The sequence below is a fragment of the Ochotona princeps genome, chromosome 15, assembly GCF_030435755.1.
Source record: "Ochotona princeps isolate mOchPri1 chromosome 15, mOchPri1.hap1, whole genome shotgun sequence".
Taxonomy (NCBI): Eukaryota; Metazoa; Chordata; class Mammalia; order Lagomorpha; family Ochotonidae; genus Ochotona; species Ochotona princeps.
This window is the reverse complement of record NC_080846.1, coordinates 15,000,242-15,565,651: the sequence shown is the minus strand read 5'-3', so window position 1 is coordinate 15,565,651 and position 565,410 is coordinate 15,000,242. Positions and strand designations below refer to the sequence as shown.

The following is a 565,410-nucleotide window of genomic DNA, read 5'->3' as shown; positions in this document are numbered from 1 at the left end:
TTTTTTGTTAAAACGTATCTTTGCTCTTTCTGTTGGTGATGATATTAGGAATTATGATAAAATTATACAGAATGATGGCTTAGACATTCTTGATGAATTTTGGAATGATATTCAGGGAAACCATAATAATACAGTAGCAGTTGTACAGGCAGTTACTAGAAGGAAAACCTCTGAGGCTACTAGATCCATTATTAGCGTTGGAAGATTCCTCTTTATAAGGACAATGATATGGATACTCTTTAGAAATATTTTGAAGTGGAATGTTGGCATGTAAAAGGTTATTTGAAAATAAAGTTATTTTCCTGTTCATTGGTTTGGGAATTTTTATTTCTGTCTTTAAAAATAAAACCACAATATTGTAGAAAAATATAGAATTGTAGTTTTACTATTGCAAAGTGTTTTATTTTCTAGTTTCTTCCACTTATATATTTCTTCTCCCTGTTGTACCAGTGGAATTACAGCATATTTTATAAAATGAAAATCTTCAGAAAAAAGAAGTTCTTATTTAATGATTGGTATATAACTTGCATCATTAGACATCTTTAAAACTCTCTACTGAATGAATCCATACAATATCCTGGAATAGTTTCTGGCATGTAGAAAATGCTTAATAAATAATTCTTATAATCAATGCATTTTATCAAGGTTGGGGAATTTTCATTTGAAATAAAAGCATGCTATGTCATTTCATCCATTAACCACAGAATTTATTGTGAAAGTTGTGCTGCTTTCTAAGTAAACAAAAAATGGAAATGTATGGTGACTGGTATTTTATTTTTTGCTGTGTTAATAAAGTTAAATAACTATTTTTAAAAACACATGATATTCTTTCAGGTAATTTTAAAGACTGTTACACAAAGTTATATTTATTCTGCATTTAATGTTGGTGTGATTTTTAGGAATTTTGGCTGTAACTTGTCCTCATAGTATTTTTAAAAAATGGTGCCTAGGATCATGGTGCCGAGAGTGGCAAGACATCTTTGCTTCATGTGATGGATGTTTCAGGCTGCCTTGGACAGATAGGTACATCTGAATGCCAGGCAGATGCAGTTTGCAAATCATTGTCTTTTTCGCTGCACATGGCTATGTGTAGAGCAACCTTTGGAGGCAAAACAAGATTTCCAGCAGGAAGGGAAAGAGGCCTGAGGGTGCTGGATTCTTCAGAAAGGTCTGATGCCAAACAAAGAAAATTTTGGAGATTCATGAATATGCCCCTGCCCCCCAGCAGAAAATGGGAGGTTTATTTACAGGAAGAAGTAAGTCTGGATTCAAGAACATACATTGTAGTTGAATATCAAGGATCTCCAAAAGGGACATGTTTTAGTCTGTGATGATTACTAATGTATGTATCTCAAGTAGTTAGAACAGCACTGGCATTTTATAATCACCTGATCTTGTCTAATGAGTGAGCCATGTTAAGTACAGTTTAAAAATATGCAGACTGAACAGTGACCATCTTGGACTGACTGTCCAGAATTCTGCCAGCCAGGGGATTGGAGGACTCATGAGGTAAGAAGTGAGGATTCAGTGAGAAAAAGTGACAGCAGACGTGAACATCTCAGGATTTCCACATGAAAGAGAGAGAGAGAGAGAGAGAGAGAGAGAGAGAGAGAGAGAGAAAGAAAAAGAAAGAAAAGAAGGAACAAAGAAAGTTCTCTTGACTAATTACTCCCTGTGTAACTCACCTATCATACCCTGCCCATGGGAGTAATTAAATATTCTCATTCATTTATTCGAGTTATTTAGCATCTTTCATAAGCACCTCAACTTTTGAGGTGCTGTTCCAGGGATAGAAAAACAGTGAACAAAATAAATATTAGGAAGGTAGCATGTTAGAGGGAAAAGACACCAAAAAGGTAAAGCTGATGAGTAAATTCAGGAACTAGTATGTCAACAAGTGGTAAAACGCTGACAGCACTCGTATAGAACAGGGAGAATGGGAAGGTTGGTGTGCTACGTGAAGTGTTCAGGGAGAAGCGACCATTGGAGGCAGTGTGAAGCAGCAACGCAAGATCAGGGCAAAGAGTTCCAGGCAGAGGAAGGAGCTAGAACAAAACAAGGACATGCTTGTCATGCTGAAAGAACACAGCTCCTGGCAAGTGGGTGGATTCTGGGTGTGGCTTCAAGGAAGCAAGATCTGTTGAGAGGCAGAAATTGGCAGGTGAACAAGATTGTTGAACAGGAATCAGGAGTTTTGCATTTTGAGTGTTCTGCTTGCCAATGGATATCTAAGTGACGGTGTTGGGTGACAGTGTTTTTCATTCAGAACGGCAGTTGTCCACTTGTGAGTTAACAACACATCACATCTCTGGTGTTTCTAGCCTTGAGGCTGGAGAAGTTGGAGATTCCAGTGAAGAGAAGAAAACGGGTGAGCTCTGAGGACACTCTGGTCTGAGAGGTCAGAAAGAGGAGGAAGAATCAGCCAAAGAGATAGAAGGGGAGGTAGGGAGGCGGGAGGGGATTCTGGGAAGTGTAGACCCGTGGCCAAGTGAGCGGAGGAAGCATGGTGCAGAAGGGAACGTGACTGTGTGCACGCTTCTGTTGGTTCAACTATGTGGAGTCTGAGAATGGACACTGGATTCATGGAGATCGTGTCAATGGGCGATGCCCACACAGCCCAGAATGGAGAGTGTTCACTGTGGGAAGGGCCAGTCTTCCTCTCCCCTAGGGACAGGCATCCAGGGATTTCAACAGTTCAGCAACATTTCCGTCACAAAAAGCAGAGCCCAACACAAACAGGACAAACAGGAGGACGCCAAAATTTACTTTAAAAGGAATGTTGCAGACCGGAGACAAAGCAAAACAGAGTTCTACTTTTGAAGAGGGAAGAAGCATCCCCAGGAGAACAAGCTAGGTAGACTTTTGAATCTGGGAGATTAGTTAAGAGTCCATCATAGTGGTTTAGAAAGAGGGCCTAAACCAGCCCACAGGAGCAATGAAAAGGAAAAGAATGTGGTTACAGAAATGTTTAAAAATTCTTTTTTTATATAAAGTAATTTATTCTCCTTGTAGAAAAGTTTTAAAATACAGAAAAATTCAATGAAGGAAATCAAAACTCCATTATTTCAGCAGATGTAATTACTTTTAATATTCAAGCAAATATGCCTCTGATCTTTACATATATGTGTTTTTTAAAGGGAATTTGGGATAATTCTGACCATGCAGTTTTTATATCCTGCTTTTTGTACTTACCCATATACAATAATCTCCTGTTTAAAATATTTCTCAAAAATATCATTTAAAAAAATTCACTGAGGGCACTGGCACCATGGTGTAGCAGGCTAACCTTCCACCTTTGGCACTAGCATTCCAGCTGGTCACAGGTTTGAGTCTAGGCTGCACCAGTTCTGATCCAGTTCCCTGTTTAAGGGCTGGGAAGGCAGTGGAGGTTGGTCCATGTCCTTGGACTCCTGCACCCATTGGCTTAGCTCTAGCTGTTGCAGCTATTAAGGGAGTAAACCAGCGGATGGAAGATCTGTCTTTTTCTGTCTCTCCTTCTCTCTCTGTAAATCTGCCTTCCAAATAAAACAAGTCTTTAAAAATCTGAGATGATTTGTATCCAGTGAAGTGCACAAATCTTGGTTTTACAGTTTAATTGGTGTTACCTATGTAAATATACACACATGGTAACCACTATTTGGATTTGCATTATTCTGGATTAGTTTTGCCTGTTCTTAAGTTTCATATAAATCAAATAATACAGAATCGCCTCTTCTGAATCCTAATTCTATTTCTTGGTATATTTAAAAATTGAGTTGTGTTATTGTGTTTACCTGTGTTAGTGTTTTACTGGTGTGTATACACATTTTATAAATATAATGAGTTTTGTTGATTCATTTTCCTATTGAGGCCATTTGGGTTGTTTCCACTTTAGTTTAAGGGAATAATTATGAATAAAACTGCTACACATATTTTTTGTCTTTTTTGTAGAGGTTTTTTTTTAATTAAGGAATAGAATTTCTGGGTCATCCAGTAGGCATATGTTTAACTTGATAAGAAATTATCAGATGATTTTCCGTTGTGGTTGTACCATTTTACTTCCCTACCATTCACGAACGTGAGTTCAAATTGCTCAACATCCTCTTCAGTGAGGAAGAGATTTTTTTTCATGATTGAAGGGTATTATTTCCTATCATGTCTAGATGTTAGATGTTTTAGGCAGTTTCTAAATGTTCACTGTTACAATCACAGTGATGAAAACTTTGACAACAAATCTTAGCCTCATTCGTAAGAGCTGTTTTCAAGAGATTTTTCATTTGTATATTATGATTCTGTAAGTAACTGGTTAAATTCAATAGCAGCAGTGACAGGACAGATTGTAAAAGCACAGCTGTCTGATTGACAATTTCAAGGTGGCTTTGAAATGCATTGCTTTCAGAGTTGCATCTGAGTTCCTGAATGATGGAGATTCTGGGGCTAGTAGGCACTGCAACATAGGTGTGTCAAGGTTACGGTGCCTCCCCCCGCCTCTCCTCATTTTCTTCCTTTTCTCTCCTTTCTTGCTTTCCCCTTTGTCCTTCCCTTGTTTCCTCTTTTCTTCCTTCCACATACGCATATTACGCATACTCCCTGGGTTCCGAAATAAGAGTTAGCCTAGATAATTGGACCACACTAGAACAAGAGAGAATTTCAACCCCTTCAATCATTTGTGGGCAGCCAGTTGAATCCACGTCCCTTTGCTCCTCAGCTTTCCCCCAGTGGGAATGGATGGCCGCACCTTCCAGCTGGAGCTCCTGTGCAGCAGAGCTAATCTTCCTTATCAAGCCAGGAGGAAGAGGCAGAGCTTTCCTGGTGAACCTCCAGCTTTGCCTCGCATTTCACATGGAGAGAATGCCCTGAGCGAAAAGGAACCATTTGGTTTTGAAGCTGGCTGAGCATCTTGTCCCCGGTAGTGCTGGTGTGGTGTCGCCACCCCAGTGGCTTGAGGGGAGACATTCAAACATCTTCTTCATTTGAAGTCCATGGCTGGGGCATGAGGGAAGGGTGCAGCCTGGCATTGGCACTCCTCCAAGCACAGAGACAAAATGTAGTTGTCACCATATTCTGAAAGCTGTCCATGCTCTAAGAGAGACTAAGATTTTCTTAAAATTGACTACAGATAGGTTGCTAAGTGGCAAGAAATCCAACAATTATGTCGCTGCTTTGCAGCCTCTGCATAGGATGTCATCAGTGGAAATGCATGTCATCTGTGGAAGCTGATTCCTTGGTTTAACATCTGGCTCATCGTCCTCATCTTCTTTCCTCTTCACCCAGCTCCCTTTGTTGGTTCTTTTTCATATTTTTCTGTCATCTTCCTTCATTTGGATTTTCCTCCTTTTTCCTCCGTACCTCCCTTCTTTCTCTAATACAGTGGGAGAGTGTGGTAGGTATGAACATTTCCAACCTATTTCTTCACCTTCTAGTCCCACCATTCCAAGCAGAAACTACAAAATATCACAGTTAGGCATATAAACTCTATTTGAAAGCACTTGCGTAGTTTCTTATCAAGCCATATAGTATCTGACTGTACCGTGTAATAAATCAGGATGATGAAGATAGCATTAACATTCTTGATAAATTAGTGGAAAATACCATGGGATACTGTGAACACACACAGTCATAAAGACTGGTTAAATATTATTACACAAAGAGCAAGTTTTAAAATGTTATTTATTCAAGCAAAGTGAGCTCTGTTTCTTTGCAGATGAAATAATTACACACAGCAAGAGCAAGCATCCTGGCTTTTACTAATTACAGCTATTTATTTCAAGAAAAAGTTTTTTATGTTTGGCATCCTGGTTGTTTTAAAGTTCTTTCCAAGGTTGCACGTTCAATGATCATCTTCCAAGCTTCTGCATTTTTAAGAATGATGTAACACTTCCTTGATTATTTCAACATACCACAGATTCGAAACACTTCAGCTTAGGGTTCAGAGACACATTCTTGCTAATCTTCTTTCGGGACACATTTTATAATGAGTTCTGGCCTAAGATGTGATCCTGGTTTTCATCAGAATTTTTAAGGGATTCTATTCTTAGCTGAAATGGGGTTAAGAGTCAAAGGCCTTTTGGTTCTTTTTGGGTCTGGTGTTTATGATTTCACAGGGTTTTAATATTCTTGAGGATATGATTTAATTTTGAAGGGTTGAAGGTCCCTGTTGGTCCAACACAGATTTTTTAAACTTCTCTTTCTCTGTCTTTCTCATAAAGCCCATAGTATTTTTATCTTTATAAGAAAGAGTGAAGGCCTTGAATTTTATGGATGGCTCAATATAGTTGGGATAAAATTGGTCTTTAAAACACAAGAATGTTGGTGCCCTCCTTATTTAAACCTTCAATGGTTTCTGTATTGCATCTGTATCCCTGCACTAGCTACCACTAGTACACTTTCATGTTTTAGAACACAATACTCATTTGTTCACAATTCTATGGATTAGTAATTAAAATTGGGCTGAGATAGGTGGTCCTTCTGTTTGTGTGTGTGGTGTCATTGCTGTGACTATGGCCATCTGGGGGCTTAGCTGCCCCTGACAAGCTGCTGATGTTAGCTGTTGACATGTTGTTGATGCTGTCAACTATGGTCCTACTCCATATGACTTCTCATACTCCGGCCGGATAGACTGGACTTTTTCACTTGGTGGATTCAGAGAAGTGTGATCAGATGGAGAGACTGGAAATTCTAAGACCTCTAGAGGTTGAATCTCAAGATATCCCACCATGTTATTGTTTCTTTATGCTGTTGATCACAGGGCTGGGCCCAGGTCCAGGAGAGGTAGAGTATATTTCCCCTCTTGATGACAGGGGTGTGATGTTGCATTGCAAAGGAACATCCACACAGGGATGCAAGGGTTGTGGTGGTCATCTTTGCAAGCAATCTGCAGTCGGGGAAAGGTGCTGTGCTGCAGTGGGTTAGGATACTACTACATTGGTTGCACATATTCCGTATCAGAATCAGTCCCAGATTCAGTTCTGATTCCACTTTTGATCCAGTGTTCTACTGGGTGCACATTCCGGGGAATCAGTAGGTGATGGCTCACATACTTGGGACTCTTCAACAAGTTGGGGACCTGGGGTGAAATTTCTGGCTGCTTGCTGCAGTCTGGCTCAATCCCATCTGCTGAAAGCATTTGAGGACTGAACCAGCAGATGAGGCAAAATATGTTTCTCCCCCTACCTATTCCCTGCCTTTTAAATAAATACAATAAACATTTTAAAATGATCTACTGTAGCATCTTGTAATGAAAACACACACACACACACACACACACACACACACACACGTTCAAATTCCTCCTGCCTGCCTTCCTTGCCACGCTCCTGTTGCTCCACCTGGGCACCTTTCTGTTGCTCCAGGTTAGCCCTCTTGTTGGTTTCCCTGTCTGAAGTGCTCCATCCTCAACTCTTGGCTCCTTCTCCCTATTCATGACTTAGTTAAAAGTCACATCCTCCATCCACTGATTAAAGTTGTGTCCTCTAATTTCCTCTTTATTATTGTGTATATGTTTATCTACTTATCACTCTCTGAAATTACCTTATATTTAGGAATAGACTGACAGCTTATTTTCCTATTAGGATAAAATTTCTAAGAAAGTGAGAGCTTTGTCCTTTTTAAATATATACTTACAGGTATTGAAATAGGCCTCTAATAATTCTTCTTAACTTCATAATAATGACTCTACCTAGAGGGTGGAGTGATGCCTGGGCTATATTTGAAGTCACTTTTTAAGAAAATTTAGATTTGACTATGTTCACAAACAGTGTTCCTAAGAGTATTCAGAACATTTTTCAGCCACTGTCACTATGCATTCAGAACATTTTTATCACTCTAAAAGCAAATCCAATTCCCATAGTGACTCTCCAGTCATCCTTTGCCCATTTCTTGGCAACGCTAATCTTTCTTCTATCTATATGGATTTGCCTATGTGAAAAATTCATATAAATGGAATCACATATGAATCACCTATGAAATTCAATATTTTCAAGGTTCATGTATATTTTAGCATATATGCTATTTTAGTCATGCTTATGGCTACATAGTATCCTCTTTTGTGGCTATACCATAATTTTAAAAAAGATTTATTTGCATGACAGGGAGGGAGTGACAGTTTTACATCTGCTTGTTTATTCCTCAAGTGGCTACAACAGCTGAAACTGGGCTGAAGACAGGAGCCTGGCACTTTGTTTCAGTCTCCCACAAAAATGGCAGGGGTTCAACTAACTTGTATCATCTTTAACTGCTCTCCTAGTTGAATTAGCAGGAAATGGGATCCAGAACGGAGCAGCCAGAACTCAGATCAGAGCTCATAAGAGATGCCAGCATTGCTGGTGGTCGCTTAGCCCATTGCACCAGTGTCAGTCTGTGAACTGTTTGTCAGTTGACAGATCTTTGAGTGCTTTCCACTGTTTGGCTGTTGCAAATGATGCTGAGGCCTTGCATCTCTGAGATAGGTTTTATAACTAATTCCTAAGCCATTTTCAATATTTTTTGAATATAACAGAATATCTCCTTGATTCATCAAATCATCAGAATGACGCTGTAAGAATGGAACATTGTGCTCAGATGCTGCATTCTCAGACGTTCAGCCCTCACCATTGGAAAGGACACCGTCCCGTCCCACTGGGTTTTGCACATTGCTTCTTGCTTCCTGCTCTGCTTCCCTTCAGACTTCTTCTGCTCCTGCTTATCTTTATCTAGTTTATCTTGCTAATGTCTTCTCCACTTAAATGCAAACTCCATGAGGGCAGGAATTTTGGGGGGTAATACATTTTTTCATTCAAAAGTTTTGAACTGTACATATTTTGACGGATGTGATCATTGTATGCAGGTACACAATGTGTCATGATCGAATCAGTCATTAGTGAATTTATCTCCTTAATTATATAGTGTTTTCTTTGTGTTGGGAAGCTTCAAACTATCTGATTCTTTCTAAGATATACAATGGATAATTGTAAATTCTATTACCCTACTATGCCACTGAACATTAGAACTTAATTTCCCTACCTAACTGTATTTTGGCAAAGGTATAAGCTTTGTGTGTTTTGTTCACTGCTATACTCCCAGCACCTAGACTAGTGTCTGGTAAATAATATGTTTTATTAACTACATGTCAAATGAATGAATGAACATGCCTCAAGTCAGACTGTTCAAATGATATAGAATATTCTATTTCTTTGGATCTGTCTGTGAGTGTAGCCCACAACATGAACGTGTAACTCATGCAGATCAGAAGTTCTGAGGAGCACATGCCTCATTATTCTCATACATATATATATATATTCAATAACCTGTCCAGTTTTTAAAATACTGTAATAATCGCTTGATATATGCAATGTATTTGACAGGGAAAAAACCATTGGAAGCCTTGGATACACATGGGAGAAGAAAAAAAATAATGCTACCTGACAGTAAGGATCCGGAACAGCTTCTCCAAAGCGCTGATGAAGAGGGGCTGCTGACAGCAGCTGATCAATAACAGAGAAATGTCAGGGGTGCGAGGGAAACTGCGTATTGAATAAATGTTTATCAGCACATATCATTTGACCAGTCTGTTCAAAGTTCCTGTTGCAACTCCCTTTGGCAGCACTTGTGTAAAACTGAGGTAGCTGTAAGTGGCAAAGGTTTTATTTATCTCGTTATTATCTGTTGACTTTCAAAGGGCCCAATAACGACTAGCAGCAGATTGGCTAACTGGCTGGAAAGGCTGAAACAACGTCTTGGGAGGCCCCCTAGGAGCTTTCCAAGTCACCTGGGATCATGGGCTCCAACCCAAGAAAAAGAAGCGCATGTCTCAGGGCACAGCCTCCTTTACAACTGTGTGAATGGAGGCCCATAGCCACAGCATCCGATAAGAATCTGGTCAAAGTAAGAGGAATTTGAGAGAGTTTGTGTTAACTGCACTCTGATTCCATCAGCACTTTTAGATAGCCTGTCACCTCATCAGCACTGCAACTTTGTGAGATATGATTGTTTCCCCCATTTTATGGTCAAGAAATCTGTGAGTTACAGGTCTTTTTCTCTTTAAACTGTAATGAAGATTGTTTCTTTTTATTATCTTTTTAAAATGAGTATATCCTTTATACTCCACACACAAAAAAGGTGCTTGTTGAGACAGTCCCTGTCCATAGCCACCTCAGAACAACCTGAGCGCAGCAATTCGCTAGAACAGAATACTCAAATCTGATTTCCAATTTTAGAAAATATGGAACAGTTCATGAGTGTGCATGTCATCCTTGGCAAGGGCAGGTGAATCGAGTCTGTATTGTTCTGACGTTAGAATCTGAGCTGCCAAAGTGAGCATGAGACTAAGCAACGTGTCCAAGCTCCCAAAGGTGAGAGTTGGGATCCCAATCTGATTATCCTTGACTTTGAAAGTCTTTGATCTCTTTCTGTGACTTAGAATGTCTCCAGGTGAGACAATCACCTTCGCTAAATGTCCTTTGATATCTACAAACAATAACGATAACCATGGTCATGATAGCACACATTCACCGGGTGGCTTTCTAGTAGCAGGCAATAGTGTAGTTTCTGTGAACACGGAAGTGAAGAAAGGAAAGAAAAATTACTGCCCTTGTTGGGAAAGAGGATAATATATTAGAAATGTGCATGGCATTTTTTTTTACAAGGGTAAAAGTACAGTAAGGAATCTGAAAACAGCAAAGAATAGAGGATTGGAAGGACCCAAAAAAGTGGCAAGTTCAAATAGGTGATCATCAAGGAAGTCTTCACCAAGAAGTTAACATGGTAGCAAAGACTTGAGATGAAAATGCAGCCATCTGGAGTGATTCAAACAAAGAAGAACAATTGCAAAACCCTTAGCTGAAAACATGTGCTGTGGGTTTGGGGAGCATGGAGATGGAGAAGCTAAAATGATGGCGTAACAGAGAGGAGAAAAGATGAGGGCAGGTGAAATGGCTGGGTGGGGCTTCGCAGAGGCCACTGCAAGCATGGGAGCTCTCATTCTCAGGCCAGTGAGGGGCTGTTTGTGAGGTGCTTGGCAGTGGAGACTGCACCCAGCCCGCGTGCGGAAAGGATCCCTATGGCTGTTGAATTGAAGGAGGTGCAGACTGAAAAGGACAAGCTCACATAGGAAACTCACGTAGGAAAATGTTTTAGTATTTGCTAAGATTCATGTATTTGAAAGAGATACACACGCACGGAAAAAGAGAGGCAACCATCTCAGACGCAGTAGTTTTTACACACTACACACAACACCTAGCCCCAGAAACTACTTTTATAATCTAGGTCAGAGATGCTGATGGCTTAGACTATGGGCGAGGCCGTAGAAGTGACTGGTTCTAGATACAATTTGGGGGGAGGTTTTTTTCTTTTAAAGATTGATTTATTTTATTGGAAAGGCAGATTTACAAAGAGAAGAGATAGAAAGACCTTCTGTCTGCTGGGTCACTTTTCAGGTGGGTGCAATGGCTAGAGCTGAACTGATATGAAACCAGGAGCTAGGAGCTTTTTCTGGGTCTCCCACATGGGTGCAGGGTCCCAAGGTTTTGGGCTATCCTCTACTGCTTTCCTAGGCCACAAGCAGGGAGCTATATGGGAAGTGGAGCAGCCCGGACACGAATTGTCACCTCTATGGGATCCTGGTGGATACGAGGTGAGAATTTAGCCATTAGGCTATTGTGCTGAGCCCTTGGGGATATTTAAGAAGAAAAATGATGTTTCCAGATTTTCAATCAGAAGTCTTTCTCCTCCCATTGTTCCTCTAAGAAACAATTCTATAAGGAATGGTTAGTTCAAGAGTCTTCTCTCTCTCTCTCTCTCTCTCTCTCTCTCTCTGTCACATAAAAAGTTGTTTTAATTTGAGATGAAAGCCAAGTTCTGTTAAATATTTCACCCAGTTGTTCTACATAAATTACAGTGTTTTAAATCCTAGGAAGGAAGACTCAAGACTAATACCATCAGCTCTCTGCTGTATCTGTACTCAAGGTGACCACTTGGTTCTCTGGGCCTCACTTTATTTTCCTGTAAAATGGGGCTACTATTCCTCTTACAGCCACTTTGAAGGTACCTGCTGCATAGTAGGTGCACTATACATCATCACGGAAATAACAAACAAGAAAGAATATAGTCAAAGGCCTTTTGGAAACATGCGTAAGTCCACGTTAATTATTAGCAAACCTAGGCAACTACTGAGACAGGCAGTTTTGAGGGAACCTTGAATTTACAAGATGATAACTTTGATTTGACTTAGCCTGTCATTTCTAGTTGTTCACGTAATGGAATCATGAGGAAAACCCCTCAGTCTCTAACCTCTGAGGTAGTCATAAACCAACAGCACCTGGGCAGCTTATGCAAGAACAACTTTGATAGGCAGTCTTTTAGAAATGAAGAACACCTGCTGTTTTAAGCGATCTCATTAGAGAATTTCTTTGCAGTGTGAATCTGATCGCTGGGGAAGCTAACAGTGGAAATGCATAAAGCACACACAGCCAGCCAGGGGATCACAGTTTACCCAGAGCCAGTGATGTAATCCACAAAAGCATACGTGCCTGACTATAGCAAACACTTGCAGAGTGTAATTCCTTACCTCCTTGTTTTCCTTCCTTCTTCATCAAACTGTTCATTTTATAATTTTTTTCTAATGTCTCATATTTTTAGTTGTAAAAAGAAACATTATTGGGGAAAGAGAAGGGAGGGAGGATTGCTGGGTAGATGAGAGGGAGAAGGAGAGAGAAAGAGAGAGAGAGAGAGAGAGAGAGAGAGAGAGAGAGAGGAGAGAATGAGAGATCATGTTCATTGATTTATTCCTTAAATATCCACAATTACTGTAGCCAGGAAGGATCAGAAACTCAATCCAAGTCTCCCACGTGGGAGGAACCCAACCACTCCTGTGTCTCAGGGTGTGTTAGCAAGAAGCTGGAGGCAGGAATTTGAGCTAAGTAACAAACACAGATACACTGACGTGGGACGTTGGTCTTAACCAGTGTCTTAACGTTGAGACTACGTCTCCACCCCTGACATCTGCTTGGTACCGGTGCTATGGTGTATTTAGAAGATAGAAACATGAATGAGACACTTCTCATCAGTCACACGAGACTGATTTGATTAGTAAACAAGGTGGAAATGGCATCTGTCCAATTCATCTTTTCCTAACATTGTATTAACAGAACATGAGTGTTTGGGTAGTGTCCTGAAATTCTAAGGACTTCGCAAGTCCCCTTTCCTATTGGCATGAAGTGTCTCCAGCTCTGCCATATCTACTGCGAGGAGCCAGATCTGTGTCTTAGGTTTTCTAATTCATCCTGGCCATTTCTTCCTCCAGCTCCTTTCTTGTTCCTCAGGTGTCCTTTACATTTTTAGATTAAAATTTTATTATTTATTTATTTGAAATGGAGATAGAAATTGGTTTTGCATGTTACTGGTTTACTCTGTAGATGTCTGAATCAGCCAGCGTTAGGTCAGGACGCTGGAAATCCATCTGAGTCTTCCCCACGTGTCCCAGGGACACAACAACAAGAATCAGAGCCGGCTGCCTCCCAGACTCTGCATTAGCACAAAACTAGAATTGCAACTTGAGCCAGTACTCAAACCCAGGCACCCCCATGTGGGATGCAGACACCCCAAGAGATGCCTTAATGCTGTGCAGTGTTCACCTCCAGAATTTCTTTGGTGTTACAGGGGATAGTTAATGGCTTGGATATGGAAATTTGGGGAAAGAAAGAAGATTACGGATGTCTCTAAGATTTTTGGCCCTAGAAACAGGAAGACCAGAGTTAGTAAAAGTAGCTCATATTTAATGCAGAACATCTAGAAACTAAAATTTAAGTGAGAAAAACTGTTTCACAATTCTTATAAGTTAAGCAACATCAACAGTTTGGTGTTTCAATCTGATCATTATTCTATGCTAATTGTTTTATGATATTTATGTATGCGAAATATGTGTATTATATATTACATATATATGTACTTATTTTGCTTTCAAAATAAATTTCATATGATGAAAATAGCTCTGTGTTATTATTACCCAGTGTTTGTTTGTAGGCAGCAAAAATCAAACACTTTCCTGCTGTATTTTTTTCTAGTATTCTGACTTTTTCCTCATTCCATTAATAGATTTTGGAAAAGATAATTTTAATAGATTCATCAAATATCACATTACACTGATGCATTTATGGCTTTAACTATTCCTATATTATTGGACATTTAGATACTTATTTTTGTGCTACTAAAAGTAATGCTTCCGTCTTTATACATAAATATCTATGCGTGTTAATAAATTGTTCAGTCTGAAATCCACAGGTCAGTGTTTTTAAAGGAAAAAAGATGACTTGTTGATTAGCAATCATTTCCCAGCATCACAGCTACCACATGGTGTTGAGAGGCTACGGTTTTGATGTCTGCGACTACAATCATTTAAACACTCAGTTTCTCACCAGGCTTTTAAAATCCGTCTCTACTCTCCAAGTTTGATTAATCTGAAAAGGCTAGAAATTATTAATGTGTGTTAATGAGCCTGGCGAACATTTGAAAGTCATGTAGGAACTGCTGATTATGAAATCTGACACACAATTCAGTGCCTTTTATTTCATTAGAGAATTCCTTTTTCCACCAACTCCATGTCAATCTCATTTTCTCTCAGTCCTGTTTGGTAGGGCATGGTTCTAAGTGCAATGTTAGACATTTCCAAAGCTGAAAGCTAGATCTAAAAATCATGAACATTTTCCTAATTGTATGGCTTTCCCAGCTGACAAATAAGGATATCACTAGGGATGTTAATAAACAATTGACACCTATGAAACAGCCTGGGGAGGGGAATCCAGATGTGCAGTCATGGAAACACAGAGGAGCAGGGATCGCTCTCCAGCCAGTAGGCACCTCTAGGCTTGCACACTTCCTGCTGTGCCGTTGAGTTTCTGATTTCACCTTGCAGAGGGCACAAAGTGTGATACATTATTCACATGTAATAGATTTGTTTCTGTTTGTGCTCCTTTTTGGCTCCTGCTTCCTTCCTATCTCCAAACCCACACTCATCTCAGATGATGTTAATTGTTCAATTGCTGGATGTGAAACATTGTAGCAATATGAGCAGTAAAGGCTATTCAAAAAGTTTAAGAAGTGTCACAACCCACCTCATCCCTGGGAATCCCCTTTCCCAGTCATTCCTGTGGTAACAGTCCCATTTGTTCTGGATTAGCCTTCTGTCGCACACATGAGCAAGAACAGGTATTTCCCATACATAGTTTCTTCTTTAATATGAAGAGTAGAATACTATACACATTGGAAAACAAATCTACCTGAGAGTGGAAGGCTACAGACCAGCCAACTTCAGAGAACGGCTTTAGGTTACAGAGATGCTTGGTCATCTTTGGAGGTAATCCCAGATACTATGAACTTGGAACCTTTCACATTGCCAGTAAAATAACAAACGGCAGCAATGAAAGGACTATCGATCCGGTTTTGGAAACGTTGAATACTAAATCTATCCATCAGTGTGGTGTTTCAAGGAGACAGTGTAGGAAGCTGCATCCAAGCTCTCCCCTCTGCCTTGTCCTTACTTCTGTCTTCATACAGGAACTACAGTGAGTCTCTGACATGAGACTAACAGACACATTCTTAGAACACATGAACATGATGACATGGCACAATTCTGTGTGATATCTTCCACCAAGAAGGTGCAAAGCTGAAGACAATTTCCAATGTGACACTTTTCATTTATTTCAGTATTTTCCTCATTTTTAAAAAATAATCATCAGCAGCAAATATAAGTATATTCAGTTTTTCAATCTCTGTCTGAGCCCCAATGCACTCCAGGTTTCCCATCTGGGAAGCAAAAATAACAACCTGGGCTGTCACCCTCTGCCTCCCAGGGCCTGTAAGTGCTGGAGCGGGAGCTGGACTTCAAACCCAGGCATGTTCATATGAGACTTGGGTGTCTTAAACCCCAGGTTGAAATCCTCTCCTTCTACAAAGCTTGTAATATTTTGGCATTTGTTAGTAGGTGGAAAGTGCTCAGAGAATTCCAAGTGGCGTGAATACAACCAAATACATCTGTTAGAAATTCTGAACTCTAAGAATAAAAAAAGATTAAAAAGCTAGAGAATTTCTAAAGAGAGAGAAGAAAGAAAAGACAAAGGGGAAGCTTAAAAAGGAAAGGGAAAGGAAAAAAGAAAGGAAGGAAAGGAAAGGAAAAACGTAGAGTAGTAGCAGACTTCCCGGTGGCGGAATGCTAAAAAGACCAAATTTTCAAATGCTGCAAGGATTTGGTTTGGAAACTAAGGTCCCATTTCCCGGCAAATCAGAATATAGAGTGAGTAGCTTTAGCTTTGTAACTCAAAGAGGTTTCTTGACTGTGCTACCAAAGCCAGAAAAGGTAAAGTAACAGGGAGAAACTGCCAGTCACAGAGAAATGACAAAACAATGGAAAGGATTAATAACCAGATATACACTTGGTACATAAATGAGAGAATTGGAAGAGAACCAGAGGGTTTAGCGCTGTCGTGCAGGCTATTAATCTGTGGTTTGAAATGCCAGCATCCCATTACATTAGTTCAATCCATCTTCCTGCTAATGAGTACAAGGCAGCAGGTAGTGGTCAAATATCTGAATCCCTGCCACCTACATTGGAGACAAGGATGGAATTCTAGGCCCCTGGCCTTTACTTGGATCAGTTCAAGTTCTTGTGGCCATTTGGGGAGTAAACTAGAAGTTGGGAGCTCTCTCTGTCTCTCTGTGTCCCTCTTTCTTTCAAATAAATAAGCACATCTTAAGAAGGATTTAAAACCAAGAAGGAGGGCCCCGCTCTGTAGCCTAGCAGCTAAAGTCCTTGCCATCAATTCGCTGAGATCCCATATGGGCGCCAGTTCTAATCCCGGCAGTCATGCTTCCGATCCAGCTCCCTGCTTGTGGCCTGGGAAAGCAGTCAAGGATGGCCCAAAGCCTTGGGACCCTTCACCCACGTGGAAACCTGAGAAGAAGCTCCTGGCTCCTGGCTTCAGATCGGCTCAGTTCCGATCTTTGCAGTCACTTGGGGAGTGAATCATCGGATGGAAGATCTTCCTGTCTCTTTTCCTCTCTGTATATCTGACTTTGCAATAAAAATAAATAATAAATCTTAAAAAAAAAAAGCAAGAAGGAAACTGTTAGTACAATTACAGCAGCATCAGAAAGTAACTTCCACCATGGAGAGGCAGAAATAAAGGGGAATAAGACTTATTAAAATGGAGGAAGTTTCAAGAGGAGGCCCAGATAATGAAACGGCCTGAGGAAGGCTGCTGTCCACCTGTACTGGTGACTCAGCGTGAGAAAGGGCCTGGCAAAGCTTATTCCACAAGTAATGACCAACCACAAACTGCCTTCCAGTGTTGCTAAGGAAAAGGCTGCTGATGGCTGCTAAAGCGCCACTGGGCTAGCCCACACAGGAAAGGGAAGCAGAAAGATTGCTGCAAGATGTCAGGGAACAGCACACTCTATCTCTTCTAGCTTTGCAGTGTCCTCTGTTAGCCAGAGTCTACAAGCCACCTGGCAAAGCTGAAATGGAATGCACACAGTTCCAGCCCAAATATCACAAATCAAAACATCGGCTTAGAGTCCCTTAACTTAGCAACTGGCACAAAGAACACATATACACACAAAGGAAAATGTGTTTGTCCCACTGATACACGACTGAAAAAGCCTTATGCATGTTAGCATCAGAATAATATCTTTCCAAAGAAAGGAACTTAAGAAAAATGGACAGAATATTTTGCAGCATAGTTAACAGATATTTAGCTTCAATAATCTAACATTAAAAAATTATAAATGCATTGTTTTCGAATTGTCAGTTTTTATCATCCACATGCTGTGATCCTCATGCTACGCTAGCTCTTTGTAGACATGATTTAGTTCTCAGCACAACTCTATGGCAGTTGGTGCTGTTAGAAGATAGAAAAGATGTGGAGAAAATATGATAAATTTAGTTTTGCTCTTTCTGAATGGTGGGGTTAAAATTCAATACCAGCTCTTCTGGACTCTGGAGTTCTTTCCCATGCCCTTTCCTCTTCTTTCTACCCAATTAATTTACCTTGAACATTTCTACAATTCCACTGTTATCTCCCACAAAGAATCCCCTGACCCTGTCTTCTGGTATAGCCCTGGATAATATCGCATCCTTCATTTACCAAAGCACACCGAGGAATCAATGTGTCACATTGAGAATGGAATGTCAGTGAGTCTATAAATATTTATTCTAAGTGAGGGGAGAGGGGTAACTTATCACATCCATTCACAATTAAACACTTGGCAAAACCAGTAGCTAGTAGGGAAATTTGATGTTGGCTAGTTTGTTAATTTGCTGCATGGTATTGTCAAAAGTATTCATCAGCCTGGTTTCATGCTGACAAGCAATTATTTCTCTGGGACTGAATGATTTCCTGTCCCAGACCCACAGGAGAATGGAAACTCTCTGACAAAACATTTTGAGATTTTCACTTTATCTGTCAATGGATGATTTCGATCTGATTCCTCATAAGGATAATAGAGTCAAAAATATCAATGAAAGTCTCAGCAATTTAGAAGTCCTTAGAAAAAAGCCCCAGCTCCTGTTTTTCATTTTATTTTTGGCTAAATATTTGAACATATTTACAACTAAAGAGATAAGTTGATATTTTTGAGGTACATTTTATCAAAAAAGGGGGGTCAGGTTTAGGTTCATGGCACATTGGGAGAAAGGTATGGCTCTTTCATATATATATATATATATATATATATATATATATATATATATTCCCTTCCTCCTCATTTGTACAGCCCCCCATCAACCTCTTATACCTGAATTATCCATGTTTTACAGTTAGACATGCACAAACATGTTCCTACCACCCAAAGTTCACGGTTCATATGTAGTTCATACTTGATGTTGTACATTCTGAGCTTGGATATCTACAAAAATGAAATGTATCTCATTTACCTTTGTAGTTTCAGACAAAGTATTTTCAGAGCTATGTTTATTTTACTTCCTCCTAGTACTAAATTATGACTTCTGTCACTTTTGTGATTTGGGATTGTTAACATCTCTTGAACTAGTCTTTCTCATACCTTTTAGCGAAATTTCTCTTTCTTTTATGTTTTTTGTTTTAACAGATGTATTCATAATTTGAAAAGAAGAATATAAGAGAAAGGGAAGGAGGGTAAGAAGGAAGGGGAGAGAGAGAGAGAAAGAGAGAGCTCTTTCATTTGCTGGCTCACTTCCCAGGTGACCACAACAGCGGTGGCTGGGCCAGATCAAAGCTAGGGTCCATGAGCTGCATCTGGGCCTCTCATGTGGGTTGCCAGGACCTAAGTACTTGGGTCATCTTCTGCCTCTTTCTCAGCCCCATTAGCAGGGAGCTGGATCAGAAGTGGAACACCTGGGAAATGAACCAGTTCCCATATGGGTTGCTGGCATTGGAGGCATTGGCTAAATCCAGTACACTACAATGCTGGTTTATTATCTGTCATTTTAGTATTGATATTTTTCTGAATTGCAGAAACTTTCTCATTTACTTACATAGCTATGGTGACCAAGGAGATGCAGAAGACGCTTGTGTTGACAGGGAGACTTTGGCCATGAGTGTCAGCGTCTGTGGTACCTGAATAACAATGATAATATTTAAGTAGTGCAGAGAACCGTAAGTCTGGAGTTAGTATGTTCCTGGGTGGGTCATGGGCTTGCAGTTGTCATCTGGCAACCCCATTCTTTCTACCTTGCAGATCTATCATTCATTAAGAAGGTCATTTCTCAGCTTCAAAATGGTGGCTGCCCTCAGAGGAAAAAGGGTAGTGGACGGCTTGCCCAGATCCAGATAGAGAATATGGCAGCCCATTTGGGGCCTCTGGAAGACATCTGTTACCATAGCAGAGGAAGAGAACAGATTGGACAACTACCCCATCCCAAATATGACAGCAAATATTTGGCAAAATGGAGACTCTAAGTTAAACTATGTCAGCCAATGGAAATTGAAAGTGTTTCCTCATCTTTGGGTCGATGAAATCAACAACATTTCAGAACTGTCTCAACCACCTGGGCAGAACCCTTGGAACGTATGCCACATCAGGGTCAGTATTAGGTGGCCATTCCCCATCCTTGGGTACCAGGGCAGTTGGGAGGCTAGGTGTGGCTTTTCCCCCGGTCTTCGTCCTCCACCAGATACAGGAAAAAGGAACGGAAAACTGGGAAACAATGATCACATCCACCTTTCCCTGACCTTTGATCCTTTCCACCCTGACACCCTGATCAATTATGCAAGCATCATCTAAAATAAAAATTGAAAAAAAAAAAAGGAAAAAGAAAAAAATCTTTTTTAAAAGTTCCCAGAAGACTTCCCTTTTGCTTTGCTTTAGAAATGTATCACACACGAGTATTCAACTTAAATCAATCCCTGGCATAGAAGAATGAGTTTACCATAGTTAACTGACTTGTATTTATCACATGAATGTATACCACTGTCTGAATGAAACTGTGATTCTGTAAAAAAAAACATATGGGAAGACGACTGTTGGATAGTTGATTGGTAGTGTCCAAGATAAAACAAACAAACAAAAAATGACCAGCTCAGATCTACCATGTGAAGTTTAGATCTGGTTCTGCAAATGCCTATGAAATATATCAGACACTTGAGAATCCATGGCCTCATCTTCTCTGAGAATCTCATCTAAATCCCAGGTCTTTCAGCCACACAGCCATCTCCTTCTACACAAATGAGATGCATGGCATTACTATACATTCAGTTAGAGCAGAAACCTAACTATAATCCTAATTTGACTTATCCCTTAGGCTTCATATTGAGTTAATACAGATACATTCTATCAAACGTATCTTTTAAATATAACTCAGGTTTATTTGCCGTTCCTTCTGCAGAGGCAAACCAAACACCATATGACTGAACTGCCAGCAAACCAACTCATTTATATACTCTTTACAAAGTTTATTGACTGTGATTTTAATATCTTTCATAAAATTGCATAACACCTGATAACAATTTGAACTTTAGTTCCTGATGGATAGCATTTTTACGAATTCTAAGCAAATTCTCTAAGCCCGGGATCCCTAGAGAGTGTGAAGCAAAAAGCATATAAAAAAGGAAAATCACAGAACGAGAAAATTAAATGGCAGCAAATATAGTCAGTAACAAAAGAAAAATAATGCAAACTAAAATGGTAACAAGATACCATTGTATATCCACTAGATTAGCACAAGGTTAAGAATCTGATGATGTTATAGAAGTTCATGACAGTGACTGTTTTAAGAAAAAAGGACAATGGGACCAGGGAGAGGTAAACAGGGCTTCCAAGTATGTGTAGGGTTTTTATTTCTTTCAAATACAGAACTGAATTAAACCTGACAAAACTATAAGAGTTCTTGAGTTTGATAGGATTTTGAGAAAATGCTAGAGGGAGATATTTAACCTACAAGATAAGGCACCAGGTAAGATTTCAGCATCTCATGTTGGATTGTCCAGATTTAATGCCCAGCTCCTGATCTTGACTCCAGGATCCTGGAAGGCAGCAGTGATGGCTCAAAGAAATGAGTCTCTGCCACTCCTGGAAGGATCTGGAGAGATTTCCTGGGTCTTGTCTTTTGTCCTGGCACAGACCCAACCATCGTGAGCACTTGGGGACAGACCGTTGGAAGAGATCTCCTCCTCCTCCCTTAACCCTCTTTTCCTCTCCATTTCAAAAATTAGGGAAAAAAAGTGATTCTTGAAAAAATTTTATATTTTAAGTTATTTTCATTTCATTTCATTTTTAATATTGTTTACATAGTTAAGGGGTATGCACTCCCATGTGGGTCTTCGATTAGGTTGGGGAGGGTTGAAGTATAAAGGAAGTGGGACAAATGTTTCAGTTTGTTTTTGCTCCTGTGTCCCCAGCAGGGGAAAGGGAGGGACCACTCCTTGCTATTGAAATACATCAGCAGCCAATGGATGGGGGAGTCATTTGATGACAAATTAGAATGTTCCAAGGGTGTTACTCCAGTGCTTTAGATAGTTCTAAAACATTGTCAGCTTCATTGCAACAGAGTTGAGAAAATCTTTACAAGATCAATTGGGTGACCAAGCTCTCCTTAGTGCACTTGATGTCCTCTGTTGGGCCAGATGAGCCGGCTGCCCTCTCCCCTGTGTGCATCAGGCATGTTGTCCGCTGCTCAGGCATCAGCAACTGAAGAGGCCCAGTACTAATACATGTATTCTAAGGTCAGACCACACATGCTGTGATTTTCTCTGTGACCAATGTCTGAGTTCAGAGATCTAGTTGGGAAACTTGCTAAAAAGAAACCTCGCCCGGGTGACCTCAGACTTGACTCCTATGTACACCAGCCAGTTCAGAGTCAGGTTTGGTCTGTCACATGCACTGGCCAACACACATACCAGTGAATGCAGCTGCCTAGTCAGTTCTGTCCCGAACCCCATCTCTCATTTGAACTGATGAGTGTTGACCTAGCCCAGCCTAGACAACCACAGGCTAGATCTACACACACCCCAGCAGGTACAGCGGCCTAGGCTGCGTGACCTCAATAACCAGGCTTGTCCCCAGCCCCAATATTTGCATGCGTCAGCATGTACTACAGCCTAATCTGGTCCATCCTGCATCCCATCTGGTTCTTGTGCACACCCATGGGTGCTGCAGCTTAGCTTAGCCAGACCCACCTGAGAACTGGCCTGCACAAATGCTGACAGATACTGCCATTTTGACCAGTCTGGCTGGCCCCCCAGCCCTGGTTATCATGCTCACCAGTGAGAGGTGCACTCTAGCAGGGGAGTGCCCACAGTTCCTCTACCAGGCCCACTCCCAGTCCTGGATCTTGTGCCTGTGATGGAGTACAGGTGATCCAACCTGACATATCTTCACCCAGTCCCATCACTTGCCTGCAGGTGCTGTGGTCTAGCCTAGCTGCCCTGCACCCGGTCTGGCTCTCATGCATGCCAATAGGAGAAGTAAAAATTATAAGCTTAAAAAACTTAACGAAATTAAAATAAAAAGCTTAAACTGGACTTAGAGGCAAGCTACAGTTAAATTTAAAAGCATGCTGCATAAATTAGGATTGATTGAAAAACATCCTATCACCTTTAAATGCTAAACTGTAAATTAATTTTCCTTTAAAGACAATAGAGATTGGTTGCAGGATCTTTCTACACGAATGTTTCTACGTGGAAAAGGAAAAGAAATTACCAGAAAAGAGGAAATAAGCAGAGTTTACTCTAATGGATAATATGATTAGAATGCCTGTCACATACCTATTGATGCTGCTGACATTTGCCAGCATCTGTAGAGTGTACCAGATCGAATATTATTTTAGTTGCTGTTGCCATGAACCAAAATTAAAGTATCAACAATGGGAAAGCTCACTTTCATCTGATAGTCTACGTAGCCCGAAACAGCAGTTTGGCCATGCCAAGGATCCAGGATCCTTGCACCTTGTTGCTCTGTCACTCACACAGAACGTCCTGAGTGGCTCAGATTTCACCTGCAGACTTACACTACACCCACTAGGATAGGGGTAAAAAGAACGTGGGGAACAAACCCCATCGCTAGAAGGCAAGGCAGCACCACATTATCTCTTCTGTCCTCAGTACTGTAAGTAGCCCAGAGATGACTTAAAGTAAATGGGAGGAGGAGGACCTTTGTAGGTTGTGTGTAAATACTATCCCATTTTCTGTAAAGAACTGGAGCATCCTTGAGTGTTGGCATCCCTGGGGGTTCCTGGAACTAACCCACTATACATAAAGAGAACAACTAAGCTCAATATCACTCTTTGGCTTGACCCTGGCTTGAGGCATTTGAACCCAAGTTTGGACATTAGTTCCCAGATGTCTTACTGACTTTCCTAGAGAATACACTGCTTCATCAATCTTCCAGCTGTGTTTCTACAGTGTGATCCTGAAAAGTGAGCTCCATTCCCTCCTCACTGCCCTGTCATTAATTGAGCACATAACAGCAGGGCCAGTGTTCTAGTGTAGTAGGCTAAGCTACAGCCCGAGGCACTGAAATTCCATAGGAAAACTGGTTCAAGTGCTGGATGTTCTGCTTCTGATCCAGGACCCTACTATGGCACCTAGGAAAGCAGCAGATGATCTAAGGGTTGGGATTGCTGTGGGAGACTGTGATGAAGTTCCGCAGTCCTGGCTTTGGCCTAGACCAGTCCTGGCCAATGCAACCATTTGGATAGTGAATCAGATGGAAATTCTTTCTACTCTCTAATGTTGCCTTGCAAATAAATCTTAAAAAAAGAAAAGAAAATGTGACTCAAGACACACCATACCAAAATGCTGTGTGTAACATAATAATGTTTGAAAAATTTGGTAACTATAATCATGAAAACAACCACAAAGAAAAGCCAATTTCTTTAGCTCGGGCATAGCTTTGGCTGGTCTCTTATAATTGACACTGAGCTTTTAAAATGCTGTTGTCTTATAACTCAAGGTAAAAAATTGTATCCATTATTTAAAAAATACTTTGCAGCTCAAGCAGACTCAGCTATATACCTTTTTGTCCATTTATGCATTCTTTCATTCTTTCAAGTGCTATAATAGATAGTCAGTGCATTAGCTATAGTTGTTACTGTCATATAGCATTGTATTAGTTGGTTGATTCATTAACTGACCGAACTGACAAAAGACCCTGGGCTAAGAAACAAGATGTTGGGGAACAAAAAATACTCTAACTTCTCAAAGAGTTTACAGAAGGTAAGGCAAAGTTGCAATCAAACAGTTGTGAGGCAATTAGCAATTAGACATGCATAATGTGTTGTGCTTGTTAATAGCAAATATGTAGCTTTTTAAATTAGAGCTCTTTGTGGGATCTTTAAGATTAAAAAAAAAAAGAAGTATCGCAGAGCAGCAAGGCTCGCCCGTTTCAAGCAACTGTGAGTTCTCTGGTCATGTTTATAGAACAGGGCTTGAGAAAAATATTTCCTGTTAACAAGCCAGAATGTAGTTTATAATTAGATGAGAGGGCTCGACAAGAAGGGGTGATGGGAATATGGACGGACATCTGGGAGAAGATCAAAAGGAAACATTTAGAATTTTCCCTGTAGTCTTAAAAAAAAGTAACAAATCCTCATGAAACATTTCTCATAGAAGATAAACTAAATTGTGTCAGGTATGTCTCTGTTGTGCTAATTGATGAATTGATGTAGAATGTGAGACCAGGTTTGACAGAATACAAGGACTCCAGAGACCTGGCAAACTATGGTGGGGCCCAGCCCTGAAGACTTGGTGAGTGATGGGCTAGATGACCCATGGCCACACCCATTCCACTTCCACTTGTCTCTCTGTTCTTTTCTTCTTTTACCTCATTTACTGAGTACCTGGGCTGTGTGCAAAACCTAATGATAAACCAAAGACAGATATCAAGATCAATAAGGATGGCCCTTGCACTTAAAGGGCTTGTGTTCTTTACTGCTAGAAGAAATATTCCTGAATTCCTACAACCCAGCTACCACTTCCAAGAATACAGGCTTGCAGAAGGAAATGGGCCCCACTCAGATGGGCAGATAACTGACTTTGGTCAGATAAATAAATATGATCATTATAGATAACTGGGCTCAGTGCAGGGCACTCTCTTGTGTGTATTAGTGGTCAATTTTCAGCAGACAGCTCCAGATTCCTCTGCTTCTCAGTGGAGAGGAGCCCTCTCCGTAGACATTTCCCTGCATGGAGGAAAAAGGCAGTGTTGAAAGATGACAGGCTTTAGTTCGAATTCCACTCTCGAACTTCATATCCCTCAATTTTAGGTGAATACCTCAGCTAGCTTTAGTCTCCCCAGCTGTAAAGAAGGAGACAGCATCTTCCCTGGAAAGTTTGTAGAAGAATTATAGTAATTATATGCAAAATGCCAGACCAGTACATGGCAAATGATTCCTCTGTGGTCTGGACATTTAAAATTGAAACAATTAAGTTCATTGCCATCATACCATGTGTCAAAGTTTTGATTTGAAAGTGTGGTCCTGCTAATGTTGCATTGTACCTGAAGATATTTTGCTGGTTCTAATCCTGGTAGCCACCCTACTCATCCAGCTCCCTGCTTATGGCCTGGGAGGGCAGTCGAACACAGCACAAAGCCTTGGGACCTTGCACCTGCATGGAAGACCCAGAAGAAGCTCCTGGCTCTTGGCTTCAGATCAGCTCAGTTCCGGCCTTTGCAGTCGCTTGGGGAGTGGATCATTGACAGAAGATCTTCTCTGTCTTTCCTCCTCTCTGTATATCTGCCTTTCCAATAAAAATAAATCTTAAGAAAAAAGAGTCAATTATGAAAAAAGTTGCTAAGCCAAGTGTACTCCTAGATGGGTAGTGATTAGTAATAATAACAACATAATAGCATGAAATAATAAAATCAGAAAGGACTGGAAAAGCATTCAAGACTTTGCTTCAAAGGAAAATGATAGGAAGCATCACCAAATTAAACCCACTAATTAAAATTCAATAAGGAATGATCTAAATTTCTTTATAAAATAATGTAGGGCCTTGTTTTGATTCTGATCATCTGATTTTCTTTGATGACTGCAGTAGCGGGGAAATGAGATTAGATAAAATATCAAAGCATTCACTCTCCCAGCCTGTCTGGGGTCCTTCAGCACAATGGTTTCTGTACCCTACTTAGGGTACTCAATTTTTTGGCAAGTCTTGGAATCCTTGGTCCTAGAACCCAAACTTCCTATTAGCTTCTTTCAGCTGTTCCCAACGAAGTCTCCCTCACTAGCAAATCCATACATTCCCTCTGACCATTTTCTGCTTCTTCGGGATATCTTCCCTCTCAAGCACTAAGTGATGGAGAAATCCAAGGCGGATTAAAATCTCCATGAGGACACTGGAAATGCTGGGGCATGCACATGTACGTACAAATGATATTACCAAAATCACTTTAATAATTGGAAAAGCTCAAATGTCATTGGATTTCCATTTGTTGGTGTCATGTTCCAGTTTCAGTGATGTCCACAGAAGCATATTGGCATCATAGGACTCAGTCCCAGGACTCAATGTTCTTGATCTTTCCCATTTTTTTTTTTTTAAAAATATGGCATAGAGTAAAATAAAACAAAGCAAGAAAACCATGCAAATGATGATGTCAACACAGAAAATGTTTCTTGTGATCTTTTGTTTTGGCCACATATATGTGAATGAGTACATGATTTTCCTGTATTGTGCTATGAGATTTACTTGCAACTATGCATAGCAGTCCAAGAGTTTACAAAAGTGCCCGCTCTTCACAGCACTTGTCTGGAGTGAGGTTGCACGAAGTGTGATTTGGGGGAGATGGTTGACAACAGAATGCCTTAGAATCAGAGGAGATGGGTGGTCTAATTTTTATCATAGGAAAGCTGAGCTTTTGTTAAGAAACAGTGTGCATAAATATACCAATGAAGCATTTCTTTTTTTTTATGTACACAGTTTTTATTCTTTTATGTATTGCTTCTGAAAGGCAGGGTGACATAGACAGGGCAAGAGACAAAGAGATCTTCTTGCTGCTGGTTCACCCTTCAGATAGCGATGAAGCATTTCATGAGGGATTTGCTTGAATCAAAGAGACCTCTGGAGACCACCACAAGAAGTTATCAAAGTCACTGAAGGCTTCTTATCATAAATAGACATTGTGTCTTACTCTAGAGGAGAAATCATTCTATTCACTGCGGATTTCCTGCGTATTATTCTCTCTTCTAAATACTGTATACACAGACTCTCTTGAAATCCTAATGACACTTTATAAGGTTGGTATTATCCCCTCAGTTTAAGATGCTGGGATACACAGCAGGTGATTGAATTGCCAAGAACGAAAATTTAGACCCAGGTCAAGTTGCTCATCATTAAATCTCATCTGAAGGGAGGGATGGTATCTTCCTTTGGAATCTGTTCCCTTGATGTTCAAAATCTTTTTTTATTTTCTGGCAAAACTTTTCTCTGATCACAGTTTAAACTGCTTGTGCTGCAGTCAGGCCCCCTTTTCCTCTTTGTCTCTTTTTGTGGTGCCAAGGAACAGCTGGTCACCATCCTATTGACAATGCTGTGTTGTCAAGTAGAGGACAGTAATTGCTCTCCTTGAGAACCGACAATCTCAGCTCCTTGGACCATTCTCCCTTGGCTTTGTTTTCTGCAACCCTTCAATTATTCCTTTGTTCCTTGCCCAGGCCCTTGAGGATACACAGCTTCACTGCTTGTCAGCCTGGGCTGTGGGGGACAGGAGGAGATGGAGGCACTTGCAGTCCATATTATTCTGAGTTTTCCTGGGATGGGCACCATAGGACTGACTTATAATCTGTGCTCAGCCTTTCTCAATACTGACATGAACAGCCACACATCCACTCACAGGGCACACGTGTCTCCAGGGACCTTTATCATATTTGTGGCTTGCTGTTGTTAAAACCTGTCACAGCATTCTGTATTCTGTCTCTCCCGTTGTGAAGTCCTTTCCCTTGGCCCCAGCATTCTTACAGAGGTCTTGCTCAAATGTTCAGCAATCCCTGAGGACCTGATCAGTTGCATCCCTTTTCTGTTTTTTTTTTTTTTAATTCTTTTGCTTCCTGCCTCAAATTTTATGTGCATGTCCTTTCATGTTTAAACTGTTAATCTGTAGCTTGATCTTTTAAAATGGTAATACATGCACATGGTATACAATTTACACACAGTAAATATGAGTCCTAATTGTTGTCTCCCAGAGGCAGCCAGTGGTGTTACCAGTGCCTTATACTTCAAAAAGTTCATGTTGACTTCAAAAATCAATATTATGAAAAAAAACTGGATTTCAAAAACCATTGCATCAAGATAAGCTTATCTTTTAATTCCATTTTCTGTGAGCCTTGTGAACTATTCTTATGCACATATTTGCATTATCCACAAATTGAATAACACCATAGCTTATTCTGCATTTTCTGTTCAATTGGTGCTATAGCTCAGGTGGTATTCCATTCTGAGTTTAAGAAGAGTTTCCTCATCTTAGTGGCTGTATATGGTTTCATTCCAAGGCTAAGCTCTGACTCATTTCATTAATACTCATTGCAGGACATTTGGTTTTAAAAGTGGACTTTAGATTAGTACGGCTTCAATAGAATTCTAGCTCTATCACTTATTAGCTGTATGACTTGCATAATATACTTTTCTGTGCTTCAATTTTCTCATCTATAAAATGGGAGTTATAATAAGACTTCTTTCTTAGGGTTGGTGTGGGGGTTAAATGCTAATGTCAAAAACATAAGCTAGTGTAGTGAACATAGAAAATTCCATTTAAATGTAGGCTATTGATTTTCTAAATGCCTGGTCCAAAATTTTGCGATTGGATTGGTGTTGCAATAAATGACTTTGGACAGAAGAGTGATACCCAAATATATATCAGTTGTTACTGCGTGATGGATCAGAATGCTGCTGCCCTTCGTGCTGCAGTGTGGTCTCAGAAGCTTCCCGTAGTGCCAGATCTGGCATTTACCTCTTTGGGTGCTGAGTAACAGCAAACGTCGGGATTCTAGGAAGAAGGCAGCAACATGCAGTCTCTGGCGACAGACCCATGAGGAGAAGCCGGGATTTCAACGTTCTCTATTGAACTAGCACATACCGCCATTGCCAGAGATTGTGCCCCCTCACCCGTGCAGATTTCAGGTTGCCGAGAAAATCATCATCCGATTTTGCACCTGTGCAAGAGGTATATAATTGACTAGGCCATGGACAAGTGTTCCTGGGACTGTTTCACCAGACTGTCTTCCTCACATCAAGAATGTGAATCAGCGTGTTTTGCAGCAGTAACAATGTGAAGACCAAAATGGAAACATCTATAACATTCATACTGTTTACCTTGGATTACTCTGTTTTTTCTTCTTTCCACTCAATTTTTTTTCTAAAGAAGGGATAGGTTTTTTTCTCATTCCTGGTTTACTCCCCAAATGGCCACAATGGGTGTAGCTGAGCCAGATGGGATGCCAGTGCTGCGGAATCAGCCTGCTGAGCCACCGCACCAGCCCCTCCACTCAGTCTGTTCCTTCACCTTCTCTTTGTCTCCTCTTCCTTTGAGCTGTGCTGTTGCATCAGTTGCCAGTGCTGACTGTATCATCTTCTCAGAAACTGTAGCTTCAGCTTTTGGTAGAGTTGTGGATGGGAATTGTATGTGCTTAACACCATTTGGAATTTCTGTACTGATTAGTTCTTGTTTCATTTCTTCAGTTCCTTGCTTCTGTTTGGCATTTCCCACTCAAAATTCCTTCTCTCAAAGTTACCTGTCAAATTGCTTTCCCCTTGAGAAGAAAAAGCTTACCGTCTCCTATCAGCAAGATTGTGAAGTGCAGAAACTAGCCTATGGGACTCAGCGTCCCATGATCTGACCTAGCTTTGCACCGTCTGTTCTCTCATCAGAACAGCTTCAGCAGCCATGGCATTTTTGCTGGCACTACAGAAAATCAAGAAGCAATGCACAGGGGCTCTGGGATTGCCTTCTCTTTTGTCTTTTATTATGATGGAGTTTCAATATTGAAAAGAGAAAGGCCAGAGATAGGGAAATTTTATCCACTAGTTCACTCTCCAGATGGCTGCAATGACCACCAGTGAATCAGGTCAAAGGCAGGAGCCTGGAGCTTCTTCCAGGTCTCCCATGTGCATGGCAGGGGCCCAAACATTTGGGTCACTTGCTTGCTGTTTTGCCCAGGTCATTAGCAGTAGAGAAGTCAGATTGTAAATCACTGCCCACGTGTGATGCCTGAGTTATAGGCAGTGGCTTTACTGCCACAGTGTCAGCCTAGGCATTCATTCTTTCATGTAACTATAGAGGTTAGTCAAACACTAGAGCAGGGTTGGTGCTGTTCTTGAATTAAGGATACAGAAATTGAAAGCACAGTATGGATCTTTGGGGAGCTTATGGACTGGTGAAGGAGACAGATAAGAAAGTCAATGTCCACTAGAAGGCCCATTTTTCTCATGGGGGTAGCATAAATACTTTGAGAATATGCAAGAATGGTAACAATTACATGTTCCTGTCTCATCAGGAGATTCCCTAAATGATGTTCAAAATCCTTGATGCTTATTAAGTGCTTGTTCTCTGTGTGAAAGCAGATGGATTCCTCTGGTACCTGGTTGGCACCTTTGTTTCAGATTTGGTGCTAAGGTGACCAGCATCGTGATTCTCAGCCTGATTCACGATCATGACCCGTTCCCAGCTCCTGAACACAAAAGTGCTAGTATAAACTCGTCATTACCACAATGGGAAGCTCTAAACTTTGACCTTTCTGATTACAGTACCTTCGTCTCCTTTGTCAGCTGTATTTTCCAAAATAGATGGGAAATTTCCAAATGTACAACAGGCCATATTCTCTAATTTGGCCCTTTGTTCCACCTATTAGTGATCTTTTAACCAGATGTGGATTTTGAATGTAAATTAGGTGTAGCACAGCAGTTAGACACAAAATGACCTTTATCTTTCTGTTATATCTTTTATTGAGAACTTGTTGTGAATGTTTCATATCCATTTAACCCATGTATGAATGCATGGCATCAAGTGGGCCATCCTATTTTAAAACTACTTTTCACAAGAGTTGAATAGAATCTGAACAATCTAGTCCAACTGGGGCTGGAACAATTGAGCATATGCCTTGGGTAGAACAAAAGTTCTAAATACCCAGATTCTCTTATGTTGGTTCTGGCACACAGCTGATTCTTTGCAATGGTCAGTCTACGCTACAAACCTTCAAAGCAGCTCATACCTCATCCATCAAGGCTGAGGGTTCACATTGTAGTTACTAATGGTATTTGGCACCACCATGAGTAAATAAAAAACCCCACTGTCTCATCAGAAAGAATCTTTTAGGAGTTAATGGATGAGACTGGCTATATAATTTGTGGGAGTCAATTGAAATAAAAATATGGTGTACTTTATTAAAAATTAAAGAAGTTTAAAAACAGTGATCATAGAGTATTAAATACGGCTGGGAATGAGGAAGGTTAGACCTACAGCCATACACATAATTTGATAAAAAAAATAAATGGCAAAGGGAAGTATAATTTATTTGCCACATATTGGAAATTTATAACTTTTGCTTTTATAAAACTATTGTCACCATCCCACAGTGACACTAAAATAACGAGGCATACTCTGAGGGTCTGGGAAAAGCTGGAACTGCAACCAGACCCTTCACTGCCAAAAGCAGCTGCATTTAAATTCTTCTCTCTGCTGCCCCTGTTGCCGCCCATCTTTCCTTCTTTCCCCAGTCTTTCTCTTCATTGTCCATCCTTCTCCTCGTAGTCTCCCCGTCTTTCGTCCCGTCCTAGCTTTTACCGGCTACTTTTATATCGTTCTCCACCAATCACTTCTCCCTGTGGGTCCACTTGGCACTACATGATAGGCCAGTAGCAATGACATAATTGCAGCAAGGGCATTAGCCTATCCCTGTGACTTCCTGTTTACCTGCTGGTGAGACCAACTCCGCCTCCTGGCCCTGGGCCAGCTGCCATCTTGCAATGGCCCCTACCAATCCCAGAAGTGGCTTTAGCACCCTGCTCCCCACAAACTATGACTTGTTATTTTCAGTAGTTAATTCAGTATACATTTGAATAGTTCTATCATGTTTCTAGCAACACAATTATTCTGATAGGGGAGAAAAATTGGAAACATATCCTATTTCCCCTCTTTTCCCTCCAAGTTATGCACAAAATCCAAATCTTTTGAACTTTGACTTAGGGGAATTTTCAGCAGTTTTCAAACTTTCTAAATTGTGACTTTACAACTATGTTACATTGAAATCTGAGTATCAATACACAGACACACACACCAAAGAAACAAAAGTTCCGTTCATTAATATTTACCTTTGTTCTTGCAATGCAAATATTTGCCATGTTATTCATCAAAAACCAACAGACGCTAGACATGAGCCACTAGATAAATTTCATGAATCACTCATTGGTCACATCACATGATCAAAAATATTTCTTGAATGTCCATGTGGTATCTTTGTTGGATGGGTAGGTAAAGACTGGGATCACCTTAGAGTTCTTCAGCAAAAAAGAGCCAAGTCCCTGATGTTCTGGTTCCAGGGCAGGAGATAGCCACACTGAGACCATCATTAGAAGTTTTATACACAGGCACAACCTTACTGGAAGCGATTGGCTAATTTAACTGTATAGTCTGCAAAATGCTTGTCCATTCCAACTCAGTGATTCTACCTCTGAAAATCAGACTCAGGGAATCATCACTGATTTCCAGGTAAGGGATTAGCCACAAAGAGTGATAATGTAATGTCATTTATAACAAAGGAAAGCTGAAAACAAATGAAATGTTCAACACCAGGGCACTGGTCAAATGAAAGTATACATCATAAATTACATCAATAGGATATTTAAGAATCCTCTGTGTTTAAATTTGATGAGCTATAAATATTTAGCATCATATACTAAAATGTTTATGTAATATTAAGATACACTACAGCATATACTTTATGATGTCATTTTTATAAAAAGAAGATGTGAGTATATCAACTTGCATTAAAGTGTTTAGAAAAAAGGAAAGCAACCATTAAAAGTATCTTTTAGTATAAACTGAGAAGCTTAAATAGCAGAAATTTATTTCTCACACTGCTAGAAGATAAAAGTCCAAGACTGAGGTATTATTTTGGGGAATTCAGTGTGAAATACAAAAGCAATCTCAATTCTTGCTTGACACGAAATAATTTTTTTTTTTAAGATTTAAATGGGGACTCTAAGGTTGACTATGTCCGCCAATGGACTATGAAAGGGTTCCCTCATCCTTGGACTGGTGAAATTGACAGCATTTCAGAACCATCGAAACCAACTGGGCAGAACCCTCAGAGTGTGCACCACACCAGGACCCTGGGTTGATATGGAGTGGCTGTTCCCCATTCTTGGGTCTTGGGCAGTTGGGAGGGCTGGGTATAGTTCCTCCCCATGTCACCTCATCCTTCCAAAAAACAGGAAGAAGAAATAGAAAATTGGAAACAATGATCACACTCACTTTTCCCTAACCCTTGATCCTTTTCACCCTGATCAACTATATAAACATCATCTAAAATTAAAAAAAAAAAGACTTATTGGAAGGGCAGAGAGAAGGAGAGAGAAAAAGATCCTCCATCCACTGGTTCATTCCCCCAAACGGCCAGTGCTGAACTGATCTGAAGCCGAAAGTCAGGAGCTAGGAGCTTCCTCCAGGTTTCCCCATGTGTGTGGCATCCATGCAGGATCTCGGCCCTTGCTAGGCGGAGGATTAGCCAGTTGATCCATGCGCCAGGCCCATGAAAAAAATTTCATGCAGACAATTTCAGTAAGCAAAATAAGATTTGTTAAAGATAGAAACCTCCTGCTGCAGCAGAAGGGTTTTCAAGAGAGAAAAACCTGAATATGGTGGAATGGTTTCTTTTAAGCACAAGTTGGAAAGAGGAAAAAAAAACACTAGAATGACAGTTAGCAATCACAGGCCTGAATTTTAATCCTGTCTAACTTGCTCAAAAGCAAAAGGGATGGAAATTGACATTTTCATCTGGTCAGTGACACTTCTGGGGGAGCCCTTTGCATTCTCTCAGTGGGACTTGCTGACCCTTTTTTAGGTTTCCTGCTAAAACTGGAGCCCATGGAGGTGGAATTCATATTCCAGCAGGGTCTCCATGCAACAACCCAGCTGAAGTCACATGGAGAAACCAGGAACCAGGAGTTGCTTTCCGAAGGAAGCAAAAATAGGGGCGATGCAAATTTATATTTTCAAAAGACAGTTTCACAAGTGACTATAACCCTAACTCCTTACAGTGTTAGGTGGTCTGGTCTGGTTCCCCTGAGGCTTCTCTCCTTATTTCAAGGTGCCCTCTTTGGCCTGTGTTCTCACATGGCTTCTTCTCTGCTCACACACACTCTTGGTGTCTTTTTCTCTTTTATTTCTGTTCTTATGAGGATGCCAGTTCTACCCTAGGACCTCATGTAACCTTAATATCTCATGAAAGGTCCTGTCTCTAAATATAGTCACCTTGAAGCTTAAGGCTCTAACTTTTACGTTTTGAGGAGACACAGATTCACAGCCTGTGACTTTTAGGATTACAGGTAGATTTTGTTTTCATCTTTTTAGTTATTGAAATTTTTTAAAAGTTTTATTTGCTTGAAAGCCAGAGAGAGAGAAGGAGGGAAGGAGAGAGATGTTCCATCTTTTAGTTCTCTTCCAAGGAGGCTGTGGAGGCCACAGTTGTGCCAGGCTGAAGTTAGGTGCTCCCATATAGGTGGCAGGAGCTCAGACACGTGGTCCATATTCCACTGTTTTTCTCAGGCCATTAGCAGGGAGTTGGATCAGAAATGGAGCACCTGGGACACAAACTGGTGCCAGTATGGGATGTCAGCATTGCTGGCAGTGACTTTTTCCACCATGCTACACTGCAGCCCTTGATTATCTGAAACCTGTAGCTTTTCTGTGTTGGCCACTGAATGCTCTAACTTTAACTTGCGCAAGTAGATAAGCAAATAAAGGGTTCCTCCAAAACAAAGGGCGTGCAGAAAGATAGAGTAAGACACATTTTTGATTCAGGATGTGTTTCTCTCCCTGGGGTCTTCTTCACGACCAAAGAGTAGTGTTTTATCTCACGGATAAAGGCTCTATAAAGCAATTTGTGAATATTTTCTTCTTAAAAGGTTGTGATCACCATGTACACTAGTACATCAGGACAGAAAGTCACAGGAGCTGATTGTACAGAGGTGAGTGGACTTCCAAAAACTGCTAACTTCTGCAAAATTCTATTTCTATTCCCCAAAACACATGAAATGAAAGAGTCATCATCCAATAGTACAATGCAGTATGCATCTCTGCTTCCAAATCAAAGATGGACTCCTAACGAAACTGTTAGATATACCTTGACACTAGGTTGCTGGACTCTACCACGACTCATACATACAAGGTCAGGATACACTGAAAGAGCAGAATGATGGACTTAGGACTATTTATGAAGGACTATACTACTGTAATAATATGGGGGAATCTGTGGCTCTGGGAATTTTGTCTGCTTTAAGAACATAGCTTCTCCAGGGTTGTGGCATCTAATAAAGAAAGAGAAGCCACTCACCGCTGCATATCCCAGATATTCCACAGGAGGCAGATTTAGTGTTGGGACAAGTTCATGCTGACAGCCAGGCCTGAGCCACTGAGGAGAGGCCAGCTTAGTTCTCCACGATCTCGCCCCTGCTACTCATTGTCCATCCCAATGTCTGCCTTGCGGTCATCCACGTCCCTGCACCAAATCTGTCCTTTGATTCTGATTCCATTCTCAATACAATGTTCAAAGAAATCTGTTATGAACTAATTCACTGGGGTACAGGGGAATCTTCAATTAAAATGAGAGGATCATGGTACAAATAAAGAAGTTAAAGCACTAATTAGAAAAAAAAATCTGTGTGCAGAGATCCTTTTTGGCCAAGGTGGCTTTCTAATATTATACCAGAGTTAATCACCAACAATATGTTAATGGCTTCTTTCATCTCTGTTCTAGTCAGCCACTAATTAAAATATTTTAGTACTGATAAGCATGTCTTAGAATAAATATTTTGATCTCACATTGCTTGAGTTGGTAGTGAAGGATAGAAGAAAATATATCAGTTTTGAAGAAAGCAAATCTGAATTTTGAATCTTGTTTTTTCGCTTTGATGAGTCACCGAGTCTCTCAGGCTTCGTTCCCTCCCTAGACCCTGAAAGGACTGAGTGGAGGAATCCTTCCATTTCCTAGTGATGTGCTCTAGCCAGCTTTCCCTGGCTCACGAGAATTCATTGTCAAAATCTCAGGAACTTCTGAACTGGTTGTTAAACACAGCTCTCAGGACAAGAAATAGATTATATAAATTTATAATTAAAAGCATTTTTAAAAACAAAGGTCTAGAAATAATCTCATCATGTCCTCATTATTTTACTGTATTTTCCAGTGATCTTTGTGCTCAGTGTGAAAGAAAGGTAATTAAGCTAGAATAGCCCAGAAAATGAACTGTGCAAAGAGGGAGGCAGGAGAGATTAGTACATGTGGGCAAAGGGTAGGGATCTTTGAGGAGACAGGGATTGAGAAATTTTTAGAAAAAGATATTGGGGCTAAGTGTTAGAGGTAGAAGCAGGACCCTTAATATCAGACATTTTATATTTATTTTCAAGGCAACTGAACTCTTGGGGGTTAAGAAGAGGCTGTAGCAAGCTGTAGGATGTATAATAGGCAGACAAGTCTTTATATATATTTTTTCTTTTTTATCATACAGTTCCATAGGCTCATGGATTTCCCCTTTCACCCCATCCTGTAGTTTCCTTTATATTATTGCAATAGTATGTTGAGTCAACTAACAGAGACAAGAAAAATAACAGCTAAGTTTTATTGAATTCTTTCTGCATCCAGGAACTTTGCTAAACAAACTGCTCATGTCATGCTCACCACAGCTCATAAGACTCACTCTGTGGGAAAATGAAGACTCAGAATCCAAGTGTGTTGCTCAAGGTGCAGCTAATACGTGGGCCTCTGACCACAGCCTGTTTTATAGTGCCATGCAATTTGGAAAACAGAAAAGAAAGCACAGAGAAGCAAAAGGAGTCATTAGACCAGTGGAGGCCCAACAGAGTCAAACAATGGGATGGGTTGGAAATTAGCGACATTCCAAAAATAGAATCAACACTAAACTGTTCTTACTGCTATGGGAGGCTGGAGAGAGAGAAAGGTGGAGATGCCTGGGTTTCTAGCTTTAGTCTCTGGAAAGTGCTAGAACTATTCAAAGACATTGGAAAGTGAAGGAAGGAGGATGGCAGTTTTTCTTTTTTAAGATTTATTTTATTTTTATTGGAAAGTCAAATATGCGGAGAGGAGAGACAGAGAGGATCTTCCATCCGATGGCTCATTCCCCAAGCGGCAGTAATGGTTGGAGCTGTGCCGATCTGAAGCGAGGAGCCCAGAGCCTCATCTGGGTCTCCCATGCAGGTGCAGGGTCCCAAGGCTTTGGGCTGACCTTGATTGCTTTCCTAGGCCACAAACAGAGCTGGATGGTAAGTGGGCTGCTGGGATTAGAACTGGCACCCATATGGGATGCGCATGCAAGGCGAGGACTTTAGCCACTAGGCTACAGTGCCAGACCCAGGATGTCAGTTTTGAATGATGTGTATGGAGAGCTGGGTTCCCATGAGCCAGAGAACTGTTCAATGGCAAGTTGTGGGGCCCCTTGGTTTTCTCTCATTTTCTGTGATGCTATCCTGTGCATTTGTCCTGGGATTCTCGAGGCTTTCCCAAGTTTCCTTTCTCTGTTTACTTCATTTAGCAGGGAAGGCTTGTTAATGACTAATCTGTGTGCATGAGGCACAGAGCCAAGGAGGAGATGCAGCTGTGAGGCTGGAAGGCTGCCTGGGATCATCCACAGCTTCTGCTACAATTCTCTCCTCCTCTTCCTCACCCCACTGTCCCCCTGACTCACCCCAATGTGAAATCCAGTTCTGAGCATGTATATAGCAAAACTGCTTGGGTGTGGAGAGGAGGGTTGATTCCAGAATTCTCCCAGGCCTTGGAGGTTCATCTCTGGTCCAAAACAAGCCAAGTAAGTACCTAATGCCTCTGGTAGCGGGAGCATCGATCTCTACCACAGAGGACAGACAGTCGCTAAAAGTTTCTCTTTGGCATCAGTGATGTTCATCGGTGAATTTAAAAATTCTGAATAACAGAGCTTAATGGGTCTCATCATTATTTACCTGAAAAATTATTTGGGAATATCCTTTGTCATGGTGGTACCCCAAAAAGAATTATGGGACACACTGGGTTTCAGAAATATCTGTTAATAATTGGACCTGTTGGTGTGCTGCATTCTGGTGATTTGATCATCAATCAGTGTGAGTTTTGGAATATTGCTGACATCAGATGAATTCAGAAGGGGTAGAGCCTTTAATCAATGCTTTATTAAAATGAAAATTTTCCATAGGACAGGATTAGGTTTACAAACTTCTCCCCCTTTGCCCTCAATTGTAAGCACTTGTGTTGCTAATATTAATATCAGACAGAAGTATCACATGAAAATAATGAAAGTATGGAAACAATAAGGATGGGCTTTAATATTAAAGTTGTCCAAGGACTCCATGTAGAGATAAGGCACCTTCTTGTCTGTTTACTGACAGTGAATTAAGCATTTATGGAACTGGGATCACTTCTCTTAATTGGTTTTTTATTTAGAAGGGATGGGTGGGAGGGAAAAGACAAATGACTCACCTTGGATGTTTCCTCCAAAAAACTCGCACGCACACTTTGAGCTTGAAAGGAATCTGGTGTCATCTCTGGTGTTGTCTTAGGACCACTTAGGATAGCAGTTTTGACAGAAGGGAGAGGGACACTTTAACTAGAATTGGTGACTAAGCAGAAGGTAGGAGGAAGCTGTTGAAATCGATGGGCACATTTGTAGTATAGATTTTGGCTATGATTTTGAAGATGTATGGTTATCTCTAAACTCATCAAGGTCTTTAAATATAACAGGACTGCAAAAGTGTTTGTGGAAATGTATATTCTCAATACAAACAAATGAGTGGATTTCAATAACCTTATATGTTTCTGGAGCCTCCTGACGGAGCTGGGGTAAGGAAAGCTGCCTGGGAACTCTCACACAGTTTCTGGCTGTGATTTTGTCAAACCACAGATATGTTCAACTTTGTGCCATCTCTCAGTCTCCTAATACTCTAAATACGAATCTGTGCCATGTGCCCCTATGGACTTCGCTGTTTTGCTGAGATGTTGCAATTTGACTGATGCAATTTCTGGTTAACTAACCCGTGTATGAGTGGCAGGGCCTCCACACCTTGAGGCATCACAGTGCCATCCAAGGCATGCATTAGCAGTAAGCAGGAATGGGGAGCTGAGAACTGAATTTGGATACGCTGATACAAGATGGAGGAGTCCCAAATGGCGGCTACGCTGCTAGACTTTTTGCCGTTACTACATACAAAATATTTGATCCTACACTCCTGGACAGAGCTGGCTCCTGCTGGTAATCCAGTAGGTAGCTTTTCTCCAGCATAAGCAGGGATGCAACAAGTGTCCTTGAACACAGGAACTCTGGCTTCCTTAATGAAACCCGGGAATTAGCATTTCATCTCTTTTTTTTTTGACTTATTTTTAATTAATTATTATGCATTATGTGACAGTTTCATAGGCTCTGGGAATCCCCCCACCCCTCCCCACGCCCCTCCCCCCTGGTGGATTCCTCCACCTTGGTGCAGTATTACAGTTCAAATTCAATCAAGATTCTTTCCTTGCAAACATATACCAAACATAGAGTCCAGCTACTTATTGTCCAGATGGGTTGAACAGTTTCTTGGGGAGACCATTTCTGGTCCAAAGTAACACCCCACTAACAACAGACAGATCAACAAAACAAAAACTCAACAAAGAAACAACAGAGCTCGTACAAACATTAGAACAACTGGACTTGGTAGACATTTATAGAACTTTTTACCCCAAGGCCACAGATTATACATTTTTTTCAGCAGTGCATGGCACCTTCTCCAGGATTGACCACATGATAGGACACAAAGCAAACCTAAATAACTTCAAAAAGATAGGAATCATACCATGTACCCTCTCAGACCACCATAGAATGAAATTGGAAATCAGCAATTCAAAATGCCCCAGGAAATACAGAAACTCTTGGAGGCTAAACAATATGCTATTAAACGAACAATGGATCAGAGAAGAAATTAAAGATGAGATCAAAAAATTTTTGGAAACCAATGAAAACTCTGACACAACATTCCAAATCTTATGGGACACGGCCAAAGCAGTGCTGCAGGGTAAATTCATCTCATTTTAATAGATACAACCAAAGAACATTCCCAAAAGACGGAACACCATGTCCCAGTTTTATACAAGAACACAGATTCCCGTATACTTTCCCCAACTTGATCTCTTCTCCTCTAATAAGTGAATATTTTATTTAGTTACATTAATTTACATTTTTACAATTATTATATTCAGATGTTTCATGTTTATTGGCCGGTGAAGTTTCCACTTCAGCGGTTTTTCTTTATACATCCTTTGCCAGCTCCTCCTTTGTGTTGTTTATCTTTTTTATTTACAAGAATTATTTATATATTATTTTGACTAATATTTTGGCTCTTATGTTGTAAATGTTTTCTTTTAGCTTTGTTTATGATATCTTGATTTATCTTACATTTCGATGCTATCTTATTTACTCAATAATTTTTGGTTTAACAAGTCAATCCGCAAGTTCATAAATATCATAAATATGTTTTCCTGTATTTTTCATCAGATAACCTTATAATTTAAGGTTTTAATTCATCTGAGACTTGCTCTCAAGAAAGGTAAGGATCTCCATTTTTGCCTGCGAAGGAATGACCAGTTTTCCTCACATGACCTCTGGATAGGCCCGTTCTTCTTCACCAGTTGGAACTGATTTCACCAGCTGTGGCATAGGCTGTTCAATTGGTTCCATTTTTTATAGCCATCCCCATTGCATGCCATATTTGCAATCTAATGTCTACTCCTGCAAAACTTAGGTCAAGAATTTACCCTCTATTATCAGAAAGACTTTCCTAGTTTTCCTAGTCATACCCTGGCTTGAAACCCATCAATGGTGTCCATTTCGGGTAAAATCCAAAATTTTGACAGTGGTCAAACAAGCTATCGGAGAGCTGCCCATTCTGGAACCATAATCACCTGCCACACTTCCCCTTAGCTCACTCACCTCCAGCCTCAGGGGGCTTGTGTGGTCCTTACACAGCTCCAAGCTCAGGCCAGTGCTTGCTCCTCTCTGCTACACTTCTGACTTGCATGCTTTACTCCTGTGTTCTTCACGTGTCAGTTCAATGTCTGCTTTAAAAAGAGTAATTTCCTGAATTTCTCCAAAATAATGTCCAATGATACCACTCTATCCATTATCCCTTTCATTATCCACCACCATCAAAGTCCTTTATGTACTTGTATATTAGCCATATATTTTCCCAAAATGTGTTTGTCTAATCCACCACTGAATTTCCAAGGCTTAGACCAAGCTTGCAACACAGTAGAGAATCAACTTATGTTGGAGAAATGAATGCACCAGCTTGTGTTCTTGAGGGGACCTTGGCTTGCTTGTAAGGCAGCAGTCCTCACACTGTTTAAATTGGTATTTCCTTGCCCAATTTTTCTATTAGGTTTTTGGAAGAACAATTTTTTTCATCCTTCTATGTTTTCTATATGCCTAGGAAGTAAGTGTATATTGACTGAATCAGCAAATGAATGGATTGAAAATGATGTTGAGATATCATTTTTATTTATTTTTCTTTTTTCTTTTTTTGATACAATTCCATAGGCTCTCGGATTTCCCTTTCCTCCTCCCAGAATTTGCTACCCCTCCACTGTTTTTCCAAATATTTTTGCAATAGTATAGTCCTTCAATAAGCAGTCATAGATCCTCATTCTGCTACTTATGTGTATCCTGACATTGCATGTATGGACAATGGCAGAGGCCAGCATCCTATTGTCAAGATATATTTAACAGTTTCATTGAGAGTTCATCTTTGATTTGGAAGTAGAGATGCATATTGCATTGTATCTTCACATCTGGATACGACAGTCTCTATTATACAGTTACTATAAAAATGTTCACTTTAGACAACCATAAAACAGTAGCCTATGTGCCATATTGCTCAACTGGCAGACTCACGGTATGCGACAAGTCACCCCAAACACACTTGCTTAAGACAAAAATGATAGGTATTTGTCTCAGATTTTTGATGAGGTGTTTCTTCTGTTGTTTCCTCGTCTTAATCATATAACTTATTCCAACTGGAAGGCCAGCTAGATTTCACTGGTATTTGAGACCTTGATGCTGACTGCTAACTGGGACACTTGGACTGCCTCAGTTTCTTTCTCTATAGTATTTCATTCCTGATCTTCCTTTATCATGGCACTGTCACCCAAAATTGCAAAAACAAAGTCTCAAGACATATTGGAGCCTAGCTTTAGCAGGACAACTTTATCCATCAAAGGAAGTTGTAATAATAGCTCATTCAATAAGATGTCAAAGTCAGCTACTGGTTCAAGATGTATTGTTTCCATGAAAGTGACATCAACACTTCGTGAATTTATTAGGGCTTTTAAAAAGATTTATTCCATGCCTAAAAGAACACATCCAAAATTTTAGAAGCAAATTCCTTTCTTATTTGCATACATCACCTTGGCCTTCTTAGAAACCCCTTTACCTGGATTCAAATGTCTACCTGGCACCCCTTAATCATTTGAGCTCTTAGCAAAGGATCCTATGTCCACATCCATGATTTGATATTTATGCTGGGGTAATTTTTTGCTTTGAGAATTTCTGCTGGATGAAGAGACAAAAAATATAAAACAATCTTATTTTTTAACCTAGCACAATCCAGACCCTTCATATTTATTCTGAATTGTGCTTACAAAATTCTGCTTACAGTTTAGTCCTTAGCTCATTTCTGTCTCTTTGTGTACCTTATCATGCACAGCTAAAAAAGCCAGCTGACATTCACCATACTACCTCGACATTTTGGACCTGCAAGTTCTTCAGAAGCATTTCTATCTTCCAAGTTACCACAGGTGGCCATTTTGCCAACATGAGCAACCTCTTCTTTTTTTCCTAATAGTGGTTTTGTTTTCTGATCTTCCAATGATGGTCTCCTTGCTACCATTCTATTCTTTGTCCATCTCCCAATCCCAAAGCCAAGTCCATAGGTTTTAGTAAGATTTTTCAAACAATATCTCCCTTTCAGGTGCTGAGTTATGTATTAACTATAATTAATTTGCAATAAGCACTTCAAAGCTTGAAGCCTTAAAATAGTGATAATTCATTATCTCTCATGTATCTTTGTGTCAGCTGAGTATTCTGCTGCTGCACTGACTCAGGTGGAGCATTTTTGTGCAAGGCCAACCAGGGTGGGCAGGACCAAGATGGGTTCATTTCTGTCTGGAATCTCGGTGTGGCTGTTCACCAGGAAAACTGATATAACCCCACTTTATCTCCCTGAGATTGTTAAATTTTATCTACAAACAATGTATTATTCTTGGGTCAGATGTCTTAGTTAGGGCAGTGGAAGCTGCCAGACCTTTAAAAGTCTGACTTCGGAGTCCTATGGCCTCATGTCCATCACATTCAGTCAGTGATATCATCCAACCACCTCAGGTTCAAGGGCTGGGAAAGTATGCAGACATCAAGGGCTGACCCAGAGTGACAAACTAACATTGCAAAACAAGTGTGGGAAGGAGGGAGTTGTGGTTACCTTTGCAACAATGTGTGCCTATCACCGACACAGCATTTCAGCAGATCCAGTGAAGTATTTGAAAACAGATGACAAGTCAGCCAGTCACAGCGAAGGCATAGGTGAATGGCTTCTTGGCTGTTTTGACTAAAGTAGATAACAGAAAAAGGAAAAAATAGCCTTTTGCCTTCAATTAAGAAACTTAAGGAAACAAAGAATACTTTACATGTGGGTTCTAATGGAAGATAAATTAATTATGGGAGAGATTTGGGAGTATGATTGAGAGGTGGTCGGTTCATGTGTGAAATGGTTTCTATTGAGAGATATGGACCTTCACTGCTTAAGAGATATAACACGCATATGTATGTATATATGTGTGTATGTAATGTATACTATATAAAATATAGCACATGTAGCATATACATCTTATAAAATATATATACTATATAATATAACACATATAATATATGACATATACATTATTCACAATATAACACACATATATTACATGTGTATATATTATTACATATGTATATATATAATGAAACAACCCCACTACTTATACTGCTAGTCCCTCCTTTTTTGTTTCCTTCAGAACGTATTTCTAGTCGTCAGACTAAATCCAGAACTTCTGATGAGCCTGAAGCAGTGATGGGTAGAAAATCTCACTGCCCCATCCTATAACATTAGATTATATCAACATGCAACAAAATGTGTTCTCAGCCATCAACAATTGACTCTGGAGAAAATGTCAACAAGGATGTAGTCTTTGTATAGGAGAAGTTTATAATGAAAAAGCACTTGTCATTGAGTTTTCTCTTCATCTTCTAAGAGTCCCCTCAAGCAGAGCCAGGGCTACTAAATTAGAGCAGCATCATTCCAAAATCTGCAATGACAAACTGCCCTAAGTCTGAGGCGCTGCAAGGGACACGAACCTCCTGTGACACACAGTATCTGAACAAGTAAATATTGATAACCAGGAAGTGGGAATTCAAGCTACCAGTAATCATATGTCTTATTGCAATAAAAACAAACAGTTTCTGAAACTATTCATGTGCCCTCCAATTAAGGAATAGTTACAGCGTCATTCAATAAACACAAAGTAAAATAAACATTTTGTCCCTCTTTCCAGGAGTATCCAAGACCTCAGCTTTGGTGCCATCCACTCCTTCCTCCTCCCTGTGGGCGACCCTAAGTTTGCCTCCATTCTGTCTCTACAGATGACACGCTGGGATATACTCCGAGCATCTCAACTCAGCCGGTTTCTTGCATTTCCTTCTGTTCTGCTTCTTCCCATTCCCTTTCCCCCTTTTCATTAGAGTGATCTTAAATGAAGATGTCCTTGAACCATGTAGAATTTCTAATATGTTCCCCTTGATGGCAGTTGGATTTCCCAGACTAGATACGGGAAGGAATTATTTTATTCTCATGGCTTTAAGGACTTGGAAATGAGCCGGAAAGCGTATGAGAAAGAGAGCTTGCGCATCTTTACAAAGAGGTTCATTTGATATTTATCCATTATGAAATATTTCTCTTAAAAAATATTTATTTATTTTTGTTGTTAAGGCAGATTTATAGAGAGAAGGAGAGACAGAGAGAAAGATCTTCCATCCACTCCTTTACTCCCCAAGTGGCCTCAATGGCTGGAGCTGAACCAGAGGCAGGAGCTTCTTCCAGGTGTCCCAAGTGGGTGCAGGGTCCCAGGGCTTTGGGCTTACCTTTACTGCTTTTCCGGGCCACAAGCAGGGAGTTGAAAGGGAAGTAGAGCAGCTGTGATATGAATCAGCACTCTTATGGGATCCCGGTGCTTGCAAGGTGAGGATTTACCCACTAAGCCATTGTGTCAGGTTGCATTATGAAATATTTAAATTATGCAAAATTACAGTAAGATCAACCAACTCCCTTATAGTTATTATTCACTAAGAAGGGGAGTACTATAGATGTTACGAAAACTCCCTACTTATGTAACCTAGTCACATTCTTTTTTAGTTTTAAGATTTATTTATTTTACAAGAAAGAAATGGAAAGTCAGAGAGAAGGAGATCTTCCATCTTCCAGATCATTCCCCAAATGGTTGCAACAGCCAGAGCTAGGTCTGTCTAAAGTTGGGAGCCAGGAACTTCTGGGTCTCCCACATGGGTGCAGGGCCCAAGGACTTGAGCTATCCTCCATTGCTTTCCCAGGCCATAAGCAGGGAGCTGGATCAGGAGTGGGGCAACTGGGATTGAAACCAGTGCCCATATGGGATGCTCACACTGCAAATGGAGGATTCGCATATTACACCACTCTGCCAGTCTCAGCTTCTCACATTCTATGCCAACGTCAAAAAATGTAGCATTCATTGCTCTCATTAGTATCTTTGTAGTGAGAACAGGAATACGGGCTTTGCTTACTGAGGATCGTGGATATTTTCGGCTTGCAGATCATGGAGACTGTGCCGAGACTGCTCCATTTTGCCATCCTAACCCAGAAGCAGCCATTGATAAGTAAACAAAAGGGCAGATTTGATCCTTTGCAAGCTGAGTTTGACCTGTGAGTCACAGTTTGCTGACTCCTGCGGTAGATTCTCTGTGATAACAGTATTGTTTTACATATCTTTAAACAATATAAATTGTATCAAACTACATGTATTATTCTATTCCCTGATTTTTTTTAACTCGGTATGATGTTTTTCAGTTTGTCTACATGAATTCATAGTTCTAGTTCATTTTATTAAATATATTTTTATTTTAAATAGGTACATACTCATTGTAGGTATTAATGAGATACAGTATGTCATTCTAGTCCATGTAGATACAATGTGTAAAGGTCAGAGCAGGATAATTAATACATCCATCACCTCAAACATTTATCATTTCTTTGTGTTGGAGACATTCAAAAATCCTCTTTACTAGATATTTTGAAATGATTAATTGTTGCCAAGAATACTAATGTGTTACAGAACATCTGAAGTTACTTCTCTTAGGCAATTGCTCTTCTACACATGTTAACCCATCTCCTCTCCCTTCATCCCTTTGGCCATTGTAAGCCTCTAGGAACTGCTATTGTATTAATAGCTCATGTTGGTCATTTTAACTGACTGCCGTGTAGGATTCTGTACCCATTCTCTTTTGGATATCTGTGCTTTTCCCATTTTTTTAAATTTACGATTGGAGGTACAGTAAGCATTTTGTAAATATCACCATATATACCCATGAAAATCAGCAAGAGGTTCACCTTTTTATCTTTACAGCATCTCTGTAATTTGGACCATAAACCTGATTCAGCTGAGGCTCAGCATGGTCAGGAGGGAATGAGAGTTGAGTCAATATTTCCAGGTCATCTTGAAGTTAGGAAAGGTCAGAACTGGTTCCCTAACCCAAATCCTTGCCTTTCTCCTCCCTTGTGGTATTTCTACTGTACCACAGTGGTTGTTTTTGCACAGTAAAACCCTACTAGCTGTGATTGGAGAATACAGCAGAAATATAAGTTGATTCCATCTTCTAGATTACAATCTGAAGATTTAGTGAGGATGAAGTAGATAAAACTAAGTCACTAATTAACTCAGAGGAAGAATTGACAAACAAGCGTCTATCAGCCTGCTAGTACCCACATAGGAAAAATTCTGTGAAACTCACAGTTATTGGCATGCAATTAAGTAACTGGAGAGGGACCAGGTCTCTGAATAAGGCAACGCTGGACTTTAAAAAAGGATAAGTACTCAGCCATAAAAGAATAAAATCCTGTCTTTTGTAACAAAAGGCTACAACTGGAAACCATCATGTTTAGTGATATAACCCAGTGTCAAAAGACAGATATCACATATTTTCTGTTAGATGGCAACTAATGTAGAACAAACAAAATAAGGCAGGAATGAAATGATCACTTTAGGATAGGACTGTCATTTTTAGCCCATGTTCATACTCTAGTGGAAATGTGGTTCTGGGGTCTTTTTATTTTTTACTTGTTGAATGTTATGATTACTGTGAACATAGAGTGAATTAAAATATCAGAATATTTGTTTTCAGACTCCGCATAGGGAGTCAATGAGCAAAACTGTTTGAAGTGGATGTTTGACATACTGGTAAGTTGCCCACTTAGGACCTATTAGAGTACCTGGTTCAAGCCCTATCTTGGTTTCTGTTCTAGCTTTCTGTTACTACAGTCCCTAGAAGGCAGCAGTAATGGCTCAGGAAATTGGATTCCTGCTACCCATGTTGGAGCCCTGGACTGAGTGCCCAACTCTCAAGGCACAGCCTAGCCCAGCTCTGGCTATCAAGATCATTAGAGGAATGAACCAGTCAGAAGTCTCTCTGTCTTGATCTGTAACTGTATCTCTCACTTTCTCTTTAAAGAAATACTTTTTTAAAGGATTTTATTTATTTTTATTAGAAAAGCAGGTTTTACAGAGAGGAAAGACAGAGAGTAAGATCTGTCCATTGGTTCACTTCCCAAATGGCTGCAATGCCCAAGGCTGAGCTGAACCAAAGCCAGGAGCCGGGAGCTTCCTCCTGGTCTTCCACACAGGTGCAGGGTCCCAAGGCTTTGAATCATCCTCTGCTGCTTTCTTAGGCCATAACCAGAGAGCTGGTTTGGAAGTTGAGCTGCTGAAACACAAACTGGCGCCCATATGGAATCCCGGTGATTGGAAGAGGATTAGTCAGTTGAGTCAATGTGCTGGCCTCCAAATAAATACTTTTAAAGAGGAAAAAATAATCAAGTGAGCTTATATTTTCAAGGTAATTATTACATTAAATCACAGTTTACCTCTACTTTGTGTCTTTTGACACAAATCTTTTAATCTCATTTAAGCCAGATACTAATTTAGTTTTTATACAAAGGCTAAATTGTAAATATTTTGGCTCTGTGGGCCATGAAATCATGTGTTTTAACTGCTTAACTCTGCAGTTATATGGAGAAAGCAACTATGAACGTCCAAAGACAAATTAGTGTGTCTGTGGGCCAAGCAAAACTTCAGTTACGAACTCTGAAGTTTGAATTTCATGTAATTTTCATGTTCCATGAGACATTCTGTTTTTTCCACAGCCATGTGGAAATGCAAAACCATTCTAAGCTGCAAGTAGTGTTCTTATAAAAATTCACTTCCCATGAACTTTAAAAATTGTTTATTTATTTGTTTAAATTTCAATAAGAGATGGGGAGGAAAGAGCTCGATCTCCCATTTGCAGGTTCCCTCGCCAAATACCTGCAACAGCTGGGGACTGTTGTGGGCTGGAAACTCAACCCAGGTCTCCTGTGGGCAGCAGGCACACAGCTGCTTGTGCCATTACCAGCTGCTGTCTAGGGAGCAGGAGAGCAGCAGCTGAGACCAGGAGGGAAGCTGAAACTTGAATCCAGGCACTCCAGGGTGGGATGAAGCATCCCAAGGGACAGCTTACCTGCCAGACCAAATGCCTTGCCCCCCTGTGAACCACGTAAAGACCACTTCCCATTCTGAAAGGCCCTTGATGCTCAAGACTGGACATCACAGAATGAGAAGCTGGCTATTTTTATCATGATTTTTGAGGGTAAGAAAAATGAGTGACTAAGCTGAAAAAATTGATTTGTGTTTTTCAGTGTGCTGTTTGAATTACTTTCCAGATACTTCTAAAACCATTTTTAAAATCACAGTTTCGCTTTTTAAGTCCCTTTCACCCTTGAACATGACCAGAGGAGATCCCTCTAAGTATTTGGATTCTTGAGAGATCTGCTGTCACCTAATCAGCACATTCACATGGTGGTTCTCCAGTGTAGGATAAGAGCCCAAACGATGCAGAGTCAGGGAAACTGTTCTCCTATGCCATTTCTTCAGTTAGGGCATGCCAAATATGGAATTTGGCAGAGCTAAGCATGTGAAACAATAAACAGTTAAATTGAACCACTGTTTCTTGTGGAACTATTGTGTGTCAGGCGATTGCAGAAGACAAGTTTAAATGAATATACAGAGGAAGATATATCAGAGGAATCCAAAATGAAGACAAATGTACCTAGCAAACATTTGAGAGCTGAATTGTGCTGTGGATGTTTGCCGGAGTTTGATGAATGGCACTCCAGGTTAAAAAAGACAGAGCTGAGAAAAGGAAAGCACAGAGGAGTATCTGAGGTCTGAAGCTGTCAGCTCTTACTATTTTTTTAAAGATCAGAGGAAATGAGTCCTCAGCTACCGAGTACAAATAATTTGAGTTAAATATTGAGAAAAAATCTTGACTTTACACCATGGGCTCTGGATAGGCACTGCTATGGGAAACTGCAGGATTTGCTATTCCAGAGACAGAAGAAACTCTGACTTAAAACAAGTGCCCCAATATTAGGGAGCTTTTCAACTCATTATTATACAAATATGTATTTGGTGTACATGATTCTTATATACATACACATATACATTATGTATAGGGAGATATGAATATTACACACACAAATACTCAAATTTTAATTTATCTTCAATTTCCTTCTGTGTATGAATGTCAACAATCCAGCTCTGACTGGTTTATTCCCCGGTATCTCCAGCTTCCTGTCAGAGCCTTCCTCACTCCTCCAATGGTTGCAGCAGCCAGGGTTGGGCCAGGCTGAAGCCAGCAGCCAGGAGCTTCCTATGGGTCTCCCACATGGATGCAGGGACACAAGCACTTTTACAGGCACATTAACACGAAACTGGATCAGAACTGGAACAGTTGTAACTCATATCAGTGCTCATTTGGGGTGTCAGTGCTGCAGGCCATAGGTTAATTTCCAATGCTGCAACACTGGTCCCAAATAAGTAATTTTTTTCTTTTGTTTTTAGCATCAAAGAGTCTTTATTAACCAAGCTTGGTGATGGCAGTGGACACTAAAAATTAGCAAATGAAGTCAGCATGGCAATTCAGCCTGAATCAAAACCTTTAGACAAACAAATGGTCATTACTGTGAAACCCATCTGATAAACTGAAGATCTATGTTCCAGTTTCCCCAGCAATATAAGTTATCCTAACAGACATGCAGTGAGCAACCTGGACACATTTACAAAGCTGCAAACATTCACCTTTTCCTGGCTTCTCTGCCCATATACCATTACTGCTAGGCCTCACTTCTTCCAAACTCTAGAAAGTACACAATTTAGAAATACACAGCATCTTAGCATTTGCATCTTTACTGACTCACCCAAGCAGGGAACAGAGGGTGAGGAATGCAGACACACAGGGCCATGTTCAGGGGCTACGTGTCCTCAGAGTCTGTGTGAAACCACAGAACAAGCAGGTACCGCGGAGGCCAAGAGTCGGAGTGCAAGAGCAATGGAAGCATGCAACCAAGAGCTAAGTCTTTTTTTTTTTCAAATGCCCTTGGCACAAGAGTACAGTTAAATAGGAAAGATAAGTTTTAATGGCCTATATTATGGTGGGATAATTATAGTTGACGATTGACTGGCTGTTTCAAACAGCTAGAAGAGGATTTTGAGTATTCCCAAACAGAAAGAAATGATATTTGAGGTGATAGATATGCCAGTTACCCTGAAGTGATGGTACATGTTGCATTCTGTACTGAAATGTCACACTGTGTCCCACACACATACAATTACCATGTGAGATTTTAAAATGCAGATTTTAAAAATTTTGCTCTTGAAGCCACTGCTACTTAGCTTCACCTTCCTCCCTGTCTGTTGGCTATCTTGCTCTTCACATCCAAAGATCACTATTTTGGATTTTGCTTTCAAAAACAGCCACCATGTCAGCAGGTGGTCATCTTCATATTTGAGCGATTATTTCTTTAATGTTGTCATTCCTTGACAGCATGGAGTAAAGATGCCCTTTTCCCCCCTCTTTCACCATCTTATCTCTAAATGTCTAAAACAAGGATCGTGTCGATTAACTAAGTGCCCAAATTGGTTGAAAGTATGAATAATCAGTAAAACAAACAGTTTCTAGTTCACTACCTCATGAGCAATCAAATGTGTCTGAAGCTCACTTCTCCTTGAGCTGGGAGATTTGATGAGAGGGAGAGAGGGGACTCAGAGCAGTGGGGCAAATTCTCATGAAAGAAATATTCTTCTGACAAAATACCTCTATTGTCTGCCTGAGTAGCAAATATAAAATCATTTACTTGTAGACGAAATTATTTCTTTGTGGAGACATGCTAAAAATATTTGAAAACCACTTACAGAAAACAGCTTAGGAAAAGATATAGAGATTGTATGTCTTTCATTATTCAATGCTTTCAATTACTTATGTAGGAATGTAACAGACATCTTAGCAGGAAGGAAGACCTAGAGATACACTCAAAGTGACACAGCTTGGCTTGGATTCTTAGATTTTGTCTGGACTTCTCCAATAGATGAAACTCGAGACATTTTGGAAAGATTTATCATTATTTTTTATCATAATCTCCTTTTAATCTAGAACAATATACTCATGTGACCAAAGTAGACCATAAGAATAAAAATGTGAACCTCTGAGATTTCCTATAAAAAGGCTGAAATAAGGAAGTTCCTGGGGGAAATTATTTCCAATTTTTTTATCTGCTGCCCAAATGTATAAATAATCAAGAAAATTCTAGCAGGAAGTGAAAGCCTTAAACCATTACTGCGGTTTTACACATTTTTAATTTAAGACAATAAATCATGCATCTGTGTTATTTTAATTAAAGTTTTTACATTTTCGTTTTCTTTGCTGTGCATCAAAAAAGGAAGGTCTAACCAAAATGCTATTACAACTTCCTCAAATCTCCCAAGTGCTAAAATTTAAATGAGAGCATATGATCTTTTCCCAGGTCAATTAGAGAATATCTATTCTAAAAGCACACATCTTGGATATTTTTTAGTTCAAAGGAGGCGAAAGAATGATCAGTATTGAGGGAAGATACATACAGAAAGGCTTTGGTAAATCTCCACAGGAGCTTCTCTCTCTTTTCCTATCTGTCTCAATAACTTCACACTCACAAAGCAAACTCTCAATTTGCCTTTCAGGTTTTTTGCTTTTTTCTTTTTTGAAGACAACCACCACAAAAGTGCATTCTGATATTGAAAATTTTGGATGGTATCAAAAATGAATCTCATAGAACACTGCCACTTACCAGCTGTGGATGAATTCTCACTTTCCGAAAATTTATTTGGTAAGTTGTCAAGTTGACACAGGTGTCAATAAAGACAAGCTATAATCTGGAAATAAATGAGAAGAAAACTTAGAGGGTGAGTCCAACGGAGAATCAAGAAAATGTTTTTGCAACTTCTAAGTATTGAACACACATTAGAACTCTACAAGTTTAAATATAGCTTGGACCTTGGATTCATTGAGCCTCATGGTCTTCATTTTTTATAGATGAGGACTGCCAGACTCTCAGGAGCTTTGTGACTTGCCCAAGGCCAAGAAGCTAGATAATTAACAGAGTTGGGAGTGGAAACTGATTCCTGCTCTCAGGTTAATTCCAATATTATGATGGCAGGTACTAAAGTATGAAATCATGTTTCTTATGGTTTAATATTATACCTATTAAAAGCTTAGTTATGGCTCTGCAGGAGTTTTCCTTTTCATTATTCCTCCAGTGATGGGGGATCTATGTCAGGATTAGTCATTGAAGATGGATTGAGAACAAATTGTACCAAGTTGTTCTCAGTAGAATTATAACTAGATGACACCATAAAATGATATATTGCCCCACTTTATGCATTTATGAAAAAAACATTTCATTATGGAGGCTTTCATTTAAGAACATCAGCAAAGAGTCAGCAAGAACAATAGTTTGGGTGGGGCCTGGAGTCTTCGACTATACCTAAAGTAAATCCTTTGTACATAATAACCTTCCTGGCAGACTTGGATCCTTGTGATTTTCACTTGCTGTTAACTGTAGTAGACTATGACAGTGAAAATACGAATGCCTAAAATTCCACAAAGTACAATTTGTTAAGTTATGATCCTTTGTTAAGTTATGGTCCTTTGTTTGGCCGCAGATACATCTGAGAGATATTAATAGCTTATGCTTTTACCTACAAGTTATTATCACTTCAATGTGTAGTGGTTTATCAGCTCCTTTCCAAGGGAGTATACTTGTACGTCACCCTCACTTAAGGGCATTTAAGGACAATGATCCTATTTTATAGGCAGTGATCACATTTTACTAATATTTTTGATAAATGGGAATTGACTAACAAATAATAGCAAAGGAGGAAAGAAATTTAGAGTTGAAAATAGGATGTTGATCAGTAACTCTCAGAGACCAATGGTAGAAATAATTATGTGTTAAATGGCAAGTTCTCAGACATACTTGCTATGTGTTGTTCTGCTATTGGACTTATCTTCTTCGTCCTATGAGTGCAGTCAAGGATGATGCCTTGTCTCCAAGTCTGGCCAGTGATCCTTTGTTCTAGCTTGTCTTTCCATGGCTCCTAAAAGAAAAAAAAACTGAATGTATAGACATCTTTGTAAGTTTTTGTTCTATTTATCAATAGTAATGGATCAATTAATAATGTTGGTACTTGCCATTGAATAAGGAAAATTCCACTTAATGTGATAACTTTTCAAACAGAAACTTCCATTCCTTTCTGTAAGATTTAATGATTGTATGCTGAGATTCCTAAATCTGAACTATAGGGTCATGATTATTTTGCCAACCTGTTCAACTCTCTTTTGCACCCAGGTAGAAAATTGTACGGTTTCTCTTACATGCTAGCCTGGCTTTAAGCAGACACAACAGGTTGCAGGTTAATCTTAGCGGCCATGAGAACGAAAAGATGTCAACAAATAGATAATAGGTCATGAAGTTTCTGTCTGTTTACAAGCACCTGAAATTGATCACCATGGCACCTGATTTCTCTGTGGGGTTCCTACATCTCCCTTTTGCTGGGAACACATTCTTACTTGGCTCCTTAACACTGTATTTAAGGTCTCATCATATAGATATCTAGGACAAGGTGAATGACCTGTAATGCACATGATTTCTGGTTCCCTGGGACCTTCTTCTGGCAAGACAAGTTAACCCCCCTGTGACCTTTCTTCCTTTTCTCCACTAAACTCCAGAGCCAGACCTAATCCTTCTTTCTAAATTTGTTTTTCCAGCTCATTCATTTTAATATATACTTGAGTTAAGGTATGTTATAGGGGAAGATGAAGAAAACATCGGTTCCTTTATTCTTTCTCTCCATCACTTTGTGTGCCCTGATGACACTAGAAGAGTATGTGGTTGGTTCTTGAGCTCAGGGTGGAGTATAAGAGAAAAAAGCTTGAGACCAAGGACAAGTAGCTATAGAGATTGAGAAATGTCACCCCATTGGTTCAATTAGAGTGCCAGACTCTTTTCTAGTTGGCTGTGTCCTCAACACCTGCTGTCACGCTGTTACAGAAGGGCAAGGGTGGCTTACAGTATAATTATCATTTCTTCCACACAGATGTTGAGCACTGATGATATGCTGTGCATTAGAATAAGGCAGGGAATGAGACAGGCAAAACCCAGTAAACACGTGAATCAGAATCAATGAAATAATATCAGGAAGTGATAAGTACTGTGGCAAGGTGACATCATAGTGACCAGAGGTATGGGCAATCAAGCTGGTGTTTTTTTTTTTGAAAGTCAGAGAGGAAGATCTTCGATCCACTGAGTCACTCCCCAAGCGGCCACAATGGCTGGAGTTGAGCTGTTCTGAAGCTACGAGCCCAGAGCCTCTTCCAGGTCTCCCACAAGGGTGTAGGGTCCCAAGGCTTTGGGCCATCCTTAACTTCTTACCCAGGCCATAAGCAGGGAGCTGGATGGAAGCAGGGCTGCTGGGATTAGAACAGGTGCCCATATGGGATCCTGGCACGTGCAAGGTGAGGATTTTAGCTACTGGGCTACCGTGCTGGGCCCCAAGCTGGTGTTTTGAGAGGTCTCTGAAGAATGGATAACTGAATGGAGAGTGAAAGACAAGAAGACAGGGAGAACATACTGCGGGGTCGGGGAGGCAATAGCACGTGTAAAGCCCCAAAGTCTGCCTTGGGCTTGGAACAACCTTGATTTCTCATTTTTCTTTAGGGCAGTAGAAGGTATAGAGAGCTGGCTCTGGACTCTGCTGTCCCATTGACCAGCTGTGCAGGCTTGAACAACTCACCTAAGTTCAACAAGTAAAATGGAATTATTTGGCTGGGAATTCTAAAACTCTGTCAACTTTTAACATTTGAGTACACAAAATCTCCACGTCACAAGTGATGATGATGATGATGACTCAGTGGTATTTAAATGGTACAAGAAGTGATAAGTCCATTTAAGGTGGTCCTGGGCATGATCCCCTCGGGGAGGGTAATCATAAAAACAGAAATTAAGCCCCAACTTTAAGACATTGGAAAGGTATTGAAAACAAACACTGCTGAGTTCTCACTAATGGGTACTGGAAATATTCATGATCTCTTTAAAAATACTGTTAGGATTCTTGTAGAGAAGACCATAGTGGACTGCTCATTCTTCAAAGGTTTTGAAAGGAAAGTATTTCTTCTCCACAGTGAAGAGCCCAAAACTAGGATTATGTGTAGATATTTTCTATGTGAGGTGATGCAAGGGAGCAAAAGCGAGAAAATGAGGTGAAAAGACAGTGAAAGAAGCAAAAGCAAAATCACAGGTGAGGGTGAGGAGAATTAGGTGCCATTGATAAAGAACTGTCAGCTAAGTGATCCAAATTTATTAACAGGCTTCTGGCTCCATTTAGTCAAGGTTTGTCCCTGGGTCATTAACTCCCCTACTTTTCTGAGCTGTCTTTGGACTCTGGCTAAGCAATTTTCTCTGATATTGAAGGACTTTTGTATAGGATGAAAACTATATGCATCACACTGTTGAAATGCCAGGCTATCTGCCTAGGTTCAATCTGAACTCTGGTAGAAACCATTGCCAGAGCTGAGGGCAAAGTCAGTGGTGGGGGGAATGGATGTGACATTATCACTGGAAAAAGAACTAAAGTTTAGACAGAATGCAATTGGGAGATGGGGCTGGATTCAACTTCCTGAAGTCCTTTAATCTGTGCTGATGCCAAACACCCCTGACAAATCCAGATGGGAATCCAGCCATCAGTAACCAAATCCATGGGGAAGATTCAGAACAGAAGACCATGATGACCTCACAGAGATAAATTTTTCCTTTGGGAGATCTTAGAGCCAGGAAACTTAGTCAAATATTAATTTAGTGTACTGTAAAAGGCATTTTGGATGAATAAAGACGGCAAAGTTTTATGCAATTAGTACATAATAAAAAGTAATAATGACAAAGTCCACAGTTTCCCACGGTTTGCCATAATGAATAGGGTGGGAGGCGTAGATGACTTAGCATTTGTATTTTCTTTCAGCAAGTTCTTGTTTGAAAACTCAAAATCCATACAGTGTTAAAGACTATTTAAACAGTATAACCATTCTGAATGTAAGAATAAGCAAGAGAAAGTGTGGCCCTAGGTTCCAATATCCAAAGTTCCAGCTTACTGCTGATCAGTTCAACTAGCTTGGTGATATTGGGATGTGTTCACTGAATTAGAGTTCCAATAAAGAGTGAAAAAGAAAGGAAAACATCTTGGATAAAAGAACTCTGAACTTCAAGTTTCTCCCCTGTGAAAACGGTTGTAATAACTCTCTTTGTGCCTGTTGGAAAAAATGAATGAACTTTGTAGAAAAGTGCTCTGTAAATAGTCATACCTCTTAAAACACCATAATTGCATAATCTAGAGTTTAAAATGTAGTTGTCAAAAATTGTTGAAATGATACACACCAATCTGCTCATTAAAAGAAGGAAGTCCTGCTTATCTTAGCCTTGTTGAGTGCAAAAAAAAATTTTCAAAGAGCCAAAAAGAATTAACTACATGTAAATAACTTTCTGGGTGCCCTATGGAAAGGAACATAGGATCATCTTGACATTACAGCATCACTCACAATAGCTTTGGAATACACAAATCATGCTATTTTCCTAATTGTATGTAATAGTTTTCCCAAAGCTTGATTCTGAACAAAACCCAGCAAGTGGCAGGAGGCAGATCCCATCCACAATCCTGTACACTTGCATTCCATTTCTTTTCACTATTTTTTGTGGTTTTGTGCTTTACTCCGTTGTTTATTGACACCTTCTGTGGATAAAGCTTTATTTATAATACAAGATACACATGCTGGAATCTGGTTCTTGCCTCTACTTAAATTAAAAGCACCTTCCAGATGTTATAGACTCAGCCAGATGTATTTAAATACAATTAAAAGTCTTGAGTTGCACTTCGGTAGACTCTTTCTGACATTTGATTTCAGGTATTTCTATACCTCTCTGATTGAGTATAGGTCTGGCTTAGTGGGTTAATTAAAGCTTAAAATTATCAGAATATGGAAAAATACAATTGCCTGAGATAAAATAAAGCAATGTTAGCACACTAGTAATATTTTCACTGCTGTTTCCTATCCACATCTCTTTCATGGCTCTAAATGGCCTTCATGGTTTTCATAAACTAATTCACCATGGCTTTGTTTCTCGCTCTCTCAAGGAATTTCAGACCTACTACTCTTATTAGTGGAGTAAAGAAATGACAGAAGAAAAAATATTGACTGAGCTTTTATTTATCACCAAAGAGATGATTGTTTCTTTTAAGTAGGGCATGCATAGTCAAAGACAAATTAGCCAACTTGTTGGTGATTCCACTGAGGTCTAAGGCTTAGTTTTCAATCTTGCAAACCAGGACACACCATCTCAGGTGAATCAACCTGGAAACATTGACTATAAATCATATTGCAAGTTTACAAATAAACAACAATAAAATGAGTTCTGAGGCTAGCAGTTACTAATTAGTGACTGCCTTGCATATGTCATACATCATGCTAAGCACATTATGGACTTGTTAGCAGACATCCTGGATTCTACCTCATCTCTGCCGTCTACCACCCTGTATTTGTGGGAATATGTATTTTTTTTAACCTTTGAGCAAGCAACACAGAAGGATGTTTGGCACATCCTACAGTACTCTGCCAATATTAATTCTCATGATACCATGATACAGTAGAGAAAATGGACATCAGATTATTTGGTCAAGGTATCATAAATTGTAAGTAGGCAGTCAAATATATAATTATGATGAGGGACCGGATTTGAATGTTAAAGGCTCCAGGCCAAGAGAAAACTGTTCACATTCTTCATGAAGAAACTAGCAAAGTGTATCTGGTTTTGGCCATGCTTCTTCCCAAGAGGCATTCTCAGAAAAAGCATAGTCAATGTCTGCCCTAGGACTTCTCTTTGTGCCTTCCCAGCTAGTGACTGGCTCACTGTGAATGGCACAGCATTTACATTGCTCCTGAATGTCACATATAGCAATTCTAGCTTGTAGAACTTTCTATGATGAAAGATACATTCTAGATCTACTTCATCCATACAGGAGCCACTATCTGCAAGTGGCTATTGGATACTTGTGATGTGTGGCAATGGAAATCATTTAACTTAGTTGACATTCAATAAGCCATATACAACAAACAGCATAGATTGTTGTTTCAAACAGCATAGATTAACAGTAAAAACATGTATTTTGGTTTAAAAATAATATGAGGCAATTGATCATCTCTATGAAACAAGCAAAGGAATCCAAAGAGTCTTACGATGACAACATTCTATGTGAGTTTTATTCACTGAAGAAAGTTTCCTGGATTACCTAAGCTGTCCTAATTATTTCTTTTTTTCATTAATTTTTTTCCCTTGTTCTATATGTTGCTGGAGATCCTTACCTAGCTGCACACACAATTCTCTAAAATCCAGACACTTAATCTTAAAGATCTATGCATTTCATTGTACATTGATTACATCACAATTCATGTAAGTTAGGTTAGGCATTTGGCCTAGTATTAAAATGCTAGTAAAGATATTAAATCCCATTTCAGGGTACATAGAATGAGTCCTGTCTCTGTTTTTGATCCATCTTCCTGTTAATGCCCACCTCAGTTACTTGGGTTTCTGCTACTCATGTAGGAGACCTGGACTGAATTCCCAACTCCCAGCTTAGACTTAGAACAAACCATTACAGGCATTTGGGAAGTGAACTGAGAATACGAGGAATCTTTTCCCCTCTCCTTCCCATTTTCTTTCCCTCCCTGTTACTCTGCCTCTCAAAAACATATATTTAAAAAAGAGGGGGGGGGGTGCGAGGCTGACACTGTAGCACAGTAGGCTAAGCCTCCACCTGTGTGCTGTCTTCCCATGTGGGCACCGGTTTGTGTCCCGACTGCTTCACTTCCCTTCCAGCTCCCTGCTTGTGGCCTGGGAAAGAAGCAGATGATGACTCAAATCCTTGCCTATGTAGGAAACCCAGAGAAAACTTTTGGCTCCTGGCTTTGGATCAGCCCAGCTCTGGCCATTGCAGTTATTTGGCAAGTAAACCAGCATAGGAAAGATCTCTCTTTCATTCTGTTAATTATTAGTGTAGATTATTTGAGGTCAATGGACAGCTTCTTTTATTCTAATCAAAGCAAAACCTCTGCAGAATATCTTGAAACAGGAAATATGAAGATGGTCTGGTTCATATCCTTTATTTTGTCTTCCACCAAATATCTTCTAGAGGCAGGAATAGCCCTGGGATTGTGAGGAGACTGTGGTGCTCACAAGAGCCATGGTATGTGTAGGACAGGCTGGGCTAGGCCTCTGCACCTGCTGAACCATCCCAGAGCTGGGTCTGGGGATGGAAGGTGTGGTTGGGTTGTAGCACACAGCAGTAAGAATCAGAATGAGTGTGAGCAGGTTGGGCAAGGCTGCTGTTCCTGCCAGGACAGGAGGTGGGCCAACCCACCAGTGTGCATGAGATCTGCTACTAGGAAGAGAAATGATAGAGGAGGTTGGGTAACTCCTCTGTCAGGATATACTCCATGCAGGTGAGTGCAAGAACCAAGGCTGGTACTATTACCCACAATAACCCTAATAACCCCTACTTGAGCTCTAATATGAACTGGCTAGTATTGCCCAACCCAACCTATCCTGCATCCTGTTCTAGTTTTCACACCTGCCATTGAGTGCTGTGAACTGGTGCAGCCCGGCCCTCCCCCAGATATGACCCAATGGCATTAGAGCCAGGACTGGGGGCTGGCTGGGCTGGGCTAGGCAGTAGCACCCACCAATATGAGCTGGAACTCGGGGTAGGCCGGGCCAAGCCAGGCTGTGGAACCCGTTGGCCTGCAAGTGAACTGGGTTGAGAGAGAGCCAGGCTGGACTAACGGCCATATCCATTGATGCATGCATGAACCAGATTAAGTGCTAGCTGGTTGGGTTTTGCTGCAGTATCAGCTGGCAAGTGCTGAACTAGAGGTGTGTCCTGTCAGGTTAGACTGCAGTACCACCTGGAAAGTGCAAGATACGGGGCTGGGAGTGGGTCCAGTAGGGAAACTGTGGTTACCTCTCTGATGGGCTATAACTCCTACTGGTGAGCATGAGGACCAGTGCTGGGGGCAGGCCTGGCTAGACAGGTGGTAACACCTGTTGGCATGAGTGTGGGCTAGGTCGTGGGTTCGGTTGGGTTGAGTTAGGCTCCAATGCCCATTGATGTGTATGAGAGCTGAATGGGATGGGGGACAGACTGGACCATTCTGCTGCACACACCAGCATGCACAGGAATCATGGCTGCAGGAGGACCTGGTGGGGGTTATTGGGGGTTGCTCCAACTAGGCTGCAGTTCCCAGTGGTGTATGTGAGGGCAGAGTGTGTGATGAGTAGGGTTAGGCTGGGCATCAGCATCCATTGATTTGCTTATGAGATGGGGCTTGGGACAGAATTGGCCAAGTAAAGTGACTGCAACCATCAATGTGTATGTAAGCTGAGGCAGATAATGGACTGAGCTGGACCCACACTGGCTGACATATACAGGAGTCAGGTTGGGGTCCCCTCTGGCATGATTTCTTTGGGGACTGGACTCAGAACTTGAATCATCGTTAAAATCACAGGACATATGTTCTGACTATGGAGTGCATGTTTCAGAATTGGGTCTCCACGGTTGATGAGGCCTGTGCAGTGGATGGTATGCCTGGATGTTCATAGAAGACTTAACAACCAGTTCATTGAGGTCTGCAGAGAACATTTAGTTCCACGGAGGGCAGAACAAATTAGACAGCTCTCCCAGACAAATATCTGTGCAAATCGAGACTCTAAGGTGGACTCTGTCAGTCAATGGACCTTGGAAGGATTTCGTCACCCTTGGAGCAATGAAATCAACAGCATCTCAGAACTATCAGAACCACTAAGCAGTATCCTCAGAACATGCTCCACATTAAGATGACATTGGCTGGCCGACCCCCATTCCTGGGTACTGATGCGGTTGGGTTGCTGGGAACGGCCCCCTCCCCTTCTCTCTCCACTTTCCCCAGATACCAGAAGAAAAAAGGAGATTGGAGACAGTTGTCCCATCCACTTTCCCCCATTCCTCATCCCTTACCACCCTAATTGGTGGTCCACATGGGCATCCATCCCTTTCAACTATGTAAATATCATCAAAAGTAAAATGAATTTGTTATTTTTTAAAAAGTACACCGAGGATAAGGAACAGCTTTTCAAATGGGGATCCCCCATACTGAGAAATTCAAACCAAAATAATCCAGCACCGTTTGCCAAGCGGATCTTTGGATCCTCAGAAGACCCAGGGTTAAATATCATCTTCCTCTGTACTAATTAGTTGATTATGGAGACTCACTTAGCCTCACTGAGTTGCTGTGAAATAGAGTTGAAGATAATGGGCAATATGATTAATATCTCCCTCAAAGAATGCAAGTGAGGATCTTATGAGATAAGCGTTTGGAACTCTAAATTATAAATTTTGTAGACTATAACCATGTCTTGCAATGATTACAACACCTCTGTAGCTCACCTTTGCCTTTTAAAACTGCTTCCATAGTAATTATTTTATCTTCACAACAAGTCTTTGAGGGAACTAGGGCAGGAAGTATTATCTATATTTTACCATCTGGTAATATAACACATGAGGCCCACACAAGCCGAGTGACTTGTTTAAAGTTACATAGTGCATCTGGCTGCATCTTGCCAAGGCTCACCCTAATCCCACTGTGCTCCTTTCTAAAGCCTTCTCTTCTCTTAAACAACCACCAGGCTCAAGGTTGATAGCCAGAGGTAATGATTCAGCAAAAAAAAAAAAAAAAAAAAAAAATGAAAGTATTCTTCCTCAATAAGCAAACCATGCTATCACTTAAGTCCAAAGCTGAATAATCACAGTATAATGAGGATGGGTGCTAACCACCTTTAAGATATTCTTATATTAATTCACCAATATCTACAGACAGTTATAGGATCATCAGCCCTATTTTATAAATGAGGAGATCAAGGTTGAAAGTGGCTCTAGAATTCATGGTCCACAGAGTTAGTAAGTGCCAAAGAAGCCTAGATGGATTAGCTTGCCAGGGCTGCTGTAATAAATATCAAAGACCAGGTGACTTGAGCAACAGAAATTTATTATCTCAGTTTTGGTGTGCTGGAAGCCCCCAAATCAAAGTAGCAGCAGGCCTGATTTCTCCTGAGGAGGTTTTAGGGCAGGAGCTGCTCCAGGCCTATCTCCTGGACTGGTAAAATGAGATTTTATCTGTGTTTCTCTTCACACCACATCCCCCTCTAAGTATATCTGTGTCCCAATGTCCCATTTTAACAAGGACATGAATCACACCAATCCTCAGTTTGATTTTATTACCTCCACATGACCCAACCCCTAGATAAGGTCCTATTTCAATTAATGGAAATCAGCACGTTAACATATGGATTTTGAGGGCGCTGAATATAATCCGTAATGTTGGTTACAAACTCAGCTGGCCAGATCAGTGGGTCTTGACACCAACACTCTGAAGCATTGTGCTTTAATAACTTCCTGCTGTTAGAAAACATTTTGTCCTTTTGCCTTTGAAAGAAACACACGTAAAGACCTAGATCAGGGTACTTGACATCCTAGTCCAGAGCATCGAACAGAAATCCACCCTTTCAATGTTTTTTTCCACTGGAAAAGGAGGTCCCTGTAAAGTGTTTATCTAGGAGACTGATTTCCAGCTTACTAGGCAATTTGGCATTAAGAACTTTCTCATAAACATTTACAAATATTCTTCTCTGTAATGAAGTTAATCAGTAAACCGTACAACCTCTGGCCTCTGTCACTTCTTACCTAGTCTCATTTTCAGTTGCCGTGAATAAGCTAAGAATGGTAATGCAGTTTCAGGGGTTAGAAAATCCAGTTCGAATCAGTCCTCATCCCAGCTGTACACCACCAGAATTTGTCACTGACATGATGAGTATGAAGCCTGCTAAAGGTAGGATGCTGCTTGCAGGTGCTCTGGGTTGAGCTTCTGCAGCTGGACGGAGACATGTGGGCGCTTCTGAGATCAAGCAATAGATCTGAGTCAAAGATGGCTCAGCCTGATTAACAAGAGTGGGGTGGAGTGATTTCTATTGAGTTCTCAGCTGGGAAGTTTGGCATTGGGATTAAATCTAAGTGTGTGTTCCCTAAAATTCTTCATGAAGTATTGTGTCAAATTAACATTATTTCAAGTAAAACTTTGATTTTAACATTACTACCAATAGACACATAGAAAATCATTTACAAGTGCATTTTAAAATACGTTTTTAGAGACAAATCTGGGATTCCAGTGAATCATGAATTCCAGTAGCTTGTGATCAACACACACACATGAATAAATGAAACAGTGCCCTTCAAGCAGTAATAGGTATTAATTCATCAAAATTTTGCTCCCATTTAATACAAAATATGTATGTAATGTAGTCATGACATAAAACACATTTTAAGCTACATACTGTGGCTTAAAAATTAAGAAGAGAAATACTGAATTCAAAGAGCTAGCTTCATAATAGTTTTCTCCCAATAGCATATAACAAATCAAAGAAGTAAAGAGTTGGGTTTGGGGAATGTGGTGTTGGTTTTCTCTGAATTCATAAACCATAATTGTAACTAAATATAAATAATATTTTTCTCAAGATAGAAAAGTGATTTTTAAATTTCCAGAAAACTAAATTCCAATAAATTTACACTAATTGCAATTGTGAACATATTTTTTATGTCACAGAGTTGGCATCATCCCATTTGGTGGAAGTGTAATTTTTGAAAGTGACCAACAATGTTTTTAGAAATGGAAATTATTTGGAACGTTAGTGAAGCAAATTTTCCACTTTAACAAACATTTATTAAACATTTACTACATGTCAGGTGCCAAGAATGACAAAAGGGGAATATAGTCTGGTATTTTCTTCCTAGGAATTCACAGACTAATCATACTAATAAAAATGAGTTGAATTCCTGTGTTACACAAGGCACTATGCAGTCTACCCTCTTTGTCTTAGCTCACCCCCACGATGATTGCTCGCATAGGTACCACCTTACTCCAGCTTTGCAGAGGAAGGAACAGTTTTAAAGTTCAATGCCTTTCCCAAGGTCACACATATTGGTCGTTCAAGGTGAACTGAATCCAAAATTTGCCACTTACTGATATACCTTAGTCTGGAGTTTCATACTACCTCGCGTTTAGTATGGAAGATAAGCCTGTGTAGCAATCAAAACAATTTCACATGCTTCAGGTAAGTGCTGCAACAGAGGTGTGTACAAAGGGTGGAAGGAAAGAATTCCACCCAGCAGAACTGGTGCAGACTTCACAGCGGAGGACTCAGCTGACAAAGCAGGGAGAGGCATTGGACAGGCCTGTGTTGGGTAGGGCAAACAAATTGATACTAAGGATTTGGAAATAGAAGAAAAGTAGAAAAGGACATTTTCCCATTCATTCCTATTCAACAAATATTCGATCTGCTGCAGCTGGCGTTGTGCCAGAGATGGGTCCTACCTGGACAATTTCTAGGGAACATTAGAAACTGTGAGATGGTGGAAAAGTGCTTTTATTACTGTGTGGGTCTGAGTCTCACAGATACTTGGGCACACGGTGGTTCTGGTCACAGACTTACTACTGCATCGTTTTGGCAGTCACTAGCCACATGTATCTCTTTAATTTTAAATACTAATTACTTAGTTTAAATAAAATACAGCATTCCTTTCTTTTTGTGGCATTTCTCCGAACTTTTCCTCAACACGATATTTCAAACCTAGAATTACCTTATAAGATTGTGAGGTTGGGTGTTAATAATATCATTTTACAGAAGAAATTGAAGCAGAAAACTACTAGGCAACTGTGTAAGATGTCAAGGCTTACATATGGTGGAAATTGTCTCAGTCCACTTGTTTTGAAATCCGTTGCCTATACTGGCTCATCGGTTTTAAGATGGCCATATATTTACATTTACACTTTGTGAAGATTTGGTGGGTACACTTTAACATGCTAGAAGTAGATACACTTAGAAGATAGAAGCATTACTTAGCATTCTTGTTTCCTGTTCTCCGGTTTTATCATATCTCATTGTTTTAGCTTAATGCAAAGATTATCTGTGCGTATGGAAGCTTTCTAGTTTAAGCTAGATGATTCCTGAGACAGATGTGACATTGATATTATTTGACCTGAGTTGGAATTTCATCGCATTTATTGATTATCAAAATATTTGTTTTTCTGGAGACAGTGCTTAGAGACTTGGAATTGTCATGTTTGGAGAAAAAGTTAACACATTTCCTTGAATTTGACAGAATTCAATAGAATGTCATTTATTTATTGTCTGACCTTGGGCAAGTTGTTTAACCTTTACTATATCTTTGGTGGGGAGAAATCGGGGTGATGGATGAGGAGAGGAAGAGGGTAAGATAGGTTGGAAAATAAAATTTGGGTATAAGTAAAATTAGTACTTTTAATGGTTTTAGCTCTTCCCAATTCTTTCCACTTTAGAAATTCTAACCATTCTGCTTATGATTAGAAATGTATTTACTTTTTTCTTTTTTTCTATAACCATTTCATATTTTTATTCTTTCACTTTATGCTCATAAGACAAAGCACCGCTATCAAAATTTTTTGTCTATCTGATTTTCTGTAACTCAATTGAACCTAGAAGAAAGGCAATGGATTGATACAGCATACTATGTCAATTATTTCTTGCATCAATGAAGAAAGCATTTTCTCTTGATTAAAATTTTTAAACATTTTAAAATTATTATTTGAAAATCGATATACCAAGTGACAGAGAGCTGCAGAGAGATGGAGACAGAGAAAGACTTCTTCCATCCCCTGGTTCATTCCCCAGATGGCCCTAATAGGATGGTCTGGCTAGGTCAAAGTTAGGAGCTAGGATCTTCTTCCAGGTGTCCCTGCGGGTGGTACTAACCCAAACATTTCGGCCATCTTTCCTCTTTTCCCCAGGCCACTAACAGAGAGCTGGACCATAAGTGGAACAACTGGGATGTGAGCCAGTGCCCAGAAGGGATGCCAGTGTTATAGGTGGCAGCTTAACACACTATGCCAAAATGCTGTCCCCCAAAACATTCCTTTTAGTGCTTAATGTGTTTACTGTTGGACCCAACATGGTAGCCTAGCAATTAAAGTCCTTTCTAATCCCAGCAACCCCGCTTCCCATTCAGCTCCTTGCCTGTGGCCTGAGAGAGCAGTCAAGGACAGCCCAAAGCCTTGGGACCCTGAACCCACGTGAGAGACCTGGAAGAGGCTCCTGGCTTCTGGCTTTGGATTGGTGCAGCTCCGGCTGTTGTGGCCACTTGGGGAGTGAATCAATAGATGGCAGATCTTCCTATCTCTCTTCCTCTCTGTATATCTGACTTTCCAATAAAAATAGAATAATTCTTTAAAAAATTTATATATTTACTGTTATAAAAATTCCTAAATCTTAATGAACTCACAAACTCTGTCACATGGAGATTTTAGATAGAAAGAGTTAGTGAAGTCGTCCCTTGCTTAGATGTCCAAAGGCCGAGTCAGGATGGGGAGACAGAGACACAGGTGTCCTTTTGGTATCTTCAGGGGATCGATTGCAGGACCCCCTGTGGGTGTCAACATCTGTGGTTTCTCAAGTTCCTCATATAACATGCTGTAGTGGTTGCATGTACTTAGTGTTCTGGGGTGTGTGTGTAGTTATGTTTTTTCTTAGCACAGTGCTTTAGGCTCAGGGATTTCAACTCCCCCTGTTTTTCCTCCACCCCAACTGCTTTCCCCTATATTATAACAATAGTATAGATCAACAACAATTGCAAGTTCATCATTGTTCTATTTAAGTGTGTCATGACATTGTAGACATAGACAATGGTAGAAAGGCCAGCATTATGCTGAACGTTGTATTTAGCAGTTTCATTGGGAGTCCATCTTTATTCAGAAGCAGAGATGCATATTGCAGTGTATTTCCACTTTATGGTATACTTGCCTCCATTGTAGAATTCCTCTAGATAAAAATATATGTAGATATGTGTTTACCTATACATCTATTGATCTTGTATTTTACATGAAGATTATCTTATATTAGAGAGAACATATGATATTTGTCCTTTTGGGATAGGCTTATTTCACTGTGAATAATGGTTTCTAGATTAGTTGGGATCATTTTGTTGCAAAGGGTTGCATTTCATTCTTTTTAATGCCTGAATAGTATTCCATAGAGTATATGTGCCACCACAGTTTCTTTATCCATTCCTCTTTCAACAGGCATTTGGCTTGTTTCCATGTCTTTGCTATTGTAGAGTATGCTGCTATAAATATAGGATTGCAGCTCACTTTCTCATTTAGATTTCATTTCCTTTTGATATGTTCCCAGAAATGGAATAGCTGGGTCATATGATAGGTCAATTTTCTGTTGTCTCAGTACTCTCCATACTGAGTTCCAAAGTGGTTGTACTAGCTTGCACTTCCACCACTAGTGAAGTAAGGTACCTTTCTCCCCACTCCCTGCCAACAGATGTTGTTAGTAGAGTTTTGGATGTAGGTCAATATCACTGGAATTAGGTGGAACCTCAATGTGGTTTTTATTCCTATTTCCTTCCAATTCTGACTCTGGCTTTCTCCCACTGCACACTTTAGGAAACAGTGGGTGATGACTCAGTGATGGTCTTGTTCCCCATGTGAGAGGTCTGGTTTGAGCTGGGTGCTCCAGGCATCAGCCCCCCGACCATGCCTGCTGATTGTAGGCATTTGATATGTGTAACTGACCCCTGTCACCCTCTGTCTCTCTTTGCAACTGTAACTCTCTAATGAATAAACAAAAATCATTACTTCTACTTTAACATCAGCTACAATTTATCAAATACTTCCAGTGTGCTAAACATTCAGAAAATGCTTGCCATGTCCTATCTCAATGAAGCTTTACATCAGTCCAGGAAGGAAGTTATCATTTCCTGTTTTAAGAAATGAAACTTAAAGATGCTGAGTAAATTGCCAGTGTCACACAAAGAATATTACATGGCACAGATTTAAATCAAGGTAGATAGATTGCACATACTTAATCTCCCCAATTTTTGATGCTCCGCCTTTGTTATATCATGATTAAACTAACATGCCTTTATGACAAAAATTATAAACAATAAAATAATTGCAGTTTCCTACTCCAGAAAAATCACATATAATATACTCTCCCATAGTCATAGCTGTTGAGGTTGTTTTGTAACACAGAAATTCGCCTTGCACAAAGACATGGTATTTTAAAATATTCATGTGATTGTACATCTTATTTTTTAGGTTTATTATTTTCAAATAGCATTATATCATAGGAATCTTGCCATGTCGACCACATGGAGATTAAATCATTGTCTCATACTTACATAATCTTTCAAAGTGTTGATGCAACAAACTTTATAAACTCCTTGATATATATTTAACTTGCTTCCAGCTTACAAAGTTTCTGAGAATAACTAATCTTTAATGAAACTGTTATTCACATAAGTTCAAGCATCAAATATAAGTTTTCTATGGAAATTTATGCTGAGTATTTGAGCTTTAAATAGTGGGAGATATTGATAAATTGCCCTTCATATGTGTTTATTTTCCTGAGTGTGTGTTACTAAATTTTTTAAACTTTGAGAATGAAAGTATTTCAGTTTGGATTTAATTATTGGCAAGCATGAATGTATTTTTGTGTATTTATGGGACACTTGCGGTTATCTTTCTGAGAAATGTATCTGTCTAAATGAAATTAAAGATAACTCACTCATGTCTTTTTGTCCTTTTTCTTTTAGGTTGTTGAGTTTTTCTAATTGGTTTGAAAAAGCTCTTGCATATTTAGATGAATCTTTGGTTTGTCCTCTCTGGTGCAGATATTTTCCTGAGTTTATAATTTGTAATTTGATTATGTAGGAATATGACACACATTCTGTGAAAATGTAAATTTCTACAGTTAAGTATTTCAGTCTTCTCAAAGACTACATTTTTAAGTGATAACGCTAAATCCTCTATGTCATTTCCAGAATTATGGCATTAATTATAGTATTCTTGTCACTTTCATTCAGGTGTACTAACAGAACAAGTAACAAGTCCTCTGGGACAGAATCTAGAAGTGGAACCATATTCACAATACAACAATGTTCAGTTTCCCCAAATTCAACCACAGATTTCTTCATCATCATCCTATTATTCCAACCTGGGTTTCTACTCCCAGCAGCCAGAAGAGTGGTACTCTCCTGGAATATATGAACTCAGACGAATGCCAGCTGAGACCTTCTACCAGGGAGAAACAGAGGTGGCAGACATACCTGTGACCAAGAAGCCCCGAATGGGAGTGTCCGCAGGGAGGATAAAAGGGGATGAGCTGTGTGTTGTTTGTGGAGACAGAGCATCTGGATACCATTATAACGCACTAACCTGCGAGGGCTGCAAAGGTAAGCATCTCTTCATTGTCAACTACCTCCTTGTGAAGGTCACACTACAACTGATGGTTGAAATGCTTTGAGTTTGATGTTTCCCTTTCTCCTTGTAACTTCCTATTTTCTTCTTCGTACCTCCTCACCTTCGTTGGATTACCTTAGATCCTAGGAGAAATGCATAGAATATTTAACTTAAATGCAAATAATCATGCGATCAGATTTAATTTGTTGTGGGTTTTGTTTGTTCCTTAAGAAAAGAGAAGCTGTTGAGATAATCTTTTTAAAATTAAGATTCAGGAAAATAAGATTTCCTTCATACATTTTCATATAATTTAACTGTGAAAAAGAGAAAGGAAATTGTGAAAGAAAAAGGAAGTACTAATTAATTACCTACTTAATAATTAGAAACATCTAATTATTAAACATTGTATCTAAGAAGCATTTATTTTTACATTTCTAATAGATGTTTTAGGGAAATAATAATGAAACCACAATCCATTCAGAATGGGAAAATATAACGTGATATATGAAAATGATTTAAAAACTTCATGTTATTACCATTTCAATAAGGGCACAAATAGTAAGTGTGCAAAATTTCAGGGGAAAGGATAGCATGAACTAACCTGCTCATCCATTTAATTTTGTACTTATTCATTCAACAAATGTTTCTGAAATGCTCACATGAAATGCTCCTATACTTCTTAAGACATGAATCTAACCGGGGTTTTCCGATGCCAATGGCTGCCACAAAATGAACAGTTGACCCCGTCATGTAAGACTGGACCAAGGCAATTTCAAACCATTGAAAGTTTGAAGTGTCAGATTGTGTAAAACCATACTAGTCACTTCGTATAAATGCAATGGGATTTCATTGTGCCAAATTTTAAAAATTTGATTCTTCCCTATCTTCAAATAGTAAAAAGGAAAATATTATCTTCCAATCCCTATAACAAATCACAGGAATAAATGTCTATTGAGACACATAATGAAAATCCATGTTCATCGCTTATATTTCGTGTGTGTTTAGCTTCATATATATTTACATATGTGTGTATACAAACTGTATTTTACAATTTATGAGTCCTCCATTTATTTTTGCAGCAATCATTAGCATTGAAAGCTTCAGTTTAGCATACCACCCAATTGATTCTGCTGAAGGGACAGTTCTTACCTTGGCAGTTATCAGAGCACCTGATAAGTGTGTGTATTTACACGCACAAATATAATAATATACATAAGATATAGATATTTATATGAACTACAAACATATTTAAAATAATTTATAAATATATGAAGCTACACACACGTATATATACTAAATATAAGCAGTGTAAGGTCAGTGCTAATAGCTTATGCTAAATATTCCCTATACTTCATTAGTAAACATACTAATTTTCACACTTTAGTGTACATTTTATAACAGAGAAAACTGAGCTGCAAGAAATTAAGCAGCATACTCAGTGCTTCACGACTAATCATGAGAACATTAAAATTAGTGCTTATAAATCTAATTTCTGATCCTGTTATAACCAACCACAAGATTGCAGTGCTATTTACTGTTTGCCCATGAGGTAGACCAAGAGTAGAACACGCTACTCTTGAGCTATTTGCTCTAGGCTAATATTGACTAATTCAGTGGCCAAAGGAAGAAAACTCCAGTGCTCCACTGAGATAGTGAAGTATTAGTGTTCTAAATCAGTGGGATAAATCCCTGAAGTCTGTAACCTGAGATGGCTTGCTTCCTTCAAAATGGCCTAATAAAATACGATTCTCCTCAGAATAGTTCTGGTGAATACCAGGGTAAATAGAACAGGAGTAGGGAACCAAGGACAACCTCCGAAACTGCAACCATACAGGCAGGCAGAGGGGACTGACACTGTGGCTTCCATGGTAAAGCATCCTGTGACGCCAGCTGTGCCACCACCCATGACACCAGCATTCTCTATGGGCACCAGTTTGAGTTCTGGCTGCTCCACTTCTCATCCAGAGCTCTGCTAATGCAAAACTGGAAAAGCAGTGGAAGATTGCCCAAGTGCTTGCACCCCCTCAACTCATGTGGGAGACGCAGATCAAACTCCTGATTTCGGTCTGGCCCAACTTCGCTGGTCATCTGGGGAGTGGACCAGCATCTGAAAGAAATATTTCTGCCTCTCGCTCAGTCTTTGTAACGCTGTCTTTCAAATAGACTTTAAAATAAATATTTAAAAATCAGGTAGAGGAAAAAAAGACCTTAAAGTGCTTAGCACAGAGGTCAGAGATCTAAGACCACCAGGTTCACAGGAGAGAGTGAGACAGAGAGAGTGGACAGAAGAGAATTACTTTGGAGAAAGTCTAGAAAGATGAAGCAGAATTGGAATGCAGGTTCATTTTTATGAGCAGAGCAAGGCAGTTTTTTTTTTCCACTGATTTTAGTTTGATACTTTGTTCCCACGGTACCAGTAAAAGGGTAAACTTGCAAGCAGTAGAGACAGGATGCAGCCAGGCAGGTTCTATATTCTACACTTGAGTTTGGCACTGCCTTTCTATCAAGAGCCACACAGCAAATATTCAAGGCTCTGTACCACAGCAGCCTCTGTTATAACTGCTCAGCTCTGCCATTATGGCAGAAATGCAGTCACATAAAGATCACACATGTTATGTTACAATAAACTTTACTTACAGGAGCATGTGTTTATTTTAGTGATTGATGCCTGTGCCCCATTTTTGAGAGGTGGAATTCTATTCCAAGCTCCAACTATTTCTATTCCAACTAATTCTATTCCTAACTCCAACTTCCTGTCAGTGCAGACCTTAGAAGGCTGCACTGCAAAATGACAGCATTATCTATCTTATAGGATATCGGGCAAGATTAGATTCTTGTGTTTAAAGATTTAAGACATCATTGAAAGTCTTTTAGATCTATGATACACATGATGTAAAAATACACAAGGGAAAAAAAACAATAGATTTTCCTTTTTTTTTTTTTATCTTTTTGTTCAAGAAAGTTAAAAGACAAAGATCATTGTGAAACTTCCAGCTTTTACTGGTTTTTATTATCTGGCTTCCTCAGAAATTCTAATTTGTCTGCATGTTTTATTTGTCAAGACATGCATAGCATCAGTGAGAGAAACTGTGGTTTTCATTTTATTTAAATGATAACTTTGGAAAGCAGGCATAATGTAGAGTGACAACAGCTGCCATTTGTTCATTCCTAGATTAAATCAAGAGCTTTCTTTCCCTCTAAGTTATCAGTGCAACTTGCATAACCAAGAAAACCAATCTGCATATGACTGGAAAATTCAAACAGTCACATTTCTAAATAGGTCAGCGTCTGTCACATCCATCCAAATACTAGAAACGTCTATACACGTCAGAGAATGATGGGATTATTAAAGGCCATTTTTATCAGCAAACAGTGATCCTGTTCTCCTTTTGAATACATTTTTATATAAGATAAAGAGCTGCTGAGATTTAGCTGTGAGGTTTTAGAAAAGCTTCCAAAATTACTGAAACTCTCCGATGGAGAATAGATCTGTTTCCACTGTTGTCCGTCCATTGTTGATGAACATTTGTGAAGACTCTAAACTTACAGGAATCCCACTTGAAATTGAGTGACATCTGATTTTATATGATTTAAATAATCTCAAATGAACTCTGTAAGTAAAATTATCTCAGAGTGTGAGTCAAAAAAGGACTCCAAATTATTCCACTGCATTGGAAGCCTTTTGTAGAACGTCATACAAAAGCCTGGGAAGAATAGTTTGCTACGGCAGATCATTTAGATTCTAGTCCCAACTGCTGTTCTTCCCAGCTGTCCTAAATGACTTTATCTATCTAGGTTTCAGATCCTCACTCATGAAAGAGGAAACGACTTTCCAACAATTAGAAGACAAGAGCCTTGAGGAAAAAGCATTGTGTGGGCTGATTAATTTAGACTAGGAGGACTCTCAGAAAGTAGAACTCATGAAACATGAACAAAGACAGAATCCCACTGAAGTTCCAAGCAAGAATATATGATCATCTTGGTTGGAGTTTCAGATGTCGCAGAGTTAGTGGGAGATGGGCAGGAGCCTTGTAGCTTCAAGATTCAAGAAGTGTGTATCAGCTCACATGCACATCTCTGGTTGTCCACTATGCTCACACTCTTCCTAGTATCGGTCAGCAATAGGAGGCCAGGGTCCATCGAAAATGCTTTATTAGCAAAGTGATTTCCACCTTATTTGAGCTATGTGGCCGAGTTGTTGTTACTTTGATTAGGGCTTCTAGTTCCTATAAAATATCTCAAAGTAGAATCCATTGCTAGAAGATAAATAGATTTGAAAGACAGAGTTACAGAGAGAAGGAGAAAAAGAGGGCCATCTTGTACATGCTGGTTGAAACCCTAAATCTCATAATAGCCTAGCTGAAGCCAGGAGCCAGGAGCTTCTTCTGGGTTTCCCATATGGATGCAAAGGATTCAGGACTTGAACTATCTTCCACTGCTTTCCAAGGCACATCAGTAGGGAATTGAATTGGTAATACAGCAACTAGGTCTTGAACTGGTGTGTATGTGAGACGTGGCATTGCAGGTGCCACATCAGCAATGCCGCAATGCTGGCTCCCAATCCTGGGGTATCAGTCTGAGGTAATAATTGAATTCTGAGTGTTGATCCAGAGTCCTGCAGGGTCATTCTGACCATTGTGCCACTCCCTTAATTTTGTGAATTAATCTTTATTTAGGAGTTAACTTACAATTACCACAGGGGTGACACAATTGTAAGCTAAGGGAGAGAGATTGGGGGGCCAAGAAAGTCCACATCAAAGGCACTAGGGATGGGACTCTGTTTCCATTTCAGAGTCAGCACCTTACAGAACTGTCTTCTCCTTGGAGGTTCGGTATGGGTGCTGATCCAGCACTTAGAACTTGTGAGACTCATCCCATCCCCAGCCTATGAAGAAGTTCCCCAGACCTCTTCAACGACAGGCTGCCTCTGCTTCCCCAACTCTAAAATCATCGTCCTCCACTTCCAGTGTCTTTACATCTCTGAGTTGGTAGAAACCCTTTCAATGAAGTTTTGAAAACAAAAGGTATATGTAAGAGTTTAGTTTTAGATAAACAACCTTAGCTTTATCTCAGTTAAGTGAACATGAAAAGATGAATACCTTTCTTCAGATGGAAAAGAAAACGAGAAAGCGTAAGAAGTAAGAACAAAGCACCCATGAATAAACAATACAGTGTATGTTCACCTTGACATTCTTAAGAGTATTGCAAAAGAGTCACTTAAAAACTCAAACAAATTACAAAAAGTAATGATTCTCTGTTATGACCTGGGCACCTGCTATGCTGTGCAAGACTTAGGGAGATTCATATCTGAGACCATTTTCAGAAACTTGAACTCTTTCCTGGAAGACCATGTAATGTGGTGGTTAAGAGCAGAAGGTCTGAATCAGGTTCAAATCAGAGCTCTACCACTTATTATCTATAAAATCTTGAGCAAATTAACCCTTGCATAACCTACTCTCATTTTCCAGAAGAGATCATAACAGTATCTACTCCATTATATTATTATGAATATTAAATAAACTGCTCTTTTTAAAGTGTTTAGAATAGTGTTTGTCACAAATAAAAGGTATCCCTGGGTTATGGGAAGGTAAATTCTCTGGTTACTCAGCTCCGTGTGTTTGTTGCTGCTTAAAATGCTTGGAAATCATTAATCTTAAAAAAAATTGTCAACCATTCTTGTAGAGTTTAGGGCAAGGTACCAGTGTCGGTCATTGTAGGCTGGCATGAGCATGTTTGTATAATGGGAATAGGGTATAGCATATGAGTTCCACCTTTATACTGAAGTAGAAAAGCAGCAATGTAGAAAACAGTGTGTGATATTCTGCAGGATGGAGGGATCTCTTTATGTCATCCCACAGCTATTTGTCTGCTACCTAAGGATGTCTCCCCAGTCTGCACATTCCCTGCATGGCAATGGCAACCTGTCCACCCATCTTTATTGCCAGTAAGGCTCTATTCCTTAGTGAATTTCCTTTGCATTCATTTTCAAATGACTTTTCTGATATGAGCATTGTTAGATTTGTGCAAGAAGGAGCAAAATAGAAAGAGTAGTTAGTGTATGGACATATTTGCATAAATATAAATACAGTGTATGAACCACTACTTAAATGATGCAAGGATAATATTGTATTGCCATCTCAGAATGAAAGCTAATTAATTCAGCCATTGAAATGATAATGATTTCTTTTTCAGTTACTACCAGAGTTAAAAAAAAAAATGCATGCCAAATTGTTCCATGCATCATTCCTTTGATTCATCTTGGAATAAGCACTTTTATTCTATTGACTATTGAGCTGTCAATCAGTGGCTGTGGCAATTTGAAAGGGAGTCAGTTCTAGGAGGATCTGGAGATGAATAAGGAGACTTAATTTACAAAGGCTAATGTGTTCACTGAGTTCACGGAAATAGATCTCTTTCCACTTTTAGTCTCTTTTAAAATGCACACTCTGGTGTTTACATTCTCAATATCAACACAGTCTGAAGCATAAAGTCTTTTTTAGACCTTGCCTAGATTTGACATGTAGTAAACGCAAAGATCTTTTTCACTGAGATTTGTGCCAGCTGATAAATTTACAAGCAAGACCATGACTTCATTGCTTCTGACATCTTTAAACTTTTCCTTCAGCTTGTGTCTTTTGCGCTTGGCAAGTTATCAAGATCTGAGTGTCTTTCTCACTTTGCCCTCTCTGTTCTCTCCTGGTCTAAGTCAGGCAATGATTGTGTTAGCTATATTGAGGACTGAGGACATGATTTTCTGAGTCCAGTCTCCTAGTCTTGCTTTCTTCATTTGGCTCCAAGGTTTCTTCCCAAGGTGCAGGTTAAGTGCAACCTCTCTGGTAGAACCTTTGAGTGGCTTCTTCCCCCTGCCTCGGAAGGAAGGGTTCAGTTCCTTTGTTTGCCATTCAAGAACATTCAATCACAGACCGTTGCCACTATATCCCTTTACCAATCTCCAACTAATTCTCCTAACTCTACCCTCTTACCAAGATGGATTATCCCCATGTATAACCCTTTACTTTGGTTATTTTCATGGGGTCTTCCAAAAATCCTGCTGCTCATCCAAACCCCTGCTTAAATTCTGCTTCTTCCACAGATCTCTTCCTGAGTCTGAATTAATCAGTGATACTCAGTCCATATAATACTTCCAGCTGTTGGGAAATCCTCATGTTATACTCCTGTTATTTGATGATTTTTTGCCATCTGCTAGAAAAGTACCATCATTCTACTTGCCCTGTCTTCAAAGCCATTGTTGCCCCTGCCCTTTAAGTGTGGCATTACTTTTACCAGCATGTAGTGCAATTCTGAAATTTATGAGTTATTTAGCTATTCTATCACACTATCTTAAATTATATTGTGAATTTATTCTATGTTTTTCTGCTAAGTTGGAAGCTATGAAAATAAGAAATGTTTTATTCATCTTTGGATTTCCCAAGTCAGATAATGTAACTTTCAGATAGAAGGTGACTCGTGAATGCAACTGTAGGAAAATGAATAGAGCACAGACTTTAGTGCCTGACTGCTGGATTTGGATTCTCTTAGGCCACTTATTAACTATGTGATGAGAGCCCAGTGATTTAACCTCTCTGAACCTTTTATTCTTCATCTAGAAATAGAGATATGCAATATAATTTTCATTATAAAACTGATATGTATTGAACAACTCAATGGAGGTAAAGAATCTGTAACAGTAAGTACTTAACAAATATTAAACTATTTTATCACTATTAAGATAGGAGGACACTTATATTCGCAATTTTATCAAAGGTATGAAGACAATTGAAAGACCAGAAATAGGGTGGCCAACTGCTTATAGGGGGAATTCCTCTGTTCCATGGGTTGGGGTTTATTGAACCAAATAAAGCCAACTTGGAATTATCTTAAGGCCACACCTTTAGGATCATATGTAGAAACATCCATGTTCAGAGTGTGGTGTGAACAGCTCCATTTCTAGATGAAGAAGGAGTTACACAACACACCATGGGGTAGAACAAGAACATATTTACTCTAACACACGAAGTGCAGATAAAAGTCTCGCAGTGATGAGAACAGTTATAGCGTGAATCAGAGGCAAAGGAAAAGGAGTCAACTTTGAAAGCTACAAAGCACAACCCAGCTTACAATCATACCCTGAGCTCTCTTTACCAATGGTGACCATGTTCTCTAAGATCTCCACCCGTGCATGCCTACAGCCATACATAGTACTGGTACTTTTTCCACACAAACATATGTGCTTATGATAGAGTTTTTTCTAAATTTGGTACAGCAAGAAGTTAACAGCAACAGCAACGTAGAACAATCATAACAAAGTACTATAATAAAATTGTGCAACTGTGGTCTCTTTCTTTTTCTCAAACAGATAGGGTGGGTAGGATATACAGAATGGATACCCAGGACAAAAGGATAATTTAGTTCTTGATAGAACAGAGCAAGATGGTATGAGATTTCCTTATTGCATTCACAGTAATAAACTCCATGAATTATTTAAACCTCATGAATGATTTATTTCTGGAATTTGCGGTATATTTTCATATCATTCTATTTAAGAGAGAGAAAAGTGAGAGAAAAGCAGAGGGAGAAAAGAAGAGAGAGAAGCTCCTTTCCATTGGTTCACATCTTGACTGGGCCTAAAATCAGAAGTTCAATCCAGTTGTCTCAGGTGGTAAGAACCCAATCATTTGCCAGGTTCTGGAGCTGGATATTAAACCCTAGTACTTCAACGAGGACTTGGACAGCTGAATTGCTAGGCTAAATGTGACATCCCATCGGCATTTTTATAATGCAGTTGGCTTCAGTCCCCAAGACTAAGGAAAGTGAAACTGGATAGTAAGGGAACCATTATAAAGCAAAGAAGTGCTTCCCTGTTCCTTCTTCCATTTCTTTTCACAATCCTCTCCCCTCTTGCCTCTAGAAGTGTTGGAAACCACAGTGAGCCAGGCGGGGTGGAAAGAGTAGAAGTGGGTCTGGCACATGGCAAAAAGGAAAGGAGGAAGGAGGCATCGCTTCCCTCACAGACTGCATGACCTTACTGGACTTTGCTTTTAAATCAAAGTGGTATTTGTATTAAGACACTAGACTGGCATAGTAAGTGCTGAATGTGACTTTATCTCAGAATGTTTGGGAAATAGCTACAAATATTCCAAGACTTAGCTCAATGTTTGCCTCTTTTCCTGATGTTTTAACCCAAATAGATCTTCTCTGTGTCTGTTCTGCCCCAAGACAGCTGCCCATCAAAACTCATGTGAAGATGAGCAGTTGAGTGCAGTGTGTTAAGGCACCATTTGGGATGCCTGCATCCCATTTCTAAGTGCCTAGAATCAAGCCCTGCCTCGCTTTCCACCCAGCATCCTGCTAACACATTCAGGAAGCAACAGAAGATGGCCTGAGAACTTGAATTCCTGTCATCCATGTCAGGGACTCAAATGGAGTTCTCAGCTTCCTCCTTCAGCTCTGACTGTTGTGGCCATTTCCAGAGAGAAGCAGAATATAACAGATATTTCTCTCTTGTTGGTGTCACTGTATACTTTGGATAAATAATTCCTCAAAAAAGGAAAGAATCCATGCAATCTTAATTTCACTTGGTTAGTTATTGGGATGTCTTTGTCTTCAACCAGCTTTTAAATCTGGGAGGACAGGAGAAAATAACTGGACTTTCCAACACCAGCATCTAACAACTTACTACCACAAAATTGACCCATTGATACATGAAAGTTTCTTTTTCTCTCTAGGAGGGGCTATAATTCAGATTTGCAGTTCTTTTTGAGAGATAGAAGCAGTAGCCTTTTCTATTACACAATAAATTTCAAAGTTCCATTTGCTACCACTATAACCAGAGTGCACAGATACTCTGAAGTGGTTCAGCAGAGAAACAATCTGACATCTCTCCGTCTAAGTGTGTCTTCCTGAGAAGTTCCCAGGGCCATTTTACACTCTCAGTGTTTCCTCCCCAGGTTTCTTCAGGAGAAGCATTACCAAAAACGCAGTGTACAAGTGTAAGAACGGAGGCAACTGCGTGATGGACATGTACATGAGGAGGAAGTGCCAAGAATGTCGACTAAGGAAGTGCAAAGAAATGGGAATGTTGGCTGAATGTATGTATACAGGTATTCACTCCAAATAACTAAATTCCACTAAAAATCTCTTAAGGAGGCAGATGCCAGGTAATTCCCACCAGAGCAGGGCAATAAGTGCTTTAAGGAAGGGATCTTCCGGGCCCAGCAAGCAATGAGTCACTAATGTTGTCCAGACGGTCAATCAATTCAGGAGCACTGGATTTGCCTGGAAGAAGCAGCTGCTTTTTTTTGTTATTGTTGTTGTTCTTTGTTGCAGTGAAGTTGCACTAACAGTTAAGTAACATACTTTAGCTAAAGTTTTTTTTCAAAATTTAATTTTAGTCATTATCATAACAACTTACAGTTGCAGGAAAAAAAAAGACTGTTTTATAAGGTATAACTGCCTCTGAATGGTCTAGATAGAGTTTTAAACTGACTCATTTTATTAAGAATCCGTCTTGTCTTAGAGGAGCTTTGAGCCAATTTGTAGTGCTTTACACAGGAAATTAACTACTCTGAGTTTTAATATAATTTTGCTCTTTGATCTGATAAAGAGACACTATATTAACTTCTGACTTTGTGAGGAATCCTAATCTACATCAAAAAATGTAGAATGCATGCTAGTCTATAACATAATTAATTTTTCAAAATGCAAATTCTAAGGACTGCTCAGACTTTGAGATCTGCTCCTCCTCAAACCACAAATAGACAAACAAAAGTCACCCAGGGGATGATCACAGTCAGGGAAGGAATGCCACAGGAAATAAAAGCCTTTGGAAGGTGACTCCAGTCCTATTGTTCCCGAACTGTAAAGGCTACTGGGATGGACCCAGAGAAATAATACATGCAGAAGAGAGAAAAACAGACCTGGGTAAATAATCCAGTTCTGGGGAGATGAAAGTTTTAGAGTGGCTGATCACAATCTTGTCTTAGCAGACATGAAACGAGAACACAAGGACTGCTGCTGGCATCCAATCTCATGATGGAAACGGGGGGTGCTGTGGCTCAGGTTGCTCATCACTTAAATATGAACTTGTTCCAGCCAGTGCCCTGGGGGCATTGGGCATACGCCCATCTGTAAAGGCACAGAATATTATTAATACCCCCCCAAAGCCTTCCAGGAAAAAGATGCAGATCTTTCACAGACTATGAAAAAATTTCTCTGCACAAAGAAATTCCTGGAACTTTGTCATTAGCATCAAGAGAATAAGCAAATTAAATGTAGAAGGTTATTTTTTGCGTTATTTGTAACAGTTTAACCATGAATTAATGATACTATTGTACATTTTGTACTATTGTACAAAAAATCATCTTGAATTATGCTTGTCTTTAACTATATTCTCAATGGCTTCTGTAGCTCAGATAACACATTTTAAAATGCAACCCTAAAACATGCTAGTATTTGCTCTATTTAACCAATTTAGTTATGCGTTACTTTTGATGGCACAGAATGTAAACAGGGGTGAAAATCTTTGAAATACTATCTTTCAAAGTCCTCTAAACCAGGAATTAGAAGACTACTTTTTATCCTTTTGTTGACTTAATATCTTGCATCTGCAATAATGCTTTAGTATCAGAGATTCTTGATGTGAAGCTAATTTTTAGAAAAGTGATCTGATTCCATTTAGAAGTCAATGAGGTAGGCGTTATTTCCATTTTACAAATGAAGATACTGAGAGCATAGAGGTGAAGATTCTCTTAGTCAATCATTAAACCCTGGTTCTCTTTTTTAAAAAACATTAGAAATTGCACAAGGAGTTTTCTGAACTGGCTGCACGTGGGCTGTTCGTGACCACACACTCAGCAGTGTTTTTCTGCAATCAGTGACATCCCTGTGTTTGTTTTTCAGGTCTGTTAACTGAAATTCAGTGTAAATCCAAACGACTGAGAAAAAACGTGAAGCAGCATGCAGATCCGACCATTAATGACGACACTGAAGGACAGGACTTGCGACAAGTGACGTCGACAACAAAGTCATGCAGGGTAATAACATGCAATGGTGTTGGTTGCAGCTGGGAGGAGCTGGTGTCTGGGAACCTGGAGGTTTGGCTAGGAGGTTTTCCACAGTCACAGTGGAATTCCCATAGCAGCTGTGCCAGGCAGAGCCTTTTTTTCTTTTCCCTTTAATCCAAAGAGGAACGTATGCCTCGGTGTAGAAAACCAAACAGCTGCAGTATATAATATCAAAGTTCCTGTTTCCATTCCACTCCCAATACCTAGTGGTGGTGTTCGGGAATGCTTTGGTGTGTATGGTGGGGATTTTTCAATCAAGCATTTTTGAATTAAAAAAAAAATTAAGTGTATTTATTTGAGTTTCAGAGAGAGATTCTGTCTGTCAGTCCACTCCTCAAATGACTCCAGCAGCAGCTGGAGTTAGGTTCAACTGAAATTGATTCCAGAAACTCAATTCCTGCACAGGTGGCAGAGACCCAAACTTCCTGAGCCATCATCTGCTGTCTACCAGAGTACACACTAGCAGGCAGCTGGAATCAGAAGCACGATTGGAACTGCAACTCAGGCATTCTACTATGGAGTGCTCTGACCCTTGGGCCTCTCAACTAGTTCTTAACTGTTAAACCAAATGCGCATTCTCTTCCCACTCCCATCGTGTTTTGATGATTGATTTTTTTCCCCCCTGTCATTAAGGAAGGGGGTCATTTCGGGAAGAACCAAATAGAGACTGTGGAGTAGTACTGATCACTGGGTGAAACAAGATGATTAAAAATTTGTGAACCAATAAATAAAAAAGCCCTTTCAGGGTATTCAAAAATTCCCAGAAAGCTCTTTGAACAACCAAAGACTAAAGAATATCATCTGAAATGATAGGCAAACACATTGTGATAATCCACAGGATGACCGGAAGTTTAGCTGGCTATTGGCTAGAAGGCCAAAGCCACAACCTTATGCATACTTATACTATTGACTAAGAACACTTCATCCATATTTAGCTTTTCAAATATGTTACTTTTCTTCACCTAATAAAAACAATTTTCTATAAAAACATGATTTTGCCATATTTCATTAGTTATACGATCCTATTGAAGACAAAGAGGTGGCTGAGATCTGAATTGTCCAGACCAATGACTCCATTGTTAGGTCCACCCAAACATGTTCCTGTAAATGACCAGATATTTTTGGCTTTGGCCATATGGTCTCCATGCCAGCTATTCAACTTTACTCTTTTAGTGCCACAGTAGTATAGATACTATGTAAAGAAATGGTTGTGTTCCGTTAAAATTTTATTTGTAAAACCAGGATGATCTATAGGTAACAGTTTACCAAACTCTGCTGTATGTGAATATTTGTAGGTGGAGTATCTGTTTTGCATGTAAGAAGTTCCTTTTATCAGATCCTGCAGTTTCACTGACCTACATGAATGAGCTCAGCAGTCTTCAAATCCAACATTTTACTTCCAAACATACATGAAGATAGTATTTTTTAAAATCCCTATGATATAGTTACAAGTTTAGCAAAATGTGCTACAGATTGTTGAAGGACCCAGGGAAAACAATTACCTACCATATTAGAGCTCATGCTCCTTGCAAGTATTTAGGGTCTTTCAAAAACAAGTCTGCTATTGGTCCATTCCAGATAAATGCAACAGAAAGAATGTCTTCTGTCTTCCCTAACACCTTTTATTTTCTTGCCAGTGTAGGAGAAAACTGAACTCACCCCAGACCAACAGAATCTTCTACATTATATTACGGACTCATATAACAAACAAAGGATGCCTCAGGAAATAACAAATAAAATTGTATGTATAATATCTGAAATTAGATAGATTTAATAATGATAATATTTTGTTTATCTTGGAAATGGGATCTGTATTTGAATAAGTTTGAAATACATATATATATATATAAATTTTTTAGCAATATTAAACAATAAACGAGTAAGAAGTCCCATATCTAACTTGCTAATACTAATTGCTCTCCAAAGACCTGAGAACTATAAGGCAGACCATTACATTTTATTACCTAAATTGTTTTTTCTTTGCTGTAATTATTTTATATTTATCTTCTTTCTTACATATTCGTTATGTGCTTTTTTAGTTAAAAGAAGAATTCAGTGCAGAAGAAAATTTTCTCATTTTAACAGAAATGGCCACCAGTCATGTGCAGGTTCTTGTAGAGTTCACAAAAAAGCTTCCAGGTATTTTTCTTTTTAACATTCAAAGTGAATTCTTATTGAGTGTTTGTATATGGATTTTTTAACTACTCTGTAGTCATCTTGTGAGATTATATCTGCTATCAGTATTCCCACTGCCAGCTAGTTTTACATGTCATTATTTCCCTTTTCACGCTGTGAGATATTGTTCTGTTGAGGAAGGCAAATCTTTTCATTGTAAAATGGGAATCATCTTCAAACTGCCATGTCAGTCCTGGCCCCCAGCTCCTAACTCCAGACTCCTAACAATGTTTGCCCCCGAGGTACTGTGCTGATGGTTCAGTTCATTGGAGTCCTACCAACCACAGGGGGAGCATGGATTTGGTTCCCACCTCTCAGCTTTGGCCCAGTCCAGGCATGGTATATAGGGAGTAAACCATGAGATCAAAGACACCCTTGTCTCTTTCTCCACCTCCAAAATAAATAAATTAAAATCAACAAATATGTCTAACTACTATAGGCAAGAAATGCTAGAGTCAGAAAATGCACTTTGGAGTATTTGCAGTAATTTTTCCCTATTAGTGGATAAAAACTGAGGGTTCATTATGGAGAGCTGTCTTTATCAGATTTGGGTAAGATGGATTTGAGCAGGGAGGACCATTTAGTGTGCTGCCACATGGGTCCAGGTGGGAGAGCCTGGAATAAAGCTATAGTAGTGGGAGCAAGGAAATAATGTAAGAGAGATTTGAATATTGACAGGCTTGTTGAATGATTGCATGGATGAATTGAGAGAGAAGACTCACCCATAGCCATTCTGATAGTCCCAGTACAAAAACTAAAATGCAAGAGTTTTATTTTTCAATATTAAGTTCTATCATATTATCAATAACATCTAAGCCAATAGGTTTACATTATTTCTGTGTTTCTTTACAAATTGGATTTCCCTTGGTCTAGATAAGTATAGTAAATGCATTGTATAGGCATAACACTATATTATTAAATCGTAGAAGCTAGTTTCTAAATAGGATTTTAATTAGACATGTTAATTTGCCATTTTTGTTGATATTGTGCTCCTATTTTGTTAAATGTGCCACAAATAGATCAGCCTACATAGCACCAGACAAATTGTGGCAAGAATTTTCACTATTACTGAAAATTCATATTTTAATTGATAAATTAAAGAAAAACTTAAATTGCTATACACTAACCTGAAGAAAAATGAATTTATGAATTTATTCACGAATAAAGAAACTTAATTTGCTGTATACTAAGTAAAGCTAAGTAAGTTATGATAAGTTATGCTAACTAAGCTATATGCTCATTAAACAGAAGGCAATTGTTCTCAAAAGCAACATTATGTAACAGTTAAAACTGTAGGGATGGGAAGCATTTAAAAAGGAGAAATGCACACTTTCACTTACATATGGGTGAAGATTTTTCAGTTCAAATGGTCAGTTGATCTGGAACAAGACATAATTGAAGCCAACAAGTCTTATTTATAGGAATGTACCTTGTCTGAGAGCAATGCCGATATCTTAAGTATCTTCATTCCCAGTACCCTGCCAAGTTCCTGAAGAAAAAATATAATTAAGGCTTGTTCAATGATTAAAGCAGAAGAGAAAATTTTAAAAATACAAAAGGAAGTAAAAGGCAAAATACTGTTTAAAAGAAAATGATCATTTTGTTACAAATAGCAATAATAGTTACATAAAATCAATGGTGAAAGGGCATTAAAAAAACCTTCAGGATTATCCCCCTGAAGATCGCGGAGCATCACCTGTAGTAGGTACTGTCCAAGGTACTGGGGATCCAGAGAGGAAGAAAGCATGGCTTCTGCCTTCAATAGAGTTGTTGAAATAGTAGCAGTCTGTATCTTTTTCTCTCTTAAAAAGATTTATTATTTGGAGACAGAGAGAGGGAGGGGGAGAGAGAGAGAGAGAGAGAGAGAGAGAGAGAGAGAGAGAGAGAAAGAGAGAGATTCTTTCAATTCACTGGTCCATTCACCAAATGCCCTTAACAGGCCAAGCCAGGGTCCAGAAAATCCTTCTGGTTCTCCAAAGTGAGTGCCAGAAGCCCACGAACCTGGATCATCACCCTCTGTCTTCCAGGCACATTAGCAGAAGGTTGAATCCAAAGTGAACCTGGGGCTCAATCACATCTGTGATGTACCTGCTGTGCCATGATGCATATTCCATGTCACTGATTTTTAATCCTTTGCATAGTCCTCTTAAACCTCTCATGTTGTTTACCAGTTTTCTAAGCCAATGAGATCCAGGTGGCATTATTTATACATATTCGTATGCATGTGTGTAACAGCATACACACCAGCTTGTGTTTTGTTTCTCACATACTTATTCAGACAGTCCGTCACACAGTTGCCCAACAAATATATCTTGGGTGCCAAATATTTGCCAGTTGCTGGGGATTCAGAGGAGACAAAATGGAACAAGTCTCTATTCCCCACAAGTTTACATTCCAGTAGAGATGGCAGATAAGTTGGATAATCGTAAGTTCTATGATTAAATATAAAGCAGATAGGGGATGGACTCATGCTGGGGAGCACTATTTTAAGCGGAGCAACCCGGGGACAGAAATGCAACTGCAGGGAAAGAATGAGGACTGGGCCTGTCTGGGAAGATTCCTCATCTACCTAAGGCAAAAGCAAGCTTGTGTTAGGGAAGCACAAAGAATGAGGAGAAGAAGGAAATAAAGTCAAGAGATGTTATAGGGGGTGGTGCCATGTGATTTGGTCGTGTTTCTATAGGTTGGTTATTCTACTCATGTTTCTCACATAGACTTAAGCTCATACCTCCATGGCTTAATGTTTTAGGGGATGGCAGCAAGCAGAGATGTTAGTCACCCTCCAAAGAGCCTCATGACTCATGATTCAGTCAGCTAGCCCTGTTGATCTCTGGATGAACATAAAGATTTTTCTGGCTTAGGAATTCTTCCATTCTGCAAAGTTGACTCTGTCCCATTAGATGTGACTGAAATAATAGCTCAAAGACAGGCTGCTTACTTCCAACTTCATCTGAATCAGTCTGTCACTACTATGATATATGGTATAGACCTGATATCTGCTGTTATCCAACTTGCTCAATAAATTCTACACAGTGAAAGTAAAAGCTTCTATTGAAGGGAATGCAATAGATCTTTATTGGCTAAACTGGATTACTCCACAGTAAAATAAAAAATTACGAAGTTGCTGTTTGGAAGTGCTTAATTTAGGGTGATGATGAAATACTAATATACCAGTACAATATTCCCTGATACTGATTGGATTTTCACCTGTATGCAGGATTTCAGACATTGGACCATGAAGACCAGATTGCTTTGTTGAAAGGGTCTGCAGTTGAAGCTATGTTTCTCCGTTCCGCTGAGATTTTCAATAAGAAACTTCCAGTTGGACATACAGACCTATTGGAGGAAAGAATTCGAAAGAGTGGTATGTGTCTTGGTTAATGTTTCTCCAAATAAAAATCGTTGTATTTCACTATGGCGGTTATGACCTAACATGTGCAATGAGGTGTGCTGACTGTGCCAGGCGTGGAGAATGGGTCTGAAAAGGTAGGTGTTGACAATGAGACTTACGGAGGCATGCCGCAAAAATCTACATTGTAAGAACAAAGTCTCAAAAATATTCTCTTCACAGCACAGTGGTGAAGGGCCAGAGAATGGAAACATTGGAAAGCTATGCTCATTTCAAACATGGTGAAAACATAGCATTCAGTTATCAGGATTATTCCATCTAGGAGGAGAAGTTATTCAAACCTTCATGTAGAAAGATCAAGTATAATACTATTATCCATTGCTGTCAAAATACGATAAAAGTTATAGTACCAAAATTTAGATATGGCTTTATTAGATTCCAGACACTTTTCTAAGTACTTCCAAGGGTACTTCAAAACACGGAAATGAAATCCAAAGATAAGTTTGTTTTGGCACAAAACATTTTTGAAGGCATTATGATTTTTTCATAATAAAAATTTTAATGAACTTTTTGAAGATACCTTATATATTTAGATTTCAAAAATTTTCATACCAAAATACATTTATCTTTTGATTCAGTTTTCAAAAAAAGTACTGTTGCATATGATTTCATCAAATCCTGGCAAAAATTCTGTGAAATCAATACTATCCTCATTCTCATTTTACAAAGGAAGAAACTGAGAATAACTTTTGCTGAGATAAGCAGAAAGTCTGACTGCAGAAGCCATGTGTCTTAACCACTGTGCTACACTGCCTCTCAGGAGACAAAGCACAAGGTTAACTTACAATGAAGTAGTAGTGACACAGGCAGTTAAACAGACATTGTAGCGAATGGCAAATTCTGTGCAATTTACCTTGGACAGTGCTTAAAAAGAACATTTTTCCTCAAAGACTATAGCTGGGTGCGGGGGGGATGAATGAAATAAATTCTCAAGGCTTTTCCATTCAAAGCAGGTGTTTAGTCTGAGGGCTAAGAGGCCCATGTCCCATATTGTAGTATGTGGGTTTGATTCCTGGCTTTGGTTTCTGAGTCTGGTTTCCTGTTAGTGCAACAATGATGTTCTAGTCATTGAGTTCCTGGGACCCACATGGGAGACCTGGACTGCACTGCGTTCCCAGCTTGTGGCCCTGGCTCTTGCATCTGGGGAATGAACCCGATAAAATGTAAGAACATCTTTGACTTTTGAAGCCAGTGTTTTATAGTGATTGAAAGGAAAGTTTGCAGGCAGTTCTTATCAGTTATATTATGTAAAAAATGAAAATATTCCGACTTATTTTTAAAAGCGGTCTTTCTGAGTCATCATGTTTTATTGCCTTAAAAACTGAAAGTAATTTTTAAAATTCCTGGGCCATCTTACCAAAACCAAATCCACAGAACAAGAACAAAATATAAAAATTAGAATCTTCAATAGAGTTTAGAAGCATATGCTTTTCAAGAAGGTAATCTTCTTCCTATAAGGTTATTTAGTGGTTTCCCTTGTTTCATGACAATGTGCTCTTGTGGCAGTAAGGCACTGCCCTGCAGAACTGACAGTTCCCTGGGAAGAGATGAAGTGCACACAATTCCAACAGAATGAGGAAGAAAAAAAGCTCAGAAAGAGGTGACTTCTAGTTGTGGTCTTTGAGCTGGGCTTTGAGCTGGGCTTTGAAGGATATTTGATTTGAAAACTCAGTATGGTGGTCCTAAAGAGAAGGACCACTCAGAGAAAAAGTGAAAAGGACAAGAAAGCTCAGAGCACACACAAACACACAGCCTTTGAGTGGGGAGAAAAAGGTTGCGTTAAAGAAAACAAAAGGCAAAATGAAAACAAAGTAGCAGATGGTTGAAGGCTTGGAATGTTACGCTGCAGATTTCGTTGCCTTTTTAGTGATACAGAGGAATGAAAATGTTTCCACAGGAAAAGTGAAACCTGCAGAGGGAAGTTTACAAGTCAGTGATGTTAGGATAAGCCAGGATGAGAGACACCTGCTAGGAGGCATGAGGATTCAGAAAGACTTACAGGTGCATCCTTTTACCTTTACATGCTTTGAAAGACCTCATACTGACAAAAATAAGAATTTTAGTCCTGTATAAATTTCACCACCTAATTATTCAGTGTACACTCTGTATGTGTTCATGTGTATGTGAGTGTATATGCACGTGTGTGTTTGGCCGAGAGGACAAGGGCTGAAAATGATAACCTCCAAGCCATCCATCATTCATTGCTACAAGTCTTACTGCTCTTCTCTCAATTAATTCAAACTTTATGATTGACAGTGTAGCCAGTTACTCATGCAGTTACTTCTGATTTTGCATCTGTAATTGACAACTCAGGAAAAAAAGTAAAGAATGCAAGATTAATTCTTACCTGTATAAACTTAAATCCATGAGTCAAATTCACATTTTAATGAGTAAAAGAAAGGGGATGATGGTTCCTGTCTCAAGACATTGTTCATTTTACTGTTAAAGTCTCTTTCACTCTCCAAAGAGCCTCCTTCAGCTACTGTGTGTGAATGGTTTCATTTTTCAGAATGATCTTTAGGAATACTGACTTTGGAATATGACTTGAATCTAGGTTTTACTATTTATTAGTGGTATATCCCCTTTAGGGAATAAAAACTATCAAAATTGAGTCCATAACCATTTTGATCTCTGTGAAATCATGTCTAACTTTAATATTTGTTCTGCAGGCTTGCCTGCATGCCTGGATTTTTATATGAAAAATTTAGAAGGCAGAACTTGACTCTTTATATTTATTTGAGAAGAGGAGAGAAGGGATAAAAAGCTAGTTCATTCCCCAGATGCCTGCAACGTTCAGGGCTGAGCCAGACCAAAGCCAGAAGCCAGAAACTCAATCTAAGCTTCCTACATGGTGACAGAGACCCAGTTACTTGAGTCATCACTGTTGCTCCAACTGTATGCTTCGGCAGAACATTAGAGTCAGGAGCCAAGGCCAGGTATTGGACCCAGGCACTCCTATATGGAGCCCAGACAACTTAATTTGAGCCTTAATTTCTAGGTCAATAGCCTGTTCTGTTACTTGCTCTTTCTGTGTCCGTGTTTTATTCTAGACCTACTAACCTGGCTTGGAGTGGACGCTCAACAAAAGTGTGTGGGATGAATGACTATTGCTGTGAGCTTGGCCCATTTATTCAATGTTAAACAGGCTCTTCTCCTGAATGTCAGAGTTACCGTTATCCCTGAATGACAACTAACCAATAAAAGGTCTTTTTCAGACCTTGTCTGTGATAATCAATTTTGGGGACAAATATCACTTCTGCATTTGAAAAGGGAAGAGACAGTTTGGCTACAGACATTCTGTTGTAGTCTCTCTCCTCAGAGATGAGTCATTTCAAGTTGATTCAGATGCCAGATCATTACAAAGAGGGTGCAATTTCTGTCACATGAACTGAAACGTTTTGGTGAGAAGACATCCAGAAGGGAATCACAGTGGCTGTTTCCCTGCTCTCTCATCTGCCTCGCTCTCAGCTGCTCAGCTCCCATTTGTCCCTTTTGCCTGGCTCCATCACACGAGTCCAGTCAGATGTTACTGTTTCTGTAGTGACCACTGGGGCGGGACAGGATTCTTCCTTTCTTGCTAAGATGGAGAACATTCCTTTCACTGTGGTTCAGTGGAGAGAGACATATAAAACCCAAACTTGCCTGAAAACGTTCACTAGAATATTATTATGAAAGGCATATATGTATGGTAGATACATGAATTATAGCACCAAAATAATTATTCGGCACCCATTATGTGTCATGTATCAATATTTGTGTGAGCTTTGGGTTCTATGAGAAGCAGATATCAAGATGAGATTAAATGTGTGAAAGGCTAATTGGGGGAAATTCCCCTGAAGAACAGAGGAGGAGGAAGAAGTAGGTGTCACCCAGAGGCACCTTTTCACCATCAGGCTGATCTTGTACCTGTGAAAGGATAGTAGAAAGAAAGTTTTGGAAAAGCACAGTTCTGGGAAAAGACACAGTGGGCCGATGGAGCAGGACAATGGTTGGGTTGCTTACGGATAGTCAACATGGACACTCCTGCTCTGCTCGGTCAGCAGTTGGCAGCAGACAGGTGTATGTGTGTACTCAACTGTTCACAGGCTATCGGTCAGCTGTGCTCCCTATCACGGACCCTCTGAATGGGAGATCTGACTGGGGCACTGCAGCTCCATGGTCAGCATCATGCCTCATAAAAGTGTCTCATTTGTTATTCACAATACTTCGAGGTGTCTATCAGGAACTCCAGAACACGTTCATATTAACAGCTTCTCTCCCTCCAAATTTCAGTCTCAAACATCAACCCCTCAACTGACAGTACCTTCTTGTTCTCTGATCCTCTGCTTTCTAGCACCCTAATGTCAATGACTTTTTTGTTTCCAAACAACTTCCATTCATTGACCTTCCACCCGATAAGCTAACCCTTTATCCGCTGACTGCTACCGTCTATCTGATCTCAAGTTTCTCAATGCTTGACTTCTGGTTCATGACCCTTAAGTCATTCATTGCATATCCTTGCTTGTCTTTTACTTATGAAATTCCATCCCTGAATGAATACAACTCCTTGCCTCCCTGCTACTGATTCAGACTGAGGCACATGACTTTTGACAATCCACTGGGAAGAACTCAACTTGTGCATCAAACGCATCCACAAATGCTGTTTCTGTGATGTAGAATGGAAGTCTTAGGTGGGGATAAGCTCTCCTTGGGAACACTGGCAGTGAATGGAGAACTTTTTGGTTTTAATGACTAGAGCAGGGATGCTGCTAACATCCTGTGATGCTCAGTACAACCTCCAAAACATACAATGACCTGGTCCAAAATGCCACCATCGGTCTGAAAGAAGCAGAGAATGGGGATTCAGGGGCAGTTAGCAGTGATTTCCATGTGACAGTATCTACAGGGAATGTTTGTGATTTGCACAAAAGTGGAATTGTATAGAAGATATTTATTTCTTGAATTGCCATTGAATACAGTAACTTACTTTGTGCAAGGCACTGTGTATATACTTACTTTATTATTGAAATAATATTACTGAGATAATAGTAAGATAGAGTGGCTTTATAGTGGAGATACGAATGCATGGTTTTTGTCCTTCAGCAGCTCTCAGAAAAGTAAGAAGGGTAGATGAGCAAATACTTCTTGGTTACTCTTAGGACTACACAGAAGACACATGTAAAATGAAATCAGAGCCTAAAGGAGTCACAGCCGCTTGTGTGAATCTAGCTAAAGCAGAAAGGCTCCGAATGTTGACAACTGAATCCTGGAGATTTGTTTAAAAGAATTATCAGCTTTAAAAATCTGTGAAACGTATTCCAAGCGGAAGATGGCCAGTATAATATTATAATAAAAATAGAACGGTAAGAATGTAGAGAAATGAGAGTACATCCATGTACAGGATCTAACAGTGTCTTGCTATTTGTGAGAGTAAAATTTATAAGGCTGCACATGTACCAAGTGCTAGATTACTAAGGGCAGTGAACGCCAATATAGGACTATAATTTATTCCTACACAAAGGTGGTGATTTTGTAATATTCTGAGCAGACCCTACCCTGTACCACGAAAAGTTCTACCTGGCAGTAAAGTAAAGGAAGATTTGTAAGAACTGGTAAAAGAAGCAGTGGGACTTGTAAAATGGCTAATGCAATAACTAAGTGAGAAAGGATGAGCATTCTTGCAGATTAAAAATATGCAATCAGCAAGAAGAGAACTTGACTAATAATTTCACAAGTTTAAAAGCTTGTGATCCTTCATGCTTTCGAAAACTTAAGGAATGACATTTTTCAGGGTAGGATCTGTATAATACATATGCGTGTCTCTAAGAGGCTTTCCTAAAATATCAGGCACATATTGTGATCATAGAAACCATCACAATTCACATGCCGATTCATATTTTATTATCTATGTTAATACTTCCATGATTAATATTTAAGTTTGTTTCTCCATGTGGATTTCCAGAACCTTGCCTGTCCCTCCTATCACATAAAAACTGGATCTTGCAAGATATAATAACTTTGCAGAATTACCTTTTATTCTGATGGTAATATAACACATTCCTGTTTCTATTGTACATTTAATTCCAGAGTAACATAATATTTTAAAGATATCCCACTTACATCTTCAGGACTCTTGAAAGAACATGTGAAATTATTTTCTTATTCTTAAAATCCATACTCTTGTTGGCTGTTATTAAGGCCTTATCTCCTACACAAAGATACAATCTCTTGAGTTGCTTTCACTTAATGAGCTTTGTGTTTATTTATGTTAATTGAGGCCTTAGAATCTGTATCTGACACAATCTGTTGTTTCCACACAATTCAAATGCATCAATAGTTTTATTTGTAATGCAGTATTATAATGCAAACTAGGCTTTTAAGCTGGGATTTTTAATAAAAAATAGGAATAAGCATATGATCCACTAAAGATGATAGGATCAAAATAGGCTTATTAGCATTGCATGAATTTACATCTTAACATTAAGAAAATTGGCAATAAATTTTTCATAGAATAAAGCAGCTTACTCTGTTTCAAGTATAGATATTCTCTGAGATTTACAGAATATATTTAGGAGGCTTGTTCGAACCCCTTAGGAAATATAAAAGCAATATTTAGTTTAGTAAGCATATATTAGGCTAGCAACAGTCATTATATGGGGATGCTGCTGTATTTAGTTTTGGAACGTATCATTTTGTTAGCAATCCCAATAGCCCTGATCCACAGATGCCATGCTTTTAAGTTATAGCTGGAAAAGATGTTAGATAAATTGCCCAAGTTCATACAGCTAATCAGCAGAGTGCTGGGAAATGAATGCACATATTCTGACTCAAAGCCAAAGCATTCATTTTAGTTATCGCACTCATCATTCACCCACGTCTGATGTTTGCCCAACTATCACTTAGTAGATATTTTAATAGTCCAGTGAAACACAAATCCTGCCACTTGGTAAAAAAGAAAAAAAAAAAACAGCATGAGTTACACCCAGTTATTTCAAATTGTTTCTAAGAAAGTGAGAAAATGAATAGAGACAATGAGGCTAGAAAAGGGAGATACGCTTAACAGAGTGATGGGGCTGTAGTTGGGTAGTAGTACAACATGACGGCATACAGTAAGGACTAGGGACCACTATGCTTCTTTTGCTATTCTTCAAATATATGTGTTCTTTTTCCACTGCTTCAGCAACTGGCAGAAAATGAAACCAATTACAAGAACCAAATTTTCCAAAGAAGCACATGTAAGCTGATAGTGTCTGAAGGAAGGGTTAGAAATACAAGTAAATAACAGAATATTTATAAGAAAGGCAAATACATTCAAGTGTAGCATCCTTAACATCTCTAACTTTGCTTTTCACAAATAGACAATTTGGGCATGAAGTGAATTGGGACTCTCAAATCATAGGAAGAGACTGTTTTCAAATTAAGGACTCTTGAACTAGTGGACAAAAGATCTCTTTTCTGTCTTTCAAAAATAAATACAGATGGGGGAGCAAATGTTAAGGAACATAAAGGGGATATTTTCATTGTTTCTTAAGCCTTTTGCACTTGCTCAGTTTGGGCCTTCACATACCTACCTCTACTTTTACTCTGTCAACTGCCAGAACAGTTTATATTCCCTGTATTGTCCCAGTGACAGCACATACTAGATAAATAAATATTGGCAAATTTTGTTGAGATGAATCTAGTTCATCAGCTTAGATTCTGGAAACTTCCAAGACCTGGTAAGACCTAATAGCGCTAGATGATTGTAGCCACTGGTGCCAACGGGAGGTATATTCTTTATTAAATATTTTAAAATAAATGTTTTCTATTAATAATAGTCATGCTATGGTACAGAGTATGACACAGCTGACTCACTGGCCAGTCTGGCGATGGGAAGAGAATGTTCCTCTGGTCTGAATGGCATTCCCTGCCCCCACACCATCACACAGTGACAGCACCCTTACCACAAGAAATTCCCCAAACACAGGACTATCTTAGTTAGCAATCATTTATCCATCCCCTGCCATGTCTCCGGCAAAACGCAAGAGATACAGAAGTAAGACCCATCTTTGCAGGACCCTTCATGGGTCAGGAAGCACACCAAATGCCTGCTCTTGTATAATTTGTATCTATCTATCTATCTATCTATCTGTATCTATAGATATATAAAGATTTATTTTAATATATATCAACATACATATATTTATATTTTATAGAGAGAGGATATATTTATATATGAAGATTTATTTTTATTAGAAAGGCAGATTTACAGAGAGAAGGAGAAACATACACACACACTATATATATATATATATATATATTTGAGGGAAGGAAGTTCACTTCCATCTGCCTGTTCGTTCTCCTAACACCCACAGTGCTTAGAGTTGGAGCAGACAAAAGCCGGGAGCCTAAACTCAATCCAGTTCTCGCACATGGTTGTGTATTAGCGGAAAGCTGGAATTAGGAGTCAGGGCTGAGGAACGCGGCCCTCCAGTGCGGCATTCAGTCATCCTAACCATTGCCCTAACTGGTAGGGAAAACAAACAAACAAACAAGCAAAAATAAAAAACCCGCCTGCCCCTTCGTAAAACGTAGAAGCTAATTGATGCTGCAGAGAGAGACCGGAGAAATGAAGTGTGATGGGTCCAGTAGAGTTGAACATAGGAGGAGACAGCTAGTTCTATTTCATTGTGAAAGGAGAGTGTCATGAAGAAGCAAAATTTGAACCTGGCATTGGTACATGGGTGTGGTGTCTTAGCCTAATAAGGCTATTTTAGCAGAAATATATTTATTTATTTATTTAGAAATATTTATTGTATTATAGCCAAAAAAAAAATTCCGCAAAGACACAAAGTTATCTTATTTGTAAGGGGAGCTATCAATTGGGATTTTTTGGCAGATGGCAGAAAACCTAACTCAACAGAGCCAGGATAAGTAAGGACAGAGCTTAGCTGAAAGCAGGAGCTCAGGGGAGGAGTGGCAGCAGAACTGGTTAATTCAGGACTCAGCGCAGGAGTGGGAGCCAAGGGCCCTCATCTTACTGCTCTGCTGTCCCACCATGCGTTTGCCCTGAGACAGGTTCTCTCGCTCGTGTAATGGCCACAGCAGTTCCAGGTGTCTTTTCCAGGTACAACCAGTCTAGCAGTCCAAGGAAGGAGGGGTGGTGCTTTCCTGAGGATGGGAATCTAACAGCTCGGAGAGTAACTTTATTAGGGGGCAAAATAAAATGGAAATATGTATGTTTATGAGCAATCTTTTAAAATGTCATGGAAAGTGCATATTATGAGGAAACTGTGTAAGGACCTCAAAAATATTTCTATACCTAAACTTATCTTTTAATCCCATTTTTCCAGGATTTCTTGAAATACTCTGGTGTTTCTTAGGAGCTTCCCGATAGGCTCCGCTGTAGTCTCATTGGTCAGAATCTCACTGCTTTTGTCCCTGAATACACTGACCTCGTTCATGGGAAATGACACCAGCTGTGCCTGGGCCTCCAGGCTGAGGTGGGCATCTGCCTCCAGAGGCAGGAAAGGAGGACAGTGACCACACTGTGTGGGAAACAAGCTCGATCAACTTTTGGAACCAAGAACAGGTGTCACTGATTTATTAGAAAACCATTGTGGTGGTGAGAGCTTAGTTTGAAAGGGAAGCAGAGGGCACCCACAGCCTTACCCTCTATGAGATTTCACACTTCCCCGTTTAATCACATAATTTTTGAGATGCTCGATCTGTCTTGAGACAGGCAATTACACAAGGTGTAAGAAGTACATAGAAAACCAGGAAGAACGTTTGTCTAATGCTCATATTTCTATGTCTCTCTCACACACACAATCACAAAGACACCTGTTTTTGTTCCCAGTATACGGCGAAGTACGTTCTGAAAGACATTTTTTTTAAAAACAACTTAAATCAGTTAATTCTATCAAATTGCTATTTTGTCAAATAACATGTTTGATCATTGAATAATCACATACTTGTTATCATTGTTGTTGTTAAAGAAGGCAAATAAGAAGCCAGAGCGAAATGTTCATATAACCTAGAAACATGCCTTGGCAGTCTTTGTAATTTAGTTAGAAAACAGCTCCCCCTGGTGACCAAAACTCAGCTAATTTGTCACAACAGCAAAAGCGAAGAAAATTTGAAGCAAGTCACCAGCAAGGAAGACAAAGCAAGAAAACAGGGCAAAGACTGTCCTCTTCAGGACGGCGTCGTTGTTACATTTCTTACTTTAGAAACCGCTGGTTCACAAACGCTGGAAATCCCGTCTTCTTACATGTCTAAAGTTAGAAACTGCTGCTTCTGAGGCCCTGTGTGATGATAGCTCAATTGACTAACTCTCCCATTACAAATGCTGGGATTGTAGGCACCCACTTGTGTCCCTGATGCTCCACTTCCCATCCAGCTCCTGCTTGTGGCCTGAGAGAGCAGTCAGCCCGAAGTCTTGGCCCCCTGCACCTGCACGGGAGACCAGGAAGAAACTCCTGGCTCCTGGCTTTGGATCTGGCCATTGTGGCTACTTGGGGAGTGTACCAGCAGACGAAAGATCTTTCTATTTCTACCTCTCTCTGTAAATCTGCCTTTCAAATAAAAATAAATAAATCTTTAAGAAGAAAAGAAAAGAAAAACTGCTGGTTCATAAACACTGGAAACATTTCCTGCGTTTATACTGGCATGATCAGTTCTGATGGCTAACTCAATTCCCAAAAATACTATATTTTATCCATCCTGTAGAAAACTTGTTTCTTAAAGTCCTGTTAGCTTTTTTCTTCCTTTCTGTATATTTACTCTTGGTTTTTGTAACACACATATGATTAAGCCATCCAAATAAGCATTTTTACTTAATGGTCCCCAAAGAATGTCAACTATAATTAGATAGCTAATGGATCATTGGAGGGGAGAGGGAAGTTGGGACTTAGAAAAATGAAATAAGAAATTAGATAATCAAAGATGATTTCTAAAAATTGTAAATTTCCAAATCAGCTGCCTTGGATTATGTCTAAATCCTCCTGGTCATGGATTATGTCAGGTCATCACAACTCATGGTGGTGGCCCATGACTTTCAAACTAAGCCAAAAAAAGTGGCCATTTTTTTGAAGACAAAAATGATAACTTCGCAAGAGATGTTAGGTCTTAGAAAAACACTGAGGCAAATCAGTCAATTTCTAGTCATACCCAGTTGTTTTTTTTGATAGCAACATAGCTTCTTAAAGATTAAAGTACACCAAGGCAAAAACTAAGATGAGCTGAGATTAAGATGAACACATTGACTCAATTCTTCTGTATAGCTAAAAAAATAGCATCTTATATATTATTTTTTGCTAACACTTATTAAGGACTTACTATGGACCAGGCATTGTGCTGAGAACTTTACATACAACATCTCACATAATACAAGCGTTACATAATTCAAGTTTCACAAATAAGAAAACAATGGCTTCAAGAATGTAAGTGATACGCCCATGCTAAAGTTTGGGAATCAGGTGGATCAAACTCACTGGCTCACAACCTTCTAACCACTGCGTTGGAAGCTGGGGCTGGAGTTCCCCAGCTCGTATCCTCTGATCCCCCACTTCTTGATTGTGCTGTGTCATGGATAGTCAGTGCAGTCTGCAACAGCTGGGTAAAGGACAATCTTCCACGTGATGTCATCCTCAAGTTGCTCAACAAAGTCTTTGTTGTTTCTACGGTCCATGAGGGTCAATTAAATGATTAAAGAGGAGAGGAATGGGGGTTGTTGACCAGGGAAAGAAAGGACTGAGCCAAGGACTCAGTTTGGGACGTTTCTTTGTACTCTGGTAGGAGTGAGGGTTTGGGCTTTTCTGGTGCTTTAGGCGGTAAATGTACTCTTTAGCATGGGGACTCAAGCTGTTTTCTGGTTTGCTTCAGTCATGACTCTGGATCTATATCTGGTTTGGGAAGGAATAGAACATCGCATTTGCAGGTGAATCGGTCCTGGAAAACTAACTATCCTTTAATTTGCTGGTTCTCTCCCTGCTCTCCATCTCGGTTCTCCTCGATGTGCCAGCCGAGGTCTCTGCTAGATTGGGGTCACAAACAGAACATGCACCAAGCTGGTATGTGTGTTCATTGAGTGGAGGAAATGACATCAGGAAACCTCAAATTATAAGGAGGAATAAACTAGGTAAGGGAGAAGGAGGAAAACATGTTTAAAGGAGAGAACACCATGTAAACTCAGCAGGAAGAGGGACTTTAACCCAATGGTAATACACTGTGGTTAAGACACAAAGAGCCAGCATTGAAGTACCCAGGTGTGATGCCCAGCTCTGACTCCTGGTAATGCAAACCCTGTGAGACAGCTTAATTACCTAAGCAGTGATGGCATAAGTGATCCACATGGGAGCCCTGGATTGATTTTCTGGTTCCCAGTTCCTTCCCTGTCCCAATTCCACTCATTCCAGGTATTTGCAGAGTGCAGTGCTGGATGGGAGTGCTTGCGCTCTCTTTCTCCTTCACTCCCTCCTCTTTCCTTCTTAATTAAAAAAAAGGCAACATGAATTATTGTGGAACCACAAGTACGTGAACAAGGCTCAAGGCAGGGCCATGGACTACAAGAACAATAGTGCCTCTTAGTCTTAGCTAACAGAGGACTGGAACCTACCATCTTTGCTTCCATCTCTCACCAACTGTGTCTGTTGATAAGTTGTACAATTTATCTACATCATGAGGTTTTGGGAAGATGAAATGAATTACGGCATGAGAAATGCTTAGAACAATGCCTGCCATGGAGTGATTAGTACTTAATACAGGTGAACTCTACTGACAGTATCATGAGTAGGAAGAGTGACAGCGGGTTTCTGTATGAACAGGAGAAAGATTAAAACTTTATATCAAAGATTATTAAAGCGTGAGTTTTGGAAAATCTGTTGAGAAGTGGGGAAAAATCAGTCTGGCACAGGGACAGAGGATAGATTGAATATAACAAAGCTAAAGATGAAAGACTAATGAAGAAGCAACTGCAAAAAAAATCATAAAGGGATGATAAAGGGATGATAAACTAAGTCAGTGCCAGGTGCAATAGAGAGGGGACAGGTGCCAGGTGAAGAAGTAAACAGGGGGATCCACTGAGCTGAGCATCTCAGCTGTCAGGAAGAAGCTGGGTGAGCAGTGACCTCAGCAGCTGAGAAAGGGAACTCCAAAAAAGGAAGGTGGGGAGTTTAGTTCTGAATATGATGTCCAATTTATGACATACTGTCATGCGTTTAAAGAGGATAGACAGGGGCCAGTACAATGGCCCAACTCCAAGTACTGGCATCTGTCATAGGAACTAGCTCATGTCCCAGCTGCTCCACTTCCCATCCAGCTCCCTGCTCCTCGGGGGAAAGCAATAGAGGAAAGCCCACATCCTTGAGACCCTGCACTCGTGGGGGAAATCTGAAGAAGTTCGTGGCTCCTACCTTGGGGGTCAGCTCAGCTCTGGCCATTGCAGCCATCTGGGGAGTGAACTAGCAGATGGAAGATCTTTCTGTCTCTTTTTCTCTCTGTAAATCTGTCTTTCCAATGAAAATAAAAGTCTTCAGAGAAAGAGAGAATAAACAAGAACCCATGTCCAGTAGGCAATGGATAAATTGGAATATTTTGATAAGAACCCTGGCCAATATGTCAAGTAATGTTGTTTATATTTTATATTTCTGGAATGTAAAACCATTTATTATTATTTGTGTAAAATGTTATCTCTGCCTTAATTATAGATATCAACATTGGAAAGATTCATTAATGCTGTCTAGAATATTGTGAACTTCTGAGATTCTCTTGGTAATCCAGGAGCACTCTCCTGAGGTGTGAGCTAGCCATGACAGAAACAAGATAACCAGTGATATCAAAGAGATGCAAACCACGGATTAGACCATCTCTTGGGGATTGTGTTCAGGGGTCTCCTTGTAGTATCCTGCTTGTGTATGAGACGCATCCTATATAGTAATTACTTGAATGTGTGCATAGGGATTTAATATTAATGTGTACGTATGTATGCACACATATCAAGCATTTCTAGTTTTAAACTTTTCAGTTTAAACCGATTTTACTATAACTGTCATTTTTTTAACGTTCTTCATAGGTATTTCTGATGAGTTTATAACACCTATGTTCAGTTTTTACAAAAGTGTTGGGGAATTGAAAATGACCCAAGAAGAATACGCACTGCTCACAGCAATTGTTATCCTCTCGCCAGGTAATTTTAATTTCTATGCCACGTTTTTTTTTTCAATATCATGGGTAATGCTTCTGTCTAAAGTCTGAAAAACAGAACCCTAAGGGAAAAAATGGGTCTGTAATTCTACCATTCCAATTGAATCATTATTAACCTTTCACTATACTTTTCATTCTCTTTTTTGAAACATCACACACATATACTTAATAAGTACATTCCAAATAATTACTACGTACTGGACATGGTTCTAGATGTGAAGGACTGGCAGGAAACAGCTTGCATGCAGTGTCTACTGTAGTAGGATGAGGAAGATGAATAAACAAATAGAAATACTTTTGCAGAAATTGGCAAGTACTTCAAAATATAACATGTCAGGATGTAAGGCAATAAGAACAGGTAGTTAGCTAAGGGGGTCCAGGTTGGACACTAGCTCTGGTTCCTGATTCCAGTTTCCTGATAATGTACTCCCAGGCAGACGGCAGTGTGGGAGGCTTTGCAGTCCGTTCCTGGACCCTGGCGTTCCTGGTCCAGCAGGAGCAAGCATTTGGGGAGTGAACCAGATAGGACAGCTCTCAGTCTCTCTGCTTCTTTCACTGCCTCTGAAATAAATTAATATATTTATTTAATAAAAAGGCTACAAATAAGGTTACAGGAAAATGCTATTTTAATTCATGTTCATGGAAGATTTACCTAGGTGGTTGGATGTGAGCAGGAGCCTAGATGAAATTTTGTGTTTTTGTTTCCTTTTTAAAATATATATATATATATTTATTCTAAACACACACACGCACGCACAGAGGATGGCAGGTAGCAAAGGAAAGAAAAAAAAAAGAAAGGGAGAAAGAGATTAAGAGAGAAAGAAGGAAGAGATTCTATCTGATGGTTTACTCCCCAGATGGCTGCAGTAGCCAGGACTTAGTTTATTCTGGCCAGGCTGAAGCCTAAGGTCAGAAACACCATTTGGGTAGCAGATTCCTAAGCATTTTGGCTTTAGGGAGTCTTCTAAGGAGCATGGTGTGTTCTCTTTACCTGTTCTATAGCTTGATCTAGTTGTGGCTGTATGTGTATGTGAGTGTATGTGTGTATTTACCAAATCAAACTCTCAACTTGCTCATCTCAAGAACAGAACATTTGTAAACGTACATTTCGTAAAAGTGAACCTTGCCAAAATGAAGCCCCATTAATGCTTTCCCACTTTCTTGTTTTATTTTAAACTCCAAAATAGATAGGCAATACATAAAGGATAGAGAGGCAGTAGAGAAGCTTCAGGAACCACTGCTGGACGTGCTGCAGAAGCTGTGTAAGATTCATCAGCCTGAAAACCCTCAGCACTTTGCTTGTCTCCTGGGCCGGCTGACAGAGCTGCGGACGTTCAATCACCATCACGCGGAGATGCTGATGTCGTGGCGAGTCAACGACCACAAGTTCACGCCGCTGCTCTGCGAGATCTGGGACGTGCAGTGATGCGCGTCGCAGAGGAAGGCGCTATGCGTTTCCTCTTGCAACAGAAATCTGATGTCTAACTTTCTTTCATTTGTACCTGGTTCCAGCCAAGGATCTTGAGGAATATTTATATAGTAATTCTATAACTTCCACAGTTGTAAATACAGCGCTACATAGAACTCCTTTCTCTACAGGAGTAGTTTACGAGGCTTCAGGGACTCCTACATTCTCATTGGCCTGCCCTGTTTGCCTGATTAAATTGATTGTTATTTCAACTGTATCTGTTCAGCTATGAAGAAATCTCATTTGGCTCTGTGTCTTATCATACTGCATGTATTTTATTATAGAATTGTATTCAATTTTGGTAATAAACAGTAAATAATGGCAACAGGATTTTCTCTGGGATTGAAATTTTACAAATACATAAACTCTTAATTCTTTAAATGATGAAAGGCATTCTCCTGAACCACAGGGGATAATTGAGAGATTGATAAACTTTCACAATATAAATGACACTTTTCTTATCCCTGGAGGAGCTCTAGTTAGTATTCATTCATTTGTAATAGCCCTCTGAGTATTTCATTTTCTTTGAAGTTCAAATAGAACTTCACACAAAAAGCTAACAGTTTTCCCATAAAATATTCCCCGAGGTGATCTGTTTCCTGACAGTGAGGCTCTGGAGCAATGGCCACAGCTCAGCCTATGCAGAAAACTTGGGAGAGGACAGTCCCTTCTCTCTTAAAAGCTCACTGTTGGTTTCTGCACATACATACAATTATTCATCTTTTTTCATTTGTTTGGTTTTGCTTTTGAAAACACTCCTGCAGCTGGGCACACAGCTGCTATATCCTTCCGCAAGCAGGACTCAGTTCATTTCCTTCTCTCATTGTTACACTGCTGCATTCTCTCCCCTCTCTGCCTTTATCCCTTTGAATATAATAAGACACCTTTGATAAATCATGGGTTTTTATCTCCCTTTTTCCTGAAGTCAGCCAAAATGGAGTTTACAAATAGTTTTTGTATGAAAATACTCCAGCAACCCCGAAATTCTAAGAATAACTTGCTAGTGTGAAAGGGAACGAGTAGGGACTTGCATCAGTTGGATTCTATCTGATATAATAAAAGTGTCTTGAAGCCCCACCATGCACAGAACTCTGTTACTAAACTCCATAGGGGATACGGAGATGACCGAGACGCAAAGCACCTGAGGCAGCTGCAAATAAGCAGAGGAAAGTGTGGGAGGACTACCTAGGTCATTGGTGAAGTCTCACGGAGAAGGTAGCATTTCCAGTGGACTTTACAGGCTAGCCCAGAATTCCATGGGTTGTGAAAAGAGAGGTGGTAGTTGAGGGTAAAACAGGTTAGGAGCCCAAGAACAAAGAGGGGAAATCATGCAGGTCTTAAAGGACTGTAAGTAATTTGGGGTGGGGGCTGTTGGAGGGCAGTCTGTGTACACTGTCCCTTTCTAAGCTTAAATTCCACCATCATAAAGTGAAGCTAGCAGAATCTTCTGCTCAAAGAAATGTAGCTTATTCATGAAGAGTGAGTGAGAAGTTGTAGGCCCACCAGAGAAGGATGGTGAAGGAAGGACAAGTAAGACAGAAGTGAATTTCTGAATGCTTAAAAAAAGAAGTGAATCAATCTCAGAATCACAGACTAGAAGCCATCCATGAAGAAAATGGTGGGGAATTAAGACGGGGTAGAGACAGGACTCTCAGAACGAAGCCCCTCCCAATCTCCCAGCATGCATCCATCTCTAGGTCCAAACCAGTCAGGAACAAACAGCATCCACACCCTGACAGCAAAAGATCCCCACTGTTGTGCCAGAAACTTCCCCAGCATGTGTGCATGCCGGGAGCAGCTCAGTAAGCCTAACATATGACCCTCCTGAGGAGCCATGGTGAGCAGCACTGCCATGATGACCATGTTGTGTGTAAAAGAGCAACTGTCCAGTGCAAACGGATGATGCGCGGGAGATAAGAGAGCATGGCAGCACCTCCCGAGTGGGCAGAAAGTGTTCCTGCTGGGTTGTCTCCCTTGTGCTCAAGCTAAGACCCCAATAAAGCGTTTCTTGGTTGAACAGTGGCCTCTTGCAAATTTCTACTTTCAAGAGAGTCAAGGAACCCAAGGCTGGCATCAAAATGGGAACTGATCGAACAATAGACAGAGGTGGTAGCTCAATTTCACGGATTTAGTCAATTAGCTAAGACCTTGTAACAACACACAATACTGTTTGCCATATGGAAAACCAATTGCAGAACTAGAAGAAATACATCGTTGGCGTTTGTCCCTTGTTCCTGACATGCAGCTTCTAAAACTCTAGGGATTCCCTCAGAGGTAGGGGTAATAGGTACGTATTTGGTATGTGTAATAAGCTTTCTTCAACTGTATCTAAGTTTGTGCATGAAATGTGATTCCCGGTGGGTCCTCAGCTTCAGGATGAGGACCCTATGATTACAGGGTGAGAACTTGCCACCCTAACCCCTTCCTTCTGGGAGGGGAAAAGGGCTGGAGATGGAGCTGTTACCAATCGTCAGTCAATCAATAATGATTGAGCAGCAGAACCTTCATCAAACCTCCTAAACCAAGTATTTGGGAAACTTATGGCTCAGTGAACACATTAAAGAGCTAGGAAGATGATGTGTATGGGTGCTCTGTGGTCCCCTCTTCTGCCCCACCCCATCCCTGGGCCTGTCTATTTTTCCATTTGGCTGTTCCTTAGTCCCTGTATCTCTTGTAATAAACTGGAAACAGTAATTAAGCTGTTGTACTGAGTTCTATGAACTCTTCTAGCAAACTATCATGCCTGAGGAGGGGGAACCCTCGTTTATAACTGATTGGCCAGAAGTAGCTGAAATGAGAACAGTCTTGTGAGATGGAGCCCTTACCTTGGAGGACTGAACTGAGGACAGTTACAGTGTCAGAATGAATAGAATTTGAGGTCACTAAGCTGGTGCCAGAACTAGTCATTGGTGTGGAAACCCCCACCTTTGGTATTAGAAGTACTGTGAGAAGAAGCAGTTCACTGATGGATTCTCTTTTTCAGGAAGAATTTTTATGAGACTTTAAGGAAAAAAAGAATATAAAAAATAAAATAATAGTAAAAGTTTGAAATTAGAACATATGCATGAATATGGGAGAATTGGACTTTATTGCCAGAAAATGCCTATAATTGAAAACAAGGATTATAGAAATAGGTCTAGCACTAATTAGCTAATGAACTTATAAAAATAAACATTTTTGAGGCCTCTTTAAGCCTCAGTTTTCTTGCAGGATTGGCATGAAGATTAAACATGGTAATATTTCTACAGGAATTTATTTGAAAGTATATGCCCATACTCAAAACCCAAATAGTAGCTATGATTAAAATGGACTTAATTGATTGAATAATTACAAATTATTAAAATTGCCCAGCTGGTACTGTTGATATGTTCAGAAAGCATCTTGACTTCTGACGTAATAGATTTTATAACAGCATTTATGGAACATGTAATCTAAAAAAGGAGACAGATAAGAAATTAGTGCAGAAAAAGAAGTACAAATTTTAAGTACTTTGGACAAAGGCTGTCTCCCCTTCTCTGATGCATCCATTTCTGGGCAACTTCCCACACTTTTGTCAGAGATTTTTCTAAAAGGCAAATGTATTATGTATCCTCCTCACCCCCTAGTAGATTCCATTGGCTTCATCATACACTCCCTGACAGAGCACCTGGGACCTTTCACCATCTGGTCTTACTCAAGCCTTGTCTTCCACTCCTAACTAAATTCTGGACTTCCAGATAAGGTGTGCTTCCCAGATTTTTGTAATCTCTTAAAACAAGTGCGAATGGAAGAAATCAAAGAAGGGACAACAGAGAGAAAGTAGTTTTTTTTTTTCCTTTTCCCAGTGCATCCTAGTGTGCTACAACTGGTTGTGATTTTGTCTCCTAGGGGATACTGGTCAATGTCGTGGAGCAGCTTGGGTTGTCAGAACTGGGCAGTAAAGATGCTACTGGTATTCAGTGAGTAAAGACGTGAGACTCTGCTACACATTCTACAAGAGGCTCCCATAGTAACTGTCTTTCCCTGCTCTTTCCCATCCTGTCTTCATCCATTCAGGGTGCCATAATAAAAAACCATATACTGAATTAAGTTATCATCAACAACAGGACTGAATTTCTTTCAGTTTTGGAGACTGAGCAGTCCAAGGACAAGGGTGAGGATTTTCTGGTTCAAAGACAATGCCTTCCCTCTGTGTTGTTCCACCATGAGAGACTAACTAGCTTTCTGGGCCCTCTTGTTTAAGGGCACTAATTCCAATCATGATGGCTGCATCGTCATGACATAATCATCTTCCAAAAGCCCCACAGTCTAACACTGTCACCGTTAGGGGTAAAAATTCAACATAAATTTCAGGGAGACATAAAAATTCAGATCATAGCACATTCCAGGATGGTATGGCCTACACACTGTTTTCCCTCCTGGACTTCATCTAATTTCAACATCATTCTGGAGTAGTGGTGGTTTTCCGGCTGATGTCAACATTATCAACATTTTATGAACCCACGTATAACTGGTCTGCAAAATGTTCGTGGGAGAGTGCTTTGTCTTTCCATTGCATTTTTCCACACAATTTTTGTACTAGACATGAGCAAATATTCCTGAAGCTTTCTTTGTTGCTGAGAATTAGAAACTAATTTCACTTACTGATTGTTTAAGAGTGGAAATTTTCTTTTATCTTCAGTTTTCTTTCTTTCTCTTTCTTTCCTTCTTTGTTTTTTTCTTCCTTTCTTTCTTTCTTTTTAATAAAATTACAGTTTATTCTTTTCTCCCTGTTCCTAAAAATGGTAAATTCAATCAACTGCCACACATCACATTTAGAGGTTGGAAATGTGACTTAGGGAAAGCTAATCAACATCATCTATTGAAGGTCATAGTGATGGGTTTAGTATTGGGTAAATACCCATGTGTTGGAGCTTTCAATTGACTGGGATGATACTCTGCTGGCTCTGTCATCAGACCAGAGAGGGTATACCTAAGAAACCGTTGAACTTGACGGGACAATAAGATGCTGGACTCTATGTTTGGTATACGCTTGCAATGGGGAAATCTCAACTGAACTTGAGCTGTGGTTATGCAATAAGGTGGAGGAATCCACCATGGTGGGAGGGTTTGGGGAGGGGTGGGGAGAACCCAAGTATCTATGTAACTGTGTCACATAATACAATGTAATTACTGAAGTTAAATAATAAATAATTAAAAAAAAAAATACCCATGTAAACGAAATGAGCTATTTTTCTTGGATACTTTTGAGCAGCAGGCAGTGATAGTTGTGTGTGTGTGTGTGTGAGGAATTCTCATTGGATTTGGTAACTCATTCCACCCCTCCCTTAATTTGACTGCAAAGGGCTTATTTTTCAATAATGCCACATTTTGAGGATGGATATGGATTGGGGAGGTGTACAATCAACATGTTGTATATAGATCATGATACAACATTCCTGTGTTAAACACAACAGCTGATGACATAAGATTCCATTTGTCAAATTACTTAACATATTTATTAATACAATCCAGTAGCATTTAATTTCTATCTCTATTAGCTCTCAATAGATTATCCAATGAGCCAGGAGTTTAATTAATTATGACCAAATCAAGGTCTCTATTCCTCAAAAACTTCATACAGAAGCTACACAAAGCACAATCCATAAGACTGACACCTGACAACAAAATGCAGAACAAAACAATGAAAAAAACCAAAACCAGTCAAACAAAACAATCAAAACTGCAACAACTGGGCCCAGCGGCGTGGCCTAGCGGATAAAGTCCTCGCCTTGAACGCCCCAGGATCCCATATGGGCGCTGGTTCTAATCCCGGCAGCTCCACTTCCCATCCAGTTCCCTGCTTGTGGCCTGGGAAAGCAGTCGAGGATGGCCCAAAGCCTTGGGACCCTGCATCCGCGTGAGAGACCCTGAAGAGGTTCCTGGTTCCCGGCTTCAGATCGGCATGCACCGGCTGTTGCGGCTCACTTGGGGAGTGAATCATCGGATGGAAGATCTTCCTCTCTGTCTTTCCTCCTCTCTGTATATCTGACTTTGTAATAAAATAAAATAAATCTTTAAAAAAAAACTGCAACAACTATGGTGCATGTTTAAAAAAATACCGTCTTTCTTGTAGGACTGTAAAAGGTTACCCCTCTTCAATAGCCAAGTTTTCTATGAGTTTTAGAGACTCTTCTGTATTATGTAGAGCTTTTTAGTTGGATAATTATTCCTAATGTACTAACTTTGAAAACTTAGATTTCTAAACATGATTCTTTGTTAGAGTGTATATTTACAATTGGAGAGTTAAGACTAACAGACTTGATCATAAATAGGAATAAACTGGTGAGTCTTGCTTTGCATGTTACAACTATGCAAATTTCAGATATACAAAGCCTTTAAAACAAGCCTATGAACCTAACCACCAATTAGAAAGCTTACACATGAAAGTAGACTGCAGTTCATTAAAGGGAACCCTCAATCATTAATTGCAGTATTAAAGATGGTCAGTGAGCTATCCATAACAGCCATGGCTAGGCCAGGCTAGAGTGAGCACGCAGGAACTGCATTTGGATCTTCCACAAAGGTGGCAGGGCCCAGGCATTTGGGGCATCTTCCAGTGCTTCTCAGGATTCATTAGAAGGTAGCTGGATCAGAAGTAGAGCAGCCAGGACTTGACCTGGCATTTCAGTATGGAAGGAGGTACTAACCAGGAATTAATATAAAAGCGAGAATGAGAAAGCAATAATAGGAAAGGTGTGTGTGTGTGTGTGTGTGTGTGTTGCAAATATATATTAAGAGAGAATGAAAGAGAAAATATTCCTGAGGCAGCATAGTTTCAATTTTTAATAAAGGTATTCTGATATTTAGGAGCACATTATATATGTGTGTGTGTGCATGTATGTGTGTGTGTATAAATGAAAACAGAACAATTATTGATAACTAATGACTTACCATGTAAGTCTTGTACAACACAACTTTCTTAGTCTGAATTTACTTAACCTTATACTTTAGGCTCTGGGGAAAAATGTACAAATATTGATGTTCAAATTCAAGAAACCCAATCTAAAACCCCAACTTCATTTGGTGAAATAAGATGGCATGCAAACTGTCCTTTGGTTTTCAATAGAAACACTAGAACAACAGGTTCCGGGAGATCGACTTATTGAGACACAAATCCCCATCTGGCCTCAGATCCAACTATTTGTCAACACTTACAAACTTTGTCAGCTATGAGATGGCCATTTTCCTCCCCCCAACTCAGAAAGCCAGCTCTGAGAGTCGATCCTGCACGCTGTGGCTGAGTACTCACTGACTTACACTTCGGAAATGTGTCTCTGCACAAACCCGTGGAGACAGCCTTACCTCCAGCCACCCCCACCATCGTCTGCCCATTCCGTCTGCATGTTCCTTTCACCCTTCAAGCCGAACACATCTCAGACCAAAATGCACTCATCTACCCAACAGTTTTTCCATTTCTTGGATCACCATCAAATTGCATGACAGTAAAACCCAGATAAGCAAATTCTTTCAGATCTCCAGGTATTCCCCATCTCCATCACCCTTTCTGAGAATGTTCAAGTCATTATCTTACTTTGATTTGTGGACTGACTGTCTTACGTCCTTCCAAAAATCCTTGAAAATGGCCAAAGCACATGTCTGTTCCTACCAGCTCCTCCTTACAACCATCTAAGGATCTGGATTATTCAACTCCTACACCAGGCCTTCCCTCTGAGCACCTCTAGGACCAATCAGATCACCAAATTTTAGACCACTATTCCCAGAATATTGCTTAGGCTGGATCACCAAATTTTAGGTATTCAAAATCATTATTTCCATAATGTTTCTTAGGCTGCCATACCTCTGAAACCTTGCAATTTTGGGTCCCCCTGCTTAGAAAATACTCCTTACTCCCAATGAGTTTTCCCTTCAGGAAAATTCTTACTCATCCTTTAAATTTTCAATACCACACCACAGCAGTATGGTGTAGTGTGTTAAACTGCTGCTTGCAATGCCCACATCCCATAATAGAGTGCTGGTTCTACCCAGTTCTCTGCTGCTGGGAAGCAGTGGGTGACAGCTGATATGGTGAAGTTCCTTCCACCCACATGGGAGACCCGAATGGATAGAGTTCCTGCTTCCTGGCCCTGGTTGTTGTTGTCATTTAATGAATGACCAGTAAATGGAAGATCTCTCTCTCTCTCTCTCTCTCTCTCTCTCTCTCTCTCTCTCCCCCAATCAGATTAATAATGATAAAATCCATCTTGCCAAACCTCTGATCAGTATCCTCCAAGCCTGCCGCGTGTTTCCTCCTTACGTTGAAGGCTGAGGTGGCTTTTTCACTTTAGTTTCTTGAGGACACAACGGTCTCTTGCTTTTGTTGAGTGAATGAGCACCCACATGCTGGAGAGAGACCATTATTCCGGTCCAGTGTCTACACTTCACAAGTGGGGAAATGGGGCAGAGATGTGACAGAATTTCACAAAAGTAACAGAGTTAGTGGGTGGACGTGGGTTTGAGGTAGAACACACGCCTCCTGGCTGTTGGCCCATAACTTTTTGTTTGTTTGGGTCTTTATTTGGCCGGCCTCTGCCTTATCTTAACCCACAGAGCTAGTAAGTTTGTCTTTCGGTAGAGGTTAATGTCTTTTTGGAGTTCTGTTATTTCCTGAAAGGTCTAGATCCTCTTTTTGCCACCAGTGGTGGCTTGGAGCTCCGGGGTTCCTCCTCCTTCTCCCCGCCCAGGAGAAGAAAGCCTCTGCCTCCAGGACCCCCCCATTCCGGCCGGGTCCCCGTAGTCTGTCAGGTCAGCCGGCTGCTTCCCAGCAGGTTGAGGGTTGCGGCGTTTAACAGACAGGTCTCAGAGACACGCCAGTCCATCCCATCCGCCCACATCTTAGGATGAGGGACAGCCATCCCTAGAGGCGAGGTGGCTCTCCCTTTCCTGTCCACCGGGACTGCCGCTGCTCTGGGACGTGGTCACCTCGCCTTTCACAGGGGCCTGGCTGGCCGTACCCCGGAGACGCCGGGAAGGAGCCGGGAAGGAGCCTTGCAGACCCGGAGTGCGGCTGACTGGAAGCAACGCGCGGGTCGCGGGCTCTGCCGGCCACGCCCCGCCTCCCTCGGATTGGCCATTTCGAAACAGGCGGCGGCCAAGCTCCCTGAGGCCCGGGCGGCGGCGGCGACGACCGCGGCGGCGGCGGTTGGTCAGGGGCGTGTGCGGCCGGCACAGATTGAGCCGCGATGTCGCCCCGTAGGGAGAAGTGACCACCCGGCGCCTGGACTGGTGAGTACTTCCTTGCCTGTCTTCTCTTTTCCTCACGAACTTTCCTCGCTTTCTCGGGGGTCCCGCTCCTCAGCCAAGGGGTTTGGAGGCGTCCCCTCACGCGCCACTCTGAGGAAGCCTAGTGGAGTTTTGATTGGGTTCTCCATTGGCTGGCTAAGGGAGTTGCGCGTTCTGATTGGTTCACGGGGCTGTCAATGTGAAGTTAGGCCAGCCTCCACCTGGCCGCCCTGGTGCAGCCCATCGGACCTCAGGTATGGGGGGGCCCGCAGGTGCGAGCTTGACAGGCTCGGGGCTGCGGGGGGCGGGGTGGGGGAGGGGAAGGACCTGGGGCTGCTGCCCGGCCTGCTTCAGAATCCAAAAACAGGATCGGGCCCAAAAGCTAGCAAAGGGGACTCATTCCCGTGCGCCGAGTACTGGGACGGTTGCTTGTTTCCTGCCTTCTTCTCATCCCAGGCAAGACAGGATGCCACTGGAGGCTCTTGAGAAGGAAGAGCACGGAGAGATCTTGCCCTCCCGCCGGTTTTGTAGGCTCTTCCCCGTTGTCACTCCCCAGGCTGTACAGGGCTCAGCTGTCCTGGACGAGGGGACAGAAATGGAGACCCCTCGGATTGTTTGCGCTGCCCTCTGGGAAAAGCTGGCGCGTTGCCCTGGAAGTCACAGGGAAATTTAGTAGGAGCACCTGCTTCTTAGTGCAGCCACCTGTTTGCTTCCTAAAGTTTTCGAACCAAAGCTTCGAATCTTTTAAATGTACTCTGTCTCATAGTAGCATAAGGCGAGGCAGCTGATGCAGCCGCTATTGAGGGCAGCGAAGGGGCTGTGTGTGAAGGCTCAGACCGGCTCAGAGCTTGGGCTTCACCTGCTTGTGTGGAGAACTGTCACAGCTGCCCTACCGGAAGATGAGCAGTTCTTGGACTGCTCTATCTGATCCCCTCTGATGGCACCTGAGCGATTAGGAATTGGAATTCTCAGCTCCTCGGATACCCCGAGGGATGAGATTGATATTTTTCAAATGACAAAGTGCAAACACCGGCCAGACTCCTCTGATACAGTTTGTGATGCGTGTTATTCTTCTGACTCACCTGTTTCAAGAACTCATTGAAACTAACAGCCAGGAACTAGTGGGCGTGCCTACTAGCTTGGCGTTATTGAATGAAAAGCTGGATTTCTTTTTTTCTCTTTTTCTCTCTCTCTCTCTCTCTTTTTTTTTTCCAGTGTGGTAGAGTTGCCAGGCTTCTGAGGTCTGAAATCAGACTTCAGCAGCTTTGTGGCCTTAGGGAAGTCATTTAATCTTTCTAAGCCTAAACGATCTCATCTGTAAACGATGGTTAATAACAGTTCCTACTTTATTGATGAGAGGGTTGTGGTGAGGATGAAATACTGATCCATGGAACCAGGTTAGAGGCGTAACTATTATTATTCCTATGCTGTTCAGCTGCTGTTCAGTCACCAGCCAGCAGCAAAGGTGGGGAGAAGCAGATGAAGACTGGTAGAGACAATGATAACGATCATTCCTTGATGAAGATAAACCCACACAGAAAGGTCTGAGAGCATTGCCCCACACTGCGGCAAGCCTGTGGGTCGCGTTTATCACACGCATTGTACCTGGAATGTGCCAGGTCTTGTGTTCCAAACACTGACATCATTCCCAAACCTTTGAGTGATCTCCATCTTGTAGAGGAGGGAAATGCCTTCTGAGGGTCCTGGTGGGGCTTAGTCCCGCCCGTCTCCCGCTGGCGTCCTGGCTGTCCTCTGGTCGCTCTTCTTCTGCATTGGAGTCCTAACATTAAGCAACCGCGCTGCTCTCCGTTTTTTGCACGGCTCAGATTCATTTCTGCTGTGGATGTGGGTTTATTTTGACTACTTGGTAAATGAACAAATCATGAGGTAACTCGTGATGGTGAAGCAAAGTGTGGGAGAAGAGAATAATGCCTTCTGTAGTGTTAGTAAGACGCCAAATGAGTCCAGTGACGCTTAGAGAATTGCTCAATTCAGAAGTGATGTTCCCCAATTTATGTATTTTCTGTATTAGTTTGAAGATCAAGGAAGAAGTTTCAGTTGTCTCAGTTTTTCAAAGCTGACTGTGGCTGAGGAAAGAAGTGGAGAGTGTAGAGTGTAAGTGTATCCTACATTCTTGCAGTGATATGTGGGTAACATTCTACTCTCTTCTGATTTCTTGTTGCTTTCCACACTTTGATATTAGTTGTCCCTTTGAAGGTGGTCCATGTGATGTCTACGGGATGTGGGGAAACAATTAACTTAACAATTAACGTTAAGTTTCCTTATGTTAATTGAAAGCTAGTTGTCATAGAAAATACTTAAGAAGTAGCACTTAGTAGAGGTAGTAGCTGTATTTTTGCTAGTATTTTTTCTTCCAAAAACTCAGAAACTTAAAAACATGCTGCATTATTATGGTGTCATATTTTGGTTAACAGAAAATTATCATAAATGCATTTCAATTTCCAAAAAATATATATATAATCACACTGAAAATGTAATTTCACTTTGCTGCTCACAGCATCATAAGAATTTACAGTGTTAGAACTGTCAGTTCTGTGCTGGGTGTCACTAAAGTGCTAACAAGAAACTTCTGCTTGCAATGTAAACTACTAAGGCAATGTCATTAGCTGAGGTGAAGGGCTTGCTTTATGTACAGTGATTTTTACTTTCCTTGATGGATGACTTTTATATTTTTTGTTCCAAAAATAAAATTAGCTATTGAAGAAAATGGAAGTTTTAACTTTGGAGAATTTTTTCTGTTTCACACATACACTTTGGAAAACTGTGCTGTCCATCACGAAAGAAGGATCTCCAGGAAGCTCATGGGAATGCTTAGTATGAAAAAACTATGCATGAATTTCAGATTGTTTATGTGCCCCAAAATATGCCTCTGTCTTTTTCACAGACTTTTTTTATAAAGATTTATATATTTTTATTAGAAAGGCAGATATACAAAGAAAAGGCGATACAGAGAGAAAGACCTGCTGGTTTACTCCCCTAAGTGGCTCAGCAGTTGTAACTAAACCAATCCAGAGCCAGGACTCTGAAGCTTCTTCCGGGTGCAGGGTCCCAAGGCTTTGGACCATTGTCTTCTGCTTTCCCAGGTCACAAGCAGGAGCTAGGAGGGAAGTGGAGCAGCTGGGATATGAACCAGCGCCCATATGGGATCCCAGCACGTGCAAGGCAAAGATTTGGCAATTAGCCTGTCATGCTGGGCCTGTCACAGACTTTTTGAGGCACCATCATCCGTTTCTACTGGTTGCTCTTGGTCACAGAGTGCATAACAAACCTCTTTATATGCTAGTAGATCTAGTCCTGTCATGTTCTTTCAAGTGACTGAAGGAGGGCACTGCATGAAATGCCCATTTATTTTATGGGCAATTTCCTGATAATGCAAATCTAAAGATTATTCTTACATTTTTTTACATTAGTGTTTTGTTTGTATGCTTATACACACAATTTTAAGAGCATAAGGGGGGCTGACACCGAATGGGCACTGGGTCATGTCCCAAAAGCTCCATTTCTGATCCAGCTCGCTGCTTACGGCCTGGGAAAGTAGTGGAGGATGACCGTAAGCCTCTCTCCATTCTGTAACTCTGCCTTTCGGATAAAAAAAATAAATGTATTTTTTAAGGGCTAGAGTAGAGTAAAATAGAAAGAAGCGTGTCATATGTTGTAGAATGTTGAGGAAGTGATTCAGGGGATAATTTTGAAAAATTGAACCTGAAGAATGGATAAAGAAGTCTGAAAGAGAGAAGCAAGAACAATTTCTCATGAACATAGTGCTTAGAACTCTTATGCCTTGAGATCAGAAGCCAGAGTTTTATGATATGAAGCTCAGTGCCAGGAGGGCTGTGCTGCTTCTGGTCTCTTCCACAGGGCACCTGCGTCCTTGGCCCCTCCCCCTGTCTTCAGTGCAACGTTTGAGAGCTCTGGCAGTGTTCCATCACCGCCTCTTCTTCCTCTGCTTCAGCGGTGCTCATGTTGCCTTCTCTGGCTGTCCTTTCTGCATCCCTTTTCCTTGTTCGTTGGTAAGACTTATTTATTTGAAAGGCAGAATTAGAGAGGAAAGGAGAGGCATGTTCCATCCTCTGATACACTGTCCAAATGGCTGCAACAACTAGAGCTGGACCAGGTTGAATTCAAGAGCTTTGTCTGCGTCACCCACGTGGATGACAGGGTCTCAGGGATTTAGATCATCATCTGCTGTTTTTCCAAGTAGGGAGCTGGGGCAGAAGTCAAGCAACTGGGATTGATCCAGGATCCACACAGGATGCCAGGACTACAGGTGGCGTTTTAACCCACTGAGCTAGGTACATCCCTATTCTATTTTGGCTCCTGAGATTACATTGGGCCTACTCAGCTGGTTTCCCTTATCAAGGTCCTAATATGACCAATCTACAAGGTCCTATTTGCCTGTGTATGACTCATCTTTTTCACTATTGTAATGAAATTCTCTATTTTTGTAAAGGAGTTTACTTTGCTTCACAGTGCTGGAGGTCCGAGATCCAAGGACTCCTCTGCCAGTGTCCTTTCTTGGCAGTGGCATTCTTGCTGCCAGAGTCCCCAGGCAGAACAGGGCACCAAGGGCAGAGCCTTCATTGTGTGTCTTGCCTAAGGCACCTAGTTCAATGAAGGGGACAGATGAATGCTTGTTGATCCAATGAATGAGTGCACCATGATAAACTTCTAGCCCAAATAATAATGTAGCCCCAGATAAACAAAGCTGATAGACACAAGGAGGCAGGCTGAGTGGAGCTCAGAGCCTGTGTTACACAGATTTCCAAAGGCTTAACTAGCAAGGTGGCTAGGTTACAAACTCTTGAGTCTCAATCAGGACGTATCTGAGCGTCCTCACAATCATGGTATGGGTATTGTAAAAGCTCTAGTCTCACTTTTTTAAAGAAAAGATTTATTTTCTTGCAAGGCAGGGTGACAGAGAGAGGAAGAGTGAGAGATATTTTCCATATGCTGATTCATTCTGCAAGTGGCCTGAGTGTGGGCAGATTGAAGCTTGGGGTCTGGAACTCTGTTGGATCTCCTCCATGGGTGTCGAGGGCCCAAGCACTGGGTGTCTTCTGCTGCTGTCTCAGCACATTATCAGGGGGCTGAATCAGAAGTGGATCTGGATCACACGTAGGACTTAAACTGGTGCCTGGATATGGGATCTGCACAACAGGCAGTGGCTTAACCTGTGGTGCCACATTAGCCATTTTATATTCATTTGTAACCATATTTATTTTTATGTTAGTAAAAGAAACTTTCCAAATTATACTTGATGATGTCTGATTATTAATAGCCTTTCTTATCTCTTCTTAATTTGACAAATGGTATTAAATGAGCTGTAATTAGGTCTCCTCATAGTATTAATAATAGCTCATTTGTTAGGTAGTGTGATGTGTCAGTAATTTTATATGTGCCTTTTCATTTTTACAACAGCCATCTGAAGGAGGTGGTGATCTCATTTTAGAGATGAGAACATTAAAAGTCAGAGAAGTTAACTACCTAGTGTGTACTGGAACCGGAATTCACACTAGATGTGTCTGATCCTTTCAGTGCTGTCTTTATAGTGAGTTACACTAACACCCGGTTGAAAATAAGTGAAATAGGTTTGGTATAAACATAGTATTCCTATTTTCTGTTAGATAATTAGATAATATTTAACGCCAAATGATAACGCTGAGAAACATTTTCATTTATGGATAAAGCAAAAGGGGTTTAGCTGCTTTTCTAAATATTACAATGAAGGATCTTTTACACTTGATCTTAGCCAAAAGGCCGAGAAGCGATTCAATGAAGGATCTTTTGATGTTCAGATGAGGTTGTAGAGCAGTGTAATGATGGGTGTGTGCTCGCCACCCGTGTTGAAGTGAAACAGCTCTTGTGGAGTTGAAACGCCCCTGTGCGTTCCTCCGTCTTGTCTTCTCCCTTGCCCTACGCTGCAAGCGCTTCCCCAGCACTGGGACGCTGGCATCCGGCCCACTCCGGCAGCTGTCATATGTTGGCAGTTATTTGGTGCCTGAGTACTGCAAGGAAGTGTGAGTCAGTAGCATTTAATATTATTTTTTTTTCTAAAGAAACATATCTAATGTCTGTATGCTTTAACTTCTCTACCTGATTGCCCACATATTTGTTTCAGGACTAAATTTTTGAATTATCTCCATCATGTCTCATTGTGAGGGAGAGCAATGAAAATGTACAGTTTTAGAGCCTGTGCAGAGGGGACCCAGGAATCAGCCCAGCTGGTTGACTATTTTCTCTGTTATGCTTGAATTCAAGTTGGAGTGAACAACCTGCATAGGTAATCTTGAGGACTGCTTGACTGAAGATGAGTGGGAGAGGTCTACACCCTGCTTATATTTCAGGCAAATGAACGCTTGTCGTGTTTCTAACATTTTCTCTCGATTTTTTAAATTAATTTTTTCGTGTATTTTCTTTTTACTTGAACAGGCAGAGAGAAGTGCACTGATGAATCATGCTCTGATTCATCCCCGGAAATCATAGCTGGGGCTGGGCAAAGCCAGGGCCAGGAGCGAGAGATTCCGTCCAGACCTCCACAGGAGTGGCAGGGACCAGAAACCCGAGTTGACACCTGCTGCCTCCCAGGCTGTGTATTAGTAAGAAGCTAGAATTGGGAGTGGGATGGAAATCCAGGCCCCCTGAAGTGGGATGCCTGGGACACAAGTGGTGTCACAACCACTGTGCCATTGTCCCCACCTGTGCCTCCCCCACTCTACCACTGATTTTAAAACTTCAGTTTAGTATTCTTTTTTTTTTAAATATTTATTTGTTTTTACTAGAAAGGCGGATATATAGAGAGGAGGAGAGACAGAGAGGAAGATCTTCCATCCGATGGTTCACTCCCTAAGTGAGCGCAACGGCTGGAGCTGAGCCAGTTCAAAGCCAGGAGCCAGGAGCTCTTCTGGGTCTCCCATGCGGGTGCGGGGTCCCAAGGCTTTGGGCCATCCTCGACTGCTGTCCCAGGCCACAAGTAGGGAGCTGGATGGGAAGTGGAGCTGCCCGGATTGGAACCGGCACCATATGGGATCCCGGCAAATGCAAGGCGAGGACTTTAACTACTACACTATTGTGCTGGGCCCTCAGTTTAGTATTCTTATGATCTACGCATCAGTTTGTCTTGTGATAGGTTCCCAGGAAGGTTGGATTATAATTTGAACTTGGTCACTTTGAGAGGTCAGCTTTTGCCCCGATGTAAGTGAAAAGACTAACTTAAGTTAGCAAGGAGTTGTAATAAACTTTTCCAGACAGACGGGAAAAAACAAAGGCCAGTGTGTTGCTATTTAAAATGAGACGCTGAAAATAAAATATTGTATGTTCGGGATAATAGTTTTGCAGGAAAAAGGAAACAGAGGTTGCAACTTTGAGGTAAAGAGAGAGAGAGGTAATAGTTGAGCAAGGGCTATAAGCATGATGAGATCAGATACTGATCTAACAAGGCAGCCAGTCTTGCCTGGAATCAATTGCCTAAAACCCAAAAACAGTTTCAAAGAGAGTAGTGAATGACCAGAAACTGCCAAAAGCTGATTCTTAGCGTCTGGAGCATGGTGAGTGCTCATCAATTAATTGACAATCGATTCATACAGTCTCATCAACTTGTACAAAAATGTTCCAATAAAAGCTGATGTTATGTCTGTGGTAGCTTTCCATTTGTGAAGATACATTTAACTTACCTGGCTGCCATTTTAGTAAATAATTTATTCTTAAAGGAAATTCTAATGATTATGCTTTTATCTTCTTCCAAAAATAGCTCTTATTACCCAAGAGAATTGTTTGGAAAAAATTATAAATGAACATTCTCTTGCTGAAGTTCCAGTGATCAAATGTTAAGCACAAATTCTGCATTTCTTTCATAAAAATAATTTTGCTAAATTGTCTATTAAAAAGTGCAAGTGCAGAACATTCCTGTGCTGGCCTCTTTGTGAATGTGTCACTGTTCCTGATTTGCACACGCCTTGTAATTTAGGCTTGCCTTTGTTATGGCTTGGCACGTCCAACTGTTCAAGCCCTTGTCAGATTCTGTGGAACTCCATTTTAATGGGAACAGCCTCTTTGCTGAATTTTTGAAAAATGGACTTGGAAGCTTCTTACTGTGAATCTTTGTTGGAGACAAAGGATTATTTATGCTAAAGGAAAATGTATTCCCCACTGAATCTGCCCGTGGCAAGGATAACAGGCCCAGTAATAATGCTCACTTGTACTTTGGCCTTTTGCTGTGGCAGAAAGAAGGAAAAATTACATTCAAAAGGACATTCCTTTTTTTTTTTTTTTACTCTCTTGCAAAGAAAATGTGACTCAGTGCTAGGCTGTGGTTCAGCTTAGCCCAGGTTCAACTTTGCTATCAGAAGGAACCTTCCTTAAAGGAAGTGGGCATGCGTGGTGGCTGCTGTGTGTGAGGTATGGCTGATAGAACTCGGAGGAGGAAATAGTTTTCTCTCAGGTTTAGAATCGTCTTACAAACAGGCTTTTTTTTCTTAGAAATTTTTTCTTAGAATTTTCAAATTCTACTATTTAATTAATTTCTAAGAAATTTTTCTCAGAATGTTTTGTTGGTAGTTTGCAATAAAATAACCCATTGGCTTACTGTATTGCTTGTAGCAATTAAAAATACTCAATTTTATATTTTGTCTATATCGTGACTGTCTTTAAGCTCTTCATTTTTCCCCTTGGAAATATATTGATTACTTTGATTAGCCGAATTAGATTATTTTTCCTTATAGATTTCAAGAATAAAACTTCAGATCTCAAACTGATTCTTTTGGGTTTTGTCTTTGAAAAATTATTGAAGAAAAGCATTGGGTGTATTTTCCACAGTTAAAACTGATCTTGTATGTTAACAACTTTGTTGTCTAGTGGAAGAAACTTGTGGTTGGTTAACCTGATAAATTCTGTAGTCTAGGTGGCTAGTACGAGTCCGGAAAAACTAGGCACTTGATTTCCGATATCATTTTATGCAGTATTTACACTATGTTTATGGGGGAAAATAACATTCTTGAAGACTTCGTACAAGCTATATATTTTTTTGTTTGTTTGTTTGGTTTTTTTTTGTTTTTTTTTTTTTATTATTTAACTTCATTAATTACATTGTATTATGTGACACAGTTACATAGATACTTTTAATTTTAATTTTACCTAATTAGCTAAATGCTGCAAGAATTACTTTGCTATCACTGCCAGAAAAACCACATATTAAAGCATGTTTCAGATTTTCCTCTTTGAAATGAGGAATGACTTTATGAAATTAGAAGTTATAGCCTAACTGTCCCAACAAGAAGAAAAGAAGAAAAAGTTTTTGGTTGCCGGTTAAAACAGGAGAACCAAGCACATTCCCACTGCTTGTGATTTGAGGGTTTCAGGAAGTAGGGAAGTTGCCATTGTCTGCATATTAACACGTTTTTCTCTTTTCAGGAAAACAACTTCATCTCAGTAAAGAAGACCATGCAGCCTGCAGTTCAAGTAAGTGTTTTTCTTGGAGAAAAATATGTATTTAAATTTAAATATAATCAGTGAGATAATAAGTCATTACAAAATATTTTTATGACACTAGTGTTTTAAGCATCACATTTTTAATAGCAAAAATACCTCATTTTGGCTTTTTCCTTCTGAAAAGATTTTAATAGCAAGCTTTTGTTTGTACTGAATATGTGTAAGAATCAAAACAACTTTAAGGTTGGGAAATAGGTCTTCATACCAACCTTGGAAAAGAATTGGAATGCTTCGCCGTTTCCTCCTCTTTGAAGTTTAGTGGATATTTGCAGCTAAAAGAGCTTTTGGGGAGAATACATGCAAATTTGTTTTATTTATTTTTTTTAAATAATTGTGGATGTACTCAGTACATGCATAAATATGACTAGGTATTAAAATTTGAGAGTGGTGTGTGTGTGTGTGTGTGTGTGTGTGTTTTGTAGGAGGAAAAATGCAGAGGAAAATCAGGCCAGGACAACTTCATTTGTAAATAATTTCCAGAGTTGGTGTTTGCTATATTATTCTATGTGTTCAGTGAAATAGCATGTGCTATTCAATAAATTCAATAAATCCACAGCTGGCTAATCCTTAAATTAAGAATGTTGTATGGCCCACAAATGAAGTTATAAATATCCGGATGGTCCGTGGCAGAAAAGTGGTTCCCACCTCACGAGAAGAAGAATTTTGGCCTTCTGTCTCATTTATGAATATTAATGAATCTAAAAATGTTAATGTGAAAGTACTAGATGGTACATTGAAGCAATACTTTCAATAGTTTTATCTTAAGGATGCACAGAAACTTCTCTGGTCTAGATGCCACTGATGGATCTTCACTGAGTGTTTGCCAAATGTAGCCTGGATACGTTTCAGGAAGATTTTTACTTCTCTCCCTGTTGACTGTGGCAGTTTCAGGACTTTCACCTTTTTCTCTGCTAACCATATCAGATATTTGTATTCATAAATGCCTTTCTGTTGTTAATTGACTTCTTATTTAATACAGTAACATCATTCATATTCTTCTGTGCTTCTCATTCTGATTAATCAGTGTACAATCTAAAAATTGATGAACCAGAATTCTTTTTTTTTTCTCCTTTTCTTTTTTTTTTTTTTTTTAATTTCGTTTTATGACACGGTTTCATAGGCTCTGGGATTCCCCCAGCCTCTCCCCAGGCCCTCCCCCATATTGGATTCCTCCACATGGTTGCAGTGGTACAGTTCATATCCAGTCATGATTCCTTCATTGTGAGCATGTACCGTGCCTAGAGTCCAGCCTCTTATTGTCCAGATAGTTTCAACAGTTTCCTTGGGAGACCATCCCTGGTCTGAAAGCAGAGCTGGCAGAATATCATCCCCTCCAATGAAAAGCCACAAAATAACATCAACAACAGTTTACAACATTATGGAGTTATTGCATGACCAATACGTTAGAAAATGCAAGTTCTTAACCACATCCTGTGACTACTTCATTGACATTTCAATTTTAGTTTATACACAACTGGCTGCTATACACCTTAAAGTGGTTATAGGGTACTATTCAGCTGTCTCGTGTCTATTTTCATGTTTATATTTAACAGCTTATAGTATTCAAGCGTAATTTTTACTGAACTTCGTGAATTTTAGGATAGTCCAAACAGGCTTATAACTCTAACAAGGCGTATGTTAACAACTGAGGCGCAGAACAGTTGTAGGAGGGGTGTGCAGAGAAATCTTCAATACCTTAGTGAGGAGGAACTAATCTTTGTGTCCTACCTAGTAAGGTATATGTGAGTCCAGGCTGACCTTTTCTTGTCTGTTCTAAGATTTCCTTGTTGGTCTCTGTCTATCTAATCTAATTTGGGGGGGAGGAGGGCTTCTGGAGCAACCCTGATGGTCATTGCAAGAGAGGGTGGGGATCCAAAGTTGGAATTAAGTAAGGACCAGAGAAAGCTCCTCTCCTGGGACCCGAAGGAGATTTACTGGATGAACCGGAATTCTTAACTTCTTTTGGATCCTGCCCTTTTGAGGATCTGATAAAGCTACAAACTCTCTTTGAGAAAAGAACCATTTGTGTTTAGTCATAATTTTTTCCCTAAATGGAAACAACCAGTTTATGTATCTAAGTTCATCTACAGACTAACTGTGGATTAAGAATCTCTGCAATGTGACAGCTTTTGCCATGTTTTAGAACAACTTTTACGTATCTGATATTTTGGAGGGGGGAAGAATTCTGCTTACAGGAATGGAAGAATCTAACATACACTTCTCTCCAATATAGCAAGAAGTGACATGACTTGTTAGTGTTAACTTCTGCATTTTCACGTGTAATTTTTACAGAACCATCCTTCTAACTCAATTACCTTTTCTTGACAAGCATTCATACTTGCTCTTCCATTTTCCAGCTATACCACTGATTGTAAAAGACACTAGGGTCTGACACCTTGGACAGGGTTGTCCCCGTGTATGGATGCTTTCTCACGTCACTCAAGCTCTGACATTTCATTCCAAACCACTCCCCATCCCCTGCAAGAACCTCCTTGTCACATCCCTTGGGCTCTAGCAAGACCTTCCAGAGTTGTTTAGGATGGGGCAGGGCAAAGGCTAGTTACATATTTTTCAAAAAGTTTCTTTATAATGAGATCACTGTTTCTTTGACACCTTGAAGAATTGACTATGATCTTTTCTATAAATATTCAGATAAAGACAGGTCTAGTTGTATTTCAAAATTCTCTATGCTTTGGTTTGATAGTATGCCAGTGCTGCTCTTCACCCTCCTCTTGGCATTGGCCAGGTCATAGGAAATATTTTAGGCCTTGCCAGCCAATATCAAAATTGAGATGATTAAACAGATAACTCGGTAACAATCATCATAAAATGTAAAACCTATTATTAGCTTGTGTGCTAAGCAAAAGCAGGTGACTCACCAGTCTTGCCCTCATGGACTTTGTAACAAACTGCATAGATTTAAACAAGAATAGTTAGACTTTTTTTGTTTTAAAGATAATACAGTTAGAATTTAAGTTTACAAAAATGTGTACTTTTTGTATGCATTCATTTAGCCACCCATTCAGTACATTCTGTTTAATCTCATTTATCTGCTAGACCCAATGCCAGATGCGATGGAAATGTATCTTGTAAGGCAGGGGTTAATAATCCATTGTATAATTAAGATACTAAACACTTGTACTCAGCTGACAAGGGACAGAAAAATATTTGTCAGATTGTATCTCCTTGACTCAGTAGTAAAACCCACTTATTGGTTAGGGGGTTCATATACGTTGACCACAAGATTCAACAGTGAAGACATCCCAGGGACTGATACTTTGCTCCTAACATCCATATTTTATGTGATCTGCAGTTTCTATATATGTGTAAATATATATATATTTTTTTATATATATTATATATATTATATATGTATATATACTTATACCTCATTATTTAAGTGTGGATGTAATTACTATGACTTTTAATATAAGACTGCATTCATTTATTCGATTGGCGTTTTCTTTAGGTATGGTTTGGAGAAGATCTTCCTTTAAGCCCACGGAATCCTCTGACTCCCAGACATGGGCCAGGGTTGGCCAATGTTTGTCAATATGATGAGTGGATAGCTGTGAGACATGAAGCCACTCTGTTGCCTATGCAAGAAGATCTGTCAATCTGGTTGTCTGGTTTGTTAGGTAAGGCTGGCAAGGATATCCAAAATTGTATTATTACCCAGCAAGTATTTAATGAGAGCCTTACTGTTTATTGAAGAGTGATTGTAGTGAATGAAATATTCAGTGTTCTCTCATTGTCCCAAACAAGCAGTCTGGTTGGGGAGGTTGTCTGAATCACCCTGAGCACTAGGAAATGTAAATGAAACTGGAGAGATCAGTATGTTTTGAGTATCAGTGTTTTATTGTGCATATTAAATAGATTTTTAAAGCTTATGTATGCCTAATTTTGTTTTGTTTCACTGGCCCCTCTCCCCTCCCTTCAATAAATCTTTTACAGGCGTGAGATTCCTGGTGGAATCTATATCTACTAGTTAAAACACTGATTAATTCTCACGCACTGAGGGCTGGAGATGTAGGAAACCCAGGAGGAAATGGCAGGGTGAAGATGGCCTGGTGTCATGGTTCTAATTCATTAGACATTTTGATAAATGCTCTTAAATTTTCTCCCAAGAAAATCACTTTAAATACATAATTTCATGTGATATTTCAGAATTTTCATGAAAAGATACATCCTCATGATTGTTGATTGTTCTCTAAAAAAATAACTAAACATACACCATTCTCTCACTCTTCCTGCTTGTTATCAGTGTTTGGATCATTTTTATAGCTTATTTTATGCTAATGATGCTTTAAAATGGTATTTTAGAGATGACAAAAAGTTGGTTATTGGTTATGGTACTACCTTTAATTTTTAAATTATGAACAAAGCCCATTTTATTTATAGAAAAATGTGTGTAAGCAATGTGAATATGCAGTGAATTTATTTCATCTTAATGTCAACTTGCTTTTTATGAAACTGTGTTATGGATATTTCTGTTTCTATTAGGTCATCTAGTTTGCCAGTTTGCTGTGTTCACTTACCCTGTGGAGTGAATATTTGGAATTGATATTTTTCTAATATTTGAACTACAGTCTATGTTTTTTCTAGCGTTTGAACTAGGATCTGTTTCCATTTAATTACATTTTAATAATTATTTGATTTCACTGTTTCTAGAAGAATTTTAACTTTGAAATATGTTTTTAGGTATTGAAGTCAAGGCGGAAAGCCTATTGGAAGAACTTGACAATGGAGTGCTGTTGTGCCAGCTGATTGCTGTTCTTCAAAACATGGTGAAAGCATGTAGCCCTGAGGAGCCACGAGTAAGTAAACGTGTGGCAATGGTGGTTTTATAACTTGGTGCATATTGATTTGTGCCTCTGCATTTCTTTCCTCTATAAGGCTGTAACCTTCCACCTGGCTGTGACACTTTGGATAATTTACCTAACCTTTTTGAGCTACAGGTAGGAAAATGTATTCCTTTGTAAGTTATTCACATTTACCTGCACGATTTCAGTAAAATTCAATGAGATATTTGATTTTATTTTTTGCAATGATTATTATGTCTTCAGTTTTAAAAACGGTATTTTAGTTCTGGGAAAAATAACAGGAATATACAAGGAACTAACAGTAGTGATTGTTTCTAGATAGAGAGAGGAGCTGCTGGGTAGAGATGGGAGAAGGACTTACTGAAACTTGCTGTGTCTTCTGCAGTATAAAAATCATGTTCCAGAATTGCTTATTTGAGCAAAATTTTAAACTAAAATAATTCTCAGCAAGATTAAGTACTTGGATCAGGTAGTAAAATTAGGATTCTATGAAATGTGGACCATCTGTTTTCAAAGAACTTAAGAGTGGACAACTACTTCCTTATTTGAAGAAATTGAAAACATCTTTATGAAGATGTGCATCAGGAAGAAAGCCAAAATGAGTATGCCTGGTAACTTAAGATAGCAATAATGTTGTGTTTGTATTGAGCTATGCTACGTGTGGAGAATATACCATAGAAATCTGCTTTAGAATTATCAGATTGATGTTTTTTTAAGAGAAGGAGATTAGAGCTGTTTGATGCTACTGTTAGTTTTGACCAGATTGTTAAATATTTCCTGGAATGTAGGTTAAAGCATAGTAAAATTAAATAATTTTTGGAAGATAGTCTTTATCCTAAAGCTGTATATTTTTTAGTTTGATTCAATGCATTGAATAATTACTTAGTAATAGTCAAATGAATAACTAATGGAAATGTCCCTGATGCATTTTTTTTAAAGTATTCCTTTTTCTTTTCCAGAATTTTCCAATGAGAAAAGTGCCCTGTAAGAAAAATGCTGCACCAGGTTCATTCTTTGCCAGAGACAATACTGCAAACTTCCTCCACTGGTGTCGACACATTGGGGTTGATGAAACTTACCTCTTTGAGTCTGAAGGATTAGGTAAGTGTTGTGGTCATCATCTTTGCTCTTTTTGATATTCATCAGGACTTTTTTAGCCCTCATCATTTTTTGTTTGCTTGTTTGTTTACAAATACGGCCTCAAATGGTACATCTCATTCTCCTAGAAAGAGCTGTACTCAAGTTTGTAAGGAGCAGGCCTTGAACCCTGTGGTAAGGACACTGGTTGGGATACCTGTCCTTGGAGTGCCTGGGTTTGAGTCTCAGCTCCAGTGCTAACGTCAGCATCCTACTAATGGCCACTCTGGAAGGCTGTAGGTGATGACTCAAGTATTTGGGTCCCTACCACCCACATGGGAAACATGATTGAGTTCCCAGCCCCTGGTTTGGGAGTGAATTAATGGATGAGTTGTTTTTTTTTTTTTTCCCTCTCTCTCTCTCTCTGTTTTTTAAAGATTTGTTCATTTTTATTGGAAAGGCAGATTTACAGAAAGAAGGAGAAACATAGTGAGAGAGATCTTGCATGTGTTGGTTCCCTCCTCAAATAGCCACCATGGCTGAAGCTGAGCCGATCCAAAGTCAGGAGCCAGGAGATTCTTCTGGGTCTTCCATGTAGGTGCAGGGTCCCAGACTTTGTGTCATCCTCTACTGCTTTCTGAGGTCACAGGGAGGGAGTTGGACCATCCAGGGCATGAACTATCACTCAGGTGGGATTCCAGCGCTTGCAAGTGAGGATTTAGCCATTGAGCCATTGCACCAGGTCCAAATTCTTTCTAAATAAATTTTCTCAGAAAGGTTCTGACTAATGCTTTTGTAATACATTTTTTTCAAGAATCACCCCTTCAAATCTAAATTACTAGTAGTTTTTTCTTGTAACTAGGTAATAACAGAACTGCAAATGATGTGCTCTGGCAGTGTTTAGATTTACCTTATAAACAACAGCTGCCATCTTGGTCATCTAAAGGGGCTAACTTTTGACAATTTTGAAAAGTTATACTCTATTACTGACAATTTTTACCTTTAAGTAAATAGAGGCATCTGTGCAGTGGTTAGATTAGTAGCTATCCAACTGAATTTTATACTAGATGTATTTCCACCGTTTATACGTAGGGGTGTGTGTGTGTGTGTGTGTGTGTGCATAGTTACTTGAAGAAGCTTATGAAAATGGATTTTAAAGATGAGTTTATTTTGCTGGCAGTCTTGAAGTCTGTGCATACTCAGGGTCATCACAGAGCTCATGAAAAATGTGTAATGTGAAAAAAACTATGCATGGAGTTCAAAACGTTTTATTGCACCAACATGAACTTATGATTTTATTTTTCCCCAAACTTTTTGAAGTATCTCATACAAATATGTGCATCCGTAAACACACACACACATGGAATTTTTGGTGGTGTGCCAAGAGCAGTGGCATACCCAGGCTGTAGGCTGTGAGAGTTGTTTTCCTGGGTAGAAAGAAGTTTTATCACTGACATTGCTTAGAATTTCTGGTTCTTAGTGATAACAAAAACCAAACTAACTTTCAGTTGGTTTTATTATAATCTTTAAATTCTATAGTGCCAGTGTATACCCTGCTAGCCTGCACTGAGGATAAGCTGCTACCCAATCCGGGTGCTTCTGGATTCCTCTGTCAGATGTGCAGTAAGGTGTAATGCTGGCTCTCAGCCCTCACTTTGCTGTCTGCCTGAAGTCCAGGCGTGCCGATCGCTATGACAGGTGGATTGAACGGCACATCCGTGTTCTGATGATCAAAACAAAGAGGATGTGTTTTCCTCTTTTGTATTTGCTTTCCTATTTTGTATTTCTCATGTTCGGTAGAAGACATCTTCTGACTGTCCTGAAGGTCAGTGTTGGACTCAGTGAAGCACTACCAATGCCATGAACTCATTTCTAGGGATTAACCAATCGATAATCTAATGCTGTCATTCTGGAAACTTTGCAGAGGTGAACCTTTAATTTTTTGCTTTGCAAAGGACTGGAAGTAATTCAAAGAAATAAATAGATAATTTTAAGGTGTTTCTAATGATGTAAAAAAGGCAAACTTAAAATTTTTCAAAATTCATTTATTGGCAGGAATTTTAATCTCGGCTATCGACTTTTCATTGATTTTAAAAGATTATGCCTTGTGCTGGGGAAGTATAGTAGATGCTAGTTATAACTTAGAGCGTCTGTCATTTCTCTGAGGGAGTCAGGGTACTTGCCATTCATCGCACACTGCACATTCCTGTTCTGGAGTTTCTGACTCCACGGACTGGATCAGAGAGGGAGATGACCCAGAGCAACCCTGTTGGTGCACTGAGCCCAAGCTCTACCATCAGGCTTTGTTCTTGGAAAGCTAAGCTATGCTTCCCCTAACATAATGTTTGCCTTTTAGAAATGTCCACGGCAGTGTTCTTTATTGTGTTCACTGTATTGTACCATCATCACCACTGGATAACTTCAGGACATTTCTATTACTTCCAACAGAAAACCCATGCCTATCGGCAGTTATTGCAATTACTCCCCATGCGCTGGCTGCCACTAGTCTAATTTCTACCTCTATGTGTTTGCATGTTCTAATCATTTCATATAAATAAAATCATACAATATGCAGCCTTTTGTGTCTCGTTTCTTCAGTTAATATAATGATTCATTTATGCTGTAGCATGTAACATTATTCCTTTTTTATGGCTGAAGATAGCTCGTTGTATAGATACTCATGTGTTTTAAACCCATTCATCAGGTGGTACACAATTGGGTTATTTTCACTTTCTGGCTATTATGAATAATACTTCTATGAACATTTTTTATGCAAGTGCTTGAGTGAGCTTATGGTGTTAACTCTCTCAGGTATACCTAGCCATGGGATTGCTGGGTCTTTCTTACATAGTGGCTTTATGCTGGTATTTTCAGGAACCACCAAGTTATTTCATAGTGGTTGCACCATTTAACATTCCCACCAGCAATACACAAGTATTTCAATTTCCCCACAACCTCACCAACACTTCTTGTAATCTGTATTTTGTTTTGATCATAATCATCGTAATGGGGAAGAAGTAGTATTGCATGGATTTTGATTTACTTTTCTTTAGTGACATTAAGAATGTTTTAAGAGCTCTGTGGTCATGCCTGTGTCTTCTTTGAAGAAATACATATTCAAATCATTCTGTTTGGCCCATGTTTCTTTTTTGTTGATTTGCTAGAGTTCTTTGTGTATCTAGACACTAGTCCTTTATCAGATATGATTGGCACATACTTTTCTGACCTTTGGGTGTGTTTTTACTTTAATAATGGTATAGTTTGATGCACAAATGTTTTAAATTTTGATAGTTTACTTTATCAGTTGTTTTTGTTTGTTTGTTTGTTTGTTTGCTAATCCTTCTGGTATCATCTCTAAATAAGCATAGCCTGGTCAAGGCCATGCAGATTTCTACCTGAGTCTCCTTAAAAGAGTTTTAGCTTTTGCATTTAGGTGTTTGCTCCATTTTTAGTTCACTTTGATATGTGGTGTGAAGAGGGGTTCAGATTCCTTCTTCTGCATGCAGACAGCCCATTAGTTGAAAAGATTGTTCTTTTCCTTTTGAGTTGTCTTGGTATCCTTCTTGAACATAAATGGTTGCTTTCATTTCTGGATCTTCAATCTTCTTCCATTGATCTCTATGCCTATACTTATGCCAATAAAACACTGTCTTGATTATTATATCCTAATACAGTAAGTTTTGAATCAAGTTTTGTTTTTTGGGGGGAGGATTGATTTAGCTATTTTGTGTACCATACAACTCCGTGTAATTTATCATCAGCATGTTAATTTCTGAAGAAAGGACTGTTAGAGACTGTTTTGAATCTGTCACTTTTGGATTCATTGCCACCTTAACAGCATTCTCTTCTAGTCCATGAGCATGGAATGTTCTTTAATTTGTGTCTTATTTAATTTCTCATAGCATTTTGAAGCCAGTATAAATAGAATTATTTTTGTAATTTCATTTTCAAGTTATTTCATTTCCAACTTATAAAAATAACTTTTGTCCGTTGATATTGTATTCTGCAGCTTTGCTGAATTTGCTTATTAGGGTTTTTTTTTTTTTTTGGTGGTATTCTTTGGGATTTTTCTAAACATAGAGTTACGTTGTCTATGATTAGAGAGCGTTTTCATTCCTGCTTTCTAATCTGGATCCTTTTTGCTTATTTTTCTTGCCTGTATGCCTTGGCTAGGACCTCGAGTATAATGCCGACTAGAAGTGGTAAGAGTGCTTCTCCCTGCCTTTTCCCTGATCTTACAAGAGAAGCTTTGAATCCTTTGCCCTTAAGAGTGGCGTGGGCTGTGAGCTTCTTATAGGTGTCCTTTAGCAGACTGAAAAACTTCCATTCCTAGTTCATTGTCATTTTTTTTAATCAAGAAAGGATGTTGATTTTTTTTCTGCTCTTTTCTGTGTCTTCTGAGATAATTGAGTCTTTTATTTTGCTAATTATATATTGCCTTGGTTGTTCTTATATTGAACTAATTTTGCATTTCTCTCATAAGTCTCATGGTTTATACTCCTTTTTAACATGTTGCTGACCTTTGTTTGCCAGTATTTTATTGATGATTTTTGTATCATACTTGTAAGGGATATTGGTCCTTAGTTTTCTTGTCTTTTTTTGGCTTTGAGATTGGGGTGATTTGAGCATCAGAGAATGATTTAGGAAGTGCTCCCTCTTCTGTTTTTGTAAGAGTTTTGAGAGAAGCATTAGCACATAGCACTGTGCTAATGATAACATGGAATTAAACTGAAGTATCTAAAAGAATCTCTCACTGAGATATCTTAAATGTAAATAATTTAATGCTACAAAGCCTTTACTGTTTTATATCTAAAGAACTACTATTCTCTTGTTAGTCAGTTTTTTTAAAGATTTATTTATTTTTATTGGGAAGTCAGATATACAGAGAGGAGGAGAGACAGAGAGGAAGATCTTCTGTCCGATGATTCACTCCCCAAGTGACCACAATGGCAGGTGCTGTGCCAGTCCAAAGCCGGGAACCAGGAACCTTCTCCAGGTGTCCCTTGCAGGTGCAGGGCCCAAGGCTTTGGGCCGTCCTCGACTGCTTTCCCAGGCCACAAGCAGAGAGCTGGATGGGAAGTAGAGCTGCCGGGATTAGAACCAGGGCCTTATGGGATCCCGGTGCGTTCAAGGCGAGGACTTTAGCTGCTAGGCTATTGTTCCGGGCCCGTTAGTCAATTTTTAAAAATAAAAATAATTGATAAAAGATAAGGATAAATAGAAAATATAGATATATTTATTTTAAATCTTTACAAACAAGTAAGCCCGCTGTATTCCTTCTTCTTTTATTTTGCCCTTTTCCATGCCAAAAAATGTGTCTTCCTGTTTAATTTTGCTTTTTAATACATATCTTATTTCCACAGTTTTGCACAAAGATCCAAGACAGGTATATCTTTGTCTACTTGAGATTGGACGAATTGTGTCCAGGTACGTATTCCAAAATATTTCAAAATGTCAGTTTTGTAAACATTTTAAGCTATTAGTTTTAGCTTATAACACCATTTTCCCTAAAAACCTAATATTTTGTTTCAACTTCCTTTTGGTGTCTTAACTTTGTTTACTATGTTTAAGCATATGTCAACATCTGTTTTTCTTATTATAGCTTGCCTTTATTTCATATTGAATTGAACATGATCATTTCTTTAGATAAGGCTAGGGTAAGATCAAGACCTGTGCCTCCTGTACCTACTTCAGCCTCAGTCTTTTTTCACTCCTGGTTTTAAAGGTTCCTTTCAGAATCCCAGGTAGATTTTCAGGATTTCTAGTAGCCCCAGTGTGTGCTGTGCTGTGAAGATGCTCATGTGGGGTTTTGGCAACCTATGAGACATTCAAAAGCATTTCCACATGATCTAATAAAACAACACAGCTGGTAGAAGATAATCATACAGATTTTTCTTTTAAAAAGTGTGTGTGTGAGAGAGAGAGAGAGAGAAGAGAAGAGAAGAGAAGAGAAGAGAAGAGAAGAGAAGAGAAGAGACGAGACGAGACGAGACGAGACGAGACTAGACGGGAAGGGGAGGGGAGAAAATGATATCTTGGTACCCAGGGAAGTGTTTGGGTCACCTTTGCTTGAATGATCATATCTTCTGCTTGGTTTTTAGATATGGAGTGGAGCCACCAGTGTTAGTAAAACTTGAGAAAGAAATTGAGTTGGAAGAGACCTTGCTCAATGCTTCTGGGCCTGAAGATTCGATTAGCATTCCAAAATCATGCTGCCAGCATGAAGAGCTGCATGAAGCTGTAAGTAATGGCCCATTTTTAAAAAAGTTTTTGTTTGTTTGTTTTGATGTCTTAGAGTCTGCTAGTTTTATGTACTTCTAGTTTGCTACACATGATGGTGGTGATTGAAGGAAATTGTTTCTTGTTTATTACCATACATTAGCTATAAATCTCCACTTTCTGATGAGTTCAAGGAGCTATATATGGTTTTTCTTTTAAATTTTTGTAGTCTTAATGGCCAGGGCTAGGACTAGACAGAAGCACAGTCGCTTAAGATGCTGGTATTGTAGGCAGTAACATTACCCCTTAGGCTCAATGTCAGCCTCCAAGGCACTACATTTTAAGGGTGATGTCATTTGTGTATGTTGAAGAGTGGGTTAAGCTGTGTAATGCTGGAGTCAACAGACAGGAACCCATCATGAAGGGTAGCATAGGCCATTGATTTTTGTTTTAGCATGGCAGGATTATAATCTCATTTCCAAATTATAAGGATTACTCTTGTGGTCACATAGAGGTTATATTGGTTTTCTGGTGCTAATCCATGCATAACATGATGAACGCTTGAACTGGAACAGCACTAGTGGTAACAGAGGTAAAGCAATAAATCTAAGACATATCGGGAGGTAGAATTGACAGGAATCAGTAACTACCTATGGGGAAGGCAGAAAAGCTAGAGCACTGTCCAGATTTTCTAAGTGGACAGTGTATGTACGTACACTTGGAGAATCCAGGAACAGGAAAACTTGTGAAGAGCACTGATGAATTTATTTTTTAATTCCTCCCTGACAGCAAATATGCATACTTGCTAAATATGTTAAACTGAAAAGTCTTCTAAAGTTTATACCCATTAAGTAGAAGTTCATAGGATTGCATTTCATTAGGCTGTGGGTTTTCTGTAGCAACTGCAGTATTAAGTGATAAAGGTAAATTTAGTATCAGACATTTTCTGCTTACTACCATTTTGTAGAAGTGCTTAATGTACAAAACTATTTTAAATAACAAATAAGTCATTACCAATAAGCACTGAAAAGTTATTACTTAGATTGTTTGCTTAGCATAATAAGTGCATAATAAGACATTCAGTTAGCCTTGCAGGAGATGAAGATGTCAGCTAGAACATCTCTATATCAGACTAAAATATATTTATTTGTTAATGTTCCTAATATCTGTGAAGATTATGGAAATCAGTCTGCGAAGAAGAAATAATGTAGTTGGTGAAAATAAAATTTAAATCTCTTAAACAATGATTAAATAAAAAGCAAACCAGGAAAATATCTTATTAAATGAGAATTACAGTGTCTTCATTTCCTTATTATATAAAGACTGTATAAAATCTAATAAGAAAAACATTTCTATTCAGTTAATGTACCTTTTGTGTTCACACAAGAAAGCAATAGAAATGAAACTTGTTGGAATCAATATTATTTGCTCCTTAGCAAAACACCTTTAAGTTATTAAAGCTGATAGTTTCTGCCGAAACTATTTGTTTCCGAGATCAGACGAGATCAGGCACGTTCAGGATGTTGTATATGTTGTTATTGATAATGAAAAATAATGTAAACTTTAGAAAAATAAAGTGACAAGTTGATTTTATGTTGTAAATACATATATATATAAACTGTATAGGATTTAGAAATGGGAAAAGAATCAATAGTGCCGTAGTACCATTGTAGATGATTTTAAGCTTTTTCCTTGGGTGTTACTATGTTAAGTATGTAACAAATAAAATCAGAAGCCTTTCTCACCTGCTGCTGTAGTTCCTTATGCTCAGTGCCTTGTTTAGACAAGGGACTGGTGCTGATGTCTACTGCTCAATATAAGTGGGCATTGCAGATTTTAAATAAGGAAAACATGGAACCTCTCAGAATACATTTCTGTAGAAATGTATATGGAAAGAAGTTATACTAAATGTATTAAAATTTATATTGATAGAAAATACTAAGAAGTTTTTTCTATTCCTTTGGGTAGCTAATGTATGAACATGATTCTAACAATCTTATCCCCTTTACCTGGGTTCAGTTTATTTTTACCCATTTTGTGCATATGGGGTGTGGACGGATATGTCTGAACGTGTGCATATGTACAATGACACAGGTATCAAGGGTGTACACATCTTAAGTTTGATTGAATGATTTGTGAAAATCAGTTTTTTGACATATAAATAATGTTTTTTTGTGATATGAACTATGTAGAGAAGTGAATTCCTGACCCTCACCACCCATCTTTGAGTAACTAATTAGTACAATCATATAAATCCTTACTGGTGCCCGGCTAAACTGGACGTAGCTAAGGAGACTTTTAATCCTACCTAAGTTTAATTAAATGAGCTTATTTAGATATATTTTGTGTGACAAGGTAGTTAAGAAAAATATTTATGATCTTGCTTTTTCAGAAGTGTAATTTTAGGTAAACTTAAATATTTTCCATTGTGGTTAAAATGTGAATTTTTTTCCAGTCAAATGTATTCCAACAATTTATCTTTAATTTATTTTAATGCCCATGCTTTAAATATCCTTTCATATTTACAGAAATTGTACAACTTTCATGTTGTATTGACTGGGGAAAAGCAGTCCGTTATCTCCTTGAAGCACAGCAGTAGGGTTTCCCCAGCTCCCGACACCTGAGCAGACCATGAGAACGCAGCAAGCACTTCTGAGAAAATGGCTCCTGAACGGAAACATTTAGGAGTTTTACGTAGTCCTGAGTAAAGGGAGGTTAGGAAATTGCTGCCTCTTTTAGCAATAGCCTTGAACAAATTAGATATTTCCTCATAATATTGGTATAGCACAGTGTTAAGTTCCTGCTTCACGTTTTTCTGACTAGCCAGTGCTTGATTTGACACAGATGTATTCATTCAGGTCTTAATGATGAAATCACACTGACTGCCACTCAGGAATGTGTCTCAGGTCACCATCACCATCCTACCCATGCAGTCCTCCTGCATGGTCGTGAGGACACTGCCTGTCTCATGACCCTGGGGCAGGGACGGGGACTTGATCACTGCCAGCATTCATGTTATGTTAGCAATGTCTAGCCTTAAGAGATGTCAGCGGGTAGAGATAAAAGAAAAACGGTTGAACTGAATTTGGATTTTTGAGTTTGATTTTCCTAGCTATCAAGTAACGTTGCACTCTTACCTTAGACAAACTTTTTGTAACAAGTACTAAATTTATTTTTAACCTTAGGTCAAGCATATTGCTGAAGACCCTCCTTGCAGTTGTTCACATAGATTTTCTATCGAGTACTTATCTGAAGGCCGTTACCGACTAGGGGATAAGATACTGTTCATAAGAGTAAGTGCACGGTGCACGTGTGTTCACATATAGATCTTGTTGTGAAATTGGGTTTCCTGCCAACCTCTCTTTGCTTTGCTTTTGCTTTTTAAAAAGTTGGGATAGATGATGCAATTAATGGAAGAATTTCACTGTATAGGGAAAACATGCCCTATCCACCATCTGCTTAATGCGAATCTGTTTTTTCCTTTTTGTTCTCAAAAAAAATACATATTAAGTGGCATCAGAACCCATTCAATTATTTTCTTTACGATTTGTAAACCTTAAAAAAAGAAAAATACAGACTTCTTGCCTTTCATGATCAGTTCAGACAGGCAATTTAAACACTGCAAACAACTAATTTTAGAATTCCTAAAACTAAACAGTGAAATCTAATTGAGGAACAAAGCTCCTTGTACCCTTCTGGTAGCTTATGCCATTTTTCAAATAATCGAATGGGGAGTAATTTTCCTCTATTAGAAAAGAAAACAAAAACAAAACATCTACTGCAATGAAATGCCTAACAAGAAAAGGAAATAGAAACATGCTATTTATGATAACATATACTTTGGGCTTCGTACATAAAATTTTTCTCATGGCCACAGCATTGCTGTGTGTATACATACATGTTCATTTTCTGCCTCTGTCCCATCTGCTGTGTATTAATTGTCCTCTCCTGATGAGATTGAAATTTCACCAATTCAGCATTCTTTCCAATTCTGATCTAAAATTAGGAACTGTTTTATTTCCTGGTTAGGAGTAATATAATAATAATTAAAATGTAATTTCACCATCTAGTTTTCTTCCCTTTCACATATTATCATTACCTCACCACCACCTACCAAAGTCACACAGAAACACTCTCCTGCACTTTCCACCTTTTAACTGGCTTTCTTGCTAAAGGCATTGTGATACAGATAGCCATGATGTACACAGCATGTGTCTCTGAATCAAAATCCATGCACAGTGGAAGGCATTTGGCCTGGCACTTTAAAACTGAGAGTTGGGGATCCCATATCCCTGTATCAGCGTGTCTAGGTTCCGGTTTTCACTCCGCTGCTGGTTCCAACTTGCTAATAATGTGTGCTAAGGGAAAGAGAAAGTTGAGTTCCTGGGTCCCTTTCACACGTTTAGAAGACCTGTATTGAGTTCCTGGCTCCTTTGCAGACATTTCAGAAGCGAATTGGGATGGGAATTTTAAATCTTTTCCTTTCTGCCAAATAAATAAATAAATTCCTAAAGTTTGTGGGGAACCTCATTTAGTTCTACGTATTGGTCTGCTGTAAGGACAAGAAACTGAACTCCAGCTGGGGGGTGTACTGACAAAGGCATGGTGTCTTATCCCCACGAAAGCACCGTCTGGGTTACAGGCACCCAGTCCACGCGAGACCAGGCCACACTGTGTTAGCTGGGACAGATTCTACCATCTCTAGGAGCCATAATTTTCTTGTCTGCAAAGAAGAACTAATAATGAATCTTATCAAAGTGTCTTTAAGATTAAATTGGTGTATATGAAAATAATTAAATTGCAAAGTATAATATTTGGTCTTTTTTGTTTCTTCCCTATTTTTTTCTTTATTATCAGGCACTGTTTTTTTCCTTTAAGTCCTCATTTCTCTTCTTCCTTCATCTCTTCTCCCTTTTTCTTTTCACTCTTCATTGAACAACATTGACCTTGCACTTCTGCATGTTAATAATTTAGGTTTTTAAAATGCAAGTTATTTGTAAATATGTTGCTTACAGGTTGGAGGAATTTGATTGTAGTTGTGTAACTCAACCTGAATTAAATTTATTAATAGTACCAGAGGCTATCAATTTGTATGAAAATGCTGGCAAATTCTCTGAATGTCATAGGTCTCAACATCACAAATTATGACTGCTAACACATTGTAACTTTATTATGAACCTCACAATTTTACAACTTTTTTATTTTTTTACTTTTCTTTGTGGGGGCAGATGCTTCATGGAAAACACGTTATGGTCCGTGTTGGTGGAGGCTGGGACACTCTTCAAGGATTTTTGCTTAAATATGATCCCTGTCGAATATTACAGTTTGCTACACTGGAACAAAAAATTCTAGCATTTCAAAAAGGAGTTTCTAATGAAAGTGTACCTGATTCACCTGCCAGAACACCTCAGCCTCCTGAGATGAATCCTTTGTCAGCAGTTAACATGTTTCAGAAACAAAATCCAAAACCTGGCACAGCAGTTCCCAGGAGCAAGGAAAAACAGGTGCATCCACCAGGCTCTCTGCTGCCGGCTTCCTCTCAGAAAGCAGGGCATCCGGGCTCCACATCAGGCCCTTCTAAAGGTCCAAGTTCCTCAGCGATGCCTTCCCATCTCAAGCTCAAGTCTTCAAAAGGCACAGCTAAGAAGCCACATGTCCCTTCAAACAGCATCTCGTCTTCACTAGGCCCAGTAGGTAACAGCACTTCTTCACCTGTATTATCAAGAACTGCACCTTGCGTACCTGAGTCATTAAGGAAATGTGTCCCATCCTCCAGTACCCCTAAGGCCAGGGTCATTCCAGCCCACAGTTCAAAAGAGCTGCCAAGTAAGTGTTCTGGAAAAGCTGACTTGAAGTATTTGAAAGACAATCATATTTCTTCAAAGGATGATAAAGCAGTTCACTCAGCTGCACATTTAGGTTCTTCATCAAAGTATCCAAAGGCACCTAAAGCAAACGTACACGTAAGACCTAAACCTTCCCCCTTTAAGTCCCCTGCCAAAATGACAAAACCCAATTCCAAAGCCACAGCCCAAGGAGCCCAGGCCCAGCCATCTGACAGAGCTGCACCTGCAGGGGTGGTCCCGGCCCAGAAACTTAAACCAGCCTTGAATCTAAATCAGCCAGTTTCTGTGGCTTCCGTTTCTCCTGCAAGAAATGCACAGGACTCAAAAGACAGTAATACAGCTTCAGTTGCCAAAAAGCAGCATCAGTCTAAAAGTCCATGCCAAAGGGCAGGACCCAGCTCCTCCAAATCCCCTGGCCGCACTCCACTGTCCACCATGAGCCTTCCCCAGTCTTCTGTGAAAACACAGACAGCAACCAAGCCAGCACACACTGCCACCAAGGGCCAGTATTCAGCCAAAGGACCTCCAAAAAGTGGCAAGACCCCAACTTCCAGCAGGAAGCCACCTTCATCTGGTAAGGAAGCAGATAGTGGAGAGAGAAAACCTGCTGCCAAGAAAAAGGAAGATGATGACCACTATTTTGTTATGACCGGAAGTAAGAAACCTAGAAAATAAATATGCATGTGGCATTTTAAGAAAACAGGACTGGAGCAGAGTGAATGTGTCCAAGTTTCTCCCATGCATATGTGTTCCGGAACAACATAGAAGGGTGACGGGTGTTGGGACGAGGAGGAAGTTCATCAGAATCCACATCTCTGAATTCACCAGCAACTATTCTTGTGAGGCAAAGAGTTGTGAAATCACTACAAGGTTCTTTTTCATACTAGATATACATGCAACTTTCAGTCCATGGTGTCATTATTCATGGCTATCGCTAAGGGAAATATAAGAATTATAACTATGGCAGGAGTGGGAAACTTTTTTCCAAGGACTGTCTGGATATTTATAACATCGGTCTTGAGCCAGACAAAATCGTCAACTTGAAAATCAGCCTGTTATACGTCTATTGAATTATGGTTGTCTTGGCAGGCCCAGACCAAATGACTTGCAAGCATTAAATGGCCCTTGGGCTGGATATTCCACACTCCTGAACTATGAGGACTATTTTTTTAAAAGTATATGCAAATATGTATAATATATAACTTCTAAAATATGTATATTTATATAAATCATCCATTCATAAGATGGATGTTACATACATGCTAATAGCAACAGTGAGACTCTTAGTATTAGGTATTGCGTTTTGTCAAAAATGAAACGGTTTGGCACTTGTCCTGCGTTAGGCACCTGGTTTGATTTCCTGATCAGGATTGCCTAGTCCTACAATGCCACGTGCCAATGGATGCTGCATGTTAGCTTGGCATTTCTCTGAGCTGGGCTAGATAAAATTCTTAGTACTTATGTCTTTTTAAGCTTTCCAAATCAGAAGGAAATGATTATTTTATCAGCCTTAAATTACCAGTACTTTCAGTATAAATAATAAGATTAACTTATTGAAACATAAGCAGAAACTTAGTTTTTAAAAAAACCCAAAGATTTTTAATGTATATTATCTATGAAAACTTGTATTTTAGTAGATGTTGCACAGCTGGGGAGAATGACTGAAGAGCTTCTAGCATATTAAAGATATTTTAATATTTCCTATGAATTTTTCCACAAGCATAATGTATTTTTAACATCAGAGTTATGTTTTAACAATCTTAAAATTAAGATATTTTTAAAAACTCTTGATATCCAACGTAATTTGTATCACCATGTCATTTTGCTCTAGATTATGGAACAAAGCCAGTAAGATTTTTCCAATTATGTTCATGTTATTACCATCATGTTGCCTCTGTGACTCTGACGGCAGGTGGCTGGCTGGTGGTGGTTTCTGTCATCTGGACAGATGTTCTTAAACATCTCCCTTTCACATAGTGGTGGCATAGACTCCATTGAATTAAAATGGCACTTGTAAATAACTTACCCTTAAGGAATTGTGACTTAAAAAATTAATAGTGTTATTTGAGAAGTGTTAAGGATGTTTTAAATAATTTTGCAGTGTTAGTTATCACAGGTTATTATGTTCAATATTGAGGTTTGCACTACTGTGTTTGCTTTCAACTAAAATATGTTTACTAGAGAACAAACTAGTTCACAGAAATGTACAGATGTCATAGAATAAGCTTTAGTTGGCTAATAACATTCTGTAGATCATAAGCAAGAAAACTTTGTTATAAATAATACAGGTGGGTGTTAAGGCACCGTGGGTTAAGCCATTGCCTGGGGACTCTTCACATCCCAGTCAGAGTGCTGGAGTGAGGACTGCCTCCACTTCTGATTCAGCCCCTGCTACCGTTCCTGGGAGGCAGGCAGCACGTGAGCCCCGAGTGCCTCGGTTACTGCCATCTACACGGCACATCCCGATGGAGTATCCCATAGGAGCACCGTTTAGCATCCTGGCTGCTCCATTTCTCATCCAGCTCTGTTGGTGCCCTGGAGAAGCGGCAGAGGATGGCCCGAAAGCTTGGGTCCTGCCACTCTTGTGGGAGACTAGGCTGAAGCTCCCAGCTCCTGGCTACCGGCTTTGGCCTAACACAGCTCTAGCTGTTGCTGTCAGTAGGGTATGAACTAGCAGATGGAAGACCTCTCTTCTCTGTCTTTTACCATCTCTTTCTGACTCTTTCAAATAAATTAATAAACCTTTAAAAAGAAAAGGCCAGGTAATACTTGTATTATCTATAACTTAGAATTTGGAAAAAGTAATTGGTATTATAGCCAATGTATGAATCTAAATAGACTTTACAATTAGGTGAACATTACCATTTTTATCAAGAATAATCAGATATAAAAGTATTCCATAGACATTTGGAATAAATTCTAGATTTAATCAAAAGAATTGTTTATTTGAATAATCGGAAATCAATTTATAAGCTTTAAGTTATAAGAAATTTCTCTGTGGTCACACTTACTGAATTTGTGTGTGTGTTTATATATATATATATATATATAAACATAAATAAACAGAACTTTATTTTGGAAGGATAAACCATATATATATATATATGGTTTATTTTTATCCTAAATATTCCAAAATATTATATATTATATATATGTAAAGGTTTTGTTTTCATAAAAATGGCTGAAAGAATTTTTTTTTCAAACATATTCTGGGATTTTCCTAAGACCTAGTTTTTCTAATCACTGAAACAATTTTTAAAATAGCTTTTTACCTTTTTATAGTTAGGGAGGTCCCATTCCTTCTTAATAATAAGCAAGATTTTGTGATTTCTTTTGTATATAATATTTAATACAATGAGTATTAAGCTGAAATTAAGTTTCTGGAAAAAATTAAATGTGTGCTTTCAAAAATTAAAATGCCTTTATTTTTCTTTGCTCTAATGTGTTAATATAGCTAATACCTAAAATTAAACTCCAGATGAAAATGAAATGTGGATTATTTTTACATTGTTTGCGGTTAGAGTATAAGACATATCTTCAAAATAGTTTGATAAATTAATTACATGACCTGTATGTTTCCTCTCCATGATAAGCTTACAATCCTTAGTGGAAAAATGAATTTTCTGAGGGAGAATTCTTACTCTTCATGCAATCTTTACATCTCTGCCTCATTTAGAATCTGTTACTTCTGGTAGATGGTTATGCTGTCCTGTTGCATCTAGGTTCAGCCAGTGACTACTTTGAATCCAAACTCTTGTACCAGCAGTGTTTGTATCCAATTTTAACTTATATTTGTACGTACATATAGTATGTATGTATATAGTATGTACATACTAATGTGTCCATTTGCTTTTTCTTAAGTCCTGAATATAGTGTGATCACCTGCTTCAGACAGGAAGTTGTTTATATAAAACATGGATAAATTTGAGATGAGTTTTAAATTCCATTGCTATTTGAAGAGCTCTTTCTATGCTGTGCAATTTATTTTATTGCTTTGGGAGATCATAAGGTTTTGTCATTGTCCTCCAAATTACTCTGTTCCAGAAAGCCGAAGACTTATATTTAGTGACCTTTGTGAAAATAGAAATAACTTATCAGTTAATAAAATAGAATTACTTGGATCATACAAGCATTGTGTTCACAGAAGGTAATGGTCATAGAAATTTCACATTCTTGTAGTCCTACTTAATATTATATTTTTAATGTAGTTATATTATTCTTGAAATATTCATCACTCATGGTTAAAGTAATTATTTCTAAAAAGCTGTTAGTGTGTATTTTCTATGATATTTCCAAAAATCAGTAAGAGATCTTAAATTTTTCTTATATTTTCCTATTTTGTGCATATAAAAATTTTAACATAAATATATTTTATGAAATTAGAGAAGGAAATATTAATGAAACATTTACTAGTAAATTTAGAATATGAAGACATTTGATTGTAAAGATATTTTGTTATAAATGCACAGCTCTGTTCTTGTAACAAAATCACAGTGCTACTTGATCTTGAGGAAATAAGATTTGCAAAAATTAGCAATGGGGATGTCCATCATGCCATTATTAAAGTATTGGTATTAGCATAAATAAAATATCATAGGTCATGGGAGGTATTGTAGACATTCAATTCTCTTAAAAGCAGTACACGTGCTGATAAAGTGGCTTATTTTGAGAAACTGTGGTGGCAAAACATTAATAGACAAGATTTCTTCATTTTCCACATTCAGTTAGAAAGAACACAGTCCTTGCTTATGGTATGTGAGCTCAATAAATTTTACTTGTTATCACTGACCTTTTGAAGTTAGTCTTTTGGGTATTATAGTATTAATATATATGCCAAAATATGTACAACCATATGTCAGCTTTTAAAGCTAATTTTAAAGTTTAAACTCTATATCTAAAATGAGAAACGAAACTCTTAAGTCACACCAGTGCTTGAGGATCATGTGAATAAGATAAGAAACTGGTAAAACTTTTTCAGTTGAGTGGTTCGGCATTTTGTCAACACAGTCTGAGGTTCCCAGAGTTTATTCTGTCAAACACAATGATTCCTCTCTCTGAACTTTCATCCCAATCTGACTTTCAATGACTCCTTCTAATGTACAAGGGTTTTTTCACCTGCCCTGAGCTTTTGATTTTTTTTCCCCTGAAGAAAGGCCTATTAAGATGACATGACACAAGTATAGAAGATACATTGAGATTGATTTGTGTTTAACAACACTGACTTTGAAGCTGGTGGCCATGTTAAATAGAAGTTGCTCACCCTGCCTGGTTGCTGCCTGGTAGATCCGACCTTCCTAACTGTTCAGGGTGATTGCAGACAGCAGCCATGCGCAGCTTTCACCACAGCACTGACAGCTTCTTTCCACACCTTTAGAACTCGCTTCAGGTCAGATGCTGTTCAGCGCTCAGTCATTTATTTTTACAAGGCTGTGAGGCAGATTCTGTCACTGGCCTCATTTTATATGTGAGGAAACGGAGGCACTGAGGGCTCACTTCTTGTGCTCCTCCGTTTTCTGATGGGGATGTTTATGCCAAATTCAGAATACAAGTTGGCCCCTGTGCAGCAGGGTTAATAGGTGGGGCCAAGAACAGGTGATTTCCCCCCCTAGCGCTCTGCCCTCTTCAATGCAATTAGTGCCCTTAATAAAGGGCCTGAGAGAGCGGGTTTCTCCCTTCTGTCTGTGAGGACACAGCGTTTCCTCCACTCGGAGGCAGACACAGCACCATGATGCTATCTTGGAGGCCGAGGCAGAACCATTACCAGACACCCAGTCTGTCAGCCCCTTCATCTTGACTACTCCAGCTCCAGAAATGTAAGAAGAATCTGGAATCTTCCTATCATTACCCAGTCTGGCTTTTTGGTTGCTGCAGAGCTGATGGAGATGACACTTGGGGGAGGGATGTTTGACACTCCAGCAGCACACGCAATACCTGAGTGCTAGCTCCTTTACCATCTCCAGAAGTAGTTCTCCTGGACAGTAAAATATGCCAGTGACACCTACCCTGGGTGTCTAGGAGGTGGGTGCACTGGCCGCATGTCCAGTGTGCTGTGTCTGTTGTGTCCACTGCACATGGAGCTCCAGCAGCCCTTGGACTCCCCCATTGCCAAATCCAAACAAGCTCACCCTTTCTTCAGTTCCTCCTTGTCATCCCGACCCCGTCTTCCTCCTCAATCCCACAAACATGTTCAAGTCTCTCATCACTGTTTCCTCTTTCACTTTCCATTCCTTTACCCCCAAGTCACCACCATGGACTGGTGGCGTTGAGCCAGGTTTTGCTACCAAAGCAAGAAAGCCATTTTCACGGCTTCTAGTAGCACAGGTAACTCCTCACTTATACTTGGTGCCCAGGAGGGTCACCTGGCACTCTGCTTATGGTGGCTGCTCAGGGACTCAGACTGATGGAAGTTCCCTGTCAACAGATGCATCTGCAATGACCATGGCAGGGAGGGAATGCCAGCCGTTCCCTTGGGAACTCCTCCCTTGTCCTGCCTGATCTTGTTTGTTCATGATGCCCTCACCCATCAGGGCTGTTCCCTGGTTGCTCTTCGTGTGGCCCTATCCATGCTGCTGTCCCCTAGAGATCACTCCTTGGCTTTCTTCTTTTCTAATAAATGTTCTCCCTCTCGGCAGTTCTTCCAAACTGTAGTTATTAAAGTTGTTTCCATGCAGATGATATCCAGATCGTCGTGGCCTGATTTCCCTGAGCCCTGGAGCCCCAGTTAGCTGTCATCAGTTTGCTTCCACTATTATCTCACATACGCTAGTCTGAAAAGGAACCTCCCGCCTCCACCAAACTGACGTTTCCCCCTGACACCCCTACTTCTGTTGACCTCACCTGCTCTGCCCCACACTGCGGGGCCAGTGATTTTAGCAAGTGTCTCAGACCCATCCCTTTGTCCTGCCCGTGTCCGTGGATTCTCACCTCTCCTGGAATACCTGCTGGATCACACTCCCAGCTTCTCTCCATTGTTCTGAGCTACAAACTGCACAAATCTAGGGAGTACCATTCACCATTTTCTCTAGGCCAATGGTGCCCCCAAGAGTTATGCAAACCTGCAGACACCTTTAAGCTGATTTTACACACCGTGTCCTTTATAATGTGCTGGCTTGAGTCCTGACACAGCACTGCTAGAAAAGTCTTCCTTGACTTTCTGCTGCAACCAGAATGAAGGTCTCACATCTTAGCTCTCTCTCCCGAAAGGTTAGGATGAAAGGGCCCCCCTTTCTGGATTTCTACATTTCATCTGCACTTAAGCAGCACTTTCATTACTGCCTTATAATCTCAGAACATTCTTACTATGCCAGGAGTAAGAAGTTGCTTCTTAATTGAGGGATTAAATTAGCGAAGATTCCTTTGAAGCCAATAGTGGGAAACGCAAGTTAAACGGGCTTACATTGGAAGAGAATATGGTGGCTCACCTACATGCTGCAGGCATGGCTGCATGTGGGGTTCAGCTGAGCGCCGTGGGACTCCCTCCCTCTGCTTCCTTTTGAGGAAGCTGAAACCACAGCAGGGCTGTCTGGCAGGAGCTGCAGCCCAGTGGGGGAAGACACAGTTGCTTCCAGAGAAGCTGCCCACAGTAACAAGAGGGGAGGAAGAACCCTTGGGCTTCTCCCTTTCCTGACCTCGGATGTCCCACTGGTGCTTTCCGCTGGCTGTCCATAGTTTGGGAAATGGAGCCTGTGTGGGTCTGAGCAAAGCCAGGAAAGGGAGAGCAGAGGATCTCAGAGCTGTGGGGCAAGGACCAGCAGGAGAAGCTATTCAGGATCACACAGCAGGGAGTGGTGAGTGGCCTTGTAGCCGGAGTTCTTGCCACACTACACTTCAAGCGGCCCAGAAGAGGCTTCCAGCTGGAAGCATCTGGATGAGCAGAGGCATGAACGGAAACTTCTGGAATATGCGTGCAAAGAGCAGAGGGTTTCTGTGCTACTGCGTAAGGTGCTTGCAGATTAACAGAACACGGAGTCCACACTGCGTAAAGCCTGCAGGGCTTGGCTCAAGAGTTTGGCCAGTGTTCAGAAAGTTGTGGAAGAAAAAGAAAGGTTAAAGGTCATTTATTCCATAGTAGAAATATACCAGAAAAGGAAGTAAACATTTGGACTCTTTCCAAGTGAGATACAAGGTGAAATAATTCTCAAGAATACAAGTTATAAATGTCAGAAAGAAAACAGCAGCTTTCCCCTGATTTTAGTGTGACTACCCTCTTGGATGCTACTTTTCAGAATGAACATTCCTGTGTTCCCTCACAAGACGATGTGACGCACTATTCTTGAGCTTGACGGGGTGCAGTGTGAATCATTTGTTGAGCTTTCTAATATTTGCATTGTGTTTTTATTAAAGATTTATTTTTATTACAAAGTCAGATATACAGAGGAGGAGAGAAAGAGAGGAAGATCTTCCATCCGATGATTCACTCCCCAAGTGAGCCGCAACGGGCCGGTGCGCGCCGATCCGATGCCGGGAACCAGGAACCTCTTCCAGGTCTCCCACGCGGGTGCAGGGTCCCAAGGCATTGGGCTGTCCTCGACTGCTTTCCCAGGCCACAAGCAGGGAGCTGGATGGGAAGTGGAGCTGCCGGGATTAGAACCGGCGCCCATATGGGATCCCGGGGCGTTCAAGGCGAGGACTTTAGCCGCTAGGCCACGCCGCCGGGCCCTGCGTTGTGTTTTGAAGTTGCAGAAGAGCACCCCTGTTAATGACCTTGGATCTGAAAAGAGATTCTCGGCATACAGAAAAGACATAAATGGTTGTTCACTTTGTACTCATTTTGTGGTTTTAAACCTCCAGATTTTATGCTCTGGCTGGCTTGATTTGCAGTTAAATGGTTTGACCTCGCTTTCAAATAACATTGACGGAAGTGCACAGCAAGAAAATGTCTCTGAAGGAATGCAGTGAGTTGGGAGATTTTTGCAGCTTTCATAGGGTAAGAGAGCTGAACTAATTGATCATTTATCCCCAAACTGAGAATATTTGCACTTAGCAGTGAGTCTATCGTTACTGTCCTCAACAACACAGATGTTCTAACTAGATGCCTGACTGTGAACTGTACATCAGGCGTGTCATAAACCAAGTTATCTAAATGGAGTGTCAGCAGATGGCTAACCATGATTTTAAATCAATAAGCATGTGAATCCCTCAGTGGTTGGGAAATTAAGCTCCATGACCCCCTCCCCACCATCCAAACACTTACTCCTCATTTATCAAACATTTATGAAGTGTTTCCTATCTCTCATGAATTCAACACAAATGCATTAATTGTATATGTCAAATAGCTTTGCCTAACAGTGAGCAAAGGAGGCAGTATGGGTCAAGCCCTCATGCAGCTTACAGTCTAATGGAAATAATCGTCTTTACTGAAAATTTAATGCATACAGGGCTGTTAAAAGGGTCCCTTGTTAGTAGAGAACATGGGGGCCGGGTAGCAAGCGCAGCTGCAAGCACAGTGGACTGAGAGTGTGAAGGCATACATGGGGAGTGAGCCGTCATCTCTCCTGAGCATCCAGGAAAAGCTATCCGAACAAGCTCTGCATATTTGAAGGAATTTCATTTGGAGTAAAACAAGTGGCAGGATGCCGAGGGATGGAAATGCAAACAATCATTGAGGTTAGACATGTGGAGTTCTCTGAGGATGCAGGAGCAAATGGGCGGAGCCAGGTTTACGTTTGGGCACTCCAATATGAGGTGCACATAAATTTATAAGTGTATTTCCTTTTGCTACATAGACTATTTACCTTTTTTTTTAGATTTATTTATTTTTATTGGAAAGGCTGATATACAAAAGAAGAGAGACAGAGAGGAAGATCTTCCGTCTGATGGTTCACTCCCCAAGTGGCTGCAACAGCTGATACTGAGCCAGTCCGAAGCCAGGAGCTCTTCCGGGTCTCCCACGCGGGTGCAGGGTCTCAAAGCATTGGGTCATCCTCGACTGCTTTCCCAGGCCACAAGCAGGGAGCTGGATGGGAAGTGGGGCTGCCAGGATTAGAACCGGCGCCCATATGGGATCCCGGGGCGTTCAAGGTGAGGACTTTAACCACTACACTACTGTGCCAGGCCCACTTTTTTATTTACCTTTTTTTAAATGTATTCATTTTTTGAAAGATAAATTTAAAAACTGAAAGGGAGAAAGAGAAAGCCTGGTTCAATCCCTAAGTAGCTGTAAAGGTCAGGAACCCCTCTGGGTCTGCTCACGAGCAGAGGGAGCCCAGACACTTGGACCATCCCCCACTGCCTTTCCCTTGCCAGCAGGGAGCTGGATTGGAAGAGCAGGAAGAGCAGCTGGGACTTGAACCAGTGCTCATATGAGATGCTGGTATCACAGCCACATCGGCAGCCTAACCTGCTACATCACAACCCCAATCCCCCACCAATGTCATTATGTGAGAACCTTCCTGCTTTGTGTTTGGTTTACTGCTTTTAATTTTAAATCTATTTTATCTAATAGTTCGACTACTTTTGCTTTCTTTTGTTTTCTATTTGCATCAAATCTCTTGTTCCATCCTTTCCATTTCAGTCTCTGTGTCCTTAGAAATCAAGTATTTCTTCTAAACAACGTAGAGCTGAGCCCTGTCCTTGAGGCTTACAGCATCTACTTTCCAAGTTTTCTTGAAATAATAGCAAGTCACATCAACTGGAAAAAGAAGACTGTGACAAGCAGAGCCAGCTACGACTCCTAGTGAAGTGCTCTGGGCTGCGCCCCCCTCCCTGCACTGTTTGATGCTTCAATCCACCTCTTCCCGCCTTGCCTGCGTCCTAACATCCTCGGCATAGAAACTGTAACTTACAAAGCCTTCGCAGTACAGATTCACATGCCACCTTTGCGATCTTAGCACATTCTGCATTTGTTGTTATGGTTATTATTTTTATTTCTAGTGAGGTTTCTACCTTCTGATATTTTCTTCTTATGAGACTCTCAGTATGAAGAATTTCTTTGAGCATTTTTTTGTATCTCAAGGGTGGTGATGATAAATTCTCTTTGCTTTTGTTTGGTTGGGATTATTCCTATCTCTTTTTTTGTAGCTGAAGAATAGCTTTGCTGAGTTCAGTATTCTTGGCTGGAATACTGTAGCCGTCTCACCCCTTTCCCTGGCTTGTCTGGTTTCTCTCGAGATGTCTGCCGCCGGGTGAATCGGGACCCCTCTGTGTGCTATTTGCCTCTTTTCTCTGGCAGTCTTGCAAATCCTCTCTTTATCTTTAACCTTGGAGAACTTGATTATAGTATTCCATGGAAGACATTTGGCCGCATTGAATCCTAGTATGACCCTTGACCTTCCTGTCCCTGGATGGCTTTATATTTCTCTAGATTTAGAAGTTTCATGTCATTATCTCTATGAATATGCTTTCTGCTCCTTCAGCATTCTCAAGGCCCTCTTTAATTTCAGTAAGTTGAATATTTGTTCTTTTCAAGCTGTCCCATATTTCAGACACATTTTCTATATTCCTCTTGATTAATTATTGATTTGAAAGGGACAGTGTCAAAGAGGGATACAGACACACACAGGGGAGAGAGAGAGAGAGAGAGAGAGAGAGAGGTTTAGGACCCTCATGAGGTTCTCTCACTTGGGTGGCAGAGGTAAAGGCACTTGGACCATCATCCACTGCCTTCCCAGGAGCATTATCAGAAAGCTAGGATGGAAGTGGACTAGGTGGGACTCAAGTCAGCACTTCACTATGAGTCACAAGCAGCAACTTAACCCACTGTACCACAATGCTAACCCTTCTTTTCTCTTTTCTGCCCCACATGTGCACTGTATGATAACAGCCTCCATTTGTTCATGACTATATCTGCACATTTGAAACTGTATTTGGAAGATGGTAGGTACTTGGTATAGCTTGATAGATTCAACGAAGGAATAATTTTTAAGAGGCAAAAGATGACCAAGGGCAGGATGCTTAGTGAACCTCTCAGTTAGAAGTATTCACAGAACGGTTGCATTCAAAGCCTAGACCTGGAGGCCATCCTGAGGAGCTCACAGGGAAAACAAAGGCATTGCCCTGAGAATCTAAACCTGCAGAATAGACATGTTCATATGCACAAAACCAGGGGGAAAGTAACACAAAAGACACATTTAAAAAATCTGATGATACTAATCTTGGCAGTGCAAGCACAAATGAGCCAGAAGAAGGAAACTTGGTAAACAGCTTTGGAGAGTTATATAGTCAAGGTGAGGGCGCACCTTCAGGCCAAGGCAGCAAGGCCAAGATTCCATAAGGAAGTTCTCAGACAGGTGCACATGAAGATGTGGAATAATGCTAATTATAGTCCTGCTTCAAAGGGTGGCTAAAATAACCAAGTTGTGCCATCAGTAGCAAAATACATTACAGTTATACCCAAAGAATAAAATCTTCTAAAGTGAAAATAAATGGATTTAATGTGACCCAATCTCAGAAATTAAAGTTATAGAATGATAATGCAGCATTATGGCATTTATATAAATTCTAAGTATAAAAAATAATAGTGTTCTTTAGGGATATGTGTGTGTTTAATGAGAGTATAAAATATGCTTGATAGGGTAATCAGACTTTGGAGTTTGCCTAGACCTGTCTCTGTTTCAGCCATGGAAGGCTCTTACCTTGTACAGAGCAAGACAGTGGGTCACACTACCTGAAAAAGACCAACAAGAGGCTTCTTGATGAAGACAAGGAGATACAATACGAGGAGAGGCACATCAGTGTCATTCAGCTGAGTGTTCTCTTTCTAAAACTGGATGATGGGTATGTGACCGAGATAACACCACTCGGCCAGGTTTGAAACATGGACACAAGAGAACAAAAGTAAATTAGAAAAATAAAGAGCAGCTATCCATAGGACTAGTCAATCATGAATCTGCCATAACCTAAAAACTGCCAAGAGCAGAAGCTGGTTCGTATGGGAGGTTTCTTCTTCCTCCACTCTCAACAACATCCACTCCCATCCTGGGCCCCTGGATAACTTTCAAACCCAAGGACTGCAGGACACCCTTCCCACAAAAATACAAATACACACAGATCTACACACACACACACACACACACACACACACAGAATCAGTGTTCTTATGGTGGTTTTCTAAACTACCTGGAAATGTCTCTTGTTTAGCGAACGTCTTCCCTGATGACTGGTGCTGTTACAGTGCTACTTTCTGGGTTTGGCTGACAGGCAGAGGAGTGGTTCAGAATTTGTGCCCTGGAAGTGATTTTAATCCACCACTTACTAGCAGTGTGACCCTGAGGAAATCACCATACCTCTTTTTCCTCCACCATAAACCAAACCTAGCAGTCCTTTTAAGATAGATATGAAGACCAAGCAAAAATATGCTTCCAAAGCATTCAATGCAATTCTTGCAAAATACAGCAAGAGTTTAAATATGGTTGATTGGTAAAACTATTGAAAATGAAAAAGAATGGTTCCAGGGAGTAGGAACCAAATAATATATCCCAAACATATTTCAATACTATGCAAATTATTTTAAACTGTAATGTAGGATTAAAATAAATCGGGTGAGGAAAGATGAGAAGAATCAGCTTCACGTTTTTTCCAAACCATCTGTAGAAATGTTAAAATTAGAACATTCTTATGGCAGAGAATTGTCATGTTGCTTGAACTAGATTGTGAAAACATAAAAAAAAAAGCCTCACCCAGGTTCTCTTTAGCGTAATGATTCCCATGAGAGCAATTAAAATCTAAATTTCTTGTTTCTTTTTTTGGAAATAATGCCAGTTTAAAATGGGCTGTAATTGTCCCTATTTACACACTGACTGCAGAGACCCAGACAACTCTGTAATTAGCTCCATTCAGAACAAAGCACTGGCCGTCTTTCAGCTGCTTCCTGGCTTTGGAGCAGAGGAAGCAAAGCAGAGATTTTTGGCTCTGTTGCAGAAAAAGGTATTTAAGCCTACCATTAGCCGTCAGTTGGCAAAATGATAATTGCACAGTTTATTTCAATTGATTTATAAGCCCCAGGAAAGAATGATCTCTTGGCTAAAACTGTCAAATGAGTAATCAGGGCTATGCCACGCTCTCCTCCCTTGGAATCTTAACAGCCGCAACCAGCATAAACTTCTAGTGTCGATCTGCTTCCCACATGTAAGCCAGCTAATATTGGAGGGGTACCTCTTACTCATTCTTGTAGCTCTCCCTCTGCTGAAAGATCACTCTCATCTGTTTTATATTCAGGATTCTGCACTTTTCCAATGAAGGTATCACTACAACTTATAAAAGAAGATGGGGAAAAAAACCAAAATTGTGCTCTGGGGTTCACAAGATTTTTAAGGACCACTAATTTTTTTTTTTTTTTTGACAAAAAGCATATAAACTGAATTGGTGGCTTCTCCTCATCCACAACACACACACGTGCGCACACACATACACACACACACACACTCAGCTCAGAGGAAATGGAATTATTCCATTTAGGTGTGTCTTGTTGAGATGTTTCAGTTTTCTTGTTTAATTCAACCAAGAAGTCTCTAGCATGCGAATTTAACCCAACTTTACTTATTGTGATTGATGATCTCTTGGTACTTCCTGCCATCATTCTGAGTTCCTACATTCATTTTGTTTGTTTGTTTTCTGCATTCTGTATCTTTCCCCCATTGATCCTTTTATGTACTCTCAAGCATGTTATTTTTATTGTTTTGATGGTCACATGTAAATTTTTAATGCACAAACAAAAATAAAACCTTCAAACAAACCATTTAGTCTATTTATCTTTTCCTTTAACACACGCACCATTATCTTTCATGTTATTATTTAGAATCTAAGCTCCCTCTTGCCTTTAAGAGAAAATAATTGTGATTTCTGTTTTTATAGCCAGTGATTATTTCTATTATACGGTCAATGAATACCTCCCTCCCCTTTCGTGTGAATCTCCTTCATTCCATCAGTGGAGGCCTTTGCATGGTAAACTAGCTTGATCTTTGCACAGTAACATCTATTTCATTCTCATCCTTTTCAAAAAATTATACCTAGCACTTCAAGAAATTCATAGAAATAGAATTCAAAGATTTTTATCTTGATATAAGATAGATTTTGAAATCCGTTTATTTTTCATAATAGACATTTTCAATGGACATTTTTTAAAAAAGATTTATTTTACCTTTTTATTGGAAAGTCAGATATACAGAGAGAGAAGTGAAGAGACAGAGAGAAAGATCTTCCATCTGAAGATTCACTCCCCAAGTGGCCATAATGGTCAGAGCTGAGCCAATCCAAAGCCAGGAGCTCAGAGCATCTTCCGGGTCTCCCACGGGTGGGTGCAGGGTCCCAAGGCTTTGGGCCGTCCTTGACTGCTTTCCCAGGCCACAAGCAGCAAGCTGGATGGAAAGTGAAGCTGCCAGGATTCGAACCGGTGCCCATATGGGATCCCAGCACATGCAAGGTGAAGCCATTAGCCGCTAGGCTATTGTGCCGGGCCCTTCCATGAACATTTTAAAAAGCCATCCTTGCTTTGTGAATAGCTAATACCTTCGCATGACACAAAATTCAAGTAAGTTAAATACTGGTTGGGTATAGAATTCTACACTGAGTGTTGCTTTCCCATATATTTTGGAACTATTACTCCTTTCACTCTCACCTATTTTTGCTGGTTAGAAATTTTTCATCAGCACAATGGATTGTCTTTATAGCTTAATGGATTGTTTATAGCTTCTCTCTGATAGCCTTAAAATTTTTCACTTTTGTTGGTATTTTTCATAACTCCTAACTCATTATTCTTGATTATGACCTCTATTGTTATATATCTCCTTTGTGTCTTTCAAAATCTTAAACATTATCCAAAGTCCTGTGGCAATGCTATATTTCTATTCCTAATTTTTTTTCTAATTTGTTGAATTGATTGCCTATCTTTAATGTATTTAGGTTGCCTTGTGAGTTTGTAAGCTGTGGCTCAGCTTTGTCAATCTTTGGAGAGACTTTTCCTTTCCTGTCCCACATACACTTGGTTTATTTACTCCATGACTACACACTTGAAAAAAAAAAATCTACTCTTCCGATGAATCCAGACCAGGAAGAAAAGAGTTCATTGGCTCTTGGTCCTCCGTTGTTACTGGTAGCTATCTTATTCGGTTTTTAATAGCCAAGGTTGGGCTAGGTGTTGTAAAGCAGTGAACAGGCCATCAATTGTGGTGTCCACATCCCATACTGGAGAGCAGTTTTGTGTCCTGGTCACTCTGATTCCTACCTGGCTCCCTGCTAATGCACCTGGGAAGGTATCAGGTCGTAGAACAAGTGCGTGGGCCCCTGCCACCCACATGGGAGACCTGGATGGGGTTTTGGGCTCCTGACTACTGTCAGGTCCAGCCTTGGAAGCCGAGTTCATTCAGGGAGTAAACTATTGAATGGGCTATATCTCTCACTTTCTCTCTGCCTTCCAGTAATGAAACTAAGCAAACATTTTTAAAGCAATGTTTTAAAGAAAAGATATGTCAGGGTAGTCTGTCAGATATGTTTGGATAGATAACACACACACACACACACACATGCACACACGCACACCCCTTACAGAAACATTACATTATAGTTATTATAGTTTCAGAACATTGCCTTGTGAATTTGAGGGTCTATCACTTGCGATTAGAAAATTTTCAGTGTAATGTTTTTTCAAGTAGAAATAGTTATGAATTATAGAAGTATTTATTTTAAAACTTATTGAATTCTTCTGCCTGTACTGTGCTAAGTGTGGTTATGCCAATCCAATGAGACTACTTTTTCACCTGTAAAATGGGAATTACAGTGTTTCTTTTTTTAGTGTTTTTTACATTTATATCAGCATATCACTCACTGCAATTTCTTTTTTTTCTTTTTCCTTTTTAATTTTATGAAACAATTCTTTAGGCTAGCAGTACTTCTAAATGCCGTATAAGACAATTGTAAAGAGTAGAGATGAAGAATACAGTGAAGTGCGTAACAGGATGTCTGACACGTTGTAGGCACTTATTAAGCAGAATAATGGTTACTAGCAATCTCAATTTTTATGTCACCACAGAGATGATGTCAGTTTGGAAGAAAAACAGATGAAATACAAAAACATAAAAGGAAAAGAAGGGGGCAACCATAGTTGAGTTGGCTGGGAAGTCTATGCAAGGTACTAAACTAAGTTATGGAGATTGAATAGGAGTTCTCCAACTGGAAATTTCACCGAACATGGAACAATGTATTCAAAGACATACAGCTTGGAAGTAGCACATGTATTCTGGGAGCTGAAGACACTCAGGATGAGTGGAGGATGTGCACGAACAAAGGACATGTCTAAAGGGCCACTCAGAAACCAACATGAAAGGGAAGGACATTGCATTTCAAAGTTGTGACCACCTGGAACAGAGATGAGGAGAGCCTCAACTAAAGATGACAGAGTAGTGCAGACAGGTAAATGGGTTTGAAATACATGAGATAAATACACGGGACTTGGCAGCTGGTAGAACATGGAAGTTCACTCACCAGTGGAGTCATAGCTGTGGCATCGGGAAGGGTTACTGAAACTCTTTGGACCCTAAGTCCCTCTTGTGTAAACTGGGAATACCAGTAGGACCATACACATGGAATCACACTGGGAATTAAGAGAGACAAGGCATGTAAAGCATTTAAAAGAGCACCTGACTCGAAGAATGTACCAGCGCATGACAGTTGTTCCCAGGTGGGGTTGCTGTAGGGCCCAGCCATGAGGTCCTGGTTTAGCACCCCAGAGGCTGAGGCTTTTGCACGTGTGGACAGATCTTGGAGGAAGAAAAGACTTAACTCTAACATTCTTTCCATCCATTCTGGAGAATCAAGCATCATGGACCTCCACAAGAGCTAGGCAATCATTCATACTCCTTCAACAACCAGGTTTGAGCTTCCTCTACATCCTGTGGGAAAGCAGAATGCAAAGTACAGGGAAACAATGTGCCCTGACAATAATGTGGCACCTGACACCAAGAAATGCACAGACGCAACCTGAAGGGAAGTAAATCATTTTAGGAAGTAAATCTAAAACCAGCCACACTCTGCTCAAGTGCTAAGAAGACATTATCCACCAAAGGGTCAATTTTTTGGTATTATGTTTTGTTTTGTTTTTTATAGTTGGATGTAAGTTTCTATTTGCTGATATCACAAAATGGTACTTAGAAAATTTTTTTAGGCTGAGTGCTACAACAACCACAAAGACATCATGGGACTTAGATAATATATTAGGTATAAACAGAAGTTACTCTGAAGAATGTACTTATGATATGAATAGCGATTAATAGGTGGGAATGCTGAAAATAAAACTCATTCTTTTAGGATAAAAAAAAAATCAATGGACTAGATAACAAATGAACCTCTATTCACTGCTTAAATTTCATGGAAAAAAACAAAATCAATATAGACCAAGTTTGCAGCATTTTAAGAAATAGCATCAGAAATGAACACCAAGGTGAAACCCACATTTTGGGGGGATAAAAACCATTTTGATAAAATTGCCTTGTTCCTGAACCTCCTTCCATGAGTGTCATGTTAGGATGCAGCCCGTCTAGATTAACCTTATCCCACCCTTGATTTTATTTTTGGTTCTTGTTGTATGGCAGATGCATATTTATGTATGAGGTTACAAATACAAGGGTAAAAACAGAATGTGGCGAATGTGGCTCCTCAGTGAAGCTCAGAAAACTTCTCTGTTGGGAATGAAGCTGAGTTCAGGAAGATAAAGACCTTCACCTGGGACCACACCTAGAGCGTCCATGTGGATCTGCAGACGCTGGCTGGTGTAGACTGCTGGTCCAAAGGTTGGAACAGCAAATGACTCTGCTCAGGTGCGGATACCACATAGAGAACCTCGGGTGGAAAGAGAAGCTCTGGTCCTTTCTGGATCTTTCTACTTCCTTGCTTCTCTCCCAGGAAAGCCTGTTTGTGTGTGGCCAAGGTCTCCTCTCATTCCCCTGAGCCTCTGACAAGGGCATTGAGTTAGGGAGGCCTGCTTGCGAAGAGTCTCTACTGCGTACCCATGGCTTTGTCATTGTCAAGTGATTACGTGAAACCAGCAATGAATATCATACTAGGAAGCTTGCATACAGTACAGCTTTCAGAACAGGAATGTCCTCAAAGTTTTGGCACATTTTTTGAAAATCAGATTTAGTCACTGAACAGGAAAATTATATAGGGAAGAGAGAGATACAGAGAAAAAGACATCTTCCATCTTCTGTTTCACTCCCCAAAGGGCCACAACAGCCAGGGTGGGGCCTCAACGCCAGGAGTCAGGGACTTCTTCCAGGCCTCGCTTGTGGGTGCAGGGGCCCAAATACTTAGGCCATCCTCACCTGCTTTCCCAGGTGCCATAGCAGGAATTGGATTGGAAGTGTAGCACCCCTATGGGATGCCGGCAGCATTTCAGGCAGCAACTGAACCCATTAGGCCACAATGCCAACCCCTGTTTGGGTAATTCTAGCAATGATTTTGGTTTGCTACTTTGAGTTTTTGCTTCGATGTTCCTGCACATGACAGGAAACCTTTCCTGAGCCCCAGCTTTGTGGGAAGAGGGTCATGTATCATGAGTCCCAGGACCTGGCACATGGATCATGTGCAATAGATACTTGTATGAAAGACTAGCACATTATTAGAGAAGAAAGGACTCTAAGACACTCTGAGATGTATCGATTCTGCTACCCCAGCACCAGGTAAGTCGTCTCAATCACCGGATTAAACATCTGCCTCTGTTTCTGATTTTTTTTTTTTGGTTATTTTCTATTCATCTTGGTTCCTTGCTTCACATAAATACTGAAACATTTTCCTTTCCTTTTACCACCCATAAAACAACTAATTCTGTTGGGATTTAGTCCAGATGTGATTCATCTACATAGAAATGTGTGCATAACTGACCTCCTCAGATATTTAGTTTTACATGATGGTATGCCTTTCCATTAATCCAAGAATTAATGGAAACCATTTAAGTTCGGCAAAACTTTGGATTTTTCTGATGCGGCTCAGACACATTTCTCATTAAAATTACTTCCAGGGGCTTCAGCTTGTTCTTTGCTACTGCAACTGGCAGATCTTTCTCGTTAGATTTCCTAATTACTTCTCAGTGGTATGTGGCAATGTTGCTAATTTCCACAAGGATTCACTTAGTTCTCATCCATCCTCTTATATAAAAAAAGCCTGTGCAGTGATTGGGAAGGTATGGCTGGGAGACATCAGGAGGAGAGCTACAAGACTGTGTATTGTTGAAATTCAAGGCCAGCATGTTGCACAATGTCCGTTTAGGAAAGATGAACATCTGATCAGCTTGCTTTGATGTGCAGGGACATAGGTCTGTATCGTTTGTCACCTTGTCTTTGAACTCCTCTTGCCATCCTGTAATTCCAGAAGTGTCCAGCAGCTATCCTTCAGGCCCACTCTTCCCTGTCCCTCCTCTGGCTGCTCCTAGATGGTCTGCTTGGTGATTCTGTTGCTGCTTTTTCGTTTTTTTTGGTTATTGAACCCATTCAGAGCACTCTCTGTGGTTTATAGAGTTTAACCTTTCACCCTGATTCTTATAAAGCTCTCCCCTTTATTTTTTATGTTTTTATAATTTGTTTATGTATTTGAATGAGTTACACACACACACACACACAGAGGTATTTTCCATCTGCTGGTTCATTCCTTAACTGGCCTCAATGCTCAGGGGTGGGTCAAGCCGAAGCCGGGGGCCTGGAGCTTCTTCAAGGTCTTCCACATGGGTGTAGGATCCCAAGGAATTGAGCATCAGCAGGGAGTTGGATCAGAAGTGGAGCAGCTGGGATTAGAACAGAAGCAACACTCCTTGGGGATGCTGGTAGCTTTCTGTGCTGTGCCACGATGCTGGAGCCCAAGCTACTCACCTGCATGATGTCACCAGATGCTACCATTGAGTCTTCCTGCCTTCATTTGACCTGCTGCCCGGGAGTCCTTGCAGGTAGAACACATCCTGACTCCCCTTCCCAGGTGAGGGTCCCGAGGCAACAGCCTATCATTCTCTCCCCCAATTCAAAGCTAAAACTGTGACTATGAATATTTTCCCCAGGTTCATCTCTCTTCTCTTGGTTTTTTGTTTTTTTTTTTTTTACTGTTAGTCTTACCTCTAATTGCATTGATTATTTTTTTAAATCTTTTTAAAAATGCTTTGGTACAATTCCATAGGGCCTGGGATTTACTGTCCCCCCCCAAATTCCCACTCCCCAACTGATTTTCCCCATATTGTTACAACAGCATAGTTCTTCATAAGCAGTCATAAGCTCATCAGTCTATTAGGTAAGTGCGCCCCGACATCGCTGGCACAATGCCCGACAGTCCAGCATCCCCTTGCTCAGCAATATCCAACAGCTCCTTTGAGATTTGGGAGCAATTTTGAACCTGGTGTCTTGAGTTACAGATGAAGCAGTGAGGAATGGGCACCTCAAAGAGTGACCCTTTGGCCAATTTTCTATCCTCCAAACAAGTGGACTCCCTCGTAGGTGTGCGTGTCATATATGCATGTATCATACATACTCGACTGTCTCCCTGTGTACTTGCGTGTCAACATTGGCGTTCAAAACCAGTATTGTAAAATAACATGCTAGATTAGCACATAAATAGATATAAATACATTTTTTAAAAATACATGTTCTATTATCTAATAAAACTGAATTAAATAATAAATTGGAGGGAAAAGTATGTTTCAAAGAATTCTACTAATTTCTAAGTTGTTGGCTGATTTTTGGAAATTGCTCATGTGACTTTTCCTCTGACTGGCTGCCACTGACTACGCTGCCCTCTCTATACCGTGATCAGGCACCAGGACATGTGTCAAAGTCTTCCAGCCCCTCCAGCATCGAACTGACTGCTTCTGTCACCAGGGACCTTCTCGGATGGAGGCAGCCTGCTACCCACCGTCATGGCCAAACCCTGCTATGGATGACTTCCTACGTGGATGCGATACGTTGTCTTCACCTCAGTTCTGGCCACGGCATGCCAATTCTAGGGACGCGGGAAAAGAGAGACACGTCTCCTCACTTCCAGAGTATCCCTGGCCGAACTCGCAGGTCAGTTCAAAGAAATGGCTTTCCACTCGGTGACATCTGGAACGCTAGGTGTCAGAACATTCTCTACGGGCAGATAACTACCGCCAGGTGGCGCCAAATGCAGCAGCCCGGATTTACATACCGCCTGGGTTTACAATACAGGCTGTTAAAATCCGACATTTATCATCTTCGTCATGATCGTGCGTCAGCACACTTTTTAAATTTTTGCATAATGGGCGGGGAAGTTAGATTATAACGAGGTTGTATCTTCCACCAATGCTTTATTAGGAAAACTCGAAACTTGGAGAAAAGTTACAAGAATAGTATGATCTGTAACGAACACTTGTATACCTTTTACGTACAAGTATAAGCTCTTAAAGCCATGCCACTTTTTAAGCTCTATGTTTTTCTCTATATACATGTCTGTGTGTTTTGGTTTTTGGCGTCTGTGTGGTTTGGTTTTTCCCCACCCCTTAGGGCTGAACCACGTGAGAATGGATTGTAGCATCCTAACTGTGTCTCCGAACCCGTCAGCTTGTGTCTCCTAAGAACAGGGACTTCTTCATACTTGGGAATGGTGCCACGAATGCGAGATTATTATCTGACATAGAGCTATGAGTATAAAAATGGCCTAAACTGTGCTAGGCCTGGTGTGCGTGCGTGTATCCAGGAGTCAACCAAAGTTCACAGACGGTTTTTAGTTGTGATTATCCTTGAGTCTCCTTAGTTTGGATTTTTTTTAAAGTCTTGTCCTTTATGAAATTAATGATTTTTGAGATTCCAGGCAAATCTTTCTTCATTTGCCTGTATCTTTATTCTTGAACTAATTTTGTTTAAATTTTTGGGGGGGCAAAAATGCCATAAAGGTGTTGTTGCGTTTTTTTAAAGGATGGGGTTGGTGTTGAGATACCGGAGGGATTAACACTTGCAATGCCAGCATCTCACACTGAAGTACTGACTTCAAGCTGGACTGCTCCGTTTCTGATCCAACTTCTTCCTAAAGTGCTTGGGAAGGCAGCAATGATAACTCAAATATTTGAGCTTCTGCTATCCAGGGAGGAGACCCGGGTGGAACTCCAGGCTCCTGGCTTCCACCTGGCTCAGTGCTGTTTGTTGTGGCCATTTAGGGAATGAAGCAACACATGGAAGCATACACTCATATTCTCTCTCTCTCTCAAATAAATAAATCTTTAAAAATAAAAAAAGTAAAAGGAATGTAACAGAGTCCAGAAATCCTCTTTCAATGACCTACTTCTTATTCTAGAGATAAAACTGCTTCTCACTGGCTCTGAAATGAACTTTTAAGCCTGCCCACAAATCTTATTGGTTTGTCCCGATTTGTCCTCCTCGTCCCATTTCCACAAGAACATCTGAGCTAATGGAGAAACCATGAAACAAGAAGATGGACACCCTGGAAGCTGGTACACCCGAGATCACCAGGGCCTTCATCTCAGTTAAGTCCTGGCTAGTTCTGGTATATTCTGTTTCTAATGGACACCACAGTTATTTCTCAAGCAATCTTCCTTTCAGAGACCTGCCATTTTCTCCTTCACGGGACCTGGGTGAGCTGTCAATCATAGGACTTAGTTTCCCCACTATGCCGGTGGGTTGGAGGGGAATCATGATGTGACGTGGATTCTGTGACCATGCAATGTGACAGTGTTTGCAGGAACCTTGTGGGAAAAGCTCTGTGGGAAGAGAGCAGTTCTCACAGAGCCTTGAAGCTGTGTGAGCTGACGGGAATCAGAGCGAGTCCTTGTGACATTTTCTAGCTCAGCCATGCCTGTCATTGGAATTTTTTTGTTAAGATTTCATTATTTTTTTTTTTTTTGTTATTGGAAAGTCAGATATACAGACAGGAGGAGAGACAGATCTTTCTGTCTCTGGTTCACTCCCCACCTGGTTATAACGACTAGAGCTATGCCGATCCAAAGCCAGGAACCAGGAGCTTCTTCCAGGTTTCCCACGCGGGTGGCAGGATCCTAAGGTTTTAGACTGTCCTTGACTGCTTTCCCAGGCCACAGGCAGGAAGCTGGATGGGACGCAGGGCTACTAGGATACAAATAACCACCCATAAGAGTTCCCACCACTTGCAGGGTGAAGACTTTTGTCACTAGGCTACCATGCCAGACCCACTGGAATTCTTTCTTTAAACTTTTTTTTAAAAAGATTTATTATTATTGGAAAGCCGGATATACAGAGAGGAGGAGAGACAGAGAGGAAGATCTTCCATCCGATGTTTCACTCCCCAAGTGAATTGCAACGGGCCAGTATGTGCCGATCTGAAGCCAGGACCCAGGAACCTCTTCCAGGTCTTCCATGCGGGTGTAGAGTCCCAAAGCTTTGGGCCATCCTCGACTGCTTTCCCAGGCCACAAGCAGGGAGCTGGATGGGAAGTAGAGCTGCCGGGATTAGAACCGGCGTCCATATGGGATCCCGGCGCGTTCAAGGTGAGGACTTTAGCCGCTAGGCCACGCCGCCGGGCCCTTTCTTTAAACTTTTAAGCTCTTTAGAGTTGACTTTTCATCTCATGCAACTGAGGTGTGACTGAGGTGGGTATGATGTCAGGACTTGGTCCGAATACTTCCTTGCTTCCTGTGGAAGTTAGGCCAGGGACTGGGCAGCCTCTGTTTTTTTGGCAGTGAATAAGGATAACAATGCCCACTGCAGGGATTCCTGCTGTACAGATTAAGCAGATAACGGAGTGACACTGTGCTGTGCCCGGAGTCTACTCAAGAATCGGTGTATGCTACATACACATGCCAGAATCTAGGGCATCTGCTGCCACCACTTACTCTCTGCCCTTGACTTTCCGTGCCCTCTAGCCGAAACTGAACTTGACTGAGAGCAATGCCTTGTCAGGTGGCATGCAGTGCTCACTGTCGTTGTCTTGGTTGTATTCTCTCCATTTGTCATATAAACAAGTAGAGCAGAGCATGAATATATCTCCAGGGTCTGTGGCATTTGTCTTGTCGTTACTTTTCCAGGTGAGAGGCAAGCCATGGACGAGGGGAAGTTGAATTTCACCATTCTGACATTTTTGGCTCCAAGGGGAGCTGGGGAGGGCCAAGTGGGGGACAGGGAGAAAGAAACCGTAATACAAGTGTGTTGTGCTTTGATCACCTGTTTGTGCTTGTTTTGGCCTCACTGGTTCCCCAATTTTGGTGGGCCAGAATCTACAATATTCTCAAGTTTTCTATTGTCCAAAGGGCCTGGGGTCAACAGCCTTTCAGGAAAGCAAAATCCCAAGAGAAGAAGCCATGGGGTTCTGGACTGCACCTTCACAGTGCAAACAAAGGGACTGCAGACCTGCCAAGAGGGTGTTTTCTGTTGCTCCTGTTTTGGGTACCTTAGCAGTCGTTCAGAAGATGCCACCCTAGATGGGAGCAAACACATGTCTTGTCTTTGCACAGGCCCAGAAGATCAGCAGAGCTGACGGTGGATTGCTGGCAGCCAAAGGCGGTCCCACAGCACAAGTTTTTGGCTGGCATGATCAGTGTCCGCTCCTTTGGTGCCTAGAATGGTGAAGGAGAGCAGCAGAGACCTCCATTGCTTGGAAAACCTCTCCTCCACCGGGGAGAACTGGCCGGCCCGGCTTGTAGGAGGTCAGCCAGGTCAGCCTCTCCACGATCCTCTTCGGGCTTTACAGTTGGGGTTCGGGAGTGGGTCACTGGGTTGTGTCCCAGTTCCCAGGGTCCCGGTTGCACAGTAATATCTTCCTCTGGTTTGACTCACATGCTCAGAGAAGGGGCTGGTAGGTGGGGGTAATAGGAACTTCTTCGCTAGAGGGTTATTGGATCCTTCTAGAAGACACCTTATCCTGGCCCTGGCACACAATTCAACCCCCCCCCCCAAATATGCTGGTGGTCTGAGGCAGGAATGATCTGAGTGCAGCGCAGCCCTCCCCAAGGCAACCTCTTCAGAATCTAATGGGATCTGGAAGTTAACTTTAAGCCACTGTAATACATCTCCCTTCTGTGTCTGCAGCTCAAGTCAGCAGTGTCCTGAGTCATGCTCGGAGAGCGCCCAAAATTCACAGAAAGAGCATTTCCTCCTTCTAGCAGATCAGCTGTAGGCATCCTAGTGAGAGTCGAAGAATCAGTGAAGGGGGATGATTAGTGAGAGAGATGCAGGAGTGGTGGTCCCCAAGGTGCAGCAGAGAGCTTGAAGCTTTGGGGTGGTCCCGGGGTTCCAGACGCAGGCAACAGCTGCCATGTGAGACACTGCCCTCTAGCGGACACCAGAGAGTACCGCGCTGTTCTCAGGGTGAGGCTGAGACACCTGAAGGCTCTCAGAGGGTGGCACAGAAACCTGTAGTGCGAGCCCTCAACCCACGTATTCCAGAAACTACTGGAAGAAATGTCAAGACAGGACTCATGGCCCTATAGCAGAGGTAATGGTGGGAGAAACCTAGAAAATTAGGGTTTTTTCTTTTTTAAGATTTATTTATTTATATTGGAAATTCAGATATACAGAGAAGAGGAGAGACAGAGAGGAAAGACCTTCCATCCGCTGATTCACTCCCCAAGTGGCTGCAACAGCTGAGCCAATCCGAAACCAGGAGCCTGGAGCTTCTTCCGGGTCTCCCATGCGGGTGCAGGCTCCCAAGTCTTTGGGCCTGCTCTTCCAGACCACAAACAGGAAGCTGGATGGTAGGCAGAGCCACTGGGATTAGAACCAGCACCTATATGGGATTCTTGTGCATGCAAGGTGAGCACTTTAGCCACTAGGCTACCATGCTGGGCCCCCCCCCTTTTTTTAGTGTTCCCAGCATCTGTGGCCTGGGATTAAGGCAAAGAGGGGACACGTGCTATCACCTGTAATTGCAAGTTCTTTTACTCAAATGATAAGCTATTTACCACACAAAAGGCGAAATAACAAATGGCACTGGGCCATTCTATTTAGTTGGCATGTAAGTAGGATTTGCAGGAAGCCTGGTTGGGTGCACTGGTACCCAGAGCCAACATCAAGGAATTACAAAGGAACTTCTAAAGGTCAATTTATAACTTTCATTTATTCCCCCAGAGTTTGCTTTCAGAAATGTCTTGAGATTTGTAAGTTGCCATTCCTGGGAGAAGGTTCCAACTAAAATTTTGACCAGAGAGTTAGTCACATGTAATTCCACGTAAGACTTCGGAGCCTTGAATCTGTCTCCTCAGTAGCATTAGTAGCCCGACAATTGCATAATCAACCACAAAATGAAATAAGTAGGAGGGTTAATGCCTAGAAAGCTCTGATGTGGGATTTTTGGAAATATCAGCTGCAGAAATTTTGACTACTGGACTGCCCAGGTAAAAGCTGTTCTCCTCAGTGGGGCTAATTTATGTACAAAGGGATAAATCCATGCTGTGATGGGTGAGCCACAAAGTCTGCTTTTCTGATCTGATTCTCAGCAGATTCAGTGTGGCACCTTACAAAGGACATTTACAGGGTCATTGCAGCCACTGTCATCAAATCAATTTGATTTGCTCTTTCAAAAAAAAATAAATCATGTGACCTTCAAGGGATCATACCTCTTGGCTTCTGCTCTGTTAACATCTTATGGAGATCCTTCTATCATGTGTAAGAAATAAACAGCTCTGTGTTTCAGCATGGGTTATTCATATATCATATTTGTTGTGATTTGATTTCAGCAAAGAGCTGCCAAAATCATGCCCTGTGGATGAAGCTGGCCAGTGAGACGATGATGACGCAGTGTCGACAGGTAGAACCTTGGGTGACGTCAGCACCGTGTGCTGTCGCTTTCTGATCATCTACAGCTTTCAGGAATCCTGGCTGTGAAGCTCACAGTGCATCTCAGAATTATGCCCATTACAGTTTTAAATGGCTCAACCCTTGGACTATGTAGCAAGCTGAGATGGCTTAAAACGCTAGAAAAATAAAATCAAAATATGTGGATTAGGCATAAAGCAATGAACATTGTGCTGCATTGCGCCTCCCGAAAAATTGAAACAAGAAGAGGATATGAAGGGTAAAGTCTAGTTGTCTTGTTTATTCGAGTTTCCGTCATTCTCAATGAGTATGGTTCAGGCTCCACAGAGCCTGGATCCACCTCTGAACAGTAGGCACAGAAGTCTGTGAAGACTTCCAAACTAAAATGAGATTTAGATGATGGAAAGGAGATTGATTCAACAAATAAACCGGAGCAATGCCGCATCCACGGGAGGAAGGATGCTAGCATGTGTTATCCCTGGCCATCATGCATACATGAACACCTTCAGTCTAAAATTAATGTTCTGAGTATGACTAATACTTATGCTCATGAAGGAAGAATAAGAATATTGGTCCCTTCTCCTAATGGAAATTTTGTAATTGCATTGAGTATGCATTGCATGGTTAACTGGACTTGGGTTTGAATTCTAGCTCTGCCGATTACATATTACCTGGATGGTCTGGAATGAGCTGATTCCCCTAGCTTTCTAGGCATCAGATATCACTGTTTAGAAAAAAGGAGTCCATTAATATCCACCTAACAGGGTTGTTTTAAGAATTTAGTGAGAGGCAGGTGTTTGGGAGGTTCATAGCCTGCATCTGAGGACCTGGGTTTGATTTCTGGCTCAGTTTCCCAACTCCAGCCAGTGCAGGTCCTACAGGGCAGCACTGATGGCTGAAGTAAGTGGGTTCCTGCCAAACACATGGAAGACCAGGACTGCGTTCTCAGCTCCAGTTCTGACCCCTGGCTGTATCCCTGGCCACTAGAACCATTTGTGGAGTGGTCCAGTGGGTGAGAGTGCTCTGTTTTCCTCTCAAAATTTGTAAAGCATTTAGCACAGTCCTGGATGAATAACAGTACATGAAGTAAATCCGGGAAAAATAATAGCTTGAACCATCACTCAGCATTATACTTTGGTGATATATATCCACGAATTAGCAACGACTTTCTGTAATAGCAGCTTGAACAAGATTGCGCAGACATCAAATTTAATCAGCATCTCCCAAGTGCAGGGAATTCTGAAAGAAATGTATAACACGTTATTTGGAGGCTTATTGGTCTAAACACATAACCCTCCCTATGAGACTAGAGAGTGCGTTGGTATGCCAGCTACTCAGCCAGCACAGGGAACCAGATGCTCTCCAGAGCAGAGAAGCAGGACAGCTCATCCGGCAGGAAGTTCCAGGGCTTAGTGTATTTTGGAAGAACTGATACAGAGGACTGTGAGTGTTCCCCAACAGAGAAAGTGGTATCTCGTCTGACAGAGGCCAGTTGGAAAATCGTATTTAGAACCCAGTGTCTGTGGAGCCTTGGGTGAGTTTTCTGGGATTTCTTTCATTCCTTATTTTTCAACTGGAGCTTCTCTACCTAACTCCCAAAGTTAGGACAAATGACTGAAGGTAATGACTGAAGGTAATGGGTGCAGAGTTACCGTGGTTAGCAATGCTGCCATTACCTAACGGCCTTCAATTCTTACACAACTTGTTTTTCTCAGCAAAATGCCACCTGCACATAATCAATATTTCAAGGGAGATAAATTATTTACTTATTATATACTTGGATTTATAAGGAAGGAAATTGATTCCATTACAGCAATCACATTGATTTACTTAAATGACAGAAACAGCACCCTTGTCTGCTATTTGTAGACTCTGGACTCAGTTCAACCATATGGCGCAAGATAGATTACCTCTGGACCCACAGCAGGAACAGGGTCAAAAGATCAGTTAAGTCATCTTAGCTCATGAGTGACAGGGCAAATATTTTAGCTAAAACATTGATCTTGGGTCTGAAATATAGACAGCTGAGCTAAATGAGTTCATGTATTCACAGATAACAGCAATGTCTACTGGCTTTTGTCCCAGCCATGGGGATATGAGTGAAGAAAGTGAGCAGAAGCCAAGAATAGGAGAAGAGAAGAAATGAGTGTTTATCAACCACCTATTTTGGCCAGGCAGCTCACCTGATCATATCACGCAGAAAATTCACCTCATAGTGTTGATTCTCTGAAGAGTTCAATTCTTTGTTCCTTGTCTCCAGGCAGCACAACTGGTCAGAACAGACATCACTAATCCCAAGATCTGACTCACAGACCAAGGGTCTCTCTCACCACCAGTCTGACTATCCATTAGTCACTCGACATCTAGCCAGCCTCCTCCATGCACTAGGCACCTGGGATATCAAGATGCATCAGGTAAATTCTTTGCATCCTGGGGCAACAGTTTAGCGGGGACCACAGCATGAGAACTCACAATCATTGCGCTGGATGGAAAGGGTGCGATTAGAAGGCGCTGTACGCTCATCTTAAACTTCAAGGCTTCCTTTTTGTCATACATCCCTTCTGAGGAAATACAACTGTCTGCTGGTCTCTGAGGGGTATTTGTTCCAAGACTACCTGGATGGTCCCTTACTTAAAATGTAGTATGGCATACCACTTGTACATCCTCCACATATTTCAGATCCTCCCTAGATTTCTTACAATACTTAGTCCAATGTAAATGTTATGGAAATAGTTGTTATACTATAGTGTTTAGGGAATAATGGCAAGAAAAAATGTGCATGTTAATACAAGCATGATTTTCCTTCAAGTATTTCCGTCTGCATATGATTGAATCCGTGGACCTGAAACAGAGAAGTAAAGAAGGCCAGTTACGCTGACTTTGATAAATGCATGTGTATGTCAATTTTGCAGTTTCACCCTCACAGTAGATCTTCCCAGCTGTCTTTTGGAGCCTTGCAATCTGATCTGTTGTTACCTTCTGACTTCATCTCCTACTGCTCTCCATTTTGTTCATTTTGTGCCACACACACACATTAGTTTTCTTCTGTCCCATTTAGCCTGTCACACTGGTATGAATATTCTGCATAGGACAACAACTCAACACCTGGCTTGCAAAGCTGGAAATATAAGCGCCTATTCCCCTGAGCTGGTGTAAAGTCAGCTCTAGCAAACTTCAAAATCTCCCTAGCGGGGCCCACAAAAAAATCCATATACACTGTAGGCTGTCTTCCACGGTTCTTCCCAACAGCAAAGTGTTATGGCTTGAGTTGTGATTAGGACAGCATTTCAGGCAAACAGAACACCCTGCTGTGACCACATGATGTTGGGCATGAAGTGACTGAAGAGTAACCACTTGACCCGTGGCCTCTGATGGACATTAATGGAGCCACATAGGAAGTGTCATCATTTCCCTGTTCCTTTTTTAACGGGCCATCCATTTTCAGAGAGACCACAAGTCAGTTGTAAGTGACCCTTCTGGCCAAATGCACCTCCTGCTGGCAAAATGCTGAGGAGGCTGTCCCCAGAGCTGCGGGAACACAGTGTTGCAGATAGAATCAGAGAGAAAGAAAGCTGTACTGTCCCAAGTCCACAGGCAGCATCTTGCTGGACATGTCCGAGGGATGTGGTGCCTCTTCTGGGAATCAATGGGTGAAGAGTTGAATGAGATCTGTCATTTGAGTGTTGGAGAGAGGAAAGACGAAGACCCTTTGATCAGCTGTCTCTGGTGCCTGTGCGCAAGGGGAGGCTCAAGGGGACAAAGCCTGTCCAGCAAAGGCTCTCTGGTTTAGCACATCTGTAGGAGGAAGGGCTGGGAACTCCCACTCAAGCTGGCTGTGTGTCTTTTACAGCATGCAGACCAATGGTTTACCCCACAATTATAAACAGTTCTCTGAACCAGTTAGGTCCATTTTCGGCAAATCATTTTGTTAACTCTACACTGACTAAGAAAGCCCTTCAAAGCTCTGCTGAGTGGAGAGCTGACCTGGAGGGCCCTGAGAGAGGATGGTGTCAGGCTCATCCGTGTGGGCAAGAGGAGGCTGTGTGACCTGGTCTGCCTTCTCTCCTCACCGAGCCCCAGGCCTGCCTGTCTACATCGCAAAAGCAGCGCATTTTGAGCTAACTCTGTTTTCTTTCCCCCTCTCCCCGATCCCTAAGAGAATCTGTTCCAAGAACGTAGTGCTTTGGATCCAGCTCACTTGTTTGGAATGTTCCTACACTCCCAAGATGCAATGGCAAAGCCCACTGCACAAAGGTTGTTGTTTCTTTTCCTTGTGGCAGCACAGCGCTTCCGCGGCAGCAGACATGTAAGTGTTGTCCACGGGGATGTGACGGAGTGAGGCTCTCTGCTTCCTCTGTTTCTGCTTATGAAAGTGCAGTTCTCAGCCGTATCCACAAGCCCCTAACCTGAGTGGTTCACATCACTGTGTTCAGTTTGCTGAGTGGAGGGCCTATCAGGTTCTCCCAGTATTAACATCTGCTAAAATTCTGAAACTGTCTCCACTTTCTGGAAATTTTGACCATTTGCCTTCAAAACACATCCTCTTTCTATCTTCCCTTCCCTGTCAACATTTTCTTATACTTGAAACTTTCACATTCTGTCAACATGATCTTTTTATCATCATTAGTTTTTAAAAATTTGAACTGTCAGAGAAAATTGAAAAACAGGTAACTGAACAAATGGATAATGTTGAAACTAACACTTCTAAGTATAGCCTATTTTTAAGCTTGAATTTGAAAAAATGGTTACAACATTCTAAAAAAAACATTTTTATCTGAAAAGGAGAGAGAAGGAGCTGTAGAGAGAGAGATATCCATCTTCCATGCCTTGGTTCACTCCCCACGGGCCTGTAGCTGCAACTCCCTCTGGGTCCTCCACGTAGGTGGAACATCCTCTGCTGCCTGTTCAGGTACAAATGAGCAGGAAGCAGGATTGGAAACAGAGGTGGGACTTGATCCCACGCACTCTGACATGGGCCGTGGGCGTTCTACCTGACAGCTTGACACGCTGTACCACGATGCCCCACCCCCATCCAGGCGATTTCACAAAGATTTAATCACCAATGAGAAACCCTCAATTTAATACAATCAAAATATTGAGGAGGTGCGTGTGCTTGCACACACACACACACACACACACACACACACACACCCACCCCATCTAATCATCATTCATGCTCCAAACGCCTGCAGTGGTCAGAGGGGGGCCAGGGCGCCAGCAAGTTCATGGCCTCCCATATGAGTAACAGGGCCTCCATTATCTGTGTTGTCATCTGCTCCACCTAGGCTCTGCATGCATGGGAAAGTGGAATCAGGAAGGGAGCTGGCAATGGAATCTGTGAGTACTGTGATATGGGATATGGGCATCTGAACATGTCTCTTAACCAATGCCTACCTGTAAGCTGAATGTCCATGAGTAAAGATACTTAAAATCAGTAAGCCCAACATTAATATATACATCATATTATGTATTATCACATATTATGCATTATATTATTACATATTATTATATATTAATAGGAATGTTCACCAGAGAAAGAATGTATATAATGTGCTTCAGAATAAAGCAGCCAACAGCAATGGAGCAAGAAAGCTCTTGCGTTTGTGAAGGGTGTCCACAGATCAATAATACGGACTTAATTTGGGAGCCTATTAGAAGTAGGTCTCCTCTCCCACTGAAGACCTGTGGAATGAGAACCTGCCTTCTAACAAGAACACCCCTAGGTGTTGTGCATGCAATTAACGATTGAGAAGTTTCACCAATGCAAGGTCATGCCTAAACTCTGTACTCTCAAAAGCAGAGTTAGCCTGAATGTGTGGTGACCATAGCCTGCCCCCCACCTGATACCAGAAGTGGGTTATCTCCCCAGTCCATACACCAAGCCTTTGAGGGACATGCTCTTATTAATCTCATCATATGGCTGAGCTCAACTGAAGTTTAGGGAGTCTGAGTAACTTTCAAAGGTTCTCAACCAGGATCCAAAAGTTTAGGTGGTGACTTGTTTCCTTCGAAGGGGAGTATTTTCCATATCTGAAGTGGATCTTGGTTTTTGTTTGCTTTCTCACCTTAGCCCTTAAGTTGCATGCTGTAATCTGGAAAACAAGCAGGAACCTGGTAGTTATTCTGTAGAACTTTTAGTCCTTGCCAACATTTTATTTTGAAATGTTTGAAAGTACAGAACAGTTGCAAAGAACAGCACAAGGACCGCCCTTATGTCTTTTCTCTACATTTACCAGTTGTCAGCATCCTGCCACAAATGTTCCCACACTGGTAGGTATTTTAACTATGGAAAATTACATCACAGATATGATGACACTGCACTCCTAAATTCTTCAGCATGCATTTCTTAAAACATGGTGGTGGGGGGAGGCATTCTCCTACTTTTATAATACTACTGTTATATAAAAAAAGAAAGAAGCATAGCGATCCTCTAATATATTCCTCTACAGCCTTATTCAAAGTCAACATTTGCCACTTTTTTTTATCTTTTCTTCCTTATTTCACTTCTTTGTTCAATCCTAGATTTACCCAAGGTTTACGTATTATATCCTCTTATTATGTCTTTAGTCTGTTTTAAGTCAGAACAGAACTTCTGCTTTTTCCTTCCCCCAGGATATTGACATTTCCAAACAGTCTGGGCCAGTTGTTCTTGCAGCACGTCACTCATTCTGGATTTATCATTCCAGAACATAGTCACTCGTGGTTATATTCTGCTTAGACATTTTCGCTGGAAACCACCATAACTGATATTGGATCACAGCACATCCTGAGACCCATGAAGTCAAGTTGTCACACTGCTGAAGGTGCAAAGTTGGGTCGGGCGCTCATCGAGAGGGTCATTTCTCCCCTGCTCTGATCACTTTTTCCTTGTAATAATTATTTTGCTGACATTATGCTGAGTTTGTGAATGCCTTGCTCTCAGCAATCTCTCATCTAATAGTTTTAACATCTGTTTACAATATTTGCCCAAATTGACTAATATGTTAGAAGTGGAAACTGAATTTTGTTATTTCTCTTTCTCTCTCTTTTTCTCCGTTTGCTTTAGAAGCTCGTGTTTTTTCCGAACAAAAAGATTCTCTGTGCTTCTTTTTAAAGTATTATAAGACTCGTAATTTTCTACAATTCAGTGTGGCAATGTCCTTTTAAAATACTTCCATGGATCTTTGAATAGATCTTGGCGTTCTGATGCAGACAACTCAGTGTCGTGGGTAGTCTCCCAGATTCTAATCAAGAAGCCATCCTTTTCCTAAGAAGTTTTCATTTCTTGGGGTGGGAAATGGGATGTGGAAACAAAGAATCAAGTGCAAACTGTGGTATATCATTTCTCATAGGACTTTTTAATAGCTACAGCTCTGAAAAATTAAATAATAAATTTTAACAAATTTTCAATTCAAATAAAAAACAACATTCCAACACCTCTTTTGCCACAGTGAAAACCATGGTCCCCAGTGTCAATATATTTACTTATTTATACAATCTTACAATAAATACAAAATAGTCTTAGAAATATAATAGCCAATACCATTGCCCCCAGTAAACTTACTAATTTCTAGCTTTCTTTGCCATTTGTTTGGTCTTAATAAGATATTTTCTATTAAGATGACGAAGTCATAGTATGGTATGTGCAAATTATTTGAATATCTCATTTCTCTTTGTGACTATGTTATCTATGCAGCACACACTAAAATTCATTCCTTTCTGTACTCAATATTAACGTTGCCTTTTTCTTTTTTCACCTTTATGTTTAGCGAATATGAAATGTTTACAGAGCTTAAAAGTTGTAACTATACAATAGATCTAATCAGAGGTCTTACTCTTACCCCTATTGCCTACGCATATTTTTGTTTGTACTTTTTTCTCTTTGTTACACCAAAAAGAATACTTTGAACATCCTTGTGCTTTACTTGTGTTACTGACGGTATATCCTGAAAATGACTCCATGTCCATTCCTACACGGCATCCTCATCCTTTTTGGTGCCAGCACATATCTGCAGTGCTTGAAGGACTCCGCAGCTGTTCACCCTTCATGGCTGAACTTCTGGGTTGTTCCTAATGTTCTGTTATTACAAGTCATATACTGAGCTTGTATTTTCCTGTATTTGTGAAAGTATTAATTTCTAGTAGTGATAGATTTCTAGGTCAAAGACTTAATGTATATGTAATGATGCAAAAAAGAAAGCCAAATTTTTGTTCATATGGCCTGCGTTCTTTTACTGTCCCATCAGCAACACACAAAAATACGTTTTATGCGGCAATCCTTACTATAACATGAATTATCAAGCTTTTGACACTTTTTCCAGATAATTGAGAAATGCTATGTCTGTATAATTTTAATTTTTGTTTCTCATGCATGAAGTGAGGCACTATTTTTGCCTTTAAAGGCTTATATTTATTTTGTGTGAATCACCTGCTCATATATTTTATTGTGAAGTTGGTTTTTAGTGCTTATTCCAAATAATCAAGTTCTGATTCTAACTTTGGAGTTTACAAAAGATTTTCACAGATCGTCTTATTTGATCCTAAGAGATTTTGAAAACCCCAGGAAGAATCAGGGCAGCACTGGTGAATTGGAACAGTCTGAGATACAGTCTTATTAATCCGGAAAATGTGAAAGTAACCTGCAATGACACGCATGAGGTGTCTTGTCTGATGCTGTTAGAGACCTTCAGGAAAATACTTCATGTAGAAGATGATCAAAACTGGCAGAAAGCAGCTTGTAACAGCTCTGTAACCATTTAATAAACATTCCAGGAAGGTCAAAGTTGTCACATAATATTTGAGTTGTTTCTTTGCTTGCAGTTGGTCTCAATGGAGTATTAGGAAGAGGGGCAGGAGCGAGAAGCAGCTTGGGAAGAATCTGTTACTTGCATAGCTCTGTGTGTGTGTGTGTGTGTGTGTGTGTGTGAGAGAGAGAGAGAGAGAGAGAGAGAGAGAGAGAGAGAGAGAGACGGGGGGGAGAGAGAGAGAGATTTTGGCTGTTCTTTCTTTCTGTTCTTTTTTTAAGTCCAGAAAATAAGTTGAACTTGCCCCAATTTCGTTAATGGTTGCTAAGTCCAGCAATTTTCCTTAAGAGGTTCCCTGCTAAGAGCCTTCAGCAAAGCACACCGTTAAAAGTAAGAAGGGCAGAGTTATTGGAAGCATCATTTAGGAAATGCAGAATAGTTAACTCTGCCCACACTGTTAACCCAGAGAAAAATTGTTCATAAAAGAAATATCAATCTCCTTTGATGGAACAGAGCTGCTCTGCAAAAAAAAAAAAAAAAAAGGAGAAGAAGAAATTGGCCCTCTGTCAGCATGATCTGCTTAAGTAAAGAGAGAAAGATGAATGTGTTCTGTCTGCAAATGAAGTTGCCCAAGCAAACTGCGAGGGGAGGTGAATCGTAAGAAAAACCTCACCAACTTCCCCATTGATCTGAAAATCACCTTCTCGAAGAAGAAAGGTTAAAGTGTGCACGCTGCTCTAGTCCACAAACCACTGTTATTCCTGGGCAGGAAGAGAGAAAAAATCTAGGCTCTCCATTAAGCGAAGAACCGTCCTCAGAGCTCAGGCTAAACATACTCCTGAGGATGGGTGATTCAGTCGCTCTCCTTTTGGATGCCAGACAATTCCCCCCCTGGGGCATTCCCTTGACTAAGGTCAGCAAGTCAGCAAGGACTGAAACGGACACCATCTGAGAAGTACTGAATTCCGGGTCTCAGCATTTCTACAAAATAAAATTGAAAGCAGAGGCCTATTATAAATATGAGAGGAAAGTATGGAGGACAAGTGTACTACAGATTAATAGTTGTGTGTCAACAAATGTAAGTATTTTGAAATAAGTTCAATTGAGGTACAAGTTCTAAATAATCAAATGCATTTTTTTAAAAAGATTTATTCATTTTATTACAGCCAGATATACACAGAGGAGGAGAGACAGAGAGGAAGATCTTCCGTCCGATGATTGACTCCCCAAGTGAGCCGCAACGGGCCGATGCCGGGAACCTGGAACCTCTTCTGGGTCTCCCACGCGGGTGCAGTGTCCCAATGCATTGGGCCGTCCTCAACTGCTTTCCCAGGCCACAAGCAGGGAGCTGGATGGGAAGTGGAGCTGCCGGGATTAGAACCGGCGCCCATATGGGATCCCGGGGCTTTCAAGGCGAGGACTTTAGCCGCTAGACCACGCCGCCGGGCCCAATTGCATTTTTTAGAAAGATTTATTTGGGGGGGGGGGGATGGCAGGCCAGCATAGGGGCTCAACTGGCTAATCCTCCATCTTGCAATGTCAGTATCCCATATGGACACCAGTTCTAGTCTTGATTGCTTCAGTTCTGATACAGTTCCCTGCTTTGGTTTGCGAAAGCCACGGAGGATGGCCCAAATGCTAGGGCCCTAAACCTGCATGGGAGACCTGGAAGAAGCTCCTGGCTCCTGGCTTCAGATCAGCTCAGTTTCAGCCATTTTGACCATTTGGGGAGTGAACCAGTGGGTGAAAGATCCTCTTTTTCTCTTTTGGTCTGTAAATCTGCTTTTCAAATACAAATAAATAAACAAATATATTTATCTTGAAAAGTATCTATTTATTTGAAGAAGAAAAGGGAATGACACGGAGAGAGATCTTCCATCTGATGGTTCCCGTCCCAGGTATCACAACGTCCCAGTGCTGGGCCAGGAGGGAAGCAAGAAACCAGGAGCTTGTCCCAGTCCTCCCACAAGGTATCAGGGCCCTAAACGGTTGGGCCATCTTCTACTGCTTTTACCAGTCCATTATCAGGGAGCTAGAACAGCAGGAACACCACCAACAAGCACCCATTTGGGTCACTAGCATTGCAGTTCGCAGCTCTATCCACTATCTATACCTCAGGGCTGGCCTGAGGCTCGCTTTGGTGTCCTCTACTAATTGCATCATTTTTGTCATTTCTTGGTCTGTTAACACTGGTATTTTTGATATAAGCAATTTTTCTGCTTTTTGATGTGTCAAAAAAATTGATGGGATTTTATATTTATAACTTAATGCCTGGATTTTATTCTGGTTGACAATAAAATTATTTTATAATTTAGTTCAGTCTTTTCAAGGCTTGTTTAAATATTGTTAGAATGAGACTAAATCATCCTTCATTTTTGAACATAGTTTGTTCCCTCTACAAAGGTGTATGTTTTCTGAAGTCTACTGGATGCTTAAATGGCCAGCATGGATTGTTCCCTTGTCTGTTGTGGAGTAGACTTCCTGGCACGGTATGATCTACAGGAAGTGTGGAGCTCACACATCCTCAGCCATTGAAAAGTTCTTATCTTTTACTTATCTGACAGGCAAAGAAGATCAGTATTATGGAGAAAAAGGGAGTGACATGGCAAGAGGTCTCATTAACTTGTCCGTGCCTGAAAAGCCTGAGGTGGCTGGGCCAGGCTACAGGTGGAGCCACGAGCTGGAGCACAACCAGGGTATCGCATGCAGGTGGCAAGAATCCAAATACTTGAGACAAAACTGCTTTCAAGGGTTTGCATTGGCAGGGAGAGGACTAAAACTCAGGTACTCCGATGTGGCCATTAGCAGTGGGCATTTTCACTGCTGGACCAAACTTAGTTTTGCCTTGCCTGACTTTGTTAAGGTTCACGAGCATATTAATATTCAGCAGGAACTCAAGAGGGAACTCTAGTCTGTGTCTTCTCAGTTCACAGGGGCTTCCACTTTCTCCTTCCTGTTCTACTGTCCAAAATGTACCTCCGGGATAAAAGATGGAGTAATGATCAAGTTCATACCTTTGCATTCCTTTTCATACAAGGAATAGTTCAGTATAACTTGATTCTAATATCTGAAAAGAGTTGTTCCATATATTTGTCCAGTTTTCTAGCTACTCAAAATGGAATAAAAGGGCTCAGCACAGTATGCTAGTGGCTTGAGTCCTCACCTTGCACATGCTGGGATCCCATCTGGGCTCCGATTCTAATCCCAGGGGCAACCCCACTTCCCATCTAGCTCCATGCTTGTGACCTGGGAAAGCAGTAGAGGATGGTTGAAAGCCTTAGGACCCAACACCCCAGAAGAGGCTCCAGGCTCCTGGCTTCAAATCACACACTGGCCATTGCAGACACTTGGGGAGTGAATCAATGAAATGAGGATCTTCCTTTCTGTGTCTCCTCCTCTCTGTATATATGACTTTCTAATAAAAATAAAATGAATCCTTTAAAAATGGAAAAGCAAATTCAATTTCTGTTCCACCATCAAATCCAGAAACAAAAATCTGATACTTCATACTTGACATGGATTCAACATTTACTAAATACCTACTATGCATGAACCATTCTGCCTTGCCCTGAGGAGTGAGTGCTAAATGATATTTAAAGGGGTTCACAGTCTAGTTAGGGAAAGAGATAGAGGTTAGCATAGCACAGAGTTAAAAAACCACAGTCCCTCTGTTCCTAGTCTGTTACGGTAGACAAAAATGGACAGAAAGAAAGAATCCAAATGAGGGGCACGAAGAAACACTTTTGCAGAAGGAAGCAGTTACTCACTTAGTGGGTGAGTAAGCAGACAGATGTTAAAACCCAACTATATATCTGTCCCATAGACTCAATGGACTGATCGAATCCTCGATCAGTGCTTTCCTTTCTCACAGACAAGGCTCCAGGACAAGCCAGATGTAGGCATGATTAAGTTAATTGATGCTAATATTTGAACTTTTAATAGATGTATCTCTGCAAAAGAGAATCTGTAACCAACAACAACCTGTTTACTAAATTAACCTTCATGGTAAAATTATAGGATATGTATTTTGCTTTAGAAAATGTCTAGATTTGTCATTAATTTTTGTTAATAACTGTATTTCCATAAACCAAGATTTATAAGATCTGCCAAACAACACTTAAGCCATCTTTCCAAGCTTTTTCATCACATTAGCAGTGAAATAACCACTTTCTTCAAATATGCATTGTCAAAGTGTTAAAATAAGACATCTGAGTCAGACAGAACTTGCCTTTGCTAGACAGTAGCTTCATTCCCTTGTCTGGAAATAGTCTGACATGAATAAACTCCCTTGTTCCTGATCTTAGAAGCTAAGGAGATTGTTGTATTTCTTTCCTTGAAGGAGTTGTGTTTCTGGTGGTTAGGCTTGGTAGTGGGTATTATTCTGCTTCCAGAATGGTAGATTCCTGAAATAAATGAATAAATAGATGCTCGAGTGAGGTAATAAAAGGAGGACAGATAACTGCAGCAGAAGGTGGCAGGAAAAGGTCTCAAGGCTTGTAGTGTGGCTGTGGAGCTGTGCAAGCGTTACCTCCCAGCCCTATCCCCGTTTGCAGTTATTCTCCTTTCTCTTCTTTCCCCAATCCCTGGAGCACCACCTGCTTTTTATCTCAACAGATTTGCCTAGTCTGAGCATTTCATACACATGAAATCACTCCTGTGGTATTTTGTGTCTGGTTTATTTCAGTAACATGCCTTTTTCCTTTTATATTTTAACACGTCGACTTTAGATTTTAGAATGGTTTCACTTTGAGCAGTCTCTTGCCCCCGATCCTCTTTCTCTTACTTCCTTATTGCTTTGTTGTTAAACTTTCTCAACCATTTTGAAGTATACCCTGCATACTGTCAACTTATCCACAGGGTTATGCCAGCATGCTGGGGGCTTTGTGGTTTTAAAAGACAGAGAGGAGAGGAATCTGCAAGCCAAAGAGCAGAGAGTTCAGCCTTGCCCAAAGCAGATGCTCGTGACCTCTAGAAAACTGCATTCTCAGCAGTGCACAGAACCCCGGAGCAAGGCTGGCTCTGGCTCTGCTTCTTGGCCGTTGCCAAGAAGGAAGCCTAGGGAAAGGCCAGCGAGGAGCTCCTGGGAGTAGCAGCGACTATCCAAGAATATACACGTTCCTCCCTGACCTTGGTGGTCAGCATCGATTTGTTCTCCCACACTTTAGTGAATATTTTAAAGCACTGAATTGGATTTTAAATTCAGAGGCTTATTTTTATACTGCATAAAACTTACCTGAATTAGTCTTGAAAGTACTAAATGATTCAACTCTAAATACTTGTTGAATAAGCCTTTCTAGAAGTATATTCGTTGTCCAATGGTAATGTGTTTGCTCTGAGTGCTGAAGCCATCTGATTTATAGTACCTGGAATATTGTTAATTTCCTTTAACATTGGAAAATTTAGGAAAGAGCCGAATGGGACTGAATTACTTTTTAGTGGATCCTGAGGATACATGGGGTTGTGTATAGAAGAACATAATCTGTATTTATTGATGTATTTATTGATATGCAGTAGAAAAAGTACTGGGTTAGAAATAATAACCACTGTCCTTTCTTGAGCAATTAGTGTGCTCCAGGCACTGTGCTAGCATTTTCACATGTATTTTATTTTTTCTGAAATTTATAATATTCCTATGTATTAGGTGATTCTAGGAGGACAACATACCCAACCTCCCCCATTTTCCAGGTGAATTTTTAATTCCAGAGTTAAAGTGTTTTTAGGTATATTAGAGTTTGATCAAGTTAATTCTCATCTTGATTGTGCAGTTTCACATAAATGAGCCTTAGCTCCTCCTCTGTGAAACGAAGTGATTGAACCATAATCATGACTGCTAACTGATGGCACTGCTTTGGACACTTGCTGTACCAACTCTTTCAAAATTCCCCGATGTGCTGAGCATGGTGGACTTGTCCTCCGTGGTTGTCCTGCCTTGGTGAGCTGAGGCCACTCTGCCAGCATGCTCTCAGTCGGTGACTGAGTACCCCGGGGTACTGGGGAGTGCCCAACAGAAAGTTAATTTCATGGACAAGTCTGGCTGAGGCCCTGCTGACCAGCAGGGCCTTCTCACAACTCTGTTTCAGTGTCAGATTCTTCCTACCCAGGCCTTCCTTCTTTCTTGGCTTCCCAAGTACTTGGATGTGCCTTGTGATCAGAAGGCTTTCCCAGTCTTCTCTGACCCCACCCCATTTCTCCTTCACAGAAATGTCCTTCATTGTCTTTTCCACATTTAATCTGTCTAGGCTTCTGCTGTTCAGATGACCAGAACAATTTCCACACTTGGGAGATCAAGAAAACATCTTAAATGCTACAGAAATTCCTATGTTCTACTAACAGTGAATCCTGGAGCTCTGCAAGGACACAAAGTGCAGCTGCCAAAGGAAGATGGGTAGTAAACAAAATGCAGACTGATTTAAGAGCATTACTGAACCTTAGCTACTTCTATAACCACGTATGTTTTTAACTTATGACGTTGGGAAAAAAAAAGGTTAATTGAGAATTTTGCTTGAGAATACTGGGAACCATTGAACTGCATTACTTCCGGGGTCTTTCTGGTGTGACATCATTGCTCCTTCGCACAGGCAGTGCAGGTCAGTGGTTACAGGGCTATACTGAGAACATGGCCTCTGGAATTAGATGAACTTGTGCTTGAGTACTTACCCTTCTGGTTAGTTCAAGCAAGTTTTGCAACCTCTGAAACTCTTTGTGTTCTCAACTGCGGAGGTACTAATAGTGACTGCCGTAAAAGATAATTGTGGGGCCCAGCGCAGTAGCCTAGTGGCTAAAATTCTTGCCTTGCGTGCGCTGGAATCCCATATGGGTGCCAGTTCATATCCTATCTGCTCCACTTCCAATCCAGCTCCCTGCTTGTGGCCTGGGAAAGCAGTAGAGGATGGCCCAAAACCTTGGGACCCTGCACCCACATGGGACACCTGGAAAAAGCTCCTGGTTTCTGGCTTCCTATCAGCTCAGTTCTAGCCATTGCGACCACTTGGGGAGTGAGCCAGCAGATGGAAGATCCTTCACTCTGTCTCTCCTTCTCTCTGTAAATCTGACTTTCCAACAAAAATAATTTTTTTAAAAAAAAGATAATTGTGAGGGCTAAATGAGAAAAATGAATCTAAAGTCTTTTCCTGTTCCAAACCAAGTGTTTAATGAAAATCCGTTGGAGTTGCAATAATTCTTCATTGTTTGTCTCCTCTTGAACATTCACCTTCAGTTCTAACCCCAGCCTTGTGTCTAAGCGTATTTCGTAGTTCACCCTTCTATAGAAATTGCATTCCACGCCTGCTCTTCACCATTGTAACCAACTTTTATTCAATAGTTTGGAATAATCTTGCCCTTAATTGTTATCCATCTATGTAATATTATTTCAAAGCCAATTTCCCCTTAATTCTCCAACTACAGTAATACTATCAACATGAAGAGCTGAGAAAACCATCCATCATTCATATGAACCCATCTCAAACAGACGACTATTGCAGACAGATTTAGAGGTCTGAGTTTTAGAGATAGCATAGTTTTTTTTTTTTTAACAAAACAAAACAAGCCAAAACAAAGCCAGCATCAATAGGGCCTGGCATTATAGCCTAGTGGCTAAAGTCCTCACCTTGCATCCACCAGGATGCCAGATGAGCACTGGTTCATCTCGCAGCTGCTCCACCTCCCATCCAGCTCCCTGCCTGTGGGAGGGATGATCCAAAGCCTTGGGACCCTGCGCCTGTGTGGAAGACCCAGAAGAAACTCCTGGCTCCCAGTTTCGGATCAGCTCAGCTCTGGCCATTACAGCCACTTGGAGAGTGTAGCCGTGAACAAAAGATCTTTCTCTCTGTCTCTCCTCCTCCTCTCTGTATATCTGCTTTTCCAGTAAAAAAAAAAGAAAGAAAGAAAAATCTTGTTTAAAAAAATAGCATAAATAACTGTTGGAGTTCCGATTTTACAGTTGACAGTAAAATGTCTTATGGGATGGGTCATTAGTGGGACAGGTGCAGGGACAGCTGTTCTAATTAATTTGTTAGGAATCCCCATTCATAATTTCTTTAGAGATTGGGAGAAGCTTTACTATGTACCTGGTTATGCAAAAAGACTGGACTGAGGAGAGGTAACCATTAGGACTTCTGTTAACCAAAGGTAATGAAACCCAGAACATTAGGTGTTCAACCACAAATTTTTATCATATGAAATGAAGTCAGGAAGCAAACAGTTGCTAGTGTTAAGTTTATCAGGTTGATGATATCTGATTACTGAGAGCAAGGACTTAGCCATTGCATGGACCTAAGGTTCTTTCGGCCTTTCTTTCATTATCCTAAACAGTTACAGGAATTCCAGTCAAGGCAAAAAGAAGGAGGGAACAGTTGGGAAGAAAGCAGGAGAAGCAGATCCCAAGCAGATCCCAAGCAGATCTCAAGCAGTCCTCAGCACCGGCAGATCCTGTCTTGGTCTGTGTCTTGGGGCCTGCACTGAGCAATGAAGGCAGCTGGGAAAGAAAACCTTTTCCTGGGCCATAAGCTGTCTGGGACACAGGACTGTATTAGGAAGGGAAAGTGGAGAAAGCATGTTTGGAACACAGTTAACACTGTCTGATCTCAGGAATGAGCCTGGGAATATTGGTTCTTTGTCTTCACAGTAAGAATTATAGTGATAAATGTAGCAGTCCGTGTACAGGAAACAAAAACACATCCCAGCAAACATCCAACAAATGTCCACAGTGCAGTCTGCACTTACTCTAACATTATTCTGAGAAATATGTGTGATAAAAGCTGGATGCCACTTTTAATCAGGAAGAAAATGTTGTGCATAAATGTTAGAGTGATACAATTTACCTGACATTACAGACTTCTAGAAGTTAGCAGAGATTCTTTGACAATTGCTCAGTTTCTCTGACAATGATGGGTTATATTTAAAGGGAAGTTGATCATGGTGTCTGAGAGATGGTTGCATTCCCCTGAAATTTATTGTTCTTAAATTCAGAGTGTTATTTTTTTAAAAAAAGATTGACTACATCAGGAACTTAACCAGAATATAAATAGATCTTATAGTCCTGAGGTGTGCAATATAAAATAGGACAAGCCTCAGGAGCTTCTGCTGGGGATGCCTGCAACACGAACTTTTGGACCCTGATACTGCAGAAATTATCCATCTTCAGAATTAAGTGAAACTGTGAAAACTGAGCAAGTCTGTATCTGAAATTTTTCTCAGATGGATGACATTTGCTTATTTTGCCAGAAATTATCCTTAAAATATATGATTTTTATTTTATTTATGCTTTAAATACTATTTAAAATTTTGTACTTTCCATAGCTACAATGAATACAACTATTTGAGTAATAATATGCATATATACATTAGTGATATGAAGGGTCTTCAAAATAATCCATATAATGTATATATTATAAAAAACTAAGCATTGATTTGAAATATTTTTACACCAAAATAAATTTATCTTTTAATTCCATTTTATCTACACACTTTTGAAATTCCTTCCATCACTGTTATATTTAATACATTAAAATTGCTTAAGCTTCATTTTTTCCTTTTAAAAAATTAATGACATTCTCAGATTATGTTCTTCAACGAAAATTTAAAAAACTAAAGAAATGGGGAGGATAGAATACCACACTGTAGAGACACCTATGTATGTTTTCAGCTGTTTCGACCCTAAAGACTACTTGGTACAGGATCCAAGATGGATTTATGCATAGATATATAGTACTGATATGTGCCTGGAATATACGAATACATCCTTAAATAATAGGAAGATTAAAAGTGTTCCAAATTCAGATGATGCAATTGATAAGATGGCTCGAATCACAGGCCAACTTGAGAGTGGAAATGAGGTCACTGGAGGCCAGCAAAGTGGAAGAAAAAGCTGAAAGAGCAGGTACCAGAGCTATTTGATTCTTTGTCATATTATGAGTAGACATGGTACCACATTCATTTCAAAATAGATATAGATACTTTCAATAACCAGTGAAGTGAAGTGACATAGTTGGGAACGTAGATATAATCATGAAATTGGAATTAGGGCTTGGGATGTCTTATCGCTACATTAGTTTCACCACTAAAAATGGTGGCCCACATCATGAAGCTAAACAACACCCTTGTAGACTGTTATATTTTGGGTGTATAAGACAGAGGATAGTCTGAGAAATTAGATCTATTTTCATAGAGTATTCCTATCCGTGCTTTTTGGTTGTTGTTTTGCTGCTGCCTCCCTTTTCTATTTCTTCTTGAAGGGTGTCAGCAAAGAGGCCTAACGCATGGATGTGGGACTCAGACAGACCTAGATTTGTATCATAGGTCTGCCCCTCACTGACTATGAGACTCTGGGTCATTTGTTTAATTATTCTATGATTCAATTTCTTCTAGACTATCACAGTAAACACACTTGTCTTATGTATAACTGCCCAATGCAGCTTGATTTTATTTCAGTAAGATTCCAGGGGCCCATGACACAGGTTTATTTCTCACTCATGCCGAGTGTGCTGTGGGTGTGTGACTTTCCAGGGGTCAGCATTCCATCTCATAGCACCTGTATAGTTTTCTATGGTCACCCTGGCCATTTTAAACACTTCAGGTATCAAGGTGGAGCTGAGAAGCTGGCATCTTTTCATGCATTTAAGGGCTATTTACAATCTTTGTAAAGTGCTCCAATATTTCTCCCATTTTTCGGTAGTTAATTATTTGTCTTAATGTTGAGTTATGAGAATTCTTTACATAGACTCAATACAAATCCTCTGACAAACACAGGAATTAATGAATATTTTATTCTAGTTTAGGTCTTGCCTTTGTTGTTTATGTCCTTTAAAACGCAAATTTTGTAAGTTTGACAGAGTCTAATTTGTTATTCCTTTAAGTGATTAGCAATTATATTGACTTTCAGAAATTTTTACCTAATCCAAGATCACAAACATTTATTCCTAACTGCTTATCAGAAATGCTTTAGTTAACTGTTTCATTTACGCAGGTGATTCATTTCAGATTAAACTTAACATACGGTTATGATAAACTTTCCATCCTTCCCCCTTTCCTCCCTTCTTTCTTTCTTCCTTTCCTTCCATTCTTTCCTTCTTTGTTGGTTTCCCTGTATCAAGATGCTCAGTTGCCCCAACAATGTTTATTGACGAAACTGTCTTTTTTGCATTAAATGACTGCTTTTCTTGGAAATCATTTGACCATCTAAGCGTGAGTCTATTTCTGAGTATTCTGTTCATTGATCCGCATGTTTATGCTTCTGCTCAGCACACACCATCTCAATTCCATTGCCTTGTGTTTTCACTCAGAAAGTATACATTTTCCAAGATGTTTTTCTCCTTTAAAATATTTTCCCACTGTTTGAAGTAGTTTGCACTTCCATATACACTTTTGAATTGCCCTGTTCATTTCTACAGTAAATTCTGCGGAGGTTTTCATATACATTCCACTGCTGTTCACTCTGGGAGGAGATCCCAGCAATACTGGATCTTTTGAGTGGCAGCCACAGTATGTCCTTTGTCTTAGTCTTTTTTTATAGGTAGAACCCCCGAGACTGGCTAATTTATGAAGAAAAGAGACTTACTTAGCCCACAGCACTAGAAGCAGAAAGCCTCAGATCAGTTAGTACAGCTGCTTGGCTTCTGATGAGGGTCTCACGTTACTACATGCATGGTGGGAAGGTGGGAGGGCAACTGGGCACATGCACAAAGCAGCAGCAGAAAGCTAAGGAAAACAAACGGACTTTATGGTAAGCTACTCTCCTAATGACTAAATCACTACATAAATCCCTTGGTGAGGGTGAAACTCCAGGACTACCTTTTAAAGGTACTGCCACCTCTTGGCACTATTAAATAGATTATTTTGTAAAGATTTATTTATCTGAAAGGCAAAGTAATGGTGAGGGGAGATGAAAAGAGAGAGGCAGGGAGGGAGGAAAAGAGGGAGGAACACACACACACACTCACAGAGAGAGAGAGAAATATTTCTCATCCACTGGTTCATCTCCAGTGGCTGCAACAGGCAGAATCCAGAAAACTCCACTGAAGTCTCTAAAGTAGATGGCTGGGACTCAAATGCTTACGCCATCGCCTGCTGCCTCCCAGGCACAACAGCAGGAAATTGGGTCACAAACAGAGGCAGGATTCTGTCTCAGACACTGCTGTATGGGATATGGATATCCCAAGTGGTGGCTTATCTACCGGACCACAGTTTCTGCTCTGCAATTAGTTTTTTAATACACAAAGTTTTATTTTTCATTTGAGATGGAAATGTGTAACAAAGTTTTTCACAAGCAAGAATTCATATTCAGGAAGATTAACATGAACTCCAGTCCAAATGGTTCTTAATGTAAAATATTTTCATCTGCATGGTCATTGAAATAACTAGAATTGGAGAATAAGATAAAAATGTCTACTTCCAGAGAAAAGGTCATAAAATATAGCAGCATAAAGTACACTTGAGATAAACAAGAACCTGTCTTTTAATAAATTTTCTGTTTAATAAGAGTTGAGATTCAGTAACAAGGCAATGTCCACCCTCTAGAATTATATTTTATCTATTTTCAGTTCCATTTAGATTTAGCTAATTGTCCTTAGGAGAACCGGTGTAAATGGCTATAAAAAGTATTCCAACAAGGACAGAATTCATGGTGCAGCAAGAGAACCATATTAAAGTAAAAAATGTTTTCTGTTGTACATGGAAGAGAAATCCTTGTGACACTTGAAAAATGAAGACCAGGAAGCCAGAATAATCTGTTCTCTTCCTTGAGATAAGAACTCACTGTTCATGTTCCTTCTTGCAGTTTGTTTCAATGGACTGGCCCCAGTGAGCTTCGGCAAACCTCACTGAATCTCTTCATCATTCATTACCTCTTCTCTGCCTTTCAGTACAATGTATCTACTCATTTTTAAAGAAAAATATCTGAATAAAATAATATTTTAAATGAAAGAAGGCTTAGAAAGCAGAGACCAGCAACATGGCATAGTAGGCTAATCCTGGCTTTGCAAGTGCCAGCATCCCATGTGGGCACTGGTTCATAGCTGAATGCTCCATTTCTGATCCACCTCTCTGCTTATGGCCTGGGAAAGCAGCAAAGGAAGGCTCAAGTTGGTAGGTCCCTGTGTCCATATAAAAGACCAGGAAGAAGCTCCTGGTTCCTGGCTGCGGTCGGCTCAGTTCTGGCTGCTGCTCTCATTTGGGGGTTGAATCAATGGATGGAGGGTCTCTCTGTCTCCCCTCTCTGTGTGAATCTGTCCTTCAAATAGAAATTTAGAAAAAATGTAAAAAAAAAAGAAAGCAAAATAATTAGATGCCTTCTATGAATTCAGTATTAAGAATTGGCTCTAATCTAATTATAAACTCTGGGTACATCCTTAATAGTCAATTAACTACCCTGTGACTCAGTTCCCTTAACTGCAAATACTGTTATACCAGTGTGTGAAATAAATGCAGATTGAAGTATATATATGTGTGTGTATATATACATATATGTACATATATGTGTTTATATATAAAGATAGATATATAAATGTATATTTGTTTTTTATAATAAAATACATGTAAAATACATATAAACTATGTTTCATATAATAGTATATTATTATATATTATTTTTATATATATTCTATACTCATATAAGTTTTATATTTTATTTATTTTATATTTATATTTTGAAATATTATATTTATATAATAATATTTTATTTTATTATATGTATTATATACTTCTATATTTATTTTTTATGCTTACCCAAGGAGACTTCTAAAAGTTTATGGAGAAAAGGAATTCAAAGATTAAAAATAAAGATACACACCTAATTTCTCAGCATAAACTCCATCAAGCTCAAGATGAACCAATCCATCCCTAAATAACTGAGGGTCCTGGGAATTTAATGATATCAATGTAGTCTTTTGAAAACAGTAACTGCAGAAAAATAGGTTGTCTGTAAAGATTTGTCTAAGATTAGAAAATAAAGAGAAGTCAGAAACAACCAAAACAGACATGAAAGGCTAATGCCCAATTATTTCTCATCAGAGTTCATAGACTTGCCCTTGTTTAAGGAGAAAAAGGCACAGGAATGTCTTTGCAGTGGAGGAAGGCTCCATGGTAAGAGAAATCTTCCTGCATGTTTTCTCTGCAAGGTTTTGAGTGGCTTTCTTAGAACACTCTTCCCAGAAGCTGATGTTATCAGTATTTGACTTTCCAGAAAGTCAGCAAGTCAAATGTCTTGAGCATCTCCACAACTGTTGCCCTGACTTTGCTCTTAACCGATCCACTTCTGCTTTGATTGGAATAGTTCCACCTCTTGGTGGCCAGGGCTCTGTTTGTCTCCAACATCTTTCTAGTACAGTCATATTTCATCTCCTACTACTTCAATTCTTGGAGTAAATGTTTCAGGATCTTGAATACACTTGTTAAAAATCTCGATTGAACTCAGTCTTAACTTGAGCTGAACTGATTAAGATTCCTGTAGTGTTGGCTTTCATTTCTGCTGGTCATCAGTCCCCTTGAACAAAGGCATGAGCAAAATTATATTTTCCTTCCTTCTTTAATATTATTTTAAAAGCGGATTTACAGAGAGAGAGGTAGAAAGAGAGAGGATCTTCTATTTTCCAGTTCATTCTCCAAATGGCTGGAGCTGAGCTGATTTGAAACCAGGAATCATGAGCTTCTTCTGAGTTTCCCACATGAGTGAATGTCTCAAGGCTTTGGGTCATCTTCTACTGCTTTCCCAGGCCACAGGCAGGGAGCTGGATGGGATGTAGAGCAGCTGAGACATGAAATGGTGCCCATATGGGATGCTGGCACTTACAGTTAGAGGATTAGCCTATTGACCCACCGTGCTGACCCCTTTCCTACCTGCCAGATGTGGCTAGTCTGCTGCTACAGGCTTCATTTCAACATCATCACACCCCTTCTTAAACCAAGTTCTCCATTTGTAAGTTGTTGGTTTCTTTGGGATATGGTCTCTATAAACTTTTTGGAAAGCATGAGGATTTCAGAATTCTCTGAACCCAAGTTTTATCATGAAGCTGATGCTTGTTCTTACATCTCCTTTAGCAAAATCCATGATGCTCAGACAGGGGACTCTTCAAATTATTGTTTTATCATTTTAGTGCCTCAAACTAGATCCTGTTCAGACATGTTAGTACAAGTTTATTTTGATGCAAAAATATTTTGAAATCTGTAAATACTTTTTAGAATCCATAGTATACATATTCATACACTTTTAGAAGATCTCTCACATGTATCGCCTACAATTATATACATTTTAGCTGCTTTCATTGTTGCAGATATGACATATTTATCTTTAATAAATTAATAACAGATATTATCAATCAAGGGCCTACTTACATAATTTGAACTTATTTAATTTTAAAATTTTGGGGAAAGAAGACATTTTGTATTTTTTCGGTATTGAAGATTCTAGCATGGATTCACACACATCACTGTTTCAACAAAGGAAGCTAATATTTAGTGATCCTGTTTTATGATGAGTTTTCCTTATAGGGTACACTTCAGAAATGAAACGTTTAGGCATCTTTTAAAAAAGCCCTCTATGATGTCTGACTTTCTACTAAAACTCTTCCGTTGGTACGGATTCTCCAGAGAGACAGAGGCAATAGGAGATATATTTATATACATACAAAGAAATGTATTAGGAGGTGCTGACTCACGTGCTTTTACAGGTGAAGAAGTCCCACAGTTTGTCTTCCGCACGCTGGAGATCCAGAAATGCCAGCAGTTGTTTTTAGTTGGTGTCATTTGAAGGCCCAAGAGCAGAAGTGTTGATGGTTTTGATTCCAGTTTGAGTTCTAAGGTGCCAGAATCAGGGGCTCTGGGGGGTCGGGGAAAGCCAAGGACCCCACTCTGTGAGCCAGCTCAAAGGGACAGCCTTCCTCTGCCTCTGTGTCCTCTTCAGGAACCCCCAACACACTTCATGGTGTCCCCCTACATTGGTGAGGGCCATTGGCTTCACTACGTCTATTGAATAAAATGCTGACTTCTTCTGAAACCACTTTCATGGACACACCTAGAAATCATGTATAATCAGTTAATAATATATCCCAGGACCCAGTCAAACTGAAATAAAATAAACCGTCACACTGTAGATGCTTTCCCTCCTCCCCCAAAGTACACACACATACACACAGCTAATTTTGAAAGCGATTCTCAGGGGACTTTTTGCATTCCATGAAATTCATCTATGGACCCTTCCCCCAACCCACTAGCCCAGAGGGAAGTTTCATGCATTCAAAATAAGGACATAACCCAGGGGCCAGAACTGTGGTGCAGTGCGTTAAGCTTCTGCCTGCAGTGTCTGAAACCAATATGGGTTTCTGTTTGAGTTCCAGCTGCTCCACAAAATAATTCAGCTCCCAACGGAAGCACATGGGATAGCAGTGGAATATGGTCCAGTACTTGGCTCCTGCCAGCCATGTGGGGCACTTAGAGAAAGCTCCTGGGTCCTGGCTTCCATCAACTGCAGCCATTCAGAGAGTGAACCAGTGGATGGAAGACCTTTCTGTGTTTCATTCTCTGAATGGCTGCAAATGCCTTTCAATAAACAATATTTTTGTGGAAAAAGGAACTTACCCCCATCTCTATTTTTTGGTGTCCTAACATAGCAGACACTGGAGTTTAGACAGTTCTCTGGCCCTTACAAAATGTGTTATAACATGTTTTGCATGTAATTGTCTTCCTTGAATGAAGAAGGTCGTTGAAGTCTACAGAACAAACCATTCCCAAGTCAGGCCCCTTGAGTTCTGATGGTCAGCAGTTGCCACATATGAACTCATAGTTCTAGATGCCCTAAGATGGACCAGGTGCTGTGCTAGTCTTGAGATATCCTGAAACACCCTCAGAAGATCTCACTTCTCCTCTCCAGTGGGGAAATGGATGGGTACATTAAATATAAGATTGTTACAAAATGCTATAATAAATATATTAAATGTTATAAGCACACAGATGATGGCACTATTGTAACATTTGTTTTTAATAATGAATTAAAATGGGCAAATGGGAACTAAGATATTTTTCTGATGCAATGCTATTAAAATATTTTTAATAGTTATTAAACTATATGATTAAGATGAATGATTAAAAATGTTAACCACAGGTAACCTCTTTTTGTCAAACATAAATATATTTAGCGCTGTTAAAAAGTTCAAGTACAGGGCATGCTGAAGATGGAAGGACACTTGATTTCCCTCAATCTACTATCTGCAAAAGGCGTTTCCCTGGGAAGGTTTAGTACAAAACTTTGTGGCAGTTTGTATTTTACTCATGAAAACATGGCCAATGAATAAAATGTAAGAATGTTGGAATGGTAAGCCTGTCTTTAAGACATTTCATCCGCAACACCACAAATCCTGGACCTCATCTATCTTTTCTTTTCTTTCCTTTTCTTTTTTCTTTTCTTTCTCTCTTTCCCTCCTTCCCTCTCTCCCTTTCTTCCTTCTCTTTTCTTTTTAAAGATTTGTTTTAAGGATTTATCTTTTATTGGAAAGTCAGATATACAGAGAGGAGGAGAAACAGAGAGAAAGATATTCTGCCCGCTGATGTATTCCCTAGATCAGAAGATCAGAGCTGGGTGGATCTGAAGCCAGGAGCCTGGAGCCTCTTCTGGGTCTCCCACACAGGTGCAGAGTCCCAAGGCTTTGGGCCCTCTTGGACTGCTTTCCCAGGCTAAAAGCAGGGAGCTGGATGGGAAGTGGAGCCTCCGGGATAGGAACTAGTGCCCATAAAGGATCCCTGTGCGTGCAAGGCTAGGACTTTAGCCACTAGGCTATAGCACCAGGTCTGTGGACAACATCTTTCAAATACTTCCTCAGCTAAGTCCCCTGTGGACCCTGCTAAACTGGACCCACTTGCTCCCCTGGGGTTTCCACAACACCCTGCATTTCACCAAGAGAATTGGGATTTTTCCCTGTGCTGTTGTCACTCTGCCCCCCAAGAATGCAAGGCAGGTGGGGACCCTCCCTCCCAGTGCCCTTGGGGCAGGTGCGCTGCTTAAAGATCTCATTCTGCATCTGACAGCACAGCAGCAACAGCTGTGAGGCTGCTAACAAGCCTGACAGGGGCTGAGCGCACTTGGCCCCCAGTTGCTCAAAAAGCGGCACAACATTCCCGACCTGAACTCTATCCTGGCACCGCACATCTCAAGGACTTCGAGGTGGGGGGCAGACGGGCAGAAATTCAGGTAGCTTTAAGAGAGTTTAATTACACACCACTTCCTAGTTTTTGCTAATTAGAAGGAACTGCCAAGAAGCACTGCTGTTTCTAATTCGTTATCAATGCCCTTCCACATGACTACAAAAGCTGAAAGCAGGTGGGGAATTCAGGGCGAAGAAGCTGATGTCAGAAGACACTTTACAAATGGACTTGGTACCTAGCCTGGGTACACGGGAGCCGCTCCATTCTCAGAAAGGAGAGCCTCAGAGGTAAGAGAAGGGTCCAGCCAGGGCTGCTGAGGAGGGAGTAGTGGAGGGCGGAGTGTAGGAGGGACTGCTGGGGAAACAGAGTTGGGGATACTGAGGCCCTGGAGGAGGCTGGGGCCGTGGGAGAGCAGTCCTACCTGGCCCCAAGCTCGTTCCCTTCCGGAGCTGAGGGTTCCAGACTTGTGGCGGGAGAGCGGATTGTGTGTGACCGCAATTTGCCCTGAAATGAAACCTTAGCGGGGATCTTGATCAAGGGACCACCGGCTCGTGGTTTGTTGGCTGAGTGGAATCAGGCGCCAGCCTGTGTCTCCTCTGCAAAGTCGCGGTCCTGTGCTCCAGCGCACGAAGTGTGCGCACCAACTTTGCCCGCCCGTCACCTTCTAGCTGCCCTCGCCAAGAACGGGAACGCGGGGAGGAGACGCCACAGGTGGGAGGCGCCAAAGGTTCTGAGAGGCTGGGCGGGCACCTAGAACTGCAGTTCTCTAGAAACTTCCCAGGGAACGCACACGGCTTTGCCTCCACCTGAGGTTGGCGAAATCCCGAATGCAGTTCAGGAGTCGTGGCAACATCACCTCACAACTGGCTGGGCGCTGGCGCTTCCCCAGTGGAGGTGATAGGGTACCAGCCTCGCGCCAGGAAGCCCCCGGGGGCGACGTGACCCTCTGGACCGGGGGCGCCTTTTCCCCCCTCCCCTCTCCTCTGCCCTCCCGCGGGTTCCTGCTCTCTCCCACGCCCCCCTTCCCCGCCAGCTGGCTGCAAATGAAGAACGCTCACAAGAGGATGGGTGAGCGTCCAAAGGGGGCGACCGAGGAACGGGGGAGGGACGTCTCGAATATTCAGTCAACAAACGCTGAGGTGCGGGGCTGTCAGGGTAGTGAGGTAAACCCACGAGGAGCCATGATGGGAAGATGTGCTGAGGCAGAACTCAACTGTTGGGGTCAGCCCGAGAAGTTGGCAGCCGACGACCTCATTAATAGCAGCCCGCAGGGCAAGGCTGCCACGCTACCCCTGGAGACTGACCCCAGGGCGGGGAGTCTTGGCGGGAGACCCAGTCCCGAGGCCCCTGCTTCTGCTTGGCTTGCCCTTCTGGGAAACCCTCCTCAGGAAGGCAGCCGGGGGTCGCACAGGATCTAGGAAGCGGTGGCACGCCCAGGGCTCCCTCAGCGCTGCATTTGCCCGCGTCATCCACGCGGCCAACAGCGCAATACCCGACCCAGCTGGCCACTTGGTTGGGGCAGGTGCCCGATGCCGGCCCGAGGGCCGAGTGCGCGGCGGCTCCGCCCGGCACCTCCCACAGCCTCCACGCCCACCCTCTCACCGGGCTGCGCGTCCTCCGCCGGAGGTTCAATCCCCGCGCGCCCCGGAGCGCCCTCACTCCGGCCGGCGGCGGCGGGCTCACTGGGCATGCTCGGCAGCCAGGCGGCCGGGCGCTGCGGGAGCCGAGCGCATGCACTCGCCGGGCCGGAGGGCGGCCGTCCAGGGGCGCGGGGCGCAGTCGGCTGCTCTCGCCGACGCCCTGGCCAGCCTGGGCAGGACGCGGGCCAGGATGGCTTCCCTCACCGCATACGGTAACGGCGGTGGGAGTTCGCGTGCGCCCGGGACGCGGGGGCGGGCGGAGCGCGGGAAGCCTCGTCTGGGCACCTCAGACAATTTCGGGGTTCCGCTGCGCCGAAGGTTTTGCGAGGGAGGCAGCTGATCCCGCCTGGCTGAGCCTCAAGGGCTACGGGAGACCCCTACTGGAACCCGGGGAAGAGGGGGTGTTTGCTGGAGGGGTCGGCGGAGGCCAGGCATGTTCGGTTTGGGAGGGTTTGGGAGTTTCCAGATTTCATCGCTTTGGACCACTTGAGGGGAAAGGATAAAGACCTTAAGTGCTCCTCGCGTGGCGATGGGAGGCTTAGGTTGGGTGACAGGTATTCATTCAGCGCCTAACTTGTCCCTGACTGACCTTGGGCAAGTTATTTAAACTTTTCTGCTCCCGCATTTCTCCATCTGTAAATGAGAGATTGAGAACATCTCTCTGGCAGATGCTGTGAAGTGAAAATAACATGCACCGAAATATGGCTTTTTAATGCAAAAAAAAAAGCTTAGAAATAAAGTTCCAGGGAGTCGACGGGAACCCCCACCCCCATTTTGGGGATTGTGTATGCACGGTGCAGGGCAATGCGCAGCTCTGAAGGGGCACACAAACCGCCGTGGAAAGGTTTCAGCCGCGCTGTCAATCCCGGTGTAGCTGCTCAATCACATTCCGGCTTGTGTGGAAAAGGAGATGTTTCTGACTCGGCTAAAACGCAGGTGGACCTCCCGCCCTCCTCGGCTTGGCCGGCAGGCTGTGGCAGTGATAGAATCTGGGTTCCCCTAGCATTTTCACGGCTATGTTGAGGGGTGCTCTCTGCACGGGGACTGCCCAAGCCTGGGGGTTGTTAGAGTAATTGAGCCTTGTTACGGAGGCTGTGTTCACTTGGCCAGTGGCGTCCCCTGCTCATTTTCCCAAGGTTAAACGGGTTCACCTCTGTCTTTTCTGATTGACTGCTTGCAGTGGTCATTTCGGTGTCTAAGGCAGTTTGCAGTAGATGCCTGGGAACCGCTAAGACGTCTGAGAAGATTACAAACTCTGTGTCTGTGGTGGCTTCCTCCCCATCCTTCACCCCTGGCATTTTCTTGTTACTGGGCTGTGAGTGGTTACTTCCTGTACCTACATTGATTTTAACACTCAGCGCTGCTTTTGTGTATTTCCAGCTGGCAATAATTCATACTTAGATTGTGTTATGCATGCTCGCTGGCAGGATACCTATCAGAGGGATGGTAACTTCTAGTTTTCTACATTTATTATCGCTATGAGAGAGAAACTCTCCCATCTGCTAAACTGACTGGAACTAGGCCTGACAGGAGCTCAGAGCTGGGTATGCTGTCCTGGTCTCCCACATGGATGGCAGGCACCAAGTCACTTTGAGCTGTTACTGCTGCCTCTTGGGGATTGCACTGGCAGGAAGCAGGAGTTGGAGCTGGCCTGGGCATCAAACCCAGGCACCGTGAATCAGGGCATGGGCTTGGCAGCTGCACGGCTGAGCGGCCGCCCCTCCTTCATTGTATAGTTCACATACCACCCTCTGGGTGCTGCCAGTTACAGGTGTGTAAAAGTGAGTTCATAGGAAACTTAACATGCAGGTGGGGAAAATGATACCAGAATAAGTGAAGTCATTTGGAAAAGCCTGTGTGTTTCAGTAACTGAAGAGAAAACTTGAGGGTAATGTTTTTCCCCTGACAATTAGAGATCACACATTTATCTGTAGAACAGCTGAAGCAGATTTAAATAAGAATGTCAGTTATAATTTGGTTATTTTAGGTATGTTTTTGTCTGACTGCCCTCTCTTCCTATTTCCTAAAACAATTACAGTTGGTGAAAGTCCATGTTCCTTTTTTTTTCCCCCTGAGATTTATTTATTTGAAAGAATTAGAGAGTGAAAGGTAGGGACATATTATAGCTGCGAGTTTATTTCCCAACTGGCCACCATGGTTGGGATTGAGCCAGGTGGTAGCAAGGAACTTGGAACTTCCACCGTGTGTCCCGCTTGGATGGCAGGGGCCCAAGCATTTGGGTCATCTTCAGTTGCTTTCCTAAGTCAGCAGTGGGTAGGGAGCTGGACTGGAAGCAGCAGCCAGGACTTGAACCAGTCCTTTTAGGAGATTTTGATGTTGCAGATGGCACAATGCTGGCCTGCACATCCATAATTTTGTGGACCAAGATGTAAGCAGAGAGGCTGTTCTGTTAGAGTTTTCAGCCTAGGGAACACATTATTAAGGAAAGCCAAATTCGAAGACCTTCAGTACACTCTTCACCTGTTGGGTGCGGTTGAGAACGTTGTCTGATGAGAGCTGGGCCCTGTTCTGGAACTCTGACAGATCGTCTCTCTGGCACAAGAGCTGCTGCCGTAGCCCGTCCCCTTGCAGTTGTGCTGCTTTGGGTTTGGAGACCATGATGGAGGACACTGTACATTGTTTTTCCTTAGAATTCATCAGGTTTAGTTTTCTATTCGTTAGATTGATGTGATCAATGTTTTGTTCTATCTTTAGTCCGGAAGCTGCCGGGAGAATGAACAGTTGCCCTGTGAGCATGTGGTTAGGCTCACAGGAAGAGAGAGATTTAGCTTCTGTATGCATTTCATTAGCAACAGCCTCCTGTAAGCCTCATTAACTTTCCTTCCGATATGCATTTTTGATCCTAGATTACAACTTTCTTTTTCGGGATCTTAGCATGAATTTTAACTTTTTAAGTTATTACCAGAGCAGGGTAATAACTAACTGTAACATGCCCTCTGATAAATGTATGTACTGGATGAATGATTCGATATTTAGAATTGTGGATTTTTTTAAAATCTCAGCTTTCATTGCTGGTGTCTCTTGTCCTCTAAATGGTGTAGAGTCTTAACCGCTTTTAGCTCACAAGACTGAGGATCAGTGACAAGTCTCTTTCAGAGAGAAGTGATTGGGACTTGATTTGTTCCTGGCGACGCAAAGTAAGCCACAGGAGCCCTGTCCCTGTCTGAACCAGGAAAGGCTTTGTGGGTGGAACTGCAGGCTTGGTGTCGAGCTGTCAGCTTCTGACATAAGGTGGCTTAACAAGGGATCCAAAGAGCTGATGGAGTACAATGCTGTCTCTTTCAGATTGGACAGGCCTCTCTGAGGACATGTTTGAGATCTGTGTGCATGGACGGAATGAACCTTTATATCTGAGTAAGGAGGATTCCTGGCCAAATGGGAAGTCTGTGCGAGGGGCCTGCAGCAGGAAAGAACTTGTCATGTTCAAGGTTGGCTGGAACCTTGGTGTGGCTAGAGCAGAGCAGGCAATTAGAAGCCAGGATAAACCTGCAGGCCAACCTGGGATACTGTTACAACTAGTCTCCTGCCTCTTGTTGTTGCTTTGTGGATTCCTGCTTCTGTCCATGATGATGTTTGTCTGGTTTCTGTTCCTGACCTTAATCTCGCTTTCAGCTGTGTGGATGAGGTTGATTAGATACCTCCCAAATGCTACACAGTGCCCCATGAGCAGAGTCAGCCTCTTAATGGGAGGAGGACTTAGTGGGACCAGAAATGTTCAGAGTTTTAAGTAGAGTGTAGCTTATACTTGGATCTAAGAATGATAATGGTACCCTATGTGGATTGATTCAGTTAACCCTCACAACAACTTTCAAGAAATTGGGCCAGCATTAAACTTATATTCATCTGAAGAAATCTAGGCACGGGTAGGTTGGTAAAGGAGCTTATTTGGTCTCATGCAGTGACAGGAGCTCCCAATTACCAATGTCAAGTTTGACTGTAGAATCTGGGGGTGGGGGCTGTTAGGAAGAAAAAGAAAGATGAGCAAACGGGTGGTGGAGGAGATCCAAACAGAAGGTTGGCTTGAGCAAAGGCTAGAAGACGGTGGTTGGACTGACAACTAGTACTTCTGACTGGAAGAAGGGGCACCAGAGAGCTGTAGTGAGAGCTAACCCCAACCACAGGGCGTGAGAGTCAAATGTAGGCAAGAAAAGATGAGAACCTAGGCTGCAGCTTCCGCTTATATGACCTCCTCTTGATCCAGGAGACTCTCACATAGAAATCACAAGTCAGAATTTCTTCTTTGCAGGTGCAGTGCCTATAGAGCTAGCTCTCTGCTGAACATCTGTGCTGGAATGCCCTAACAGCATCTCAAACTCAACACGTCCAAAGCAACTTTTATCTTCTCTTGTACATATTCTCCGTAGAATCTCTCCAACTGCTAAAATTAAACGCTATGCCAGTCTCTAGCGTAAAGCGAGAGGCTGCCAGAATGAATAAGATCTTGCCATTTCTCTTTGTGATGGCAGAGTTGGCTGGAGAAGATTCCTCAATGTAGATTTATAATGTAATACTTTAGGGGATGGACTGTGAGGGGTGAGGGATAGAGGAACAGTTATCTGGAGGGGAAATACGTGACAAGATGAGAAGGATTTGGGGGAGGTGACAATAGCTGAAGGGGAGAGGAGCAGCATTGTGGCACAATGGGTTAAGTTGCCAATGATACTTACAGCCCATTGGAGACAAGATTCAGGTCCCAATTGCTCCACCTCCATCTAGCTCCCTGCTAAAGCACTGAGAAGGCAATGGAAGATGGCCCAAGTAACTGGGCTCCTGCTGTGCAGGTGGGAGATCCTGACAGAGTCCCTGCCTTTGGCTGTGGCCTGGTTCAGCCCAGGTTGCTGCAGCCATCTTGGGAGTGAGCTGGTGGATGGAAGACATCTCTCTTTCTCTCCTCTCCCACTTTCTCTCCCTCTCTCCCTGTGCCTGTATCTCTATAACTGCCTTTAAGTAAGGAAAACATTAAAAAAAATTTTAAACATGTTTATAAAGGCAGCTCCTAGCAGCAGTGGGCGTGGAGTACCATGCAAGGCTCGAAGACAGGAAGTGGCTGGAGGGGTGGATAGTGGTAGTGTGCCTGGATCCTGGGACTCCTAATCAAGCCCTCCTTATCAGCTACCAGCAGCAACTGTGGGTCAACCAATTTATTTCCTGTACCTCATTAATTTTTTTTAATCTGTAAAATGGGGTTACTATGAAGTTTAGGTGCAGTTAAACTGCAAAGTGTCACCTAGTGAACATCCAGTATGCATTAGCTCTTGCTATCAGCCACCTCTTCCACTTGCTGGCCCTCATCCTTCTTGGAGGAAGATGACAAAGTTGGCAGATTTCACCAGCCATTGTTAGGTTTTCACTCTGTGGGACATCAATCACCTCCTCTCTCTCCTCTTCTGGACTCCAGGCATCTGACTTGATGTGGCTCCTAAGAGCTCTCAGTGGGCATCCTCTCTAGAATCTCATTGTTTTGTCCTGTTAGGAAAATGCTCTCCTCTTTAGGTTATAAAGTCCCAGAGGGCAGAAACCAGAGCTTTCGTGTTTGTAGTCCTGACTCATGGTAGGCCATCCTATATAGCTCTTGCAAGGACTGCAGAACTGAATGGTCTCCAATAGGGGCGGAACACCTTTCACAAGTTTTAAAAATTCAATTGTCCTATACAAATCACACGCAAAATAGATGTTACCCTTTAGGAAAGAAGAACAAATAAAAGAGCCAAAGGGCCCCTACTGCACAGAGCAGCCCGATGCATACTGACCGCTGGGGAACCTGTGCTTCAGCTGTGCAGTAAATCCAAGGGCATGTTGGACTTCTCTTGTTTTATCCTCTCTTACTTGGTGTGCTTCTGTTATGCAACCCAACCAGTGATGGTCAACATCGATTAGGATCCTTTGGATGAAGAAATCCCAGCAGTGTGTGAATGAAGTATTCTCTGACCTTCAACTCTCTAGATTGTGAAAGTTTCTTTTTGGGTTAAATTTAAGCTTCAATTTTATTTTGACTCTGCTAGGGAGCATTTTAACTCCTTCTAAAACCTGTGTTCTTTGGGATGGTGTTTCTGTTTGCCCCAAACTGCTATATAACAAAATACCGTGGACTGTGTGGCTTAAACAACAATTATTTCTCACAGTTCTGATGGGTAAGAAATTCAAGATCAAGTGTAGGCTTGTAGTCACGCTGCTACTTGCTGTGTGTTCTCGCCTTTGCTAGGTGCGTGTTTGTGGAGAGAGCTGGTTCTCTGTCTCCTCTTCTTGTGTACTTATCCCATCATGAGGAACTGATCTAAACCCAACCACCTCCCAGAGGCTTCACCTCAAATTTGTCATGTGGGGGGTAGGGCTCCAGGATACAGATTTAAGGTGGACACATGTACATTAAGCTCAGAGCAAATAGTGATGTGGAATCTTCTCTCAGAATGGAGTCCTGGACAGTCAACAGCTCCCAAGGAAATTTCTAGAACAAAAAATTCAGCATAGGTTTGGTGAGAGTTTATGGTGAGTCAGTACATAGGATCTGGAAATGAAGGTGGAAACTGCTTGGTTAATCAATCTTACATGGTAATAATACTATGACATCGGTCTTTACCATCTGGAGAAAATAAAAATGGGATATATAATGGTCAACAGAATGAAGAGGGTAGGCAGGAAAGATGGCTATTTCTCTAATTAGGATTCATGACAGGGCTTTCGTCCTGGTGTCTATTCTGTCCAGGGAAAGCAAAGGAAAGCTGAGATAATGAGAGTATCGGGCCTAGTTTTTAAAATACAGGGATGGTGATTCAAACATTTGGGAAGCTTTCTAGAGGCCTTGGCACACATTCACTGTGCTTTCTATGCATTAGGCTGTGGACACAAAACAAGAATGGCCTTTGCCTCTGCAGGGATGTAGCTCAGGCCTGGTGGAAGATGCTGCTGACATCAGAACCCACCTGCCCGCCTGTCTCCCAGTGGAGTGACAAAAATCCTATGAAAAACAATGATGACAACAACAAATGAAGAAACCACGAAAACCTGGGAAGCCCTGTATACAGCACTGTGATGTGTTCAGTGTTCTTTTAATAGAGATCTGTTTTATGATGATGAGTCATCTGCACTTTAGAGACCTCCTAAGGCACTAATCTCCCCCTGTGTCTGCAGTGCCAGGGAAGCATCTAAGGTCTTTTTCTGAATGGATGAATTGTAGGTACAGCTGAAAGGAGGAAGTTGAAGTTCAGTGCAGTATGGTGAGTTGAAGAACATTACTCAGCTAGAAGGAAAGGGCAGGTCTTGAATATGAGCTTTTCTGTAAACCTGTGTTATACACAGGAAATACGGAATAGAGCACACCCCATGTTTCCGAGGGTCATGTTCATGCACCAGGACACACACTTAGCTTAGAAATGCACCATACTATTTTTCTGCCCTTACTCATAAGTACTTTAGAAATGAAGTTTGGTGGTTTGAAAAATATCCAATGCTCATTAGCTGCAGCTCACTCTCGGCTGTCAGAATGGACTTTGAATATTCTTGTTCTGGAGTACCATTGGGGGCAGTTTCTAAAGGAATGTCTAGTGAATATTTTTGTATAGTTTGTAATCATGTTCATCTGTCAGTTGGCAGATTCTTGTTTCATCTGTGTGCATAAACAAATTTAAATATTTTAAGGTTTTATGAAAACCTTTTTTTTTTTGTTTGTTTGTTTTCATGTGTCCTTACTTTCCCAAGAGTGAGGTGTTTGCCCGGGCTTTGTGGATTGTGGATTCCATGGAAGGATTCCTCATTTCAGACTCTATTTTTTCAGGGGAATCTGGTATCATGTCCATCAGCACCACCTGTACCTGCTTTGTATTCCAGTGAAACATGAGGAAGGGCCAGGGAGCTTTGTCGTTTACAAACAATACTCGAACAGTTATAAGAAGTAATAAAATGACCAAAATGAAGGTTGAAATGAGTGACCTAAAAGTGAAGCCCTTCAGAGACTTACTTCAGGGTAGGTGTTTGAGAGCAGCTGTCTCTTGTGAGAGCTGCATTCCGCGTCACAGCACCTGCGTTTGAATCCAGGTTCTGCTGCTTATTCCAGCCCCTGGTCACCCGGAAGGGTAAAGCACAAAGTACTTGGGTTGCTAAAACCCAGCTTGGAGACCCAGATCGGGTCCTGGACTCCTGGCTTTGGTGGGGGGGCAGCCTCAGTGTTTGGCCATTTGAGAAGTGAACCAGCAGATGGAAAATCTGTCACCATCTTTGTCTTTGCCTTTCAAAGAAAAGAAAATGTTATTTCAAAGAAAATGAAATGTTACAGCAGTTCACAAAAAAATTGCTGGTTAGACTGATGTCAGGGTATCGGAGTTCTGGCTCCCCGACTTTCTAGCTGGAGACTGAGAGCGAATGACTGAGAATTCCAGGGTGGGCCCAACTGAAAGTCCAGGAGCCATTCCTTCTTGACTGTCCAGAGTGTGAGCTGTCACCCCTCAGAATCTACAGTTAGACACGCGTCTACCTTGCCCTTGACCTGGTGAGGTCAGAGCTGCTCATGGCTGTTACCCATTCTTAGGACTTCTCAGGCAGTTCTGTGAGCAGTGTCCTCTACACTGAGAGTTTGCGGATGGGCCCCTCTGGTGGCACTTACGTGACACATGTGTTTTGTGCTAATGTTAGTGTTCACTGAATTGTGTGCTTAGGATCTGGGCCTTTTGTTGTATTGGGTTTAGACTGAAACTGAATATTATATATATATAAAAAATTTCTTCCTCAGGCAGGTTTTTTGCAGAAACAGCTGTTTGAATCACACATGCCTGTCATTTTTTCTTCATAGCTGCAGGCTTTCCATAGTCTTCAATAATGTGTTTGTGCAGCTTTCTCCCTTCCAACCATATATTAATTCTTTCAGTTCTCAGAACAAGGCAGATCCCACAGCTCCTTAAAAGGGTCTTTGGTTGGGGCCAATACAGTAGCATGATAAGCTAGCATGTCCTAGATGCTCCACTTCCAATCCAGCTGTCTGCTAATGGTCTAGAAAAGCAGCAGAGGATGGCCCAAGTGCTTGGGTCCCTATACCCACGTGGGAGACTTGGAGGAAGCTCCTAGCTTCTGAATGGCTCAACTCTGGCCATTGTGGCCATTTGGTGAGTGAACCAAAGATCTCTGTCTCTGCTTTCTGCAAATATGCCTTCCAAATAAAAACAAGTAAATCTTTAAACAAAGAGTCTGGTTGATTCCTAAGTCTTTCAGAGTTCAGCTTAAGATTTCAGAGTTATGTTGTAGATTAGTATTATTTTCGTTTGATGAAAGTGGGACTTGCAGGGGTGTCTTATTAAATTGGAGATCTTGATGTAGTAGCTGTTATTTAATTTCAACTGAGCTTACAGGTGGTGCACATTTCACTAGTCTAGGGGACTGTACTTCAATGGTGGACCTGTAGACATAGTAGTTACTGGGTAGATAGCAACATAGCAAATGTTACCCGAGTAGCTCTTCCTACCTGTGGAGCATCCACTGAACCCAGCTTGTATTCATCTATCATCCTTCTGACTTTGTCTAGGTTGTGAATGATTATTCTGCTGTTTAAGACACACCTGAGTTTTAATTTCAGCTTTGTGACTTCCCACATGGTGTCTCTAGGCAAGTTCTTTCATTTTCTGAGCCTCCAATTCTTGCATCAGTGTGGTATGAGAGCACATCTGCCTTAAAAGAGTTGTTTTTGAAGCTTAAATGAAGTAATAGATATAAATCAAAGGATAAATGTTGGTGTAGGGCCCGGCAACCCCCAGTCACAGCCGTTTCTGCTTCAGGCGGCCCTTTTTCTCTGTGTATTTGTTTGATACCATTGACTTTGTCCCTTCAAGGTCATCTTCCTTCCAGATATCTTTGAAGACCGAAGCACCAGTGAAAGTTGAAAGAGAATTAGGAATGACAAGTTTAGTTAGGGTAGCTTGTTATTCTTCAGTCTCGATTTTGTGGATTCAGTGAATTCTACAAAGATACTGAAATGTTTGCTAACTATGCATTTTATGTAGCTGAATCTTCTCTTCCCTTAAAGAAAAGTGAGATAGCATTATTCTCACCGTTTTCATGTAGAGAAACCATTGCTAAAGAAATTTAAATAACTTGCTCAAGTTCAAAAAGCTTGTGTGCAGCCAAGCTGGACTTGAGACCCAAGTCTCTTTTTCTTTCATTGTTACAATCTCTTTCAAGTTTTAACTAGTGAGAGGGTGAAATAGTCATTTATTCCTTCTTTAATTTTATCCCTTCCTTTTTTTTTTTCTTTCTTGGATTCAGTGATCATTTAGGGAACATTTACCATACGTCAGGCACAACACTTAGCTCTGTAAATTACAAATCGCATAAGATGGGTCTGTCATGACAAGCCTGCAGGTAGGAGATGTGTATGTCACTGCCATCTAGCATGCCCAACGGAGCTGTTGGAGGAGTAGCTGGTTGTTCAGGAAATATTCTAGAGGTAGGGTGGAAATGTTTTTCAGTGGAGGAGTTGGCTATATGCATTTGCTAACATTGATTTTTCTCTCATTGAAAAATATGTCTTCACGTTTTACCTTCCTATCTGTGAGCCTGTCTGCGGCCTCCTTAGCCTCTGGTGACCACTGCTATCTTCCTGCTCCCTGCCTGTCATGTCGGTGACTTTCCAGCCGAGGATTCATGCAGAGCACCCCATTTTGTGACTTTCTCAGGTTCCTGTGAGTACCTACAAACCCATCTTCGCTACCAGCGATCTCATCCTCTCATTAAACTCAGATGTTTGGAGACACCCTTTCTCTTAAGGAGGCATCTTGCAATTATTGATAGTTATTTCTTTCCCTAGAGCAATATTTTCCCCCATTATAACCCAGTGTTCTTTCTAAAAAGAATTTATTTGAAAGGCAGAGCAGCAGGGAGAGAGAGATGGGAAAGGAGAGCGAGAGATGTGGCTTTTATTCTCCGCTTCACTGCCCAAGTGGCCAGTTAGGAGCCAGGAACCCAAGCAGTTAGGACATCTGCTGCTGCTTTCCTAGGTGTACCAACAGGGACGTCGATCTGAAGTGGAGCAGCCCCTGGACTGGAACCTGTGACAAATAAGGCATGCCAGTACTGCAGGCAGCAGCTCAGCCTGCAACACTGCAGTGTCTCCCCACAAGTGTTTTCTTAATGATGCATAATTTTGAAATACCTTCTTTAGTGTGGTTTTCCAACCATTATTCCAAGGACTTTTAACCTGTAGTGCTTTATATTAGATAATTCATGTTTAGTTTGATCATTTAAAATCACACATGCCCTTCCATATTGTAAGATTATTTTTAGAGCACTTTTAAGTACACAGAATTGAGAAGGCATAGGAAATGTCCATATACTCCCTGTCTGCAGAAACATATACCCTTCTGCATTATCAACATCTCCAGAGTGGTGTTTGTAACGTCATAAACCTACGTTGATGTGACATGGTCAGCCCAGGTCTTTAACCATAGGGCTCGTTCTTGCTAAGAGTTCTATGGATTGGGACAAAGGCCTTAAGCTACACATCCATCGTTGTAGTTCATCTAGAGTGTTTTTCCCTGCCCTGGTAATCCTCTGCACCCATCTGCTTGTCTCTGCTGCAACCCTGGACAACCACTGGTGGTTTTACACTCTACAGTGTTGCCTGTTCTAGAATGTAATAAAGTTGGTATCAAATAGTATATCAATTTTTCAGGTTGGCTTCTTGGACTTAGTCATATGCCTTTAAGTTTCCTTCATGTCTTGTCAGGTTTTTTTTTTTTCTTTAAGTACTGAATTATATTCTCTCGTATGGGTTTCCCACAGTTTATCTCTGGGGTATATTATGGTGGCTTCCATTATAAATAATGGTGGTTTGTCTATTATGTATGAAGTTGTTATAAACATTCATGTGTAGATTTTCATGTGGACATAAGTTTCAGCTTGTTTGCTGAGTCAGGCTAGCATTATGTTTAGTTGGTACCAAGCTGTCCTCCATGGTGGTATACCATCTTGCATTCCCACGAACCATGAAAGAGTTTCTATTGTTCACATCTTGCCAGCACTCAGCGTTGTCAGTATTCCTAATTTTGGCCATACTAATAGGTTTATAAGTACATTTGCCTCATTGATGTATGATGTAGTTTACTTTTTAAATTTATTTTGAATTTTTGAATTATGTGGTACAATTTCATATAGACTGGGATTTCCCCCCAAAACTCCCGCCCCCAACAGATTTTCCCCATTTTGTTGCAATGGTATAGTCCTTCTTAAGGAACCATAATTCTATCCGTCTTATTTAAGTGTACCCCGACATTGCTGGTACAGACAATGTTAGACAGGAGCCAGGAGCCAGGGCCTTTATCTGTGTCTCTTGTGTGGGTAGCAGGGACCCAACTTCTTGGACCACTTTTCGCTGCTTTTCCCAGTGCATTTGCAGGGAGTGGGTCTGAAGTGGAGCAGCAGGAACGTGGACTGGGATCCGCATGGAATGCTGCCCTTGCAGGGGGCAGCTTTGCTCGCTGTAACACCACAGCCCTGGATCCATGGAGTGACTTTGCACTTGCGTATTCTCCCTCTGTGTGTCGTCTTTGGTGAGATATTTGTTAAGGTCTTTGGCTCCTTTGAGTTAATCAATAATTGGCTAGTTAATTAGAGGGAGATATCCTATGTGCTAGTTAAGCCGGCACTCCTGCCTCCTAGTGTGTGTTAGCAGGAGGCTAGAGCTGGAGCTGGGATTCAAACTCAGGGACTCCACTGTAGGATGCAGGTGTCTTAACTGTTAGGTGAAACACCAGCCCCTGACTCTTTTCTTACAAAACAGATTGTTTTCTTTTTGTTGAGGGGTAAGCTTCCTTTGAGTGGTGGGTGATAGTCCTTTAACAGATGGGTCTCTTGCAAATGTGTTTTTCAAACTGTGGCCTGTGTTTGCGTTGTCCTCAGATCCTGTATTAGATATTTCAGAGTCCAGCCCATCCGTGCTCTTTCATGGGTTTGCTTTTAGTGTTGTGCGGCTTCTTTGTGAATGATAATAGTTCCTTATCAGATGTGTCTCTTATAGATTTATTTTTCCAATCTGTGGCCTGTCTTCTCACTGTCTTCATAGCCTTTCCTGGAAATGTTTCAGAGTCCAGCCCATCCATGATCTCTTTGTAAATTTGCTTTGCTGGTGTGTCTAAAAAGCCTTTGCAGCTCCTTCTCAAGGTCATCTGGGTTTGCTCCGCTGTTGTTTTCTGAGAGATCTATAGCTTTGCCTCCTTGCCGTGCTTCCTATGCGGTCTGAAGCAGTTCTGGCCTGTGCTTGAACTCTCTGCCACCACAGGCTATCGCTTTGACCTTGGATGGGACAGTTAGGCACCTGGCGTCTCGGCCTTTTCACCCAAGTCCGGGCAGGGAGCCTGTTCTGCCTTACCTCATTTGGGCTGGGGTGTGGGTGAGAACGCTAAAACGTGAGGTTTTGGTGTTTTCGCCCCGCTCTGGGGATGGCTTTCCCTGCGGACTGTAGTGAGGGAATCTGCACTGGGCTGTAGCCTCCGCTCCCCGGGGTCCACCGCCCCAGGGCCCTGCCACGGTTCTCTCTCGCCAGGGTTAGCATTACCACCTCATCAGGGTCTCTCTGCTCTCCTGCCCTCCTCTAGTCTGTGCTTCCCACTGCCGCAAAATGTTTCCAAAGTGCAAACAGGGTTCATGCTTGTTCAAAAGGCTTCCGAGGCCCTTGGTCTCCCGGCTCTGCTCGGCTCTGCTCGGCTCTGCTCGGCTCTGCTTCTCTTGGTGTGTTTGTGGCTTACTCACTCTCTAGGCTCATGGGCCCCCAAGTCTCCAGACCTCGTGACAGCATCTGTCGGGACCTCTTTTCCCTTCTTTGTGCCTAGTCGGACAGCAGTCACCTTTTCCTTTTAGTTTGGATGTCCCTTCCTCCAGGAAGCCTTACCTGATTCTAACCTCACCTTCTCATCTGCCGCCTCTACCTTATCTCGACCCTCTCACTCCCATTCCATTATAGTGATATCAAACCGATATAAGTTGTGGGGTTGTCTGGATGGTTTACTGTGGTGTCCCCAGAGCCTGGTGCCTGCTAGTCCTTCAGCGCCCTAAGTCGGGAGGGACTGGTGAGTGAGTAGGGGACCGTTCTGTCGCAGACGCTGGGAGCTGGCTTATTTCCTGTCAATCATGTGTTTACTTGGTGGTCATGGTGTCTACCAGCCTATAATGAACCTTTTTGTCTCATTTCCTTGACAGACAAAGATGCGAGCAGTGGGAGTTATAACCTTTCCTCTGCAACAACGGGCAGCTACTACAGTTGTGTCAGCCAGATCACCATAGGTGAGTACTTGGATCATTGTTTTCTACAATCATTGCTGGGGAAGGAGAGGGAGGCTAATGAAAGAGCAAAGGGAACCTGTCAGTGTGTGCCTATTTGTGGCTATAATTGGAACCATTGCTTGTGGAATCACTGCGTAGGCGCGCCCTCTTGTGGCCACTCTCTGATTTTGCTAGAAGGAGATGGCAGATAAAATTGCCCAGCTCCTCCATAGATGCCTTGCCCAACTTTATCATCTGCTTTAACCTCTTCCTTTGGGTGGCACCTGTACTATTAAGCAATCATTTAAAATTACGATTGAGTTCCTCTTTAATACACAGTAACCGATTTAAAAAAGAAATGTCATGGTATAACTACAGATAGAAAGCATGTCAGTAAAGTCTGCCCATTCTTGTTTGAAGAGTGTGCTAAGCTGGTTAACTTGGAGTGCTTTTCCAAACCAAAGTGAGACCGTGTCCTTGTCATGATCAGAAAGGGTGAAGGACAGTTAGGAACAGTGTTTCCATAGTGTCCCTTTGCGCCTCATTGAATGCACACTTGTATTTCCCGTCCTTGGCACCTGTGGATTCAACCAAGCACTGATCTAAAACTGTTAGACAAAAGGTTTTATCTGTACTGAACGCTTTATTCCTTGCTGTTCCTTCTTAAACCATGCAGTGTGGCAACTGTTCAGAAAGCACTGCCATTGGTTACCAAAAATGCTGATTTGAAGTACATGGGAGGCTGTGTGAGCAACAGCAGGTAGCACTCTGTTTTATACAGGTGGCTGTCGGTTATGATGTCTGCAAGGGGAACGGGAACCGCCCCTGCTGCATTCCCCGTGACGACCCTGTTGGTGGTGTTCATGCAGAGGCGGGTGGAATCCATGCAAGGGGAGGAGAGCGAGAGTGAAGCCTCCGTGTTGTGTGTGTAGAGGCCCCGGGACCAATCTTTGAGGGAAACCCAGTGCAGACCGAGACGGTAACAGGGACCAGAACCAAGCAGGTCCATTGCTTTAAAGCTCAGGGAATTCCTAGCAGGGGAGACCGAGTGAACCCCCTGACAGCTTTGTGATGCCCGTAGGAGTGGGAGGCAGGTGGCCACGCTCTGAAGGTGCGATGGGCTGGGAGTTGATATTTTCTTGTGTGACAGTTCTGGGTGAAAGTAGAAGGGCAGGCAGTGAAGGCAACATGGGAGCAAATGCTTTTGAGGAGGTCTCATTTTTGCCAAGTGTTATTCGAAATACTTTTTCTCTTTCCTGTGTTTGCTTATTTATCCCTCCCTCAAAATCCTGAAGAGTGTTATTTCCGCTATTGTTAAAATCTTTTTGAGATCTTTCATTCGTTGGTTCACTCCTGAAATGGCTGCAAGGGCTAGCCAGAGCCTAGCCGGTCTACGGCCCAAGGACCTGGGCTATGTTCCAGTGGCTTCTCTGGCCACAGATAAGAGTTGGCTCAGAAGTGGGGCAGCTAGAAAATGAACCAGTGCCCATGTGGGATGCTGGCATTACAGGTGGAGGATTAGCCACTACATCAGCCCCTCTGCTGTTGTATCAGTGAGAGGACTGAGTTCCTGCAAAGTTCAGGAGTTGTCTGGGATTCCATGTGTAGTAAGTGGGGTTTGAACCTGGGGACTCTGACTCCTGTTGGATGACATTCTTGCTGCTTGCCATTTTGCGGACCTGGCCCTCGTGCCTGCTTCTGTCGACAGTAGCCACCATGAAAGGATGAAGGAAGGTTGAATTATTTCCATCCAAATTATATCTTTTTAATATAGATATATTTATTTATTTTTATTGGAAAGTCATATATACAGAGAGGAGGAGAGACAGAGAGGAAGATCTTCCATCTGAAGATTCACTCCCCAAGTGACCACAATGGCCAGAGCTGAGCCTATCTGAAGCCAGAAGCTAGGGGCTTACCCTAGGTCTCCCACGTGGGTACAGGGTCCCAAGGCTTTGGGCCATCCTTGACTGCTTTTCCAGGCCACAAGCAGGGAGCTGGATGGGAAGTGGAGCTGCCAGGATTAGAACTGGTGCCCATATGGGATCCTGGCATGTGCAAGGAGAGGACCTTAACCGCTATGCTATCGTGCCGGGCCCAAGGGTGGATTCTCTTTTAATGAAGTTTCTTTAGGTACCTGTGCCCTGCTAAAATCAGATGCAAAAAAAAATCCAAAGAACAGAAAAACAGAGCCTGCCAATATCCCACTGTTTATTCATGAGGCTTTTGGGTAACTCTCTAGCTTCTGGAAGGAAATTCTTATTTTACCCATGTATGAGCGATTTGAGTTAGGGTTCATTCGTTTTACTCAAGACAAGTTATATTCCTTTCATGTGTCTCATGATTTGGGGTCCCATGGGTAAAGGTGTTGCCATGGAACTGAGACCCCAGCTTCTATCTCCTCTCTAGGGGGGACATGATGGGGACAGAGGAGAACACTACTAGTGTGGCATTCCTCTGCCGGCCCCCTTGGATGTCAGCTGCTCCCGTGTGCTCCTTCCTTCAAAACACTTGGTTACTTTTAGAACACTTCATTTAAATTCTGCCATAATTACAGAAATCATACCATAGCTTACTTGTATCAATAACTTGGACTCAAGAATTTGCTAATGAACTCCATTTGTAGAGTAAATGATGTGGTAATTTCCTAAACTAAGAGGAAAGGCTCATTAGTTATGGGAGCAACAGTTTTTCCAGCGGGAGATAGGTACTAAAATTCACTGTGTTTTTATAGAAGAGATGGTAAAACCTGAAATCAGAAGGAGTTGAGTTCTTAGGAACAATGTAAACGTGTTTATTTTTCAGGTAACAGCAACATACGCTTAATAAGTGCTTTGGTGAATCAAATACCATGTATCTATGCATTTAGTTGTGTCTACTTAAGGCACATATCATGCTTTGATCAAGTAAAATGCTGCAGTGGGAGGAATTTTTATATCCCTGCTTTTAGTCACTCTCTGTGCATGTGGTGAAATTACATAATCTGCTGCCTTGGCAAATGTTTGGTAAACTTCACAATACTATGAACCACAGGCCTCACGCTGAATAGTAGGTGTCTAGATATGTTCGTCTCACATTACTGAAGCCTGGAGCACTCTCACCCACATCCTTCCCATCCTTCCCTTCTGCCCCACCCCTGGTAACTACCATTCTACTCTTGTTTCTGTGTATGAATTTTTGAAAACATTTAATAAATTGAGAGGCAGAGGTAAAGGGAGAAATGGAAAAGGTGGGAGAGACAGGTCCTCATTCTGTTGATTCACCTTCCAAATGGTCGCCATAGCCAGGGCTGAGTCAGGCCCAAGCCAGGAGCCTGGAACTCAGTCTGGGACTTCCACGTGGGTGCGAGGGCCCAAGCAACTTGGGCCATCTTCCACTACTTTCCCAGGTGCATTAGCACGGAACAGGACTGGAAATGGAGTAACTGGCATCCCAAGTGGGATTTGTAAGGGTTACTGGTGTCACAGGTGTTGGCTTACGCTGATGCACAATACCAGCTCGTGTATATGACTTCAAAAAAAAATTACTTGTGTATACAGTGAGATCGTGTATTTCTGTGTCTGTGTAATGCATTTTAGGTTTAGTCATGTTGCTGCCAATGACAGGACCTACTTTTTTTTTTTTTTTTAAAGATTTTATTATTATTGGAAAGCCGGATATACAGAGAGGAGGAGAGACAGGAAGATCTTCCATCCGATGATTCACTCCCCAAGTGAGCCGCAACGGGCCGGTGCGCGCCGATCCAAAGCCGGGAACCAGGAACCTCTTCCAGGTCTCCCACGCGGGTGCAGGGTCCCAAAGCTTTGGGCCGTCCTCGACTGCTTTCCCAGGCCACAAGCAGGGAGCTGGATGGGAAGTGGAACAGCCGGGATTAGAACCGGCGCCCATATGGGATCCCGGGGCGTTCAAGGCGAGGACTTTAGCCGCTAGGCCACGCCGCCGGGCCCGACAGGACCTACTTTTAAAGACTGAGTAATATTTCATTCTGTGTGTGCCTATATAGAGATACAAATATCTCTATATATCACAGTTCATCCCTTTATCCATTGATGGGCACTTAATCCTTCAAAATCTGCTTTCCTGGTGCTCTCTTATTCTGTGTCATAAGTTCAGAGAAGCCCGGGAATGTTTAAAGAGAGGGAGGACTTAAGTAAGTTTCTTAATGAAGCAGCAGGACCAGAGAAAGACCTGGTCCCAGTTAACCTTCTTATGGAAGGATTTCTGGTCTCAACAGGAAGCAGTGTGTTCTCACATTTTCAGTAAGTACCTTAGGAAACGCCAGAACCCTTGGAATTCTGCCTCCCACAAGCTACAGCAGACTTCAAGTCCTGATCACAGATCTGCATGTTTTAGTTCAGGAACAATCCCAGGTCCAGTGTCGTTCAGTCCCAGGGCCAGTCTGTCTTCTGCAGTGTTTCTGGCTCTGTCACAGTGTTGTGCATTGTCTCTGATTGTTTCTAGAAGCTCTATATGCCTCACTCAGAAAACATCCACTCACACTCCCTGCCTTCCACATAGTCACTTGGTTAGGAAAGAGACCAACCGAAAGAGTTGATTTGTTCCCGTGTACATATTCTCAACATTCCCGTTTCTTCGAGGATCCTGGTGAGCCACGATTCCTCAATGACCGAGTATTCAGTAATGAGTGGTGCAAAAGCCATTCATCAGGTAGTAGGCCCCATTTCCTGGAGTTTTTCTCACTGTGCCCTGTTTTAGGGAGGATAACGGCTTAGGGGCCAAAGCAGCTGCTTGGGCATCTGTGTGCCGGGGCTCGATGTCTTGGCTGCTATTTGAGTGCAGCTGCTGACCGTGGTCTGGTTATCATGCTCTCAACCTCAGTTTTTCCATCTGTCAGTGGGAATTGTAGTAACTGATTGTGAGGGTGAGATCCTGTATCACAGGCCAGCAGGCATTAGATAGACTTTCTGGTGAATTCAGTGTCTGATAGGCAAGTAGCTTTTTTGTTTCTAGGCTTCCACAATGACTTACACGTGGGTGACTCCTGGATTTATGACTCTGGTCATTTTTCCAAGCTCTCATTTCCATTTCTTTTCCTGCTTTTGCGGCCTGTTATTTCTACGTGAACATTGCCAGTAAAGCTCCGAGTGTCTAGTGTCTCCAAACAAACTCGGCCTTCCTCAGCCTTTGCAAAAGCCCCACTTAGGGAGCAAAGTCTGCCATTTTGTTTGGTGCCCTCTCTGGCGTCATGCCAGGAAGGGACAAAGCCACCTGGTGGCAAAAGCCCCTTTCTTCCCATGTCAGCACATCTTCCCTCCTTGATGTCAGCACTTTGACTTGACCTTTCCGTGACTTGCACCTGGCTTTTCCCCACAGCCTCCGCACTGGTCCTTGCTGCTGGCAATTGGGTAGCACTCGGGAAAGACGGCTGGGTCTTGAGCCTCAGCTTGGAGCCTGGTCTGCTTGGTTTGGGTGGATGGTAAAGAGCCAAAGAGGAACGGAGAGGGATTTTCTGAGATGACTCAGGCACCCTCTGAGACAAGGGAGGCGCAGCTCATGAAGGAGACACACAGGGAAGAGAGTAGAAGGCGGTTGTAAGGCATGAACCAGGGTGGCACGCTACCTCCCTGTGTGCACGTGGTATGTGGCATGGGCTTGAGCCTGCCCCAGACACGGTTGCCCAGCCTTCATCTTGCCCCTTTGGGGTTTCTGGGTTCTGCTATGCCTGCCCCTACATCCCCTTGATCTGGAGGTTCCCCCTTACATTTTGAGTCACTGCCTGTCATTATCTTCAAGGCATCATGTCACCAGAGATAGGAAGGCTTGGGGGAGCTGGGCAGGGAGAGACAACCTCCCAAAAGTACTCAAAGTAGAAACAAATGAAAGATTCTGGATACTGTTGCTGTGGTTGCTGTGATTATATTGATACCCACTTCACAGACTTTAATGGTAATACTTTGCCAGGTAAATCTAGTTTTTTTGTTTTTTAAAAACCTTGGTGTTTTGGACCTTAAAGGGGGAATTTATTTATTTGAAAGAATTTCAGAAATGTAGGAAGAGACAGATCTGGTTATTGATTGATTTCTAAGATGACAATAACAACCAGCTGTAGGCCAAGGCCAGACACAAGCCAGGAGCTGCTTCTGCATCTCCCACATTTCTCAGCCTTCCCCTGGCTATTAGAAGGGAGCTGGTTAGTGAGCAAGGCATCCAGAACTTGAACTGGTGGGCATTGGGATGCCAGCATGGTAGGCAGCATCTTCCCCTGCTAGACCACAACATTGGCTCTCTAACCTTTCTCTTAAGATTTATTTATTTCAAAGGCAGTTTCAGAGAGAGAGAAGAGGGGTCTTACATCCTATGGTTCACTCGCAGAATGGCTTCAATGGCTGAGTCTGGGCCAGGCTGACGTCAGGAGCACCTTCCTGATTTCCAACACGGATGCAGGGACCCAAGCACTTGAGCCATCTTCTGCTGCATTCATGGGGGTTTTCGACAGGGAGCTGGATGAGAAATAGAGTAATCAGGACTTGAACTGGCACCCATATGGATCCCTGGCACTGGCAGTAGCGACTGAGCCTCATGACCTTAATGTCTTGTATCAACCTACCTGTTCATTCTTATTTTGCCTTAATGTCCTTATATTATTTTTCTGTATTGTGGATCTGGGTTAGGTTGCAAACTGAAATCTTGTAGAAACCAGGCAGAGGAGTGAAGCAAGCTGGGAGCGAGGTGTTAGGGTATGCAGGAGACTATGGTTGGTTGGAATTCCCTATTGCAGTTCAAAGGGATGGCACAATCAATGATTCAACAGGTGATTCCCATGTGGCAATGTCATCCAGTCACTTCATCCACAGGAGAAGATCAAGACATTTTTCAAGAAATGTTAGAAAGCTGTATTTTGGTAGAGGGGCCAGTATTTTCACATAGCTGGTTAAGCCACTGCCTACAGTGCCAGCATACCGTGTGGTCACTGGTTCAAGTCTGGCTGTTGTGCTTCTGGTCCAGTTTCCTGCTGATGCATCTGGGAAAGCAGCACGGGATGGTCCGAGTGCTTGGACTCCTGCTCCCGTGTGGGAGATCTGGAAGAAGCTCTTGGCTTCTCATTAGGCCCAGCCCCAGGCCATAGTGGCCACTTGGGGAGTGAACCTGCAAATGGAAGATGCCTCTCTGTCTTGCCCTCTCTCTGTAACTCTCCTCACAAATGAATGAAGTATAAGTCTTTTTTTTTAAGCCTGTATTTTTGAGAACAATTTAGACCTTTATTATGGATTTTTAATTTTGCATCCTTTACTTAGATGGAAACTTCTCCCAACACACACACACACACACACACACACACACGCACACACACACACACACACATGTTTCTGCAGAACAGGTTTGTTTGGCCTCTGGACTTTCTGGGCTGCAAACTTTGCCTCTAAGGCCAAGTTCGTGCCATGTTCTCCGTGACTTAGTCCCTCCATCTAAAAGGATGCTGTCCCCTGAACTCCCCAGGGACACTTTTCTGTCCTGATTTTTTTTAAGCTGTTTGTTTTATCTTGCTTTATACTATCACTAGTTGCAGTTTGGGGGACGAGCACAGATTTTGTAATGAGATGGATCTGAGCTTAAATTCTGCCTTTGGTGTTTGGTGTTTGCAGGCCGGTTGAGGCACAATATCCTGATCTGTAAACCTTAAATGGTAACACTCCCCTTGTAAGATGGCTGTGAGCTTGAGAGCAAAATTGCGTAAAGTATCTAGCATATAGTAGGCTATCAATTATTTTCTATTATGAATACAGATCTTCTCTCCTTTTAGTAGACTGAGCTCTAGGAGGGCAAAGACAGGCTCCTAGTCCATTGTATATGCTTAATAATGTATGCTGAGCAAAATGAGAGCCACCAAATGTGATACCTGCTTTATCTCAATGTCTTTTTTGGCACTCAACTGACTTTCAAGGAATATGAAACCATTTATAGTGCAAGACTCTATCTGGTGGCTGCTACTGACTTGATGCTTTTGTCTTTCCAGGCTATGATGTGGCTGGGCCTGTTGCAATTGGACTTGCCCACTGGAAAAATCCGTATGCACAAGGCAGACCAACTCTCCCATCAGATCTGCCTCTTCTCGTCTCCAAAGATGCAGGCATTCCCGTGTACCACCGATCCTTCGCCCGCAGAAGTGACCTGGCCACGCCTTTGTCTTGTCCAGCCTCACTGTCCATCACTCCAGTGCCTTCCTACAGCAGCAGCAGCCAGGAGACCCTGAGTCAAGATACCACAGGTAACAGGGCTGGTTTCCTGAATGGAATTCTGGACTCAGTGTGTCTGAGTTTCCTCATGTGTTTGCCTGTTTAGTACACTGCTTCTGTTTTCTTCTTATGAGGTGCGGTGGATTCCAAGCACACTTCCATCTTCACTGGCCTTTACTAGGTTAGCCGTAAGAGGGGAGTTGGGTGTGTTTAAACATCTTTGACCTAAGTGTTGGCTCTAATTAGCAAAAAAAAAGATCTGGTAATCATTTATTCTGCATTAGAATTTAAAATCTGTCCTGTTTTAATTTCTTTAATGCTATGCTTCATGACGAGCTATCAGCTTAGATTAAACTCCTGTATTCAACAAAGTCAGGTTTGAATACTTTAGTTAATGCCAACTCCTGTGGCTCCATCAAGTTGACTCATATCAGGGCTGTGTAAGCCCCCATCATCAGGGTAGAGCTAATCGGCTGTCTGTTTTTGTGTAGTTCAGGAACTGAGTAGATTTTGCATTTTTAATAGTTGGAAACAATTAAAAATAATACGTTGTGTTAAGCGAAAACCTGTGGAATTCAAATGTCAGTGTTTGTGTTTGAGGTTGTATTTGGATACAGCTGCAGTCATGCACTTGGGAATTTATTTATGGATTGTCTGCTTTTGCATGATATTGGTCAAGTTGAGTAATGGTGACAGTGACTTTATTGCCTGCAAAGCTGAAAATATTGAGTATCTGGCACATTGGAAATGTTTTCTGACTGCTAAAGTCGTATCTTAAATCACCTCCAGCATCCTGCCTGAAAATATCACATCGCTCTCGAAGTCCGTTCCAAGAGGTCCTACCTGTGCTAGGATGGCCAGATAATTGTTCTTTGTCCTAAAGTCTGAGTTGGAGGTTTACATTTTATAAAATCTATCTTATCTCATTTCTCTATGTAGATAAGGCACTTAAAGATAATGATGTAGTTAGGCAAATGTAATTTGTTTTAGAAATAAATCTGCATGTTGGGATTCTGTGACGCTTAACAATTTGCAAATATGGTGCCACCTAGAGACGTGATACTGTTATTGCAGGAGTTTATAAACAAAACAAAACAAAACCAACCTTTAACAGCCATAGCTTGTAGACTAAATAAATACTAAGAGTCATCGTTGCACTGCTTAAAACTGCAGATTCCTGAGTCCTACCCCAGGGTGCTTTGTCCGTGGCACAAGGTGATCCGTAACCTGTGCTTTTCAGGCCTCTCCTCCTGGGATTTTGATTCCTGGAGTTCTTACACAAATTTCTGCGTGGTGTCTTTGTGGTATCTTTACTTAAGCGTCTACATCAATTTAATAGAAATTCTGTTCTGGAGCAAGAGACTAGAAAGAAGGGGTGAGGGAAGGAGGAATAGATTGATTTTTTTATTCAAGAATCACAATGACTGCCCCAATAGAATAAATAGAAGTCCACATGGTAACAGTGTGGTGAATTAGAAAAATAAAACAAAACCAAAAAATCCTAAAAACAGAAAAATCTTAGAAATAATTTTAGGGGAAAGACAGGTGACTTGCAAATGAGAGAAACTCAAAATAGGTTTTTCCTGTAGAAAGAATAGAGATCAGGTGCAATTGGTGTCTTAAAGTGAAAAGAGGTGCAAGTCAGTTTGGATTTCCAGATCCAACTAGATGGCCATTGAAGAGAGGTCAGCCTAAGAATAGCTTTTGCAAGGCTGGGAGAGTATGCCCTATGCACATCTCTTTAAAAAGGTTGTACTCAAATTTTAGGACCTAGAAGGAAAGACTAAGATGTAAGAAATGACAAGAGACCTTGTGTTTGTGTGTATATATGTATATGTAATCTTATATATACATACACACATACTTATATAATTCTAGGAGAATGGTTGTCAAACACTGTTTTATTCATGGAGGGTATTTGACAATATCTGTAGATTTTTTGCGTATAATTGTTGAATAATTGGGCAGGCATCTGCTGCATAGGGACTGTGCATAGGGACTATGCATAGGGATTGCATAGGGTTGCCAGTTATCATCCTGCAAGGGAAGGACATTGTCCCTAATACCATGTCTCAGGTTCGCTGTCATTTCTTAACTCTCTTTTTTTCCCTTTGAGCGTCTCTTACTCCAGCCTTCACCATATCCTTTGTCCCCAAACTGTATGCTGCGTGGCACCTAGGCTTTTCTTACTCATTTACACTAGCTTCTCAACTGGTACTGTTGACATTTTGGGGTGACTAATTGTTAGCTGTGGGAGTTCTGTTCATTGCAGGATATTTAGCAGCATTCTTGCCCTGTACCCAGTAGATGCCAATTGTAATCATTGAAAATATCTAGACAGTGCCAAATGCTTGTGGGGGGGGCAAAATCACTCATGGTTAAGAATGATTGATTTATACTAATTTAGCCTGGTCCTGTTTTTTGAGGTTCTGTTGGTAGGAGTAATCTGGTAACTCAATCCTTGAGAATAGGTTCATGGGTTGTGAATTTTACCCTGGTTTAATAAGAGCCCTTTGCAAACCCTGACCTAATCAAAGGCGTAGAGAGAATTTCTTAAGAGGCAGACCCTCCCCTCAATCCTAACACTTGCCCTCCTCTGCACCAGCCCCTAGTATACATTTCTCTGAAATTATGTCTAAATCAGGCTTTCTCCATTGTGTTCAAGATCCTGGTGATCTCCCTATGTCCCTCTCTGCAGGAGTAGTGAGAACTCTTCCCTTTTCTCCGGGTTCCCCTTCTCCAGTATCTTGTATTCCATTATTTTCCTCTTAGTTGTCTGCAGGTAGCCTTGGGTTTTAGAAAGAGAACATTAATGGAGTCCAAACATGGACTTTATAAACACATCTGTCATCTGAAAGGGAAAAGGAGATGTGAAATGGCTGCAGACCAGTAACCATTGCCCTTGTCTGGCTCTTCCTTGTGATGTCTACTCGCCTGTTGTGGTGACCCAGCGGGGCTCACTAACTTCTGTGTGTGCAGGTTCTGAAAACGCGAGGTGTGCGGGGATGTGATGAATTTGCCCAAGGCATAGGATAGCTTAGAAAAGATGTCCATTCAGTAGCATGAACCCATTGTTTTTCAACAAATTACGACCAGATACTTCCAGAATGGATGCTAAAGGAAACAGAGAGGTTTTACATTTCAGAAGCAGGCTGCCGCACTGACCTTGCAACTGAATCTGCTGAGACCAGGAGAGAAGATCAGAGTAACATGATCTCACTGGAAGACCCACGTGTCCTCTTTCAGAGATGCTCTGTGACCGTGTTTCACCTGTCCTGCTTGTGCACTGTAGACTCAGCCAATCCAAAGCCTTTCCACTGGAGTGGGAACCCGATTACATCTGTGGTAGAGGAATGGAAGACAAGTAACCCTCTATGGAAACAGAACGGTTTTAGAGACGGTCTCTAAGCCATCCTGTTGAAGTTCAGTTTCTTGTATACAACGTAGAGTTGGGTCTTAGGTTTTAGTCACTCTGACAGTCTTTTAATGGGTGTCAGTGGGCTATTCACATTTAAAGTGATTATTAACCTAGTTAAAATGATATGTACCATATTTGTAACTATTTTTCTATTTATGGTTGCGTTTTCCCCTTTTTTGCTGCCTTCTCTGGTTTTAATTGAATATTTTCTGTGGTTTTAATAACTTTTTAGTTTTAATTGATGAAAGGTTGTGGATGTTGATGTGTCTGTTTCATTGTATGCATGTATATAGTTGTTTCTAGTGGAATAGCATCTGTCTATATGAAAACGTTCCTTTGGTCAAAATGGTCCTGAAAGGGTGTTTCAAATGTAACCATATTCTGTCAATGACCGCAGAGGTTTGGTTAATTCAGGATGTGAGGATGAGGGTTAATTTAGATTAGAAAGCTATGACAAGTAGACCAACTTGTCCTGGTATTTACATACCTTTTGAAAGGTGGTTTGTACATCCTAGCATGCTGTCTGTAGGTGTCACTGAAGGACAGAACAGCTTGGGCAGAGGTTGCTTAGGTGGGGGACTGGTATTCTGAGCAGTGGGACATTGTACAGAAGCTGATTCAGATTCGTTGGGGAAAATTGATTATCCTTAACGTTTAAGGTCAAGCCCTGCATGTATTATCCACAGAGATCTTGCTGCACATGGTGATGGGGTTCTCTGAGGTAGTCACTCTGACATTTCATTTTGACATCCTCTGGGCTAATTGACATTTGCAAGCAGGTGCAGAATCTTAACCACAATGGATATGCCTCTTCTTTGAGAAACAAAAAATGACTAATTGGGGACTGCCTGTATTTTGGAACTACGAGGCTGATTGCATATGTTCACTTGACAATAGAACTAGCTAAAAGAAAGAAATCACTAGCTTTTCTTCAAGTTTCCAGTTTCTCTAAATTTAGCTATATTGTTCTTTTCAGAGCCCAAGGCCATGGCTTGTCACTTGAGTTCTGATTCCAGCAGAATCCTCTTCATTTCTTATCTCTGTGGGAGTGGTTTTTTGTTTGTTTTTTAGTTTTAGAAGATTGAAAACATCAGTGAGCGAAAGAATGATTAATGACATATACAGACAAAATCAAATTACATTGTTATGAAGTTACTTAAATATTTGATCTAGGAAACTGAAGTACTTGCATTAAAAGCTGTATTGAAGTTATTTTGCAAAGAGTGATAGAAGACAGATCTTTAGATGATTCATGGCAAATGCTGTTGTGGGAAAATTATGCATGAATATCTAATTTTTTGAACCAAAATAACTTTAAATTCTTTATTTCCATGCGCTTTTGAAAGCTCCATCCTAATTTAGAATGAAATGGTATTGAGATGCTCCCATAAAGCCATCTAGTTACCCAACCATCTGAACCACAAGTGTGGGCCACAAGAGGTACGGAGTGTGAGTTGGACTGAGCGGTGCCATCCAGAGATGGTGGCTATGAGAAGACATTTTGGTAATTGCTTTAGTAACACTTAGTGATTAATGAAATGTAGTATATGAACAAGTAGATATTCCAGGTATGTCTTGTGAAGTGAACACAGGATTCATATGCTCCATAGTTGAAACCATGGTTCTCAGAATCTGTAAACAGAAGTTGCCTGGGGGGTCTTGTTAAACCAAAGACCATCATTCAGAAGATCTTGGCAGTTGGTGGTAAAATTCTGTATTTCTAAGTGCCCGGGTAGTGCCAATACTCCTGATTGTGGAGCTTCTGATTTTGTGCAAGATTTAGGCAACATAAGATACTGTCATGAAGACTGTATAGTCACCAGTAAATGTGGGCTGTGAAGGAAAGGAATGATCCTCTTCTGAGGCCTTGGTATGTGTGTTCTCTCTGCATATGCATATATACACGCATATGTTTATGTATATGTGTGTTTTGAATTTTGATCATATGTATACATGTAAAGAGAATCAAAGTATTACTGGATTCCCAAAACAGGACTCCATAAGTGATATATCCATTATAACCAGTTTTAAGTAGGAGGTCTGCTTATACTCTAGATTGGGACAAGTACTGACTCTTGAGGCACAAAGATGGGTTTCAACTTTTCCATAGGGGCAGCTTGGTTTAAATTCTAAAAACAGGGCCAAAATCCCAGCAACTATGGTATTGACTCAAGAGGGGGCTTAGCTGTCTTAGCTTCAGTTCTCTTTTTTAGGCAGAGATTATAAACTTGAGCAGTACAGGCAAGAAGTTTGTTGGAGAAAGCCCTTGCAGTCTGTATGACAAGTGACGTGTGGCATGTTGAGGAAAGTGGGAGTCTGAGGAATACAGGCAGGATTTGATCGGTGATCGTGCAGGCGACTGCTGCTGACTTCTGGAGTTGGAACACTCTTTCATGAGTGTTGCACAACAGAGGTTTTAGTCCTTCCTGCCACTGCCTGGATGCAGATGGTAAAAAGGAAAAAAAATGCAACCTTAGGCTGCTCTCGGGGCCTAGAATCCTCAGGTGGTTAGTTTTGGGCCCTTCACTCTACTCCATCAGCTGACTGAAGTGAAGAAATTAGGAAAATGTGAAATGGAAAGCAAGTTGGAAAGCATCCCAGAATGACCAGTTAAAGCAGAGCTAACAGAAGTCTCTGCAGAGTTTTGGTGGGATGGGATGTGGCTGGCAACTTGTCTGTTGGGACTGGGTGAAGGGGGCTAGAGCTTTTGAGGTTGTTAGAGTTCATCTAGCAGGTCTGTGGATACCAGTTTGTAAATCATTTGCAAAGGTAAGACCAAGCAGAGGATCAGGGCTCGGAGATTTGAAATGATCCAGCATCTGGCAGGTTTCACAACATGACTTGCTGAAAACTTGGCTTCTGACTGGCTCGGTTTGCCATTCTCTCCACCAAAAAGGGTAGCTTATGTGTTGGGAAATACCCTCTGATGACTGGTTCGCTGGTTCTGAGAGTATATGCTTTGGAAACTATGAACAGTTTTTGTCTTTTTCTGGCAAAAAAAAAAAAACTCACTTATGGTTGTAATTATAAGTGAGATGTTGGTTTCATTTTCTTATCCAGATATTGTGATTCCTGATCTTTTATTCAACAACAGTCTACTGAGTTGCTACTGTGTGCGCAGCAGAAATGCTGGAGTGACTCGAGCACATGCCCTCTTTAAAAAATATATTTATTTGAGAATCAGGGGAGGGAGAGCGAACACAGACCAGCAGCACCATTTGCTGGTTCATTTCCACCAGTGTCTGCAACAGCCAGTCGAGAGCAGGCTGAAGCCAGGATCCCAGCATTCAGGCCAGGACTCCCGTGTGGGAGTCAGGATCCCACCTGTTGGAGCCATTGTCTGCTGCCTTCCAGGGTTCACATGAGTAGGAATCTGGAATCCGGCATCGAGTTGGAACTTGAACTCAGCACTCTGATATAGAATGCAGCTGCTCAAGTGACGCCTTAACGGCTGTGCCAACTTGCCCATTTCCTCTTTATTCATAAGCTGACAGTATCTTAATTCCGCTTGATTAGTTCTATAAAGACGGAAGACATAACTATTAGGGACTATATGGGCGAATTAATCTGATCTGAGATGGTTTTGAAAGACCAAGGATGAGAGAGATCTTAAGGATGTGAGAACTGACGAAGACCTTGTAAGAATGGTGGGGAAGGGCCTGGTGGCGTGGCCTAGCGGCTAAAGTCCTCGCCTTGAATGCCCCGGGATCCCATATGGGCGCCGGTTCTAGTCCCGGCTGCTCCACTTCCCATTCAGCTCCCTGCTTGTGGCCTGGGAAAACAGTTGAGGACGGCCCAAGGCTTTGGGACCCTGCACCCGCGTGGGAGACCTGGAAGAGGTTCCTGGTTCCCGGCTTTGGATCGGCGCACACCAGCCCGATGCGGCTCACTTGGGGAGTGAAACATCGGATGCAAGATCTTCCTCTCTGTCTCTCCTCCTCTGTATATCCGGCTTTCTAATAATAATAATAGATCTTTAAAAAAAAAAATGGTGGGAAAAACTCGTGTGTTTTCTACAAAATGCTAATATCCTACCAGACATAGCCACACAGTGCTATGCAGCTGAGCACAGAGTTAACGAATATCTCTCTCAGTGGAGTGCAGGTACAAAGCCACCCAGCAAAGGCTGTGCAATAACTGAATTGTGAATAATTTAGAACAGTGACATAATCTGTCACAGCCTTTCCGTGTTACACATGGCATCTTCTTGATCCCAAGGGGTCAAGTTGGTCTCAGATCTGAGTTCTTGGTACGTAGGGGTATTTATATGAAAGAGATAACAGGGTATCCTCCTCATACCCTAGTTAATTGTCCTCATTTTACCTGTTTTTCTTAAAACTTCCTTTGATAAGTTCCCTTTCCCCAGTGTAGATCATCTTAGGAAAGCAGGTGCTTGTTGACTGCCTGCTCTGCCAACATATGAGATATACCTGGGCCACTGTGGTCATAGATGTAAGTGTAACCTAATTAAGCCACAATCCACATCTTTTATATCTTTACTTTTATTCCAATTCTTCATGGAAAAATCTCTACTCTCAAAATATTTTGAGTTGTTTTCTGAAATTATGTATGTAAATGAGAGATATTTTTAAGTCTGATTTTTAATTTTAATACACCAAGTATATAAATTGTGTTTAATTACAGATTTAATCCTAAGGTTTAATTCTGAATTTATAATTGTCTTCTGGACATCTGTACCCTCATGTTCTTAACTGTCTACGTTACTTCTGTTTTCACTGTTCCAGCAAGCTACATCTCTATCTATTCTGTTTCTTTAAAAAAAAAAAAGCAAGAGTTATTTTAACCCCTAATCCACTGTCATTATCTATCAGTTCTTTTCCTCTTGTAAATAATGGCAGGTGCCATTATTCAACCAGATACTGAAAATATTCTTCATTCACGTACTGGGCTAGATTCTGTGTTAAGAACTGGAGATGTGAGGGTGACTAAGACATGACTGTCTCTTTGAAGCTAAACATCTAGTCCTGGAGAACATGTAGCTCAATGTTAGGCAGGCTGTGAACAAGAATTCACATTTATCTCTTCTTGCATCTAATTGCTCATCAGGTATTGCTCATCCTGCATGAAATACATCCTTTGGATCTGCTCTTTGTCTTTATTCCTATGGCCATTGCTTCTATCTTAGATCATTACTTTTTACTAACTTGGGCAGGAACAGTATCCTGCTAGTTGGCTTCCTGACTTTAGTCTTTCCCAGAATATTCTCCTCTTCCCCTACTATTTTTTCTCATTGTCCTAATTTTAAATTTTCTTTTAAAATATGGTTTACATAGTCAAGAGGGATTACATGCCTATGTGCGTCTCTAATTAGGATGGGGAAGTTAAGGTACTGAGGAAGGTGGGTAGCACAAATGTTTAGGGTTTGTTTTGCTCCCGTGTCTACAGGATGGTATTGGAAGGGGTCACTGCTTGCTGTCAGTCTACATCAGGACCCAAGGATAGGGACTGGTCATTTGATGATGCCTTTGAGACCCTGATGCGGGGAAGATCCTGGTTTTGTTGCTCCAGGGTTGAGAAAATCTTTCTAAGGTTTGTTGATTGACAAAGTCCGCCTTAGTGCATCCACAGACCCAGGAATGAGCTGCAAAGCTTGACTAGGAGAGTTGTCCACCTGTTCTGCTTTCCATCCTCTGACAAGACAGCTGACACCCCCAGCTGTCCTAGACAAGCTGGCTGTCATGTCTTCTGTGTGCATCTGGGCTTGCTGTTCACGGCACAGTTATCAGCAACTGAGAAGGCTCTGTCCCAGTACATGTACTCCAAGGTCAGACCACACATTAGTGATTTTTCTCTGTGGATAGGGTCTGAGTCTAATGGACTAGTTGAGATCCTGAAGAAATCTCATCTGGGGTGACCTCACACTTGATTCTAGTGTACTCCAACAAGTACAGGGTCAGGTGTGGTTTGTCACCTGCACCAGCCAATGCACGTACCTGTGGATGCAGCTGCCTGGTCAGTTCTGTCCCAGCCCCATTTCTCACACGAACTGATGATTGCTGCAGCACAACCCAGCTAAACCATCACAAACCCAGTCCTCACACATTCCAGTCAGTGGATGCCACAGCCTAGTGACTCCCAATGACTCCCACCAAGCCTGTCCCAGCCCCCAGATTTGCACATGCCAATCTCTGCTGCAGCCTAGCTCAACCCAGCCCATATCCTTTCTGGATCTCATGCACACCCATGGGTACTGTGGTTTGGCTCAGTCTAACCTGCCCACATACCTGGCTCTTACATATGGTAACAGGTACAGCCGCTTTGTCGAGCCTGGCCTGCCCCCAGCCCTGATTCTTGTGCTAAGTACAGCATAGTTGAGGCGTGTCGACCGTTCCTCTGCCAGGCATGTTCCTAGTCCTAGATCTTGTGCCTGCCATGGGGTACTGTGGCCCAGCCTGACATGATTTGCACCCAGTCCTGGCACTTGCTAGCTGGTGCTATGGCCCTGCCCAGTTGGCCCATACAAATTCTAGTTCTAGTGACTGCTAGCAGGTGCTATGGCCTTGCCTAGTCCTCCCACAGTCTCAGCTCTTGCATTCACCAATGAGAGCCCCTCGGAGGAGCCCTCAGAGTTCCCCTCCCTGGCCCTTTCCTGTCCCTTCCCTGCCCCAGGTCTTGTGTGTGCTGGTGGGTGCTTTAAACCAGCCTGGCCTGGCCCACCTACAGTCTCAGCTCTTGCTAGCGGGTGTTACAGCATAGCCCAGCCGGGCATGGCCCACAGATGAAAATGAGGCACTACTTTATGTGTGGGAACATTTATTTTAAATGTGACTTAATGATTGAACAAGCACTGACCAGGAATCAGGAAGTACACAGCTTGACATAATGAACAGCAGTAGAACAAGAAATTAGGCAAGCCCTTCTCTTGTTGCATCCTACTCATAATTGAGATTTTTGTTTTTAAATTGGCCTCACATCTTCAGTGATTTGAGTGAAAAGCATTTTTCTTTTGGCTGAAACTCATAATAGGAAGCCAGAAAAATCTGTTTTTAACTTGGCAATTGCCTCTATCATTTGTTTTTGATGATTCCACTTTAATAAATAAAGTGGGAATGATAATGATAATACCTTTATTACTATGTTTTTTTAAACAATTTTGAGAGTTAACAATTGACGGAACAATAGTGGTATCTAATTGCTGCTTTTTTTTTTAATAGACTCATCCACATACTTAGGTTGCCTTCATTATCTTTAGGGACTTCACTTTTTTTTTAAGATTTATTATTTGAAAGGCAGAGAGAGCAAACAAGTGTTTTCATCTGCAGGTTCACTCTCCAAATGGCCGCAGTGGCAAGGGCTGGTCCATGCCAAAGCCAGGAGCCCAAAACTATTTGAGTCTCCAACATAGGTAGCATAGGCCCAAGTACTTGGCCTATCTTCTGCTGCCTTCCTCAGTGCATTAGCAGGAGCTGGATGGGGAGCAGAGCTGCTGGGCGCAGAAGCAGTATTCTGATATGGAATGTTGATGTCATAAGCATCAGCTTAACCCACTGTGCCCAGTGCCAGCCCCAGACACTTTGACTTAGTTATTGACACTTATTATTGTTCTCTATGTATCCCTCCCCCTTCTTTTTAAAAAATATTTATGGATCTGAAAGAGTTATGTGGAGAGGGAGAGAGAGATCAGTCTTCCTTCTCTGGCTCACTCCCCAAGCGACCACAATACCCAGAGCTGGGCCAGGCTGAATCCAGGAGCTTCTTCCAGGTCTCCCATGTAGGTGGCAAAGGCCCAAGAACTTGGGCCATCTGTTTTTTTCCCAGGCACATTCACAGGGACCACAGGTAGAACAACCAGAACTCAAACCAGAACCCCTTGCATGCAGTTTTGAACTCTAACTCATCATTTAAAGCCGTCTAGGATGATTGTTACATGTTTCTCATACATTTCCTTTCCTTAGGATTGCTGCTTTGTTGTTCCCTCTGAGTCTTCATCTAGGCAACTTTTACACATTTTGCTACCAACTCTGATCAATTTATATTTTTTAGGGGCTGAGATTTTAAGATTTACACATTAATTAAATTTGGCACTTAAAAATCTTCTCTTAAGGAAAGATCAGAATTTTGGCACAAATCATATGCCCAGAGATATTGCAAACAAGGCTGTTTGGGTGGACCATTAACAGTGAGATCCCTACAGTGGCATTTCATTCTCTAGCAAAGCTTATGTGCTCTGCAGTGCTCTGATCCAGCATTGTACCATTCTTGAAAGACTCTCAGAATCACCTGCCTTTGGTTTGGCTTCTGCAGGATTAGTGTAAGACTGACATTGAACTGTACTTGGATGTGAGTCAGTGCAGATGGTGGCCTTGGTGTATAACGCACATCATGTGAACAGTTCCTGGAACAGATGGGCACCTTCTTTTGCATCAGCTGACACTTCAGTCCTCCTCAGAGGCACACGTGCAAGGGGGGTGAGGCAGACTGAGGCAGAAACTGGGCTCCTCAGTGCCAGTCACCATCACTGTAACTGTGTCTGACAAGAGCTGCTGGGGACTTATCCTTATTACATGCAGGTCTGGAAGCCAGTTTCTGAAAGAAGGTGGGGTACCCTTCCGGATCCCATGATTCAGTAATGACAGCTACCACTTACATCACTATAAATAATTCATTATGCACTTTTCTCACATATAGGACCATAGTTGACGTTTACGTTGACTCTGTAAAGGTAATGTATTCGTTTCCTGGAACTGATGCCATGAATCAACACAAACCTAAAGCATGAAGCACAGAAATCGATTCTTTGTTCTGGAGGCTGAAAGTTTGAAATCAAAAAGGCAGTGAAGCTTTCTACATTGGAGGTCTGTAGAGAAGAATCCTTTCCTCTTGTGGCCTGTTGTGGCTGTCTGAACTTTTGACAGCATCACTGTGGTCTGCCTCTGTCTTCATGTGGCCTGCTCCATGTTTCTGTGTGCTTTCCCCTTGTTTATGTCTTGCAAGAGTACCTCATTGGATTTAGGACTCATCCGAATCCAGGATGATCTCATCATAGGAATCTTAACCTTGAATTACATTTGCAAAAATGTTATTTCAAATAAGATCACTTCTTGAGGACCCTAGTGGGGATATTTGGGCAGGGGGAGCAGGGCAGTGTGCTACAACCCAACCCATTACAAACTGCATTCTCGTTTGAGGTTATGGAAATCTTATTGAAGAAAGTTTTCAACCTTAGTTCTTAGGTTGCTAAAGTTTCTATTCTTTCTACTTAGGCATATTGCTCCTCATGTGGTGAGAACATGACTTCTGTTCCGTGTATTTATAAGTACCTGTTACATGTCTGTGAAATATGTGTCTTCACCCAGTGAAGAACAGATGACAGTGGAGCTTTCTCATCATGGCTGTGACCAGGAAATCAGAGGAGACTGAGTTGATAATGTGTCCTCTGTCTAGGGTCAGTCATTCCTCTCTGCTTCTCCTTCCCCTTGTGTCCTCAGGGCTATCAGCAAAGCCTAAACAAAGCTAGTGGTGGGAATTCTATGGTCAGTGTGGCTGAATGGACATGGCCAGGGACAGGGCCCCTCAGTGTGGCTGCTGGGTACCTGCATACCAACCTACAAGCAGAGAGGACATGTAAATATAAATGCCATTTCCTGCTTCTTTTTACATTTCTTAGGAGGAACAGAGGCCGATGCCAGGGTCATGATGTGCCTTCCTTGAGCTCGTTCTGCTGTGAATCACGGGTCCCAGGCTTCCTGAGACCCTACCCTGGGCCTGTCCTAGGGCAATTTCCCATACTCCCATTGTTTTCCTGGTCCCACCTCCACCATATAAAGACTATGTTTGGATTGCCCAGAAATAGAAACCTTACAAATTTCCCTTGGTCATGAGCACATCCCGTTTCCCTTTCTCGTTACTCTCATATGTCATTTCTATAAGGTGCTCTTTCCGGGTAACTCTAGATGTTGGCATTTTCAGGACCCGGTTTCTAAGCCACTAGATTTTGGATCTAGTTGAGAGATAGGGGTAGGTGCTTGGCCTTTGACAATGGAAATGTTGGCTTTTCTCCAGACAGAGTCCTTTGGAACTTGTGACTCATGTTGAAAGATGCTCCCTGTGTACTTTTTTTTTTTTAGGCAAAATTTGAGGCAAAAGAGTGGCCAGTAGTAGGTGCTGGTCCAGGTTGAGAGTGGAGAACGGCTTCTGCTTTTGAATTTTGAATAGCTCAATTCTTCCCAGTTGAAAAACTTGGGGTTATACTTCTGGCAGAAGAAAGTACATTTGGGCTCTGTGCTCAGGTGGTGGATGTGTTGGGCCCTGCTAGAAACTGCTGCTTAATTTCTTCCTGGATTAAGCCCTAGAGAAAGAATTTAGGGGGAAGTTTTGGTATGGACATGTCCTGAATACCCATTCTGTGACGGGTCTGATACTAATGTGGGGACAAACCTCAGTCTATTAGAATACAGTCTCCAAAAGGGCAGGAAGGCAGGGAGCTCTTCTTGTTTGGTTCACTGTCAAGTGCCCAGTACTGAAACAGTGCCCAGGACATGGTGAGGCTCCTAATAAGTATTTGTCCAAATAGATATAATACATAATATATAATATATAATCCCATGGAGTCTCCAGAATTAGCCTTTTGAATACTCTGCTGGATATTAATGTAAGTCTCGATGAGATTAAATAACTTGTACTTAGTGAGAAAGGATTTGAGCCAGGTGTTACCTGGCTTCTTGGTCTACCTGTGGCATTCTGGTTGTAGTACACAGCGCTAGGAGGGGCCAGTTTATCTTCTACAACTTTGACTCACTGTTAATTTTGGCACTTGGTTTTTCTGGCATTCACATGACCAGAAGAGTCTGCCACTGCTGACCAGAATCCCACAAGCCTAGCAGCACCATCATTCCAGGAATCTGAATGATGCTCTGAGACAGCTCCTAGCAGATCAACCTCGTTCTTTGTTTGAAGGAGGGCAACTGTCATAGAGATAAAATGGGTATATTTCTGTCTGGAAGGTTAAGGAAACACAGCTCCTTCATCCTAATGAACAAGTGTCTTGGAATATATTCGTTAGACAGCTGAGCTCCACTTTCATGTGTAGCTTCACGGCTGCTTCCATGCTGTTTCCCTTCTTCACCTGTGGTCTAGTGTTTGTGAATGCCTAGCATCCCGCTGGAGCCCAGGAGGTGCCCTTCCAGCCTGTTACAGGAGCTGCTGCTGGTATCTAACATGTTATGATCTCACATTCTTAGTTCACACAGGTCAGGGTGGGTTTTGTTTTGTTTTGTTTTCCCTTTAAAGATGCACAGGCTTTTGTGAGCTGGCCTTGAAAGCCTATTTCTTTCACACTTCCATCAATCTCCATCACATTTGTTGAGCATGTGCCAAGTTCAGAGCTGCCCTGCCGTGGTGATATAAGGCAGGTATACACTTCGAAGAAGAAACCCCATGCACCACTGTTCACTCAAATTTAAGGCCACCTGTTACACATATCAGAGAGAAGCAGCAAAGATTGAGGCCGTTGATGGTTAAGTGGTCTCCAAATACGGAGGAGCTGTGGGCTGAATTTAAGCATACAAACCTCCCTGACAACTGTGGACAGCCAGAATAATTAACAGGTGACCATTTTATTCATCTGTTTCCATGGGGGCATCATTGGATCAAACGTGTTCTGGAAGCAATAGTGACGGTTATGTCTAAAATAAGAATTAATGGTGTTGGTCACACTCTGAGAATAACACGAGGTACGTCCATTCACCGTTGCTGATTATGGGTGAGTTAATGACAATTCTTGCTTGATTTGCTGTTGTTACAGCTGTGAAGACTTTGCTTGAACAAAGTATCTGAAAAGGACACTGATTGAAGAGTAAAATTGTCCAATTGTTTTTGATAAAAAAAGAAATGTACCGAGATGGGGTGAAATAATGGCAAATATCCCAGTTTTTTTTTAATCTGTGAGGTATTAACACTTTATGCAGGTCCTGCAGGAACGTCAAAGTAGCCTTGTAGTGGAAGGGAACTGCTGCAAACCCAGTTATTTGCATCCAGTTCATAGATCGGTTTTAATTCCATTGCTGATTTTCCAGAGAATCTTAAAGTAGTAAGTAGTTTATTCTAATAATGCTACAATGCATTGTACATCAATAGCTTTGAATAGCATTTTTGTGTTGGTTTAATATAATGATGTACAAGCAAATGACAGTTGGAAGAAATATTGAAGCTCTGAACTGGAAAATGCCAAAATACATGCTGCTTGAGATCTCATGGAGTTGTAGCAATGGAAACATGAGGTTTGAATTAGTGCTCACCTAGATATAGCAGAGAGACTCTTCCACTTTTCCTCAGGGGACACAAGAATGAAATCAAATCCTGGGGGGTACCATGGAGAAATTCTTAGTACTTTTGTACTAGCTACAGGACTCGTGACAAGAGGAAGGAAGGTGATGGAGGTTGTGAATTTTTTGACACCCACTGAAAAGTTATGATTCTAATACTGCACTTCTGTTTTCATTGCAGTGTAGTCAACATTTTTAATCAATTAACATTGAGGTATAATTGACACAATTGCATGCATTTACAGTGTGTAATGTGACATTCTAATTTAGGTAGACATCATGAAATTATTCCTGCAATGAAGCTCATTAATATATGCAGCAGTTCACATAATTATCATTCATTGGAGGTAAGGCTATTTAAAATCTGCTCTCAGTAATTTTCAAGTGTTCAGGACTCACTGTAGTCACTATGCTGTCAAATAGATTCCTAGGATGTATTCACTGTCTGATGCTTGATACTCTTTGGCAAAAAATCTGCTTTGTCTACACTTCTCTTCCACCCCAACCCCAGCTCCTGGTAATACTATTGTTCTCTGAGTTTCACTTTGTGAAGACTGTATGAGTAAGTGAGAGCATGATTTGGTTTTCTGCATTTTGCATTTTCACTATACAAAAGGCACAGTATGCAAAATACAAAATACAAGATTTAGCATAATATCCTCCAGGTTCCTCTGTGTTGTTGCAGATGATAGCATTTCTTTTTTAAGGCTGAGTAATATTCTACTTCAAACCAAATTCTGTTTATTTATCTTTTGATGAACACTTGAGTTGACTTCCTATTTTGGCTACTGTGAACAATGCTGCAATGAATTTTGGAGCACATTCTGATTCATTTCCTTTGCATACATACCAAGAAATAATATTGCTCAGTGATATGGTAGTTCCATTCTTTATTTCTTGAAAGAATTTCATGGTGGGTGTACCAGTTTTCATTCCTGTTAACTGTATACAAATGTTTCTTTTCTCTATATCCTTGCCAATGTGTTTTCTTCCAGCTTTTCAAAAATGATAATCTCATTGCGTTTTTAATTCACATTTATGTGATGAGTTGTGATATTCTACATTTTGCTTGTGTCTATTTTAAACTGTCCATATCCTTTGTTCATGTTAATCAGGCTATTTGTCTTGTTAATGGATTCTTTGAGTTCCTTATGTATTTTGAATATTATTAGTTTATCAGATATGATTTGCAAATATATTCTGCTATCAAGCTTTTTCTTTACTGTGTTGATTGTGTCGTTTGTACCGAAAAAAACTTCTTAACTTTATTTAAAAATTGTTTTTACAATCCTATAGTCTTATCTGAAGTATCATTTTGCTATTTCTTAAATTTTGGGGGGTTATATCCAAGATATCATTACCTAAACCATTCCCAAGGTGCTTTTGTCCCATTGTTTTGCTTGGATTTACTTTTCTGCTCATTTTTTGTAGTTCCAGGTATTACATTTAAGTTTGTAACATCTTTTGAGTTGACTTTTTAAAAGATTTATTTACTTTTATTGGAAAGGCAGATTTACACAGAGAAGGAGAGATAGAAAGATTTGCATCCACTGGTTCACGGCTCAAATGGCCACAACAGCTGGAACTGAGCCAATCTGAACCCAGGAACATCTTACAAATCTCCCACGTGGTGCAGGGTCCCAGGACTTTGGGCTGTCCTTGACTGTTTTCCCAAGCCACAAGCAGGGAGCTGGACAGTAAGTAGAGTGGCCAGAACATGACTGGTGCCCATATGAGCTGTCAGTGCTGCAAGGTTGAGGATTAGCCAGTTAAGCTGTTGCACCAACTCCTTGAGTTGACTTTTGTATGTAGTGTGGGATAGTGATCATTTCATTGCTCTGGATAAGTATGTCCAGCTTGCCTGTGACCATTTACTGAAGAGACCGTCCTGGCTGCAGTGGCCAGGGCTGAGCCAGGCGGAAGCCAGGAAACTTGTTTCATCCAGGTCTCTCGTGGTTGGCAGAGGCCCAAGCACTTAGGTCATCTTCTGCTGCTTTCCTCAGGCCATTAGCCGGAGTTGGATTAGAAGTGAAACAGCTAGGGTGTGAACTGGCACCAATATGGGATGCTGGCATTGTAGGTGGCGGCTTTACCTGCCACACCGCAGTGCCAGTTCTGTCTCTTGAGACTATTTTCAAGTTAGATTCTGTTTTGTCTAATTTAAGCATGTAGTTATTCTTTTTGTTATTGTTGTTACTGTTTGCATGGAGTATCTGTTCCATGTTACTGCTTTTGGCCCATTTATATCACAAATGCTACAGTGAATTCTTCAGGCAACATAGAGTTGGAGCTTGTTATGTTTTTTTATACTCATTCGCTCTGTGCCTTTTGATGCAGTTTAGTCTGCTTATGTTTAAAGTAATTATAAGTAAGGATTTGCAACTTGAGTTTGTTAATTGCTTTGTAACTGTTCTTTATTCCATTCTTTTCTTGTTATCTTCCTTGTGATTTGACTTTAATTGTGGTAGGTTTTGAATTTTTCATCTTTGTGTATCTACTACTTTGTTATGACCATAAAGTATACCTAAATGTCTTATTTCAACACTAAACTGGCAGCAACTTTTCTTTTACGCAACTCCTGATTTTGTCTTAATGTCATACTTTCGATCTTTCTTGTATTGTTTCCATGAATAGATTGCTACATCTATAGTGTCTTTCATATTTCTTTTAACTTTTAAGTCAGAGTTAATAGTGGTTTATTTCATATTTGGTTTTAAGTTAGAGTTAAGTGTTGTATTTGATATTATGGTTGTGTTAGAGTATTCTGAATTTTAGTACGGTCTTAACTATCTGGATAATTTTTCCAGTGGCCTGTATTTGGACTTCTGATTGTTCTTGATTCAATTTGATATTAAAGCTGTATATAAAACTTCTCAGTTGTTACGTGTTCTTTAGCTCCACATATCTTTTTGGTTCTTGTATGATTTCTGTCTCTTTGCTGAACTTTGAATTTGCTTTCTGATTCTGTTTACTTGTCTGTGTTATAGTTGACTAAAACTTAAGATTAACCTTTTGAAATCTTTGACAGGTAGTTTGTAGATCCTCATTTCTTTGAGGAGGTGTACTAATATTTGTTTTAAATATTTCTAATTTGTTTATTTTGAAAGGAGGGGAGAGAGAGATAAAGAGAAGGAGAAAACTAGCAAACACCCATCTGTTAGTTCACTTCCCAAGTGGCTTGAATAGCTGGGGCTGGACCAGGCTGATGAGAGGCAGAACCTCAATGCACTTCCCCCAAGTGTGTGTTAGGGAGCCAATGACTTGAGCCATCACCTACTGTCTCCCAGGGTGCACACTAACATGAAACTAGAATTGGAGCAGAGCTGGGATTTGGCACATATCCCTGCCACCCCTGTGTGGAATGCCAGTGTCCCAGGTAGTATCCCTGGTGGTTCCTTATTTTACTTTGATGGTTTCATGTTTCCATGATTGTTCATGGTCGTTTTGGCCTTGTGTTTGTATCTGTGACTGACTTCAGGGAAAGCTCCTTCCCAGTTAATCTGTCCAGAGCTTCTGAATTGGCGGAGTTCATGGCTGACTTGGTACCTCCGTCAGCAGGTGGACTGATCAGGTGCCCAGGAACCCAACTGGACCATCCTGGATTCTGTGTCCACTGGACCATTCCTGGTACCTAGTTCTGTTGCCTAGGACCTTGAGGGTGAGCCTAGTGCCCGAGTACTTGAGAGTGGTCCCAGAGCCTAGGTTTGCATAGGAGCCAGCAAAATGCTGGAATCATCCTGCAGGCCTGGATGATAAGTCTGATGCATCCTGGGGCCTACAAAGGTGCTGGCCTGATACTGGATACTGAGCTGCTCAGGGGACTGGAGCTTTAAGGATGACCTTCCCCTGCAGCAGACCTGGCTTACTTCACTGTTCTTCCGCCATGAGAAGGAAATCTCTCTGTGTTGTGATGAGCTTAGGGGAAGGTTGGTGTTGCTAAGGAGACCCTATCTTTCCTGTCCTCTCCACTGTGTCTGATTTCTGTGAATCCCTTAGCTCTTATGAAGATATTTTTGCACACAGATAGTTCAAAATGATGTTTCTTGGAGAGAGGGGTCATGCTTTGAAAAGCCTTAATCTGTTGTCTTGGTGATATCAGTTCCCCACACTGTATTTTAATTTATGTATGTACTTAGGTGATTCTCTTTTTGGCTTCTGAGAGCTTTGTGGGTCAGAAATTTTGTCCTACAGCTGTATTTTTAGTGTCAAGCCATGCCTGTGCACAGTAGCTTTTCAGTGTGTTTCTTAGCTCTGAGTTACAAATGCCATACTTGTATGTTAACATTTTTACCAGTATCTTTGAACAACATATGAGTTGATATTTTTCTGTCATGTGAAGTATAATCTCTCCATCTTTAGATTACCACCAGACATTGCAGGGAGTGTGGGTGTAGTGTTAAGTTTGGTGTAATAGTTCTGTTTTTACAAAATCTCAAAGAGACATTAACTCCCTTAAATCTAAATAATTAACAAATATTTAAAATGTCATTTCATGAATCTCCGTGCCTATGGTAGTACATAATTTGTGCAAAACCATCTGTTTAGGTAGCTACTTACAGTGTAGCAAATAGCTTCTCTCTTGAAAGCAGGAAACAGCCAAATGGAATGACAGAGAAAATAACCTATTCTTGTACTTACTTCTAAACCTGCAAAACATATGTACTTTCCCATGGGAAGACTTTTGAAATCAATTTTCTTCAGTTGTGTTCATTTAATTGCAAAATTATGCAACCTTAGCAATCTCACATTTCTCATCAAGGATACAACTATATCCTGAGAGGTATGTGTTTGTGATTTTAATACAAAGGAAAGATGGTAGTGATCTAGCTGGCTCCTGAAATTGATCTGACCTTTTAATAAATAATGCAGAAAGATAATTAGGCTACTGACAAAGATAATAAAATACAACTGTTACTCAGGTGTTACGGTCTAACTATGAGAATTTGCAATGTGGTCATCCCACTGGGGTGGAAAGAAGACACCACAGGATTTCCTTCCTGGTTCTGAACTTGCCAGCTGTTGTCATGGGTAACCTCCATGGAATCTGAACCCTGTTTTTCTATTTTTGATATCAAGCCATTAAAAATTTACAGGGCATCAGTTCATGTCCAGGTTGCCCAACTTCCACCCCAGCTCTCAGCTGATGGTCTGGGAAAACACCAAAGGATGACCAAAGTCCTTGAGAGTCTTCACCCATGTGGAAGATCATGAAGAAGCTCCTGGCTCCCAGCTTTGGATCTGCTCAGCTCTGGTCATTGCCGCCGCTTGGGAAGTGAGCCAGCAGATGGAGACCTTCTGTCTGTCTCCTTCTCTCTCTGTAAAACCTCCCTTTCAAATAAAAGAAGTCTTTTTAAAATTTGATTAAAACACAAAATCCATCTATTTGTTGCCTACAAGAGACATATCTCACCAACGAAGATCAGCGAAAACTATCTCATGGGTTTTGATTTTTTTTTAGTTTCATCTGTTCAAAACATTTTCTTTCTCATTAAATTCTCCACTGACTCATAGATCATATGGTAGCATCATTTTCTTCAAGAAGGTTTTTGATTTTCATTTCTGCAGTGACACATTAGTCATTCAGTAGCATGTTATTTAACTGCATGGTGGTGTTAATTTTTTTTCTTCCTGTTGATTTTGTATTGTGGCTTTTCATTTAAGGGGTGTATAGTAACTGTGTAATGGAGACTGTCCTATTCAGTAGCATGCTATTTAACTTCATGGTGTTGTAAATTTCTATTTTTCTTTCTGTTGTTGATTTTGTACTATGGTTTTTCATTTAAGGGGATGTATAGTAACTGTAATGGAGACTGTCATATCCAGATGTGAGGATACAGTGCAGTATGCATCTCTACTTCCAGATCAAAGATGACTCTCAATGAAACTGTTTACTGTATCTTGACAATAGGATGCTGGACTGTCTGCCTTTGTTCCTGCCACAATGATGGATATGTGACTGTTGATGAAGAACTGTATTATTGTAATAATAGAGGGGAACTCATGGAGGGGACTTGGGAAGAGGATAAGGGAAATCCCAGGGCCTATGGAACTGTATCATAAAATGATGAGAATAATTTTAAAGAAGTAAAAAAAATTGAATACAGGATTGTTTTGATGCTTGAATAAATATAGGTAGCCTTGGTATGAGCTATAAAAGGATATAAAGGGATAAAAGATTTATGTTCTAATAATTCTTTGTGGCATAAATATTTTCATAGGACAGATCATTCTGATCGAAGATTATTCTGGTAAAATCAGTTCCTTGGACATAGTGAAATTCACATACATTCTAGAATGATGTACGTTTACTCCCGTGTCTAACATGACCTCTTCTCTCTATCTCTTAGCTCTATGATGGAGCTCTATTAAGTTGTTTGAGCTGAAAACCTTTGCTAGAAACCACCTCTTATGGAGGATTAGGAGACAGAGGCAAAATCATGAAACATGATTTCAGGGTATTTTCTTAAAAAAAAGTTTAGTGATCAAATTCTTAGTTTTATTTTTATTTGATGTGTTTTTGTGTATTTCTCATCCAAATCCTAGAAGCTTCTAGGAGTCATTTACTAATTTTTAAAAAATAATTTATTTCAGTAGATAGTTGGTTATATAGCTAGTAAGCATTGCTTTTAGAATTTATAAGATGTTTGTTTCTGATTAAATATGGTGATAGTTATGTATTACATAGTGTCTTCCCTTTATGCCTTTTTTTATCAGGAAAGTCAAGGATGAAATTAAAATTATAGTGACTCTTTTAGGCAATATGGTGGTGTTTCTGGAATTATCCTTGTTCTGTTTTTATCAGAGTTGCCTGGAGTGCTCATTCATGTGGATACAGGTCTTTGCCCTAGATCTACTGAGGTAGCATTTTCAAATTCTGGGTCATTTCATATGGACCTACTGGTTATTCTTAGATATACTAGAATTTGAATATTACTGGCTGAAAATTTCTGCCGTTTTATTTTTCCCTCTCATTCTATGAGTTTTGATTTTCTGTTTCTGTCTTAATAGCCATATTGTCGCTCTTGTATTAAACCAATGACAGCATTTAAGAAGTAGACAGGACAGAATAACTAAGAACATAAATGTTCATTGGAAAAGGTTTTAAAAAAAACGGTTTTAAAGACAGTCAGAGTGAAGAAAGCCATTTTGCTAGTTGCCTACTTTTGTCTTTTCTAAAGTGTAACCAGGAGCCACATATCAGCTCTTGCTTGGAAGGACAGGAGGAGGAGGACTTATAGCTGGGAACTGCCAGGTCATAACTTACTACCCTGTCTCTGGAAGGAACAAGGGTGGAGAAAAGCATTAAACAGCCACTGAGAGGTAGAGATGCTATAGAGATGCATTTGTTTCAGATTTGCTTATCTAGCTTTAATCTGATTATAAGGTCTTTCCCTTTTTAAAATGTTTATTTATTTAAAAGACAACCTGGCAGGAATGAAGAAGGGAAGAAGCTGAGAGAGATCTCCTGTCTGCTCTGGGTCACTCCCCAAATGCCAGAATAGCTAACACTAGGCTAGGCCCAAACCAGGAGCCTGGAACTCTGCCGAGCTCTCTCCTTTGTGTGGCAGGGGCTCACGCACCTCAGCTGTCACTGCTCCCTCCCAGGACATGCATTAACGGGAAACGGGATTCAGGAGAAGATGTGGGACTCGAAGCCAGGCATTCTGATGTAGGGTACAGGCACCTGATGAGGCATTGTAGTTGTACCAAACACCCAGCTCAAATCCATCCTTCTAACAGGTCAAAACTTTGTTTTATGTCTCTTTGGTTTGCTATAGTGCCTAGTGCTTAAAACACCAATGGATGGAAGAACAGAAACATGGAAGATGAGACAGTGGTGTTAATACTTATGAGAAATACAAACGTAACATTGGTTTAAGGCAAGTTCTCATATTATCAGGTATAACTAGTTTTAGACATACGCACTGTAGGGGCTAGTGCCATGGCATAGCAGGCTAAGTCTGTGGTGCTGCATCCCGTGTGGATGCTGGTTGTCTCCTGGTGCTCCAGTGCTGATCCAATTCCCTGCTTATGGCCTGGGAAAGCAGCAGAGGATGACTAAGGCCTTGGAATCCAGCGCCCACATAGGCAACCCAAAAGAAGCTCCTGGCTTCAGATTGGCTCAGCTGTGGCCTTTGCAGCCACGTGAGGAATGAACCACTGGGTGGAGGAGCTCTCTCTCCTTGTCTTTGTTTCTCTCTGTAACTGTGCCTTTCAAATAAAAAAAAATAATAACTTTTTAAAAACAAAGAAATACACATTGTAGAGCTAAAATCTGAGTTACTTAAACGTGTGATTTATCTTGTGATACTTCTCATCCTACTGGCCCTTTCAAAAATGCATTAAATTCAAATAAGCAGATTTTGACCAGAACCTGCGTGTGTGTGTGTGTGTGTGTGTGTGTGTGTGTGTGTGTGTGTGAAGGAGAGAGAGAGAGAGGGAGAGAAAGATGCTTTATCGGGAACACAGTTGAAGACCCAGCCATGAGGTCTCATCTAGGATCAGGCCCGTCGAGAGGGAAGCTGTACCATGTGATGGGCAAAACCAAACAGTGGACTCTGTCGGGAGCTGAGCTGAGTTGGAGAGAGCTGGGCTTCCAGGTGCTGAGGTAGCCGATTCAGAGAATAAGCCACAATAAAGGCAATAGCCAGGCCCTTAGTCACTTCCTGCCATTATGTGAAGAGGCTAAACTGGATAAAGTGTAGAATTCCACACAGACCTGTACTTTCAGATACACGATTCTGCTCCTGGGCCTGATGGGCTGCACCCCTGCATCCCTTCATCCCCAGTTGTACATGAGAATTACAGAGTTTATTTGTGTATGTGCCTCTGTTTCTTTCAACACCCAACCCAGATGACAGCTGACTGCCGGGGAGACCATGTAGTGTTGATGACCAACTGTAGGACAAGAAACTTCAAACCAGGGTTGACAGATGATCAGGGAGTGCTACTAGTTCTGAGATTCATGACTCTGGCAGGCATTGATAATTGATTACAGATCACTCCCACCCCCCAGTTTTGGAGCCTGATGCAGTTGTAGAATCCCAAGGCAGCACTAAAATAAATTACTATCAACCAGGTAGTGGATACAAAAGATTCTTATTACTGCACGCACTTCTAGCCTTTTGTCTCTCCTGTTCAGAAGTAACCTCTTACCCTTTAGTTCGTTTTTAAAAATGGGTTTTCATTAATTATTGAATCCATATGGAATATTTATTAAGTGTAAGTAGGGCCCGGTGCAATAGCCTAGCGGCTTAAGTCCTCACCTTGCGCATGCCGGGATCCCATATGAACGCTGGTTCGTATCCCTGTGGCCTCACTTCCCATCCAGCTCCCTGCTTGTGGCCTGGGAAAGCAGTCAAAGACAGACCAAAGCCTCGGGACCCTGCACCCTGCATGGGAGACCTGGAAGAGGCTCCTATCTCCTGGCTTTGGATTGGCTCAGCTCCGGCTGTTGCTTGGGGAGTGAATCATCGGATGGAAGATCTTCCTGTCTCTCCTCCTCTCTGAATATATGCCTTTCCAATAAAAATAAGATAAATCTTTTTTAAAAATAAAGTGTAAGATAAAAAGGTAATTCATCTTTAAACACCTGTAGATCCACCACTCATTTTAAACAAAAGAACGTGAGGTTGTGAAGTACCTCCCCAGTTGTATCCCTTTTTGTCTCTCATAGCAAAGATAGTCTCTGAAATCCGCTCTTCATGTTTGTTTGGGCACTGGAAGCAAATACCCAAATCCAACCCACTTATAAATGGAATTCTCATGATTCTGGCATCAGGGGAACCCAACTTCAAAGCACCAGAAGATTTGCTGTCTGGCAAGGGCCTGTGATGAGCTTCATCGCTGGTGCTTTTTCTGCACTGTGCATTTCTCAGCGTGGGTATAATAGAAGGGACGATGCAGATCTCTGGGGCACCTTAAAAGGGAACTGACCCCCAGCCCCGAGGGCAGAGCTCCATGTCCAGCAGCCCCATCTTGTAATGCTATCCCCTTGGAGTTTAGCATCTCGACATTGAAATCATGGGGGAGGGACAAAAGCTTTAGAACCATAGCAGGAATTCCTGTTTTATTTCCTATTCTTTTTTAATTTTACTTATTTTTATTATCAAATGATACAGTTCCGTAGGCCCTGGGATTTCCCTTATCCTCTCCCCAACCCCCTTCCGCCTCACTGAGTTCCCCTAAATCATTAGTATAGTACATTCCTATTCTAAACAATATGCAGTTTATTTTGATATGCTTTTTTAAAAATCATTTATTTTTATTACAAAGTCAGATATACAGAGAGGAGGAGAGACAGAGAGGAAGATCCTCCATCCGATGTTTCACTCCCCAAGTGAGCGCAACAGCCGGTGCTGTGCCGATCCGAAGCCAGGAGCCAGGAACTTCCTGTAGGTCTCCCATGCAGGTGCACAGTCCCGAGGCTTTGGTCTGTCTTCGATTGCCTTCCCAGGCCACAAGCAGGAAGTTGGATGTGAAGTGGAGCTGCTGGGATTAGAACCAGAGCCCATATGGGATCCCGGCGCATGTAAGGCAAGGACTTTAGCCACTAGGCCATGGCTCCGGGCCCTATTTTGGTATGCTTTTAAGTTTGCATAAAGAGCATCACACTGTATGTAGAATTTTTGGAACCTTCTTAAGATAAATAGGATTAGATTCATCTATGTTGTGGATAAATGTCATTTATGCTCCGATGTGGTATTCCACTGTATTCATCAATCCAAAGTGCTTATACATTGCATGGTCTTTGAACACTTGTAGAATGTGATTGTGGGCTACTGACAAAGCTGATAGCTACTTAGAGGAGTGAGCAAGTAGATGGAAAATTCTCTTTAGATGGAAAACTCTGTCTCTCCTCTGTTCCTCTTTCTAGTTCTTAACTTTCAAAACAAATAACTAAAATTTTAAAAGCTCAGAGAGTAATATATGATGAGACTAAAGGGCTATTGAGCTAAAATGGTCTAGAGCTGAGGTATGTTAACATGCTGTCATTTATACAGTAGGTCCGTTTTAGGAAAACTACCTTTGAGAGTAGAAGTGATAATTTTTTATCTCTAGACATTTGACTTTGATATACTGTTCTGTTTAAAGACAGTTGTGAAGATAATATTACTAGTGTTTTATTAATAGACAAGGTATTTGTTTTAGAAACAAGGTATTTATTTAAAAAAAAGGTGCAATGAATTATCGCATGTGTCCTTGGGTATAAGAGCTTGTATTTGTACCCAGGAATGGAGTTGTCACTGGATATGAGCTTGCTCAGATTTGTTAGAAAATGCCAAATTGTTTTCAAAATGAGTTGTATCAATTACATAGTAACAATTTTATTAACTTTTTGAGAGGCAGAAAGAATGTCTATCTGCTGGCTTACTTGCCAAATGCCCAGGACAGTCAGAACTATGATGGAGTGGCAACCCAGGAGCTGGAAACACAATGTAGGTTTCCCATGGAGGTATCAGGGACCCAATCGCATGAGCCGGCATCTGTTACCTTTTGGGGTGTGGAATTGGGGGCTGAAGAGCTGCAGCTGGGTATAGGTTTTCTGATATGGGCTGTGGACATGTTAATCAATATTTATCTCTAAGGGCAAATGCCTGCCCCTATAAGCAGAATTTTAATGATAAAGCGATCATTATGATGACTGATTATGCTAATTCATGTAATATTTGCATGCCAAACACTATAAACACTTAACATATAAAAACTCTTGCATTCTTGACTGTCCTAGTTGCTGTACATCCTTGCAATACTTCATATTATATGACTTTCAGATTTTTCCAGCCTGTATGTATGAAATAATGCCTTACTAAAGTCAAACTTTGTATTTCTCTGGTTATCAATAAGCTTAATGCCTTTTTTTATGTTTGTGCAGTGTTTGTCAAGTCCTTTCCGCATTTTTAAATTGAGCTAATTTTAATTATTATTCAAGTTCTAGTAACTTCTTATTTAAATTTTTATAGCAGTGTCTTTGTGTTTTCATGGAGCCAAACATTATGAATTGAATGTGATCATTGCAGAAGAATATTTAATAAAATAATTATAAAGGGACAATAGTGATGTATAAAATGGTAATCTTTCCTCTGATACTAGCCCTAGACACATTGTCTCAGAGGTTAGCTCAATGTTGCAATGCTAGGGATATGGCAACAAGAATTCCTGCACTGGGAAGGATGTTGGACTATATTGTTATCGCTTCTCGGCCTTTTTGCTAAGATCAAGTGTGGACTATATTGTTATTTTCCAACTCCAAAATTTCTCTGATCTATTCAGAAATCCCTTTATATCCTTCCTGCTTCTAAACCTTCACCAGATAGCATCCCTCAATGCCCTGGTCATTTGCTTTAAAAAACAAATCCAACTTTGTCATGAAGTGGAGCACAGCTACACAGGTGCATGCAGCATGAATTGCACACTGCAGTGAATAATTGTGTAACACCCAAGTCCGTTTTTAAACAACCTCTATTGTGATGGCAGGTTAAATAAAGATAAGCCAGCTTCGGAAAATTCAGTCTTTTGATGTGATCAAAAAGGGTTGACGAACTGTGACCTATGCGTCAGAACAGCTCACAGCCTGGTTTTGTTGGAGCATAATCAGGCTCATTTGCTTTATGCTGTGACAAAGTTGAGTAGCTGAAGCATTGATAGATCATATAACCTGTAAATCTGGAAGTTCTTGTCTTTAATATCTGACCATTTATATAAAAAGTTTGCCAATCTCTCTTCTGGAGTCTAACTCGGAAAAGCATAATCACCTCTATATCCTATGGGATTTCATTATTTTAATAAAGCTAGTCTATCAAATTTTTATTTGGAAGAATGAAGTTAAATAATAACATTCAAAAATATTAAACTGTATGATTTGTTTTAATGAAATCTTAAGCATAGTTCGAAACTAAACCCAAAGCAAATTATCGCTAAATCATGACCTCCTTAAGACTCTGTTCAATTGCATCAACAACATTTCATAACTGGAAGACAGGAGCAACCCAATAATTTTTTGTAGGTCAGAGGGTGTGACTAATTGAATAGAAAAAAAAAAGAGATGAACATTTTGAGAATCTATCCCTGGAGAAAGTAATACCTGGAATAGATTGAGTTTTTTGATTAACTTATTCCTTTGTGAGTAGAGTTTAAATATCCAAACGGATGAGAAGACCTAGAAGGAATAGCATTGAGCATGCATGACTCTGTGACTCTGTAATTTGGCGAAGTGTCTGTGGGCACTCCTCCCTCTTCTTGGGAATGAAGCCCAAAGCCAAACCCAAAGGAGGTTGCCACTACCCTATCCATGTGTTTTCCGGGAACACAGGTCTTTTGGCATCAGTTCTTAACCATCCACTTCCCTATAGCCAACCCAATTTAATTTTCCTTAGACAATCCCATAATCGAACATAAAGATAAACATATTGCCTACAAGGGAAATATGTTTGCAGACAAATGATCGTATGAAGTTCATACTTTACAAACTCACTATAAGCTTTTCTCCAAGCCCTGCTTCAGCCTCCAGGTCTCCAGGGGTCAGAAATGAGTACTTTTTGCTGTACTTCTTTGAGGCCAGGAGTTGTAATCTGAGAAAGAAATTTACAATTCAAAAGCCTCTCTCATCCTGCCCCTCCCAATTTAAATAAATAATTGTATATAAAAGCACCTTGCTTTTCACTTTGCTTTTAAAGAATGCTTGTGGGAGGTTGAATGAAAAGTTAAGCAGTTTTAAATAGGGATCTTTCCACTATACAGAGAATTGTTTTCCTATCCTGATAGGAACAATTGCTGGGAGAGCAACTCCTTGGAAACATGTGTAGATTGTAGGCTGGTGAAGTTGGAGATCAGGAGACGGACAAACTGAAACCCTCTCATCTAAGAGAAAATTAATCTGCATACACGGGGATACATATTTTTTGATACATTTTTTAAGTAATTGTTTTGTATCCTTTATCAAAGCTGGATGTAAATGACCACAGGGCAGTTGGAATAGTGGTTGGAGACAGTTTTTGTCAAGAAACAGGTCTGGTCTCCATTCCTATATTCATCTATTTATAATCCTGTGATCTTGGGGAAACTGTTCTCTCAGCAGCTAGAGCTTCTAAAGAGTGAAAATAATATTATTCATCTCTATTCTGATGTTAGGAGGTCAGTGCAATACTACCTGGAGAGTATGCTGACGCCTGACATGTAGTACAGGAATGGAGAATGGCCAGCCATGTGCTAGTGAGTAGCCCCCAAAGTTAGAGGTGAATGAAGCCACCCACTCCTAGACCTGATTTTGTTTTCTCCTGATTGCCCTTCTGACTTCTTGAAGTTAGCAGCTTTTGTGTGTGTGTATGTGTGTTTAAGCTCCTATGATGTTAAACGTTTGTAACCTGTATTAATCCATACTGTAGCTTCTGGTATTTTGTATCAACAAATGTTGGTGGCATTAATTGAGTAAAGGGACCAAAAGATGGAATGATAGTAGCAGTTAAACAGTGAGTGCTTACTGTGTGGCAAACACCATTTGCCCATGAATTGGTTCCTTCAGTGCTTCTAAAAATACAGAAAGTAGCAGTGTTATTATCCCTGCTGTTCAGGAACGAAGTGCCAAGAGGTAAACTAGTTAGTTGTCCAGGTTTGAGAGCCAGGAGTGCCCCAAGACTCCAGGGTCCAATGCCACCCTGGGTGTCCTGTGTGCTCAGCCTTCCTCTGCCTGTTGCCAGCAGTGATGGGAGTGGCTGCTGGGGTGAGGCTCTCAAAACCAGCCCTTCAAGGATCTCTGCAGCTCTGCAGAGCCACTCCAGAGCTTGGATGAGTTAATGGTTCGGTTTATAAACATGCCCAGAAATGAGCTGGAAAGAGGACAGCTCGTTCTTCAGCTTAGTTTTTCTTCTAGACCTTCCATTGAGGCATTCAGGGCTGGGGGATCAAGAATAATAATTAGAATCTGTTGAGGTACATTTCATGGCCTACTCACCGATCATGTAACCTTTTCCCTCTTCTCACCCACCCCATTTTCTTCCTTTCTTTAAGTTTTAAAAAAATCTTTAATGGGTCCTGGTCTGTGACATGACAGATTAAGCCACCACCTGCAGTGCTGAATCACTATTAATGCACCTGGGAAAGCAGGGGAGGGTGCCCCAAGTTCTTCGGGCCCCTGCACCCATGTGGGAGATCTGGAAGAAACTCCTGAAATTTGCCTGGCCCTGTCATGAATGCTGTGGCCAATTAGGGGCGTGAACCACCAACTGGACTCTTCTCTCTCCCTGTAACTCTTGCTTTCAAAAAATCAAAATGAATCTTAAAAATTTATCAACAAGAACTAATAAAAGGTGAATGTCTATTTAAAGTAATTCATTTCATTTCTTTTAAGTCTATTCTCTTGCAGAGTAACCTTTGGAAATTGGCTAGAGATGATAAGAGAATGAGCAGCTGTTACAGAACCAGAAAAACTTCCAGACAGTACCACTCAGGGGTGTTGTTGCTGAGTGTTTTTTAGATGGGACAAACAGATATGTAGTATCTTTTTAGCATTAGAAAGAACCCCAGTGACAGGTTTATTCTCATTTTTGTAGCTCAGGATGAAGGAAAACTACATAGTGACAGAGGATGGGCTAGAAGCCAGCTCTCCTGATTTCTATACAGCTGTTTATTTTTTCCCACTGACTGTTTGCTGGGAAGAATAGAAAGTTCTGAACAAAAGGCAGTCCTCGGAATTCTTACATTGCTGGGAGACACGCCCAACATCCAGTTTACTTGGTGTTTGGATTCTGCCATAAAGAGATTATGTTAGAGAAGCATTTCCCCCCCTAAGTTTTACTCAGGGAAAGCAATTTCCTTCTCTTGGATTTGGTTACCAACAGGTGCTAATATTGTGGCACATGAGGTTAAATTGCCACCTGCAATGCCAGCATTCCGTACAGGTACTCAGGTATTGACTCTTCCACTTCTGATCCAGTTCTGTGCTAACATGCCTGGGAAGATAGCAGAATGTGGTCCAAGTGCTTGGGTCACTGCAATCCAAGTAAGAGACACATTTAGAGTACCTGGCTCTTGGCTTCAGTTTGGCCCAGCCCTGCATATTGCGCCATTCTGGTAGTGAAAATAGAAGATCTGTCTTTATTGTTCCCTCCTTCTGTGTAACTCTGTTTTACAAATAAATACATAAATCTTTTTTTTTTTAGTTTGGCTATAAACAGTAATACTGTTTTGTAAATATTCGCCTAAAGTTCAAATTTATACATTTAATTTTTGTCTTTTCACTTTCCTACAAATATGAATTTTAGTGTCTCTAAAAACTATTTAATAAACCGTTACTCTTACTTACCATTCAACCATTGTGATTTGCTGTCTTAAAACTTTCTTATGATTGGGATTGTTCTTGTATTGTCCCAGACGAAATGGACTGGTATTCTCTTTTAGTTTTAGAAGATAATGCATGCATTAAAAAAAGTACTTTCTTTGTCAAAGGGAAGAACTATGTTGAACTTAAATACTTTAGGGGACAAGTGAAAGTAGATGCCTGTTTCAGTTTCCTCTAGGGTCTTAAAATACTCTAAGACAATTTGAATCAGCAAGATAGACAAGTATAACTTAATCCATGTGTATAAAAAGTAAAGATTATTGCAACAACCTAGTTGTACAATATTGGGTGTTGTCTTCTGCCCCCAGAGAGGATCAAAACACCAGCATCCTCATCAGACGATGTCCAGAAAAGGCAGATGCTGTAATCCATCTTCCCTGAGTTGTTCTGAGGCTGTAATTGGCATGGAGGGAGGAAGAGCACTAGACAGAAGGTCTGGAGAGTCAGGTGCATGGGAGCTCTGCCCTTGAAGGTGTTGTGATTGGAAGCAAGCACAGTGTTCTCTTATTCCTAAGCTTGGGGTTAGGACAGGAAGCGGTCAGCGTGGGCTCACACATGCCTACTCAACTAACAACACCTGCTGGCGTGGTTGTGGGGAGAAAGGCACCCTCCTTCACTGCTGGTGGGAGTGTAGGCTAGTACAACCACTGTGGAAATCAGTATGGAGAGTGCTTGGAAGATTGCAAATAAACCTGCCATATGAACCAGCTATCCTGCTCCTAGGAATATACGCAAAAGAAGTGAAATTTGCATGTGAGAAGGGAATCTGTAACCCTATATTTACAGCAGCACAAGCTACAATAGCAAAGACATGGAAACAATCCAGATGTGCGTCCAAGGAAGAGTGGTTAAAGAAACTGTGGTTCATCTACTCCATGAATTATTATTCAGCTATGAAGAAGAATGAAATTATTCCATTTACAACCAGGTGGTCCCACCTAGAGACCATTCAGTGAAATGAATCATGAAATGAGTCAATCACAAAAGAACAAATACCATATATTCTCTCTCATATAAGGAAGCCAACATGGAAAGTGTAACTCCAATAGTCCAATCTATACTGGGTTTTTTTGATTGACTGTTGGCTTTTTTGGCTGTATCCCATGTGTTTTGATGTTTTTATTTCAGTTTGGTTCCTTCCAAATAATCTCTTTTCTCCAGTCGAATTCATCACATGCTCATGAACTATACGATGGAATCATTTTTCCCAAGAGACTTCTGTGTCTCCTTTTTGTCACTCATGTGTTGGTTACTCAGTGGCGTGTTATTTTTTTCAAGGTGCTACAATTCATTTTAGATGTCGTTGTTGTCGTTGATGTGGCTAACTCATACTGGTTGTTGACCTTGTTTCATGGCCTCTCACTTATGGTAATGTAGAGTGATGGAGTACTAGGGTCTATCATATACAGACATGGGGGTACAATGGAACATGCATCCCTGCATCCAGACAAAAGATGGGTTCCCAATGAAACTGTTGGACATGTGTAGAATCAATAATTACATTTTTATAATGTTCTAAGAGTTTTGCAAGGAACACTTAGTATATAGTGTCTATGATTGATATTATATGAAGACTTTTTAATCACATATCAATCCATTAGCTGGGAAGCCTTTAACAGAGTCACACACATACTCATAAATTGTGAAATACATACATTTGGGATTCAAGAGGATAAAGAAGGGAGATTTCTCTTTTACACATCTTTGAGATCTTATTTGAACAGAGATGGGTGATCATAACTACTCCTATTACTAAGAAACCAAACACATTCCTAACAAAGTAAATGCACATAAACATACATTCTTGGTTTTCAATCCCCAAAACTTGTGAAACGCGACTGGAGTACAGTTTGTGTCGTTTTTAAGAAGTATATCCAGGATTGAGAACACAATGCTATTCATCTTTGAACGGCATTTGACATTTTATGTCCTAACAGCTCATGCCATCTCTTTTATTGCCAGCTGAAATTTCCGTCTGTAGTAGATTGGTTCTAGTTTCTTCTGGATCAGCTCTGGATTCTTCCCTGTGCCTTCCAGGCATGCAGCCCAGTGCTGCTTTTGATATAATAATGGATCTGCAGTAGGCGGAAGGGAACTTCCCCTGTGTAGGTGGAGAAAACCTCAGATTCCGATGATGCAGACTCATTTCCTAGCAATTTCTTTTCTGTTCTGATTGATTGTACCATGGCAGCTGTTTCAGACATTCATTCATAAGCCCTTAAAACCACCTCCCTTCTCTCAGTGGTCTGCTAGTTTCCTGTGACTGAGAGCACTGCCAGCCACTGCCCTTGCCAGGCTCCCCAATGACACTTCATCAGCAGTTATTTAAGATCTGGTCTGAGTATGCCAGCTTCCCAACCATTCTTGCCTATCTGATTTTCAGGCGCTTTTCCTCCATGTTGCCCTTGCTCATCTGTGCTCTGCCTTGCCTACCATAATGCCTTGTTCATCTTCCGGTTGGTGATACATAGGAGGTGCTCCCTATGTAGATTCTAGATATTTTACCCTCCCTATCAATGCAACCAAAGTTCTCCTGTGCATTTCAGTATGTTAACAGATTGAACAGAATTCTGCCATGCGTCTTTATTTGAAACCACAAGTCTCAGCTATTCAGTCACAAAATGTGCAGCAGAATCACAATGCTGGTCTATTAGATACCCTAAGGTGCTGGTTTCTCTTAATAGAAGTACTTTAAATTCCAAACAAAAATATTGATATGACACATTTGAGTTAAAACATTATTTTCACTTATTTCTAAGCTCCCCCAGGCTTTACAGATACTTTATTACTGAGGAAATAATTCTGCTTTCAACTGCAGAGCTGTTTTGCTGGATTTTGAGATCTGGAGCAGCAGGTCTAGTTGAGTTTTTTTTAAAATAATAACAAGAGGTATATAGATCTGTCTTTCATAGATGTTCTGCCAGTCAGGTGTACAAATCCATGTGTCAACACAGAATGGTCTTCCGTGTCCTCAAGCTTTGGAGTTCTGTCATACCGTCTGTATTCTGACTTGTTTATAATTATTTACTTGGGCTGTTCTCCTACTAGACTGCATTCAACTTATTTGCTACTTGAGTACATCTTTCTTTTTTTTGCCACAAGACTTTAAGATATTTAAATTATGTCTTATTGTTTTGCATTCTGTAGTTTTGAGGAACCAAACTACAAAACTTTTGTTCTGCTACAAAAGACCTTTTTCATTATCCCCCACCGCAGATGAATGTTTTGGAATACTATTTTAAAAGAAAACATTTAATTGTAATTAATTTGTGATCATTTTCTCTTGGTTAGCCAAACCATCAGAGCTTTTTATCAGCACAAGATAATTAGTGCTGTACCAAAATGGATTGATATATTCTAAGCAAAGGGAAATAAATTGTTCCTGCTTGTGTTGGCTTGATTGGAGCCCAGTGCCTAGTTTTTGCTGGGCTCATTGGCAAACAGGGATGACTCCTCAGATTCTCATCATCTTCTTTTGAATGTCAGGTCGGGGGCTACAACTCGGTGTGATTGGTCTGCTTTCCATCTTCTTGGAACTTCCATCATGCAGTGCTTGTGCTTGCAACATTTCTTTCCTCTGCCTCACAAGCATCTCTCATCTTACCTATCTTAAGAAACTTGCCCTTGATTTGCTTATTTCTTTTACCATCATTTGCTCCCTCTAGCCTTCCAGTGACCTTCAGACTTTGAATATTGCCTAACAAGATTACCTATTCTTTTTCATTTACTACCAAAAATATTATAGCTTTTGTACTTCCTCCTTATTCCCACCTCCCAAAGTCAATGACTTACTGTTAAACCACAGTGGATTGTACTTGGCATTTCCTGGTCCATCCTCACCGGTTTTAGTCTGTCCATGTGGCTTCTGTGTCACAACCTTTATCTGCTTCTCTCCTCTTTGGCTAGTTGTAACTTATTTTCTTATGGAGTCTGTGAAAGTATAATAAGAACTTAGGTTTTAGAGCCAGGCTGACCTGGGTTTGGATCTCAGCTCCATTGTGATCAGCAAAATGACCTTAGGCAGTGCAGAATTTGCCGAGCTTCAGTTTCCTAAAAATGGGGATTAATACCTGTTATGTTTTGTTAGCATTAAAAGCACAAGCCATATGCAAATGTGGCATCCAGGTGACTGATACATAGACTCCTTGTGATTTAGGATAACATAAGTAGCACTCAAGTTTTGCTGAGCAAGTTTTGTTCTTTTCCCAGGAAGCAGTTAGCTTCCGTTTGTGGTATACTCCCAATGACTTCAGGATCTCGCAGTAGACTACCACCTCATATTTGGGTCAAACTCCACTCTCCTAGCACTATCAACTTACGACCCTGGCTTTTGAATATCTGTTTGAGTCCAGTGGACAAATCTTGTGTAAAGCACAGCAAGTTCCCAACCTTGACACCTGTTTGGATGCCGCATTTATCCAAGATACAAGATTACTTCGACAGTAATCTGCCTATGATTACTTCCTTGATTGACAGAATCTCAAGCCTCATGAGGCTCCCTTTTTCCCTCCTTATATCAATTAGTCAGTGTGTACTACGCACTCTGTTTTGGGGTTGCTGAAACAAGTGAGGATTTCTCTTAAGGAAGGGTAATCGGTTCTATGACAAAGGGGTTATAGTGTAAAGGAGGTGGGTATTTCAAGGGAACCCCCCCAGAGAATTTGGCTTGAGAGAGTGGGTCATACCTCAATTTGTTCTGTCATTTCAACCCACTGATTTTCAGCAGATTGCTATTTATGAAACATCTTATTTCCATTCTTCTTAATGACTACCACAGCTGTTTCACTGAGTCCTAAATATTCCAGGCACTTTTTGAACTGATATTCCTAAGAATTTACCACATCTCTCTCCAGTTAAGCCATCATCTTGTGAAAGTTCTGGGGTCACTTTCTGAAGCATAAATCTTAAACATCCTTATTGACCACACCACTCAAAATCAGTTAGGGAACAGAGGACCCTGGGCATTTTAATTAGGAAAGAATTTATTGTAGGGGTGCCAATGAGTCTAAGAATCAGAGCAAGTTAGAGAAGTAGGCCCAAGAACGATCCATCAAAGTCTACCTCTGAGGTCTTTATTGGGAGCCTACAGTTGCAAGAACTTCTAGCCATTGCTTAAAGTTCACGGGTCTAGAAGCTAATGATGCTACTGCCTTAACACCTGCCTTTTTCCCCTTGAGAAGATAATAGACCCTGCTGTGGTGCCCCAGAGAAATCTCACATCTCTCTGATCCTGCTTATCAACATGGAAATAGCCCACAAAATTTAGGGAGATGTTCTCCATCTCATTTCCACAATCCAGGATTTGTGCAACAGTATCCAAAGCATGGAACCAATTACTCCTTCAGAATCCTGGCTTGAAGGAATGCGGTAACTGTTGGTTTTGCCTTGGCAGGGTCTTTATAGCAAGGAAGGCAGATGAGCAAGGAACTGAGGATGAACAGCACACTCTGTGGCTCCCTGCCATCAGTCCGGTCACTGCTAAGGCAAATGCAATCTCGCCTTCAGAATTGTGTGCAGTTTTGTCGCTCTCTTTGGTTTTTGCATTATCTGTTGTCTCCTGCCATCTATAATGTCTGTTACAAACATTTGTTGATTCCATAAAGAAACAAAAACAACTACTTTTAGATCAACTCTGTCTCATCTTATAGCTGTGATTTTAGCAGGAGCAGCCTTCTGGTCTGACCGGACTATTCACTATATCTGCTGTAGTTCTGCCTTTTTTCCCCAAGAAAACATTTATTTTATTATTGTTTGAAAGGCAGAGTACAGAGAGGATAGAGAAAGAGAGCAATTCCTTCACCAGGTTGCTCTGCCAGTCAGAACTGAGCCAATCTGAAGCTAGAAGCCAGGAGCTTCTTTTGGGATTCCCACCTGGCTATAGGGAGGCAAGGAGTTGAGCCATCCTGTGCAGCCTTCCCAGGATATAAACAGGGAGCTAAATTGGAAGTAAAGCAGCCAGGACTAGAGCTGGCTGACACCACAGGCAGAGGATTAGCCACCATGCCCTGGCACTGGGCCTCTATATATAGTCCTGAATTTTTCCTGAGACCCAACCAAGTTTTCCATTCTTTGATAATCTAAGAATCCACTTGATGTTTTTCTCCTTAGTTTCCTGTTGCTCTTGTACCTGTGTCTCAGCGTTTGCCACCATCTGCCAGCATTGGGTGCAGGCATATAGTCAAGCTTGCTTACCTGCTGTGTTGAGACCTTCTGGGAAACAGGCTGTTTCCTTGGCTATCAACGCCCTCCCTCCATCCTGTTCTGATGTGTCTGTGACTTCCTTTTCTCCAGATAAAGCAACGGCAGTTCTGCATTTGTTTCCCTCTTTGATTCTCCTACAACTGCAGTCGGAATGCACACATTTCTTGATGGGGTTAAATCTTGGGTAGTTACTTCTCTGCTGTCCTTACTCCTGCTAGAGCACCACATTGCTGTTTTTAGCCTTTAGGAGCGCATGTTTCCTGTTTTAGCTCTAGTCAGTCATGCAAAATAAATCTTAAAAAGGGAGGAGCCTTAGGAGGGAAAAACATTCAAAAAATTTCTTTTAATTTTTGAATGTAATTCACAATAGGTTCTCAATTTTCTAATTTGTCAGGCCTTGACAATGTAATTTATGTGAGAAATATTCCGTTCTTCCAACTTCATAATTTAGATTTGGAAATAGGAAAGCAGTACTATGTGATGTGTCTGTCCTTGGGGCTTGACTTTGTGGAATGTGAGGAATTCTCTTTCTTCCTCTTCTTCCTCTCCCTCTTCTTGCTTTCCTCCTTCCTCTTTCCTCTCCCCGTTTGTTTCCCAGATAGAGCTAGTCCTAGAGGCAGCTGTAACTCAATAAGAGGATAGCTAGGTTTCAAGGAATGAAGAGCAAAAGCACCATCCTCCCTTTAAAAGATTCATCTGTTTTTATTTGAAAGGCAGATTTACAGAGCGAAGGATAGAAAGAGAAAGATCTTCATCCACTGGTTCATCTCCCAATGGCCAGAGCTGAACCAATCCAAAGCCAGGAGCCAGGAGCTTCTTGGTATCCTACGTGCGTGCAGGGTCCCAAGGCTTTGGGCTATCTTCGGCTGCTTTCCCAGGTCATAATCAGGGAGCTGGAAGAGAAGTGGAGCAGCCAGGGTAGGAACCAGTGTCATATGGGATCCTGGCTCCTGCAAGGCTAGGACTTTAACCACAAGGGACCATGCGGAGCCAGTAAAAGCCCCTTTGAAGAGTAGTTTTTGTTTAGCCAAATTAAAAGTTCAGTGATCCACATACATCTCCCCTTTATCAACATCTTCTAGAATTAGTCTATTTGAAGCAACTGATGAACTTGTGCTGATACATCATCACCACCAAGAGTCCATAGTGTACACTGTGGTCCTTTCTCCCTGTTGTGCATTCTGTGGGTTAGGCACTTATGAAGCTGTATATCCACCATTGTCACATCACCTGGAAACACTTCCACTGCCCTGAAATTCCTCTGGGCTCCACTATTCACCCCTCTTCCAACTCTCCTTCCTGCAATCTTGGTCTTTTTACTGTCACCATAGTTCTGCCCTTTCTAGAAAGTTGTTAATCAAGCAGTGTATCACCTTTTCATATTGGCTTCTTTTACTTGGTAATTTGTGGGAAGTTCCCACAAGACCTTTTAAATGATTTTCATTTATTTTGAAAGTCAGATATACAGGGAGTAAGAGAGATAAAGAGAGCTCTTTCATCTGCTTGTTTACTCTAGATGGCCGCAACAACCAGGCTGAAGCCAGAAGCAAGGTGCTAGACTCATGTCTTCCACATGGGTGGCAGGTGCCTCAAAACTTGGACCGTCTTTCTGCTTTTCTCAGGCCATTAACCAGGAGTTAGATGGGAACTGGAGCATCCAGGACACAAACTGGCACCCATATGGGATGCCAGCTTTGCAGAGGGCAAATTTACCGGTTATTTCTGTTGCCTTTTCCCTGAAACGTGACTTTTCATGACATGGTAGCTGATTTCTTTTACTGCTGAATAGTATTTTATTATCTGGATGTACCACAATATATCCATCCACTCTCTAAAAGAATATTTTAATTCTAATATCGACATTATAATAAAACTCTTGTAAATATACACTCTTGTAAATAAGGTTTTGTGTGGATATGTTTTCAACTCATTTGGGTAAATACCAGAGTGGGATTGTCGATCCTATGGTAAAGTATATGTAGTTGGAAAACAGCTGCTAAGCTGTCTCCCAAAGTGGCTGTATGATGTTGTATTTCCACCAGCAATATAGGTTTATCATTGTTAGAAGTTCAAAGGACTTCTTAAAAAGTCATAAAAGGAGGAATCCATCCCCACAAAGGTGTAAAATGTTCAGTGTATGGCCTAGTTCCATTTTATCAATGTAGGAGCAAGTCACAGTTCTTTAAAATATTTGTTCTGCTCGCTTTTCAGCTGCAATTGTAGAACTTGAAAATTGGTTGCAGAGGACTCAGAGGAAATTCTGTAGACATGGTAGACTAGATAAGCACCTTCATAGCCATCAGTGCTACAGTTCATTCTTGATTTTCTGTGTGTGGATCAGGAACACTCTGCCTCTTCCTGATACACCAGCTGATCTGGCAGAATTCTGTAGTTGCTTGAGTTGGGGTTTGTGTTGGGTTTTCTTAGCCCAACCAGGGAGAAAAGGAGTCTTTAGGCACTGATGGTCATTACAGTGATGCACAGAGAAGGTGTCTTTATTCCAGTTCTCTATATGTACTTGTCCTTGAGTTAATGTGAAATTGAGGGAGTGAAAGTAGAAATTGACTAATCCTCAGGCTGGTGCGGAGGGTTACCAGTAAATACTAGGTTTTGCCTAACTTTCCTGAGCCACACCCCTTCTTAGATTCCTTTCTGGAATGACTCATCTGTGTAGGTGCAGGGCACTTTGTGCCCAAAGATCAACAACCCATTGGTGTCCCCATACTCTATAATGAATCCAGCACTCAGGAAAGCAGGGCTCTCTCCTCTCCAAACTTCATGGCTGGTGAAATTGCTGCAGGAAGACCCTTCTGCCCTTTCCTCAGCTGGGCCATTCATAGTGGAAGGTGTGTGTAGTGCTTTATTATCCCTAAGATGCCTCAATTAGTTGAGTTCGCATTTAAAAGGCAGGAGTTTCCAAGAGGGTAAATCCATGTTTTATAACCTCAAGGAGAAATTTTAGTTTTGAATTTTGTAAAATGAGCTAATTAGAAGTCAGCTAAGAGGGATTTTTTTTTTGGCACTTTGGACTGAAGTCTTTTTTTTTCTTTTTGGACCAATCATATTAAAAACAATTCCAGAAATATACATCAACAGCCATCTGTGATAGGCATTGTAATAAAGTGAGAATTTGGAAAGACAGGTAAAATAGTTTGTCATCCCCCAGGAAACAGAACAATCTGGAAATAGAGCCAGACATCCAGAGAAACTCTGTTTTTGTAACAGTTCAGTTGCATGTCTCCAGGGAGAGTTCATCTCTCAGGAAACCGAGATGAAGAAAACTCAATCCTGGACGTCCCTGTAAGATTCACAGTTATGACATTGTGTGATTAGTGTCAGGGAGTGCCTTAAATGAAGGAATGTGCTTGGATTGGCCATCGAGAAGAAATTAGTGTTCGAGGAAGACAAGGAAAAGAAATTCTAAGTGATGGAGAAAGTTTGTGCCTGAACTTTGAAACTGTAAAGAGCTTGGAGGATTCTGGACGTGAAAGGAGAGGATGCTAGTGGAGATGGCAAGAGGTGGGAGAGCAGTCCTGGGGCTCTCACTGGACAGTCAGGAGACCATGTAGTCCTGCACATGGCAAGAACTAGAGCGGAAGTCTTATGGGAGAAAGCGTAAGAACATCTTCCTTTAACAGTCCCAAGACAGCTGTGTGAAGGATGGATGAAACAGAGACTCAAGGCAGGGAAGTTGTTTCTGAGACTGTCATATTAGTTCTGAGAATTGACAAGTAGACCAGGGGAATAGCTGTGTAGTGAGGATGAAAGCAGGAAAGAACTATTCAAGAACTGATACAGAAAACAGGCGAAAGTAGGAATGACATTGAGCTTTCTGGCTACCCCCAAAAAGTCACGAAAACACCCGCTGAGGTAAGAGTTCAATAAATGTTTCCTTTGGGCAGCAGATAGTAACGCATTTAAGTGGGGTAAAGAGAAAACTAGAGAGAAAGTTTGGGAGAAAAAGATGGATTTGGTACCAGGTTCAGGATACATAGGTTGTTTTTTTTTTAAACATAACCTCTTTCCTATTTCTTGCTAAGAACAAATCAGTTCACATGCCTGCTTGGTAGATTGGCGTGCTATTGCTAATTGAAAATGGATAGCACTTTAATGCTTGCTAAGGGCAGGGGGAGCTCATATTAAATATCTATATAAATGTGAATATTGTGGTATTTCTTATGTGGCCTCTGAGATTGCATTCCCCCTTGGTAGTGAAAACTAGTTGGATTCTTACTGCTGTAGAGGACATGGGATGACTGTGCAAGCATTGGTCTTGTTACAACTATTTAAGTAACATGTATCAGATATGTATTGTATTCTGCACCATGTTTTAGGCTCTCAGGACCCAGCCAAGGGGTTCAACAGAAATAGTCCTTGCTGTTTCTATAGGGCAGAGCATAGATATTAGATAAGCATGTGAACAAATAAGGTAGTTAAAGGTAAAAGTACTGAGAAAAATAGAGTATTGTACTTGTAAACAATTGGCAGGATCAGGACGGCCTTCTGACCAGGAGCTATGCCAGAATGTAAAGAAAAGAGGTTCCAGGCAAAGGATACAAATCCGCAGAATCCTGGGCAGGAAGGAGCTCTGTGAGGTCAAGAAGCAGGAGTAGGATGAGAGTTGGGTCCTATGTGGATACTCTATAGTTGTGGAAAATGGTTGAACGTTTATTGGAGACTCATTAGTGTTGAATGATTTTATTATGGTGTAAATATTTCTGAAATTCATGAATAGTTTTCTTCACAGTCTACATTTTCCATAAACCTTTTAAGTGAAAAAAAAAAAAACTATGCCTGGACTCTAGCATCGTGGTGTATTAGGTGAAACTGCCACTAACATTGCTGACATCCAACATGTTCACGTGTTCGTGTCCTAGCTGCTCCACTTCCGATCCACCTCTCTGCTGGCCTGAGAAAGCAGCAGAAGATGGAACAGGTGCTTGGGCTCCTGTTACCCACCTGGGAGACCCAGATGAAGCTCCTTACTTTGGTCTGGTTCAGTCCTGGCCATTGTGGCCATCAAAGGAGTGAACCAACGGATGGGAGAGCTTTCTTATACACTCTGTTTCTCCTGTTGCTCTGACTTTCAGTTAAATGAACAAATACCCACTTTAGACTGCATGGATTTTTTTAAAAACTTGCATCCAAATAAACATCTTTAATTACACTTTATATACCTGCAAAAAGTCTATACAAAACATACACAAGGGTATTTCAGAAAGTTTGTAGAAAATAGAATGAAAAGATAATATTGCATTTCTACAAGTGCTTTGACTATGCATGTGTGTGTATGAATTCCATTTCCATTGACAGCATGCTGAGGTTGACATTCTGGGTAGAAAGAAAATCAGGTCTCAGAGAGCAGGTGTACTATCCAGGAAATAGCAGAGATAGGGCCTAAGTCAGGGGTTTCCAACTCTTCTACCCTGTTCCTACCTGTTGACCAAGACTGAAGCATGACGCTGAGGTTGACTTAGCTCTGAGTCTAGAGAGGCTGGCTTGCAGAGAATACCTATCTTTGTTAAACTTACTTATTTTCACTGTTTTCAAAAGGCCGAGAGGCAGAGTGATAGTCTATCGACTGGTCCATAACCCAAAAGCTTTCAACAACCAGGAGTGGGGAAGGCTGAATCCAAGAACTGGAGCTTAATTTTGGTCTCCAGTGTGGCTGGCCAGGATTCAAGACTTGAACACAGGATGTGCATTGATAAGAAGCTGTGTCAGAAGCAGACCAGCTTCAATCCCAAGCTGGGCATTCAGATTTAGGATGCGGGTGTCCTAAGTGCTATTTTAGCCATGGCACCAAATGCCTGGCCCAGGACCCCTGTCTGAAATTCCGTGATGGCCCTGATGGGATGACAAGAATGACCACAGTCATAATGCAGTGATGACAACAGTGATCATAAACAGGCCTACTAGAATAGTACAGTGTCTTGTTTATAATTTAGAAGAGCCATTAAAAATAGCAGGCCACATTATGCCACTCTCATTTAGTTTAGGAGATTACTCAGATGACACAGCACAAGGCTGGGACTTGACTTTTACTCTAGTCCAGAGTCCTTTCCTCAAAGTACAGAAACTCCTGCAGACTTCCCGGAAGACATTGTACTCTTTGATGTGTTTTGAGTATAAAGATGATGTGTAAAAGATGGATTCATTAATCATATTGTTAACTGAGCTCCTGTGTGTGTCAAAAATTGAGTCAAAAGATCACAATTAAATAGATTAAAAGATACTAACTTAGTACAATTTAATTTGTTATTTGTATTTGATGATATAAGACTAGGAAAATGCTATGGAAGTATACAGGAAAAAGTGAGGTAAGACACTGAACTGGGGGCCCGGCGCCGTGGCCTAGCAGCTAAAGTCCTCACCTTGAATGTGGCAGCATCCACATCCACAGCATATGGGCTGTGGTTCTAATCCCAGCAGCTTCACTTCCCATCTAGTTCCCTGCCTGTGGCCTGGGAAGGCAGTCAAGGATGACCCAAAGCCTTGGTACCCTGCACCTGTATGGGAGACCTGGAGGAGGTTCCTGGCTCCTGGCTTTGAATCAGCACAGCACTGGCCGTTGCAGTTACTTGGGAAGTGAATCAGTGGATGGAAGATCTTCCTTTCTGTCTCTCTTCCTCTCTGTATATCTGGTTTTATAATAAAAATAAAAATAAAAAATATTTTAAAAAAAGACACTGAACTACTGAACTTGGCCTTGAAGGACGAATGGTGTGGTTCCTCCAAGGAGAGATGCAAGAAAGGTTGTCCTAGAAAAGCCAGACTACTGTGATAAAGAGCATGTTCTCTGTGGGGAATAGAAAGTTCACACAAGTGAACATGGCATTGGATGAGTAGCGAATAGCAATGGAAAGCGAAACTGTAATGTGTAGACTATGTTTGCAGAGGTCATGGAATGTCAGGTTCAGGAGTTGCTGAATCCGGCTTCACCACTCCAGATTTGTTTGCAAGGGAACAGCATGATTGTATTTGCTCTGGTGTAGAAACAAAATGTGAATGGAAAGGAGAGGTTAGCTTGGATGAGGAAAGATAGAAGTCATTGTAATAGTTTAGGACTAAGAGCGAGATCCTAAATCGGTTATAATTCCTAATTATGTATTGAGGAAAAATGGAAAGGTAACAAGCATGAGGGTTAAGAATTTATTATATGTGGAGAGGCTCCAGTTGGATTTCCAGTGCACATCCTAGTTCTCTAACATTGGGCACCCACAACTCTTGCTTGTTTTGGCTTTCTCAGATTTAGTCCAGTGCTGCCTGATTCTTTAACCCTACCATTGATTAATTTCTGTATTTTCAACCAAGGAAAAAAATGCTGTACGTCTCACATCTTATGGATTCTTTGTGAATAAATTGATCTTTGATGGTTCCACAGAATTCTGCTGATTGAGGAATGCTGAGTGTAAACGAATTTTTGAAGACTTGGATGCTGTGGTTATATTGATGTACCCCAGATACCTTTTATGTGTTTGGAACTGTTGCTGTATAGTTGCAAGTCTGCCTACTAAGCACTTTGGGGAAGTGATCTCAGCCAGTAACCTCTGATAGGGATCCATTAGCAGCTAGTCCTCTCTCTTCATTTCAGGCCTCTGCTGAAACATGAAGAATTTAGATGTTAGATAAGGAATCATGCCTTAATGCTGATGTCAGTACCACATTATTTTTTTAAAATAATATTTTCGTAGTAATTGAGGACTACTGATCCTAACCTTAAATTGTAAGGTAAGACTTGGGAGAAATAAATCAATAAATATGGATTATTTCCCCTTTAAATTATAAGCATCCAGAACCCATTTCTGTTGCATAAAAGGTTGACATTGACCCTCAGAGGCACACCAAGCTTTCTGGCTTCAACTTGTAAATGTCTCATTCCTACTTCACCCCAATTCATGTAATGCTGAGAGGAAGAATTCTCAACTATTGCTTTATGGATGTAGTCATAAGACATTCTTGGGGGCTGTTCCCTTGTTCAAACCAATGTTTCCATGGAAAGGGAAAGTATTTTGCTTGGAAGCTGTTCTCATAGCTCGCATGCCGGGTCTGCCTCTTAGGGGAGCTCCTTCCAGCTCCCTGAGATTCAGGTAGTGCCATGGACAGAATAACACTACTGTGTGTTGCTGCTAAGGTGAGGAATAAGGGAGAGGATGAAGGCTCTCAAACCAAGTCTGGCACAAACTAGCATTGAGTCAGTGTTACAGGTACAGATTCATGAAAAGAAGTCAAAGCAGCACACCAGACTTTCCTTAGGCAGCTTTGAACTTACTTTCAAAACCATTAATATGGGAAGGGACTTCGAAAAGTCCATGGAAAATGGAATTAAAAGATACATTTGTTTCAGTGAAAAAATTCACACGTAGGTTTTTCCTAACAGTCATTTTCCATGAATGTCTGGAAGATGTTGCTTCTGTCTGAATTTCAGTGTTTCTTTTTTTCTTAACTAAGTTTTAATTCTATCTCCACAGACTTTCTGAGGTACTCATATTTAAAATTCTTTGATTTTTTTTAGATGTGTATTAACAAACTTTGAATTCAAAACTGAAATTACATGGCCATTTACAACGCTTGATTGTCTGGAAACTAGGTCTGTTTTCATTCCCCCCCCCCATGGCTGATTATAAAAGGTAGAAAAATCCACATTTTATAAGAATGCTGTCTACCATGGTTTTGAAAGACTTGAGCTTAATGAATCCTCATCTTCTGAGTTTGTAAAGCTCTTTCAGCAAACTAATCTGAACCAAAGTTCCTGGAAATGCTTTTTTGCTTTTAAACAAATAGCAGGTGCAGGTACATAATTCAGTGGATATATCCTACAACTTTTCTTGTAGTCTGCAGAAAGGACATTATTTCATGCTGTTACAGGATTTTGGTCAGATTCTCTTGGTCATTCCAAATGTCCATATAACTAATGTTTACTGAGAACAAATATTCCACGTAACAAATATTTATTGATTTTTTAAAGTACTGGCGCTAGCGTGAGCAAGATACAGCCTTTAGTATCATCCTAAATTCAATTGATTTGAATAAATATTTTGTACGTTATAAAAAGTATTTGATTGTTGCTGTCTGAGATGGGAAGCCCTTCTATCATCTTTTGAAGAGAGTCATAGAGAAATGACCAAACTGTAAAAATTATTTGTATTTCAGTAAGTGATTGGAATATGCATTTTTGTTGACCTAATCATTAATGTAAGGTTATTTAATCTACTAGACAATTTGTATTTTTGCAGTATTACCCTTTTCATGCTTCATTGTCATCTGTATATTCAAGGTATTGAACCTGTTTCACAAACAATATTAATCTCTATTAATTTGTGGGCTTTAAATAATACCGCCTTATTAAATGTATCCTTTGACATGCTGCCCATGGTTTTACAGGATTGGAATCTGTTGTCGCTGATAAAAGCAAACATTAAGTTAACGAACCTCCTCATACATGCATTAGTTTTTAATATTATTTGTGCATTTATATTTTCCAAGCGGTTTTGGTTATGGAAAATGCCTTATTAGGCTGGTTGTGAGCTCCAAGGCTGGGGTCCAATCTTGTGGCTTTTTCTAAAGCGCATTGCATTCTCTCTCCTGGCAAGAGTCATAGTGCTGAAATTACTAAAAGTGTTGAGATGTGTCCATGAGTTGATAAGCAGGAATTCGCTTTAGTAGCCGCACGCCTAGTTGATATTTCTCAAATGTTTGCCGATTTGAGTTGAACTGAGGTGAAAAAAAGAGCCAGAATTCTACTCTGTGTCTCCCAGGTTTTCCTTATGTGAATGCATAGGACTCCCTGGCAAGCCATCCTTTTTTCTTCATTTAAAAAAATTCATTTTGTTCATCTTTGATGTGGAAAATTTTGATGGCCTCCTGCGGTGACTCATATTGGTGCTGTGTTGGCTGCTTTCCTGGGGCCCAGCCCTGCCAGCTAAGTTGTGAGAGTCAAGCCCCTCAACTCAGGTTGCCTGTGGGTAGAAATGGTAACAAAATATCCAGTGATACTGCAATGTCTGAGGAAGAGAACTCATCATTAAACAACAACAACAAAAACGGAACAAAAATCCTGGGTATTTATAGCTTCTGATTAACTTTTGGTGACACATGTGACTTAACTTTGCAAAAGAGATATGAAAGTAGTACAATATGTTTGTGGGAAAATGGAAGTAAAATATAAATTTTGGTGCAAAAACTGTTTTTAAGGATTTATTTATTTTTATTGGAAAGTCACATATACAGAGAGAAGGAGAGACAGAGAAGATGATATTCCATAGCATACATTCACTCCCCAAGAGGCCACAACAGCCAGAGCTGAACTGATCTGAAGCCAGGAGCCTCTTCCAGGTCTCCCACATGGGTGCAGGGTCCCAAGGCTTTGGGCCATCCTCAATTGCTTTCCCAGGCCACAAGCATGGAGCTGGGTGTAAAATGGGGCTGCCAAGATTAGAACCGGTGCCCATATGGGTTCCCAGTGCATGCAAGGCGAGGACTTTAGCCACTAGGCTACAGCAACGGGCCCCAGAAACTGTGTTCTAAAATGTATTGACCTGAAAGCAGAGTGACAGAGAGGAAAAGGCATACAAAGATCTTCCATTTGTAGGTTCACTCCCCAAATGGCTGCAGTGGTGGAGGAGGAGGTAGCCAGGAGCCAGGAATTCCATCTGGAGCTCCCTCCCATGTGGGTGGCAGAAAGCCAAATGCCTCCCAGGTGTGTAACAATAATCTTGATCGGGCCTGGCACTATAGCCTAGCGGTTTATTAAGTCCTTCCCTTGCACATGCCAGGATCCCATATGGGCGCCGGTTCTATTCTTGGCAGCTTCACTTTCCATCCAGCTTGCTGCTTGTGGCCTGGGAAAGCAGTCGAACACGGCCCAAAGCCTTGGGACCCTGCATCCGTGTGGGAGACCCAGAAGAGGCTCCTGGTTCCTGGCTTTGAATCAGCTCAGCTCTAGTTCTTGCGGTTGCTTGGGGAGTGAATCAACAGACAGATCTTTCTCTCTCTTTCCTCCTCTAATATCTGACTTTCCAATAAGAGTACAATACATCTTAAAAAAAGAAGAAGAAGAACCTGGACCACAAGCATAGAGTGGCCAGGATCTGAACAGGACCTGGTTCTATTCTGATATGAGATGCTTGCATTCCCAGTGGTTGCCTCACGTGTTACACTACGACTCCTTCCCTTTCTTTCTTTTTGCAATAACTTTCGACCTTCATGAATAACAGTAGAGTCTACAAAACACTTTAAAAAATGATAATATTACAAAAAAACCTTAGAGGGATAAAAATTTTAGCTTCTATGAACTTTTTGAAATTTCTTTATTTAAAAATTAGGTCATGTAAGACAATAACTCCAAGTTAAGCTTTGTGATGTCCAGTTTAACTAACATCTAACTCCAGAAACCACACCCTTATCTAATTTAGTCATCACAACCACACATACACACTTAGGTGTGGGTATATACATATATATGTACACACACAAATATATATACAAGAATAAGCCTATAGGTTTGATGTAAAACTAAAGAGAGAAAAAAGGCACGTAACAGAAGTTAAATTCTCCATGCCATTCTTTGTTCACCATTAAAGGATTTAATCCTTTGTTTTTTCCATTGTTCAAACACAAGAGTTTCTCAAACTTCCATGTGCTTATGAATTATTATTCATGTTTACTCAAAATGCATGTTTTCTAGTTTATGAGTGGGTTAAGAAACATCAAAGAGAAATATTAACTATTTTTTAGAAAGTCATGTCTTTACAACACTTCCAAACTTTTTTGCCCAAGAAATTTAACAAAGACTGAGTGTCAAATTCATCAAGAGACCTTTCAGCCCGTTGTGTCCAGATGTCTCACTTATAGAACAGAACGTCTGGCTCCTGACAACCTCAGTCTGTTTCTTGGGCACCGGGTAACCCAGGTCCCAAAGACCTTGCTTACATTCAAGTTAGCTCTTCGATGCACCTCACTCAACAGGACTGCCCACTCTGCAGGTACCGTCATTGGGGGTGGGCTTTGGAGCCTGCCGTGTTGCAGAGATTACTGGGGGAAGCCTCAGAAACTTCCTGAATCACTCTGGCTTTGGATCTTAGCTAAATAGAAACAAATATTAACGGCGACCCCTTCCTATCCCCCATCCCCGTAGAGGCTGAGAGAGCAATCCTGGTAAACTTGTGTTCCAAGCAGGGGGCTGTCCTGTTCTCAGAACCGGCTGTCATCCCTTGTCACGTTGACACGGCCCCCTGGCTGGGCTGATTGGTCGCTGGCAATAACTGATATGGAATACTGATGTTCTCACCGGCAGTTCCTTCCACCCGAGAGGGATCCTTTCCACCCCTCTTCCTTGCCTCCCAGAGCCCAGCAAGGTGCCCCCCTCCCCCGACCATGTCGCCTCTGCACCCGGAGGGGGAAGGACTGGTCCTGGGTGTGATGCTCTGAGACGCTAAAATCCACCAGGCTGGCTGCACTCCAGCTCTCTCTCCGGAGAGTCCTGCTCCAGACTTCTCAGGGTATTTTACAGCACAAACAACTGCTAGCGGGCCCCCGAGGGGAGACTGAAAAGGACTTGTGTGGAGGTCTGATCGCAGCTTATCACTTTGCTGGCCTGCTCCCGCGGAGCACCTGGAGGTTCATGGTGGATTCCTTTCCTGTGGAAGCCACGGAGGAAAGATCAGTGCTCCTTCTGTTGACTCTCTGTATTTTTATGGTAAGTGCTTGCTTGACTTGAATGAGCTGTTCTGCTGCAGTGAAGGGAGCCGCTCCACTCCTTTGCTTGCTCGCCGCCTTGCTCGGCTGAGTGACCTTCCTGCTGCGTTCCGTTTGCAAAGATCCTTCTCTTGGGTGACCCAGCTCAGGAAGATGCCAGAGGTCATTTGTCTGGATCCCTTGCCTTGAATTCTGACTTTCCACCCTTAAGCCTGAGCTCTTCGTCTGTGATAGAAGCAGGGGAGCTCTCTTTGTCCTTGAGACAGCAGTGGGGAAATGTGTTCACGACGGGAAACTGCAGCAGTACGCAGGGAATCCGTGGAGGATGACTGACGAATTTGGGCAAGATGAATCCTCAGTGTGCTGAGGGCCATGCTCTCAGGATCTGGAAGGGCTGGGGGTAGGAGGGTGAATCTGCTCACATACCAAACTATTCTTTCTTTCTTGGGGGAAGATGTGCACTCACGTGTGAGTTATGTTGGAGTGTGCTGTGGGCAGCATGCTTTTACGCACCTGCCTGTGGGTCCAGAATGGCCCTCTATCTTGTGGGGTTTACAACTTGGGCAGGATCAGTCGCAGCGGGAGGGATCCTGTGCTGGCAGACAGATGGAGTAGATTGCATGACCTCACTGCTTCCTTCCCTTCCTGGTCTCTGGGTACCCAGTTCTGCAAACTGTATTCTGCAGCTTGTTGAGAGGGTGATGGGCAGCGAAGAGAAGAACATTTCTGAGTTGACAACATAGTTTCATTCTCCTGCCAGGAGACAAAATGCTTCCAGGCGCTTGGAATGGCTAGAGTTTCCAGAGAATATGTGTGTCAGAGTGTTTATTCTAGGGCAGAACTCTTGGAATAGTGCTCTCGTTTTGCTTCTCATCTCCTGAGACTTGCTCCTAAGAGCACCCCAACTTCCAGTCTGGCACCGACTGCCTTGTCTGTTGGTAGTTTCCCCTTGTTAAGTTTATCTTGTTAGATTTTGTGTGGCTTTTTCAATCCTGGTAGATCCCTTTTCACTCCTAGTAGTGATCCCTTTAGGTTTAATTCAGCCCTGATTCATAAAGCACTGAACTAATACAGTGAAAATTCTGTGATTAAGGAGAGAAAAAATATGGAGTTAAATTTCCAAACTATCCCAACTCATTGGAGTTTGAACTGTAAAGTTCTTTAACTGTTCATTCACACTACTTTTATTTCCACTGTCTGTGTGGGTTTTTCTTAAAATAGTGATGATGACATCAGATATATCCTTTTACCCTGTTCCTTGGGCCCTAAGTAGATATATTTGGTATTTTTGTTTTTATTGTAGTGCATCGTAGCTTGCTTATTTGAAAGCGTAAAGCCTACATTTAAATACAGAGCAAGGATTTGTAGAAATTCACATGACAGCCCAATCCAAGAGTAAAATCAGCAAATTGACAGCAAAAAAAAAAAATCAACAAAATTTTCATGCCATCTGTAGTGCCTGATTCTGTAAATAATGTTTGAAATTCTTTCAACATTGTTTGGGTTAGTTAATCCACTCTTTCTTCCTCTAAATTGTTGTCCTTAAGAAGATTGTATTGTAACTGACTTCTCTGTTTCCTCTTGATGGTTCTTTAATGTTGAGCTGTTTGCTTTAATCCTTAGTGGTATTTTCTTATTTCACCTCAACTTTTTGTCTGAAAGGGTTTTATTGGGTGCCTGGAACTCCACTTGAGGGTATTCATCACAATGGAAAGAGTTAGCCTCAGCTTGGGTGTCATGGAGATAGACTTCGTAGTTCACACTGCGGGTAATTTCAGATGCATGTAAAGCATGTTTCATTTTAACTAAGGAGCAATTTTAGCCTTGAGAGAAAGGCTATTTTGCTGAACAGATAGTTTGCCAAATGTAACCAGCATACATATGCCGGCATATGTAATATATATATATGTGTGTGTGTGTATATATATATATATATATATATATATATATATAAAGTGTATTGTGTGTTTATTATGTGTACATGTTCTCAGTAGTTGCAGCATGTTCCTTTAAGGAATAGAAGAAGAAAAATCCTGAGACATTGCTTAGTATCCTCTAGCTAGCAGGTTTTTTTGTTTTGTTTTTTTCCCCTTTTGGGATATCCCCACCTCCAGCTAAAGCCTTTGGGGATTTCTTTGAATTGGGAGAATGCATTCTTCAGCATTTCGTTGTCTCACAGCATGGAGTCATGTTAATGCCATTGCAGGGTCTCTGTAAGCAGCATAGAAAACTACCGCAGGAAAGATGAATAAAAGCTGTGCTGAGTGTGGCCAAGGCACTGGATCGTTTTTTATTATGTGTGTGTGTATTTTGCTGCTGTGTCTTGCAACTGATTTTTGCTTGCAATCTGAGTCAACTGCAGTTATTTGAAATGGGTCTAGAAACCCTGGAATGGAGTAGTCACAGTTTGTTTTTCCACACTGCTGACTTAAGCTGTCAGCAGGACTATTGTTTTTTCACTGTTTCTTTTTGATGGTGGTTTAGTCTGAAATCTGTAGCTTACATGATAAACCAGAATGCTCCATTTTATGTTCTTTTGCTTTTACCTGCTCCCCATTTCTGCTCTCCACATTTGCCTCTGTAAATAGGCACATGTGAACACGAACTCAGATAGTGAGTATTGCTTGACAATCAACGAAGAGTTGGTCACTTTCTCCATCAGTAACCAGACTATGAGATGTCAAGCCAAAGTCATTGGGGGAAGAAATTGTCCCTATTAAGGTAAATATAACATCTTGTTTCAGCAGGCATTCTTGTCACTGAAACTTTTCTCCTTACTTGATTACTAGCACCAGAAATAGAATCAACTCTGCATTTTAATTAGTGATATTCTGGATAGGTCTGGGTTGGACTGCCCTAAAAATCTTGACATGTTTACTGTCTAAAGGTCTTTGTGTTCGGGAGCAGGTGGGTGACACAAAGTAAAATCATTCGATTGTGTGGTACAGCCTTCCTTTGGGAATGGAATGAACCATACCGTTAGGATGCTGGTTGAATTTTTCTGTTGCCTTTTCCAATATAATTAAGTCAATATACTCCTTTTCTTCAGCTCTGCATGAGTCCCTTTTAGAGTAGAAAAAGCAGAGTGCAACTCCCACATAAAGATTATGAGAGGGAGGACCATTCAACAGAGATGCAAAACCACTTCCAGCACCAGCTTTGCTGATCTACTTTGAAAGGAACTTGCTATTCAATTGGCAACTCAGATTGTATGAAATAGGCGAACAGCTTCATAAGCTGTGTTGAAAACTGGATTTTTGAAGTCTCCTTACTAAATTCATTTAGAGGTATAGTCACTAGACCAGTCTCCCAAGATGGAAAAAAAAGACATGTCCACAGTGGCATGGCAATCTGTCTGAACTGTCATCAGTGCTCATGTTTCCAGTTACACCTCTCGGGCAGTAGAAGGAGATGGCAGAACTTCAAAGGAGAATCAAGTTACAGCCCCCAAATAATGCAAGATGAAGGGGGCAAAATTGTTCCCTAAATTTAGCATCTAATTTTCCAGCTAGGCTGTTGATTAATCAAGTCGGAAGATACAAGACATTGCTAACACTCTCTCCCTCTCTGACAGATTTTGTGGCCCTTTTCTCTAAAAAAAAGAAGTCATTGACCCTTTTTTTGGGAATTTGATGAGTACCCTTTTGTCTGGTAGATAAAGCAGACATATTGTAATACTTATACATATTGTAATACTTATAGAAAGCAGACATATTGTAATACTGCAGGAATTAAAGAACTTACCATTCTTCCCGCTGACCTCCCTGCTGGGGACCTCCTGGGAGTGCCAGAGAGGGGATGAGAATGGCCAGCCACACATCGCTTTGGTCCCCTAGGTTCATGTCTAGTCCCCACCACTCATATTGCCCTACTCAAGCTCTGAATTTGGTACATTAGGCTTGGCAAGGACAATCCACTAAAAATGTGAAATGTTACTGGGCTCTGTTTATTGCTAGATAGTCATTTCTAAGCAATGCACTCAGACACTCTTGGAGAGGGTGAGCTGCTCCTTGCTTTAACTCCACAAGGCCTCCAGAGCAGTTACAGTACAGTGAGCATCAGAGCTATTCTGAAAAGGGCGATGATACTGAACCTCTGTGAATAGGGCTTATGTGTATAGAATGAACACCTACTTATCCCAGGTCAAACTGAAATATCTTTCATTGTCAAAATGGATCTTGTGGAGTATCTTCTCGTTTTATGTCTTAGAAGTTAGGGAAACTTGAGTGGCTTCTCCAGGACTGGTTGGAGACTGACATCTAAGTAAGATGACTACAGTGCAAAGTACATTTATTTTACCAGGACCCTCCTCCATTCTTGGTGTGGATCCCTTCTACAATACAAAGCTGACACTGTGTCATTCATTGCTCACAGAAATGCTTTGTGATATTTCACTCATTGCTATCCATTGTGTCTGGGTGCATTTCATGCAGATTACATGGCAGTACCAACCAGAGTGAGTCACATCAAACAAAATGTTTGTGATAATTTGTCTATGCTTTGTAGCATTGCATTGTTTTTAGTACTGAAATTCTACTGATGAACATTTTAAGAAAATTTTATAATCACTTTGTTTAGTTTCTCCTCATACATCAAGTATTTGAATGCTTCTTTCCATATTTTTTAAAGGGATTGATCTTTGTAGAATCTTCTGTGCATCTATTCATTGACCTAATATTCATAGAACTTCTGTGTGCATGGTAGTACCCCACCTTAGGCACCCGTTGGTGAAACAGCCTGATGCAGCCATTACTTCTGGGCTGCTCAAAAGTGTGGTCATACTCCATGGAGTTGATTTTCTTGTGTTTCTCAGCCAGACAAGTCACGCTTACTGGTCCACACAGCTTCTCAAAGATTCCAGGCAGAAAACAGTTTGTGTGAACAGATTTTGTCTGTGGTTACTCTGTTCGGAAGTTCTTTTCATGAAAAGGCACCTTTGTTGTCACTGCAATGTTTATCTTCTTCCAGTTTTCCAAAACATTATTTTTAGCGGGCCCGGCGGCGTGGCCTAGCGGCTAAAGTCCTCGCCTTGAAAGCCCCAGGATCCCATATGATCGCCGGTTCTAATCCCAGCAGCTCCACTTCCCATCCAGCTCCCTGCTTGTGGCCTGGGAAAGCAGTTGAGGACAGCCCAAAGCTTTGGGACCCTGCACCCGTGTGGGAGACCTGGAAGAGGTTCCTGGTTCCCGGCATTGAATTGGCGCGCATCGGCCCGTTGTGGCTCACTTGGGGAGTGAAACATCGGATGGAAGATCTTCCTCTCTGTCTCTCCTCCTCTCTGTATATCTGACTTTCCAATAACAATAAATCTTTAAAACATTATTTTTAGCTTCTGTTTTTGTTACTGGACTGAACAAAAGAGATTAATTAGCTAATCGACTTGTTGGTACTTTAGCTGTCATTTACAAAATGATAATTCCATTTTTTTTCTGTTAAAGTAACCTGTTCCTTAAAACGCTAAGCTGACATTCTGCATAGTAGTCCCGTGTACAGTGCATTACTGGCAGGTTAAAGACCTAATTTCTTGACCCTGCAGAGCAGGCCTATTAGGATGCATAGGCTTTGCCTCCTTGTTCAGGTCTTTGTTATGAAGTCATTGGCAAATGCTCCAGAAGTAGTATCCAGACCATTTACGGGGCTTTCAAATGAGACTTTCATTAGCCTCAGGGCCTTTCTTCGTGTCATCATCCCGTCTCAAATGTCTCTGCTCAGATGAAACTTTCAGGGCAACTGCATGTTTGATGTTCTCTGAAGTTTTCCGAAATTTGTATTGACCCCGTGACCGAAAGTTGAATTGGGTTGATGTCTCTGTCTTGTATCACTCATTTCAAAGATCTCCTGGGATTTAATAGACCAGATCATGATATCGTGATTTTGTGCCCATCTTTCTCAAATATATTTTTTGTTCCTCAAGGATGGGAATATTTTCATATCTGTATCCAAAGGCCTCAGTGCAGTTGAGTAGTTGCCAAATGATTCTTGAACAAATAGATAGGGAATCATCATCTAAAACGTGGTGTTGGCATTAGCAGCTGACTGTGGGTGAAGAACTTAATTTTTCTAATCAATGTGACTATATGAATCACACTAAAAAGAACAAAGAGATTGACAGGCGTCTGCATCCATTCGGAGTTCTATATAAAAAGCCCTGAAAATGGCTTTGCCTCCAAATGAATTTCACAAATCAAGAATTTATTAAGTGCCTTTTATAAACAAAGTCTTCGGTTAGATCCCAAGGAATGAAAGCTTCTAGAAAAAGCATGATTTCTCTAAGAGGCTACAAACTAGTGAGAATTTGTCCCATGTGGAAAAGGCTCAATGACCAGGCAGACTGTCTATAACCAAAAAACTAACTAGGCTGTAGACTAGCAAAAAAGGTGGAAGGTAGAGAAGAAGTTCTAGTTGGGTTGAGGTGAGCAATAAATGGAAGGTCTGGTGAGTGCGTCAACAATCAGGATGGAGGACTGAGGTGGCAGAAACTCAAGAGATAGAAAATGCAGGAGAATATAAGTCGCCTTTGAGTGGGGAAATGGGAATTGTATAGAAGATCTAAATGTCATTTTTCATTTTGGAAGTTGGAGGATGATTAATAGGGTCTGGGAAAAGCCAAATGGAAATTTATTTGGAACCTTTCCTCAGGCTTAATTAAATAACAGCATGTACACAGGAAGGGAAAATAGTTGCATAGTATATAACTGCATACGATGTTTCTTACCCATTCCATTGCCCTTGAGGGTACACTTGGACATTCAAAGTCATCACAAGGAAATGGAGCTCAAGTCAATCAGTTTAGATCTGGAGATCGTTTCAGACACAAATCACTGTGGTACCTATTTACATGTTCATATGTGAAGAATCCCATGGGTCCTTTAATGGTTTTACTGCTAATAACTTAGTTGTGGTGCTTTTTCTTTGTGCTATTTATAAGTAGTAGTATTTTATGAGCCTGGGGGATATGTGTGCATTAGCTGGTTTTGTGTAGGTGAGAAAAATAGCTTAGAAAATTCTAAAGTAGGTTCAGTAAACCCTCTGGATGTGGTATGTGCTTCTTCCCCTCTTTTTTCTAAAAGAATCTAAACATATTTTTAGGCAATGATAAATTGATAAGTTTTGTGCACCCCAGAATTAGATTTTATGAGATGACTGTCTATCTTGAAACTGACTTAGAAGAATTAAAGAACTTTGAGGAAAATTTGCAAGCATCTTGGCCAGAGCATGAAAACTCGTGAATTCTGCTTCTGGTATAAGATATGACACAGTAAAGAAACTCCATTCATGCACTTGCCCAGTCCACAGGTGTTTACTGAGCAATCACTGTATAAGGACCAACAATGAATAATCTGTCCTCATCTTACCTCCGTGGAGATACTGTTCTGGGCGCAGTGGAAGAAGGACTCAGTACATTCACAGATATGGAGCATCTCAGCTTGTGATGAGCACCACAGAGGAAAAAGAATGAACTAAATCTTAAAGCCAAACATGTTTTGCTACTGTTTTCACAGTTGGCTTTCCTTATTAATGTATGTGTTACATTCACATGACTTTTCTTCTCTCCATTCATGGTTTTTAGGATACTGTTTCTGTACTTGTAGTTTTTAACTAGTCTGTCTTAAGTCTCTATCTTGAAAGTGTGTTTTACTTTCCCAGATAAATGAAGTTGTTGAAACGGAGTACTGTGACAGACATTATAACCAGGCATTCCAGCTCTTGCATTGATATAAAGGAGCAGTGCTATAGATGCCAAGGCTTGGGAATATTTTTCTCAGAGGTAAAGCTGTCAGAATTTAGGTGAAGAGTGTGGGATGGAAATATATCTGCCTTTCAACTGAATGTGAGAGGAACAGATTGCAACAGTCTTCTGGGGGAACTCGGGATCTGTTAACATGGGGAGCTCCCTTTCTGGGAGGGTCAGGGAAGTCGTGGGTGTTACCAGTGAGCACAGTTCTGTGGGGAAACTAAGTGGATGTGTGCAAGAAAGTGAAGATGCAAGGCTCTTAGCCAAAAATTTCTGTTTGGGAGGATAGAAGGGAGAGAGCCAACAGCCAACGAGGTATTGTACATAACAGATTCTGCCTCAGGTGGAACATCTGGGTGCATCAATTCATGGAAATGATGCTTCTAAACAAAAAGCAATATTTATGGATTTCCAAACTCTCTAACTCTGCCATCTGTGTGTTCTTTGATTCAGCCTCAGTATTCTGGGTTTTTTTTTTTTGTTTGTTTGTTTGTTAGTTTTAAAGGCAGATAGTCAGTACCTTTTACTTTGCTTCTAAAGGAATTAAGATTTAAAGGAAGATGTCTCCTGGTTGTAGAGAGCCCAGGCTGTGGGATGGGAGGTTTGTTTCCATCCTGAGTCTGCCACTCAACCTTTCATGTTAGCCGAATTCCTTGGTCTCTTTGTGTCTCATTGTCTTCAATAATAAAGCATAAGTGACTATTAATTCCTATTGCATAGAGTTGTAATAAGAGATAAATCAGATAGGACAAGAAAAATACTTCAATACGGTGTGGGCCAATCTAACCAAGCAGCAACTGGTAACTCATCATTATAGGCCTCTCTGATGACAGGAGTTTGAAGAAGTATTATTATACATGCATTCATTTCCCTACTGTGTAAAACTTTTTCTTTAATAAGTCAATCATACTCTCTTCTTCATGTTTTTGATGAATGATTTAAAACTATAGGTTTTTTTAAAGAAATCTATCAGTTTTGTTATTCATCTCTTAGATGTTTATTAAAAGTTGGAATTGATTTAGATTCACAATCGCAGAACCCACACAGAATAAGTAGAAGGCTACAGGGGCCACAGGATCCATGGGAGGAAAAATGGTAAATGCCTTTGTGGCAGGATAAGAATAAAGTGATGAAAAAAAAGGAATAAGATGATGGAAAATGGGATTAAATTTCTTCATCTGTTGACATTCAAGAAGACCCAGGTTTGGCTGATCTTCTGGTGGGTGAGGTCTGGATGTTAGGGAAAAGCAGTTACATTCCTGCAAGTTTGTAGGAAAGATTACTGAACGTAGGCTTACTGGGTTGCAAAGCAGTGAGTTTAAACATGTTAATGGCTTTCAGTAAATCACCATCCAGGGAGGCATGCCAGTTTACGCTCTCAGCTGTGTTGAGTGACAATGTCTGTTTCCTTGCAGCAAAACCCACTAGTACACATTTTGATCGTGGTCTGTGTGCTCAGTGCAAAGGATCATCTCCTGATTTAAGTTGCATGTCTTGCCATTTGCTCATTTTATAGTTGCTTCTTCTGTAAACCAACCCACCTTACCCTTTGTGGTTCACTTTTGAAAACTGAGCTTCAGTCTTGCATTTTAGAAGCTCTTTCTATACTAGAGAATTCACATTTCTTTGATTTTTCACCATATATTCATATTTCCCCTTGTTTTGTCATTGTCTTTAATATTGGTTATAGCATTTGAAATGGGAAATTTTTTAAAAATTATTTTCAGTTGGCTAAAATTGCCATGCTTGTTTTGTTTTATGAACCTTGTGTAATAGTCAGAAGAGCCTAAATACACTCTGAATTCAGAGTTCATTATTCCATACTTTTTCTGACTTTATATCTAAATGCCATAATTCTCATTTGATTTGCATATATTCTGTTTTAGTAATGAATTAGAGAATCAGTTTGCTCTTTCTCCAATACTCAACCCATCCTCCCCATACATTTCTGGGATAATGTATTTTTTCCTTTCCTATTATGTGGTCATTATCAAAGAATATTTACTCAAACAAGGGTGGAATGAAATGGAAGAGCAGCATCTTCTATTAAACATCTTCGTCTGGTTAGGGTTTCTTTTAGAGATTTGGCTGTTTTGCTTACTGTCAGTTTACCCATGCTGCTTCCTCTAGTTTTATGCAGTTCAGTATGTAGTATGGCTATCTCCTTTTATTATCCTTTTGTGGTTTTTTTTGCTTCATAATGTTCCTGTATCTTCTTACATGTTTGATTTTCCATATGAACATCTGAAATTGTCTAGTTTTTAAAAGTTATGTGTTTAGGGGAAGAAATAATTAAGAATAAAGCTTAAACTGGGAAAATTTCTTTGTTACTAAACCAATCTGCCCCCCCCAAATAGGACATATGTGTTTATTAAAATCTTTTTGTAAATCCCGCTTGTGATTTTTTTTTCAAGATTTGAAAAGCAGAGTTACAGAGAAAAAAGGAGAGACACAGAGAGAGATCTTCCATTCCGTCTGCTGGGTCTTTTCCCAAATGGCTGCAACAGTCTAAACTGGACTGGTCCATAACTAGGAGTTTATTCTGGATCTCCCACATGAGTGCAGAGGCGCAAGAACTTGGGCCATCCTCCACTGCTTTTCTAGGCACATCAGCAGGGAGCTGGGTTGGAAGTAGGAGCAGATGGGACTTGAGCAGGAGCCCATATGGCATGCCTGCAATTCAAGTGGAGGCTTAACTTTCTATACAACAGATACAGGCTATACCAGTGTTTTAAATTATTGTCTGTATATATTTTGTGCAATATTTTTCTTTGATCTGTATTATATAATTTATGATATGTGCTTATATAATCTTAACAGTATCAGCAATAAAAAGACAAGAAGGAATGTTTCTAAAGACAGGATAAGACCTGATGCGGTGGCTCACTGGCTAAAACCTTGCCTTGCATACTCTGGGAACCCGTGTGGACACTGATTCATGTCTCAGCTGCTCCACTTCCATTCCAACTGCCTACTTGTGGGCTGGGAAAGCAGTCGAGGATGGCTCAAAGCTCTGGGGCCCTGCGCCCACATGGGAGACTGAGACAAAGCTTCTGGCTCCTGGTTTCTGATCAACTCAGCTGTGGCTGATGCAGCTACTTGGGGAGTGAACAACTGGATGGAGGATCTTTTTGACTCTCCTTCTTTCTAGTAAATCTGCATTTCCAAAATGAATAAATCAATCTTTAAAAAAAAGAGCTAAATGATCTTACATGTTTTTTAAAAAATGGTTAGAAAATTTATCTGAAGGAGAAATTTTGAAATTTTGCAAAAGAGGTGACTGATAGTTATCCCTTTAGAAGTCCATATTTTGAATTGTTGACATAACTATAAAGTTGCATTTGGTTTAAATATGCAGTTGAGTTTAATAATAACTGTTTCCCGTACTTTCAAGTTCAAAGTACGAAAGCTCAGATCCATTTGCAAAGTGTTCTGCATCGTTGTCTCTTATTCGTTCATTTGGCTGCCAAGTGATTAATTCAGAAAGCATCTAAGAACTACAGAACAGACATTAGAAATAGACTAGTAATATGGGATAACTTTCAACAGAGAGCTTTGTTTCCTGGGAGACTGAAATTTTAAAAAGATTATGATCAAGTAAGATAATGTGTTTCTATTGAAGTATGTGCTAGGTGGTGTTGGAACATGGAGGGGGTGGCACTAAGATTATCTTTAGGACAATCAGTAAAGACTTCAAGTTGATACTACTGAAGAGCCACCAACTAAAGTTGAGACCATTTTGTTGAGTTGCTGCTAAGTGGACAAAGTAAGGGGAGCTGATCCAGAAAGAGAGAGAGAGAGAAGCTGGCATAATATAGAGCAATTAAGGCCTGGGTCAGCTGAGAGCAGTTCTGCCATGAAACTGTTAAGAGATCAAACTTGGCTAGTAAGGTAGTGCCAGAACTTAAAAGATTTCATGACATGCAAAAAGAGCTTGTCCTGTATTCTCTAGGTAATGGAGGAAAATTTGAGTAAGAAAATCATAAACCAAAACAAAAATGTCAATGAAGTAGTCACAGAATGAGGTTGAGAGCTTGCATCTTGTAACATATTGGTTACTCAATACCATGACAATTAATACCATAATGTTGTAAATTGTTGTTGATGTTAAGTTGGGGCTTTTAATTGACCAGGATGATATTCTGCCAGCTCTACCTCCAGACCAGAGATGGTCTCCCCAAGAAACCGTTGAATGTATCTGGACAATTAGATGCTGGACTCTTTACTTGATATATGTTTGCAATGAAAGACTCTCAACTGAATTTGATTTGTAATACTGCAACAAGGTGGAAGAATCCACCATGGGGGGAAAGGAGGGGTTGGGGGAATCCCAGAGCCTATGAAACTGTGTCACATAATACAATGTAATTAATAATAATAATAAAAGAAAAATCAGACCACCGTGAATTATATCACGGTGGTAGCCCTGTGGTACGGACATACAGTCAGAAGTACTGGTGTGAAGATTTTAGCAGTAATACTTAGAGATGACAGAAGGACTCTGAAGAATTCATTCATTCAGCAGGTAGTTATCAGAGTGCCTGTACACTGAGCTCTGTTTCAGGCACTAAAATACAGCAGTGTACCTGGCAGATAAATGCTCCTAGCTCCCAAAAATGATGTTCAAGCAGGAGTTGCCTGGCGAGCTAATGTACTAAGCTTATTTGTGAAGCAGTGGTAAGTTCAAGGTGGAAAAATACAGTAGGGAAAGAGTAAAAGAAGGTGATGAGGAGGGTACTAGTAGGGAAAGTTCTCTTAGCAAAGTGGTATTTGAACAGGCCTAAGAAGAAGGGCAGGTGCAAGCCCAAAGGGTATTCAGGCAGCGGTAACTCCTGGCACTGAGACCTTGAGAAGGGAGTGTGCTTGGCATGGTTAAGGAACAGTGAGGAGGCCAAAGCATACTTAGCAGAGTGATGGAAGAGTGCCACAGTTTGACTGGCAACCTGTGAAAGGATCTTACTTGTTGCTTTGAAGAGAGTCAACTGCAGGGACTCTTGGTTATAGACCCATTGGGAAACTAGTACAGAAATCCAGAAAACTTGTGATGGTGGTTCAAGATGGTGGCTTTTGGGAGGGAGGTGGTAGGATATGGCTCTACCTTGAAGCAGAAGCTAAAAGGAGATAGCACCTGCAATGTGCAAGGGGAGATGAGGTAACCACTGTGGAAGGCTGGCATTGTGGCACAGTATGTTAAGCTGCTGCCTGTGATGCTGACATTCTGTATCAGAAATCTGGTTTAAAATCTGACTGTTGTGCTTCCAATCTAGCTCTTTAGGAAAATAGTGAATGATAGTCCGAGTACATGGGCCCCTGCAGCCCACATGAGGGACCCAGGTATAGGCTCTTGGCTTCAACCTGGCCCAGCCATAAATGTTGGCAGCCATTTATGAAGTGAACCAGCAGATTGAAAATTTAGTTCTCTGTCTGTCTCTATTTTTGTGTGTATGTCTCCCTGTCTCTGTAATACTGCCTTTTCAAATAAGTAAATCAATATTTTTTTAAGTAAAGAGGTACATAAATGATGTCTACTGTTTTTGAACAATAAAATCAATAAACAGGCTTCACTTTAGTTTAAGTGAAGGGGGTGACACTAAGGTTATATTTGGGACTTTAAGCAATTTTAGAGCCTGAGAATTTTCAGCAAGTAGTAACTGGATCCCTCATAACAGGAATTTGGCAACCCAGTGGAATTCACATGAAAGGAACAAATTGGGAGGCCAGCAAGGGACTCCTAGGTCCTGAATTTTGGAAGGTTGGGGGAAACGAATTAGCTGTGGCAATGCTTTATTAGCTGTTATTGGTGCTTTCAGCTGGGAATGCGAGATAAGGCTGTCCAAAGCCTCAGTACTCTTTCCATTTGCAAAATGTTATAAAATCTTCCAGAGAGTTGGGTCAAGCCTCGTTCCCTTATTTTTGGAAGTTATCTATGATACAGTGCCATTATCAGTTCTCAAGAATATGTACATTTCCAGATTGTGTGATATATCTTGAAACTGAAACTACATTTGTGAAAGAAAGCCAAGTGCCCTTTTGTCAGACCCTAACTTTTCAAAGTTAGTTGGCTTACACTTTGATTTCTTTTGAGAAAATGATGATAAATGCCCTGTCCACAGACTGTCCAAGTTGCTAGCTGGCTAAATCTCTCCAATACAAGCCAAGTAAAAATCAAAACTAGACAAAAGTGAAAAATGTTTTCTTGGCTGGATCTTATGCTAGGGTTTCTATTGTGATATTCTGTAGTTAACTGTACACTAAACAGTGCACAACTCTTACTGTTTTGGGTTGCTTTATTTCTTAGTTCAACTTGTTGCCATCACGTCACAAAGTTAAAGGGTCGTTCAGTTATTGTAAGAATCAGAATGATGGTTGAGATGGACCTCACTAAACATAGCTGTTAACACAAAACCTGCCTTCTGTTACTGCCATGGGTGGTGCTAATTGGCCTGTTTTGTGTTTATATAGAATTCTGTGTTATAAAATACAATGTATGTATGCCTATACACAAACCTCCAAACAAATGTTTGCCATCTGTCCCTACGTATCCACTGGGGTTGGTCCCAGGACTCATGGACACCATATCCCACAGATACTAAGTACTATTTAATGTGGGAAAAAAGGTGTAGTATTTGTATATAAGTTGTGCATATCCTCCTGTGTACTTAAAACCATCTCTAGATTACTATAATACCTAAAACAGTGTAAATGCCATGCAAAAAGTTGTAATACTGTATTGTTTAGGGAATGATGACAGAAAAAGTCTGCACATGTTCAGTACAGGCATTGTTTTTTGGTTTTTTTTTTAACCCAATATTGGTTGACTCTGTGGATTCAGGAACTGTGGATGTGGGATCTTTGAATGCAGAGGCTAACTGTACATCTTTGTATAATTCCTCCCCTCTCCCCTACAAACTGCATTAGGCTCTTTGCTTCATGAATCAATCTTATTTTGATTTTCATTTACCTAGTTTAGCATCCGACATGTACTAAGAGCTCAGCAAATAGTTGCTGGTTTTAACCAAGAAACAGGTTTCAAGGTTTGTTGTTGTTCTCTTGTTACTACTTTTGTATCCTGCCTGTCTTGATTACTTTTGAAGACCCTCCTTGGCTATTCTTGAGCAGCGGTTATCCAAGTTCCACTTGCTCATTTTGCTTCCTAGATACAGCTCGTTACATCCTTTCTGTTTCTGATTTCAGGCAGAGCTGGAATCCTCTCACCTCTCAGCTCCTCCAGAGCCATCAGTCTTGCCCATCCTCCCTGCTGTTCTGGTGACTGTACCCTGTGTTCTTGATAACTTGATCTTATGGGAAAACCTTGAGTGTGTCACGACTAGGCGCTTAACAAAGCAAGGGATGTTTTAGTGGGAGAAGCTCTGTGTTTTATTTTTTTAAGATGAGAAACAAGCATATCTTGTAGGACAAAACTCCAGTAAATATGCACCAATAGTGTATTTTTCTATGTGTATTATCTTGTCCTAGAAGGGATTTTTAGGCTGCTAGTAAAATTAGAAATAAAGAAAGTAAATTTGGGACAAAATTCACCCAATTACATTGTAAGCAGAATGACCTAAGCAATACGGAAGACACAAGTTTAGGTGTGTGCTTCTGATCAGCGAGTGGGAAGAGGAGACACATGTGGGAGAGAAGACAAGGCAGTCGTTCAGGATGATTACAGCTACTCCTGGCACCAGACAAGAACTTCTCCCAGAAATCCCTGTAAAGAGTACATGGTGTTTTGTTCTAAAAATCATCAAGTTTTATAATTCTGATTCTGCTACAACTTTTTTTTTTAAATGTGAATAGCATCACCTCAAAACTGAATTTTACAAAAGCAATTGGCCAATTTATGTTTAGGGGTTGGTTTTCTGATGGTCTAGACTGACCCAGTTTGAGAAAAGTAGCTGCATTATTTGTCCTTCAAGCAGTCAGTGTTTTGCGTTCAACTTAGATTTTGAGAATTACTTATTGACATTGAACTTGTGATACTACACCCTACCAAATAAGGTTGTAGACTGTGGCTATTCCTTTATCTCTCCAAATAAAGGAGAGATTTGATGTTCTAGTATTGTGAGGGAGTCATATTTTTTAGTAAACTCATTTACCTGAATAGCAGGTTGCCCTTTTCATTTCCAAAGAGATGGTGGGGGAAAACAAATGGGTAGGACAGGATTACATGTAGAAAATTGTGCCTTCTTTTCTGCTTGAATGATCCATTTCAGGGGCTTTGGATAGGTGTTTTTGTGTATGTGTTGGGGAGGGGGGCATGCATTCTCAAACACTTGGTCAAGATGATTTTAGGGACATCAGTTCATAAAGTGTGGGTCAAATGCATGCCTTCATTTCCCACATCCCAGTTAACACTCATTTTTTCTTCATTCTCCATTTCAGTCTTTCTGATGTGGATTGTGCAGGGGTGTAAAAAAAAGTTGGGCACCAACCAGCAAATTGAAATATTCTCTTGCAGACATGGATGGTAGTATGAACAATAAAATGCCTTTCCAATAAAAACAAATGCCACTGTTGGAGGAAATTCTGTGGAGGAAATGGACTAGCCAGGAGTTTAAGGAGAAAAACTGTGTAGTGAGTTTGAAATTTTAAGAACTAGTTATTTTAAGCTTGATTGAAAACCTGTAATTCTTGAGGCCTTTCAAATCCAGTTTAGAAAGAATTGAAGGAAACATTGATATGTGCAACAAGACTTTCTAGGTTCTGCATAAATGAAGGAAGAACTACTAGTCAAGTATACTTGGTAGTTGAGTCCGCTTCCTCAACTCCGAACTCTCATGTTCCTAAGGTGCAGAGGAGTTGATCATGCTAGATTAGGATTGATCTGCTTAAAGAACTAGCAGATGTTTGAAAAGTCACCTCAAATAAATTTGGTGAGCATTTAACTAATTTGTTGTTTATTTTCACTTATAAAATGCTACCATTTAATTTTCCGGTTTTGAAATAATTGACCACCAAATTATTTCCTTTGCACTCAGAAGCTTGACAGTTAAAGTTTAATGATTATCATGGGGCCGGTGAGGTGGTGTATCAGGCTAATCCTCTGCTGGTGACCTAGCGTCTCATATGAATGCCGTTTCTGGTCCCAGCTGCTGCACTAGCCTGCTCATGATGTTGGAAACTTGCAGACAGGCTCAAGGTTTTGGGCTGTGGCACTCATGTGGGAGACTTGGAAGAAGCTTCTGGGTCCTGGTTTTGGACCAACCCAGCTCTGGCCACTGTGGCTATTTGGGGAGTGAACCAGCAGATGGAAGATCTCTGTCTCTCCCTCTCTTTCTCTGTAAATCTTTGAAGTAAAAATGAATAAATCTTTTTAAAGAAGTTCATTGGCTACTCTGCTTTCTTAATGTTTTAGAACAGTGCTAAAACATACATAACAAGCAAGCTTATATAAAAATTAGTGAAAACAATTTGTACATTATTATATTATTGTACTTTATAGATGAATAGCTTTGATACCTTATACATTTGTTAAATATGTCATTAATTAGTCTCAACATCATTTTACAGAGGAATTATTGACATACAGAAAATTATATATTTAATGAACATTCCTAAGCCTGTGAAGGCATCACTACAGTGTATGTCATGGATCTGTCCATCACCTCAGTTTCGTCTTGTTACCTTTATTTATTATTTGTGTTTGAGTACATATGTATTAAAATGACCTAACATAATACTTTCCGTGTTGGAACAATTACAAATATGTAACATCGATAACTGTACAATGTTTGGTGTACAGTAGATCTCTAGGACAAGTCATCTGAGTTTTATTCCCTGTGATTTCTGGCAGCAGCTTGCTTGCCTAGAGGCAAGGGTCATGTCACCATGAACAAACCCCAAAAGGAATCAAGGAAGAAGGGGAAATTTAGGCACAGAGAAGCTCTATCTCTATCTATTTTGTGTAGATAGTTTTCTGTCTTAAACTCTGTATTTTTGGCAAAGTTAGGAACCTTTAACAGGGTATATGTGTGTGTGTGTCTGTTGCTGGCAGTGCGGTGGTGGTGGTTTTAGGTGATGTTAATGGTGGTTTGTGGCGGATGGTCAGTGTTGCTGGTGGGGTTGGGTTGTTTGGTGGTGATGGTCATTGTGATGGTAGATGATGCGACAAAGAGTAATGCTTTCTCTCAGTCTGTAATGAGACATTCTGTGTCACACAAACTAAATAAAAATGTTCAGTTATGTGTGTGCCTTTTTGAAGTAGGTTTAAAGTAGTCACTGTTCTTATTAGGTAAAGGACTACACTGATGTTTTAAAAGATCTTCAGATTTTCGGAGATTTCCTTGAGTCAGAATGTTAAGGCCATTTTTCTGTTTGTGGTCCTTTGGACTCATGCCAACCCTGAACAAGTTTGTTTGTGTGTCTGATGTTTGCTCCTGTGGACATGCTCTTACTCATATAGATTCTCTGTCTCTATGTGTCAGGCTAAGATATTTTCAGCCTAATGTCTTATTACCACCCCAAATAACTCTAAAGCAAAGAAAAAGATTGTGTTTTCTTGTTGAGCCTTCCTGCCTTGCAATGTTAGCCTGTTAATATTACCTTGAATTTCCCAACACACTTTGCATACATTGTCTCATTGTGTCCTTGCAATGGTTATGAGAAGTAGGCAACGGTTATTACTATCTGTAGGTATTATTTGGATGATGATGATTATTATTATTATCATTTTACAAATAGGTGAAAGGAATTACTCAAAATCAATACATCCAGATCAGGATCAGGCTAAAGATACAAGGCTTCTCGGGCCCGGCGGCGTGGCCTGGTGGCTAAGGTCCTCGCCTTGAAAGCCCCGGGATCCCATATGGGCGCCAGTTCTGATCCCACTTCCCATCCAGCTCCCTGCTTGTGGCCTGGGAAAGCAGTCGAGGACGGCCCAAAGCTTTGGGACCCTGCACCCGCGTGGGAGACCTGGAAGAGGTTCCAGGATTGGCGTGCACTGGCCCGTTGCGGCTCACTTGGGGAGTGAAACATCGGACGGAAGATCTTCCTCTCTGTCTCTCCTCCTCTCTGTATATCTGACTTTGTAATAAAAAAAAAAAATAAATCTTAAAAAAAAAAAAAGATACAAGGCTTCTAATTCTTTGTCTGTTTAGCTGGCTGGTCTTCCTTTTCCTATTGTTTGGTGACCCCCATCTCCTCCTCTTGCAGATCCTCAGAACTTCAGAACTTCTGCTTTGGGGTTATTATGTCCTTGCTGTGAATTACTTCTCTACCTCTTACATCAAGTGTCAGCTGTAGCTTTTCCCCGTTCCTGCCAGTCTTTGGCATTATACTTAACTCTAATGGATTAAACTCATATGTATCCTAATTTTTCTATCGGCCAGAAACATCTTTAGCTGTAGAAAGCCGTATAATATATACTTTTATTTCCAAGATTTTTCCTTGTATTTTATTTAAAACGGGAAGACAGACTTTTAAAAGGATTATTGTGGTTTATTTTACATTTCGCATATTTTGCCAATATTGTTGGTATTGAATTTAAAACATTTTAATGAACAAAATTTTGAAATTAGAACAAATTATTTAAGAACATTTTTATGATGCCCAAAGGATTCACTGTGTAAGTTTTCAATATTAACATTATGTAAATTATAATGTAAATTAACAAATATTATTGTATTCAAGGGGCTACAAGTTCACTAGACAAAATGAGTAGAAAAGAGAAAGCATGGATGAAGGCAAGAGAGCACCACAGACTTTTATCATGATCAGAAGCATGAATGCTAGTATCTACTACTATTATTTTGAAAACCCCTGGTGTTCTGCATTCCTGCATGTATTTTTGTTGATTTAAGTGTAACAAGACATTAAAATGAAGCTCTGTCTCTTGAGTTTGGTTCTTCTTGTCAGCTGTCCATTTACAACATAGGTAAGAGTTTTTCCAGAATTAACTGTTATCTGCTGCGTTCTATGTCAGAGGTTGAATTTGGGACCCTGGCAGATGGGAGCTCATGGAGTTGGATGTGTATTTCTCGGCTGAAATTTGGGGGACATATGGTTCTGGAGTCTTATCCTATACATCCCAGACCTGAATTTGTGAAAAGCTGTGAGCACAATTTTTACTGAGAGCAAAGAGGCGAGAGAAGCCTGCAGGGGAAAGGTGGCAAGCTGGTGGAGCACGGATGTATGAGCTTCTTTTTAATGGTTCAGTTGTATCTTCTGGGATCATTGTAAAAGGAAAATGCACTCAGTGCATTCCTGAGGATGAAGAGGAGGGAGGGGCAGAGGAAGGATGGTTGTCAGTTCTGGTAACTGTTCTCGATCTGTGGGAACACCATGCTTACACAGAATGATTGCAGTTTGCCATCTGGGAAATGTGATAGTATAGAGTTCTGAAATATGACAGTCCTTATTTTAAATCTCTTACACTACTTCTGCAATTTCTCAGATTGCTTATGTCTAATATTTCCTGTAATATAATTGTTGGCTTTGATATGTTTTGAAATTTGTTTTAAGGCATTTTGCTATTTCACTTGGATTGGGTAGATTCTACATGGACAGTTGATATCTATGATTTAGATAGATATCTGAAATAGTCATTAATAAGTATCATGAGTATTTAGCATATAATATGCAGTATTTTAAAAAACATTTCAATTACTGTGCTACAATTTATTTTCTTGTTTGGGATAGTTACAATTTTTATAAGCCCATTTTCATTATACTTTTATGTTTCTATAGAATACACCTTAGATTTACCAGTTTTCTAAAATTTATTTCAAAAACAGAGTGACACACAGAGAGAGATGTGTTGTATGTGAGAAACAGAGAGGGAGATATTTTCTAGTCACTGGCCCATCCCCCTCTCACACTTGTTCACAACAACTGGGGCTGGGCAAAGCCAAAGCTAGAAGCCTGGAACTCTATCTATGTCTCCTGCACAAATGGCAAGGGCCCAAGTACCTTCTTGGACACATGCCTTCTTAGTCACATTGGATTAGAAATAGAACAGCCAGGACTCAAACTGGCACTCATTTGGAATGCCAGCATAGCAAGTGGCAGCTTAACTTGCCGTGCCACAATGGTTGCCCCCAAATTTACCAATTTTAAATGAGACTATTTTAAGCATTATTGTTAATAAGAATTTATTTAGCAAATAGCTTATGTAATCTCATATGTGTCTGTATTTTTTAATATGTTTGCCAGATACCATAAAAGTCTTTTGAGGACAGAATCGAACATTTGTCCACATAAACCTGTAAACAACTAAAAACTCTGGCATATTCAAATATTTCAGTAGCAGCAACACTTCTGTCTGTTGATGAAACTTGGATGTGGAGAAATTTTGAAGATTGGCAGATGAAATTCATGGATATTCAGAGTGAAGTTTGATAAACTTTTAAAGAAAGCAAAATTAATCTTTAAAATATCTAATCCAATTATTTTATGACTTCAAAACATTTCAGTTATACATCTTTCGTACTAATAAATATATGGCAAAAATACTATTTCATTAATTCATTGATTTATGTAAAAATATTCATTGAGTACCTGCCGTATGCCAGCAGACTGCTAAATAGTAGGTATGCAGGAGTGAATAAATATGGAATAATCTCTGACCTGATGAAGGAAGAGTCCCAAGGGATGGATACATGAGGAAACACAGAGTTAGGTAACTGCAAACTGGCTCTTGCTGTGAGCGATGCGAAGCGAAAGACATGAGGCAGAATAACTGGGAAGGGGTGGGCATTAGTCAACTTGAGCTATCAAGGAAGCCTTACTGACAACATGGTATTTACATGAAGACCTTAAAGGTGAGTAAGTTTTGTCAGACCTGAGTGGGTAAAAGAGCATTTCAGTTGGAGAGAACAGCACATTCAAGGACCCCATAGTGGGAACGAGATGAAGCTTTGGGTAGGAGGAAAGAGAGGGATATGAATGACTCAGAAATGAAGTAGTCTGAAGACTAAATTGCAGTATGCAGGAGGCAGTCAAGTTAGAAGTAAATGTATTTTTTAGAAGTAAGTAGAGAGTGGAGTTGACAACAGGTCTTGAGTTAGGTATAAAACAATGGATTGTGCCTAATGGAGAGGGACGTGTGGATAAAATGGGCTTTTGGTAACAGTGGATGAATTGGAATTCAGCAGATTAAATTGTTACTACTGTGACATATTTATCCTCTAGGAATCCCCCAAGGAAGCTTAAATGCTGATTTTCAATTTATATGTTCATTTTGTTGTAATACTAGTTGTATTTCTAAGCTTTTAAATTTTAAACTCCGTACAACTGAAGGTTGTCTCCTCCTTTCTTGATATAGGCTGAAAGTTCTTACCTTATATAATCAATTGTTACTAAGTAAATTTTATTAATGTACAGTTGCCAACATCTGATCATAGAGGCAGGAAATCTTGGATTGAGAGTGAATTAGGCACAGTTTCCTCTGTTGCAGTTTCCTTTGGTTGCTCTTTGGGTTATTATATTGTAGAAATATTGGAAAAAATAAAATTTCAATTATTAGCATGATTTGGCATTTATAGAATTCCTCAGGTGTAAGCTATAGAGATTTTCCAAAATACATGCTAAAATGTAAGAATTGCTTGATTATCTGGCTATCTGATATATTTGTAAAACAAGTGCAAGGTGAAAATATTCAGATCTTTGCGTTCTAGCTATAACTGTAGTGCATAATTCCAATAGACCCTACCAAGGGTACTCCCTTCCATGGTTATAGTCTAGATAGGGTCCACTTAGATTTGGATAGGTTTTGGATTTGGACATGATTTGAGATTCTGAAAATTAGTTGAGAAGAATCAAAAGGATATCGTTTCAAAGTTTGTGTTAATCTGAAAGGCACAGTAACCCAGACACACAGACAGACACATAGAAACACAGGCATGTTTTCTAACGGCCACAGCATGGTTGGTTTGTGTCAGGCTGAAGTCAAGAGACTGGAACTCAGTCCTCAGTCCAGGACTCCCATGTGAGTGAAAGGGACCGAAGCACTGAAGCTGCCATCTGCTGCAAATTATGTTAGCAGGGAACTGGGTAAGAAGCAGAGGAACCACCATTGAAACCGTACTGTGTTACGGGATACAGATTTCCTAAGTGGTGGTTGTTCAACCTGTTGTGCTGCAGTACCTACCCATCAAAGTAGTATTCTAATGAAGCCATAAACAGGTTTCCTAGGAAGCTGTTTTAGACATGTATCCACCAATTATGTGTGAAATGTGAATTTTACCATAATAACTGCTGCATCACTTTACTAAAGAATAGGCAACTTTCATTACTATGATTGACAAAAAGAAACTTGTTCAGTTGAGGGATCTTGCACTGTCTTCTGAACTAACCACTGATTTTTCATACTGTAAACTCTCTTCATGCACAACACATACTTAGAAAGTCCTCCTACTTGAAAGGACTGATTTTATTTATCAGTGGGAAGAGATGGTTAAATGAGGGAATAGTTAAAATAATGTGACACATGTTTTTCTTGAGTATTTTACTCTGACCTAAAATATAAATTAAACTGATTTGTTAATGTTTCAGTGTGAGTTAATAAGGACTTTTCTTCAAGTAAGAATCCATTAATGTATTCCAGATGGCCTGTATTGCATAAATGACACATGAAATTCATTACTTTTGAGGGACCCAGATGATTATAGAAACAACAATGCAGAATCATCTCATGTTTTATGATTTTTCTCATTTATTACATGGTTGTTCTAAGCATTTGTCAGTAGATCTGACTTAGTCTTATCAAGTATCTCCAAAACTTCAACTTGTCTTCCTTTTATGCTCATATTTAATTGGTTTACATATTCCTTTTAAAAAGATTTGTTAACTACAATCATGTAATTGCAATAATGATTATGAATGACAACAATATTTGGGGATAAATACCACTAATTCTTGAAAACCTTTCAGCTTTAAAAAAGGGAACAGAAATGGCAAAGTGTGCTGATAATCACCCAAATTTAATTTGGGTTTTGGCAAGCTGTGGGTGTCAGTGTTTTAAGTTTTACAGAAGGAGTGGGGACTGCTAAGATCAGAGAACAGTGTTCCTGTTTTTGCGCTGGTTTTTGGCTCACTGGCCTTTGATTTTATTTACAAAATCAACTCCTTATCATGCAGTTTGCAGTAGCTGCTGACACAAGTGTACTTCAGCCAGCTCTGAGCAAGGCAGCATATTACCTGTTTAGTCATAAAATTGGAAAGTTTTACTGTTAGACTTTGCACTGGATACTTCCCTTGGTGTTCTGTGCCTCTGTAAAAGCCAAGAATATTCGTTTCCACTTGGACTTCTCTTTGTATCTACTTCTAAAGCTTCTCTTTCTTGTTTGCTATCTATTCCTTAACACAGGCCTCAGTTTTCCTACCTTTGGCTCCATAAACCTCAACTTTTGGAGCCAGAAGATCATGTAAGTTATCCCTTCTCCAGTTACTTTGGAGAACCAATCTTAGTTGTCTTCAGGGCAGGTACATAATTGAGGTATCAGTGAACCATCTTGGATTCTTTTTTTTTGAGTCCTGTTGATTTCTCATTTTCCATCCCCTAGAAAGTTAGCAAAGTCTGTTGATCATGCCAGTTTTAGGAGTAGATATATAATGATGGAAATTTCATCTAATGTTTATTCAATGTTGGGCATGTTATTGAATCATCAGGATAATTTTTAGACAAGCTGTAAATCTTAAATTATCCTCATGTGGCTACAGGAAATTAAAGGTATGGAAGTTTTCATGTGGTGTCAATAGGGCTTTATAATTTTTTATAAGTTATTAATGAGCTCTGTCATTGTAAATCAGATAAGTCAGTCAACTGTTTAAATACCAAATCCAATGCTGTCTAATGAGATATATAGGCATTGTTGAAAGAACATAGTCCCAATTGCAAATAATTTGGCTTTCTTCCTAGCGATGCCTTATTCCAGGTTTGTGACAATGTGTACATCACTGAACTTCTCTGAGATTTTTCTTCCAAATCTTCAGGTTGGTAATTTTCACCTAGTATTGATTAGAGCCTGCCAGGAGATACTTGGCTAGATCTGGAGACCTTTTAGATTGGTACAATTTGGGGATTTTTATGGCACTTATTGGCTAAAGGCCTACACTACTGTCAAATGCTACAATCTAACCAGTTTCAATAGTACAAGATTAAACATTTTTGGGATTAGATAATATGAAAGGATAGTTTCTATTCTAAGTATGTCTCATTCTCAAATTGAGGCAAATATATACACACAGTTTTATATGACCCCCAAATTATATACATGAAGATATTATATGTAAATGTCTAATAGGTCCTTAAATGATGTCAATGTAATTTTCATTGAATTAAATAATCTAAGAAAAGTAAATATGGTAAAAAAATTTACCACTCTGCACCTTTTTTCATTCAGCATTCTCATATATAAGTTAAATATTTGTGGGAAGTCCATGATGAATTAAGATGTTTCTTGGTTCAGCTATGTGATAGTTTCTCAATTCCAGTTGTTAGGAAGATGCCATTGGTATTTATAGGGGTGTGTGTGTGTGTGTGTGTGTTTGTAGGAATGGGGAATATTTAATGAATATTTAATGTTGAAGAGTTTAAATACTATAATTCACTTGAAGACTGCTTTAGTAAATAACAACTCTCTGAGATATGTATGCATCCCTGTGATTTATAGTTAATATTCATCAGTGGTATAAATGATATTTTGCTGTACTGAATTTTACAGCTTACGATAATGAGCACCAGTGTTAGAATTCTAAATTATTTTTGAGGAATGTGCACTTTGAAATCCTTGGGGGTGATTAATGTTTATTGCTTATCTGTGTCATATTTCTATGAAATAAAAATGGAAGGACTTGGAATGGTTTTCAAACACAGCAGCATGCATTCTGGTCACCTTTTTCTAAGTATGACTCTTTAAGCTTGCTGTCTAAAATGTTTTATAAAGTCAGTGGTGAAAACACGCAAAGCTGGAAACAATTCCTCTTCTCATCTAATCCCTTCACCCTGGTTCTTCTGTCCCCTATCACTGCAACTCCATCGACAATGGAATTGCTATGATCCCATGTTCCATAGATTCTACTGTGTCTTGTTTGTTTTTTCGCCCCTATGTCTGGTGGGTAGTATTTCTAAGTCACCCCTGGCTTGCAGATTTCCCTACGGGCATCTCTGGCAAGATTTCTACTTACACAGGCTCTAGTGTTCAGTCATCCTTGTCCTTACATGCCCTTTCTTCTCACCCCTTCTCTCCCTTCCACATTGATTTGGCATTTATTTTATGTAACTGCTTTTTTTTCTTTCTTTCCTCTTCCTCAAAAACTTGACACCTAATACTTGTATGTTTTCATGATGATTTATGTAGGGATCAAATTAGTATTTTATATTTCTAATCATTTATCCTTTCTTAATGTCAGGAAGCTTCAGAGTTCTTTCATCTCATTTTTTATGAAATGTAAGTTATTACACCCTGTAATCCTTGTAGTGTGCTGAAGAACAGTAGATCCTAGTCATCCATTCTAGCCATATTTTGGTGCCCTTTATTCCGCTTCCCATTATCCCTCATAACCTCCAGTGGCCACTATTCTGTTCTCTAATTTTGAAATAAACTTTTTCAGTTTTCCAATGTGAGAACATGCAGTTCTTTGTCTCTCCCTGCCTGATTAGTTTCACTTAACATGATGCCCTACAGTTCCATATTTTTTTAGTGGATAAATGACAATTCATTGTGTATACATACGTTATCTTTAGCCATTCATCTAACAATGGACTCCTAAGTTGATTTCATATCTTGGCTGTTGTGAATAATGCTACAATGTGCGTGGTTTTGCAGGTGACTCTGATTTTATTACTGTTGGAAACATTCCAGTAATGGTATAGCTGGATCATGCGATGATTTTAGGTTTAGATTTTCTGAGGAATCGATGTGCTACTTTCCATAATCTAGAAATTTTAGATGTATAGAGCAAGTATAGGTGCCACCTGGCCTCTGCCACATTGCTGAAACCCATTTCAGACTATTAAAATCTCACTCCTTCATGTTATTATCAAAGCAACTTTTCAAGCAGTTACTCTATGAATCTTCTGGTTTTCTTTCTACAGAGCAAGAAAATCGGTTTCTCAAGAACAAATGTTCCCTTTTCCTGCCCTGATTATTAATAGGTGATATGAGAATGACAATATAAATTGTGGATTGTTACAAAAATTTTTACTGTAGCTTGAAATAAGTTCATGGCATTAGTATTATAAGGGAAACCAGACATGTGCACCATATTTGAGAAAACAAATGGAAGTTGGCACACTTGTCTCTAACTCCCTATGATAAAAGAAACTGTTTCAGAGCTGTCAGCAGTAGTTGCACAGTTCTTGTCAGTTAATCTTTTCAACCCCACTTTGGTAATAGAACTACTGTATAGGCAAAACTTTACCAGCAGTTGAAATTCCAGACTATCTTTCCATTGGGTTTAACTTGAAAATGTTCCCTGATGACATGTTCATCTCTGGTTTTCAATGTAGAGTTGAAGTACTAATTAATTTCACAAGTGCTGATTGATGAGTGTAGTACAAGAATTGATGCCTCTCCTCTTCCTACACTGTTAACCTGAACATAATTGTGCTGGGTCAACTTTCTCATTAACACACAAGGTCCAGTGATTTGTGTTGTGCTCAGCTGGGCATCTTTTTCTTGTATCTTATTTTTACTAGTCAGCATGATAGTCTAGAATTGGGACTGATTTACCTTGTGCTCTATTTGATTATTAATGTCAGCCTTCTTAGAATGAAAGTGCTGATGGTTGTAAGAACTGAGCGAGTTTCTGTATTCTGATTGGCTCCTCAATTCATCTGTTGCTGCCCTGGTGGTAATTGTCAACTACCTTATTTATAGAAATGGTTTATGTGGTGCATTCATGTCTAGTAAGTTGCCATATGGAATGTTAATATGCCATCAAATGGGTAATCAAAGCTTAGAAGCAAATTTTCAGGAACTAATAAAAACAATTGTGATGAATAGAATGAGATGTGTTTGAGACAGTACTTGTAAGTGGGCACTGGGGAAAGGCTTTTGTTTTTTTCAGCTGTTTGTGAAACAGACATTTTTAAACAGTTATATCCAACAAAGTACTTACTATTTTTAAGCTGCAAAAAGATAACATGATTAGTGCTTGAGAAGTCATTATGGAATGGAATAATAAAAATAAAATGTTCAGTTTGTCCCCTGGTTACTCAAGTGTCACTTTGGAGGAATATGGTTTCTGATTAACTTAAACTAGGATAAAATTAGAATAAGTCATTTATATAAAGCTTAACGAATACAGAAGTATCATAAATTACGTTGTTTTCCAACTTGTTTTTCTTTCCAATGGATTTGTATTAGAGCATATTACATGCAAAAATGCAGAAGTCTGCACTGCCTTTCTTACCAGCAGTCTAGTACTGCAGACAGATGCAGCATCACAGATTTTAGGTAAGTCTCCCATTGCTGATAAACATAAGGCTATTACTGCAGTATTGTTGCTGTGTATACCAACCTAGTGAATATCCTTGGACACGTATCTTTGAGTACATGGTTACAACTTTCTGTACTACTTTAAAAATTATTCATCTGAAAGGCGGAGTGACTGGAAGAGAGAGGAAATGTACATATGAGAGCAAATAAATACTTTTGTCTGCTGGCTTACTACCCAATTGGTCGCCGTGGCCACAACTTGGCCAGGTTAGTGGCACGAGCCAACAATTGCATCTGTAGTCTCCAACATGGGTGACAGGGATCCTTGTACTTGTGAAATCTGCTGATTTCATAGGCGTGTTAGCATTGAGCTGGATTGGAAATGTAGCAGCCAGGACTCAAAACTATCCCCTATGTGAAAAGCAGGTGCTGCAGGTGGCACCTTTACCTGCTATGGCACACTGCCAGCCCTGGGGGATAATTTTTTTGAAGTGTTTTTTTATCTTGTACCCCTTTTCTGACCATATAAGGTAGAATATCATTTTACTCTGGATTAAAAAATAATACAAAGCAAAAATTAAAAAAAATTCTAGAGATGCATATCTTTGGAGCAGCTAACCAAGAACAAATGAATGTGTTGTTATGCACAAAAGGTCTTTTATCCTCCCAATGTTGAATCGCAGGCAGAAGAACTGGTCTGCGAGTGGAATCTACTTAGCAAAGATGGATTGCCTTGACCGGACTGCAAGAGGAATCCTTCTTTTCATAATGTCTCTCAAGTCCCAAGCTGAGTTTTACTACAGCTTTTTTGACAATAAAACTAAATTCTTGAGACAAGCTACTTGTGAAAGAAAGAGGTTTACTTTAGCTCATGATTTGGGAGGTTTACAGTCCAAGCTCAGATTAGCCACATTGGACTGGCCTTCTAGTTAAGAAAGAGGAGTCATCATATGGTGGCCCAAGAGGTTGAGAGAGAATGGTTAGACTTTCATAACCATTGGGCTTTTATAACCAGCCCTCACACAAAAATTACTCCAATGTCCCAGGGACCTTACCCAAGGTTCACCTGAACGGTATAATTGGTTAGGCTTCCATACTTTTACCATCATTTGTTGTGAATTATAGTGTTTAAACATTTGCATGAGTTCAGAAGCCAAGTATGGTTCGAATCATAGAAGGATCTAATGTCTTAAATTTGAAGATGGTCCACACCTACCAATGTGCAAGTGACGAATACCACCTGATTCGAGACTTAGAGGATCTTTTCAAGATTGAACAGATTTTCCTTTTCGAAGATTTGTTTATTTGAAAGCAGAATCACGGAGAGGGGGAAGGAGTGACAAAGAGATCTTCCATTTGCTGGTTCACTCCCCAGATGACTGCAATGGTCGGGACTAGTCCAGACGAAAGCCAGGATCCTGAACTTCCATCAAGATCTCCCACATGATGGCAGGAACCCAAACACTTGGACCATGTTTCACTGCTTTTCCAGGAGTATTGTGAGGAGGCTTAGAAGTAGAGTGGTTGGAGCTTAAACTAGTGCTCAGCTGGGATATCATTTAGTTAAGTAGTGATTTAACATGCTATACCACAGTGCCAACCTCAGGCTACTATAGTTTTTAAGGAGACATGATCCTCTGGAACTTGGCCACAAGTATGTGTCACATGATACAAGAAAGAAAGCAAAACACACATTCACAACGACAGCAAGATGGACAGAGACTGAAAAATAGGAAGATTTTTTTTTTCCCTAAGGAATCCAAAATGATGGGCAAGAATGCTGAGTATTACCCTGAATGCTGACTGGGACAGCAAAAATGTTTTAAGTCCTATCAACCATATCTTATAACATGGAAGGGTAAAGTAATAGGAAGATAAAGGACGAAACCATGTGGTTTGGAATTTAAAAGAATTTAGTTAATAGTTAAATAAATGATGAATTCTAAGCCAAACTAGTTCAGATTTTGTAGTACATTCAACAGCCATCTGTAAATGAGTTATGAAAAAGAATAAGATAGATGAAATATCTGCTATTTCAATTAGAGGTAGAAGATCACCCCTAATGTCATTTAACTACTGAATTTTCCCCCTCCTTTTCATTGCCCCCTTTCTCTTGGCTCTTGGTTGCTTACAGGAGAGTAGGGATATATTTTGTATATTCTTACTATCTTTTTTCATTTTTGTAAGAAGGATGAATCTCTGGCTTTGTGGTATATCCTTAGGGTAAACTGACAAAGTATTTAAGAATACTTTAAATGATTTGCTATTTGATTTTTAGAGCTGTTTCATTTGTGTAAATCCTTACATTTCCTATTTTCTCAAATTTCTTGTGGTCTTTCACCTCTCAGTTGCTAGGACTAGAATTGCAAATTATATATCTCCAAATGCTTTTTATTTCTGAAAGTATAGTTATGTCCTGTATTTGAAGATGACTGTGTATGTAACCACTGCACCAAAATCGTCTTGGAGAATGAGCTGTTGTACATACACAGTGTGTATTTGATGAAATTGTGTGCAACTAAAGTGCACAGAAACATAGACTGTATTAGAGCAGTTTGCATATTGCAAGGATAATTAGATTTTTTCATAGTAACCAACCTAATTGTTTATGGAATTAACATATTGTAAAACTTATCCCAAGAAAAGATAGTTCCCTTTAATGTTTCGTCAGGGTTTTTCTGAGTGTGGATTTCCCAGGGAGTACCTGGGAAATAAGATTAGTATTATAATTAAACTGCAGAGATTCAAAATTTCTATTTCAAAATTGGAAGCTTTTGAAGCTCTGCAGGAAACGGTGTTCTGGACAGAGCACTAAATTAGGGCCAGGAAAGTCTGGAGTTTGATTTGCTTCTATGAGTTAGTCATGTGACCCATTTCAGAGTCACAAGCTTCTTAGTTTGGAAAAGAGAAACATACTACAGATTAATGAACTGATAAATATTGAATAAACATAAGTGTCAGTGAGGCTTTTAAAGATACTTTTCAGCTCTAAGATTCTAAAATTCAGAATTTAAGTTAGGATTTAATTAGGTAACAAAAGGCTTACAAATTGCAAAAACCTCCACCCAAACATTCTATTGAAATTTATAGATGTATCTTGTTTGAGAGGCAGAATCACAAGGACTTTCCACAAAATGACTTTTGGATTTGGAGTACAGTCACATTAGTTGGTTTAGAGAGAGTTTACCGAGTGTGACTTTGGATATTGTCAGTTTGTCACAGATGGGGATGGATTAGTCGTTGGAAACATCCAAATGTGTGAGGCATAAATCAGCACTGCAGGCAATGGGGAAGGTCTGGTCAATGAAGTATCCAGAGCTCTTGAATGTTTACTTCACACAGGAAATGGTTTCACAAAAGAGGAAAATTAAGTTGTGTTAGAAACCCCCATGAGAGATATTTTGCTTTGAGTTTTGACAGATGAAGTGGGAAAAGGAGTTGTATAATTTCTTAATTGGTATTCATTTTCCAAAAGCATTTAATTAATATCTAAAAGAAAGAATTTTTGTGCAAATTGTAGCTTTCTATTAGAAAACACATGGAATTGAATCCATGTTTATAAATTGGTGTTTTCTTATATCAAAAATTATGTTTTTACTTGATGATCAAAATAATCCTGTTGGTACCAGTTAACAATGGAAAGAATATGTTCCAACTTTATACAGTCATTACATACGGAATCCTTTGGTTGGGAAAGGACAATTAATAATTAGTTTTGTATTCTTCTTAATAGCCAGCAGTAAATAGGAGAAACAGCAAATCATTTGCTCATCTGGAGAGCTACTACATATTGAGGACCTGCGATGGACTTCCATGGTCAGGCTAGACTCTGTGCATGTAATCTCACCTGATACTCTGACTGCTCCAAAACATAGACCTGACACTTAGTGATAAATAAGTTGCAACTGACTCTTTAGTAAAGAGAATCAGGAAGATGTCCAAGTCTCATCTGCAAACACTTTTGTAGGGCCTCACTAGAACTTGAATCAGATTGTATAATCTTGAATAATCACCCTCCAAGCCTGGTATGAAAATTTTGAACATTAGTTATGGACATTGGGCCTGGTGTGGTAGCCTAGTGACTTAAATCCTCGCCTTGCACACACAGGGGTTCTGTATAGGTGCCGGTTCTAATCCCGGAGGCCCTGCTTTCCATCCAGCTCCCTGCTTGTGGCCCGGGAAAGCAGTCAAGGACGGCCCAAAGCTTTGGGATGCTGCACCCATGTGGGAGACCCAGAAGAGGCTCCAGGCTCCTGGGTTCAGATCAGCTCAGCTCTGGCTGTTGTGGCTGCTTGGGAAGTGAATCAACAGATCTTCTCTGTCTCTCTTCCTCTCTGTATATCTGATTGTTCAATAATAATAATAAATCTTAAAAAAATTATGAACATCATATAAATTTCCACATAATTTATCCTAATTGTTTTTTGATAAATGATTCAAGACATGCCTGTGTATGTTTTTTTCAACCTTTAAAATGGGACTAATTTGACTCTGGATTTTTGATACATCTATCACCTGTTGACTTTATATTTTATATGTTGCCCTGGAACATGTAAGAGCTACTGTCCACAAACCATACATTTTTTTTAAAAACATTAAAGTTTAAATTACATAAACTTACCTCATTATAGAAGCTGCTACCAAAATCAGAAAAATACAATGACTTAAAACCCAGTCAAGCTATGATGATGTTAGTTGCACGTGCTTAAATAGAAAAAAGAACATGTTTAAGTGTGTGATAGAGAAAGTGGAAAGGAGCTATTGAGGATGTTGACTGTGCATAGAAAAATGTCCACAGTATCATATAATAGTGATTCGATTGATGCAACTAACATGGCTACCAAAATACCCGCATTATATCTGTTAATGTTCATGCATCAAACTTTGCTAGTCTTACTCATTGATATGTTATTGCTAGTCCCTCCCCACAACTCCTCCACATCTTCCTTCTGTTTTTTTTGTTTGGTCCCTACCAGTGTGTCTGGTACTGTCCTTGGTGCTGAAGCCTAATGTAGTCTAGGGAATCCTAGGGCTCCTTGCTTTGTCCCAACTGCAGTGACCTATTGTCTTACCTTACACATTGCATCACAAACACAAAATATAAATTTACTAGTAGTATTTCTTATAATTGTGGCTTTCAAGTATGGGATCTCAAAAGGAATCCCCAAACGTAATACAGTTAAACCTGAGTTCCTGACATTTCCATTCTGTGTTACTCAGACTGGAACCCTTTTAATCCTTTCATTTTCTCATTTCCCATATCCATCAAATGTACCTTTTAAACTAGATTCAGAATCTGACCAGTGATCCGCCCCCATGGCCATCCTTATGCAAAACACCATCATTTCTCACTGTTAGTTTTCCCACTGTTCTTCCCATTTGTCTTGCTTTTTCTCCAGCCCAGCTTTTGAAGTCTATTCTCGGTGCAGCAACCACAGTAAATATTTTAAAACATAATCGAGACTGTTTCACTCATAAACTGAAAAATCCGGTGATGACTTCCTGTTCGGTAAAAGTAAAAACCAAAGTCCTTATTTTGGCTTTTGCCTGACATGTCCTTCTTGATTATTCTGTATTTAACTCCTCTATTTCTCATCACCTAGTGCATCTCAATTGAGCCACCCAGGCTTTTTGATGACTCTTGAGAATACTTATTCATGTTCCTGTTTTAGGACCTGTGGACTTGCTAATCTCTCTAACCAAATGGAACGTCCATCTTTATGTGCTTGGTTCACATCCTCATACTCTTAAAGTCTTTATTTAAAATGCTGTCATTGATGCTCCTTCTAAAGTCTTCCTATCCCTACTTGATAAAAAAAGAAATTCCTCACCATAACAATTTGGGTCTCCTATTCTAGGATTTTTGCTTAGTATGTGCATGATACCAAAATGTGTGGTTGCTTTCTCAGATTACATCTCAGAGGAAGTGGGAATTTTTTTTGAGGGGGAGGAATTTTTGTTTTACTTTATCTTCTGCTATGCCTAGAGTAATCCTTGGCACATAGTAGATCAATAGATTTGTCAACTTAATAATTGAGATGATAGTTATAAGTGAGTAATTTCAGGGAAATGAAATGTCAATTTAATTATCTAAATAGGCATCTCTTATTCTAACAGATTATTTTAGGTAGCAAAATGGTTTTTAGCATTATGGTTAGAATTCTGGTATTTAGAAATACTACAATAGCTGAGAAGTCCAGCTTCTGTAGATGCAGAGAATATTAGCTGAAGTTCTTGAGTTGGTGAAGTCCCTAGGAGGAAACTCATTGGGTACTTACTGATGTTACACTGCTTGACTACATTAGTTACTTCTGATGCTAATCTGTTTGTAATCCATGCAATGTCTTCGATGGTGTGTTGATAGGAAATATGTCATTGCAAACTACTTCAGATGGATAGTGGAAAGTTACACCTGGAGTCTTAATTTTAGAAACAAGCCTTGATACATGCTCTTGATTTTTAAAAAGTGAGAAATGTGCACCAGCCACTAGAGGGTGCTGGGCATTCATATTCATAGAAAGATCCACTGGTTCATGGTGGCTTGTGCCATTGTCAATACCTAAAATGTTAGGGTACACTTAGAGAGCAGAATGAGGGACTTAGAACAGTATAGCCCTTTAAAAACAGCTATAAGAGTATAGGGGAAATCAGTGGGGAAAGGAGACTTGGGAAGGGGGAGGGGAAATCCCAGAACTTATGGATATCATAAAATAAATTTTAAAAATTAGTTATTCCCCCAGAAACAAGAAGTAGCAAATTTAAAAACAGTTCACCTACTTTTCCTTAACCCTCGATCCTTCCCACCCTGATCAACCATGTAATCATCATGAAAAAAACAAGTGGTGGTGTCTGCCTACCTTCTGACCTTTTTCTTAATTTATGTTCCTTTTAGCCTTCCATGTTAAATGGTTGTTAATTTAGTATTTCCTTTCTTTTTCAGAATATTTATGATTGGAGAGGGAAAATATGCATTAGGAACACCCGATTTTCTTGTGTGTTTGATCACTGAGCAGCCCACATACATTTGTTATATGGCAATGGCTTAAGCAAGACTTCAAGAAAAATGGCTTTCAAAATATCTGGTATTTATACTTCTGAGTTTCTGTTATTTCAAAGTTTTAGTTTCATGCTATTTTAGTTTATGAGGTCTTTAAATGGATAAACCATTTGAAGAAGGAGTAAGATGATGTTAAGATGAGGCCCCTTGCAGCAGACCATGCACATCAGTTTTCTAGGAAAAAAATTATGCTTTTTCTTCCCTGGTTGAGGAAGACAAATGATTAAAAACAAAAACAAGATCAACATTACAGAATCTGAATTGGTTCAGTTTAATCCTTTTTGAAACATTAAAGTTGGACAAACTTTGTGCTTGATGGGTGTCAAAACTGTTGTGCCAGATCAGCCGCAGACAAGAGGAGACCCTTCAATGGAAATTTTACACAAGTGGAATCAAGATCCAGGTGCATTTCTTCCAAGGATTTTTAGCAGCAGATGAAATATGGCTCTGCCAAAATGATCCGGAGAATACACAATCAAAGCAATGGCTATCAAGAGGTGGAATTGGATCAGTCAGAGAAAAATTGGATTGGTCTAGGTCCAATTTTGGATGATGCTCAAGGCATTTTACTGTTAACTTTGTACAAGGATAGTGAATAAGAATTTTTTGCTCCCTGTGAGAGTGTTTTGAGAACATTAGCCAAAGCTTTAGAAGAAAAACTTCACCAGAGCCTTTCTTCACAAACAATGTTCTTGGTTATTTCTCTCATTTTATCAGAGCTTTTATATAGGATCATGGACACCAACATTATAGTTCTGATTTGGTTCCTTCTAACTTCTATTTTATTAAACATATTTTCCTAGTTAATGTAGAAATTCATTGCATTGGCATGATTAAATTCTTAGAACCCCTACTTTATAAATGATGCACTCAATGGCGAATGTAATTATTTACAATGCGTTTGAACTTAACGGATATTAGATTATATAGTTTATGATTTTTGTTTTTCTTTTAGTTCCACTCTTTATGAACATTTTAAAGTTCTCTTATATAGTGACTGTTAGCACAAATATGGTACTTATTAGGTACTTTATGAAATTTACTCTTTATTTTCATGTAAAGATTTTTTTAAATTTTACTGTTAGACTAGTGCTAGTGGATAAGTTCGAAAATGACTTGATACCTTCCCATTATAGTAAAACCTATGTGTAAATCAGTAGTGGGAATTCTATTATTGGGATTTTTAAATGTAAGTAAAAAATAGTATTTTGTTTGAGGTTGCAGCAAACATTGCACAGTTGATGCTTAGCCTGATTTTTTGGTGCTGGGAATCTTGACCAAGGTCTTGTGCATTTTTCAACACTGGTTTTGGGAACTTGAGAGATACTCGGAGAGATTATCTTTTTCAAAAAGGTATTCTCTCAGAGATTTGCAGCAATTCCAGGTTGATTCCTATGTATATATTTTAAATTTCTTGAACAGGTTGTTTTGTGATTGAGTCATTCAGTGTTTCTTGTGTACTATTCAGATACCATCATCAGTCATTTCCATCTTTGGAAAAAATAGCTAGTTTAATGGGAATGAAAAGAAAACAATTTAATGACATTGAGTTCCTGAGTGACTATCAGAGAAATTTCTTGCTCTTGGAATCAAATACATAATTATTAAATAAAATGCATTTTAAAATGTATGTAAAATAAACTTCATTAGGTTTGACACAGGGAAATTTTGTGGTATTGGGAAGAATGAAGCTTGGATGGCTGGCTTTGCAGCTTTCCTGCTTATCTGTGAGCCATTGAGTAAGTCACTTTTCTGGGATGCACTTCTTTATTAGTATAGTGACAGCGTGAGATTAAATGGTTTCTAAACTTTGGTGCCTTTTAGTTTTTCTGACATATGTACACTGACATTTCAATTAAAATAATGATGTTTCACTTGTGAGAAATTGGAAGTAAGGGGATAGTGCCATTCGTCTGCTGATATTGCAAATAGTTTAATTGATACATTGATCCCCAACTTTGTTCCATTGCCAAAACCAGGATTTGAACTGAGACTCTGAAGTATCAGATAACCTGATGCTTTCACTGTGATGCTCTACAGTTATAATGACTGGAGGAAACAAGGAGGCTTATCCTCCTGATTCTTCTATGTGAGTGTCCAAGATTACCTCAAAAGATATCCCCTATCATACGTTTTAGGAGAATCATGTAGTCCTTCATTTCAGGTTACCCTAGAGGCGATTCATGATTCTAACTTGTTTTATTTTTCACCTCAGGGATGCTTTTCAATAAAATAAATGACATCCTTGACTTTGTATACAATCCACACTTTACTGAATGATAGATAGATGAAACTAGCACTTTCTTTGAAATACCTGGTTCAGAGAACTAGCAGTGAGTGACAATGTGTTGTTCGCCAATGCTGAAGCCACACAGAACTGATGATATGGGCCAGTTTTTTCTTTTCACTTCAGGAGTCATTCTGGTTTCTTCGACACATGTGTAAACAAGTGTCATGTACACAATTATTAATTTGTATTGTCAATGTGGGAAGCAACTAATTTAGTTCAGTTGATTCTTCTTTGTTGTGCTTTTTGCTCATGTGTTTGTTCAGATCTAGTTCTTAATGAGGTTGGCTGGGCACCAGCCAAATCAAAACTTGCCTCTCAACATGTATTGAACCAGTCACCAGAAACACATTTACTGGACCATCTTAGATTATATCATTACATCATTTTAAAGATTTAATAGTAAATAGAGTAAGAAAAAGAACCACGATTTCAATCCTTTCCCAGATCCATTTTATCTATATCTAACAGTTTACTTGTTCATTTTCTACTAACACTTTAGACACTTAAGCACCATAAATATTTAAACTGTGGTGTAAGCAATTGGCTTTTAGACTTGTAGTGGTCTCGTTGCCTGGGACCAATACTTTTTTGAGTAGTAGGGGGAGGAACCAATACATCTAACCAAGTAAAATAACATGTACTTCAAAATGCTTTGTAGTTATTTTCTCCATTTATTTGTGAATGGTAGAATTTCCAGATGGAAGGATATGGCTGAGGAGACACATTTCTTTAAAAAAAAAAATGTTAGTTTACTATTTTGGAGCATTCATTCACTACTTCGTATTCAAATCTGTACTTCTTAACAAATTTGTTTCTAGCCTCCCTTTGATCCATGAATCATAGTCAGGGATGAATAGCAACAGCCGTAAGGTTTAAATTTAGATGTTCTGCCATTTACTACCTCACACTTACTCAGCTCCTCTGCAATGAAGCTATTCTTCTGTTTAGTCATTTGTTCTGTCTCAGTCTTGCTTCCATCCCGGTTGAAACCGCACTTTGATCTTGTCTCAGATCTCAACACCCACAGTCTTACTGGTTGTGAATCCTTGAGTAATGGGGTCTAGCAGAGTACCTGGCTCATAACAGGAGACTTTAAATGTTGTTTTCCCGTTTGCCTGAGACTCTAATTCTCAACTCATCCAGATCCTGTTTATGATCAAAGGTTACATCTGCTCACATCTCTGACATGGAACTTTTGGGACTTGCATTGTCTTCTGAGCAAAAAAAAAAAAAAAAAGTTGGTCTCTTCACTGTTACTGCACTCTATTTTTTATGTTGCACCATCAGTTTGGGATAAAAAAATAAAAATGGATGTTTCTGGTTTGAATAAAGAGAGGAAATTCAGGGGAGATATAAGTAGCTCATTGGACTCAACCCTAGAGAGCTAGGGTTGGAAATGGATGGGGAACCAAAGAAAGTCTCACATGGTGAGAAATGGGGTGGTAGTGGTGCAGGGTTCTCTAATAGGAATGGTCTAATCAGTAAGCCATGCTGCTTCTCCTACTGTTGTGACCATTACTCAACACACAGGTAGGAACACTGTGTAATATAGGTTCAGCAGTGGGTGGAAGGATCTTCCGTTTCGATTGTCGTAGCAGGAAGCCAACCACCTGAACTTAGAGACAGGTAAGGTTCTAAAAAGAAATGAAAATGCTGGTATAAAGATGAAATAGATGTTGAATGGGCAAATAAACCATCCACTTACAGTTTTGCATTTCAAGTTCCACCCACTTTTCTTTCCTGGAGAGTACAGGTTGTATTCAATATTTTTGATAGATAGATTAATTTATTAGTTGAAATACAGAGAGGGAGAGGCAGTCAAAAAGAGTGGAGAGGGGGACAGAGGGAGGAAGAATCTTCCATTCATTTGGGTTCACTCTCCAAATGACCACACAACAGCCAGGTCTGGAGTAGCCCGAAGCCAGGAGCTAGGTACTCCACGGAGGCCTCTTATAGGAGTGGCAGAAACTCAAGTACCTGTGCTGTCACCTGTTGCTACTCAGCCACAGTAACAGTAGGCTGGATTGGAAGACTCAATCACAAGCATTGTGATACGGTATGTGGGCATCCTAGGCAGCATTTTAGCCCATTGTGCCACAATGTCTGCTCCTGTATAATGCTGGTTATTTTTTTTTCAACACCGACAGTGCACTCATCACATTTATTAATACCATATTATGTACTTACCAGCATCTATTTTAGGTACTCTATATACAGCAAGGTTTATATAAATATTCTAATCTTCTTGGAGCTTGTATGTTGGTGGCAGGGTGAGATAGGCCGTGTCAAAATGAAGTAAACTCAGGTTTTGTTAATGATGTGTATTATGAAGAATTCCTGGTTCTGGCAAGACACTAGAGAATGCCATAGTACAGGATTTGTTTATGGTTTCAAGAAATGGTCAGAGAAGACCTCACTACGATGGTGATGTTTGAATAAAAACAGGTAGATGTGAGGGAATTTATACTGAAGATACCTGGAAGAGTGATGGAAACAAAATAATCCACAAGTGAAAGGGGCCTCTGGCATGAGCTTCCTCATCGAGTTGAGTGACAATATAGATGCTAGTGTGTGGAATTGGATGAAGAAGAGGGGCGATTGTTGAAGAAAAGTTCAGAAATATATGAGGAAACCAAGCTGCCATGGAGGCAACCTATGAAGACCTGGCTTCTGCTTTAGAGAGTGCCTTTCACATAACCCTTTTGTATGTATTTTTAAATTTGAGTGACAGTTGTTGGGATGGACATACTGTAGAGGGAGCCAAATTTTTTCTTCACTTTAAAAAAAATACTTATTTTGAAAGAGTTACGTGCATTAAGAGAGAAAGGGAGAGAAAGAGCTTCCATCTGCTGGTTCACTCCCCAAATGGCCTCAATTGCCAGCCGTGGGGCAGATCAAAACCAGGAGCTGTGAGTTTAATCCAGGTGTTTCATGTGAGTGGCAGCAGCCCAAATACTTGTGCCATCTTCTCCTGCTTTTTGCAGACTAATAATAGGAAACTGGATAGGAAGTGGAGCAGCTGTGACAAGAACCAACACTCATATGGGATGCTGGTGTTGCTACACGACAGTGCTGGTCCCAGGGTTTTTCCTTAATTATGTATAGAAGAATCTTAACATACTAAGGAAAATGGGGAACTCACGAGGATTGAAAAGCTGAGATTTGGAACTCTGCTATCTATTCTTTATTCCATACTTTTTCTGTTTCTTGCACTGTTGCTTTGATGACATAAAATATGGAAAACAAAAACCACTGCAAAGAGGCAAACAATGCATTAGTTGCATGATTTGTAATGCAAAAAAAGTTCTGATCATTTTACTGCAATGTAGAAATTTGATTTATTGGTTTACTTGTGTTTTTTTTAATCCAAGGTTGAAGTTTTTGTACTTGGTTATTATAGGTTTTCTTTACAATGTACCCAAAGAATACCCAAGTGTAAAATTGAACCATGCCCATATGTGGCTACAGGCAGCTATTAGACCAATAATTTGAATTTTCTTTTGCTACCAGAAAATGCAGCCATTCGGTATTATTTAATACCATGTAATCACAGTGGTCCTGTGAATTGTAAAGTAAGGATTTGGCACCGTTAGGTAACTGAGCACTTGAATTATATAATTAAGCAAGGTGCAGCCTGAGTCAATGAAACAACTCAAGTTGAAAATCATGAAAATGCACATTTCAACTAATGATAGGCCAGTTCTAAGGTTCTCATTTATTGTGTAGAAAATATGACAGTGACAGAAAAAAGTGAAAAATCATTTTTTATAATTTTCTGTGTTTTAAAACTAATATTTTTGAATTATATATTGGTCATTTCCCTTCATGTTCCGCATACCAGTACATTCTTGGAGACCCCAACATCATCAATGTTAATCTGTATTAAGTATTTAGAATATCTAGAAAACACTTTGTGGAACTCGGAAACCTTAGCAGGATCATCAAAAAGTTCATGCAAATACACACAAGATATCCTCATAGGGCACAGGGAATGCTTTCAAGGGGTTTATGTTCAAATGAAGAAATAAGAAAGGGATTCTTGTGAAAGCAACGTTATGCTCTTAAGCTTAGAAAATGTAAAAAAGAAAATGGCACTTTAGTATCCTGTGAAATGCCCTCAAAAAGACTGGGCTAAGGGATTTGGATTTACGCTTTAAGTACGGGGAGCCAAGCAAGAGATGTTATGATTGAGATTCCCATGAGTTGCTCATCCAAGCCAAGATGTGAGAGAAGAATTTTGTCTTAACTCTGATGATAGATGTAGAATTCACAAGGGAAGCTGGGTTACTAATATCCTCAAAGGGGAGAATTTTTATTCAAAGGGAAGACTGTTAGAGGAGGTTAGAAAAAAAGTACTGTTTAATGGATAGATTGAAGAAAAGATATCCAAGAAACCAGGCTTTATATTTAAATATTCCTTTCATCGTGAGGGAAAAAAATAGTAAAATAATGTTTTAGAGATTCATTTATTGGAAGGACAGAGGCACAGAAAGATAAGGATCTTGGTTGATCCATTGATTCATCCCCTAAATGGTTACAATGGTGAAAGCTGAGACAGGATGAAGCTGGTAGACAGAACTCCATCTGGATCTGGATCTTCCACAAAGATGGCAGGAATGCAAACACTTGGGCCACCATCTGCTGCTTTCCCAGGTGCAATAGTGGGGAGCTAGATTGGAAGTGGAATAGTAACAATTTGAACTGGCATTCTGATATAGGATGCTGGCATTGAACGTGGTGGCTTAATATGCTACATCCTGAGACCAGTCCTGAAAGTAAATTTTTAATAATAACTGATCATGATGGCAATGATAATGATGGCTAATCCCTACCAAGCCCTTACTCTGTTACTAGGCTCCATTCAAAAGATTTTTGATTAGTTCTTAAGTGAAACTGTTGTTTTCATTTTACAAGTGAAGAAGCTAGAGCACAGAGGGAGAACTGTTAAAGCAAAGATGTGTGACGGGAGTGTACATGATGCACACAAAAGGTAACTTATTTTTCAGAATTGATTCTCCCAAGAAATTAAATTTGATCCTGTTACTTCATAATAACCATACAACTTATATATATTTTACAGTTTCCAGAAGGGCAATGTTGATTGTTTCCTAGATTTATTTTTGGTTAGCCTCCTCTTAATATGCTGTAAATCTACTAATCTACCTGCAAAATAATGTGATTTTCAAGTTAGGTATCAAGACCCAGACAGTATCTTTCAGACATACTTAGAAAATTGGTTGGCAAAAACCCAATGAGATGGCCAACTCTAACCAATGACTACTAAGAGGAAGCAAGTTGTGGAAATGGTTTTGAAAAGCAGTGTCTCACCACATACATATTTATTTTGAAAGTTGGAAAGAGCAGTCCAAATACAATAAATAAGTTTTGGAAATTCTTATGTATCCCTGAAATAATGCTATGCTATTCCGGCTGTGAATGGTATTTTTAAAAAAAGGAAACTACCTAACCTAATTGATACACCATTGCCATATTTGATACTATTGGGTCTTTTTTCTTTCTTTTTTGAAAAAGGATTTATATATTGATGTGAAAGATAAAGTTAGAAGAGTGAGCGAGAGAGAGAGAGAGGAGAGTAAGAATGAGAATGAATTAATATGAGAATCAGTCTTCTATTTGCTGGTCCATTTCCAGTGTGCCCACAACAACCAGGGCTGGGCCAGGACAAAGTCAGGAACCTGGAACTCCATCCCAGTTTCCCACCTAGGTGGCAGGAGCCCAAGCCTTCAAGCAAGTTTTGACTGCTGTCTCGGGTGCATTAGCAAGTAACTAGATCAAAAGCAGAACAGCCAGGACTGCAAATAGTGCTTGCATGGGATGGTAGCGTTGTTGACAGTGGCTTAATTTGCTGTTCCCCAATGCCAGCCCCTAATGTGTCTTTCATAAAAAACAGTTACTCCACTAGAGCTCCCTACTCAAGAGCATGTTTATTCATCTATCCTTTTGACAAATATCCATTGAGTTCTTGGTCTGACCTGGATGCTATGAATAAGGTGCTGAATAAGATAAAATCTGTGTCACACAAAGAAAGGGGAGGAAGACTGCAAAGAAACATAAAATTTTCTAGGTAGTGGAAAATGCTATGAAGAAAGATGAGGCTGGGTGAGAAAATAGGAAATAATGAAAAGGAGGTTGCAAGCTATTTACATAAAACGATCAGGGACGGCCAAGAAGGTAATTATTGAGAGGTGCCATGAATTAAGTGAGGAAACAAATCCATGGGTAGGAGGTTCATAGGTGAAAGTTGTCCAGAGTGGGAGTAGAAAGTGCGAAAACTGTGAGGCAACAATGGCCTTGGACCAATAGCTTTTATATTAGCTCAGAACTGTTGCTTGGTTCTACATGGCAGTTGTGCTAGTCTTATAGAAATGTAAGCTTAAATTTCAGGAGCTGGAGGCTGATCTCAACTAACTTCATTATTGTCCTTCTTAGCTTAATACTCACTCTTCCTTTTGCTGTTTGTTCTTCATAGAATATAGATACTACATAGAAGTTGAATTTTAGATTGCATGTTCCATGACACTTTTTGAGTTTTCTGTAAGATTTATTTTACTTAAAAGTTAGCATGAGAGATAGAAAGGGAAAGAGGGAGGTAGAGATGGAGACAAACAGCCATCTTCTACACACTAGCTCACTTCCCAAAGAGTGAACTCATCACTCCACAATGGCTAGAGTTGGATTAGTCCGAAGCCAGGAGCGAGGAGCTTCCTTCAAATTTTCCACTTGGGTGCAGGTGCTGCTTTCTCAGGAAGCTGAATTGAAAGTAGAAGAGCTGGAGCTAGCATTAGTGCCCATATGGGATGACAGTACTGCAACTGGAGGGTTAACCTAATGTGCTATCACATTGGTTCCCTGTTGTGTGTGTGTGTTTTAACGATTTATTTATTTATTTATTGGAAAGTCAGGCATACAGAGAGGAAGATCTTCTGTCTGTTGATTCACACTCTAAGTGGCTGCAATGGCCAGAGCTAAGCCAATCTGAAGCCAGGAACCTGGAGCCTCCTCCACGTCTCCCACACATGTGAAGGGTCCATTATCGAATGCTTTCCCTGGCCGCAAGGGGGGAGCTGGATGGGAAGCGGGGCCACTGGGACATGAACCAGTGCCCATATGGGATCTAGGCACATGCAAGGTGAGGGTTTCAACCACTAGGTTGCTGTGCCATGCCCTGTTTGTGTGTTTTAAGAAATATATGATTCCTTATGCATGTGTGCTACGTTCCTCACAGCTGAATGAATGAACTCAGTTGGTGGGCCTAGCTCAGGCATATCTTTCAGCCAAACACCCTGTTTGGCTTCTGACAGGTGCTAAACTGCTAATGTCAATCTTACTGGAAGCCAAGTACATAATATCCCTTATTCATTATCTGCCTCTCACTGTTGTTTTTTTCTTTTTTGCTTGTTTGAGTCTAACCTTTTTGTCATCTTTGACATTTTTCACAGGCCGCAGGTCACTCCTGGTTTTAGGTGAGCTTTTCTGACATTGTTCATATAGGTCAGGACTACGCTTGTATTTTGTTCTTCTTAACATGTGTCTTTTTACATCTTTTATATCACTGCTTTCAAACATGAACACCCAAGAGATTTCTCTCTGTAGTTGTATTATTTTCTCTGGAAGGCAGGTATTTGTTTTTTTCTCTGAAGCGTACGAGCACATATATATGTGTGTGTGTGTGTGTGTGTGTGTGTGTGTGTGTGTGTGTGTTGAAATGTAATTCTTTAGAGTTTCGTATTCCTTTGTGAGAAAGTTCTCATTTAGAACTTCTGAGTATGGTATTATATTTGTTTTACTTCTAATTTTTACTTTTTTTTTTTTTTTTTTGGTGACTCTGTCATAGTCCCGTTGTGTTTCTGTAATAAATACCTTAGACTGGATGATTGGTAAATGTAAATTTCTGTCTCACAATTGTGGAATGTGGGGAGCCCAGGATCATGATGACATCAGTTTCAGAACCCCTCTGCTTCCAAGATGGTGCCTTGCTGCTGTGTCTTTACCTGGCAAACAGTGGAAGGGTAAAAGGCATCTAGGTATTTTTGCTCCATCCTGGGCTTTTTATAGGCACATCCCTTCCATGAAACTGTAACCCTTGTGACCTAAGCACTTTCTAAAGTCCCTGCCTCTTACACTAGGGGGGTTATCAGTGTGTATTTGGGGAGTGTGGGAGGCAAACTTTCAAACAATGGCTTGTCTTAACCACTGTCTTCTTCCGTTCTTCCATGGACAAACCTCCAGGTGACATGGCTTTCCATTGAGGTTGGTCACATCAGCATCACCAGATAGTGGTTCTTTTATGTTGGATTCAAAATAGCAGCTTTTATTCTTTTCAGCAAAAGTGTCGAAATCTGTGTTCAAAATCGGTTCCACGACTTACCTTCCAGCAACTCAGGAAAACTGGAAGAATGCCTGTCAGGTGCTCAGGATGGTTCTTAGTACTTTCTCCGTCCTGGGTAACTGTTAGCATTCACATCATCATTATCAGTCTGAACATCATGATTCTGATGAAGAATTAACATTTTCTAAGCAAATGCCTGGTTGTTTAACCCCCTCCAACTTCCGGTTCCGAGTTTATGTATTTAAATAATCATCAGGGTGCCCAATAGGAAAAAGGAGCTTACCAATATGAAAAATAGTGTCCTTTATAATTCCCTATAATGTGGAAATCAGGAGCACAATCACATGATGACAGAAGATATGTTATTGTTAAGCATAACTGCCATCCCTCTAATGTGTATACAAAATCATTTCTAACTTGGTTATAATTTTGAATAATAAAGGCATTTTAGAATAAATAATTGTACCATGCTGAAGCGTGGGATGCAATAATCAGAGTGATTGTGAGAACTTAGACTTCAGTTTGAAATACACAAAGACTTGTTCATGTGGAAAAACTGGCCAGCAGGAAAGAATGTTGAGAGGATTTGGGAACTCTTTCCCAGTAGAAGTTGAGCTAAAAATAAGCATGTTACTCACTTTGTTTCTGTTCCTTTCATAAAGTCCAGAGCAAGATGGAACATGTCAAGCGTATGCTGCATTTATCTGCTTCCTGTTATTTATTGGATTACACTGTATGACAATCACTTTTCTGGGCATTAAGGTCACAGAAATGAACAGGACCAGCAAGATGCATGCTTGTGCGGCACTATTATGAACTAGAGGAGGCAATTAGATTAGAGTTGGGAAGATAACTTCAGAAAGAGCTCAGGAACATGAAGAAAAGAAAAATGGAATGGTTTCCAAACCAGCAGCCAGTGCTTTGGGGTCGCACCTGCCTGAGTTTGAATCCTGTCCATGACAGAACTGTTCAGTATGTATCTTCTAATTTGTAAAATGAAATGGTACTACATTGATTTTACAGGTACTGTAAGGCATACATGAGACTGAAATTGAGAAGGCATGTGGTACCCAGAAACTATGATTAGTGTTAATTCCATGATATTCCCAGACCTTGAATGAATCATTAGTCAATGGTGAGAAAAATGGTTATCCTTACAATATTTAAGATTATGCTTTCCTCTCAGCTACTTTTTAACTGGTTATATCTGCTTTCAATAAAACTTATTATTCAGGTATTTGTTGATTCATATGAGGTTTTAAGAACTAATTCAGGGCCCGGCGGTGTGGCCTGGTGGCTAAAGTCCTCGCCTTGAAAGTCCCGGGATCCCATATGGGCGCCGGTTCTAATCCCGGCAGCTCCACTTCCCATCCAGCTCCCTGCTTGTGGCCTGGGAAAGCAGTTGAGGACGGCCCAATGCATTGGGACACTGCACCCGCGTGGGAGACCCGGAAGAGGTTCCAGGTTCCCGGCATCGGATCGGCGCGCACCAGCCTGTTGTGGCTCACTTGTGGAGTGAATCATTGGACGGAGGATCTTCCTCTCTGTCTCTCCTCCTCTGTGTATATCTGGCTGTAATAAAATGAATAATTAAAAAAAAAACTAATTCAGAGCCTGGCATGATGGCTCAGTGGCTAAATTCTCACTTTGCTAGTGCTGGGATCCTATATTGGCACTGGTTGGTGTCCTGGCTGCACCACTTCCCATCCTGCTCCCTGTTTATGGCCTGGGATAGCAGCGGAGGATGGCTTTATTCTTGGAAAGCTGAACCTGTGTGGGAGACCAGGGAGAAACTCCTGTCTCCTGGCTTCAGATCAGCTCATCTCTGGCTATTGCAGCCATTTGGGGGCATGAACAAGTGGGCAGAAGATCTTCTCTGTTACTCCTTCTCTCTGTAACTCTGATCTGCCTTTCCAAGAAAAATAACTAAATCTTATAAAATATAATGCAGGGAGAATTTGTGTACAGTGTACTTAGTTTTCCCCAACAGTAAAATTTTCAAAGCTATAATAAAATGGCAATTCATAACTTGATGTTACAAACATAAGTGCTTTTATTGGTACTAGTAACTATTAAAACATCACAAATTATTAGCCCACATACTATCAATTTTTAAATTGTGCCATTACTCAAACAGAAGTATGGGTGTGATGCATTTCAATTTTATTAATTCTATTTGTGCATAAGTTGGAGTTAAAGCAATATGCGAACCTCAGTGTCTGGAATCATTAAACAACTGGATCTTGTGCAGCTGACTTCTGGCTGTACTTCAAGGTGACTTTGGCTAAAGCACTTGACATTTATGTGCTGTAGCCAGTTGTAAATTGGAACAGAAACACCCCTGTATTCTAACTCACGGTTCAGCTCTAGATACCATGTAGATTTATCTGTTATCTGTTCATCCACTTCCTCTTTTGACATACTCATTGTGTTTTCCTTCCTTGGCTTTAGCAATATTCTCAGTTCCTCAAACACACCATATTCTCACTTCTGCACGTTTTCTAGTGTCATTCCTTCTGTCTTACAATATTCTCTCTCCTCATGATTTTCTGTCCCTCTTTGTCTCACTCCTTTCCTGTGCTGCCTCTCAGTCTGAAAATAGACTTATCTATCCTCACCCTTTCCTAATATCTACTTATTTTTCAAATTGCCGCTTTCTCAAAGTCTTGAGGAAAAGCTCTCCATAGATCTCCCATTTCTGCATTCTGTTGTGTCCTATCCTTCATTTTCACAGGAGCATCTCCCCCGATACTGTGGTTTGTCTGACGTCTGTTTTCAATAGTGAGGTGACGGCAGGGAGAGGGTTACCGTGTTTCTTACTTTGTCATTCCTGTCACACTGCCTGCCAGTGTGGGTACCTAATAAATACCCATCTAATGAGTGAATGAATTTGTCATAAAAGCCATTTAAGTTTTTGAACGAAAAACCCTACGCACATCAGGTGGAATTTGTGGGCGGTATTTCTACTTAGTATGTGACTCACATAGAGTTAAAGCTGTGAGGTGTTTAAAAATATATCTTTGTGGGGTGACTTGGTTTTCTTTTTTTCTTTTCCCTTTTGTTTCAATGTCAAAATTACTATATAATTATGTCTTGCAGAATACTTTAAACTGAGGCCTAGATGAGTTTTTTTTTAACCCATAAGAGATGCATGCATATTTGGGTGCATTAGAAAGTTGTGAATGTGAAATTTACACCAGTCTTCAACAAACATTGTGTTATGTTAGTATAGTAGCAAGTTACCACTTTTCATTTTTGTTGCAAGAAGTCAGTAACTTCCATTTTTTAGGTCAGTTGAGGTTATATATGCTGGGTACATATCAATACCGGATAGGAGGGTCTAACCCCAGATGTGTGGCACCAGGTTCAGTATCATTTTCTTTATCTTTCTTTTAGCTTACATTTTTTTCTCTTGGTACCTCTCCTGGCATCAGAAAATGATAAAGCCCAACATTACTTGTATCTAAATGACAGGCATAAATTCTATTAAAAATAATAGGGTGGTTAATGTTTCTTGTAACTCATAATTAAACTAACACAACTTAAAATTTTGAACAATGTATTTTAAATACACATTTTTATTTTCTCTTGAGATTCATTTGATCTGAAATTTTTTCCTTGTTCATTGATAAAATTTAGGATGTTTTTAAATTGTTTATTTGGGAGGGAGGAGGAGAGGAAAGGAATAAAACAAGAGCATATTCTATAAAACTGGGGTCCTTCCCAAATGCCTATAGCAACGAGGGCTGGACACAGCCAAAGCTGGTGACTGGGGACTCAGTCCACGTCTTGATGTGAATGGCAAGGACCGAAGTACGTGAGCCGTCATCTACTGCCTCCCTAGGGGAGCACTGGCCAGCATCTGGATTCAGGAGCAGAGCTGAGGTATGAAGTGAGTCCCCTGATAGGCATACACATCTACCAGCTAGCGACTTAAGCTCTGAAACAAACACCTACCTCAGTAAATGCATTTCAATAAAAGATGCTCACAAATGAAGCATTTATGTTATTGTATGTATTTTCTTTGATATTTTTGATTTAGATATTTTCACATATTAAAACTACATTCTTATGTCTATTTCTTTTGCGGAGTGTCTGCTCATGTCCCTTTCCCATTTCTTTTTTTTTTTTATTAAATTTATTCATACAGGGTGGTTTGCTGTGCTATTGTTGAGTGTCTGAAGCTCTCTGAATACCTTGGATATTAGTCCCTTTTCTGTTCTGTAGTATGCAAGGATTTTCTCCCATCTTGATGGTTTCCTGTTCACTCTACTGGCTGTTTCCTTGACTGTACAGAAGCTTCTTTGTTTGGTGTAGTCTCATTTGTTGACTTTGGCTTTGCCTGCTTGTGCTTTGGTGACTTTTCTAAGAAGGTTTTGCTATTTCTGTGTCTTGTAGAGTCCTCTCTGTGCTTCCTCTAGTAATTTGTTAGTGTCTGAATGCAGTTAGGGCCTTGAACCACTTAGAGATGACTTTTGTATAGGGTGAAAGGTAGAAGGTTTTTTTTTTTTAAGCTGGTACCTCATTCCAACAGCATTTGTGAAGAGAATAACTTTTCTCCCTTAATTATTTTGGCTGTTGTCTCAAAGATTAGTTGACTGTATGTGTGTTGATTCTTTTCAGGGTTTCTGTTCTGTTCTACTTCTCTATTTTTATAGCAGTACTAAGCTGTTTTGATTACTACTGCCCTGCAGTATGTCTTAAATTTTGATATTATGATTCCTCCAACTTTGTTTTTATTCTTAGCATAGCTTTGACTTTTTGTGGTCTCTTGTTTTCCTGGATGAATTTTTGCGTATTTTTTCTATTTCTGAGAAGAATATTGTTGGTATTTTGATTGGGATCACACTGAATCTGTAATATGAGCAGTTTGATGATGCTGAGTTTACAAATCAATGAGCATGGTCATTTCTCCATCATTCAAAAAATCCCTAGCCATCAGAGTAATGAAAATAAACATTGAGATTACACCTGACTCCAATGAGAATGCCCTACATACAGAAATCTGCAAACAACTGCTGACAAGCAGGGCGATAGGAGGGAAGATATCCTACTCCAATGTTGGTGTGAGTATGGACTAGAGCAGCCACTATGGAAGTCAGTATGGAAAGTGCTGAGACAACTGAAAATTGATCACCATGTGACACAGCTGTACCACTCCTGGGAATGTATCCAGAGGAAATGAAGTCAGCATGCAAGAGAGCAACGCAACCCTGCATTTATAGCAGCACAATTTACAATAGTGAAGACATAGAAACAGTCCAGAAGTGCATCAACATATGAAGGGATTAAGAAATTGTGGCATATCTACTCTATGGACTACTCATTCATAAAAAAGAATGAAATCCTACCATTTGCAATAAAATGCTCCCAACTGGAGACCATTGTGCTTAGTGAAATGAGCCAGTCCCAAGAAGCCAAATATCATTTGTTTTCTCTGATAGAAGACAACCTTTATGCAAACTACAAAATATACAGATGTGGGTAACCAAGTATGTATACATACTGTTACAGATGAGCAGTATAACAGACTAGCATACTGGGTAGTAAAGTTACATTACAATACATGCCTTATTCCTGAAGAAAGTAGGACTCATGTTGTGAAGTATGTAAATATACCCATACAGATGATACTAGTTTTTCTACCTCTATCCATACATAGCACATCCAGATGCAGTTGAATAGCAGAAAGTTAATCTTATGACTGTTACTAGGGTCCATACTATTGTAATCATTTGGGGAATAATAATGTCAGGAGTGACTGGGGAGGGATATATAGCAGGGGAGGGAGAATCTCCTATACATACAAAACTGTATTGTGGTAAGTAGTAAAAATTAAAATAAAAAAACTACATTGTGTCCGTTTTTGGCTATCTCTTGACTCTATTGATTGTTCTTTTCTGTGTAAAAAGCTTCTTATTTTGATAAAGTCTCATTTGTTTAGTTTTGCTTTTGTTGCTTGTGCTTTGGGGGGTGGGTCTTCTCTAAGAAATCAACCTTTATACCAATGTCTTGGAATGTTTCCCCTACATTTTTTTAGCTACTTCACAATCTCAGGTCTTAAATTTAAGTCATTGATCTACCTTGAGTTGATTTTTGTATATGATGAGAGGCATGGATTTTAATCTGTATGGTGCTGGAGTCCAGCTCAGCTGAGTTCGGGACTCAAGAATGGTGCATGGAATAGGTGTAGAGAAAGTAAACGGACCACTACAATTCCAGGATCATAATGGACAATGCGAGAAAGCTGTCTGCTTTATTTATACTAAAGCAGTCACAAACTCTGGCACAGACTTTTTACATCACAGTCAAGTGGGTATTTCTAAGGATAATTCTGCAGTTTGTTTTACCTTAAAGCAGGATGTTATCCATCCTGACCCTGTGGTCAGGAAGTTCTCAGTAGACGGTGCATATCAATCGGTAACACATTCCTACTACAATCCTCATTCTACAACTTAGTCTTGAATCAGTTAAGGGAGGAAATATGTCACAGAAGGAGGGAGCTAAAGGATGATCCAAGACAGAGACAGCATAAATTGTAAAGGGCCCTTTTGCTAAGACGTTATCAACAGCATCAACTTCCAAGCTCACATTGATAGTAAAGACCAACTCCACAGAGGCAGCCAACTACTAAACAGATTATAGAAATCTCAGTGGGGTTATCCGGGTGTCCGTGCAAAGGGAGGTGGAGCTGCATTCAGATGGTTGTAGAGACACCTGCCGGGCCCTGCCATGCAGCGGGAAATTCCTTGCAGCCCTGCCTGCAATGGAACAACTCTTCACACTTTGGTGTCTTCCACACCCACCTCACGGACCCCAGCAGTATGGCATCCTGAATTTTTCTATTCTTAAGATTTCTTTCTGGAACTGTTAAAACTTCCTTCGAATAATTTTAGTGGAACATTAATATTACAATTCTGGCCGTTGTGACCACGTGGGAAGTGAACCACTGGATAGAAGATCTTTTTTTTCTGTATCTCCTCTCTGTAAATCTGCCTTTCAAATAAAAATAAATCTTTAAAGGAATAAAGTCAATGAAGTAGGAGAGTTATACAGGCATATCCTTAAAAAGTTTGTGGAAAGTGGAAGTAAAACATGCATTTTTTTTAATGCTAAACATTTTCCTTCAAGTTTTTGCAAACCCTTGGATGAAGTATAGTGGCAAAGGAGGGGCTTACAAGTCACTGTGCACTTGCACAGAGACCTAAGTGGGCTGGACACAAAAAGGGACCTAAGCCAATGCCCATGACATATGAAGCAGAGAAATCAGCAAGTATAATGGTCTTTAATGAGAGTACACTCAAGTTTGGCATATTCAAGAAAGATAGAGGATGGCTAGTATGGGTCTGTTCAACAAATGGCATTGGGAAAACTGAAGTTTCGTATGCAGAAGTTTAAAACAAGAACCTGTGTTACACCCTAAACAAAAATTTAACTCACAGTGGATCAAGGATATTAACCTAAGGCATGCAACCATCAGATTACTAGAGAAAAACTTAAGGGAAATACTACAGGTCTCTGCAAAGACTTCTGGGACTTGAGAAGCACAGGCAATGAAAGCAAAAGTGGACTAATTATATCAAGAAGTTTCTGCACAGCAAAGGAAATAATAAACACAGCAAACCAGAGACCAAAATATGGGAGAAAATACTTGTAAACCAGGCATCTAATAAAGGCTTAAATATGCAGACTGATTTGAGAGTAAAGTTGCGTACTGCAATGTATCTTCGCTTCACAGTATACTTACCTCCATTATTTAGTTCCTCTAGAAATAATATGTATATACATGTTTACCTGTCTATTGATCTTGTATTTTGCATGAGTTTTGCCTTATATCAGAAAGAATATTTGATATATCTGACCTGGTCTCTTTTCCTCAGAAACAAGTTGCATTCCTGGTTCCTCCTGTAGGAAACTTCTGAGTATGTCTGTTGTAGCTGCTGCTAGCTCTAGGGAATTCTGGAGAGAAAGTATTTTGAACTGGCACATCATTGCTACCTTTGACAGTCTGTACTTCTTTTCTGAGAAAGGGGGAGAAAAAAAATATGAGAACTTGGCCTGGCCTATAAGTGGTTATAAAGTAAAATGTAGATGGTGTGTAGATGATTTACAAGAAAAATATGTGAGTAAATGATGTTGAATATATATACCAAAAATGTTACATAATTTTTGGCATCATTTTTTTTATTTCTTGACATACATCAAATGATAAAAAAACTATGTTCAGTTAGAAAAGAATGATTCCAATTAAAATGTAAAAGATTTTAGTGAGCTTAGATTTTCTGATGCCACTTGAATTTACAATGAATTGTTTGAATATTCATACATAATATTTATTGTGTAGAATATATATACTCGTATATAATAAAATCTGTAAAGTTCCAAGAGCAGAGTAAAAGTTATTACTTTGTCCATAAAGTTATTGATTTAAACAAAATTGATAACATTTCAGGGTAGCAAGCAAAAGGTTAAATGGCACAGAAGATGTGCAACTTGGTATAATCTCCTGGGAACAATTGAATAATTCATGTGGTGTGTTTGAAAGGATATCTTACTGTGGATTTGCTTGTCATTTCCCTGATGACTAACCAAGTCAGGCACCTTTCGCAAGTTGCCCAACCATTTGAATTTCCTCTTTGGTGAGTTGCCTGTTCAAGTCTATTGCCCATTTTTCTACTTAATTGTAGTCCTTTTCTTTGTAACATGAAAAAGTCACTTGTATTTTCTAGATACAAGCCATCTGTCTTGCATGTGTACTGCAAACGTCTTTCCCATTATGTAACTTGCCTTTCTACATCTCTCTGAATAACACCTCTTATGAATAGAAATTTTTCATTTTAATTCTAATTTATTAGTTGTTTCTCTTATCATTAGTACATTATGTGTCCAATTTGGGAATGTTTTCATATGCCAAGTTCATGAAGATATTTTCTAATCTGATATTCTAGAAATTATTTTCTTCATTTTAAAATGTAAAACACATGTATTATAAAAGGCTCTCCTCTCCCAGTTACTTAATAACATTACCTTTACCACTGAAGGTTTTATTTGCATTTGCTTCTCTTCCACTCCTCTAATGGCCAGTCACTACACTATTCTGCTATAAAATTTGATATACAAATTTTGGTTTTTCTTCATTTTTTTTCTTCTGTTGGTTTGGAACCTGTTAAGTCTTGCATTTACTTTTGTTCTTGAAATTGTAGTAAGCTTCCTTGACCTACTAAAGTGTAATGTTGACTGGGATACACATAAATGTTTTACATGTTTACTTGCCCGAAATTAAACTTTGTCAGTATCTCTCCAAAGAACACCAGGATCTAAATAATGTTTAATTATTGTTTCTCAAGTACACCCTGATATAATATTATGGTATTGCAACATTTTACTTACATCTGCCTCTGTTCTTCCCCAAATGAAAAATTCTTACACTTTTTAAAGTCATTTTATGTAGATTTGCCAACATAGTTACTAGTTTATTTGCTTTTTCATTTCACTCACTCTTTATGGATTCTGTTTGTCTCCTACTGATAAGAATCTTTGTGGATGGCTCTTTAGGTGCTGTGAACTTTCTCAATCTTAGTTTTCTTGCAAATGGCCCTTTTTTGCTTCACTGATGAATGTTAGTGTCACTAGGAATAAAGTTCTACTGTGACGTTTATTTTCTCTTGGTTGTTATTTTTTTTTTATTGCTTCCTGACCTTTTCTTTAGCTGATGAGAAACCTGTCTATCTAATTATTGCTTCCTTGTTGGTAGTTGCTATTTTCATTATTCTCTTTTGCAATTTCTTTGTTCCTTCCTTTTCTTTTTCTTCTTTATGAATATAGTCTTACTAGTTGTGTTAGTTGTAGTGAGGATTTGGTGTTAGAGTCAATGTCTTTTTGGATTTGAAAATGTGTTATACCATTATTTGGAATATGCTGTCTCTTTATGTTAGAACTTGAGGTACACAGAAGTGTGTATCCTATATCTCATGTTTCTTAATGGGTTGTTCATGTTTTTATTTCTTTGTTTTTCTGTATTGCATTTCTATATCTACCTTAATGTTCTTTTTCTTTCTGTCTGTTGGTTTCTGACTCTAGATAGCTTGCTCTTTCTTTCTTTTTTCTTTCTTTCTTTCTTTCTTTTTTCTTTCTGTCTTTCTTTCTTTCTTTCTTTCTTTCTTTCTTTCTTTCTTTCTTTCTTTCTTTCTTTCTTTTTTCCTTCCTTCCTTCCTTCCTTCCTTCCTTCCTTCCTTCCTTCCTTCCTTCCTTTCTTTCTTTCTTTCTTTCTTTCTTTCTTTCTTTCTTTCTTTCTTTCTTTCTTTCTCTCTTTCTTTTGGTTATTTACTGGTACAATGTTTTGTTACCATACTTGCTTGTCCTTTTTATTCACTTAGTATATTAAATCAATTAATTTTAATTAAAATTTAAAATTTAAGTAAACCTATTTTATCTTAAATCTTTAGATGTTTAAATTTCTTCAGTTCTTGGGGTACATCTATTTTTTTCCACTTTTTCTCATCATGTTCTAAGTTTCTGATCATGTTCCAGATCTTTTGCTTGCTTATTTGATTTGTAGATGTCTTCTGAGATTATCTACTGTAAAAGGTTTGAATACTATACTTGTTAATATGTACAGTGTGGCATTAAGTACTAGGTGTCTTGGGTTCTGCTTAGGTCTTTTCAGTACCAATTCCTCTTTGCTTCTATTCTGCATCTTGAAATGGTTTTTATTTTATTTCCTCAGCTCAATTATTTCTTCATAAAACCTATGTTGAAGTGTATGGTTTGGATTTGTAGCAGTTTTTTTTTTTTCCTGCATGTATAATTAGCATGTTTGTTAGTTGTTTGAGTGAGTGGGCTGCATATATCTAGATAGTGTCTTTTTCGTGGACTGGGTGATTCTGCAATTCTTTTTATTATTATTATTTTTATTTTTTTGGCTTCATGCAGGTGATTTAATGCCAGCTCTTAGCTTTCACGGTCCCAGGCACCTAATATGCTTTTGAAGATTTTAAAAGAATGTTTTCATTGTTCTCAGCAAACTTCCTGGAATATTTTTGCACATTTAGCCTTTGCATGATCCTAACACTGTCAATGTTTGATCTTTGACTTCGGCATTTTACAGTGACAATGGTAACTATTCATCTACCAACATAAGCATTTATCTAGCAAGCTAGTGTGTCAGAAACTGTACATTTTGGCATTGCACATCCTTCAAATCTCAAGAACTCAAAGTAATGTCAAGTATACTGATGTGTTAGTGACTTTCACACTATAGGTGCAGATGGAACAAGTATTGCTGTCTGAGCCTGACCAAGGAAGGGATTTCAAGAGGAATTTGCAGTAGAGGGTGGAATGGGATTTGCTGAGGCAAGGAGAGTTTGGACAATGTTTCATCCTGAGAGAATATAATGGTCAAAGAATCAGGCATCCAAAAAACTACAGTACATTTGGAAAATGTTGAAATTGTTAAGACTGAAATTATAGCCAAAGGAAGGGAACAGGTGGGTAGTAGAGTTGTAAGAAAGGTTATTAGTTTGCAGAACACTTTGAGTACTTGGATAAATATTTTTTCTCTTTCCAACCAGGGTTATCATTTCTTCCCAAGTTAGAAATGCTGAATTTTTGGAAAGTGTGTTGTAGAACCATTGTCAGGATTATCTGATACTCTGTTCTTTAAATGAGTAAATGGTGGCTATAAAAATATTTTAAAAAACATTTCCAAGTTTTTCCTGATAGCTGGAAGTATCTCTGAATGTAACTTGCTCCCTCTTTCAGGAAATATTTTTAGAGCATGTACATATGGTTCTACCCTAGTCAGTGGATAATAGAATTTAAATGAAATATAGGGCTAGCTCTTATAGCCAGTTGGGGGGAAGTGAACAGATAAGGTAATTGTAAAAGACAGGATGAGAACAATGATAGCAACAGGACAACTTCTTCAGCTAAGCAAGGGAGATAAGGGAAGCTGGTGGTTATACTGAGTCATTAAGGATGGGTAGAGAGAAACGTGCCAGGTGTATCAAGACCTTGGTGAGGGAAGGGTGATCCAACATGAACAAAGGCACAAACTGGGAAATCTCAATGTGGAACTAACCAAAGCCATGTCTAACTGTGGGAGACCCACAGGTGAGGCAAAGAATAGCAAGAGATAAATTATATTTGCAATGGTAAACAATGTGGGCTTTATTTCTTTTTTTATTTTATATATATAGTATTATTTTGCATTATGTGACAGTTTCATAGGCTCTGGGAGTCCCCCCACCCCTCCCCTCCCCCCTGGTGGATTCCTCCACCTTGATTCAGTATTACAGTTCAAATTCAATCAAGATTCTTTCCTTGCAAACATATACCAAGCATAGAGTCCAGCTACTTATTGTCCAGATGTGTTGAACAGTTTCTTGGGGAGACCATTTCTGGTCTGAAGTTAGAGCTGGTAGAATATCATCCCAGTCAATTAAGAGTCCCAATATAACATCAACAGCAATTTGCAACATTATGGAATTGACATGGACTTTATTTCTATGTACAGCTGAGGATCTTAAAATTTTAAGGAGGAATCTTGGCAACACTTTGTTGATGTGGGAGTACTGCTGAGGGCAAGATGAACAGAATATGATTCTCCAACTTAAACTTTTATTCTCTAATTAAATTAATCGAGACTGAGTGTCACAGTGATTTTGTTTTGATGTGTTACTGTGTGATGTGGCAGTGAAGGAACCTTCGTGGGGCATATAGAGGCTCAAGTGTTTTTGAGAGGACCTGAAGGTACATTTCAAAGGCACTTCCCAAGGCCATGAAACTTGTCAAATCTTCAGTAGTCCCTCTTTACTGTTAACAAGTTTTAGATTATAAAAATGTGTTTAGTAAAGTTCAGAAAATCTTCTAAGTGCATAGTCCCAAGTAGACAACAGGCAAAACAGAATGAGAAGTTTTTATTGTTGGCATCTGTCTCTCTTTTTTTTTTTGTTGGCATATGTCACTAGTCCATAATGACAGTATTTGATCATAATAATAGTAGCTAATATGAAGCACTCACTGCTTTCCACACATGATGTTAAATGCTTTACATTCAGATGATCTGTTTTAACCTCACTGCAACCCTTACTCAGGGAACAAAGACAGAGGATTTTATTTCTGGACCAAGGTCAGTAACCAGTGCAGGCACTGAGATACACCTGTCCCTGCACACACATAGCATCCAGGCTGTGCTTACTAGGAAGCCAAAATATAATTAGGTGTGGTTCCATGTTATGATAGTCTGACTTCAACAGTCGGAAGAATGGCTTGATCCCCTTAAGAGATGAGACTGAATATTGTATACCAGCTAATTTGGGGAAGTAGAAGGATATCATATAAAAGAAACAAAGTGGATTGTCTCAAAGGCCTCGGAGTTTGTGATAGAACAATAGACTTCTAATACAAAAAAATATATAAACTAACCCGTTCATTGTATTTCTACTGCAAAAATGTTGTTACTAAATAAATGTGAGAAGAGAAAATCAAACCAATTAAAGCTACTATCAGGGGCTCTCATGTGAAATCAAATCACTAGAACCAGAAAAGAAAATGAATTACAGAACTCTCTTAATTGTAGAGTAATGGGGGAGATACAGGTGTGAAAACTTAATTTCTGTTATTGACAAAGACAGAATTTGAGATTGGGAATTCCGTGAGTTATAAATATCAATTTTTAAATTGAGGTGACTGAAGACCACATAAATATTTTACAATTGCTAAGATAAAACTATAGAACCATGATGCATGGAAGAGTGGCACTATTTGAGTGTGTATGGCTGTGCCAAATATAGTTCATTTTTACTTAGGATTCTGTGTGTCCTAGAAACTCTTAAGTTCTCTCTAAATTTAAAAGACATTGTCCTTAATTTTTTTCTGTTTGGTTACATATAATTTGCACATAAAAAGCTTTTGCTTATATTTTTATTGCCTTTTTCTACACTCAAATATTCAGTGCCTGTGCAACTCGCAAGTCTTGTAAGATTTGGTTTTCTGTCTCCATTACTAATATGGAGTAGCATTTCAGGATGTAGAGTCATTTTTCCTGCGCTTCCTGTTTCTTGCCAGTACCTTAATTACAAAAAATGATTTTCTGCCATCTGCCCTGCTTTCTTTTTCTATGTCCACCCCCAGTTCCCTCATTTTCTAATTACTCCCAACAGCAGTGACTCAAACATGTATTGGAAGCAAGATTCCCATAGTTGCCAAATAGAAATAGGCAAGTGTTACTTACTAGATTTTTACAAAAGCAGTTACTGTGAGTCTGTATTTTCCTCACCCAGAGAATGAAAGAAACACTCAAAGTCAGGATGTAGGGCAAAAGAAAAAAAAGGAAGAAAGAAAAAGGAAAGAAACATAATAAAAACACTCAGGAATAGCAATTCCAGATCTGCAAACCTGTCATGTTTTTGTGATATCTTCAGTGCTGTTCACAAATATTTGATGCCCTCCTTTGGGGATTATAATACAGTACACTGGATCTTCCCTACTCCATGGAATTTGAATGTGGTCATATGATTTTCTTCTTTGAGCCAATTAAATGTGAGTGACAGGAATAGGTCTTCTATCTGGGCAGGAGCCATAGAAACCAGTAGCTTTAGAGCATACTTTGATGTCTTATACCTTTTTGACAGTTGTTACCTAGTGTGAATCTGAGAGTGACAGTGTGAACAGAGATCCCCACTGACTAATGGGTAGGTAATGTGAGCCAGAGGCAAATCATCGTTAAGTCGTTCAGATGAGTGGAGTTGTTACTGTGCTAGACCTGTCCATCCTAATACACTGAAACACTTCTGGCATCTTAGGCCCATAGTAAATGCATAACAGATGTTAATCTGATAATATATCATATACGTGAATCAAAGATGATTGGAAAATTTAAGAATTTAAAGTGTTTTTAGAGCGTTCACTCTGAAAGTTTGCAGTTTTCTGCATTGCTTTCATAGCACTTAACCTACGGCCTAGTTGTTCTGTGTTTATAGATCAGCCATTGCTCTAAAGGCTCTTTGAAAGCAAGAGTATTATCTCCCTTGGAAAAATGTTAGTTGCTGAATTTGCATCTTGACCACGTTTCCGCTGGGCATTCTCATTAGGTGGGAATTCTGATGTGAAAGCTTGGCTAATACATGTTTACTGATCCAAAGTTTATTACTTCACTAGGAATTGCAAATAATTTTATTTGGTTCAAAAAGTGCTTAATGCGTGTTATTCTGAAGTAATGAGAAATTATCTGTTTGGAAGCTGTATATGCTCTGCACGGTTCAGTGAGAAGTTGTGTCTCACTGTCTGGCCCATGCCATCGCCATTTTGTTTCTCCCTAGAAAGTATTCTAGCATCTGGCAGCTAATATGTAAGGACAGAAGGCTGTTGTCACTGAGCCAAGCCTCTCTGCTTCCCCATTCTTCCCCTTCTAAATCAAGTTCCTTCAATGGAACAAGCATCCCCCTCTGAGCAGTTTCCCCAGTCCCTTCTCGGGATTCACTCATTCCCAATTATATATGAAGAACCACTTTATAACAGGCATTGTTGTAATCCTTGTGAATATGGCCTTGATGGAATTTGCACTGTGTTGGAAGAAGCAGATAATAACACAAATATAGAGAAAGTCAAGTGGTGCTAAGTGGTACAATGACTAATCAAGAGGAAATGGAGATTGTAATTGTGAAGGGTGGGGAGCTGTTACAAATCATTTCAGGACCAGCCAAGTCTAATTGACAGGATGTTATTTGAGCAGAAAGCTGTTACCTTAAGGAAGTGAGGAAGAAAGCACACAGTGAAGAAAGGATTCTCAAAAGAAGGAAGAGCAAAATGCAAAGAATCTGAGGCAGAATTGTGCTTTGAAGATTGACAATGTGGAGGCTTAGGTCACATAGGATGAATGTGGGCTAGCCGCTGTGTTTTACAGATCATATGGAGCTTTTTTGGTCATTGTAGTTTGGTTTTTAGCTTGCGAATGGTGGAAAGCTATTGTGAGGCTTAAAATAATTTTAAAATGTCTGAAAGGAATAGAAAGAGGAAGTAGACAGAGGTCTCCTATCTGTTTAGTCTAAAATACCAGCAATGCTCGGAACTGCACCAGGCTGACCTTGGAACTTGTGGCACATCTCCCAGTGGATGGCAGGGGTGCAGTTACATGAGTTATCACCTCTTGTCTCCAGAGTACACATCAGCAGGGAGCAGAAATAAGAGCAAAGCCAGGACTCAAATTCAGGCACTCCAATATGAGATTCAGGCATCCCAATGTGAGCAATACCAGCCCCTATTGCCACTTGGTTTTATTTCTTGTTTTGGAGGTTGAGTTTAAGAATGCTTGTCTTTTAACTTTTTGTTTAGTTTTTAAATTTAACAATGATCAAACATTTCACCACATTCATCTTAGATATATATATATACATGCACAAACACACATGTATATTATTTTTGAACATGCATGGGTCTTGAAAGGAGCTGGCTGAAATAATAGACTGTAAGGTCACTAGAAGGGCAAATGGTAATCAGCGAGGACTCTGTTAGAATAATCCAGGCAAAACTTCCAGGACTCGGATCAAGTGATGGCTCCATCAGGAAGTCTATCCTAACTCCCATAGGGTGAGCTGCTTCACTTCTTCAGAGCTCCCATAACAAACTTAATTCTTGTCCTGCAGGTATATCATTAAATCCAGTAATATCTGGAGGCTGACTGTATATATGAGAGTCATCTGAATTAATATAAGGAGTATTACGGATATTATTTGTTACATATCTACCGTGTAAAATATATATGTTTCAACACAAGAGTGTTTGCAGCAATTATCTAGAACATTCGGGATGAGGAGTAATTTGCTAAAATATGAAGTTGCAAGTGAATGGTAATGACACAAAACATTCAACTCATAATAGGTTTTATTGTTGCTTTCAAGTGCTTTAGAAAATGACCTTTACAATATCCAAGCTGGACTGATCTTATTGCTGTGCCCTTGGAATACCACCAAGTGCAAGTACCTTCTCTAGTTCAGAAGGCAAAGCATGCAAGTCAAGGTGTCTTTAGCAAAAGAAAACTCCCAAGGAAACACCCAGCTTTAGGCATGGTTTGGTCCAGGAAGCACAAGCAGTGTTGTCAGAGATGCTCTCCTTCATTCCCATGTGCTTTCCTCTGGGTTGGCTTCCTTCTCCAACAAGCTGTGTGGAGATTCTTAGTTGCAGAGTAGCGGATGTCAGCTCTTGTTGCTTGGGCATCTTCTCCAGGAAGTCTGCAAAAGTCTGCAAATGTGACTCTCACAGTGTTGCCTATCTATCCTTGAGTCAGCCACAGTTGCCTTGGGTGTAGGGAATTCTTGTTAGGCAGGCTTGATCACTTGCATGTACTTGGAGTTGGAGATGGGGTGAGTTCATTTCATATGACTTAAGGTATGTAGAGGAAAGGATGCTGTTAGCGGAAGAGGAGGCTAGACATTGGGTAGTCAAGGAACAACAAGGTATGACAAGCATTTTCCACTTGCATCAGAACTGTGTTCTGAAGGGCTCTCAGCTGGGAAATCAGGCACATGAATGTGAAGGTCAGCCTCCTGAGTGGATTCACTCCAGCTTCCTCTCTCTGGAGGCTTAGGATTTGCTATAGGAATCTGCTGCTCTACAACTTATTCTTTTTCTCTCTTCCTTCTCTCTCTCTCTCTCTCTCTCTCTCTCTCTCTCTCTCTCTCTCTCTCTCTCTCTCTTTCTCTCTCTCTCAACCTCCCTCCCCCTCTCCCTTTCTCTCTCTCTCTTAACCTCCCTCCTTCCTTCCTCTCTCCCTTTCTCTCTGTCACACACACACACCCCCCACATGATGCCTTTAACTTTACTAAGCTTATTTTTCTTTTTTACTTTTTTGTCCAGAAAAAGACATAATTTCTCATAGAAGTGGCATTTTATTTTACCTTGTTGATGTTATATAAATCTAGCTCTAGAAGGAAACAGATGGACCCCTCAGATTAGGAAGACTTGAGCAAATATCATAAAGAGAGCATTTGCAAAGATGTGGGCAGAGTGTAAAGTAACCCTTGTTCTGTTTGCCTCCTGCAAGCATGAGGGGTAGAGGTGAGAGGGAGCCATTTCCAGACTGTAGTAGGACACAGCTAGTTATTGAAGACTCTATAGAGAAGAGGCTAGGAGTGTAACGCACTGTTATCTCCAGCCTTTTGCTCTCCTATGTTTTGCTGCTGTATATCCTTAACAGAAGCCATAGGACAGAGAGCCCATTGCACAGTTCATTCTTACCAACTCCTCTGAACAGAGAGCAAGGCGAGATATTCAAGACAGGCAGTGGATGTTATCTAGAATGCTCCTTCCCTTTGCCCCTCAATGTATGTGCTTTTGTCTTCATGAAAAGTTTTTTCTCTTGCTGGAAGACATAGGAAGCCACATCAGCAATGGCACACATCCATTGTGCTGCCTCCTCAAACATAAAACACAAGTATAAAGGAGCAGTTTATTGTATAGATGCTGCCTGTATTGGTTCCCAGCATGAACTCCTGTGATCAATTCATGCTACCTTCCTTTCTTCAGGACCTCAACAATGTGGGACTCAAATCCTTATTCTGAAGACTCTCAGTCCTTGGTGACTGCTTCTTTAGTGACTTGCTTCAGTGTTTCTTGAACCTAAGCATAATGCCTTTTGGGATTTAGAAATAAGTCCTTCTTTGCATGTTGGTTCAATGCTAGGATACTATCTAAACTACTTAGGCTGGGGTCAGGGGGAGGATTTTCAACTTCTGACTTAATGGTACTGTGTGCCCTTCAATTCTACAAAATGAGATTGCCATGACTGCAGTGGATGTGCAGCTGGGAGACATTCTTGTTTTTTTGTGTGCATACTCTCAAATGTATCTTCCAAGATTTCGATTTCTTGTTTGTACACCTTCTGGGACCATGAGAAGAATCTAAAAACCTGGAAAATTATATAATCAATGCCATCACGATACACATCTTAAATATGTCAACTGTCTAATCCCTGGATTCCACTGTACAATCTCAACAGAAAGCAGATGAAGAATTCAAGTTAGGATATTTTGAGGAAGCTTTCATAAAGTTTTATAGATGTCTTACATGGTTATGGAGTGCTCAATTGTTGGAACATGCAAGTTGGCCTGCCTGGGGAAAGTTAATGGAGAGGAGGTAAATTTTTAATTTGGGATATGGTTAATATTTTGGACATGTTCTTCTGATCTTATGGATTTATGCAGCAAATTTCATTTTAGATGTACATCATTTATTTCAGAGGACCATGACTCCTGTTTTAGAAAGTGTACAAAATAGTGATTTTCTTTAGTTATCTTTATCATATAGCTGATAGAATTCAGTTAAATAGTACTGTCTGTTGAAAAGTTAAATTAATGCAGTAAGGATTTATTTAAAATTTTCATGAATGTTTTTACATCATAGTCCTTAAATGATGACAGTTTGTAATTCTGTAAATTTTCCGGATATTTTTGGAAAACCATCCTGATTTTCTATTTTCTCACTTTCAAAAATACCATCACAGCATAATGTATTTTCATCCTTCAGCCAGTGGATCACTTTTATCTGATGATTGCTTTCATTTAAATTTTAATTAATGCTTGCAAACTCCTTTTTTTAGACTACAGGACAATAAATAAACTTTTGTAAGTGAGGCACAGTGATCAATAGTCCAGGAAATCAATATCCCATCCTCTCCATAAAGGAATTATTTTCTCATTTGTGTCTGAAATCACTTCAGGTTTCAAAATACATTACGGGAGCCTATAAGCTGAGGGTTGATTGAATTATTGGTTCTGAAGAAATATCAGTACTTGGCACAATGGCTCCATTGGCTGACTAACCCTCAGCCTGCAAGTGCCAGCATCCCAAATGGGTGCTAGTTACTGTCCCAGCTGCTTCACTTCCCATCCAGCTCCCTGCTTGTGCCATAGGAAAGCAGTGGAAGATGGTGCAAGTTCTTGGGCCCCTGCACCAATGTGAGAGACATGAAAGAGGATTCTGGCTTCAGATTGGCTCAGTTGCAGCTGTTGTGGCCATTTGGGGAGTGAATCAACAGGTGGAAGATCTTTCTGTCTGTCCTCTCTGTAAATCTTCCTTTCCAGTAAGAATCAATAGAACTTAAAGAAATGTTCTCTTTAATATATCCAGGCATAATACTGGGGTTTGCTTATTTATTTAGGGCAATGGGCACGCTTATTATTAAATCATTTCTACTTGGTACTAGGGAATGACAAAGCTATTCATCTAACAGGTGGCACAGTTACCTCTTAACATTGCCAAGCTGTTCTTGTTAGAATATCCTCATTCATCTTTTTTTTTTTGATAACAGTCCTCATATCACCTTAAATTTTTGAGCTGTTTCTCAAAGATCATTCATCATGTCTGTTTTACTGAAAGTAAAATGAGACCAAGAATTCTTATATAATCTGTTGCATGATTCTTATATAATCTGTTGCATGATGCCTTATAAGCCATATTCTAAAATGGATAACAACTTCTTTAATTTAGTTCTGCACAAAAATGAACAATTATTTGGTGACCCTGCACTGAACTTGCTAATACCCTTAAATATACAGCTTGAAAGTATCCTTCTCTATGTAGTGGGCTTTGAGCCTGCTGCTGGCAGTTAGCAGTCTCTAAAATGATGCTCTAAAGTACTTTGTATATTCTTTTAGAATCCCAAACACCTTGTATTTTGCAATAGATCTTTGTCCAAATGTTTCTCCACCTGCAAACCAAGCACCCTGAAAGCAGGAACTGTTTATTACACACCATTCTGAATACAGAGTGTCCTAGGTTATTCTGGCTGCTAGAATGCTATTGACTAGGTGGTTTATAAACAGCAGAAGCCTCTTTTGCAATTCTGCAGGCAGTTCCAGCATCTGGTAAGTGGCTGCACCGTATCTCAAGTGTGGATGTCTTCCTTCTACATCCTCACATGGTTCAAGGACATGAACTCTGGGGCCTCTTTTACGAAGGCATCAGCCCCATTCTTGGGGTTCTTCCCTTAATGCTGTAAATACCCCCAAAGACACCAGTTCCTAATACCACAAAATTCTTGATTAAATTTTAAGCATTCGAAGTTTGTAGATCAAAAACATAGTCTATTAAATGACTGCAAAGCAGGTGTTGGTCAACTGAGTAACTTTAAAAAATGTGTTTGAAAGATCTGCTAGGTTTACTGTACAAATCATTGCCTACATCTGCTGGTTTACTCTGCAAATGGCCATAACAGCCAACTCCTGGTTAAGCCAAATCCAGGAGCTTGGAACTCCACCCTGGTTTCCCACACATGTGACAGGGAACCAAGTAGTTGGGCCATCTCTGTTACCTTCTCATGCATGTTAGCAGGAAGCTGGAGCAGAAATAAAGCCACTAGGACTTGAATCAACACTCTAGTATGGAATGCTAACATCACAAGCTGTGGCTTCAAACTGTACCACATTGTGGGGCCCAGATCAACAAACTTAGCTAATAAATCTTTGTATTTGTATGTGATGCTCATCAATATATCAAATTATAGAATTATTGATACCCAGTGATGTTCTTTCCTAGTCGTCATAGCCAGATGATACTGGATTAACTTCCTGAATAACTTTTATTCTTTTTCTTAAAGTTTCACTTATTTTACTTATTTGAATAATGGTAGGATTCCCAATACTATTTTTAATTATGCTTTTATGCAACATTAAAGAAGAGATTCATTTTACTTCAAAGTAAGTTTAAAGAGAGAAAAGGAGAGATCTTCTGTCTATTGGGAATGTTAAAATTAAATTCTTTAGGTCTGTCAGTAGTACTAGTTTTGGTAGTAATAACAATGACTAATAATTATTGGTTATTATTGTTTGCTAGAAACAGGTGACATTTTTAAAAGCATCATTTATATTACTTGAAACAATTACAGAGAGAAGGAGAGACAGAGAGAATGAGAGTTTTCCATCCGTTGGCTCACGTGTCACAGACAGAGCCAGGTTTATCTGAAGCCAGCAGCCAGGAGTTTCTTGTAAAACAAAACAAGATGGTGCAAGCGCAACAGTTTATGAAATAGCAAACTTTTAGGTTTTGGAGTTTCAAACAACAAGCTCAGTATTTAGAATATTTGAGAGATAGATTTTGCTTAAATAGACTATAATTCTCAGGAAGTTTTTTAAAATTACCTTAGGAAAACTGATCTAAGAGTAAGAAATTTACACTTGTTTAAAAGACATATTAATAAATATTTCTGTCACAACTTTTCAGTTCTGTTTGTCATGGCATTCTGTGATAGCAAATGAGTAAAGCTGTGTTCCAGTAAGACTTTATTTACAGAAACTGTCAGTGGGCTTCATTTGTCTCCTGAGCCATAATTTGCTCACTCCGAATCTGTGACAAATATTTAATGGCAGTAAATTTGGGGGTCAGCTGTGTGTTTAAAACCAATACTAGTGGGTCTGGCATGGTAGCCTAGCATCCAAAGTCCTCGCCTTGCACGTGCTGGGGTCCCATATGGGCGCCAGTTCTAATCCCAGAGGTCCTGCTTCCCATCCAGCTCCCTGCTTGTGTCTTGGGAAATCAGTCGAGGATGGCCGAAACTCTTGGGACCCTGCACCAGCGTGGGAGACCCATAAGAGGCTCCTGCCTCTTGGCTTTGGATTTGGCTCGGCTCCAGCCATGGCGGCCACTTGGGGAGTAATCAGCAAACAGAAGATCTTCTCTGTCTATTCTCTTCTCATATATCTGCTTTTCCAATAAAAATTAAAATTTTTTAAAATAAATAAATCTTAAAAAGCAATGCTAGTGCCACATTTATTTTCTGTTTACCTGTTCCCTTCATAGTAGAACTGATCTCATCTCATCTCATTCTGCATTTACTGAATGAGGTGCTTATCAAGTGTGGTTAGTTTAGGCTTATATCATTTACGTGACTGTGAAAGTCACACATACCTTACTCTAGCCATTTGACTCATCAATATGTTGAAATTTGCATTTAGGGACAGGCTTTCAGCATTTATCATCACTGTTTCAGAGTGATGGCAAAACTAGTTTTAACAGAAGGTATTGAATGATGTGTGACTGTATGCCTGGCTTTGACCTACCTCAAATCCTTTCTCTAAGTAAGTAGAGGATAAATTTAAGAACAATGAATGCAACTTGAAAATATGCTACAAGGCATTTCAAACAGGCTTTAATTATTAGCTGTATCAGAAATTTAATTATGGTAGCATTGAAATTAGTCAAACCAACTTATAAGTCAAATCATATGAATATTATACATGGTTCCTGTAAAATAATCATTTTGAATTGGATTTTTAAAGTTATGCTTCAAAGCCCACATAATTTAATGGAATTTTGGCCTTGTTTTTCAAACATTTGTTAAACCAAGTATCTGAAGAGTCATGTTATGTAGCCAAAAATCTAATTATGCACCATTTATTAACATGGAGCTGTAATCAATAGTTAATGGCTTACATTTAGTTTCCTTTGAATTTTGGGCTGCTCTGAACTAATATTTTTTTTAATTTACTTTTTTTTATTTTTGAAATTTATCATATAATTCTGTATAGTCTGGGATTCCCCTGCCCCCATTTTTCCACCCTCCTCAATTGATTTTTCCCATACTGTCACACTCTTCATAAGGAGTTAGAGTTCCATCAGTGTGCTGTTTAAGTGTGCCCCGGCAATACTGGTACAATGTCAAACAGTCCATCATCCCAGTGTCCATCACTTTCGTTGGGAGTCCATCTTTTGTTTGGAAGCACAGATGCGTGTTGCTTTGTGTCTTCACATCTGGATATGGTAGTCTTCATTACTCCACCACTAGACATTCCAGTTTGCACGATGGGTTCCTATGATCTGCCAAGCAAACCAAATGTTAATGAAAAAATTCAAGCAGAATATTAAAGCTATGTCTACTCTCTCCTGCCTTGACGGGGACCCCTTCTCATTCATGATGTTAGACCTGACCAGAAAGCAGTGCTAAACTTGAGGGAAGCCCATTGCAGATGACTTCTACCTTGGTCAAACTGATAGGCCCAGGAGTGTGGTGTTGGTTTTTTGAGAATATTGATAAGATTAAAGAGAGATAGTCCCTATATCTACTTCTTTTTTCATTTTTGCAGTAATAAATCATACACTATTTGGCTCGAAGTGTTATAAATTTGTTATCTTATAGTTTGGCAAGGGAAAAGTCTGACACAGTCTCACTGGGCCAAATTTCTTCTGGAGCTTTTAGGAGAGAATCAGGTTTGTTGCTTTTTCCAACTTGTACAACTGACCCATTCCCAGCCTTGTGGCCTGTTGGTATCTTGGCCTCTTGTTCTCTTGCTCTGTTTTCAAAGCTAGGCATGTGCCGTTTCTCTCTGACCCAAGCCACAGAAGAGTTTCGGATGTTCACAGTGATTAGATCACCCACCCCAAATATCCCAGGATTATCTCTCCATCTCAGAGTTCTTAATTAAGTCTACCAAGTCCACCTTGACATGGAAAGGGATACCCTCACAGGCTGCAGGGGGAGGTAGGACTTCTCTCTCTTCTCTCTTTTTTAATCCCTCAAGTCAATGAGAATATATAAGTAAACATTTAAGAAATTGCCATTGATGGCATGGAACTGATGTGATGATTAAATGGTTTACTTCAGTTTTCACTCCCAGATCAATGCCTGATGTTTTGGGGAGAAAATATGTTTTGGGAGAAAATGATATCTTCCATGGCTCACCCACGGACTGCAGTCTCTCAACATTTTTAGCATTAAGTTTCAGGCAAAGAATTCCAGCTCTAGCAGTGCTGGGAGAATATTTGGACCTCCCAGGGGAGCTATAGATTCAGCAAATCTCATGTTGAGCCTGACATCCTCCATTCCACTTTATAGTACCATCCTCTGATCCAAAGTCATTGTGGGTTTTTAAGTTATTTTAATTTACTTGAAAGGCAATGAGACAGAGATAGACAGAGATAGAGATGGAGCCAGACCTACTCTCTGGCTCACTCGCTGCATGTCTGCAGCAGCTGGAATTGGGCCAGACTGAGCCTAGGTGCTGGGAAATCAGTGTAGGTCTCCTACATGAATGGCAGGGAGCAAACCATTAGAGCCGTCACTTGCTGCTTGTACATCCTGTGCCCAAGCTGTTCTTATCTTCTCCGTGCACCAAGTCGTTCACTGCAGGGCAGTGAACAGTGAGCCAACACATAGCAAATTTTCTCTCTCTCTCTTCTCCATTCTTCCCCCTTCTCTTTCCCTTCCGCCATCCCTTTTCTTTTTTTTCCTGTGAATCTTTCAAATACAGAACTACGTCTTTAAAATCAAAACCCCACATTGCCCACAAAACTAAAATGTTTACTCTCTGATCCTTTCAGAGAGAGAGTGCTGATGCCTCTGTCCACTTGGAGACTCCATAATCCGTTCTTATCAACCTTTCTCTTCTATTGGAATCACTCCTGCACATCCTTTTACTTGCTAGGACACTCTGCTCTTATAAATACACATTCTGCCTTATCATCATGGTTTTATCCTTAGGCCTACCATAATGTAAGGCTTAGTGAAAAAAAAATAGTTACTTTGTGAAAATATAATTGTGCCTGGGCCAGCATGATGATGTATCTGACTAATCTACCCCCGATTCACCTCTCTGCTTGTGGCCTGGGAAAGCAGCGGAAGATGGTCCAAGTCCATGGAACTCTGTACTCACATGACAGACTAGGAAGAAGTTCCTGACTCCCAGCTTTAGAGCAGCTCAGCTCTGGCTGTTACAGCCATTTGGGAGTGACCCATCAGGTAGAAGACTTTCTCTTTCTGTCTCTCCTCTTCTTTCTGTAGAATTTGCCTTTCAAATAAATAAATTTTAACAATCAAAATTTTTTAAAATTCTAAATTTTACTCAGATAGCAAAAACCTTACATAAAACTCTTTTCCCAGTGGGGGTTTAGTTGTTACTGGTTGATTTAACTGATAATAAACTATTTTGTGTTTTCTTTCTAGGAGTATTTTTGACTGCCAATGTAAGTTTAAAAACATTTAGTCCAAGGATCTTAAGGAATGATGTTCCTGTGTTACTTACTTTGTTTGCTTGGTGATGTCCTTTAAGTAATTTCACTGAAATTTAGGATGTATATCGATGTGTAGGTTTCACCATGTGAAGTAAATACCTTATTCTTGGTTATTTTTGCTGCCTGGCTGGGGTATGCTAATACTTGACTATTTTACTCTTTTTTTTTTTTTTAAAGATTTATTCATTTTATTACAGCCAGATATACACAGAGGAGGAGAGACAGAGAGGAAGATCTTCCGTCCAATGATTCACTCCACAAGTGAGCCGCAACGGGCCGGTACGCGCCGATCCGATGCCGGGAACCTGGAAACTCTTCCGGGTCTCCCACGCGGGTGCAGTGTCCCAATGCATTGGGCCGTCCTCAACTGCTTTCCCAGGCCACAAGCAGGGAGCTGGATGGGAAGTGGAGCTGCCGGGATTAGAACCGGTGCCCATATGGGATCCCGGGGCTTTCAAGGCGAGGACTTTAGCCGCTAGACCATGCCGCCGGGCCCAGACTATTTTACTCTTTAATGAAAAGTGCCAATGAATTAAATTTATCTTAGTGAAGTCAGAGATGCTTCACTAGTTGCTTAAGGAAGAATAAAATAACTGGTGTTCCATTTTTTTAAAAGCCCAAGAAGTATTGATGTCCTTTGCTGTGTTTCACCAGATGTCCCTGAGCTGTGACGTGTTAGTGCTATGGCAGGCTGCTCTCTGACAAACTATGAGCTCCATGAGTGCATGAGCTGTCTGAATCTCTGAATCCTCGGTGCTTAGCATAGAGACAGCTTTCTTACAAATATTTATCATATATCAATAAGCAGGGATATCAGGAAGAACTCTTTAAATTATTGATTTTAAGCCATATAATCATAATTGTTTCTATCCTGTTCTTATCTTTAAATAACACCTGTGACAGTTCCCAGTTATGAGGCTATAAAGTTTATGTGTATCTATAGGGTTTACATAAGTCCAAAGAATGCAAGAAACACCCTTAAATGTCTAGGAGGTGATGGAAAATCCAAAGCTGCTTTTTCACTATGTCCTTGCATGAAGATGTAAAAATTTGAGATAAAATAAATACTGTAGGATGAGGCAATGTGAAAAAGCCAGAGTTTAGATTGATGTTCAGAGAAGCAAAGATAAAAAGACACAAAATGGCAAACAATGAGAAAATTGTGGGCATAAACAAATCTATTTGAGAAAACTGGAGTCTGTTGTGCTCTGTCTTTGTCTCTCCTTCCCTCTTATCTCCACCAACTATCTACAGGAATCCCTCCTGGAAGCAGCACATTGTGATAGGAATTAGATAAGACACTCCCAGTCTTGAGGGGCAGATATGCAGGCAATTACAATGTAGATAATCTTTGATACAGGTACTAATGTAGTCAGGGAATAACATGTCTTTGGGGTAGTTTGGGCTTGTGGGTAGTGGGGCTTCTTCTACCACAGATGAAGGATGATGAATGTGTCGCATTTGGGCTCTGAAGACCAATTTGGGCTAGATATTCTGTGAGCCCGACACGTATGCCCAAACTATAAGAACTGGCCCTGTTTCATTTCTACATCTTGAAGGCTATAATGAGGACTGTACTCATTAAACCTTTGCTGTGTGTCATTAACCTCAAATCTCAGTGATTCACACCCAGGAAATTTTGTCCTTTTGTTCAAAGGTCTTCAGGGAAGCTGGTGTTTGACCAGCCTTGCCATCCAGCTTTGGGTGGCAAGTCAGGTTTGAATTTGTTCCTTGTGACTTATTCTGGGATTGAAAACTACTTGGACTGTGTGCTTTATATGATGATATCATAAGCAAAGAGACCAAGCCAAAACCATGCAAGCAGGTCTCATAGGTCTGCTTTCATTATTACCACTTAACATTGCCTTGACCAGAGCAACGCATGATGATCAAGTCCAAGACCAGCGGAGCAGGGAAGACACTTGCCTTCCCCATTGGGAAATACTGACAAGTTGTGGGATAGGGAGAAGACATGAAATAGGGATGTGATCTACTCTGCCCTACTCTGCTACAGGCACTTCCTAAAATGAAGTTATTCTAATGGAATTCTGTAGTGGTAGGAGGGAAGAAAGATTTAAATTTGTCCTCCGTGGCAGGAGACAAGTTACAATTTTAGAGGTGAATCTGAAGGAGAGAAAGCCGTAATCTGCCAGCCATGCTGGTTAAACATTCTTACAGGTTCTACCTCTTTCTGATTATAGAAGTTCTTTGTATTGACATTGAACCATGAGTTAAACCTGAGTAATACTATATCTAGCCTTTTGTATTTCAGTTTCTTTGCAGAGTGCTTGAATGCCAAATTAATGTGGGTTTAGGCTTACAACTGTCACTAAATTACAGATGACAATGTCTTGGCAGGGAGTTCTTCCTGGTTTTGAAGTGTTGGTACTGCCAGATTTGTGTAACATGCTGAGGCGAATCTGTCAAAAAGACTGGCACAACGTGAGAAGAAAAAATAAAAAGGGTACATGACTGCCAAGCATCTGGTATGATGGTGTGATGGAGGATGGATGGGCTAACAACAGATCTTCTCAGTTCTCCTGAGACTAAGATATGCTCTATTATCAAGTCTCCACGAGGTCTTATGTGGGTTACAGCCACTCCCTAAAATGTACCTACAATTCAGTTACCCAGCAGTTCTGATGTTGAAAGCTCCTCAAAATCAGTTTGTGCTGGGCACCTTTGTCCTCACCTCACCAATGTGGTGCAAATGCTGTACCCCTTAAGAGAGGGCATAGTTAAAGTCATGAAAAGTGAGGTTCTCCTTTTTCTACCTCTATTTCTATGTTATTTTTTTCCCTTTTGGAGGGTTTCTGACTATTTTCTAAACATCATGTAAAAATTTTTAGCAGCCAAATAATAAAGGATATTAGAAAAGATCTAAAAAGCGTAGGAAAGAAAACACAGGCGGTCCCTGAGCCTAAGGTACTGGATCATGAAAAATAAAGAATAAAAAAAAAGAAAAAGAAACTGCAGGCTGAAAATAGCCAAAAGCATTTTTACCACTTTTCTTTTCAGTGTTCCAAAGGTGAAGCTAAATTTTCTCTCCACTTGGTAGTTAAGGAGAAAAACAGAAATAAACATCCCTTTCCATAGATTACTTTTTCCTTAATCAGTTAGATGATTCTTAATGCTTTGCAATAATGTTGACAGTCACAACCCAGTGCTTCCATGTTTTGAAAAGTAATTTACCTAAGAAATGACATGAAGAGAGATGCAACACAGAGACACTATGGCTGCAAGTTATAAAACATTGACAGAACTACAAATGTTTCTGTGGCACAGAGCTCTTCTGAGTCACAGGAATGACATTTAGATGAAGGCAAATTGCTTTCCCACAGCACTTCCACTGGGCAGTGCATCTTGGAATAATGCAGCTTGAGCCAGAGGGAACGAATGTCTAAAGATTTTGTTTTATTGAGAGAAGGTCTTACCTTTTAGAGTTCTTGAGAAGACAATATTTGAAGACCTTACATGAAACCTAAGCCTTGTATTTTTGTCTGTGAAAATATTAAGCATTGTTTTCTGTAGATATAATTAGTTACTCAAGAGAAAATTTAAACCAAGCAGTAATGGTGGACCTGTAATTTAGAAGACAGAGCGAAGTAAGAGCTATGACTTGGGGAGCTGACCACACAGAGATCACAGAATCACAAAGCACGCTTGATCACTGGGCGATCATACAGAACCCCAAATATGCACAGTATGTCAAGAACAGAAAGCCAAAATCAAAACCCTGGGAAATGCCCAAGAGTTGGGCTGATAATGACTCCAAATTCCATTTCCCTGTTCTAGTCCCAAGGATTTATGAAGAACTATATTATTTGAATAAAATATTTTTGTGTATGTGATTAAGCTAAGGATCTTGAGGTGAAGAGCTTATTCTGGGTTTTCCAGGTGGTCGCTAAGTAACATCACAATTGTTTTGGTAATAGAGGCAGAGGGAAATTAGACAGCAATATAGAGCAGGTGATGTGACCACAAGAGTTGGAAACTGTGATGATATTTGCACAAAGAAAGGAATGTTGGTACCATGAGAAGTTCAAGGAACTTCTGGAGGAATCATGTTGCTGCTGACACCTTGGTTTCCGGAGTCTAGGCTGCAAAGCTGGGAAATTATCTATTCCTGCATCTCAGCACACCGGGATTAAGATCATTTGTTACAGCAGGCCTAGGAAACCAGTGCTCCAGTTTCAGGAGCAGGAAAGGGAAACATTCAAACAGGCATGTGAGACTGCAAGAACCTTAAGCAAGAGTTTGCATACAGATGAGAAGAGATGGCAGTGTTAAATGCTAGAGCTTCTGGGAGAGAACAAGGATTGTGGACAAATTATTGATACGGCAGAGTGATGGCAGCTGGTTTGTCTGGGCACCTGCCTTGTACACACAGGACACTGTCACAAGCACTTTAAAGGTACTGATCATTAACTTGGTTAATTCCACAGCAACTTGCCTCTGCAGTACAAATTATTGTTATCCTGTGTTAAACTTAGAAAAGATTGGTGGGAGAAACACATCAAGCAACTTGCTCTATTGAACATAGGTAGGTTGCGTCCAAGTGAAATTTCACTCCAGCACTCATGTTTTTTCATTACTGTATTATACTTCTTTATCTTCATCCCTAATGATGTACATCGTTGGGCCTTTTTTTTTTAACAAGCAAGGTAGATTATAGATAGCAAGAGGAAAAGGTATTTTAGAAGATATTTGATGTAGAAAGGAGGGGAAATGGGAAACTTTTACATCTTCTCATTGGAATTAGGAAGCTCTCTGCTGAAGATGAATAGGACAGCCCATTTCAGGTTCCAGGAATCTAGGAAAGATGGTGAGGGTTTAGTGAAATAAGGAGCACTCTCTTAAAGATGTGTTCATAGGAAAAGGTGCTCACTTCTGCCTTCCGAGTCAGCTCTTGGCCTTGTGGTCCATCTATGCTCAAGGAGTCTTCATACACCATAGAGCAGAGTTTTGGGGAGAAATGACTTGTGTGAGATCATCATCCTTGCCGCTGTGTGGAAAGAGTCCCAAGCAGAGCTATGAAAGGAATCAGGAAAGCACAGCACATGATCCGCGCCACCACACACTCTGGAAATAGTTGGAGAAATTCGCAGATATGGGTTGTCATGTACCTATGGGTGAAGGAGAAACAAAGGGCATTGCATTAGAAAGGAAAGCTGGACAGGAAACAGGAAGACATGTCAGTATGAATGGAGTCATGAGCCAATCATGGAAAAGGGAAGAAAAAGGCAATTCTATAAGAAATTGGGCCAAAGAAAGTGTCAGAATTCTGCACTTTCTAATCTTGCTTGGATACATTTCTAAGTTATTCAGAACCACTGCAACATAAGACAGTATGTGTATTGACATTTGATTTGTTAGACTACATGGTATAGTGGGAAGAAGCAGTTTTAAAATTTGAGTCATTTGGGTGTGACATTGGACAGACAATGCACTGGGTCTCAGGTTTCCTATCTGTTCTCTGCCTTCTATGGTTGTGGGAAGGTATTTATGATCAATATCTACCATGGTACCTGACACTTAATAGAGACTAAGCATCAACAATGTTTTTCTAAAATAGTTGAGGACAGATTGGGTGATAAATTTATTGGCTAGTGATTAATTTCTAAAAATGTGACTTCTGGATCTGATACATGATTTTGAAAGTCTGACAAGAATCCCTCCTCATGTATTCCAGCTCTTTGTTACCTGTCTCTCCCTCCCATGGACGTTATTTGAGAAGGGCTTTACTGAGAATCCTCTGAAATGAAGGACCCTTAATTCCTGTAGGACCGGGATGTATCTATAGAGACATTCTGAGGTTTTATTTCCCCCATATTTGGTGCAATATTACTACCTTCCTTTTATTCATCTTCTCCTATTAATACTTCTGGTTTTTTATTTTAGCATCTTTCCATATTCTACATGATCATATTTCTAATATAAAAATTAACTATTTCAAATATCTATGCCATTTATTTCCATGATGTAATTTTTACCCTTATGTCATTTTGTAAGCCCTTCGAGGTCATTGGATAGAATCTGGAAGTCCCGCATTGAGTCACCATCATGATCCCTTTAGCTCGGAAATCTTCAAAGGGACAGGAAGAAATATTTTGGAGAGTGCAGTTTATTTCATATTTGCAGTCTAAGACAGTTTGGACCACCTTAGGATAACTTAACTGTCTCTTCTGTTTGCTTCATTTGTCACCTTCAAATCTATCTGAATTCCTATGGTCTTTGTGGGTCTACAGACATGCAGTCTGTACCTCTTTGGAAATAAGCACATACCAAAGTGGCATGGGGCAGGGACAGCTGGAAGAATACCAGATGGGTGCTATATGCCAGTTCTTCTACCTGCAGAGACATCTGGTGGTAGAAGGCTTACTTGCCCAGGCACCTTCAGAGCAGGACATGCCTTGCCAGGGAAATCCAATGCCAGGCTGTCTCCTAAGAGGCACCGAGTATGACAGTCTTAACCTGGGTGAATTTCTCCAGGCTGAGGCTCAGGACCACAGCACTGGGTGCTAAGGAACTGTGCTTATTTTGAAATTTGCAGGGATGAAGCTGCCTTTTTTTTTTTCATTTGATGATAATTGGTACCATTTGCCTATGTTCTTGCTGAGCTATAATTCATTTTATTTGTTGAACTTTTTTGTGAGAAGCATTAGACATTTGACTATAGTACAAACTGGAAGTATGATCTATCTTACATTAATAATAATAAAATAGATTAAAATGTTATCTCAAAAATGAGAGGGAGGAGTGTGTGTGCAAGAAAAGGAAAGGGGATAGAGGGAGAGAGGAAAGTATTATATTAGAATTCTATGAACTATTAAATCTGTATGTTAATATCATAATAAAACATTATCACTACATCCCAACTGGAGCCCAGATGCAGACATTCTGAGCAAGCCATGAGATGAGAGATGTGAAAAATCCCTGGATGCCTCCTTGGTTTGCTCACACTGAGAATCCTTGCTGTGGGATAGTTACGTACCCACATGATTACTCTTTCTGCTCTAGAAGCAATGACCAATTCCATGGATTGTCTGGTGAACCCCATCAGGGGATCAAGGAGTCAGGTCACAGATTGAGGCTGATGGACGGTGTACTTGGAGTCTGTCATTTTGATCGGCATTATTAAAATTTACCTATAACATTGTTGTTACGTTTCTGGAATCCACCAAGAAGCCCGGGTTATATCCTCCCCCAACCGCAGGGAAGTTAACTCTTCCTACCTCTGATGGGACTCTTGATTGCTGATGCTGATGTTACCTCTGAATAGGTTTGTTATTTCCCTCATTTCTGGGTGTTTAGTATACTTTTCGCAGGAGCCCCAAGTACTGATAATCCCTAAATCACCAGGCCCCGTTTTCTCAGCTGCAAAAGACACCAAATTAATTAGCAAAACATCGAGATAATTTCCAACTCTCAGTTTCTACCTTCAGATTTCAACGAGTTGTCCTTTTAAACAGTGTTTCTGCAATTTAGGGAAACTTTGTTTTCTGCCGTCAGATGTTGTGTTTTTTAACCAGGTCCCCGCGCCACCCTCCGGCTTGTTGGCATTTGCTAAGGCTAACAGCTTTTCTTGGCTTTTCTCCTTCCCCTCCTCCTCCTCCTCCTTCTTTTTTAAAGATTTTATTTATTGGAAAGTCAGATTTACAGAGAGAAGGAGAAAGAAGAAACAAAGATCTTCCTTCTGCTGGTTCACTCTTCAAGTGGTCATAATGACTGGAGCTAAGCAGATCCAAAGCCAGGAGCCAGGAGCTTCTTCCAGGTCTCCCATGTGGGTGCAGCATCTCAAGGCTTTAGGCCGTCCTCGACTGCCTTCCCAGGCCACAAGCAGGGAGCTGGATGGGAAGTTGAGTAGCTAGAATACAAACGAGCACCCATATGAGATCCCAGGCATGCAAGGAGAAGATTTAGCCACTAGGCTAACGCGCTGGACCCCCTTGGCTCTTGTTAAAGGAGAATGAGATACATTTATCTATGAATGTAGATCCCAGCTCTGTCCTCAGAGTTTCTTTTAACTAATCATGTCACCTTTCATCTATCACTGTGGTTTCTGAAAGGATTTTGTTAACCCTGTGTTCCCTCAGCATTTATTAGCAGGAATTCTCGTTTAGTGAAGGATTTTGTCCCATCAACTCTCTAGTTACAATAAAATGTAGTGCATAAAGGAAAAAGAATAAATGCTTACTTTTTCCCTTTATCTGTTGTATGACTAATGAATCACTACCTTAACCTCTGGGAGTGATCTGTGAGTGTTCTTTGAAAAATGTTAAAATCAGGATATGGTGTAATATAATCAGTGTAAGTGAATACAGTCAATATTACTTCGATAAAATTGACATGATATTTGAAATTTGCTTTAAACTACTCTAGCACTTGAAAAATGCAAACACATACCAAGGGGAATATTTCAAGGAGTGTTGACATTTGCTAACATTGGATAGGATGAGGGATCTTTAAAAAAGTTAATGGGAAATGTGTAATCATGGAAACATGGAAAGATGCATGAATCTCAAAGTTGTTTCACCAACAATTCTACCTTGATTTCCATTTCTACAGATTTTTTTAAACTACTCTCATACCGTTTATTTTTGTTTTTATGATGGTTGATATTTCTGAAAATAAAATATTTCTAGAACGACATATCATTCTAAGATCTCCAGACATGTCAATGTGAGTAGAATCACTAACTCTGGCTCTTGTTCAAATTGTGTGGATGAAAGTCGTCTGATTCCTGTTGAAAATCCATTTATGCCAGCCCTCGATCCTAAAAGCTATAGTTAACAGCATATAAAATATATGAATATATTTCCATGATTTTGCAAAAAGTTTTAATCTCTGAATTTTGGATACTTATGAAATCTAGTCATGATAACTAAAGTGTTCCACTTTTGAATGAAGCAATTTTCAAGAAATAATATCATGTGTAAATGGACTGATCACACAAGCATCCCTAGCATGCTTTACGAATATGAAACATATGAAACATTTAGATTTTATGCTATTTCATATCTCAACATTTTAGCCATTCTGAACTGATATCTTTAGCCTAATGCTCTTCTTTCTCATTTCAGGTTTAAGTTTATCTATTCATGGGGCTGAAAAGCGTTTGCAAATCCATCAACGGCGAAGTGTGGCAAGCCGCCCTGGGTCACGTCGTCGCTTGCCTGTGGTCAGGCATTCCTCACTCCCACCAGGTAGAAGGTCAATAAACATGGAGGCAAGTTCTTCAGGAATCACTAATGGAAAAACCAAAGTTTTCCACCCAGGTAATGCATGGGACAGTTCAACAACAAACTCATTTTAGCAGCAGCTTGACACAAGCTTGCTTTTTCAGACTTAGTTTACTTTTCTATCTCTTCCTTTCAATCAGTATTCAATACCACCATGACTGTAAGGAGAGAAGAATGTTGTGTGAGAAATGATGTGTCAGAGAATGTTAAGAGAACATCCCACCCTCAGTGGTGTCATTTAACTGAATCTTTTACTGATAAGACTTTTTTCAGTCTAAAAAAAAAGCTTACTGTATAATATATATAATATTATATAATATATATAATATATATTATATATTACATATTATATTATATATATTATATATTATAGATATAGATATAGATTTGGGTGTTTCCTTGACAACTAGTCCCAAGGGAGCCAGGGAAAATATAAAGTGAAAAATGCCTGCTTGGAATCCTGGTATTGGCTTGCAAGCACATCTTCCTGAGGAGACTGCAGACTACATATCAAGTTTCAAGGATTCTAGGCAATATGCTTCTTAAACCTGTTAAAACAATTCTACACTAATTCCAGCCAAAAAGGCTTCTTCTGTCCATTTGGGCAAAGGTTCACTGAAGTATTCATTCAATAAGTATTTATAGAGTGCCTGCTTCCTGTCAGGCATTGTTATGAATGGTGAAGAAATATAAGTGAACAGGCAATGATGCTTCTGAAAAGCAGCATCACAGAAATGTGCAGTGGTGAGGGAATTCAGAAGTAACTTAGAATGACTCTCACCCAATCTTGGTTGGTCTCTGTAATGTCGTAACAGTGAATCCTTGCCTCCTCCTTGTCTCCATCTCTAAACCTCTCACACCCTCTGCTCCTCATTAACTGGTTACCTTGTTTTCTAATCTCACCAAAAAAGGCCACAACCTTTGGGCGTGGTTTACAGCAAGTGCCTCCTTCTCACTCTTCAGAGGAATCACTATTGAATCCATTCTCTCCTTCTCTCTGCAATTTCAGAAGACAAAGAACATCCCACTATCTTTTTTTTTCAGATACCCAGTAAATTTTAAAATAATCACCAAATGCTCAAACTGTAGCAATATATCAGTCCTAACAAGTGGTTTAACAAACATATGAAGCTTGAAAAATCTTTGCAGCAATGTTGATACAAATATACATTTCTTTTGTTCGGTTTTTAAATTTTAGCTCACATATATGGGGAGAACATGTGCTTTTTGTCTGTGTCTAGCTTATTTCACTCAACATAATTCCTTCACTTGCATACAGTTTGACACAATGTCCATTTTTTGTAGCTGAATAATATTCCATTGTCTATAAATACAACATATGTTCTTTATGTAATCATATGATGATGGACACCTCAATTGATTTTATATTATATATCATGAATTTGCTGGTACAGGTGTCTCTTTGATACAACATGTCTTTGGGGGTATATATTCAGTTAGTGAGATTGCTTGGATCAGATGGCAAGTCTATTTCTAGTGGGTTTTTTTTAATTTCGATTTGTATCCCACAATTGCTGTGATAATTTACATTCCCATTAACAGTGTGTGAGAATTCTGCTCTCTCCTTATCTTCATCAGCATTTGCTGCCTTCTATCTTTTGGATAATGTCCAGTCTGATATGGGTGCGATTATAATTTATGGTGCTTTTGTTTTCATCTGCTTGATAGCCAGTGGTCTTGAACATTTCTCAAATACTCATTGGCCATTTGTATTTTAGAGAACTGTGTATGGATATCCTTTGTTTATTTCTTACCTGAATTGATTGTTTCTTGAAGTTGAATTTTTTGAGTTGATGCTATATTCTGGAGATTAATATTTTGTTGGCAGACAGCTTGCAAATATTTTCCCCATTCTGTTGTGTGTCTCCTCACCCTATTGACTGCTTCCATTGCTGTGCAGAAGCTTCCAAGTGTGATATGGTCTCACTGGCTGCTTTTTCCTTTGCTCTCTGTTTTAGAGGCCTCATCATGAAAGTCATTTCCTACGTTGCTGTTAAAGTGTTCCCCCTACATTTTCTTCCAGAAATGCAAAGCCCATGACTTCCTACATGTCCTTTAGCTCAGACACTTCTCTCTTGAGTCTTAGACAGGAAAATGTACTCTTTCCCATCAGTCTGTTAAAAAGTCTCAAGCTTCTGTCATTTGAGTCAGCTTCACTAGGCACTGTATCCTCTACTTTCTTCTTCCTACATTCTAAGTCAGTCTTCAGAAAGAAGACTGCATCTTTGTTTGCCATGTTCTTGGACTTCCCAAACCTCTTCAGCCAACACAGTACAAGTTCCTCCTGCAAATGACTGTTCTTGAGATCTTGGTGACTTTTCCTTGGAGTACCATGATGGATGCTGGCCATATTCTAATGAACCAGGTGAGGAGTTTCTAAAAATCTTCCCACAGCTTCTTTGACAGCCTTCTCTTTTTGCTCTTCTCTTTTCTCACATGTACTTTTCCTGGTTTTCTAACCTTTAATATTTCTTTCTTGCTCTTTTGTCAGTACATACTTCATGACAAATCCAGATGATCTATCTCTACCTCTGATTGTGTCATCTTCAGTTTATCCCATGAGTGACAGATTCAAGTTCAAAACTTTTACCGTCTTAAAAAAAGATGTCCATTAGGGGGCGGGCCTAGTGGGGGTTATTGTGGGTCGCCCCGACTAGGCTGCAGCCCCCACTGGTTGACGCAAGTGCCGAGTACGTGCTAGGCAGAACCAACCTAGTCTGCAACACCCACTGGTTCCAGAGCAACTCCAGTCCGAAAATAAACCAGCCCAGGAATTGCACCTACAAGCTGATTGTGGCGATGACCAGCTGGACTCAGAACCCTAGCCAAGAAAAGACAGAGGACAGGACGGGTCAATCAACCATCTCAGATATATGTTGGCAGCGAAAACCGGGCAAATGAAGACTCTATGATGGACAGTGTCAACCAGTGAACTCTGCAACGACCTCATCGAACTGGGAGTGGCGAGACTGGCAGTGATTCATAACTAGAGAAATATTAAAACCACTAGGGGTTGATCGCAGCTAAATAGTCTCCCCAAGAAGCTGTACATTCCATCTGGACAATGAACAGCTGGACTATGTGCTTGGCATCTGTTTGCAAGGGAAGAATCTTGATTGAATTTCAACTGTAATGCTGCAACGGGGTGGGGGGGCGTCCACCGTGGGGGAGGGGAATGGGGGGTGGGGGCAACCCCAGAGCCTATGAAACTGTCACATAATGCAAAATAATTAATAAAAAAATAAATTAAAAAAAGATGTCCATTATGATCTGGCTCTTATTCCTTATTTTTTGTAACCTTTTGCCACTCTAACGTACTATGTAGAGTTTGACTAGAATAGTGTAACTGCTAAAAGATGTATCCTAGAGACTCATTGAATCATCTTTCTATATTGAGCGAGTTGACTAAGCCAAGTCTGAAATCCATAGGGAAGAATTTCTGGAAGGATTAGCTGGAAATCTTTGGTACCATCTACAGGTAGAATTTCTTCATCAGGGAAGTTTCAGATCTGCTTGTTAAGGCCTTTAAATTGATTGGATCAATTCTGCCTGGATTATCCAGTATAATATCATTCATTCAGAGTCAATTGATTATGAACAGTAAACACATCTACAAAAAAAAACCCTTTATAGCACCACTTGCTTAATGTACACTGATTAATTGGGTATAATAGCATAGTCAAGTTGGCATGTCAAATAGATCATCACACCTGGTAATACTAATTTTCTTTCAATGCTTTACAGTAAAGTAACAGGGTCCAGATGGGGAAGAACTTTGTGGACTAAGATAAGGATAAGGTCTTTGAGTCCTATATGTGAAATGGGAGTCCAGTAGGGTTTTGAACAAAAGAATCTCATTATTTAATTTAATATGACCAGTTTTACAAGAGTTTAGAGGGAGCTGATTAAAGAATGAAGGTGAGATAGGACGTCTCTAAAACTCTGCAGTTAACGGGTTATGGCAGCTCTGTCTGCAAGTGGGAGAACTCATGGTAAGAATGTGGATTCTGGATGGGTTTTAATTCGGACTTAACAAAATTTCTAAAGGATGTTATGTAAAAAGTAAGAGAAAGGAAAGATAAGAATGACTCAAGTTGGCAACAGTAAATGTTATTAGCATCAACTCAAATGGAGAGGACTTTGAGGGAAGTAGATCTAGTGTGATTGAAGGCAAATATGGGATTGAAGTTTGTGTATATAACATTATATACTTTTTTGATTGTATAGGTGGCTGGATACTTTATTTGAAGTTGAAGAGTTTGGTCTGGGATAGAGATCTAAAATTGACAGTTGTTGACAGATAAGTGATAGTTAAAGCCATCAGGTAGAAGGAGGTGGATAGAAGGAGAGATAGGGAAGGGCAAGGGGCAACAGTTGTGATCTGGGGCACTCCCATAGGTAAAGGATCAGAGAGGAAGCAAGCCCCCAGCAATGAAGGCCAAGAACTAAAGAATTGTAATAATAGAGAAAAAACAGAAGTACTGTCTTGAAAGTTGGGTAAATTGATTAATAAAGTGATTATCTCAGTTAAATATTGCTGAAAGTCAAGTAGGATTAGCAGTGAGAGTTGGAAACTGATTTTTAGCAAAGTGGGAGTCAGTGGTGATTATGATAGTTTTGGTGAAGGGGTGGGGTTGAAACTCTGAAGTGAGTTAAAGTTGTGAATATAGGCAAGTTATTTGAAACAGCTTTACTGTGAGGTGAAGAAATAGAGCGCTGACTAGAAAACATGTAAGGTCAAGAGAGGGTTTATTTTCAAGTTAGCAGATCTCCAGCAGATAATTCATGATGTTGGTGAGAGTAGAAATGTCATGGTGTTGGCATGACATTGGGATAATGGAAACGGTATAGACAGTTCACATTGTAAGGGCAGAGATTCAGTCATGAAATTAAAGCAGGAGTATTTAACATGATTGGAAATTTACTTTAGTCTTGTTACATGAGCAAAGGCATAGAACAGGTGGAAACTTGAATCTGATCTGCATCAAAGTAAGAACAAAGAAGGAATCAAAGCTATATAGAAGGGAGTTATTATAGAGATTCATTAGGTGATTTAAACATGGTGAAGAAGACAGTGAAGACATCAAAGTTGATGAACAGTGCAGGATCAACTGGAATTTCCAAAGGGCAGAAAAGTGTTTGGGGGTTACAGTAGAAGGAGGAGCTCAACAACAACAGAAAATAAGGGTGGTCAGAGAATAGAATGAATTACACTAAGGCTGTCACTGGTAATGACAAGGTCTAGACCAGGTAAGAGGTAAGATTCAGTGGTGAGATGATTGGACAAAAAGTTACCAGGTTCTAAGAGACCCATTAGTGGAAAGAATTGACATATGTGTTGACGTGACTAAAAAACTGGATAGTTTCTGCAGGCTTAATTGCTTAACTGGGTAATCCTCTACCTGCAAGTGCTGGCATCCCATATGGGTGCCTGACTTGAAACCTTGACCCTGCACTCTCGTGGAAGACCCAGGAGAAGCCCCTGGCTATTGTAGCCATTTGAGAAGTGAACCAGCAGTTGGAAGATATTTCTCTTTGTCTGTCTTCTGTTAATCTACCTTTCCAATAAAAATAAATAAATATCTCTTTTTTTTAAATGGGTAGTTTCAGAATGAATGATAGACCATACATTAACCTCATTAAGAAGTAAGAACCATCTGTAAGGCAGCAGGTGAATGCAGTGATGACATGTAAGAAATGGGGTAGCATGCTAACTGAAATTGAGGGAGGGAGTGTTTAGAGAAGGAGGGAGAATGGTCCGAAGGTGACTTTTAGGCACTAGGAAAATACCTATTTGTCCTGGTATTCCACTGGTGATGGACAGTGGGAGCAAACAGAGCAAGGGAAACAGTGACCTTTGGAAAGACTTGGGTTTTGTTTCTTAAAAAAACTTTTACTTGCCTGACAGAGTTATGAAGGGGGAAACCATTATATCTTCCCCTGTGACTTTCAAGCCAAGATATTTTCCCAAGAGACTTTCACAGCCAAGGTTAGACCAATCCAAAGCCAGAAGCCTAGAACTCTGAGTGGGTGGTCCAACCCCAAGCCTTTGGGTCATCTTATGCTTTCCCAGGTCAGAGAACTGAATCAGAGGTAGAGCAGCCAGGGCTATACTGGCACCCACATGAGATGGGAGCATTACAAGCAGTCTAGTCTACAGTGCCACAACTCCAACCCTAAGATTGAGATTTTTCTTAAAATGAGAAGATGAAGGGAATGACCTGCGAAGAAACTGATAATATTCAGGAAATTCTGGAGGGCTCAGCAATGGACACCTTTTGGATATTGGTTAGTTGCCTTAAATTGATCTCTGTGTTTTGTTTTACTGGAGTATCTCAAAGTCCCTATGGAAAAGATACTACAGCCCTTCTCTTAAAAATCTTCATGTGTATCCAGCAAAAAGGGAAACATTGCAAGTCAAGGTTTTCAAGCTCTCTGCTTTATTTTACCTCTCTGCTTTCTAGGGTTATTTCCTTTGATATTCTTTTCACCCAGTTTATTCTACTATAATGAACCACAGTTTTTTCACAATTTCTCAGGGAGGCTTTTTATTGGTTTATTTATCTGGCATTGCTCAGTCTCCTTCCTAATTTTGTATTTTTTCCCCCTAGCAAATTTGTATTTAGTTCATCTTGGACTGAACTCCAAATTCTGTTTCCTCCAAGAACCCTTTCTAGATCTCATCAGTTGGAAGTGGTCAGTTGCTTGCAATTGAAATGAAATTATATTACTGTAAAAACTAGAAAAAGCAGTAAGGAAGGAGGAGAGTGAAGAGGAATGCAGACAGGCAGGGCTGGGTGTGGAGGGGGAGAAGTATCAGTGAGGTCCTGCATCTGTACCACAACATATGTGAAATTTGTCCACTTTCTATAAATATTTATTTTTAAGATGTCTTGCACTTCCTCCATGCATCCATCAGTAAGCCTCATCAAATCCACCTGTCTGTGTTTTCATTGTTCTGGATGGCAGAGATGGTTTTCAATTCATCATTTTAGCTACTATCACCTCAGCTGCACACATTGTTAAGAATAGCTGCTTAGTAAATGATTACTTAGCAGATCAGATTTGCCTTCTGAAGTCTACTGCTTCTTCCAAGGTGCTCCTTCAGTTGTTAAAATTCTCGCTGAAGCTATTTTTCAACTGAAATGTTTCCCGTTTAATTCAGTGCTTCCTTGAATAACATAATATTCAGTTTCTTTACCATCATAAACACCCTGCACTTAGAAATTCTTCTTTCATTAATGCCTCCCAAGAATGTAATAAAGTATTCTGCTACAGTCTGACACACAGAGTGAGATGAGTCATCCTTTCCTTTAACTGGCGTCCTGTGCTGATATTAATAGGATGAAAACTAAATCAATGTTACTCAGATATTTCCTAATGGTATACTATCAACACAGGATAATTTAGCATGCTTTGATTCACTGCTTTCCCCTTAAACACAGCACTACATTTATCTAGCATCATTTTAGTATGGGTTCTTAGGCCCTAAAATTATTGACTATTGGTTGAAAATAGAAATAAAACAAATCCGTTAGCACTGATTTATAAGAAAAATTAAATTAGAATTAGTAACCTATTTTTAAAAGAAATTATTTTTAAAGCTCATTTTGCAAAGGTAACTAGCATGTAATTTCAATTTCATCCTTTTCATCTTTAGCATACTTGCACCGTGGTCCTCTGTTGGAAGATTACAGAAGTGCTCTGAAAGTGAGCTTCTTATTTGTAGAGAATCATAGAGCTTAGGAACAGCAATGAAATTTTAGTCATGTTGAGCCCTATTAAGTCATCCATTTATTTTTTTTACAAAGTTAATAATCCCATTTCTGAAAGTACCATGTAAAAAACCTACTCATTTGTTAAATATGAAAAGAACAGAGTCTCTGGATCTCGCATTCCCTCAGCCTGAGTAATTTCAGTGTTTCTTTTTGAATTTACAAATATTTCTGAATATCTGCTGTGTACTAAGAAATGTTTATGTGCATGTGGCCCTATGTGAAGCTAACATGGAGCAGAACTCTAGTAAACACTGATGTGAGGGACTAACAATCGTTTCTAAAAGAGATGACTGATCAGGGTTCTCTTTATAAACAACAGAAACCATTTTTTTAATCCAAGCAACAAAGGAATTATATTTGAAGGCTTTGGATGGAAAGTCTAGGTGGCTGGGCCCAGCATGACAACCTGTTGGTTAAATCTTCACCTTGCATGTGCCAAGATCCTGCATGGTGCCAGTTTGTGTTCAGGCTGCTGCGCTTCCCATCCAGTTCCCTGCTTGGGGCCTGGAAAAGCAGTAGAAGATGGCCACAGCCTTGGGACCCTGCATTCATGTGGGAGACCCAGGAAGAGTCCCTGGCTCCCGGCTTTGGATTGGCTCAGCTCCAGCTATTGCAGCCACTTGGAGAGTGAACCGTGAATGGAAAATCTTTCGGTCTCTCCTTCTCTGAATATCTGAGTTTCTAATAAGTAAATAAATCTTTTAGAAAAAAAAAAAAAGAAATTCTATGGGGTTGATCCTTATTTAAAAAACTGAGATCAAGAAAAAGAACCACTTGACTGTCTGGAATGAATGGGTTCTTATACATTTTCTTTGAGTATCATTTGGCCCATATTTTGAAGATTTTGTGGAAATACTCTTATGGACCATGCATCTTTCTCTAGGTCAGGTAAAGATTAATGAGACAAAGGGAAGAAAGAAAGGAAATCTCTTCCTTCTTAATGGGAAGGGGGGATGGACCCTTTGCTATCTTTTCCTGTTTGTTATATGTAAAAAAAAAAAGACAAATGGATGAGGAAGAAGGCCTGTGACAGACATATACTAACTCTGTTTGATAGAGGTCAAATGGCATTTAAGAAGTAGAAAGAGATACAAACCTGGGATATCCAGGCCAGGAAAATTTTAGATTTCAAAATGTTTATGTTCTACAACTTGACTTTGAAGGTCCACGAAAGTGTCAACAAGAGGAATAGGGGAATGACCATGAGATGGAGAGATATGAATTGTTTATGGGCATTGTTTGTGTTTTATGTCTGGCAACTCTAGGTAATATTATTGATTCTCTAAGTCACCTTATGTAATATAAGTAATACAGCAAATATAATACTGGATAGAAGCCACTTAGGAAAGAAGAAAATTTATCCCAACTCATACGTTGGAGATTGACAGTCCATGAACAGGGGCCCAGTTGGTGTCAGCTTCTGCTGAGATGGGATATTGGCAGTGGATGGGCACAGGGTGAGAAAGGAATCAGACACACGAGGTGCACTCTTCAGCTACCTTCTCATCAGTCTTTACTTCTAAGTCCCCCAGGATTCAATCATGGCTTTTCATTCTAGCACCCTAATCCAATTCATTTACTTCCCATAGTCTCCATCTTCAGACACCACAGTTGGGATTAAATCACCACTCAAATCCATTAGCCAGTGTCATTAACCAATTAAGTGTTAATAAAAGACTTTGAGGTTTAAACATCTGCATGAGTTTGTGGAGTAAATTTTATTCAAACCACAACAGAAATTTGGTATAAATTTTCCAGCATAATTCTCGGCATATGCTGTGTACTATGTATTAAGTGTTAGTGATCCTCTTCATTGCTACCATCATCATAAGTAAACATCAGAGGCCTGAATGTACCTGTGTGACAGAAGCATTTGTTTCTCACTCACCACTTGACAGAGTAGTTTCCTGGCAGGTGTACACTTGGAAAGCATAAAGAGGGGCTTTCAGTGTGAGCTGACACGGAAGCCCACATGGTCCTCTTGTGCTCATGACTGCGGTTTCTCTTTGAGTTTTTAGGCTTTTGTGTATCAATTTCACTTCGACACTGTCTGTTTTCACTCATAATTAGTTACTATTATTCTATCTCCCTATATAGACCAATGATAAAAGTATTCAATGCCAGTAGGCTTGGGAATGCAGTAATTTCAGATTTTTTCTTTTTTAGTTTGAAACTGTAAAGCATCAGTTTAGTGACTATGGCATGTAAAAACGAATCAGAAGATTTCTTCTACTGCCTTTTTTTTATCTGCTAGACCAAGCTTGCAGTCCTGAAAGTGTCATCAGATGTAGAATATATGCTTTTTCTTTGATTTTATAAAATTTGTTTTTGCTTGGGCCCGGCGGCATGGCCTAGTGGCTTAAGTCCTCACCTTGAGCGCCCCGGGATCCCATATGGGTGCCGGTTCTAATCCCAGCAGCTCCACTTCCCATCCAGCTCCCTGCTTGTGGCCTGGGAAAGCAGTGGAGGATGGCCCAAAGCTTTGGGACCCTGCACCCACGTGGGAGACCTGGAAGAGGTTCCTGGTTCCCAGCATCGGATTGGCGCACACCGGCCCGTTGCGGCTCACTTGCGGAGTGAATCATCGGACAGAAGATCTTCCTCTCTGTCTTTCCTCCTCTCTGTATATCCGGCTTTCCAATAATAATAAAATCTTAAAAAAAAAGAAAAGAAAATTTGTTTTTGCTGATATGTTCCATTACTAAGTAATTTCTAGGACATTTTATCTCATATTTAATGTAATTGACCCTCTTCTCCTTTATTTTCTTTCCTTATTTTCTTCTCCTGATTTTCTTTTAATTTAGATATGAGGTTTAAATTCTGGGACATAACAATTTCACAGGAGAGAAGTTTTAGAATTTTGTTATTTCTAATGAACTAAGATGACTACACATTTGCCTGTATACAGAGGTGTTTAGTGCAATTTGATAGTAATAAAAGTATAACCACTATTTTGTGATCACTCTTCAATATTCCCAGTTTCAGAAAGCATTAAGCTATTTGCATTTATTACATCATGTAAGTTCCATAATATCCTCATTCTATTGTTCTTATTTTATGATTGGAAAAGTAAGGCACAGAGAAGGGCGAACAACTCACTCAAGATCAGATACCCAAGATGCCATTCTCGTGGCTTGATCTCTCATTCAGTATGCGTTACCTTCTTCAAGAAACTTGGTAGCAGCATGTCTAGTTAGCAAATGATGCTTAATTAAAAACTCTTGAGTTCAACCTCAACATAAAAGCGTTTAATAATAAACCATATTGTAAAAATGGTTCATTTTTATTGACGACATAGATATTTCCTCGAATCAGTTACTATTTCTTTTCGTGTGATGCCTCATTTTGTGGCTCCTCTTTTTGCTCTCCTCTGCATTGGGTGTTCCTTTTTCTTCTTCCTTTCTTTCCTGAATAGTACAGCATTCACCTTTTGTTTCCCTGTGTTTCAGAGATTTCTTTCTGGAACCCAAACCAAGGCCTTGTTGAAGAAACAGATTGAAGTATGTTTCCTATGTTTCCCACTGTAATGCAGTCATTACAGTGAGTAGAGGGAAAGGAAAAGACCAAGAGAGATTTTGAAAGATGAATGATCACCAGGGCTTATTTCTAGTTCTGCCATGGAGCAGAGTCAAGCTGTAGGACACCACATGCTTTAGGACAGGAATAATATAGAAAAAGTAAATGCATGACAAGTCTTCAAAATGGTAATCATCATGTCACCCCCTTACATTTATACCAGGTTCTGTTTTCCCCACAGGCTTCCACAAATGTTGCTCCTATATTTCATTTAGTTCTCACAGCAGTGCCTGAGCTGAAATGACACCTCTTTTACCACAACTCAGGAAATGGAATTATTTGCCCCAAAGTATAAAATTAGTAGTTGATGGTATTAGAGGAAAATCTTTGTGTTTAGTCTCTTGTGGGTATTGTTTTTCCTTTGTGCCAACTTTTCATTCTGTGAAGATGAGAATTCATTGATTCTGAAATGTTTGTTTTCTCATCCTTTTATCTGTAAACAGATATTTTCCTTAGAATTTTGACAGAAATATAGATGCTTTGTTTGGATCTGAACCTACATAAAATGATGTATTAGCTTTTATGTGTTTGAAATGGCTTTATGGTGTAGTTGAAAGAGAAGGCATCCCACAATATCTGAAATCATGGATGACAAACCACAAGATTACGAGTACTTAGGGCTTCTGTTTCGTTTGTGATGCCCTTCAAAACAGTCAGCACTGTGATTAAGAAATAACCCTAATCATTCTTTATTTGAAGCTCTTCCTCGTTTAGCACTTTTTAGATGTGTGATGTGTGTTTAATAAATGATGGGGAGGAGTACTTGGGAAAACAAGTTATTCAGAAACTTGGCAAATGTGGGCTTTGGTATCAGTGTTCCTTGCTGTCATTTGCTGAGTACTAAAATTATATTTTTTAATTGTATTTTCTAATTTCTAATATAATTTATATATTTATAAATTCTTCCCTTATTTGCATATATCCCTTTACTTTGATATGTGTATACATTTTTTTAAAGATTTTATTTTTATTGGCAAGTTGGATATACAGAGCGGAAGAGAGACAGAGAGGAAGATCTTCCGTCCATTGCGTTGATTCACTCCCCAAGCAATGATCTGAAGCCAGGAGCCTGCAGTCTCTTCCAGGTCTCCCATGTGAGTGCAGGGTCCCAAGGCTTGCGGCTGTTCTCCACTGCTTTCCCAGACCACAAGCAGGGAGCTGGATGGGAAAGCGGGACTACCAGGACATGGACTGGCACCAATATGGGATTCCAATGTGTGCAAGGCTAGGACTTCAGCCACTAGACTACCATGCCACACCCCGTACATACATATTTTTGACCTGTTTGATACTTCTAGAGGAAATGTTTTGAAAAATCTTTCCCAAGTGTCTGTTAACACAAAATGATTTTTTGTGAAAAAAATATTTTGTTTTGGTGGATTTAAAGGTATTTCTGTCAAGGCTATTTTAAGTCATTTTGTATGAAGAATTCTGGTGAGATTTAAGTAACTATTTAATGTAAAATCATATAACTGTCTAGTAGAGTTGGGACTGAAAAACTTAGTTTTAACAATGGTAGTATTTAATAATGAGCTTCTCCTGTGCTTAATTTCTCAAGTGGAGAGGTTGAAATATGAGATGGATGAAGTTGTACATCGTATGATAAAATTACACCTAAAATAGGTCTTCCTAATACAGAGAAAGAAAATATCACATAATATGATCAGTGAAAGGGGACCAATGCCACAGCTCAACTGGCGAATCCTCCTCCTGCAAGCATCAGCATCCCATGTGGGTACCGGTTCATGTCCTGCCAGCTCCACTTCCCATCCAGCTTCCTGTTTTTGACCAGAAAAGCAGAGGAGGATGACTCAAAGCCCTGGGATCCTGTACACTCATGGGAGACCCAGGAGAAGCTCCTGGCTTTGGATCAGCTCAACTCCGGCCACTGTGGCCATTTGGGTAGTGAACCAACAGATGAAAGGTATTTCTCGCTTTGTAAAATCTGCCTTTCCAATATAAATAAATAAATCTTTTTCTGTATCTGTCTATCTAATGTATGTGTGTTAAGTGAATCACCCTGATTTCCCTGCCGATATAAAATGTGCCAAATTATATATACTTACTTCTATGATTTTTTACTATAGCCACCCAAAATGTTGTTCTCAACATTTTATCAGTGAGAAGAATGAGGCTTATTCACTCTGTGGTGGCTCAAGGGCACATCAAAGTAGAATTCAAATCTAGGTCAGCTTAGTGCCAAATTTTCTTTTTATATCACCCTGTGTTAATTTGCAAATATAAGATTTGTCTATATTTGCTTGAATAAGAAATTGAATTTTAAGTGATTTTTGCTGAAGTCACTAAACTAAGTAAGACTAATAGAATAAAAAATAGTGATTTGGTGAGTCAGTGGAGGGCAACTGAGAAATTGTGTTGATGTCTATTATATCTTTATGTGTCACAGTGGAAAAGAATAAAAGGTATAAAAATTGATGAATCAAGAAATAATATGATACACATGGAAGAAGCCAAAAGGTACCCTTTTAAAAATATTTATTTTGTTTATTTGCAAGTCAGTAGTACACACACATACACTTACACAGACACAGAAAGGGAGAGGCAGAGATCGTCCACCTACTGATTCAGTCAGCCAAAAGAACGCAACAGCTGGGGCTGGGCAAGGTTGAAGCCAGAAACTTGATCCAATTTCCTGTTGGAGTACATGGTCCCCCAAATGGGCCATCTTCCAGTGCTTTCCCCAGGCAAATTAACAGATAACTGGATTAGAAGTGGAGCAGCTAGAACTAGAATCTGTGCCAAAATGGGACCAGGTGTTGCACGTGGAGGCTTCGCCCCTTACACACCACACTGGCCCCAGTGTCTACTCTTTGAGGTGGTTGTGCTGGGAGTGAGGTTGCAAAAGGGACAATTGTTGGTTTTCAGTGTACGTTCTTTGGCATTTTGACATTATTTGATAGAATTGTATGATTACGTTATTGCAACAATAAAAACACGTGGTCTGTGATGTGTCTTGCAAAGTAGTCTACAGAGCATCTAACAAGATACCTTACGTTGTGGATTAGTCTCTAAAACTAGAGCATTTTGTTAGCCTGTATGTGTTATTATTGCTAGTGATGTGACACTGCTGTAAAAGGACACGTATTAAAGGCTTTGTTCTAGGTTTTGTTGGAGGTTAAAAAGAGTTGATGTTTGGTCCCACATCTCCACGTGTTACAGTCAAAATAAGGGTACCAGCAAATGGGAGAAGTTTGTATACAGTGACATAGGAACTGGCATTTTCTTTGTTTCAGATTGTGTTAGCTAGTTTACTTTGTGTGTGTGTGGAAAATAATATGCCATACAAAAAATAAAATTCAAATTGCAATGAGGGTTCAATAGGTGGAAAAGTGGTAATTTACTTGCTAGGATTAAGAAATTATTCCTAGAGCCTAGGGTGTAGCAGCTAAAATTGTTGCCTTGAGTGCACCAGGATCCCATGTGGGTGCCAGTTCTAATCCCAGCAGCTTCACTTCCCATCCAGCTCCCTGCTTGTGGCCTGGGAAAGCAGTCAAGGACAGTCCAAGACAGTCCGGACCCTCTACCCACATGGGAGACCTGGAAGAAGTTCCTGTCTCCTGGCTTTGGATTGGCTCAGCTCCAGCCATTGTGGCCAATTGGGGAGTGAATCATCGGACGGAAGAGCTTCCTCTCTGTCACTTCTTCTCTCTGTAAATCTGCTTTTCTGACAAAAATATATAAATCATAAAAAGAAATTATTTCTGAAACAGAGGATTACTATGGGCCTTGAAATATAAAGAAATTTCCATGGACGGAAGTGAGATGGCAAAGACATTGGCATGCTCATCTTTGCTAATGAAGACACTCATGGGAGAGTTAGTTTCACCCATTGTTCATCTTGCAGACAAGTCCTTGACTAAGATTCATCTAATTTAGATATCAATCTAAAACAAATTTTTAAATATTATTTGCCCAATCGAACATCCTTTATTGAAATGTCATTGTTGTTACCAAACATTTTTATTGAAGCTACTTTCAACTTTACTTGGATTTGGCATTCAAAATTAAGGGTTCAGGAAAACCATTCTTGTCTATGTCCCTCCAGTATGGGAAGTACTAAGGACAAAAATGGAAATCATGTTGTTTTGGTGGCTCTGCTTGATTTTTTTTTTTTTTTGGTACCAGCGTGTTGTCTGTTTTTTCAGCTGTTCCTTTTTGAATTATTTATTTATTTCATTATTCCATGACACAGTTCCATAGGCTCCAGGATTTCCCTTATTCTCTCCCCAAAGCCTCACCCGCCCCCACTGATTTTCCCCAAACCATTACATTAGTAAAGTCGTGCACAATAAGTTCATAAGTCCATCATTCTGCTATTTAAATGTGTCCTGACCCTGTAGGCATGGACAGTGGCAGAGCCCAGCATCTTATTGACAAGATACATTCAACAGTTTCATTTGATCTGTAAGTAGGGATGCACACTGCATTGTAGCTTTACATCTGTATGTGATAGTCTCTACTACACAGTTACTATACATCGCCTTCAATAAAAAGTCCTAAAACATAATCAGCAAAGAGAAAAATAAAAGAATTTACAACAGCATGACATTAAATCCATAGCTTCATGGCTGAGAATTGACTGTATCTGTTTTACAAATACTCTTCCTATTTGTTTTTCTAGTCATACAAATGTTTATGTTATTAAATTATATTTGGTACATGTATACATCTGTATCTGTACTATCATATTAATTCTCTCACTTTTTATTATGTTTTAAACATTCCCCCATGATATCATTTTTTATAGATAGAATTTTTAAAAACATATGTGCCTCCTTTATATTGCCTCTTTGGTGACTTCTATACTGTTTTCTAACTTAAAATATTTCTAATTTTTGGAATTTTATTTATTAAAATTAGTTATGTGGTAGGTATAACCATTTCCCCAGGAAGTTTTGAGCTCTTAACTATGGTAGACAACAGATAAACAAGTTGACCTTCTATGTGTTAGTCTGTTTAGGAAGTCATTTGCTTTTTAGGTTATTAGATGGCTCTTTGTGTTTCAGAACATGATACAAGTCTATTACATTATTTTTTATAAAAAGGATTTACCCAGTTATTTGAAAGTCAGAGTTACAGAAGGCAAGGGAAGACACAAAGAGAGAGAGATCTTCTCTCAGGTGGTTCGCTCCACAGGTGGTGGCCAGGACTGGGTCAAGCTAAAGCCACCAAACTCATCTGTGTTTCTCACATTGGTGCAAGGGGTCTAAATATTTGGGCTGTTTCCTGCTGACTTCCCAGGCCATTAACAGAGCATTGGATCAGAAGTGAATCAGCATACATGTGAGATGTTTGGCATCACAATCAGTGGCTTTACTCACTATGCTACAAGGGTGTCAGTCTGTTGAATTCTATTGGATTCATTTAATACTTCTGTTTCTGTTATTTCCAGCAGCCTGTATTTATGACTTTTTGAGTATAATTAAAGACTAGTTAAGAGCATGGGTTAGTATTAGTCTGTTAGGTCTCAGTGACTTTAGGCAACTTAATACATTTTATTGTGTTTCCTTTACACAGTGAAGATTGAGACAATAAATTATATAGCACCGAGCTTCACTGATACACGTTATTTAATATTCTTGTAACTTTTTTGGTTGTTGTCACTATGGAATTTTTGGTTCCTGAACAAGGCAGAAATAACTAGTTCTTGGAAGGTCTCAGTCTTCCCACTATCCATTTGCAGTTGCAGAAAAGTATTCTTCTCTGTCCTTGGTGAGAAACCATCTTGCAGATAACTCCAGACTTGGCAGTGAGACAAGTGCATGCATGAATTTGGAATGTTCATTCTTTTGTCTACTCTGGAAAGCAGCAGTGCCTAAGAGTCTCTGAAACATATGCTGGGGTCCCCAGGAATTAACTTGTAACTTTCTTTATCCATAGTCTGAATAGAAATACCATTGTTGTTTTGGGAAGACATTATGGATGAAAATAGTACTTGCTTCTATGTATTAAATGCTGATTTGTGACAACAAAAAACTTTATGTACGTAATTTCATTTAATCTTTCTGGCCACTCTGTGAGGCTTCTCTCATCTCTATGTTATAGATAAGGAATGCCAGATTTTGAGGGGTTGAATTTAGCTGTTAAGGCTTGAGTGCTGATCTCTCTGGCTCCAGAGTCTGTTTCTAGCTGTGTTTGTGGCCCCGCTGGTTTCATGTTACTGCCTAGTTGTCCTCATCGTCAGCCTGCTTTTGCTGTGCGTCTCCTCTGTGCTTGCCACTGTTCTACGTGCTGGGATTAGAGCATGCCGAGCCTCTGTCCTTCTCTGCTGAGCCTCTATCACATCAGGTTGCTTAGAAATAGCAGCTTGTAAGGCAGTGCCTGTGTCCTATTTAGTTTTAGAAATGTAAATGAAATTGTATCAGAATATACTTCCTGAGCTTATGAAAACATAATTTCTACAAAAATATTGGAAGTTGGGACATGGCCTATTTCATTCATTAAGCTATCTGTTTATTTTATCACTGGTTTCTACCTGTTGCAGACTCCTCAGATTGAATATATTCCAAAGAAAGGAAGAAAAAGAGGGGGAGAGAAATACACACATTATTGTATATTATATATCATTGTAGGTAAATATATGTATTAGAAGTATGTCTATGAATTATACTATGTTCTTGTATTAGTATCCCATTAACATGAGAATTGGTTAGAATTGTGTTGTAGCAATTGTGAATTTGCTGTGATCTTGAAAATCTAATGTTAATAAATTCTTTTAATGTTTTTTCTTTGCTTAAAAACTTGAAATTTTAAAGCACTATCACTAGTGACTTAGCTTTTCAGTAAATTGCCTTCTTGACTTCCCTTAATGTTTTCTTTAGGCATGTGGAACAATATGCAAAACTTTGCTTTAGTACATGCCAAAAATACACCAGATAAGCCCAGTGCTGGAGGCTCAGTTACATTTTAGAATAAATACAAATATTCTGACATAGTTGAAAAATAAGTGATAAAGCTTTTAAAGTCCAACTGCAAAGGGAAAAACATTGATACCTTGTTTTCTGTGATACAAAAATAAGTCTTTCTTAAGAATGAATTATTGTAAGGCAATGTCATAAAATGTTTGTGTTAAATGTCACTTCTTTTTAAATCTATGTAGAAGCTGAAAATAGTGTTTAGTGTCCTTGAGTGCAGGCTGCTGCTGTATCTTTCACCTAGGAAATAATTTATAAATATTATGAAGTGTGTTACATTGTGATGAAGTGGTTACCTTATTTAAAAATTGAAATGCAAGTGAGAGTTTCAGTCCCATGAGGAGCAAATGGCTTCTCTTCCTCCTTTTGTGAAAACAAAAGACATTAATCTGAAGGGAATAATTTTGGCAGACCAGACAACTATCCATTTTGGATTTTGACATTGTTTCTACTTGGGACCCTAATGCTGGGCTTTCTGATAACCAGTGCAAACTCCATGAATATCTTTCATTTCTCCAGAAGGAGGTGTGGATTTGCAAGGCTACCAGCTGGATATGCAAACACTACCTGACGATCCAAAGAGTGATGTGGACTTTTCAGAGATTCTTAATGCAATACAAGAAAGTAAGTTTCACTCACATTTTAAATTCACCAAGAGAGAAGAAATTATTATAGTACTTGGGAGCATAATAAAAAGAGAAATCTTAGATCCAAGCTTTAACACAAGGATAATATGTTGTCTTAAAAGTTATACTTTGCATAAGTTTCAGCCAGAAATGATGACTAGTTAAAAGAGGGTTTAATTTTTGGAACTGAGCCACATAATATTGGGGTCTTCAAACAAGTCTGGCATGGAGTTATAGATTCTGTTTATCTAAAGTATTGTAAAACCCAGTAAACCTGTAAACATTACAACTTTTAATTCTCTGTTTAATCATAATCAACATTTAAGAAATCATATCATTGCATTACTCAAATGTAAATAGTAAAGCATAGATGCTGGTGTAATAAACTGTGAAGTCAGGAACTTAGTCTTCAGAAAAGTATCAGGAATCACTGGTGATGAACAATCTCCTAAGTGAACCGTTTGTTCTGAACAATTTCCTTTATTGAAGTTTAATATTCTTAGGCTATATTATGCATGCTTTATAATTTTCACTCCATTTGATCACAATCAGCACAACTGCCCAAGTTGTGGATAAAATGTTGAAGATGAGTGATGTAGTATCACTTTTTAGGTGTAATTCATGTTTGATATTGGAACTCTAATTCTGTGTGATAGCATTCCTCTTTATGCTGCTGTACAATGTTGTGCTGAAAGGTTTTATATGTGAATGACATTCCACAAAGAACCATTGTTCTTTTCCTTCTGATACTGTTTTTTTTTTTCATCATATAGTAATTTCCTTAGGAATGATGTTAAGAACCTATGTTGACCATCATACTATCCTCTTGGATACATGAGAGAGATAGTATCTCGACTTTAACAGTGGGACAGCCAGAGGTGGGAGAAACTCAGGGACCAAGTAACATGATAAATAGTGGAGTGGCTGCCCTGGCCTTCATTTAGTTTCTTCCCAGGTATGCTCAATCCAGAATGTAGACACACTCAAAAGAGGGATTCTGAAATTGAGGAAAATGAGCTAGTATTGAGAGAAAAATCTTTTTAATAAAGACTGTAAGAGGACCAGCTCTGTTCTGACTGGGAAAATCATTTATATTGTTAATGAAAAAAAAAGAGAATAATCTTCCCCAAGAGAATAAAAATCAAATTAATAGATATTGCAGGGAAAAGAATTACTCATGAAAAGTAATGAAAGAATTAATTACTTCATTTGATTTAAATATTATAGATTGTACATTGCTCAAATAATTTTTAAAAGATTTAGTAAGTGATAAAAGTTAGTTTCTATCCAACTAATGGAAATAAACTTAAATTTTTAAAAGCTAAATGAAAGGCCCAGTGTAGTAGCCTAGTGGCTAAAGTCCTCACCTTCCATGTGCCAGGATCCCATATGGACACCGGTTCTAATCCCTGTGGCTGTGCTTCCCATCCAGCTACCTGCTTGTGACCTGGGAAAGCAGTTGAGGAAGGCACAAAGCCTTTGGACCCTCCACCCATGTGGGAGACCCAGAAGAGGCTTCTGACTCCTGGCTTCAGATCAGTGCAGATCTGGCCGTTGGGACCACTTGAGGAGCGAATCATCGGACAGAGGATCTTCCTCTCTCTTTCTCCTCCTCTCTGTATATCAACTTTCCAATAAAAACAAATAAATATTTTTTTAAAAAGAAAGCTAAATGAAGTTATATCAAAATAAGCTAAGTTGTTGAAGGATTTGTTCACACTATTTTTACAATAATTTTCATTAGTGGATAATAGTAAAAGCGTGTTTATGTGTGATGTCAGTAGTCTATAGAACACTGACTACTTCATTAATAGAAGAGTCTTAGATAGTTAATATTGAAATTTAAAGAAGAAGAAAAATTACTGCACTTTAAAATGCAAATCAAGATCTTTATAGGTTTCTTAATATTCTAATGTTTTGGTTTAATCTACTTCCTAGTTGAAAAGCATGTATTATACTAAGCAGATTTAGGGAGTTGTCCCTACCACCTGGGTCACTTGTTATGGGAAATATTTGGGTCATTCACGCACCTTCAGTCTCCACCTATGCTCCAAATATAATGCACGTGTTTAGTTGGTTCTCTGACATTTCTAAGTATAAAATTGCCTAGGTTGGTTCTTTAAGGTACTGTATCTTATTGTTTCTAGATAGCTTGAGAGGCCAACATGTAATACTGTGTAAGATGAAAAAGTCTTCAGTATAGTTTCTGACCAATGAGATTAGGAGATCTTAGTAAGATTTCATTGTTTTCTTGGAATTTTGTGGTCACATTCATGCAGGGTCTTCAAAAAGCTCTCAGGAAGAGCATAAGACAAAAAATTGCACATGAATTTCAGTAGATTTTTGCACCAAATTAAATGTTTTAATTTAACTTTTCCATGAATATTTTGAAGTGTCATAGAATATTCATAATCAAGCTAAAAGGAAATATGTTTTTCTGCAGTGAGGGACTCAGGGGAGGTATGGTGGTATTTGTTTCTAATCTTGCTTCAGTGTTTGGGTTAAGTTTATCATTGTGATATTTTTTGCATAATATCTATTTTCTTTCTTAAACATAACTTCTCTTTTAAAAATGAAAAATTAGAGTGAAATTCTGTCTTTTGCAATAAGATTGATAAAAGTGAACCCATTATGCTTACTGAAATAAGTTAACTGCAAAAGACCAATTTCATGTTTTCTCTGATTTGTGATAGCTACTATAGAGAGTACAATAAAATGTAATGCATTAAGAGTGAAATTGACATCTTCAGATCAGATTATTGTTTATGGTTCTTGTCGATACTCCTGAAGAATGGTGGTCTTTCTACTTGTTGCATTATCTAGTGGAGGTTAAACTTATGAATATAAGTAAATGGAAATAATGACACTGAAAAAATTTTAAAAAATCAAAAATAAAAGTAGAGAATGAGAGTAGGATATAAGGGAGGGATGTGGGAAGTATTGTTTTGTCCTGAAAATTAAATAAATGGAGTGCATGAAACTTGTTTCTTATGTAAGTAGATTAATAAATTTTAAAGGTGAAAAGTATGAGTATATCTTCCCAATGCAATATGTAGTTAATATGATAATAGAGTCAATATTAAATGATAAGTCAGCCTAAGTTAAATACAAAATTAAAAATGATTAGGGGCAATGAAATACTTTGAGTGTTAAACATTTTCACTGTTTATGAAATATGTGCGTAGGAAAGGGAAATAACATTACATTTTATAAGCTCAATGTCTAAATTGGAAATGCAAAAAAAGTCTTACAAAAATCTGTATTTGAAATTGTTACCATAAAAAATGTGTTTTGTTTTTACATGTTAATAATTTCCCTACCATGCTTCTGCATTTTAAAATGTTTGCATTTTCTTTCCAGTACTATGCATACTATAAATATAGCTTCTTCATCTATTCTTTTTCTATTCTTTTAAAAAATTTAGTTGGACATTTTTGACATATTTTTAAGGAGTATAGTATGGTATTTCACACTCTGGAAGCATTTTGTACATTTCACATTTTTCTTATGAAGATAGCATTGGTTTGTAAAACTATATACTTAAGGTACACAATGTTATGTTTTGATATGTGTACATATTGGGAGATGATCACAATCTACTTAACTCACCTATATATCACCTCTCTGTATGTGTCACTTGTGAATAAAATGATTTAAAATATACCTTATCGTTTTAAGTATATAATACAGCATGATAAATTAAATTCCATGGTCTATCTTTTTAAAATTCATTGTAAGATGTAACAATTTGATATTCACTTCATATGTAAAAATTATACACACACGTTGTTTCTTGAAAACAGATATTGTTATCACCTTATATGGAATACATGATGGTGGTCGTAAAGTGAGAAAAGGGTGTGTTTTATGCATGGTAGAATTAATACAGGCAATATTCGTAACCACCCATGTAACAAATAATAAGACATCCACACAATTTTTATGCATCCTATATGTTAACTCCTACATAGAAGAGAAAATATGTGATATTTGTCTTTCTGTGTCTGTCTTGTTTCTCTTATGCATAATCTCCATTCCATTCAACTTGTTGCAGATGTCAGGATTCCATTGCTTTCTTTGTCTAATCATCCATCATGTGTACACACACTTTGTTTATGCAGTCATCAGTTGATGGGCATTTAGTCTGTTTCCTTATCTTTGCTGTTGTTAATTGGGCTTCTGAAAACATATCTCATATGCTGACTCCAGATATCTCTTTCATATGCTGAATTCTGGGATGTATTCTCATAAGTGGGATAGCTGGGTCAAGTGGTAAATCCACTTCTAGTTTTTTTGAGGAATTTCAAAAATTATTATACCGATTTGCATGCCTGTCAACAACCCATCAGGGTCCCCTTTACTCCACCACTTTATTCATTGCTTGTTATTTTTATTTTAAGATTTATGTATTTGACAGGCAGTTATAGAAACAGAGAATGGGAGAGACAGAGTTCTTCCATCTGCTGATTTCACCACTGACACAGCCAGTATGACTAGGGCTCAAATCAGTGCTAAAATGGGATACCAACCCTGCAGGCTGCAGTTTAACGCACTATGCCACAGTGCCAGCTAAGCATTTGTTATTTTCTTATTTTGGGATAAACATGGATTCTAACTGGAGTGAGATAATATCTCCTTGTGGTTTTAATCTGCATTTCCCTGATTAACCTGTCTATTGACAAGATGTCTCTGAGTGGCTGGCCCATCTCAAGTTGCTTTTCAAATCCTCCATGTTAGATATGGAACTTACTATGTTAAGCATTATTCTACCTACTCGTCCATCCATCTACTTCACTTGTTCTGGGCCAGGCACTGTGATGGCCATAATACTACTTATTAAAGCAGTGGTGAATGTTCTGATACAAAATCCAATTCAGAAAAAAAAAGTGTTTTTTTTTTTTAATTTGAAAATCATATTTTGTTTGGTTGTTCAAAATGAAAACAACTTTTACTTTCTAGGGAAGAGGATATTTAAGCATGGAAGTAAAACATGAGGATACATTTACTTTCATGTGTCTGTCTAGAGGAAAATAATCCTTGATACTGTTTTTCCATGTCTCTATTCTTACCTCCATTCCCTGCCTCAAGATAACAACCAAACCCCTTGAACTCCTTTGTGTCAGTGGAGTTTTGTGATGCTTGAGTTCTTGGATTTTCTTTTCCAAAAATTTTCCCTGTGGGGATAAGTGGCTAGTTTTTGGACAGGAGAAGGAAGCAAAAAGAGATGGGAAAGATCCCTAAACCCAAGGCCCTCATGGAGTCCTGCAGACTGGTGGGCCTGGGAGACTGCACCGGGGCTACCTGGACTGCCAACTGTTGCAGAGGTGCCAGCCAAAAGAAGGAATGCTGGAGGCTCAAGGAAGTTTGTAGTTTCATCTTCCAAGTTCCTTGTTGCATATTCAGTGGCTTGCACAGAGCATGGATTATGGAATTTATTTAATAAACATTTGTTAATGGACGAGTGAACAAGTGAATCTGAGGATGGGCATGGAGACTGGGCTGCTCAGTGGCAGTTATTGTCATGGTAGACAAAGTGCACTTTCTTAGCGTTCCACTCTGTTCATAAAGGCTGGGGGTTTTGCACAATCCTGGATACCAGAGGCATAAGAGTGGGAATGTCTGTAATGACTGAAACTAAACTGTATGCCAAGGCAGTGGAATGAGAATTTGGAGACAGATCCTGCTTAATATAGTGGTAACAAAGTCATAGGGCATTTCTTCAGCTTGAGTTGCTTCATGAAATTCAAAACATTGATGCAAAGAATTATGTGCCTGCTTTATTCCGTATAATAGCATCATTTAAACCCTCAAACCCTTGCTTTTTAAGCATGTAAGGTTTAAAATAGGAACGTTTTTAAGAGGTTGATGTTCTCAAATATTTCCTTCTGAAATTAGATTGAGAATCATGTCTTGAAACTGTGCAGTCTATGAAGCAGTTCATGTGTGCATGTGTGTCTATTACATTAGCAATTACTGTGAAATGGCATGTAAATGTTGTATTGAACCTTTTAATTATTTAAATTAATGCCAGTGTGCAGCTCTTTCTAGAGACCATTCATCCCCCCCAACCTTTTGTAATGTACTCCCCTGGCTTAATTCATAGTTTTCTTGATTCTCAGCATATACAGATTGATACTGTGGGGATTTTTTTAACAGGCATTCGTACTCTGGATGGCCTTATTGTGTTATAGTCCATTAGGCCTTAATAATTGAAAGAGTACAAGAGATACTGCCTGGATGAGACTGTCAGATAGTTGTCATTCTGTGGTTTGACTTTTGTATCATAATCAGGTGACTCTTGTGATGTTGGCAATAGTCTACGCTCCTGTGGCCAAGGAGATGGAGTTAGTTTTCAGTGACATCCAGTCACTTTAGATCCAGTTTCTTGAACTCAAATGTCTTATTTTTCAATTATTTTAAAACTCATTACAGCATGCACTCCTATCCACTGATTGACCTCCCCGATGCTTGCAAAACCTAGTGAATGGGAGCTGGTACTTTCCATGAGTGGCAATAATCCAGTGTCTTGAGCCACCGCTACTTCCTTACAGGGTCTGTGTTAGTTAGTAGCCAGAGTGAGGCACTCTTGTATGTAATGGGTAGCCTGACCAGACACCAAACCCGTCTAAATACCTTCCCCAGGCGTTTAACCCATGACTTCCTGATGTTTCAGAAGGGAGGTTGACAAAGGCTGGGTGAGCTGAGATATTGATCACATGATTTTGACTGGCAACTCTGTGGTTGACTGCTTATTTAGGCTGTTTTGTTTCATCTTAAACACTTTTGTGTAAATTCCACATCTGTGAAAGGGAAATAGTTACATTAAATCTATGTAAATTAGCCTATGTCCTGGCATGTGGCAGGGGCTGTGCAATGATGGCCTCTCCTCACAACAATCCCGCTGTTAAATGGGATCGTCCTCACTTCTTGTTCATACTTTAAGATAAGCTAAAACCTAAGTTAAATAGCATGATTTAATATCCAGGGAGTAGGACTGACATTTGAACTCGGATCTGCATGAATCCAAAGCTCATGTTCTTGTCAACAAGACCCAAATTATCCTTTGTAGTTGGTGAGGATATCGAATGTAGAGCATCATTGATGTCATTTTCTGTTGTAAAAATGTTGCGAAGGCTAATGAATAAAACTCAAATTAGGCGCACAGTTCCTCCCTAAACAATATTCTCAGGGTGGTAAAAGCTGCTATCATTATCTGCCTTTTCTTTGGAATGAAAAAGTAGCCAGAGAAGTTCTTTATGCAACACTTGCTGTCCCAGCAACAAGTTACTGATGTCTTCCTCATTGCAGAGGGAGCTGGGATGCATGGAACACAATCTACTGTTTCATAAACATCACTATTCTTGGACAAGGCAATGGCATTTTTGAAGTGACCAGACCTTTTAGGGCACAGCTGATTAGGTTAATACCTGTGACATCAGTATGCCATATGAGTTCAGGTTCTAGCCCTGGTACCTCCCCCCTCGCTACCCTAGTTCATCCCAGCATGCCTGAGAAACAGCCGAGAATGGTCCAGGTACTTGTGCCCCTGCCACCAACATCAGAGACCTAGATGGAGCACTGGGTTTTTGGCTTCAGCCAGGCCCAGTCCTAGCTTTTGTGGCCATTTGGGAATGAACAAGTGGATGGGAAAATGTCTCTACGCTCCTTTCCTCCCTCCCTCTCTCCCCATCCCTCTCTCTCCTTCTCTCTCTAGCTAGTCCAAATAATTAAATAAATAATCTTTTTAAAGTGACAATACACATTTCTAAATTTCATGGTTTTTCTGGGTTTATTTGTAAAGGCATGCTTTGAATCTGAAGAGTATTGGAGATCCATTCTCTAACAGAGGAAGATGCCTGCTGTCAGGTCTGTAATAGAACCACAGATGTTTCTTATGGAGATGTTAACATAGCCATTTAACACTAGCAGAAGTTGCCAGGTTTTCTTTTTTTTTTTAACAGTATAATTTGATTTTACCCCCAGTATATTAGCAGTATATAACCACAATCTGTAAAAGAGATGAGGACTGAGTTTTATTGTGTGGGTGGGAGAAAAGGACAGTTTTGTGTATTCAGTTTCTTTCTTGCCCCACTTGTGACTCCTGAAGCTTCCCAAAGAGATGCTAAGGATCCAGGTTGTTCATTTTGAAAAGCACTGACCCATTAGAAGGGAATGAAGCCAGTTAAGGAAGCATTTGTGTCCTTCCCACTACTTTGTGGGTTTTTTGAATGAGGTCTTCTTTTTGTTCTTGTTGGTAAATCAGGCAGTCTCTGCCTTGGGGATACTGTCAGATTTGTTTGAAGGATAATGAGCAACTAGAGTCCTGGGATTCTTGGTGTCAGATAAATGCTAAACAGTATTTAGTTTTGAAAATCCCAGCCTCGGGTGCTTAAAACTGTGCTGTGTTTGTGCATTTCCTAAATTTTTAAAAACACTTAATTTTATCTATTACAATTTAAAGTGTCAGACCTGTCCAGCCACTGATGTAAAGTCTCGTTTTATTCAGACAAATATTAAAATGGTGACAAGATAATTGTTTGGTGGTTAAATGACTTCCTTTTCTTGAAAGCCAAACATGATTTAAGAACCATAGAGTGCATCCCACAATAAGATGCCAGCTAGAAATAGCACAGACTTAGGAGTCGGAACTGGGTTAGAATTTGTCCTTGTCGCTTCCTAGCCTTGTGGTCAACCTTAGCATTTCTGAAATTAGCTTCTGTTTTCCTAATGCCTCTGTTTTAGGCTGACTTGAAAGTTAACTGATGCAAATAGAACAGTGGTCTTTTTTAAAATTAATTTATTTTTATTACAAAGTCAGATATACAAAGAGGAGAAGAGAGAGAGAGGAAGACCTTGCGTCTGATGATTCACTCCCCAAGTGACCACAACAGCCGGAGCTGAGCTGAGCTGAAGCCAGGAGCCAGGAGCCAGGAGCCAGGAACTTCTTCCAGATCTCCCACATAGGTGTAGGATCCCAAGGCTTTGGGCCATCCTCAACTGCTTTCCCAGGCCACAAACAGGCAGCTGGATGGGAAGTGGGGTTGCTGGGATTAGAACCAGTGCCCATATGGGTTTCCAGCATGTTCAAGGCGAGAACTTTAGCCACTAGGCCAGCCTGCTGTACTCAGACCGGTGGTCTTTAACAACTACTTGGCTTCAGTTTCCCTATTGTTTTTGTCTTTCATTTTTAATCTCTAGGAGAAACAGAGATACTTTCAGGCAATCTCATTTAGATAATTAGAATAATAAAAAATAACAATGGGGGCTGTCATGATCATATAGCAAACTAAGCCTCCACCTTCAGTGCCAGCATCCCATATGAACACCAGTTCCAAGTCCTAGATGCTCCACTTTTGATCCAGCTCCCTACTCATGGCATAAGAGGGCAGCAGAGGCTGGCCCAAATCCTTGGACCCCAAACTTGCATGCGAGACCCGGAGGAGGCTCCTAGCTCATGGCTTTAGATTAGCTCTGCTCTGGCCATTTGGGGAGTAAAACAATGGATAGAAATTTGTCTCTCCCTTCTTCTCTCTATAACTCTGCTGTACAATAAGAATAATTCAATCTTTTCAAAGTACTTTAAAAAGATAGCAGTGGATATAATCTTGCAGTTTGCTATTTATTTTCAAAGGGGTATTATTGTCTTCTGTTTGCTATCTGGGTCAACTTGGAGCTACCAGTGCCCTTCACTGGAAAGAGAGCCTAGTACAGACGCAGAGACCTGTTGACAAACACTCTGCCACATGTTCCAGTAGAAATGGAAATCTTTTTTAAAAAATGTTCGCATTGTAAGTTTTTCCTGCAGGTGTTCCTTTTTGTGCGTTTCTTAGTGATATCTTGAGATCAATATCTAATGCCTTTCAGAATTCTGGTGTCAGATGCAATAATTTGGAATTTAGGTTGCAAATTGTATATAGTGAATGATACTCAGGAGTACACAGTACATAGACACCTGGATAGATACCTGTGTATGGTATCAGTGACTTGTAGTTTCACCTTACTTTTTGTGCATCAGAAAATACAGAGATATGATTAGTATTCCTGTATGATAATGTCTAGATGAAGAGATTCTGTTGCATTAGTAAAATGAGAGAGAATTTAAGGGTAATGAATCTTACTCTGATTTTTCTGGTTTTGTTTCTTACTCTGTTTTTCATTAGTTCTAGAACATGTTTACGTGTTTTGGTCTGTATAGCACTGATTCCTTCATTCTCTTGCCTGAAAATATGAAGGTTTCCCACTCATATTTATCTTTTTGTTTTGTTTGTGTTTTTAAACTTAAAATAGGATATACATGTCAAAAATTAACCTAAGTGCATAGATGAATGAAGTTTATGTCATTACTCCAATTCTCAACATTCAAATTAAGAACAAAGCATTGCTACTATTCTAAGCGTCTTCACTGTCCCTCTATCTCCATTTCTTTTTTTAAACATGTGAAATAAGAGCATGCTGTCATTTATGTGATATGACTAAGTAAAGAAGTACATATATTTACCAATATATGAATACCAAATGCTCTGAAATCTACACAATTTTATCCTCTCTGAATATATAATTACTTCGTAAATAAGACGAAAATGTGTTTTTTTTCTTTTTTAGTCTAGCTTATTTCACCAAGCATAATAATCTCCATTTGTAATCATTTTGTTGCAGTTATCAGAATTTCAATTGTGTTATGGTTAAGTAATATTCCATCTTTATACAGTCATTTGGATATCTACATTGATTTTTATCATGGCTATTGCAAATTCAGCTGCTATAAACTTGAGAATGCAGTAGCTCTTTGCATATGCTGCTTGCATTTCATTGACTATATTACCAAGAGTAGGATACCTGGATCACATAGTAGATGAATTTTCATTTTTCTGGGAAGTCTCTATATTGTCTTCTATAATGGCTTTACCAGTTTACATTATCACCAACAGTGGATTAGGGTAGCTTTTTCTCTTCATCTTTACCGACATTTGTTATATTTTGGTTTTTTGGATGATAGCTATTCTAACTTGAGAGAAATGATATTTCATGTGGGTTTTATTTCCATTTCCCTGATAACTAATTGTCCTGAGAAATTTTTTTTCATGCATCTGTTGGTCATTTGTATTTCATTCTTCAAAAAAAAGTGTAGTCATATTGTTTGCCAATTTAACTAGACTGTTTTGTTGGTTTTGATCTCGTTATACATTCTAGATACCATTTTTTAAGAATTAATATTTTGCAAATAATTTCTTTCATTATGTTGGTTGCCTCTTTGTTGATTTTTCCTTCGCTGTGCAGAAGCTGCTTAACCTGATGCAACTCTACTTGTCTATTTTTACTTTTATTTTATGTACTTTTGGGGTTTTGTCCATGAAGTCATGGCATCGGTCAATATCTTGCAACATTTTTCCTGTCTTCCACTAGTAATTTGATGACTTCAGATCTGAGGTTTGGATCATTGATCCACTGAGAGTTGATTTTGGTGTGGGGAATATAGTAGGGAACTTGTTTCATACCTCTGCATGTGAAAATTCAGTTTTCTAGTGCCATTTGTTGAAGATGTGATTTTAGCTCATTTGTTAAAGATCAGTTGGTTGTAGATGTGTGGATTAAATGCCGGGATTTCTGTTCTGCTCCATTGGTCTATATTTGTGTTGTTTTCATGATAGCATCCTATAGTATGTCTGAAAGTCTGATGTTGTAATGCCTCTGACTTTCTTTTTATTAAAGGCTGCTTTGACTATTCAAGATCTTTTGAATTTCCATAAGAATTTTATGATTGTCTTTACTAGAATATCCACGGTAGTTTGATTGGGATTGCATCAAATCTTTAAATTGCTTCTGGTGGTATGGACGTTTTGATTGTATTAATTCTACCAATCTACATGCTTATTTTTTATTTTCATGTTTTCTAAATGTCGTATAATTTCCATTGTAGAGATTTTGTACATTTTCAGTTCAATTTATTCCAAGGTATTTACATTTTTTATGGCTGTTGTGAGTGGGACTGACCTTACAAGCTGATTAGAGCCTTATTGATATGTGAAAATGCTGTTGGTTTTTGTGAGTCAATTTTATTTCCTACAAGTTTTTCAAGTTCTTTCGTGAGTTCCAATAGTGTCTGGATTGAACCTTATAGTTCCCCTATGAAAGAATCATGTCATCTGGGAGCAATGATTTCACTTCCTCCTTTACAATACGTGTCCCTTTGACTTTGTTTTTCTACCCACTGGCTTGGCTAAAACTTCAGTACCATATTGAATAATAATGAGAATAGGCATCCTTAACTGGTTTTGGATCTTAATGGAAATGCTTTCAGCTTTTTCCCTTTCAATTTGATGCTGACTGGTTTGTCATATTGACTTAATTGTGCTGGGATTTGTTCTTTCTATGTCTATTTTTAAAGGCTGTTTTCAGTCGCGAAAGGATGCTGTATTTCATCAGATGCTTTCTGTGCGGCCTGTTAATTGTGTGATTTGTTTATTGAGTTTCAAATGTTGAATCATCCCTCCATCCTTAGAATAAATCCCACTTGGTGTATGTGTATGATCTTTCTGAGGTATGTTGGATTTGATTGTATTTTATTGAGGATTTTTGCATTTATGTTCATCAGGGACATTGGTCTATAGTTTTCTTTGTTGTATCTTTGTCTGGTTTGGGAATTAAGTTCTAGCCTCAGATAATCAATTTGGAAGGATTCTCATACTTCCAATAGTTTAAGAGGAATTAAAATTATTCCTTACTAGTTTGTTAGAATTCAGGAATGAAGTCATCCAGTGTTGGTATTTTCTTTGTTGGGAAGCTCTTCATTACTGATTCATTCTCAGTCTTGGTTACTGTCCTGTTTGGGTGTTATTTGTCACCATGCCCCTGTTTATTTTGGTAAATTGTATGTATACAGAAATAAAATCATTCCTTTTTTATTTTCCAATTTGTTGACATATAGCAGTTTGCAGGAATTCCCAATTACCCCTTGCATTCCTGTAGTACTGGTTGTAATACCTTTTTTTCAGCAGTGATTTTTAAAAACATTTTTCCTCTCTTTTGGGTATTGGACTGATGGTAACAATTTTTTTTACTTGTTTAAAAAAATCAGCTGTTTATTTCATTGATCTTTTGCATAATTTTTTCATCTTTGTAGCTCTAACACTTATCGCTAACACTCAACTCTAAATGTGAGTTTAATAAACAAATAGCAAATATTACTGTCACTGTTCAGTTTATTAGAACCCTTGTCATGTATTTGTGATTTCCTTTCCCAAAGAATTAATTTATAATGTCTCAACTTATTTTGCTTAAAGAATAACTAGAGTAATTACAAATATTTGACAAGTAGATTCATTATTATTAAAGCTAAAATCACTTTCCCATTACGCAAGGAATCTACCTTCTTGCTGACTCTGACCTCTATTCCTCCACGACCCTGGCATCGCAAAAGAAGGGTCAGTCCTCAGAAACCTCTTCTCTATGTTAAGTTCAATGTTCTATCCTGACTTTCTGGCTGACTGATGGTCACCCAAGCAGTCTGAACCTTTGACCCTGCTAGTTCAATTGTAGTATGTCAGTACCAGGCACCCTGTTCCCAAATCTTTTTAAAAGCTGGGTTCCTAATGTTTTGTTTTAACATTTATTTTTATTTTTATTGGAAAGTCAGATATAAAGAGAGGAGGAGGGACAGAGAAGACGATCTTCTGTCCATTGATTCACTGTGGTCAAGTGGCCACAATGACTGGAGCTGAGCTAATCTGAAGCCAGGAGCCCAGAGCCTTTTTCAGGTCTCCCACTTGGGTACAGAGTCTCAAGACTTTGGGCAGTCTGCGACTGCTTCCCAGGCCACAAGCAGGGAACTGGATGGGAAGTGGGGCTGCCGGGATATGAACTGGTGACCTTATGGGATCTCAGCGCATTCAAGGCAAGGATTTAGGCGCTAGGCTACTGTGCCAGGCACCCTAATGTTTTGCAATAAAGATTCATTAAGGCATCTTCCTTGGCTTCTCCAATACATAATAGTTACCTAACCTGACCCACCTTTATTGCCCAGTTCTTATCAGACAGCCCTTCCTTAGCTTAATACCAAGCTGATTAATTGTACTGCCTGGAATTTTGGCATTGTCTCTCTCCTTGTCATTCTTTCTTTTTAAGATGTATTTGTTTTTATTGGAATGTCAGATTTACAGAGAGGAGAGAGATCTTCAGTCCACTGGTTCACTCCCCAAGAAACCACAGCAGCCAAAGCTAAGCCAGTCTGAAGCCAGGAGCTTCTTCTGTGTTTTCTACTTAGGGCAGGGTCCCAACGCTTTGGGCAGTCCTCTACTGCTTTCCCAGGCCCAAGCAGGCAGCTGGAAGGGAAGTGGGGTTCCTGGGACATGAACTGGCACCCATATGAAATCCCAGGCAAGCAAGGCAAGAATTTAACCACTAGGCTGTCATGCTGTTGGCTTTAGAGAAATAATAAAGGAGTGGGGAAAGAAAAGGAACCACAGTTCTTACTAAACGAAGCCTGTGGCACACATGCATATTCACTTGGCAAAGCTATCTGACTTGTGACAAAAATAGAATCAAAAAGTAAAACATCTCCAACCCAGGGAATGAGTTCTCAGAAGTCTTCAGTGAAAGTCCATTGTGCTCAACAACCATGAGGAGGAAAACCAGACACAGTTCCTCTTCTCTTGAAAGACCAATCACATTTATACTATGGAGGCTTGACATTTTTCCTCCTCTTGCTGAAGGCACTGTTTAATCAAACAATTTTACATCTGACCTCTTTTTTTTAAATTAGGAAATAATATACTTGTTGCTCCACGTGTTAGTGACACTGGGGAATTTTGAAGCCAAGGGGAGAAAACCTTCCTGTTGGTGTTGCTTTCAAGGTCTCAGAATCTTAATCCACTTGTCATGTGTTGACTTTGATTCCAGTGGCCAAGGATGTCAATATCCTTTTTGATGAATTAGAAGCTGTGAATAGTCCTTGCAAAGATGATGATTCGCTCCTTCACCCTGGAAACCTGACCAGTACTTCAGATGATGCCAGTAGATTGGAAGCAGGGGGAGAGGTAAGAGTGTGTGCTTTCTTAAAAGTATAGTTCTTCATCCAGGTAGAAGCCTGTGTGGCATGCTCCAACAGACCATAGTCATGTTCTCATTAAACAGAAAGCCCATAGAAAATTGGGGTAGTTTTTTTTGGGGGGGGGTAGTTTTTTCTTTTTTGTTGGTGGGTTTTGTTATTGTTGTTCAAAAAAATTTTATTAAAACTGAAACCTTAAAGTATAAATCATATTCTTGGCATAGAAATTCCACTTCTAGAATTATATTCTAAAAGAGAATCTTGAGCAATTACATAAAATAGTAAGCACAAATATTTGATAGTATCTTTAAACGTAAGACAATATGAAAGCTTATTACAATCCTTTGACTTTTGCCTGAAGTTCCTTTATTTGCTTGTATGCATTTTTTTTTTACTATAAAGAACTGAAGGAGACGACCTAGTAGGCTCAGTCAGGAAAGAAGGATGAGGGAGTAGGGAAGGCGGTTGCCTGATCTGGTCAGTTTTTGTTGAAATATTGCTCTGTGCCCTATAATGGTGTGTAAGTATTTCATGTTAAGTATTTTTTAATAGTAAGTAGGGTTTTGTATCTTTGTCCCTTATGGGTCTAGCTGGAAATGAATTTCAGTGGTGATGCACTTACTTTCTTACCGCTAAAGCATTGTATTTATACAAAGGAGAGGACTTTACCCCCACCCCATCATTCAAGGTAATCTATAGAATAAGTGTTGCTAACCAGCGAAGTGCTTTACAAGAGTGGACTTCCCTGTGTGAATCTCCAATACTTAGAATAAGGACAGAGAAGACATCAGTCTTCAGTCCATGGTGTTTGAAGCCTCTCTGCATTTCTGTTTGTCTCTGTAACTGAAAACTTCACTGCAATTGTAAATAGACTCATCTGTTCACGTGTCATTTTGGAAAAAGTATTTTGTGTGGAACATTCATTGTTGCTCAATGTTTTATCTCAGTGGAGTTTAAAAGATCTCCTTTATTCAATCCCTGGATACAGGTAATAGGCACACTTAATCAGTTTATTGGGTTTATTCAATTATCCATTGAAAGAATGATACTTTTGAGGGGTCTTTAGAGAGGGAAAACCAATTACTTCTAAGTTTTGCTCTCCTCCCCCATAGACACAATATGCTGCTATCCATGTTTTATTTCCAAGAAAAAAATAAAGGCTCATCCAATTATCTTTGCACAGATTTCTTGTATGCTATGATATGGACTAATGAAGGCATCTTGGCAGGGATCTCATGCAGCAGTTAGACCACATACCTAAGTGGCAGATGGAGAGATGGAGAGATAGAGAGACCATCTCAGAAAGGTTAGGGCTCTGCTCAGGACCACTTCTCCCTTTGGTGCCTTGGTTGAAACCCTGTTGTTGAAGCCAGACATTGATAAATCCTCAGCGTCATCTCCTTGCCTGGCCAATACTTGTTAATAAAACATTTACTCTGGTACATTCCTGAGTGCTTCTACAGGGCAAAAAAAAAAAACCTCAAAGATTCAAGCTGAGGCATCGTGACTGGGCATTTCCACTGCTCCTCTTGGTTGAAGCTGCCTATGTGAGGCGTGCGCAAAAATGTGGTTTCTCACTATGACTTTGGAGGTTTGACATGTTTGCCTTCCTCATACCCTTATTTAGAAAATACTATATGCTGTGCCCTAGAGAAGACATCAAGCTCAATTTCCACTTGGCCAGTTGCACAAAATGTTTTGAAATCTCTTGAGAAATCTCTTGAGAAATCCAACCCTATCAACCGTACTTGATGGTCTCTTCAGTAGTGTCTACTATTACCTTGAGGTTGAGGAACCTCAATGAAAAGCAGCTCAACCCTTTCAGTATTTGTTTAATATGCATGGTATTTGATTATTGCAAAATAATATGTTCTACGTGAGTTTTGAAGCATAATAACAGACAAAACATTTTGAAACCACCATTCAACTTATGAATTAGACTTGTGCTTTTCAAAGTTTTGATAACCTAATTATGGGTTATTTATTTTATTATTTACTTAATTATTTCCTTGTAGAGATTTGTTTATTTAATTGAAAAGCAGGATGACAAAGAATGGAAGACAAAGAAATAGTTTCCATCTTTTGGTTCACTCCCCAGTTTGTCATAACATCCAGGGTTGGACTAGCAGGGCAAAGGCAAAAGCAAGAAACTTCATTCTGGTCTCCCATGTGGATGGCAGGAACTCAAGCCCTCTGACCATCGTCAGCTGCCTCCCCCGGTGCATTAGCGGAGAGCTGGCTTGAAAACAGTGCATCTGCTTCTTTAGAAATATATCCATGGAAATAAAGCCCCCGTGACTTTTTTCTTTCAATGTGATTTTTATAGTTGGTTCAATGGTGGTTTATTCCTTTTCATCACTACACAATATTCAATTGTGGTGACATTTTGAACATTTGTTTGTTGCCTAGCCATAAATATTCAAAAACATTTTAAAATATTTTAAATAATTAAACATATTTAAAATATATTGAAAAGATTCTAGCATTATGAACAATGCTGTAATGAAGAGTCATCTACATATCTTCTTATGGCCTGGTAACAATTGTCTCTAGGGTTATCTGTTATGCAGATGTTCACTTTTATAAGATATTACTGGTGTTTTTAGAAGGAGCACCTTACAAGATGAGAATTATCAGTTCTGCATGCTTACCAACACTTGGGATTTTTAGGTGCATTTTGCCTTTTTGACCCAATGCTTCGCTCAGTGTTAAGTTTCCCTTAAATTTTCATTAATAAAAATGTGATTTTAATGAAATATTGGGAAAATGATTTAATGCTCATTGCTCTTTAACATGACTCAGTGGAAGCTCTGTTTTATGTGACTTAAACTGGACCCTCTTTCTTGTGTGCAGACAGTGCCAGAAAGAAACAAATCCAATGGACTTTACTTTAGAGATGGAAAAGGTCGAATTGACTACATTCTCGTGTACAGGAAATCCAATCCCCAGACTGAAAAGAGAGAAGTATTTGAAAGAAATATTAGAGCGGAAGGATTACAAATGGAGAAAGAGGTAAATAGCTTGCTTGGAGGACACAAGAGTATATTCATATCAAGAATCAAATTTTTTTAAAGTAAGTAGCTAATCGTTATGTCAACTGAATGTTTCACTTGGTCATAGTTTGCATGTTTGCAGTATTTTGGAAATGTTCTAGCAGTCAGGCTTGCTCAATGCACCTTTGAGAGCGTCTTTGTACCAGCTGAGTGCGAGAGAATTCCGTGATTGTTTGCATGATTTCCTACATCTGCGTCTCTAAAGTGAAGGGTAGTGTTAGCATGGGTTAAGAAACTTTGGATGAAAGGCAGTTGCTCTCATCTGGAGGCTCTTGGGAAACTTAATGAGCTTGAGCACCCTTGCATATCAGAACAGACAGTCTTGCTGATTGGGCCCCAAACTGAAACATACAAAATGGTTCTTCTTTTTAAGAGACACTTGGGGTTTTCGTTGTCTGTTGTTTTGTTTTAGCAGATTTTCAAGCTTGTGAGATACCAGGACAGTGTTTTGCTCACCACGTTCTTTCATCTTCTCCTCTTGGGGAGTTTTAAGAAAGACCTAAGGAAGGAAGATATAAGTGGTCCAGCCAGGCCTGTGATAATAATCCACAGGGGGGTTACTGTGCGCCTAGAAAGAGTGTATGTATGTTTAGAACTTGGACCTAGTTACGTAATTTCTTAGTTACATAATTTCCACAATTTTCTCTGAGCATTATACAAAGCTTTTGGAGTCTTTTATAATCAACAAGAGGAACATTTGGGCAGTTACAGATGTTTTCTTTTAATGCTTCTAATTCTGTGCCTCAAGGCTGAGGAGGTACATGAGTGAGACATTCAGCTTTTTCCTGGGACAGTGCAGCTTACAGTTCATGCAACTGATAAATTACTCCAAGGTGTTAAGTATTAGGACATGAAATGGCCACACCTGTGCCTATTTTGGCATTAAAAAATACTGTGCCAGAGCTGTTAATGTCCCTTTAACTCTTGAACATGTATAACACTGAAGTAATATTTTCATCCAGTGCCTCAGAAAGAAAGATAGTGAAATGAGTACGGCCTTAAGGGAACAGGTTCATATTCTCAAGAAGTAAGTTTCTCACAGGTCTGTCTCAAGGAGAGGTCCTCCCATTCAGAACAACAAGCAAAACTAAATACTTGGTTTTTCCAATCTTTGTGGGGTTCTAGAAAAACTTTCTATTTATCGATCGATCTATCCTTGATAGATATTGGTCTTTAAATTGTTGAGACATTTGTCTTCCCTCCGTTCTTAACACCAACAGCACATTAATAATTTTATCTCTAGAACCATGTTGATCGTTTATTTTTACTCTTAAGAGAAAGAATTTTTATATGCAGAAAGAAATTATGATTTGCCATATAATATGAAATAGTATAGCCTTTACTCTGATCCAGTGTGGCTTTTGATTTTTATCAAAATTAGATAACTGTTCATTTAATGAAAAATTCATAGTTTAAGCTTTATAACTGTTTTCTTCGTTCTTTGGGCTTCTCCTGCACAGGATGTTTCAATGTCGTTGAAGCCCAGTAGTTGTCCGAATAATGCATATTGCTGAACAGATGACAGGTCTATTGTGTTGGCTGGAACATAGTCTCTATTGTGATATTCAGTACCAGAACTGGAGCAGGCTGCTGAGGAAGAATGTGCTGCCTGTTGTGTGAAGGTACTGGAAAGGGGAACAGCCACCATGATGTAATGGCAGGATTTAAAAATTTTTTCTTACACACAAATCACTTTGTTGTAATTTTTACAGTTTTAATAGCTGAATATTTAATACATAGTAAAAAATAGTATTTGGAAAAAAAAGGTTTCAAGAGCATGTGACAAAAGTTATTCAAACTTACCTAAGCATATTGGGCCCATCATTTCCCAAAAATTCTTCTCCGGCAGTGGCTGCTTTATTTTTCTTTTCTTTTCAGTCCTCCCTGTCCTGCCAACAGCTAGGTTTTTCTGTTTCTAGAACCTTGTTCTCCAGTCATGTGTCCCATTGCCAGTTCCTGGTCTTGTCTTGCCACCTACAGCCTTGCTAAGGTGAGCTCAGTGTGGCTGTGACTCAGCCTTGTTGCCCAGGTTCGCATCCCCTTGGCCTCAGCCAGGTCAGAAAAAAACAAAACAACAACAACAAAAAAACTTTGCAGCCTCTTTTGCTTAGGGGGCAGCAGAAAATTATAGAAAACTTAAAAGAAGAAAGTTCCCTTGGTGGAGCAATAAACATATCTCATATCTCTGTATTGTGTTACAAGGTTCAGACACCACTGGAAGCATATTTTTCTGCAAGTCTGCATTTCCAATAAAAATACATCTTAAAAAAAAATAAAGATGTTGGAAAATAGGCTGAGAATACAGAATTATATGAAGGAAAAGGGAAAGAAAAAGGAAAATTAGTGTGAATAATGAAGTTGTCAGCCATGATTAATTCTTAGGCATATGGCCTCTAATAGTCATGGATTTGATTCTTGGTACAACCACTTACAAACTCAGAGGTCTTGGCAATTTATTCAAATTCTCTGGATCTTAGTTATTTCTCAAAAAAAAAATTGAGAAATGGAGGAAGAGAAAGAATACTGTCTGCTGGTTCATTCCCCGAATGCTCGAATGTTCGCAGTGGCTGGGGCTGAGCCTAGCTGAAGGTGGAGCCTGAGAGCTCAATTCACATCTTCCATATCAGTGACATGGACTTGGCTACTTTGGTCATCGCCATTGCCTCCCAAGGTACACGTTAGCAGAAAAGTGTAACTAAGATCAGAGATGGGACTCAAATTCTGGCGCTTTGATATGCTAAATTGCATCTTACCTTCAAGACCAAAAACCTGCCATGCTAAGTTTTTAGTAATGAGGATGCTATTTACCTTGAGTTGTTGTCAGCATTAACTGAGCTTTTATATGTGAATACATAAGATACTAGTGTAAATCACTCTTCTTATTTATTTTTGCTTTTTATTTTATAACAGTTCACTTTTAGTGTTCAGTTACCTATTATTTGTGGCAAGTGGTATTGATTTTCCTTGCATGATTATGATATAAAAACTTCTGTACAATAATTATTTTCTTAAAGATTTATTTTATTTTATTTGAAAGGCAGAGTTTACAGAGAGAGTAAGACTTTCCATCCACTGGTTCATTGCCCCAATGGTCACAATGGCTGGAGCAGAGCCTATCTGAAGCCAGGAGTCTCCTCCAGACTAAGAAATGACTATCCCAAGGAGCTGCCTAAGCAGCACCCACTCTCTTCTTTAGTATCTACTTTTGACAATCCCTAAACCTGGCAGTACCCCAGGAACATCAGCCTTTATGGATTTTCAAGATGTATTCATTTTTATTTGAGAGACAGATTTACAGAGAAGAAGAAGGGAGGGAGGGAAGAAATGAGAGAGAGAGAGAGAGAGAGAGAGAGAGAGAGAGAGAGATCTTCCCTCTGCTGGTTCACTTTTCACGTGGTTGCAGTGCCCAGTACTGAGCTGGCCTGAAGCTGAGGAGCCAGGAGCTTCATTCAGGACTTCCCCATGGGTGCAGGGGCCCAAGAACTTGGACTGTTCTTCACTGGTTTTTCAGGCCATGAGCAGGGGGTTGGTTTGGAAATGGGGCAGCTGGCGTATAGACTTGTGCTCATGTGAGAAGTCAGTGGTGCAGGCAGATGTTGAGCTTACAATGCCATGGTGTCTGCCCCATAATTATTTTACAAAGTGAACCCATTTAATGAAATATATGGAATTTAAAATTTAGTAGATAATATACAGAATTGGCAAAAGTTGTGAAAATACCTCAGTGATTGCAGGCTATAGTACTTGGTTAGTGTTTATGGATGACAGATCTGGGCAGCCCTGTGACATTTGCTACCTTTTCACATTATATAATCCCTTCTCTTTGAATGCAGGTGGGGGCCTGTGTTTTTCTTTTTCACCAGTATAATATGGTAGTTGCTGTAATAGACTATGACAGATGCAATCAGATGTCCTTCCTGTGGTTATGCTAAAGAAGACCCTATCCCAACAGGCTGGTATAAGAAACATTTTGCTTTGCTGGCTTTGAAGAAATAAGCTACTTTGTTCTGAGACAGCCTATGAAGGGCATGTAAGCAAGAAAGATGGGGCAGCCTTTGGGAGCTGAGAGGCAGCCACAAACAGGAACCTCAGTTCTAGAACCTTAAGGAGATGCAGTCTGTTAATGACCAACGGCTCTTGGAGGCAGATCTGGGTCAGCCGAGTGTCTTCTGAAACTGTATAGCTGGCTAAGATCAGGGCTGGAGCCTGCTGTGACTGTGAATCAGAGGACACTGCTGTGCTGAGCTTGATTTCTGGCTTATAGAAACAGATAAACAGTGTGTGTTGTGTTAAACTCTGCTTATGGTGATGGATTATTAATATGGTGATTAAGAGTCCGGGCATACAGTGCTAAGCTGTGTGCTCTGGGGAAAGCTAACTCATCCTTAAAATAAAGCTGGTAATGGAATCCATTTCATGGGTTATTCTAATTAAATGAGCTAATTTCTATCAAGTTCTTTTTAACTCCGTAACTGTCACGTGAACATTTAGAAAATATGATCATCATTACAGTAATAATAGTTAAGTATAATGTATGAACACATTTAGTTTTAAAATACTTTTCTAGGCAAACTTTTAAGAAAAAAATTCTTGTACAAGATTATGAAAGCTTTAATATGTAAACATTAGAAACTAAAACATTAACTGGGCATCATCTATGAGTACTGTATATGTGTTACCAAGCTTTATAATTGTCTATAGACTCTAAATGCACCCGGTAACAAGTTGAACATCTATCTGCTTCAAGAAGATCTAGCTTGGGATTAATCAAGCAATAAAGTTAGAGATAACCTAGAACTTGCCCATTCTTGCCTTGCTTTACTCCGACTGACAGAAAACTTCAAGTTTTTCCCCCATTAGAGTATGAATCTCACCCAGGTTGTTCCCTGCATCCCTAGGCATCCAGTTCATTGCTACCCTGTCTATCTTACCCCTGTTTATGTTCTACAACTCCTGCAGTGGGGCCTCTGTCAAGATGCAGGCCTGTGAGGGTGTGAGAGGAGAGGTACCAGAGACCCCTGTTTTCTTGCATAGTTAAAGCAATGGTTGTGAGTAGCCAAAATAAATGAAGGTCAACAGACCCAAAATTCCTGTCTTCTGGTATTTTCTGGACTTAAAAGAAATTCAAACTTTTTCTCCACTCACTCTTCACTTTCTACATGTTGTGTGTATATATAAGCTGTCTTCAAAATGTTCATGGGAATGTATATCACAAAGATGATAAACATGAATTTCACTTTCTTTGCACCATTATTCATCTGTTTTTTAGTGTCATTTTCCTGTGGACTTTTTGAATCTCTGGCATCTCTTGGCCTGTGTCCAAGGAAACTTGAAACATCTAGTGGGTGAAGACAATTACCAATGGTAAACCCAGTCTGCCTACCACTGACTCATGAATCCGTAGAATCAGGACCTTTTTCTTGCTGGTCCAGCCTATTAATGTAGTGTTACCAAATTGGGAGAGGAATGGGGATGGGTTCTGTCCACTCCCACCTTTAATCTCACATTGGCTCCTGATAGCACTTGAAAGATCTAACACTTTACAATCATCTTAATGACTTTTGCTTATTTAGCAAGACGAAGTTTAATGAAAATATTTCTGTTACTGAATCAAGATGACCAGAACAAAGTAATCTGGATCTGATTTAGTGAAAGACTTATTCTAAATCAACTCATACTTTATATAACTCATTCATAGCCAAGACAGAACAGTTTAAAGGCAATATCCTTTGTACAAGGCACAGAAGAATTTAAGTCATAATACGAACTATTGTTACTTTCCTCCTACAAGAAAATTAACCTGAAAGATCATCTCAGCAGTTCAAAGTGAACTTTTCCAGCGCATTTTGGCACTGTCATCATTATGTGCCAAATGTAATTTTATATCTGTAAAAGGAACTCAAGTTCTTTATGGAGTTATTTTTGTTACTGTGGATACTTTCATATACTTATTTTTTATTCTACTTTCCATAAACTTTTAAAAAGCTAAATGACTGAAACAGCCAGGACTGGGTCACAGCTAAGCTAAAGAGTCATAAATTCGACCCAGGTGTCCCCTCTTGGGTGGCAGGGATCCAAAAACTTCAGTCAAAATCGGCTGCCTCCCAAGATGTGCATTAGCTGGAAGCTGGGAGCAGGATTGGAACCATCTCTTGGGTCAGGTGCCAAGGCTTAACTCACTCCCAGTCGCGTCTTGTGCCTATTTGAGAAGAAGCCTGTGGTAACTGATCACTCTATTTCTAGATGGAGCCATCCATTCATTCACCAGATATCTAATTAATATCTACTGTTTTGTGGGGTTACAAGAGGTTTTGGCTGAGTAAATAAGTCAGATGTGGTTATTGCTCTGGAAAAATAAGTTGTAATACTAGGAGGGAATCAGCTTTACATTTGAGGAGTTCAAGAAAGCTCTTTGAGATAGAGCAGGAACTAAGAACAGAAAGAAACTGGAAATCGCCCTCTTCAATGCAGCCCTGCAAGGCAGCTTTGGAGATTACTTCATTGTTTTGCTCCCTGTTGGAGTTGGGTTTGCCTTAGGTTTTACTTTAAAAAAAAAAAAAGATTTATTTAATTTTCATTGGAAAGTCAGATATACAGAGAGGAAGATCTTCCGTCTGTTGATTCACTCCCCAAGTGGCTGCAACGGCCAGTGCTGAGCCGATCCGAAGCCAGGAGCCAGGAGCTTCTTCTGATATCCCACGTGGATGCAGGGTCCCAAGGCCTAGGGCCATCCTCGACTACTTTTCCAGGCCACAGGCAGAGAGTTGGATGGGAAGTGGGGCTGCTGGGATTAGAACTGACCTCCATATGGGATCCTGTTGTGTATAAGGCAGGGACTTTAGCCATTGGGCTATCATGCTGAGCCCAGGTTTTGCTTCTAGTAGATTAGAACATGTGTTGGAAGTAGAAAGCAAAAAGTCCTTGTAAAAATTAAAATAATAAAAGGAGGGAGAGTGAGTTGGGAAATATCATATGCTTAAAAGTATGCATGTCAAATGCATGAAGTCTGTTCCCTTTTTATAAATAAATGTTAAAATTACAAGCAACTTAAATAGAAAAGCATGTCAAACTATCTTACAATCTCTAGTAACAACCTCTACATTGTAAACTGTTAACTTTAGTAATTAATGTGTATTTGTGTTTTTAAACAGTTTTGTTAGAAAAAGCTCGTTGTAAATGTTCCTTATTTAGTTTCTTATATATATGTTGCATGATGGATTTATACATTGACATTCTCTTATATTTGATTTTCCTTGAAAGGGTGTTGATAATAACATTCATGAATAACCTGCCAGTTTCTGTGCTTTTTAAAAACTTCATAGTCCAAGAATTGAAAGGATTGCATATATCTGGAAAGAACACAAAGTTCTAGAAATAAATAATTGAAATGCCAAAAAAATAAAAATTCAAAAAAAGTGCATCATTTGAATAGAAGGAAGAGCTTGGATTCAGTTTGGAGCACAAGAGTGCAATATTGTGATGTTTAGTTCTAAATTAATTCTTCCAGGATGTAGATCAGAGGATGAACAAGTGCCCGAGCAACCCTAAACCTGTGGAGAAGCACAACCTGATTGCACCCCCCCCCCGATCTTGTCATTTGAGGTTAATCAGCTGAGCTTCGGTGTGCATGCTACCTCTTCACTTTTGGCTACCTTCCTTATAAAGTTTCATTGAAAATCTTTCCTAGTGCGTACAACAGCTTAGCCCCTCTTTCAGTCAATATTGTGTAGAAAATCAGCCAAAACGTGTCTTCCAAGAATTAAATGTTTGACAAGAGGCTTGCAATACTGCTTAAAATGCTGAGGATTGGACCATGAAGATCCACTAATTAGAGGATCCAGCAACAGTCACAAGCCTACATAAAGAAATCACCTTCTATTTGTGATGCAGGAAAAGGGAGAGGAACAAAAAGGCAAATAGAATTCTTTTTCCCCGTATCTTCCCATGGGGGAATAAATAAGAACATTCCTCCCCACTTCTGGCTCCTGCTATGTGAGAGCATCAATCAATATGCAAACATGTATGGAGTGTCTGGTATATCCCAGGCACAATGCCAGAGCATCACAGAATCAAATTGAGTGGTCCAGTTATCTGTCATTGCAGAACTTTATACATGTGGTTTGGACAACCGTTATTTGGTTTGCTCTCAAGTCTGCAGTTTGGCAAAACTCAGTAAGGACAGCTACTCTGTGCTCCATGAAACATCAGCTGGAGCAGCACAACAAGATCTGTAGGACCCTGTGGCACAATGTCTGATTCACACAGATAAAAAGATTGTGCTAGAGTTCAGCCAGAACAGTGGACTATGAATCTTGGTTCCTTCCCAGGGGAACTTGGTTTCTGGGGCTTCCTTGTGACATGGTGTCTGGGTCCACAGCAAAGAAGGTGGATGTGCATACTTTTATGACCTAGCCCTAGAAACCCTCCGTTTCCTGTACTCCACAAGCAGAATCAAAAGGAAAGAATGTAAATTCCCCCTGATGGAGAAGAGTGAGATTCTAGCAGAAGTGTAAGGTGACAATGTCAGGACTCTCTTCAGAAATTGGAGTATATTCATGTTTGAGTTCCCTGATAAGGAAGGAAGGCAAGGTTTCTATGAAAGTGCGAGGTGAATTCCAGAACTCTTCCTGGAGGTTTTAGGAAGGTTAGAGAAAGCGACCTGAGTCTGAAAGGATGCATAGGCATTTATCCAGCTGGAAGACAGAAAGGTGTGGCATCCCCAGAGAGAAACAATATAAGCACAGGCACAATGAACATCACATTAAAGCATGTGGCTTCTCTATGCATCTCTGGTTTCCAGTTGGAAAGAAAATCCAATGAGCACCATGTGGGCTCCCCACAATGTTTTGTACTGTGCCTGGCTTATCACTTCATATTGACTTTTACATTGTGTTCACTCAGCAGTTTCAAATAAACTTGACTCACATTGAATGAAATTGTTCTAGGTCTTAATGACATGTCTAGTCAGACAATGCAAGTTTTAGTCATCTCTACTCCAGTATCATTGAACTTCTTTACTAACAAATCCATTTCATTATACTTGTTGTTAAATAAAGCATCATTTTATTAGGGGATTTCTGCCAGGCCAAGGGTTGTACTAAACAAGCCATGTAGCTCTTGCCTTTACAAAGCTTATGATAGTACTCTAAGAGACATGTATTGCTCACTCAAGTCCTTTATTGTTCCAATTCCTGGTCTCCATTTTCACTTTCTTTACAGATGTTGAAATTAAAAAGAATTGTACAGAAAACCAGGAGTAGAGCAGGTGGAAAAATAAAGCCATACTACACATGGTTTTTCTTGTCTTTAGTGGTCTCGTGGGTAGGAAAAAAAATTACACACGGGGAAATTCTGTGCCTGTTAGCATTTCAAAAATACATTATGTCGCCAGGGGCCTCCTTCATTTGCAGGTTCTGTGGTGTATCCTCGATATTGTCCTGTATTATACATAAGTACACCACTTTGGCATTCATCTGAGACACTCTTATTGAACTTCTAAAATAGAGTTCTTCATTCAGTGGCTCATGGACAACACTAGATAGTTACGCAAGCAGCCTACTTACAGCACCCACTGTTGCTTCTGACTGCTGGGAAAGCATCTCCCATCCTGCAGTTTTCTGTACAAACTATGATAAAATGAAAACTTATTCATCTCAATTCTGTTACATCGTAGTTTATTTAGTTGGCAAAACAGACATGCAATAGGCAAGTGCTGAATTTTAGCCTATGATATTCCCTTTTTCCATTTATATCTAGTAAAACTATACATTAATCCTCCTTTCAAATGAAGTCTCTGGGGAAAGAGCTCTAAGTAAACTCCTAGATAATGGAGATAATTGAGGAGGGAACATTGAGTATTTTGTGGCAGAAAGGAGATAGAATGTTGCCTTTGGCCATGCTGCACTAGAACTCAGAAAAGATGTCTGAGCCAAGTATATTAATCTTTTTTTAAAATTTTTGGTTTTTTATTATTCTATAATGCAGTTCCACAGGCTTTAGAATTCTCCTTCCCCCGTCATTGAAACCCCTCCCCCTCATTAACTTATCCCAAATTATTACAGTAGCATAACCCTCCATTAATAGTCACAGGCACATCATTCTACTATTTAAGTGTATCTTTAGATCTTTAGATTGTATGTGTGGACAATGGCAGAGTTCAGCATCCTATTGTCAAGACATACTCAGTTTCTTTGGGAGTTTATCTTTGATTTGGAAGTAGAGATGTATACTACACTGCATTTTCACATCTGGTTATGATAACTTCTATTACACAGTTACCATATAGCCCCTTAAAAAAACTATAAAACCAACAGGAAAGAGAAATAAGAAATAGGAAATTTACAATAATATGTCAGTGAAGAAATGAAAAAGCAAAAACCTTCTTGAAGAAAGCAATACTACTGTATGGCCTATGTGTTTTTGAATATATACAGTAAGCAAAGAAACTTTTTAAAAGAAATGAATATGAAAACAAAAATATCAGAATGCATGAGATGTAGCAAAAACTATATTAAAAAGGGCATTTATAATATCTCCCCTCCGTTGTCCCCTGTGTTTTGTAGTAAAATGATCTATCAAGTGTAGTCTTGACTCCAATTTTCTGCTGTTTACATGAACCATGACACTGTTGGTATCAGCAATGGTAGAAAGTTTAATGCTCTATTGCCTAGGTCTGTTTACAAGTTTTATTGGGGTTCTGCTTCTATTCAGTTGTAGAGATGCATTTTGTCATTTTTTTAGTCCTGATAATCTAGTCTCCATATAGCCTTTGTTTGTGAGGTTACAAGCGTATGTTTGTTTATCTTAGTTTTTCCTTTACATTCTCCATGGAGGTTGTCTAATATTAGAACAAACATGATATTTGTCCTTTTTGAACTGGCTCATTTCACTGAGCATAACGGTCTCCTGTCAGGACCATTTGGTTGCATACAGTAAAATTTTATTCTTTTTAATAGCTGAGTAGTATTCCATGGAGTAGATATACCACAGTTTCTTTATCCAGTCTTCTTTCAATGGGCATCTAGGTTGTTTCCATGCTTTTGCAATTGTTGATTGTGCTGCAGTGAATACCAGAATGCAAGTTGCTTTCTCATGTGTATGTATCAATTCTTTTAGATATATTCCCAGGAGTGGGATTGCTGGGTCATATGGTAGGGAAAGCTGAATTTTCAGTTGCCTGAGTATTTTTCATACTGATTTCCAAAGTGGCTGCACCATTCTACAGTCCACCAGCAGTGGAGTGCGGTACTTTTTTGCCTACATCCTCACCAGCAGGTGTTGTTGGTCATTTTCTGTATGTATGCCATTCTCACTGGGGCTAAGTGGATCCTCAGTGTGATTTTTACTTGAATTTCCCTTATTGCAAGGGAGCTTGAGCCTTTTTTTTAATATGGCTGTTAGCCATTTGGATTTGTTCCTTTGAAAAATGTCTGCTAATTTCCTTTGCCTATTTCTAAACTGGTTTGTTTGTTTTGCTGTTTTTGTATTTCTGAAGTTCTTTATATATCCTGGATGTTAGTCCCCTATCTGTGGTGCTGTGTGCAAAGATTTTCTCCAACTCTGTTGGTTGCCCAAATATATTAACCTTATAGACCTCAGACAGTAGCTGACATGCAAGCTACTGGGAAGAAGTGAGGTCATTTAGGGAGGATGGCAGAATGATACAAGACCCTGGATAGAGTCCCCAGGGAACCTCATGCAGAGGTCTGCTAAAGAGGCATGGAGGGCCATTTCCTATTGCTGGTGCTAACATTTTTTTCAGAGAGTAAACATTGCGACCATTGAGGAACATTCCATATTCCTGCTTAGAGGCTTCTGTCTACCAAGGAGCCGTGGGCAACTGTATGTCTGTGTTAGGATAAAACAGCAGAATCTAACATGGAAATTTTGAACTGCACTCACAAATTCTGATGCATCTGTAAGGATATCAAGAATAATAGACATGTAAAAATTTTTGGAGACATATGCCCTCATTTCTCAGGACAGACTGGAGCTCAGGAAAGTGCTAGTCATTTGCCCAGTGACACACCGCTGGTTAGATGGCAACCCCACTGAGTAGAGTTGAAATTGCATAGTGATTATGTTGAGCCCTTTAACCCTTCTGAAATGTACACTTCTCTATTAGTTTTAGAGTTTAGATTCCAGACACTTAAAAAAAAAATTCTAGCATGGCTCTGGGCTACCATTTAGTAACTGTAGGAAGAAGACATTGTCATTCATTGAGCCACTAACATACTATCATGTCAGCTTTGAAACAACCCTGAAAGGTGGATATTCTCATTTGCAAAATGAAGAAGCAGAAGCTCAAGAATGAGTATATTAGTGCTCAGATGCACGTAGATAGTAGACAGGAGAATGAGACTTTGAATTTGCTCTTACCATTAGCCTTGAATTAATTATAGGATGTGTAGAGGGAATCCTAGGCCTTGCTCTTTGGATTCCAATATGTAACTAAGCATACTTAACAACAGCAGGTGGATCAAGTCTATGAGCAAATGCTCTCCTGTGAGCTCCAGCTTTCCTCTTGTGGAGCTGCAGTGCTGTGGCCAGACAACATTGGACAGAATCCAGGCTTCATTCTTGACTTACTGAGTGACCTTAGCTAAGGCACTGGACCTTTGGTACATTACATTTCTTCATTTGAAATAAATTTGGATAGTAATAATGCCTGCCCAATAAGAATGTGTGAAGATTAAATAAAGTAATGCTATAAAGGCTGTAAAATACCACCTAACATGCTTTACCACCATGGAGCAGCTATGACCTCTGCTGCCACTATTAGTTCATACTGATTCTGCTTTTTCTTTTTCATCTAGGAGGCTTAGCTGAATCACCAATTAGAAATTAATACCTCTTTGTTTTCCCTGGATGTTAAAATTGCACTTAGTTCTCAAACAGCATAGTTATAAGAAAGTGATATCCAGGCTGTTACCTAGGGGATACAGAATAGATCCAAGTGGCTACCCTGATTTGACCCTTCATGCTCAATAAATTGAAATGTCAAACATATTTATGCTTCCGGGCTTTTTATTCTCTTCACTGCCCGGAATGATCTCCCCTGAATAATGAAGCAACCTTCTTCAGCAGTTGCTTCAGATCTCAAATGTCACCTTTTCAAAAGTTCCATCCATACCACTCATCTAAAATAGCATGTCCTTCACCATCAGATATATTATGGATCTGTTCATTAATAGTGTACATCCTCCATAGAACTTGGGTTCTGTAAGAGTAGGTGTTTGGTCTGTTTTGTTTATGGTTGTATTCCTAGAACAGTCCCTGGCACATCACAGGCTCTCCGTGAAAGTTTGTAGAATAAATAAATGGATGTGTGACCAGCAAATAATTTGTCATCTGCAAGGATCACACTCATCTGCAGATGCACTGTCACCTGCACAGGTTTGGGACAAATTAAGTGCTTCTAACCCTCCAGCAGCAGGTAAGAGTATGACTGCCCTGTGTTTCATGCAAAGCAAAGTGCACACATCATCTTAGGTGCTAGATATTTTCTCTCTCATGTGATTCATCCTATTAAAATATGTCCATTTATCTCTTTTTTACATCTGCCTCTTGGTCCTAGCAGCATACTGTCTTAACCTACTGGAATAACATTCTTCTTGAATTCCCACCATTGTGCTCCTTCCATACTATTCTTAACATTTAGCATTATCCTTTCCATTGACATTGGAAAATAAAACCCCAGCTCCTTCCCACATTGTAGTTGGCCCAATCAGTGTCTGTCCATATTCCTGATAACTCTAAGTACCCCAGGTTTTACGAAGTCCAGTCACTCAGGCCTTTCTGATCCTATACAGTCTGAGTTGTTACAATTACTGAACCCTCTGCTTACAGTGCTTTTCATTGGGGCATGCCCATAGCTAACAACATCTTTCCATCTCATGGTTAAATGCCACACTATCAGAAACAAATCAGCCAATCAAAAGTAAATGTGCCTAGCTCTTTTTAACTTTTTTCATAATTTTAAGTCAAATATTTGTGTGTTATTTAATATCTGTCTCCTACTGTAGACTGTAAATTCTATCTACTGTGGTAGACCCAGTGCCTAGCAGAGAACCTGCCACAGTTATGAATATGGTTATGAATGTGGTTGAATCAATTTATGTAATAAAGGAACCTGTTGGAGACCTTGAGGACCCTGAAGGGAAATGAAATGAGGACTTGATTCTCTCTCTTTTTTTTGTAGTAGACTCACAACCTGAAACTTCAGATTTGTTTTGTTTGTCACATTCAAGGCTGTAACTGAAATGAGTAGGAGTGCTATATTCTCCCTGCCACTACAGAAATGGAATGATTCCCTTGGAGATCATGATAACTGTAACATGTTTCCACAGATCTTATAGAACCCAATGAGGTGATTGTTTCCTTGCCCCAGTTCATAATTGATCACTCTGAGAGACGTGGAGGTTGGTTTTTCCAAGACCACAGAGCTGGTAATAATTAAATACTTGCTTGTGAACATGGATATACATGATCTGACCCAAATGGGACTTCCTAATGGACCTCAGTAGTGAACCAACTGCCTTTGTGATTCTGCACCTTCTCTGTTTGCCAGCACAACCTCACCTAATCTTTTATTCACCCTCTCTCTCCTTGCTACACCAGCTTTGTCCTTCTGGCCTACACTTCTTCGTTGAGCTCTAGACTTGCTTGTCTACCTACTGACAAAACAAAACAAAAATGCTCATTTCACAGGGCATTTAGACTTAGCATTTTGCATGACCTGCCTTGTATTTCCATTTTTAAATGTGATCTTCCTCAATTTCCCCTTCTCAATAGGTAGTGTCAGGGACAGTCATCTGATATGGAGATGTATATGATGATACTTCAAAAACAGTCATAAAAAACAAAGTTAATATTGTAAGAAAATTATGCATAGATTTCATTTTTTTTTGCACCAAAACAAGTTTTTTTTAATTCTATTTTTCCATGAAGCTTTTAAGTGCCGCCATACATACATGCCCACTTCTTTGAAAGATTGTTCCAGTTAGGTAATGGCTTGCTATTTCTTGTCTCTCTTCTTTTCTCTCCCTTCCCTCTTTCCCTCTCATCTTTCCTTTATTTCCCTCTCCCCCTTTCTCTTTCTGCTGTTCTACTTTGCCTTACTGTTGCCTTATCTGATTTTTTCCTTACTAAATTGTTACATAAGACAGCAAGAACTGTGATTTATTTTTCTAGTGTACAGAAGGTATTCAATATATCCTTGTTGGGTGGAAGAAGTGCTGGTGTGTGTATTTATAGCAGGAACGGAGGGAGGGAGATGAAAGGTTTACTTATCCACTTCTGCTCCAGGTGGTTTCCATGCTGCTTGTTAATTTCTCCTGTCATTTTTCCAAAGATATCTCTTAATGATAATTTTTCTTCTTCTTTAGCTTCTAATCTAAGGGCTTTGTTACAGTATATTAACGAAAAACTGTGTTTCACACAAATAATTTTTGTTTTCACTTCGGCACAGGTGGATCTATGTATAAATGAATGCTTAATAATGGGGAAGACCTATTTAGAAACACTAGCAAAATCATCCAGCAGTGGAAAAAAAATGATTTATGGGCCGTATAGTTGACAATCATCTGTTTCACATTTATTTTTCAGAAAGCATTCAGCTGCAAACAGACTATGCCTTCTTAATTCTTCCTTGAAAAAAAAATAAGCTCCACACACTGAATTTTATCTCTTTAGTGTGTTAGAGTGAGATACACCACAGCAGAAGAATAAATATTCTTCATCACTCAAGGGACTGCAGATTGTTTTTATCAAGATAATTAAAAGAACTCAGTTTTTATTAGTTTAAAATTGTTTTACACTAAAGAGCATTTTCATTGCTATATTTTTGTTACTTTATTTTTCAAGTATGAAAGTCTTTTAAGATTGTTTTAACTGATAGAAAGGTGATTAAGAGAATACCCTCTTTTAAGTACCTATAAGAAGTCATTTATAACCTAGTAACCACATTTAACCTTACAACCAAAAGTTACTAGATAACATTTGCAAGGAATTCAAGAGAGGTGAGTACAAGTCACTTGTGTTGGGGACATTCAGTTTCTCTTTGAGTGACTTGAATACTTCCATCCTCTAAGAAACTGAAGAAAATTCTCTCACAACTCCAACTGGGAATAAAATTACATGTGAGAAAATAAATAATAAAGTGAAAGGGAAAGTGTTACAAATGGATAAGTAAATAAAATCTTTTTTTTTTTTATTTGGGGAAGTGAGAGAGAAAACTCCCATCTTCTGGTTTTCTCTTCAAGCAGCCGCAGAGCTGGGCCTGGGAGCTGAGAACTTAATCCAGGAGACAGGAATCCAGCTTTCTGAGCTATTGCGAGCACCTTCCAAGGCTAGCCATGGCAAGCAGTCAGAATCAGGAGCTGTAGCTAGTGGCCAAACCCAGGCATTCTCGTGTGGGACCAGGGCATCTTAATTGCTAGGCTAAATGCCTGCTCCCAGGCGAGCACTCTAACTACAGGCAGTGATGAACAAAATGATGACATCCTATGATTGAAATAATAAGGAAAAAAATGAAGTTATTTTATCAGGCTGAATGAATCAAAGTAGCAATGCTTTTATGCAGAATGTGACTGAGCTCCCATGGTAGGATTATAGCTGACTCCAAATGTGTTTACTTAATGAGCTTGGCTTTCCACACACAGAAATATGGCATTTTAAATGTACCCTAAGTGGGATATTTTAATGTACTCTCTTCGATGCTTTCATACACTTGTAGAGAAATCCACAATGATGATTTTTTCCCACTGTGATATTTATTTTCTGTATAACTGGCAGTCACAGTAAATCCATGGAAAGTGCTTACTTCTGTTCTCAGTCAGGATTGGTTCTATGACTCAGATTCTCTAAGTCAATCCCATTCCCTAGTTTGTCTTCCCATGGTGCATGATTTTACTCTTTCATAGGAAGATGAATGCAAAATTTTATAGGATGCCTCAGTGAATATAAAGAATTCCATAGTTAAAATTAAAATTTCCTAGTGAGATCACTAGATTCTGAAATGTATTCTTAATGTAAACAAAAGGAAGACTAGAGTCTTTCTTCTGCTTGATAATGTGGAAAACTGTATGGTATGAAGGAACTTCAGAAAATGCATTGAAAATGGAATTAGCGAAGAGGTTGGGGGCAAAAAAAAAACAGAATCATGCAGTTTTCCTTTAATCCACACTGTGTCGTATCTTAACGTAAACGACATAAAATGCATGTCTGTATGCACTGTGATGTGGGTGGGAGATGCTATACTGGAACAAATGAGGGCAACAGGGCCAGAGCACTCTCTATGATACCAGCACAAACCACAGGGATGAGAGGCCATAGGCCAACACCTGCAGAGTGTCTGTGCCTTCCACACCGTCAGCCCCACCACCCCCACTGCCTACCAGTCCAAAGGGCACCAGCTGTGGGGTTGGTTCTTATCAGAATAGTCCAGCCTTGAGCAACAGCACTGATAGTATACAAACCCCAAAACCTTGGCACCTTTAGGGCACAGTGCTGGCAGTACATAATACCAAGGCAGGAGTTATTAATGGCCCATTGGCCGGAGGTGTTTCTCTGGGTGGCACAAAGCTTCCAAGTGCACTGTGCATTGTGTCTCCTGCATGCAGGCCTTAGTGGTCATGTTTGGCTGACAACTCTTGGGCAGCCCAGATGATTCCTCATCTACAGGCACACTGGTCAGGATAGGACAGTAGAGCCTAGCAGCCACAGTGCAGTCCTGCAGGTCGTTGAGAGCCAAGGGCTTGCAGCTACCAGATGCTGGGGCAGGGTACAGTACAGCTCAAAGGAGGAGCTGTGGAATTTCTGCAGCCAGGCCAAAGTGTGGGTTCCTGGCATTTGCACACCCAGGGGTGTGATTGAGTTACGAATACTGCAGGTCCCTCAGAGACACCAGGGACTGTGGGCAGCACTACGAGGTTTTGGTAAACAAAAAAACCTCAAGAGGTGGCCAAGGTCATGGAAGGTATGCATATGTACACAGGCCATATGGTTCTGGTGTAGTCAGAGGCGGTCAGGTGTGTGCAGATCACAGAAGGTTTGCCTGGGCACACTGCAAGGCCCACTGGGGACATGGTTGCCTGTGTGGAAAGAGCTAAGGGCAGTTGCCCTAGCTGTGGAAAACATCCTTAGGTAATGCCTGCAGCCCACTATCCTGCAGATAAAGGTGTTTGGCAGGGCTGCCATGCCATGGAACAGGCCCAGTCCTTGCTCCTGTAGACCACCATGGGCCAGATGCAACATGTGCAAGCTGTGGGATGAGGCAGGTCAGCTGTACCTGGTCACTGAGGTCCAGCTGATCCACGAAGACTAGGTCAGGGAACGGGGCCACATTGAACTGAAATGGAATCTTTTCATGTTATGCATTTTTTATGAACTTTTTGAAATACCTTGCATGTTAAAAAGCAACCAATGGTCTGTTCAAAGTCCAGAAGGACTCAACCATATCTGTGAGGACATTTGTGACTGACAAGCAGTGGGAGCATCTAAAGGCGTGACACATGTATGTGTGTGAGTGCATGCTTGTATGTGTGATGCTTCTGGCTGTTCCGTATGATCACGGCAGTCCATGACCTTGTCCACGGTCCCTGACTACTTAACTGTAAGCACCTGCTCAAGCAGGAGAACAGGTAATAGGTTACTGAACAGAAAGCCAGTTTTACAAAGTGACATTGATTATTGCAGTCTTCAGCTGTTACAGGCTTGTCTGTGAGTTGTGTCCTTCACAATGTGTAATTCACAGTGCTGACCTGAGCCTTGCCTGTTTACTTTGTCTAGTTATATTCACGGGCTAGACTATTCCTGAGGTGTGCTTCCTCTGTACCAGGCACTGTGCTGTGATCTGAGAGTTGAATGATGAGTAACAGAGGTTTGCCTCACCCTCAGAGAAGTTGTGTTCAGAGCTCTACTTTTCCCAAACTACTAGATCAAAGCCTCATTTCACCTGAACTGCCAAAAACATGATGTTCCAGGATCTTCCCATTATTGCAGTAATGGTCTTTGACCATCCATGGGAAATCCAGCATTATGTCAGAGTCCCTGAGAATACTCTGAGATCAAATTTTTCACAATATTATAATGAGCTAGCATAAACTAAGAACAAGATTTGTAAGCCCAGCAAGAAACACTTAAAGTATGAGAAGTAACTTAAAATTACAAATCCTCTGACATTGAAAAACAATTCCCTGGATTTACCCCAGCAAGAATGAAGTTGATCTTCTATTTTTGTCAACTGTATAAAAAAATAAGATGATTTGTAAATACTAGCATAGAAATTTTGATCCACAAAGTCCTGATTTATCAGTCCACATTCTTAAATGCCAAGAATATAAATGACATAGAATCCAAAATTACCCTTTAGGAGAAAGATAAGGACACATAATTGGCTACTTAAAACTTTGCTAATTAAACTGATCAGCTTTTGGCTACTTTTTCTTCTACCTCTTTTCAGAACCCAGCCACCTGCCCTTGGAGGTGACTTCCAAAGAGCAGGCACCTCATTGGTATTTCATGTTCTTTTGGTCAGAGACAGAGAACAAAATTCGTGCGTGGTTATCAAGTTGCAAAGTCCTAGTTTAAGCCTCTTCCCTAATTTCTGTTTTGGTAAAAAAAAAATCCCAAAAGAATATTTTTGTAATATCATCCCGGATTTAAATCTCATGTCTCTGGTCTTCTTTCATTGCCATTCTTCATTCAAATGTATTCTCCATGGAGAAGTGGCAGTGATTTTAATTTCTTTTAGATTTTAATTTGAAAGGCAGATTTACTGAGAGAAGGAGAGACACAGAATGACAGCTCTCCCATCTACTGGTTCACTCTCAAATGGTTGTAGTGGCTGGAGTTGAACCAATCTGAAGCCAGGAACTTCTTCTGGGTCTCCCTGAGGGGTGCGGGATCTTAAGAACATGAGCCATCCTCTGCTACTTTCTCAGGCCAGAAACAGGGAGCTGGATTGAAAGTTGTGAGCAGCTGGGACATGACTTGGCACCCATATGGGATACTGGGCCTTGTAGGTGGGGGATCAGTCTGTTGAGTTACAGCATTGGCCACAGTATGGTGATCTTTGAATATCTAAATCACCAATGCTTCCAGTGCTCCCACTGTGAAGTACAGCTGTCTTGTCACCTTTGCAGTGCTGCGTGCTATGACCATCCACTTTTTCAACCTCTTCTGAGAGGGAACCATGCTTCCCTACTCAGAATGCCTTGGTCACTCTGTTCTCCTTTGTGTCCCTTGGATGTATGAAGTAGCTCTCCAATTCAGAGACTTTGTCTCACGGAACACTCATCACATGCTTTTTATCCAGCAAGTTCCTTCCTTACTTGGTCTCAGCTCACTTGCTTCCTCCAAGAGTTCTTTCCTTGACCTCTTGCCCGTAATAGCAACATCCCTCCTCCTACTCTTCTCCCATTATTTTCTCTTCAGAACCTCCATCCTTATCTGTTACCTTTAATGTCACGTTTGGCTATTTTTTAAAATGTATTTTTGCAGGATGCAAGTGCCATGCATACCTCTGTTGCTCAGAGCTGATCTCCAGTGGCTGATATACAGTGGCAGAATGAGTATACCCATAGCTAAGGGTCTGGCTTATTGTCAAAGACACCCCAAAGCCTTAACTCCATACAAGTTAATGTGTCCTAAGTTCCAATTAAATTTCAATCAGGGGAAATGTGGATGTACATTTTAATTCAGTTTCTTTTTTCTGTTTCAGTCCTCTCTAATAAATAGTGACATTATCTTTGTGAAGTTGCATGCTCCATGGGAAGTACTTGGAAGATACGCAGAACAAATGAATGTAAGAATGCCTTTCAGGTAGGTGTCAAAGTATTTCCTCCCACTCACGCTGTTGCTTCGCTAAAGGCCTAATGTTCTCTTGCTAGGAAAAAATAAAGCCAAAGTGCAGACTGGACAACGATTAGATGAGAAGAATGCTCCATGTATTTATAGGTGCAAATAAATTGCCATGACCCCTTTCACTTTCTGTGAAATATTTTAGCAAATTCAGTCATTCGCAGGCAGATATTTCAAACGCCTATAATAATGAAGCATTTTCCAGGTAGCATTTTGATTTTTTAAATGCCATTTTTAGAAGCACCTTGCTCCTTACTGACTAGTCCCTTCCAGCCAAACATTTAATCTACTTCCATAGAAACAAGCATCAAGAAGTTTCATGAGAAAGTGATCTGTTTAAATTATTTTCAAAATATCCTGTTCTTAGTTTTTTAAAAGCCACTATGCAAACACAAAGGCTCGATATTTGTACCAAGATGAATAGAAATGACTCTGTGGATTGACTCACTTTCATCTCAGTGAATATTCTTATTTCACCTGTGGACTAGAGAAAAGTGATCTCCATTTTCTTGGTAAAAGGAAAATGGTAAATCAAACTTGAAAATGATAAAACTATGTGGGAGTGCCTGTTATGGAATCTTTCTGAGAGATTGGGGATACAGTAGCAAGGACAGTTTCAAAGGAACTTGAAGAATTAAGAACGTTTTGTTTGTAATTTGCAGGTAAAACTAAATCAAATGACAGAAATTAGGCAAAGTGGTACCTGTTGTACAATATAGCTCTTAATGAACTGCACAACGTTATACTAATAAAGAGTCAGCTCTGTATATTGAAATAGAGGAGCTTGGGACACATTTAGAAGTAGGGCAATTTTGATTGATAGGACAGTAATATATCTCCCTCTTGAGCATTTTTCTTATTTATTGACTTGTGTGTCGTAAGAGCCAGTCAAAATATAGGCTAGGGTTTCTAGCATCTGTTTTCCCGCAGATAAAATTCTCACAGTCAATATTAAGTTTTGATCTTACAATTTATTTTTGTATATAACATGTAAAAAGGAAATCTGAGATGGCAAGGATTTAACAAAGAACTACCACTTAGTTTCCATTCAAATGATTGCCATATAATACTTCATTAAAGTCAATTATTTGTCCATGATCTTACCTAGCATGAACTCATGGGATATTATACCTAATGATCAAGAGGAAAAGAAATGACTACAAAATATGCCTCACTAGAAATTGATAGTTCCTCCCAAGTAGGAATTTCATATCTTCTATTGGTACACACTTCTGAGACGGAGAACCCAAACTTAATGTGGAAATGTGAGCAGTGTTAAAACAGAGAAAGTTCCCTTATTCTGGCAAAGATTACAAATTGAAACCGCACAATGGCATGGAAGACAGCACTGCTGCATCACCCATACACAGCAGAACAGTACAACCTATAGTCAGCATTAATAGCATTCTTCTGCAACATTCCAATGTGATCTAAGCAATACCATGAAAATGAGTATCAATATTAATCTTAGATATAGGAATTCCTGCATGTTTAGCAAAAAAATGTCATCAACTATTGTTTTCCATCTTCCCGTAGATAGGACACCTGTAAATAGGTAAGTTAGGCAATAAATATACCACTTAGAGCAACTTGGAAGTCAATAGTATGTCACTGAAATATTTTCAGATTTGAGAACTTGAGCAGAGTGTTATACTAACTGGCATTCTTAATAGAGATGTGGTTTTACCTAACCAAATCTGTTGCAACCTAATGCACTTAAAGTCAATGCTGTTATCTTGTTCATGGTTTCAGACAGGTAATTCTAGCCCAAGGACACACATACCTTTTCAGAGAATTTTCTCACCATATTATTTCAACAAAGTGTAGACGTCAATTTAGTTGAACTTAAATACTCCAAAGAATCTTATTTTCTGTATTCTGTATTTCTGACTCATAGATTCAATTTCCTTGGATTATTATTCCTCCAGTGGTTATAAATGCAATACCTGTATCCCATGAATATGCTATTGTGAAGTGTGGACAGTTGATTTTTGAGCTGTTTTTAGGTTTACAGAATATTAGCTTCCAAAATACCCCTTCCAATTCCACTCAGTTTCTTTATTAACATTTTGCGTTAATGTGATAGATCTGTTATAATTGATAGGCCAGCCTTGATACATTAATATGAACTAAAGTCTGAGGTTCAGGGTTCCTTATTGTGTTGTACAGTTCTCCTGGTTTTAACAAATTCATGTTGTCAAATATCCACAATAACAGTGGCATGCAGAATAATTTTGCTACCTTAAGAATGCCCTGTGCATCTCTTATTCGTATCTTCTCCTCCCTGGCAACCGTTTATCTTTTTAATTATCTCTATAGGCAATGTCACAGATATACAGACTATTTGGTGACTATTGTCTGTTTTCCAAAAATGAGATAGCTCAGAAAGAGTTCAGAAGTACATACAAGACACAGCAGTTTCATTACTTCACCACTGGTCAAAGCCTAGTGAGGGAGCGTCCATAAAGCCTTCGGCTCTCCATTCAAAATCATCTAGACGTTCTCAGTATTTTAAAAGTGCAGATATAAAGCAATATAGCTGTCTCTTATTAATTCTGATTATAAAACCTTTTTTTCCTAGAGTCCTTGGGATTCACCTATTTAATTCATCTAAAACCAGAGCCGCATGATTAGCAAATGCCCCAGAGATTATTCTTAACATATTGATTGTAAGATGTATTTTTTACATTATTCCTGTTAGGACCATGAGAGAAATGTTCTGTAAAGTCTATATCAATCTTTCCTAAACTAATACGGTGCCCATTAAACTGTGTATGTTGTCCCAGTCCATCTCTGCTCCCCCACACACACATCCTGCCCTGGGGGAAGGGAAATGCTGTCCTCAACTGAATTCATGCAAGTACCAATATTCTGAATCACGACTCCTGAGTTTTGTTGGCAAGGAGCAACCATAAAAGAGTATGGCAATAGGAAGGGGAGGATAGTATTGGAAACTTTCAGTGATGCAAAAATGCATGCCCTGTGTTCCCACTACATTTCTCACTGTTAATCTCTTTTTAGTTTTTTCTTCTTCACCTCTTACAGGCTTCTATCTTCAATCTCCTTTCCTTCCTTGCTAGTTCAAACTGTAACTGACGATGGGTTTTCTTCTCGACTGGCTTCATTTTTGCTGTTCTTCCAGGAGAAAAATCTATTACCTGCCCCGCCGGTACAAGTTCATGAGCAGGTTAGTAGCATGCTCTGTCATGATGCTGTGTGTTTGCCTGTTGACCTCTCTGCCTTGAACATTACAAGGTGTTACAAGCCAGGGGAGATGAACCTTTATCAAAAGGGAAGACCTTCTGCTGTGCATATTGTTTTGAAAATACAATCAGAAAAATTACCCAAACTTGAACCCATTGAGGTCATCTGGCGCCTAGATGTTCGTTTTTGTTTTTTGTTTTTCTTTTTTTGGTTTTCTTCCCTGCTTCAGTTGTGATTTGAAACTTAAGTATAGTCACTTTCTTAAGAGGTTGATGGTTAGTTGACATCCCATCATAGGAGGGAGGAACAATGTTAATACCAAATTGTCAATAAAATACGCAGATGTATAACATCATTCATGAGCCTTTCATATCACCCTCCCTCTTTTTTTTAATCAAGTCATTAGAGGAAACTTGCACTTACTGTAATTTGAATCCTTCCCAAGCTTGTCTCTCCTTTTTCTTCTGTAAGGAACTGAAACAAATGAAAACACATCAATAATGATGTGCCCTAGACGTTGTCATTGGCTAATCCAATTCCAGCATCTCAATTGGCCACGTGTTTTCCTTTCACCTTGGGCTGAATTGATGGTTAAACTGGAAAGCCAGTGAATCTCTAAGTCCCGTGGTTCATTTCTGCGAAACTTAGGATTCATGTTCACTGTTTTGTGTGCTTTGCATGGTTATAAATATGTTTAGTATATTTTGGTGAGCCTGCTTCCTGAAATGCAACAAAACATGGTGTGAGAATTGGTACCCAAGAAAGGAAAATTTTTTTTTTCAAAATTTCCCTGTTCAGCAACCTTATCAGCAATTCCTTTGCCAGGCATCGGGCATGACATTTCAAATCACATTGTTTAGTTAGTCCTTTGTCACCCAGTGACCTATAAAAGCCTGGTGCAACAGTTTAATCAATGTTAGTTCTCCGTAGTTCTCAAACCACAGGCAGCATCAGAATCACCAGGAATGGCTTGTTCAAAACACAGGTGACTAAAACGTACCCCAGCAAAACCCTGGTAGGGCCAGAGAATGTTCATGTCTAACAGGTTCCCCAGCTGAAGCTAATGCCACTTTGGCAGCTTGTTTTGAAAACCAGCAGTCAACTGAGGATTTGACTAAGTGTATAAGGGAATGAAAACCAAAATCAAACAAAACCTGAAGGAAATGCAACAAGGTGAGGAGAAGTCCCTCCCAACTTTAATGGCACAGTAAAAAAGAAAAGAAGTCTGTGTGTGATCATGTCTCAGTCTGTTGAATAGTGAGACATAATCCAGATACAAAAGGAAGGGGAGAAGAGAAGCACTGTTGTCTTTCAAACATGCCAAGCAGCCTTCATCCAAGATTGTCCATGCTGAGGGACAGAGCATATCCTTTGGGATCATAAAGCCCACATCCATCTGAGCCTCAATTTCCATGTTTTTAAAATTAAGATACCTGTCTGTTCTGAAAGATTGATGTTAGATTTTCTGACTAGTAGGTAGTTTGATGTTCTGAAAGTCATTATCATATGTAATGTTTATGATCTTTTGTGTCCGCACGCTTCCTGTTCCCTTTCTGCTTCTGAACTTGTCACCCATATCCACTCTGTCCTTCCCCTTTTCAGTTTTATAGTGACGAATTCTGCAGTTCTCTAGAAAACTCTAATCTGATTTTACTTGGGAAATACAATTTTTGTACAAAACATTTTCAACTCATATTCCCTATGGAAGTCTTGGATCCTCCACCCTCACCATCACATAATGTAAAACCTCTGAGTATTTCTGGTTGTTAAGCCCGTGGAGGGTGATTAGATGCTGTGTCACAAATACATCAAGAACCTACACATTGCTTTTCATTCACACTGGCTTTGCCAAAGCTGAGCTCTCATCACTTCCTGTCTATTTTACATCAATTTATTTATTAATTTTACATCAATTTATCTCCCTCTTCTTCTAATCATCTCCCATGTAGCAAATCTAATGTCACTTGGTAGCCATCCCACATTAACTGCAATGAAGTTAAAGGCAACTTCAAAGAGATCACTGTAATCTTTCTTCACTTACCTCTCCTTTGCTCCAACCATTTTTAACTATTCATGGTTCTTAAACACTTTATGCTTCCTTCAAGATATGTGATGTGCAGATAGTTGTCTCTCCAAAAAGGCCTTTCCCCTCTTGTTGATCAACGTGATGCCTGCTCATCCCTCAAAGATCAGTCAATATTGTTGGACCTTTTGATAAGAGTAAATGATGCCCTCTTTGCATTCTGTGATTGGCACCTATCATGTAGTCTGTGATATGGATATCTGTCTCCTGACCAAAGTATATGAAAGCAATTCTGTATTTTCATAACCTCTAACGTTGTAAGTAGAGTGATGAATGAATCGATCTCCATACACATGTGAGAAAATGGAGTGAGGTAAAAGGAGGTCTCAAAGAAGAGACGCACAGTAAAAACACGTCTGCTGAGAGGAGTGAGAAATGTCTGGTCTGTACAACGTATACCGCTCACCAAATCATTTGGCCTGGCTCTGCCAAGGCAACTACAGGTGGGACTTGGTATTAAATAAATCTATAGGTGGCTAATTTAAATATATGTATATATTTATAAATATATATTTATATATGGTATATACTTATAACATATTTATAATATAAAATATATTTATATAAACATATAAAGTATAAATTTGTATATACATATTACATAATACATATATATGTATATATTATACTATATAGACTATATAGAATGATATTTAATATTTAATAATGTTATATAGAAATATATAATATTGAAATATATTTTAATTAGCCACCTATAGATGAAAATAAATAAATATTTACAGATTTAAAGGCAGATTTACAGAGAGAAGGAGAGACAGAGAAATATCTTCCTTCTGCTGGTTCATTCCACAAATAGCCACAAAGGCCAGAGCTGAGCTGATCCAAAGCTAGGAGCCTGGAGCTTCTTCCAGGTCCCCCTCATGGGGGTACAGGAGCTCAAGGACACATGAGCCATTTTCTGCTGCTTTCTCGAACCATAAGCAGGTAGCTGGATGGGAAGTGGGCAGCTGGGATTAGAACTGACACCCATTGGAGTGGTCAATGCTACAGGCCTCTGTCTACTCCACCACAGGCTTAGTCTACTCCACCACATCTACTGGGCACAGAAAGCCAATTTTTAGGTTGATAATCTTTTTTTTATTTATTTGTTTTTTAATAATCTTACTTAGTTGATTAGGGTACAAAGGGTCAAGGGCTACAGGGTGAAAGTGGGTAATACCATTGTTTCCACACTAATATTATCATTTTTCCCTGTATCTTGGGTTAGGGAAGTAACAAAGGGAAAAGCCCCACTCAACTTCTCACCCATCCCAGATCCCCAACGGGAGGCACACTCCAAGGGTCCTGCTCAAACAGTTTTGATAGTCCATCAGTTCTGGATTGCTGCCAATCTCACAGTTCCAATTGCAATGAAACCTATTCAGAGTCCACTGACTGACAGTCTCTTAGGTTGATAATCTTGTATGGCCCTTGAGTGATGTTATAAATGTCTAAATGGCCTATGGTGGAAAAACTATTCCCCACCCTTGTAATGCTGGGTAGAATTGGAACTGATGCATTTGGTAAGAAGTGGGGGAAACAACAATAATGAGAGATTGAAAAAATGATAATGCAAGAAAATATAGGACCTGAAGACTGAATGTGACACCAAATACCAGCAGATCTAGCAATTATTGGATTCAAGAGTTTTCAAAATATTTGTAGAGAAGTGGAACTAAAAAAATAAAAGTTACTGTATGCAAAAAAGTTGAAACTGATGCATGTGAGCATTCAGAAAGTTCATGGAAATTGCGTATTGTATAAAATATCTGGTGATTTAAAAAATTTAATTCCAAAATACATATGTCTTTTCATTTAATTTTTGCACATTTTCTGAAGTACCCTGGAACTTAAAATCTCTTATATGTTTAACAAGTCCATTTTTTAAATCCTTGATGATAAAGAATGCCTCTGTAGGAAGCTCTAAGTAGAAAATTCTTCTTTAATATTACCATCATTCCTTTATTTAGCTTTCACTCCTTGACTATATTGCTGATCCCTAGGTAGTTCATAAAATAACCTATAGAACAAACAAAATGTTAAGATTGTGGAATTATAGAGAAAAAGCTTAGTGCTTGGCAGCTCTTTGGAAATGGGACACTAGGGGAGCGGGAGGGTTCCATACTCCAGAAATGGGAGAAATGTTGTTGGAAGTAAAAGCAGAATAGAAATCCAGAAGAAACATAAGTGTGATGAGGAAGAGGATTTTTCATTAAAAAAATGTGGATTGTAACTCATAATAGATCTTTGAAATACTGGTAACCTGGAGGTCTTTGGAACTGGTGCAAAGCAGTTGACATGAGAGGAAAGCTGGAGAGTCCACTTGGGAATCACTGACATGGGGATCATGACTTTACCCAGGAAAGAATGTGGGATCTTGCCAGGAAAGGACATAAGCAGTGAAGACAAAAGGACGTGTGGTGGTGCTTCGGAAAACCCACTTCAGGGTGCAGAGGCTGAAAAGGAGCAAAGGGAGAAGTAACGGGAATGAGGGGAGGGCAGGGCCAAGACACCAGAAATGAATTCCTTTAGGAAAGTGTACTCTTTGGCTTCTAATAAACGGTGAGACACAAGGATTGGTTCAGGATACTTAAAAGTTGTAGGTGGCCCCAGCATAGCAGTCTCTGTGGAGGACTAGTTCTCAAATGTTGGCATGCAGCTGGAGCATCTGTGGGGCTTTTAAAATTCCAGAGTGTGAGTTCTGTCCCTGAGGCTTCTGATTCAGTTGGTGTTGGTGGGGCTCGCTAGTCTGCACTTCTATCAAGACCCTAAATAATATTAACATTTCTGCTCCAGGACCCCATTTTGAGACCCATACATGAAACTAAATTATAGCTAGTACATGGGAGATAAGGTCCTGATGAGTCAGGTGGTGAGTGTTCCCTACAAATTTGAGGTATTTCATGAAGGAGAGACTGAGGGCAGGCTTTAGAATGCAAAAGAAGGGAAGTGATAGAGACTTAAACATGTGTCCAACCACATATTGTCTATGTGCAAAAGAGAGGTTCTGAGTGAAAAAAAAAGTTTGAGATATCCTGTTTCCAAAGCTTGACAAATGGCCTACTGAAATCTAATCTTTGGCTGGTAAAAGACAATGTTACTTCGAGGAGATAAATCATAATCATGGGAAAATTTAGGGATGTGGACAGTGCTGGAAGATTCTGGGCCAAAATAAGGGAAGAAGAAATTTCAACTATGGTGATATGACACATGTTTTCAGAATGTCCTCTTAAAATAGGCACGGTTGCTTTCCAACATAAGTTTTGGATACCACCAAATGATGTGACTCTTAAGAGGACAAAATTTGATGCAAATTTTAAAATATAGTTAATCAAAAGTTTTGTAACTACTCTCTTTATCGCAAATGAACTGATTTAAGTCATGAAGAATATTTGTCTCTTCATGTCCAGCTCTGATATTCCACATCTTATTTAGAACGGCACACCAATAACTTACCACCTTGTATACCAAGTAATGAAACACTTGACTATAATTCTGTATTTCTTCTGTAATACTAAACATGATAGTTTAAAATAATGGGCATTATCAGTAATCCATGAAAGCATGCCCAAAGCATCCGTAGATCCTTTAAGAAGGGGAATTAACTAAAATTCTTAATGTATCTGAACAGGCAGAAAAGCGTCTGAACACAAATATCTTTTTATTTTGAAAGTCACCTGCCTTCCATGTAGTGTCAACTTGTATTTTGGAATAAATGCTGTTTTTTAGTCCATTTACTTTCCTATTACTGCTTCAGGTCTTGTCTTTGGGTAGGCTTATAGGCATTATAAATTATCTTTCCTGTAAATAAAAGGTAGTTTGTCATATTTTCTGCCTTCACCATATAGTTCAGTTTGGCTGGTAGAGGATGTGAGTACAGAATAGTAAGCTGATGATTTTGTGTAGCTTATAGCTAAGAGTTCATTACTAATGCCTCCCCCTGCCTCTCCTCACAGTCAGCTTGACTCTATCCTTTGTGATGCATGGCAGAGTGGATGCTAGACCCTCTTGCATTACACATTCAGGGTAGTTTCAATCTTACCAGATGAGCAAACAGGCATAATGACAAAGTGGTTTGTATATTTCCATTCCCATTTAAAAAATTAATATGCATAAATGTTCCAGGGCCTTTGGACTCTTCTATAAGATGTTAGACTATGCCCCAAACAGTAGCCCCATGACCTTAAAAAATTGCATCAGCTTCCAAAGATCCCTAACTCCTATCTAGGGATAGTCTGCAAATACAAAGTACTTGGCTCTGAGAAAAGGAAAAAGAAATTCAAACTTCCTGTTGTTTATCAGTCCAGAGGGCTTCTTTTATTGCAAAGTAGGACTGTGGTATTATTGAAAAATAATAATAAAAAGCTCATCTGTAGTTTCCTTTGAGGCATATCAACCCTGAAAATGTAATGTGTTGGAAACATGGTACCATTATTACAGTATTCTGCTCTGAGAAAAAGAAGGTGTCTCCATAGTAGACATGTCTCATTTAATTGAATCTGATTAAGTTGTCGTTAGTGCAGGCTCTCTCCTGGGTTATTAGTGGCTCAGAAGAAGAGGCCTTGACTTCTGCTTCCCCAGGATATAGCTGCAGCATCTGAGTTGGAAGTTTGCAATATATAAAGGCCAGTAGACAAGTTAGCATGTTGGGAACATAGCCCTGTAAGTATGACCCTTAATCGTTACCACTCCTAAGGTAGGAAGGATTATCTCCCCATTGTAGGAAGGGATCCAAGGATCATGGACCGTAAGCAGAACCTTCCTAAGACACCTTGGCCAGCCGCAGCAGAGGTGGCATGTCTCTGCCCTTGTGCTACAGCTGCATTGCCAATTCATTCCAGCTGCTTTCCCAGGATCTCACCTTCTGTGAGCCAGCATTTTGGGGGAGGAACATGAGCAAAACAACCCATCAGAATAATTTTTTATAAAAGTGATTCACCTTGTGATTCAAATATTGACTTGACAAGTCAAGTCCTGAAATGCCTGTGTGGAAGATCCACCCTCTCTTTGTTGATTTGCCTTTGTGGTCCACAAAAGGGCTTTTGCTCAGTGAATGGCAGACATGAAACAAGGTGACTGTGTATCCAACAAAAATCAATGCCTGTCAGAAGATACTTTATTAAGTAAAATCTACTCCTATAGGAAGACAGAAATGGAATGCTTTCTGGTATTTGGTTTCCAGTGTTAGCCAAGTAAATTTATAGGATTGCCAGGTTGGGGACTTTTTTTTTTTTACTTGAAAAGAGAGAGACACACAAAACAGCTCTACCAGCTGGTTCACTGCTCAAACACCTACAGTGGCCCCAGCTGGGACTGAAGCCAGGAATGCAATCCATCTCCCACGGAGGTGGCAGGAAGTCCATTACTTTGATCATCAATGCTGCCTCACAGGGCCTGCATAAACAATAAGCTGGAGTCAGCAGTGACCCAGGTCTCAAACCTTACATGGGCCATGGGAATCCCAACCAGTACCTTAACCACTAAAGCAAATGCCTGCCCCCTCTTGGAAGTTGTATTAGAACATGGTAGTACAGACTTCTATATGTAAGGGGAAATTACAGCTTTTTAATTTGTTTTGGGAAGAGAATTTTCTACATAAAATTTCATAATTTTGTTCATCCTAGAAGCTAGCATCTAATTGATTCCTTTGTACAGCCAAGGCATTGTGCAAACACTTGGTATTCATATCCTACTTAGTCTCCACCACTGCCTTATGGGCACTTTTAGCTCAGGGAGGTTTATTCACTTGTTCAGCCACTCCTTGTTAGCAGTTTGTGTAAATGATTTGTGAATTTGCTTCCAGCTGACTGCAAAAGCCATCACTGTGTATGAAAAGTTTTCCATTCAGTCTTGTAAAAAGGAAGGTTGTTTGTTCAGATGACAACACCAAAATATTATTGCCCAACTCACCAAAAGCAAGTAGTCTCTAGAGAGCATCTGACTGCTCATCATTTTAGAGAAGAGTTTACGAAGGCTTGGCAAGGCCAAGAAGGTTGTTCCAGACCACTCACATAGAATCACAGAGTCAAGATTCTAGCTTATGCCCCTCATCTACTTTCTAAGCCAGTGGCTTCTGTGCTATGTGTTTCTCTTTTGCATGGCCTAGGGATACTCCATGATTCAGTTTGGAAACAGGGATGGTTTTGTGGAAGGTCAGCTTAAAGGAGCCATCATTCATCATGTGCCTGCCAAGCTGCCTAAGAAAAATGGACTCATTTCTGAAGTCACCCATGGGAAGCAGAGACTGACTGGGGAATGGCAGCCTTAGCACAGTGGGAATCTGGCTGGCTGGGTCCTGCTCCTAAGGGGAGAGTAGACAAGACTGGACGGAAGGGTTTGGGTGTCCTATTCTTGTCACAATGCCTTGCCACAACTCATCTATGCAAAACAACACAAACATTATCTCACAGCTTAGTAGGTCAGAGAAGACCAGGGAAGGGGACTCAGGCAGTTTTTCCTCTCTCTCCCACAGCTGAAATTGCAGCCATAGTTTGCCTAGGGGAGAATCTGCTGGCACAATCTCAGGCTGCTTGCACAATTCAGCTTGTGTAGTTACAGAGCCAAAGTCTCTGTTTCTTTACTGGCTGTTGGCCAAAAGCTGTGCTTGGCTTCTTGCCTTTTTCATCTTCAGAGCCAGCCATGGAAGATTGAGTTTTTCTCATACTCAGAATCTTGATCTTCTGCCATCTCTCTCCTGCATGCAACCAGAGAAAGAGCTCTGCTTTTAAAGGGCCCCTGTCCTTACCTTGAGGCCTTGCATGAATCCAAGGTGCTTGCCTCAACTTTACTTCTGTGATCACACCTGTCTCTTCAAAGTCCCTTTGCCATGTAGCATAGCACACTTACAAGTTCAGTATTAAGGGTGTAGGCATGTTCTGTGAGTGTGTGTATGTGGTGGTGGGGGTGGGCAGGGACAGTTCTGCTAACCAGAGGAAAATAGCAACTACTGACCATGTCTGAGTGTTTGTTCTTCTATGGGCAGGCAGCCCTGATACTACCTGGAACTTCTGTACCTTAGTGTCCTATATCTGCTTGGGTTCCCTCCTGGAAGCCAGTCTGCCCCCTCTGCCCTTGGACCAAGCCACATGTTTCAGAGCTTATTTTATAAAGACTGATTTTTAATTGAAACACAAGGTTACACAGAAAGAGGGAGATACGCAGAGAAAGAGAGCTCTTCCAGCCACTAGTTCATGTTTCAAATGTTTTTAGTAGCTGGGTCAAGCTGAGGCCAAAGGCAAAGAGCTTCATTTGGGTCTCCCATCTCAGTGAAAGGGGCCCATGCACTTGGATCATCCTGTGCTGTTTTCTCAGGCACATTAACAGGAAGCTGGATTGGAAGTGGAACACTTGGGACTTGACCCAACACTCATATGGGATGCCAGCATTGCAGGCCACAGATTAACTTTCCATGCCGTAAAGCCAGCCCTTCAGAAGGTTCTTTTTGTAAATACCTACTGTTTTTTGAAAGACTGACAGGGAGGAGAGACAGATATTGTCCTTCATATGGTTTACCACCTTAATGCAATGACCAGAGTTGAGCTGAACCAAAGTTAAAAGTGTAGAGCTTCTTACAGGTCTCCCACATGGATGCAGGGACCCAAGGATATGAGTCATCCCTGCTACCTTCTCAGGCAGTAATCAGGGAGCTAGATGAGAAGTTGAGCAGCTGGGACATGAACAAGCATCCACATGGATGCCAGCATCGCAAGTGGAGTGTCAGCCTACTATACCACCTGACTGGACACCAGTTTTATTTTTAAGGTTCTCTTCTGAATGTCTGTCTCCATCATAATGGTTAAGAGGTCCAGCTCCTTTAGTGTCTACTTTTAAATCAGTCCTGTGTGGTCCCAAAGAAGTTATTAACAGCACTTGCTGTCTGCTAACAGCTTCTTCAAAGCTGCTTGCTACCATATACACTCTTTTGTGAGCCTCCTAACTACCCTCTAGGTCAGCAAAATGATAAAGTTGATGTCTCCCATTACTACTATCCTGTTTAACAACTGAAAAAGGCTGAGAAAGGTGAGTGGCTTGCAGAAGATCACACTGCTGATAAGCCACACTGCCTAGTTTCAGGTAGCCCAATAGCAAATCCAGCGTCTTTCCATGACTCCAAGCAGCTTCGCCTATTACTCACTTCCCTTCCTTTCACCTGTCCCAATTTTTCAATGAATTGACTGTTTTCATTACCCTTTTATTCTCTTTCACCAACTCCACATTTGATTGAAATTATAGCAACACAGCTGGCAGTTTAAAAGTTGTCATTACCACCCTATGCAGTGTTTATGCCTGCTTTTTTTTTTTTACAACTTTGTTTCTATCCACACTGAGCATTATACCCAGAAGGACTGAGCTCTTAGGCATTGCACACAGAGCCCAGATTCTGCAAAGTGTAATCCGATTTGTGCAGTAGACTGGAGATGTGTGGGAGGTAACAGCTCTATTGTATTTAAAAAAAAAAAAAAACTTTGATTCAATGTCCTCTTTCTTGAGTGAATTTTAAGGTAGTCAGACAGAACAAAGCCCAGAGCCATGGCAAAGGCCACCAGCTTCACCTAGACAGTCTAACTGATGAGTCTGTTTAAGGGCTAACTCATGAACTTAGACAAGTGATAGATTCTGGTGGAACTCAATCAACTTTGAATTAGAATAGAAAGAAATGTCAAGAGAAAGGCTAGTTGTCCAATTCTATATTAGGATAAGGAGGAAATAACAATAACCAGTAGTACTGTACACCAGACATTGTTCTGAACACTTTGCAGAGGAACTTCAAAAAGCTCACAGAAAATAGAATTAGATAAGTTTATGTGGTGAAAACAAAAAAGTTCTTGTTGTGGTGAAAAAAACTTTAATGCTCAGATAGCCTTTTCATGGTATGTATTTTCAGTAAATGTATGCATACATCTAAGTATGCACACATACCAAAAGTTTTTGCATTAAAATAAACGTATCTTTTAATTCTGTTTTTTTCCCCATGAACCTTGCTATTTACATATAGCAATTCCTCATTACAGTCTCATGAATTTGTTGTCATTGCTATGCCTATTTTATAGACAAGGAAATTGAGGCACAGCAGAATTAGTTACTTGCCCAAAGTCACATCCCAAATATTTACAAGGCCAGCATTTGAATCTAGGCATTCCATGTTCTCAGTCTGAGAGTCCTGTGGCTTCTCTGAAGCCCATCATCCCACATCATTTTAAGTATTTCTAGGGAAGGGGTGAGAGGGCGTGAGAAGAAACGTTGGAAGAAATAGAAATATTTTCCCCTCCTTGTCTGCGTAATCTTGAGTACAATCTTTCAGTGTATGTGTATGTGTGGAGGGAGAAGGGAGTGGATTGCAGAGACGGGATGCTCTGCTCAAGAAGCAGCTTAGGGCCCTTAGGAGTTTCTTTGTACATGGAATGCACAGGTGTTCTGAAAATACTCAGTAGCACTGGTGAGGTGCAACAGAATCAAGAATAAAATTTGCAAAAAAATATTCCCTTCAACTGGCAGTTTCACCATGATGCTTAATTTTATGCCTCCACTTGACCAAGAATTACCTGGATAGCTGGAAAAATGTTAATTCTGCATGAGTCAGCTAGCGTGTTTCCAGTGAAAGTTAGCTTTTGACATAGTAGGTGGAGTAGAGAAGTGGAAGGGTACTGTCCTACTCATTGAAGGCTGAAGTAGAACCAAAAGGTGAAGGTTAAGATAGAGAAGATGTCATCAGAACATGCAAAAGAGTGAATTGGCTGTTGGCTTAGAAGTTTGTGAATGCTGAAGTCCCTCAAACTTCAGTTTACAAGCAGGAGGCCTAGGAAAACTAATCATATAAATTTCCAATGTCTGATAGAGGCCCCAGCCCAAGCAGACAGGAAACTCAGCCTCCCTTTGTGTCCTTGTTCTATCCAGGCCCCCTGGATTGGATGATACCAATCAGCAAGAGGGAAGGCAACTTTCTGTACACAGTCTGCTGACTTAAATGCTAGTGCCTTCTGGAAGGATGTTTACTGACACATACAGAAAATGTTTTACCAGCTATTTGGGTTCCTCTTAGCTAAGTCAACTTGACACATAGAATTAGTCATCACATTCACTGAAAAGGACAAACTGCTGTGCAAAATCATTTTACGCTGAATAAAATAAAACACGCCAAACATAATACTCTATCAACTATTTCTGCAGAGTAAAACCCAGAGTCAAAAGTCTGCATTTGGGTCTTGAGTTTTATTCAACTGGCTGGGTAACTAGGGTTGGACAATCATCCCATCTCTTTTGTGATGTGTAACCTGGTGCCTTTTCAGTTGAACTTCAACTGAAAGAGATACTGCTTGATAAATGCTCTTAGGCCAAATAATATTTTTCAGTGGCACTGATACTTGAAGGAGCATAATCATGTCAAAATCTCTTACGGTTTTTGCTCCTTCTGGTGGTTTGCTATGAACAGTGATTGAGAGCTGGTCCCATGGAATGCCAAATGTTTTCATCCATAAGAGTCAGTGGGGGGGGGGGGGGCAAGGGAACAGAGACACCGCCAGCAAGGAAGTGGTGGCTTGAACCGACTTTCAGGTGGTGGTTGTTTCCTTTGTGTGTGCTAGGCCACGTGGCATAACCACATCATGATATCCCAGCACCAAGGGAACTCTGGAGTCAGCTAGAAGAGAGGACTGAAAACAAAAGTGTCTGCTCAGGGAAGGGATGAGAGGCAGGCAGCAAGCATGGAGGCCCCAGGGCGCACTCTACCCACTGGGATGTGCTGGCATCCCCACTCCACAGCTCACTACAGTCAGAGAGCCCTTCTCTGGCGTCTGAATTTCTCCAGATAGGAAATGAGTTTCTAGACTCTATAGAGAAGTAGGGGGTCTCTGCTGCTTTGCTTCAGGGATGTTCAGCTTCCTTTTCAGAGCCTACCAGCCACATTTGCACCATTTACTTGGTCATTTATCAGCATAGAGTTGGGTGCACGTCTAACTCCTGACTGCTATCTTATAGAGGTGTTGAGGTCATCGGGTAAGACTGAAATACCACTGGAGGTCCAGCTCTTCTCTTTAAATCTGTGAAATGGGGGTGCCAAGAGTGCCTGCTGCATGTGATGTTAGCAGCATGGCTCTGTGTAGTCAGTCTTCTCTGCTATGTTGTGGGCAATGCTGACATGCTGTACCTTTTGATTTTGCCTCCCATGTACCACAGGATCGATAAACAAATCAGCAGGTTTCGGAGATGGTTACCTAAGAAGCCTATGAGGCTGGACAAGGAGACACTGCCAGACCTGGAGGAGAACGACTGCTACACTGCCCCTTTCAGCCAACAAAGGATCCATCAGTGAGTGTTGCATATGAGAACACTAGTCTTTCCAAGGGCACATCCCCTGCGGCAGAGCCTCCCCCTGCATGCCTTTGATTTCTTCGTGTGTGGAAGGAACTGCATAGTAACCTGTTAAGAATCGTGGGAGTTTTCTAATCCCTTCTTACTATTCATACTAGTTGGGAAGAGTTAGTAATTCCCATACATCCCTAAATCTCAGTGACATGAAACCATACAATACTTGTCATGTGTGTATGGGATGAATGGTCAACTCCATCGTGGTGCCCAAACCCAGACTCTGTGTGTCTTTGGCTCTGCCAACTAGTTTGCATTTAAGCCACAGACAGGGAGAAGTAGCCTGTTTCCTTCACTATTGAAAAGAATATTTGGTTTTTGTCTCAGTTTACTTCTCAGTCCTCTTTCGCTCGCACGCCACCTGTCAGCTTACTCTCTGACTCACCTCTCAGACCATCTCAGAACAGTCATCTGTCAATTCTGACATGTGAGAATGGAACAAAAAAAAAAGTTGACTCGATAACTGAGCAGTGAGGAATTGCTAATGTGATACAGAATTTACACTGAAGCTTCTGAAGTGACAAGTGATGATAACTGGATGGCAGGAGACAGAAGTGTGCCAACACAACAAAGGGTGAACAGAGGGGGAATAAATCTGGCCAGCTCAGCTGCACGCAACCAGACTGCAGGAGTTCCCAGCCTGCTCTGCCCCAGCCAGGGTGACAACCTAAGTGGCAATGACTTACCAGAAGGCAGGAAAGGGCTGACAAATTATTTTTTTAAAGGCTGCTCATTTTGACAAAAAGTAAACCAAAGAATCATTGTCAAGAAATTGCAGGGAGTAAGAAATATAGGGCATGTTTCAGCAGCAGAAAATCAATTAGTTTGTGAGCCTCTAGAGAACAAAAGAGAAAGAAAAGGCATAGATGGTCTGCCTAAAAAAAAGATGGGTAATGTACAGAAAGATGAGCTGCATGCAAGGGAGGGGACCCCAAAATTAGCAGCCAATTTCTTTGGAGAAACCCCCAAGGAGCCCAAGAATTTGAGCTATCCTGCTTTTCAAGGTGATAAGCAGGAAGCTGGATCAGAAGTGAAGCAGCCGAGATATGAACTAGTGCCCCTATGGGAAGCTGGTGCTGGCTAGTAGAGGATTAACCTGTTAAGCCACTGTGCCAGCCATTAGCAACATTCTTAAAGAAAATTCTATGTGGAGTTCTTCTAGAGGCTGTTTCTGGTGGGCTCTTCTGCATGGTTCCAGAGAACTAAATGTTTATAGTCATAACCTAGAAGAGTGTAGAGGTGGTGTGTAGTACAACAATGTAGTAACCCCTAACCTAAAATGCCATGGTTAGAGCTTCATTCTATAAATATTAAAATTGAGAACAATTTAAAAAATCACTTCACGTTATATATGAATATGTAGAAAAGTCTGCATTAGAAAAGCAGTAAAAGAAAGCCAGTGAGTGCGTTTCTAGAAGCCATGTCTATTGCTATTCAGTCCTGTTATGCAGTATCACTGTCACCAGGTCAGGGCCTACTGGCTGGTTTCCAGGCGTGATGGTGTGGCTGCATGAACATCTGACCCACAGAAAGTTTACTCATATTTGCCAGCTGTAGCACTTGAGCTTGTCTTCATTAGGGCCAATTATTTTATTGAGTTATTGGGCTTCCAAGAGCGGTCCCATAAAGCTCAGACAACTTCAGAAAAGGTAATTCAATGCAGCCAGGTGAAATGTAACATAGGAATATGATATCTATTATTTATTTAATGCTTACAAAATTCCAAGTGCTTCACAATTATAAACTCAGTCCTATCAGTAAGATGTAGACATTACCCTTATAGTCACAAGGGAGGAAAACTGAGGCTTAGGACTAACTAACTTACCCAAGGTCACCCAGTTGGTAAGTGGTAGGGCTTGGATCCCAAGGCCAAGCATTAGGATCATCCTCTTGTACTCAACGGATTATTTTAGCATGTGCCTTTTACTGTATTTTTTTCAAAGCTTTTAGAGATTTTCTGTTGTTTTCATTTATCTGAAATCTTTAGAGAATCTTATAGGCAAAGAGAGGCCAAGTTTGATGTCGGAAGGATTAACATTGTTTTAGTGCAGTCTCGGAACACTTGTTTTCTGGCAGTTTCTCAATTGGCATGCTGATCTCCAGTATACAGATCGTTTATATTGATCCATGGAGTCAGGGGAAATAGATCTAGGCTCTGAAAAGTTCTAAAATGAGGTGAAAATGAAACAAGTTACACAGTCTTTGTGCTGCTAAAGATTGAGAGTCTCCTTTTGAAGTAGGACATGACTCACTTTCAGGGCACAGAGAGATCACCAGCCACGTGAGGAACTGCATCTTTGGGAGTGTGAAGATCCGGTCATTACTTAGGTGTAACCTTAATATTTAAAGCCATTGATAAATCATTTGCAAATGTTATTGCACTAATCTACCTTCAAACAAATAGCTCATTTCCCCCACCTATCAGTCCAGTCATTCATTCAGCAAATGTGTTCAATGTCTGTTATGCATCAAGAATTGTACTGTAGAAGAGAATTATATTTGTATATGATCACATGTGTGTTTACATATGTATGCAGGAATGTTTTTTAACTTAAAAACTTTTAACTTGATCATGTTAAGTTGTACTGACCTAGAGATAATTTTCCTTATAAAAATGACAAAAAGGCGTTTTAACAATTATTTTTATTTACACAAAGTGAACAAATTTCACATATTTAATGCAGATTTAGCAGCATATTGATATTGTCCACCCTAACCTCTCCTATGCCTGCATTCCCCACCTACCCCTTCTTCCTTTTTTTGTTTGTAATTTTTACAGTGCCATACTTTCATTTCACTTCATAATCACAGGCTTAATATTCCATTAGGTAAAAATATCAATGCATACCAAGTAGAATATTAAAAAATAACCATTCTCAACTGAATAGACAAAGGCTATAAATAATAACCAAACCCAGAACGTCAATCTTGCTCACATAGATTACATTTATTATATTTACTGTATAATCACAGATATTGGAAAATGTATTTATCTTTTGGGGACTGACTTATTTCATTAAGCATAAAAGTTTCCAATTGCATACATTTAGTTGCAAAACACAATATTCCATTCTTTTATGGCTGAGTAGTAGTCTGTGTTTATGAGAGAGAGATATCTGTACCCCTAAGTTTTTAGCAGCTCAATTCACAGTAGCTAAGATATGGAAAAGGCCAAATGCCAGTCAGTTGATGATTGGATAAAGAAAATGCTATAAAAAGCTATTTTAAAGCACGTGTAGGAAGAGAAAGATTTGCCAACTTTACAATGAAACAAGGAAGGGTTAACAGAAGAGGAAGCTGGGAACTAGGATCTTTCTGTCAGTGAATTGTACCTATGCAACTCTTTTGTGCTTTCCATCATCACAGCAGTAGTGGTCAGAAGGAATAGGAGGGGCAAGAGTGATTGTGTCTTAGAGGTAGGGGCTGTGAGCTCAGCCATGTATTCATTATGGTCTCTTTTAATCCCTGCCACACCCTGCAGCTTAGTTGGTTATCCTCATCTCACAGGAGAGAGAACAGAGGCTCAGAAATAGTAAGTACTTTATCCAGGACCACGTGGTCACATGTAGACTTGAGGTTAGGACACAAATCTGACCATCATCCTATACCGCTTCTATGTACAATAACTCAGATTTGTTGAACATTTATTGTATAGGGGGCTACCCAAGAGGTTGGAAGAAATTTAGAGATGGAGAAATGGAAACTCAAAAGGCTAAATTACTAATGTGAGTTATGCCTGAGTTATAGTCTGAGCATCAGCATGACCAGGAAAGAGTATATCTGACATCTTAAGTGAGGAGAAGGACTGATACCTGTAGAGATTTAGATAGCCATTTGTTTAAATGAGCACTAATCCAGAACCACCTGTTAGTAATGTCTATGTCCCTGGAGATAAGCTTGGTTCTTTTCACTGTACCCCATACTCTTCCTCAACATGATGCCCCATCAGCAGCTTTGCGTTCCCCATTCCACACCGATGACCTCTCTTCAGGTTGTCCAATCTTGACACTAACATCTTCCTTGCTTCCCTCCATCACCACCAAATGCTTTTGGTCCTCTTTCCTCCATTCTGATCTCAGTGCCATTGCCTTAGAAGTGGCCGCCAATTTGGTCACAAACAACATAATAGTGTCATTACTACTTCAGTCTTTCCTTCCAAATCTGTCACCACACTTATTGTCACAGGTAGAAGTAAGACAACATACCCCCAGCTGTTCAAGCTTTTGACTTGGCAAGCATACTGAGGGCATCATTCACACCCTAATCCATCATCTTAGCTGTGTGACTTCAGCAGGGAATTATACACACCACCACATGGAATAACATAGCTTCCTTGTTTAATTGCTTCCTGTGATTCTCCTTAGCATGATGTATAAACAGCCTTTCCATTTTCTTTCTTTTCATTTGTTATTTGGGAGAGACAGAGAGTATGTCTGCCATCCACTAGTTTAGATGCTTGCAGTAGCTGAGTGATTGGTGAAAACATTCCAAAGCTTGGAACTGAGAATTCTATCCAAGTTTCCCACAGGGGCATCAGGGAGCAGGGAGAAACCAAAAGGTGGCCCTGGAACTATTTTAACAGAGAGGCTACTATAGGGAATTGAAGAACCCTTTGGTCACAAAGGGAACACTGAAGTCGTATGTATAATAACAAGTGAAACTACTATGGCACCTAAGGCTTGGGGAACAAATGGAAGAGTCTGGGGGCAGGGGATATTGGAACCAAATAACTTGTTGGAAGACTGCCTTGCAGGCAAGTTCTATCTATGAGTGAGAGATCAAAGACGGTTGGTGATTCAACTTTTTCTTATCTCTTAAATCTATTAGCATTTGCCTGCCTGCTTGGTACATCATGACATTTATTGATTTTTTTTTCCCTTCAGGGTTTATGTATATATTGAGACACATACATAATGCTGTTATTTTCAAGGGCTTTGAGAGAGAAAAACTGAATGCTAGTATTTGATTTTCTGTTTTTGCCTCAGTCTCAAGATCAAGTGTTTTTAAATTTGTATATAAGTCTCAACAAAGAAGATATCATGAAGTACAATTAGAAATAAAGTTTTATATTGCTTTATATTGTAGTAGCTTATTTTAATCCTTAAAGAAGCTAGAAATTCTTTATAGTCCGAACCTTTAATTTTATGTATTTTGTCTGATAATCTTTCCCTCCTATCAAGTGCTCTTAAGATAAGAAATTTTTGTACTACAGTTGCCTAAAGCCCAGAAAACTCTCAAAATAAGCCTTGTCACATAAAAAATTAATTGGTTGCTTTATTCCTACTTATATTTTCATTAATTTGAGGACATAATTTCTATGGCAGTTAACTCTATCACCTTAACTTCTCCTTGTTAAATTTAAGCTTCTAATTAAGAACGTTTCCTGACATACTTACTTTTAAGACATTAACCTTCACTTTCTCTTTGTATTATGAAATAATGAACCATCAACCACCAGAATCTATTAATATATAGCAATCTACTATAGAACTTACTACCCTAAAACAATAAACTTTTTCATGATTAATTTATTCCAGCTATTTGTGACATATTCAGGTGGGTGGTTCCTCTGCTGATTGCCACTGGAATCCACAAATGGCTGTGGTTGTCTCTTTCAGTAACTGAGCCACTTTGTCCAATCGTCTCACTTGCATGTCTGCTAAGCTGTGCCAACTCTTGGCTGGGTTTCTCCTTCCCTGTATTCTCATCTTCAGAGAGGCCTGCTCAGGCATGTTTAAGACCTTGGAGATCTCTGGTTTTGATGCCTAAAAACCACAAAAATTACCCCTGCTGCATTATATTGACTAATGCCATTCACAAGTTGCACCGGGCTTCAGCAGCTGGAGACACAGACTCTACTTCTTGAAGGACAGAGCAAGGCATTCACATCAGAGAGAAGTCTGTGTACAGGAGTAGAAGGCACTGTGGCCAGCTTTTGCAGTCTACCAGTAGTCTCCCTGGATTAAAGGAATTTGCAGTTTTCCTGCAAATAAAATACATTTATCTCCCCACCCCCACGATTACCTCTGGTTTCATCAGACTTGAAGTCCAAGATCTCCTGTTCAGTGACAAAAACCCTTATGGATGGTTCCACAGGTATTGCATGAGAACCTGTAAACCAAAAAGAGAGTTATATGCTTCCTACGTTTGCAGCATTTGTGGTGCAATGATGGAATGATCACGATACATGTGATCATTCATAATGTCTAGCAACAAGAAGCATATAACAGCTACTCTTCCAGAATAATTCTAAAATCCAGCTGAGTGACTGTCTTAGTCTTCCTTTCTCCCTGATTCTGTTTCTTAGGAATCAATTATGTGGCTATTATACTAAAATCATACTGGTAACTAAATGCTTCTTAGCAAGTATACTGCTTCCTCTTGAAGTCCAAATCCATGGTGGTGTTCATAGATTTGAGAAAGCTTATTTGATTTATGAGTCTCTGGAACTCTTAGCATTTACTTAAAAAAAAGTGGAGGCCTTTTTGTAGCATATATAGCTCCAGAACTAGTTTCACATACAAAAGCATAATTATAAAATGAAATGAACTGCAAGATTCTTCTGTAAAATGTAAAGTATGACAATTTCTGGAGCATTCAAAGAGCCTCTAGGTAATGGAGAAGATATGTTATACTTAACTCACAACTGAAAGTAGGAAAAAGACAGACCCAGCCTGCCTGCAGAAATCTACAAGTGTTTAAGGAAAACAGACAGGAAAAATGTAAGCGCATGTCTTTCTCATCACATGCTTTTAAAGTTAAGAGAATAAACCCTAAGGAAAAAAAATAATGTGCTAGAGAGAGGAGAGAGAGCTCATGATTCATAAGACAGGAGCAACTCTTTTGGCTAAGATGGTAAAAAATATGACATTGGAAACCCAAATATTGGCAAGAAACATAGACAAAAGTCTGAGAGAGGTTTCAGTAAAAACCCATGGAAAATGACAAGGTGAGTTTGTTGAGGGGTAGAGAAGAAGGACAGTGTTACTTATAATGAGCAAAGAAAAGAAATAAGACTGTTGGTTTATGCAAGAATGAAGAAAGGACTTTGAGCTTTATTGCAAATCTATGGAAATTACCAAAGAGTTAAATAGAAGAGAGGTAAGATTTTGTTCTTTTTAATAAAGGTCATCCTGTTTGCTGTGTAGAGAGGAACTACAAGAAGAGTGAAATTAGAACAGTTAGGAAACTATTGCTGTAGTCCAAGGAAAAACAACTTGTAAGTAAAGTGGGTGAGAAAGGTTCAGACAGAGTGACATTCAGGAACAGAGGGAGAGGGAACTTGACGGACTGAATGTGGGACATAAGAGAAAGAGGAGGTCAGGGTTGCATCTCAGGATTGTGCTTTGTGAAATGCCGTACAGAGCAATGTCACTTTTTTTTCTAAGATGAAAAAGACTAAAGAGAAGAACAGATTTTTATTTTGCAAGAGCACATATCATGTTATGTCTTTGAGCTGTCTCTTAGCTATCAGGCGGGGCATGAAATAAACCATGGGATGTAGGAGTTCTAACATCTACCCAGGACTTCATAGCTCCAGTGTTCTAGTCTTGCTTTCTGGCTATTTGCTGGTGTCCTTAGGCAACTCATACATTCTGACCCTAAATTTCCCAACAAGTAAATGTGTCCTAAGGAGATACACGATTTCCTGATGCGGTAGCCTAGTGGCTGAAGTCCTCACCTTGCCACGTGAGAATCCCATATGGTTCATATCTTGGTTGCTGCACTTCCTGTCCAGCTCCCTGCCTGTGGCTTGGGGAAGTAGTAGAGGATGGTCCAAGCTTTGGCACCCTGCATCTGCATGGGAGACTCAGAAGATGCTCCTGGCTCCTGGTTTCAGACTAGCTCAGCTCCAGCTGTTACAACCATTTAGGGAGTGAACCAGAGATGGCATATCTTTCTTTCTGGAAGTCTGCCTCTCCAATAAAAATAGAAGAAATCTTAAAAAAAAAAAAAAAAAAGAAAGTCATATGATTTGGCCAAGGCCTCACAATCACTTTTAAAGAGCAGAACTTGAACCCAGGTTTTCTGTCAACTTATACATGCTCTTGAAGAGCACTGCCCACTCCACTCACTCCTGCTTTACTTCACTCAAAAGGAGTTGCAGGGTTAAGGTCCCATCATTGAAGCAGGGCATGGGTCTTACTCAAGGGCTCAAAGCATAATCCATGACTTAATTGTTATCTGTTCCGTCAACATGGTATCCACAGCCATTTGTGACCATTTATATTTAGTTTTAATAGAATTAAATAAAATTGAAATTCACTTTCTTATTTACACTAGTCAAAAGTTCAAGTTCTCAGTGGCTGCTGTGACTAAATAGTTACATACATGACTAATGTCATTCTGTGTACATACCGTATTGGATAACACAGATAGCATTTTCAGTGTCTCTGAAATTGATGCTTAACAACTCTGGGATCTGGATAAATCAAACTAAATCTGAACTTGTTCTTCAGTTACAAGAATTTGCACAGCATGCATAGCTAAAATGAGTTACCTTCTTTGAAAGGTAAAGTGATTGTAGGCCCAACATTCTGAGCACATCTTCTCAAATCCCACCCTTGGCTATTGTCATTTTGTAAGAATAGCAGTGCCTTTGAGTTGGTGGCTGGGTTACTGTCATCTTTGCATTTCCCTCACATGCATACAACATACAGGCATACTGTCCATGTCTCCTTCCAACCTTCTCTGACCTTCACATATACGTGCTCTCAAGGCCCAAGGATTTGTATCAAATAACATAAATATCTACTTGTCAAATGACTTAGCACATCAAAATGGTTCCTAAGACTGCTGTGCAGAATTGACCACAGGAAGACCCATCAAAAAAGAGCGTATACAACCCTGGAGGTTTTCAGCTGAAACAATTGCACAGCCTACACTTTTATCTATCCTTCTCTTCCTAGCCATGAGCATCCTAGGGTCCTAGTCCTCCAACATTTCAACTGGAAACTTAGGGTGCTTAACCCCAAAGAGCAAATATGTGTTAAGGCTCTAACAGATCTGGAGAGACCCCGTTACTCACACATACCCACAGGCTCACCTATGCTCTTGATGGTTCTCTTCGCAAGCAGGTAGAAGAGATGAAACAGGATATGCATGGGTTAAAAAAAAAAACCTCCTCAACGCTTAATAGTTGTGTGACTTTGGGGCATTTTGCAAACCTTACCAAGGAACAGGATGAGGAGAGGTATAGGCAGAGGCATGATCTCAGACTTGATTCTCCACCAATTCACCAGTTGATTCACCTCTTGAAGAATGTGAGGACAAACTGGGAACAGACATGTGTTCTCCTTTGAATTTTTCTTTTTTTTTTTTTTAATGTAACTACCTGAGTTTTTTTTTTAATAGTTGTGCTTACTCATGCTAAAAATTTCCTAAGCATGTGTAAGGACATTTTCCTTCCTAGTTTCTAAGCCACCTGGTTCTCAATAGAGGCAACTAGTAGCTCCAGAAGGTGAATACAACATTCCATAGACATTCTCTGCATTCACAAGCAGATGTGTGTCAATATATTTATGCCAATATGTCTCCATATACATATATTTTCCTGTGACACAAGTTGTTGTTTCGAACCTTATTTTGTCTTTGGGCTATCTTGTAGGTTTCATATAGCTACGCTCAGCACCCTTCATTTCTTTACAGCTTCAGACTATTCTCTAAAGTTGGATCATAACTTGCTTAAAGTACCCCTCAATTATTTCCAGTCTCTTGCTATAACTCATTCTGCAATGAACATTCTTGCACATCTTTCACCTTGCACGTAGAAAAGTGTATTTGTAGAATAGATTCCTAAAAGAAAAATTGCTGGGTTCAAAGGTAAATTATGAGGGTGTTAACCTGGTTAGATAGGACTCCTAGAGTTTGTACAAGTTTTGTATCAATATATGGAAGTAGAACTGAATTTCTAAGCCTAAGTAAGAGCCCAACTCAAAGACTGAGCCATTTGCTAAAATCACTAATCTTTCATCTTGTGTGTGCATGAGTGTCTGCAGGTGCATATGTTTATATGGTTTTATTTTTAAAAAGTTGCTTATAGCTAAGAAAAATTAGCACATCATGACATGGGAAATTATCAGTGTTCCTTTATATCATCCTCCAATTTGAAATAATAAATGGAATGCAAAAATATAATCTATATGAACTAGATTTACTTTTTGAGATTTCATGATTGCTTACAAAGTATATATCCCTTGTGTACACTCTTGAGGAACAGTATTTTTTTTCTTTCTGGTGGTTGAATTTTTGCCTGATGGATTGTTAAGCCTGTAATTACAAAGTGAACTAATAGCATATAAAATTTAAGAAAAGAAAAATAAAATAGAGAGTGGGTGGGCAGCACAGGCAGGGTATGAAAGGTAGAGTGGGAGTTTACTATGCCTCTGAAACTGTTCTAAAATATGTGAAACATGTTCACTTTATATAAATGAGTTTGCAAAGTAAAGACTGATAGGGAAATAAGACTTCTCCACACTATACATGAAGGTCCATAGACATACACTTCAGAGAAAAGAAAGTCAGCCAGTAGTTGGATGAGATGGAATGAATAGAATGAGCTCCAGGAATTAAGGATAGAGGTCAAGACAGAAGACATTGAGATTTATTTTTTTGACCTGGAGAGTCAGCTAGTATTCTCCAGAAGGTCAATTCATTTCATCTGACTTTAAGGATTTGAATGTGGTAAAGTCTATACCAGTGCTAGAAAACAAAGATGGATTGGCTAGGCTGCCTTCATACAGAGAAGATGGTACAAGGCCACTAAGCTTGATGTAACAGAGTTGCTGTGTCAAGTATGAGGACAACTAACCTTGAGAATGTCTAAAATCCCAAGCAGTGGTCTAGCACTGCTTGTCATTTAATTCTATGAAAACCCTGAGAAGACGACAACAGTTGATTCCCAGTTCAGCAATGAAGAAACCAAGGCCAAGAAAAATGGAGTGATAGCTCCCACAGCAGATAGTAAGTGGTAAAGCTAGGATATGGACTGAGATCTGACTTTAGAGTCTAACAGCAGAGGTGCTACTGAGCATTCCCAGAACCAAAAGGCCAACTTCCTCCCCTTCTGAGCTGCGATTCTGCTTCCTCTTCTCTTTATAACATCATAACCCTCACACTGAGGGTCAGGGATCAAGCAAAAGCCACCAAAGGAGAATGGCCTTAACTAAGGTCAAAGGATGAGTAGATGGAGCAGCATTATGGCACAACAGGTTTAGCCACTACCTGTGATGCTGGCATCCCATATGGATACCAGCATTTCCAATCCATTTCCAGTGTACCTGGGAAATCAGTAGAAATGACCCAACGACCAAAAATGAAGCTCTTAACTTTGACCTGGCCTAGCCCTTACTGTTGTGGCCCTCTCTGTAATTCTGTCTTTCAAGTAAAATTGACAAATCTTCAAAATTAGGAGTGATGTAAGGAGATAGATGGAAATAAGAAGAGCCTCTATATGTAGAGTAACTTTCAGTCTGACTCAAGTGGGCCAGAATCAAAGACATTCTAATGTACCGAGGGAGGCAGGGAAGTAGGATGATGAAGAATGAAGAAGGCAGCCTCTGAAACCCGGCTTTGAGTCTAAGACTTGCTCTAACCTTTGCTGGCTGAATGACTCTAAGTACCTTACCTCCTCTCTGACATTCATTTGTAAAATGTGCTTGGTAAGAACTTAGCTCATGGGTGGCTGTAAAGATTGAATGCGCATTTACAGGGTGTGGAGCAGTGTGCAGCATCTCATAAGTTTGCTTCCAATGCAAGATCTTCAGGCTCCAGGTACAACATGGATATAAGGAAGGAGAAAATAGCATGTTTCAGCTTGTCTGTGGTACTTATTAGAGAGAAGAATTACATGCACACAGAAACTGTAATGTGATGCCATAAAAAGAGAGGAAAGCAGAAAGCCGTTTAATGGAGGAGGGACATGGTGTTTAGCCTCGAATTGTGTCGTCAGGCATGGCTGCGTTTATCAGCATTCTGAAATTGTGAATCAAAATGGGCTTTTTTATTTGTTGTCTAGTTCTTTATGACATCTTTATTTGGTATTAAAATGTAATGGCCCATCTCAAATACGGCGAGAAAGCAAAAGGATAAAACAAAAAGAACATTCAATGTAACTGTGTTTTCTTCTGTTCCTCCTTGGTGCCGTGAAATATTTTCAGAAAACCTAGGAGACAATGTAAGGCAAATGCTGAAGTTGCTGCTTTTACCCAAGGAGCCTTTCTCTGATCCACCAAACTGAATTTCTATTTTTTTTTCTGAGAATAGTATTCTATGAAAGAGTCTGAAAGAAGGAAAAATGAGAGGAAAATTCTTCTTAAGGGAATCTATTCATATGATTTACTTGTTATGGCTGTGTTCCTCTCCTTTATATGCTGTGCAGGACTCATATCCAAAACCTGTTTCCACATCAAACCCTAGGATACATCTCCTAGGATACTTTGACTCTTCCCCTCTTCATTTGAGCAACTGAGAATCGTGTCTTTAAGAAATATGAATAATAGTTTCTCCAATATCAGCCCCCTCAGCTGTCAGGTACCCACATACCCATCATTCAGTGGATTCTAAGACTCCAAAAGTTCAGACTGAGCCTTTATCCTGAATAAGTTTAATCTTAAGTGGGAGAAAATATATGAAAAGTTGATGCCACATGATCACACCCTGCCCACCCTTCCCATGAGATTGTGTATGTCTCAAGAACAGGGACTTAACTGTTATATTTTGCCTTGTTACAGTCAGTACTTTACAAAACAAGGGAAATGTCCATAAGCTAATAGATGACAATACCAAATGATCAGGAAATTGATGTGGGGGGAATGGGATAAAGAGAGGAGAGAAAAACAAAATGAAATTGCAGTTGTACTTGTCTAACACTATTACTGAGAAAACACAGTGTGAGCTAGATCTGCTATGACTTAACTTTGAAACTTGTTAGTCATGTTCAGCTCTGGCTTCCTCCAAACATGATGATGTTAATGTTCAACATTCCAAGAACCAAAGTGACTCAGCCCTGTGACTCTATTGCTCTGCTTATGGTATCTGGGTAATATGCTGTTCCATGATTGTTTTAAAATATCTCCATCTAAGCAACACCAAATAATGACAAAGATTTGCTTCATCAATTAATTCTCAATTTGTGTTTTCACTGTGTGTGTAGCTTCATCATTCACAACAAGGATACTTTCTTCAACAATGCCACAAGAAGTAGAATTGTACATCATATATTACAAAGAATTAAGTATGAAGAAGGAAAAAACAAAATTGGTAAGTAGCCTATTAATACTAAGACTAAATCTGGTATTTGGGGATTACACATGTTTTTCTATGTTTTATCAAGTTTCCATCAATTCCAGAAATGCTTGTTTGATTTATTATACCTGTGATTCCCTTAAGTATAAAATCTTGATAACGTCCTTAAATGTGAGAGTGTGTCACAAAGCCCAAGGAAAATAAAATTAAAAGATAAGTTTATTTTGGTGCAAAAATTTTTGCAATACTTGCATAGGTTTTTCATAATACACATTTTTGTAAACATTTTAAAGATATTTCCAGCACATAAAAATCAAAACATTTTTGCACTAAAGTAAATCTGTTCTTTGATTCTACTCTCTATAAACTTTTTGGAAATATCCTGGTATATACTGTAAAAGTTTGTCATTTCACTTATCCAGGATCATGGAAAAATGCTCTCAATTCTCAAAATAATTCTGGAGTGTCCATTGTGTGTCAGGCTCTGAGCTGGGTAAATAATTACAGTCCTCTAGAGCCTAAAACTTACATTTAAAAAGTCAGTAGCTTGGGCCTGGCAGCGTGGCCTAGTGGCTAAGGTCCTCGCCTTGAACGTGCCAGGATCCCATGTGGTCGCCAGTTCTGGTCCCGGCAGCTCCACTTCCTCTCTGTCTCTCCTCCTCTCTGTATATCTGACTTTGTAATAAAAATAAAATAAATCTAAAAATAAATAAATAAATATTGAATAAGCCACCTTAAAAAAAAGTCAGTAGCAGCAGTAAACAAATAAGTGCCATGAAGAAATTAATTGGGTGGTGATTCAGGTATGGACTAGCAGAGGATGAGACTGAATTCGTGCCAGCCAAGGCTGGTGATCAGGGAAGGCTTGACTGAAAAGTTAAAATTTTTACTGAGACCTGAATGATGAAAAGCCAGAATGGGACTATCCAAGGGTAGGGGAGGAGGGAGCTGCATTTGGAGATGAGCTGACATGCTTAATTTTCCTAAGAGTTCTCTCCCACATTAAACAGCTTCCACAGTTTATATTTTAGGCATTTCTGTGAAGAACCTTTCAATGTTTTGTGACCAGATGGCCTGCCTTTTAAATAGGTTATTATATATCAGAATGGTTTGGATGGATTTGTTACAATCACAATCTTAGCAAAATTTATTTTCAAGCTTGAGCAATGACCATGTCACTCAGGGTCTTAACAGGAGACAAAAGCATACGTAATTCAAATAGAGAAACTTTAATATGAATAATGGACTATGACATGGAATTGGAGTAATGGAAGCTTGGCAAGTTAAGGCTAAAAATTCTAACAAATAAAAGAATTACAGGTACTGGGTGCAGCCAGCAAGCCTTAGGAAGACTCAGACAAAACTAAAATGCAGATCCTATTGGAAAGGATGAAACCATGGCAGAGTACTCAGCTGGGAACTCATTCAGAATTTGCCTTTTTGAATGGGCTTCAAGGATGTACTCTACCAACAGCACTACTCTGTGGAGCGCTCCTCAGTGGGATACCGAGATATGTGACCTTGTAAACGTGCAGGCACACGCACACTGTCAAGGTGGGAGACTGTAGACACCCAGTAAGAGGAGCATATCCTTTTCCTCCAGTATCCTTGCAGTGCCAACTACTGACATTTTAGCATTGTACCGTCTGCTAAAGGATTGCAAATCTGGCAGTGAACATGCATTTAGAGCTATGGGACAATAGAGTGATAACCGACACATAGGCTAAATAACTTGCTCATCAAATGTTCCAGAGGGCAAGGCTGGAGGGATAGATTGTTTAGCCACTGGACTCAAGAGCCCGAGATATCTGGAATTCTCCACCATATTCAGCAAGGTGCCATCGAATAATTTTATAAACTACACACTCGAATTCAGCGAAACAACTACCTCCGTACAGTGTGGGAGAAATATTACTCAGCAGCATCTATTAGAGGCAGAGATCTGAGACCTGAACTGAATGCAAATCAGTGTGAGTCACTGGTATAATGAGGCTGCCCACAAAAAAGCCTTAGTTCTAAACTGCATAAATTAAAGTGTGATCAGGGACATAGATGGCTGCTCAGCCTCGATATGAGTACACCTGGAAGGTTATGTTTAGTGACAGTCAGTGTGGCTGGGTATGGTGAAACTAACCCAATTTGAGTATTTGTTTGGTGGAGTTGTAAATTGAACACATCCAATGTTTCCTGCAATCATCAGTCATACCTGAGACACACCCTTTCCATCAAGTCCTCCGTGACAGTTCCAACCTAAAGAAACCCTTTCCTTTTTGGAATTCTAATGGCAATTATTTTTAGAGTATTTGTTGGATAATTAAATTCCTCACAACTCTTATTGTTATCTTGAATTATGTATATTCAATGGCATTATTAAAACTTACTCTCTAAAGAGAAACCACTGTTAATGTTTTGCTATAAATAATTTAAATTATTATTTTGTCTCATATTAAATCCTTATTCATATGATTTTACCAGATTTGAGATGTTCTGGAGATGCCTTTTGTCCCATAGTTTTTCAGTTGACATTGAATCATGAACAAGTTAGATAACAAGTTAGTGAAAGTAAAGTTACAGCAATAGCCTTTCTGGATTATTTCATTAAAATAAAATAGCCAAAAGGACGTTTTCTTCATTAATCAGGCTAGTATCATTTTTAGCATACCTCACAACTCAGTCATAACACACTAAACTGTTGAGAATCTGCCACTGAAAACTGCTGGTTTAGGTAGTAAACTCCCTAACTGTAAATAAGAACCTTATTCATCTTTACATCATCAGTACTTAGTGTAGTGTCTGCATTTAAGTGAACATTCAGTAAGCACATGTTCAACTGAATTAAAGATCTTCTAAACATGATGTCTCATCATCAACATCCTTACACAATCGAAAATTGCACAGTGAGCCCATGTCATGATTGTTCTTAATTTCTGTATCTCAGTGTGTGGGCTGTTTTTACAACTCAGCAAGAATAGACAAAGACAGAGACAGTGGAGTATTTCAGATGTTATAAAGGAGCCCAGGAATCCAGTAGTGTTGCTAGTCAGAAGGAGTCTTTGTAAAATATTCTCCCAAATGGTCAAAGAAGAAGTGTCGTGCTGAAGACCTTCAGTATTTTAGAAATTGGTAATTATACACTTCAAATGTGCATGATTAGGAGTAACCAATCATAGACCAAATTATTGGCACAGGATCAGGTATCATGTTGAAAAACAGAGAATTACAAATAGTCTGTTGACCCAATATGTTATTATATTTGGTTTCATAAATAAAAGAAAATGTGTTAGGAGAAAATTAATTTCTTTATAGAAACAATGCTTATCTGGTGTTATTTTCAGCCTCTGAAAATAACTTGCTCGAAAGTTTCTTGCATGAGCCAACACTGATGAGAAGTAACACAAAAATATTGATTTGTAGACATGATTTATATGGACGTTTTAGTGGAGTGTACACCAATAAGGTTTTCAACTCCACTCTGAATTTATTAAAATAGTGACAGTCAAACTTGGTTAGAATCACTTTCAAAATACCAGCAATTAATAGTTAGATAAAGACTTATTTAACAAAGGGGACACACAATAAATCTTAAAATTGATTTATATTAGTTCCCCTTCACATTTAGGACTGGCAAATTATGATAAATTTCAAAGCTCATCATCAGATTCTGTTATGAGGTCCCTATGAATCTTATTTTTTCCCTAGCTTCTAGGATGTCTGAAGATACAATTAATGCAATGTGTAGTATTCTCAGTAGAGACTCCAGTCTTATAATAATTAATATTTTATTCATTTCTCAAGAAAGTATTTATTGAGGCCCTCATTTTACTAGACAAGCTACCAAGCCCTAAGGATATTTGTATTTCAAATGTTTGTCTTAAATATTTAGTGTTAAGTCAAACGACTTAGACACATTAATATGTTACTTTGGTTAAAAGTACTTAAACATTTATTGATCCGCAATCATTAAAAAATGGATCAGTTTCAATGCCATTTTTAACTTAGGCTAAATCTCTGCTGTTGTTTTTTAGCAGAATCTAAAGTATAAAATGCATTCATCTTATAAATCATCTGATCGAATCATCCCCTTTGAGATTTATTTCAGGAATTAGCATCAATCATAATATGCAAAGTAATTATAGTCAACACATTCAAATTCCATTTCTGGACAGCTGGAGAAACAATCACAAAATTTATTTCCCTCAGTGAAATAATCCAAAAAGGAAAAATCAGTACAATGTGTGAAACAACCGTTTTTAAGACGTTGAACATTGGGCAACCAGAAACAGGCATTATGAAAGACAGAAAATAAATTAGGGCATTCCTTTAGTTGCCCCATCTTACTTATCTTGAAGGCAAGAGGAGTCCCTGAGTTGTAAAGAAAGACCCAGGAAACCAGAAATCTCAGAACAAAGTAGCAGAAAACAGAGAGCTACAACTTTGACAAAAGCTGCATGTGATTATCCTGTAGTATTCAGTGAGTGCTGTTTATTGTACATGTCAGGAAACCATCAAAGACAAAGAAAGAACCATATGAAAAGATTTCCAGTGATGCTGGAGCTCATTGTAATAGACAATGAGTAGAGACTTAGACAATCTTTCCTTAGCCTTAGAATAAAAAAAAAAAAAAAAAAAAACTGCCATAGGTAGAAGGCCCCAAACAAATCACATTCTTTTCAGTATCTTACAGTCTCCTAGAGTGAATTTCAAGCATATAAAAAAATCGTATATAGATCAACTAAATGGGAAAAATCACCATGTTTGATATCTAACCAATATTACCAGGCATACAAAAAGAGAAAAATTGTGACTCACAAAAGGAGTAAAATTGATCCATCAAAAACCTACCCAGAATATTTTCAGATGCTAGACATGGCAAATATGAATATGAATTTGGTTAATATTTGAATTACTAAAGACTGAAAATTTTCCAACTTCAGAGAAAACTCACAGACCCAATAAATTCAATGAACGCGAAGTACAAAAAAATGAAGACCTTCAAAAAGCTATACATAATTAAGTCAGAATCTATAGATAGATTTGTGTAAAAATAGATTTTAGACCAAAGAGCATTGCAGGAATAAAGACCATTTTGTAATGATAAAGGGGTTAATTCATCTTGAGACTGTAACAATCCTAAATTTTAGTGCCCTATAATGCAGAGCTCCAAATTATATGCAGGTATGTCTAGTAGAATTGCCATAACAAATAGACACATTCACAATTCTAATCAAAAATTCCAATACCTTGGGGTAATGACTAAAAAAAAAAATTCCAATACCACTTTCTCAGCAATTAATTGAACAAGTAGACAAAAAATCAGATTTTAAAAGTATGTGCAGCATTATTAATTAAGTTGATCTAGTTGACATTTTAGACCACTCCAATGAACACCAGAAACAGGAAACTCTGTTGAGAAACAACATTTAGGAACAAAACCAAAATAAGACAATAAGTTTAAAAGGATTCAGGTTATGGAAAGTTTTTTTTCCCTACAGTATTATTACATTTGAGTCAATAAGCAGAAGGATTCTGGGAGTTTCAGGATGATTGATTAATTACTGTGGTGATAAATAACTCTTTGGCAAAAAAAAACAATCAAAAAAACGAATTAGAAAATGTACTGAATTAAAACAAAGTACGAAATACCAAAAAGTGTGCAGTTTTGTTGAGGTAGTAGTTAGAAATTTATACCATGGTATTTGCATAAGAAACAAAGCAATGTCTCAAATTATTGACCTCACTTTTCACCTTAAGAAACGAGGAAAGGAAAATGAATTAAATTGAAAGTCTGTAGACTAAAAGAAGTAATTTTTAAAAATTAGACCAGAAACACAGCGGAATTCACCAGTATAGCACACTGAAACCAAACAGAAACATATCATGATTTTTGTACATACATGGGAAGGGTATCTGACAAAGTCCAACATCTATTATCATAAAAGGTCAGCAAACTATGAGTAAAAGCTATCTTTGTCAACCTCATTATCTATGAAATACTTACAGTTGATATATTTAATAGTGAAAGACAGCATGCTATCACCTAAGATGATGAATAAGATAATACAAGGGTGCTTCCAAATAATCATGTGCATTATGAAAAGTGAATTTTTAAATATGGACTTGGGTCATCTTATTTTTGTATTACATATGTGTTTTCTTATTTCATTTTTTAAAAAAGATTTGTTTATTTTTATTGGAAAGGTAGACTTACAGAGAGAGTAGAGACACGAAGACCTTCTGTCCTCTGGTCACCTCCCAAGTGGCCACAATGGCTGGAGCTAAGTTGATCTGAAGCCAAGAGCCAAGAATTCTTCCAGATCTCCCATGCAGGCACAGGGTCTCAAGGCTTTGGACTATGCTCTGTTGCTTTCCCAGGCAACAAGCAGGGAACTGGATCAGAAGTGAAGACGCTGGGACATAAACTGGCACCCACATGGGATGTTGGCACTTGGAGGTATAGGATTAGCCAGCTGAGCTATCTCAGCAGCACCTCCTGTTTCATTTTTGAAGACTGCTTGTGTGCATATGTTTCAGAAACTTTTCACACCCAAAATAAGCTTTTCTTTTGAAATCCATTTTCCAAGTTAAGAATGTTTTTTTAAAACATATTTTTTATTGCATTTCATTTTTTAAAATTAATTACATGGCATTATGTGATACATTTTTTATGCACTGGGGTTCCCCCCGCCTCTCCCCACACCCTCCCCCCATGACGGATTGCTCCACCTTGTTGCATTTCCATAGTTCAAATTCAGTTGATATTCTTTCATTGGAGGTATTTACCAAGCATAAAGTCCAGCATCTTATTGTCCTGGTAAGTTCAATGGTTTCTTGGTGAGACCATCTCTGGTCCGAAGGTAGAGCCAGCAGAGTATCATCCCAATCAATTAAAAGCCGCAACATAATATTTCCAACCAGTTAACAACATAGTGGCATTAATTGACATGGTATTGATTAACCAACATGTTAATAGGAAAATGCAGGTTCTCAACCACACAGGTTAAGAATGTTTTACTGCTATAGTTTTAATGATCTATGATCGCTTTAAAATTTACTATAGATGTGTGAAATGATAATTTTTCATTCAATTATTGTTTGTGATCATTGTATTCCCACTAAACTAAGGTCTTTATGCTTTTTGCTTGTTAAACTTACTCAGTGATAAAAAGAGTAAGAGTTTGAATTTTCAAGAACTTTTTGAAAGCTCTTTATATTCACTCTTAAGATTTGCATGATTTTACTAACCACTTACAAGAAAAAAAAGGCATGCATATTTTAAAAGACGTAAAGCTGTCCTAATTATCAATCTGATTTCCATGTAGAAATTTAATGGACTCTACAAAATGGTTACTGGAACTAATAAGTGAATTTAATCCAGTTCACAAGAGGTAAAATTGATACAAAAAGTCAATTTTACTTTTATAAACCAGCAACAAACCGATGTTAAGAACAGTATCATTTATGATGCCATCAAAAACATGAAATGTGTAGGGATAAATGTGAACAAGCTAAGACTTATGCAAAACAAAATTTTGTAATCTGCAAACTACTGGGAGAAATTTATGAATATCTTAAGAATAAGCAAATTGAAATACAGTCTATTCATGTCATGGAAGATTTAGTATTTTCAAAATACCGGTCCTCTTCAAGTATATGTAAAGGCTAAATGCATTTCTAATCCAAGTTCCAAAAGGAAGAGGTAGAGCGTGTGTGTGTGTGTGTCTGTAAAAACTGCTCAAAAATTCATAAGAAGGATATAGAATAGCTAAAACAGCTTTAGCAAATAGCAGACTAGAGGGTGAATACTGCTTGCTTTCAAGAATTCTTGTGAACCAACTGAAATCAATACATGCAGTCTTGATCTAATAATAGACAAATACATCAGTGGAACAAGATGGAGAACCCAGTAGTAAATAGATCCACACATAGAAAATTGATTTTTAGTGAAAACTCAACTGTAAAGAAAGGACTGATTTTTTTAAACAAATGATACTGGAATAATGCATATGTGAGCAATTAATATATACTCACATACAAAAGTTAATTAGATGGAGAGTAAGCCTAAACCTAAAACTTATTACAAAGATCCTAGGAGAATATCTTTATGACTTTGGGTTAGTCAATGTATGATCCTAAAAGTACAGTCCATAAAAGAAAAAGACACATTGAACTTCATCACAATTAAAACTTCATTCTTGAAAGATATATTTAAGAGAATGGGAAAAGAAGCCATATACTAGGAGAAACAAATTTCCAGAAAATATGTCTAACAAAGGACCTACATCTAAAATATGCAAGGTAGTTCCAAAAGCTCATGAAATGTGTATTATTTTAAGAACTGCATGTGGGTTTCGAATTTTTTTGCAACAAATAAACTTAATTTCATTTATATGTAAAATTTATGAAGCAGCCTCATATATAAAGAAAACTGAAAACTTGCTAGTTAAAAATATTCTCAATAGACATAAAATTTGAACAGACATTTCACAGAAGAAGATAAAAGATGGCGACTAAACACAAAAAATTTTTACTGCCATTGATCATTAGGGAAATGTAAATGAAAAGTACAAGGAGATGTAACAGAATACACCACGTGTTGAAGATAATGTGGAGAAAAAAATCCTTGTAAACTGTTGGTGATGAAAATAGGGCCCGGTTTGATGGCTCAATGGCTAAATCCTCACCTTACAAGCACTGGGACCCCATATGGGCACCAGTTCATGTCCCAGCTGCTCTGCTTCCCATCCAGCTACCTTCTTGTGGCCCTGAAAAACAGTAGAGGGTGGCCCAAAGCCTTGGGACCCTGCACATGAGTGAGACTTGGAAGAAGCTCTTGGCTCCTGGCTTCAAGTAGCCAGCTGGGTTACAACCACTTGGGGAGTTTACCAGCAGATGAGAGATCTTTCTCTCTGTCTCTTCTTCTGTCTGTAAATCTGATCTGTCTTTCCAATAAAAATAAACCTTAAAAAAACTAGCACAAACTCATCATGTAAAATAATGACTCAAAAATAGATTTATTATATAATCCAGCAGTTCCACAACAGGGTACACATTCAAAAGAAATGAAATCAATATCTTGAAGGATGTCCGCACTCCCATGTTCATTACAACAGTGTTCACAGTAGTCAAGTCCAAAATATAGAAATAGCTTTCCACTGAGAGATGAATGGATAAAGAAATTATGATACATGTATGCAGTAGCCACAGAAAAGACAAAACCCTAGGAGATTTTGTAACAACATGGATGGACTAGAAGGACACCAGACTGAATTAAATTAGATACAAAATGACAAAAAAATTAGCACATGTAGAGTCTAAAAAAGTTGAATTTTAGAAGCAGAAGAGTGATGGTTACTGCGGGCTACAGGGTAAAGGAAGTGGACAGATGTTGATGGAAGGGTGGGACATTTCAGTGATGAAATAAATTCTTGAGACTCAATGTGCTATATGGGTGCTGATGGGTATCTTCTTAAACTGGACATTGATAATCATCACACAGTGTATGTGAAGACATCCCATGGCACACCTTGTATATAGTCAGTCTCTAATTGTTAGGGTTTTTTTTTAATATGAAAGAAAAAAAAAAGATCCTGATTTCCCAGCCCTGGATCCTGATTTTCAATCAGATAGAAAGGCTTTCTTTCTAAACTGTTGATGTCTCTATGTGGATCTGAATCACTTTTTAAAGCCTAGATCCCTTTTTTTCCTAAAATGACCGCCTTACATTAGCTTCCAGCCTGAAGTTTCCAATTCCGTATCACTGGAATGCACTGACTTGTTCTAGGTCTGAATCGGCTGCTCACCAATGGCTCCTATGAAGCTGCGTTTCCCTTGCACGAGGTATTGTACTGACTTTTCTTATCTTTCTTGCAACTTTTTATGGCAAAAATCATCTTCTAGGGATAGTCACTCATTAAATTTGTGGAAACCGTTCAGAATGCACTTGATTTCTTCAGTAGGTCATTAGAGAGGATCTACTTTCTTATATTTTCCCCCCACATATTGATTTATGTCTCTATATCTTTTTATTGAAGTATTTGCAAGGAGGCTTGAATGAAGAGTCACTCATGAGTTCAGAGGGATTGCTTAAGGAATCTTAAGTTGTAAAATCAGAAAGCCATTGAAATTTTACATGAGGCACCAGAAACAAAAGGAAAATGTTCTTGGAAGAAAGTCTTAGCCCAAAACAAATTTAAAGCTAGTCCTTGAATAAGTGGGAAGAACTCATGTTACACAATCTCTGATTAGTCAAAGGATGATGTGTGGAAATCAATAGTATCATTCACCATTATAAGATGTATAAATGTTAATATCCTCCTTATTTTCCATATGACCTTTGTCATGAATGCCTTCATAGGCATAACTATGATTACACCTTTTTCCCCACTAAATCTTAGAATAGTTTAAGCTAGTATTCTCCCATGCATAGGTTTTCAGAATCATAAACCTCATATTTATTTGGAGTTTATTGTTATTTTCATGGTTCGGAGTCCCCAACTCCGCATCACTTGTGACATGATACACGAACTACAGCAATATCTGCTCTCTGGGATTCCACAGTGCCAGCCACAGGGAGGCTATTAGTGTGATTTTTAGTAAATTTCTGTTAGAATCAGTCCCAATAATTTCCTAGTAAACTTTGGAGGATGTACTTTTCTTTTTTTTTTTTTTTCAGTTTGCAATGTTTCTTTTGGTTTTAAACACCAGGTAGAAGGTGCAGCACAGCTCCTGAAGCCATATTGAAAGAACTGAAAGCTGTGATCTGAGACTGTATTTACCGACTGTCCAGAAACATTTTTAGAACGCTCCTTTTAGAATAACAGAAGCACACATTCTGACAGGAAGGTTTGCCAGAGCCATGCGCAGGTGTTTTTGAACAGATTTCTTTCAAAGCATCATGTGGCTTCCTGCATTCCTTAGTCGGCTTTGCCCAGGAAGGCATTGCAGTGTATCCCGCCACTCCCCGTTTTGCAGTGTCGGAGGTCTGGGAGCAGAGTGGGTGGATAGGCAGCAGGAGGTTGAACAGTCACAGCTAACGAGGCCCAAACAGAATACAGTCAGTCTTCTCTATGACTTTCATATCTCAGTAAAGCCCTGTGTCCTACAAGAAGGAAATAATTTCCAAATTAGTACAGCAGCCAACAATAAAAAGACCATGGCTCTTTTGACTTTTTATTCTCAGCTTAACCTAATTATGTTATTTAACCTCATAATAACATTCAGAGGCAGGAATGGCAGTTATTGTTGCTTTTGTTTCATGTTTAACAATTTAAATGGGAATTTAGAAAAAGGTTAAGGCTACTCTATATCATACCATAAGTTGGTATTGAACTAAGACAATGCTGAGTTGTTTTCTTTTTTTTTTAACCTACCAATCTGCAAAAAATACCCACCTCTCAGACTTTGATTTGTTTGATGAGGAGTTTGAATTAAACTTCACTTATTGGAATTCTGCAGTGACTTCCAACTTTCGTCTTCTAGAATTTTCTTGTAGTTGAGGATACTTGTTAAGGTTACAGCTGCAAACTAATCAGCAATTATCTTGTGAGAGAAGTAGGGTCTAGACTGTGAGCCAAGCACTTGATTCATCCAAAGCGGGAAAGAAAACAATGAGGCAGGTAATAATAGTTCCGTTATGGATTGGGAAACCAAGGCTCAGAACATTGAGGAGGTTTGCCAAAGATTTACTGGCTCAAAGCAATAGAACCAGATTTGAGCTGAATTCAAACTTACCTGATTCTAGCAACCTTGAGTTTTTTTACTAGATAAGATTAGATTAAGACATTGTCCAGAGTAACAAGCAAACTACCTTTCCTTTAATAGGAAAAAAAAATTACTTTTCTTGCCCTATCACCCCTATTGCTACTGTGTCGTAAAAGACTGATATTAGCAGCAGCATTCCCTTATATCCTTTGTGGTTACTACCTCACTGGCAGTGGTATTTTTATCCCAGGGGAGTTACAGAAGTAAAAACTCCATTCGAACCCACGGAGCAGTAAACCACCGACATCTACTGTACGAGTGCTGGGCTTCCTGGGGCGTATGGTATAAATACCAGCCTTTGGATCTTGTGAGGTGAGTTATAAACCAGCTGAAAATGCGATAAATTTGCAGAGTGATGAACACAGACTGTCAGCTGAGACAAGCCAGCAGTGGAGGGGGAAAAAAAATGGTTAAGTTCATGGCTGTGGCTCAAATCTGACTTCTTTCCAAGAGAGCAGTTTATCAAAGGACATCGGTTGCTCTTTAGAAATTGATCCTCCCTCTTATAAGAATAGTGTTTTCCTTCAAAATGGCCTAAGAGAGGGCCTGAAAGGGTCATAGGAGATCAGCCAGGGCTCCAGCAAGACTCAATAAAGAGCAGATCACCCAGAGCATCTGTGTGGCTTACTGACAAGTTGTCCTAGGAAAAAGAGAACATTGCTTTACCTAGGTTGGTGACAAAATAAAATATTATTTACCACAGGCCAGGCTGAGCTTCCCAAATCCAGAAAAATGCTACAAAATCTGAAACTTTTTGATCATACCAGCATGATGTCATAAGTAGAAAATTCCACTTCTGACTTCACATGACAGGTTGCAATCAAAACGGAGGTACACCAAAGATACTGTGTAAACTTACTTTCAATTACTGTGTGGATATGACATATAAGACACATAAAGAAGTTTTGTGTTTTGGCTTGGCTCCTATCTATAGGACATCTCATTAAAGATATACAAATACTTAAAACAGAAATATATGCAAAGCCCAAACGTTTCTGATCCCAAACTCTTTGGATAAAGGGTACTCAACCTGTCTTATGGAAATAGGAAATATGTGATACTTTAAGTTCAATACATTTCAAGATTATTTTATTTTTATTTAAAGCCAATAGCCATTAAAGATTATATTGATCAGCAGTTCACAAATATAAACTCTTTTAATCCAGGATAACTGCACAATGAAAATGTAGGCTTCTTGGGCCATCCATCTCTTCCCAACTTGCTGCCATGGTAGCACTATGCCCTGGCACCTCATTATTTGTTTGGAGTCTGGTGATTAAGACTGGGTAGTAACAATCCACTCTTCATTGATTCTTCATTAAAGAGAAAGTCGTGTCTCATTTCCTAGACTAGCTGACTATATTTCACTTATATTCAGTCCCTAAAAAGTGAGCCCAGAAGGAAGAAGCAAAAAGACAATTCACTTTAAATTTCCTTCCTGTGAGAAGTCATGCTTCATACCAAAGCCCTTGTTATTTTGCTACCCGATGTTTACTTCAGTGTTCCCAAGGTAGTGATGAATTGTATCCCCGTTGATGATGGAGGTGACTAGAAAATATTTTCTGAGATGAGATCATTTTCCATAATCCAGACTCAAAGCATGATAAATCATATGGAAATTAAAAAAAAATCCTCTCTTCCCAATCTCAGTCCCGAATGACAGAATTACATTGATTGGAAATTACAACTCATGGCTGTAGGCAAACTACTTTCCATCCATGACAGTGCTGATTAAAATTTTGCAGTTAGCCAACGAATATGGATTAATTATTCACTGCATTTGTCGCATGATGCTAAATACTATCAGAAATCATGTCTGGCTTTGAAAAAGTCAGTGTTTCCTCTGGAAAAGCAGATCCTGTATAATGGGGACAACTAGAAAGAAAAAAATGAAAGTCACCAACATCCACAGCCTCTGAGTGAGGTGTTTACAGATCTGAGCCCTGGATGAGCAGGGGCCCTTGGGTTGGCCAGAAGAAGGGTAATGTGAAGCACACTGAAGCCTTGAGTAGCCTGACCTTTTGGAGCATCTTAATCTTTAGTCTTAAAACAGCAAAACTCTTTTCACTTCCTGTGTATCTCAGTAATCTGACCACAGCCCAGTCTCCCAGTACCTCTTTGCCATTCTGGCTACCTTCACCTATTATTGGAATCATGATGGATACCCTTGATGCAGTCTCCATATTGATCCATTCCATTCATTCAGCTGTGTCTATTCATGTACTTTTATGGAAAGGCTAATTCTATTCCCAGTATGGAAGAGTAAGAGAAGAAATTTAAGTCCATCACCTAGATAGGATCAAAGGCTTCATCCCTTTAACTTATGTTATATGCCTTTGACCAGAGATGCCACTACAAAGTAAAACGATTGCGCAGAATATGATGATGTGCACCTGCACACATGTCACTGTCACTTTCAAGGCTGTTTTATCTTAAACAGGCGGTACTTTGGAGAGAAGATCGGACTCTATTTTGCGTGGTTGGGCTGGTATACTGGCATGCTCTTCCCAGCTGCCTTCATTGGACTGTTCGTCTTTTTGTATGGAGTCACCACTCTGGATCACTGCCAAGTCAGGTATGGGGCTTTCCTGGGAGAGCCCACACCTTTGCTTAGGATTTCAAGATCTCTGTAAATGTGTTCACAGACTGACCACACTTGATATTAGCTTCCTTTCCCATCTGTCAAGGAAAACTTCAGTAGAGGGAATTCACTAGGTTCTCTCCATCTCCTGCTCTTGTGGCTGTGTTCTTCGGGTACCATGATGGCAAAAGTTACCCTTACAGACATCTGTGTCGCTATTCATCCATGAAACACAAAATTTTTTGGGCGCAGCGGCGTGGCCTAGCGGCTAAAGTCCTCGCCTTGAAAGTCCCAGGATCCCATATGGGCACCGGTTCTAGTCCCGGCAGCTCCACTTCCCATCCAGCTTCCTGCTTGTGGCCTGGGAAAGCAGTTGAGGACGGCCCAATGCATTGGGACCCTGCACCCGCGTGGGAGACCCGGAAGAGGTTCCAGGTTCCCGGCTTCGGATTGGCGCGTACCGGCCCGTTGCGGCTCACTTGGGGAGTGAATCATCGGACGGAAGATCTTCCTCTCTGTCTCTCCTCCTCTCTGTATATCTGGCTGTAATAAAATGAATAAATCTTTAAAAAAAAAAAAGAAACAAAATTTTCATTCACTGGCTTTAAGGATGCTCTGTCTGCCTTTTTGAAAATCTCTTCCAACTGATACTGTGTAATAATGGTCTAGTGATCCTTTTTCATAAACTGTGTTTTTACAAAGGTCTTTAAACCTAGGCTAGAAGTTTCACCATCATTCACCAAGTACATTGGGAATGATTTAATGTTTATGGTCTTTTTTGTCGTGATTCTCTCACCAGAATATAATTTTATATATTCATATAAATCATATCACGGCTGGAAAATGATCTGCAATAATGAATGTGCCTTTCAAAAATGATTACAGAAATAAGAGGGAGTGACTGAGCCTCCCACATACAGAAGCATTTTACTTTCTGTGAAAGATAGGCATTGTCAAATATCTTGTTATTATCAAAATTCAATATGAAATTACTTTAGATCTGTGAAATGCTGTGAAGGACTTTGCTATAATTTAGAGAATAACAGCCACGTTTTGCCTCATATATTTTCCTGAATTTAACTTATTAATATGTTAAGGTAAGGCACAGCCTCATAACTAAGTAGATCTATCAAATTATTTAAATGTGCTGGAACTTGTTTGCATTAATATGAGATAGAGCTAAGAAGCTTCTGAGGGCAAAAAAAAAAAAATTTATTGGGTCTTATTTGTCAGGACATATTGGTAAAGTTGGAGGGAGACCAATGAATGGAGTCATCACAATGCAGTCCTCTTCTGCTCTCTTTTCCAGTAAAGAAGTCTGCCAAGCTACAGATATCATCATGTGTCCTGTGTGCGATAAGTACTGTCCATTCATGAGGCTGTCAGACAGCTGTGTCTATGCCAAGGTATTTCAGTTCGGCAGCACGTTAAGTGGATTGCATTTAACTTAACGTGCACCTTCCTGAGGTTCCTGGATGGCTGTGTCCTCTCTGCCCTTTCCAGCCTTTGACTCTCAAATGAACGTTACAAGATAGACTTGTCTCCATCATCTAGCATTCTAAATGAAAATCTTTTCTCATGTCTGTATATTTAAAAGATAAGGCTGTAGACATCAACACAAGAAGCTGAAATGTGGTAACGTGATAGAGGCATTGGTTAGAAAAAGTTCAGATTTTTTTGTTATTTAGGGTGATTTTTTTATTATTGCTATTGACATTGTCAGGCAGTGATACAGGTTCGGTTAATACGTTCCATGGCAATCAGTGTGGTTTTGCGCTTTGTATATAGAAAGATCTACATACTTTATCTTTCTCATTTAAAAATGTCATTGTGAGCTGGTATGTAGGTTTCACCAGATTGCCAAAGCAGAAAAAAGACTAGAGTCTCCAAATCTCTGCTGCAGCATTCTGTAACTAATCTGAGGCTCTGCATACATGTGTTATGCTGGAGACACCTGTTTTATGTAGGTTTAAGTTTTGACTGTTTGTTACCACTTGGCTCTCTGGAAGCAGATTAGTCATCTCTGTGAGCCTCAGTTTTGTCATTTGTAAAATGGAGAATATGTTGCTTGTTTCACATGCATGGTACAATAATTCAGATGAAATATACATTGAGCAAAGTATTTAGCCATAGGGAGGTCTCAGGAAATAACATCCACCGTGATTCTCCCTCTCTTATTCATCGTTGTTGCCAACAAGACCTCCTGAAGTCCAAATTAGTTTAGCTCCTCACTTCCTGAGTGCTGCTCATGTATATCTTTTCTGAGAGTTTTCCAGTTTTTAAAATACAGGCAATGTTGCCAGCAAAGCTCAATTGGTTCTCTCCTCAGCTTAGTATAAAAATAAAAAGCCAGGAATCTATTGCAGATAGAGAAGTTTTATTTGTGGAGTGAGGCTGAAGATGAATGTTGAAAGACGAAGAATAGGGAAAGAACCTCCTGCAAGAGGGCCGGGAGATGGGATGCTTTTTGAAAGGAGAGTGAGTGAGACACTGAAAGTTTAGGATGTGTCCCAAGTTTTTTAAGCATTCCTTGACTCCTGGTCTGGGTGAAAACCTGCAAGAAGACATTCCCTATTGGTGGCCTGTCAACCAATTAGGAATGCCTGGGCAGTTCACGTGCCACCCACTTCAAGATGTGGCCAAGATTATAGCAGGTTTGGATGGTCAGGTAAGGGGGCAGGCATTTGAAGCAGCAGTTAAGATGCCTCTTGGGATGCTTATATCCAATGTTTAAATCATGGGTTTGAGTCCCGGCTCTGCTTCCAATTCTAGCTTCCTACTAACATGTATCCTGGGAGACAGCAGATAATGACTCAGGTTCTGGGCTTGCTGCCACCCACATGGGAGTCCCCGATTGCATGACAGCCTCCCGACCTCAGCCTGGCCTACCTCTGGCTGTTGCACACATACTAGGAAATGAATCATCAGATCTCTCTTTCCTTTTTAAATAAAATGAAAATAAATATTTTTTATAAGTTTAAATTTAGGGGATACGTCTTCTCCACATCCCACTGTCATGGCATGAAGATCAAACAAGACTATATGTAGAAGTATTTTTTCAAAATAGACATAACACAAACGATTTTTGAATGCCCTTTATTATACTGTGCCTTACTTTACTAAATTGTTAGGTATATTCATTGGGTTGCTGGAGCTGAGTTTACTAAGGGGGGGCAGTGTCACTAATGTAAAACAAGAGTGGGGATTTGGGCTGATGAACCCATAGCCTATTGATTTACCCACACTCTACAATTAAAGGAGCTGGCAAATTTTATTCAATCTCTATTACTGCAGCTGAGATGTCTCTCCTTTCTCTGCGGGTGTTGTGAAGTTTGGTCATTTTGGATTACAGAACACTTACTAGGCAGCTGGAGAACCATCCGTTCATCCAGCATGTGTTTAGTACCCCAGGTGGCCTGTTTTTCTGGGAGCAGCCCAAACCACAGCACTCATCTGTGATTTTATAAAGATTTAGACTCTTCCTATGTTCTGCTGGGAACCAGAAAAGGACAAGATGTTCTCCCTATCTTTGGAGAGAGCACAGATAGAACCAAGTGGATGAAGACTAATCTAGCAAGGTGACCTTAAGAAATACAGAGTTGATGACGATTCATTTTTCTCAGTAATTTTAGTTGAAAGTCATGGGTTAAGGCTGGATGACTACAGTTTTAAAATCTTACTCTTTAAAGATCTGAAATAGAAGCCCATTTTGTGTGTGAGGGGGGTACATTTTCTATTTTGTTTTCAGGTGAAAAGATACAGTGAATTATCAAGGAGATGATTTATTAGAAGGATCATCATGAAAAGGTCAAAGTGTTCAGTTTTATCAGGGCTGCTTAAGTTCTAAAACAATAACAGTTACAACCAGGAAAGGGTTACTGTAACAGCTGGACAACATGTGTTTTTGACTTCTGATTCTCACAACTTCAAGATAGTTGGGATTATTCCTACTTTTGCTTGGAGAGGTGTAAGTCATTCGTGGTTACACAGCACTTTGGTTTATCCTAGTGTAATTCCTCACCATGATACCACACTAAGGGACACATTTGTTTAGATTCTGGATTTAATGTTAGGATCTCGCTGAGAAACTTAATGAAGCAAAAGCCTAAAAGCCTCAGCATGACAGGACTAGAGTTATACAGGATTTCCTTTAGAAATGCTAGTTACGGTCCGAGTGATTTCCTTGTACTGGAGGGACAACACACCCATTTAGTCCAACTGGAGCTCAGATGCGGCCCATTAGCACCTATTCTGCCGATCAGGGATACTTATCCTGTACCCTTACATTTGCAAGAGAAACCCAACTCTAACTGGCTTCAAATGAGAGACATTTACAGGAGTCAACTCACACTTTCTGAACATGAGAACCTAAAACTGTGCCTGCAAGCTTGCAGGAGGAGTGCCCACCTGTTGACATGATGAGCTCAACACAGGCTGTCTTTGCCCTAGAGGGAGATCCCCACGACCTGACCCCTCCTGATTTCACTTTCTCCAAAACTGATAACTAGAGCAGAAAACATTCTCTTTCCAAAGTTTTTCATATAAGTCCCAGGGAAATGCTCTGATTGGTTCTGTTTCGAGTTATGTGCTCCTTGGGACCAGCCAGAGAGAGAGACAGAGAGAGTATCTGTTCCCCAGAGAAGGGAGAAGGGAGAATGATCTGGGCAGCCAAAAATAAAAGCAAGCTCAATCTATTGCAGATAAAATCCTGATAGTGCAAGCTACAACTGCTATCATCTCCCAGTAAACACCCAGAGAATTTGTGTGCACAGACCAAGTGCATAACCACTGGGGCTTTCAGACTTGCTTTTAATGTCGGGTATCAATACACTCTTACAGCATTTGCTTCCTCTGGACTAAGAAACAAATAGGCTATAGGCATTTGTCTCACCTCACATTTTTTTGAAGGCTACCAGTACCTCCTGTACTCAAAGAGAGCTTTTTGAAGAAGCTGAAATAATTCACACTGTGGTGTAACAGCAGAAGACCTGTTTATACCTTATACATTCTCCAAAGGACAATAAAGTATACTTTTAGGGAACTATAAAATACGAAAACAAAGAAAAAGTTGTGCTTTATGAAACTACCAGACACCATTTCAGTTTGGCACAGACATCAGTGAGATTTATAGTGGAGGTGGAAACGAGCTTGACAGTTTGGCAGTGGGGATAGATATTTTTGCTTTTTGCTGTGATGTTTGCAATAGAATATGTTATCCTAGAGACAAAATATTGCTGGCTGTCTTTGTGTTATGTTCAGCAGGTAAATATAGTGATTACCTGAGGCTTTGGCAAAGGTGGGAGTGGGCTTTATTCACATTCCTGCTCTTGTATCTGTGTGAGATGGGCATACAGAGAACAGCCCAGAAAGTGTTTGCTCAGTACTATACACAAAAAAATAGCTGTGTTTTCCAAGTGAACAAGTGAAGCCTTGAGAATCATCCTTGAGGAGTTGGAACCCTTTCAAGGAGCAACTGTAATACCCCTATGCACTAAATATAGCCACCTGTATATCCCTTCCATATGTATATGGGTAAAAATTTTTGAAATTTATAAAAGGTAATGTTTAGTAGCACAACTGTGGCTGCAAATAAATATTCAAATATGATAATTACCTAAAGAGAACAAATTCTCTTTTCTATAGCTGCACTGTCTCAAAGTTAGAGGAAATCCCTTTTTATAATCCAAAAGCAATATCTCCCCCTTGGAAAAACCTCTGTAAAACTCATGGTCTCATCACAGCTCTTTTCACAACCTTTTAAAATGTGAGTTAATGTATTATAACTGAGAAACTGGCATAACATTGATGCATGTTGTTCCCAGGTGACCCACCTTTTTGACAACGGAGCCACTGTCTTCTTTGCTGTTTTCATGGCAGTCTGGGGTAAGTGTTCTACCACTGCAAAACCCAAGTTCTTCCCGTGTGCTCCACTGTGCGTTACCACTTTGGGTGGGAAAAGGGAAGCTTGAGTAAGCTGAATTCATTTTTCTATGAGCAACAAGGTAGTGAGTAGTTTATTTGGTTTATCTTAGAAGTGTGAGAGAAATACGTCTGATTTCTCTTAAATCTTCAGCAGCTTCTTCAGTATTTCATTACTAAAGTCACCTTCACTTTCTAATGAAGATAAAAAGAAAGCTTAGAGCTCACCAGTTCTTCAGTCTGGGGAAAAACTGGATACCATCTCAGGATATGCAGGGCTTGCTATTGTGAGTGGCTGGGGTATGAAAACAGCAAGCTTTTTCCCAGCTCTGCACATAATGACACCGTATAAACAGAAGCTGTTCTGTGGCCTGAATTGGGTCTACCCATACATGTTCAGGCTGTTCAGGGTCTTTGGAAGGAGCAGGACTTCGTTGAAATCTCAATTTCTCCACATACTAAACTGTGTAGTTTGGAGAAAGTTACTAGAAACATTCCAGAATATAATGAATATAATCACACCTCATAGTCAAATAATTATCAAGGTTTAATTCAATGGTACAATAAACAGATTCATATCAACAGTTCCTTTTGCTTACCTTTGAATAGGAGAACTTGTGGAATAGTAAGCAAACAGTGATGAGAGACAAACTTAAGTTGCTATGCATTTTCAGTTTGATTTGAAATGCTTATCATTGTGACACATTTATCCTGTAACTTAAAAATGCCAAAATCTGAATTTTGATTTTTGCAAAGCTGTGGTAACTTTGGCTCGTCTTGTCCCTTGCGTCTGGAATTGAATTACTCCAAGCCCAGCTTCAATGTCATCTGCTCTGGCCAGGAGATGTCTCCCTCCTTTGAACTTCCATAGCACCCAGTTTGTATGGGACACTTGTAAATATTTGCATGCACAACTTTTCTTGCCTGGCGGTATGTGATCGCTGAGGATGATTATGGCAGGAGCAGAGCTCATGAGCTTCTTTGGGAAATTGAATGATTCAGTACTTATCTGTTGGCTGGGTGGATGGAGGAAAAAGAAAAGAAGCAGGAGAATGAGGGAGTTACCAAAGGATTTCTTTGTGATATAATGAGTGCATTTCAATGGCTTTTTTTGAAAAGCAGAAATATAAAATCTTGTTCTCTTGAGGAGACTTACTCTCGAAATGCTGTGCCTTCCCTATGTAAAGATCATCGAAGGAAGATTGTTCTACCACAGCTCTGTGGAAGGATATGTTTTGAGCTCTGTGAATTCAGCCCCTCTAATCTAAAGTTGTTTGATCTAAGCTCAGTCAAATCAAAAGCTCAAGAGTGTCCTGGGCTTGAAGTTCTTCCACAACTGAAAAAAATAGTAATGTTCTTATTATTAAAAAAATGAGGACCAGGAACTGCAGGGAGAGATTGAGAGTAAGCCACAGAAACTGACCTTGAAAGATGTGTAGAATGCAGACTGCAGCAAATGAGAGAGATTGAGATTCACCACCAGGTAGAAGTACGGACCATGAAGAATTCTGAATTGATGAGAACCAGAACCCGGATATAAGCAAAAGTAATGAGCTAATCAAAAATACATAAAGGAGAGTGAAAAAGCCAACTAACAGGAAATGCAAGACCATCTCCCAAAGTACAGAGAGAAAGGAAGGACAGCAAATCATGTTAAGTTCATGGTGTATCAGGATGAAGACCCCTGTTTTCTTGTGGCTGAGGTCTCACAAATGAATGCCTTCCATATTCGACTCTGCGTAAGCCCAGTCTTGATTCCTATTCATGTCTCCATTGGTGTGCATTGTAAAAAGCTCTACTTCTGCTACCATTAATGTATCTCTCTTGCAAACAAAGAACACTAACTATATCAGTTTTGGTTGTAGGACTGAGCTCTGATCGAGGGTGCGTATCCAGGTTGTTACTATCGGTAACCATAATTATGTAATGTGATAAGCCATTCAGTACTTAAGTTTTGCCATGGTCACAAATGAGGGGATTTTGGGAAATAGATTCCTTTCTTACCTCAGTGGTTCCCAGATTTTTTCAGGGTAAGACACACATAGGAAATGAATATATTTGCAAAGCATCTGATGTCCAAGGAAGAGCCTGTTCATCACCAATGATAGAACTACCCCAGGCACCCTAACCCACTAGTACCAAGAGCTTCAGGAGTTAGTAGTAAAAGTGATAGCCCTTAAAATATCATCCGTAAGCTCTACCCTGGGTACCTGTTATGTACTGAGTTTGTGATTCCATATAGAAACCTCCTGATGGTGTTCTGCAATAATTAAAACACAAAACTCTCTTATTCACTTCAGAATGCCACCCATTTCACATGCACTTTTGTTGTAGGGTGGACCTTTGGCTAGAATGCTTCCAAATTATTATCTCCACTCAAGAAAGCATTCAAGGAAGAAACAGACAAGATTATATTTAAGACAAAGGGAGTACGCATTCAGGAAGGAGTGCTGACCATGTGAGAGTCAGGCCACAATTGACTAGGATCTTCCTTTGTTGATAGCACAGGAAATAGTGTCTAAATATTCTGACTAGATAGAGTTTCAGTGGGGTTTGGGTACTAACCATTTCCATGCCTCCTGTCATGAAGTCAGGTGCCTGATAGGCACAAGATTCAGGTGCAGGATGAAAATCATTGTGATGATCATGGTGATTTCTTTATTATTTCATATCATCATAGCTACATTGAATAATTCCAGTTAGCTCCAGCTCTTAAGCAGCAAATCCCCAGCAGTTGCAGTTGGCATGGACGGGAGTAGGGCTTTGTTGCTGTATTTGGGGCTACAGCACTCATGCTAGCAATCCCAAGTTGCTTGCTACCTTCCTATTTACATCACTTTGAAGTGATGATTGTTTCTTCTGCAGTTTTTACCCCCTGAGACTATGTAGCAAAAAAAATTGTAATTGTAACATTTCTCTAAATGGTAGAAGTTGTCATCTCTACCCAGCACCGGCACTTAAGAGGGGGTTTGCATCTCTTCTGTTCAAGTCAGAATGTTTCATGCCATGGATGACAAACAGTTTTTATTTTATCCCCTTGCTAACCTTAGCCTAGAGCATAGAGTTGAGAAGCTTTTCAGCTTGCATGTGGGTGGATTGGTAATTTGACAGCTCTTGTGCTTTGGAATATACTGGTAGGATTTTGATGGATATTCTGTAATAAATGCTAAGCATAAGGGAACATTTTAGGGCCACTCCAGGCAAGGCAAGCCTGGTATTATTCACCCTCTGAATTGTTCTATTTTAGTTGACAGTTTATTGCTTAAATCCCATATTATTCCCTGAAATGTGCTAGTTTGAGAAAAAGAATGATTTAGATAAGGATATGTGTTTTTGCAGAAATCTGAAATATGCAGTAAGGTTATTGATAACTTACCATGCCTTGAACTCTAAGCATTGCACATGTATCTTAATTTCTATGGCAAATTTTAAGGAAAATATTGTTATCTTCACATGCTTAGTGATGAAACTTAGCCAATACCTGGAGAGGGGCAAAGTCAAGAGTTAAAGTAGGCAACATTAGTTCCCCTGCTTACTGCTAGAATCAGGTAACCATTTCTGCTTTGAATATCTGAACTTGAAGTTAAAGGAATTATTATGCTCCTTCTGTGTCCTATTTATACTGCTTTGAGGTGGTGGTGTTCTACAAAAGCAATTCTAATGGAATTCAGTTTAATGGTCTCAGAATCATCTGTGATTGGCAAGTTACCACATTTATCAAAACAAATGCACTCTATTTGCAGGAAATTGCTAGATATGGAGATGGTAAGAACAGATGTAAATGGTTTGTGAGGCTTCCAAGGGACAGTATTGATGTGCTGTTTTGTTGCCTTTTCTTTCGTGTGTTCATCAGAAAAGCAACACAGCTCCATTTGGAACCAGCTTGTGGTATCTGGGAGGGCCTTTGTGCTAGGCTGCAAATCTTGACAGCACTTTCTCTGCTTTGTTCATGTTCATATGTGTGTGAGAGAGCGATAGCAGGGCTCCCTGGGATACACGTGGGCTTCAGGCTTTGGACTTGAACTTCTGTGTGCCTCTTTCCTCAGTGCTCATTTTTGTTCAGAAAGAGTCAAGCGACAGAATAATTACAGACAAAATTAACTTCTCTCCTTGGGGGGAGGAATGAATCATTGGGGAGCTAGATGTTGGCAGAAATCTGTCAGGAAGCCGAGTATTTCCCTCTGTTCTTTGTTTCTGGTTTCTTTCTCTTTTCCCCCTCTTCCCTTCTTGTTTTTTTTATTTGTTTGTTTCTACTTCCAATGCTGCCAAAAATTTAATTATCCCCAGTAAGCAAACAAAGACCTCAGAGCTCTGCAATCAAAATGACAAAACTGTAATTGTTTTTGAGTGCGAATTTCCGTGATTCTCTATGATCTATTACTATGGAGCTGTTTCACATAATTGGCAAATTATGTCGCATTTAAAAAAATAAAGTTGATAATAATTGGGTTTTTCTTCTTAGATATTTGTCATTTGTCTTATAAACTTATCAGTGTGGCCAAAAATGCACTGATTCTTTCCTACACAAAATGAAGAGGTATAAATTTAAATGTCTTTTATGTGTGTACATCACATATGATACTTCATCAATTTCTCCCCACATATCAGAAAGAAATTATTACCCCATTGTATAAATAAAATTACAATCCTTATTTTATATTGATATCCATAGAAGTCGTACAATTTGTCCAAGATGACACAGTCACTGATAAGTGATTAAATCTGGGTTGTTGTGGAATTTTTAAAGACTGATTTACTTGAAAGCAGAGTAATAGAGAGAGAGAGAGAGATCTTCTGATTGTTGGTTCACTCCCCGATTGACCACAGTGGCCAGGGCTAGACCAGGTTGATACCAGTAGCCTATAACTTCCTCTGGGTCTCCAATCAGGTAATAGAGGCCCATCTTCAGCTGCTTGTTCAGGTGCGTTAGTGGGGGGTGGGGAGTGGATTGGAAGTGGAGCAACTAGAATTTAAACCTGTGCTCACATGGTTTGCCATCACAAGCAATGGCTTAATTGTCTACACCAAGATACCGATCCTGAGTCTTAAATCAGATCTAGTCTGCCTACCTCTAGGGTCATTTCAAGGTGCCCAGCATGTCAGGTCCCATTGAGAGATCCAGAGGGTGTATCAGTTAAGACATCATTGTCATTATCTCAGTCAACTACATACCTGCTATCACTTGGTAAGATGTGATCTATGTTCCCAAGAATCTCAAAATGTATTAAGAGACATGGTAATTATAACCAGGGTAAGTCCCATTCCAGTGGGTTACTTAGGGTGCCTGCTATCAACCGCCTGAGGTACATATATGGCAAGAGGTGACACCTCGGGAAGCGATTGACTAAGTCTAGTGGGTGGAGTCTTCATTAATGCGTTTAGTGCCCTTGTATGGAGAACCCAGGGCTTGGCTGCTTTTTGCTCTTCAAAACCAGGGAGACTTGAGACCCCAAAAATTCCACACCAAGTGGCATTTACTCAAAAGAGCCAGAGGAGGGCCCGGTAGCGTGGCCTAGCAGCTTAAGTCCTCGCCTTGAAAGCCCCGGGATCCCATATGGGCGCCGGTTCTAATCCCGGCAGCTCCACTTCCCATCCAGCTCCCTGCCTGTGGCCTGGGAAAGCAGTCGAGGACGGCCCAAAGCTTTGGGACCCTGCACCCGTGTGGGAGACCTAGAAGAGGTTCCTGGTTCCTGGCCTCGGATCAGCGCGCACCGGCCCGTTGCGGCTCACTTGGGGAGTGAAACATCGGATGGAGGATCTTCCTCTCTGTCTCTCCTCCTCTCTGTATATCCGGCTTTCCAATAATAATAAAATCTTTAAAAAAAAAAAAAAAAAAAAGAGCAGAGGATCATGAAGATGAATTGACCCCGGGAACCATTTGCAAAGACAAGTGCAATTCAGTGAGGCAGAAGGCAGTTGTGTGGAAGAGGTAACATAGCAAGCTTGCTTGAGATGGGCCTGTGTACATGACTGGTCCTTCATGGTGTCTGGGAACTGGGATCTGAGAACAGTTCCCAACACCTTCACTGCTCAGGGTAACTCACTGTGCACAAATTACATGCTCACACAATGTGATTTAAACGCTTTCTTTCTGGAATTAGTATTATGTGCCGGGTAGAGGGTACTGACAACTCTGACCCCAATAAAATCCATAATTATGAAGTTTCTAATGAGATTTTCCACCAATACCCATGCGCCGTCACAACTTTTGTGGAGGAATTATGTCCAATGTGACTCTACTGGGAGAGGATTATGGGAAGCGTGTGCTTGGATTGCCATGAACTTTGTCCCGCACATCTTTTGCCTTAGATTCTTACTGAAATAAACCTCTGCCATCTGCACATTAACAGTCTGCATACTTTAATCCTCCAGGGGAATTATTGGGTATAGGGATGGTCTTAGAGACCCCTGAAACAGCCAATCCTACCAGAGGAATCCAGTGAAAAATGCCTACCCCATGTTGTACTTTCTAACCTCCACTACAGAGATATATTTTAATTCCCATGTTCCAGAATTTACCACCTGATTATTTTGGCATATTTTTGTTAATATACTATAACCACTCAGAAATTTTTGGAGTTTGCTAAGGTACTGCCATACACAGACAGTATTTTCTGTAATATCCAAGAGAGCTGGACACAGACTCCATGCTGAAATACACTTTTATGGCTGCTTTCAGCATGTGAATATTCTCACTAAAAGAGGAGCTGATGACTGTCAGGAGCATTGCACCTGTCCACGTCTGTCACAGGAGGAGTTTGTGCCAAACTTAGCAGCAAAAACCACAGTGCTTTAGGATATGCTTTTTACTTTGAGTATGCAAGATAAGGGATTATAGACCCGTGGTACCATCTCTCTGTGCTTATCAGCAAATTGAGAATTAGAGAAGCTAATTGATTTTCCAGCGGTAGCACAGCTTGTGCCTGAGCTGTATTTTAAGTCTGGTGATGTCTAGGCCACATGCCAGAGGATTCTTATCTATTGTCCTTCTAGTTACTTTATTTTAAAATGATTTCTTCTGGTTCTGAATAGCACTTAAGGGAGGGTAGTGTGGGGAAAAGTGGGGGCAGAAACAAAGAAAGTACTGGTCCTTCTTCAGAACAAATAAATTATTTTCCTTTTCCCATAACCTGATTCCAAATAGATGACTTTTTTTTCCTTCTGTGAATCTAATTAAATAGCAAGACCAAGAGATATGAAAAGGCCCTATAGACATAGATCTCCCTAATTTCTTAGGGTGTTTCTATTATGTCCTTAGTTGTGGCCACTCATTCTCAGAATGTGTGTGTGTGTGTGTGTGTGTGTGTGTGTGTGTGTGTCCATCTTTACTTGCTTTGTGCCAGCAGGAATATGTTTTTATTCCTTTATCTCCTTATCTTATTTATTGCAAGATGCTCAATCATTCATTGGAGTTGATGTTTTTCGTTTAAATGAGTAGAAATTTTACTTTTTCTGGGTGGAAGGACAGTTAGCTCACATCTCTTGGAAATAATTCTTAGTAGATTTAAATACTTTTTGCCTCCATTGTGACAAGAAGATGGTTTATAGAGAAACAAAAGAAAAAACACTTATTTCAGAAAACAGCTTCCTTCAATAAAATAATAATAAAATATGTTCTGGAGGAGTACGTGGGGGACGAGAAATCGCTTGGCAATCAAAAATGTAAACCTCTGAATTTTTGGTTGTGCTGTTTCACCACACCTGCCCTTTGCTTTTAAAATGTTCCAACAGTTACGAAGATGTTGATAATCCAACATTCTCAGGACTTTACATCCCCAAGCATTTATCATGCTAATGAGTCTATTCTGCCTCCATCCCCAAGCTAGATTAGTTTAATTCTAAATGAAGTCTCCTTTTTTTCATGTTTGGCACATGTTTTAGTAAGGCTCAGAAAATGGTTCTTGCTCAATGTGGTTTACTTAGGAATTCTGATATGTGAGGATGCTTACGCAGTCAACATTCTTCACAAAGGTTTCACTGCATCCAGTGACACCACTAATCGTTTTATTTGACTCTTATTTGAAAACCTCTGGTTCTTTTCTCTGCCTCTTCCAGCGACAGTTTTCCTGGAATTTTGGAAAAGACGGCGAGCAGTCATTGCTTACGACTGGGACTTGATAGACTGGGAAGAGGAGGAGGTTTGTATCATTTACCTTGGAAATTTTTTTTACAATAGTTATTTTTATTATTTCCCATGATACAATGTTGTCAATATAGGGATTCCCCACTTCCCTCCTCACCACCCCCTCCACCATTCTCCCCCATATTATTACAGTACTAAAGTCCTTTAGCAACCATTACAAGTTGAGAATTCTGTTATTTAAGTGCATCATGGCACTGTAGATATAGACGAAGGTAAAAATCTAGTATCACGTTGTCAAGCTATATTTAACTGTCTCACTGGGGGTCCTCTTTTTTTTTTAAAGATTTATTTTTATTACAAAGTCAGATATACAGAGAGGAGGAGAGACAGAGAGGAAGATCCTCCATCCGATGATTCACTCCCCAAGTGAGCCGCAACGGGCTGGTGCGCGCCAATCCGAGGTCAGGAACCAGGAACCTCTTCTAGGTCTCCCACATGGGTGCAGGGTCCCAATGCTTTGGGGCGTCCTCGACTGCTTTCCCAGGCCACAGGCAGGGAGCTGGATGGGAAGTGGAGCTGCCAGGATCAGAACCGGCACCCATATGGGATCCCGGGGCTTCCAAGGCGAGGACTTTAGCCGCTAGGCCTCGCTACCGGGCCCTGGGGGTCCTCTTTTTATCAGAGTAGAAGTACCTACTGCAATGTACCTTCACTTCTGATCTGCTAGTCTCTGTTATATAGTTCATCTATGAGGATGTTTATTTACCTGTATGTTTGTCTCATATTTGGATGAAGTTTGCCTTGTAAAAGAGAGAGAACATATGATAACTCAGAATTTAAAAAAAGAATAAGATGTTTAATACCTGTCTGCAAAACATTTTATGCTGTCTAAAAGGGGGCTTGCAGAATATTTTTTAAAAGACTACGTTCTGATTTGTTAGTGTAGTAAAATTCCCTGAGTATATAAAGAATTCTGCTTGGAGACCACCAGAAGAATTGGTAGTAAAAGTTATTTCAGTTTCTCAAATACCACCCATTTGCTTCAGCAGAAAGAGGATATGCACAGCTCTGGGAAAATATAGGTAAACCTCCCAGGATAAGAGAGGCACAGGCCTGTTGCAGTGAAAACCCTGGTATCCAGGCAGTATCCGGATGTGCCAGGCCCAGAGGAGGGCTCCCTGGTGGATGTGGCGGAATGTAGGGCCAATTGTGAACCAAACCATCAAGTGTATCACCAGTCCCTAGGACTGCCCTTTCTCTGCATATTCCCAAGTGCCCTCACGCTCCCTTTCCCTCTGGACCAGCACACCGTGCTTCCCTACCTGTGTGCTAGCTTGTTGCCTGGGCCTGCCCACGCCTGCTGGGTTTGAGTACCACTCTTCACTGCTGTCCTGTCCTCAACCATTCTTTCCTTCCTCACATAGATCTCTTACTCAGAGCTTCACTATGCTGGTGAATCAGATAAACTAATCACATGTCGTAATACAGGGATTAATGGATGTCTCTTCCCTGTGCATGTATTTTTATATATTAAAAGGAACCTTCTAGAACCCTACATAATAAGAATTCTATCGTTGTAATAAGCTTGGTGGAGAGTTTTTTGCTTGTTTGCTTGTTTTGGGTTTTTTTTTATTTTATTTTATTTAACTTACGCCTTGTGAATGGCAACTTTTTCTCTGTATTCTGTGAATATGCTTTTGTTCTCAAATGATACCCAATCAGTCACACAAATGACATCCATCCAGTTGTTCTCATACAAATGTTATCCTATCAGTTGTAATCCTGTGCTCGCTGACCTTCTGGGGTCACAAAGTCCTTACAGGCATGTAGGAGAAACCTGGCTACAACAACAAAATTGTGCGCAGAAGCTGCTGTCAATGTGTACCCATTCTCCACAGTCTTCCTCGTCATTCACTTCTTTTCTGTCAGTACCTTCATCAGCTTCTCCAACCTTTCTGCCTGGATTCACTCAGTTTCCCTTTCGCCAGGTTCTGCTCACTCTCCATGTCTTTCAAAGCACTCCAACAGAACAGGTGCTTAATTCACTTCAGTATAACCTCTTGCTCATTGTCTCCTCTTAATCCCGCAATTGCTTTTTAGTCAAGCACGCTGCACACGTGTATGGGACTCCCTATATGAAAGGAAGCTTGAATTAGAATTGGAAAAACCTTGATTTTAGCTGAATTTGAAAGGTACTTTCTCTGTTTTTAATGCCAATTAACAAGACATTAAAAATCTATTGATTACAGATAAATGACTGTTATAGGAATATATTTAAAAAGAGATGTCACATGTTTTCAGTAGACTGTCTATAAAAATGAAAAAATGTAGGATAAAACTATGAATTATACTGTCATTATAACCACAACATTGATTTGAACATTTTCTTATTCAGATACATTCTTTGTGCCTGTGTCCATTTTACTGCCTGGTAGTAAAAGTAAAAACTTAATAAACGTTCCTATCCATTAGGTAAGGACAGGTGGTCCTATTAACAACTATTATTCTCAGTTTATTGCTTTAATCCTAGCGTCATAATGGAGGAACTAAATGATAGTTTAAATTACAATGCTAGCTTTTAATGATAATAAATTTTGACCTTCAGGCTTTAGATTTTTTTTTTTTTTACAAATTTTACCTTCCAAATATTCCAGTCTAAGTCCCCAAGTCCAATCCACTTCATTGGTTGACTGAATCAGGAGGCAGTCATTTTGTGGTACTTTAAAATAGGCTTTATTTCTTGAATGAGCGCTTCTTCAATGCCTAAATGTATATCTGCTTGTTCTTTAGGAGGAAATCCGACCTCAGTTTGAAGCCAAGTATTCCAAGAAAGAGCGGATGAATCCCATTTCAGGAAAGCCAGAACCTTACCAAGCATTTGCAGACAAGTGCAGCAGACTTATCGTTTCTGCATCTGGGATCTTTTTTATGGTTTGAAGCTCCTTTTTTAAGAAGATTGTTTCATAAAGTACAAGCTCGTTGCATGGTAGCAGTAACAATGTCACATAGTTTTTAACAAATCATTTTTCGCACATGGTATGGTTTAGCTATAATGGTCTGGAATAATGTTGCTGTCCCCATAAAATAGATGGCACAACTGAGGCTCCACAAGGTTACAGGGCATTTTTAGGGTCATCAGATTAGTAGCCAAGAACCCAGACATTCTAATCCAGTGCTCCTTCCACACACAGTGTTCCATTATGTCACACTGAAAGAAATTAAAAATGTGAACTAAAATTTACAACAGTGTTTTTCTAAGTTGTTTTCACCATGCCCATACAATAAACAAAATGAAAAAAAGTGGAAAGATAGAAACAATAAGTTATTTTCATGACCAAAATTGAAATGCATGCATAAATTCTTCATAATATACATTTTCCATGAATTTTTCAAAGACTTACTTGTATGCATGAATTTTATTTTTTCACTGAAATATGCCTGTCTGACTATGCTATCACTTATATCTTATGAATATTCTGACATATTTTATACATTCTCTGTCATAACCAGGATGTGCTATACAAATAGATATATGAGTACATAACTGTCATAACCAAAACAGTGCTAACTTTTACAAAAGGCAATGCTTTTTTTTTCTTTTATGATGGTGTTAGCTGTCTTGTGAGTACCAGATACATCTTGCTGAAGTAGATGTCATTAATGGTCACATCAGCTTGAAATAACTCTAAGAAGTTAATTTGTGATTAACTTGGATATTTCTGATATTGATATATATGCAAATCCCATAAGGGGTGATTTAAACTCTCCTCTTTTCAAGTGATGTGCCTGTGAATATCTATCCTAGAATTTGATAGTAGAAAAGACAAGGACATTCCCCCCATCTTGTCACTGAAGACACCAGGAGTGTCCAAGGCTAGGCAGCTTGCCCAAAGACTCTTGATCAAGGTTCAAGATCAAGGTTGGCACCAGCCCCTTCTATAGATATGACTTTGTAAAGTAGTGTGTCACGCTTTGCCCTGTACCTACCTTCATATGTACTGACTTGGCTATCATAGTAGAGTTACAGACAAATGGAGCCTTCCTTAGTCTACAGTTGGGGAACCTGGAGCACAGGAGGCCCAAGCCATGAAGACAAGCTTGCCCAAGATCACACTGCTGGGGAAATAGCTGAGCAGGAATCCTGATCTGTTATCTAACTTGAGGCAGGCTAAGTGTGTATTCCACTCTGTGATCTTGCCACCCAGAGCTAAATTTCAGGGCAAATTTCTCCTGTGTCCCTATCAACAGATCCAGGGTTGACACCTCATCAGATTTTTGATGTGTTGTTATTGTTTTTGTTAGTTCCAGGTAGACATCATCCTCAAGCTTTTGGAGCATTTCATCCTTAAGTGTTAGTAGAAAATAAAGTTTGTGCCTAGAAGCGGGATGCTCCTGTGAAGGAAGAAATCTAAGTCAACAGGGCTGCCCTGAGGCCTGGCTTTACAATCCAGCTTTGGATGATGGATTAAGATGAGGTCCCTAGGACGTAGTAGAAGAACCTAATAGAAATCACAAAGGTTTTTGGGTTTCAGTTTCTCACTAGTCTATAGAAATGGGAGATGTGCCATGTTGTCCTCAGACACCATAAAATCTTCAGGGAAAGCAGCTTCAGTCCACAGATGCATCTGTTTGAGAAAGCATTGTATACTTATTTACACAGCTGGCTCACTCAACAGTTAACTGAGCATCTTCTATGCACCTGCAGTCATACGGAGATGCTGCACAAAGAGTGGTGACTGAAGCAGATGCCGTTCCTCCTCCATGGAGCTTCTTTTCTAGTACAGACTGTGAACAGTAACCAAGCAGATAAATTACTGGAAATTACAGTTAGTATCCTGAAAGGAGATATATACTCACAGGGTATAAATATAACTACAATAAAAGCAATCTAGGGGCCATGCCAAGATTTGACTGTGAAGTAGGGCTTGAGCAGAAGTGAAAAGGAATGAGTAGATGTGTACTAGGCTGTTGTATATGTACATGCATGCATTTATGTTCTAGGAGACTAGGTGGAGAGTCATTGCAAAAGCAATGATCATAAAGAGTGAGGACACTTGGTCCAGTTGAAGCAGTGAGAGAAAATATGGGATCTCCAGGAGAAAGGCAGAATAGCCCATGGGGTTGAAAACACCAGGCTGGCCACAATAAGGACTTCGCTTTTAGTCTCTTTTTTTTTTAGATTTATTTATTTTTATTGGAAAGGCAGATATACAGAGAGGAGGAGAGACAGAGAGAAAGATCTTCCATCCGATGATTCACTCCCCAAGCGGCCACAATGGCTGGAGCTGAGCTGATCTGAAGCCAGGAGCCAGGAGCTCTTCCAGGTGTCCCACGCGGGTGCAGGGTCTCAAGGCTATGGGCCATCCTCTACTGCTTTCCCAAGCCACAAGCAGGGAGCTGGATGGGAAGTGGGGCTTCCAGGACCAGTGATCATATGGGATTCTGGTGCGTGCAAAGTGAGGACTTTAACCACTACGCTATCGCACCAGGCCCAGGACTTCGCTTTTATTCTTGAATAACTCTGAACAGAAAAGTAACATGCTAGGATTCTCATAATAAATATTATTTCTCTGCTCAGTCTGAGGTTCCACTTAAGAAGGTGCTATCCCATAACTTACACTGATTCTCAGTTTTCTAGCAGATGGTTTTTCTATTGGAATGCAAGAGAAAATACAGAAAGAAGGGAGGAACCCCAGGGACTAGTGTGAGCTAGAAGCCATTGCTTTATTTCCTTATCAGAAGATTTCCTGGGAGGGTGACTTCGCTCCCTGAAATGTTCCAAGGGACTCACGGGGACTCTGTCTTCCTGCCAGATCTGTGTGGTCATCGCGGCCGTGTTCGGGATCGTCATTTACCGGGTGGTGACTGTCAGCACTTTCGCAGCCTTCAAGTGGGCACTCATCAGGAATAACTCTCAGGTTGCAACCACAGGGACTGCCGTGTGCATCAACTTTTGTATCATTATGTTGCTGAACGTGGTAAGTGGTGTGAACCTAGCTGCAGCAAGCCTAGTTTGTGATGCCAGTTCCAACAGCTGTTAGGATCACAGATGGTTCACAGTGCTCCACTCCACCATATGGGCAGGTAAAAATAGAGCCAGAGAAAAAGGAAGTGACTCAAGCGAGGGTCAGAGACAGTGTCTGTCTGATTTGAACTCAAGTGTGAAGAGTTGAGTGCTTGGGTTCACTGAGACTCAGCTATTGCACCCAAGAGTTGCAAGCCTGTTTCCAATGTGGGTGTCACTACTACTTTAGCCATCACTGCTGACTTCCAAGGTGCACTTTAGCAGGAAGCTGGATTTGAGGTTTATTCATTTACTTGAAAGATTCATTCACTTAACTGAAAGATGTAGGCAAATATAATGATATATATATATATATATATATATATATATATATATAGTTGCTGACATTGAAAGCACCTACTGTGTGCTGGAAGCTTCACTGCTAGGAATTTTTATATTTTATTCAGTGAGGAGCTTCGGAGTAGCCAAAGTAGGTCATAGAGAGCCCTTATATTGCTATGAGCAATGCCTATAATAATATCCATTGTTCTTAGGAGTATCCCTAGGGTTTGTTTTCCTTTATCAACAGCATGAATAGCTGTGGTGTTCTAATGTCCTATACAGCATCAGACTAGAATAGCATAAGGTTGTTAAGGCAAGAATCCTGATGATTGCAGGAAATGACAAGTGATAGCAATGGGGAGGAAACAAAGAAAAAAATACAGAATACCTTAAAAAGCAGAATCACCTCCAACTCTAGTATGCAGGAGCCAATTGCCTTACCCTCCTCAGCCACTTCTGGCATTGTCCTCACCTGCACACATGTTCTCATGTCCCTTGTATGCCTTGAAACTTTGCAGGTTCCCTTACAAGATCAACCAAGCATTAAGATAGCTAGGAAAAGGTTTTTTTTTTAATCTTTTTTAAGATTAAGAAAGAGGTAAAGCCACCACAATATATTCTTCCAAACAAATCAGTTAATCACAAAGACAGCTTCCATCAAAACACTGATTAGGCTGAAACACATACATTGATTAGGTTGAAAAGATCAAACTAGAAGTTCTCACAGCTTCCTTTGGACAGATCTCAAAGATCAGCCAGCTTTTTCGTGGTTACAGATATTAGTGTATCAAGTTTAGAAACCTCGGTTTTCCACTGCCCTTACCAGATCCCTCTTCTTGCAGTTCCAGTCAGTGTGAGTCATCCGATGTGTGGATGCTATTCTCCCTGCCCAGATTATCCTGTGTGCCATGGTGACAGATTTTCCATAGGTCCGAGTGTGACCCTGTGCACTTGCCCTTATATTGTAAAAAGTAATAGAATCAATAGATTGGTTGCCTTACTGTTCCTTTTTGCAAAATCATTTTTTAGTGTTCATCCAGTGACATACCGTCAGCTCCCAAGTTCTTTCAAACAAATGCCAAACTGAAGCACTTGAACAAGCATATGTCAGTGTGAAACAGAAAGGATATTTTTTGTAAATTTTGTAAAAAGTATAAATTTTGTAAACATTTAAAATTTTTTTTTTCTGTTCATTATTTAAGGCCTTTGTAATATCAAACTGTTGGTTGTGACATCTAATCTGTTTACCAGGATTTTATTGTTATCAAGATTTATTTGATTTTTATTTTGAAGGCAGAGTTACAGAGAGAAGGAGAGATACAGAAAGAAATCTTTCCTCCATTGATTAGCTCCCAAATGGCCACAATGGCCGGAGCTAAGCCAATCTGAAATTAGGATCCAGGAGCTTCTTTCAGGTTTCCCACATGGGTGTGGGTTCAGGGCCCAAGGACTTGAGCCATCATCTGCTGCTTTCCCAGGCCATAAGCAGGGTGCACAGAATCAGAAGTGGAGCAACCAGGACATGAATTTGTGCCCATATTGGATACCAGCACCATGGGCGAAGAACCAGTCCCACCAGGATTTATTTTTATGATCAATTGAGGATGACTCTACAATAACAATATAACAGCATTTCTTATTAAAAAATCATTGGAGCAGGTGTGGTGGTATATCTGTTTAATCTTCTGTCTGCATTGCCAGCATCCCATATGGGTGCCAGTGTGTCACCTGTCTGCTCCACTTTCCACTCTGCTCCCTGTTTGTGGCCTGGGAAAGCAGCAGAAGATGGCTCAAGTCCTTGGGCTTCTATACCCAGAGAGAGACCCAGGAGAAGCTCCTAGCTCCCAGCTTTGGACAAGCATAGCACTGGTCATTGAGGCCATTTGGAGAGTTAACCAGTAGATACTTCTCTTATTCTCTCTCTGCCTCTCTCTGTAACTCTGACCTTCATGTAAAATAAATAAATCTTAAAACAGAGAAGAAATGAAAATTGTATCAATCTCTTTTAACATTGGAATCTATGAGTTTTAGTGTTCAAAATGCAAACTTAGACTGTAAAACCTTATTATTGCACATTAAAATTGCCAACTGGGTAGCATAATATAGAAAACCATTGTTGATGGAAGTTTGGAATCATCCAGTTGGAATATTTTGCCTGTTTCCATTGTCAGCAGAAATCTCAGATAAGAGAATTCAAATTTAAGAAAGAATACTTGAGGTCAGTGGAGCCAATACTCGTTCTATCCACATATGAGGAACATGATGGTCTGAGGAAAGGATGAGATCACTTGCCCAAATCCCAAAGTTGATTGGTGGTAAATGCATAATTCCAGCTAGAGAAATTTAACCAGCATGTTTTAGCTATGTTACATTTTAAATGGGATATCATTTGCATATTGTGCAAATCCATAGACCAGTTTTTCTTTTCAATTATCGTCTTTCATTTTAGGAAATAGTTGCTTTTCCTCTCAATTTATACTCTCTTTGTGAGATCTCTTATACCTGGCATTTTCCCTAAACTATATCCTGTGTACATTTGTGTACCCCCCCACACACACACAATTAGTTTCTAAAACCATCTATTTACCAGAGGCTAGGGAACCTAAGGATACAGCCAGTATATTATGGAAAAGCAGAGTATCATAAACAGTAGTATTTGATGGTAATGTTTGATCGTTTCATCATTTCTAAATGCTCTTAGAAGCTACAACAATCCATAAATAATAGGATTACTATATAAATAATAGTATCTTATCATCAGGAGGGGCCCTAGAGACTTTACATTTAGATTACCGGGACTTGGAAATTTCTGCCCACCCCAACCTAAAAATCTGGGAATTCGTGGAAGCAGCCTTGTTGCCATGGAATTATTCTCTCCAACATACGAAGGGAGATTCAGACAATCATAAAACAGTCCTTGTGCGTGACTCTCTGGCCCTGAGAGGAAGCAGTTCTCCACAGTGTTCCCATTCTGTGAGCAATGCATAATGACATTATTTCCAGTCATGAATTGATCAGCGAGTTTATTTAAAATCACAGATTTCACAGCATTTAAATTGACTTGTTAAATGTCTGAAATTTCTTTTATAGCTCTATGAAAAAGTTGCACTGCTTCTGACAAATTTAGGTAAGTGGAACCCTTTTAATTTCATGGTGCAATATTGTGGTCAGGAAAGCATATTATCAGATTCCTTTTACAAATACCAGTGGAAATAAGTTATTTTTATTTGTATACAGTGTGGATTATTTTTCCCATGATGGAATATTTTAAATATATTCTAGTAGTAAAAGAATCTCTGCTACCTAAAGCTTTAACTTATCACAACCATTGCTTATAAAGAACTGATATAAGTAGATTTCCTTACTATGAGTAATAAAAATATCATCACAGAAGAATGTAGGATGCATCCAGTATAATTTAGGAAATTGTACAATTGTTGTTACCTACAGTTTTTAATTAGTTACTAAGTTTTTATGAACTGTAAGATCAGAGCCAGTTGCTTGCTTTGAATTCCAGAAGTATTCTAACTAGAAATGTAGGCATGGGAATGATCCCTGACACTTGTAGAAATACTTTTCCTCTGGGCAAGTCACCTCTAACCCATAAAGAATCACAACAATTTAGTATCAGGCCATAAACTGTACATTTACCACTTTTTCAAAATACAGAAATAGTCCAAATTTTAATAATGAGACATTGGACCTTGTGCTCTAGAAAGTCTGAGAAAATTACACGCTCCCCACAGACAGCTTTCTTTAATGCATGCCCAAGTGTGACTTTCTGGAGGAAGAGAAAAGCATAAAAGCATTTTTATTTATAATAATTATTACAATAAGAGACCATCTGTTGACCCTTCCTGTGTGCTAGAAACAGAGCAAGGTGTGTTACATATGTATCTCTCCTCCAGTGTCACTGAAAATTTCCATCACCACCACCTTTCAACCCACAAACACAACAAGGTTTATGTTATGGAAGAGGAAATGTCCCAATAGTAGTTTATGTCCGGTGACACCTTGATCCAGACTGGTTGAGAAGCCAATGGAAAAACAGCCTGGGTCCACCCAAGGTTGAAGCACCTGGTTACCTGGCTGCCTGACAACCCAGGAAATCTTGCCATGTAACCAGAAGTACTTTAAAAATTCTTTGTCTTCCGTATTCTGAGTAACAGGTCAGCATTGTTCTGAAATGAACATTGAAACCATTTAAGTCAGCTGTCTTCCTTTTTCTCTTCCTTTTGCCTCCCAGATTGACTCCCAGGAAACATTATGAGTTTTATAGTTCATGGAGAAGGGATTGACCTAACGTTAAACAATTTGGGGAGTGTAGGAACAGAAAGTACTATGTCATTAAGTATATTTTCTTTGACATTGCTCAAAGTGAAAGGCAGCTCCCAAGGAAGGTCAAGTGCCTTGGACATGAGATTCAGGTTGAAGTTTCACTTTGAGGGCAAAGAGATCCATCTTTTGATTCATATCACAGTGTCCAGAGAGTGCTTGCTCTGTAGGAGCTGAAACACAAGGAAGTAGGTGAGAACTGGTGCATGACTGAGGTCAGGAAATTGTTGAACACAGGTAGTGATGTACAGTGAAAGCCCCTGGGATGGGGTGCTCAGCTTGGGGTCTGCCCGTGAGAGTGAATAGTGAATGAAGCTGAAGGTAAAGGAGTCAAGTGCATGCTCTCAGCAACCTGGGGGAGTAGCTTGCCTCCTTCTCTGGAAGTGGCCTGGGATACACTCCACAGCTAGACGTTGACATCAAGGAATTCGTAGGAGCTGGGAGATGACCTGTCTCTACCCAGTCCCAAGTGCATGAGTGGCCATGAAGAGGAAGAGATAAAGCTAGGCAGAGAGTGGACCTGAGGTCCTTTTAGGCTGGCTGTGTGTGTCCTGACTCTCTGGCATCCTGTCACCCTGGAGCACCCTAGAGATGGTGTTCCTACAGATGCATCAATCACCACTCCCTACCAAGCTCTTTGGGAGGCTGATCGCTGAGCTCCAGGATCCTCTGGATGGTCCAGATCTTCTTTCACCACCTGTGGGTGAATCAGAGACCCCAGTGGTCCCCCTGCCTTCTGAGAACCCTTTGCCGCAGGCCCATGTGTGAAGAGAGAGTGGGGAAGGGGAAGACCTGGCGCTCAGACTCTACTCCGTTTTGTCCACAGAACAGCCTCGCACAGAGTCCGAGTGGGAGAACAGCTTCACCCTGAAAATGTTTCTTTTTCAGTTCGTCAATCTGAACAGCTCCACGTTTTACATCGCGTTCTTCCTCGGAAGGTAGGAACGGGAGCCCTGCATGCCTCCCCAAGCCAGGCTGCTGGAGACAGGGCTCTCAGAGGTCACTGGCTAGGTCTGGTAAGGAAGGCCCTCCTTTAGGGTGATTTATCCTTGGGGTGAGAAGAGAAGGACAGTTTTCTTTCTATTCCCAAATTCAAGACCCCTTCACACCCAGGGCAACTGTAGCAAGCCTTCTGCACTCACTGTGCTCTTTATTGCTAAAATACACAGAGGAATGTGGTTCCCCCGTGGAGGTGGCAAAAGGAAAATGTCTGCTTGCTGGATCCATGTCCACATGAACCAATTACTAAAGGAGCAGTAAACTGCTGCACATCCTAAACCCTTGACATCATGAGAGACGGGTCACCTGGCATGAAAGTGGGTGGAAATGGGATGCCAGAGCACAGAGCGTGACTTCAAACTCCAGCTTGAGGATTTGGGAAGGATTCACAGTCATAGCCTACTTAGCTTGGTGACATCTCTAAGCATTTCTGAGATGAGCAATGAATGGAAGGGCCAGCTATGCAGTTTGGGTGAGGGAGGTGTAACTGCTGGTTTTTGTTTTCTGCTGACAGCAGCACAGAATTATTGTCAGCTTTTTAAAAAATAGTGGCTATTATCCAGAAAGACCAAATGTGTTTAAATCCAAGAACAAACCTGATGCTTTCACAGGCCAAAGCTCTTGATATTCAGCAGAAAAGTGTTAAAAGTCACAGCAGATAGCAAGAACCGGCCCCTATGTGAGCTCAGCAACTGGGCAGAAAGGTCAGAAGAGAAATATCCTCTGGGGAATCCCAAAAGCTGTAGTTATGGTAACTGTCAGAATTTCCCTGTGCCCTCAGACTTGAGATCTCCTGTGGCAGTAACTTACATTGGAGGATGTGCTAAGCTGAGTAGTCAGTGAACACTTTGATCTAGAGGATGCTAATGGCTTGTTTTTCTGTGTGTTGAAGATTCACAGGACACCCAGGTGCCTACTTGAGGCTGATAAACAGGTGGAGACTAGAAGAGGTCTGTATTTCTCCTCCGTGCCTTGTTTCTATTTGAAATCTGGCATTGAACTGTCATGGGGCAACTTTGTGCAGATTAGAGAGCAGACACCCTTGCTTCCTCCCCATTGATTCTTGAATTTCTGTGTTTGCTTACCTTGCAGTGCCACCCTAGTGGATGCCTTATTGATCTCTGTATGCAAATGGGTATTATAATGGTGCTAAAGCAGACCTGGAATAATTTCATGGAACTTGGCTACCCGTAAGTACCTTAGCTGACTGTCATGGAGAGGCAAGGCGGCACCGCTCGTGATTGGCTTTTCTGGGTGTGGCAAGTAAGATAAGCAAAGCAGACTCAATGAGGGAGCCAGGACCTCACACTCAGGTGGTCAGAGGCAGCCCTGGAGAGAATAAACACTGGTCACTTGGGGAGGGTTAGCACAAGTCCCATCAACGAAAGGAAGTGTTCTCTAGGAAGTTTCCCTAGACCCCTAAATACTGAAGCTTTGCTTGTAAGTCGCTTTAAATGAGGACCTTTGGGGCTGCAGCTTCGAGGTCCCTAGCTGTTGATGACACATTAACTAGTTCTCCATTTCTCCACCCCCTCAATAAACCAGGGGGAAAAAACTTATGGAAAGGAGAGCTCAGAGAATACTGTGTTTACAAGTCAGGCTTTTGCAACCAACAAGGTACTATTGCCTATTCACTGACGACAAATGGTCAAAAACTTGCATTGCCTTTGTAAAGACAGCCTCAGATGCTGCTGCTTTTGCTCAGATTTGTTAAGTCTCAGAAAGATGTGACTCGGCAGTGCTTGCATTTCCGCCTTAATTCCACACCTCTTGGTTCCTGTGTCAGCTAGGTGTCTCTGTAGAGAGCTCTAGGTTTCAGAAAGGCTCATTCAGCTAGATCAATGTGCTGAACCTGAGTTCACTTGAGAAAACCTGCTCCTAGCTTACTGCCAGTGACTTTCCAGTCTTAGATTGATTTTTAGAAATCTCATTTGAAGACTTGGATGTTTTCTGTAAACCTTTTTCAAATACATGAAAGAAGGAATTTAGAAAAATTCTATTCTATGTTAAACCTTAATGAATCAAAATGTCATAGCCATGAAGGGGACTTTAGCTTCGAGTTACCTGGACATAGAGTGAACCTTCAAAGGAGGAGAGTTTGCCTTTGATACTAATCCTTTCATTTTCTTTACTTCATACCTTTTTGTTTTTGGTATTTGTACTCAGAAATACCTCGTTAATTGTTTTTTTGGTCCCTTTCGGTTTTACCACTAGGCCACAAGTCTAGTCACTTTAAACTCTGGTAAAATGCATACCTGCATACTACTAAGGATGAAGGGGCAAATGTCATTAGTAAGATGCATTTTCCTGGCTTTCAGAGTCCATGTTAAGCTCAAGCCCAAAGTAGGCAAGTCCAGTTGTAGAAATATAGACATCTGCATTTCAAGAGAACAAGCACTTGTGTGGGTTTGCAGATGGTCTCAGCCTCTGAAGTGTGTGTGTATGTAAGACTGCTCATGGATCCTGAATTAAAACATTTCAGACAAGTCTTACTGTCATTGGATATCTGTGCATTGCCTTTGTATTGGGAAATTTATTTATAGATGTTCAGGGTTTTTCTTTAAGGCCCTCATAGGCCACACTGAACCTGTGACAATTTCATGAATGATTAAAATGGGTTGATCAATTGTTCTTTTTATTTGTAAGTAGATATTCTTGAAGCATACATTCCACTGATATTTCTTCCTACTTCAAGACATAATTTCCTGGCTAAATTGCCTTGGATTTTTTAAACTGTTGTTCTCTATTACATCATTGTAAGAGTCTGATCTTGTTGCACAGGTTAATTCAGAATTGGTGGACTAGAAGGAAATTGCGACAAGAACACGGACCAGAGAGGAAAATAAATTTCCCACAATGGGAAAAGGACTACAACCTTCAGCCGATGAATGCCTACGGACTCTTCGATGAATACTTAGAAATGAGTATGGAAATTTTATAATTAATATCATAGTAACTATAAATGCAAATTTTAGTTACTTGGTAAGATGCAACTCAACGTACACCTGTTACCAAGGGGTCCATCCATTTGTGGAGAGTCCTGAGCTCTATGCAGAGGACCCAGCGTCCTGTTTAAGAAGTTCAGTATTTATTTACATGTAGTGCCACAAGCCTAGTCACTTTAAACTCTGCCTGACAGTGTGTCATGTGCCTTATAATAAATCAACAGGGAGCAAAAACGAGGTAGGAAAGGTAGTGGACAAAACAAGAAGCAATTACCACTCATGAAGTGACTGATGTGTTCATCCAGCAGACATCTGTCCAGCCCTGTTGTGTGCTAAGCAGACTCTATGTGACACCAACACAGCGTGAGGCACAGTGCCCAGCTTTTAAAGAGTGCACAAGCTAGAAAAGGGAAACTTAAGAAGCATTACAGATGCCACAGTATGAATCAGTAAGATCTATGATGGGGTTGGTGATTTCTGTCGTGGGAGGGAAATGACAGGAAGCTGGGGTGCTTAATCCATACCACACTTACAGGTAAGTTATTATATTTCTCTAGAATCAAACCCAAGCTACTTCTGTCAACACATAACTAAGATCATGTATTCGTTTTGAAGATGTATTTATTTGTTTGAAAGGCAGAGTTACAGAGAGAAAGAGACAAATAGAGGGAGAGAGAGCTCTCCCATCTTCTGGTTCATTTCCCAGGGGCCAATGGGGCTGGGTTAGGCCAAAGCCAGTAGTCAACAGGCTCATCCTGGTCTTGCAGCAGCCCAAATACTTGAGCCATCTTCTGCTGCTTTCCTAGGCACATTATCAGGGAGCTGGCTAAGAAATGAACCATAAGATTTGAAATAGTGCTTGGCTCATAGTATGTGCTTGGCTAATATTGGCTATATTCTTATCTCCTGGGGGAAGAGGATCTAATAGAACCCCTTAGCAAATATATTGAGTTTGCTTACATTTGCTTCTTTTTTAATTGTTTGAGTTCCGTAACATAGTGTTTGAAGTGAAGGTAGGTGTGGGCAAGATGCATTGCTTTTGAAAGAAGCAATGCTTCCTGAGAATCTGAAAATTAAAGGAGGAACAGAATTGATGCTGAACGTTTCTTAGATAGCTTACATCCTAACTATCTGCTGATGGTTTTTAGAGTTTCAATTATAAACTTGCAGAATGATATAACTTGGAGAAGAAATCAATTGGAACATTAATAATAAGGTTTAATAAAGAGAATTCATTAGGCGAACTAACACTTGGAGGACTCTTAATGGGTTCTTCTCCCATAAAAAAGGAAATGAACAACCAGGTTGGTATCTTGAGTGCTTGAAAATAAGCCTTTTTTCTCTGTAATGGGGCTGGGGTTAACAGTGCCCCAAATACTGCAGTATCTTTGCAGCATGAAATGAAGCTCAGGCATCGTAAGCAGATGTGTGCATTCATCTCTGTTCTTATTATTTGGTTATTTTCGACCTCCCCACTTTGTCACATTTCTAACTGTAATGACTGAAGTATAACATATAATGAGAAAAGTGTATTCATCACAAGTATTACAGAAGAAAGAAATCACATGAATGTAAATAAACCTACAAACAGGAGGACTTGCCAAACTGCTCCCACAGGCCAAATCCAGTATACTTCCTGTTTGTGTTAATAAAGTTTTATTAGAATGTAGCTGCGCCTGTTTATTTAGGTGGCATAAATGACTGCTTTTCCACTACATCCAAAAGTACAATGGGTAGTTGTGACAGAGACTACATGTACTGCCAGACCTGCAGTGTTGACTCTCTGGCTCTTTATGGAAAATGTTTGCTAGCCTGCAAGCTATGGCAGGAAACAGAGAGCAACAGATTCAAAGAAGATGCCTTTGTCCCCTCTGCAATTCATAACATCTTCTAAATCCTCTTCTTGACTTCCACAGATTAATTTTGCCTTTTTGGATCTCCCTGTAAATGAAAATAAAGAACAAACTCCTTCACTCAATATCACCATTACAGCATTTTTCCAAGTTGCTACCATAAGGGAACGTCACTTCTGTTTTTGTGTAGTAATCTTAGAATGTGGATCTGAGCCAAAATTACGAAACAAGAAGAATCTCTAAGTTCCACTAACCTCGTCTTTCCTTTGTCATGTGGTTTTTGCATTTCCACTCCCAGATATATTCTGATCTTTCTCTTTGCACCCCCAGCACACAGATCATCCCTTATCCATCCCTCACTCACCCGTACTCCTGAGCACTGTTAAGGATTAATATGCTAGATAAATGTACTTGAATCAGGGACAGAATATCTGTTACTTATGGAAGTGCAGACATCAGTTCACCAGAGGAACCATTCTGTGAGTTCGCACGTATTCTAGGCACCTGCAAATAAAACACCATTGCTTAGCATCCATTAATTAGACCACCACTTGGATTGTTTCCAGGTTTGATCTCATACAAACAATGCTGTGAAAAATATGTACATGTGTCTTGATTAATATATGTACACTGTTTCTGTTGAGAATTTATGTGGGGGAGGGTATTACTGTAAGCTAAGTCTCTGCCTGCAGTGTCAGCCCATATGGGCACTGGTTTGTGTCCCGGCTGCTCTGCCTCCAATCCAGCTCTCTGCGGAAAACAACAGAAGGTGGTCCAAGTGTTTGGGCCTCTGCCACTCTTGTGGCAGACTCAGTTGAAACCCCTTTCTTCAAACTAGCCCAGCCATGGCCATTACAGCTATCTGGGGATAGAATCAGTAGGCGCAAGATTCATTTTTCTCCCTGTAGTATTACAATAGTACAAACCTTCAACAATGGTCACAAGTCCATCCTTCTGCTATTTAAGGGTTATCATGACATTGTAGGTAATTGCACTAAAATTCATGAAGTGTCTAGGAATAAATACATACATTCACATAAAGCTGAATTAGAAGCAGAGTAGCCAGAACTCAACCCAGACAATGACATATAGAGGCAGGCATCCAAAACAGCTTAACCCTCTGAGTTGCAACGCCTGCCCTTAGTATCCACTTTATAGTAGGTCGTGTTATAGATATGTTCCTCAGGAAATTTGTTCAGGGCATCTGAATCCTCAAAGGTAGTGTCAAAAATTATTTAATCCTACAATAATATCTCCTTTATTATATGTAAGATCTATTTTGGTGCCCACTTTTTAACTTAAGAGTTTATGATTTTCACTTTTTCTTTTATTAACAGTCTAGCCAGAGGTTTAACCTTAAAAATTAAATCAGATTTAGGCTTTGTTAGCTTTTCTCTGTTACACATTTTTCTGCCGTTTCATCCATTTTTCTCTTGTCCTTTTCTTTCTTATGCTTTCTTTGGTCTTAATTTTCTGTCCTTTTTCTGACATATCAAGATGGAAGCTTAAGTTACTGATTTTCATCCTTTCTTTTAATCTAAATTTGCATCCCACAAATTCTGATTCTTATTTTCATTTTCAAGACATTTTCCAATTACTCCTATAATTTATTTTGATCTATGTGTTGTTTTACAGATATGCTGCTTAATATCAAAGCATCTAGATATTTTCCAGTTATCTCTCTTTCACTGGTTTCTAATGTTGTACCACTATGGGCAGAAGATATTCTCTGTGTTTCTTCAGTCCTTTGATATATGTTGATATTTGTTTATATCCAGCAAATTTTGTCTATTTGATAAATATTTCTGGTATATCCTGCAGATATTGGGTATAATGTTCTACATATACCATTTAATCAGTTGTCTCAAATGTCCATTTTGTTCATTTTATTTATTAGTTACTAAGAAAAGTGTGTTGAAATCCTCAAATATGCTTATGTACTTATCTTATTCTACTTTCAGTTTTGTCAACTTTCAGTTTGCCTATTTTGAGGCTTGTGTGCATATATATATATATATATATATATATATATATATATATAACATATATGTATGTTAATACATATACATACATATATAAAACAATTTAGGATTGTTGTGATTATTGCTGAATTGACTCTTCATCTACATGTAATAATAAAAGATATTTTGAAGATGTGATAGGCAGAAGGTTGAAGAGCCCATCTTAAAGGCAGAATGGAATCCCTCCACATCCTTGAGGCTCTCAGTCAGAGCCAAGAAACAAGAACAAACCAGAAGTAGACTGCACTTCTGAACTTTGTGAAATTGCACTCAATCCAGCTTAATGTATGATCAGACTGAAGAGATTGCCTCTGTTATCTGAATAATAGAAGCCTGAGCAGTGCTTTATTGTAAAGGACGTCACTGGGAGCCGGCATCAATACGTTCATTCCTAAAAGGTTAGATAGTTTGAGGGGCACAAATGGCAAAACAAAGTCAAAGCAATTGTGTAGTAGCTTCATATGTATATCAAAGTAATTTGCATATATGCTTTATATATTTAGCATGCACAGTAAATCCCAATGGCTTGACCATACCCCTCTGGGACCTCAATAATTTGACCAGACTTCCAAGTCTCATGTCCAAACATATCCCATAGCTCAGATAGATTTCCCCAACAATCCTCTATTATCTCCACACAAGACTGCTGACTTCGGAGAAACGGATGATAGCTCGGCATTTCCCAACTATGCCCTCATCCTAATCCTTCCATAATTATATTAACTACTGCCACTGTTGGCTCCCACCATGCTGCTCACCATCAAAGAAGTTCCTCTGTCTTGATTTTATAACTCTTGCTGCCCCAGGATTGGCTTGTGGTGGAGCAGTGAGTTCTGTATGCTTGTTTCCTGCCTATTCTCCACCTTGCTTTGTAAATAAAGGGAACTTGTCAGCTATCATCTAATCCTGGTCCAAAGACTATCATGTAATTACAACGAGAAGCAAAAAAGCAAAGGAACCCTATGAGGTGAAAATTAAATTGGCAAAAGTAATTCCTACGATCATGCCAAGGACTGACTGCTATGAACAGAAATTTGCTAATTTGCTAGACAGTAGTGTAGATAGGCTGGGATTATACTCAAAACAATTGCAAGTTCAAAAGAAAAATGAAAAATGTACGTAATGCATTGGTAATTTTCATTGATCGATTGTCTATCATGCTTGACTATCGAGTTTGCCATTACAGCCTGTTGGAATATCCAGCAGCTGTCTTCACAAAGCACAGATGTGCTCCGCATCTGCTGGCCTTGTAGTGAGGAACGAAGATGCTGCTGATTGTTCACCGAGGCCTTTGGCAGTGACTTGCTAGGGCAGAGAGATACATGAATTATATTAAAAAATGGAAAAACAGAAATCCAAAAAGATGGAGAATTGCACACCCATGAAAATGTTAGTGTTAACTCTTGGGTTTTTAGAAATAAAACAAGCATATAGATCAAACTAGAATTCCCTTTCTATTTCCGTTCTTCAGTACTCGCTTCGACAGCACATACACTAAAATTGGACCGATATTTCTGCCCTTCAGTGATCTCTCCTTGACTGAGGTGACCACTGATTTTTACATGCTTTCTTCTCCTTCACTCAGATTTTTACCAAAAAAAAAAAATGCATACATATGCATATGTTAGTAAATCAAGCATTGTATTTAGATTACATAAATAAAATTGGTATGTAAGGCTTACATGGTGATATTGTTTTTTACATGCTTTTTACCTTTTCATTTCACAGTTTGTATAGGAAGAAGGGAAGTGACGGTCTTGAACCAGTGTTTTACACGCATTGGAAGCACTGCACTGGGGGTAGGAGGTGGAAGTTTGGAAGCAGAAAAACTGAATAGTAAATCAGAGTCTTGGCCTTGAGTAGAGAGAGTAGAGAGGAGAGAAAGAAGAGATACTCTGGTACATGATTGATGGTCCCTGGAGACCAGTGCTGCTTGGATTTGGGTTTCGTTGCAAGAGGTGTCAGAGGCAAGGAGGATTACAAGTGAGAATTAGGTTTACGGATGAGGTGGAAAGATTGGCTTGGAGAGTATTCTACAGCATAGAATGCCAAGTGGAAATTTCCCAAGAACACTCATAGAGGATTGGGGATTCTGTCATCAGAGATAATAATGAAGTCTTGGGAGCAGATGGACTTCAAAGAGGGAAATCAGAAAAAAAAATTAAACCAAGTGTGAAACAGCAATGAATGCATCTGTTGTTGGGCTCAAGAACCACATCGAAGAAGCACAGTGTCCGTTTCAAAGTGACAAAGATAGGGGGCACCTGGAGGTGGTACTGTCACAAAATGAGACAGATGACTCCACAACTGTGGGGTTTGTATAACCCCTTTATCATGTGTCTTGAGCAGCTTGATGTCTCAGTCTCCTTGCCAACAAAATAAGAGTAAGCTTGGTACTTACCTTGTAAGGTTGTGAAAATTGAGCAGGTTGGCATGGATGAAGTCATTAGAACAATACCTGTTAACATAGAAAACTATGAATGTAGGTGTTAGTCATTGTTTTGTTGTTACTTTTTCTTTCTTTTAAGATTTATTTATTTTTCTTAGAAAAGCAGATATACAGAGAGGAAGAGAGACAGAGAGGAACAGCTTTCGTCTGTTGATTCACTCCCCAAGCAAAACCACAATGGCCAGAGATGCAACAATCTGAAGCCAGGAGTGTGGAGCCTCTTCCGAGTTTCCCATGTGGGTGCAGGGTCCCAAGGCCTTTGGCCATCCTCGACTGCTTTCCCAGGCCACAGGCAGGGAGCTGGGTGGGAAGCAGGGCTGCTGGGATTAGAACCAGTACCCACATGAGACCACAGTGTGTGCAAAGCGAGGACTCGAGCCGCTAGGCTACCACGCCATGCCCTGTTGTTACTTTCAAAAATAAAATTTAGGGGAATCCCAGCCTATACAAAATTGTACCACATAATTCAAAATTCAAAATAAAAATATATTAAAAATAAACAAAAATAAAATTTAACAAGTAAAAATATGCAGTCATTCAAATACTTCTTTGGATCCCATGATGGCTGATTTCATTATTTTTATTTTCAATTATGGTTTCCAGTTGTATCAGGAACTGCCTTTTTGTTTTCTTTTTATTTTTGTGAAGTTGCAGAAATACTAGTTTCCATAAAGCCTTCACCTCATTTCTTAGTGTCAACCTTCTATGTATGCATTAAAATCAGAAAATTAACACTATCGAAATACTATTGCCTAACCTACAGACCTTGTTTGAACTTTTAGTGTTTGCATTAATCTCCTTTTCTTGTCCATAATCCACTCAGAACTCAATGTTGCCTTGAGGTTCTGTGTCTCCCTAGTTTCTGCCATTCTGTGGTAGCTCTTCGGTCTGTCTATGTTGTCCATCATCTTGACACATTTGAAGAATCCTAATCAGTAGCTTTGTAGAAAGTCCTTCAGTTCAGGTGTGTCTCATGGTTTTTTGCAGTGAAGTTAAAGTCATGCATTTTTGTCATGAACATAACTGGGATGATGTTATGCCCTCCTTAGCACATCATAACACAGGTATATGATGTCAGGATATCTTACTCTTCATGGTATTAACTTTGATGACTTGGTTAAGATGTAGTCTACCAGATAACTCCACTGTACAAATATCTTTCTAACTTTATAATTAATATTGATAAATATTAAGTCAGAAGACACTGAGACTATATAAATATGTTAATGTCTTCAATATACTTCCCACTACTAGTCTTAGAATTCTTTTGGGAATTCATGCCTCAATCAAATGTTAATTTCATTAAAGCTAGACCAAAAGTAGATAAACAGGACTGTGGAACCAGCACTCTGATATAAAATGCCAGCAAGTGTATACCACATGATAGGCTCCTTATTAATATTTTTTGCACTAATTCTTCCAGATTTGGCCACTAGATATACATTGTGTCCCGTTGAAATGTCTCCGTCATTATTTGAGCACTTCCTTGCTTTCTGGCATAGTAAGATATTCCACATTCACCTTGTATTTTCGCTACTGCAGCTCTGAACTGAAACTTCGAGCCAATGAGCCTTGGTCCCTTTTATTTGAAAATGTTATTTGGAAAACAAGATTAGGATCCCCAGCTACATTAGTCTCTCCTAAAAAGCCACTGCATCTAGGCCCACAGTATCCTGTCCATCTTCCTGTCTGTACTTTTACATCAGAAAAAATAGAGCTTACAACAGTAAAATAATCAGGGCCCAGCACAGTAGCTTAGCAGCCAAAGTCCTTATCTTGAGCGCACCGCAATCTCATGTGTGCTGGTTTGTGTCCCCGTGGCCCTGTTTCCCATCCAGTTCCCTGCTTATGGCCTGGGAGAGCAGTCAAGGACAGCCCAAGCCCTTCATGCCCTGCACCCATGTGGGAGACTCAGAAGAGGCTCCAGACTCCTGGCTTTGGATTGTTGCAGCTCTGGCTATTGCGGCTGTATATCTGAATTTCCAATAAAAATAAATCTTGAAAAAAAAAAAAACAGTGAGATCATTATCCTTTTGAAAATAGTAACAGAAAACAATATGCTTTGTTGTTTTTCCCTTCCCTAGTTCTTCAGTTTGGCTTCACAACTATCTTTGTGGCAGCTTTTCCCCTCGCACCACTCCTGGCCTTACTGAATAACATAATTGAAATTCGACTTGATGCTTACAAATTTGTCACACAGTGGAGGCGACCTTTAGCTTCCAGGGCCAAGGATATTGGTAAGTTGATCTAGGTGTATGTTTTTAAAAAGATATTAACCATCTAAAGCCTAAGATTTTTAAAAACTACCCACTTTATACTCTTTCATGTCAAATGAACTAATTTTTGCAAGGAATATTTATGTTGGCTTTATGATTTTGGATAAGAAATAAAGCTGGTTCTTTGAAAATACATTATTTTCAGTGCTAGATAATTTGTACTTAAATCCCTATTCTGATTCTTCTACACTAAGACTTTTGATTCTAAAAATCTGATTTATTATTAGTTGCTCTCTTTTGAAGATCTTCCCTTTGCTAGCTTTTTATTGTTCTTGCCTAAATTTCTCCGGATTCAAATGAAGCATAATCCAGTTGCTCTAAAAGCGAAAATGAGCTTTGCTGTTTCCTAGGAAGGTTGAGTCGAGTCACATGCAGCCCTCCTTGAGAGCAGCCTGAGGCCAGACACTGTCTATTCATTTCTGCATCAAGACATAGTGTTGAAAAGACAGGTGCTCAACCAGAATGTGGGGGAGAGAATTGAATGTGGATGTTCTTGCTCATGGTGGTCTTTTAACCTCCATTTGAAACACACACACACACACACATCCAGCAAGTGCCTGCTCTGGATCAGTACACCAGGGAGTGCCCATGAAGGTGTCTAAACCATCAAAGACCTCACTCTCTGTATGTTCTGATGTTCCCACATGCTGTTTTGTGCCTGATCATTGATGAGAATTCTCTGACTTACATTCAAGTCTAGTAAGTCATGAACATACAGGTGTTTTAAAAATTCTTTAATGCCAATGCGTTTGCAAGTATAGTTTCTTATTCCACATTGAGCAGTATTTGAAAACTGAAAGGATTGTTGAAGATGAGTTTCTCCCACTGTTTACATACTACAGCTGCTACCATATGTGAATCTAATGTATCACTTCTGTTTGAACAGGAATTTGGTATGGAATTCTTGAAGGCATTGGAATTCTTTCAGTTATTACAAATGCATTTGTCATAGCGATAACATCTGACTTTATTCCTCGATTGGTATATGCTTATAAGTATGGACCTTGTGCAGGCCAAGGAGAAGCTGGACAAAAGTAAGTTTACTGTAAAGTTATTACAAAATTTTCGTTTCTTATCCAATATGAGTTGATAGAAGCCTCTGAACTGGGTATGTGGCAGTGGAAGGAGAGATACGATAACATTTGCAAAGAAAACACATTTTGATCTAAGGGGCTGGGGGAATCATGCAAGCCAGAGGTTTTAGATGTACTCCAATGTGGGAGCTACTGTTACTCATTTTCCCTACCCTCTGACCCATACCCACTATAAATTCAGAAATCTGTGGTTTGCTAATGTGTATAACAAAATACAGCACCTGGCCTAGTATGTAGTTATGCTAATATTGAATTCTTAAGAGGGCAGTTATAGTTTGATTTACAATTACTCATTCAATGTATCCTGCAGTTTCACATGGACAGTAGGAAACCAATAAGGTACTCCATAAATTTTTTTTGGAATAAGGAAGTGAATGATTTTTTGACATGACCAATATCTGTAATACCGCAGGTAGGTTGAATGAATTAAGTCTTGTAGTGGCTACAACTCTATGGCATTGCCTCAATGGTTCCACAAGCCAGAACATGATGTACCTGGTAAATCTAGATAAAATTGTAATAGGTATTCCAGCTTCCATTTCTGTGCTTTAGGAAAGGAACAAGAAGTCTTAATATACTTCTAATTTCCTCTTTGGAGGCAGGCTTTTAGCACAGCAGTTAAGATGTCATATGGAGGGACCAGCATTGTGGCATTGTAAATAAAAGCCACTGCCTGGATGCTGTTGTCCCATTGGGTGCGAGTGCAAGTCCTGGCTCTTCCCCATACTTCCCTAACCACTGACAACCTGCTTCAACTAAGAGCAAACTCCTTCAATTATTCATAATTATGGTGAAACCTGTCCGGCTTGGGGGTAAAGCCAAAAAATAAAGTAGGACCATTTATGTAGAATTGATATTGAGTCAATACGCTTTAGAAATTTGACAAACAGATTTAAGAAAATGTTCACAGTGATTAAAACTTATAACAGCCTCCTTGATTCAGTTTCACCAGGCTTTTTCTTTTTTAAGCCTTTCTTTTTTTACTCGGGATCCTTCTGCCACTTTCAATTTATATACCTACATTTTGTCTTCTAATCCATTAGCTATTTTTGTCTTGTTTTCAAATAGTTATATTTATGTTGCTTCTTCATGAATCTTATTTTCTGGTTCAATAGTCACTCTATTACTTGTCAGAATTTTTTCTTCTTTTTCCAGTTTAGAAAGATTGAACTCATAGGATAGCAGTGTGTCAAATTTCAGAACATCATTGGCTCTGGGGGAAGTGTGTGCAGTCATAGTTAAAATCTCACTGACTACAATTTAACCCAACTGTGTAAATGCCGTTTTTTCAACTTAAACTCAACCTAAAGGAAAAAATGTTTCATCCAGACAAATCATTTTGCTTGCCTGTCTCTAGAACACCAGGCTACGTCAGTACCTGCCCCTTCTTACCATTGTTTCAGGTATGCCTGGCTTCTCTCTGAACAAGAGGCTCATTGCTAGAGTCAGGACCTTTTGATTCACATGCCCCTTATTCTTGTGACAACACATTGCAGCCTGCCTCACCCTGTCCCTGGCTGTTGATAATAGCCACCCTCAAACACACTGTAGGAAATAAGGGCTACATCTTTTACTGCTGGGCATTGCAAGGCAAGTCCCTCTACCAACAAGGACACTGATTAAGTTTTTAGTACCAGGATGAAGAAGACATTCATATTTTTTTCATTAAAGCCTGAAAATGCAAAACAATGACCTGTCTTATAGCAAAGCTCTGTACACACTGGGTGGACAAGGATGTGGTCAGCCCACTCCTCCTCCTCAGCTCCAATCTAGCTGGGCTGATTCCTTGACCTCAGAGTATTCCTTGTCTGTAAAATGAGGCTACTTTCTCTTTCTAGGTGTCTTCCCTGAGACCTTTCATAAAGAGATCTCAGAAATCTAGGCAGGGTCTAAAGAGACAAAAACTATGAACTTAGCCTCAAGATGTGTGTTATGAAATTGTCTCATCAAGGTTAAACATGCCAATCAGGGACAGGCATTTGGCACAGTAGTTAAGATGCATCTCAGGACATCTGCATGCCATGTTGGAGTGCTTGGGTGTGTGTCCTGGCTTCACTTCTGATTCCAGACACCTGCTAGTATGCATGTTGAGAGAGAAGTAGAAGGTGATGGCTAAAGTACTTGAATCTCTGCTACCCATATAGGAGACCCAAATGGACTTCACAGCTCCTGGCTTTGGCCTCTCCCACCCCCAGTTGCTGCAGACATTTAGGAATTAAATTGGTAGATGAGAAAGCAGTCAATCTCTCTCTCACTTTCTCTCTCTCTCTCCCTCCCTCCTCTCCTTCCTTCCTTTCTCTGCCACAACCGGGCTGGGACAGGCTAGAGCCAGGAGACAGAAACTCCATCTAGGTCTCCTACATGAGTGGCAGGAACTCAAGTTCTCAGACCCCCATGCACTGCCTCCCAGGCACATTAACAGGAAGCTGGTTGAGAAACACACGCACGATCCAATCCCAGGCTTAACTTGCCATGTGCAATGACCAATCCCACAAACATCTTAATAAACAATAAATAATCTATTTGAATAAACCCCAAAAGGAATAATTAATGTACTTAAAATAAAGGATTTTCACTTTTCAATAAATGTAGTGTTCTCAGAATTCAGAGGTTTGCCTGTAATCCAAACATTGCTACCCACATATAAGACATTTTCTGAATCTCCTTTTTCATAAATGCCTTCAAAGGCTCTAATAAAACTGACTTTGTACATTTGTTTTAAAGATTTATTTATTTGTAAGGCAGGCTTACCGAGAAAAGAGAGAGAGACAGAGAGCTCTTTCACCTGCTCATTCCCTCCCCCCCAAATTAGCCACAGTGACTAGGGCTGCATGAGGCGGAAGCCAAGAGCCTAGAACTCCACTCGAGTACCAGTGACCCAAGAACTTGGATCATGCTCCCCCGCTTTCCCAAGTTTATTAAGAGAGAGCTGGGTTGGAACTAGAGAAGCTCTAACTCAAACCAGCATTCAAATGAGATACCAACATCACAAATGACAGCTTAGTACTGACAGGAAGCCCTTCATTTGTCTAATATCTTTTCCTTCGTACCTCTCACTTCTTTGTAATCAACAGTGTAGCCCCATCTTTACTCTGCTTTTCTGGTCCTGGGGTAAGGTTATGCAGAACTCCTGCCAGTAAAGTGTGCACTAGGTGTGGGCTCTGCTGCTATTGTTAACCACCACTCCCTACTGCAATAACATCAACACATAAACGATATACAGCAAAATGTAAGAACCATCATTTCCCTGAACTGATGACAGCCTCAGTTTGATACTGGCAGTAGCTATGATTCTACCAACTTGGAAGGAATTGGTGAAATGCCTTAGTTCATTAAAAGTGGCCCCTCCTCCTCCCTGATGTAGGACTGGCATGGAAAGAAGACTGACACCGTTGAAGACTGTATTTATATACTGAGTCCACATTCAATACTTTGTACCCAGTAAGAGTGGCCATCGATAAGCAACACATTTTTAATGTGGCTTTGTAACTGGCATTGGATGAATAAGTAAAGCCAAAGTCTTGTCTGCCTTATTTGATTTGATTTGGGGGGAGGAGATGAAGATGGTGGGGATGAAGACAGGGAGGGAAGCGTTGTTCATGAAACAGGTATTTTGTTTTTTAACTTAGATTTTCTCATTGGAGCTTAGAACAGAACGACCAGTGGACAGCAGCTTTAATCTCTGTAAGTCCAAGGTCTGCTTTCTGCGATAAGGGTCCAGGAAAGCTCATGCATATTCCTCCTCAGTGCTGGAACAGGTTTTCTGCCAGTTTCCCGAGCATCTTTCCCTTTCTGCTGCTAAGTTCCTGAGAAGACACTGCTAGATTTCATATTTCTCAAAAATTGGGTTCGTCTCTGTGACAGGTAAAATCATCAGGACACTAATTTGTTCTTGTGTCAAATTCTGGACAGTTCATAGATGAGGGAGCCATCATTCCAAATTACCCTTTCAAGGAGAGGTGGGGGAGAGGGGATTGCTGCCAGTGGATTAAGGCATTTTGCACACCTGCTAACCATTTGTTTCACCCACGAGTGACTTGACAAATGGGGCCTTCAGCTAAGTTCATTTTTTTAAGGCCATGATAAGGCCAGTAATTTGTCTTGAGAGAGACAACATGAAAACCTATGTTCTCTCAGACTTATGTTCTTGTCATTGTTTGGCATAGTACTCAGCCGCTTGACATAATCACATCAGGCATGTTAATGAAGAGAATCTAAAGACCATAAATTATCCATTCAATCAATAATTATGTATTGACCTCCTGCCGGATGCAAGAAATTAATGAACACCCTCATTTGCGTTTATTTTGCTATGTAGGTTAAACACTGTATCACATGGTATGTATACCATTAACTTCATCCTCACAGTGACCCTGCAAAAGTAGATGCTTTTGTCACTTAGAAGAGTTCCATTACTAACCAAATTTTCATAGCTAGAAAGCACCAGATCTAAGATTTGATTCCAAAATCCTGAGTTTTTAGTATTGTACTGCCTTCCCATACAACACAAAAGCCATGTCCTCTAAGAATGTAATTATCCTTGAGGAATTCAGCCAATAGCTTTATTCCTGGACCATTCTCAAGATACTGTTGAAAGAAAAAGGCATGCATAATCTAATGGTGCTGATGATATGCAGTGTTTTAAACATCATTATTCAGTGCACAGGTGTTTTCACCATTTATCATCAAAAGCCTGTTTCTCATCTCCTAAGAGTACTACTTAAGATCCTTCTTTTAGAAAGTATTACTTCTTGAATGAAAGTGTTGGCAGACTGATTGACAGAATCTCTGATTCTTCATTCTCCCCTCTAATAAAATCAACTGAATGTGGTACTCACTGGACTCCTGCTCTGCATCGGAATGGCTTGATCCTGAGACATGTGATTATACAGTCAGCTGTCAAATGCGCCATCTAGTCATTGTGAGCTAAATGTGGCAGCACAGTCAGGAGGAAGGGAGTCAGTCTTTCTGCCTGGGGAAATTAGGAAGCCTTCTCAAAAGAAGGGGAAAAAAAGACCGTTTCTGTTGGCCACTGAAAGATAAGTACCAGAAAAAGAAGAGATACAAAAATCCAACCAAAAGACAATTTGAGCAAAGACATGAAAATAGAGGATGAATTCAGACTAGTGTGGAGCATGAATGTAGAATAGTGCACAAGTTAAAAAGAGGGCATCATATTTAGATCAATAGTATTCAGGGTATTTTGAGAACAGCAATGATAAAATGCGTATTTATGTGTATCACCAGTGAAACAAGCTGTGACTTAACATAAGAGGTCTTCACACGCTTGTAGGAAAGGTCAACTATGAAAAAGCTATGGGGAGGGAGTGTTGTGGTACAGGTAGGTTAAGCCACTGATAAAGATGTCTACAACCCACATCCGAGTGCCTGGGATCAAGTCCTGCCTCTGTTTCCAGTTCTAGCTTCTTGCTAATGAGCCTGGGATGAGCATATACTTAGTTCTTGTGCTCTCATGGTACAGCCAGATGGAGTTCCTGGATCCTGGCTTTGGTCTGACCTAACCCTAAGCCAAGCCCTGGCTGATGTGAGCAACAGGGAGTGAACCAAAAGATAGCTGATCTATCTCTCCTCCCCAATTAAATTAATTAATGCAAATACATCTATAACTAGGAATGACTCATCAGAAATATGCGTTTTCAATGCTATCTTGATCTTTTTAAAGTACCCTCGTGTAATTTACGCCCATTATGTAATGTTGGCTTTTGCTCATTTTACTGAGCATATCATTGGGATAGTGATGTTCTGGATTATGGGTCTGTATAGTAAAGTGCTGTAACAAAACTAATGACTTGTTTCTTATTGAACTGTTCAGGGCTTTTCAGCCTATCCCAACTTAAGTTTTTATGAAAAGTAAGGACACTGCAGGGACTTCCAAGACACTGAGTCCTTATTGAATTGCATGGAGAGAAGGTAATCTGTGCCCTAATCTCAAAATTTGTTTTACAGGTGCATGGTTGGTTATGTGAACGCCAGCTTGTCTGTGTTTCGAATTTCTGACTTTGAGAACCGATCTGAGCCTGAATCCGATGGCAGTGAGTTTTCAGGGACGCCTCTCAAATACTGCAGGTGCGCGTGGCACTCTTGGCATGGTGCTGCCTGAGCTGAACCAGCTCTGCCTGAGTGAGGCTGACACTCTCATGAGGGGGTTTGCTTCGAAGCCCATTCTATCTAGGTGCATTGAAAGAATAGACAGAGGCCATAACAGTGCATTAAAATCATCTGGGACATTTTAAAACCTTTTCTTACCTGACCAATGAAAACAGAATGTCAGAGAGTGCCGTTCAGATGTCGTCAGCACAATTAAGGAATCCCAAGTGCCGTTAAAGTTGAGAACCAAAAGCTTGAAGAGAAAAACTAAAAATAATAATACATGACCAAAAGGTTATAATCCTGCCCCCGGGGACTGGAGTGGAGCTGGTCTCCTGGCTGTTGGACAGTTGTGGAGGGCATGAGTCTTCGTTCTGCTTCTCTCTTGCCCATGCTATACAAAATTGTGTTTTCAGATGTTCTCCAGTTTAGTTGTAGGAGCAGAATCTCACTTGTTCCTGGCTAGACTCTGTGACACACGCTGTCTGTCTCTATCTTTCCTTCTAAAAGGAAATTACTGAACTGTGTTCCCTCACGTTTATCTATATAATAATCAGGAAGGAGAATTTATTGAGCATGTACTCTGTACCAGGAACTGTTCCTTCCTTGGATGGTGATATCAACCTTCTTAACACTCAGTGATGTGATATGTATACAATTGTTGAAACATAGTACAAGTAAAACCTTTTCTGTGAACACTTTATGTGTTGTTGGAAGAATTTGATATTTCTCACTCTGATAGACAGTCATCAAGTCCTAAACCCTTGGATGGAGGGACTTTTGTCATTATCCACTTCAACCCTGCTTTTTACAGAGGCAGGGTCTGAGGGCCAGAGATGCTGACTCATTAGCTAAACAGACCTAGCGAAACTGTTTTCAGAATTCAGGGATCCCAGCTCTCACCACGGTGTTCTTTCAAGTAGCTCTGTGAGTGCAGGTGCTGCAGGCATGTGGCTGCAGTGCTGTCTCCCATGCAACACTGGCCTGGAAGAAGCTCTTTGGGCGAAGTCACAACAGTCAAACCCCCAACGTAGTTCTTTGTGGTATTAATAAATACTGCCTGTTGACACCGATTCTCAACTTCCTGTGAACCCAAACTATGTAATTCTTCTAAGTTAACCACTTAACTATTTATTGCAAAATAGTGTATTTGCTTTGCACATTCGCTTGCTCATCTCTAGATGGAGTTTTCCTTGATTTGCCCACTTAGTCCCAATCTAGGCAGCTAGATCCTAGAGAACAGATTCTGACTCGACCTGCTGTAACCACTGACACACTATGCTTGCCACATAAACAACGGAGTCAGAAATATGCATGATCCTGAGCTGACTCCAAGAGAACAAGACACTAGCTAAGCAATTCCCATTTAAACACAGGATACCCTGAACTCTTTAAATGCTTACACCAAGTTCCCAAGGTCTCACAGGCTGTCAGGGTTCACCAGATGGCTACAGTCCTCTTCCATGGAGGCACACGGAGAGTGACTGGAATGTTATCCAGTACTGCCCCCTGTTGGGCTGCTAGGGGAGTAAACCACCAACCAACAACGATGGATGCCTTTTTCCATTTGCCTGTTCAGATCATTTCCTCCATGAAATTACCTGCCAAACGCCTTTAGAGACAAATAGGATTCCAAGTATAAAATAGCTCAAAGTAAAATGTCAAATCTAACTTCAATTAAAAATCTTTTAGTCGTTAAAAATAACAAACTACAAATTCTTTGTTATGCTTATTCACTCAGTCTCCCTGTGTCCCTCATAAAGCGCATTTCAAAAATTACTAATGTGAATGGAATTGTTGATGTTGTCATCACTAACTTACGACTGTTTGGCATTTTCTTAAAAGTTCCCTAAGAAGAGATCTTTGAAATACCAATTAGATAAGGTTAAATATTTTCATGATTATTTAAGAATTAAATTTTAGAATATATACATACAATTGAATTTTAGAATATATACATGTATTAGACTTCTGTTTCCAGTTATCAGGTAGAGCACCTGGATCGGGCCTCATGCTAAAAACATCCAAACATATGGATCAGACCTTAAAAGCACTTCACATGCATCGAAGAGGTAGGGGTGGGGAATCTGGCATTCTGTTACCTCCTACTTCATTTTCCTAACATTTGTGAAAGTAGAAAATCATCCAGTTGGTATTTCTGTGGGAGTACAATGGCCACGGACCCCTCTTCTCCTGTTGCACACGATCCATTCTCAAAAAATTTGCATTCCTCAAGCCAGAGCAAATGAACCTTTGGTGGCACACGGAGCATTGCAGCCAACTTTTATACAGTGAACATCTGCAGAACCAGGTGGCCTCTGGCTTTATTTTTCATGGCCTCTCATGATTCAGAAAGTAAAAGAAAATACAGAAGTGACCCCGTGTGAGTCAATCAGACATACACTACATAAAAACAACTGTGATACATTCGCCCTATGTCTTTTGTACAGCAGTGAAAATAAATTCGTGCTACAGTCTGGGTGAATTTTAATAACATAATAGTGAAAAATTGCCCCAGAAAACTGTATATGATATAAGCTTTCGTGAAGTTCAAAACAAAAAGACAGTGTAATATTCAGATAATTGTGTGTGTGTGTGTGTGTGTAATAATAATGAAACCCATTGGAGGAGTCAGCACTTGCATAGCTCTAATTTCCCTCGTAATGTCTTAGTTCCTGAGCATCATACTAGAATTATGACAGTGCAATGAATCATAAAATTATTAAATAAACAAATATAACAATTTGTAATGAGGAGATGATCATGAATGGTCCAGTATGATTAGCCATAAACAATGAAGAATTTTGATTATGTCAATTCTGAGCACCTGAGGTCCAAAATAATGTTATATGAGAAGGAAAAGGAAGAATAATGACCAAGTCACTTTTGAAGACTGCAAGGATACTTACATTAAAACATAGTATAGAAGTATACTAATTAGTGTGTGATTGTTACAGGAACTAATCAATTGAAAATGTGACAGAATTGGGAACTTAAAAGTATATTGCGTAAAGACTAAAGATGCGATCACAGGAAAATGCATACAATATGATTCTATTTATTTAGAGTTTAATGCAGAAAAGCTCAGAACTGCCTTAAAGGAAAACAAGAGCGTAGTTGCCACAAAAATTAGAAGAGCAGTTACCTCTCAGGGTAGCTCGAAGTGCCAGCAAAGTCTTTAAAGTCATTAACCATATCCTGTATCTTAGCTTGTATGACAGCTAGACGAGGTTCATTTATTCTTGCAAATGTACATATATATTTATTTTCACTGCTTAAAAATGAGAATGAATTAACTGAACATGCTGGGAAAATAACATGTTCAGGCCAGCCATCTATTCCTTGTGACCAAGAATTAGCTTAAAGAATGCACTAACCTAAGCCAAAAAAGAGCAGGTAAGTTGAAGCCAAGAAATTAAATATCATCTGAGAAATTAAATGTCATCTTCTGAAACCAAATCTGATACACTTGAAAAAATTTTCTCCACACATTAGTGCCACCGGACTTAATGTCTTTGAAGGTACTGGACTAGATTAGAGGACGAAAGCTTCGATTTTATTAGCTCCGAAACTTGGCTTTGTGGCCGTTTCTACAGTAACAGAGGGATGGCTTGTATCCTTTGTACAAGTGTCAGAGAGCATGCAGTCAGTCCTTTCGCAAAGAAATGGCAGTACATCAAAAGCAGGGAAGCAGGGCACAGGTGACAGCTGAGCCTGGTCCTCTTCCAAACTTTGGCCTAATGGAAAAGACACGGGCACCAGGGGTACACTGGAACACAAACTAACCTGCCACAGTCATCTGCAAACTCACAGAAGAAAGGGATGACAGCATAGAATTGCAGAGCAGGGGGACAGAGAACCCCTAATTCTGATATGGAGAACAGATGTCTAGAAGAGAAGTCCCAGACTTAGTGACTGTTGCATACGTAGCTTAAGGAGTCAACAAAGACAGCTCTTGATATAATTCCAAGTCTTTCCTCTTATAGACTTTTATCTAATAATCCACTATATTAACAATAAAAAGGATCCTGCTGTTTTTTCTTTTAGAATATCTGGACTGTACAGACTTCAAAAATGCTCATAGAAAATGCATGTTGTGAAAACTAAGGATTTCAATTTTTTACATTAGGATAGTCTTATATTTTACTTCCATTTTTCATGAGATTTTTCAGGTACTCTTTTGCAATAAAAGCAACTAACATTAAACAAAGGAATACGTTTGTTATATTGATTACAGGGACACAATTCCCAGTTCTTAACTAGCTGCATGTTTTGCAAAAAAAAAATGAAGGTTACCACAAGCATTCAATCTTGAAAAAAATTGTTCTTACAATTCCACAGTTACTGGACCTAGAAGAGGAATTTATTATATAAAGAACACTGTAAAGAAGAATGTCCTCGACAATTAATTTATCCTCACCAGTAAAGGAAGAACCAATAGTTCGAAAACAGTTTCAGGCTTAATTTTAAGCACCAAGTACTCATAAACATCACTTCAGCTGCAAAATAATCATGGTATATTACTACCCCATACTCATAGGCATTAATAATAATTAAGGTGATGATTATAGTGGTGATGATGACAATGACGACAGCTTAGGTTTTTGTAGTCCTTGATGCATTTCAAAGACATCCAGCACAGGACATTCTCATGTATCCTCAAGTAGACATCAGTGCTGACCTGGAGGCTAAGTACTATCTGCACAGCAAAGAAATAACCGGCAGTTACAGATCATTCCACAGTCCTGGAGCCCTGAGTTTAAAACACACAAAATCTTCATGTGTCTGAGCAAGTCACTTTTCCGTTTTCCCAGCGATGGTAATAGTAGTGGTGATGATAAGATGAAGTGGGGTTGTGTGGGAAAAGTTTAGCAGAACAAAGCTTTCCACTGCCAGGTGCTCAAAAACCTTTGTGGCATTTACTGCTTACTCCAAAGTTACAGATGGAGGACACATTAGAAAAGACATTGCAATAGGAAGTGGCAGAAATCCAGTGTAAAAGAGGTGTATTAATTCAGATGACATGGAGAGCAAAGGAGCGATCCAAGCTTTAGTGAAAACTGAATCCCAAACTTCCAGCAACCCTCAGCAAGATACGTGCTCTCTGCCAACTCTGCTTCTGTGATGTCATTCTCAAGCACAATCTGTCTCCATACTCTTAGGGATGTCACCACAAACCCCAGACTTTTACCTTCTGTGTGCTTGGTAATACACCTGTAGAGTCTCGCTGACCACGTCTGGCTCATCAGAGGAGAAGAGCTGCATCCAACTAGATGATTCCTCATCTTCTCAGAAGTAATCATGGTGGCCAAGCAAAACAACAGATATCTAGTATACAGAATTTTTCAAACTTCTGTTTTTCCCCATGAGTGAGGAGCTATAGAGTAGAAATGGGAGAGGTTTGTGAAGTAGAAAACCATACAGCATCTTCCCTTTTCTTTACAGATACCGGGACTACCGGGACCCACCTCATTCACTGGTGCCCTACGGCTATACACTGCAGTTTTGGCACGTGCTGGCGGCTCGGCTGGCTTTCATCATCGTGTTTGAGGTATGTGTTCCTCAATCCGGTCCTTGACTGTCGTTGACATAATAAAGTCAGTAAGAGTAATAAATAAACATTGGGTCATAAGGAATTTGATTATCTACTTCCAGAAAAGGATATTTTCTTTAGTTCAATGTATAAAACTCTCAAAAGATATTTGAAAGTGTGCTGTTGGTTTTTAATAGACAAGTCAAGACTCCTCAGTCTTAGCTTTAATATCCTAGAGCCATGATTGATATACTTTAGGGAAAATGTGATTTTTCTATCCACATTCGCAGCGATTCTGATACATAACTCTGCAAGTTACTTCTTATACGGACCTTCCAAGCTGATTCTGATGCAGGTGTTATAAGGAGCAAACTTTGGAAAGCACTGAATATGCAAGTGTAACTCTAGTTATGTGTCATCATAATATAAGTAATGTGGCATTATTTCTATTTCTATTCGGCACATACACAGAAAGCACATTGTCTTACATTCCCTAAGATATTCCTTATCTAATACTCAAAAGTAAAATCTGGCAATCAGATACATTTTATATCATATCTCACTAACAATTTCATCTTTCAGTCTTTAAGAAAATTCCTGCAACATACCTTGCATTTTTATAACGCTAGTCTTAAATGGAAATTTCTTTTTTTTTAATAGAAATTTCATCTCTTGTCGAAGATATGAATTAGGCAGACCCAAGTTAATATAATCAAGGTTACCTTTTGCCTTGGACCACACATTTCCTGTCCCTCTTTGAAGCTAGTCCATTGCTAATTTTCTTCACTACAGGAAATCAGAAGAACACAGTATTAAAACTGTTCTTCCTTGGCTCAGAATCCAATGAATTACATGTATCATCAAATTTCTCCAGTTTCAAACAGCATACTCTGGTGGTGTCATTAACCATGAACTTTTCTTTAATAGTTCAGAGTGAAGACCTTCTAGTTGCCATTTGGCACTTCATTGATCATCAGGGAATAGGTGAACAGAGTAACAGACCTCCAGAATTCCAGCTATTGCTGTAACAGCCAAAGATCTATTATACTTTCCTGAAGGAGAAAAGAAAAATTCTTCCTAAAAGGATCATTTCCCTGGGCCCTCTGATTATTCCTAGTATAACATTTTTGCTGTCTACAAAACTTGCACACTTTTTAAAATAATTTTCAAAATAGTGCCCCTGATGTAGTTGAGGAAGCTGAGGCTCAGAGAGGGTCCACAGATGCTATTGGCTTTTCTGATTTCCTTGTCTGAATCTTTGGCTCTTCTTTGAGTTCTCTGACCATTCTGTTCCTGCTTTCTTTCTTGATTCCTTGTCCTGTTCTCTAGGTAGAACCATCAGACCAAGTTCAGTCCTCATCTGATCTTTGACCGCCTGTCATTTTACATGCTTCTCCTGGTCTCCCCTTTCCAGCAGCACTTGGAAGTTCTAGGTCCTTCTCAAACCAACTTAGAAATCTCAAAGGAGCAACAACAGATCTGACCGTTCTTCTCTGTTGCTTTCAGCACCTCGTGTTTTGTATAAAGCACCTCATTTCATATCTGATCCCAGACCTCCCAAAAGATCTAAGGGATCGTATGAGAAGAGAGAAGTACCTGATTCAGGAGATGATGTATGAAGCAGAACTGGAGCGTCTCCAAAAGGAACGAAAGGAGCGGAAGAAAAATGGGAAAGCACACCATAATGAGTGGCCGTGATAGGGGAGGTGAGAAGCATGCTCCTGGCTTGAAACCACTCCACGGGGAGAAGGGGAACACCTTAAACCCTGTGGAGCAAAGCCTGCTATTGTTCCAACAGTAGGAATAAAAGTAAACAAATAGGGAACTTTGAAAAATCAGCTTGTTTCTTACTCTAGTAGTTAAGTGTCTGTTGGATTTTCCCCTCCTGCACACTTCCTGCAACCCAGTTGGCTTGCTCTGACGGGGCAAGCAAGCTCTCAAAGTTGACCCAAGTGTTCCCAAAGGTAGAATTTCCTTTATACCAACCAGGCTACACACTCCAAGACAACACAACCTCTTCTTTCTGGTTGAAATCAGCCTTTCGTACCCCCACCCCAAAGCGTGGCCTTCCCCCCTTCACCCATCCGTTGTTCCCTGCCCAGCTCATTCACATCAACTCTCCAAGTTCCCCAGGTTCATCAGACTTATTCTGGTGATTGCCATTAATGTATTCAAATGTACAACTTTGTATTTTTAATGATTTTCAAATAAGTTTCAGCCTTTCCTCTAACACAATTCTTTTGGGACATTTCAATGGATTGTAATTTTATTCTTCCAACTAGCTAGCACGAAGGCACATGGCACATTTGGTTAAGAAAAGCTGGAAGGATGAAGGCTAAATACATTGTAACCTTCCCACACATCCCTGCTGAGACCTTCTCTCCAACAAGTCTGCTATGGGCTATGGGACACTGGCCAAGTCGCATAACTTCTCCAGGCCTCATTGGCCCCAGTGATATAGCCTTGAAATGAGTTCTCTGTTCTGAGAATATTACAGAGTTTCCTTTGCCTTCCTTGTGTTTCAATCTGTCTTGTCTGAAAACATTTTCCAAAATTTGATCTCCAAAAGAAAAATGGAATATACATTGGAAAATTGTAGTTTTTAACTTTTCCTCTAAGGGAAGATGTAGCAGATGTTTATTGTTCAGTTAACAAAGTTGTATAATCCCAGATCTGTGTTAACAGTACAGAAATAAAAGTTGTACAGGTTGAACAAGCCTCATCCAAAGCTTGAAAACCTGAGATGCTCCCAAATCTGAGCCTTTCTCCGAGCATCAACATGATAATTCATCTGGAAATCTCCGCACCTGACCTCATGCCCTGGGTTCCAGCAAGGGGAAAGCACACTAACAATGCTGCATAAAATTACCTCCAGCTGTATTTGTAAAATATGTATGACATGGAAAAATTGTTATGTAAGGGCTAGCACTGTGGCGCAGTAAATCAAGCTGCTGCCTACGATGGTGGCAAGCTGCTGTTTCAAGTTCTATTAAGCTCCCTGCTAATGCTCCCGGGAAAACAGCAGAGGATGAGTATTTGGGCCTATGCCACCCTCATGGGAGACCCACAAGCAACTTCTGCGTCCAAATTTCAGCCCAGCCCAGCCCCAGCTGTTGCAGCCATTTGAATAAACTGGTATATAAAAACATTCCCATTTTCCCTCTCCTCTCCTCATCTCTTCTCTCCCTCTCTTCTTTCCTCCCTCCTCTCCCTCTTTCAAATAAATAAACCTTTTCAAAACAATAAAAAATAGAAATTTGAAAAACAGAACTTCTTGTTTAGACTTGGATTCCTTCTCCAGAGTATCTCATTATACATATGCGGATATTCCAAAATCCAAATAAATCCCAAATTGAAAGACTTCTAGCATTTTCTACAAAGGATATTCACCCTGTATGTACATGTTGAACTTTGGCTCTGTTTTCAATCCCTTGGCTTTGCTAAGGAAGGAAATGTTTTACTTTGTAGTAAGTTTACTATTTCCTAGATCTGGTATTTATCCATGTGACTTTGGGGAAAAAAATTTAAAATTTTCTGGGCTTGCCTATTTGGCAGAATTAAGATGTAGTTCAAGTAAGGCAAGTGTGTGAAAGACATTTACTATGTGATTAAGTGCTATTAAAATTGTACAGACTTGTATTATGGTTAAACCTGCTGTATTCTACCAGATTCTAGTCCAAGCTTTTCCATTCTCTGTATCTATGATCTTGGGCAGGGCCTTCACATGAATTCCTTTTCTACATTTGCAAAGGTAAACAAGCTGAACTCTGAACAGTTTTAAGAGCCCTTTAGCTTTAACCTTCTAGCTAGAACTCTATGATTTCCAACAAATCCCTGATCCATACCTATTGTGCTTAGCTCTTCGCGGGCTAAGGATTGTATCCAAATGGCTGTGGGTGGATGGAAAGATACATATTGCAGAAAAGAATGCCCAGCAGAGAGCCAAGATCCAGCAGCCAGGGTGCAGCAGGGTGCCTTTGTCCACACCAGGGCTGCCCTGGGCTCCGTTGGCTAACCTCACCAGTAGGTCCTGCCATTTCCTAATTTTGCTCAAAGTGCGTTGTCTGCCTCTGTTCCCCCCAACAATTGGCAGGATGTCCCATGGCTTCACAGTGCTTTCTGGTTCAGTCTGTCTGTGAAGCAGGTGGAATTGTGCACTGATTCAGTCGGGGGTTACAAACTGTCGCACGCTGTGTCATTAATCTGTCCCAGGTGCGTAGGATCTTGATTCCTTCTCTTCTCTTTCCAGGTAGCAGTTCATTTCCAAGGAGCAGAATTTCGTTTACTTCTCCGGGCTGTGCAAAAGCACATCCAAGTGACTAAAAAATGCAACCGCAGTGCATGTTGCATACACGGGCAGCAGCAGGTGGGTCGGCATCCATGGAGGACTGACAGACTGGTGGTGGAGTCGCGCTGCTGTGAACCCATGTTGCAGTCCAGCACACACTTGCTATCTATCCATAGTCCATTCTTGACCAAGCAAGCATGCACGTTATGGGCAGTTACATCCTCAAGTTTTTAAAATCAAGGGAAACTTGTATACTGGGCCTGTTTTTCAGCCTGTTTGCTACCTTTTTTGCATTCTATCCTGTGTGAATTTTACAGACACGGGCTAAAAAGGATATTCTGACACCTGGAAACACATTCCTAGAATGTCATCATATGGTCCTAATCCCATGTCACCAAAAGACACAGAGACAAAACCCTGTTTACAATTTTTTCTTTTTTTAATTTCCGAAATTTCTGAGGAGATTATTATATATGACATATCTATAGCTATGTGTATGGCCATAGATGTATTTCTGTGTGTACATATGTATAGTCATGTATTCCTACATATGTACATACAAAGCAGAGATATATAAAGTACATAGAAATTCCTTACCTGTAAATAGCCAAAAAGTATGGACATGAAGGATGAATTTTCACACTTAAATAGTCATCAACATGAAGCCATGTTTAATGCTTGTACAATGTGATGCAATAAAATTTAAAATAAATTTATGCACATGGAATATTTTCAGCTGACTCATATGAAATTCTGGGTTTTTTTCTGTTATAATAAGGAAAGTCATAGGAGAGGGGAACCTTGTAAAAGGCCTGTCACTCCTGCAGCACTCCTGAAAATCACTTCACCCTCCAGAAAGATCACATTTTTTGTTCTCCTTTCAATTTTTTCTGTCTTTTTTTCTGGCCTGCCTTATTGATGTAGAAAGCAGGCTGATTAGAAGTCCCTGTGGGGAATGGGAAATCAGTGCAGTGTTTAAGACACCTGCGTTCCATAGCACACGATCTGGCTTCAGGTCCTAACTCTGCTTCTGTTTCCAGCTTCCTTCTTTAAAAAAATTTTTTTACTTATTCTTATTGGAAAGGTGGTTTTAAAATGAGAAAAATCTTCCATCCTCTGGTTTACTCCACAAATGGCCTCAGCAGCCACAGTTGAGCCAATCCAAAGCCAGAAGTCAGGAGCTTCTTCCAGGTCTTCCATGTGGGTTCAGAGTCCCAAGGATTTCAGCCATCCTGTAGTGCCTTTCCAGACACAAGTAGGGAGCTGGATGGGAAGTGGAGCAGCTGGGACATGAACCGACAGCCATATGGGATCCCGGTGCATACAAAGCAAGGAATTAGCCAGGCCCTCCAGCTTTCTTGTAATGTGCGTCCTGGGAGGTACCAACTCAGGTAGCTGGGTCCTTACCATTTGTATGGGAGACCCAGATTGAGTTCCCAAATCCTGGTCCAACCCCAACCGTATGGGCATTTGGGGAGTGAATCAATGAATAAAAACAAATCTCTCTCTTCCCTTCCTCTCTCTCCCTCACACTGTCTCTATTCCTCCCTCCTTTCCCATCCCCGCATCTTTCAAATGAGTAAAAACAGAGATTTGCAAATGTCAGTAACAGTTAGCTGAGGAAATGTTAAATACAATTGGTAATACTATCATAGATGCTTTTGATGACCCTGCCTGCTAATGTCTGGTACAAGAGAGTAGCATGTTGTAGTTACTGTTCATTCAGCAGAGAGTCAAAAACTGGGTTCTTACCTTTTAAAAAAAATTTATTTTGTTGTATTTAGGTATAGCAGCATGATGTCTTGATGTACCTGTGCATAATGAAGTCACTACTTTGTTCAAAATAATTTATACAAATCAATCACCTTCTTATTACCTGTATGTGCGTGTGACACCTTAACTATGTCAGCTAGAATGCTGTAATTAATGGTCCTCAAACCTGGTCTCACATTGGCTCTAGATCCACCTGAGCTGATTTCCCAGGATTCTGTGGCCTCTACAATGGGATCACTCTGTCATAATTACCAGGCTAGAAAGTCAACTATTTCTTTTATCAGCATTGACACTCTGACCTGATATATTAATATTTTTAACACTAAAATACGAACCCTAGAAGGGTCTAAACTAAGAAGATGCATTTTTGTGGACACTGAAGGACAATAGTCCAATGACAGAATTTTGGGTTGTTGAGTAGGGAGTTTGTGAACTATTTTTGATCAGCCCAAGAGAGAAGAATTTCGGGGAAATTTTCAGGAGATTGATGCTACTGACTCACATTATAACATTTGTTTGCTATGCCTAAAGGTCTATACAGGGGATCATGATGCAGTTAGTCCTTGGTTCGACATATCCACAAGCTGCTCTCAACCTAAAGAAGTATTTTTTTCCAAGTGGCTCTGGTAGTCACAATCCTGTTATGTTTCTAGAATACAAAATCCTTCTCTTTCCTTCCTTCAGCACTCCCTTTCTCTCTTACATTGTTCCTTCATTTCTTTTTACTATCACAGTAAATATTCATATTCATCTTCAGTGTTTTTACATGGGACACATGGTGAATATTCTGAGGTGTTTTAAGGTGTGGGATGATGAGACAGGCTAAAAGATTATAGAGGAAAATTCTAAGGGACCTCTTAAACAAATGCTTATTAAACAAGTGCATGCAAATGTGATGTGCTTAACAATACATTACTGTTTGTTTCTGATTAACATTTTCGCGAATCTTGATGATGTAGTATTTTAAGTATAAAGCAAATGAATATGCAATAACCTACAGAGTTAGCAACATACCTAATCTTATGTGTCTTCCTAAAACTAGAGTGTTAGAAATATCTTACTTCAAAACTGTTTTCATCATGAAAACTTTATCTGGATTCCTCTTTTAAAAACAGAGATTCCAGACCTAAAGTTACCTGACTCATTCAGCAAACAAGATTACTCTTTGAGAAAAAAAAATGTGTTAAACAATTCCAGGATTCTTGAAGGACACTGACGCTTCCATTCTTCCTTTGTTGGTCAGTGGCAGCAGTGTACATGTCCAGCATTTCAGCATGACCCACAGAGTGCTGGCCAACAGGCTTCCCTGTGCTCCCACCTCTCCTACTGCACGACCATTCCAGTCACTGGGATTCTTGCCTCTCCCCAGTGTTTCCCACCAAGGCCTACGTTGCCTATGGCATACCCCAGATAATGTGTGAGTGACAGAGGTCAGGCACCCAATCTGGCCTTGCTCAGTGCCTAACAGGAATTGCCAGTGTTTCTCCAGATGAGTGAATGTAAGTGGTAGACAGACTTTGCTGATAGCATGGAATCAGTTTAAACTCACTTTCTTCCTGTGAAAGAACCAAGTGCATTGTACTCTTAACAATCATTTACTATTACATTTAAATTGATGCTACATAAAACACATGTGATATAACAGTGCTGTTTTCCCAGCAGAGACAATAAGTACTTTCTCAAGTTAACCACTGACAGGATTTAGACATCAATTTTATAATATTTTCAACAGCAACAACGACAAAAATCAAGTAAGGCTTGCTTAGGGAAGTTTCTTTTACGTGAGTAGTTGTAAATACTTAAAGCACTCAAATTTGATCCTATTAATCTCCTGATAGGAAGGCATAAATACTAAAGCTGTTATCAGGAAGTTACTGTCGTACTCAGCTTGTATGAAGCTTAGCACCAAAGAAGAACATCTTGTTTTTAATTTTTTTCAAGGTTTATTTATTTGAAAGCCTGAGTAACAGAGAGGCCTTCCACTCACTGCTTCATTCCGCATGACCACAATGGTCAAAGCGGAGCAAGGCTGAAGCCAAGAGCCTGGAACTCCAGATGGGAGTAGCAGGGACTCAAGCACTTAAGGCATCTGTTGCTACTTTCCTGGGTGCATTAGCAGGGAGCTGTATCAGAAACAGTGCAGTGGGACTTGAACTACTACCTACGTGGAATGATGGTGTCCCAGGTTGCTGCTTAACCTGCTGCCTCACAGGGCCAGCCCCAAACGAGGGCCATCTTTAACTTTATTAGTCCAAGAAATCCTGATCACTTACAAGGCCCAATGTGGGCAAACCAGATTGTAGGAACAAAGTAGAGAAAAATCTTCAAGCAAATTTTAACTATTTGTTACCTTTTTTTTTTTTTAAACAAAAACTGGAAAAGGTTACACTTCAGGATGTACTTCTAAAGATCACTGTCAAATGAAACCAGGAAATGTTTGCTTACCAGAGGCATCTAAGGCTCTGTCAAGGTGCTATTTCTGAATGTGAACAAGAGTTCTACAACATCATATTGTTGATTACTTTAAAACCCATTTGTTTTTCTACTAATTATCATTTTTCTTCTAACCCAGTAGTTCCCAAGCTCTAGAACACATGACAGTCACGTGAGCCTTACGACCAGCAGCATTTCTGATGCAGTAGGTCTGCAGTGGGATGCTGAACTTCAAGCTCTAGCAGACACCCACGTAGTATTGATTGTGTTGGAATGGATGGGAACATGCTTTGGAAACCATTGGTCTGGTCAGTATTTTATGCATATAATTCAGGTTGATTTTATATATGCTATGCTTAAAGTTGAGTTTAATAGTATCTGATCGTGTACTAGTTTAGGGACAATCACATGGTACAAAGGAGAGTAGGAAGTGATTTCAAACTTTGTTTTTACAGCAGTAGCAATTACCAGTTGATTATATCAACCAACAGAAAGCACTTCTAACACAGGCTTCCCAAATAACCCAAACATGGAGTATTTCTGTGCGGATCAGGTAAGCTCCTCACAAAATTCCTTTACCTCGATTCACATGCTGTGTTAGCTCAGAAAACTAAGAGCATCATTTCCCACCGCCAACCCTGACCCTCACCAGTTTAGGAGTGAGCTTATGCAACATATATGTACCAGCAAACATATTAAGATTATGAACTCGGAAGTCAAACAGATTAAACTCAGACCCAATAGCTGAGACTTTACACAAGTGATTTCACTTGTCTAAGATTCAGGTGACTCACAAGGTGAACACCAAGACCCCTCTTCACCAAAGGGCTTCTTTCCCCAGCTGTCAGAGTGCTGTTAGCACAAAGACTAAAGGTAACCAACCATGTAGAACTGCCTCACAGCAGCAGCCTCCTGATCCAACACCACTTCCTTCCCTCTGCACCCTACATCAGTGACTTACCAATGAAAGAATATAAAATCCTGCCTATCGAGATCCAACTTGGAAAAATAGTAAAGAGCTCCTCTCACTTCAAAATGCTTTAGGGGGAGACTGACACCACACTGGAGCCCAATTTCCATTTCTGCTCAAACCTACATCTGTCCCTTTTCTTACACAGTAAGCCCTAAGGCACTCCTTAATAAACACTAAGCACATGCCATTCACATAAGGAATCTCCTTTCCAGGCAATGAAACCTATGAACATTCACTTTTTGAAGAAAAAAAAAAGCAAAAAAAAAAAAGATGCCCAACGTGGCAGCCTAACATCCTTGCCTTGAATGCACCAGAATCCTATAAGGCACCAGTTCTAATCCCAGAGGCCCTACTTCCCATCCAGCTCCCTGTTTATGGTCTGGGAAAGCAGTCAAGGACAGCCCAAAGCCTTGTGACCCTGCACCCCTGTGGGAGACCCAGAAGAGGCTCCGGGATCCTGGCTTCAGATCAGCTCAGGTCTGGCTGTTGCAGCCACTTGGGGAGTAAATCTTCGGATGAAAGATCTTCCTCTCTATCTCTCCTCCTCTCTGTATATGTGACTTTCCAATAAAAATATGTCATTTTTTAAAAAGTAGATGAAAACTCTAAGATGTGGCAATTAAATTGGTTCATTCATTCTGAAAGTGTTCAATGGATCAGACTCAGTTCCAGATACCAAGAATACAGCAGTGAACACAGATTTCAAACTTGAGAAGAAATTGTGAAAGCATGAAGAACTTGAAATGAGTTTTTAGCAACAGAATTGACTACTAGGTATAAAAAGGCAATAAAAATGAATAGTATCTCTTTATCCATCATCATTCCCAAATGTTGACAATAGCTGTGGCTCAGCCAAGACTAAAGCCTGGAGCTGGGGACTCAATCCAAGTGTCCAACATGGTAGCGGTGACTCAACCACAGCAACCTTCACTTGCTGCCACTAAGGGTCTGCAAGAGCATGAAACTGCAGTCAAGAGTCTAGCATTGAACCCAGGCATTCCAATAGGGAACGTGGGTGACTTAACCAACAGGCCAAAGCATCTTAGAAAAACTCTTGATCCCTTTGTCCCCTGGGCTTTCAAACATGCCGTTTCCTTTTTCTAAACCAGTTTCTTTCCTCTCCTTTGCTTAGCTAATGACCATTGATCTTCACATCTTAGCTTCTACCTCACCTATTCAGCAAAGTGTTCTGTGGTTGGGCTGGACCCCTCATTGTACATTTCTCTTGCTTCATATAGTAATAGTCACCTCATTTAATACTCAAGCTGCAGTGTGCCAGTTGCAACACATATCACACTTTATTATAGTTATTTGGTTTATCTTTTGGCTAATTCTATGATGGTAGAATCTAAGTGTCTCATTATTGCAATAACACAGATTATTAAGCATGGAAGATTTTAGGATCATTGCATGGCAACAGAAGTTCTTTTGATACTCTCAGAGTTAGACACATCTAGTCACAGGCTGGTGTTAAAGTCCTGGGTGTCCCCATGGAAGTAGTTCCATGTTATCACCAACCCTATCACAAGGCCGAAAGGTTCTGTTCCAGTTCATAGTAAGTATGACTCAATGCTACGATCTTATGTTGTTAGTGCTCTTCTAGCTTCTGGATAAAACTGGCAAAAAAAAAATCCTGGTCTCTTGGGGACCTTTCTTTTACTAGAGGAAAATATACAATAAACAAAGAAGTGCAGTGTGTTCAATACAGCATGTTCAATTATCAAAGGCTAAGGGAAGTGGGGAAGGGGATAATGAAGAGTTGAATTGTAAGTGGAATTCAGAGACTCTCTCACCTAAAAGGTGACATCTGAATAAAAGCTGTGCTAAGAGGTGAGGGGGTGAGCCAAGTGAATAATGGGGAGATTGTTCAAAGCAATGTAATGATTTTGAGATAGAGTGTGTTTCACAGAATTACAGAATAGCAAAGCCAGCGTGGCTGGAAAAGTCAGAAAAGCCTGAGGGTATTAGGAGCAAGATTAGTGAAGCTTCTTCAAGTAGGCAGATCCTGAAAAAGAAAGCACTAAGATCTCTCTGCTTTACCCTTCTCTCAGATTTACTGATTCCTTGGTTTCACGGGGAGGAGAGGGCCAGAGAGGGGTCATGACACTAATCTATGGATGTAATTTCTTCATGGATGGAAACATCACACAGATGGAGACTCCACCGTCTCAGAATTGTTCATACTTGTACTTTTAAACCACATCAAAAGGGACTGATGGTAAAGCTGACAAAGTTGGATCACCCAAAGAAAATATTTATAGTGAAGAAAATTATAGATGAATTCACTTCTAACAATTATGTAGGTGTTTTCCAAACAACGTGAGAGAGAGACCAAGGGAGTCATCCTAGACAAAAGAGAATGGCATGGAAAATAATATGAAAATAAGAAAATGAGTGATATATTTAGCAGAACATGGGAAGCTCAGTGTGGTAGGCGCAGGTGACAGAGTCATGTTTGGTTCTCTGAGAAGCTCCCTGGTTGTCAGATGGTGTTGTGGCGGGGGGAGGGAGGCGTGGTGGTGTTCTGTAGGCAATGGAGGCATACTGATTGCTAAGCAAAAGAGAGAATCAGATTCAAAGTTCTCAAAGAGACAACTGGTCTAGATGAATACTTATCAGAGTATTCCTCCCAGACTGCAATGAACACATGGCTCAGACTCCATATTAGAGCTCTTAAATCAGAAACTCTGGGGTGGGTCACAGAAAGCTGTGTGTTAACCAGCCCTTCCAAATGAGTCTGATGTACATTGACATTGGAGAAGCTCTGAAATAGAATGACAAGATCCTTTTGGGAGACTGGATCTTGGTCCAGAAAAGAATGAAGTCTGGATTCGGCAAGTGGAGAAGAGAGCTGGGGCCAATCATGCATCGTGCACGCCTGCTAAAGTGAACGTGCTATCTAATGACCTTTGGGGATCTGACCAAAAACAACTCTTTTAAAGTGAAAAAATGAGTAAACACAAATGACTACAAAATGGGAAAGATTAAAGATTTGGCAACTTGAAATGTTATTTTCCTTGATGAACTTCTAGAGATGTGATTGAACTTCAGAGTGGAAGATCATGTAGAAGTCCCCGTATATAGAGAATGCATTTTGATCAGCCAATAATTGAATGGTTAAGAAATAGATACTTAATTTCTTTTACAAATATTTCTTTTTATTGATTTGAAAGACAGAGTGAAATTGTCCATCTACTACCCACCCCCCAAATATCCAGAAGAGCCAGGACTGGGCCCGACTGAAGCCAGGATCCCAGAACTCAATCCAGGTCTCGCACATGGATAGCAGGCACTCCTATACTTGAGCCATCATCTGCTGCCTTCCCAGGGTGTGCATAAGCAAGAAGCTGGAATCAGAGTTTGAACTTGGACCTAGGGACTCCATTCAGAATGCAGGCATAAGTGGAGGCTTACTGGCTATGCCTAATGCTTGCCCCGGGTACTTTCATTTACATAACCAATAGACAGAATGGGGAAGTGGAATCTCTGACTTAGGAGGTGATACCTACTTCTTCTGTTATGCCTTTTCAAATGGGGTAACTAGGAATAGTCACAGTCAAGGTTAATAACGAAACATTTAAGGATAAGCCATTTCAAAATAAGCTGAATTGTTACATTGATTATTTCAAGGGAACACCACTTGAGGAGCTACAAGTCCAGAATGCTTTGTCCGTTGCTCCATGCAGCAAGACCTAAGGCTCTTAGGAAGGAAATTAGCCTTAACCAAGAAGCTGTGAAGAACTTGAATAAACTCACTGAAATAACACTTATCTTCTACTGGCATCCTACATTTTATCCTAATCCAAAGGTTCCTTTGTTCCATCCAACTTTATAAAAATTACCTCAGTTAAAAATTTAAGTTGTAGCAAAAAATTTGGTATTTTTAATGCCTAATTCCAAATACAGTATATCAAAATATATTCTTCAATAAAAAGAGTTCTGCGTGTTTATTTGTTTACATTTTTATAAGCACCTAACTACAGCATTTAGAAAGGGTCCTTTGTGTAGTTAATAGAGCAAAAATATCTTTCCATAAAGGAGGATCAAAGTAATTATATTAAATTTCATGCTGCTCCTCCAAGAACATGCAACTACAAGGACACTTAAAGAATATTTAATCAACTTGAAAAATTATATTTACAACCATCAAATTAGTTTTATACCTGATATTCAATTCCCCCAAGCTTTTTCATAAGCAATGGGCACAAAAATTAAATGCAAAAGTATACAATGAAATTTTAATAACTACATTTTCATGCATTCAGTGTAATTTAAATCAATCTTTATGGAAAAAAAAAAAACAGCATTTCCTATAAGAATCAATACACAGAACTACTTTCTCCCTCTCACCTCCACCCCCATCTCATTAATCTGCTTTATGGATACTTGATTATTTAAAAATACTTCCTATAATTTTTACTGTGTAAGGAATTATGAGATCTTCACATCCTATGCTTTGTTGAAATAATTACTCAGAATTCCAGAGTCTTCAGAATTTTCACAGTGGCTGTCAAAATAGATGCCCATTATTCAACATTGTAACAGTACATATGCTAGTGGCATTTCCGTCTTGTGCAGATTAAAGAATCAGGGCATTTCCCTAAAGAAACACAACCTATTTGTGTGACTTCAGGAAAACCAACCTCCTTCTCCAGGGCAGGAGATTCTTAAAACTCTGTCTAACCAATGTCCTGAGCTGGATAACTTCTTGTGTGGGTGGAGGAGAGTTCCACTACCTCGTAGAATGCTTAGCATCTTCTATATGTTCAACCTGCTAGATGCCGGTAGCACCCCAGTGTGGCTGTCACAACCAAAAGTGACTCCAGACATATCTGAATGTCCTCTCGGACTAAGCTGCCCCTGTTGAGAATCACTGGTCTGGACATAAAGTGACTATATGAGCAACTAATAGATAGGTATGAATTTGGGCTATTTGACATTCTACCTATTTAAGTTTCACATCTCTATGTGGTGAATATGACTGATGTAGATCTTTCCTCATGCTTCACATTCTCTCTCTTGGAATTTGTCTACTGACTCCTAAATATAATTTTCCTGTGGCACACGTGTTTTTTAGAGAAGGGAATATCTCTGAATTAGCATGACATTGGAAATAGTTAGGAATTCATCTTTTAAAACACTGGTAAGTGACTTTTTCTGAAACTTTGAGTCCAAGTCATTTTGAAATACTAGCTAGCATGATTTGAGTTACTGATGTAACTGTTCTGCCAAAATGCTCAACCCAATCTTTTAGACTCACATTGTTTCTATGAGGCAGGCAGGAGTTCAGTGCTGTGTACCACCAAGAGAGGTTACAAATAAACTCCAGGGCACACAGCTGCCAAGAACAAAACATTGACCATTGACAGACAACATGATACAGTATATGCAATTTAAAATAACTAAAAATAATAATTTTATTACAATATATTAAAATTTTACCCCATTTGGTTTTACCACAAAATTTAGAAATTAAGAATTTTTTTTTTTTTTTGGTGAAGGAGGAGCAAAGCCCAGACTATGATGCAGATACCCACAAAGCAGACTCCTGAGCCCAGCATGGAGACTAGCTCACCCGCACCTCCCTTTTTTAAATTTATTTTTTATTGGAAAGTCAGATGTACAGAGAGGAGGAGAGGCAGAGAGGAAGATCCTCTGCCCGCTGGTCCACTAACCAAGTGGCCACAAATGAGCTGATCTAAAGCCAGGAGCCAGGAGTCTCCTTCAGGTCTCCCTTGGAGGTGCAGGGTCCCAAGAGTTTGGGCTGTCCTCGACTGGTTTCCCAGGCCACAAGCAGAGAGCTGGATGGGAAGCGGGGCTGCCAGGACAGAAACCGGCACCCATATGGGATCCCGGTGCGCAAGGCAAGGACTTTAGCTGCTTGGCTACTGCACCAGGCCCAAGACAAATTCTTTTAAGTTAGTAATAATATGATGTTGATGTCTTAGGAACTTTGGTACTTTATGTGTTTATAAAATAAAACATCAGTAATTCCAAGTGTTACAAAGATATAGCTTGTCTAAAGGATAGAAGACAGTATTACAAGTTTCATATTTCATATTGAGAATACACTGCACAAGCCTTTGGAAGTCATAGGAAAAAAGTGTTTTAACCTGATCTGGATTTCAAAAATTACAGGATTCTACACACATGCATTTTGAATTATTAAATAAGCAGTGATGGTTCCAATCATACTCACACAGAACAAACTGGATCATATCTTTTTATTCATTAAAACATTGCAGAAATGTTTGTAAATGTGATGTTTTCCATGAATATACAGTTAATTTAAATGCTTTATGACTCTTTACCATAGGCAAGTACTATTTTCTAGGTTTTTTATTGTTATTATTGTCAATTAGCAACCTCTAAAGATAGAGAACATGGTTTCCTAAAAAATATAGATCACAAAATGAGCACAAAGTGGTTTAACTATAAAAATTACATGTCTGAATATTTCTCTTTTAAAAAAATATTGAAAAATGTTTTTTAAAAACTTTTAAATAGTATCTAATGTGGATACTATAGAAAAAAGTAAGTTACCAATGAAATCCTGCAACCAGACTCTTAGCTAGGAAAATAAGCAGTTCAGTAACTTTTGAGATTGGCACTTGAAACTTTAGAACATGGAACATGTACTTAATACATTAAAAAGGTAGTGTTTCCCTGTGTAATTTAGTTCTTTACTGGGTACATACATTAGAATTTTGAGATTTCTAAGCACATGTATGTCAGTCAATTTGACTGCAAATTAGTTGATATTGGAAAGTTCAGATTGACAGTATTAAATATCATCGTTTAATCCCATTATTAAATATGACCATTTAACTCCGTGGAACCTAACCATTTTTAATTAAAAAAATTTTTGGATCGCCAAATCTATCTATATCTATATCAAATATGCGTCAGTGGATATCAGGCCAATGGAATTTTATCATTTATAGACTCAGATTTAGTGAGCCAGCATTGAATGTCTGAAAATATGCCCAAGTCCAGGGTAACAGAAAAAAAAATAAATTATGAAGAAAACTCAACAAAGTACACAACCAAACCAAAGTTGTTGGGTTTGGAACGTAAGTAAAAATCTAGGAATGTAAATAACAACCACACTCTACCAGAAGCAATAGAAGCAAAGCCAGGAGCACTGGAGAACAAACCAAAGTGACCCAAAGACCATTATCGTTGGATCCATGTTCTGTTCCAGATCACCACCTTCCTAAGCCAGAGTGAGCTCCAAGTGACTAACATGTCCTGGGCTGCTGGGAGACCCGAACAAAGTAGGTCTGTCATGTTACTGCTCCCTAAAAAGAGAGGAGTGGCAAGAGGGACAAAATTATGGTTTTGACAACTTCCAAAACTCATGTGAGCACCAAAGGCATGGGAAATATTTTCAGTTATACCCCAGTTTTTAAATGCCTTTCACCATCAACTATCATGTTTATATGTACAAGCCTTTCCACATACATGCAAATATAACTTTCACAACCAAGGCTTCTTGGAATAATTGAGAGACAAACCAAGCCATGTTGATGCTGAAACTCTTACCTACAGGATAGTATCAGTTAGTAAGAAAGGACTTCACTCTAGCAAAAATGTGTCCCTTAAAACAGTCATGATAGACTTTTAAAAAAAAAATCTAAACCTGATCCCATTATCTTAGAAAAAAATATACAAAATTGAGACATGAATTAAGATCATCTAGTTTCAGAGCAGCTTTACAAACGAGTCCCATTGATCTTGCCACTTTGATCTGTGACGTTCAATTCGATGTGGCTGAAAGTAGGATTATCAATTCCACCATCTTCCACTGGATGAGATTTGTAGCTTGAAACATGCCTCTTCTAAAAGAAAATGTTAACATGATTAGAAGAAAGAAGCTGTTCTTTCAAATCACTGTACTGCTTTCTCTCTCTGAAATTTGTAATCTACTGAAGGGAGAGATATAAAGTACCAAGACAAACAAGAAAGATAATATGCCATCCTTGTCCACAACTGTTTAATGGAGAGGTGAGTGGCTAACTGGTGTTCCAGCCACATAATAAAGCCCAGCTTCCTGAAGTTTAAAAAAAAAAAAAATGAAAGCCAACTTACTTTCTTAAAAATATCAAAATTAGATAAGAAGTCTTCTTTGGTCAGTAAGAATTTTGTATCTAGATTCTGCTTTCTTCCTCCTGAAAAGAAAAATACATTATTTCCCTTGCTAAAAAGACACTTGGAACTACACTGTGACATTCTACACAAAGGGACAGAGAACGCTTCTCTGTTGTTCACTGCCCCAAATGCCTGCAACAGCCAGGAGGCAAAAACTCAGTCGAGGTCTCTCATAGACGCAGAAAGACCTCAGTTATTTGGACCGTAAGCACCACTGCTCCCTGGGTCTGCAAAAATCAGATGGGAGAAGCCGGCACCTTAACCACGAGGCTAAATACCCACTCTAAGAGAAACTTCTAAATGTGCTGGAAGACTTCATCCTACTCTTCCCACTCCCTCTTCCCTCAGTCACGCTCAGTTCTTGCAGTCCAAGAGTAATATTATTCTGTAATTGTCATACATTCTGTACGGTGTATTGTACTTTATATACTTATAAGGGTATGTGTGTATATATGTGTATGTATGTATATGTATGTATGAATAATATGGCTTTTAAATGCAACCAACTGCTTTGTCTGGTACTGAAGTAGAGAAAAAGTCACCTGTTCCAGTGCTGTTATGAAAATGGATTTAGAAGCACCCTCCATGATCCACTGATAGAACCTCAAGCCATCTACTTCCACTTCAGATAGTACAGTTGCCTTTCCCCAGTTTGGTGGTTACAAATATATACTCTTATGTATGTGAAGAATACACAAGATTATCAAATGCTGAATAAATTGTTTAAATGAAAATTAATATGCTGATAATGTTTGAACCAGTCTTCTTCCCTAAGATTTTGCTTTATAAAATCCCATCCTTTGGCTGTTTTATTTGTGGATCAAAGAGTATGCATTTTAAAGTCACGTTTCTCAAAGAGTGATGTTTAAGCCACCTTTATCTAAATCATCCTGGAAATATACTTACAATTCGGATTCCTTGAAGCCCTCCTGGACTGACCAAATTGGAATGCTTACAGGAAGGGCCATTAAACTGAACTGTCATCAAAGTTTTAAAGTAACTATTATCCACACTTAAGTTTGAGAACCACAACTCTCATGCAAGTACTAGACTTTTAACTATAGGAATTTCTTCTGTTCTGGTAATAGGATCAACTTCAACTCACCTGACACCATCGAGGGTTTACTGTGTGCTAGAGGCTCTGCTGGGTGCTGGGGTATAATTACTGTGCTCACAGCTCATGGTCTGCTTCTGAGCTATATACCCATCTAATGATGAATAAACACTGCTATACATGCTAAGGAATCAAGTAGAGCTGAACTTCCAACCAAGGCTGTATGGCCTAAACGCCTACAAATTTCCAGTGCCCTTCAGTAGGTTCTAAAACATGTTTTCCCAAGAAACATCAGATGTGTATGTCCTTTAATTTGTTTAAGGTACTCATACTGCTGTGATATAGGAATAAGTCATTCTTAAAACTCATAAAGTTGAAGTGTTTTTCATCACTGCAAAATGCCTGTTCACTTGTCTAATGTATTTGTTTTTAAAACTAAAGACAGAGATGTATGTGATCATCAGAATCACAGCATGTTATAGTGTCGGTGTTTGGCACAGCATGTAAAATTCTGCCCAGGACATCCACATCTCATGTTGGCGTGTCTGAGTTTAATCCTGGTTCCACTTCTAATTCAATCTTCTAGCCAATGAGTTTCCAGAGAAGTAACAAGTGATAGTTCTGATAGTTGAGTTCAAAGCAGTCAGAGTGGTGGAAGACCTGGACTGAGTTCTTGGCACCTGTCATTGACCTCGAATAGTCCTAGCTGTTGGCAAGCATTTGGGAGTGAACCAGCAACTAGGAAATTCTCTCTCTCTCTCTCCCTCTTTTCTCCCTGACTTTCAAATAAATAAGACTTGTTTTTTTTTTTTTAAGCAGCCCCTAAGGAGAAAACAAGGACTATTTAAAAAGAATACACTGATACTCCACTTGTTTTAAGCAAATAAAATAGGTTGATTAAGAACAAAAAATCAGGCCCAGCAGCGTGGCCTAGTGGCTGAAGTCCTCTCCTTGAACGTCCCGGGATCCCATATGGACGCCGGTTCTAATCCCGGAAGCTCCACTTCCCATCCAGCTCCTTGCTTGTGGCCTGGGAAAGCAGTCGAGGACGGCTCACTGCATTGGGACCCTGCACCTGCGTGGGAGACCCGGAAGAGGTTCCTGGCTCCTGGCTTCGGATCGGCGCAGCACCGGCCGTTGCACTCACTTGTGGAGTGAATCATCGGATGGAAGATCTTGCTCTCTATCTGTACTCCTCTCTGTAGATCCGACTTTGTAATAAAAATAACTAAATCTTTTATTGGAAATCCAGATCTACAGAGAGGAGAGACAGAGAGGAAGATCTTCCATCCGATGATTCACTCCACAAGTGAGTGCAACGGCCGGTGCTGCGCCGATCCGAAGCCAGGAGCCAGGAACCTCCTCCAGGTCTCCCACATGGGTGCAGGGTCCCAATGCAGTGAGCCGTCCTCGACTGCTTTCCCAGGCCACAAGCAGGGAGCTGGATGGGAAGTGGAGCTTCCGGGATTAGAACCGGCGCCGATATGGGATCCCGGGGCATTCAAGGCGAGGACTTCAGCCACTAGGCCACACCGCCGGGCCCAAAAATAAATAAATCCTTTAAAAAATCAAAATAATAAAAGATGGCAGGTTAGGTACATTCCTGATTTGATATAATTGGATAAGTTGTAAAAAAACGTTTTACATTTGCCTCAAAATATATCAAAAAAGAATAATAATCCTGTGCCAATAATTTTACTTATGAGACAAAGTATAGTCTTTTAGCAAAAGAAATAATAATTAGAATGATTGAGTTAAGAACTTGTTGCAAACATTGAATTTAAATACAAGCATAACAGAAGTTTTAAATACAGACTTATCTAGATGCCAGAAAGCGGCTGCTAAGAGGACTCCATAAAGCTGCACAGTGCTGTTTGCTCTGAGCACGTTGCAAGCAAAGACATCGGCCTGACTTGGGCAAAATGAAGGTAGACTTTCAGACTACTTATGACATATTTGAAGGAGAACAGCTTGCCCTTGTTGGCTGTGATAGATGCAAGTATAGGGGAATGCAGGTGGTTAGGGAGCCCAGTAGGTGTCCCAGCTACCTGGGTCCCAGCCACTTGGAACCTCACCTGGATTCCTGCAATCGCCTCCTCCCCGCCCTTGTCCCCCTACAGACTATTTTCAAAAGTGGATCACAGTGCTCCTTTGAGAATTATTGGCATAGCAATTGAAAAAAAATATCCACATAGTAGACCTAAAAGACAGAGGTGAAAAATAGAAAATTAGAGCAACAGTCCAAGCCTCAAACATTTGACGAACAAAAATTTCCAAAAAAAAACCAGGAAAATACCAGGAAATTGCCAAACAAGAGTTTGCCCAGAAATGAAATACAGGAACCATCCAATTGAAAGGATCCTACTGAAGGCTTCAAGCAAGGCTGGCATTGCAGAAATGGTCACATGCCAAGTGTCAGCAGGTAGCACGGTATAAGTAGGTGTTCAGCAGGGATAAGATATAAACTAAAAGGAAACTGAAACATGCCAGAAATAAAGTGATTTTTAACCTAAGATTCTCTCTCAACAACTCATCAGTGTAGCGTAAGATGAAAGAGAAACTTTCTCCAGCCCCTTCCCTTATCCGCTCTTTCTCAAGAAGGGGCCAGAGGATGTGCTCCATTCGATTAAGGGAATAAACATGAACGAAGAGAGTGTTAGGCAGTAAGAAGCAGAACCCAGGATGGAGGCCTAGGGAAGTCACAGGATGAGGACCAAAAGAAACCCGAGGAGAACATTCTGCAGCGATCCCAGCTAACAATGTGTAGTAGCTGTATTATCAATCTGATAATTAAAATGCATTTTGAATGTTTATGAACATCTACAAAAACTTTCACATGATGTTTAGACATAATTCTCATTTTCCTTGCTTGTGTATATTTCATCACATTATGTAAAAAGAATGGAAAACTCACAGCCTAGGCTTATTGTAAACACACAAGGGCATTTGAAAAAGTTCGTTAAGAAAATAGAGCTTAAAGGTAAGCTTACTTCATTTCTAAATTTTTGAAATCCACACATATTTTTTTCATAGTACGTATTGTCCAGGAACTTCTTGAAGTTCTCTTACATGTGGGAAACCCCAGCACTGCTAGAGCTAGCCAACATACAGTTGTGTCAAGCATCTTACTTCAGTCCCACAGCAGTTTGCAGGGGAGGCAAGTCAGTTAGCTGCTATCCTCATTTCACACATAAGCAACTCAGGTTCAGAGCAGCTATATGACTTGACAAAGTCCAAGCTGCTAGCTACTGAATGTCAGAACCAAGATTCAAGTAGACATGTATCTTCCATCTTCACGTCTAAGCCTTTAAATCCCCCATAAGAAAAATGGGAAAAAAGAATGATGCCAGTTGTTAGCAGGATCAAAATAAAACTGTGTGAAAACCGACACAGATAGAGATACAATAATAATATTTACTTACCTGTTAATAAACTGATAAGTATTCCCACAAATAATGCTACTAAAGTTCCCACAGTGCTGAAATACAGGTAGGATATGGAATACCAGTTATCCATCAGTGGAGTCCTAGCAGACAAAAATACCACTGTGAGATTTCATGTAGTGATGCTTAGCAAGTACAAGTTATGTGTCATTGTTCCTCAGAGCAAAGCCAAAACAGAATGTTGAGTAATATTTTAATGTTGTTATCTGCTGTCTTGGTTTTGTCTTATTAGATCAAGAATTTTAAATATACTCAGATACTTAAATTCCATGTTTATTTATATGCTGTAAGAGCTGTTCTTGTCACTGGAATCAACTTTAAGTAAGATAAATGGGCTCCTATCCACATAAATTTTATATTCTAATGTGGAGAGAAGCACAGCTAAGGAAACAAATTAATAAACATAATTTCCACTGGTGGGAAGTGCTTTAAGGATAATAAAGCAATGCGATATGACATTGACCCTAACGGAGTGGAGAGCAAGTGGCTAGGCCACAAAGAAGGGACAGAAAAAGCCCTTGAAAACAAATGTTATTTGACCTGACATCTGATTAACAAAGAATTTTTGAAAAAAGTCTTCCAGTGTTTATTGAGTTTGTTGTTCAATATTTATTAGCAAATTCTCTCAAAATTATAATTTCTTGGAAAGGAGGATCACATGGATAGTAATAAATGCTTTCTCTGATGGATATTAAATAATGGCCATAACAATACTAGGTACAAAATTAATGTCCCCAAATTCTTGTTTATTTCTTGAATTATTTTGTGGACCAACCTAACATGAACATGTGATTATTATACTATTAGCCACATCGCAAATCTCAACAAATGTATTTGTTTTGGAATCCAAACAAGCATTTCATCTTAGGCTCTTAGTTTAAGATGGTTACCTAGGACATTCTGAGTGTCCCCTTAACCCTTATTGATCTGTGGTCCCTTTCTGACTTACTCTGATGACTGTTCCCAACACCCTCACAGTAGTGCCTTCGTACTTGTCTACAACACTGCCTGAATTCCTTGTCCTCTCCCTTCGGAACTTCATCTGGTCACATCTTCACCAATGACTTCTCTTCACTCTACCCATAGAGATGACCTGCCTTGTCTCCCTTCTCCTGCACCCTCTCCCCAGGAAGAAGTTCCCTCAAGACATGAACTGCAATATTGGCTGTGTGACAATAATACTCCTTCCAGGAGCGTGTCCGTTTTAACAAAGACATAATGGGTTGAACTAAAAGGAATTTATTCCCTAAGGATGTCGTTCTTTGTAAGCTGGTGTCAGGGCAAGCTTTTGATAGGAATGGCTTGACACTGATATTCCTTGAACAAATCTATGGGATTTATGCTTTAAGACTTCTGCGTGTCCACTAAGGAAAGCCTTGCTCCTGTATCTACTACACATGGAAACATTCATCTACCTCTAGGTCTGTGTAATTTTGTTAAATCATACAAGTTGGGGCTCAAAAGTGTGCCACATAAGTGAAAACTCCAACAGGAAAATGATAGCGGCAACTCCTTCCTAGTGCTAGGAAGATCTGGAATCTAAAATAAAATGTACAGCAGTTACTGAATGCACTTAGTTAACTGTAGCTTTTAGTCAGTAAAGGCTCTCTTTTAAAGACAGAATCAGCAGTATTTCTTTTCTAGTTGTGTTTTCATTTTGAATATTTTTAAAGATAATTTTCATTCAGTTAGGATTGGTCTTAGGCAGGGTTCACTCATAGGATTTGTTTCATTAATAAGTCATCACCAGATCTGTAGGTAGGAGAAACTTCTACAGAGATGAAGAAAACATGGTGCTTTTGCTTTTTTTGGATTCCTCTAAGCTCTATGGGCTCTTTGCATTTCAGACTTAGGTAAAACTATAATGTTAGAAGAAAAAGGCCGATTTGGTTTGTTTTACTTGTCCTATAAGTTTTTTTAGAATGCAGTATTATGACACAATTTAATACCTTTCAACATTGTGCACTTGAAAAGCACTAGTCGAAAATGGCATTTCTGTGGCTGCCATTAAATCTGTGCCATTGTACGTGCTGTTACAGCCGTGGGTCTCAAGGTGTAATGGCATAGTTCTCTCAGGAAGTGGAGGATAAAGTTGAGATCCAATCCCAACCCATAAAGAAAGGCTAAATCCACACATCAGACCAACAAGTGCTCCCTGAAAAACAAAGGAACTTTTTAAAAGATAAAGAATAGTTTTCTTTGAGATGGAAATTAACATTAAAAAGTTAAGTTCAACATAGTTCAAGCCAGATTTACCAATTTCCCTCCTAAAACTATCTTCCTTCACAAAATTTCTGCCTCTTCTTCAAAGTACCATTGCCTCCTGATCCCTCAACCCTGGAACCCTGGAGATTCTGTCCACGTCTTTTTTCATATTCCTAATTAGGTGGTCATCAGTCTCTGCTTATTTTTCTTTTCCAAAGCCTCATAAGCCCCTTCTTGCCACTGAATTTCCTTAACCAGCACCCTGCTCTGACCTCCCACCCAACAACCAAAGCAGTCATGTAGCTGACCCCAGGCCGTTTGTCCCTCTGTGTTACCAAATCTGTAAACAAATGGCATGCCCTATGAGCTGCAGATCAAGAAGAAGAAAGCTTAGTCAGAGTTTACTTTAACACTCAACAATAAGCATGGGTGTAATTGTGCTGTGGGGTATGTAGGAGGAAACTAGCAAATGGCTACAAATGGCTACGGCAGTGCACACAACCAAACCTGTCTAGAAACAGAGGTCAGGCAGAGGGGAGAACCTGGCTCACCTCTAACCTCTGAAATCATCTGAATCCCGCATCTTTGAAAGATGTGTGTGCTCTATGGCTTGTGTGTGTGTGTAGCAATAACCCAGGTATTCTGCCAGCCTTTACATGTTTTATGTTCTCACTCCAAGGATGGGCTCCAGAGCTCACCTCCTTCTGGGACGGCTTATTCCCCTCCTTTAGGAGTAAGAATCTGGTAGCAGGGACATGCGCATGACATAGCAGGGCAGGAAGAAAGATGGAAAAAGGAAAGGCCACTGGTCAGATCAGAAACGAATATTAAAGGTGAGAACTGTGAGCATTTTCACAAGTTGCAAGCTCCTTGGGCTCTGCATTGTGTGTCTTTAATGTTGGTGCCTGCAGCTCACCACCATGCACACCCAGTAGGAGCACAGTCATTTTGTTTCACTAATAGGTTGGCACAGTAGGACGGCCAGTTATTTACAGGTCATACTGAGCTTACTTTCAGCATTGTGCGGGGTTTCTCAAATCACAAATGCAAAAAAAAAATTCTTGAGGGCAAACATTTAGTTTTCTTCCACACAATGTCCATTCCACAAATATTCACTGAAGCAGTGAGTGAATGAATGAGGAGGGAAAAACCCAAGGAAAAAGGCCACCCCAGAGGAAGGCAGACAGTAACAACAATGCCAGCCCCGACTGTTATCTGACTGGACAATTACTAACACTGTTTACAGAATTTTGCATGTAAAGTCATCATTGATGAGTTACCCCACGGATATCTGAACCAAGTGTGTACGGTCAACTTTTCCTGAACTTCATCTTGCAGCAAGACTGAGCTGGTAGATTTTGTCCTTGATTTCAGAGAAATAATTTCTATTTCATTTTTTCCAAACAAAATTTAGCACTTCTAGGTATAGCTATGTCTATGTAGAATAGCTATCATCTTTCTTAATAATATTTCCAGATATGACCACCCTTTTTAGGCTAAGACAGAGATAGGGCAGGGGAGGAGGGCAAGAGAGAGAGAGAAAGAAAGCTATTTGCTAGTCCACTCCCCAAATGGCCACAATAGCCAGGGATGAACTAAGCAGAAGCCAGCAGCCAAGAACCCAAGTACTTACGCCACCTTCCCAAGCCATGAGCAGGGAGCCAAACATCAAATGAGTCATTTCAGTCATCAGGAAAAGTCAATATTGAGAGATCCCAAAGAAACTGTATCTTTACAACTGAGAAAAAAACATACAGCTTCTATTGTAGTTAGCATAGTAACCTTGACACATATTCTTTATACTCACGATTGGATTGGCAAAAGGAACCAGGATGCCCAGTGAAAACAAGCCCAGAAGTGGTCCACCAACCATTCCAAATATGCTGAGTGCTGCCTACAAAAATAATAAAAAGTCAACAACGGCAACCCCAACTCCAAGCCAAAATGTTTTGAAATAAATTCATCAGGATGATGATTTGAAGTACTCAGGCTTCTTCTGGGAAAAAAAAAAATCAGTTTATCCATGGCAGTTTTGTCACTGCAAAAGAGGTAACTAGAACTTGCAACCTTCTGTTTCTCAAGCTCAAGTCTCCATCTGTACGTCCTGGTAACAAATGCAAAGATGATCATCCTGTGAGAGCGCCCGAAGGAAGGCAGAAATCAAGGCCACTCTGTTAATGGGTCACATCACTGCTTTGCTCCTTAGTGGTCTCAAAGTAGCTAGTAGTCTAATGGCTATGTATGGCAACGAAACCCAGTTGCCATTTCTGATTTGGCTCCCTAATGATGGCACTAAAATAAAAATATGCTTTAAAAGACAAAGGCTGGGGACCCGGCACGGTAGCCTAGCAGCTGAAGTCCTCACCTTGAACATGCCCGGGATCCCATATGGGCACCGGTTCTAATCCCGGCAGCCCTGCTTCCCATCCAGCTCTCTGTTTGTGGCCTGGGAAAGCATTAAAGGATGGCCCAAAGCCTTAGGACCCTACACCCATGTGGAAGACCCGGAAATGCCTCCTGGCTTCGAATTGGCTCAGCTCCCGCTGCTGCGGCCGCTTGGGGAGTAAATCATCAGATGGGAGATCATTCTCTCTGTCTCTCCTCTTTGTAGATTTGACTTTCCAATAAAAATAAATAAATCTTTTTTAAAAAAAAAAGACAAAGGCTAATCAAATCATGTAGAAACAAATACAAAACTGAATTGGGTAATTATAACATTAATTTTGAGATAGAAATGCCAACCCAAGAGATGGAAGAAGATCCCAATGTGAAGAATGAGGAAACATAAATAACTCCAGCTTCCAAGATAGGTATTTCCAAATAATCATTGGATGCCCAGTGTTTAGGATTGGACAAAGCCATGAAATATAGGGCACTTTGCTTTGTCAAAGGGAAGAGACCTAATAGAGTAGGGCAAATATATTCCAAGAGAAAACATTTAATCAAGAAACCATTAGAAGGAATATACTGCAGTCTGTGTTTTATATAAGCATCTTTGTCAACATCATTCTCCTCATGAAAAGCCTGCCTTGTGGAATAAGGATAGGAGTTTGAGTGCTGGTGAGATAAAACCTGTGTGTGAGTGAGGAGTGTGTGGAATCAAAGATGCGTGAATTCACAGCAGAGTTCAGTAGAAAGGGAGAAGGACTCCAGTGCAAGCTGTGAGAGATGCCAGACCCCTGGGGGAGTTGTGACAGTGTGATCTGTGAACCAATTTTGGAAATACAAGGAAGATATCTAAGACAGGATCAGCCAGGAGAAATAAGACTTTGACCAGAGATGAAGCAAAAACTGGCTTTGAATTGTGGCAACTCTAATAGAAGATGTCACCTTACAGTCAGGTCAGAGCTGACACATGAAAGAATGGGGAACTGATCACAGTAAGAGCTACCAGCTTTGAAGCAGACAACGGGAAAAGTACACTCAGAAGAAGTCTTATGACTAAGTTGTGTTGGATAGGCTTGGCGCCTCTGAACTTCACTGATTTATTCAGAAAGTCAGAGGTGATATCAGACCGGTTTAAAAACGGGTGCCTTAAACAACAATCAACCCAAACAGACCCAAGCCTTTGGACTGGGATAGCATCTTAGAGGATCCTTTCTTTACTCAATCTTAACTTTGAACTTTCTGGATGATGAGGGGATTTGGGACTCCCAAAGGAGGAGCTCAAGCAGCCAGAGAATTTTTAGGAAGGTAGCACTTGAAATTACAAAGTCAGCATTCATAAACCAATACTAAAGCAGGTACCTTATGCTTAATTTGTTAAATGCCATCTTTGTTTTGAGCATTGCAGTTGCTATACTTCATGTAGTGCTGAATAACAACATCATCCTCATCTTCATGAACTGACAGACTATTTGGTAAAAATAGACTTTAAATGAATAAATTCAATTAAGTATTACAGTGAATATGATGCGAGAAGAGGAGGTACTCTAGGAACATTTAGCAGAGAATTCAAATTTATCCAGGTAATGTATCTGTCTGATTGCATAATGTTTAAGCCGAAAGTTGAAGAATAAATGAGACGTAAGCCATTTAAGAGGTGAGTATGTTACGCTGCACCAATGACAAGGTAGAGCAGGTGGTAACCAGGGATGACTATAAAGAACAGACAAATGTAGAAGACTGGTGAAGGTGTGCCAAACAAGTTGAATACACTAGCTTCTTCGATGGCTTAAATAACCTTCGGGTGGAAATTGGCAGTGACCTCAATGCCAAAGAACTGGCCAATAGATGGGGAGAAGTCTCAACCGGACATGGAGTTCAGACCACTTGGAGAAATGGAAGGCAGTGAGCACACGGGGGCATTGCCAACAACCATATTGCAATGTAAAGGGAGTTGAGTGGACTTAGGCAGGCTCTGAGTTTCAGAGTAACAGCACAGTGCAGACTGGAATGGGTCAAGAGGCCTGGGAGGGCTCAGGACCAAACCCAAGTTCTGGAGACGCCTTATATGCTTGAGGTCATGTCAGCAATGCAAAAGCCTCACCTTGAAGATGCTCCAGTCAAGCCAGCCTTTTGGATCTTTTCCATCCCAAATGGCTTCCAGGGATAGAAGGCACAGGCTATAGAAAGTGTGATGGAAATGTCGCCAGACTACTGGGCGAACAGACCAGTCAGATATTATCAGACAGGTAATACCTGCCACAGTTGGATCAGGCTGTGTAACCACAGCATGGCTCCAGAGTGTTAACAATGGAGACGTCTTTATAACAGGTGGAAAAGTGTGTGTGTTGAGCTTCCCAGATGGGCAAGGGGATGGGACATGCTAGTTGGAAGAATGATCTGAAGGGTTTCTTGAGGATTGAGAACCAGTGTAAGGGTGTGCTTCAAGACACCAGCCAGTAGAGGCTGCTCTGCCCTTTTGTGCAGCTGGAGGGGTCAAATTGTTCATGGGGATCAATTCATACTGGAGGATTTGTACCTATCTGTTTCTCAGGGTCATAAAAGCCTGCACAGTTTGGTTGACTGTGCAGGTTGTAATCCTCAGGGAAGTTGATTTGGCCCATGGTGAGGCATCCCTAAAAGCCAGCTGTGAGTTATCTGAGCCCAAGGTAGTCTGTTCTGAGCTATCTGTCCCAGGCATCTCTGTCCTATGGGAGTGGTGGCTGTATGGTCCCCTCTGAGCGTGTCTAAGTACCTCAGCAGCTGTGTTTCTCCTTCCACTGTGTGTGGGTCACTTTGAGCTCTGGATGTCAGGAGGCTCATGCTGCTGTGTGCTGCGCACCAGGCCCTGAGCAATCACTACAACAGAGAACAAAAAGAGCTTGTCTCCACACGCTCTTCCCCTCTGGCTCCTGAACAAGCTTGACATGATCTTTAAGTAATGAACCAATCCTGTTGTCTTTGGAGGTGGATGCCAGATGATTATCTCTCGACCCGTGGGCTGCAGTCAGGTACATATGATAAAAACAGTAGGTACTTTTCTCATTAGCTCCCTGCGTCAGGTTTTTGAGCAGGCTTTGAATTTCTATGCATGTCATGAATGGGACCTCTCTGAGGACCTCCATGGGACCTAGGATGTATTCTTGATCATTGTAACTCATTGTGGGGGTGGCAGCCACTTCACAATTGTGAGTCAGGTGGGGACCTGTAATGCTGACAGTGCAACCACACATCAGGTGATTGATGGGGCTGGGGAGGGTCTCTACACGAAAGCCATTCTAAAGGGTCTAAATGAGCCTATGCCTTTATTTAAACCGATATTTAGTAGAGGTCAGGCACCAACTATTTCTTTCACACAGAAGGTTTAAACTATTATTGTAAAGGTAAACTTGCCAGAGGTTTAAGAGAGCTACATCTATCATGAGGCGACCTCACCTTCTGGAAATCTTTGGGCCAGGATGCATCGCAGGCTGACACCAGGCTTCAGTGTTATAAGACACGTGCATGGGCCTCAATGTTACCATGGATCTTACAGACAGACTGCATCTCCTAACGCATATGCTGCAAGCCCACCAGGCATAACAAGGAGCTCTTTCCTCCGGGGTCATTAAAGGTCAAGTGGGGAACCTGAAGTTCTTCCCCACATGTGAGTCATGAAGCAGCACCCTCCCTCACCCTACTGAAGTTGTATCCCTGCAATCTACCTACATCAGAAGGTATGAGTGAGATCCAAAGTCTCATCACATAATGCAAAAATGTCTAAACGTCAGTCAAAAATCACTTTTCATGGCAAGAAACAGGAAGATCTCAGACTGAATTTTAGAAGACAATCCATAGATGCCCATGTAGACCGACACATTGGAATTTTTTTGACCAACATCAACTAGGACACACTGAAAAAAAAAAAAGAGGAAGATTTCAGAAAAGATGCAAAGAAAAAAGCCTCATGGAAAGGAAAAAAGATATAAAATTTGAAGAGACAAATGGAAATTTTAGAATTTAAAAATACCATAACTGAAACATCTCAATGACTAAACTCAACTAAAGAGCTCATGTATGCAAAGACAAATAAATAAAAACAACCCAGTTGGACAACAGAGTAATGTGGAACTCTAAAACAAGAAATCTAGTATTCAAGTCATCAGAGTCACAGGTGATGAGACATGGAAAGAGCTGAGGAGTGCTCAAAGAAACATTGTCTAAACAATATATAAACACAAGGAATCACTATATATGCATATATATATACACACACAAAGGAAGCACTAAAATGCTGTATAAAAAGATGAAGATGAAACAATATAGATAAAATTAAGTTCTAAGTGATGTTTAAGCACCCCATAGGGTGCTTAAAACAAAAACAGTTACACTTATGCCCTAATACATACTAATATTTATTTAAATTTAATCTAAATTTATCAATAATATAACATCTCAAATAATACAGAAAAATCCAAAGTAATGTATGACAAAAGACATATCATGCAACCATTAAAAGGGAACTTGGGGAGCCTATGGAACTGCATCATAAAATAATAATTAAAAAATAGTTTAAAAGGAAAAAAGGAAGGCGTGAGTAACTACATTAATAGCAGACCAATTAGAGAATTATCCGAGACATTTTACAATGTCAGAAATTAATCCCCTAAGAAGTCTTAACAATTCTAACTGTAGAAAGCACCAAACAACAGAATCACAAATACATAGAAGAAAAACTGATAGACAATGCATAAATACATAATTATACTCAGAGAATTCATCAACCATTCTCAACAATTGATTAGAAAAACAAAAGCAGTAAGGATATATAAGAATACCATAACAACAAACCTAATATAGTTGATATTCATAACACCCTCCACGTAACAACAGAATACATAATCTCTTCAAATGCCCATAGAACAAAAATGAAGATATATCCTAGACCGTAAAACAGAAATAATACATGGTATGTTCTCTGGCCAGACGAGACTGAAACAAGAAATCAGTGACAAAGAGCAAGAAAATATCCAAATATTTATAAGTCAAGTGACACATTTCTAAATAATTGTAAAGGAAAAGAGTATGTCAAAGAAAATTCAAAAACATATTCACTGAATCAAAACAAAAACACACAATATCAAAAGTTGGTTAAAAATGCTAGATCAATGCTGGAAGGGAAATATTTAAGCACAAAAGAGCTCATTTCATTATTGCACTCATATTTTAGAAAATTCATCATAGTAAAGATGACAGTTTTTCTCAAATGCTGATATAATTTAAAGTGACAAAAATATAAGCAATGCTTCTAACAGACAAGATTATTCTAAAATGTATCTGAGAAGGCAAAAGAACTGGAATAGCTAAAGCAATTTTGAACAAAATCAAAAATAAAGATTTTAAGATTAATTATAAAGTTACAGTAATTAAGACTGTATGGTATGGCAGAGGGATGGACAAATAAATCAATGGAATTGAATACAGCTTTCAAGAAAATATGCCAAATACATTTTTAGCCAAGATGTAAAGACAACTGAATAGAAATAAGACAAGCATTTCAACAAACAGTACTGGTTGAAAAATCCGTTGGGAGAAAAAGAATGTCAACCTAAGTTTCATCTTTCATACTTCACAAAAAAACTCCAAAGTAGATTGAAATATGAAGTGTAAAACTTTACACTTTGAAAGAGATAGATCGGGGATGAGTTCTTAAGTTCCACACCAAAAGTACACTTCATTAAAACACAATATGACAAACTGAATTTCAACAAACTAAAAGCTTGCTCTGTGAAAGACTTTACTAATTTTCTTTTTTTTTAATTTATTTTTAATTAATATTTAGCATTATGTGACAGTTTCATAGGCTTTGGGAATCCCCCTCCCCCTCCCCAACTTTACTAATTTTCAATGGCAAAGAATTCAACATTGAGGTGGATGAATAAAAAAAGACACATTGTGGAAGAAGATACAGAGATGGCAAGTAAACAACATTCAACATCATAGCCACTAGGAAAATGCAAATTAAAGTCACAGTGGTATATCAATACACACCTATAGAATGGCTAACATAGAATACAGTGAAACCACAAAGTTTGGAAAATATAAGGAAATTGAATCCTTCATACATGCCAGTGGTATAAAAATGGCAAGAACACTACAGAAAACAAACCAGTAGTGTCTTAAAAAAATTCAAATTATCTGGTAACTGTACCAACCTCTCTTGCAATGACCATCAGGGTCGCTCCAGAGCCTCCCCACTCCAAAAAAAGAATTAGATTAGACAGACAGAAAACGATAAGGAAAGCTTAGAACCAGACAGGAAACGGTCAGTGTGGACTCATAGTTTTGTGTATAAACTAATATTGAAATGTCAATGAAGTTGTCGCAGGATGTGGTTAAGAACTTGCATTTTCTAACATATTGGTCACTCAATACCATGTCAATTAACTCCACAGTGTTGTAAATTATTGTTGAGGTTATGTTGTGGCTTTTCATTGGAGGGGATGATATTCTGCCAGCTCTACTTTCAGACCAGAGATGGTCTCCCCAAGAAACTGTTGAATTGATCTGGACCATAAGATGCTGGACTCTACGCATGATACATGTTTGCAATGAAGGAATCATGACTGGATTTGAACTATAATACTGCAACAAGGTGGAGGAATCCACCATGGAGGGAGGGCATGGGGAGGGGTTGGGGGAACCCTAGAGCCTATGAAACTGTGTCATAAAATGAAATGAAATTAAAACAATAAATAAATACATAATTTCAACTATCTGGTAACTGCACTACTTAGTATTTACTTCAGAGAAATGAAGACTCTCTCTCTCTCTCTCTCTCTCTCTCTCTCTCTCTCTCTCACCTACACACACGTACATGAATTTCTACAATAGATGTATTTGTGATATCCTGAAACTGGAAACAGTTCAGATATCTTTAACAGCAAAGTGCCATGATACACTCAAACCATAGAATATTGTCCAAAAATAAAAAGGCATCAACTAATTATATATACAATCTCAATTTTGTTTGATTCCATTAGATAACATTTTTGACATGACAAAATTACAGGAGTGGAGAATATATTAGTGATTGCCAGAGGTTAAGGAGGGAGCTGGGAGCAGGCTGGAACTGAATGTGTTTATAAAATGGAAATGCTTTTTATCATGACTATATCAATGCCAGTATTCAGATTTTAATATTATACTGTCAGTTATTAAAATGAATAGATGTTAACAGTGAGGGAAACTGCAGAAAAGGTATATGATCTCTCTGTATTATTTCTTGCAACCGTATGTGAATCTACAATTATCTCAAAGTAGAATATTTATATAGAGAGTCATTTCTGTCCCTGTGTATATATGTGTGTAGATGCAACACACGTCAAGAGAAGTCTGGAAGGATGGTCACATAGACATTTCAGAAAAAGATTTTCTGATATGACTCGAATTTCGGGGGTTACTCTTACCTGTAACAGAGCTCCCATCAGTGATGCCAGGGCAGCCATCGCAATACAGCACAGGCCAAACAGCACACCTGAATGGACAGTGGAGAAGCCAGTAGGAAATTGGAATTCCCCATGGGGCAAACCACCTCAGCTTTAATTCACCATGAATAATATGACTGTGATGAAGAGTGACCACATACACCAGAGCCAGCCACAGAAAGGGAGGGTTGTTTTCCTACGAGGATCAGTGGTGTGCAAAGAGGACAAAGCCCTTCTATTGTGAATCAAGATTAATTCCAACAGTGGCTTACATAAGAAAAGAATCCCAGGAATTAACTACAGGGATCTTAAAACTAAGGACTATTGTGCTATAAATCCAATCCTCCACAAACATTTGTCTATAAAAGGTGGCTCAGGTATCGTTTTCAACCTGCCAAACATAACCCAGAGTTGAGCTAAGCTCTGTAGGACAAGAAGGAAGGATAGCAAGGAACATCAGAAATGAGTCTGCTGATTTTCAGCATCCTTTTTCCTGAGATGCAAATATCCCAAACAAGTGGTCTTTGGAAATTGTGATCTGCACCCTTCAGCTTCATCTCTGTTGACATTCCCAGACTTTTCAGTTAAATTAGCAAAAAGAACTTCAAGAGAATGACTTTATTCCCTCTTCTAATCAGCTGTTTCCCCCTAAACTTCATAGGAATCCCCAAGCCACCATTGATGTTCACCCTACTGGAATCTGTTCTTTGACTTTTTAGCACCTTCTGAATTTTCTTCAGATGCATCTGCAACTTTCTAAATTATATTACCCAGAAAACTTCATTGTTAGAATTTCTTTTAGCAGAAATGACCTGAAATCAGTTGATGTTATTTTCCATACTCAAAGTTTTAAAGGAAAAATGAGAAACTTGATCATTTACAGTTAGTATATTCCTTATATTACTCCTCTCTTATGTATATGAACAGTCACACCTCTGTGAAGTGTGTGAGCAAATAATTGCAGCTGAGTGAAAAGTATCAGATTGTTTGAGAAAGGGTGCTTTTTGCAATGATATTTTTATGCCTCTCATTCCTAATATATATAATATTTCCTAGTATATTTAGCTTGATTCCTTTCCACCCAATAATAGTTCATGAGTGGTCACCACAATATTGGAAGAAAAATTAAACACCCACTGTGTTTTTCTCTGTGCACACCTTGGGATGGTGATTCTATACAATACTTCAAAATGAATAAAAATGTCATCTGTTCTAGTTGAGATCATTTGTCATGAGTCATCCACATCACCTCGTGGGGACTAGTTAGTGCCTCTTGTTTCATAAGCATTATCTCAGAACCTCCTAGTAAATCCTGCTAGGAGTCCTATTTTCCAAATGAAGAAATTAAAGACAGCTACAAGTTATTAGATTCACTCAAGGCTAAACACTAGTGAACTGAAGTAAGACTGGGTCTGACGGGCCTAAATACACACCTCTTCATTTCAACTAAGCCACATACTTGCAATAATCCCATCATTAACCAATTTAAGTACTCTTTAAGAAGCACTGTTTTATTTCCAAAATATTATGAACAAATGCTAACCTGTTTCCATAACTGCAGTGTCTCTATAGCAGGCTTTATGCTTGTAGAGGAAGCATTTTATCGCTCTGAAATTCTGCTCCAGGATTAAAATTGAGTGCATAATAAAATGAAATTGCTATTTAAATTTATTCACATTTAAAGAACGGTGAAAATATTCATTAGATATTTATTTCAGGCTACAGTCATGATGTTTGTACCTAGAGTGGTGACTCAAAATAGTCTTATTTGATGTGTCTGTCACAGTACACTAGTGTTACTGTGTTGAGGTAAAGTTTGCTTTGAAGAAGAAAAGCCAATTTATTGATGACTCATACCAAAACACATGTACTAGAGATGCTTAAATGAATGATGAATACTAGGCAGATTTCTCTGAGTCAAGTATGAATGACATTTGAGATGTCTGGGTACTGGGAACTCTGACACTTTCTGTTCAAGCTGGTGTTTAACTCCTAATGCAGTTCTACAATCTCAGAATAGAAACGAATCCTTTCCACAGTGTGATGGACCATCTCTGGGACAGTGTGTGTGAGCAGACAGAACCAGACCAAGATGGGTTAAAAATCATAACATTCTATGTCTTCATCACCAGTTCACACAGAGACCTAAAACTGACTGTGCCTACTACTAATATAGGGGAAATATGGCTATTGGCCTCAAACTGAAGCATTTCCTAGAATTATGAAGTAAGGTTAAAAAGGAAATGGCTGAATTTTTTTTCTTATGGCTAAGTGTCTGAGCATAGACTTGGGATAAAATGAGATTAAGGAAAAGGACACTCTTTATATCAATACAAATTTACAAAAAGAAAGAAAGAAACTCAAGCAGGATGCCCGTGAACTGTCCTTTATAGTCCACTGACAATTACATGTTTTCAGTGTCTCCCAAATCTTGATTACAAATATTGTCATATCTACATTCATAGATGTACAGTCAAGAGTTATCAAAAGGTATCTTCAAAGGACAAGAATTTCTAATACCTCCAAAAAAATCATCTAACTGTCTGAGCATAGACTTGGGATAAGTCTGTGCTCTATGCTAAGATGCCTCATGGAAATGGAAACTTACTCATTCCTTGTGAAATCCAAGACAGAGACCTTTCCGACAGTGACCTGAAATGAGGTTTGATAAGATCTTCCACAGTCACTGCTGCTAAGGCGTTAATACTGGAGGACACCGTACTGTGAGGGAAAAGCAAATGTTGGCAACATTATACATTAACAACACTGCTCCTGCTCAAAAGAAACAGGGAGCAAATTGGTACCTCTAAAACAGCACCAAATGTCTTCATTACTCTTAATGATAAACGCATCCTCTTTCTGGAAGCTTTCATCAAACAAGAATAATTCAGCAACACCCACAGGCTCAATAGTAAATAAGGGAGGGCATGTCTATGTTTCTTCCATCGTTTTTGATGAAAAGAAATCTACAAAGCTTACCGACTATTGTTACATAACAACCTCAAGACATATTTCTCTTTGGGTACAGGAAGAGTTCTAAGTCCTCCCTAACATAGTGTACTATCAATAACATTACTTTCCTGATTCACTGGTAAGATATTCTGAATGTGTTGATAATAATTCCCTGGAGCAAATACACGAAGAATCTGCAAGGAATATTTTGAATCACAAATATAAGTTTCTTTAGATAATACATGATATTGAACATGTATATAAGAGATGTAATTTTCCAGTTGATCCTGCTTTAACCACACCTCTACTTTAAACCAAAAGAGTAGACACCCATTTTTCAGAGCCAATGAGAGCTGGTCATCATTTATGGCCATCTTGTAGGATATGTAATATTGTATTCAAGAACGGAGACCTGGCTAAAAGCAGAGACTGATGACAACAGTAAGAGTCAGATCATCAGAATAACATGCCTACTTGGGACCATTTGTGACCATGTCCATAACTCAGCTCATCCCCCAAAGCAACCAATAATAAAAGAAAGATCTCCATAAAGGGCACATGAGTCATACCTCAACGTTCCACTGTAAACACAGGCCACAAAAAGTCCAGGAACTCCTGGATAATCTTGCAGAATGTCCAGTACCAAATAAGGCAAGAGCTGAAAAATTCCAAAATTTATTTCTAAATAAATTGTTATTGAATAAAATACTTAATACATCTAGTGTTGTCCCAGAGCTAGAGACATCCCACATATCTGAAATTTCTAAATTTCTGAAAGTGAACTCTTTCACTGTTAGCATTTAGAAAAACAAACCAGCATTCTATTTAGCATCAACAGGCTAAGGATTTAGGAAAAGTTGGCTTGAATTGTACAATTTTTCTAAAACTCAGTTCCTGCATTTGTAAAACTGAGATAATAACACCAACTTCATAGAGTTGCTGTAAAAGTTCATAATCTATGTCAAAACTTCTGACATGGAATATGGCCTAACAAGTACCCAATAATAGTAGCTTTTATTCTGTAGAATTATAAGTCCTGGACCTCACGTGGTAGCCTAGTGGCTAAAGTCCTCGCTTTGCATGCACCAGGATCCCATATGGGGGCCAATTCATGTCCCAGCTGCTCCACTTCCCATCCAGTTCCCTGTTTGTAGCCTGGGAAAGCAGTAAAGGATGGCTCAAAACCTTGGGACTCTGTACCCGCATGGGAGACCCAGAGGAAGCTCCTGGCTCCTGGCTTCAGATTGGCTCAGCTCGCACTGTTGCAGCCACTTGGGGAGTGAACCAGTGGATGGAAGATCTTTTTCACTGTCTCTCCTCTCTGTAAATCTGACTTTCCAATAAAAATAAATAAATCTTCTAAAAAATTATTAATCTTTTTAAATGAACTATTTTACACACTGTTGTAACTAAGAAACATCCTCTTAACTTTACTTGATGACTCAAGACAGTTTTGTGAACTTCTCTAAAACTTAAAATGTAATTTTAAGGCACATACAATGTGATACAGTCTGCTTGGAGGGTGACCACAGGAGATCCCTGGAACATGCTTCTAAGAAAATCTCTGACATCAAACTGCTCTGCAATGACTTACATTTCTTAAAATAGATACTGAATCCAAATGGGCAGGTACATGATTTTAGTACTGTATGACGTGACACTATTTCTGCAAAATTATTTGTTAATGGAAAGTGTCCTCGGATAGGCTTTCGATGCAATACTTTAAAACAACATTTAGGATGCCTCCTTTCCATATCCAAGTGCTGGTCAACCCCCAGATGCCCCCCTGAATCCAGTTTCCTACTAACATGCACCCTCAGAGGTAGCAGCTGCTGGCTCAAGTAACCAATTCCATGTGAAAGACTCAGATTGGACACATTTTAAAAGTTTAACTGAAAAAAAAAAAAAAGTTTAACTGGACACAGTAGTCCACAGATAAGCAAAAGAAAAGGTTCCCTCACTAGGGCTATAACCTGGTCCAAAATTTTCCACATTATTTCCAACATTCCCCCCAAAATGTCATTATAGTTACTTCATACTTTGGATGACTCCCTCAGATATCAGGAGGGTCATCAGATTTATACTGATGGGCAGTAAAGTAGCTACGCTCTACCCAAGCACCTGGTGTGTCAGGAGAGAGTAACCCTCTTTGCCCTTCTGAGGATAATGCTTTGACGTGATCTCCCATGGATTCCTGTTATTCACATTGAGTCTCCAGGGAAATGCTAATTGAATCAGCCCATTACCTAGCAACCAGCAGATAGAGCAGCATCTCAGGACATGTTAGTGCATGCAAGTAATACCCCCCTGGATGCCTTCTATGCTAGTCTCAACCAAAGGAAGTTGTAGAGCTTTTTGGCTTTTGCTTTGTGTTCACCCCGGATGCAGGGAAGGTACATTAGAAACTATTGTGAAATCTCTATTAGCTCCATGCTACAAACTATAGACAAGAGAGACTAAAATGCATCACACTATTTTCAAGTCCTCCATTGTAGAGAATTGCACTGCTTCTCCTACCACAACAACCTTGTACCTTCACTCTGTTTGGAGTGTTGAATGCCTAGCACATGTGGGCAGAGCCAGCCTTGTTCATCAGCATAGGGAGTGCTGTTCACCAAGCTGGCCTGCAATTCCAGAGGAAGAGCTAGCCATCATCTCATAATCGATACTCAAGCTTGGCTTCAGAGTCCTTGGCCATGCCCTTCTTCCTTCATCTTCACTTCAGGTATTTTTGTCCTTTTTTGATACACTTTTTATGATATAGTTCCATAGGCTCTGAGACTTTCCTTGCCCTCTCCAAAACATTCATCTTTACTTCTGTCCAAATCACTCTGCTCACCTGGAACACCCTCACACTCTCCACGTGCTGCAATTCTGCTCACTCTGCTGAATCAACACAGATCTCTCACCCATCCTCTGCCTTCAGACTTCAACAGTTGAAGTGGAAAAATGAATTCACATTTACTGAACCATGTGTGTGCCAAATCTGGCATTTGACAGTATCTCCCATGAGATGTGCATTGCTTCTCATTCTGAGTTTATAAAACTTAGAAATTGGTCCTGAGAAACATTAAATTGTTTTCCTGGAGTCATCTAAATGGCCAATACTTAGCAGGAAAAAAAAACAATTTTATATGCCTTAAATTACGTATTTGAAACATTTTTAATTAAAACAGTCTTATTTAAAATAATTTTAAATAACATTCAAAAACTGGACATATTTAGGGAGTACTGTGTGATGTTTTGACACCATAGGCACACTGTGTAGCATCCAGAGTAAATGAATCTCTTAACACATAGTGTTTCACTTTCAGATGCAGCCAACACCCATTTAAAGATTTATTTGAGAGAGTTACAGAGAAAGAGAACTTCCATCTGTTTGAATTCTTGAATGACCATAACAGCCAGGATTGGCCCAGGCTAAAGCCAGGAACCAGACCCTTCTTCCAGATCTTTGTCATGGGTGACAGGGTCCCCATTTGGGCCATCTTCTGCTGATTTCCTAGATGCATTAGCAGGAAGCAGGATTGGAAATAGAGCAGCCAATACTCCAATTAATGCCCATAAGGGGTGTTGGCATCAGGAATGGTAGCATAACCAACTATACCACAATACCAGCCGTGTGTGTGTGTGTACATGTGCTTAAAACTGTTTGCATTGCTATGCCAGCTTTAAAGTATTTCTACTTAACATTTCATGTGAAATTCTTAGATATGTCAATATTTTCATTTTATATACAATATCCTTTAATCTTGCTATATCTGCTAAAATAATTTTTTATCAAACTTGATTGAAAATAAGAAGATTATATTGTGCCCATTTGCTGTTTCTTAACAAAACATGAATTCTCTTCCTCCCAACATGTCATCCTTTTGGAAGTCATTAATGCACATGTAAGAAAGGCATGGTACTGAACCTGGTCTGGTGCAGACACTTTCTTGGATGTCCAAGGATCACAGTCATGGTACCTGGAATACAGGGCGAGTCCAGACAGCACTGAGCAGGTGAGGATTGCCCAGAGTCCAAGAAGGTTAATGTAGAGAGATCTGAAGATGCAAAAGCAAACAGTGAACTGACTATTATAATTTCTATCCTGAAGACTAAAGATATTGCACAAATGGGAGAGATTTTCATAATTATACTCAAGAAATCCACATTATGTTATGCTTATCAAAAACACTATTTATTATTCTAGTCTAACCTGCTGATAATGTTATCATTAATGCATCAAAAATATTTAGAATATGCAATATATTTTATTATACAATGAGAGTATGTTCTTTGTTGAAATTCTGTAGAAATTGTCAGATTCATAATGGTGTCTAATTATACTGCCTTAGAACTTCTTACCACGAAGTAAAAATTTTAATAGTCAACAGAGCAGTTGACTATTACTCCTTTTCTTTAAAAAAAATGCTCCATCCAACTATAAACTGCTAAATATCGGTACTATCGGCAGACTGACTCACCAAACATGTTTAAATGAAGTTTGTAAGACTATCATTAAGTATGAAGTATAAATCGTCATTTCATGGACAGTTTTATTTTGAGCAATGTGCCCCATTATAATATACTCAGCATATTGAGTTCTGACATATGACATCACAGTATTTTCAAGTCCTCCATTGTAGAGAATTGCACTGCTTCTCCTACCACAACAACCTTGTACCTTCACTCTGGAGTGTTGAATGCCTGGCACATGTGGGCTGTTCACCAAGCTGACCTGCAATTCCAGAGGAAGAGCTAGCCATCATCTCATAATCGATACTCAAGCTTGGCTTCAGAGTCCTTGGCCATGCCCTTCTTCCTTCATCTTCACTTCAGGTATTTTTGTCCTTTTTTGATACACTTTTTATGATACAGTTCCATAGGCTCTGAGACTTTCCTTGCCCTCTCCAAAACATTCATCTTTACTTCTGTCCAAATCACTCTGCTCACCTGGAACACCCTCACACTCTCCACGTGCTGCAATTCTGCTCACTCTGCTGAATCAACACAGATCTCTCACCCACCCTCTGCCTTCAAACTTCAACAGTTGAAGTGGAAAAATGAATTCACATTTACTGAACCATGTGTGTGCCAAATCTGGCATTTGACAGTATCTCCCATGAGATGTGCATTGCTTCTCATTCTGAGTTTATAAAACTTAGAAATTGGTCCTGAGAAACATTAAATTGTTTTCCTGGAGTCATCTAAATGACCAATATTAAATTGTGCTGACTGCATCTGAAAGTAAAATACTAAGTTTTAAGAGACATTTGTTCTGGATACTCTACAGAACCTATGTCCAACATCACATAGTACTCTCTAAATATGTCCAGTTTTTGAGTGTTTGTTTAAAATTATTTTAAACAAGACTGCTTTAAGTAAAAATATTTTCAAATATATGATTTAAGGCATGTAGAACTATTTTGCTCCCAAGTCCTTTTGTAACCAAGTTTATCACTCATCTCTTAGAATTTCATGATACAAAATATATCCAAGCTAAATGGAACTTAGGGAAGCATCTTCGTAAAGAGAACTCATGGTTATTAATGATTCATCTACCATGATTTGACTTACAGTTTGGCATGAAATCTGCTTTTACAGGAAATATATCTCTGCACTTGGGCTTGGTTGATTCCATAGATGCTGGTCCATGTGAAGGTCCCTCCTATAATGATTGTCCAGAATGTGTGTCTTTGCAATGGGTTTGGATCAAAACTATTGGAGAAAGAGCAGAAAACAAATTTAAATTATTTACAAAACACTACTGAAAACTCCCCTAGGATATTTCTGCATGTAAGCAACACGTACCTCTATACCCACATAAGTAGGTACAAACTTACTAAATAACATGAGTTATACAAGTACTTGTAACTAAAGTTCAATGACATAGGCATTGTTATTTTCAGAGAGAGGGGAACTCTAGACAGGACTGGAGGGAAATGAATGTTGTAATTATTCTGAGCATTTATTGAAGTCATTCTCCCATGGTTTCAGGAAGCTGTTGTTTACACAAAGCTGTCATGCTGTAATCAGAGTACATTCCAAACACACACTCTGAGACAAGAGACACTGACCCCTACGCGCACTCCAGAAGGAGATACGACAATGTAATGAACACATTTTGTATATGTATTTCTCTCCTAGCACATGAATAGTCATAATTCTAACTTCTATTCAAAATCAGGAAGCTAGTGAATCAATGCAGTTCAAAGGCTTTCGTTTTCTAAAACTAACACGTTTCATTATAATTGTGCTGTCTTAACATGGTGTGTGTGCAAACTGAACGCTAATAGTTTAAAACCACTTTATGACATGTAAACAAGTACAAACTTGTTGCAAAGTCCAACTTGCATGCTTGAAGTATCTTGTAACTGTTTTAAAATGGATCACCTTAGAAGGAAGGAATCTGTTCATCTCTAGCAGATGACATAAGCATTAAAATGTCCTGCCAAACCATGCTTCCAGCTTATGGAAATTATAGAATTCTGCAACTCTATGTAAATGCTTAAATTGGAGATCAGTTGGCAAAAATGTTCCAATTTCATGTCTATCCTGGCACCCCTATGGAAATAGAAAAGCCTCTGTTCTGTTGCCTAACGTTTCATAGCAAAGTCTAAATGTTTCAGGAGTGCGCGACTGGAGAACAGTAGCTACCATATTGGCGAATGAAGCGCAAGAGCCAAAAGAAATCAGGAACCTACTGAGTGAGGTAAAAAAAAAACGATATTAAACATTCAATTCAGTCGCTTTAGATCAGAAGCCAACTACAGACCATATAGAAAATAGCAATCCAAAATCCTATTTCTTTGCATTGATCTGAAGTAAAATAGTTATTTGTTTCATCGAACTCTTTCAGAACAAGAGATACTTTTGAAAATACTGAAGCATCAACAGACCTTTTATTTTTACCCTGTGGTAGAAAACCATCAAAACAAAGGCCATAACAATGCCTAATGTTTTATTTGTAGAAGCTTTCACTTCAGTGCTGAAATCTGTGCCTCTTTGGCCTAATCTCTTTCCATGAAGTTAAAGCAATCTTGCATTAAAAAATGATTGATTCCATAATCTCTCCTTTCAGTCAGGCCTACCAAGAAGAGAGCTGGGTGTAGCCATTGGTTGTTCTCAATTCTTGGTATTATCCCCCTCTTCCAGCAACTATTGTTTCTTGTTTAAACAGGCTAAAGGTCATCAGACTAAACATCATGCTCTACCATAGCCAGGGGAGTGAGCCATGAGTCAAGCTACAACAACCTAAGGCTCTCTTTCTCAGAATTGAATCTTAGGGCAAATAGAGAAAGTATGTAGGAAACTGTTCAAGATGGTTCCCTGAAATGCGTTCCTCTATCTAGTGATCCATTGACCCTGTCTAATTTTTGAGAAAGCTCTTCTCAAAATTTTTTGCCTCTTTTCAGAAGACCAGAAAAGAACCACCAAGATAAAAGGGTTTCTCTTTCTTCTTGCCAATGATTTCAGATTGCTTGTATCAAAATAGTGCTTCTTCCATGGAAAACAAACTGGCATAGTTCCAAATGAGCCCTTAGCCACACTGAGCAGGAAGAACAAAAACCATACTTAAAATTGTAATTAAATGTCTTATTCTTTCAATAATATTTCTTTACGGAAGCTGGGCAACTGTTTAAGACTTGTTATATCATGAATGTAAGGTTACTTGAGGCATCAACCATAACTTTTCCAGTTAACTCTCCAGAAATAAAATATACGATTAGGTAACACACACACACACACACACACACACGAAATGGGACTTTTTAAAGTCCATGAAAACAAAGAATTTTGGGGGTGCCAAATCAATGTGAAACTCACATACAATTTTTCATAATACACATTTTTTTTCATATACTTTTTGAAGATTTCCTCATCTCCCATAGATTTCCACTTTTTGCACCATAGTAAACTTATCTTTTAATTCCACTTTCCACCAACTTTTAAAACTACTCTACTATTATATTACTATATAACATCAGCACCGCTATGGTAATAACCAAAGAGAAATTGTCAAAATTGCTTGAAACAAAGAATTGTCAAAGCAACAATACTGTCTTCTAGCGTATGACTCTTCAGAAGCTTTTTGTTTTGTTAATTTTCCTTCTACCATGTCTTCCTTTCCTACCTCACCTCATCTTCTAACCCCCTGTGGGCTTTAATATCTGTAGAAAACTCATCTGATATTAGTCCTTTCTTGGGAGGAGGCATACTATAAATACCATCTAATTTAATTGACCCCTTTAAAAACTGGTGGAACCTCCTACACATTAACACAGCACCTTAAATTTGTTGTATCACATCCTTAGTGTTTTGTTGATTTGTTGTCTAATTGTAAATCTATTATTTCAATACTGAGATCATTTTTACAGAGGTAATAAAATGTGTGTCCTGTTAGCCAGGAGGTAAATAGCAACTTACTTCCAGAAGTTTAATCTTCTGCCATCGTATGCGTCCTTCAAAATAGTATTGAATCCACCCTGAGTCACTGAAGCCTGTATAATCACAGATGCAAATCCAGCCACCATGATTCCAGCTTGAAAAACATCTGTCCAGATAACTGCTTTAAGACCACCCTTTAACGAAAAGTTCATGAGGATTAATGATTCTACCAGGCATTAGTAAGCATCCACATGTTTATTCACTATACTAGACAACAGCGGTGAAAACATGGATGTTGACCAAGAAGTACACTCAAAAGACACGGTCAGGTTTTGGTAGAACCTTCCTAAAGAAGATATTTCCAGAAGCCTCCAATCATTAGCAAAGAGGGCCAGCATTGTGGTGCCCTCACCTATGATCCCTGCATCTGCTATGAGTGCCCTTTGAGTCCTAGCTGCTGCAGTTCTGGTCCAGCTCCCTACTAATGTGTGTGGGAAAGCAGCAGAGCTAACCCAAGTGTTTTGGCCTTGTCACCCCTGTGGCAGACCTGGATGAAGTTCCTGGCTCCTGGCTTCAACCTAGCTGTTACAGTCATTTGGGAAGTGAGCCAGTAGATAAAAATTTTATTCTCTCTCTTTCTATAGATAAAATAACATGGACAAAACTCCAACTACATGCAATATTAAATATGGACAGATATGCATTTTTGTGTGAAATGGAAAGTGATATAGAATGTTTTAGGAAGATTCATAGTCACATCACAAAAATCATTATCATGGATTTTGTTCAATCAGCAGAGCTGATATTTAATCAGTAAGTACCCAGATAGTCACATCGGTCATTGAAATACTAAAAACACACCCTACTAGTTGTTACGTGTTTTGTCACCCATGCATGACTTTAGACAGTGGAAAGTTATCACAGAGTTCCAAACTGAGACTAACATGAGCACAGCTCTAATAGCTTAGCAATGGTAAGAATTAGGAGACAGAGTTCAGGAACATTGCAATGGTCCTGATGAACTGTATTCTACAAAGAATCAGTCTATCTCAGACCAAACATTCCTTCCACAAAGCTGATACTGTGGCAGCACAGGAGTAGCAGAGTAGCTCTGAAGAACTAATGTGGCAGCATGTAACTAATGGGAACCATAATGTCGCAGAGCAAGTGGGTGGAATGAAAAGGGAAATGATGATCATGACATACCAGAGTGCAGTAGAATGTGCAGACCAGTCCTGTTGCCACGACTGCACCCCACAGATCAAATCCTGTAACTGCGGAAGTAAAGTGAATGCATGCATAACCATGAAATATGAATAATGAATGTATGTCTCACTAATCAGCAGGGGACAAAGTTCTATCACATACTGGGCACCCGCGTGATCTATACCCACTTATCAAAAATTCGGGCCAGATTTTAAGGGAGTTTTAAAATTGTAGTTGATAAGTTATATGGACATAATGGTGGTTTCTACTCTCAGGCACCATGCACAGTTCCAGCATGGGCTAAATGAAATTTATGTTATCGTTAAGCTAAGGAACTGCCTAATACTATGATGTGGCTGTCCAAACTAAAGGGAGTCAAAAGACATTTGCCATCTTCCCCATTAGACAAGGGTCTGTTTTACCACCTTTGGAATTAACAAGATGATAGTATTAAAATAATCATCACATAATTAAAATAATAATTATTTGTTAATTAATAATAATAATTAAAATAATAATAAATAACTGAAGAAAATTGTGTATGATTTGTAATTCTTTACCTAAGAAGTGAAATGCCTTTTTTATAAAAAGATAAACAGAATTAGTAGATAAAGGAAACCTGATAGAAGAGACTAATTTAAAAGCTAAATTTCTCTGAAAATTTTGATTTACAGACTAAAAGCGAGAACCACGGAAATAGTCTACATAATTGGAAAAATCAAATTTTAAAAGGAACTTCTTAAAAGCAAAATGAAATAAATTGAAACTGTCTATATGTCAAGTTTGTGACATAGGCATATGCAGACAAATGTCACCAAATTTGAAGATTTATTTATTTTTATTTGAAAGGCTGATCCGAAGCTGGGAATCAGGAGCTTTCTCCAGGTCTCCCACACGGGTGCAGGGTCCCAAGACTATAGGCCATCCTCCACTGTTTTCCCAGGCCATAAGCAGAGGGCTGGACTGGAAGTGGAGCAGCCGGGATTAGAACCAGCAGCCACATGGGAAGCTGATGCGGCAGGGCAGAGGATTAGTATGCTCTGCCACCACACCAACCTCACACAACCAGATTTGAAAACACAATGATGTTACATGCATACCTGCTAGGAAACATCTAAGAAAAAGAACTGCAAAGAAGAAAATGTGTAACTACATTTGTCTTCATGTTATTAATTAGATATTGAAATCGCTACTCTAAAACTATGACCTCTACAGATCCCAACATGGAATGCACACCAAAAAAAAAAAAAAAAAAAAAAAATCAGAGAGTTCTTGATGAGAAGACAGTCAGGCAACTGACACTAGATCATGCAAGTGAAGACCTGATGTGCTGCCAGCCAGGTTTGAAAAATCAGAAGACAACTTGGGAAGGCTCCTGATGGACAAAAATAAAACAGTTTGAACATCAATAATAATAACCATGATGGTTGTCAAATGTTTGTGTCTGTAAAGTCATTATTTTAAACTCTCAGTTACCTGGGACCAGCATTATAGTGCAGTGGGTTTTAAGGTTCTGACTGCAACACTGGTATCCCGTATGGGAGTTAGTCCATGTCCTGGTTGTTCCACTTCTTATCCTGCTCCCTGCTAATAGCCTGGGAAACCAGTGAAAGATGGCTCAAGTCCTTGGGACCCTGCATCCAGGTAGGAGACCTGGATGAAACTCCTGGACCTTGCCTTCAGCCTGGCCCAGTCCCAGCTTTTATGGCCATTTGGAGAGTGAACCATTATACAAAAGATGTCTCTCTTTCTCTCTCTCTCTCTCTCTCTCTCTCTTCTAAAACTCTTGCTGTCAAATAAAAAATAAATCTTTTTTTAAAATTAATATAAAGGTGTCAGCAGTGTGGTTCAACAGGCGAATCCTCCACCTTTAAGGGCTAGCACCCCATACGGATATCTGTTCATGCCTTAGCTGCTTCACTTTCCATCCAGCTCCCTGTTTGTGGATCTTGTGGATTGGGAAAGTAGTCGAGGATGGCCCAAAGCCTTGGGATCCTGCACCCATGTGGGAGACCTTACACAATTTTTAAAAATCAAAAATCAGAAGCCCCCCCCACAAAAAAATAAAGCAGCAGGCGTTGACCAAATGCTTGGACCACCTGCTGTCCATATGGGAGACTCAGATGAAGTGCTTGGCTCCTGGCTCTAGACTAGCTCAGCCTTAGCTATTGCAACCATCTGGGGCGGGGGGTGAATCAGTGCATGTTAGAGTTCTATCTCTGTAATTCTTTCAAATAAATCTTGTTTTCAAAAAGGGGGGAAATTTCTGGAATTGGATGATGGAAATATTCTATATCCTGGGTGGTAATTTTGAGTGTACACAAATGGTAAAACTTATCCACTATACCCTTAAAAGTTCCGCTCATGTAATAATATGTTAGCTATACCTCAATAAAAGCGTAAGCCTTGTTAAGAAAAGAATCCTTGACTTCTTCAAAAATGAAAATCAGCCGGAGGCAAAACTGCCCCAGCAATTGCAACCACCAGCATGTGCATAAGCTGGTTGGGGTGACAGACTGTGTCAGATCCTCTACTGGCATGCACACACAAGAATCAAGTCTGCAATCGCCTCAGATGAAGTTTCTATGGGGATCTCCCCCAACTGAATCGGTGGATTCAGAACCTCAGCTATGGAGAGAATTGCAGATTCCATGGTCTGAATCTGGAGTGCCTGTGTCAGAGCTGGGCCTCCTCAGTGGCTTAGAGCAATGGACAGCATATCAAGGTGAACACAGTACTTTGGATTCTGCAGAGGACACCTGGTACCACAACAGAAGATGCAGGAAAGAATAAATCAATTAACTACCCCAGCCAAATGTTGGCAGTGAGTGACTGGGCAAACAGAGACTCTAAGGTGGACTATACAACTAGTGGATTTTGGAGAGATTTCATCGTGCTTGGAGTAGTGAGACTGGTAGTAACTCAAAACTGTTGAACTTGAAACTTCTTGAGCAGTGCCATCAGAATATGCCCCATACCTGGGACACTGGGGTGGTGTCAGGAGGCTGGACCTGGGGTATAGAGGCATTTGGGAGGCTGGGTATGGCTCCTCCCCTTATCTTCCTCTTCCCCCAGATATAGAAAGGAAAAAAGAGAATGTGAAAGTGGTGATATCACTCAGCTTCCTGTAGCCCTTGACCCTTATCACCCTAATCAACTATGTAATAATCACCAAACAATAAAATTTTTAAAAATGAAAATCAATGTTTTGATCACTCCTAAACTGTACTTTAAAAATCTAACATATTTAATTACACTTAAAGCCAAAAGGTAACTTCTGAAGTTTATAGTTCAGTTCTTGAGGAATGAAATGACTCATTCTTAATCTTAGTAACATGGACAATTGCAACAAATAGAACTCAGAATTCAAGAACAGATTATACAGTGGAGCACTTCTTTGTAATAATACTGAATAATACTGCTGTACTTTATCCTCATAGGTACTAATTACTATCGTATACATCATAAAATTTTTAAAAATGTAAATGTAGATTTAGTGGGTTTTCTCCATCTTACGTTAACTCCAGGAACCACACCACATTCTTTCCAGCACAGAGTCCACTTGTCCAGTCTACAAGGAAGTGTTAGAGATAAACTCACTTCCAACTGATAAGACTTCAAAGAACTTGGGACTTCCCAAAAACCATTCAAAAATATGACTAACAGCAACATTTGCCTCAATAAACTATCCTTGTTTTACTGCTCTTATATGCCCAAATTTCAATAGCAAAGGTGATTTATTGATCAACAAAATTTTCAAAAGAGAGAGGGAAGAAGGAACAGAGAGAGGGAGGGACAAGTGTAGAAAGGAAGGGAGAAAGCAAGGAAGGAAGGAGGAAAAAGGGAAGGAGGGAGGAAGGGAAGTATCCTTTTATCTTTAGAATTTTATCTATGAACCACATGGAATCTGTTCTCTGCATGAAGAAAATAATAGCATGAAAATTGTGCAATAATCATGCATTTGCTGTGACCCTGATGACCTAATGTGTGAATAAGTTCCCTAAAGATGAAAAATAAATACAATTTTTAAAATAGAAGCATAGTCTTCATGCTAGGGACATCATAGCCATCTGTCCTATAATGCTATGAACAATCTGATACTTCGTCATGAGACTCTGCTGCTCGTCCATTTGGAGCATGTTAAAAGTAGGAATAAGAAAAGCTTTTCTCTGCCAGATTTTACAATAGATCTGATCAGAATTACAAAGAAGAGAGTGCAGTCATTCATGACTTAGATGGCAGGGGACCAACATTCTGAAGACCTGGAGAGTGGTTGCTGGATGCTGCCTGCTGTGGTCAGCCCTTAGGAGCAGCTGGTATAGACACTGAACTCACCCTGCCCTCCTTGAAAAGCTGCTGTAGGTTACTGGAAGCACTTTTCCTCATTTCCCAAGGACAGAAAAAGCTGATTGAAAATCATCCCCAAAATATGAGTTACATAATGAGCAAACTCTAAAGTGTACCTTGATTTAAAGCCAGGGCGGGGGCGTAAATAACAAGTCCAGTATACAGAATCTAGGAAGGAAAAGAAAGCCAAACGAATTAAATAAACTATGAATATGAATGACAAAATACTGATTTTTCTCCCCATAAATTCAATTCTAATTTAAAGCAACAGTTTCAATATACTTAAAGCATTTACTTCTAACTTGAAAGTATTAGGTCAATAAGGCTAATTCTGTTCTGCTTGTGGAGGTGAAAATCTCCTATGATCAATTCTGTATAAAGATAGACTTTTCATGTGATACTTCATGTAGATGATCACTGGCTCACCAACTCAAGCCTGAAATCAATTTTCTAATCCAAAACAACCAGAAAAAAAAATATGAAAGTGAGTAAGGTGGAGTAAGCATTATGGCTCAGCAAGTAAAGCCACAGCTTGAAATCCACACATCCTATGTCTGAGTGCCTGTTCGAGTCTGGACTTCCAGTCCTGCTTTCTGACTGATGATTGCCCATGTTTTTGTATACCTGCCACCCACATGGGAGACCCAGATGAAGTTTTGGTTCTTCGTTTCATCCTGGTCCACTTCTGACTATCATTTGAGGAGTGAACCGATGGATGCAAATTCTCTTTGCCTGTCTCTCCCTCTCTTTCTATCATGTTGCCTTTCAAACAGACAGATTGACTTTCTGTCTTTCCCTGTATCTCTATGCCTCTGTCTTCCAAATAGATATTCTTTTAAAAAAGAAATTCAGTTTAAGAGAGTGGTCCTTCAATCATGTATGTAAATTAACAACTGCATGGTTAAGAAAACTATACATTTCCTGAAGTACTTTATAAAAGTTTGCATGACCATCAATTAAGTGTAAATTTGTGTATAAAAAAGAACCTAAAATCAATAACACCTATATTCCACTATTTTATGTATTAGTTTTTCATCTACATATTTGACAAATATTTATTGATCTTGAGTGTAACAGAAATTACAGTCTTTTCCCAAAATATCACTTCCACTAAACTTTGTCACTCAAATATATGACGTAGGAATTAAAACTACAGTTACTTCCTAAGCCATGCTGGGAAAAGGGTTCTTGGGCTGCCTGATTACATTCCAAGGTTAGAGATACTGAAGTACAGTAAATACTTCAAACGGAGAGTGCCAAATGCCCCCTTTCTGTGGAACTAAGCTGTACTTCCAGTTACTCTTCTGGCATTACCATTGAGTCATTTTACAATCGTTGTCCTGTCCAAGTTGAGGCTTTCAAAACGTGACCGCAGGTTGCCTTGCGAGCTCCTTTCCACACTTCCCAGTGCCAACAAAGCCCCTGCGAATGTCTACACTGTTGGGTAAGGCAAGCTATCAGCCTCAGCTCTAAGTCCAACTCTCCATCACGCCCCACAGATTTCCTTCCTATACTGAAACTAGTAAGGGCTAGCACAATTTGAATCACATCATTTGCAATGATACAAAATGAGTTGAAGGCACTCTGTCTTCCTGTAGCGAAAGCTTGGGTGACTTTTGAAGGAGAAATAGAATTGTAACGAGAGTCAGAGTAGAGACCATTCCTCAGCTTCCGCTATCCAACCTTCGCATAAAGGGCTTCACTGGCCAGAGGAAGATCGGAGAGTCCTAATAAGCATCCCTCAGGCTTACGCAGCAGGATAGACAGTGGAAGCACTCCATCACTAGCCACCTGGTGAATCCGTGCTTTCTGGTCAAGCGCTACTGGATTATCTCTTCCAGAGCTCATGAGCTTACATTTTTACCATCGAAATATCAATTAGTCTTTATGGCTCCATTTTTTAAAACACTGATTCATTTTTTTAACACTGATTCATTTTTAAAGTTAACTTACTAACATAGAAAGTTACGTCCTAATGCCTTCCTTTGTCAGCCATTTTTTCATACCTGTTATTCAATATTGTTTTAAAAATACTTTGAAGTATTCAACTTGTTTTCCTTTGTCAGAATTACTGTCATCAACTCCTAGGGTCCACACTACTATCCTTTGTCATCTTGTAAAGCCTTTAATGTCTGTCACCTTGGTTAAGATCAGAGGAGAGGGGATAAAGGAAATTATATTTTCCTAATGCAGCATATCTGTGTCTTGATCAATATAATAGCTAATTCTTGCTTCAATCGTTGTTTTTCCAGGCAACAAAGCATTGCTGGCACACTGTTTAATTATCTCAAGGGTAATTGCTACTTAATGACAAGTGTTTTTCCTTTTTCAGTTTCCTCATATTTGTAGTATCTCTTTGTTATCTCTCATGTGTTTTCCAAGTAAGATGGATCCAGATACCCTGGTGAAAAATATTTCAGATAATAAAGGAAAAACTAGCGGTGAGTTACTTACTGTTTGAACAATGAAGAGGATTGTTCCACAGAGACGAACACATTTGTTGAATCGAAGTTCTAGATACTGTTGCCAAAAGGGGGAAAGTAATTATTGTGTGAATCCTCTGCACACCTTATAATCAGCAGCTCAAGAAGTAGAGGATTAGAGATGTAAAACAGCTTCATAAGTAATTTGTATTGTGTATCTTTATTGTACTATTTTATTAGCATACAGTGAAACCGAATCACTTTAGAGCACAGTCCAAGGACTTGTAGAACACATACATATTTGAGTAACCCCCGTGACGATCTGAACACGAAACAGTGTGTGCATCTCAGCAAACTTCCTCAGGCTTCTCCCCTGTGGCCAAGCCCTCCTTCCATCCCCACACACTAATGAGCTCTGATCTCTTAGCCATTCCTACTGGTTCCAGATTGGCATATAGATGAAATTGCATTCTGCATTTTTAGATTGAGGAACCCATGGTTCTCCCTAGATTCATTCAGCGGACCAAACCTTTCCAAATGTAGGTAATTTTGATGGAATTATCAATCAAAGTGTCATGACCTATTAGCCAGAAGAAAGCCACGTAACCACCACTTCACTTTCTGTGAACAATGAACATTTTGAACTTAGAGGCAAGCTACGGAGAGAAAATGAGCAAGTCCCACTCTGGGAGACCAGAAGACGCTGTCCTGCCTTGTGCCTTTCTAAAGCTTAGTTGGCTTTTCACTCTATTTTATGAGTTACCCCACATCCCTCCATCATACAGTCTTTTAGTTGAAGTCACCAAAATTAGTTTCTTTTCATAGATAATGGCCCTTCCAACTCCTTCTCGTGTCCTGGAAATCTCCTATGTCTTATCATATGACCAACTTATGTCGTAAAGACCACACTGTATTTCAGTTACGATTATAGAATTTATGAGCTGGAATCTAAGATATCCTCTAACTTAGCACACGTGGAAAAAAATTTTAAGGCTAACAATAGTCTTTTCATACAGCAGAGAAGAAGGAAGAAGGAAAAGTGGCATTAGGTAATAGAGGGAAAGACATACGATATTTTTGTTGTGTGGTCAAAGCTAACATGTGTGGAGTATTTATTGTGCTTATTCCTCCTGGCAACTCTACGGATAAGTCCATGTTGGGGACAAGGGCATTGCGACCCAGAGAAGACATCAAGTTTGCAACCTAGGAACTAGCAGGATCACAACACAAATTTCAAATCATTGATACTAACATGTGTACATGACCAAATTAATAAGTAAAGAATCTAACTACATGCTTAGACTGAGGAAGGGAGTAGGCAGCACTAACATGTCATTGGACCTGCAAAAATAACTGATAGGAGACAAGAAAGCCAAGCAATAGGGAGTACTGGGAGAACAGCTTCAGCCCTTCACCCAGCCCCTCTCCTGACTCCCAGAGCTTTAGGCAATCACTCTTCAAACCTGTTTCTTTCCTTTGACATTGAGGACCATGGTAAATAGTTCTTTGCCCTTTTATTTCCAGGGTTTTGAATACTATCCAATGGTATAAATGGGTGGGGAAATGTTGGACACTGTTGATAAAGTAAGATATTAAGAAGTTACTTCTATGCAGATTCATGGCCCTTGAGAAACTTGATTTCAGTGAATAAATATCATTCCAGAATATTTTGGAATACTTTTCAGAAGACTGGAGAAACATCTGAACCTGGAAATGGAGCGGTGTTATTTTTTCAGTTCTTTTAGTAGATCTCTCTTACACATGAGTGGTTATGAATAAACAGAGAGACCTTTGCTTTTTCTAAGTACACATACCCAAGACACTGGAGACAAAGAACTCTTAAAAGAACATTGCAACCAAGCTAAGAATGTCATCATCTGGATCTATGGTACAGACACACAAGCACATATATATGCCATGAGTGGACTTTAAAAAGTTCATAGAAAATTCAAACTATCCTTTGACTTTTTCATGAGCTTCTAGAAGCTCCTTTGTATATGTAATATTCCACCTTCCCTTCCTGCCCCACCTCCACCAGCCCCGGGATCAGTTGACGTAGAAAAAACTTAGGAGTTAAAGCTAATTCAAGATCAAGTCAAGTACTGTGTCATTGTCTCAGCCATCAGCGGCTAGGAAGCTATTGAAGGATGTTGAGGTCTAACCAGAAGCCCAAGTAGCTGTGTAGTAGGCTGAAAGCAAACTAAATCTAAACTAAGATTTCCGGACAAAACTACAAAATAACAGGAGGTGTCTACTGTCAATCAAGCTCTCCCAGAATCCTCTGCACTTTGAATAGTTTAAGGACATGAAACTGAGACCTCTAAAAATTTAAATAGATGCCTGAATTAATACAGAATCTGAGTAACTCAGTATAAACATACAGATTTAGCTGGACACAGAATAATTCTAAAGAAGTTATGAATCAAACCAGATTCCTACAATATCCTTTTTGTTCATCTGTGCATCTGGAAATTGCAAAACACCTATTAGGCCTACATTTCAAATTTAGTGACAAATAGAAATAAAGTGATTGTGAACAGCCAACTTCAGCAGTAACAGACAAAGAAATGTAAATAGGGAACAGTTTCTTCCGTGAGAAAGAGTACCAGCGTATCTATCTCTTGGTGCTGGACTGCTTTTTCTACATGTGGGTGGCTCCATCTCTCATTATAAAAAAGAAGGAAAATATTCCACAAGAAAGTCCTTGCCATGGCCAGTTGATAGGGTCACAGCATGACGCCCAATTGCTTGGCACTCCAAGTCGTGACCACCACACTGGCTCGTTGGTTCACGTGTTCTGCATCACCTCCTTGCTTCTGTGCACTAAGACAAGCTTGGAATGTTGATAGGTTCATCAAGTCTGCTACTAGGCCTGTCTCCAGTATTTCATTCTCTCCATAGCTTGACTTACTCTGACTGTATCTGCAAAATGGGGCTCTGATAGAATCTCTCTCATAAGGATTGTTTGGACTGTTGCGCCAGACAATGTATGCATGTAAATCATGCAACCCAGTGCCAGGCATTATTAAGCAGTCCACAAACAGTAGTATTTTGTTCACCTGGAAGGCCTGCTCACAGGCTCTACTGCGAGAAACTTGTGAGAAAGGTATTTCTGCTTGAGTTAATGTTACAGCCCCAAAGGGACGGGTCAGTGGTTCAAAGAGTGGCATTTGTCTTTGGGGACAGAAGTCCTCTGGCCAGATTATTCAATTCCATTCCACATTTTTAAGTTAGTTAGCCACAGATCAGGGCTCACGCACCTGAATGCCTGGATGTTTCATCCAATCGCTTAGGAGGTGGTTTCAAAACAAGTTGTGAACAAACAAAATTACACTTTTAATGCCAAAGAACTGAACTCTAGGCATGGTTTTGCCATCACACACATAGTCCTTGAGCTCTGTGACACCCTTGTACATCTGGATTTCAAAGAATTTTTGTACAAAGGTAAATTTATCCTTTAATTCCATTTGCCCATGAACATTTCTTTGGTTTTTATCCACATTTTTGAAGTGCCTTTATATATGCCTAACCTTAGCCAGATGCTCACGTATTTATGTGCTGAAATATTCTTTATATTAATGAGGAAATGCATCCACTCACATCTCCCTCAAAACAAGAACTCCCTTCATCCTTTTTCATGTTCTGTGTTTTCCATTTTTGATAAAGGCAGATGAAGACTTCTCCACCAAGTAATTTTGCAAACGCAGAGATAAACCCTCAACACAGAAATGGGTGGAGAGCGAGAGCAGTGGTTGCAGAGCACAGCTGAGGTGGTCACAGGGAAAGTGGGCCCAGCCAACAGTCTTCTAAGTTCCCAAAAGAAGTCAGAATCTGCAGTTTTATTTGACTTTTTCTCAATCACTAAATGTTAATATTTTTTCAGCACATTATTACGTTACATTTAAGAATGCCTGTGAATCAAATTTGGCCCGAGGCAGTCAGTTGATTACCTCTGAGCAAAACTGAGAAATTCCACCTGTCACTTGCGGGAGTATGGCTGAACTCTCCCAAATGTGGCAATCAGAGCAGGTGGAAGGCAAAGCGGCCCCAGGGGTGCTTCTCTTTGGATGAAGTCACCGAGTCTAGCCAGACTCTGTCACCAACGCTCGTCGCGCCACCTTAACCCTGTCCTCAGCATCAGCTGAATCAGCCTCGCTGGGAATCTACCTCTTAGTAGCCAAGGATTGGAGGAAACACTCCATAAAGCTGACAACAGACACGGATGAGATGAGGAGCAAAGCACTCTGGATAAGGAATGGTCTGTTGCAAAGGAAACCCCTTTGGCCTCATCCGTGGAGCTCACGGGTCAGTACCTGGATGAAGGAGACCTCGAGGACACCGAACTGGACCGCATCACTCCTTTGAGATTTTAGCTCCCCCTACACGATTCTTAAAAGTGAACCAAACACTTGTCATCTTGGCAAAGTCCTTTCTTACAGGACAGATTGAGAGAACCCAGACGCAAGGGACCTGTGCAATAAACTGGTGTTCTTCAACTGTCTTCCCGTAAGGAACCTCAGCAGAGCTTTGCCAGAGCTGTGTGACAATCCTGCCCTCTCCCCAATTTTACCAGTGGTCCCCCAAACAATCCCCCGCACAATCACCAGGCTATCACAAAGTTCATCCAACACTTCTTCTATGCCAAGCGCTATTCTATTACATGTGCACCTTGCAACATTCCATTTAACTCTCCGACAACTGGACGCAAGAGGGAGTTATGATGTCTTTTTGAAAAGAAGAGTCACAAAGAATGGAATAAGTATCCCACACTCACCTAGCAGGTTATGATAGAATCTGGTTTCCAACAGGGGACCCAGAGATATTTAGCTGCCTGCACCTTGGTGTGTGCGGATGAAGAAGGCAGTGGATCCACCCCTGGTAAACGGAATGGCTTTGAGAACCTTGGAGTGGGGGGACAGCAAAGAAGAGGGACTGAGACTGGAAAGATTTGGCTCACTAAAAAATGCAAAAAGTTGTGGAATCTTGCCTTTTGACCAAGAATCTAAGAACCTTTAGAAAGCCGTACCCTGATGTACTGCGTCTACTTTGGAAGTCTCTCTTGTTACTGAGGACGGACGCACACCCAGGGATTTTCCCTCAGAGGAGGCGATGATATTGTGGAGCCAGAGAGATTCCCTGGTGGTGTGTGTGTCTGCCTCCAGGAGAACTGCTCCAAAAACCTACAGAGTCCACCACGCTCCCCGCCCACGCGCGCTCCTCCCGGCCCACCGGCCCACCTCCCCTTGACCTCGTAGGTGCTGGTGATTCCCAGTTTGTAGAACACGGGGAGGAAGATCTCAGCGCTGATGACGACCACCAAGAAGTAGGTGAAGGCAAAGATGCTGTACATAACCCCAAAGCGGTAGACCTCGGAGGGGCTGCCCAGGATGGTGACAGCCGACATGAAGCTGGCGGTGAGGGACAGCGCCACCGGCACGGCCGTCATGCTGCGGCCCCCCATCAGGAAGTCCGTGGAGGTCTGCTGGCCACCCCCCGCGAAGGCGTAGTAGATGCCGATGACGGCCGAGATGAGCAGCATGCAGGAGAACACCAAGTAGTCCCACACCACGAAGGTGCCGATGCCCCGCGGCGCGTCCATGGCCTTGAACTCGCCCGCGCCCTGCCAAGCCAACCCGCGGCCCCGCGGCGCGCAACCCAGCCCTGAGCGCTCTGACTTCGGCAACCTGGCGCGCACTTCTTATTCGCAGGTGCCAAGGGCGCGGAGGGCGTGGCGCCCCGCGAAGATAGCAGGCGTCTTCTGGTGTCTTTTCACGAGTTCCGGCGCCCCACGGAGGTGGTGATGAGGGAGAGAAGGGGCGGGCCCCAACCTGCAGAAGCCCCTGCGCATAGAGCGCTCACTGGGGACAGAACTGGGGTGGCCCAGCTCCGAGGAGGAGGCAGGAACACCTGGGAAGCAGGTGGGAACTGTAGCCTTCAGCCAACTCCAACAGAGCCACAGCTCTCAGAACAAACTTGGGATGGTGGCACCCGCAGGGACGCACCATTTAAAGGGACAGGCAGAAGATGGGTCGAAGGGCAATTGTTAAGTCTTTGGCTTTCCAGTTAAACTGCCCTAACCTCACTGGGACGTATGCCTGGGGTTTTTATGTTTCTTTACTTGACAAGTTAATAGGTGACAGGAGAGCCATTTGCAGTGTACTGAGACAGTCCTTAGACGGGTAAGGGATTAGATAAGAGTAGATGGCTAGCCGGCTGAGCAGATGCATTTACATTCAACAAACTTGTCTAATCCCATATGGTGTGATAGAATGATAGCTGTTGTAAAATTCACAGTAATGTCCATGGTTAAATGAGCCTTACCACAGGACACATGCTTCTTGGCACCTTGAATACTGATTAGTGTAATTCTTACTAACACCTTGCCTGAACTGTCTTTGTCTTCTACTCCAGCAAGGGTTAATCCCTGGCCTAAGGAGATGGTGGAATTTAAGACTTTTAATTGAGGTCTGATTTCAGAGCTTGTTTTCTTCTTTTTTTTTTTTTAAAGAATTATTTATTTTTATTGGAAACTCAGATATACACAGAGGAAAAGAATTATTTATTTTTATTGGAAACTCAGATATACACGGAGGAGGAGAGACAGAGAGGAAGATCTTCCATCAGATGATTCACTCCCCAAGTGAGCGCAATGGTTGGTGCTGTGCTGATCCGAAGCCAGGAGCCAGGAACCTCCTCCAGGTCTCCCACATGGGTGCAGGATCTCAAGGCTTTGGGACCGTCCTCAACTGCTTTCCCAGGCCACAAGCAGGGAGCTGGATGGGAAGTGGAGCTGCCGGGATTAGAACCGGCGCCCATATGGGATCCCAGGGCATTCAAGGCGAGGACTTTAGCCGCTAGGCCACCATGCTGGGCAGAGTTTGTTTTCTTAATACCATGCTGTACTCTGTAGTGTCTACACATGGATACCTGATAAAGTAGGCATGAATGTGAACAGGCAGTGTCTATGCCAGAAAGAATTTAGGAGAGAAGATCATTTCCAGTATCAACATTTGAGATGTAATTTAAGTCGTTTTCTGAGAAAAGCCACAAAAGTAATGTGACTTAGATTGTCCTTGCAAAGTACACCCCAGGTACACCCAAAGTACACCCTTTGCTTCAGGAAGGTCTTCAGGGAGTTCCTGAAGGGACCAGCATTGCAGCCCCTCAACAGCAGGTGCTCTGCTCCTCATTGCGCTCCCTGCTGATGTGCCTGGGAGAAGCCGCAGCAGATGGCCCAGGTGCTTGCAGCCCCTACATGAGGGAAATCCAGAAGTTCCCAGCACCTGTCTTAAGCCTGGCCCTGCTGGAACCATTGAGGTATTCAGAGAAGTGAATCAGCAGAAGGAAGACTTTCTCTCTTTCCTTCCTGTATATGTGTGTGTGTGTGTGTGTTTAGTCATAACTTACTCACATCGTCCTATCTAGTTGTAAGTGGGACTGGGAAATAAGGTCTTTGTGCCAGGAAACCACGTACTCAGCTCAACACTGAATCTCTAACAGGTGAGTGGGATGTGGCCAGCAGTCTCTGCCAGGTCCATCTCGTCCAGTCTTCAGCAAGCCTTGGAGACCACTTTCCCAAAGAGTCTACTGGACCCCATGGACTGGTCCTCTGTGACAAGTTGCAATGCTCCAAGACTTAAAAACATGAGATGAACCAGTGGCCCTATGGCATTCCAGCACACGCAATGTGAAGATTTAGTCATCGAGCCATGGTGCCTGGCCCAGAATTTCTTTTTAAGGCAAAGTAATATTCCATTGTATTGATATGGTATCTTTTATTTATCTATACTTCTATCAATGGATACTTGGACTGCTTCCATGTTTTAGGTGCTGGGAATAATGCTGCTGTGAATATGGGTGTACAACTATCCCTGTGAAGTCCTGCTTTGAATTTTTTTGAATAAATATAGGCTCAAAAGTACAGTTGCTGGGTTATATGGTAATTTCCTTTTGTGTTCTTAAGAGCTGCCATACTATTTTCCTCACTGATTACAGTATTTCATATTCCCACCAAGAGTATACTCACACTGCAATTTCTCCCTATATCTTTCAAACTTAGTTTTTTTGTGGGGGATTGTTATAGTCATTTTTATTTGTAGCCAACTCACTGATTGATTTGTATTTGTCTAATGTTTAATGATAATGAACATGTTTTCACATGCTTATTAATCATCTACATATCGTCTTCGGAGAAATGTCCTTTCCATGTTATTTGAGCATTATGTTTTTATGGTTGATGAGATGCTTCTTTATTGAGATACCATATGTAAGCACCTTAAGTTTTTAAGGTATTTTAGGGTTCTATTTAATGAAGCTCATTAGCATGACATGCTTCTAAACATCCACTTCTTTCAGGTCCTAGTAATATAACACCCTTGTATATCAACCAGTGTGTTTTCTTTTTCACACTCCTCAGCATGCTGGGTCCCCAGGTTCCCACTTGATTAACCTCCTTCATTTTTTCCAATTGCTTCCCTTCTTGCTCTCTCCATGGTGGGTGCCCTGGACACTCTAACTGTACACAT

General features: G+C 40.0%; 4 protein-coding genes, 1 long non-coding RNA gene and 1 pseudogene across 6 annotated transcripts; 3 read left to right on the top strand and 3 right to left on the bottom strand.

Moving 5' to 3' along the window:
* The first annotated feature begins 64,165 nt into the window (after positions 1 to 64,165).
* NR1H4 (nuclear receptor subfamily 1 group H member 4) lies at positions 64,166 to 104,358 on the top strand. Of its 2 annotated transcripts, none has more exons than XM_004589619.3 (9): positions 64,166 to 64,304; positions 70,376 to 70,744; positions 80,699 to 80,839; positions 82,650 to 82,783; positions 84,456 to 84,554; positions 84,853 to 84,952; positions 88,206 to 88,352; positions 102,430 to 102,543; positions 103,748 to 104,358. In XM_004589619.3, the coding sequence occupies exons 1-9, from the start codon at positions 64,196 to 64,198 to the stop codon at positions 103,984 to 103,986; spliced, it is 1,452 nt and encodes a 483-aa protein (XP_004589676.1). In that variant the 5' UTR covers positions 64,166 to 64,195; the 3' UTR covers positions 103,987 to 104,358. The 2 variants fall into 2 exon arrangements, with proteins under 2 accessions (XP_004589676.1, XP_004589675.1); XM_004589618.3 differs by having other exon boundaries at positions 80,699 to 80,851.
* LOC131482030 (uncharacterized) lies at positions 86,336 to 112,474 on the bottom strand. Its single transcript, XR_009246719.1, has 4 exons — positions 112,260 to 112,474; positions 88,196 to 88,324; positions 87,077 to 87,325; positions 86,336 to 86,477 (listed from the first exon to the last, which is right to left on the bottom strand). It is a non-coding gene; the product is annotated as an uncharacterized LOC131482030 (long non-coding RNA).
* A 6,448-nt stretch (positions 112,475 to 118,922) lies between these two features.
* LOC131482146 (U2 spliceosomal RNA) lies at positions 118,923 to 119,058 on the bottom strand (annotated as a pseudogene).
* Positions 119,059 to 122,696: 3,638 nt separating this feature from the next.
* Positions 122,697 to 141,634, top strand: GAS2L3 (growth arrest specific 2 like 3). The gene is made up of 8 exons (XM_058673697.1): positions 122,697 to 122,742; positions 126,242 to 126,410; positions 127,474 to 127,589; positions 128,555 to 128,696; positions 134,036 to 134,099; positions 134,774 to 134,912; positions 138,077 to 138,184; positions 140,120 to 141,634. Exons 1-8 carry the CDS (start codon positions 122,725 to 122,727, stop codon positions 141,410 to 141,412), a joined length of 2,049 nt encoding a protein of 682 aa, XP_058529680.1. The 5' UTR covers positions 122,697 to 122,724; the 3' UTR covers positions 141,413 to 141,634.
* Positions 141,635 to 196,223: 54,589 nt separating this feature from the next.
* On the top strand, positions 196,224 to 508,065 carry ANO4 (anoctamin 4). Its single transcript, XM_004589617.3, has 30 exons — positions 196,224 to 196,313; positions 211,079 to 211,162; positions 219,117 to 219,368; positions 351,166 to 351,360; positions 370,154 to 370,258; positions 385,156 to 385,292; positions 388,157 to 388,315; positions 409,079 to 409,179; positions 412,361 to 412,405; positions 425,678 to 425,809; positions 439,020 to 439,126; positions 448,893 to 448,948; positions 451,062 to 451,183; positions 453,312 to 453,446; positions 454,762 to 454,858; positions 459,275 to 459,335; positions 467,427 to 467,509; positions 470,245 to 470,385; positions 473,268 to 473,432; positions 476,891 to 476,927; positions 478,962 to 479,073; positions 480,027 to 480,084; positions 480,227 to 480,324; positions 481,916 to 482,058; positions 490,487 to 490,639; positions 491,565 to 491,712; positions 497,740 to 497,859; positions 503,326 to 503,431; positions 504,920 to 505,119; positions 507,663 to 508,065. The coding sequence occupies exons 1-29, from the start codon at positions 196,289 to 196,291 to the stop codon at positions 505,109 to 505,111; spliced, it is 3,369 nt and encodes a 1,122-aa protein (XP_004589674.2). The 5' UTR covers positions 196,224 to 196,288; the 3' UTR covers positions 505,112 to 505,119; positions 507,663 to 508,065.
* Positions 508,066 to 520,595: 12,530 nt separating this feature from the next.
* On the bottom strand, positions 520,596 to 562,730 carry SLC5A8 (solute carrier family 5 member 8). Its single transcript, XM_004589616.4, has 15 exons — positions 562,134 to 562,730; positions 556,917 to 556,982; positions 554,579 to 554,630; positions 550,116 to 550,183; positions 548,949 to 549,103; positions 546,099 to 546,239; positions 544,453 to 544,582; positions 541,106 to 541,194; positions 540,193 to 540,305; positions 537,567 to 537,634; positions 529,541 to 529,627; positions 527,478 to 527,683; positions 525,508 to 525,611; positions 520,972 to 521,051; positions 520,596 to 520,721 (listed from the first exon to the last, which is right to left on the bottom strand). Exons 1-15 carry the CDS (start codon positions 562,482 to 562,484, stop codon positions 520,596 to 520,598), a joined length of 1,836 nt encoding a protein of 611 aa, XP_004589673.2. The 5' UTR covers positions 562,485 to 562,730.
* Between the last annotated feature and the right edge of the window lie 2,680 nt (positions 562,731 to 565,410).

Coding starts and splice junctions, on each gene's coding strand:
- NR1H4 (XM_004589618.3), top strand. CDS start 64,196: ATGGTAATGCAGTTTCAGGGGTTAGAAAATCCAGTTCGAATCAGTCCT. Junction 84,953..88,205: donor GTTCACAAAAAAGCTTCCAG/GTATTTTTCTTT, acceptor ACCTGTATGCAG/GATTTCAGACATTGGACCAT. Junction 102,544..103,747: donor AATTGTTATCCTCTCGCCAG/GTAATTTTAATT, acceptor ACTCCAAAATAG/ATAGGCAATACATAAAGGAT.
- GAS2L3 (XM_058673697.1), top strand. Junction 128,697..134,035: donor CTTTGAGTCTGAAGGATTAG/GTAAGTGTTGTG, acceptor TTATTTCCACAG/TTTTGCACAAAGATCCAAGA. Junction 138,185..140,119: donor ATAAGATACTGTTCATAAGA/GTAAGTGCACGG, acceptor TTGTGGGGGCAG/ATGCTTCATGGAAAACACGT.
- ANO4 (XM_004589617.3), top strand. CDS start 196,289: ATGAAGAACGCTCACAAGAGGATGG. Junction 439,127..448,892: donor AGAAGGAAAAAACAAAATTG/GTAAGTAGCCTA, acceptor GACTTGTTCTAG/GTCTGAATCGGCTGCTCACC. Junction 467,510..470,244: donor TAGACTGGGAAGAGGAGGAG/GTTTGTATCATT, acceptor CTTGTTCTTTAG/GAGGAAATCCGACCTCAGTT.
- SLC5A8 (XM_004589616.4), bottom strand. CDS start 562,484: ATGGACGCGCCGCGGGGCATCGGCACCTTCGTGGTGTGGGACTACTTG. Junction 525,612..527,477: donor CAAGTGCACAATGTTGAAAG/GTATTAAATTGT, acceptor TTTGTCTGCTAG/GACTCCACTGATGGATAACT. Junction 520,722..520,971: donor ATTTTGATATTTTTAAGAAA/GTAAGTTGGCTT, acceptor ATTTTCTTTTAG/AAGAGGCATGTTTCAAGCTA.